At 40.4% G+C, this 562,657-nt stretch overlaps 4 protein-coding genes across 25 annotated transcripts; 2 read left to right on the top strand and 2 right to left on the bottom strand.

Annotated features, from left to right (window-relative positions):
• Positions 1-3,891: 3,891 nt before the first annotated feature.
• Positions 3,892-12,514, bottom strand: OXSM (3-oxoacyl-ACP synthase, mitochondrial). Of its 9 annotated transcripts, none has more exons than XM_072853946.1 (4): positions 10,300-11,125; positions 9,204-9,675; positions 7,363-8,380; positions 3,892-4,611 (listed from the first exon to the last, which is right to left on the bottom strand). In XM_072853946.1, exons 3-4 carry the CDS (start codon positions 8,343-8,345, stop codon positions 4,209-4,211), a joined length of 1,386 nt encoding a protein of 461 aa, XP_072710047.1. In that variant the 5' UTR covers positions 8,346-8,380; positions 9,204-9,675; positions 10,300-11,125; the 3' UTR covers positions 3,892-4,208. The 9 variants fall into 9 exon arrangements, with proteins under 9 accessions (XP_072710047.1, XP_072710049.1, XP_072710051.1 ...); XM_072853948.1 differs by having other exon boundaries at positions 9,204-9,349; positions 10,300-11,118; XM_072853950.1 differs by having other exon boundaries at positions 9,523-9,675; positions 10,300-11,118.
• Positions 12,515-12,670: 156 nt separating this feature from the next.
• Positions 12,671-39,538, top strand: NGLY1 (N-glycanase 1). 2 transcript variants are annotated; one of them, XM_072853944.1, is made up of 12 exons: positions 12,671-12,885; positions 14,474-14,588; positions 16,767-17,009; positions 20,550-20,709; positions 23,979-24,201; positions 24,954-25,075; positions 25,488-25,633; positions 25,813-25,923; positions 32,909-33,073; positions 34,386-34,574; positions 37,985-38,162; positions 38,705-39,538. In XM_072853944.1, the coding sequence occupies exons 1-12, from the start codon at positions 12,686-12,688 to the stop codon at positions 38,878-38,880; spliced, it is 2,028 nt and encodes a 675-aa protein (XP_072710045.1). In that variant the 5' UTR covers positions 12,671-12,685; the 3' UTR covers positions 38,881-39,538. The 2 variants fall into 2 exon arrangements, with proteins under 2 accessions (XP_072710045.1, XP_072710046.1); XM_072853945.1 differs by lacking the exon at positions 37,985-38,162.
• A 10,042-nt stretch (positions 39,539-49,580) lies between these two features.
• On the top strand, positions 49,581-124,104 carry TOP2B (DNA topoisomerase II beta). Of its 3 annotated transcripts, none has more exons than XM_072853958.1 (36): positions 49,581-49,879; positions 75,195-75,368; positions 76,096-76,186; positions 78,262-78,325; positions 79,600-79,745; positions 80,513-80,610; positions 82,052-82,264; positions 82,347-82,520; positions 89,715-89,816; positions 89,897-90,034; positions 91,610-91,748; positions 95,957-96,114; positions 96,821-96,946; positions 97,801-97,911; positions 97,998-98,103; positions 98,300-98,409; positions 100,598-100,690; positions 100,784-100,898; positions 103,360-103,481; positions 104,307-104,455; positions 105,712-105,943; positions 107,397-107,531; positions 107,984-108,184; positions 109,853-110,048; positions 110,205-110,296; positions 111,077-111,232; positions 111,364-111,447; positions 112,522-112,719; positions 113,068-113,212; positions 115,620-115,778; positions 116,552-116,762; positions 117,269-117,351; positions 117,667-117,777; positions 122,300-122,416; positions 123,323-123,420; positions 123,619-124,104. In XM_072853958.1, the coding sequence occupies exons 1-36, from the start codon at positions 49,853-49,855 to the stop codon at positions 123,778-123,780; spliced, it is 4,836 nt and encodes a 1,611-aa protein (XP_072710059.1). In that variant the 5' UTR covers positions 49,581-49,852; the 3' UTR covers positions 123,781-124,104. The 3 variants fall into 3 exon arrangements, with proteins under 3 accessions (XP_072710059.1, XP_072710058.1, XP_072710057.1); XM_072853957.1 differs by lacking the exon at positions 49,581-49,879 and adding an exon at positions 57,127-57,808 and having other exon boundaries at positions 117,272-117,351; XM_072853956.1 differs by lacking the exon at positions 49,581-49,879 and adding an exon at positions 57,128-57,808.
• An 88-nt stretch (positions 124,105-124,192) lies between these two features.
• RARB (retinoic acid receptor beta) lies at positions 124,193-457,294 on the bottom strand. 11 transcript variants are annotated; one of them, XM_072853961.1, is made up of 11 exons: positions 457,231-457,294; positions 447,464-447,558; positions 433,704-433,816; positions 319,602-320,103; positions 193,628-193,776; positions 172,542-172,683; positions 146,571-146,731; positions 138,867-139,043; positions 131,143-131,347; positions 129,672-129,830; positions 124,193-125,578 (listed from the first exon to the last, which is right to left on the bottom strand). In XM_072853961.1, the coding sequence occupies exons 4-11, from the start codon at positions 319,777-319,779 to the stop codon at positions 125,382-125,384; spliced, it is 1,368 nt and encodes a 455-aa protein (XP_072710062.1). In that variant the 5' UTR covers positions 319,780-320,103; positions 433,704-433,816; positions 447,464-447,558; positions 457,231-457,294; the 3' UTR covers positions 124,193-125,381. The 11 variants fall into 11 exon arrangements, with proteins under 11 accessions (XP_072710062.1, XP_072710063.1, XP_072710060.1 ...); XM_072853962.1 differs by lacking the exon at positions 433,704-433,816 and having other exon boundaries at positions 447,478-447,558; XM_072853959.1 differs by lacking the exon at positions 433,704-433,816.
• Between the last annotated feature and the right edge of the window lie 105,363 nt (positions 457,295-562,657).

Genomic DNA, 562,657 nt, shown 5'->3' on the forward strand with positions numbered 1-562,657 from the left:
GCTTGCGTTTTTTTATAACACAACTTTTTATTAGGTTCCTTTAAATAAATGAGTTCATGTAAGTTGTCACAATTCCAATTTTTGTTTCAAATGTATTTATTTCTAAAAAGATTAGTTTAAGTAAAAATCTTTGATTCAAATCAAAACCAATATTTTAAATAATCTATTTTCACCTGATTTCCATCTCACCAGTGAGAGTTAATAACCGGGACTGAGAGATTTCTCGGACAACATTCATGTTCTTAGTCTCAATGCACATTTCAACAAGGAAACCTGACGTGATTATCAGTAGCAGCCAGGAATCACAGTCTGCAGTTTTTTGTTGAGGGGATATGTATATTCAGACAGATGTTTCTTTTAAGATCAGTTGGATTGCTAAAAAGCATCACAGTTTCAATGCTTTTGATACCATCTCCCATAACATCCTTACTGACAAACTGATGAAGTATGGACTAGATAAGCAGATAGTGAAGTAGATTGAAAACTGGCTGAACTGCTGGGCTTAAAGGATTGTGATCAGCGACATGAAGTCCAGCTGGATGCCAGACACTAGAGGAGTACCCCAGAGATGTATTCTGGGACCAGTACTGTTTAACATCTTCATTAATGACCTAGACAATGGGATACAGTCCTCAGCAAGTTGGCTGATGATACAATACTGGGAGGAGCAGCTGATACACCAGGTGGGTGTGCTATCATCCAGAGGGACCTGGACAGGCTGGAGAAATGGGCTGACAGGTGCCTCATGGAGTCCAACAAAGGGAAATGCCAAGTCCTGCACCTGAGGAGGGATAACTCCATGCACCATTCCCCCTCAGGCTAACCAGCTGGAAAGCAGCTTGGCAGAAAAAGACCCGGTGGTCCTGATGGACGGGCTGCTCTCACAACAAAGGCGGCCAAAAGCGTCATGGGCTGCATTAGGAAGACTATCAGCAGCAGGTTGTTGGAGATGATCCTTCCCCTCTACTCAGCACTGGTGAGACACATCTGCAGTGCTGGGCTCAGTCCTGGGCTCCCCAGTGCCTGAGAAACATGGACATAGTGGAGCAAGTCCAGTGAAGGCTCACAAAGATGATGAAGGAACTGGAGCATCTGACATACAAGGAGAGGATGAGAGAGCTGGGATTGTTCAGCCTGGAGAAGAGAAGGCTCCAGGCAGTCTTATCAATGTGTATGAATACCTGATGAGGGGAACGCAGAAAAGGGAGCCAGACTCTTCTCAGTAGTGTCAAGTGAAAGGATAAGAGGCAATGGGCACAAATTTAAATACAGGAAATTCCATTTAAATGTAAGAAACTTCTTACAGTGAGGGTGACCAAGCACTGGCACGGGTTGCCCAGAGAGGTTGTGGAGTGTCCGTCCTTGGAGATACTCAAAACCCAGCTGGACATGGCCCTGAACAACATGCTCTAGCTGGCCCTGCTGTGAGCAGGGGGGCTGGGCTAGGCAATCTCCAGAGGTGCCTTCCAGCCTCAGCCGCTCTGTGATCCTGCCTGGAGCATCTGGCTCTCACAAGTGTGTTGCACCACTTCAGAAGCAGGCTTCAAAATAAACATTCTACTGGCATTTCCAGGCTTTATTTATCAGACTGTAAGTAACTCCAAGCTTATGAGTCTAAATATTAAGCCTTTTTAATCCAAACTCTGGACCATTACATCTCTTGATTATTAAGATGAAGGGAGCATTACAAGGGAAAGCATTCTCTTTTACCATGTTGGTCAATTTGCCCACTTAATAGTTTAGCAACAGAGAGAGATCTATTTTCCTTTTATGTTTGCAGCTACCATAATAAAGCAGTAATTAGCAGTAAGTAGTCCCTGATCAGCTCACTGGGGCATGTGATACAAAGAGATGACTCCAAACAAGTACATAAAAATGAAACCTATACAAACAAAATTCAAATAGACAGGGATTAAACTTTGGCTCTATTCTTTTTTTAAAAAAATCTTAATTCCCTACAGGGGAATTTACTATTTACTACTGTATCTAGGCCTGTTAAAATTATCCATAATCAAAACACCTAAAATAACTATTGTCTTATAAGCTTTCACGGTTTAAAGGTTACCTGCAGCAGATGATGAAATTGCAATGAGCTGAAGTGAGGACAAAGATCTTTTAATCATTTCAGTTTCTGTTTTATTTTTCTGTGTGACAGTATAATCTGTCTTTTCATGGCTGGTACACAAGAGTCTGCATCCAACACTCCTGGGGCCATGATCTCTGCTGTCAGAGGGTAAGGGAAGCATATCTCTCTGTCACGGTATTAATTACAGGTCTGCAGCTATGTAACAAGATTGGGTGAGTTCAGTTAGACTCTACTTCAGGTCCACAATAACGCAGCACTATCTAGTCTTCCCATATTCCACCCTGGATTACAACTACCTGAAAAATATGCTCTCCAGAAGAAACTCACTGGATGATTTCCTCCAAATTCACAATCCTGCTGCTAGCTTTCTCCTGGAGGCTGAATTCTTTAAATCAATTCCTTATTGCATATAATTTGCAGAGAGTAATGTTGAATTTTATATTCTGCCTTCTATATTGCATGCAATCCAGATCCTCATTCATTGTACTGCTACTATTAATTATCACAAGCTAAGAGGTTTGTAGGTATTTTTCCTGACAGCAAATTCCTATACTCTCTCTATTTGTATGCTTTTACATTTTCCCTTTGGTAATATATTATTTTACTTTCAGGCTTATTATTCATTAATCTATTTTGGACTGCATTGTTCTGTATGAGCTCAGCTTCTGAAAAGAGTCTTAATCATTCTCCGACTGCATTTTTCTCATTATTCTCTTTAACTTTCTATTTATTATAGACAGCAAATGCAAAAATTATGCTGTTCCATATCACCATTCAGGCCATTTGTATAAATAATGAGGTTTTAGAGTACTGCTAAGCCTCATGATAGCCCATTAGTAATCTCTTTCCAGAATGAAATTTACTTATAGTATAGCTACTTTATATGCGCTTTATTTCAAATCTAGTGAGTTACTTTGCCTCCACTTACATGGGTGAAAGGCTAAGACTGACATTTTCAAAAAGAAAACTGGTGAAAAGTCTTTTAATAAACTAAGCCACCAATAGAGATGTCCGACTTCACTCACATCTGCGCTATCAATCGAAGCACTACTTGGCTAAGGTGTTGACGTGCCAGAAGGAACAGCCAAAGTCCTTTACTTGTTCTTTGCAAGAGGCAACCTAAACCACCATCAATATGTCAGCTTTAGGTATAATTTCATTTTCCTGTTCTCTTTCTTCCCCTTTCTCATCCTCAACACAAGACTCAGATTTATTTCTTGCATATGCTTTTTTTTTTTTTATAAAAGATTCCTTGTTTTTCCAAGTTTGGCTAGTTCTATTTTTCCATTTTGGCAGAACCACCAGGGGTTTCAAGAGTCTTTTTCCTTTCTGTGTAACTGTTTTTTAAATCCTCAATACCACACTTTAATATCTACCTTGCTATCTTATCCAAAACTTCAGAACACAACAGGTTATCACCTACTAATTCTATCCCTGTGCCACATGGAAGATATATAGGCCATGCTGTATGCATCCTTCCGTTACCGCTCCACACCATGGCTAATGAGGTAACACAACATATGGAAATGAATAAAGCTGAAAAGAAAATGAACCACTGCCAGAAATCTTATGAACTCCTATATTATTGTCTCCTGAATGTCATCTGTGTGGAAGAATGTGCATAAGTCTATAATATTTGAAACAACTTACAATGAGGAATTATAAAAGGCAGAATTATAAATGGAATGAGTAACAAAGGAGAGCTCAGTCATAAACCTTGTATCATCACGCAGTAAGTCATCAAGTCACGATTGTGGAGTCCTAACTTGTTAGCCAGCCTCCATTTTGCATAAATGTTTCCGAGCAATTTCTCTGTCACATGCATATGAAAAATCTATTCTAATGAAGTAAAAAACACAGAATGATCAATGTCTCCTCTTCTAGTCAAGAATAAAAACTTCTTTACCACTCAAAGAATAGGTCTTTTATTTATTTTTATTAAAATGAGTAAAAGAAGTTTCCTCTTTCTAAAAGAATTACTGATGTAAATGTTAGGGTGAATAAAGTTCTTACATATCAAATGAGCAATTCTCAAAGCTGAGAAAAGATCACAGTACAGACCAAGGGTGGCAGTACAGAAAATCATTGTCAGTGCCATTTTTCACAACATGCACAGCATAAGTTAAACACTTGCAAAGCACAAAGTTGCATTAGTACCGCCAAAGCCAAATGAATTTGTGAGTGCTATACGCCGTTTTTCAGTTTTCCACTCCTGAGCTGTTAATGGAACATAATTGAGATCAAACTCTGCCTCTGTTTTCTGCAAGTTTAGAGTAGGTGGCAAAATTCCATGGTAACAGGACAGTGCAGTAAAAGCTGCTTCAATAGCTCCTGCAGCCCCCAAGAGATGCCCCGTTGCTCCTTTTGTTGAGGAAACTGCAATATTACGTGAGTGATCTTTAAAAAGTCTCTTGATTGCTTGATTCTCAGCAGCATCTCCTAGAGGTGTAGAAGTTGCATGTGCATTGACATATGTTATGTCTTCAGGTTTGATCCCAGAATCTTTTATTGCTGCAGACATACACCTGAGGAAAAAAAGACGACAGAACGCTGAATTTCCCATTATATCTTTGTCAGTAATACACATGTACAAACCAAAAACAAAAGTACAGGATGTTTTAAAATGCTTATCAAATGTGAAAATCTGCATGACATACTTTACCAGAGATGTAAATGACAAGAGATAGATTCATCTAAATAAACACACTATCATCTACACTTGGCCACCTGAGAAAGACAGTAGTGGTGAGGCCCACTATAAAATCAGACTTGCTGCTAAAAATTCCACAGTTGGGAAAAATACAAAGAGAAAGAAAGAAGATATAACGACCTCCACAGACTACATTAATATATCAAAGACCCTTTTCAATGCAAAATTTAAAAATGTTTGGGAGAGAAATAACTACCTGAAATTATTAGAAAAATTTAGGTTCCCTCCACTGATGTTTCTCTAGTGTAGCAATGCATTAATGTAACATTCAGTACAATGGTCCAAGAAATCTCCTTCCCATTGTAAGCGAAAAGAAGATTCCCTAGGTTTTACATTTCATTTCCCCTCATATTTACAGTATTAGGGAATTAGGAAAAAAAAATTGCTCTAGCAAACAAAAATATTGGGAAATGAAAGAAAAGTTCTGCAGTCATCCTCCTTGTGAGCTTCTTTTGCACGCTTTCCAGAGGCTAGAAGATGTCAAGGAGATAGCATAAATTCCTACGTATAAAATGAAATTTACTGAAAGTCACACTCTTCTACCCTGACACGGTATGTTCCATTCCGACTCCTGATGACCTGTGGACTCTGACTGCCTCTATAAAACATGCTTTTTTATGAAAACCACAGCTCCATACAGCTCCATACTGTGATTTTCTCACAGATCTCCCACAGAAAGGAGAAGATGAATCACCCATCTCTCCTTGCCCACACAGCTTAATGAAGTGTCTCTGAGCAAAAGACCACTGACTCTTTTGAAATTTGTAAAAAATAAGTAAATAACAGGAAGCTCAAAAAAAGATAGCACAGGCTGCTGGACAAATTTAAATGTCTCCAGTACAGCCTTCTACCCTCAGAAGCATCCAGCTTAGCTTAGGTTGGAGGCCACTGATGCTCACTGTCACTAGACAGTGAGCCAACATTCAGGCAAAAAAGATTACTGATCAACCATGAGGGAAACAGATACATTAATTCAGTTAAATATGTCAGCTGCAAGGAACATATTTACTTAAGGAGATAACAGATTAATTAGTAGAACACAGTTTATAGCCACACTTCTGAGTCTGGCCTTGCCTCTCCTTTCCTGAAGGTTTATTCCAACATATGTATTAGTCTGCAACTGAAGTAGGTATTAGAAGATGCCAAAAAATATATTCCCCTGAAATTTTTTGACGTGGCAAATAAAATTCCTACAGAAAAGTAAGAGAAGCATATACATTTCAGATTTAATCCATATACCACTGCAGTAACGAAATACTGGTTTGAAGACTGTATTAAAATGTATTATCTCATGTCAAAGGTGGAAAGGCTTAACATTCTGGAGATACCAAGATTAACTTTCAACTTCTTCCCACTGTGAATTTAATTTATATGCTACTGCAAACATAAAATATACAAAAATTCTGTTACAATATATTGCCATATCATCTCAAGGGTAAACAAGTCTGAAAATCTGAGATAAGACACTCCTGATTACTCAACTCACACCTAAGTCTGTAGAACAATCAAATATGAATCAAATAGCATAGAGGGAAACCTGGTATATTACACTTCTTGAAAAATCTGTTAACTCAATAAAGGTGCAAACACAGCTTTACAATACCATGCAGAAGTTTGATCTATTTGTGGAGTGATATATTGAATTTTGTTATTAAATATTCACATACATTCAGAATAATGCAAACTAAATCTTTACTAAAGATTCCAGTGTCAGTAATAGTATTCAGCCTACACAAAGCTCACAAGCTTGCACATGTAATTTAAGTGACAATTTAATTAGGTCAATGATAAAGATTCAATGAGTATCATCTGCTTGTGAGCTGGTTTTGATGAGATTAACAATGACGAAGCTTTACCATTTCACTAAACAGTACTAAAGTGTATTTCTGCTATGCCCCTCCACCAACACTCTTAGCTGCATCAGAATGAAGTATTTAAACATGATTGTAGCACGAGCATATGATCTAAATAGTCTCTTCTAAATAAGAATAGTCACAATAAATGCTAATTACACGTATGAGAATTATTCTAACAGTGGAGGATAACATTCTAACATTCTAACTTGGAGGATATCTAACAGATCCTCCAAGTGCTCTACAGCTTTCATCACTTGGGATTTCTTTAGGAATGCTATTCCCCTTTCAGACCACAACAAATAACACAACCTGCTTTTGCAGTAGGGTCTCTCCTCAGGTGAAGGAGAACCTGAAAAGGTTCTATAGTACCACAAAAATCTTAAAAAAGAGGTTTCCATTGAGGCTTATTTGTGTGAACAGCTGTAGGCACCAAATGCAAAATATTTTCACATAGAGAAAGTTTTCGTAACTCTATGCAAAAAGGCTCATTCTAGCAAGAACTGGCCTTCACCTTGTTACTAAAAAAAGAAAATTGGGGCAAAACCTTACCAGAGGCTCTTTCATTTTTCAGATTAGGTTTTCAAGCTTTGGAATATTAATTCAAGATTGAACAGTCACTTCTCTAGGAAAAGCATACAGTTAACAGAAACAAATGTACCCGCTATAATTAACATATGAAGTAGCCATCATAATCAACATACAGTTCTTACCTGAATGCACCATCTCCCTCTGGATTAGGTGCTGTTATGTGGCAAGCATCACCAGACAGTCCATAACCTAAAATTTCTGCATAGATCCTAGCACCTCTTTGTACAGCGTGTCCATACTCTTCCAAGACCAGCACAGCAGCACCCTCTCCCATTACAAACCCTTCTCTCTGCGAATCAAACGGTCGACATGCCATTTTAGGCCTTGAGTTAAAACTCGTGCTGAGGGCCCGAGCTCTTGCAAATCCAGCCAAGGACAAAGGACTAATGCAAGCCTCAGTCCCTCCAGCCAGCATGACATCAGCATCACCAGTGGCAATAAATCTAAAGGAGTCTCCAACAGCGTGTGCGCCTGTGGTACAAGCAGTTGACACAGCATGGTTCGGCCCTTTCAGTTGGTATCTAATGCTGATATGGCCTGCTGCCATATTGACCAAAATCTTTGGGACAAAGAACGGGCTGACCTTGTTATAACCCTTTGTTTTAAATAAAGTGGCTGTATCAGAAATCTCTTCCAGCGGAACCATTCCCATCCCAATTGCCACACCGGCACTTAAGCGATCCTGTTCAGACTGGGGAGACCAGCCGGAGTCCTTCATTGCTAGCTCTGCTGCACCAATGGCCATCACAGTGGCAGAACTCATGGATTTGATCTCTGACTTTGACACAAAGCTTTCTTCACTGAACTGACCCTCCTTGTTTCCCCTTGGCACACAAGCAGCCACTTTACACGGGATGCCTGCATATTCTTCCCCGTCTAGCGATGCAATCCCACTGTCTCCTTGGAGAAGGCGCTTCCACACAAACTGAGTCCCCACACCAAGAGGGGACACTAAGCCAAGACCTGTAACAACTACTTTCCTTCGACACGCAGGCAGTGACTTGCTGAAAGCTCTTCTGTGGTTTCGTAAATGCAGATTTAAATTCAGACTCCGGAGATGAAGATTTGCAATCTTTAATAGATCCCATGAGCACTGTGAGAACATGGTGGGAATCAATCACTTCAAGCACATTCCTGTAACTGAGGGAAAAAAAGACGCAAACACAACAATAAAGCAGCCAAAGTGAAAAACGTTCCAAGTACGCTAAATTAATAACCTGCTTTTTACATGACAGCCTATTTTCAACCGTGCAGAAAAGGATGTAGTTTCCGTGTCTGTAATCAGGAATAGTACATATTATGGCAGACAGGGCATAGAAACACATTCACTTTGTGAATGCCTCTAGTGGGCTCTTCTAGCGTAAGCTGCTAATGAATATGACTTTGCACCACTGCGGACTGCAAGGCACTCGGTTTTGCTGCAAAACTCCGCCCGGGGCTTCAACCACCAGCTAGCTGGAGATATCAACAATGAGCATTAACAGCTTCATTCTTCTAAGGGAGAAAGTGTGTGTTCACCTGAAAGTGTAAGTCCTACCATTACGACATGAAGGATGTTGTCACCTCAACCTTTATGTCAGGCAGAATGGTCTGGGAAAAATCAGAACAGGAGTCAAGAAACTCTTCCTGGTTCTGTCACCAAGGCAATTACATATCTTGGTCAAGACTCCTCATCTTTCCACCTCCACGCACCCTTTATCAGCCTTGGGGTATTTAGACTGTCAGGGGACAGTACCTCAAGTGCATTTGAGCAAGATGCACCACAACAGCACCTTCAAAGACTTGTAAAATGAACAAAAACACATTTCGGATTGCAATCATTTCACACTTATGGGTAGACCATCACTTATTATGATGTTTAATTTTGTAATCTAATAGAAATAACCATAAAAATAAACTATGTACTGTAAAAACAATCTTCTGACAGAAAACGCTTTTCACAACAAAGTATCATAGCACTTACAGCACATCCTGAGATCTGGCTACCAACTGTTCAATTGTTGGCCAGAAGCCATGAAACACACAGCCTGCAGATTTCCCAGCTCCCTTGAAGGTAACGCTGCCAGACCCCACGTATCGTGGGACATGTCAAGTGACAGCAGAAGGCCGCTGCCGAGCACAAGTACTTCAGGCGGGATGAGAGGGCCATGCCAAGCAGTAACGCCGCAGCCCCTCTCTCACGCCTTGCCCCAGCCACCCCCAGGTGGGGAGCCGGTCTGACCGCACGCATCCGGCACGCTGGAGCAGGGCAGAGGCTGCAGCACAGCTCTGCCAACACCTACCATACAGGCTTCAACGGGTCACCTGCTTGTCGCCTCACAGAGAGGGCACCGTGGCATCACCAGGTCTTGGGTAAAATATAGGGAGCTATACGGGGACCGTGCATGGCCAGGGGGCTAACACACCCCTGCTAAAATACACAGACCTGCTCTTTCCTGTGGCAGCACAAGTACACAGCAGCGTTGTTAAAAAATAAAATGCTAAAAACAGCACTTACTAATGCACACTTTTTTTAAAGGAGACTGCCTTAAATCCTGACACAAATTAGTCATTTTAATTGTTTTGAGCCAGTTAGCCTGCATTTTATAAAAAGAGTGGGGAGTTAAACGCAGAGGTCTTTAAAGCAGTGTGTGCCTAACATCACACGCAGCTTCTAATCAAATGCCGTTAAGCGGGTTGAGGTAATTAGGAGGCCTAGTCTGACCCTAGCAATGCTACGTTACCTACTGCAGGCGCTGAAGAGAGAAACAAACGGGAGGTTAATTTCTCCTCGCGAACAACAGCCTGTCGGACGTCACCGGGTGTTTAAAGGGCATTAACTACTTCTAATGTTTAAACCATAAGCTCAAACCGCAGAGAAGGGCCCTGATGCCACGGCACTCCCCTGTGCCCACCTGAGTTTGGGTGCCCACGCCTCCCGGCGCCGCCATTGCCGTCCCGCCCAGCTCCGCTAGGGGCAGCCTCTCCCGCGGCCCCGCCGCCGCCAGCGGGGGGAGCCCGCCCCTCCCGGCAGGGGCTGGAGAGCCCCCGCCTCCCCCCGTCCTAGCCCTCAGCGGTACCTCCGCCGGCCGCGCTCCCCCCCACTCCGCGGTGGTTGGCTCTGCCTCCCTCTCCCGTTCCGACGGCGCGGGACCGCACCACCCGTCACAAACAGGGGGGGGGTTGGAGCACGCGACGGCTTTGTGGCCGATCCCCGATGTCACGATTGGTGAGGAGCGGCGCGAACGAATCGGTAACTCGGCGGTGGACTGCGCGGCCCGCCGCGCGCCCGGCGCGCGGAGGAGGGCGGCCGCGGCGCTGTGGAGAGGCGGCGGCCCGCCCTGTTCCCGGGTTCGCCGGTGCGGATGGGCCGGGAGTGCGGCCGCGTAGGCAGCACCGGCAACGGGAAAAGGCAAGGAAATCACTTCCTTCCCCAAGGCACGCATTTAAAAACCGCAAAGGAAGAGTAAGAAGCCTAAGCCCCCCCAAACAAACCCACGGTCTCAGTGGAATAATACTCAAGAAGGTAATGCTACGGTCATGAGGGAAACCTTGTCGTTTCCCGTCCGTTTCCTTAATGCTGCGTGTGTGCTGCACTGAGCAGGCAGGAAATGTCAAAACTCCTGCGGTAAACAGTGCGTGGTCATGTAATTAAAGGCCGTCACACACACACGCAGGAGGAGCTCTTCAGGACCGTGCAGTCCCTTCCAGGCCCATTTTGTATTCCACCTTAACTAATTCCTTGGCACAGTTTTCCTGCCTGTGCTTTGTTCCCTTGCTGTAGTCCCAATCCCCATCTGATCCCTGTTCTGCTGTCTGCACACCTCAGATCGCCATCCTTCACCAGCTCCCAGCTTTGCTGTCGCATTCTTGGATAGTGTGCTCCTCCACACACAGGCTGAAATACTGGTAGAGAAGACAGAGGTAAACAAAGACAACTTGATCACTGACTTTACAGGAGTGTCTTGAAAATACGTGTACAAATACACCAACAGCACCAATACACAAAAGTAAACTATTTGTTGTTGCTGCTTCCAGATGCAGAAACCGTAGTGCATGATCTGAACTGAGACCAAACTGCTAGCTATGCCTGAGATGGCATGTAGGAACAATTAAGTTTTTACTTAAGAAAAACAGTGGCACCATTCTTCACATACATGAAGTCCAGGAGCTATGATGGCAGAGTAGAAAATGCATGCTAAAGTCTCATCAGCAAAGACTTGAGGCACCTACTGCAGGAAAAAGAAAATAAAAAACAAACACCAGAGATGCCAAAAAAGAGGGAAATACAGTATTTAATAAAGAAAAAAAAAACACTTGTGTAGATTTTTTTTTAACGAAGAGTCTGTATTTAATTTCCCTTTAGAAATAATGTTCCTTGGGTATTTAAGGTGTTAGTCATTTGTTGGAAGTTGGTTTTCTAATTTTTTCACACTGCTTTGCTGTGAGCACTTCCAAAGCATTATTTACAAATGCTATACTTACATGCATTATGTACTTATGTTACAGGTATAGCAATATAGTTAATCTTTAAATTTGAGAGGGCATCCAACATTAACAGTCACATGCCTATATGAAAAGCATGGAAAGGAAGCTAAAAGCTGAAGCAGCAGCCAAGGAACATGGCATCATCTTAGATTAAAATTTTATTACTTTGGTACCAATTCCATGATCTTGAGGGCTGAATTACTGACTTTTAAAGTATGCTAGTAGGAACAGTTACTGTAATCTCAGCAAAAGTTAATTACCTTGGGTTAAATCTCAGCTTTTGTAAGGGATAGGTACCATCTTCTCACAAAATTACAGAAGCTGTGTGACCTGCCAGAAGCGGACTGCAGGGCTAGAGCATAACGTCAGCCAATAATCACAAGCCAGCCTGAACTTTAAAGACCTCCTTTACTTGGAACTTTTAAAATCTTGCATTCTTAAGAAAGCAAAGCCTCACAGACCTTTTTGCCCAAGATTCTTCATTGCAGTTCTTGCACTGACAGCATAAACCAGACGTCTAGAAAAAGCAAGAGACAGAGCTACGTTTTTTTCTTCGTTATTTGGACAGACTTTGGGTAGGGCTGGACGAGGTGCCACGGCGGGGGCGAGTAGCTGCAGTAGCATTCCTATCCTTGTAACCTGGGTGAGGCTGAACGTGTAGCACCAACACAGAGCGAAAGCAAACACGGCGGGTGCAAAAGGGGATTTATGTCCTTTTATGACGTTACGGCCTACCGAGGGAGCTCCTGAGAGCCCCGCGTGACCAGGAGGCCCAGCCGCCCGAGCGGGTCAGGGTATCGATTGCAACGTGGTTAAAATTGTCAGGATAAAGTAGTTTAGCAGCTCTGGTAACATCACCGACTTCCGACGGGGCAGCGCGGCCGGGCGCAGGACACGGCCCCGCGCTGGGCCTTTAAGGCCCCTCCGACCCCGCGGGAGCGGGGTCTGAGGGCAGTGACCTCACCGCTCGGACTGCGCATGCGTGCTGCGGCGCCCTCCTGGCGCAGCGCTGGGTGCTGGCGGCGCTGCCCGGCTGGGGCGGGCGGCGCGATGGCGGCCGCCGTGGGCCTCTCTTCCTCGCCTGGCTCCCGCGCCGTGAGCGAGTTTTGCCAGAACGGGCGGGAGATCTTCCTCGAGGCCTCGCGGCTGCTCCTCACCTACGCGGACAACATCCTCCGGTGAGCGGGGCATGGCGGGAGGCGCCCCGGCAGCCGCGTCCCCTGGGTCGCCGCCCTGTCGCGGCCGGGTCGGGCTCGGTTCGCGGGCCAGCGCCTGGGCGGCCAGCGTTGCCGCGGGGTGCCTGGCCGTCCCGGCCGCTCCCTGCCTCCGCGCGGCGGCTGACAGGAGCCCGCCGCTTCAGCCCCCGTAGTTCCGCGCTTCGCCTGCCCCTCTGGTGGGGAGCAGCTGGCGGGGCTTTTCGCCGCTGTGTCCCGAGAGCGGCCCTGAGGGCAGCGGCGGTGGGGTCGGGGTCCGAGGGGCTCCGCTGTCCCGCCGCACGGCCAGCGCCCGAGTGACCGCCGTGACTCGCTGGTCTCGGCTGTGCGTGGGTGCCGAAAGAGTCTGCGGGCACCGCGGGCAGAGGGCGGGCGGCAGCGGCGTGGCAAGTCCGGCGCTTTGTCTGGCGCTTCTTCAAGAAAACAGAGTCCGCGTGTGAGCTTAGTAATTCCTCTTGGGTTACTAATGCAGCTTGAGGAGCAATTTATCATAAAATACTCGCACGCGGCGATTTATTTCTGGGGTTACAGGCAGACCATCTCAGAGATGAGCTGTATGATTTAATTTTGTTAGGCAATATCGAAGTTCAAAAACATCTCGCCCTTTGTCATTATTTAAAAATAAGATTACTTTTCACATAAGTGTGTAGTGGCTCAGATTTTTATTTCTTTATTTATTGCTGGTTGGTTTGTTTTGAGGGCTTGTTTTTTGTGTTGAACATAAAAGCCTGCATTGGCCCTGATTCTGCAGGCATTTAAGCACCTAAAAACTAGTGGATGCATAACAAGTAATGCTAAAATAGCAACTTGATTTTTCTATTGCCTTTCTCTTCTGACTCAGTAAGATTGGTGTCAAGAGTTAATTATAGTTGAATTTTTGCAAGGTAGCTCTATAGAGTATATATACACACCAACATGTATGATCGACCTTGATGTCTTGAAGCAACTCAAGATGTACAAGTTGCTCCTCCCTGTCTATATCTGCTTTGTCAACCACTTGCAAAAACTCTGCTGTGTGACAGAGAACAGTGGGTCCTGGGCTGACTCTCCTTTAAAGAAGGAAGCGAAAGAAGGTTTAGAACAGTTGAAAGAGGAAAGGGGAACTGGGAGGTAGCCCTTCAAGAAGTAAAGAGACCGCAGGAGTTTCACCCACATACCAGGAAGTTTAGCATAGTCTCTCTAGTGGGCCTAAAACTGTCCAGCATCGAGCTGAGGAGTTCAGTTAGAATGCTGTGGGGTAAGGGGGGTGTGAAGTTGTCTGTAAGTGTCACTGCAGACTAAGCCCTGCTGACTAGGACTACAAAACACATATTTATGAACTTGAGTTGCAAACTAAAATTTAGAACCAATTTCGTAACTCTCAAAGTTAAATGCAGAAGGACATGAATTAAGTCAAAGTTTTAGATAGGTTTCACGTTCTGCCTACATGGTGTGAATGAAACTAAACTTTTAAAAGATCTCTTATGAATGACTAATGCTGCTTAGTACAGTTACCCAGTTTTTAAGTGTTTACTTAATTTGCAAACATCATTAAAACTTTCAATTTCTTCAGGTATCCTTATGAAGAAAAATATAGATTAATTCGGATTGGAAATCCAGCATTTTCCACAAAGCTGTTGCCTGTCAGAGGAGCAGTTGAATGTTTATTTGAGATGGGCTTTCAAGAGGTGAGTAAAATTTAGTCATTTTTGATGTCTTCATCAGTTTACACACTAAAATTTAAAATTGGATTTTTTTTCTCCTTTCCCAGTTGTGAGGCACTAGATTTGAAGCCAGTTGCTATTTTCTTAATTTTCTTTTAATCTTTGTTTGCAAATATCTGCAGTTAACCAACAGAAAATGTAGGTGAGGCTAATTCAGAAATCTGGTGGAGCTAGAACTAAGCTGGTCTGTGATAAGACTGGTTTTCTGCTGTTCAGGCACACTACTGGTTTGCTTAATGGCCAGATATGTATCCATGCTGGCACAAAGGAAATGGTGGGAAACGAGGTGAAAACCCCTTCTCTTGGTAGCAGCTCGCTATTAGGTGGACATCAGACTACATCATAAGACAGTAGTTTCTGTATTGTAAATCTGTGCGTTGAAACTGTCATTTGGAAGGGGAAAAAAAAAAAGTCCTGCTCTTCTGCTGCTTGTTGCTACCATCAGTAGGGCTTGTGTGGCCCCATAGTGAGTTAGATAAGGAAAGCTGATCTGATTAAAAAATAATTCCCCAAACCAAAAAAAGAAACATTTTTCAGCCAATTCACAGTGCAGCTGCAGAATTACTAGTGTTGTCATGACAGCAGTGGAGGGCAACAGACTATTGAAGTAGTGGGAGGATGAGACTTTTACCCATTTAAAACAGTTATGAAACTGTATCCTAAAATAGTCTTGAGTGAATCTTGATTCTGTTGCAGTCAAAAAGGTATATTTTGAAGATTGCTTTGTGTCCTGAAATGGTCTCTGTCTTGGTAAAACTTAAACTGCCAAAGCTTGTTAAGCTACAAGCAGCCTTTGTAATTACAGGAGAGCTGGGGTTAAAACCCAACTCTTGTTTAATAATGCAAAGCTCTTGCTCTAGCTTTGCTTTAATTTGCCTGTTTGATGCCATGCTTCTGTATGGGTACGTACATTATGTTACTTAGGTCCAGCTGTCATGAAACTTCTGCCTCCTCTTCGGGTAAAGTTAATTAGTGTAATTGTCCTAATTAAAAAAAAAAGTATGCTGAAAGAAATGGTGACTGCAGAGGGAGAAATGGTCTGTGGATTTATTCTTGTGCTGGTGCTCAGGAGATGACTTTTAATGATGTGTTTTAGCCAAGAGGTAGTCAGTGTAGCTAGTGAAGCACTCAAGCAGTAATAACATAGTCATTTTAAACATGTTATAAAGTGCTACTCCCACTTCTGTCAGATCTTTAAGAGCATGTTGGCTCAGTCTTACGGTTATTGTGTCAATAGAGGCTGGAGCTCACGAACTCCTCTTCAACTGCGATAACTAAAATTGTTCCTTCTTTTGTCTCTGCTTGGTAAGCCAACTTTTTCAATTAAGAAATGAGGACTCTTCTGCTGGGTTGATACATTCCATTTAGTTTTGTGGCGATTGTTAAGTGTTAAAGTGAGGCACTGCATCTGCAATGATAGGTGACCTAAGGTAACTGTGGATAAACAAATTACTCAGTTTAATAAATAGAAGTGCTGCAGTGGTAGAAACTGAAACTCTTAAAATATGAATGCTTCAGGGTAGTCATGTTTCTAGTAACCTATTTCTTCATGTTAAGTACATGGATATTTGCTTCTGTTGTAATTACTAATCTGTTGTTATGCTACCAGTAATCATGTTACAATCAAAAACAGGAACCAGAAATCAAGCTGGTTACAGGTCTCAATAAGAATAATATTTCCTATCTGAAAACTTATAAAACCTAAAAGATATTGGTATAGAAGAGAATTCCCAGCAGATGCCGTTCTAGAGGCTTCTTCCCCAGCACTGGCTATCCCCCTGTGTCGCCTAGCGTTTCACTGCTGTACTGTGAGAACCAAGCATTTGTTGGTCATTTCTGTTGTTACTGCTTTCTCTGCCAAACCATAATGGTGTTGTCCATGTGTGGCTCTGCAAAATAAGTTACTACCAAAAGCATGTGGTTATGAGCCCTTTGTCTCTAGACTGACTGTAGGTTCTTGATCTAATAGCTTCTGCTGTGAGGGACCGACAAGCTTCTGTAAGGGACCTAATCCGAAGGCTGAATCCTGCCAAGCCTTAGCATGCTAACTTCCAGTAAATTATATAGCTGTTAACTATAGATACAAACTGCTGGCTGGCTTACACCTGCATTAACTGCTGAATTAATCTGTCTAAATTTCAGGGAGAAACTCACCTGGTTTTCCCTAAGGAAGCTTCGATTGAGCAGCTACGTAGAATCAGAGACTTAATTGCTGGAGAGAGGAGTAGCAGACTGAATGAGTCAAATCAAATCCATGGATCAGGATCCCCTGAAACTGTGGCCAGCTCTCAAACAGTTGCACATCAGCCTTCAAGACCTGCTGAGTCTGTTCTTGCCCCTGCCCGTCAGCAACCAGAAACACCACTTGTGCAATCTCTTGAAATGGTAATTATAACCTGAAAACTTTGTAGGCATACTAATCTTGAATATAAAGATTGAAGAAGAGTTAACTGTTGGTACAGGTTGCTCAGAGAGGCTGTGTAGTCTCCAAATGTGGTAGTTTTGAAGACCTGACTGGATAAAGCCCAGAGCAACTTGGTCTGACCTCATAGCTAACCCTGCTTTGAGCAGGAGGTTGGACTAGAGGCACTTTTTATTTTTCCAATGGTTTCTGAAGTTTTTGAGTGTTTTCTTTGGTCTCCATGCAACTTCAACATGAAACATGCCATAAATAGAACATTAGCAAGAGATTTTGTTGAAGATGTTCATAAATGTTTTATTGATCAGGATATCATGAAAAAAAAAGCTGATTTGTATTGTAAGGGAACAGCAAGGTGGGGGAACAGAGGGTGGGATGGGAAGCTAAGACTAGGGCTGTATAGTGTGTTTGGTATTTGAGAGCCAGCAAAAGAACAGGAGCACAACCATAATGTTTATAATTATTGGTGTCTCAGTTCATGCATTATGACCTCTGGCGTGTAGCCTGTGAGGAGGGCTTTCTTTTTTCATGTGTGACTGTTGTGAGAGATGGGAATTTAGCCAGGTTGTGTTTCCCTTGTCCAAGAGGTTGAGATGAAGTTCCCTATCAAGACAGAGAGGCAGAGTCCTTTCATCTGATGTTACCTGGCTTGATGGGAGAAGACTCTTAACACCTCATACAGCTTTGAAAAATGAAGTTATGCCTTTTGATAGAAGGTTTGAAGGATGCTTTGGTTTAACTTTCTAAAGAGCTTTTCCCCCTAGAACCAGCGTCACTTTGGTCTTAAAGTTGGTGTAAAGTGAATCCTTCCAGAAGCTCGCTTCTCATACATCCTTAAACAGAGTTCATCTCTTTTAAATGATATTATCAGCCATATTGTTGGATACTGAACTATGATATACTATTTCTTCCCAATACCTACCCAAGATCAGTGGAAGAGAAATGGCAGAGCATGGATTGAAGTGAAGGCTTTTGGGGAGGGAGAGCGCTCAGTGACCCATCATCACCCATAACGTCCTTTGGGAAAGGAACTGTTATAGGCACTTGAATATTGAGCCTTATGAATATTGAGCCTAACTTGAATATTGAGCCTAACATACTTAAATATAAGTATGTTAGAATGCTAGTAGTTGCCTCTATAATACACTGACTGGGTTTATTTGAATTGGGGGGGAGGGGGGGGGGGGTGATCTGCTTCTTGGGTTTTACTGGTTTCAGCCACTTCCGCAATGGTGGTTGGAAGTGATTATGAAACCTCTAGAGTGACTTGCTGCAGTACTGGTTAGTACTGGAAGCTTTAAAGCTTTAAAAGTTTCATTGATCTTGCAATGAGAAAAATGTTGCCATTTCAAGTTGACATAATGTATTCTGAGGTTAATCCTTCCATTTGTAGTTATTCTGCCTTGACTTATGCTGGCCATCAGAGTTGTGGATCCGTTTCTCTGCAACTATTCTTTTTCTGTGCTTCTTGAGATTCAATGTGTGTGGTGAGACCAAACTTACTACAATTTAGAGACATTGCTAATGCAGTGTTGGCACTATATTAGAATGGTGTATTTCAGCTGATCTCTTCAGGGAATTATACTGATAGCTCTCCGAGTCATTGAATTTGGTCTGTATAGTGTGGGTTGATTGGAGGGAAGTCCATAAAATACCTCCTGGCTATGAGTTGTCCATTTTGCTTGTGCAGCAGTAGATATTTTGTTTTTCAGGGAGTATACTGCAGAGGTATAGTTGTGTTATTGTTGTATACGCTGCTGTCGGATGTCAGAGAGATTTAGAGTGGTTTTTGTAGTGCAAGCATTTTTATTTCTTGCCTATGCATTACAGCTGTGATTCCTGGGAGTCCTGGTAAGCACAGGGAAAAGTGGCTTACTTGTGACAGCACAGGAATATTCCTAAATGGCACAGTTCTAGGGACCTAACCCATCATTATTTTGCCTCATTTGAGTCTCTTCTGTGTTTCTTATCATAAGGCGTTCTTGAAACTTAGCGAAAGGAAAGCTCTGGCTAGTCATTATTTGTGTCCATTATGTCATGGACGCAAAAGGTGTCCATGGATTCTGATCCCTTCCTGGATGACAGTGATTATAGGAGGAAAGAGGTATCAAAACTTAGATTTGTAGTGAGATTCACCACACTTCTAGATGTTTGCATAAGACTTCATTGGTATACAGTGGCTTCCATGAAACTAGTTAAGCACTACTGTAATACTGATGGTGTTTGCCAGTGGGAAAATCTGAATTGTCAAAGAATCTGGGAGACTTTCTGCTGTGCTGAGCAGTATCTCTGAACACTTGTTCAGGAAGCTGACAGAACCTGATCTATAAGCCATTGGCAGTCCCTAACTTCCCCTATTTCTGTTCTTTCAACTTGCATTAAAGTGCATCTGAACCCAATTGGGTTTATGATGTTAAACCAGTTACCTACAGCTAATGAGCTCCAGGAAGAGCAAAACCAGTTCTGTTCTGTTTCAGCAGTTATGAAAAGTAAGGGCTGGTCCTGTAGTACTATCCAACATCAAAATAATCGCTCCTCATTTAAATGCTCCTTTGAAAGAAGTTATCTTCTGAGGAGTTCTCACACCTGTGTATCATGTTGCATTTGCTGCTAGTGAGTGTGGGATTTTTGATGAAACAAAGATGGTAGTTAACAAGGCTAAAGACTGAAGCATGATCTTACAGTAGAGGAAAAGTAATTTAGCAGTGCCACAGGCTTCCCCCCAAAATATGCCAGACTCTTAATTTTAAAATCCTGTTTCACTTTCTGTGTTGTCCCCCTTTAAATGGGAGTAAATAGTTTCCTCAGCTACTAACTCCACTATTATTAACTTTAGCTATTTATTTTAGTAGATACGGGTGTACCTTATTGGGTGCAACATGTAGTTGCCACTCAGTGACACTTAGGATAACTGACTGAAGAAGCCTAGTTCTTATATTGGATTTCTATAACAGTGAAATACACTGTTCAGTATATGGTCAGAGGGCTATCTATTCAAATCTGTGTCAGAGTTGATCTGAGAGAGAAGGAAGTAGAAATAGACAAGCAGCATTCATGAATAAGAAATAGAAAAGCAGCATTCATCAATAATAGAGTTCTGCAAACTGGTGCAGCAGCGTCCAGGAAATGGAATGAATTATAGGTTCTTCAGTGGATTTCAGGTAAAAGGTGTCCAAACGAAAAGGTGGAGGGGGGCAGGAAATAAGTCAAAAACTTTGCCATCAGAGATGTCTTTAAAAACAGTTTTCTCCCTGAATCAGTACACTTTTTGTTCCGGACACCATTCGGAATGCTCAGAGATGACAAGGCTCGCTTTATAGTTTGGGTGGTGGTGTCTGCAATTTTTATTGATATCTTTACAAATAAACATTTCAGCTGTAAAGAAATATGTAATGCAACTATGAGTATAGAATTATGACTGACTTAAACTAAAATAGGAGAGCTTGGTTCTTCTGGCTTAAGGTGGAAGTTCATAAATCATCTTGTGACTGAAAATCCTTTTGCAGGCTGCAAATATCTTGAAAACACTTCAAACAACATTTGAGCATCTTGTATTGATGTATGAGAATCCTTCTATTCAGCAGAAAGCACTAGCTTCAATTCCCCTCCAGCAACTGAAAGGGAAGGCTCAGGCAAAGCTAGGACAAGCTACAAGACTGGACAAAGGTAATGCTACCAAGTTATACTGTATATGAAACTGGAAATATTCTTTAAAACATCTGGATTATGCGTATATATACCATGCTTTAGGTGTGTGGATTTGGTCATATGTCTGCAGGTTCCAAATGCTGTCTCTAAATTAGAATTGCCTTCTTCCTAATTTTCAGATTTTCTACTGTTCTTTCTCCTTCTGTTATTTTTTTTATTTCATTTTTGTCATCCATCCTTTATAGCTTTCACGTAGAAGTTTTGAACTCTTAATTTCTGAATTAGTAGTAAACAATGCTGGGGAAACAAATGGGGTAAGCATGTACTGTTATATTCCTTGCACTAGAATGAAATAGCTACAACAAGAGGAGGGGAGCTTCTTGTTTGAGTAGTCATTGTTTTGAAATTGTCAGAGTGCAATTTTCCTGTACGTACTACAATTCCAAATTCAGAATAAAATTTCAAAATACTGCTTCTCTTTTTAAAGTGGTATTATTGGTGAGATTTTGCAAGAGACCTTTCCAAGGCACAACCTGATACAAAGAATCACCTTTCTTGCTAATGCTTAAATGAATAGAGTTGTTCACATGCCATCCTCTTGGAGCTAGGAGTGAAATATAGGCATAAATATTTGTGGCATCAGTGGCTAAAATTCGTATTTTCTTCATTAATGCAAATTTGTTTTGAATGTACAAAGTCTTTGTTAGTTAAAAATACATATTTCTATTTTCAAGTGACAGTTTTAGATTTGTTTCAGCAATATAGTAAAATTTTACTTGTACGAGATAAATATTAAAAAAAAAAATATGATTCCAAAACCATGTTTAAACCAAAAAATCCTTTTCACTGTGAATCTTTGATAGAAGACTCTGAAGCAATTCTGCTAACTTGATGAGAGTGCGATCAATTTGCCAACCAAAAATAAGCTCTTCTCGTCTTTTTTATAACTGACTTTGTGATGTCTCATACCGCCACACACTAATATGTAATTGTGCCTTTGGCATTAGGGAACTTTTTGGCAATGGATTTTCTTAGTAATTTTTCTCTTTTTATAAAGCTATACTGGGAAGTAGGACACCACGTAAACAAGTACAAAGAATTCTCACTCAGCAGTGTAGGACAATGCAATGGGGAAAAGAGACATAGCAGTAATAAATGAAAACTATTTAAATTCCTTTAAAAAGGAAAACAAAGACAAGCATACCTCTTAGAATCTGCTCTAATTCTGCTGTGCACATTATTAAAAAGGAGAAGGAAGGAGGAGGGTGATGTTTCCAGGTGCTTTTTCCCAAGCCATCAAGGTGACCTATTCAAAATGGCTTCCAGACCTTAATTTAGATACAAATGAAGGGGAAGGAATGGAACTCCACTGTTTTGGATTGTGGCAGTTTGAAGGCATTTTTAAAGAGCTTTATAGAAACATTCCTTTGGGAATGGATTGTGTATGAGAAGTATGGGTAATTGGCCCTTTCAGCTTCTTCGGTTTATCTGTATCGCTCTATTAAGACTGTCATCTGTGGGAATAACTGCTTAGTGCCGGGGGACACTTGTTTTTAGGACTTCCCTTACAATGCATAATAGGCATTTTTGGCTTATAAAGGCTAGGAAGATTACGGTCACTTGATCAGAAGTACAGACTTTTTTTACTGTTTCCCTTTACCACTTTCCATTAGAAAGATAGATTGTGCAGTCAAAAATAGCTCCCTGTCACAGCCAACTGTCTTCTGTTCAAATAAATCACATTCGTTGTTCTTTCCGTGCAATGTTTTCATGCAGGATTTATTTTAGAAACTAAGAGAAGAATATGCATATGATAGCAGTCATATTTTCATAGATGGGTTCTGGTTTGTATGTTGTTATCCAGGAAAAGAGAATATGGCCTGTGCTCAAAATCTTATAATTCAGTTTTTAGCAGAAAGTTTGAATATACAAGCATATCCATTTTGTAAGCAATAACACCTTGTCTGAGTGTTTCAGCACAAATGTTTTTCACCTATAGTAAGTAAAAATAGAAATTTTACTACAATTTAAAAGTCAGGTTTTCTTGCTTTGATTAACAGCCGATCTTTTCTTGTGCACTTCATGGTCTTGGCAATGTGTGTTTAATAGAGTTAGGGCCCCCACAGTCTTTTGTACCAAAGATTACTTCAGCTTCAGAGGAAGATGTGAATTGAGCTTAAATAAGTAAAACACATATCTTACCTAGTCTTTCTTTGCCATCCTGAAAAAGGAGCTAGCACACAAATTTGGTGCAACTTCCTTCAAACAGCATTTTTATAAATTATTTTTGTATCTTCATTTGTCGGACCTGTCTGCAGTGTGACTACAAGCAAGCTGTAGTACATAAAATAACCAGGTATTAATATCGATGATTGCAGTGTGGCCTAGATGATGGAGTTAATAGGAGGACTTATTTGAATGTTTATGAATCTGAGAAGGAAGAGCATCTCTCTGGGCATTGGAGCAGAATATACATTTAAAGACTAAGGATTTAGAAGAGATGGATCTCTTTTGGAAGACTGGATTTTTACATTTGTTAATTAAGGAAAGTGGGGTTATTTCCAGGTGGCAGAATAGTGATAGTGTGTGAGTAGATCCTAACACCTGTTGTGAACACAGGAAAATGGGCCAGAAGAGTCTGGTGGTCTAGTGTGGTGGAATCGGCTAGAGTACAAAAATAAAGACATCCTGTGTCTAGCTTGGATAAGCTGGCAAAGGTGTTTATTTGCTGAATTTATAAATAAACTCAACTTTGTTCACATAGTATATGTATGTGTTCTACAATAATTAAGCTGTGTTTGTAGAAAGTCTGTTCGTATTACACCTGGTTGTTTGGACTGCTGCCAGTGTCTGGTTCTTTGGGATTATGAAATCAAAGCAATTGTTATTCCTAGTTTAATAGCTAAGAATAGGAAAAGAATATTTAGAAGCAGAAAAAGAATTAACACTCTCTCTTCTGAAGCCCTGGAAGAATATGAGGGGCAAGAGGAACTTCACCGGGCTTCACTGTATATCTAATTTGTTTTTCTGAGCAATTTCTTATTCTCACTCTAGCTGTAGTGTTTAGGAGTGTAGTTTTTTGTTCTTTAGATATACAGTTTGATGTCATTGAGTCTGGAGAATTTGGATATTCTTTTGTGTGTGTGCTTAAGTGACATATGAAGCTTTTTTTATGAGACTTCTAAAATGTAATAAAGGCCCAGAGATGGTGATTTGTGTAGATACTGGAAAGTTCAACTACATTATTTTTTTTCATTTGACCTCACTGTGTTGTATAAATTTTACAGGTGCACATGTGAATGAAGAGGACTTCTTGTTGTTGGAGCTCTTGGACTGGTTTAAGAATGACTTTTTTCATTGGGTAAATAATCTTCCTTGCAGCAGGTGTGGTGGGCAGACAGAACCTAAAAGTGACTACCTGTTGCCTACTGATGATGATCTAAGGTGGAACGTCAGTCGAGTGGAAAATCATTACTGCAACCAGTGTCAGTTCTGTAATAGATTCCCGAGGTGAGCATACAAAGACTTGCTTTGTCTTTTTGTCTTGTCTTTTCAGAAACAGCTTTGCATTTGTGCATTTTGTGAACAAGTGATAAGTTGTTCACAAAATTAGAGAAAGATTAGAGAAGCGGTTTTAAGTAACATGATAGGATGGTTGATGAACCAGCAATTGCTCTATAAGATTAGAGATTTTAAAAAACAAAATATTGCTTTCTTTTACATGGCTTTGTTCTGAATACTTGTCTGATTTTCTTCCCTTTTTTTTTACTGTTAATTTGGTAAAGTACAACTTCTAAATAAAATAGGTTAATATTGGCATAGTATGTAGGTAGATTTTTGTTATTTCAAGGAAAACTTTCACTTCTATGGGAAATCACAAAGGGTAATGCACATCTTTTGCTGAGTCTATAGCAAAAAAGCAAATAACCGATTTCTTAATATTTTTGCTATCTATCAAAAGGACCAGCATACAAAAATAGTATTTCAAGACGAAGTCTAAGTCAATTTTGAAAACTGAAAAAAAAAAACCAGATTCCTTTCAGTGGTGTGATAAGCAGTGATGGAGTCATGTGAGTCAAAGTAAAAGTAACATTCTGCTCGCACTTGTTTTGTGCAGTACAGCAATCGTTTCCATTGTGTTCTGTGGACTGAATGGCACTGAAATCTGTTCAAATCATCACAAGGACAGGCATGATGTAAAGATTATGAAAGGAGAAATGTATTTTCAGTTATTCTGGTTTTGTTTTGTTTTTCTCCTGTAGGTATAATAACCCTGAAAAACTTCTGGAAACCAGATGTGGACGCTGTGGCGAGTGGGCTAACTGTTTTACACTGTGTTGCAGAGCTGTAGGGTTTGAAGCTAGATATGTCTGGGACTGTACAGGTATCATATTCTAGAATATTGTAACGTTAATACAAACCTATGCAAAATGAGGTTATATATGGTTCTGAGATTATATTAGCCATCAGGCAGCATATATAGTTATGCAGTTCAGCAAACAAAGACAATATAAATTCAATTTCCTGTCTTGCCTGATGAGATGAAATATAGTTCTGCAAGTAAGGTTAGATGATTGACTTCAGAATGATACAATCTTCAGTTGAATCTAAGGGAACGTGATCCTAAGATAGAAAAAGAAAGCTCTGGTAACTTTTCTGAATGTAGATGAACAGAAAACATGTTCTTTCACCTGTTCCTTCATTTAATAAATCAGGAAAAGTTATAATATTCTGCAGTATTAAAGAGAGGATCTATCCTTATAATTCATTTTTTCTTCTTGGCCTTTGTTATATAGATCATGTGTGGACTGAAGTATATTCTTCATCTCAGAAAAGATGGCTTCACTGTGATCCTTGTGAAAATGTCTGCGATAAACCTCTTCTCTATGAAACTGGGTGGGGAAAGAAGCTCTCCTACATAATTGCATTCTCCAAAGATGAGGTAAGAGTAATGATGTTAATAAATAAATTTTGCCCTGAGGCAAGTGCATGATGTATTCCATCTTAGTGTGATTTCCAGAATTATTATAGAAAAACATACTTTGAGCTAGCCTCTTTAAATGAAGCAAGATACATGGGAATTTTTGGTTTCTTTATTTTCTTCTTCAACTTGTGCTTGAGGTTGTTGATGTCACCTGGAGATACAGCTGTAAGCATGAAGAAGTACTCTCTAGAAGGACAGCACTCAGTGAAGCTACACTACGTGAAACAATTAATGCATTAAATAAAACGGTATGTAACTTTTCTTAAATGTATTTCTTTAAGTGAAATGTAAGTATCTTTCCAGAATGTGAAGTCTTTGAACAAAGGAGTGCATTTGGTAGCCTGATAGGAATGTCCATGCACTATGGAATGTAAAATACTGCTAACTATACAGACCTCATTTTACACTGAATACGTAAGAATCAGTCAGTGCTGAACGTAGGTGAAATAAGATGAAGAATGGTATGTAAAAGGATTGTCATATTATCTCTTACATAGTCAAGTGTGTGTGTATATAATATATTAAATCTATAATAACATACTGTGTGTATATATGTTTTCTTGATGGCTTTGGAGTAGACTTGTGCATCAACAGATGTTGGGAGTAAACTACAACTGCTTTGTAACTATGGGGACTCCTTAAGGGCAGCTGAGCATTTTCCACATCAATAATGCTATAGCTTGAAAACAATAGCATTTATAGTTATAAGAAATGTAGGCCTAATTTGTTTCCCATGACTTTTTACAAGCTCTCGGAAGCAGGAGGAGTGATTCACAGGCTGTTTCCAAGACTTTCAAGAAGTGTTGATACCATCAGTAGAGCTTTGGCTCAGTGCCACATATACTGTTCGTGCCTAACGTCCCCAAAACACACGGAGCCATTTGCACCTGCATGTCATAGTCACAGAATCCGAGTGTACGCAGCACCTCTCTGCTAAGCTTTTTCCACTCCCTACTTGGGACAGGATGAACTTTTCTTGACTCTATATACTAGAATACCACAAAACCTTGAACCACCTGTAAGGTTCCATTTTGTCCCCACTTCCTTCCAGGGCTAATTCCTGTGTATGGAAACTTTAGTTCCTGTGCTAGTATATAGCTGATGGCTTAATAAACAGATCATGCCTTTTTTTAGAGGTGTGCTGGCTTGAGGGTTATAGCCACGCACTAAGATTGTGAAGAATTGAGCTGGACTCGTGATTTCAAGCCCTGGCTTCAAATATTTTTATTGGTAATGAAAAATTAGAGTCACGTAGCAGAGTGGAGCACTGAGAAGGCTGACCACAGAGTAGCAAAATAAAAGGAGGTAAAGGATCAGAAATTCAAGTTGAGGAATGCATGTGCTTTGTGCAGGGCTGCAAGAATTTAATGGTGTCCTCACTGAGCATTGAACCCTTGCTGACTACAAAACTGATCTGAGGGGCCTTTCTTCTGATCTACTGGCAATAGAAACCAGTCACCAGACTCTTCTCCTCCACCAGTTGTCTGTAGGGAGAGAGAACCTTGGAAATGAGGTGCTAGTAAGTTGAAAAATTACTCTGACAAGATTGATGGAATCTGGAAAGTATAGGCAACTGACTCATGGGCTGGCTTGCCTGACCTCTTTCTCACCTCAATGATATCACCATAGAATCATGCTCTGCTTCACTTACAGAAGTCTAGAGAACTCCAGTACAAAAGTGCATTGCCATTTCCAACAGATGGTGCTGCATGTTGGTCTGTCGGCCTTTTTTATTTTTTTCCACCTACTCTATAGGACTGTGCAGCTCATGAGCTGACATGAGCACTTTTCAAACAGAAAGGACAGCTGTTCTTGTCATATTTTAAATGAAAATTTCATTAAAAACCAAGTACAGGGGAGAAAGCTATACACGTGCTTCCAAGGCACTCTTGTATTTCTCCTATCTTCCTTTCTCTACACCTGGAAAATCCCAGCCCTTTCTTCTCTAAGCTGCACACTTTCCCCACTGCTTTCCAGTATTATTAAAGCTGTCTTGTGATTCTATCAGAACATCTTTGTCAGTCTTTCTGATGGTATCTTATTCTGAGGAACAACTTACTCTCCCTTTCTACAAGCTGAATGATACTCACGCTCCCCTCCTCCCACACACACTTCCTTTTGCCCAGTAGCTTTTCAGAATATGTTTAATTTAATTTATTAAATTGGTAATAAATTTAATCCCTGTAAGTATCTGCTCTTACTCCTTTTTTCTTTTGTCTGTTATAGTTGGAATTGGATTTCAGGGACTTAGAGGCAGTTTGCCATCGGATTGCTAAAAGAACAGTTTTTCTTTCTTACATTTGTCCTAGTCAAAGGGCATTTCCTAAAGTTCATACTAAGGTGACAGTGCAGTGGGAATCAAGGGACCATTAAAAAGTTGCTATCTGAGGATCTCTATGGTGTATTCAGCAGCTTCTGCAGTCAGTAGAGGGGTAAGGCAGCTCACCCCTAGAATTATCAAGACATTTTATAGCAGGCTTCCATTACGCTGCTCAGTCACAAGTCTCCATTTCAGCTAGTATGCTGTTTCCTTCACTGCAACCTATTCAGCAGATAACTGATGTAGGGAGAGGCCTCCACTAACTTTCCCTTTTGCCATCATCTCCTAGAGACCGGTTCCCCACTAGGAGGGATTATAGTCTTGGTATCTTTTGATGCAGAGCTCCAACACTGCATCTTTCAAGCTCAATTCTTCTAAGTTACAACTAGAGAAGCACGGTGTGCAGTATACATTATCACGTAGACTGCAATGTTAGTGAAAAGGGAGTCTAAGAGATCATTATTGTGCTTTCCTGCATAAAGAGCAACGGCTCTGGTCATTATTTCTCTGCATGTCTGTCTGTTTAGTGGCCAAGCAGAGACAACACAACAGTCAAAGGATGTTGAGTAACTGTCACTGTTAAATGGAAAAAGAGGCAAGGATAATTTAATCTATTGAGTACACTATTTTACTTGTCAGAAATACTGTGTGTGTTTTATTTGGGTCAGGCATTCCTAAATGGGTGTGCAGCCTGTGGATTACCAACCATCTGATGTTATTCTATAGTACCATTCACACCTTGACTACAAAGTTTTTCTTCACCTAGTTTATGGGCACTGTCCTATTCCAGTCCATTCTATGTTACCCCTATAGAAAAGGGGGGGAGGACCCTGAACTTTCACTGCCTTCATTGGAAAGTGGATGGTGGGGCAGGGAAACAAATTATTTTTCATTTGCTCCAGGCCCCATTTTTTGGTTGTGATTGTGAATGGTTATAGCTACAGCCAGGTCAGCTCTTAAAAGGAAAACTAGTAATTTAGGTCAAATTGTGACCATCTCATGGTGATTGATGTGGGATGAACCAGTATTCCTTGTTTAATGGTTTGAAATTCAACTTCTATCTTCAAATTCTCTGTTTCTTACCCAGCAGTGGATCCACTTAAATCACAGGTTATCCACCTCCCAAAACACAGCCCTTCAGGAAGCATCAACAGCATAACTCACACGTGATGCACAACTGATTTTAAAGCTGCGGTTTTCAACCCCTCTTCCTTCCTATTCCCTTTGTTTGCCAAAGAAAGGTGGGGCCTGAGCATGTATGTAGAGGGTAATACCTTAAGAAAAAACAAAAGCAGGAAGTTTGAGCCATGACAGTTGATAATAGAGTTCTTGGAATCCATTTCAGTACATGAATGGTATTGATGACAATGTCATTTGTAGGAAATGTACTTACAGGTTTTCCCAGCACAGGCAGTGTTGATCTCTGCAGAGTCTGAGCATTATGCATGTCTTACAGTCTGCTAGCATTTATATGCAAGAGTCTACTGGGTGCGGGGAGATGACAAGAATTAGCATACTTGTACTCTTTACAGGAATTTACTAATTTCTTGTATCATACACAGAAGAGGCCTGTCTTCAGAAACACCCCTTTTCTGTTGAAGCACTGTTAGTTAACAGGTTGGGTTTTTTTTCAGATACTGTTACAACAGCTGCAGAGCAAGGGCAACGAAGTCTCAGTGTGGCATCACTAATTTCAGTGGTGATGACCCCTGACACTGGGTTTGAATCACAGAATCGTCTAGGTTGGAAAAGACCTTTAAGATCATCGAGTCCAACCATAAACCCAACACTACCAAGACCACCACTATACCATGTCCCTAAGCACCTCATCCAAACGGCTTTTAAATACCTCCAGGGATGGCGACTCAACCACTTCCCTGGGCAGCCTGTTCCAATGCTTGACCACCCTTTCAGTGAAGTAAAATTTCCTAATATCCAGTCTAAACCTCCCCTGGTGCAACTTGAGGCCATTTCTTCTTGTCCTATCACTCGTTACCTGGGAGAAGAGACCAACCCCCACCTCCCTACAGCCTCCTTTCAAGTACTTGTAGAGAGCAATAAGGTCTCCCCTCAGCCTCCTTTTCTCCAGACTAAACAACCCCAGTTCTCTCAGCTGCTCCTCATAAGACTTGTGCTCCAGACCCTTCACCAGCTTCGCTGCCCTTCTCTGGACACGCTCCAGCACCTCAATGTCTCTCTTGTAGTGAGGGGCCCAAAACTGAACAGGGTATTCGAGGTGTGGCCTCACCAGTGCCGAGTACAGGGGCACGATCACTTCCCTACTCCTGCTGGCCGTGCTATTTTTGATACAAGCCAGGATGCCATTGGCTTTCTTGGCCACCTGGGCACACTGCTGGCTCATATTCAGCCGGCTGTCAACCAACATGCCCAGGTCCTTCTCTGCCAGGCAGCTTTCCAGCCACTCTTCCCCAGGCCTGTAGCATTACATGGGGTTGCTGTGGCCCAAGTGCAGGACCTTGCACTTGGCCTTGTTAAACCTCATACAATTGACGTCGGCCCATCGATCCAGCCTGTCCAGGTCCCTCTGCAGAGCCTTCCTACCCTCAAGCAGATCAACACTCCCACCCAATTTGGTGTCATCTGCAAATGATGGTGCACTCGATCCCTTCATCCAGATCATTGATAAAGATATTAAACAGAACTGGCCCCAACACAGAGCCCTGGGGAACACTGCTTGTGACCAGCTGCCAACTGGAGTAAACTCCATTCACGACCACTCTTTGGGCCCGGCCATCCAGCCAGTTCTTTACCCAGCAAAGAGTACACCTGTCCAAGCCATGAGCAGCCAGTTTCTCCAGGAGAATGCTGTGGGAAACCGCGTCAAAGGCTTTACTGAAGTCTAGATAGACAACATCCACAGCCTTTCCCTCATCTACTAGGCAGGTCACCTTGTCGTAGAAGGAGATCAGGTTGGTCAAGCAGGACCTGCCTTTCCTGAACCCATGCTGGCTGGGCTTGATCCCTTGGTTATTCTCTACATGCCGTGTGATAGCACTCAGGATGATTTGCTCCATCAGGTTCCCTGCTACCAAGGTCAGGCTGACAGGCCTGAAGTTCCCCGGGTCCTCCTTCCGACCCTTCTTGAAGATGGGTGTCACATTTGCTAATCTCCAGTCAGCAGGGACCTCCCCAGTTAGCCAGGACTGCTGGTAAATGATGGAAAGGGGCTTGGTGAGCACTTCTGCCAGTTCCTTCAGTACTCTCGGGTGGATCTCATCAGGCCCCATAGACTTGTGAGTGTCTAAGTGCTGCAGCAGGTCACTAACCTTTTCCCCCTGGATTATGGGGGCTCCATTCTGGTCCCCATCCCTATCTTCCAACTCTGGGGGCTGGGTACCCAGAGAACAATTGGCCCTGCCATTAAAGACTGAGGCAAAGAAGGCATTAAGTACCTCAGCCTTTTCCTCATCCTTGGTCACTGTGTTCCCTCCCCCGTCTACTAGGGGCTGGAGATTCTCCTTAGCTCTCCTTTTGCTGCTAATGTATTTGAAGAAGTATTTTTTGTTGTCTTTTACAGCAGCAGCCAGATTGAGCTCTAGGTCAGCTTTGGCCCTTCTAATTTTCTCCCTGCACAGCCTAATCAGTGGCTACATCAGTGGCTCGAAGAAAATTGTAGATTAGTATTGCTAACTTAGGGTAAGCCATATCAAACTTCCTCTGAGCTACAGTGAGATCTGTAGTACTGCATATGGATACCCAAAGTGCCCAGGCAGGTGTGAGACTCAGGAAGGACTGGTGTTTCATGAGGAATGGCTGGAGTCACTGCTCGTCATCCATCAACAGAAGCAGAGGTGTATTTCCCCCTTGCTGTGGTAGAGCTGGTATTTGGCAGCTGGAAGTTGTTCAGCTGGAGCTGTTTCTCACATTTCTCTGTATCTACTTTCCTTTATCCAGTTCCACATTGTCTGGAACAAAACCCCTTCAAATGCCTCTTTTCTGATCCTTCATAGCAAAACTTTCTGAGGTCAGGACTGTTTTTGAGATAATTGGAATACTTATTGGTCTGAAGTTTCAGGTCCTAGTGGGCTGAGTGTCCATGCCTTGGGCGATCACCAAAGTAGAAAAAAAATATGATGTGTAATCATTTGCATACTCAATGTTGAACTTAATTTTCCAACCCTGTGTGGGTGTATCCACAGTTAAGGAAGAAGGCTTCACATATCAGCTCTGTATATTTGATGTGAAAATCATGGAGACAAAACCCCAGCCTCTCAATGAATTTTTTGTAAGTGTGTACCAAAAAAATATCCATAGCTTTATTTATGTGGGCAAAGAAAGCGTGTTATATAATTCTTTCTCTTTTTCACTAATTTATCTGGAAGCATAGGTGATACGTTTTTCTCGGTTTTCTGATATCTGCAAAAATATGAATGTCATTGTTTATGATAGCCAGTCACTGTGAAATAACTGTTTCGGAGACTAACTGAATCTTTTGTTTGGGCTTAATCCCAAAACCAAGACTGTTGCCAGCCAAATCACTCCACCTTAGAGAAAAAAAATTTGACTCAATAATTATGCCTGTTTTCACTTTCCTCCAAATAATATCAAGAACAGCTACGGTACAGAATACATATGAATAACTATAAAATATGCTATGGAATTGTTTTATCATCCAAGCAAATGTATTATAAACATAGCACAAACCTTATTTTAAAAGAAATCCACATAGTGCATGCAAGTTCACAGAAGAAGCACTGCTGTCAAATAACCATGCAGTTATGACTGATTTATATTTGCACGTGGTATAAGATTCATGTTTCTAACAGTCAGTCTAGACTTTAAATGTTAGTCTGTTTTTCAATTCTTTTTTTCCCTGTTGGTGTCACTCTAGAGCAGAACTACAAATACTATTTCTTTGAATTTTTTACTTTGTTTCTTAAATGTATTTTCAGAGACAACAGTCTTTGTCAGAAAATAGAAAAAGAGAGCTCTTGGAAAGAACAATTGTGGAACTTGTTGAATTCATTTCTCCTAAAATGCCTAAACCTGGAGAATATGGTGGAAGGACATCAGGTTCAATGGCTTGGCGAATAGCCAGAGGCGAAATTGGTCCAGAGGTATTTAACTTTTGCACTGGTGATCATCTTAGAGGTAGCTAACTAGAGGTTCTATAATTATGGTCTGCAGAGGAATAGCACTTATGGTAGGTAGCCTACAGATTTAGTTCAAACAATGAAACGCAAAAACATTAGGTGCAAGTTTGATGTGAATTCAGTAGAGGTCCATAAGAAATTTTTGAAGATTGATGGTGGTCCATTGATTCTAAAATGTTTGGGAATCCTTGATCTGAAGTGTGTTTTGCTCCTACAAGTTAATAAAAAATATTCATTTTCCTTTTAATTAGTTACAGTGTGACAGAACTAGAAAGTTTAAGGCAGTTGAAAGCAGTTGGGAAAACTTTTAAAAAATGTTTGTTTATATTATTACTTACTATTGGTTAAAGCCTAGAAGTAGGCGTCGACCAACTATTTTTGTTAATAAAACAATGTGGGAGCAATTAGGATTGTGTAAATGGAGCAATCTCTTAAATAATAAGCTCAGTTGATTTTTCATATCAATGTTTTTGACTATTTCCAAAAGCAAGATTTTATTTTTTAGTATTTTATGCTAAGATACAGTTTCCAAGAACCATAGCCATATTTAGCTTGAGCCACACCCATGCAAAGGTGTGACTTAGCCCATCACTCGTTACATCAGGTTTGTAGTGATCCTGTCATATAGGATGACTGACAATCCTAAATAGAACCAGTTAGGTGAAATTAATGAGTTTTGTAGGATTGTTTAAGTTTGAGAAACTAAGTTTATTTCAGTTCTCCACAGTTTAGAAGATTTAAGTTCTGCTTTGCTGAAACTCATAAGGAAAATAACTAATCTTTAAAAAAAGAAGAAGTAATACTGTGAAGTTATGAAGTTTGTACCTTACGTTTTTTGAAGTTGATTTGTAAACTGTCGTATACAGGCACCTATATATGATAATCACAGAATTACATTTGCTATTCAAAATAACCATTTACTTATTGATTGTACAAGAAATATACTCAACATATAAGTTTTCTATTCCTAACATGTTAATATCTTAATTAAATTTGCTAATTTAATGTTACTTTGTTATTAATTTACTTCTAAAAGTAAGTGTAAATTTTAAAAATAAATTTACTGCTTCCCTCTGGAAAAGGTTCCATTGTAGGAAGCTGGTTTAAAAATTTTGCTTTGCAGAAATGCTTTTGTCCATGACCTCTCTTAAAATTACATATTTTTCAATTGCCAGCAAAACTGAATTGGGAAACCATTGCATGCTGTTTAAAAGTAACATGGTCTTACTGAAATGTATTGGGGAATGAAGGTGCTTGTGATTTTTGCCTTTTTCAGAAAAGAAAAGAAGTAATTTTTATTCCCTCTGAAAAAGAGAAGACATCTAAACTCTTCCACCTCATCTACAATATAGTAGAAGATAGTTATACACGGATTTCCAATAATAATGAAAAAATAAATGGCTGGGAAACAGGTGTTTGGAAGGCAGAGTCTATTTGGAGAAAGGTTGAAACAGATTGGAAAATGGTAAGAATAACAATTATTAAAAGCGTAAAATCTGCCATAAAAGTATGATAACTGATAAAATAGAAAACCCTTGCCAATGTTTGGCATCAAAACCTCTCTTGGTGCCCATAGAATTTAGCTGATGTTAGTAAATGTTACTGTTAAGCTTCAAGTAAGATTGTCAGATGATTTAAGAAATTGGAAATAAATTTAGCTTTTCTTTCAGAAAGGATGACTGAATTCTCTGCAGATAGGTGAAATCCTTGCTAAAGCACCAAATTTTTAAAAAAACTTCCTTCATATGCTTTTGGGCAAACGCACAGTACTGTTTTACTGAAAAGCAGTACTTCTCTCAAAAAACCACTTTTTTGGGGGTTTTTTTGTTGTGGGTTTTTTTGTTTTGTTTTGGAGAATAGCTTTATAGTGTATCATATCTCTTTGATACACAGCCAAAGGAAGAAATTGTCATCCTAAATATTACAGTTCCATCTGCAAGAAGGCAAAAACCTGTCAGTTATCCAGATTATTGTATACCCTGCCCAGACTCCTTCCCATCTGTCAGGACACTGAGCAGCAGAAGAGTCATATGCTCTAAATCGAAGAAGAGGAGAACTGATGCCTGTAAGATGGGAAGGGGTCATTTACTAGCAAACAGCTTTTCCCACAACAGCTACCAACTGTGGAACTGAGCATTCCTGTCAGGGACTATAGCATGTTATTGCTTTGTTCCCCTCTCATTTTACTAGTCTGAAAGGTCTCTGGCCAGACATTCTTCCAGCTTAGGCAATGGTTTGCTTCCCATTGATGAAAAACGGAGCTAAGTATCTAACTGTCTTCTGAGGTTTTCTGTGCTGCATCTATACATAACTGACTTGCAAAATGCAATGGGGGAATAGCTTGAAAAAGTTATTCTACATAAAAGAGAAGGAATAAGGGAAGAAACTGGAGAATAATATAAAAGATGTTACAACAGGGTAGGCTAATAGGAAAAGAGAAGTAACAAAAAGTCAGAATAAGGGACAACCGTTCTCTGCTTCCCTAGGATCTGCTAAAAATCTGATAGCACATTTATATCTTGAAGTCTCCAATGATCCATCATCCTCACTTTTGCAAGAAACATACTGTCTTTGCACTGAAACCAATTAAGAGTTTGCTGTTCTGCTCAGCTCTACTAATCAGATAAAACAGGGAGGGACCCATCTATAAGACCAGGCAGAAAGATTTTACCCTTGTATTCAACAGCACCTCCGTTTTTCTAGATAAAGGATGAGAGGATGGCCTTGAGAAATTAGGAGCTACAGATCCAGGTATATATCAGGCTTGTGGGTAAGGCATGTTAGTTCTACAGGAATACCATCTTGCAGAATGTCTGTGTATGAATCTAAAATGACTTTTCATTGGGGGATGTTTGTATTATGGGAGACAGCAGAGGGAAAGGTTGTTTGGAGTTTGCATATTCTTTTTGTAATGCCTCTAGTAGATCTGCAAGGTACGGATTTGGAGTTTGATTCAGCAGCTGTCCAAGAAACTTAGCAGCCAAAGGAGCATTCACAGCAATATTTTGTTTATCATTTAGTATGTGATGAATGGAAAAGAATTTAAACTAAAAAGCCACAGTAAAGGTAACTACAGGTATTAGCCCAGGAGTAACAGAAAAGAACCATCAGTTACGTACTCCATCTTTTCAATGTGTGATCAAAATGATTCAGATAGATGATCATCTTGGCCAATCTGATAGTGGCCATCTCCATCGTATTTGTGCATTTTCTTGCTACTCAGTGTCACTTGACTTTATGGTGCAAAACTCAAACGGGTACAAAACACAAATTTAATCAGATTACCCAGAGATAACTTGGCATCCAGGGCTCAAACAAGCAGACCACAGTAGGTGATAATAAGAAGGTAAGAACTTGTAGATCTGAAATCCATGGGTTTATAAAAGCTTCTTTTCCAGAAGAATTGCTCCGGTGGAAGAGAATTTGAATGAGTCTTTCCTCCGCCCGACCCCGAATTCAGACTTTTTTCAAATAATACTGGAAAAAGAATAGCCAGGTGTGAAAGGTAGAGGACAGTTTAAAAGACACAAAAGGAAACTTTTAACTTCTCTTTTTCCGATTAAATGCTTGGATACTATAATGGATGATGAGATGGGCTAATGCTATAGTTTTTATCCCTAAAAGCCTAGGTTTAGTGCGCCTCCACCAAGTGGTAATTAATGGAGTGTTTTGGCTTCCTTACTCAAATATGGCAATTCAGTAGGATCTGATCAAGGGAAATCTTGCTAGAACTAACTGAGGTACTTCAAAAATTGTGCGGAGATCAGCACTTTCATGAACATTAAGATTATATTTGCATGAAAGCAGGTTAAATTGTTACATTTTCATAGGTAACCTTCAGTGTAACACCTCACATCTTTGGGGTTTTTTAGCTTTCTTAAACATGAGAATTAACATTTTTATGCCTGGTGCATAGTAACACTAAAATTCTGTTTTATAGCCTGTCAATGACATTTCTATATTCAGATGGGATCTTTAGTAAAACATACTACTGTGTTTTATTATAATTTCATTCAGGGTTGTTTTTTCCAGATTAAAAACTAAAGAGCTATCTAAGTCCATTCAGTATGACATTTATCAGAAGCCTGGACATGACAGAATTTTGATAAGTTTTCTGAACTAAGGATTCTGAAAGGATCATGACAGTTTTGACTCTTTAATCTGTAATGTCTGTTCTCTTGGTTTGCTGATAATAGATGCTAGATTTGAAAGGATCATCAGATGCTTATTACAAAATTCTTATGAGGGTTCATAGTAACTTTAATGGATGTTAACCTATAAGCTTGACTGTTCAGCCAGGTGAAGTTTAGAACAGCATTGGGACTACATTAAATTATGCAAATCTCTCACAGTTCACATAATGTTAATACAGGATTTATATACGGCTAGCATGTATGATTTGCTTTAACGAAGACATGTCAAGTCCTAGGAGAAGTGGTGTGTAGCCAGCAGCCACATCTGAAGAATCCAAAATACTGATTACACAGTTTCCTTCATTAGCAATACTGAACAACCAAAGTGAAACCATGTGTGGGCCTGTGCATTTATATAAAAAACAGAAGTCTGGGGGTTTTTTTTTAAATAATAAACGTAGCTATTTTTGTGGCTTAAAGTTTACCAAGCATGTTGAAATAGATTAGGGTTCCCTAGTGAAGGACTGTGAAACAGTACAAATACCTAACTGTGGAATAGATTTAAGGATTCAGAATGAGATTATATACAAAACTGTACTATGTACAGTTCTGAGGTTCCGAGGCTTCATAAAGAATGAAAGTGTGTTATCTTAAAATTGTATGTCCTTGTTACAACGATTAATCAGATGAGTGATGATCATCTCAGTTTTTGACATGCTGACTATGTCTGCTTTCCATTCAGGTTTATTTAGCCCGAAAAGAGGGGTCATCCTCTGCTTCCATCAGCTGGAAGTTTGAGTGCAAGTCAGTCGGTCTGAAAATAGATAACATTTCAATCAGGGCAAGCAGTCAGACATTTCAGAGTGGAAGAGTAAAGTGGAGACTTTGCTCTCCAACAGCAGAAATTGCTCTGATAGGAGGTAAGTGTGGAATTTAAATAATTAATTATATCACACAGCAAAGGTGTAACTGGAAATAAATACTTATATGGAGAGAGCACTGTGCAAATACTAAAAATGAAGTGCAAATGCATTTTGACTTTTTCAACTTGGTCTTTCTTAGCAAGGTCAAGAAAATACTGTGCATTTAATCAAAATTGGTATAAAAAACTGGTACAAAGCCCAGTTTTATTAGTATACACAACCCTACCTGCAACAGAGCAGGGTTAGCAAGAACACAGAGTGGGTACAAGATACTTGTGTGTTTTACTGGGAAGGATAGATGCTTCTATGTGCGGTGGCTTCAATCTTGACTAGGTCCTCTGAGCATGAGCACTAAATAAATATTAACTAAAAATTTGCAGCTGGGGTTTTTTTCTGCCACTGATTGACAGATGAATTTGGATAGCTGCAACTGAGATCCTTAAACATTCCTTACAAGTTACCGTTTGTAACATGCATTCTAGCATTATATTCTGTCTGGAGCAGTGGCTTACTGAATTGTTTATCTTTTCCTCCAATAGATAAAAATCTTTGCTCCTATTCAGATTTTTCTGGTGCAACGGAAGTTATGTTGGGAGCAATTCTAAATGGAGGGGATGGTGAAGCTGCATGGCAACACACACAGCTGTTCAGAGACAGCTTAACAGGATGTGGAGAAAATTGCTTGGAGATAATTATAAAACTCAGTGACCTCTGAGAACCTGAACTGAAGAGATGTTCTTTGGATTCCTTGAAGACGTTATACCATGGATACAACATGAAGATTTGGTTGGCAGTTCCTGTTCATCCTGCTGGCAGCTTATTTCCTGTTTCACTGCTTGCGTTTAGCCAACTTGAAACTGCACGGGTATTGAATAGGTAAACATCACAATGAAAACCTCTTCGCTTTAAAAACAAATACCAAAATTAAGGGATTGAACCATTAAATGCTCTTTTCTTAGAATTTATGATGAAAAGGAAACGGTTTTTAGGAAGCAAAACATGATCATAAGAGCACAGAGCAATTGTAATCAATTTTAATTTGGAGTTTTGGGGTTGGCTTGCTGGGTTGTTTTTTTTCTTTTTTTATAATTTACTCCTTGGAAAAACAGTTTGAATTCCATTTTCCTATTACAACAGATACTTGTGATGATTTTAAAGTAATTTAAAGAATAATCAAAGACTTAGACATTTTAAGAGAAAAATATGATTTTAGGTAATAGCCAGAAGAGCTGAAATGAAGATAAATATTGAAGCAATCTTAAAATGATCTTGTTATATATCTAAGTATTAAACTTGCATTTAATACCTAGAAATGTTTGGAAATATGATGGTGTGCTAGGAAAATAAACTAATTTTGAAAGACGTGTTCATTATGTACCTAAAATTGTCATGGCCTGTGATATGAAATCAAGACTTAAGACTGAGTGAGAACATGAGAATTTTTTTTCTATGAAAAAATAGATTATTCATTATAAATACTTTTTAATTATATAAATTCAAATTTTCCCACTTTTAAAAAGATTTATTAAGCGTATAGGTTGAAATTACTTTTTAAGCTATTGTCTTGAGTTGCTTTGAATGCTTTTCCGAAATCTGATGTAGAAGTATATACAGCTTTTCTGTTCCTTAAAGCAGCTTTTAAATTTCTTTGCATTGAGTATAATAAAAACTGCTACCCAGGAGATATCAGATGTAGCAGTGCTGTGAATGAAGTGCATGTTCAGATTAGATAGTCTTTATTGGAGAATTTGAGGAGGGGTATGGCTGGATTGTACAAGAAATTTTCTATTATAGGACTATAATGCAAAGTTCAAACTATAGTTTTATTTTAAAATAAATGAAAATTAGGGGTGAAAATTAAATGAAAATATAATATAAGTGAAAATTATCAAGATCAGTGTTTTTAAAGCTTTTTGTTTCTTTTTTCTGACCCTTTCAACCACTGTATTGATTTGAAATTATTGTCAAAAATAATTTACATTGAAATAAATGTTTGCTGACTTTTCAACAAATCTAAGGAAATATAAGACTATTCAGATTTTATTAGGAATCTGCATACGCACAATGAGTGTAGGCATCGAAATTACACTGCAGACATCTTAAAAAGTAGTAGATTATGGCAGCTCAAGAGTGACAGAATGATGTATGATAGATTTTATACTTTGCTTCAGAATGTAAATTCACTGTTTATGAGGGGGATTAGAAAGAGGTAGTCTCAGTCCCTTAATACAGAACAACATAGTGACAGGGAACTGTATGGAAGGGTGTTCGTCTACACTTGACTAATGCAAAGTGAATTTGCCAGTCTCCCTGTTCAGAACTCCTCCTGTATTTAGTTTCAGCTAAATGCTAGTTCTGAGATTTTGAGTGGGAACCCAACAGAAAAGTATTTTAGACTAATCTGTATACTATGTTGGAAGAAAATAGGCAAATAAAGAAGACTTAGTGACACCAATCCACAAAAGTGTTTCCGCTTCATGATTTTGATAGCTGAAAAAGTTATTGCTTTAAGACAGAAGTTATTTCTTGCGTTGTATTACTTAAAATAGAGGACTGTGAGGAATTGCAGAACAGCTTCACTGCATTTGATAATTTGAAAGCGGAAGGCAGAATAAATTTAAAAGTAGCAAGATAAAAGTAATTTTCTCACAATTTTGGTCAGCATCTCTGGGGGAAGAGTGATAGCTGAAGATAACTTAATAAAATAATCTACTCAAACAGTAGAGTAGTTGAAGTTGATTATTAAAATGTTTGAATGAATTTAAAAGATTGGAAAATGCCTCGCCAGTCCAGTTAATCAAGAATTAGTTCTGTATTTGTAAGATCACATGCAATGAATAAAAGTGCTTATTTTAGGAAAGAATTAATGAGTAAAAACCTCAGACTGAATAGACCTAGTCTGAAAAAGTTAAATGGAACTCATTCAGGTGTCTTTTGGAGTACCCTATAAACAGTGAACATTTTGAATCTCTTCATGCATAAGCTGTTTTAAAGGCACTAATTTTCTTTGTTGATCTCTATTTCAGTGCAACTCTTAATACATTTTTAATTATTTTTTGAAACCAGAGGTAATTCCTCATCAATAGTTGCTTAATAATAACTTACAGTATCCTGAATTTTCAATATTATATGGTGGAAGGATCTGTGCTGCAATGTGCTCTAAAAGTATGGCTATTAAGTTATGCTGGCAGTGATATGATACTGGTTGAGTTGTAGGAGATGTTGATCAGGGCATATGTAGCTAAAAGTCAGTGCTTACTCAGCTTCTTAGAAGTTGGGGGAGGGCGGGAGGTTAAATGGGGAAAGAAAAGATACTGTTGACTAGAAATGTATGGCTTAATGTCAATATATGTAAAACCAGCAATGTTTTCTAGAATTCCGTTTAGTTTGGTGCATTTTAAAGAATTACTAGCTGTAGAGTGTGCCATGGGTGCGTTCCAAAGCTGCACTGAGATGTAACAGTGAAATCTTTGCAATCAGATTTTATATAAATACTATACTATCCAATTAATGGTTGCAAACTAATTTTGGAGTGCATGGTTTCCAAAAGAAGTGTGTGGGACCCTGTGCACAGAATTCCTCCTTTCAAACAAATATTTGTTGTACTGCACTGTTGTCTCTCTACAGTTGATCATACAGCTGTTTATTTCTTCATATTCTGTTTTGACTCTGAATGCTGCATGCAGAATAGCAACGACTAGTGGCAACCCACGAAATTGTAGTAGTAATTTCCTACACCCCCGAAAGCTGCTGGGAAAATGTATCTTTAAAACATATGAAGGAAGCCCCTTGTAGGCGGTATAGAGAGAAAGCACAGGTATACAGGAATCAAGCAAAGTTCAGTATAAATTATATACTTGCACTGAGAAATAGGTAATGAAAATTATCTCATCTGATCCTGTGTGATAATCTGTTGCCTTTACTCATCAGTTATCCACAGAAGATTTTTCACGTATAGTGGCTTAGACATGAGATATAATCCCTATTATGTGCAACATCAGGAAATGTAGAACACTAAAAATAAAGTATGTTTGTCTCCATAGCACAGTGGAATGAAAACAGATGGTAGGCAACGCATATGGCTGCCAGAAGCTGGGAACACCCATTTGCAGAGTTCTTGCAGCTCAAAACAAAACAAGCCAAAACAAAGGAACTCCAAGGGGGGCAGAGATTGTTCCAGGCAGATACCAGGATATCTGTCCTCTTCTCCACGCCCACACTCCCCATCTCTACCTTTGATTGCTTAAGCTAGGAATGGAAGTATACTACCAGTTAAGAATTTGATGTACCTTCTTTGTATTTGTCAAAACTTAAGATTTGTTAAGTACAGACGTTATTTAAAATAAATCTTTGATTTCCACCATAGGTTCAAACCTCTGGTTTTGGACAAAATTTAAAATTTTGCCAGTGTTCTGTAATCAATTCAACAACTCAAAGAATGTGTCAATGTTCAAAGAACTTCTGTATCATTGCTTCATATCGTATGGCGGGTCGAGAAGCAAATTACAGACAGGTGACTTCCTTAAATACAGTTGGTGGAATAGACCTAGGTCCTAGCTATACTTTGAATATTTTTTTTTAAAAAGTTATTCAACATTATTGGCAGTAGTCCAGCTTACTTTGTGCTGGCTCTTAAGGTTCTTTTATGGGATACTGTTGTTGCCAGCAGTGCTTTATGCCTTGCTGCTTATGGCCTCTCTAAACAATAATCACTGATGCTATGTTTTCTGATTGTTGGTCAAGTAGTGTTGTCAATGTGGGTAGAATGAAACAGTAATAGCACTAATATCTGGGATAAGATAATCTGCTTTATGCTAATCTTGAATATTTAACCCAAGCAGAAGGACACTAAAGGGTCTGGGGAAAGAAAAAAAAAAAAAGGTAGTAGGTTGATACAGTTTCTTCTTCCTTGAAGTTGTTAATTTCAGGAGCAGAATTTTGACACTCCCATCCTATAATACTGCACTTTGGAATGGCCAAGTAACAAGCTAAGGTCAAACAGCCTCAAGTATCTGTATTTTAGGTGTACAGATATTGTGAAATGTGTAAGGGTCTAAATGTGACTGTCTGCCTGTCTGAATAAGAGAACAGGGTTTTTCCCTTTGTTTAGATTTTTATGTTTATTCTTGGGATTTGGTTTTTTTATGGTAAGCTTTGTAATTAGGCTATTAGCTTCGTTTATGATTAGCCTGCTTCAGTTTGTGCAGCTTTATCTTTTCCTACACATTTCCATCTAATTTAAAATACATTTTAATTTGCTTTTAATTTATATAGAGGATTGCAACTGTATGGTAAATATACTATGACAAAAATTAAGTTAGTTTCTTTACTTTTATTTGGTGAAGAGGAGACAAAAGGGATAGATTAAAAATATTCAAACTCGGCAAAAAAAAAGCAATCATAATTAAAACTGATGGCACCCAGAAACCAACAAAAATACAAGGACTTAATAAAATAAAGTTTAATGGGGAAAGAAAATGTAATGGACTACATAAGCTAGTGCTGGCAAAAGTAACTTCCATGATTGACCCTGTTTGAGACGTTTTTATATGTGCTCATTTATATTTAGGTCACTGAAAATTTTCGGTGGAAGAAAAATGCTCAGAATAGTGAACAGCTTTTTTGAAAATCAGTCTAAGATTTAAGGAATATCCATTTTTAAACATATTTTATTTTTACTAGTCTAAGCTATAGAAATAATTCTAAAATTAAGGATAGGCTCCTACTGCTTGATATAGATTAATTCCTTTCTTTGCTCACTGAATAATCTGGGGCTTTGATTTTGGAAAAACTGTGTTTAGTGACATACTGTAACCAAGAGTTTTCAGAGCACACTATCTGTAATGGTTATGAGATTTCAGTGTGGTATTGAGCACCTACAGAGACTTGAAGGACCGAGTCTTAAGTACTGGCTAACTATGACCTTCTGTTAGAGATCTTATAAAGGAGGGAGAAAGATTATTTCACTATGCATTTTCATTGTAATGTTTCAGTGTATGTTCTGTTAATTTGATCCTTTTATTACATAATGCTATGTGTTATTTCATATCCTTGGAACTTCAGTAATATAATGTATGTCTCCTGTACCCTTGAAGTCCCAGGGGAACGTATTTTCCCCCCAGAAAATCATCAACAAGCAGCTTACCTCTGTCACAATCGGGAGGAAATGCTGGACTTATTTAGATAAGCACTTTGGATAACAATGTACAGACTCCCTTGTGAAACAGTCCTAAGGAAACCAGCTGATGTAAGAAAATGAAGACATCTAAGAGCAATGTTTAAGCAAACTCTTAGTAAAGTAGGTGGAACAGTTGATCACAGCTTCTTAGAGCAGATGGAAACAGCAGCAAAGTACAGAATGGAAAGAGAGAGACTCGCTTCTTCCCTCCTCATTACCATTGTGATGAGAAGGATAGAAAGTAATGTAATATATGTGTGTCCGTGCTTGCATTATATCAAAAGTCAAAATAACGTAGTTAAACTGCAGCAGGTTTTGCTTTTAGCCAAAGCATCAGGGAAATATATAGTATATTAAAAACAAAGTTCACCACTGGCAAAAAGATGTAAAACTTTATTGCCCAAAAGGGAAGTGCCTGTTTGTGGACTGCATTAAGAATTCTGGAACTGTTCTGGTTTGGTTTAGTAAGAAGCATGCCCCAAACTGGTTTTGATTTGGGTGTTTTCTTTTGTTCGGTTGCTCGGGTAGGAGTTTCTGCCTAAGTATACTTACTGATTTCCATGATGTTAGCAATGATGGTTTCAAAGAAAATAGGCAAAAAAAAGAATTAACAGACTGGAATTAAAAGAAAAACTACAATGGAGGTAGCAGCACAAACAGGAAGCGTTAGAGGCTGCCGTTTAATTTTAACACTCGAGGACAGAAAAAAGTAAGCTCAGGTTAATGCTGATAAGTGAATGTCAAATTTGCATCATTTGGGGGTTTGTTTAGCAAACTAAGCTAATTGTTTCATTTTTTTAAATAAATTAAATATTTTTTGAAAGGAAGTGTTATCATCATGGAGCCTTACAAAGGCAAACAGTGCCTTAAGCAAGTTCTTGCTCAAGTGTCTGACCTATGTATGAACTGCCTTTATAAGAAGTCATCTCAGCCCCTGACAATATTGTTAGTGGTATCAGTTATTTCTCTACTTCAAAGTCAATATTTGATAATGATTTTTTTAATATAAATCCATTTGATATTTTTTAACAAAGGTATGAAAACCCGGAGTTCACATTCAGTGCAATGGATGTTGCAATTTTTCTTGACTATGCCCTGTGACTAGCTATATTCTGCAACGTTATAGTTTTGTTTCAGATTTTTAAGGCTTGCCACTAATTCGTATTTGTACACTAGTTTATTGCTGAAAAAGAATTAATGAATGACACAAAGATATGAAGAAATGGGCGTTCATCCAGTCCCAATATATAAATAACCTTCTGAAGACACAAGAAGATTTACATGCATTTCTGGCCCACAGAAACAAAGTCCATGATAGGAAACAGACATTAAAGAGAAACAACCGCTTGCCAGACTACATTTACCTCTTTTAAACTTTTTATTGCATTTACTTCACATACAGGACTGATTACTGGTCATGTGAGGAAGTTCAGCCCTTTGCAAATATTAGTGAAAAATACAAAGTCCATCTGTGAACAGAGCGTGGAGGCAACATGTATGCTAGTGAAAGAGTGGTTGAAAGATTGGGTATGTGGAAAAAGAGAAAAGGAAATAATATAATTAATTTTTAAAGAGCAGGAGATTTACTGGCATGTGATAACAAATTCAGTGGAAATCACCTAGAACCTACTATACTCCAAGAACTGAACATTAAATCCATAACTGGGGAATATTTTATTGAAAAAGCTGTATGGAAGAGGCACTCCAGTCATGTAAATGTTGCTTGTGAGTCAAGCAGGAGTCAGCACTAGGACTACTGATCAGTGGATTTTGTATTTAATACATGTTAGAATGAGAAAACCAGCACTGTAACATAAGATTAGCTATGTTAGTAATAAGATGGACACATTCTACAGTGCAGCATAATCAGATGCTTTGGCCATCTTTTGGAAGATTCTCGTGATTAACATGTGATATCAGTTACCTCCTGGGGTAACCCTCCCTGTTGTCTTCACTGTTAAAAGCCCTTCCACATTTCCCTTCTTCTAAACTTGTGGTTTTCATCCTTTGAAGCAGTCTCTGCAGTGGAGATCAAGGCAACTTTCAAGTGAGTCACAGGTAAGATACGGAGGCTTCCACACCATCCCTGGATTCTGTCCATTTCTTGCTTCCTGTGTACCGCAGGCTGTTGCTCCAGCCCCATACAGCCTCCATGCATTCCCCAGCTCATGATAGCTGCTGTTGCTTCTCTGGTGGGCAGCGGGAGGAAGCAAGCCGTGAGGATGACAGTAGCATTTGTCTGCTGAGTGAGTTCCTTGAATGTGGTCTGCTGAATCTGCCATGGCCTTCATTGCTGCAAGATTTTTGTCTACCTCCTTGTATCATTTTAGTTCCTATTTGCTTTTTGTATCCCCCCATCCAGTATATTCACAGGACAACTGAATCCTCAGCCCGTATCATTCCAGTATCATGTCCCTCAGTAATCATCCCTCGCTCTGGTATCTTCCTGTGTTCCCAGCATTGCTGCAGTTCCCAGCAGGTCTACTGGGCATCAACCGCAGCCCGCTGCAGGCCTGGTGACAGAGGCCTTTCCTCACATCTTTTTGAGACTTGCTGTCATCCAGGAGCCCGAGAGGTGAGGGAGGTGGTGTAAGTGGCCCACAAAGCAGGAGAAAGAGAAGCAAGAGTTGTTCTAAGGGAAGGACAAACATTAGAACCTGATGTTTTAGTATGTTTATGCATATAGTTCAAAAGGGCAATGGTGCTCCCAACCAAATTAAATCAGCAGAATTTACTTCTTGGGGAAATTGTTCCTCACACCTCACAGAAACACTACAGAACAGCTGTAGATATTGCACTGGAAACTCAAAGAACTGAATGAAGGATTATACATTATGTTTGCATGCTATGCTACGGATATCTATTGTAAGGATATGAATACTGTTAAACTTTCAATTTAACTCCAGAGGATGACCCAAACAAATACTGAATTGAGAATAATATTTTTATTTCATGTCTTTTTGAAGGATTAACTATCGCTTTTTATAATCTGCTAAATCCTGTAGGAGTAAAAATGCAAAGCACGGCATCTAATCCATTAACGTGCTAATTCATTTAAAGGGAATTTTAAAAGTAGCTTCGCCTATTATAGTGTTTGCATCTTCATGCTACTCTGTTACAGAACCTGTTAAGCAAGCCATGTCACTGGTGTAGTTAACAACCCTGGAGGGAGCACCAACCTTATGGATCATGGGATATCCCATCATGAACAGCATAGGAGTAGCATAGATCAAGGGCGAGATGGCAGGCGCTGCAATCCTCATTCTGCTCATCAAATGCAGTATTTGATAACTGATCATAAATTAGCAGGGGAGATTTAAACATTAAACAGAAGCTGGAGAGAGGCTTGGGAGTGTTGTGTTCTGCCTGTGCACCCCGTGGGAGTATGTCTATTGTAATGGGCGGCTTGGGCGCGCTGTGTGCTGTGCCGCACTACGGAGCCGTTTGGCTTTGTGGCTAAAAGCAGTCATGCTGGTTTGGTGAAGCAACTTAGAGCTGGAGCATGTGCCTTGGGTTATGTTGGGTTGGAGCTTTGCTGCGTTCCCATGGGTTGGTTAATGTGCCGGCCTCTATGGCCTGTAACTGTGCTCTGTCTTTATAGTAATCTGAGAGTGGGGATGGTTCCTGCTTTGCTGTACTTTAACAATAACTGTCAGAAAAGAAAGGATTGGTTTTTGAGTTCAATTCTGCAAGTAACTCAAAATTAGTAGCTTTCATTATTTAGGAGAATGGATGTTCTGATCAGAAAGCTGAGAAAAACTTTACCTTTTATTTTGAGAATTAAATGTCACAACAAACAATACATGTGTAATTGATCTCTTAAAATTTAGCTATTCTGTGACTTCAAGTAATTTCATTGTGTTTTCAGTCTTTATGCTAGTGTGTTCTTTCATCATCATTGCTCGTGTCCCGGAGAACTAAGTCCAGAATATTTTGAGAGAAATTACAGAAAATAATGAGCAACTGAAAAAAAACCCAACAGTTTAGCAAACCTGAGGAATTCACGTGTATGCCTTCGGAATTAACAGATGCCTTTTCACTAAATTAAGGGTAAGATGTAAAGTCAAAAGGGAGCTTCCGTGCTTCCCTGTCATGAGTCACAAGACAGAAATTAACTCAGCGGAAAAACGTCATGTTCAGTAGAGTGTCTGGTATGTCTCGAAAGGTACGGGAACATAGACTGTAAGACTATCCGTGTCTTTGGGTAAAGAGCTAACTTCATTACTTTTAGAACTCGTTACAAGGTAAATGTGATTCCAATACTTAGTGTCAAATAAAGTTTCCAAAAATACTAGAAAAGATCCTGATACATAAATTGCATTTTCTAAGATTAAGTAGAATGTTGAATGGGACAGGGACTGATACTGTGTTGCAAATTTCTGGATAATGTGTATTGCCTTTTCATGAAAAACCGACTAATTCATAGCACTTACTACCTGGAGATAAAAGAATGTGAGCAGCAGTAACGGCCAAGGTAAAAGAAACCACACTACTTCCAGATAAATTTAAAGAGCTACTCACACTCTTCAAAGGCTTTCCGGTATAAAAGCTTCCAGCAGAAAAGCATATGTGGAGTAACAAAGCTCAGTAAAAACGAGCTAACTACTAAAAAAAGAAAGTGCATTGTTATTACAACAATTCTATAGCAGAACAGTAACAACTTTGGCATGAGTTTACTATGAGATACAGTACAAGAAAATGTATTCTCTCTAGCTGTTATATAAGAACACAGTGTATCACTAAGTTGTTCTTTGCAAAATTAGTTTTTAAAGAATGTAGAGTATGATTATTGTATAACAGTTAACAGATTTGTTGCAAAAATAGATATGCTGGCTTTTTTCATACTTAGGTTTGTCAGTAAGCAGTACTGTAAAACATACAGTGCCTTTTTTTAAGGTTCTTTGCTTCATAGTTTGCCAGGAATGTAGGAATATTCTAAAAAAACTGCATCAGTGAAGAACACTTTACTGTACTATAAGTTAAATGCACAGTAGATTTCAAAAAGAAATATATAAAATAATGACAGCTACTGCTTCCATATTCTTTGGGTTAAAAAAAACCCCTCAGATGTACATATATCCAACCAAGTTACTTTTAATACATCATGCAGAAGAAAAACTTTTTTCTAGAACATTAAAATGAATTCACTAAGTATTAAAGCATTTATATATTCAAAGTAATTCAAAAGATTGTTTTCCTCCCTCACAGGTGACAGCCAGGAATCCTAAATCTAAGAAAGAAATGCTGTGATCGGCATTCAGCTTTCTGAGGTGCTCAGAAAAGGAGTCATGCTCTTGGAAGCCATGCTGGACTGAAGATGACCTAGACTGAGATTCCCAAATTCTAATACACATGTGCCGTAGCAAAGTGCTGCCTAAATAATTCCTGAGTAGTCAAACACATTGTCCTGGCCAATACCAAAAGCTGTTGCTACTGCAACTTCTGCTACCTCTACCAACGGTGGCTACAGTCATAGTGAGCAAGATGTATATAAGAACCACTGATCTGGATGGTTTTACTTCACCTAAAGACTGAGGTAATGTGTTCTTACTTTTCTTTAAGAAAAACAGGAGGGCACTAAAGAGTATGAAGGTACCTACAGAAGTAAATGGGAGCAATGCAAAGTAGGTAGTGGAAAGAGAAGATAAGCATTGTTAGTTGGGTAAAAACAGAAAGGAGACCATAACCTAAACATAAAAAAAAATTTAATTTGTTGCATTTGGTACTTTATTTACCCATTCTCCTAATAAATACAGCAAGAATAAAATGCTAAGCAGAAACACCACTATTGAAACAAATAACTGAGGACAGCTGTGTAATATCTTGGAGAGAAACATTCAAGACCCAGAAATACCAAAATGTTAAAGGATTTAAAGGGATAACAAAATATTTTTAATGCATTTCTGATCTTCTTTGTTTAATATTAATATCTAATGAAAACAGAAAAGTGCATGAAGCAGTTAGCAGTGATCATTTTTAAACACTGCTTGTCTAATCTTCCAAGCTGTTGAATTACACAACTATTGAAATAAATAGGAACTGCTGCTGCTGAGCTCTGTTATAAATTAGGCCACCTGAGAAATTGTTTGAGAGCTGATCTGAAACAAGTAATTGTTAGGGACTTGTAAGTTCAGATAATGCTTACATTTAAGACTAAGTAGGTGGCTGAGTCTTGTGTACGTTTTACTTGTTCAGCTGTACAACCCTCCTTCCTTTTTTTAAATTTTTTTTTTTAATTCAAGTATACAACTGATTTTTGTAATCACTTTCTCAAAGACTTCTGAAAAATTTGTTCTCAAAAGCCTAAGAATTGTCTACTGACATAGGTAATCTGAAACTATGCATTGGAGCAAATGGAAATTTTAGTAAACAGGTTGCTGGAAAGATAAACAACTTAAGTCAGCCAGAAAAGAATATTCACAAATACAGTATTACTGTATAAAACTTCCTCTTCTAAACTGTTTTGTAATTGTCAGAATCACACAGTAAGCACATTCCCTGTGCTGTGGGCTATAAAACAGTAATTCAAATTTTAGGGCATCTAGTACCAAATCAAAAACATCATGGTCTAGTAATTCAAAGCACTGAGCCAGTACAAACTCAAGCTGCCAGTACAAATTTGCGCAAAGGGCTTGTTCAGTAGTTTGTTGGATAGGTAACTTCAAACTGTCTGACTGTCTGTGGTTCTGCTCTTCTGTGTCTGACTGGACTCTTCCTAGTTAGCCCAGATTTTTCTTTTTGGTAGTTCCTTCTTTTTGTCTTCCCCACTTTCTGTGCTCATTGATGTCCTCACGTGTGCCTACCCGCAGCCCTCTTTCAGTTGGATGTTCACAGGACATTCACTCAACTCCTTTTGTTGATCTTTGCCTCAGATCTTCAGTTATCCAAATATTCCAAAACTTGTGGCCTCCTTCTCTTTTTCCCTTTGACCTCAGCATAAGCTGTGTGGGTGCACTGGCCACATCCTAATGACATGCTCTGCCTCAGTGGCTCTAAGTGGAGGCTGTACCATCTGCCTCTCTCGGGTCTTCCCTGAGACTTTACTCTTCTTGGATTACCACAAGAACCACACAGCTCAATTTTGAGAAAGGAAATGCAAATGCACATCCTGACATAGTCGTCATCAATTCCAGTCAAAACTGGTGGTTAAATGAAGCTATGCAAGAAAGCTTGCCCTTTCTATTTCCCACCAGTAATTACTAATCACGTATCAAAACAGAGGTAATGTGTCAGAGGTGACTGAATTTTAGCTCAAGAGAGCAAAGTACCATCTCTTTAGACATTTCCCAGAATAGTGGGCTTCTCTGTTGGCTACATCAGTCATGACTTTTCTCCATAGATTCAACACGTCCACACATGCCTTGTCTAGTAACAACTCCTTCACCTTCCTGTCATCCCAGGAATGAGTAGACATGACCTTCTGCTATTAGGAAGCAGTCTTGATACTCACTCTGGATCCATAATGGATTTCTGGAAGGCTGGAGAAATACACTGGTAATGGGGACTTTCAATCAGCAGGAAGAGTCTTGCTGGGTAAAAATGAATCACCACTCGCATTTTCTTGTCCAAAGAGTCTTGGGTGAACTGCTAGGAACAAAACTACATGGCTTAGCCAGAAAGATATTCCCCTTTGGAAAGAGAGAGCTCCTTTTCAGAGGAACAGGAAGAAAGGGGATGTGATATGTGTTTAGCACACAGAAAAGCTACCCAAGTGAGGAAAGCCTAGCATGCTTCACTGTGTTCAAGGGAGGCAGGGACTTTCTGAATGGCATGTCATCTCCAAAACCTTGCTGGCTGTTTGCATTCTCCACACTAATTAACAATGCCATAATGCAGTTAGCGATTTCCAGCCTGCAAATGATTGCAGCAATCTGCCTCTCAGCTCAGTATAACTCTGCTGATGGCCTTTTTTATACCATGTATGTTCAGCACAGATCTCCATAACCATTGCCTTCTCTATGTTTCTTTCCATTGTCTTTGCCCCCTGAGTATTTGCAGCTCTTCCCACTGCCATCAATTCTTAAAAAAACCCTCAGATGTTAATAGCATGGATGTTCATTTTATTCATATTGAGAATTCCTCCCAGCAGGGCCAGCTCAACCTCCCTCCTTCATCTCTGCATGCACCTTCTCTTGCTGTACGTGGTTGCTGCACAAGAAAGCTTTCTCCTAGACAAGGAATTTCAATAGAAATGTATTTCATTTCTATGACCACCTCCTGCCTTAGCAACAACTCTGCTTACGCTGCTCAGCAAAAGTGTATCACAGTTTAAGCCTGAATTGACAGTGAGGAGACTAGATGGACTCAGGTACTAAAGCGCTTCTACTCACAGATAAATATTTAATGCTAACAAGTGACACAACTTCCCTGTTCTGCGGGAGACAGTGCAGTCCAGGAGAGAGGCCAAGTGAGTCAGTGTGACTCTCTAACACAACCTGCCTCTCCTGCAGCGGGGGGAGATGGTGCAACCCAGAAGGAAGTCAGATGGGTCAGTACAGCAGTCCCAGCCATGCTGTGAGCAGTCTAGGCGTGGGGCTCTGGGCTCCCCACTGCTAACCCTAGGGCTTCTGCTGCACCTCTTCCCCAGCAACACCCTGTCAGCAGCACTCACAGCCTGCCCTGCTGGAAAGTTCTCCACACCTCGGCAATGGCACAGCAATTAATAGGTTAGTTACAGGGGAGTAATTGGAGGGTAAACAGAATTTAACCAGTTCAAACCCTATGCCAAACTGTCACAAAGTGCCACATTGTTCTTGGAGGATTAAGGTGGAAATGGCAACCTGACAATGACCTGGTGTTTTTCAAAATACTGGTTGTGGAACAGTCTGACCCCAGGAACAACTACTGACGAACATGCCAAGGATACACCAGGCAGATGCACAAGCCCTGGACACAGTTCAGATGAGAGTGTCGGGCAGTGCACTGACAGTGTACACCCACAGAAGACCACTGGTATGTGCTCTTGCCAGTTCAGCAATGCTGTTTGAAATACAGTTGTGTAAATATGCATGACCTGGCTAAATTTATATCGTTAGATGATCCAGCAGTGGGTAGGCTTTTCTTAACTGCCTTGGAGCCATGGCCTGAAATTCATTCAGAATCAAGGCAGTACGGGTATGTTGATAATTGTCATATTGTACTACCATAATCCCACTCAAGAATTTGATCAGTTATTTCACAATTATGTTAATGGATTATGGTGAAATTTTGAAGTGCGGTAGAATATGGAAATTACTTTATTGCAAATGTAAATATTTGATATTGAAGTATGCAATGTTTGTTTATACCTTATTACAACTCTACACAATGTGGAATGTATAGTGTAATGGGCATCAACTTAGTTTCATAAATATCTTAGATCAAAATTGCAAATTACACTTCTTCCTGTGTAGTTTGCAGAAAACTGAGAGCTGTGATCATTCATTTAGGTCAGTGATTGTATCTGAGTATGTTCTCAGAGTAGATAAATGTACATAGTCTCACAAATAGGCAAGTTTTATGCCCTTTTAAGTCTGATTCCAGAAAAGCCACAGAGAAAGAGAAGTTTTTATTAAACAGCAAGTAAACTAGAATAGAACCAGCAAGTAACTTACAATAAATGGGAAGTTTGTACATACTAATTATAGAAATATTTAAAGATCATACATACAGCTATCTTACTGCTAAAATAATTAAACACAAAGTAATGTTACAATAAATATTTTGCTTACTAAAAACAATTAAATACTGAAAGCAGTAGTGAAATTGGTTTAAGTAGACAATTGTTTTGAAAATCTGCAAGGTACTTCTATTTATATTATGGTCTCCAGTTATGAGAACAAGCAAGTCTCCAATTAATTGAAACAGGAATTTTGTGTATATAATCTCAAGGGGATTATTAATTTAAAATGTCACACAATAAGTGTAAAGTATTTGACATAAACTGATAGTACATGGCTGGGGCAAGTGGCATACAGCAAAGAAATCCCACTCCTACCAAAACGTTATGGTGCTTAAATTCGATTCATGATTAAATCTAATTCTATGTTTGTTTCAGCAGGAATCACTTGAAATGTTATGAACAGTTTAGTTTCACTTCTTCCCCTCTGAACTCCATGGAGGCAGCTGCTTGTAGTCTGATAAGAACTTTGTCACACAATCCTATATGGCTAGGAATGCAACGACACAACATACACATATAAGTATTAAGGATAAAACCAATATAAACAGTAAGCCAGTAACATGCCATGAAGGTAGCATAGTATATGACGAGAATTAAATGAAAAGCAACTTGGACAAAGTAATTTCAAAGACGACTAAAGAAAATACTTGGAGGAACATCAGCCTTTTCTCCTATATTTACTCCAGCATGACACATAGACTGAACATGTCTGACCATGCACATGCAAGGATCAGCAACTGCCAAGAAGAAACTCCCTCTGTCTTTCTGTAACGTATATAGAATTTGCTGTCTTCAAGCTAGATCGCTATCTACTACTTGGCTCGTGATAAATGAGTGCAAAAGGCAGACTTCCCACACTAAGAACAGCCTATTTACTAAACAGCTGGAGCTGATGAGAATGTAGTACACTAATGTTTGTGACTTGTTCTCTTTCTGCTGTACGCATTAATGGTTCTCTGCCAATGCAAAAAGCTTTGAACAGATGCACTCATGCTGTTTTCTCTGGTCCTCCCGATACTCATTGTAGGAGCCCTGGTTCACTATACGTGATTCATCTTGCAGGTCCTACATATAAATTTGAGAGTTGGAAAAAAAAAACAAACAACATTCTAATCGGCAAGCCCAAAAGTCTGAAGCACTAGGCAGAGCCCTGCAAGTGTTACCTTCTTGTTCTGCAAGAAACACTCTTTCTTATCTTGCCCAAAATAGAAGAAAACACAGCCTACAGCTCAGAGGTACGTGCAGCTGCAATAAAACTGGGCTGGAACAGATAACTTAATGGCATCTGCCTAGAAGGGACAGTATTTTCCGTAATCCCTGTGCAGTACTTAGATATTAGTTTAATAGGTTCCTTAGAAACTGGCAGAGCAAAATTATGCTAAATAAGCAATATTTACTAGAAATTCTTCTGATCCTTCCCTTGAGGCATAATTGAACATTACAGCTGACTCCTCAAAGGCGGCTGCTCTGTTTCAAATCCCTTTACTTCTCAGGAAAAGCATTTTGCAAAAGGAAAAACCTTTAAATTATTACTATTCAGTTGAAATTATTCTCTTCAGATACCAATTTGTCTACCACCTCAGATGCAGCGCTCCTACTAATCCTTCCTTTTGTGACTTTATATTGGGAATAATTCAGGGAGTGGAACAGGCTGGACTCAGGAGGTCTTTTGCATTTCACACAGCAAAATGAAAATCACTAATTGAGAGGCTGCATGTTGTGAAACATTTTTTTAAGCTTGTCAAAAATCTATGACCATAAATATTATTTATGGTCATGTATATTTTACTTTTGGTGGGAAGTATCTTAAACTGTAAATATTTTTCATGCTCATACCTAAAATGACATTAATTTTAGGCTTCATACGCACACCATTTACGCCTAGAATGTAGATGCTGAGTTATAGCACAGGATTTTTTTCTTCAAAACAGCAAATATTTTAGAGCAGCGTTGTGTACTGTGTACGGAAGAGGGTGCTTTATTATGTGACCCTATACTAAGGCAGCGCATCACTGACCAAACGAAGACTTTACACGGCGACGCTCAAAAGCATTCATAATAGTAGTAGAATAAAGTTACGTGAGATATCTGAGATAAAGAACCCCTCGGGCCGATTGCCACGGTCCAGAAGAGGGCAGTGGTTTATAAACGCTCTCCTGCCTGGAGCACCAGGACTGAAATCCTGTTCAAACGGCTGCGGGGCGCAGCGGTAGCGGCGGCAGGGGTCAGTTACGGAGCTGGCGGAAAGGGGGCAGCTGACCGCCGTACCCCCAGACGCCGGTCCTACCTACTCCGCCCGCGTATCGCAGCATCCACCTCAAAGCCTAGGCGAAGGGGGCAGCCGTGCCCCGCCAACCCTGGGCGCTCCCCTCCCAGAGCATTTCTCTCCGGGGGCACGTTCCTCGCGGGAAAGCGAGGCCTCTCCTTCCCCGCGGACGCAGAGCGGGCAGGCCGGCCCGGGGAGGGCGCAGTCCCTGCCGCAGGGCGCGCTGACCCGGCAGGTCGCTGCTTCCTCCCTTTCCTTTCCTCCCGCCCTGCTCCAACCGTTACGCCTTCCCCCGCGGCGCGCGGCAGCGCCCCCGCGCGGCGGCACGGCTCCCTCCCTGTTGCCACCCGCAGTGACGTCTGACGCGGCCGCCGCCGCTCCTCCCGCTTCTCCGATTGGCCGGCGTCCCTCGCAGCCTGCCCGCCTCCGGCGCGTGATTGGCGGGGCGGGGCGGCTCGGGACGGGGCGCGGGGGGAGGGGAGGGAGGGCAGCCCGGGCCGGCTGCGTTCGGAGGCGGCCGCGACGCGGATGCCGGACGGGGGCAGCGCACTTATTGTCTGAGCGTGGGGTCCCGGCGATAGCGGTTCAGGGGGTGGGCAGGAGGCGGGGGAGCGGCACCGGGCACCGGGACGGGGCGGAAAGAGGAGGGGAAGGAGGGCTGGGCCAGCTCCGGGTGTCGGCGGGCGGTGTGTGTGTGTGTGTGTGTGCGTGCGTGCGTGCGTGCGTGCGTGAGTGAGGGGGGCGGGGGCTGCGCGGGCACTCGCGTGCGGGTGCGCGCGCGCGCGGGGAGGGAAAGCGCGGGCGGGGGAGGGGACGAGGGGGAGATTTTATTATTAATCTATTTTCCGGGCCTTTGTGGCTGCGGGGGGGAGGGCCCGGGGGCGAGGAGGAGAAGAGGAGGGAGGCAGCGCTACGGCGGCGGTAGCGGCGGCTGTTGTTGCCGCCGCCGCCGTCGTCGTGAGGTAAAGGGACCGGCAGTCCCTTTAAACTAGCGAGAGCCGCAGGCCCGGCCGGGCCCGCCCGCTCGCTGCCTCCCGGCCTCGAGTTTGAGCGCGGGCGGCGGAAAGGCGCTTTTGTGCGGGCGGCGCGGCCCCTTGGCTGCCCTTCCTTCCTCGGCCCTTCTCCGCCGGGCGCTTTCCTTCCCTCGCGGGGCTGCGGCCGGCCACGGGAGCGCTCGCCTCCCCTCGCCCACCCCGGCGGATTATTTTCCTTCGCCTCAGCTGCGCTCCCCAGCATGAACTAGAAGCCGGGCCGAAGGGGGTGGGGAGCTCTCGGTGTCGGGGTGCCTCTGTCTGCGTGAGGGCGGGCGAGGGGCGGCGGGGGCTCCCGGGCCCGCGCGGCGCCTGAGGGGCCGGGGCGAAGCGCGAAGGGCGGGCGCGCCGTGCTGTGCTGCGAGGCTCGGTGTCGGTGCCGGCCCTCTCGGTTGCCTCCTTGCGCCCTCGTTTCGGCTGGGGAGAAACGGGCAGAAAATGGCAAAGTCTGGAGGAGGAGGAGGAGGCGGCGGCGGTGGCGGCGGCAGCGGGGGACTGACTTGGGTGGTAAGTTGTAGGGTTGTGTTTTGCTGTTTGTGGGTTTTGCTTTTTTTATATTATTATTTATTTTTGCGTCCCTTGTGTCTGTGGAAAGAGCGCGGGTTGGTTTTTAAACGAGGAAGAAACTGACGGCTGGCGTGAAAGGGGAAGCGCTGCAGAGCCGCTCGGTGGAGGGGTCCGGGGCGCAGGGAGAGGGAGAAGACAGCCTGGGCTTGGGCTAGGGGTGGGCGTTAGCAGGAGGGGAGTTTGCAGCCGTGGGGGGCTCGTCAGGGTGCTCGGGACTGTAGGGAAAAGGTTAGTTAGTCTGTGAGCAAACAGGTAGGAAGGAGCCTTCCTGCCCTGGGGGGAGTGGGTGGGTCACTGGGGCTGTTTTGAAGTCACCGTCCTCCAAAGTGAGATGCGGGCTGTCTGTCGTCCCGTGAAAGTCGCCGTTACTGCCTCTTGATGCTAGTGCAAAGTCTTTGCGGGCTACCAAAGGGGCTATGTGTTGATCCCAGCTTCTTTCCCAACTCTCTGAAAAGACAGTACCTGAAGTTCGTAAGTTTCAGAGATGGGTACCAAGGAGGCTTTCAGAGACATTCAGGGGGCTGGAGCTGTGTATCTTAGAATGAAACTTCATTATCTTCCAAAGTTACAACTCTGTAACAGGGCCAAGAAGGGGGTTTTTTAATTGCTTTTCATGAAAAGTCAGAAGTAATAAGACTTGAGAGGGTGCAAGTGATAACTGGCTCTAGAACTGGTGAATCATTTTGAGCCGTTTTAAAGTCCTTTAAGAGTATTAGCCCTGACTCTCAGTGCAGAGACTACTCGTCAGTAGTAATAGTGGATGCTCTCCCGTTTTGGTAAGACCTGAGTAAGGAGGAGGAAAGATGACCTGAAGGGGTCTGGTTCAGCCAATCAATAACTTCCCTGCCTTTCCTTTCTTCAATGTAGGGTTCAAAAGAGGGTAGCTTCTTTAATGTTTAAGCAGAATACAGTGTATCTTGATAGATAGATGGTGAGGTAGCTGCATCTTTAATCAGATGCGTGTGCTTTACAGAGTTAGGAACTTTTAAGAAGTTTTGTTACAGAGAATAATAGAAAACTTGTTCTTCTGTTCTGTCCTTCTACATCTTTAAGCTGTTGGAAAAGAATGTGAATAGCATTATTGGGGTGAACAAATCCTGTGTATTCTGATGGTGGACTATTTCTGTGGCTGTAATTACTGCATTTTATGTTGATAATTCTCTTTCATTTTAAGAAGCTGGCAGCATGGAAAGGTATATAAAAATGAGCAAGTTTCTGGGTGTGCCGCTTCAAATTAGACAGCTAACATATGGGAACGGCCTAAGTAGAGAAACTAAAATTATTCTCCTTTCCTTCCTGCAATACTGTGTGATCATTATCAACTGGTCTTTGGATAGCTCTTCAGAATTAAGATTTTTAGAGGCTAGGTTGGACCAAGTAATTGAAAGTTTTACAGCTCATATAGAAAACTGCAGAATGAAGTGTGAAAATCACTGAGTAGGCATTTTAAATGAAACATGTTCTTAAATGTAATGGGGATGCAAGTATGGTGAGTCAACAGTTTCCTACAACTGGAAGTAATCAAACTTTTCCTTCTCTAAAAGCAGTAAAAATTAAAATGTTTTTGTCATCTCAGAGTAGTTGTAGGGAAATAATTAGATTTTGGTTAAAATTGTGTTAACTTTTTTTCAGAAAACAGTAGGATGTTGTTTCTTTCTCTCACGTGCATTTTAAATGCTGAAGATAGGACTTCTGAGCCAGTTCCTAAAGCCAAACCTGTTCAGTGTCAGCTGTAGAACACTGGCATACAAAAGAGCAATATTGTTGTGGCACCGAAATGGATGGGACAGTGGCTAGTGATTGGTTTAGTGTGCCAGGCTGAAAAAAATGTTGGTTCAGGTGATGGTTCATGAGTAGATATCATATGCTGGCTTTGACAATGAGAGGTACAGAGCTAGGGACAGTAACAGTTTCAGCCATCTGGTTTTAATCTGCTTGCCATATATCTGCTGGATATGCAACTACTTGCTATTTGGTTGTAAATTGTTTTGAAACTACCTTGATTTTTTTTAGACTTTTTACTAGTGTGTTGAAACCACTAGAATGCTTACTTTCTGAGTAACGTATTTTCTATTGTCAGCGGTTTCTTAATAAGACCATGAGTTAAACAATTGCAGGGTAACAGATCTAGTGCTAAAGATGAGGAAACTTTTAAAACTTAGTGGGATGTTAATTTATGTTTCAAGCTAGCAAATCCTATGTACGTAACCTGGTGCTCACACTTTTTAGTAAAGAGTTGTATGTATAACTGTAGCTTTGGTTGTGATTTAAACAGCATGCTTGTTCATCAGTTCAACTAATTAGGAAAGAATTACATGCAGTTATGAAAAAGGAAGGGTACTTCATGTTGTCAGAGAATTTACCTTAGAGTAAATTTCGTAATGAGAACATCGTACAAGCATCAGGTGATACCTACTTTTACTTTTAAAAGCAAGATGAATTAAATGTTCATGGAAACAAACAGCAAGTCATCTGTGTTTTCAGCTGCCTGTAACAGAACTTAAAGAAATGTAATTAGCAATGGTTAGCTGGTAAGTAGGCACAATTACCAGTGATGGGGACACATGAGAGTATATCAACTGAAAATGTTTATTGGGAAAATGATTGAGCATTATATAACTGAAAATAAACCAAGATAACTGCTGATTTATCGAATGTACTAGTTATTTTTTGAGGAGCATTTTTTTTTGTCTGGTTGCTGATTTTTTTGAATCAACTTGCAGCTCCCCACTCTAATAGTTGGTAGAAGGTGGAGTTTTGACCACCAGATTGATGTTAATTATGTTTGGTGGATGATTTCCAATGGTCACCCACAAAAGTGTTAAGTTGTATTAAGAGTTAGTTACAAAAGCATGGGTTTGTAACTAGAGGAGTTTCGTTGGTGAAACATAATGGCATTTTCTAATGCTAGAAAAACTTACTTTGAACAGAAGAAGGAATTCTTACCTTCAGCCTTTCTGTTTGTTTAGGGACTACAGAAAATGCACTGTCATAATAGTACAGTAATAGTACTTTTTTTTCATAAATATGCCTTTTATAGTGAAAGTGAAGTCATTGCAAGTAACACTGTGAAGTGTGTTGGTTCTGATACAAAGGTAATGCCCACAAAGCTATTGAAGAGTGTTTCAAACAAGCAATACTTCATCAGTTACTTCTGTCAATGTTTTCAAGGCTTTCTCCTCGACCCTAAGAGCTACACAAGCTTGGTAAATGAAAGCTGAGACTCCTGATAATAATTTAAGATTTTGGACACCACTTCCATTTTCCTGCCCTTTGTGAAAGGGATAGGTTTCAGTTCTAGGAAATGCTAGCTTAAAGTGAATATATGCTGAGTGTTAATGTGACTTTTCTTTAAAAAAAAATATAATTAATATCAGATCTGTGTGCTCCTTGAATGGAGCAGAATGGAAATAATGTCTATATTTGGTTTATACTGGTTCATACTTGGTTTGAATAAACACTGTAGCTGTATATTGGTAAGTGAAAAGATAGCAACCTTTCCAATAATCTAGATCCAGCTGTTAGCACTTCTCAGCAATTTCAAAGTTTACCTTGAAAATAACTTAATTACTGTTGTCATTTTTTTAAACAAAAAGAATATATATGTAATAGAGAAGATAGGACAGTAGACTCAAACCAAAATGAAACAACAAATAAAGCTCCTCCCCCAGTCGCTCTGTTAAAGGGACCTTGTCTTTCTTTTTTTGTTTCATTTGAAGGCAAATAATCTTAACTGTTAGAAAGGGATAGCTTTCAGTTTGACTTGGCTTTTAGTAATTTGTTTCAAGAGGATTAAAACAAATCCTTCCTTTGAATAATGTCAGATGGTTTCCAGTGATATGCCATAACTCCGTTGTTATGGATTCTGCACTAGGTGGTTTCTAACTTTATGAGTAAGTTATTTGCATCTGAAGTCTGAACAGGGTCTTTCCTGCACCAAGTATGTGCCCCCCGTTGCTGTATACTGAGCTTCATCCATTACTCTGATTTGGAAGCAGGGGCTTTTGGGCAGGAGCAAGACAGGAGTTCCCTTCTTCTATCAGTATAGTGCTTGGAGGAAGAGTGTTGGGATATGACAGGGTGCCCAAGAATTGTAGTGTGTTACTGTCTATTATGAGTCTATTCCTGCAAGCTGGCAGGATTCTGCCTGCTTGAAGTACAAACAGTTAAGCAAATATGACTAGTAGTATGACTAAATCCTAATCAAATCTTCACTTTTTAAAAATAAACATACTGTCCTAGAGGTGAACCAAGTGTGAATAGTTCTTCTTTATTCTTTTTTTAGTGTTTATTACCACTTTATTCGTTTCAAAAGCAGGAGTAGGTGGTTGAAGTTCCTTCCTCTGAATCCTCTAGACCTCTTTAGTTGTCTCTAGACCCAGGTCAAAGCTCAGAATTAGCTTTCTGTTCTTTCCATTTCTTTATCTGGATCAAGCCTTCTGTTTCTTTGGCTGAAGCTAGGCCTCGAACACAGTTGTCATATGTAACAGTTGTTACATATACTGTTAGTTACTGTCTTATCTTTCCTCTGCTATATTGTGGTGTCTGCGGAGGGGAAGGGGAAAAAAAAAAAGTCTTACATTGTTGCCGAGTCTTGTTGCAGTGCTCCTCTCTTGCTTTTTATAAGCATCTATCTTTTCTTTTGCTATTATGTTGACCAGAGAACTGGGGGGTTTTGTGTGCCCTCCTTCCGGCCCCCCCTTTTTTTTTTTTACTGTGGTGCAATGGAAGGTAGGTCAGACCTGAAATAGGTGCCCCGGTATGTTACTATTTACTTTTATTAAACATAATACATTTTGTAGGCTTTGAAGCTATGTTGTATATCAACAGTCGAGGGGAAGCAGCACTCCCTCTTGCTCTTGTTGAATTTCTGATTCTGGTGCCCTTAAGGAAGCAGTGTTGCAAAGAGATGTGATGACTCTCCTGAATATTCTAGCACTAGAGAAATGTTTGTAGCTCAACTTGGTGAGTCAGACACAATAGTTCTGAAGAGCGATTCATTAGATATTATGGCTTGCCTGCCAAAAGAAAGTTGTTACCTCTTAAGCTCTATTCTCCATGCCACCATCCAGTGAAATGCTTTTGTTGTTGTCTTACTGGTCCAATCTTGTCCTTGTTAGAGAGCTGAATAATGCAGGGTCAAAGAAGTGATAGAGATTATATCAGGTAGAGGCTTGGTGATGGGACAAGATCGAGGCAACTCTTTGACTGCAACTAAGCCAGTGTTAAAGCTTAATAACATGCATCTTCACCCCATGTATTCTGAGCTGGGAGGAAGACTTGTTCTAGTGTAGGTGAAAGAATGTTGAATGCATAGAAACGGGGAGCTAAATTGTAACGAACTCTAGGAAGGAATGTGTATCTTGCGGGGGGCGGGGTGTGGAAATTGATTTAAAAAAATACATGGGGGATTACTTCAAGCATGTGTTCCCTGTTAATGTTCTGTCTGTCTAGATTTGTGTGTGTGTACATTTAATTTCTAAGCTACCCATGCTGTATTAAAGGTTAAATAAGGAATCACTTTATTTGGACAGATACAGTAACCTTTCCAAATAAAAGAATATATAAGTAGTCTAAGGTAGGCAGTTCAGGTTTGAAAAAAATTGTGGTTTAAATCTAGTATTTTATTTTTATAGACTTTATTTTCCAGAAGTAGATTTTTACCTTGCATGTAAACTGTCTTGTGCATCTATGTGCAAAAGTAGTCTTCCAATGCATGTTTATATTTCAATTAATTAAAAGCAGCACTTGTGATTCATAGCTGGTGGATATGAGTGATTCCATCCCTGGGAGTGGGTTTTATGTTCTAGATTGTATAGAGAGAACCTGGAAATGAAAACTGGTATAGAACGCTTAACTTTCATCATTTAAAATAGTAAATTTCTTGCAAGTCACCCACAAGGAAAACATTTTTCTATGCTATATAGGTGGTTTGAAAGTTTTCAAAGGCAGATTGAGCAAAAATATGTGGTTCTAAATGTGGATAACTGTGTGAAGAAGCCTGTTTTGAAAGTGGTATGCTTGGAAACCTAGTAGTGTTCTCTCAAGTACATGGAGTGAAACCCAGGTATTTTGGAAGAATGTATTTTAATGCTAATATCCCAAATTTAAAATGAATACTAAGTCAAGGCATGTAAAATGTTTTTACAGAACTTTGAAAATAAATACTAAAATTTAAAATATAATTTAAATCCTAGCAACCAACGAAGGTGTCAAGATTAAACATACCAAATGTTTGTTGTTTTTATAAACATAGGACAAAAGTGTTCCTCAGAAGCAAAGTGATAGACCAGCTCTTAGTAATAGTAATTTTTGTTCAAAAAATGTTTCCTTGCTGTTTTCTTCAGGTAGCTCAGTAATGAGTACTCACAAGGTTGATGTGAAAAGCAGGGAAAGATCCCTCCCCGATAAGGGAAGATCAGATCTGTTAGTTTTAAAACTTCAGTGTGATTGCAAATGCTTTTACTCTTATGAACTGAGTCCTTTTAAGTTATGTTTTGAAGTGCATGTTGTTAAACTTTTTCTGTGATATCAGCTCATCTAGTTTCATTTAATAAAGCTATTTTAAAATGCTGTATGCATCTTAATGCAATTCCAATTTACATATAAATACAGTTTTCCACTGAAAGTAAATTAAAATACTACTATTAATTTTTTAATTTGTTAAAATGATAAATCTGTGTATTTGTTACACTGTACACATCTAAGAAATTCTGTTTTTTTTCCACAAGTAAGAAAAAAGGGCATTAGCAAAGGTAGTGTAAAGGCTGCTTGAGTTAGAACATGTTTGAAAGGTTCAGATCTAAACATCAGATCTGTATTTTGCTTTGTTGGACATAAGTGAAAGGGAAAAAAAAGGTGTAAAAGAGGATTAAATTGCTTAATCTGCTATGTATGTTCTTCCTGATTTGTGAGGTAGAATTTCAACTGAGATATTAAGCAGTCCTCTCTTCATGGAAGCTGTGTGTCTTGAAGAGGTACTGATTTCTTTTAGTCTCTTTAGTGAATGAGTGGGCCTGGTTAGAGCAAGAGTTCCTGTTCCTTCTTTAAGACATTGAACAGTTGCGAGAAGAACAGGTGTATGAAAAACTGGACAAATGTCTGCCTTAGGTGCCAAAGACTCACACACCAGCTTTCTCAGTCTGAATGAATCTTCAAGGAGAGAGCAAGGAACAATATTTTCTTGTCATGACAAGATCGCAGGAGCTATCAGATAACATTGAAAAGTTATTTTCTTATAAACCAAAAGAAGCTGAGATAAAGTAGGGGGAAAAAAATCTCTTGCAACCAGGTAACTTCTTATGTAATGTTTCTATAAGAACAGTTAGAACTCTGGGGTCATCCCCTAACCAGAGCATCTTTACCTATGAGAAATTGGTAGTGTGAGCTTCACTGGAGATACTGGAAAGCAGCTGTCCAATCTCTGGTAGCTCTGGGGTATTTTGACTTTTTAGGGAAGATAGTGTAGGAGTGTATGAACATTTCAGTCTTGTGTTTATTCCCTTGGTAGTTGTGTACCATGACATAAAGATACAAAAATGGCAAGGTGTCTGGGGAAAAATAACACCATCTTAGATCAGCTGATACAGAGTTCTAGTGTATGCAGCCATTCAGGCTATTGCCTCTATGTATCAACACAGAGCTCTATGTTGGCTGAGGTAGTGTTTTTCATTATACACTATTTAGTGATCCTAACTTAAAGTCTTTTTCCACCACTGTTGTATTACAGTATTGTCATGAACTTTGAAGTATTATGTCACAATCTTGGAGTAAAATGGAGGCAAGTTCCTTGGAGGAGAGCAGTTGCAAGAAGTGAGGCAGTTATTCTATTTTGTTATTAAGCAGACCTGGGAGAGGATTTTTCTTAAATAAGAGACTGTATAAGCATGTGAGGAATCAGCTCTGGGGGGAAATTCCTCACCTGGGTTTGCTGGTGGAGAGGGAGTGAGGTAGTCCAGATACAACTTCAGCTTTGCTTTCTCTCAAGTATCATCTTAACCTGCCCTTCCTGATACTGGTTAAATCTTTCAGAATATGCCATGTAGACTTTCTTCTTTGCCAGCTGAGTGATAAACATACATGTCAGGTAACAGAAAGATGATGAAAACGTGGAACGATTTACAAATTCATCTCAAAATATATTTGAAATTATTTTATGAGTCTTTTTTTATGGTACCTTTTATGGAGGGGTGAATTCTTCTGCCTGCCAAGATGCAATTCTTAAATTGCAAATTAAAGGGTAGAGTTTTGATGATCTTTGAGATTGTCAGCATTTTTAATGAGCAGTCCCGAAAGGCTTTTTGTAATAACTTCTGTAGAAATGTTGCTGTGGGAGGATGAATGGCTGAGGAAGGGAGAGTTTTGGAACAGTGCTCAGGCTTTTTTGACTTGTTGCTACCTCTGTTTTCCTCCTTCTGAATTGCTGTAAATGTCTGAAACACCAAACCTGTGTTCCTTTCTCATGGAGTTTACTACAGGATTGAGACTAGAATATGTAGTACATTTATGAGACTTGTAAAACATTTCAAGATTTGTAGAATCTCCAGAGGAACAGTAGATGTTGCATAGTAGGAGTTGAGCAATTAAACTCAAGCTACTTTTTAAAAAGAGTACTGGATTCATATTTACTTTAACGTGGCAGAAAAGAATAGATTTTGAAAATACAGAATGCAAGAAAATGTGACTGTGTTAGCATAGGCATTTCTAATAATACAAAAGCAGATGCATATGTTATTGTGGAGCAAACTGTGGTATTTGAGAGGAAGCAATGTGATCATTATTCGTAAACTTTTAGAGTTTGTTCTATGTTTGGGACAATTTAAAAAAAAACCCTCATTAATTTCCATTTATGTGGTACCTTCTGTTAAGTAAATATGTTGCTATTGTTTTTCTGTTGAAGATTCTAGGGAGCAGACTTTTAATGGTTACGACTAATCATATGGTGTTCCTTTTTAGGGCACCATATATGTTAGAAGTACAAAAACCTCAAGGATCACAGTCAAGGTGTTTAGTATTTCAATGCAAGGTAGACATGCAAATAACATAAAGGTATACCATTCCTAATGTACTGATAGGTGTTACATTCATGAGAGTTCAAAAATTTGATGCTGTTGTACAGTGGAGAATTGCTTCCTATTGAAGAGTGCAGTTGGATAAGTAACCTCTAAGTGATATTTGGGCTCTCCTCTATGGCTAATGTAACATAACTAGTAATCCTGGAGCTGACTAGAAAAGACTGGGCTTTGGGTGTTGTGTAGAATAAATCTTCATGTGTGGGTTCAGTCACTTCTTCCAGCGTATTGCAACTTGACTCCTATTCCATGTTACTACACCAGTTAACATGAGCTGAAAAACTAGCCTGTTTGATTTGCTCTCTCTGTGTATTTTCTTGCAGCATTAATGTTTTGAATGTTGTCTTACTCATGCCTGAAGCTTTTTCTACAGTTATTTTCTAACAGTTAGTTTATTAATGTGAAGATAGTTCAGCAGAGTAAAAATACCTTGCGGTACAATATAAGTTCAGCTGGCCATAGAACCCCATAGCGTCTGGAAGGGAAGATCACAGTGCTGTTCTACGAATGTGATCTTTGACATAAGGCCTGAATGGGTTTCAAAGATTTTGTTTGTCAGAAGGATCTATCAGGTTGTGTTGTTCCCTTTCAAAGTAATCTTTGCAATTGGGAAATGTAAATGTGCTCAGAGTCTAGAATACTTTCACAGCACTCAACCTGGTGATGCAGTAAAGCATTAAAAAGGGCAAGGATATGGGAAACACTGAGTTATAAAGAGGTGCTGCCAGATGCTGATAACCTAAAGTTCTGATGTCAGTACCTCTAACTTTTTGATTTCTTGGCTAGAGGAGGGCTTGTGTATGAGTTGGCTGACGAAACAGTGGACCAAACCACTTAATTCAGTGGTTCCAAGGATCACAGTTTAAGAATCTGTGGGAAAACTGTCTTAAGTTGTCTTAAATTTTAACATTAATAAATTCCTTTTCCTTGAGAATCAGGTTTTTTTTCCTTCCTTGTCTCTGAATTTTAGCTGGAAAAACAGATTCTTAAAACATTAATTTGTTACCAAAGCATCCATAGATGTACTTTTTGATACGGGGTAAACAGTATCAAAATCTAGTATTGGAATAGAACCTGTCAGTGGATAGACAACTAAAAAACTTCAGACCCTTAAAAAATTAACAGTAAAATTCAGTTAAACTGCCATCATGGATGGGCAGATGTTAGACACTTGCTTTTAAAGAAAATAATAAAGATCAGGATCTGAATGTACTGCTGATTATATCCAAACCTGGACCAAATAAAGCAGAACTGTTGCTGTAGTAACTTAATATAAGTGAATTAATATTTAAAACAATATATATGATTTTCTCGTCAGAAGTAATTATAGTGACCATACATATTTGCACAGAAGTGGTATTCTTCACTTTTCAACAGTCTTGTGGAGAAAGCAAATCCCTAATTTTTAATTTAAATCTAGTGTGCTACTATATTGTGCATTAATAATCCTAAAATAAGAATGATGATGCTTTTATTTTGTTTAGCTATTTAATAGGAAGATGAAGCTATGTAATTCTAAGAATGTCATTTCATGGTGCAACTAAGCAATCTAATGATATCTGCTGAAAAGTATGTTTTTTTAACCTTATCCTCCTAGCTGTACATTTCTGCTCTTGTTGTTGCACCAGTACTTGTCTGATTCTCTAGCAAGCTTGTTCAGGAAAATGAGCCAGTGGACAACTGATTGCTTCTAGTTGATGAAAAATGGGGGGAAGGCTCCGTTTGCTCCTTGAACTGGCTTATTGTGAGGACAGTTTGATTCCACTGTACGGAATGGAGAAGCAGGGGAGGAGGGAAGAAAAAAGGAATTTTTCCATTTTATCAGCAATTAACTGTTGTGTTTTTCTGTAATGGGGAAATCTGACCATCCTCAAGCTATTCTGTAACTGAATCATCATAACAAAACTCTATGTAATGTGATCCTTTCAGAGTTCAGAGCGAATTGTCCGAACCAGGAGACAAAAAATTTAGGAATTTAAAATAAGCAAACATGTTAGTCTCACTGGAGTGAGACTAGTTCTGGGTGAGTTTACTGGGAACTCCTTCCTATGGTCAGCTTTGGGGAGGATATGATAAAGAGATTTAGTTCATGCTGCTAATGGCATGCAATGGTCTATGGAAATTTGCTGTGGTAACAGGGAACTGTTACTTTTGTGTATTTTCATCTTGGCAGGAGAGCCAAACCATTTGTTAAACACAGCAGGAGAGTGGTTTATTTTGAAACTCCCTCCAGTTTTGTTTTCATGGTGGGAGGTATTCTCAGCCAGAGTTTTCTTTGGGAAAAAATGCAAACTGTTTAGGTAACAATGTATTCGTCGTCTACTTATCTAAGGCAAGAAGGGGCCATTATGACCCAATATATAACACCACACTACAGTCAAGTGCATGTTATCCATAGAACTACCTAGTAATTACCATATTGCACCTACAAACTTTTTTGAGGTAGAGTGTATCTTCCTCAGAGGAGGTAGTTTTGTTTTGAACTGTAAGTGGTAGAAAATCTACCACATCCCTGGATTTCATTGCTTAATTAACCTCCCTAGGTTTTACAGCTTAATTACACTCAAAATTTACTGTCTTGTCCCACTAAATGTGCTTATCCTACACTTTATTTAAGGGAATGTAGGACACGTGGCATGTGCTTTTCTAAATTCTTATGTCCCAGGAGACATTTGCCTTTCAGGAGAACAATTGTTGCATGTAATAGTTTTAGGAGTTTAAGGCAGAAAAGACAAAGCCAAAGTGAAGGTAACTTTTTGTTCACATACTAATGTCTCTTCTCTGTTCATTTATGCTTGTCTGCCAATCTAGAAAATGAGCCCTTTCTTCCCCATATTAGGTGGCAATAAAGAATGGGCAGACTAAAGAAAAGTGATTTTTTTTTTGTTGTTGTTGTTGTTTGGGGAGTGTGGAGGAGATTTTATAGCGTGGAGGAGAAGATGACATTGGCCAATACAGGATTAAGTCTGTGTAAGTGGGGAGTAACGTTTTTCAGGATTTTCAACTTCTTGTGACAGTGTGAAATTCAGCTACTTAAATAAAGGTAAGACTTCCACTTAAAGTAAGGAGTCAAACTAAAGATATATATTCCAGTTATGGCAACATTGAAACTGATGATGAAACCTACGTTCTTTGTTGTAGCTTTACATTTTATTGTCTATTTAGATAGGAATAGCTTTTCTCTGGGGCTGCCAAACTGTCCAGATCAAATGTCTATTAAGATTTAGCATGTTGAAGTACAGCTGTTTGCAGGATAAGTAACCAAACTCAGCATGGTGACTCAACATGATTTCGAAATGCAAAGGAAGATGACAAGACCCAATTTTCATCAAAAAAAGGCAATAAAAATCTCTGACCTAATATGGATGTCGCTCATGCTCTGTTATATGCAGAAATTTCAATGGAAGAGACTGTAAGAACCAAAAAAAAAATGCAAAATGTGAAGAAAGAAGATGCCAAAAACCAAATAAGTGAGTTCTTAGGTTGAAGGTAGACAGTAAAAGTCGTGTTGCCAACTGTCGCGTATTAAAGGCTGCTTGGTTTCTGACTCTTGAGATCGCAAAAAGAAAGAATGACTATAGCTTTCACGTGGTACTAGATAAATTTATAGCAAAAACAACTCCAAAAGAGAAACTCTGCAATCATTGCAATCATGCACAATAGTCTTGGTGTAGTAAACTGAGCAGCAACTGCTATCAACTGAGAATCAGTATGTTTTTCCATACAGTTACCACTATGCTGCGTTAAGAGTGTCTAAGATGCTCGTTACATCTGAGGTCACAGTATGAAGTGTAACTGCATGTCTATAAAGAAGGATGCACAGTGCAATAGGTTATAGCATTCCAGACTACTTAAGGATGATCATCTTGCTGACTTACATGTATGTGGAAGTGTATATTTGTCATCAGTCTGGAGGGTTAGAAAGCCTGAAAGACTATCAAGAATCTGTGAAGTCTTGAATGTCACAAGAATGTTGGGAAAGTCAAACACTGGGTCTACAAAACAAAAACTAAAACCAAACAAACAAAAAATTGGCAGCATTAAGATTGCAAAGCAGACCCTGAAAATTGGGTAACCTGTTAACAAACAAACAAAAACCAGGCCTACTGTGAAGCAGAAGACTTAAGCCCTTTGTAACACTTGGTTACTTCTCTTTAGGGGTTTTTCTCATGAAACAACAGCTGGTGCTGTTTTGAGAAGTGTTATTGGAGCTCTAACAATATGAAGATCTTTCATACAGGACAGAATACAAAAGGCATTCTTGAGACAATTCCAAAATATACAGAAGAGATTGTCAGTTTAACAACAGTGCAGTTTAATGCTTGCTCAGTTGTTGTTTTTTTTTTTTTAAAAAGGGCTTTCCTGCTATATTTACTTGCATTTTAAGTAGTAGAAACTCAGCAGATGAAAGTATTTTAAATTTTTTTTTTTAAAGTTATCAAGGAAAACATAATAGGAAGACTCTGGAGGATGTTAGTGTCCATAGATCTATGTCATGTATTTAGTGATGCAGATTTTCTCTTTTTTGGGATGAGTTCTAAACATCACTTGAACTCTATAAATGTCCATTCAAGATGGAGATACAGGGATTCAGAGTTGGTCGTCTGTTTTGGAGAACAGCACGGCCCAAAAGGCTTGGCCTGGGAAACTGCAGTTCTGCAGACTTCTGATGCTTGCATGCCTGCAAAATAACATTAGTTTATGTAGTTGAATACTTTCTGGCTTTTGTTTTTATGCTTATGTTTCAATAGTGTGCAAGTTAAATCAGGTCTGAATGTTTATAACATGAGTATTGTTTGCATACAGAAGATATACTATACGTGGAGGATTGTACAAATACAATCTGTCCTGCTCTATGACAATGAAACTTAAACGTTTAAGTAAAGCATACTGAAAAGGTGTTTGTGATGTCTTAGTAAAAACTATAGAATTAAAGTTCTTTAAGACTACTTTTCTTTCTCTTTTTTTTGTAATAATCACTGACCAAGAAGAAAAAATGTTATGCTCATCCTTTGTGTGTTTTTCTTTCCCCTCTTAAATCATACATAATCATGTTCTAATTAGTGTGTTATAAAAGATAATAGACATAGCTGTCACAAGGAATAGAGTAACAGAGGATCCTTACTACTGCTGAGTTAAAGCAAGCTATGCTCACTGTTCCCCAAGAAGAGACACTTCTCCAGGACTAGCTCTTTTTAGGCAGCAAAGTTTGTCTAGGTGTGATCTCTATTCTCTGTCAACATGACAACAATCTGGCAGTAGCATCTCAACATAAATAGTTTTGATACTCTATACATTTCTTACTGATAAGTTGGAAAGTATAAGCTCCTCCAAGTTGTCAGTAAGACTTTCATTGAAAACAGAAACGTATTTCCTAGTGTTGTATTAAAGGCAATGGCTTGTATGAATCCCTTACTGATAATTCTATTCTGTAGTAACTTTTCACAATCTAGAGGTACTCATTCAGTCACAATAAAATGGACTTTTTCTAATCTACTGACTTTTGCAAACATGTTGTGGGACAAGTAGAGCTATTGGAGATAGAAAAATTGTAGCCTAAATTTATTAGGGTAAGATTTGAGTTCTTATTCTGTGTTAACGTGTTACTGAGTTGTGATGCATGGTTAGGCTCTAGTCCTCAGATGCTGTACAAGTAGAAGCACTTTAGAGAACTGTCTCAGAACAATCATAAGAATACAATAGTGATGTACATAACAACTGAAAAATTGGCATGTGATAACTGCTCATCACGTACTTTAATGACTGTAAAAACCTCTTGAAGCCTATGAACTGGGAGCAAATAGAGTTCCATTTGAACAAGATTCTGGTGGTCTTTACACCTGTAATTCTTTTGATTTCTATATGAATTGCATTTCCTCTTTTCCCTTCTTTCAACACTTGCTTCTACTTCATCTGAGAAATATTATTATCTTTTCCTGCTGATCACTGGTCCCTTTAGAACAAGTGAACAGTGCTACTAGAGCTATGGAACCAGTGAGTGAGCTAAGGGTGACTCCTACAAGGTATGATGTCGAAGAGGATCATAAAGTAAAGCCAGTAAGGTCAGAAAGATATTAAATATATATATATACACACACACACACACATACAGTGAAGCTCACTGGAAGCCTGGACATCATTCACAGAACTACTTCAATGAAATAAAATTTATGTTGCAGCTATTGGCAATGCTTCTTTAGTAACAATTCTCATTCCTACTCTTCCATATATCAGTGTAATGTATCTATTTGTGAAGTCCTGTTTCTTTTCTGCTTGCTTAGCTGATCCATGGCTAATCTTTTTAGGGTGGTGGTGGTGGGGCTGTCGCAGTTTAAGCCCAAATGACAGTGTGGAGGCTAAATTAACCTGGATACCAAACCACTTTAGTCACACATGTATGCAATTTTGCAACTTCCTTGTTTGGTGGGAGATGTGATGTGCTCCAGAAGAAAAGTCATGAGAGTTAGTGTTGTGGTTCCAACTCTGCTGCGTGTAATCCTGGTGCAGGATTGTGGGGTCCCCTGGATTCTTTCCTCCTATTATTTTGGATGCTGTCAGTTACAGGACGGGGAAGTAGAGAATATTTGATTCTCATTTGGCCTGTTCAGTTTTACTCAGGGCCACACAACTGGCTGTAGACATCACTGGTGCACACAGTCTGCTTATCTCAAAGGTTCTCAAAATACGTGTTTCATAGCATTTCCATAAATTAGAAAAATGTGATGTCTAAATCTGGAAGAGAAAGGTGATTTCCCTTGTTCTGAATAGAATGAAATGCTTTATTCCTGTGCCTGCTAAGAGGAAAGGGAAAAGAAAAGCATCAAATCTTAAATAGCAGAAGCTGGAGAAGATGAATTGGAATAATAGAGGGAGAACTGTCCTTGTTAATTGTATGCTATAGGTTGATGTTTGGCCTTTTTGAGTCTGCTGAAGTTGTTTGGGTGAGTTCAGTATCCTTTGCTCCTTGTTCCTATGTGCTTATACGCTTTCTTACCCTTTGCTTTCAGTCCTATCCGAGGCTGCAGCAAAGGCTAGATTGACAGAGAATTGATGATACTTTCTTCTGGCTGAGAAATTTACGTGGTGACTGGTTAATCCAGGATTGGAGTTTAGCCTATATTTACTTTATACAGACATTTAGTGGGAACAGCTAAATGGGAGTGAAATATTTACCTGAGTGGCAAGTGGGTTATGTCCTCATTATTTGTCTGTGGATGGTTTTTACTGGTCATGTAACACCTGCTCCAAAGTTGGTAAACCCCCAGTAAGAGAAAGAGGCAATTTCAGGTATTAGGCAGGTGGTAACAGAATTTTTTTCTGTTATGTCTGCTAGCCAGGCAAATAAGTCATGTGAGTTCAAGTTATGTTTATTGGCATTTTTAAGATAATCCCAATTTACAGGTAGGAAAGTATACTGTAAAATGTCATACCTAGTCTCTTGGTACATATGCTCTTACTGTCTCAGAATGGGGCTTTTCTACATTAGTTTGCTTTGAGAGATTTAAACTTTTCCTTTTGTGTGGTTTTAGTTCAATGGGGGAGGTATTTATCAGGAAAAATTTGCTGAAAGATGCACCAAATCCCTCTATCCTCCCCCCCAAAGTGGATTAGTTTTCTGTAACACTGGTTGGTCTTCCAAACGAGACATTTTTCATCATCTCCAGCCACGTTAGGCTTGAATTCTGTTTAAATTACGACATTAGCCTATGTGATAATATTTTTTTACAGTTCTTGTCTTATTTAATCAGAAAGCATTCTAAACTGGGATTGTATCAGGCTTAATTACTTCAATTAAATAGAGAATGTAAATTATAGCAATTGAGAAGCCATAGGAGAGGCATTACAGTGTTTCTTAAGTCCCACTGAATGAACTGTCCATACTAAAATGTAAAAAAGTAGTTTTACAGTTATTATTCAGAACAGTATTCAGTATTTTGGATTCAAATGCTTAAGCACAAAATGGATGTTATAAATACTTAACCTGAGGATGTGGGTGTCTTTTGTAATATACTATTGTTTCCTTATTTTGGTTTATCATGCTTAGTAAATTACTAAAGTTTGTTAAGAAACTGTCACATAATCTGTTGAATTTTTTCAGTTGAGAGGATAGCTTGATCTTAATACATCTGCAAACTTAACATTTAAATTACATGACAAGTTTTGATTGTAATTTAAATCTCTGTCAGGTTTTGTTTGTATCTTGAGAGTGACAGATTGAATGAATGATGTTGATTGTTGGTGTCTTTTTCTTTTAGACATTATTTGATAATCAGATCAATGCTTCAAAAAAGGAAGACTCGGAAAGCATTAATAAAAATGACACTTCAAAGAAGATGTCTGTTGAGAGAGTTTATCAGAAAAAGACTCAGCTTGAGCACATCCTCCTCCGTCCAGATACCTACATTGGGTCAGTTGAACCGTTAACTCAGGTAAGTGTCACTAAGTTTACAGTCTTAATAGTTTTTGTTGTTTTAATGGGGAAATGAATATTCTGATTAATAAATAGCCAAATCTCTACTTTTCTGAGTATTCTGAATTACCATACTAAAAACTATGGTCATGTTTATGTATGCATGTGTAGGAGGGGGTCAAGAGAAGACTTTTTAAAGCAGTACTTGGTTCACCTGAAAAAACATGCTCAGAAAATGTTGAAGTTCAGTCAAAATATAAACACACACTTAGCATGTAAACACACAGTTATGTGTGTGTATATGTGTGCTTTTACAAACATGCCTATATACACACAAATATGTATACATACATGTGTACATACATACATGTATGTATATATATTTGTAAGTAGCATTTGCTCCAGGTCCAAAAATGCTTTGGTCTGTTTGTTTAGGTAGAGAACAGAGAATTTAAGCCTCCTGCTGGCACTTTTTTCAGCTGTTTTTGTGAAGTTGCAAATTGCTTTGAACTTCACTGTCTGTACTGTTGGAGTTCCCCACCAAGTAGAGGATAATGCATTTTCATTATGGAAGTCTTTATGGGTACAGTTGTAATTTTTGCCAGACTTCTGCTTCTGCTTTTGTCTCATGTGACAGCAGCAATCAGATTGGAAGAGTAAAGTTCCTGAAGTAAATAGATCTTATAGAATCATAAACTGGTTTACCAAGACAGTAAATATTTTTATTTTATTTTGTTTACATGTAGTTAATGTGGGTTTATGATGAAGATGTAGGAATGAATTGCAGAGAAGTTACCTTTGTTCCAGGCTTGTACAAGATCTTTGATGAAATCCTTGGTAAGTATTTTTAACAATAATACTGCTTTAACATTATGGAGTACATACTTTTCTGAGAGCTCTCAAAGCATGTTAATTTGTATCCAAGTTTAAGTCACAGACTGAGAGTCCCACTAACCTGCGGTGCATGAAAATCGTAGTGCATTCCAGCACTACAGAACAGTTTAAAGAAGGAAGAGTGTTTTCAGTTGAACTCATAAGACTGTAATTATTTGTTACTGAATGTCTAAACTAGATCATTGTTTATGATCAATATTGTTACAAGGTTTTTAATCTGCAAAGTTGATCAGGGCCACAGTTTTAAGTAACATCTGAAAGAAGATGATTCTTCCAAAAGAAGACAACTGAAAGTTGTCTAAGTGTTAACTTAGATCATCATCTCATGAATCATTAAAATTACCTCCTTCTGTACAGAATGATAGTGGTGATGATGGTGATTCTCACATGGATCATTTCTAGACTTCAGACAGTTTTAAAATGAATAAGTATCATACTGCCATTTAAAAGCATGGTGACTGAGTACAAACAAATGATTTTTAGAAAATTCTGTCATAAGTCCCTGAGTCACTACGACTTACTAGTTTATGATATTCTCTTGGTGACAGGCGCACGTTGAAGACTAACCAGCAGTAGAGATGTGCAACATCTGAACAGTGTGCTGTCTGCTGAACTGATATTTTGGGTTAATTGGCATGAATTATTGGGCTAATCAGTTTTTATGAAGTTATGTTGTAAGGATTGGTGGGATTACATCATAAACTAAATTATGGTCTATTGAGGTCAATGGGAATTTTGTCATGACCTTCATTGGGTTCAGAACTTATCCACACCGCTAAAATTATGCTTTACAGCATTGCTGTCTTGGAGGCAATAAAGACTATATCTTGGCCAGGCGGAAAAGAAGGAGTTTCTATTTTTTTTTACTCATTACTTAATTTGAGAAATATGGGAATGAAAATATTTCATCACTTTTTTTTGAGTGCTGCCTCATAGATAAAATTTATGGGCTTTTCACGGGAGGGAGTCACTTCCATCTTGTTCCATTCAAAAGGATTGTTATCATATCATTATCGTAGTACTGTATGGCTTATTGCTTCTTTATGTAGCACTGATAAGTGCTCCACAGAGTGTGGTTTGAGAGCTAGGGGTCAGTGTAATAACATTACGAAAATTGTACAGTGTAGCTGTGCATACTTTTTAATGAAACTGCACTTAATGATTTTAGCAAAAGCACCTTGAAATACCTGATCTTATATTGAGATGCTTATAATCTATTAAGATACTAAGATATTTCAGTTTTAATGGATTTATCTTCACGTCCTTTGGTGTTCTGGGGTTTTATTTTGATCTATTTCATGGGTGATGAGACAAATGCTGAAAATGATTGTAATGTGTTTTCATGGCTAATGGCCATAATTGCATTTCTGATTTCTCTTGTTTGTAGTTAATATACTTTGGAGTGCAGTTTAATTAAATTCTGATCAAATGTTAACTTCCAGTTATCCTTCTTTTGATCCTAAACTGTGTAAACTGTTTAGGAACTAACTTACAACTGTTAGTTTTAAATCTCACAGGCTCTTTAGAGATAACTTTTGCTGCAGTCAAAACACTCCTTAATGGATGTGACTTTTTCAGGATTGGGTTTCAGTGGCAAAAGGATGTGTGAACTGATCTGCTGATGCATATAGTTTCCTAGGGTTTTTAACCGTACGTGGTGTAACGTGTGTAATAAATATCTAAACAAGTGCAGCAACAGAAGAATGAAGTGTTCAGTATGTTAAGAACAGTTATGAGAACAGGCTCACAAAATACACTTCTGTATTTATTTCTAAGATAGTCTAACTGCTAGAAATAGAGTCGGTAATTATAAGAAGGTTGAAAAATATCTTCTGGCAGATACTTGGTCATATATAGAGACTTCATTAATAAGATACAGAATATACAAAAGGATACCAGATTAAGAAATACCTGGACCATTGTAACTTGTAGTGGATTATGTATATAATCAGTTTTACAGATCAAGCAATTAATTATTGCTCCTAGAAAGTGTTAATTTGTGCTACTTTGTTTCATAGTAAATGCTGCTGACAATAAGCAGAGGGACAAGAATATGACTTGTATTAAAATATCCATTGATCCGTAAGTAAAAGCATGTTTTCATTTACTTTCCCTGCCAGTGCAATTGTAGTTCAGATTTGTACAAATTATTTTACTAAATAAAATCGGATTTTTTAAAAAACAAAACAATATTTTTGTAATTATTCCATTAGCTTCGTATTTTAAGATGAAAAGGTGAATTAAAAGTGGTTAACAGTAAGTGCTACCATTCTGATTTATAATAATTTGCTTTCCTAAATCACTCATTAATGTTTGATTGAATAAAACTTAAAACCAGAACATTATAGAATTCATGATTGGATGAAAGCTTGGCAGTACATAGCTATAACCAGCCAGGTTACTCATAAATCATAAATACCAACCTTGAGGTTTTGTAACATAATTTTGCACTACTTGAACTTCTATATTAACTCCTTTAGCATTAGGATGAGGTTATGTTTGAATTAGTCAGCTATATCACACTGAAACTGCAGATTGCAAATACATCATTACAATTGTTTTTTGAAATTGAATACTTGAAGAGATATTTCCTAATGAGAAGTACCATAGTTAAATAGATGTTGATTGGGTTCCTTTAGTAGTACCTTTTCAGTGACGTTTAACTGAATAATAAATGTTTGAGACCTAATTTTCACACCTAATCTTTAGAATAAATATACTGAGAAATAATTTTTCTGCAAGTTTGCAGTGCGTTATCAGTTTCTGTAGACCAAATTGTTTTTATCATGTGGTGGGAGGGAAATGGTAGTGTAAATCTGCCTGACCTGTCATGATTTTGAACTCTCTAATAGTCCAAAATGAAAAATCTATGTGAGAGCTACAAGTATTCACAATGCCAGATGTTGATGGATTTTGGCATAGATGCATAAAATAAGTTACAATGTTTATCATAACTGGAAAATAATGGTTTTAAACAGATGATAACTTGGCTGTGTCTGGGTGGACTTCAATGAAACCTAAAAAGCTACATCTCTAGCTTAAGTATAATTCTGTCACTAAACTTCAGGATTCTGTTACAGATCATGTTGATAGTGAAAGCTCTTCAAACAGTTTTTTGGGTTTTTTTTTAATGATACAAAATACTGTCATCTATGGGCAATTATGCTCCTTCCTCTAAGACATCTAATAAGCACAAAGAAGTGGTTTTTTGTAATTAAAATTTATAGAGATGTGAATAAACGTGGGAAGAATATGGTCTTTTATTGTATTTTATGTGGTCATTTAAACAGGTAAAATGTATGCCGGAGTCTGTTTTCAAGATTACATTAATTGGCTTAATCTTCACTATTTTATAGGGAATCAAACATTATCAGCATATGGAATAATGGAAAGGGCATACCAGTTGTGGAACACAAAGTAGAAAAAGTATACGTACCTGCTTTAATCTTTGGGCAGCTGCTAACATCCAGCAACTACGATGATGATGAGAAAAAAGTTACAGGCAAGACTGTATTGAACGTGCTTTGTTTTATTCAATTAAGCCATTGTTTGCTTTTCACTATGCTTTCTCTTCTTTTTCTCTTTCTATTCTGTTTCATAACAGATGATCACTTAGTCACCATTACTATAGCCCTGTTAGGTAAAATGACTTAAGAAAATTTCATTTTTTCTTTTTTAATATCAATGTTTACAGAGAACTTTACATTTACATCTTTAATGTCACTACTCATTATTCAGTAACAGACAACATATTTTCATATTTTAGTTATAACTTATGCAAGCATTTAAACATTTATGCTCTTGAAATTAAGGGAAAAAATAAATTTAATAAATTAGGGTATGATTTATTATCCTAAATGTGAAGTAACCCTAATTTAGATCATGAATGAAAGTTAGTTCTGTTCTATCCTACCCCATATATTTTGCCCATATTATGATGTGTGGTTGTAGAGTGATTTGGATCTGATCATGACCTAGTTTTCAGCTTATCAGGGTGTTGAGGTCACTAGCCTTTCAGCAAGCAACTGGTAGATCAACCTAAGGGAAGCAATGGGAGCTTGCTGGCCTTGTGGGGAGGAGCAAGCTGCTCATTTTTGAGGCAGAAGCAGTTGCACCAGATTGGAGGTAGTGTGAAACTCCATCTCTGGCAATGTTGACATGTGGCCCAACTTTGGTCTTATACAGGAACATTTTACTTCATTGGCATACTCTCTGAATATCATAAATATGGTTCTGCTGTAAAAAACTTACTATATATTGTTTTTTCAGGTGGACGCAATGGCTATGGTGCAAAACTTTGTAACATATTTAGTACAAAGTTTACAGTTGAAACTGCTTGCAAGGAATACAAACACAGCTTTAAGCAGGTATAGAAATGATCTCAACTTTTTTCCTTTTCTTTGCTGTAATTATAAATTTAAAATCTAACACATTTTCTATATGTCATGAATATTTCATGAAATTAATCATTTAACATTCAAATGGATGTGCAGCGTTTGCAGGCTAGGTAGTTCAGTCAGTAAAATTACTACTTCTGTGTATTAGAATTTGGGGTTTTTTTGTTAAATAATATTTTTCTTGGGAGTGTTAGGTGACTAAAAATGAAAAACAAATTTGTTCTGTTAAAACTAAAGTATGTACATATGCACGTGAAAATGAATATATTTAATTGAAACATTTTGTAATTGCTGTTATAAAATTTGTCAAAAAAACTTTCTACTTATCTGTGCAATTATCTAGATAATTTTTTATAGCGTTAAGAAAAAGATTTTTCAGTGTTTATGTCATTAATTTCATGAGCCTAGCTGGACTTCGGTGCAACACCCCCTCCCTCCCCATTTGTAATCATTGCTCATTGTTATCATTGTTAGCACACAGACCAAGGATTGAATGTAATCTGATCTACTGTATATAGCTTTGAGATGTCCACCTTTCTAAAATAACTTTGTTAAGAGTATTAGATACCAAAGTTCCTTGGCTTTGGAGTCTTTCCCAGTTGGTGGCTTCCTTCTCTTTTTTTCTGGACAAGTAATTCATTTCTGGTTATGCTGTCATGTCACTACATAAACAATACATTTCAATGGTTTTACCTGTCTCTTTAAAAATGTAATATTTTCTGCTGACTGCCAAAAAGCAAATTAATATTGGTTTGAGTGTACTTTTTGAAAATGACATGCTTTATGACTTAGGTGAAGGGCTCTGTTTTCCAGTATTTTTAAAAATAGTGAAAACTTAATACAACTGAACTTTGATATACGCTGTGAGTAGGTGTTCTGCTTGGTCTTATAAATGTGCCCCTGTTCTTAAACAGGGAACAATACCAAGACTCCTAAGTCAATTCTGAACGAGTTGGTTTGTCAAGAAGCATGCTATGGTACACTGCACAGCCACTAAGATGCTGCCTCAGAGATGGCTGAGTCTCTGCACAGGGACTAATAAGCTTCTTTATAGAAGTGTGTAGTAGATGAAAGCGTTAAACTGATGGGCAATAAGGACTGTTTAGCTAGCTCACTTGTATCTAATTTAGACAGTTCTGTGGTGGGCCCTATTTGCATTCGAATCATGTCCATCAATGTAATGATACCTGCATATTTACAGAAACCACAAATCTGCTGTCACCGATACTTGTGCAAATCTTGGTAGAGCAATTAATGTTATGTGTAGTGTTTGACCAGAGGAAACTTCTAAAAGAAGTCTGTGAGCTTTTTGTTGTGTAGCTGTTGCGATCCTAGCATAGCTGGAAAATGGAACAAAGGAGGAGGATACCATGTATTGTAAACTAACATGTAAAATGTTTTGTTTCCGAAGACTTGGATGAACAACATGATGAAGACCTCTGAATCCAAGATTAAGCATTTCGATGGTGATGACTACACATGCATTACATTCCAGCCAGATCTATCTAAATTTAAAATGGAAAAACTTGATAAGGATATTGTGGCCCTCATGACAAGAAGAGCCTATGATTTGGCTGGGTCATGCAAAGGAGTCAAAGTCATGTTGAATGGGAAGAAATTACCTGTAAGAGACTAATTTAAAAATATTTTAAGTGTACTGAGTATTTTATGCAAAGAATAGTAATTGTTATCTATATTACTCATAGGTAAATGGATTTCGCAGTTATGTAGATCTTTACGTAAAAGACAAGCTGGACGAAACTGGAGTTGCACTCAAAGTTATTCATGAAGTTGTGAATGAACGATGGGATGTGTGCCTCACTTTAAGTGAAAAAGGGTTTCAGCAAATCAGCTTTGTAAATAGTATAGCTACCACAAAGGTGAGTAGTTATATTAAATGATAAAAAATGTAAATGATAAAAATGTGTGCTAAGGTTATGCCCAGTCAGATATTTGATAAAAAAATATATCTGGGTTACTAAAAATAAACAGGTGAGAGAATCCTTTGCATGAGGGGATCTGACAAAGCAATTGATTGCAATCAAAATACATTCATAGCAGTATTTCTGAATATGCACTAGTTTTTAAAACACTAGTAATCATTATCAGTGATACTGATGTCTGTCTTATGTGAGCATACACGGTGTTGATTAAATATAAAATGAATGGAACTATTTTATTCCTTCCTTTTTTAACACATTGTAATAAAATAATTCTGAAATTAAGTTAAAAAAATGTACAAACTCCTTTAAAGCTAGTAGTAGCAAGTTTTGGAGGGCAAAAATGGCTTTTGGTGTTCTTGAAAAATGGCTTTCCATTTATTGCTTTATGATGTATAAAACTGGCCTGAAATGTTGAGATTAATTTTCTTTTATTTGTGTTTCTATATAAGGGGATCCAGGTGTTCTCTGCACTTATTACCAACTACAGTAGTAGTGAAATGATCTCATAGCAAATCTTCAGTTATGATGAAGCAGCAATATGCTCAGCATACTGAAGTACAATCTTTATGCTTCTCAAATTGCTGGGGTGCTCAGCAAGGACCTGAAATCAGCCAGCATAACTTCATTTATACCAGTTTGGTGTGGCCCAGGTTTAGGGATCTGGGATTGACCATGGTGAAAGAAAGTCTTTGTCATTTCTACCGTTCACAAATTGCACCAGATGAGTGATCTAACAACAGTCAAGCAATTCTAGTGATTGTTGAGGCTGATTTTAGGGAATCTTAACCATGAGCTTCCCCAAAAGATGAGAAAGATAAGAATTTGTAATCAGACACTTAAAAACTCCTCCTTGCTCAGAGCTTTTCTAAAAGAGTCAAACGGAAGAAAATTCTAATGGTAGCACAAGTGGTTCATAAGCACCAGTAGTTACACTAAGCGGGGTCCCTAGTCTAGGCGAGTGCCCAGAAATACCAGTGTTAATCTGGGTGGTAGATGATGTGTAGCCAGTGTTTTGGCGGGATATGATTTTTACTACATAACTTCTTCCAGTGTCATATTCAGTGTAGCTGAACCAGTGTTCAGTGGTTCATTCTTTCTAAGTGTGCATTTTAATCAAATGCTTATCTGATACTTGTAAAAACTAGGGATAACAAATGTATCTGGTAGTTGAAAAGTTAAAACTTTTAATTCAGGCCTCTTTATGCAACATAAAGAAGAAAAATAGCATGACCTTAAAGATATATAAATACCTTTACGAAGAAGCTGGCAATGTAGAGAAACTTAATAGTGTTTGATAATCAGGTGAAGAAAATGCATTTGAAAAACATGAATGCTTATTGACTCCTAAGTTAAATATAGTGCATACACTTACTCAAAAGATTTTGTATTTGACTCTTTTGGATCAATTTTCACCCGTCATGCAGTTACACATACATTGTTATCGTATATTCTTTAAGAAAATTCATAGAAAAAGTACTGTGTATTCTTCAAAGGTAAGTGTTGTAATTTCTAGTTTTTCCCACTCTCCCGATCCATGCCTTATGTGTGTGACTGGATGTGGAATGTTCGGGGCCGGTGAACCACCTCACCAGCAATTGATGTGCAACTACCCACTGATGAGACATAATGGCTAGTAACTAACTGCGTCAACTGCCTGTCCCCTTATCTGCTAACAGGTGAGGAGCTCATTTCAGCTGTTTTTTGGTTATTTATCGCTGTTTGCTGAAAGCTTTTCATTTCTGTTTCTGGATAAATTTCACCCAGTCGTAACTTCCCTTCCACCTTTTTTAAACTTGCTTTAAATTCCAAACAAGTTTTTTTTAGGTTGATGGGGGTTTTTTTTGAGGGGTGTGTAGAAGGTCAGGCAGTATGTTGAGGCACAACTCCCTTGTTTTGTTCTTGTAAATTTGTTACCTTGGTCAGGTCCCCATTTATTCACAATTTTGCCACAGTAGACCATCACAGAATTTGACTTCAGGCTCTGAGGCAGCATTTGAAAGAATGTTTGTAGCTATTACGGTTGTACAAATAAGCTTTTGGTGAGACTTGTATATAAACTGATTAAACATGGTCTTCTCAAGTTCTCAGTTTCAAATAGTAGCTGTAGTAGAAGTTGTAGTAGAAACTTCAGTTATTGACATAACAATCTAATGATATTTTTAATATGGTAGCACTGCTAACTGTAATACTACTCATCATTTTAGCAGAAATGCTCAGCTAATACAGATGCAGTGTCAGATAGTAGACTAGGGTGGAGGGAGCATCCCAGCCTGTTAAAATTTGCTGGAGTTCAGCAAGAAATTCAGGACCATTCCAGAACTTGACGTTTTCAGATTTATTCTAATAAAATAAACATAACAGAAAACAAATGCAAAAGAAAATAGGATTTTATTTGTATAGCTAATTCAATGAAAATTTCAAATTTATAATTGGCTTCTGAAATTGTTTGCCATATGAACCATTTATCTGTCCGTAGAATTGAAATATGGCTTACCTTGGAATTAATCAAGGCTTTTGACTATGGATGACGATATGAATAGAATGTATATAGGAGCCAGTCTAAGCTTCATTTTTAAGAGTTTAGTTGTTACCATTTCATTAGGTGTCTTTGCATCCTGAAGCTTGCAAGACTGGGATTCAGTCATAATGGTTAACTTCTGGGAAAAGAAGGTTATGCAGTTTTAGTGCTCTTTCTCATAATACACTAGTCATAATAGTCATTGACAGCCCTCTAGATATAGAGGGTATTTTTCTTTTTCTGTCTTGTATTCAAATGTACTGACAGTTGGGGCAGTTATAGGCTGTTATGCTTCTATAGTGGGTAAATGTGCCACCTACTGGTGAGACGGTTGAAAGGTTCCCAACTTTGAGCTCTGAACATCCCTCACTCAATGCTACACACTAAGAATGGACACAAGAATGGGGAACTGTTATAGTAACTGGTATCTTCTACGAACAAGAATTACTGGTAAGTAGCTAATTTTTGATGTGTCAGATGTTAGTTTTAGCAAAATATTTGAAGTGCTAAAATTGCAAAAAAAAATCGCTAAAATTGTAAATACAAAAATATACTGAGATATTTCCATAAGCATAAGTTTTCAGTAATGTGGTGAGTAAAAGTAATGCACTTTAAAATTGCCATTCAAATGTGGAATGTTTTTTTAAACATGTAATTTGGTACTTTCCTGTAGTAGCTTTTCTTTTTGGAAATGGTTTTATTTTTCTTTAAAGTGGCAGGATGTCGATGTATCAACTTTCACTTGAACTCTCCTATGCTGAAACTCCATCATCCATATGTGAATAAAAACTGTTGCGTTTTAATTTTGGTGGGGCTTGGGGTTTTTTGTTTGTTTTGTTGTTTTTTTTAAGAAGAAATGCCATGAAAAAATACTTGTATGTATGGTGCTTCTAAAACACACTAGTGGTTTGTGTTGCTGTTTAGTAGGTGACTCCAGAGACTGACAGAAACCATAGATGGTTTCTTTGAGGTGCAAGTACTGGTTTTGGTTATGACTAATAATATTTACCATCTTAAGCTATTTTTTTTACCTCCTCTCTTTTCATCTCTACTTTCTACATGAAGCTGAGAGCACAGCCACTATCTCCCATCAATTCAACCACTTTACATCATCGTCAGCCTTTTGAGATGCATACTCTGCCTTAAAATGTAGAATCCTAACTTTTGATTTTTGCTTGCTAGTTCTTTCTTTTCCTCTGTCGTCTTGGCTGCTGTTTTTTCTTGGTTTAGTTGTTTCCCATTTCTTATTTCTTATCTCTTATCTATTCTATTCTTCCTCATACCCATCAAAAGCTTTTTTTCTCCTCAGTTCTGTTTTTAAAACAGCTTTAAAGAAGGAGGGTTTTTTTATTTGTTACCTGATGATGAATGTCTCCATAGATGTGTTTTCGTTATTTTGTCTGTCGTAATGCAAATTGGTCGGAACAGGAACCATTATTTAGTCTGTATTTTTGTAAGGCACTAATTGATATTAAGCAAAGGTGATCTTCTGTGTAAAATATTTAGCATTGAGTTAGGTATGTTTTAATTGTATAGGATATGCCTGCATCACTCCATTCTTTGTTACAAGATAATAAATTTTAGTCAAAGCATTATGAACTTTCTATAACAGCCACTAGAATTTAGCATTTTATTATTATTTGAACCTTTTTGTCTGTAAATTTAAAGGAAGGCATTTGAATAATCAAAAATGTAAGCAGCTTTCAGATTTCTGAAAGCAAGCCTGCTATTTTACCTGTAAGGGAGGTTGTGTCACCTTGGACTTGTAAATCTTTAAACATATTTATCACCATTGGTTTAGGCAATTTCAGTAGTCATTGTTCCATAGAATTAAAGACTACAGGATACATACCTTCAAATACTAGTTGTTCTTCCTAATCTGAAATGTTTTATCTATGATATAAATTTGTGCTGTTTTAGTGTGTTCCCTCAGCGTTCAATTCTAGGGCCAGTCCTGTTCAATATATTTATCGACGATCTGGATGCAGGAGTTGAATGCACCATTAGCAAGTTTGCTGATGATACCAAACTGGGAGGTGCTATTGCCTCTTTTGAGGGAAAGGAGGCCTTGCAGAGGGATCTAGATAGGTTGGAGCATTGGACTGTGATTATTTGGATTAAATTTAACAAGTCCAAATGCTGGATTCTGCACCTAGGACAGAGTCATGCCAGGCACAAGTATAAATTGGGAGAGGAGTGGCTGGAGAGCAGCCCTGCAGAAAGGGGTCTGGGGGTGCTGGTCGACAGCAGGCTCAATACAAGTCAGCAGTGTGCCCTGGCAGCCAAGAGGGCAAACCGCATCCTGGGGTGCATCAAACACAGCATAATCAGCCGGTCAAAAGAGGTGATTATCCCGCTGTATTCAGCATTGGTGCGGCCTCGCCTTGAGTACTGTGTGCAGTTCTGGGCCCCACAACTTAAGAAGGATGTGAAGGTTCTTGAATGTGTCCAGAGGAGGGCAACAAAGCTGGTGAAAGGGCTGGTGAAAGGAATGTCCTATGAAGAGCAGCCAAGGACACTGGGTTTGTCTAGTTTGGAGAAAAGGAGACTGAGGGGCAACCTCATTGCTCTCTACAGCTTCCTGAGGAAGGAAAGTGGAGAGGGAGGCACTGATCTCTTCTCCCTGGGATCCAGTGATAGGACACATGGGAATGGTTCAAAGCTGCATCCATCAGGGGAGGTTTAGACTGGACATTAGGAGGCACTTCTTTACCGAGAGGATCGTGAAACACCGGAACAGGCTTCCTGGGGAGGTGGTCGATGCCCCAAGCCTGTCAGTGTTTAAAAGGCATTTGGACAATGTCCTTAACAACATGCTTTAACTTTTGGTCTGCCCTGAAGTGGTCAGGCAGTTGGACTAGATGATCATTGTAGATCCCTTCCAACTGAAATATTCTATTCTAGCCTAGTCTTTACTAATGGTCCTGATTCAGATTACTTCTGCATTGCAGAATATACCCCATGATTGTTAGGTTTCTTTTACACATGTAAATCAGTAGTCATTGTTAGGATGTAACAGATCTGTAACAGACCTTTTTTTCCCAGAAAGCTTATATGAAATGCCTTTATTTTCCAAGCAATTTAATCTCAAAATTACTTGTCTTCTAGCAGTATGTTTTGGGGTTTTTTTCTGTAGCTGGTTTAAAGTTTAAGTCCGTAGAATTGTAGCTAGAGAAGGTGATAGAAGCTTTGGGGTACCTTCTGAAGGTGTTCAAATGCTTAGTGCTTCCCTATTTAGACTGAATTTCATCAATAGTAAAACCACTATGTAAACATTGAAAATAATATGTATTTTCATCACCCTGCCGTATTGCAAAGCATGAATTATATATGGCTTCAGAAAGGTAACTTTTCTGACTTACGACTTCCAAAGTTTAAGTACATAAGTATTTCTTCCTCAGGGCCTGTTGTGCTAGGGATCATAGTGAGGAGGTGAATACACTGCCTCCACCAAAAGTTTTCTTGCAATAATGGCTTCACTTGAAATATCTAGTTGGAAAGGCCTTAAGCAAGGATAACCAGTACTCAGAGTCCCTCTTTTTTCTCTGGTAAAGGGAAGAATGGTGACAGGCACTGTGAATGTTTCACTTTCAGCTGTTATGGTGCAACGGAGGAAGAAAATCCTATATATTCTTTCCTTCTTTTTTTTTTTTTTCCCCCCTCACTGTGATGATGCAAGAAATTGCTTATAAGCCTTTTTTTTTTTTTTCTTCTGCGTTTGGGCAGTAACTGTAAGGGAGTCCAGCTGACTGCTCTTGTTTGCTACAAGACAGGTGGCAACATGATTCTGTAGCTACAAGTTATTGCCTGTGGTCTCCTAAGGGGTTGGTTTGCCAGCTTATGGTTAACTGCATGCTCTGTTATGTATCTCTTGTTGCTACATCAGGTATTAATTTGGAGCAGGTTTAGCCTCTGGTGAGTTTTAAGGAGAACTGCTCATCTCCTTAAGGTTATCTTGCTCTGTTATTTTAGAGTTTTCTGGATCTTGTGGTTGGCTGTTTGCAGTTTGCTCTCCGTTTGCCCTTGCATAAGCCCAAGGCTGGCAAAGAATGCTAATGGCGTTTATTCAGAGAGTTCTGTAAATACAGCTAAGAAGAGGTGAGATGACTTTTGGGAAGGAATAGGCATGGGTGCTGTATATTTGAGGGTGAGCTCTTGAACACTTTTTTATGAACCAAATGGGGAAACTTTAATTTGATGAACAAATGTGTGATGGTTTTAGTCCAAGGTTATTTATGTGCCTGTTAAAAAAGATACCTCTTGACAGCCATGTGGTGTTGCAGGTACTGTCCCAGTGCTACAGAGTAATTTTCAGATCTGCCATACTCTTAAGGTGTAAGCAGCTACATTTGAAGTCCAGCACTGTACAGTGAATGAAAGGTCTTCTGCTTCTTCTGTTTTGTGTAACATCCATCATCGTCACTTGTATGAAGACTGAATAACGTGAAAGAGAAACTTTAAAACAAATTTTCCTTTGTTATGCTGCAACTTAATGTGCATGGATTTTCAAATTTAAGTATGAGTACAGGAACTTTGTTAATACAGCTAAAAGCTATTAGGAAATTCAATGGTTTTGTGTTTTGGTTTTTTTTTTTTTCTCTTCCCTCATTAAGGGTGGTAGGCATGTTGACTACGTGGTGGATCAGGTTGTGGGCAAACTGATAGAAGTGGTGAAAAAGAAGAATAAAGCTGGAGTTTCAGTGAAGCCATTTCAGGCAAGTGACTTTATACAAAAATATTGAAAAATTGAATGTGGTAATTTTGTTGAGTAAATTGGTTTCTATGTTTTCAACAGGTGAAGAATCATATATGGGTTTTTGTTAATTGCTTGATTGAAAACCCATCATTTGATTCCCAGACAAAGGAAAACATGACATTGCAGCCTAAAAGTTTTGGGTCCAAGTGCCAGCTATCTGAGAAATTTTTTAAAGCAGTAAGTAAAGCATATTTCTTTTTTTCTGTGAAGCAGGAATTGACATACTGGATCAAGTGTATGTATGTTATGTAACAGAAGACTAATTATTGCATTATGGTACTGTAGTGACATTAGCATACTATGAAAATGGGATGCAGGAACTTCTGTTCATTCTCTGGCCTTAATAATGGAAGCAATGACTGTGTTTTGGCAGTTGCCCTGGATTTAAAAGCAAGCTTCACCTGATCAGCTAATTTGTTGGAGATTCTGGTATTTATATTGGTGAAATGAATATGACTCTTAAAACCTAAACGCAGGTCTTTACCAATTTTTTGTGTTAAAATATTTTTCTGAAGTTGAGAATATTGTCTACATTATTATTTGATACCAGTCTTATTCTCTTTCACTGAAATGAAAAGAGAGGGAGGGAACATGTCACATTTACTTATTCTTCCAGTAATCAAGGAAATACGAAATTGTGACTGTAGTATTCAAAGTGATCGTTATTCTCCGGCAACAAGTTTAGAAATTTTGTCTGTAGACAGGCTAAGAATTGCTACTCTAAATGAATGTATTAGTAGAAATATATGGTAGAGGTTTTTCCTCTACTACATTTTTATACAAGGAAGGAAAAGTAGAATTCTGTTAGCCAGAACTCATTATACTAAGTCCTATTTAGTGCCAGTAGCATAACTGGAACTCCAGTAGTAAGGAGAATGGTGCCACTGCTAATACTCTTGGCATCAAAACCTAATTGTATAGTGTTCTATTCTAATTCTGTGTTACTGGTGATGTTCTTACAGAACTTACAGGAAAAAATAACACAACGCAATCTTGTATTCATTCTTCAGATTTTGTTATATATGTAGTATTTCTATCAGCAGGTTTGATTTACAGTGTTTCTAATATTCCCAGAAGTGAGCATTCATCTCCAGAGGTGTTAAATGTGCAGCAGAATCTCTAACCAATGAGTGCTGTATTATGGGGGATAATGAAAAGCCAAAGCTCAAAGTATTTTGCTCCACCTGTATTTTCTTTTGATGTGAGACCAAACCTAAAGCAGTTTTAGTTTAGAAAACATGCTATATGTTATTTTTGCTGCAGATGTGTTTCTTAAAATGTTATCAGTTTCTCAAATGGTTGATATAGACCCTTATTCTTAAATGCTTTTGGTTGTCTTTCAGACATTTTCAGTCCTTTCCAAAGAAACTTTAAATGGTCATAAATATTCCATGAGATTACTGTTTGCTGTCAAAGTCCAGGAAGCAGGTGCTTAGTACCTAAAATGTCTCAGCACATCAACCACACAACATAAGACAACCTCTTAATAGGTCTCAGTTCTCTTTTCCTCCTTCCACCAATTATACAAGGGGTGGAAAAGAAGCTGTGTGTGTGTTGTGTTTTGCTTGTGTGTGCATAAAATGCTAGACAGTAAGGTATGTGTTAATTCCTTGACCTCTTATATGTTGCAGTTTTTAAAATTTAGAAGGCTTTGAGAAACAGTGTTAGATCAGTGACTTAAAATTGAGAGATAAGAATCTGCTGTGTGAAACTTTACTTTTCTCATCCACAATTCTGATCTGTTGCTTATAGGCCTCTAACTGTGGTATCATAGAGAGTATTTTGAATTGGGTCAAATTTAAGGCACAAACTCAGCTGAACAAAAAATGTTCATCAGTGAAACACAGTAAAATCAAGGGCATTCCGAAACTGGATGATGCTAATGATGCTGGTAAGAGCACTTATTTTTAATGTCTTTAATGTTTCATAGATTTTTCACAGAAATCATCATTTTAAACCTGACTTTATTTCTCATCCTTATGTTTATTTTTTAATAAAAAATCTTTCTAGTTTTCTAAACTTTCTAGAGCTAGAATTAAAGCCTGATGGTGAGTTTGATATTAGGAACACCATCCTCTCTAGGGTAGAGAATTAATAATGCTGAAAAAAAGTGGCAGTCAAGTTCTATATTGAAAGGGCTTGTATTTTCTAATTGTGGTTTCCAGCTAAATAGTGTTACCAATATTCTAGTTTGGAGGCGACTAGTCTTCTTGACCTTTCTAATATAAAAAGATCAGCATCTTTATAGGGTCACAAGCTATAGGAAGTAGATCACGTAGTGTGCAGACCTGAGGGAATGGTTCAAGAGACTTTTTTCATGAGATTTTTAAATGCCATTAGGTTCCTGTCTGGGGATATAGGGCAAACTGGCAATCTCTGCTGGCTTGCTTCCTAGCACAGATAGGAATCAGGATCAGCTGGCAATCTTTGTGCTAATAGCAATGGGATGGGAGATGTCCTTGAATTATTGGAGGGGCACATATGACTAAAGAGCTTGAAATGCTGCCAGTCTGTGTTAATGTTAGTTGATTTTTAATACATCCTTATATTAAGCAAAGATGGAGAAATTGCAATGAAGTAGGTGGTGGGTTAAGTAGGTAAAAGCATGTAAGACTGGTAAAGAGGCTTTTTTTTTTTTTGAGCTCCAGTGTTGAAGTCAAAGATGACTTGATGAGATGATGAGTTCTAATTTTCCTCCCTTTCTTTTTGATTCCTTGGGCTCAGGTTATTAATGTTTTTAATTGAGTTTTGTTTTTCCAGTTATTCAGATGTCATATTTTGCCTCAAAAGTTGATAATCATGTTTCCTTTAACTAGTGTTTTGCTTCTGGAATTGTTATTCCTTAGTCAGATGCATGTTCCTGGTATTTTTCTTGCCTAGAGGATCGTGTGCTTGGAGAAGTGCTGTGTTTTTATGGATATCAAGCCTAGTGCTCATAAATAACATGACAAATGATTTTGGATACACTTTCTTCATAGTTTTTTTTAGCTCTGCTTTGGAGACCATGCTTCAAAATCACTTCTTACCCAGTTTTATTCACTGAGGGTGAGGGGAAGGAAGAACCTTTAACAGAGGTGCTAATAAAATATTACATTGCTTTTTACTCTGGAACTTCCTCAACTAAGAAAGCATGTAGAGACTCATTTGGGCTCAACACTGATGCTTAAAGTTTTGCACGGCTTGGATCCCTGTTACCCAGGTATTTCTCTGCTGCCTAGTTATTCTTACATGAGGAGCAGGAACTCTGCATCTCCCAAGGAGGCTCTTCTTCTTTATTGAAGATCTGGAACACATTAGATTTCTCACATTGAAGGCATTGCACATTCGGGGTGGATGCACAGGAAGGCAGAGAGGCATTTAGTTTCTGAATACATGTTGTCATATTCACACTAGGCCTGACTTTCTGAAGTGTTATATATACTGGCAGAGATGTTTTAAATCGGAAGATCATAAGTAATACATTTAGTAAAAAGTTATTTAGTCCATTCTTTTTAAAGATGAAGGTACTATACGGATCGTTTGCTCTTGAAAAGCAATGGGAATTTTTTGTTGTTTTTGCGCAAGAACAAGGCTAATACTATAATCAGGATCTCTGACCTCAATGAAAAGCTACTTTCATTGAGAAAGGGAAGGCAGAAGATGATACAGAAGAGTGACTCCTTCAGTGTGGCTGAGTGTGTGTTGGTTGCTCTGCTCTTGAGAATTTGTGTCAATGAACTTTAGTTGGTGACTGCGTCTGACTGAAAGCTTGATGCTTCTTAACATAAGGGGAAAAGGAAGTCCTGGTGCCATGGAAATTCTTTAATGAGTACACAGAGAAAACACTGTAGAACTATCAATCTTTCTTTCTTTCTGCCTTTGGCATCTTAATAGAAAGGATTGGGGATTCTCAGAGTGAGGTGAAGTAAGGGCTGTACGTGCTCTTTCTGTGTGTGAGAGGTGATGATCACTTCTAGGTCCAAAAAATTCAACTCTTTGCTATATGAATGTTTGCTATGAATGTGCACATGACTAAGTATATTGTGAAGAGTTACACACTTCTAAATAGTCTTTTCAAAAGAATTTCAGACCTCCCCATAAGCTGGAGAAAAGGTTTAACTGATGCATGAAGATATAGATTCAGGGAGATTGCTTCAGGACATTCATACATGTCACACAGAGGTTATCTGTAATCTGGCAGCAAAAAACAGTAGTCTTATTTGGTGTAGTTATGTTCCAAGACAAATAAATATTTGTAAGGATCCCAGGAATTACACTTTCATAAGCACCCCAATCAGATGAGGGAACAGGGTTGGCTTTGGTTTCTAATAGCAGATGCCAGTAGTTGTTGGACTGAAGTAGTCCAGTGCAGCTGGGAGAGAATAGTGTCTGGCCACAGACCCCTCTGGCTTTAATTCCTCCTGTGGTTTTTAGATTTTATTTTTACTTCAGGAGTGAATTTGTAGCTGAGGTCCAGCATCCACAGGTTTCTTGGGTGCCAGGTACCACTGAATTTTTGAATCAATACTGGTTAATACTTAGGAATAGGAGAGAGATGTATCTGTACAGTGATGTACTTGCTGCAGATTTCCTTTCCCACTGGAAAGAATGAGGTACTGAGTCCTATACCTGGTCATTTGTGCTTTCTTGAGATCTTGATGAGGTATACATAGTTCTGTGGTTTGTTGGAGGAGAAGAGGTAGAAATGAAAGGAAAAATAAAGAACTAGGAATAGGAGTATAGGATTGTTAAGGGAGCAGCTAGATTACTAAATCTGATGAAGCATAAAAGCATTCTTTGAACCTACCAGTTCGTATAGTTTTCTCTTTAAGTTCTTTAGAGCTGTGTTCAGGAAAATACCTGGCACATTGTGTTTCCATGAAATTAATTGCTAATGACTGCATCCATTCCAGAAGAAAGTGCACCTGGATGATATTCAGATGTGTTTTCTGCAGTTCATTTAGGAAAAAAAAATTGACTCTCATGTATTCTAAAACAGCAGACTAGTATTTTTCTTGGTATTTGGATTCCACCTTGCTGATAGCATGGTAGCTATTGACACCTTTTGATACAGTGTGAATAGCTGCCTAATTTAGATTATATTAAGCCATATGTCTGATTCAGAAGATCAAAGATATTGAATGTAAGTTCTGTGTAGTAGGAAATGCGGGGTGGTTTTTACCTACCAGGTAAAGGCAAATCAAAGTACCTATTTTAAATGCCAATGTATTCAAAACTATCTTATTAACAGTAGGTGAGACTCAACCAGCTTGAAATTTTTTTGCAGTCTTTCCTACCACTTGGCCTTGATAAAATAGGAAAACTGCTTAATGAGCATTTGCACCCTTGGAAAAGGGTGGGTTCCTTTTTTGAGCCTGCTTATTATTTAGAACATCTATTCAACTATTGCAGTTGCAATAAACAAAACATACATCTCACACCAGTTTTGAGCACACTGGACACACAGGCACCGAAATGCAGTGTGTCTTGTAGAATCAAAATTACACTATTAGTAAAGATTTGTTTCTTCTTTTTGAGAAATTTCTGAGAATGTATAATAAGTGCAAATGTTCTGATCTTTTGAGCTTTTCTGTCAAGTTTTTCTTACAGTTGCCTGGCTTCAGCTGATGGACAATAAAAAAACCCCCAAAATATAATTTAATAAATTACTTCTGAAAATATACTGTGAGGAAAGGGGAAATGCGGAATGGGAAATAACTCCTGTATATAACTCAGACATGCATAATGTATGTGTGTAAGAAATTTGCAGCTAGAAAAATGAAATAGTAAAGGTACAGAAGCAATCTGTCTTTTTTTTTTCATGCAGACGTGTGGGGACCATTACATAAGATTCGCCACCATTGCATCCCATTTTGTCTATTTTGCTCCTTGTTCATAGCAATCCATAGTGTATTGCTAAGGGCAAAGATACTCATTCTTGTGGTGTAGTTTTAGTGGTCTGGAGGGCCATCCCTAAAAATAAAAATTCACCCTATTTAAATTACCTGACGTAGAGTAGGAAGAATATTCATGACTGATTCAATTGTATTTCTATTATTTGAGTTTAAAAGTTATGCTTTCTGTTTTTTTGCCTTGCTTTTACATCTTCCTGGACTGCAGGTGGCAAACATTCCTTGGACTGCACATTAATATTAACAGAAGGAGACTCTGCCAAATCTTTAGCTGTCTCTGGCTTAGGTGTCATTGGTAGAGACAGATATGGAGTATTCCCACTCAGGGGTAAAATTCTCAATGTTCGAGAAGCTTCTCACAAACAGGTAAGTAGTCTTGTCATCTCCTTTTAGCTGACAAATGGATGTCTCCTGTTTATTTTTGATTTCTAGGGTTACATCTTCATATTTTAATTTTTATTTTTTCATGAAAATTTTGTGGCTGGGATTTCATAAAGTACCAGCTACTTCAAAGCCTGGGATAAGCCTGGAAATACTAAGTACTAGGATGATAAAGTTCATTTCTTCACAACTGCAAGGAAATTCTGCTATGACTCATATCAACATTTTACATGAATACTTAAAAAACCTAAAGTGTTATATTCTCTCCATTGCCATGTGATTTCATTGACTCCCAATGTGAGGCAGTAGCAGCAGCATTACCCCATGACGTTACTTCTGCTGCCCTCCATACTTTATAATAAGAGTTGTGTTGCAGGTGCCCATAGAAATAGTGGAAAGAGAAGGCAGCTTTGTGAGATGGCTTTTTGTTACATGCACTTTTCTACCTGCCTTCTGGACCCAAAGTGCTCTTGCTGTAGAGGAGAAAGGGAGTGGTGCAGTCTTGAGAATTTGCATGTACAGAAGAAATGTTTTCAAGTGTGAAGGCTGCAAGGGGGCTGGGGATAAAAAGGTTATGAAGTTGAGGTAGGGGTGCATTGAAAAAGTAGCTATAAAGCGCACCTAAAAAAGATTGGGATATTTCTGAATTTCTGCTTTTTACACTGACTGCAATGATAACTTTTTTATACAGATTATGGAAAATGCAGAAATCAACAACATCATCAAAATAGTTGGACTACAATACAAGAAAAGCTATGAAGATCCAGAATCCCTGAAAAGTTTGAGATATGGAAAAATTATGATCATGACAGATCAGGTTAGTCTGAAATTCACAGGTTTTAATATACAGAGCTTCTTAAAATGTGTTTTGCTGCAATTTGATAGGTTACTTTCTTGTGCATTATAACCTGCCTCTGTGTTATGACAATATGGATGTATTCAGAGGGAATTCCTAATGTGTGAGGTTTCTTTATGAGAATAATTTATCTGTATGTTGTTTCGGTTACTCCAAATGAACAACTGAACTTTGCCGCACAGTAGCAGAGGCACCAAAGTAATAATAAAAACATGTATAAATAAGAATGTTTTTGATAACTCAAAAATATGTTGAAAGTAAGGACAAAAGGGAACAGTAGATGAGGTAACAATGCTAGAAAGTCTGTGAGAGACAAGGATGTAGGCAATTATTTTTGGATAATCTCATGAAGTGTGTGTCTATTGTTCAGATTTTAGAAGTCTAGGTATCTATGCTTTGGGTGTTTGTGAAGCTTTGTTATTTTTTCCCAGAGAGGTTGAACTATCGAGCGTCTTAACACCAATGAGAACTGTGGGCCAGGCTTGGCTTTCTTCCACAAAGATTCAGCTCCATGGTGTCTGGGAGAGCTGTCTAGGTCTCGGAGAAAACATGCCACAGGCAAAGAAACCTTTGAGCTGTAACTGTGCACTTGCCTTGGAAGAGCTTATTATTAGCTCAGGGATAGTGCCATTCACAGGTGGCTATTTTATACCCAGGTCCAGTTTGGAATCCAAATTAAAACTAACTGTTCCCTTTGATGTTTTCTGTCAACAGACATTGTTTTGATGTATCCAGGCCAGTGGGTGGGTTTTTTGGTGGTTTTGGGGGATCTGACCTTTTGTAAGATTACCTCATGTTTTCATGTTCTGATTTAGGATCAGGATGGATCTCACATAAAAGGCTTGTTGATCAATTTTATTCATCACAACTGGCCATCACTGTTGAAACATGGTTTTCTTGAGGAATTCATCACTCCTATTGTAAAGGTATGGGTTCTGTTAATGAGATTTTATTTATTACTTACAGTGCAACAGAAAAGTTGATTAAGTGTTTTGTTTCTTGTTTTTTAAAGGCAAGCAAAAATAAGCAAGAACTTTCATTCTATAGTATTCCTGAATTTGATGAGTGGAAGAAACATATGGAGAATCATAAAGCATGGAAGATAAAATACTACAAAGGTTTGTTTAAAAACAAATAACTGAACCTCATGGATCTAAAAATACATAATAAATGGGTGATACAAAGTTTTATTTGTCTCTGTTTTCATGATAGTATCTTCTGTAATGATTTTGTAATATTCCAGTAAAATAAAAGGAGTAAAATAATAAAACCTAAATTTTGAATATGGAGTAACTATTTCTTTTTATTGTACAGGTTTGGGTACCAGCACTGCTAAAGAAGCAAAAGAATATTTTGCTGACATGGAAAGACATCGGATCTTATTTCGATACGCTGGTCCTGAAGATGATGCTGCCATTACACTGGTAAGAACTTATAGAAGTGCTTTTCTATGATACGTTTTATTTTCCATTGTTTACTGAAGTGGCACATGAGGAAGTCCTAACAGGGTTTTTTTTTTGGAGTGACTGAAAAAAATACTTTTGGGAGAGAAAAAAGCTTTTGGAAAAGATTTTAAATTTTGGAATAAGAGCTTATCCACGCTACAAAATCAGCTCTACCTTCTGCTTAGTAGCTTTGATCAATTTTGTGTGGTGTGGATATCAAGAAACATTACTTCAGACTTGCTTTTAAAGACAGAACATGCAAAAGAGTATTCTGAGTAAGGCAACAGAGCCCAAACAAATGATGCTTCACATCTACTTAGGGATCTGAATTTTGTTTCTGAGCAAATAAGATCAGATAAATTATTTATTCATTGAAGATATATCAGTGTGGCATACATGTATTCATGCATGTGTTCTACATATTTGAATTTGAAATCTTGTAGATAGTTGTGTGCAGGAAATTACTTGTGTTTAAAAGAGAGCTTGTGGAAGGATAAAGGATGGAGTGTCTGGAATAAAGCTGTTTTCTCAAGGAATGTTTCACCCTTTATCTACTTTCACTATTCACTATTTTAATTGGAGGTGATATTAGAGAGAAAAAGGGGTAGGAGAGAAAAAACAAAACTGGGAAAATACCCATCTTAGACAAAACAATTTTTTCCTTGTATAACGACTTTTTCCTTATACTGTGGATCTAGTAAAATGGTGTGTTTTTACTATCAGAAAGGTATAGTAGGTGTCTGTTCTGTTGAAGAAAAGCAGACTGATGTGTCAGAAGTTATTTGTACCACTCATTTTACTTCTGCCCAAGATGCACTTAAATATAATCCATGGTTCCCCGTCCCAGAGAAGTGTGTTCATCTGGATAGAAAAGGAGTCTGTATATTTGCATATACATTAAACCAATTGGTGGAGAGACCCTGAACTCCCTGATTAAAATTCTGAGCTCTGTTTCTACAAATAGACCTCCATATACAGGCTGATACCTGAGGCCATATAACCTATTAGGGCTGACCCTCACTGTTGTCTGAAATTATATTCTGTCAATTCAGGATGAAACTAGTCATCTCTGTTACACCAGGTACAACTACTGACTAGTACTGAAGCTGTTAACAGAAGCTTCACTTACGCTTCTACCCACATTTTCTCTGATGATAGCTATAATCCCAGCCCCAAGTTTACCTCTGGGCATAGGTGGTGTGAGATTATAGGCCCTACCAGGCCTCATGATAGCTGTAATCTAGGAAAACAAAAATTACGCAGGAGAGTGGTTGAAATCAGGACATGATGGAGTCTCTATATGTTATTTCCTGAGGAAAAAAGGCATTACTTCAACAACTCACAAAATTTTCCCAAAGTAGTTGAAATTTTGCTTAAACCACATGTTCAGTTTTTATGTATTCTTCTCTTAGTCTTAGTCTTCTGGAGAAGAAACTCACTGGAGGGGAACTCTATTTCTGTAACAGGACAAAGTCTTTCAGAACATTCCTGTGTCTTTTTGTAGTGATAAGTGGTTGCTTTAAAGTGACACCTTGTCATCATGAAGACTAAGGCCCTCAGTCAGCTGGCCTAAATTCTGGCTTAGTCTTTTCATGAAGTGTCAATTTTGTCAAGTTATCAATTTTCTTAAGAGGACTAGGGCCAACCACTCGGGAACAGCTACAAATTATTGCCATTCTGTGGCTGACAGCAAACAGGGCATGGAGAGGACAAGAAGAGGGGTATTTTTTCTAATACCTTCAATTAATTTTATTGGTGACAGCTGGTTTTAGTTCAGTCTAAATGAATGAAACCAACCTTAAAATTACGTGGGGAAAGATCCTAACACCTTTAAACTTGTGTATCAAAGGACAACTCTAATTTGAAGAGAGGAATAAGAATGATAAGATTTGTCTAAATGCGTACAGATTTCGTGAAAGTAATATAAATTTAAATTATGATCAGCGAGATATCTGTCAGTTTGAGAAACCTTGTGCAACAATGTCCAAAAGGTCATGTGCTTGTACTGCTGCTTAAATGTAAACAGTTATATAGATTATCTTATCCAAATAAGTATTATTGAATACTTGATCAGATAGTGCAATGCACTTAAAATTCTCACTAAAGTAACATACATTTACACAAACATATACATGCTGATAATTTAGTGTACTTGGAATCTTTTCAGGCCTTCAGTAAGAAGAAGATTGATGACCGAAAAGAGTGGTTAACAAACTTCATGGAGGACAGGCGACAGCGTCGGCTACATGGCCTTCCTGAGGTGAGTCCTAAATAATAGTAATAAATCTGGTGGGTGAGAGTTAAATGTAATGTAGTTTTTGTATTGAATGAATAATGTATGTGTTTTTTTCAGCAATTTTTGTATGGTACAGCAACAAAACATTTGACTTACAATGACTTCATTAACAAGGAATTGATCCTTTTCTCAAATTCAGACAACGAGAGATCTATTCCTTCCCTTGTTGATGGTAAGCTGATAATTCATTATGATTTGTTGGAACATTCCTCTTTATTGTTGGTTTTTAAACCTGTGATTTGTATTGGAAATCAATGCATTTAAGTAGAGAATATAAGAACTTTTATATTTTTGTTTGTTGTCATTCATATGCTAAGGAATTGCCATGTTTCTTCTGTGACGAAGTTTAAGCTGTTGCTGTGCAGCCTTTTTACTTAACCAGACCTATTCCCTAGACCATACAAGTGCTTTGTTTCTAGTCAAGCTGTCAGAGAAAACAAATCTTTTAAGTGCTTATAATAATTAAAATTCAAGTTGGCAGCTGAGTGCAGATGAAGATGCAAATGTTTTCTCCCTTCAGTCTTATACCACAGGCAGTGTTTTAGTGGTTACTAACTTTTCCTGTAATCTTGCTAGGGTTCTGTCAGTCAGGCTTGCAAACTCTCCCCTTGCAATAGTACAAACAATAAAAGAAGCAGCTTACTACACTACAGCTTCATTTTTAAAACTGTCTACAGACAGCATGAGTAGGAATTTCTGCTTATATTATTGTCAGTATGCATATGCTTACTAAGATATGGAAAAAAGGCCTTGAGGTTTCAAAGGCGGGGGGGGAAGCCCATTTATCTCCACTTTCCAGTACATTTTTTATAGTGGAGGTGGTCAGCCTTCTTGACACTACAGACCCGTAATCAAAATATTCATGCAGCAAGAGCTTTTTGTATTTCAGATGAGAAAGTGGGATAGTTCACAGGTGGATAGGGGTAGGAGCTTCCTGGTAGGATGGATCTCCAGCTCTGCTGCAGAATGAGGCTGGGTTAGGTATGCAGATACATGTCCAGGGAATCAAAGAATGCCAGTCTCTGTTTCAGCTTCTCCAGACTTACTTCCTCCCATAGCTGGGTGCTTGGATTAACTGGTAGTCTCTGTGCAAGCATTTCATGGTTTACTGCTCTGGAGGAAGATTCACTATAGAGCTGCATGTTTCAAGAGGTCATTGTTCCTTATAACATACTCTACCCTGACTGCTTTCTCAGAAACAGCAGAATGATTTTGCTGAAACTTAAAATAAAGAATGACCTTGCAGTAGATAACTGTTAATTTGAATTGAAGTTCTCCAGGATTGCGTCTACAGAAGTGGAAGAAAATGAGAAGGGAACATATTTATTTATTTATTTCGTGTGTATAATATAATGTATGTATTTATAATATTATGCATATTATATAATTGCTATCAGTGTTACACACATTATGTATGACACTATACATATGTAGTATATACTATACATATATAGTATGTACAGTATTATACATATAATATTTCACATATTTTATGTATAATTGCTATCTGTTTCTGCCAACTTTGGCTGTAATTCTGCATTCTGGGCATGGATATGTGAACTGTTCAGCAGGTAGTACTCTAGCAATGTTTTTTGTTCTTCAGTATCATCAGGTGATATATAACAGGCTAGTCTGGTGGCAAATCTCAGCAAAAATGAAAAGGAACAACATTTTGACTATCTCTTCACAGTTACTAGTTACCACTCTTACTCCTTGGTGATTCCCCTGTGTAAAGGAAATCATCCAAGTCTGTTATGTTCAATAGATCTTTGGTAGGAAAACATGATGCAGGCCCATTGTAAAGAAAATTGGATATTACATATTTAAATGAAATGGAGATTGGAGTCAGTGTCTTTTTTTTTTCAATTTTTGCTCTTATGTTTGACCCAGGTTAGTAATGGTAACACATAGCAATATTTTAGTGTATTTCAGAAATGTATGCGAATTAAAACACTGAATAGATCAATAAACATGATCTAGAACTGGTTATCAGTTCTAGATAGCGTGCAGAAAAAATGATGCAATCCCTTCCACACAGATGTACTTAAAGTGTGCCTAAACAAGAAAAATAAATCAGAAGATGAAAGAGACTGGCTTCTTTCTTAAAACTTAAACTTCAGAAGATCTAAAAGGGAGACAAATAACACATCTTTTTGTTGAATTTTAATGAGTCTCTGAGAATTTCACACAAAAAGTAAAATCTCAGAGTCCTTTAAAATATGTGTAAGCTACAGTTACATTTGTCACTGCTGAATTTGTGTTGATATTATTAGTAAAAAGATTTTGCTGAGTAGATTGGAAAGAAACAACTCTTGATTTGTGGAAGCTGTACATTTAGGATAAAGTTGCTGTTTATTAGAATGATGTACTGTATTCTGCATATTAATGATTGGCTGAAAGGGTTACATTTCCACTTTTCTGGTAACTTTTTCAGTTTGGTAAAATATTTTTATTACTTTAAAAAGAACTGAGATACTAATTTGTTATTTGGTTAACATTAGAGTGTGAATTTGTTTCTATTTAATGTTTAGGCTTTTTTTGAGAGACTAGAAATGATAATAAGGCAAAACAAGTTTATTACTTAAAAACATATGCTTGTGTATGTGTTGAAAATGGGATATTCTTCTTAATAGGTTTAAAACCAGGGCAACGCAAAGTTTTATTCACTTGCTTTAAGAGAAATGATAAACGTGAAGTAAAGGTTGCTCAGCTGGCTGGTTCTGTTGCTGAAATGTCAGCTTATCACCATGGGGAGGTGAGTATGAAGGATGGTAAAGTTGTGAGGATTTTTAGCCTATATGAAATATTAGGTAAATGTTTTCTGTATTGAAATTGCAAACCTATAGACTATAAGTCTACTAATGACAGATTTACTTTTAAAGAAAATGAACCAAACAGTATATATAGCTTAATAAGACAGCATATTTCCATTCTTTCCAAGTCTTTGTGCACAGTGGTATCCCAAATAGTTTGTGGTGAAATAGTAGGTAACTAGGTAACTTCGAGATTCTCAAATCATAGGAATATAGGAATTATGTACTAGGACAATTTTTGTCTTAAACAAGAAATATAGTCTTTTAAGGTAAGAAGAAGAGATACTGTTCTTCAAAAACCTGATACAGTGTTGGAACAAAGATTCTTTCTGTCTCCTGTTTTGTTTATATTTATCTGAAATATTAGCAAGAGTTGCTATATTAACAGTCTCTCTCCATCCCTTCTTCTCTCCCTTTAAAAGCAATGAGTAGTATTTTGTGCAGTAGTAAGTGCAGTCAGTTTGTGCCCCTTTCATTCCTCCAGAGAAGTGCTTTAGAAAAAACAGAGAAGTCCAGGGGTTTTCGTAAGCAGAGAATGTAAGGACACTTAAATCAGGGAGGCAATGTGGCTGTGGAAGAGGAAGCATTATGTTTTGCCGGCAGCTCTTGTAATAGGTTTACAATATTCCTTTCTCAGGGAGGCTACTTTTTTTAAATTGAATTCAGGTTAGTCACAGAATTTTGGGGCATTAAAAATATATTTTATTGGCCAATTAGGAAAGACTATCTCTTCTTATACTTATTACTATGAATGTATTTTCTTGCAGCAAGCATTAATGATGACTATTGTCAACTTGGCTCAGAACTTTGTTGGCAGTAACAATGTTAATCTGCTACAACCTATTGGTCAGTTTGGTACCAGGCTTCATGGTGGAAAGGATGCTGCCAGCCCTCGCTATATTTTCACCATGTTAAGGTAAACACAAATGTGAAGCTAAATGCATGCTTTTAAAAAACCTTGTCATCAAACTAATCCTTTCACAACGCTACGGGTTTTTTTGTGGGAAAGGAATGGGGGACAACTGGAATATTTTGATAGAAGCTCAAATTCTGCTTTATATCTATAAGTGTGTTTTTGCACATGGATTTTTTGCATGATTTTCCATGCATAGAAGTGTTGTGGGAATTGTAGCTTTTAAGGAATTGAACTTTGAGTCATAAGGCTGAAGACTGAAAATGTAGATGATGGCAGATTAGTTACTGATCTTAAATTGTGACTTCTTGCAGAAGTAGCTTTCAGTTTCCCTGTTGAGTGTGAAATCTGTTCAGTTTCACAGTAGAAAGTGTATTGCCACCTGGTGATAAGTCCTGCAACTCAGCATAGACTTGAAAGTTGAGATGGATTCTTTTCCTTTCAGATGAGTTTCTTCATATCAAGCTAAATTACACATACATAATTAATAATGAAGACCTAATTCAATGCTGGTTTTTCACAGCTAATACCTTGAAATTCAATTTGGTGTGCAGAGTGTTAGGATGTGTTCCTTAATGTAAACTGTAGTATTTTTATAAGTTATGTTGCTTCTTTTATTTCCTAATTTTAGTGTGATATTTTGCCTAAAATTCCTTGTAGTTTCTTCTTTTCCTCTAATTGTAAGCTTTATAAGTATCAGGTTTTATTCCCTTTCTCATATATGTTCTTTCTGTAGCAACCTAGTTTTGTACATTTTCCGTTTTGCATGAGGTGCTAGAAATTGTATTCACCCAGGACAGTGTTCCAGATGAGCAAAAGGAGTCACCAGTAAAACCCTGGTAGAATTTTCAGAGACTGCTAGGCCTTACAATTAAGCAACAAAGTTCTGCAACTATTTCCATGCTGTGTTGCTTTATTACTGGGTGACCTACTGTCACATTGAACTGTGTGTTCTGAACACTTCAAAGAATCATATTTTTGTAGATGTTAAATGTCATCAATTACTAGTGTATTGTGTACATGTGTTACTGTGAAGGAAACAAACATCATCTGTTATGAACACGCTCTTCCATTGGGAAGACCTTCCTTTTCTCAGGAGCTATGTACATTGTATTTTTAGCTTCAGAATGGCAAAGAGAAAGGAAGACATGAGAAATATCTACAAATAGATCATATCTGGACCCATGGACTGTTAAAGCATTATGTACTTTACTTACTGGACTCCAGATAAACAGTTTTCTTCTTTTTCTTTTTTAAAGCCCTTTAGCAAGGCTGCTTTTTCCATCAGTGGATGACAACTTGCTTAAATTCCTTTATGATGACAACCAACGTGTAGAGCCTGAATGGTATATTCCCATCATTCCTATGGTTTTAGTAAATGGAGCTGAAGGAATTGGTACCGGATGGGCTTGCAAACTTCCAAACTATGATACCAGAGAGATTGTAAACAATGTCAGACGAATGCTGGATGGCTTAGATCCCCACCCAATGGTAAAAATAATAGTATATACTGGTATTTTATGTGTTTGCTAAACAAACCTTATTTTGTACTTACAAAATTAATTCATATCACTCTAGAAATGCTTGATTATTGGAACATCTGAGTTGGATTGTCCCAGTAATTTTGTGTAGGAGCTTTACTTGACTGTTGGGATGAGGCTGGGGAAGTTCACCTTGAAGCAAAAACATTGCAATTTGTATTTTTCCAATTATTTCAGAGGACTTTTTCTTCAGTCTGCTGACTGTAAGCCTTCACAGTTGCAAGTCTTACAGGGTAGTTATGACATGGCAGTAGAGTAAAAAGTTGTACCGCTCTTTCCTTTTTGAGGTGGTACTACTTATCTTCAGCCAAACTTAACGTTTCCTCTGTCTTGTCTGAATTGTACTCTCTTTTATATATCTGTAAGCATAGGAGAAGATATTGTCACTGTTCAAGAAAATCAGCAGCTTCTGAACTGCATCTAGCTTCTGTTCCTTTATTTAAAATTTTATAGTAAGTCTTGGAAGTGGTGTATACTTGAAAAAATGTGGACAGGAAGAATACTGGGTGAACCCAGAATATCTCTAACCAACAGATGAAATACAGATAATGTAACCTTTATTTTACAACTGATGGATATTGCTACTTTGCTGTGTTTACCAAGTCATAGAAGCAGAAACATAATTTCTTCTTTTCTTAGACCACAGTTCACTGAGTGTGCAGTATCAGTTTTCATGACATGGTGAATTTCCTTTTGCAAATTCTTGGGAACAATGAATAGATTTTTTAATTTTTTTTTTAATTAATGCAATCCATTGCCCTTCCTTTAGGATTCCTAGGCCTTCTGTGTAGTCTCACAGTCAATTGAAGCTTCACTGTGGTTGAAAGAGGCAGTTCTGCCTCCATCTAGCTCCTTTCTGTATGCTGGTATGTGTTTGTGGCTGCATGGTAAGCTGGATAAGGGAATCAATTCAGTTAAAAAAATTCCCCACCCTGTTAGTTACTTTTTAAACTGGATGGGTTCCACTATCTTTGCCAAACAGCACAAGAATAAAAAAAATGGTTAGGGGAGGTAGCACCACTTCTCTAAAGTTATTGTGAGACTGGGGTGTTAATCTGGTTTCTGTCATGCCTTATCTGTGCTTGCAGTTTTTTTTTAAAAAGAAAAAAACCCCAAAAAACCCACAAACAAAAAAACCCACTACCTCACTGGGTTCAGCTGCATCTTCTTAATCCTGTATCTACTCTATAGATGTTAAGATACTTGCTCCTGTCACTTGCATGTGTGTATTCTGTTTTTTCTGTAGTATTTTTCCTATGACTTAAGATTTTCACAGACATGAGAGGCTGGTTGATGGACTAGTGCAATATAAATTGATAGCTGTATGGCGTATGGGAAACAAATATTTTCCTGATGTTTTATTGTAACGATTATTACCGCTTTGCTGGTTTTTGAAATTTCAGCTCCCAAACTACAAAAACTTCAAAGGAACCATTCAGGAACTTGGTCAAAACCAGTATGTAGTCAGTGGTGAAATATTTGTGGTGGACAGGAATACAGTAGAAATTACAGAGCTTCCTGTAAGGACATGGACCCAGGTAAGTAACAGTGAAATACATTTACATAAAAACCAAAACAATTAAAAGTTCCTTATTAAATTATTTAATCCTACATCCGGATGAACTTTTAACACAATTTCTGATGACTATACATACATGGAAGGGAACCTGGTTTCATTCTTTTGTGTGCCTTTGTAGAAGATGGTTTTCTACTTGTGCCATCTGCTGTCCATACTACAAAGAATACCTGCTTCTCCTGCTGAATTAATATTTAATTCCTTTTTCTTTTAAGTAGACTTTTCTGTCCTTGTTAGATGCCTCTTATGTTTGTGCTACTCTTGGCCTGCATTTTGCAGGTTATACTGGTTCTGTAAATTATAATTGGTATCAGATGTAATGCACAAAGCTTTGAAATCTTATGTTGTTCAGTTGGTTTAAGAATTAGGGATTTTAAGAATTGTTTCTGTTTTTTGCTACCCTATTTTTAATAGGTGTACAAAGAACAGGTTCTAGAACCTATGTTGAATGGGACTGAAAAAACTCCAGCATTAATTTCTGACTATAAGGAATACCACACTGATACAACTGTGAAATTTGTTGTGAAGATGACAGAAGAAAAACTTGCACAGGCAGAAGCTGCTGGATTGCACAAAGTTTTTAAGCTTCAAACAAGTCTTACTTGTAATTCTATGGTAACTTTTTCATGTTTGGCTATCAGAATCCTTATGGTTGCTTGTTGCAAACTCAAATGTTTTTGTAGTGTACTTTGGTACTTGGTATTGAACAGTGTATTGTGGATTTGAAATTGTTTCAATAGTAGAAAATAGTAGTGATGACAAATATTAAGTCAATATGGATCAGCAAATCCATTTTAGTCCTGATGAATCTCTCAAACCAAATTAGACAGGCTCGGGGTGGTTATTTTCCTGTAAATGAAAATTTCCTGTGCAGCTAACCAAAAATAGTTAATGTAAAGTAGATCATACAAATAACTTTCTGCCACATTATAATTAGATTTGAGTTTTAAACTTGAGAGAAGTTACATTTGCAGAATTGCGCTTTATGCAGGACTATTACTCCTCTAATAGGAGTTAAATGATCCTGTGTTTCTACCAACATAAATCTCATTTTAGGTTGTAAGGTATAGAAAACAGTATCCTTGACCTGCTGAAGACATAATAGTGATGTAAATTGCTCATATGGTTTATTCTGCTTGTAGCAAGATGGGAGTAAGAATGTCAGTAAATATACGTCTGTCTATTATGAGAAGGATTTGAATTGTAAGATAATTTCTACCAGAATATTTCCAAACAACCTGTCTTTACAGAGACTGAAAAAATAGTTCTATTTTTTTTATGATAGATACTACTTTCACATATTGTCACAAAGCAAAAATACCATTACTGTTGCTATTGTTGTATAAAGCAAAAGCTATGTGAAAATAGGTTAAAAATAAATTAAAGACCATAGAATTGGAAGAGGAAAAAGGCCTTGCTCAACCCATTTTGTAGATTGTGCTTGAAAAGCCAGTCTACTAAATCAAGTTGATAGTACTTCTCACAAGTTGAAAGAACCTTATGAACTACTGTGAGAATGTCTTCAAATTAATGTTTAACTGAGTACAAAATGTTTTGCAGCTTAATCCTGCGTTTTCTGCCTACTGAAATAAATAGTAAGGGCTGGTTTCTGTGTATGTGTAGGAATTAATCTGCCCTAGTGTAAGCATCTTAAAAAGTTATGTGAGCTAGACATTGTTCACCCGACTCCCAAATAGATACTTTAGATGGATTAATTGCCCTCTAGAGGGGCTTATTTCTTTCTGTAGAGGGCGCCTAGGGTGACTAGTTCACCTATAAATGTCTAAACTGGAGATGTCAGAAGTCAGGCAGGATTGATTCCACCCATGATGTAAAAATGATTTCTTACTTTCTTTGTGCTTGAAGTTGAAGGAGGGCAGTTTTCATAGCTGAAAAGTGGCAGATTTCACAGCTGAACTGAAAGATTATTCAAGATGCTTTTCAACTGTTATGTTAAATAGTTGTGAATCATTAGGTGCTACTAAACTTGTGCTTTCATATTTAGATAAAATTAGTCATTCAACTGAATTCAGGCATATTTCTCTATGTAGCTGTCTTCCTGTTCAAACGTGTTACCATAAATCTCATCTTAAATCCACTTGTGAATAAAAATAAAAGCTATGCGCTGTGTAGTTCCATAGTAAGGTTTGAATTCACAGTCTTCAAAATACCACTTTTTGTATGGCGTGTGTATATGTGCAGTAGAAATAAACTCGTACACAAAGGTTAACAAAGTTTTGACTTATGCAATCTCTCTCAAGCAGTATATTATGTATTTTATAGGTGCTATTTGATCATATGGGATGTTTAAAGAAGTACGAAACTGTGCAAGACATCTTGAAGGAGTTCTTTGATTTGCGATTACATTACTATAGTTTACGCAAGGAATGGCTTGTGGGAATGTTGGGTGCAGAATCTACCAAGCTTAACAATCAAGCTCGTTTCATTCTAGAGAAGATACAAGGAAAAATTACCATAGGTGAGTAAATGTAAGTTAGAATTGGTAGCAATGGGAGGAAATCTGGAAATGATTTAAATATAGTAAAATGTACTTGCATGTAAGACCTTTATTTTCATTATGCTGATTTTTTTTCTTTTTCTTTTTTTTTCCTGGTGTTGTGTGTGTGTCTTATAGAGAACAGATCAAAAAGAGATTTGATTCAGATGTTGGTCCAGAGAGGTTATGAATCTGATCCAGTAAAAGCCTGGAAAGAAGCACAGGAAAAGGTAATAATCTGAAATCTCTGGATATATTTGGTGCTGTTAATGTTACAGATGATACTAATTTATTCAGATGTTTGTTTTCTAGTAGTCTAACTTAATTTATAACACACATAACACTTTAAAAAGATTATTCATTGCTCCTTATTGGCTTTCATTTTAAAAAATACATTAAACTTGTACAAAAATATTGTAACATAATATTGGTATCATATATGGATTATTCTTAGAAGAAAACTAGATAATACAAGGCTGAAAATGAGAATGCAGAGGATTGAATTTCTTAATGTACCCAAATCAAATCTGGCAACTTGATTTCTGACTGGCTGATACATAAAATGCTGCATCAGGTACCCCACACATATAACTGATTTTCTCCTTATTATTTATTTGTCATATGATTGCAAAATGTAATTATTTATTTTCTGTAATGAAACATGAATATTATAAAGGTGTGACTTTTGAACTTACTTTAATAAATTTGACCTTGACCTATATTTATTTCTGCTTTTTTAAAACCCAGGAGGTTTTTTTATTGTTCCAAAAGAGATATATGACAAGTTTAATTTCATGCTTTACTATGGAAAGATGAAACTAATGATTAAATAATCCAACTGTAGAAGGTCACAGGAACATGGCCTTTTGGAAAGGTCCAGAAAAATGTTCAAGTTATTGAATCTAGGAGGGCACACCTTACTACTCTATGATGGTGCTTTGGAGCAGTGTTACAGTTCATGCATAGAGCTGAGATTATTAATACTTGTAATTATGAATATTTCACTTTAGGCAGCAGAAGAGGAGGACCCACAGAACCCGAATGATGATGCTTCCTCTGCTTCTGGCTCAACTTCTGGCCCTGACTTTAACTATATCTTAAATATGTCTCTCTGGTCACTCACGAAAGAGAAAGTAGAAGAGTTAATTAAGCAGAGAGATTCAAAGGTTGGTACACCGTGGAAGGCTTGTTCTAAAATGATATAGTAATTACTGATGTGTCTAATTGTGAATGTTCAGTTTTGATAGTATTTATTTTAGTTGTAACTTACATTCTATATACTACTTTCATGTTTTAGGAGAGAGAACTAAATGACCTTAAAAGGAAATCTTCTTCAGATCTCTGGAAAGAAGATTTAGCGGCCTTTGTTGAAGAGCTTGAGGTATGCTCTATTTTACCTATCTTTCTAAAAATATTAAATCTAAATTAATTTTATTAAAAGCATTAATTAATTAAAAATATTAACATTTAAGCAAAAATTAATAAAAATTACCACATTTTGGATTAAAAGCAGATAGACCCCCAAATAAGTGGGAAATCAATATTGGGTATTTGTGTTTCTAGATGTGTTCCTCAGGGATTGTCTCTTGCATCTGTACAATTTAATGTTTCTTCCAAGTCAGTGATGATAAAAGAAAAATGACCAGGAAAATATCTGTTTTCAGATGCCACAAAAAAATGGGAGTAGTAACTGGTAATAGCAATAATTATAGTAGTTCTACATGATCTAATTGGTTGTGAGGCAATAAGTATTGCCAAATGCAAAGCTGTAGATGTAGGAACAAAGTGTGTAGACTGTAAGTACTATATGAGGGGCTCTTACTTTGCCTCATCAGTAACTCTGGAAAAAGGTAAAGTCCTATTGGTGGATAACTTGCTGAGCCTCAGCTTTCAATGTTGCCTGAAAAGGGCTAATGTAATCTTTTGAAGTGACACAGGATAATAGAAATAAGATGTTTGTTTTATTTCTCTGTGTGCTCGTGGTACAGCTGCAATTGGAAGTGTTCTGCTCAGATGTCTGTATTTCAGCTGTATGTTCATACTGTGAAAAAAGCTGATTAAAGGACTGGAAAATGTGCCTTAAAAATGACTCTAGAAACTAGCTGCTTAAATTAAACAGTGAAATACTGAAAAGTTACATCAGTACCCAGACACATACATGAGAAACAGAAACTTGAAAAAAGAAAGATTTTTCAGTCTAGCGGCATCCAAAAGTTCCTATTTATTTAATATTGAATAAAAGTGTAGTTTTTAACTGTACAGGGTAATGAAGAATTTACCAAGATTAAGTGGTTGGTTTTCCATTACTGGAAAATGTGTTACAATTCAAGTGAGAATTAAGGGAAGTCTTATGCTCCATGTTAAAAGGAAATGAATCTTAAATAATAACCGTGCTCCACTTTGTCCTCATTAAAAAAGAACGTCTTCCCTCTACCCCGCCCCACTTGTTTGTTAGAAAGTAGAAGCACAGGAAAGAGAAGATGTTTTGGCTGGCATGGTTGGCAAACCAATAAAAGGCAAAGTTGGTAAACCCAAGATGAAGAAACTTCAGTTGGAAGAGACCATGCCGTCACCATTTGGCAGAAGAATAGTTCCACAGATTACATCTGCCATGAAAGCTGATGCCAGTAGGAAATTGCTGAAAAAGAAAAAGGTAAATCAAAACTATTGCTATGGTTAGATTATTTATTATTTAACTGCTATATTTTTGTACTCTGGTAGCATAAATCCAAACTGCTAGACCTCAATGCTGTATTTATACTGTTTTGCTGACCTAATGCATGAAGAAGTTAATACTGGATTTCTTTTACTTTTGCAAGCCTCTTGTGACTAATTATTGTTCAGGTGTTTTTATTGAGATTTCTTCTTTCCAAGACTGTTCCACAAATGTCAATATACTAGTCTAATTTCATTTATTAGCCTCTCCAAAACTATTCCAGTTCTATCTTGAAATATAAAGGTGTAATTTATTTTATTTTGCCCAACTTTTTTATATTTTTAGGGTGAAACTGATTCTCTAGCAATAAAAATGGAATTTGATGAAGAATTTGGTGGTGTGCCAGCTGAGGGTGGTGGGGATGACTCGCTGAATACATCAACCACAGCAACTAAAACCCCTAAACCTAAGAGAGAGAAGAAGGAGCCTGGTAAGATCCTTACACAGTCATAGTTAACCTTGGATGTGTATACTAATTGGGCATTAAATATATTTTTAACACATAGTGAGAAGGGAAATATACCATAATAATCACTATTTAATCTGGTTTTCTTCCCTAAAGAGATGGGTGGAAACACTTGAAAGTACTCTGCTGAAATTTCTGTTGTGTAAGCTGCTTTTCTGGGGGTGCTGGATCTTACATTTTCTACATTTGATTTTTGGGGGGTCTAAATCTTTGAATTTGTGAGTAGAAAAATAGATTATTTTTACATAATTAGACTAATTCTGTGCAAACTGAAATTTCTAGTTTGTATGCTCTCTGATGTTGAAGGACATGGCACTCACCTTCAGTCTGAGTAATAGTATAGACTGTAAAACTTGATTAAATAAGTATATTTTCCTATTGACATATTCAGTCATTCTGACTTTTTAAAAGTTACGCACGTTATGGCTTGGCAGACTAACCAATGTCTATGTTAAATTTCCTTTTTCCTCTGTTAGTAGGAATTTATTATTACTGTTTGAGAAATATGTAGTAACAGGGGGGCATGTGGTTGACTGACCCTGGCTGGATGCCAGGTGCTCACCTAGCTGCTCCATCACTCCCCCTCCTCAGCTGGAAAGGGGAGAGAAAATATGATGAAAGGCTCATGGGTCAAGATAAGGACAGGGAGAGATCATTCACCAATTACCGTCACAGGCAAAACAGACTCGACTTGGGGAAATTAGTTTAATTTATTACCAATCAAATCAGAGTAGGATAATGGGAAATAAAAACTAAATCTTAAAACACCGTACCCCACACCCCTCCCTTCTTCCCAGGCTTAACTTAATCCCGATTTTCTCTACCTCCTCCCCCCCCAGTGGCGCAGGGGGGACGGGGAATGGGGGTTGCGGTCAGTTCATCACATGTTGTCTCTGCCACTCCTTCCTCCTCAGGGGGAGGACTCCTCACACTCTTCCCTTCTCCAGCGTGGGGTCCCTCCCACAGGAGACAGTCCTCCACGAGCTTCTCTAACATGAGTCCTTCCCGTGGGCTGCAGTTCTTCATGAACTGCTCCAGCGTAGGTCCTTTTCACAGGGTGCAGTCCTTCAGGAACAGACTGCTCCAGCGTGGGTCCCCCACGGGGTCACAAGCCCTGCCAGCAAACCTGCTCCAGCATGGACTCCTCTCTTTCCACGGGTCCACAGGTCCTGCCAGGAGCCTGCTCCAGCATGGGCTTCCCATGGGGTCACAGCCTCCTTTGGGTGCATCCACCTGCTCCGGCGTGGGGTCCTCCATGGGCTGCAGGTGGATATCTGCTCCACTGTGGACCTCCATGGGCTGCAGGGGGACAGCCTGCCTCACCGTGGTCTTCACCATGGACTGCAGGGGAATCTCTGCTCCGGTGCCTGGAGCACCTCCTCCCCTCCTTCTTCACTGACCTTGGTGTCTGCAGAGTTGTTTCTCTCTCTCATTCTCACTCCTCCCTCCGGCTGCAGTTGCTGTTGCGCAGCTACTTTTTCCCCTTCTTAAATATGTTATCCCAGAGGCGCTACCACCATCACTGATGGGCTTGGGCTTTGGCTTGGCCTTGGCCAGCGGCAGCTCCGTCTTGGAGCCAGCTGGCATTGGCTCTGTCAGACATAGGGAAAGCTTCTAGCAGCTTCTCACAGAAGCCACCCCTGTGCTACAGCCCCCTCTACCAAAACCTTGCCACGCAAACCCAATACAGGGCAGCAACAAAAAAGAAAGCTAAAGACAGAAGAGAAGGTTTAAGTGTGAGGTTTTAAAAACAAAAAGGAATAAAAAGTGGTTACACAAATACTTCTTCTGAGATAAGATCTGTTTTTAATTATTCAGGGGATTATCCAACCTGAATAGAGTAACTGAGTGCAGTTATGACTGAGTTGTCTACATGCAGCTCAAATCTACCCTAGCTGGTGTTGAGCCAGAGCCCATTAGCCCAGCTTGACCTGAGCTTGCCCTGCAATTGACTGACCGCATTGTTACCCCCCAATAGGGTATCCTCTGCTTCCCATGTTAATTGGGTTTTTCCAGTAACTGTTCCTGATCATGTTCCCTGAATAATGGAAAACTCCTTGTTCTTTTCCTGGAAAAGCCCAGCAACCTTTAAAAAACCAGAAGTTTGACTGCAGAGGAGCTAAAACTTCAAATTAGAGACTTTTATGTGTTTCAGTCATAAAACAAATTTGTTTGGCAGCAGTGGGTCAGGTTCTGTGTGAAATCATTTCATCAAGTTAAATTTTTCTTCAGGAAGGAGAAGAAAATTTACAACATTTAAAGGAGAACTTTTTAAGATTAAAATTTGTGCTAAATTTATGCATCATAAATGATTAGAAAATATGAAAATATTTTTTACCCTGACTGTAGTAAATGCTTTAACTTGTGGCAGGTACTAGGGTAAGAAGAACACCATCATCTACAAAGTCCGGTGCAAAAAAAGTGAAGAAACGAAACCCATGGTCAGATGATGAATCCAAGTCTGAAAGTGATTTAGAAGAGAATGAGCCTGTGATTATTCCAAGAGACTCTCTGCTTAGGAGAGCTGCAGGTACCCAAGGTTTTGTGAATTGTGCAGTGTGACTGAAAGTTTAAACTACAAACCTACATTTTCCTTTGACCATAGCCTTCCTTTAGGACTTTATCTCCTACAGATAACTTGCATTACATTTTCTTCACTGTGCAGTTAGTGAAAAAACTCTTAATGTCAATACCAGGAACTTAAGAGTTGATATGAAAGATTTTGTAACTTGGTCCAGAAATCTTTTCCCTTATTCTAAACAGTAGAATAGAAATTACTCAAAAAACAAGTGAATTATACAAGAAATAGACAAGATAGTACCATTACAAACAAAAAAATTACTCTAATGCAATTATACTGTCAAATAAGGCCCAAAAGCCCAAATGGCTAGTAAAAATCTGTCCAAAAAATTCTGAACAGTCCATGAAAAGCAAAAATATCGGAGACTGAAAGTTTGGAAAATACCTAAATACTTGATAGTTTAAGAAAACCACACAGATTTTTCTGGAAAATTGTTGATCAATTTTTCAAGCACTTGATTAGGAAGAATGTTCAAATGATAGATTGAAGAAGACCTCAATTGTAAGTGAAGGATTCTCATTCCTTAAAAGTACTAACACAGTGATGTGGTAACACTTTAAATTATGTCCCTTTATTCTTCCAGGCTCAAACAAGTTTCTTGTCCCCCAGTCTTTTGTCTTGTATACTCTGAGGCAGGGATTGTTTAGTGACTTCCACTTTAGTTTATTTATGTATTAACATAAACAACTATTTTTAAATGTGTATATATGTTCTTTTTTTAGCTGAGAGGCCCAAGTATACTTTTGACTTCTCAGAAGAAGAGGATGATGCCGATGATGACGATGATGATGCCAACAATAATAATGATTTGGATGAGCTCAAAGTAAAAGCCTCTCCAGTTACAAATGACAGAGAGGATGAGTTTGTTCCCTCAGACAGTTTAGAAAAAGATGAATATGACTTCTCCCCAGCCAAATCAAAGCCATCTCCAGAGTAAGTACTGTAATGCAGCAGTATTTCTTTACTAATAATTTTTTGAATGCAGAAGTCTCTGAACAAAACTGAGAAACATCAACTTGTTACTACTCTTACATGTACCATGTAAAATAAAATTTATACCTTACAGGGGAGGAATTAAAGCGTATGTATCTCATTCTTGCAATTGACCTATGCAGAGGTAAACATGACTTAACCAAATTATGGTACACTGTCAGTAATACCATCTGTTAAACTGCATTTTGTAAGATTCTCTGTTTTCCATCTTATGCCAGTCTGGCATACAGAACTATCAAAAAAAATGTAATTCTGTTAATTTTAAATGCCTGAAGTTCATGACTGAATGGTGATTTTAGGGGTTTAACTGCTGCAAGCATATGCAAAAATGCTAGAAGTGCTTTATAGTGCTAAAACAGGAATGTAATCTCATATGGATATTATAATGTCTACATACTTCAGTATGTAGTTAATGCAACTCATAATTTCTTTTTCCTGTTTCGAAGTAGAAAAATGTCTCAAGACAAGAAAAATCAAGATTTTGGGAACATCTTCTCTTTTCCGTCTTACTCTCAGAAGACAGATGATGGTGAGCTTGTTTTCACTGATCTGTTTAATCTTATAGCAACTGTTATGGAATATATTAGGGAGTTTGTGGTATACACAAACTTCACACAGTAGTTATAGAAGAAGGATGTCCAGATTTATAAAGGGGAAAGGGGAAGGAGGTTCTGATCCTTAGATGAACAAAGCTTGTGTCATAGATAAGAAAGTCACAGTACATCCATAGCCTACCTGTAGTATCAGAAGCACTTTTTTGAGATTAATTTTGACTGTAATTAATATTGATGATTTAAAATATGCAGTGAATGAATCTTATTCTAAATATACTCTGTGATTGTAGATACAACAAAATTGGACAGTGATGAAGAGGATTCTGCTCCTGTTTTCTCATCATCTTTTGCCCCAAAACAAACAGAGAAAATTCCAAGTAAAACGGTAGCTGCTAAAAAGGGTACGTATAGGATTGTCCTGTAAGCCAATCCATTTATTTAAAACTCATCTCCTCCACCTTTGCATTGTCTCTTCACATCTTCAAAGTGGGAACTGCATTCATTTATTGTGAACTCGGTGAAATTCAGCATAGGGTGTGAACTTCTTCCAGCTCCTTAATGATATTAATTTCTTCCTTTCCACTGGCTACTGTAGTGTCAAAACTTAATACTTTCCACGTATGGAGTTGGTGTTCAGCCTTTGATTAGTTTAACTAATGGGAGGTTTTTACCCCCAGGGAATAAGTGAAACATGATGACCTTGGGGTTGAAGGTAGTCTTCTATAATGGACCTAACTTATTTACTTCAAAAGGAAGGAGAGCAAGTGCAAAGGAGTAATAGTCAAGAAATATTTATGTCCTAAGTAGGCTATCACAGTAAGTTCCACTCGGCACAGTTGTTTTTCTTCTTGAAATGGAGGATGAAAGGCTCTCCTCAAACTTCAGAGGTATAAATTCTTTCAATTATTAGGCAGGCCTTTAGAACTGGCATCTTGCAGGATCTTATGTTACGGAATTAAGGACAATTCCAAGACAAGCGTGTTTATTATTTGGATTTGTTTCTGTGGTAGTGCTTGAGTATTTGTAGGAATAAGGGTTTTTTGCTCTGTCTGCCTTGGGGAATATTGGTTTATCGGTTGTTAGTACTACTTTTTAGAGAAAGACTTGCACTTGTTTCTAAATGTGTTTTAAAGCTTATGCTAGACACCTGCCATAATTAATGGTGAAAATGATGTTTTTTCTTACCTAATAGTAGTTTAAATAGGTTATAAAACACAGTTCTTAGGACATGATAGACTGAGGATTTTGTTGCTTTCAGATCTTTGCCTTTCTTCCTGTATGTCTTTCAGATAATTTCCTTTTTTCTTGCTGCTCAGTCTTCTGTCCTCCAAAAGCATTTTTTTCCCTGTGATACTGGGGCCTTTGTTTTTTAAAACTTCTTTTGACCAACTTGCAGCTGAACTTAATGTATTAATTCTTCCCAAAAAAGATATCTCAAGGAAATCTGCAAGAAAGCAGCCAGTTACAATAGTTAACTTACTCTCTTAAAAATGAGAAGAAAAAAAATCTTGTATTATATACTAGGTACCAGTGAATTGCATCGTCTTTTCATCCTGTCCCCCATTGCTTCCCTATTTCTAATCTCTTTCTTGCCGCATTGTGTTTAATCTAATTTGTAAACTGTTTGAATCAGCGAATGTCTGAATGCTTCTCAAACACTTTCAGCTAGTAAAGTTCTATAATACAATAAATTAAGATTGTTTACAGAAATAGCTGATCTCTAATAAAATAGTCTTTTATGTTAAACGTCTGTACTTCAGTAAATACAAGAGAGAACTGTCTATGCAGTAGCTAGGCATGGATGCAATTTAACATTCAATCTCTTTCTCCCTCTCTGTTTTTTGAAGGCCTGGATGTGATGAGTTGTCATTAACCTAACTTGAAACCTTAAAATACAGCTGTGATTTGTTTCTGAGTTTCTAATCAACGTTTATACTCACAAACGAGGTATAAACAGGCTCTCTTTCAAGCAAAAGTTAAATTTTTGCCTTCAGAGTAGCCTTAGGGACACAGTCTCCCTCTCAGTGCGTGACAATATGACAGGTTGCTTTCACCAGTTTTCATATCTTCTTCTTTGCCCAGATTAGACATGACCACAGTTTCGTGATCATGGTTTGACAGTGCAGTGATGACCTAACATGCTTAGTTCATTGGTCGTCTGCTATCCTGTTAGTAGTCTCCTTGATTCTAATCTTCATGCCCTGTATCAGCAGCCCCTTCAAAACCCATTTTCTGGTATTGTAATATTCCATCCACTCATCCTCACACTGGGGATGCCTATTGTGTGGCTGAAACAATTGTTCCAGAGTTTTTTTATTTTCTGTGACTTCAGAGTTGTATTTATGAGGATAGAAAGCTGAAACTGAAGAACCATTTGTTGTGCCTTGCTATGTGTACAGCCACATTCCCTTCTCAATGAGAAGAAATAAAGGAATAGGTATGAGTTCAGCTTCTTTTCAGACTTCAGTCAATTTGAAATGAAATCTCTTGACCTCTGGTGTTCACTACAGAGGATCAAGAGACTGCTGAGCTTGCTTTCCATGCACTATTCGAGAGGTCTGTGGTTCTAGTGCTTTATAGTAAGCCTAAGGGAAATCTGAAAAGCAGTCTTACTCTTTGATTATAAGCAGCTGCTCACCTTGAATAGCCCAGCCAGCTGTTGAGATTCTAGCAGTGAGACATACTCAGCTGTACGACTGATACCATTCCTGAACTTTCTACCAAAAACTTGGGCTTCTTGAAAGCCTGTGTACATTGACCCCACTGCAGACTTCCATTTCATGTCATGATACCTAGTGGAGAGCTGGCTGAGCTGATTGCGGTCTAGTTGCTGTCAGAGATCCTTCCCACTTGTGCAGGCATTATGTATATAATCTAAGGTAGCAGTTCAGAATCCCACTAGAGTTAGTACGGAGGGAGATGTGTGTTCTGGAAGCCATGGAGACTATGACTTTAGCCACCAGCTAACAATTAAGAGGTTTGCTGTCCTTTGGACTTGGTGTTCTGCAGGCAGACTTCACAGGAGTTGACGAGTGATGACAGGCTCTGTTTCAAGGGAAGAACAAGTCTAGTGTTTGTGGCAGTGTCTCATACCTCTCTTTCATTCGCCAGTTGTTTCCTTCTCCCCAATTCCTTGTTTGTCAGTGAGAAGCCTGCCCCTTTTCTAACATTAGCTAACAAACTCGAGGACTCAGGGCCAGCTGAAGATAGTTACATCTCATGGTATATGTGCTGAGTAGTACTTGTGAATGGAGCATACTTGGCTTCTGTCTGGTATGCAAATTTCATATTAACAGCATGAGGAACTGTGCAAGGCACAATCACCTGGCCAAAACATACACAGTGCTGTAGGAGGACGTCTAAACCTCAGCTCCTGATGTTGAATGTCACCTAGATCTAAAATGCATCCCTTCTACTGAGATTCTCTTGGTCACAATTTCTGCTTGTCATCTTCAAGTTGATGAAACTTCTGAATCTTTCCCTTCCCTGCCCCCTAGTCTACATTTCTTACACTGGAAAAGCTATTTCCTGTATGAAGGACTTCATTGCCTTATGGGACCTAAAATCATGTACCTTCAGGTAACACTGCCCCCTCCTTTACTGACAACTAGCTACTTACTTTTGGTGCTGCTTATAGAAAGTATTCCTTCTGCTTTCAGTTGCTGTGTAATTTTTCCAGGCTTACTGGTAGGTCTTTGTGCTTACTTAGTTTTACTTTATGCTAATACAGCTGGTTTCTCCCAGTTGAGATACCTAGAGAGACCTATTTCAAGTTGCTTTCAAATATGGTTCCTGACTTCCATCCTAGGCATTGTTGCATCCCTCTCCAAGTCTTACCTGAAATGCTGCCATAGCCAACACCATTTCTTTTTTCCCATACGTGATGCCAAAGAAGGCTTTATGTTTTTTATTGTCAGGACCCAGTACTTGGACTACCCACTAGGTATTATCACAAAAAGCTGGAAAGGCATAACTGTCTTTGTGCTGTGACTCTCCAGTGGGTAGCAGTTTAAGGCATCATAGCCAAACAGTTTGCGGAGACACTCTCTTGTTGTCTGAACGCATTCCCCTAGTGATATCATAAATGAAAGCTTGAGTTCTCACAAATGTCCACATTCCTGGTAGCTGGAGTGTTTTTACGTGCATCTCATCATCTTTGAGGTATTCATGGCTGATAGAGTGTAGGTCAGTAGTGTATCTGAGGGTTCTGCAAAAGACTGACTCCTCCATAAGCATATAGAACACATTATCCGATGATCTTAAGGGTCTTTTCCAATGTAAATGATTCTATGGTTCTATTCCTTGTCACCCATTTTGTGAACATACCAATGACTGTCTTTTAAAGGTGGCAAGACTAGTTGCGTGGCAGTAATTAAAATTCTTTTAAGAAATCCACAGATATGTCCGCCTCCTGTCCTTTCTGCTTGTTCTGAAGTTTCTTCTCACTGAGGTTGACAGAAAGCAATGTCACAGAGTCAGATGCACTGTCTCTCAAACTGCTGCAGTAATCATGGGGAAGATTGTCCTGCAGTTGTACCACTGTGAAGGCAAAAACGTCACAAGCAGCAAGCCATAAACACTGCAATGTATCCAAACGTGTTTAAAGTATCCAACTTGGAGAACTTCTCTTGCTGCTTTAGTTACTAGTAACCTGTTTTGTGCTCAAAAAGATGAAAAAGTATTTAATCAAAACCACTGGAACTTACTGGATGCACTGATACATCTCAAAGTATGACAAAGGAAACATCCTGTTTATTCCATGCAGTTTAGCATAAAAGCTGAAGTATGTTTTCCCCAAGTGCAGAAACCTCTCATCTTGTTTTAATATCTGCCATTTACGCTGTAATTGGAGTATCTAATAAAATTTAATACTTCTAACCAATATGTGAATTTAACATATTTAGTATCTCTAACTTCTAACAGCAAAACTAGATGTGCCCCCTAAACCTAAAAGAGCTCCCAAGGCCAAGAAGGTGGAAACAGTAAACTCTGACTCTGATTCAGAATTCGGCATTCCAAAGAAGACTGCAGCACCCAAAGGTAAGAGTTTTGGTGCTGTGCTGCTCAACACTCATATCTGTGCTCTCTGTAAAACAGGTTCACAATCATTTTTATGAGGAAGCAGAACTAGTGTCTCTAAAATTAGTACCACACTGATTTATTAGCCAATTAATTACTAGTAGATTACTCAGCCATGAGCCTTTTCTGTGACAAATATAGCCTACTGACTTTTCTTGACAAACAATGTGTGAACTTTTTATCTGACCTTCATGGGTGGGAATGTATTTAATAGCTCCACCCCCACCCCCCACCCTCCCCTTTTTGGTTCACCAGTTCTACTGGACACTGCTTATTTTCTTTGATCTCAGCTTTTTACAAGACAGTAAAATTCTGGTAGTAATACTAGTAAGTAGCATTTTCTGGGGTTTTTTGTTTGTTTTTTTTGTTTGTTTTTTTTAAACCAATTCTTTGGTATCTCAGTTGTCAGAGTCCTCACAACACAGCACACCAAGTGGTGTAATCAGAGGAATCTATACAGGATGTGCCAGTGTTGATAGTTGAGGTTAACAGTAAATTTACTAAATAGTAAAGGTGAATTAATACTGTGTAATCAGTACAGAAGGTGACTGAGGACTTGTAGTAGTTCAGAAGTCTAGAAGTCATTGATCTAATTAAATTTGTCCCTGTCTTGAACCGACAGCTTGAATTGCTAGGGTGAATGGTAACTTTGGAAGAAGTATAAAAGATTTAAAACTGAGAAAAGAAAATATATTGTATTTTACTGCTGTTGTGAAGAAGCTTGAGTTGTAAACCAAATTTGAACTTTAGTATGTCTACATGTTGAAGTAATTTCAATAGTTTTTTTTCAGTTTGCTGAACTCTGGAGTTTTAATAAAAAAAAAAAAAAAAAAAGAAAACAAAGTTAAATCATATTCTCTCACCTAGGAAAAGGTAGAGGGGCAAAGAAAAGGAAAGCATCCAGTTCAGAAAATGAAGGTGAATACAACCCTGGGAAGAAAACACCTAAATCAACACCAAGCAAGGTCAGTTTTCTCCTTGTAAAAAGAACCTAATGGATTATTACATAAAATGTACATGTTCTTATTATAGGTTGCTAATATGATAATGGCGGTTTAGGTGTGTTTAGAAATTAGATGTTAGAGAAGGTTTCCTTCAATTCTGAATATTAAAAGGGAACACATACACAGCATCACAACTGATTTGTCTTTTCTTTTCTAAAGAAATCCAAGAAGGCCGCTTTTGACCAGGATTCTGATGTGGAAATCTTTCAGTCAGGCTTTGCCTCCGAAACTGCCCCAAAGCCACGGACAGGCCGGGCTAGAAAAGAAGTTAAATATTTTGCAGAGTCTGATGAAGATGATGATTTTGATATGTTTAATTAAGTGCCCAAAGAGCACACAAATGTTTTCCAACAAATATCTTGTGTTGTCCTTTTGTCCCTTCTGTCGCAAACTTTTGTACATTTGACTTATTTTATGTGATAATGTAATTGATGGTTTTTATTATTGTGTGTAGGCATTTTAACATTTTGTTCTTACACCTACAGTTTTATGCTCTTTTTTACTCATTGAAATGTCATGTATTTGTCTGACTGGCTTGTAGAGATGTTCTAGACAGCTGTGCTAAAGCACATTTTAATTGTCATGGTTGCAAACAGCAAACCTGCTTTTTGAAATGAAGTTTAAACATTAAAAAATGGAAAACTACGGTGTGTGTGTGTAGAATTTGGACTAGAGGGACTACTTCTACACAGTTGTTTTTTTTTAAAATAAATATATTTTATTCTTTGCCAGGAGACTCCATGGAAAAAGGTAAACAGTATATGAACATAGAAAGCATTGTTAAACAATCTCAATGTACAAACAGAGCCAGTGAAAGTACATCACAGACTTGCTAGAATATATAAAAAAAAAATCCACTAGTGCTTTAAATGAAACCTAAGAAACTGACACTTTAAATCTGTTAACCATTCTACCACAGTTTTCACTCTGCTTCATGGTGATTTAACAAGGCCAAGAAGGCAGATTCTCTCCTTGTGTTTCTGGAAGTCCTAGCTATATTTCCCTAGCACCTGGAAAGCTGGTAACCCAGCTAACTCCTGGCGGTTGATTCTTAAGGAAATACCCTAGACTCACCGATTCAAAAGCCGTAAATGAGTCTGCTGGTTATCATCCCATGAAGTTTCCCTAATGGCTTGTGAACAAGTAAACAAAAACATGGTAACACTGAAAAGTGTTTCTGCCTTGGAGGCTATCATTACTGTAGAAATGTAGTAGTTAATTGTGTAGCTAGGTCACCAGCCAGGTAAGAAACCACTTCTTTAAATTTTAAAGTGACATTAACAGTGGAACAAATGACATCTGAATAACTGATCTGGCAGTTAACGCTGATGCTGATGTCTTTTCTGCTAGTGCAGTGAATTTTTGTATACTTTTTACAAGGAAGGATAAGCAAACTGAGGGCATCAAAGACAAGTTTTCATATTAAACTAAATCAGACGGTCCTTTAAACTTCCTTTTCTGGATGTGTACAGTAGTCCATTTCATATGGTTGGTGTCTTGATCAGTTTAGGTATGAGAGACAAAAGGAAAGCACCAAACATCCAGTATAGAAAGTACAGCCATACATTTGTATGTACAAAGTCATCAGAAATGCAACCAGAATTTAAAGTTTGAGATCTGTCTTGTCACCATGCGATCTTGAATGTTCAGAGGAGAAAACAGAAGCTTAACTATTTTTTTGCATGAAATGGCTGATTTAGAGTTTCAAAAGTTTGCATTTTCTAGTTTTAAGTTTAAACAGCAAGGAGTATATATCGATACATATGAAAATTTCTTGGTCCTTGTTGAGTTTTTATCTATATATATACACATATATAGATATATATTAAGTCCAGAAACTAAGCAGCAGTAAAAATGTTTTTCTTGCTTTTTCATCCCTGTACATAAGGTATTAGGAATGTCTGAAGTAGCTGGAAAATGTCTTATTGCACCATAGGGGATTGACTGACACTGCTGTTATCCACTGAACTAGGTGAGATACTAGGACTGTGTTCTGCAGTATTTCCATTTGAGGTTGGTGTCAGTGGTTCATGTCCTTCAGAGTTCTCCAACATTTCCTGAATAAGAGGTGGCATGGATCCAGGAATTTCCATTTTCAATGTAATGACACGTTCTGCACCTTTAAAAAGAAAACAAAAAGTCCCTTCCATTAGCATGAGTAGTACAATTTCCTTTTTGTTAGCATCATCAGTGGTAATTTGAGGGTACGTTATTTTAATGGATTTGCTGTCTCCTTTGATACTTCTTGCATACAAAATCATGTAAGTAAGTGAACTACTTCATTCATTACAAGAAAAAGGAGTTAGAGGAGTACTCCTCTAACAAATTAATTTAAAACTACGACATAGCAACTGATATTACAATACAGGTAAATTGGATGAACTGCTTCTTTTCATAGAAGGACCCAAAATGGCATTACATGATACTGAAAAAATAAATTCAACCGTGATCACATAGATGTCTTTATAAACTGGAATATACTTTAGTTTTTAGTCTGTACTGGATTTGCAAGGCTATAGAATGACAAATTCTGGCAAATCCTGTAGGAGAACTGCAGCGATTTAAGTCAGAACACTTATTTCCTATACAGAAAACTGTGAAATAAGAATCAGAATTTAACAAACCATTGTTTTATAAAAGAGCAAATTCAGTCAAATGGATACTTTTTTTGTGAAGCTGCCTTCTCTAGTTTTCAGGCATCTTCTCTTGTGCTAATTAACCACAAAAGTACACAGAAACACTAATACCGTTCACATCTGACTTAACTGAAGCTGTCAGTGTTTCGCCTTGTCAAGCCTAACAACGGGTATTTTTATACACAGCTGGCTTTGCAGGCTAGTGTGTGTAGGATTAAGCAAAATTACTACATAAATCCTGACTGCTCAGACTGTGAGCCAACAACCAATACTAGTTCAGGGGGAGAAAAAACCCTACAAAGCCACACAATAGTGCCTGATGCTCCTAGGACGTGTTAAGGCTGCCTGAACACGACAGGTGTACAGGGAAGCCTGTATGACAGGCAGACAGCTCGCAGTTCTCATAACTGGCACACAACAGCAGGTCGGTGCTCCAGGAAGCACTGTGCTTAGTTAGTATGCAGTGGTACAGCATGAGTGGAAGCCTGCATTTAAAAAATGGCCACGACCCTGCCTGACCCTGGGCAGGTAACTCTGAGGGAACTGCTTAGGGATTAATCGGTTACTACAAACATAGGAATCCTTAAATGGTGGATGGACAAACCTTCTCAGTGAAAAGAAAGGCTATTACTGGGAAAAGCCTGATCTGTAAAGCAGGACAGTTCAGCTGCTGCTGTTGATCTGCACTGCCGCTGCTTACAGGGACAGGCAAGCAATGTTCCGAAAGCCCTAAACCAGTCAGCAGTAACACTAACACAGCTTAAGTACAACCTGCTGTTGTAAACAAGTGATAGCGCTGAAGCACTGAAAGTAAGTCAATAAACATTCCGCTAGTGAGCAGTGAGGACCATAAAGAGACAGGAGTATTTTGGAATTACACCTCAAATAAAGTGAGGATATACGGTAAAGATTCTGTTCCACACTGAGGTGTGAATGTGCTTTTACGTATTTTGCTGCTGATGGGGAAAAAGATTTTTCTTACCAGGACAACATCAGACAATTTATAGCCATAAATCTCTGACTTCAAATATCTGGTCTACCATGTTGCACACTATTCCTGATCATCTTAAAATCTGAGTCTAATGGAATAGGAATCTGTGCTTTTTAAAAGTGAAGGAAGGCAAGAAGAGCCAACAAAATTAAAGAGAAAATAGTCTGGTTATTCAGACTAGTTCTTCAATAACTGAAGAAACATTCCAGAGGAGAGAACCGTTGGATACATTCTGCTTATCCGTGCTGGAGAGAGCACGCTGTCAGTCACAGTGGTAACCCCAGAGTGGAAGGGAGCGCTTATGTTCATGCCTTAACTGAGGAGCTTCAAAAATCATCTACGAAGGCGAATGACCAACTTCCCAAGTGAATGCTGATTAAAAAGTCTCTTAAATAACTGTTAGGAACAAAGGGGCAAGCACTATAATTGGAAAGAAATTCATGCAGAATTATGCTGAGAGCTGCTCTGAAAACGTCTGTAGTCAGAGCATTGTTGATGAACTGAATCTGGCCCCGTTAAATATTTGCTTTCTGCTGTTATGGAGTAGGTCAGCTGCAGTCCCAAGTGTTTGTGTGGTTATTCCAGCGTAGAGCCACAGTAATTCTTCAGGTCTTGTGAACTTCCAATTTAATACTGGGATAAGAGAACTCGGAAGACGGTCTCCAGCTGCAGTCCCACGAATGCTTACTGCTTTTGTTTGTTACAATACTTCTAATGCCACAGAAGTAGCTGTGTAAGGAACTCTAGTGTAAGGAGACATTCTCAGTCTTTTCAGCTCATGCTTACTTTGGTAATTGCTTTCAGGGATCATGTACCATCAAGACTCATTATCTCCTAACATACATCTTTTCAAATGAAACTCAAGACACACCCACCCCTCCAGGACATCACCAGTCCTTTAGTATGATTTAGTTTTACTATAAAACATTAATGATATAACTAAAGTTAAATACTTATGTCAGAATGGAAAGAAGAATCCTTTCTTGCGCGTTGAACGTAAAGAGACAGAGCCGTGTTCCTGAGGAGCTGGAGGGCTCTGGCAAAGAAGCAGGAAAGCAGAAATAGATTTCCCACCAAGCAAGAGCGGTAGAACGAAAGGGCTCCCCTAAATATTTTTATAGCTCAGTACTGCTGTAAGTTTATTTTGTAGATTCGGTTGGATGGAGCTTGCTTTACTTGAGGGTAAACGGCAAGCTTTAGCTAACCTGGTAAGTGGTTCCTTTTTAGGATACTTTTGCTTCCAGCTCTGGTGTTTCCCTTCTAAGTTATTCTTTTGGTACTAATCAATCCAATTAAATTGCTCACTTCTTTTTATAAACATAGCTATAGCTTAATCTTTTAACTTAGACTTATATTGTTTATAAGTATAACAGTTCAGCAGTTATAAGTATAACAGTTCAGCTTTTAATGTAAAACAAGTGTATTTGAGTGATTTAACTGCTGGGTGTTTTCCCTGAAGTCTCCTCAAAACCGATGTCAAATGAAATCAGTAATTTTATCAAAAGCATAAACCCAGTCTACAGCTACATATAAGTTCATGTGCTTGCTTATCTATCAGGGGTAGCACATCTGTAGTTGAGTAAATATAGTAAGAAAGTGGAACTGCATCAACCACTGTAAAAAAATAAGAATTGTAGCACTTTAGACTCTCTGTATTCAGGCTGGTACCTCTCTGATACAGCTCCCCAGAAGTCTGGGGGTGAACATATATGAAACAGGTGGACACGGCTGAAATTGGGTCTTGGGGAGACACAGGGGTACACAAGCGAAAGGAACACAGTCACCGTCCAAGCCAGAGCACAGGGCAGAGCAGGCGTGCACGAGGCTGCTCACGATCTGGCACACCGCTGACGCTCCGCTGCTACTTTCAGAACAGCCGCCCAGCCTCCCCTCTCAGGCCGTACGCGTCGAGGGCCAAAGCACTAAGTGGGGAACCTCTGATGAAATGAAAGCATTCAACTATAGCCACGCTTTAGAGAATTTACATGACGGCGCTTAGACTGTGTGTATTTCGCATGATCTATCCATCACATACAAGGCTACACAAAATGTTAAAACAAAATTGATCCATGTGTAAGCATGGTTAGTTTGGATTAGAGGTGCTGAATCTCCAAAATCCTGGCTCAAATCAGTTCTAAATCTTCAGTACATCAGACCACAGTTTAGGGGAATTTTGGATGCACAAGCGTTTTCTGCTGTCTGCAAACAGACTTTGTATTTTTTGAAAGCCATCAGTGATACAAAGTACATGTTGACCCGCATCCCCTTGTAAACATTAACAAAGGTTTAATTCAGGGTTTTATCTTGTCTTAAAATGACTAACAAAGAGTTCATGCTAATGATTTGCTAACCCACTTATACCTAAGATGTCATTTTCACTGTAAATTGCATGAAGAAGAATGTAGCACCATGTATGTTTAAAGTAGAACCAATTTAAACACAGGAGTTACATAAAGAAGAAGGGAAGAGAAAGGTCACAAGGACCTTTCTTAGATATATTAAAAAAATAACAACCCAGGTCTCTAGGCCAGTTTCTTCTGAAACGTAACCCTTACACTATTGTTGAATTATTGGAGACACTGTACCTTTTGCACTGATGCTACGGAGATCTGTGATTTTCATTAAGATCTTTGGGAACATATGAGGCTTGTTGGGTCGTCTCTTTCGGATATAAATTTTCAGTGCTTCAAGCAACGGTTCCTGAAGCTTATCCACTTTCATCGGTTCTTCAAGGTCCTGGCGATCTGTAGGAAAGTATCGTATCACTCGTATGATTTTAAATAAATTCTTTTTCTTTTTTACAAACTTCAAATCACAGAAGCTTCTCCATATTCTTGATTAGAATTGCATGAATTTCCTCTTCCCACTTATGACTCACACTCTGTAGTGAGTATTCTATAAGAAGAGGATAAACCATGGCTTCCTGAAACTTAAGATTCATTTCTCCTTGGTGACTGGAAAGGTTTGTCATTTGAGCGATCCAGAATTACCAGTTTGCTCCTGTACCTCCCTCTCCAAGGGGAAAACACCTTGCTGCAAACAATGTTTCAGAATTTATTTTGTATGCGTCATTGATAAGCTACCTAGGTATACAAAAAGATTACAGCTAATTTATTTTTTGTATCAATACTAAAATAAAGTGAGTTACCATCAGGTATCAGCAGATGGCAGTGCTAGCTTGAGTGACAACCAACATCGCCCATAAACCAGGATGCACCGGTCACATATTAATGACATCTCAGAACCCATCAATGCTTTTGATGGGTTGCGGTTAGAGACACATAAAATCGGAATGATTTTGCGCTAAAGGGCCATTGTCAACAAAGACTGACTCCTGTTTTTTAAACATTCTCTAGTAGCACCCAGTTTGTATTTCAACAAAACGGCCCAACTAAACAAAGTGTGTTTCTTTTGCTAGTCCAGATTTCGCAAAGGAGGAGAGAGACTAGGTGGTTAACATAATGGAAATTTACAGAGGATTTTGGAAATGATCTGAGACTTGGCTTTTTGTATTTTAAAACCATGATTTTACTTCACAATGTCCCTTTCAAGTTGTAATCAGCCCCCCTCAAATCATGTCATCAGTGCCACTACACTAATTTCGAAGTATAATCTATTTTTTTTCTAAAGAAAGTTATCACCAATTACTTCTGTGTGAATGTAATTATATGCATATGCATGCAATTATATTTATGAGTAAAAGCTGCGTAACGGGCATCTGGCCGTAACAAAGGTCATTCATACAGTACCATATACCGCTTATAAAAAAATGCAGCAGGATATATCCTGTAGTCCTTTACCAGGCAAATAATAGGATTGGTTGCTTGACAGAATGATTTGATCCATTTAAAAACGTATCAATAATAAAACCAATAACTATCACCAGTGGAAAACAAACATTTAGTGTTAAGTGGTTTATGTAACATAAATAATAATATTACATTTTATATATTATATATATGTTTTAGTACAGGAAAGCAAAACAAGTAAAACATAAATCAAGATCTTATCATGTCTGTCCTTTTCAAACGCATCTGAATTCATGCTGTACAATACCTCCACAGATTAAGCAGATGGCACTAAGGAGACCTGTTTCTGTATCATCCATTTCCAAAGGCAGGAGCTGGTTGGCAAACGTGAACACGAGATCAGTCAGTGGGCCAAATCCGGCGTTGTGCATCTGAGTTCGGTTTAGGGTAAGGCCATCTGAAAAGGTCATGGTGTCTTGTTCTGGTGTGTATCTTGTGCAAATTCTAAGGATCTGTGGAATGACCAAAAAAAAGAAATCTGAAGAATTCAATCCATGAGAGGTTTGTTGCATTTTCTCAATGTGGGAAATGACCCACGGAACTGCAGTACACGGTCACGTCAAAACAATCCAAAATCAAACTCCAGCTTGCTTGGTTCTAGTAGCACAAAAATTCTCTGGTACAATGTAAATATACTCCATTGACTACGGGTATTTTTTATAACAGAAATTTAAGAACAGAAATCTTCTCCCTAGTTATGAAAGAATCAAAGCTTCTATGCAATTCTCACCACTTAGGTCACCAACATCACCATAACATTCACATAAACCGCTCTTTAATTAGTATGCTATACGCACCTAACTATAAAATGCTATTGCACTGCTGATCTGATCCAGCAAGATCATAAAAATACCTCAGCTCTTCGAACATACACATATTTCATTGATTTTGGGGATCAGTTTTGCATGACAGTGCTTCTCTGGGTGGTGTCTTTGGTAAGGACAAAGTGTCTCTGCGACATCTCGCGTGAGTGGGCACAGACAGCTGTGAGTTGGTGAAAGAGGCAGAACGTAACTTGTGCTTTGGGGTGCCTGCCCTTCTTCTGTGACAGCAGATAGAAAAACACCGCTGTGCAAACACAACCCCCACGGGAGCGCTCCCTGGGCAGCGGTGCAAAGCCCTCCATCCCCCCAGCAGCTGCACTTACACTGCAGTTACGCTGCCCTCCATCTCCCCAGCAGCTGCAGTTACAGCCTCCACGCAGCGCTGCTCGTCTTGCCGGCCTGCGAGCTCGCACCTGCGCCCATTATCAAACTTTGAACCTCCACACGGCACCGTGCGGAGTTAGCCCAGCTATTCTTCTATTATGGTTGTTGTTACTCTGTGTGCCGTAACACCGAACCTCCTCGCCGGCCGGTTGGCCTCCAGAGTTCCCCGAGGCTCCGGTGCTTCCCCCATCCCAAGCCCTGGGCAGTGCTGGTAGGGGTGCATACCCTACCTGCCTGGTGCAAAGCCTGCCTTCCCGCTGCTGACGGTGTCACCCACTCCTGTGCAAGCCCAGGCAGTGTTGGTTTTGGCAAGTTAACTTGTGTGACCGCAGCCACCCAGCATTGACCCCAGATGAAAGAGCGTTCGAGGGGAGGATGGGGATTCACACCTCTAACTGGACACGGAGGAATGCAAAACGCATGAATAAAACACTGAGGATGCTCTGCATTTTGTCAGTAGATGCCTCTGGGGTAACCGCAGCGTCAAGAGCGCTGTCGCAGCAGAGGTGCGGTGGCAGCACAGCCGGGGAGAGCGAGTGCCTGAACGCTTTCGCCTCTCAGAGCAAACCCAGGATGTGTCCCATGATAGACTCCATGCGGCACGGGCTCATTTGTACGGCTGCTATTAATGCACACTGCCTTAAGGATCAAATAAAAGAGATGTCCATCATGTTGACATATTTCTGTTATATATATATCAATGCTTAATGTTTAAAATAATCAGAGGTGGGAGAAGGCTTATCCCTAAACTAAAATAAAATAAAACCTTGCAGAAGTCTAGCTGATTAGTTGAGCTAAGACTACAGCCGTATTTTTCCAGGGCTTGACTGTATTTATTTCCCATACAGCCATCCTACTTTGTTTTAAAGATTCCACAAAAAAGATTTACACGAATATAAGTGAGCACAGGGCGAATTTTAATTATTCCTATAGCTGCCAAAGCTCTGAGTCAGAGGCCCCAGCACTTGGCAGCAGACCAGTCTGGGCTTGGTTCTCCCACTTTCATCTTTCCGTGGCAACACTGCTCCAAATAAGCAGGGAGGAGAATAAGGAGGACATGGCATGTAAGAGACCTACAGGGAAGCTTTTACTTCTCTTCTTAAATCCTTTGGTAAGAGACTTAATAGGGTGTATTTCTGCAGAAGACTCTTCAACTATTTTCTATCTCAGCAATAACCTTATCTCACATTGTGGTATACATTGAAGCACTGAGACTCTATGTGGTTGGACATGCATGTTTCACGTCGTTCCCCTATGCCTGAATTAGAATAAACTCTTGGAATTACTTGAATTGATGACGAAGAGAGGCACAAATACAAATGCATAGCACTGAGAATCTTCACTGACCACAAATTCCCCACTAATATAAGTGATCTCAAAAGGCTGCTGGTAACTCCAAAGGTTTTGTGTAATAGCCAAAGTGTATTTCAGGATTATTAGCAGAAATTAACATTATAAAGCACGGCACCCTGTCAATAAGAGACAGCATGTTTACCATATTCTGTGCTGCCAGTAACCACCAGCAGTTCTCTCTCGTAAAGGTCTCTGTCTGTTATCCTTTCAAATCATTAAAAGGATTGTATAGAAAGGAGAAGAAACACGCAGGGTTTGTTGTTTTCAAGAAAAGCAAGGTTTGAAAACTTTGCATATTTATTGAGAAACCCAAGAGCTACTTGGTTTACTTCTCTAATGGCATGCAAGAGAAACTGGAGTGCAGCTCTTCCCACCTGAAGCCTGCACATAGAGTAGTTGCCTTCCAGTAAGGGTGCGTGGCCTGTGATCATCAGGTATCCAACTTTTGGAGGAACAAGGCTCTGTACTTCTTAAGTGGTACTGATTTTCCCTTAGCTCAGCTGAGGAGAAAGGCAGCCTCTTTTATTCTGGTGCTATTTTAATTGCTAAGCCTTATCAACGAGAGTTCCTCCCTCCACACCGTCAGGACTCCCAGCCCAACAAATGAGCAAAGCAGGACGTGGAGCTAAATCGGGCAACGTCGTGGTGTTTCCCGAAGGCTGCCTGCAGCCTCCCCGCAGCTGCCCAAGCAGGGGAGGCAGATAGGGTTCCTCCGTATCCTCCCTCCGAGGGCAAGTCTGGGTATCGGCTGCCAGCGCCGCACCGCCCAGAGACTCCTGGCCCAGAGGGACCGGGGTGCCGCGGAGTGGTTATCCCAAACAACCCGGAGGCCGAACGCGTGCCTCCTGCCGGACAACAGGCTGCTGCCTCCCTCGCTGCGAAGCTCTCCGTGCTCACCCCCTGGTGCTGTAAGCCCCACTCGGTTTGGGGGTGCTCAGCAAAGACCTACCAGATCACTGCCCCCCAGGGCTAACACAGAAGACAACTTCCAGGCTGGATCGTCATCGGGAATGAATCTGGGGTTAGGTTACTCAGCCTAGAGCCCCTGTGGGCATGCAAAGAAAGACACTTCCAGGGGCCTTGCAAAATTTATAATTAAAACATAAAGGTCCCATGGAATTTAGCTGCTTCCAGGCTTAGGCAGCAAGTAGGATGGCTTTTTGCAAAAGGCAGACTTCAGGCTTTCATACCTAAATGCTGCGCCAGGCGTTAACTGGAGGAGCCTGCAGTGGCTCTGCTAGGGCACTGGCACAGCTGAAGCTCAACTACATCTTTTCTGCAATGCACTTAGCTTGACTGCCACAATCTGGTCTCAGGTTTCTCCTGCATTCCTCTGACATTATCCCACAACACGCTGTTATTAACTCCAAGACAGATCATTTGAAATGGTTTTTTTTTTTTTTTAATTTGTGTCCTTCATCAAGATCTGCAAAACGCCACAGATATTGCTAAACCTTTCTTAGGCAAACTTCCAGTGTCAAAGTGAAGCTGATTTCAAGCTCATATTCACTAAAGAACAGATGGGAAATGTCAGCACTTCAAAATAAGAAATCACGGTATCTTTCTCCATTTTAAACTGAACTGCTGTCTAGAAGACATCCTCCTAATGTCCTCAATGTTGTTTAGATTTTGTAACCAAGCCAAGTATTTTAGTTGTCACTCTGCTCTTAAATGCCACTTGCAGCCATAAATAAGGTTCTTGCCCATGATTAAAGGACCCTTTGTTTTAAGGAATATTGGTATCTTAAAGTGTCTGGGGTTCCTATGAGCCAGTTACAAATCACAAAGCAAAAACCCTGTGGGTCGCACAAAACCAAAACCATCCAGAAAGTTGCGTTTACAAAATTGTTGCTACCATAGAATTGTTACTAATTTTAAACAGATTTGTTAAGGCAAGCTGGGCTTTTTTTAAGAAATGCTGTTGCTACACGCTAGCTGCCTTAGCCGGCTGGGACGGTTTTCCAAGAGGAGAAACCCAAGCAGGTGACTCTGAAACAACGAACAAGCCTGCCATACCCCATCGGCACGGGCTATTCCACGCACACCAAAGCCTTCCTAGCACTAACGCGCAGGGCTTTACAACAGAAAGCAAAAATGACATTATTGAGGATTACCATTCAAGGACTTCTCAGGTTTTTGTCCATCAGATTTAAGACAGGATGGGCTCCGGGCTCTTTCCACATTCATTTTGCCAGAGCTCAGCGAGGCTGGGGATGCTCGACCGCTGCCGGGCCAGTGTACCAGCAGACAGAAACACTCGCTTTTACAAGGGTTACTGACTGAATTTTGGTAGTATTTATCCCTGAAACTTTTGGCACCAGAGCAGATATAAATTCCACCATCCTCGATCGGTGCCTTCAGCTGCCTTGCGAGGCTTGATGTTATTTCCCTTCCAGAGATCTTGTTTGTTTGTATATAAAACAATTCTCTGGCCCATACCCAGTGGAGTTTACTGAGCTCCTAGCACCATTTCCTTTGTCAGCCTGTCAGGGGGTTTAAGCATCCATGGCCGCAGGAACTGAGCAGAGCCCTTGGCAGGCTCTATAAATGTTTAAGACTCCCCACAGCGCAGAGACAGTGCTGCTGGGTGGGCAGTGAACTGGGGTCCTGCTGGCACGGGGAGTCCGGCCACCCTACCTGGCTGGGCTGGGAGCCTCCTGCGTGCCGTGGCTCTGGGGACACGTCCAGGGGATTGCACAGCAGCGGGACCGTGAGGGGACACTGGCGAGGCTCACGCCCACGCGGGGCAGTGCTCAGACAGCAGACCACGGGCAGGCACCGGCAGCGGGTGCTCACGCAGCAGGCGGGGGAACGGTGCTCACTCCGCCTCTCAATGCACAAAATAAAACGTTTCAAACAATCCTCATAATTAGGAGAACTAGCTTGCTGGAGGGGGGGAGATATGCACTATTAAAACACTGCTCCAAGTATTGAGATTTAGCTTAAATAAAGATACAGAGCTGCACTGCAATTCCGATTATGTGCAGGTGATGTGGGTTTAATGGATATGGGCATTTCACAGACAGCGTGCGCACTACGCATTACCGTGCTCATGGTAATTATCCCTTTTTCTTTTTAAGCAGCACATAAAATAGTCACATACAGCTTGTGTAAAAGTCATGCAGGAAAGTTAGGACTCTTCGTGGCAACCATGTCTTATCTGCTCCTGGTTTTGGAAAAGCCTCAGCTCCTCCTTGCTACGGGTAGCTACAGCACTTGCTACGCCTTGCTCGCTTGGATGTGTCACCTTCTCTGGCTTCATGAAAAATAAAAAAGAGAATGAGCAGGCGATCAGGAATGACAGGTCTCAATAAAGTTTATAACTAGAGCTTGAAGGTTGCCACATGGCCACAAAGTAGAAGGCGTGAATTGTGTTAAAGAATCAAGTCTTTCTATCCATTAATTAGTTGAAATAAAGTCACCATTTACCACCTGCTTCATTATTCTTTTTCTCATCTGGCAACTAGGCTTTTATTTAGTCACTTTAATCAAAGGCTGTAAAGTGCCTTTATCTAGGCACTTCAGATAAAACCGCTAGCAGAAAGGCTACCCCTAAATTCTTGATATTGTCCAGCCAGCGCTGGCGACGCAGGCAGCGAGCGGAGCTGCTGGGGGGACCCTGTGCCACAGGGGCTGTGCATGCTCCCGGGGTAAGCTCCCACCACCCACCCCAACTAAGAGCGCCAGGAGCTCACGGGATCCCGAGCAATTACAGAATTAGGGTATTTTTTTTTCCAGCAGCTACAGAGCCAGGGCACGGCAGCAACAAACAGGGGGTGGCAGCTTAAGGGCTGAAGTTTTAGGGGTAAAGAGTTTGGACGCGCAGATTCTTGCTATATCCTGACTCCTCACCATTTTTGGGTAGTTTCTGTATTAACCTTTTGTTACTGGTTACAACAGCAAACCACAAAGCAGTTCCCATCCCATACCTCTGGCAAAATACACTTGAGGCAATGCCACAGGTTATCAATTACTGTATGCCTTTCGGTGTAAGGGGAACATAACTGTGTCTTATCAGGACAGAGCTGGTGACGATAGGCATGCAATTGGTAACGAATGGCCCTGCCCTGCGGAGGGACCACACACAGTAACGATGGATGGTCAAGTCTGAATGAGTGCCTGGACGAAGGGGACAACAAGAGATGAATCTTGAGCACGACAGGGCAACCTCAACCTTCGCTTTCTTTATAGGCTGGAGAACGATATCCCTTCCCTCTCCCACCCCAATTTCTCCTTCATCAATGTCCTCTAGATGTGACTCTTCAAAACAGCTTTTGACAAAACAAGAGGAAAAGGTCACAGCAGTTAACGTCCTCCTCAATATGATCCTGTTTGAAGCAATGCACTTTTAGAAATTCCAAGATTAATTACTTCAGCTTAAACTCCTGTGTCATGCCACAAAATATATCTACAGTAGCCATCCTACAACGGGCTTCTTGGCCATGCTTGGCTCGATGAAGACCTGAAGGTTTGTGCTCAGAAGAAAACATTCAAAATACGTTTAAAATACACTGAAAATACTGTTTTACTGAAAGTTATTGCTACGACCAAGAATAAGAAGCATATCTGCAACTAAAAGCCTGAAGACCTCTAAGGTCTTGATAAAGAAATGCTGAGATCCCAGAGGGTTCCTCTGAAGGTCAGCATGACAGAAACAACCAGAGACAAAGGGAGGGAAGACATCTCGCCTTGACATAGAGGCAAGGTCTGGCAAAAAACTCCAAGCCCATCTGCACAGTTCCCTGCTGCAGGTTGTATGCTTGCCTATTTAAAATTAAATGACATTTAGCTAAAATCTGTATGGAGTCCATTACAGCGTCCAGTTCCACAGGTGCCTGCAGCACTGGTGAAAGCAGGTGTTCTGTACACCGGAGGCTTGCACCTGCCAGGCTCCAGGCGCACCAGGTGCCCCTCTACAACCTGCAAAAACCTCACTCTGAAGATTTGTGTCTTGTTCCTCAAATTAACTCATGACCACAGGTACAGCACGTTCCTAAAACACACAGCGGACTGTCTTTCTAGGTATCCTTTATAGAGAGCATTATGTTTTGGAGGAAGGAAAGAGAATCCAATCTCTCTTCAGTGTTAACAATAAGGACATTTTTCCAAAGTTGCACATATTTCAAGTTAGTGCCACAATACCAAAATGTGCCCTTCTTGCAACTATACCAAAATCCACAAACTGTAAGGACTTACTACCTATTTTGAAAAGTATGCTCGTCCCTTATAACACACGTCTGTAGACGTGCTAGAGTCCGCTCGTGACTGTACCAGCCTACCCGATAACGGCAAGTTCCATTTTGCAACCATAAGGCTGGGGCAGTATTTGACCCCCTCTCTCTGTCGATTACAGTAAAAAGAGCAGTTGAAAATACATTAGTAGTATAACAATGATGTTAAAAATACATACCAGTATATCCAGGCAGGCTGCTTTAAGTAGAGTTATCTGGTCTGCAATGGTCAAACTTGTAAAGCCTGGCAATCGCTTTGCAAATTCCACTATTTTAATAATGCACTTTGTTGCAAGTTCACTGAATTTGTCCCAAAGCCCGAGGTCCAGTCGAACCCGATGATCTGCGCTGGAGTTCTGGAAAGAGAGACAGAAGGCACCATAAATCAACAACGTCCCTTTCAGTAAATGGTTTTCAAGGGAAAGAAACAACAACTGCGTATTCCTTCCAGAAGTACTTTCTATTAACATTCCAGGCATTTTCTGCAGCTTGCTGTTGGGATGATGCTGGTTTTAAACTTGGATTAATCGCCCGAAAATTCCTTGGATATTTCTCCGTTACTTATGATTGCAGAGGCCATCTGTACAAGGAATACAAATGAACTTAAACATTTCCAAATGCCACTATCATTATTCTTCCTTGCCATTATATAATAAGTGCATTGAGAGAGACAATTTACAGTTGTACCCCAGAAAATATAAATGAACAGTGGAACAAGAATATCAAGTCCTCATCTGGAAAAAGCAGCACAATATTTGGAACATAGTTTCACATACTTAAGGTCTTAGCAAATTAGTTCTACTTAATTTATCTGCTCTGTGGCTCTGCAAGAGTTTTACAGCTTTCTCAAGCTACACTCTCCCATGAATTAAAGAGCATTTCTTTACACGACGTTAGGAAAAACACCATGTGTGCTGATGAATGCTATATGCTCATTTGAGGGTGCATCCAACGTATACCCTACTGTTTGAAGTGTTACAAGGACATTCCAGCTGCATCTTTCAGAAACTGTTTCCATATATTCATGTATCTTAATCCAAAAGTCCGTACTTTGCTAGGCTGCATAGCAAATCTGTGTTAAAAGTTTGTGATTAAAGTCGTGTTTTCAAACATTCAGAATAACCACTTAAGCCTTGAAAAAGTTAAACTTGTCAGCCAAGAACTGGCCGACTCAAAAGTTACTGTGATCTATCTGACACTAGTCCAACAAAAGATGGGGGCACGGGGAGACCGGGGGAGTCGTTTCCAACACACCCATGATTCCCGTGGGGTGACATGGAAGAGGTAATGACAGAGCTCTGAGATACCCGAGGCCCCTCTCCTCCTTCCCCAGCACGCAGCATGTTCCCATTTTGCCAGCATTTGCTCCAATGCTGTTTGGGATGCAGCCAGCGCAATGGTCCCCCCCCTCTATTTCATGAGTCACCAGATTTAGTGTGTGTTGCAGCTGCCTTCAGCGTCTTGGCGATCTCCTCTTCGTTGCAAGAGGAATTTTACCTGTAAAAATACCCTGTTTTTGAATTTGCAAAAGGTGCTGAGCTGCAACCACGGAAAACCAAAGGCAGGTTTGGTTTTCCAAAACCAAAAGAGTTTCTCTTTTCCACGTCTCATCTGAGCTTGTTGACTAACCAAGAAAGAGAGGGGCATCTCCAAAAAAAGGCCCACCTGCTCCAGATGGGTGCTTAAGGCAGGTAAGGGAAAATCCCCTCAGGTGGCAGCTTTCTCCCCAGCTGCAAGGGAAGTCCATGTGATTACCTGCCTTAGACTTAGCTGGTTGAAGTTAAAATGTTAAATTAAGTTTAAAATTAAAGTTAAATGAGAGGAGTGTCAACCTAAAAGTCTAACAGACATGGCAGATAAATAGCCATTGAAAAGCCTTCAATTTACACAGATCACACTTTCTTGGAGGAAACATCTCTAGTGACCCTGCCACCATCACCGCTGATGGTGAGGACATCCACTTCCTTGGAAACCTTTGAAGCCATCAGCTTTCTTTGGTTCACGGGAAGGACACAGGGCCTGAAGAGGCCGACGAGGGGATGTGGGGTGAGCTCAGCTTGGCTGTGATGCTCTGTCACTCCCTCCCGGGGCTGCCTTAGCCGATGCCACAACCACCGTCAGTCACGAAGGGGAAAGTCCTGACAGGTCCTAAGCATGCTGCCAGCCCGACATTCACCCTCACTTGCAACAGGGTGGAGATTCGAGTCGGTAATATTTATATTAGGCCCTTATTACAAAAAGTAAGTGCTAACCATGCTGAACAGTTTGAAGGTGCATACGTGCTCTTCCCTACTCCCCCTCTTTTTTTAAGGGATAAGAAATTAACTTCATCATTTCTATTTGAATTTTTATTCTGGGAACTTCCTCTGTTTTCTTCTGTTTTTTTAAATGACAGAAGAAAAGATAGGAGAAAATGTCTTTATAATCCTAAACCCAAAGAATTGCCTTCAAAATGGTCCAAAACTAATGGGTTAACAGTCATTGTAATGCCCTTTGAAACATTTCTTTCGGCTACTGGAGTATGCATCCTTCAGATTTATTTTATTTCATCCTCAAGGACCTTGGTGAAATACAGTACATTGGAGAAAAAATAAGATCAAGATGTGCAGTCATTCAGGCTGTAATTAAATTTAATAGGCAGTTTATCCAGTTCATAGAAAGATGGCATAGCGGAGAGCTACACAAAGCAGAGCCTAAAGCAGGAAATCATTTTACAATAGGGTATCCATCTGGAAAAAAAGACGTTGCATGAAACCAGCAAGTGTGAACGAAATCTTCATCAGTATCATATGAGGTTACTTTATCATGCTGCAGTACCGGCAACGGGAAGTTTGACGTGTCTTCTATTAAGAGTAATGCACGGCCGTCTTAACAAATGTAAATCTAACTCACTATTATGCAAACTGAAGAGAAGGGGCAGTTAATAAAATACAAAATAACCGGGTGTTTTATTACGCCGGGTGCCAGATTCCTCAGCGTTGGAGCTAACGTGGTTTACACATTATTTTTGAGATGCTACAAATGGAAAGACTTTTAACATTTTATTTGGTAATGAATGTAGTCGCAAGTGTCATGGAAAATAGCTAGATTTTTAGCGGCATTTCTGAATACGTAAAACGAAAAACTGACTCAGTATCAATGTATAGGTTGAACAGCAAAATACGGGGTTAATGAAATGCACGTTAGAAACAGAAACTCTGATTAAATTTGCCTGGGGATCTCCTCTAACCATGCTGTGAAAAAGATGCAGACGCTCTGACTTTTCCTGAATATTTTACTGAAGCAGTTTTTTGGGTGCCTTTTCCAGGAGCAGCCTTGCATGTTTTTCAGGCCTTTGCACCAGCGCACATATGGTGGAACAATACTGTAATACACCCTAGTGGCATCTTTATCAGTGGAAAAGCCCAACCTTGCTATGAAATCCAATTAAACAGCCATTTTTGCCACACAAATTGATCCCATTTTTTCCATCATTTTTGTTTTTTCATTGCAGGCTGCTCTATCTCCACATTAACGATCCAGGATGAGGTACTCGCAGAAACATACACAGTAGCAGAATCCCTACCGTCTTTAAAATCCACTTTACAAAGGAAACAAGGCTCACAGGGGCACTCTGCCCTAATCAGGAACACTTGCTATGCCTCTTTAGTAAAAGCAGCAATGCACTCTAGCTCCAGCAAGCTCACCGAGGACCAGAGCATACGTCTCTGCTCAGTCCCAGCATCGGGGGGGGAGAGAGAGAGAGAGAGAATATATATATATATTCTTCTGCAATGGCACAGACAATAGCCGTGTAACTTCTAAGCCCAGCACTTACAAAGGACAAAATGCTGCTGAGGTGCAAAACCTCTCTGCTTCCAGCCAGCCAAGAGCAACCCGGGAGAACCTGCAGCATCAAAATTATTTTCTGTTTTATCCTCCCTTTATCACGAGGCTGGATGTAACACAGCTGTAGACTTACAAATAATACCAGTCTCGAGGGACAAGCAGTATAGTTACACTCAATTATACTATAAAGTATGACATCTCCAGAGAAATTACTAAGGCACTCTCTCTTACCTGGATGACAGTAATAAAACAGATCTATTTATGATGGACTTTTGAAATCCATTACGTTTAAACAGCTTGCTGATTCTCATCATCGGCAGAACTATACTTGCCACTGCCCACCAAATGCAACTGTTAAGTCAAATGACCCAGGGAATTTAATACGAGTGCTATTCTCCCATTATTTTAAGTAGACTTTTATTAACTATGCAAAGTACAGTAATTATTACAGATAGGGACACTTTTTCTTTTTAAAGAGCAGATGGATATAAAAAAAGATAGTTGAAAATGCTTCTCCAAAACCATTTTTGAACAGGTAAAAATACACAATGGGGGGAAAAAGAATCACCCTGTAACCTTTCCCTCTGGGAAATGCAGGCTGCAGTGCTCAAGAGCGAGAGGAGCCAGATACGCAAGCCAAATGACCGAACAGATTTTTTTATGACTGTATCTCTGCAAGGTCTTTCTTACTCCACTCTCTTATACTTACAATTCTTTGCCCCTTTTAGCAACAAACAAAATCATGTTTTAAATCAGTCTGAACGATCACGTAACTGAAGGCGCACAGAGGCCACGCTTGCAGAACAGTTTCTTCCATCCACTGTTTCTATCAGTACAAAGCTCATGAAATTCAAGTGAATCCACATCGATTCAATACACTCGCTTCTCAGCTCTTGCTTAAAGAATTAAATAAAAACCTCTAAGGTTACAAAAGCAATCTGTATGCTCTGCAGTGTGAGCACACCATGCTTCATGACTGCTAGCCTGTAGGACCAGGCATAAAAGCAGGGCTGGTGGCAATCTTCTGACCATACTAGCTTGTTACTATCAAGAAAAGTAGAGCGGCGCAGGCTTCTAGCTCCCCTTGGACTCAGCATTTAGAAAAAGGGCTGTGTGCTCCTTTTTTTTGACTTCTGGTCTCTATTTCAAGTGCCTCAGAAGGAAAGATTATTGCCTGAGCCCTGCTGTTTGATCAGCAGCTGGTGGTGTTGTCCAAGCATCGAAGCTGTGCTTCTCCAACCAGCACACACACCTTCCGCCTCCTGGATCCTCTGCTGCTGCAGAAAGGCTCCTCCCTCGCTCCTGGGCTGATGGGCAGCTGGAGATGAAGACGACCTGTACTCCAGCCCCAGCGGTACCGAGGAATATTCTTAATCCCCGAGGTTTTCACTGGGTGCAAGCAATGGGGAGAGTGCTGTACTCTGTCCCTTCCAAAGCCAGGCACAGACAGCATTCACAAAAATGAGCTCTTATACTGAACTCTTATCTAAAAAGCTGGAGTGGTCCCAAGACCTTAGCTAGACGAGAGATTTAAATACTCCGCATTTCACACAGAGACCATGGGAATGCAGCAAGAAGACAGTATTTAGCATCACTGCTATTAGTTTTGACACAGCTGTTGAAGGAAGCTGTATCACTCTCAAAGACTCAAGGTAAGTCAAAAATAACTCTTTCAGTATAGTTTTGTTGTAGCACCAAAACATGACAAAGTAGCAGGGACTTCAGCCACGTGCAGCTAACTGCTGTGGACTTTGAACAGACCAACGATAAAACCAAGAAATCTCTTTCCCCAAGCTGCCCAGTCTGGCCTGAGATATGAATGACCAATATCGAGCCTCAGAGAGAGTGTGGTCAGGTCATGGTTACGTGGGACCCATAGACAGACCAGATTCATCTGTTCATTACTTAGGTCCAGGTGCTCTCAGTAAGGGCTCTGAAATGCCAACAGGGACATAAACTCACCATGGAGCTCAGCAGGAACCCAAGGACGAAGGCATCAGCGGTGTGTGTGATATGCAACAAGACCCTCTCCAATCTCACCCACTTGTATAATTTCAAGAGCTAAAACATTAATGATACTTAAGCATCCAATACATAATGCAAGCACATAGGTGCCCAGGTTTATCTTTCAGCCTTCTAGGATCTTTGGCAATTACCAATACAAAGTACCATCCCACCAGCTGCAGTGCACTCTTCAAACTCAGAGGTACCACAAAAGTACGTACCAACATGTTCACGTTGGGAGGTATACTGATATATTGTTATTCTGGGATAGCCAGGCCATTTGCAAGGGAGCCTGTGAGCAATAAACTCTGGCATGCATACCAGCAGCCTGGCTATGCGTCCCAGCTGCGGACATGCGATCACTTCTTCTGCAAGGCATAAACTCATTGTTTTGAACTGGGAAGATTTTTCAACACTCATTCAGAAGTGCTCTCACGTTTGCAGAAGTGTGAGAGCCCATTTCGAAGGTTTTATTCATTCCAAGATGAGAACGCAACCGCACGTGCTGCAGGGAGGAGTGGAGGGCATTAACCCAGGAATTTCCTTGAAAAGACATACTATGGATCCCACCACCTCCAGCTTTGCCTTCGGTTATGTCACCAGCTGGCTGGTTTCGAGCTCCCAGCCTCGCACGCTGTGCTAGTCCCTGGGGTCTGCCTGCACTTGCCTGCTACAGAAATATTTACCAGCACGCCTACGCTGACTGTTTTGACTACATCTCACCTGAGCAGGGATAGCACCAGGGAAGCGTGCAGAGGACAGGCATCTTCCCCAGTACTAACCATTTTATGCGGGTCTCAAAATTAAATGGGAAAAATGTTTGTGAAAATACTTTCAGCAGCATGAAACACATGCTTTTTTCTAACACCACACCATGTATGCTTGCTTTTCTTGCACTTAAATACAAAGCCTAGACCGGAGAGTTTTGAACCTTGCACTTCGTAAATAGATGAGTACGCCATAGAACAGTGAATATTGATGCCACACAGGGATTTGCCTAGATTACCCTCTGAGAAATTTAACATTGGCTTCAGTAGCAGAGCATTTACACAAAACGGAGAGCAATCCAGTGAGACAGGTATTTCACCTGGTCTCTAGGGCTTGGTCCCAGCTCTCCAGCTGGAGGACCGTGGAGGCAGGTGTCTCCTTGCCCCAGCCATGCCGCTCCTGAACTCCCAGCTTCGGCAGCGAGAGCGCACACTTGACTCCTTCAGGACCTTCTGCACACCCCTCTCTAACAGCCGGTCCTGCTACAACCAACAGCAAGACCAGACCAGCAAAGTCATTCCTCTACCAACGGGACTCTAAATATTACCTAACATTTATTTTTAACCATCTGTTTTATTACTGCATTTGCAAACTTGACATTGAATTTTCTCTCTGAAATCAATACATATCACTGACCTCCCCTGTATTTAGCAACATATATATGTATAGAAAAGATTTATTTCCCTGACTCATCCTCTGAAGAAATTCCCACAGTACTGAACTTCTTGACGGGGGGCTGATTTTTCATTTCTAAAAGCAGCAAAAGTGTTTGCTGCTTTGTGGTATTTTGGTAGACTGGAAGAGGAATAAACTGCAAATGAGCGTTTTGGAAACTGGTTTATTTAGACATTTCGTATTTTCCTTGACCTTGGTAGCTTTGGGACTGTCACCAGTAATCCAGCAGCATTTAAGAACTCTCTACACCTGCAAAGTTGTAATCCACTGATGCACAAGCAGAGATCACGTCTTTGGGAGCCAATGCATTTCTAATGAATGATGGCATATAATTGACTCATGGACTCCAAGCTTGTCTCTTGGCTGGATTAATCCTTCAGACAGTCTCTCACAATACCGCTAAGTAATGCTTACAGTTAAGTGCAATTTCTCTTCTTCAGCATGTATTTGCATGCATACCTGCGTTTTTTTCATGACTAAGGAGGTGCAAGGAGTGCATCTACTTCTGCATCTATTTAAAACGCCTGAAGCCTCCAATGCAAAACTCGCATCATCCAGGCATATCCAGAACGTATCATACTTCACAAAACGTCACAAAACATACTTACCGTAGTGTATTTTCCCAGCTGGCAGAGTGAGGGGAAGGTTTCCTGGTGAGCTTTTCGGATCTTCTCAGTGAGATCATCCAACTCTGCTGTCATTTCATAATTTTCTGTAGACTCCTGCTTTGAAGGTTCCTTCTTCTTTTTGTTCCTATCATTTCTGACAGCTATAGAAAAAGCAGAGACACAGATCACATGTGGTTATTCAGATCACCCCATGTTGCTCTTGCCACTCTACTTCAAAACATTGCAAAATGCTTTTATTTTAAACATAAATTATTTTAAGTGGACATAAAAATGTTACATGCACAGAGAAAACTTACGCAAGCTTAATTACTCAACTGTAAGCGTTAAGTTTAATGGGATAATGATGAAACCAAACTTCCATAGGTGCTTGTTGTGGATGTGCCATCACACTCCCATAGTATCTACCTTCCAAGAAAGTCTACTGCAACTTCACATGCATTGTAAGGGTCTCAGTAACCTTGTGAGGTGGGATTTTTTCGTTGTATCATTACAGCTGTGCATGGTGAATGGTGAAGTCCTCTGCAGTGATGCAGTCAGTATTTTATTGGATGTGAACAACACTAAAGAAAGATAGCAACTGTCTCTCCTAAATTTCACAGTATGGAAGATAACAAAAGCCATACTAATACAAACTCCACCAAGCAAAAGTTATTTAAAGGGGAAGTTAAATTTGAAAGCAGTAAACGAAAGAAGATGAAACACATCAAACTCAAGATCTGAAGATCAAAGGAGAAGCACAAACACTTGAAAGAGTAAAAATGGCAGTGAAGCTATCTAAAGTTGCTTGCCATCTGCTCCTGCGCTCAGATCAGCCTTCTACCTTCCCCGGCCATGGGGAATTACTGGAAATATGCATTGTGCGGCACTCGGGCTGTAATTGATTTCCCACATATTTGTGTTTTGTAATAAAGTATGACAGCTGCTCCATCACCATGCTACGCTTTGTTCTTTTAATGAAAATAGCTTAATTTTACAAAATGTGCCCAGAAGATAAGTCTATGTCCACAGTATTGCCAGTACTTGTGAATTTTATCAAGAGGCTTATTGTTTGCTAAAGCTAACATCTTAAGCGTAACCAGATGCGTAAGGCTTTACAACAAAGCCAAACAAAATCAATCCCTCTCCCCAAAGACTCCGTGCCAATATTAAACACCCTAAAGACTAAATGCTGCTGGACAAATAAAAACCAATCCTAACATTCACCGGTGTTCAGAACCTCATGATATTTAAACCAGTGGCCCGAACTCTGAGGGTGCGGCTGGTGGGTTTGGCATACGTGAGGATGGCTGGAAATTTTGGATGGCCAAAGATCTGCCAATTCTCACTCGTACTGTCCCGCCCCAGAAAGCACATCTATCTGTGCTGTAGGGAGGAAAGCACAGCAAAAGGGGCAGATGCCCAGAACCACCGCCGTGCTACCTCTTTTCCCCCATGGGTTCCCCAGACTCATCTCCACGTCTTCTGTGGTTGCTTCCTACATGCCTGTGAACCACAAATGATCACAAAGAGCAGACAAATGGTGAATGTTTCAGGAGGAAGAGGAGCTTTTGATTCAGTCTCACCTACAGCATCCATTCAAGAAACGAATGACATGCAGTTGGATTCATTTTCCTCTGGGTATCATTTCTAAGGGAAAATTAAGAGTGACATGGGAAAATGGTGGGGTGGGAAAGCAGCAGAGTCAGGGGCACCTACAGAAATAGTGCAGTATTTGTAACAGAAAACAAGGGGTAGATGCAGTGAATATTCTTGCTCCTTTACGAGGCCATCAGGCACATACTCCATGTGACTAACGGCTCTGGTTTTCTCACTAAAGGTTTGACTTTGCAACTGAGAGAACTCTGACGCCAATCCAGCAGATATTTTAAGGATGAACTTGACTTGAACTGTGTGAACAGACCCACACTGAAGTCAATGATGTGCTTTGCTGGATCAGGGCTGGGATGCTGAGCACCCCACCGGATTAAAGCCTAACCTTGAACACCATCAGTTCTGGTGTCTGGAGTAACAGAGACTCAAAGAAGGCCAAGGTAGACAATAAAAGGTACCTTCTTGTGAAGGTTCAGTGCTACCAGTGTAGTCAGGTTTAGGGGGGGTCTGGTTCTCTCCCTTCCTTTTACAAATATTCCCCTAAAGCCAATGCCCCGATTTGTTTGCTGGACCCCAGGGCAGAGCGCAAGTACAGTCTCTTGTATTGAAAAAAATATCCAGGACCGACACGTACATCTCGAGTGCTCCAAACTGCCACCGTACTCCAGAAGTAAATCCTAATCTGTATTTGGGAGATAAAAGAGTTCCTTAGAAAATTATGTAAACTCCTACACAACCACAAAGAGCAATAAGCCTTTGTATTAAAGCCCCATTCACTTATAGCTCTACGAGCTGATTGACAAATTTGCCAAACAGGTGGCCTTAGCAACTACTTATCTCAATAGCTTTGAACTCCTCGTGGAAGACAAACACGTTATTTAGGCCAGGCTTCGGAGCAGCTGCCAAGAGCTCCCAGAGACCAGGAGATAACTCCGGCAGGAACCGTGCCACCGCTCCCATGCTACCCTGGCACAGCTCCCTCTGCAGCTGTACCTGAAGTCCCTTCCCCTCCAAAGGCCACCAGAGACACAGCTGCTGGTCAATCCACATCACCAAACTGGCCCAGCTCTGTCCTCTTTCTTTTCGGGTGCAAACCACTGAAGGGCAGGAAGGAGAGAATTAACACGTCCTGAAAACTAAGAACAGTTTTTGTTCACTGTTACTTTTTTTCTACAATTCCGATAGCCTTTGTAATAATGATAAACCTGAATAACATTTATCTTCTTGCTTTATATATACTTTTTATATTTCCTACATTTGTCTTCACTAAGGCTGCATCAGACACGGCAGTGTGTCTACATTCCCTGTAAGATAACACAATAAAGTGCTGACATATAACACCCAGGCTCCAAAAATATAAAGAATTTCAATAATGTTGAACTATTATGCAGATTCAACTACAACTATAATTCAATGCAAAAAAAAAAAAAAAGAAAAAGATTAAGACAACACTATGTTTAAAGGAGTTAAATAAAAACATATAAACACACGCATTTACCCAGTAAATTTAAAAGCCATCACTGCTCTGGGAACAGGAACTGTCACACCGCAGGCAGGAAGGGGTTTGGATTACAGCTTATGCTTATATTACATAAATCACACCTTGTTGTATCTTGATCTTTACATGCATATGATCACATCAATCCCCGTTGCAATTCCGCTGCCTTTTAATGATGATACGCCGGTGATGAATCTGTGTCACAGTTAATGCTACCATAGAAAACTCAGGTTATGAATTTCATTACTTGTGCACTAAATTCTGACCCGATGGCTGCATTATTTAAAAGCTCCCGACAGGGGACAGTATGGAAGCTCTCTTGCCCTGTGAGAAATATTGGAAGTTAAAAAACTAAAAAAACAAATAAGGTGTGGGTGGTGGGGGAAGAGGATGAAAAGAGGTGTATCTTGGTATGTGAGGAAGCCGTGTCCGCGCGAGTCTCGGCGCTGCTCGGACAGCTGAGTGACGCACGCCCACGCCTCAGCACGTCTGCTCCGATCTATCTTCCCATGACAGCTTCCCTATCCCCTCGACACACACGCCAGGACTTGCACTTCCACACCCAGAAACCTCCAGGCAGCCGCGGCAGGGTTTGTAAGCTAGTAAAGGCACTTTCTGTGCCTTAGCTTTAAGGGCCAGCCCCTACCCTCAAACATTCATCCCCCTAACCTGATGGGAGAGGGGTGAACATCATCATCTCTTGTACCATCCAGTCTGTTCTCCTGACCCCAGGTTTGCTACTGCTGTCCTTAGCCTCAGACACATTTTCCCTCTTCTGCTGGAAGCGATGGGCAGGGCATGAAAGCTGCAGGAGGGAAGGATGCATTTTTCAAGAAAAGCAGGGCCTGGTGTAGATGAAACGAAGTACAGGAAAGACACAAACATCTTCTCTCGGAGGACCCCAGTGCTCTCATTTAGCAACCACGCAGCAATTCTCCTGCTCGAGCGGGATCATTTCAAGCATGTCATAATGCTGGGAATCATCCAGTCTTAAATGCAAGCCCCTCAGGTCCACCAGACTTAGTCACTGCTTGGCCTAAGGAGAGTCTGGGATCCAGCCCAAGAGATTCAGGCAGTTTCTAGATAATCAGGTAAAATTATGGAATAGCGAGTGTTCGTACTCCCCTCTGTCAAAGGTGGCACAAACCTGTCCAGGGGAGAAGAACCTGCAGCTCGCAACACAGTATTTCCAATTACTTGCCTAACCTTTGCTTCCCCAGATGCCCAGAAGATAGTTAGACAGCACCTTTCATATATTCTAATGATTAATCAGCTATAAATTCATGACTTGAAATGCTATCATTGCAGTTTTGCCTCTCGGAGATGCCTGTGACCTTTGAAGAGCTTTGTGTACTAGTTAACTGGTTTTGTTCCTGTAGCGACAACTACTAGTGTTTCCAGTTAGTTCGCATTCCTATAAAACCACACTTCTCTTGTCATTAAATATTTTGGAAGTTACTCGCTAAGCTAACAAATCTCAAAAGCACCATAAAGCACACAGAGCAAGCCAGTAATTGCACAGCGCTGGGCGCAAGGTAGGCTTTCAAAAAGACTCCTTTTGTTTGCCGACGCTGATGAGAAGAGAAATCAGAGGTGAGCTGAGGCAGGACCGCCGCAGACCTGTCAACTCTCCCCTCTGGGCAGAGGCTTGCTCTCCTGCACCTCGGGAAGCCATCGATCCCGAGGCTTCCCGGACATCATGGGCAGATGGTGCCACAGGCGGGCGGTGGGGTTGAGGCTCAGCACTGCACCCAGGGCTTCCAGGAGCACCAAGCTGCTTGCTGGGGTGGAAACCCACAAGTCTTGCACAGCTCCTTTACACTGACTTCTCCGATTTCAGCGGCAGCTGCTAAAAATTTCTAATTCCGGCAGAAGTTAGCAGCTGTGGACAATTTCAGTCAAATATGCAAAACACTTACCTATTGCCACTGCCAAGTTTGATCCATCAGGACAAACGCCCCGCACATACCATGCGTACCCTTTTCCCTATCATCCTCCAATAAACTGTGCTCATGGTAATGAATGGCAGTCCATAAGGATGTCTTTCACAACAGTCACCTTGGAAAACCTCGAACCGAGGGAGACTTAGCACCCCCGATGCTGCTACTGATGAACCAGGCTCTCCAACCCCATGGACAGAGCCAGCACCCAGCTGCACATCACCCGGGAGCTGGTGGAAGCAGGCAAAGAGATGAGGGACCTCAAGGAGGCTGGTTTTCCCATCTCCAGCATAAGAAAAGGAAGAAAATAACCACCTTGAAAGCAACACGATCACGCTTGACAAACTGACACGCCATCAATTCAGAATGGTAAGACTCCCGTTCACGTTTTAACAACAACGCAATCGCAAGCCAAACACAGCATTAAAATATGCAGAACACCAGGTAGTTGTAAACAGATTGGTTTTCCTGGGTCGTGATTTCCAGATGAAATAATGTTTTCTTTTAGGCAAAACTGCTCCGTCTTTAAAAAGAACAGGAAACTATCTTAAAACAAATTCCCATGCCAAAACTGTGCTTTGACACATGGGGAACAATTGGAGGCAAAGCACGTTTCAAATACAAAACTCTCATTTCTGTTGGACAAAGCCAATAACAAGTACGCAGTCATGGAAGGGGCTTCAAGTACAAAACTGAAACACATTGAAAACTGCATATTTTGTAGCTGATTCAGAGAAATCAACCATGTCAGCTGTCGGGTACAATTGCCACAAGAAAACATCTCGAATTAAGTGAGATAGTATCCCTCTACAGACACGTACCAAAATTAACAGGGAGCACAGAGAAACAATCATGGAAGAAATTTCATAAGCACCTGGCATGCTATCATTTTTCCCCAGGCACAGAGCAAGCACATATATTACAGAATTCAAGCCTGCCCCTGGTTTCCTATTGAGAAATAAGGTTCAGCTATGGCAAATGCGCCCCGACCAACACTCCAGGAGCTTCCGTTCAACAACGGGGGAAAACCCGACAAATCCAGAGGACATCGTCCTGTAGGCTGCCTTCACGTAAGCTGGCTCTTCCAGCCACTGGTGGTTTTTTTTCTTTTTTTTTTTTTTTGATGAAGGTGAATCTGAACTCTGCCTTGCAGCTTTGTATTATTCATTACATAATTGCTATGTTTTATTAGAAATATGATCTATTATAACCTTGAATACGGTAACTTAAATGACATTGAAAATTAGATTATTCTGATTATAGAGAAGTGAGAAAGGTACTAAACATTTGTAAGGCTGATAATCAATCAGTGTATCCATCTGAGTGCAATAAAAATCAATCAGGAGGTAGTGCGTTTAAATCTAATTTTTTAAGCATGACATTTTCTTCTGAGTTTCTTTTTTAAATGTCACCCTCTTCTACAAAAGTGATTGATTCTATCCCCAGGGACAGTTAACTCCAACTGTTTTATTCATTGCACTGAGCTCTTGTATCCACAGTCTTTTCTAAATATCAAATTAATGACAACAATAATATTTTCATCAAAATGTGAAATTCAGAAATACACATTCATGGAATCAAAACAGCAAGAAGTACGATAGTACATTTAAATTGGTTCAAATACCAGGGACCTTTTAACTAGCAAGCAGTGTATTTTAACACAGAAGATGGTGGAATTGTGTGTCCCTCCAGTTCTCTTCCCCCACCCCATAAAACAGAAGGCCAAGGATTTGCTTGTTTAAAACATAATTCATTTAGAAATGTTTCAGTAGTGAACAATGAATCACTAGCTATAGGAGTCCATGAGTAATTACCTATGCCTCCAAAATAACCTTATTAGGCTATTGTAAGTATAGGGGAGACCTTTGATACCTATAGCCTAAGGGCCTCTATTTTTCCATTCATGCACAGGGGATTTATACGGTTATATCCTATTATAACTGACGAAAGCAACACATCTCCCATTTATGTATGAGGATAACTGCAGGGTTAATATATCAAGAACTGAGTTATAAGAACAGGTTTCATTATATGAATGAATGATACAAATGGATGCTCTGCAGCTTTATTTAACTGGCCTGAAACTTGATCTGTGGTTTCAAGGATTCCATCAGCCTGAAAATTTTATTTTTGACATGAAATTTGGCACCTGCTATTGTCACATCCCTGAAATATTAGTAGATGGAACAAGCAAAAAAGGAGTTTCTAGTCCCTTGAAAAAAAACAATACTAACTGAACTCAGATGTAGGGCCAAAACTGACAAGCTAATGCAGAACAACAGGCTGAGAAAAATATCCCTTGAAGACACCTGAAAGGTATGACTTTGGTATTCTCTTTTAAAATGTATTTTAAATTATTATTTTTATTATATCACTTTACTATAATTGAAGAGAAAATATTTTTTCTCTTTTTGATTTTAAGACATCCAGAAGCAAAAAGACCAGCTATCGTACTGTGGATATCTAGAACTGCCAATCCAAGACCTGAAACCACAGCCGAAGGAAAAAACTGGTTCTAAAGGTGGATTTGGCTTGAATGCTGCAGAAGGCTCCATAAAGTGCTTCAGCAGGAAAAAAAAAACCCAAAAGCCCATAAACTGTTTCCACATCTATGAATATACTGTTAATGCCCACCTTTATATTGACTATAGTATTTCAGGACTCGTTGAAGTTCTGCAGAACATGCCAAACACTAACAACTGCCCAAAGAATAAAAATCAGGACTCCAGAAATACAAATGAAAACAACCCCTCCTAAAACAGGTCCTAAGAACAAATGAGAAATTAAGAAGTTGCAAAACCGGAAAGACAGCAAACAAGTGGAACAAAACTAGAAGAAAAAGTGTTCTGCAGCGTGCGGGTGTGGGCAGGACAGACAGCAAGAGGAGCAGCTGAGTCAGAGCCAGGATGCACAGGGCACAGCATCTGTACCAGGGGCTGAACTGAAAGGAGACTCCTTGGTCTCCCTTACCATCTCCCTACATACCGCAATCAAAGTAGGCGGAGAGACGCAATTATACATTTAATGATAAACTGTTTAAATAGTATTTGCCCTGTGATTTCCATTTTCAAAGAGCTTTAATATCGTCCACTAACTGCCAATGTGAAATAGGATAATTCACATACTCTTAGAAGCTGATGCTTAAAGAGCTACTGAAGGTTGTTAGCATTAGCAATTGCAGGCAGAATAAATCACTAATATTTCCCATGAAGGCCCACCAACACATCTGCAATGGAAATAGCCTAGCCATACCCATTGACTAAGACAAAATTTACTCACTGATATATTTCCATCTGTATTTCACACAGGCATCACCTCAAGTTACTTAGCCAGAAATTCCCATCTGTGAGATGGAGCATCTCCACAGGCAGGTCCCACAATGGCCCTGTGCATCTTGTGCTGCTGTTGAATTAATCTACACATCCGTCATTCCCCCCTCGTTCACGCCCTGCCCCATCTCCCTCTCAGCATTCTGCATGAAACCAGTCACTTCCTTACTCTAAATGCAAACCCTACAATTTTTATTAAGATCTCCATGCCACCTGCAACAGGTTTGCAGAGTAATAGCATCACCCGGTGGATATTGCCAGTCGTCCCTTTCCCTGCTCAGTGCAGGAATGGGAAGGAGCTTTGGGAATCAGTCTGGGAATCAACCTGCCCCATCCGGGGAGGTTTCCCAAACTCACAGGGCTTCTGCGGGTAACCCACTGGGAAGTGCCAGCCTACGGCAGAATCCCCACGAAACTAAAACCCTCAGGGAAACGAAGTATTGTGCTTACTGTCTACTGTTTTGGCTGCCAAAATCCCAGTGGATTTACTAGTAACTTCTGTGGCAGTCTAGATAAAATTCTGCATACAGCTGGTTAAACTGAAATACTCTGGGGAACAGGAGGACGGCTTTTCTGGAATTGTAGTGTCTTAACACATTAGCTAAAAATATACAAGACCACAAACACAATGTGAGTATTCTTTCTCTTCCTTACAGCTGAAGCGACCAAGTGCGTACACAGCAGTTGAAAAACACTTCTAAATACTCAGCCTGAAATTAAATCTCTGTTAAGCTCTAGCGCATTTGTTTTACCATAGGCTGGGTAAAGAAAACATCCCTAAATTTCAAACTCTGAACTTTCAGTCAGAAATCACTAAGAGGCCATTAAATCTGTCTCATCTGATTTCAGCTGTTCAAGTGCCCTTTCGAGCTACCTTCTCAAAGCAACTGCCCTTTTGAGCTACAATCTTGAAGCCTGGTACACTAACTCTTTATGGATAACCGATTACAGGTAAAAATATCCTGAACCTGACCTTTCTCTCCAGGGTCACCAAAAGGTAAACCAGTCTACTCATCTACAGATATTACATTAATTTCTCTTAGAAGACAGTCATGGTAGTATGATGCCTTGCAACCAGGAGAAGCTGGGGTTATCCAACGTCATGAATTTAATTTGCTGGGCATTATCCAGGACTGCTGATGGCCAGGGAAGTGCACGGCTGTAAACTAAGACCAGACGCTGCACTCTATTCCTTCCCACTGCCTGGCCTGACCGTAGCACTTTGTCCACTTCAACCTGCTGCGGCTATTTTATTTCTCATCCTAACACGCACAGAGGAAAAGAACATGACTTGCTTTTTACTTAACTGGAAAGCTACCTACCATGACAAATTGCAACCTCTTCCTGAGAATGCCATTAACAGACTCCTTCAGCAAAACAACTTTCCATAATAAGCACATTCATTCAATGTAATGAATGAGTCTCAGCTACGGGACAAATTCTGATTAGGTATGATGAAACTGACTTTACGGGACAGCAAATGGAAAGGCTACAAAAAAAAGGAGGTGATCTGGAAGACCCCTTCCCTTTCCTCGCAGATGGCCGCTCAGTACCCAGGGCAATGGCTCCCCAGAAGGAAGAGCAGAAGTTCAGGAGCAATACCAAGACGGCATGCCACCTGCATTTCTCCCTTATTATGGCCAGTTTCATGCAGTGAAGGCAGTTTGGCTTTCCCCAAACAGGGTTCAATCCTACGTTATTTACCAGAATTAAAAATAACAGCCCCAACTTATCACCACTGCGTTTTTGTCTTGCAGTGGTGCTACTCCACCGACTGCAGCAGAGTCCTATTAGTGTAGAACTACAGTAGCGTAGTGGGAGATCAGGTCTAATATCTGTATCTGCAGATGGATAACACCGCATTCATACCTAAGTTTCATTTCTTTGTTTTGCCCCCAAGGCTAAATTTCACATTTGTACCTCCTGGTGCCTTGTGCAATTGTGTAAAGGTGCATCTAGCAAGAGAGCTGCCAACTGACAACACATCTGAAGAGGCTTGCGTGCGCGGTGTACTTCATCAAGCACAAAGAACACATTGCCTCCTGCAAGCGTAAATTGAGCTCATGAAGACGGAGGAACAGTTGTTCCCAGCGCGTTTTAAGAAAGGGAGCCGTAGTCTTGAATCAGCAGCGTTAGCCTGCGTTACAGCCTCGGCAGCTTGCAGCCCTGGCCTCCCACTAGGCCAGGGATAATAAAAGCAAAGAAATAGCTCAGCTACTATTTACCTATTCCTCTGAAGCTAACGTGGAAAACACGCCATTATGAACTTACACAAATTCCTTTCTAAGGACAAAGGCTTGTTTGATACTCCTACTACTAAAAAAAAGAAATTAAAAAAAATAAAATTAAGATCAGGAGGTTGTTTCCAGCTCTCAAAGTGCCAGGGCTGGCCCCCGAAGCGGTGGGCAGGGGGCACACAGAGCGTGCGGCTCCACAGCCATGCTCAACCTCCCTGCCAGGACTCCCCTCCCAGCCGGCTCGAGCTGCCGCCAGACAACCTGCTCTGCCAGGAGAGGCAGCCGGGGAGCAAGAGAAGGAAAGAACTGTATTACTTAACCAGGTGGACCTAAAAGCACTGGAAGATCAGCCAAAAAATTTACTGTTTAAGCCTCACATCGATGTGCAGTCTAACGCAGCTGGTGGGCATGCATCTGCACCTGCCGGTCAGCTTGGTCTGCAGCTGGGTCAGTTTTTAATTAACAGTGTCTGTCATTAAAATTATTTTGCCAGAATACTAGAAGAAAGGTTTTATCAAACAGCAAAATAAGATGCTCAAACAATACTATTGCATCTCACTGCATTTTAGCATGTTGTTTACTTCCTCTCCCTTCCCAAAAGCTGAGCAATAGGAATAAACAATCTGCAAATTTGTTGTTGGGGTGGGATACTTTTTTTTTTTTTTTTTTTTAAGATTACATCGTCCTTTTTTCACAAACTGTAACCTAAGGAGAAAGAAAGGAGTGAGGTCAGGGGACTTCTTTTTCTTTCCATCCGCATGATTTTGGGAAGGCCAAGCTGAGCCCGCCAGCAGGCTCCGGGAGCGCCGGGCTGGCAACGTCACCAGATTCCCGTAAAAGCCCTGCTGAAGCTGGAGGCTGACACAGCTAAACAAGTTTATTCACTTTCAGCTTAGCGTCTCACTGCCCACCCCGAAACGCTACACCGGCGAGCTGAGGCACTTGAAATGCCTCTGCCTCCCAGGTTTTTCTTCGGGCAGGACGTCCCTTTCCACCCGTGCATGGCGTAACTCGGCGCTCAGCCTCAGCAGGGCTTAACCTGCAGCAGCTGAAGCCCCAGCTCGCGCCTGGGATCTCTGCGCCTGGGATAGCAGCAGGCTTTAACACAACTCTTCAAAGCAAAAAGTGCCTGGGAGACAAAGGCTGTTGCTTGTGTGTTTAATAAATACTGCTCCGTCCATAATTCACACGCAGAAATACTGGTTTTCATCTATTAACGCAGGCTCTCCGGACATCTGTACTCCTGCTTTATGTGGCGGCAGAAGCATCATGGTATTACGGGGTCGAATTCCCTTAACACACCTGCAGCAACCTCAGCTGTTTCAGCACTCACGTTATGACATGAATCACTCCACAAGCCTGCACCTAATTATCAGACTGTCTATTTTGATATATTTTATCTTTTATGTACAATGCCAAAGAAGTTCTTTAAAATACGTTCCAACTACTCTTTCATTTAAAAAAAAAAAATTGCTTTCTTGTCTGGGACTTAAGTTCTGAAATAGCAGGAGTAAGTAGACCAGATTATTTTAAAAAGAAGGCACACCAGTAACTACAGGACTGGCTTAAAGAGCTTAATTCTGCCAGACAGGGTCAAGCAGCATCAAATCCTGATTTCTCCACAAGATCTTTTAAATATCCCCAGTAAAGCCAGCACAAACCCTTTTTACATTAAGCGCTTTCACAGTACACCAGACCAGCCTGATGTAGTGATCATACAAGGAGCAAAACAGACAGACACTTGCTTCCAGGAAACAGCAAGATACTAAAAAAAGCAGCCTTTTTATTGTTGATTTGAAATCAAAGTGATTACTGAGGCCTCTGCAACTTCCAGCACAAGACTTACTGCACACAAGGGAGTTCATTTTGAGAAGGGTAACAGGCAGCAGGTCATCACAGAGTTAATTCAATAAAATAATAATTTCTACTTGGATAAACTGACCTAGTTTTCCCAGACTTCTCTATGAAAACAAAAGATGCAACTTGGACGTGAGATGACGTCTGAAAGGGAAGCCAAGGGCTGGGCAAGGAGTCTGAATTCAACACACAGCTGGTCCTTAATTAAATGAGGGTGGTGGTCCCCAGTTGACATTACAAATGACTACCCAGTACAGGATCAACTGGCATTACTAGTGGTTTCTACCTCCATCTTATTGATGCTGATGACAAATCTTTCATGTCCTTCAACAGTGTGGGCTTGGGCCCTGAACTCATCATACACAGGCTCGGTACCTCCTTCCAGCTGGGATGGTCTTCTCCAAGACTGTGGCAAGTGCCTGATGCAAGACGCACTTAGAGAAGGCTTTTTATGAGGTCCTCAGGATATTGTTCCCAGGCTACAACCCCCGTGGGAAGCACCGGCTGAAAACTTGGATTTCCAAAGGCAGAGCTTTATTCAGTTCCTGAAAGAGCCGATGAACATCCACCTCCCCAGCCAGCTGCAGGACTGCCCCAGAGCCCCAGGCCACGCGGCAGACACGGCGCAGGCAAGTCCGCCAGGGCCTGGGATGCACAGCCTGGAGAACATGAACCGACAAGGAACCTTCCCGGCCCCCCTCGTAACTCATCCCAAGATTTTGCAAATCTGAACACAACACGATGCTGACAACTCTGCATTTTGGGATTCAACCCAGAGTTATTTTTCGGCGAAGCTCTGTTGTGCTGGAACACCTCCAACCAGCTCAAGTTAAACAATTTGCCCAGAGAAAATGTTAAATGAAGGGGAAACATAAAAGTATGCACAGAAAGAGGCCTGACTCCCCCTCTTTTCTAATCCATCACACAGCATTAGAGATTAAATACTCATTAAAAATATATATAATGAACTGTTAAGACAGGATATCTAGTGATTCCTCTTAATTGCCTTATTCTTCCCACACCTTGGTTTCTAGGGAGTATTTTTAAATGTTCCTCCTCCATTACTGCAAGGCCCATTTACCATAGGGCTATCTCCCCACCTTGTCCCCCCAGCCAAGAAAGAAGACCCCAAAACTCATGAGGCTTAATACTACATACCCTGTGGGAAGCAGCTGATGTGTCTGTATGGTTTTATATATGTTCACGCCTTGCCATGCTTAAATTCTAGTAGGAAAAACATTCCTAATAAACACGTGAAATAGCTGTAACTGACTTAGAAAACAACAGGAAAAGTTGCCAAGAAAAGGCTTTGACTCTCTCTTTAGGACAAGCAGGATTTAAGCCTTCTGCAGAATTAAAGGAATAAAATATTTCTGCTTATTCTCTTCTCTCCCTGTGTACTTTTCACCTTGTTATGGGAGAGGGTTGAACATAACGGAGTTTCTTTTTCTTAATAACAACAATCCTCTTGCTTTTATTTGTTCTCTTTTTTAATTATTTGCACTCCTTTTCAATTTAAAGTTATTTTCTGGATGTTCTGATTTAGTAGCAGCATTCACCTGAAGAACCATCCAAAGAAAAAAACGGAAGTATGCATTGAGGTTCTCCTCCAAATTACAGAAAGGGGCAAATCGAGCATCCTTCTTGTAGAAAAATGCTGTCAAAAGGCTCTCATGAACTAACAGTTCTCCATGTCACTTGTTACAGGGATCTGGACCATACGGGTTTCTGGGTCCACAGGGATCAGGACCTTATGAGCTCCTCAGTGGGATAACCAGACGGCTGAGCTCCTCAGTGGGATAACCAGACGGCGTGGCACTGTACAGTGTGGACTATGAGACCAAACACACACTGAGCTCTGGATTTCCACACCCATCCTCACGAGACATCTAATTTGAAACACAAGAGCCCCGGCTTGCTCCCTGCCCAACAGAGGGAGACCAATATTGTCAGCAAGCAACTCAAGCTTCACTAAATCTAATGCTCCATCTTCCAGTATCAATGATTCTTCTATATCAGAAAAAACCCACCTTGATGAAATTTCAGAAGTGACACTTTTTTGAGTGGCTCTTCCCTGTTGTCCCTCCACTAGAAACAGAACAAACTATGCCACGGATCACCTAGAAGCAGCGCTATGGCAAGAAAAGCAGGGGGAAGACAGTCCTTGTGTGTCAGCTACGGTGCAGTCAGGGATGCTGAACACGCAAGGTGCAGCAGCTCATCACATAAGGACGTTCATCTACTGCTGATTTGTCTTCCTGGGCTGATGCCTCCTCTACTGATGCCTCTAGGTTACAAAATGGCTAAAACCCACGCAATGCCAATTTCAGTCTTATTGAGATACAGAAAAAACTCTAATGCATTGGCAAAAATAAACATCTTATACTTAATTTTTAAAACGATAAAAAATAAATTTCAATCGTTACCCTGCCACTGGGATATCCTCTAAAAGTACACAACATATGAAAGCAAAAGTACTATGCATACAAGTACTATGCTTCGTAAGAGCACACGTTAACTTGTGGATTCTTTGAAATGTAATACTACTCCCCATAAACTCCTGCAATTCCTGGCAATTTCCATTTTTTCTGCCTCTCTTACATTGTGTTACTATTTCCATAATGCAAACTGTAATCAGCTAGTTGGGAGTTAAAATAAAAACAAGGAAACCAGAACTGTTTTTCAGGAGAGATGGGAAGCACCAAAGGATTTGCAGCAGCACCCAATGCACCAGGGCTGACTGACAGCGGGAAACCTGCTAATGATGGAAATAAGAGGAGACAGAGCAGGTGAAAACAGTGTCTCTGGATCGACCCGTGAGCCGAAGAATGATGACCTCTCCCGCTCCTTCAACGGTGTGGTGACCTCTTCACCAAAACTGTCTGTGGCTGCCCAGGGAATAAAGCACATCTCTGTGCCAGAGAGGCAGTAACCTGGCACCCCTGAGCCATTTCAGGAATTGCACGTGTGCCCGCTGCTAAAGGAGAGAGTGCGGTGATGCCTGCAGGGGTTTTAAAAAGCTTTCTCTTATCTTCCAGTATCATTCCATTTAGTATTTCTGTTTGTGATGTTTCAATCAACCCTCACTGCTACGTTTTCCTATTTAATTTAATGCTTTCTTTTCAGGCTTGCAAGTTTTATGGTAAGAGTTTCCCAGGTTTAAATACACCAAGTTCTGCCTCCAAGAAAACACTGACGGTGGAGTATGGACCTACTTAACACAGGAAAAAACAATCCCAAATGCAAAATGCACGACGCTATCTGCCAGGAATCCTTTTTCCCACAAGTTTAAAGACGAAAAATGTTTAAAAATATAATGCGTTGAAAATGATACAAATGTAATACGCTTTGTTAGTCTGTCATTTTAAATGGTTTGTAAAGTCCTCCCTCAGGATTGGACTTAAATCATTCATTAACTTGAAGCCGATTGCTTTGTCCTAGAAAGGGGGAAGAACATGGATTTCTCAGATGTAAAGGAATTTCCTAACAGAAACAAAAACAACCTGATGAAATTCAGTTACCAAAACCATCTATTGTAACCCAAGCTGAAGCGTAAATAAATTAATCACAAAATGAGCTCCTTCAGCAAAATCCAACTTTATGGGGAGGTTTGAAATTAACATTTTACTTGCTTAAAAGTTGAAAGAAAGAAAGAAAAAAAGAAAGAAAGAAAGTAGGTCAGCGTGTTTCCCCAGCATGTCTTTCTGACTCCATTAAAACTGTCTGTCAGATGACTAACCATGCCTGTAATCCAACTAAAAGCATGTTTGCTTTCTGTTGCACTTTTTGCCAGGGGAAAGGAAGAATTCCACTTAGCTTTAACTCTGAAATTCAGGTAAATGTCTCTAAAAGTCAGATAATTTCCTCACATTTACTTACCAAATCCATTTGTATTGACAATAAGCAACTGGTTATGGATGCACGGCACTGAGAAATGATCCCACAGCTGATTAAATGCCTATCAGCCGCAGGCACCGCCTGTAGGGCTTTAAGCTACAACTTGTTAAAGTCAGTTTTCAGAGCTGTTGCCTGATTGACAGACTATTCATAAGACCTAGATGTAAAAATTTAAGAGCTTTCAGAAACATGCAAGCATGCAAACAAGTACTGGAGTAAGGTGAGAAGGGGCAAACCCGTTTTCTGTTCACTTTGGGCCAAAGGAAATTAAAAATCCCAATGCCTTATGATCTTTCTTTTTCCTTTCATAGTATTAGCAGCTGAGTGTTATTTAAGTTAGGATAGAAAGAGTGTTATTTCTACTGCCTGTATGCCGTCTAACTTTAAAAAATCCTGCACACTTTCCACGCAAGCGCTGAAGAACTGGAGATTAACTGTTCTGATGTATTTTAAATTAAGCATGTGATACCAAGTCAAACTAAAAACAAATCGAGGCTATTTTTAGAGCACAGTCCTAGGGCCAGCATCTCAGCAGGAGGAGCTGCAACGTGTCAGCTGGCTTATCACAGGCACAGCAATGGAAAACTCCCTCTGCTATAACAATTCATACAGTGGATGAAAGCAAGCCGTAAGAGCCTGACAGCAGCAGAGGGAAATCCATGGCCTCATCTACTTATGTAGAGATCTTCCTAAACCGTCTTTGAGAGCTTACTGGTTTCCGAGTGCCTGCTTTCTATCTTCCACACCATCAGCACAGGAGTTGCTCTGCACAGAGAGGCGAGCATGAGCGTTCTTTCTTTGCCTTCTGCAGAGGCACCTAGCCTATGCAAGACCATCACCAGTAAAGCGACCACCAGGAAAACGAAGAAGTAAGTTTGCGGATATAAACCATCAGGAAGATGTACGCATTCTCACATAAGTTTCTTCTAAGGGGAAGGACCAAATACACGTCTCCTCTGATACCAAGTCCTTCAGGCACATTCGGGTTGCTGCAGTTCAGACTTCCCAGAACTCTTGGGAACAATTTATTACATTTCTCATGAACCTTGGCTACTGTAGATAACATTTTCAGGTTGGCCTGACAACCAAATAAGCCATGTTTAGCTTCAAGGCTCAGGACACTGGCAATTTGCTCGTTCCCAGACTGATATTTATCTAATTGACATTTCTCCATCCTTCGGATTCAACATCCCAAAAATAAAAAACAGCTTTCAAAGGGAGAAAAAAGATAGCAGAGAAACCACAAGGTGCCAGTATAGAAAGCACAACCCGCATGGGCACAATGGCAATTGGGACAAGGAGATGCATCAAAGATGCCCTGTGCCCCCGAACAAGAAAATGATCCGAATGAGGAATACGAAGCAGTGAACTGAGTGCATAAAGGAAGAATGGAAGCTCTGAAACAAAGCTTTTGAGGTCATGGGATTGGGGTCTCAGCAGTTATGTCTGCATGACCAAGCAAGCGTGGCCTCAGCCCTGTGCTTCAGAGCACATGGACCGGGCAGGGACAGGCTACCTCCAGATTTCCCATCTGCTCTTACAGCAGCATTGCCCAGCACAGCACAAGGCAGAAAGGACAACCCAGGGTTTTGCCTGCCGTGAAAGCAGTTGCGATACTAAACTCAAGAAGAGGCAAAGGCTACCTGCAATGGCAACAACACGAATGCGTAGAGCCAGCGTCTTTATATGTACGATCTGGAATAATGCTGTAACTCCCCCATGCACACCCCAAAACCAAAGCGGGGAACAAGAAATAACATAAAAAGGCCACAGAAACAATCACATCCATGTTAAGAAGCAGTTTTGTAAGAGACATCTGCCCAAAAAGCCTTTTTCTGGGAAACTGATTGAAGAAAGCACGTGATGATCCTTAAAAAAACCCTGAAGGTGTGAAATGAAAAAATGGGAAGTTCCGCCTGCGTCAGTGCCGCTAACTGTCCTCACGGAAGAGCCGGACCTCCGGAGGAGGTGGCATGTGGCTGGACCGCTACGGAAACCTGAGCTGCTAGCTTCAACAGCCAGGCATTAGCCACTCCATGGGCTCTGATGAAATGTGCTCCCTTAAAATAAGAAAGGGTTTAATCAAGTCTGAGGACTTTGCTAGAGCCACTGAACAGTATCACGTACTTCTCTGGAGTATGCTGCAGACGTAAGTAGAAATTAGACTGTATGCGCGTTACGCTTTTCACCGGCTCTAGTTATCTCTGAGTTTCACATACATTGAAAGCAAAGTTACTCGTACAAGGACTCTGTGCCATTCAGCTGAATTTCTCCCACAGAACAAGATCAAGAGGCGTTCAGAAAGTCCACTAATATCTAATTGACACTTCTTCCTTTCTTAAAGCACATCTTTTTCACAGCACGGTTGGGTACCACAGTACAAATGATTAGCACAGTAACTTTAGAAGCGTCACAACTTTAATAAAACACCTTGTTAAGCAAAAATGTAAGAAAGACACACATTTACAGTCGCCGAGGACTAGGATTGATGGATGCAGACAAAGGCTGCGGAGAGCATAGAGCCCTGGTAACTTCTGCCAGGATCCGTGTTGTCATAGAGACAGCAGAGAGCGATGAAAAGTTCACCACGGTAGCTATACCTTAGTGAATAAGTCTTAATGTAACTTCCAGCTGAGGACATGTAATCAATCTCTGTATGAGCTTATTGAAGGAATTCCCTTTATGCTTACTCAGTCCTCAAGAGCCCAAAATGAGGGAAAAGGTTTTAAAATATATATATTTTACTACTTTTAAAGAGAAGCCAAGGCCTAGTGCTTCTTTTGGATGGGGGGGTGGGGCGGATAACTGTTTCTTTTGAAAAAGAAATTATGTAAAACATGAAAAACTTGATAAAGACATTTAATGGGGAAAAAAAAAAAACAAACCAGAAAAAAAAAAAACCCCACACACGGAAAGAGTAATTCTAGGGCAGCCCGGCAAGATTGGCTGCAGGCAACAGCATCTCCCCCTTTCCCCAGACACTTCCCCCATGGAGGTGGCCGCAGCCCTGGCATCTCACTGCTGCTCTTCTCCCATCTGGTTCAATCACCTTTTATGCTGCAAAACACAGGGCTTTCCCTGCTCTCTCTTCCCTCTCCGTGCCTTTCTCCCAGCGTCTCCCTCCCCAGCGGCATTTGACCCCTGGTTTATCTTCCCGTGGGGCAGCAGCACCCCTCGACCCTCCCCAGGTCCCTGCTCCAGGCTCAGTCCCACCACTTGGGAGGTACAGGACGCTGGAGCCAACAACAAGCAGCACAGAAATGGTGCCAGGGGTTGTTTACTGGCTTGGGTCTTCAGTTCTTAGTTTACACAATTATGGGTTTTCTACACAAGAAAGGGGAAAAAAAAATTGCAGCACTAGCGTGTTATAGTTTAAAGTTACAGCTATTTGTGTAATGCCTGAATGGCAATGAACAGAAGAAAAAGAGAACCTTAGGATTCTATTCATACTTTTCTCTAACATTTTAGGATATAAAGATCAGACTAATTACCAAACGGTCTTGAGTTGAGCAGGGTTCACTAATCACACTCTGCTTGAGGAATTAGGAGAGAATTTACTTAGCTGCATCATGAAAGGTGCCAATAAATTGTTCAGCTGGAGAGTTAACATAATAAAAAAAATCATTTTTTATGTTATTTTCTTTAGCAGTTTATTAATTGCTGCCTGAAATACTTTTCTGAAACACAACGAGCTGCAAATGAATTCATGGGCTATTAATCTGCTGTACATGGCACTGGAGGGAAAGCTCATTAGGTGAGTTGATGCAATTACTGCTATTACATAACCATCTTCACAGAACATAGAGTAAATTATGAATAATAACATTCAATCTAAGTTGCTCCTTTAAACATTAAAGCTGGCAAGTGAAAGCTATGCAAAATCAAGGGGAAAGGCTGAAACACAGAAGAGGCAGACCCCAAAAGGAGAAAAGAAAAGCAGATCTGCTTCTTTGAAGACACTAAACCGATCCAAAAAGCAAGAGATGTTTGTTTAACCATGGGAAACAATGTGCAACAAGTAGAACCCAGTTCTCTACAAGAGAATTTTAATTGTACATAAATCATTTTCAGCCACCCACCATAACAAAGTGTGCATTATCTCTGGCAGAGGACAGACTGACACTAGAGCACTGTGGTTTTTGTAGCAGGAAGACCCTTCAATGTTGGCTTTGCTCTCACCTTAAAAAATCTCCCCATCAGTGATACTGAGTGTTTGGCATTAACTTTTAAAAGTTCCATTTCTCAGCCTGAAAAAATAAATACAAGCATTCCCATCTGATCAGCCACTAAAAAAACCCCCAATCCAACCTTAACGAACAAAATGAAAAAACTGTGATCTGTATGGCTTGGGCACGGTTTCCCCACTATCTGTATTCTCAAATTCTTAATTTCATTGGTATTTTCACAGTTTACATCTTTCACCTTCAAAGCACTTGCAATACAAGGTCTCCCAGCCCCTGTAAAAAGACTCATCATTTTCACCTCTCAAGATAGGAAAGCTAGTCTGATCAGCTTGTAGTGTTTAGAGAGGGGAATTAGTCCCAGAACAGAATTCAGGGTTGTGTGATTTCCACTCTGATATTTAGCTCGTGCCTCTCGAGAAAGCAAGGCGAGTCAGCAGGCGAGGCAACTACACTGGAATTTTTGAAAAAGCCCCCAGCCGCTGTGCGGTAGTTAGGCATCTAGTTAAAAATCTAGCCTGTAGCAAAGCAGAAACAATTCTTAAATCCAGTGCTTTCTGCTGGCTAAAAAGAATAAAAAAGCCAGTTCAGTTCTGAGTAAAAGCAACTAAACAAAGATTTCATACATTCTAATTAATTCTCTTTAAAATTACATCAGTGGAATCTGCATGAACTTCTCAAATGCCAATATGCAGACTAGCCCTCGACTTAGTCACTCATTGGAGATGGAATCGCGCTTTGCTAAGGAGTCTGAAAGAAAATGAAACAGAAATATAAAATAAAAAAACCAAACATGACAGTTCTTCAAGTTGATGTGTGCTGGTTGCCAATTTAAACCAGAATTAAAATAAGTAAATAAATTCATTCTATTATTCAGTAGCAGAATGTAATCATATGTTCCGAGAAGCATGAACACTTAAATATTGTAAGACTTTGAAGTCTGTGACAAAGAGTAACAGACATTTCTGTGCAAGTTTAAAAAAAAAAACAAATAGGGAGCACAAAAACTGGATTCTCTCCACTTCATGGTAATTCCCCTGCATTCCCTTCCTTCCTCCTTCCCTCCCTCCAGAGAGGTTAATTGTAAGCAGATTTACAAATCTGAACACTGCTTCAGTGCACTGAAGCAATCTGGAACAATAATTCTGTGCCTTTATAAACATAATTTTGCTCTATTAGGGCTCACTGTAGACGAGGTTTATGCCAGCAGGGAGGGCTTCTCTGCATCACGCCCCCGGTACGTGGGCTGGGTGCGTGTCTGAGGGGGACCCCAAAGATCGTCAAACACAGTGACAGACCTTGCAGCCTGCAAATTTTAGAAAAGAGGATGGAAGTGGAAGAGCTGCTAGGCTAAGCTGAGCAGTTGTGGCAGAAGGAAGCTCCATTTTCTTCCCCCTTGTACCCTGCAATAAATCCAGTTTAGGTTTTCTTTAAGGCTGTACATGTACAGGGCAGGCTTCACCTTACAAAGTGTATGTTCCAGCATCCTGCTTGAAAGAGTCCATTATTGTCTGAGAGTTTTGCCCAGCTTCCCACGTGCTCCCTTAATTGCGGGAGGCAGCGCCGTACGCGTGACCCCTCGCCAGCTCCCAGGGACCGAGGTCCGCGCATCCAGGCAACAGTGTGCTTCTTGCTGACACCTGGGGTCAGGCCAAGGATGGTGCTTCAACATCAGCTTAGAGATCATGTAATAGAAGGGCAAAGGTTAGTTTCCTAAGGCTCTCCATCACATAATGAGCCACTGTCAGCCTTAGTAGCCTTCTCACTTCAGCAGCAGCAGCAAAAAAAAGAAGAATCCTGTCTGACCACCATTTGTCTCTACATGTTAATTAAAAAGATTAACAGGCTGGAAGGGTAAGAAGGATAGAAATGGTCTGGAGTGGGGATCAGAGCCTCAGCTGCACCTACGCACTCCTGAGCACCCACTCATGAACTGACAGTGGGACAGCCACACAATAAACCCAAGACCTGACGCACTGCTGGTGGAGGGGCTGGCTCCAGGCTGCTACACTGAGAGCTGCAGCTCAGGTTGCAGGGACACAAGCTCAGGAGTTTCTGAAGGAGGGGGACCTGATGAAAGACAGCAGGGCTTTATTTCAAGCTCTGTTTTGCCCTGTTGTAGGATGATAAGACAGTCATCACTAAGTCGTTTCCCCTCACACCCTTTGTCTCGTCTGTTTGGAGCACAAACTTTTTGCAACAGCGACTGCACAATGAAGGCCGGTCCCTACACTGGTGGGATCCAGTTTCAGCAGGTCTTGCAGATACCATCACAAGGCAAATAGCTCCACTCCTGCCCTGGAGGCAGTCTTGTTATTGACCTCTCTTGATCAGATCTGGGGACTAACATGGGGTTGAAGATAACTTTTTTCCCCTACACGAACAAAACAACCTATAAAGAAATGCAAATTTGGTGTGCATTCCTTCAGCATCTCACTTCATTCTCTAAAAGAAGATAAAAGCATAGAAGAAATGCTCAGGACCTCTTCTCTTCCAAAACACTGTACCTCCATTCTTAAAAACTTACTTATCACACTGGCTGGGCAGCCAGTCCTCATCTCTGATGTTTGTGTGTAGCGCTCATTAAGCTCAAAAGGAGTCGCATATGCAAGTACTTTTGCATGCCCTTTAAAGGCAGAACAAATAAAACACAGGACTGTAGTGTTTAAGCACAGATTATTCTGTATACTGAAATTCTGCATTTACTCCTCTTTAGGAACCCCAAGGTCTGTTGCCAGGAGCTATGTGCAGCTGCCCACCATGATTACTTTCCCCATTTGGGACTGGTTTGAGCATTTTAGGCTTGTTTCCCTATGAGATTTCTCCGATACTTTTTTCTGTCCTTTGTTCATGGCTTTCACGTTACAAGGTAACAGAACTGTAAGAAGACAGAGAACCAAAATGTGAATAAGGTACTGGGGAAAAAGAAAAACCTCTATCTGCTAAGAAAAAGTCCACTGACAAATACACCTTTGTTTACATAAACTTCTAAAGAAATGGAGTTGAAACCTGGAGACATGTATGAAAGAAGGTCAGATAAGAAAATAGTTTTTCAAATCTCTTAACAGATGAAAAGCTCCTGTTTATGAAGGGATAACATGGAATCACTTCAGAGTTAGCTCTTAAACCCAGAAGACAAGACACACTGCATTCAAACTGATGACATTTAAAATAATTTCTCTATTCCTTTGCAAATACCTTCTACAGAAATGCAGCCAGAGGACATCCCTCACTTCTCCCCAGTATCCTCTGTTCCCCCTCCAACCTGCTATCCCCCTTTCAGTGCCTGTAGTGGTTTGAGATAAAGGCAATGGCCAAAGGGCAATTTCACTCAGTTCACCCAAGGAAATAGGCAGAGCGAAGTCTTAATTCTTGCTGGGAAAGCTCCAGCTACCCTATGGGACAAAACAAACCATCACCTAAAAGGCAGTAAGTCTTTATACTTTACCCTAAGTAACTTTGGTTAACACGTTAGAAATACTGCTGATATTTCCAAAACTTACTCTGATGTGACGTTACAGAATTTAATAAGATTACTACTTCACATCAGCAGTAAAATCCTTAAGAATTCAAGATCAACAAGCCCTCAGGTGAGAAAAGTGTTTTGTCTTCTCTTCCAAAATGCATCATACTGTTTTTATCAAGGAAAGAATCTTCATGTGCACAGATATATACGCGGTCAAATACGTATCAATAAAATCCTCCTCATTCAATCCTACATCTTTGTGCATCTTTGTATTTAGCCTACCCTCTCCTTTACTCCTATCATGGTCTCCACTTCAGTAAATCTATACGTAAGTATAGGTAAATGCACTTCAGGCACACACGAGAAAACTAGAAAACCCAACAAGGACAGTGAAATCATGGAAATCCTAAGATCTCCTAGCTCCCCCAGTTGCTTGAAACTTGATATCAGCCCTTTTCAACAACCACAATTTCAGATTTCCATGAAAAGGAGTTGGAAACACTGCAAAGTGGTCTTAAAGATGTATCTGGTTATTTCTCTGCTCCTCAAGACTTTTCCTCTGAGAGGAGAGGAGAGGAAGGAGAGGGTGGGAGAGAAAAAAAGGGATGCAATCAGGAGGGACCAGTGTGACTTTGGGACCTCTTTGGCTTCTGCCCAAGTATGGAGAAGGGAACTACTGGGAAGTCCCATGAAATTCAGGAAGGAGAAATGCAGAGGATGAGAACTGATGTAAGTCAAAGTTCAGTCATAAATGTCTCATCAGTGTTAATTTTTTTTTCTCTGGTCTTAAAGTCTCTATAAGGAACTCCTGTGGGTGCATTAAAGTAAAGAAAGGGGGTTGGGCAATTTTTTTTCCTCTTTTATGCACACACTGCAAATTTCTGTGGTGTTTATTATTGGAATTGACCTACTGAAATCAGGAACACCACTGACAGAGGTAAAAACCCTCAACAATCAAACAAATCACTACACCAAAGACTTTTTTGTTACTGCAATCACTCCAATCAAAAATGAGAAAGTTTCAGAAGCGTTACCCTTTAAAGATTTGAGAATGGATTTTTTAGCTAAATTTTTGTGCTTGACAGGGATATCAATAAACTGGAAAAGGAGAAAAATCACAGATTTCTGTCCGAACTCTTTAAAACGTTAAAGGGCAGACCAGAGATTTCTATAAAGGAAGGGAGAGGAAAGTCCTTTGGGTTTTTTGGCAGCATTTGTACATAGTCAGGTTTACTGGCTTTGCAGGTTTAGAAGAGGATTTGCCAGCTTGTTTCACCTTTCGGAGAGGCTCCAACTGGTAAGAACAGGAGACTCAAGGCCGTTGTACCGTCAGTTTTGTAAAATGGCACAAACTGGCACTACCGCTAAAAGAAGGACCTCTGGCACAAGCACCTGCACTGGCACGAGGGAGAAGGTGCAAGGCTGAAGAAGGCTGCTACACGAGAGCCAGTGGGAAGCCCTTGTGACATTATATCCTGGGTTGACACCAAGCCCAGCAAAGCCACGAGCCAGTCTGCAGGGCTGAAGGAGGACTGAAACTGAGTCTAAGAAGCCAGCACTGTTCCTCTTACGCCCTTGCCCTTGCCCCAGGAAGCCATTTCTAGAGCAGATGGGGGATAATCCAATCTTAAAGCAAGTAGCTGTGGGTTTTTTCTTTTAGAAAACCCGGTGAAATTACCCACTTGGGATTTCTCGCACCCACACAGCGTGGCCACGCCACACAGGCAGCACGTTGCACTAAAAGTTCTTAACTGACGGCATTTAGGCTGCAAAGTTAAGGACTCAGAAGTTTGTGAAGTACAGGTCTGAAGTCGGTACAAAATTCATACTCCTTTCTCTGCATATGAATACAGATACTGGCTTCCGTCATATAAATGCATAATATTTTTCTCCCTTGGGACTGCCACATATACATAGGATATGACAAACATAAATTGTTTCTGAAGACAACTTACATTCTTTGGACATTCCCACTTCAAAGCACTTCTGTAGTCTGCAGTACTGGCAGCGATTTCTGGTAACTTTATTGATAACACAGTTTTTATCTCTGTGACATGTGTAAACCATGTTCTTCTGGATACTCCTGCGGAAAAAGCCCTGCAATCAAGAAAAAAAGAAATTAAATAAATTTCTGAGCTTCCCATAACCCTTAGAGACAGGCACTAACATTGCTTTAAAATAACAAAATAAATTCAAAGTTATGGCTGGAGTATGGCATCTTTAAATACTCAGTCTTATTATAATTTAGTACTGTTTCTTGCAACATAAGACTCATCTCTTAAATAAAAACTAACTAAATAATGCAACCCAAGGCCAAAATAAACAGCACTAGAACTAGTAACAGCATTCAGGAAATGAAGTCCTAGATTTTACAAAAAAGCTCAAATAAAAATGGTTTGGGCTTATGGATGTAGTAATGAGTTGGGTAAACAACAGCCTTCCTAACGGATCCACTTGGAAGTCAAACACTCATCCAACAACCAACAACCTCTCTCAGCCTAAAGGTCCCGGCTATTTTTGTTACTGCAGAGATTCTCTAGTTCGAAAGCTGCACGTAAAAAGAGAAATAATTTGAAACCCAGGTCTCTTAGCTGCTGGAACTCCTACAGCAGTTAATGAGGCTTCTGCAGGTGGAAGAGTTCCAGCATCAGGTTATTGAGTTGTGAACTTGTAAGAGTTGCCAATTACAGCATTTTTTTCTTATTCAGATACAGCTGTGAAAATAATCATGTAATTACAATGATCTTGAACAGAAATTAAAGAGAACTAGGGGTCTGGTTTGTACTTAGGGAGCACCATTTGACTGGATTCCTCCTTCAGCAAGTAAAAGAGAGAAAACCAGCCATAAATGGCAAGGTTAGCTGGCACGGAAAAAAGGCAAAAACCAAGTTAATTTCTTCATCTGCACTAAAAACCAAGCTTTAGATAATATCATATAATAATGAAGAAAAAAAAAAGAGGAGTACTTTAAGCATTTTAGAGCTCAACCCACAGATATTCAGCAAAAGTACTTCTGCAACAGACATTTGGAAATTTGACAGCACTATTTTACCTTCTCACTCAGATTTTGAAAATTGTTTCAGCAAGCACTGGGGTCAAATTTCAGTCAACATCATAGCATTATGGAAGAATAGTTAGCAATTTAATATTTGTTGGAGGGCTTGAGAGGTTAAAACTCTTCAACCAGCCACATGTTTACACCCTACAGGGAAGCGGTAAACTTGATGCCGCAGATGATAGCTCTGTGCCCACAATGCATTTGTCTAAAGATGCAATCATGGTAAGCTATAAAATTGGCTCTCCTAGAAGCACTCATCGAGATATGCGAGTAGCTCTAAAAGCCAAAACCCCTATCGTTCATAGTTAACTAGGAGAGTTCCTGACCATATGATCAGGGAGTGGTAGGGCAGGCACAGTCAGTAAGGGCTGGTCATAAATTCCTTGCACACCCAACATGCTATAGATGCTAATGTTATGAAAATACCTCAAATTCACTCAGAACTGAAAAATGCCTCCTTAATCACATAACCCCTGGCAATAGTTTTCTGCAGCTCTTGCACAGGCAAGCCTCATCCTGAGGTTAGCTCCTCTGATTTAGAAGATACTTAATACTACCATCAAACAGGTAAATAAAAACTCTTCACTTCTTTCTTTTCCTTAAGCTACTGGACACAGAAGAAGAACTTAAAGCTATTTGTTTAGACAATTAAAACCTTTTAAGTTATCAATAACACTGCTATTTTATATCCCACACTTTTGATCATTAACACTGCTTGAACCTTTACAATGGAGAAAGTATGGCAAGCGTGTGTACATTTGTTTACTTGCCAAGAAGAAAATTTATGGTAATATTCACTTACTTCTTTCTTGCTTTGATATTCCCCTAATTGCGATGCCCAGCTCCGCGGTAATTGCCGAGGATGCTAACTAGAACCGTGAGAAATCTATGGCATCTATTTTGGTTTAATTCAACGGACAAAGTGTGAGCTGTGCTGGTTCAAGGGTCTCTATACAGCTTATTCAGTCACCACTTTTTAGTTGGAAAGAGGTAGGGGAAGCCAAGACTGGTAGCTTCCCCTGCAGCCACCCTGGCTTAACCCAGTGCTGCATGTAAATCAACACCCACAGCCACCGACGGAGTAACTCTCCTACCACCAGCCTGACAGCGCAGGAAACAAACTGGCCCAAACGAACCAAGATGGCCCTCTCGTGCAGCAACTGTCTCACCACGCTCAACAACTAGAGGAATTTAAAAAACCAGTCCCCAAAGCCTCCCCTTTGCTTGCACATGCTTTGGGGCTGAGGCTGCTGTGCATCTATGCTCGAGAGACTTCTGGTTTACTGACACAGGCACTACTTGAAACGAAATATGAGCTTCAAAGTGTCACCGAATACAGAGAAAAGAAGAAACAGCCTCCTCCATATATACCTGTACTTCACCAAAATATAACCAGTAGCTCATGGCACCCAGTGATTGATCAGTTCTGATATTTAGACGCAGCTTCTGCACCCCTTTAACCTAGGGTTTAATTACAGCCCACCAGGAAGGAAAGCAGAGGAGGCTCTCTCAGTCCTTACCATATGAAGCTGACCACACAGCCCAACAGAAAAACGTGACTCAACTTCCGCAGACAGCAAGTATAAAGCACGCATCAACTGATTAGTAATATAAAAGGCTTAAGAAGAACAAACTCAGAAAAAGCAGATCTCCAGGTCCAAAGGCAGACACTTTCTTCAACAGCCTAACCTCCCCAGGCAATGTCCTACACAGAGTGAAAGATATAGATGAGAATATTAATTGTGGAAGCTTAGACTGTTGTTTTACAAATTACTTTTTAACACCTGTATTTGATTTTCTTCCTGGGGTTACTCATGAAACAGAAAGAAAAATGAACTTATTTCCATAAAATATTCAGGTGAAAAAAGGTATAATGAGGTCCTGCTCAAAACTAAGGACCTGTTTCTCAACAGCACGTCAGGGCCCACTGGACAAGCACTGTTCCCTAAGACAACACCGGGATACTATTTCTACTAAGATTTGTGGCAAGCTCATTTTAAAACCTCAGCAGTAAGTCACAGAAAAGATTTGATCTTTAAAATTTCCTCTGGACAGGCACTAAGAAAAATACCCAGATCATAAATATTACTTAATTTCTTTGCATGCAAACCCCAAACCAAAGCCATCACGGGGGAGTGACAGGACTTCAAGCACCGGCAGGCATGGGGCACTTGCTGGGCGCTGGGGCTCAATTCCCCCACCTGCCTCCACAAGCCTGGCCCCGTGCAGCCGCAAGTTTTGGGTGGCACTGCAAATAGGGTCATGCCCAGCAACATTTCCCCATCTGACACTGGGCTAAAAAACCAGACAGCATCCTGTCTGTCCCTCTGCGGGGGTTTGCACCTCACCTGCTTTGGTTACCAGCAGCTCTGCAGCGAGAGAAAACCCTGCAGGACATGGGGATGGGCAGAGCGGGCACTTGCTGCTCGGTTAAACAGAAAAGCACATTTAAACCACCTCAAGGCTGGGTTCCAGATAGCACAAGTATAATACACTGACCTGTTCACTAAAAATAGCAAAGTTAGAAGCAGGCCCAAGTTTTCCTTCAAGTGCTTTTTGCCAAATAACTTCCATCTGATCTTACAACCCCAACAGTTTCTTCAAAAACCAAGAAAACCCGAATGCAACCTAACCTTGAGAAGTTGTCAGAAACTTCAGAGACGGCAACCACCACTGCTTATAAATTAAGCAGTTTGGAGTGCCTACGGGCTCTTGAAAAACAAGCTACTACTTACTGTAATACATTCACCTCAAAAGGAATCTGTTTGGCTGAATATTTACATGAGCAACTTTTTATGCAAATATTTTAGCATCCCGTCCAAATTAACACCCTGTGACGGGAGATGAGACACTCCCGTGCCAAAAACAAGCACAAATGATTCTTTCTTAGTAATTTAAAATGCCTTATGAATACTAAATAATTCTGTAAGACATAAAGCATTACTGTCATACATAATAGTTTTTGAAAGCACCTACAAAGTACTTGAATTTAAAGTAGAGGAAGCTACCGAAGACCTATCAGGAATAGTGATTTGCTCTAATATTCCTTTTATGCACAACTTTTGAAAGGAACATGGATCTTGTGTTTTTATTTTAGCGGAGACAAACAAAGCTTTGCAGGAATCACACTCATGAATTAATTCCGTCCTTCTGAGCTGCTTTTATTGGCATCCTTTACACAAAGCATTTCGGACAAACATTTCAATTTTTAATCTCATCTTTTCTGCGCACTACGCCACACTCCTCCCAGGCCCACCAATCTTGTTATCTTAATGGATGACAGATAGAGCATCGCTCTGACCATGCCACATTAGGCATCCTCATTTACCGAGTGCAAGGAAAAAATGCTGAGTATAAATTATTCAGAAATCTATTGTATCAGCGTGTGTTCTCTGAGCATCCACCACCGGCAGAGCAGACAGATTACTTTTCACTTTTAATTGTGTTGATATCTTATCTGCTGCACTGAAAGCAGAGAGTGATACGTGAAACCATATGTATTAAGTACCAAATAAACCCAGTTTACTAGGTCTATTGCTTAAAACTAAATAACCTATCTAGTCAGTCTAACTTCAACACGATGCCAAAAAAACCTACCTCATCCCACTCACCACTTACTTTTATAGTATTTGCCTGGTAATGTGTCAAAATTAGAGAACTCAGTACAGAGCAGCAGTGCCTACAGAGAATATTAACTATTTCAGTAATATTTTGAATGCCATTATGCCACTGGTTATCTGAATACAAAGGAGGTCATTAAGGATGAACCCTCAAGACAGTGTTAAGTGTTTAAGCTTATGAAGTCTTATAGAACTGTTAGCATGGACTGCTACCCTTACATATCTGATAGGGAATCTGTACAACTCCCTTTCCTTCACTGCCCAGTTGACTTTGGCAAGTCAGATGATTTAGAGCTCAAGTTACACACATCGCATGAAGAGATGGATCATTTGATCTCAAAAACGTCTTAGAAATATTTTACCAGCATAGGGCATGTCAAATCTTATTTGCAGATATAGTGGGCTTACCAGTTGAAAACTTGCCCTGCAAGCCAGGGACAGGGCAATCAGCAGAGAAGGGCTATTGCGAGCTCAATCTGTTTGAAGAGCCTGCTTGGTTCATCTGGTTCAGCTTTGATTAACCCCAAATACAGGCAGCCAGCTATGACTCCTGCAGATTGAGAGGCCATTCTTTGGTAAATTTGCAAAACAAGCTTCTGAGTGAAGTGTATTGCTACTTTATCGTAAAAGAAACAAAGGAGTAGGAAGGACTTTGCCATGGTACAGTTTATCAGTCATTTATAAACGCTGACTGACTGAGCTCTGAAGGGAAAGATAAAAACCAGTAACAACCAAAAAGAAAATCCAGTCCACAACATACCTGAAACCTCTGCCGTTAGCTTTATTCTGAAATAGGGGCTGTACAAATATGTACCTTTTTTACAGAACAACTCCGTTTGTGATGCATAGCCTCTTTTCAACCTATTTTTTTTAGTCATTCAAGTTACCCTCTATCCTTGCTAACCCTGTAAAATGTATGTAGGCACAGTAAGGACCCCGTTCCTGCTCTCTCTGGAGCATCAACAGAGACATTTAAGGTCTCTCTCAGTGATGAGATCTGCACAAAACTACTTTGCTCTGTGTCCAGGGAATTGCCCAGGTACATTCATGAACTGAATGTGGTTTGCAGTATTTTTATTACAGGTGGCAGCAGTCAAGGAACAAAAAACCCTTTCCTCACAAAGTCCTGGTAGGATTGGCTGTCAGATTAGGGCAGAGAGACACAATTTTTAGTTGTGAACCAGGAATATTTGCTCTGAAAGGCCTTGATAACATGCAATCCCACAACTGGAGTTTCATAGAAGGGCTTATACAAGACCTAAAAGCCCCAGCATATACTGTTATGGGATTCCACATAGTAAAAAAACCACTGTAAAATGGCTGCAGCCAGAACATGAGACCCAGCTTTCATGAGTAATGAAAGCTGCCAAAGCAGCTATCTAAAAGGAAGCTAAAATGAGCGTATTCCCAGTTGCACAGCACTTTTCCGGGATGTCTGCACTGCCTATCACGCTTTGGAAGTCACGGCTTGCAGAATAAACTAATTAATTGTCTGACATTGTGGCTGGAAACCACCGCCAGCACAAAATGCAAGCAGCTACAATAAGTAGAGGAAGGCTTACTGCCAGAAAGCAGGGAAATTGCGATGATGATATATGTCGGGGCAGGACACGCAGATCTTTGCAAAAACAAATGAATAAATGTTGTTAAATGTCAATAGCTTGTAGCGGGCACCTAGAGATGCCAGGCGCCTGGCAGCAGAGGGGCTGGGCACCAGCCCACCCTGGGAAGTGCTCTGGGTTTGTCCGTCGTTGCTGTTATTTCCAGCAGAAACTCTCTGCTCACCATCCACATTTCATCTCGTCTAGTCATTTATTCTGCAGATGAAGAGTAGCCGTAACCTTCCACAGCTGAAGAAAACCAAATTTGCTATTGAAATCAGTGTGGTTTGCTTGTTTGTTTGTTTGTTTTTTTAAATTGCAGAACTCAAAACACTTCATAAAAATAAGCAGGTGTTATCCCACGTCTCTCATATGGGAATACAGGCCAGTGGACCTAAGAGCAACCCATTAAGGGGAAAAAAAGGCCTATTCTCTTTTCATTATTTTTACACAAACAGAAAAGCTTGAGGGTTTCAGGGTTTTCTCATTTCTTAAAAAGAGAAGAAGGCCCAGAGGACAGGGACAGGCAGATGAGGAAGGTGTCATCCCTCCCTAAGCTACCAAAATGAGGATGCTCACCTGCAACTGCAAGAAATTCTCCAGCAAAGACACGGCAGGCCGCACTTGATAAACCCTAATAGCTTCTAAGGTGAAAAAAGCCTTGTGGGCCTCAGAGGGCAAGAAAAAAACCCCAGTTTTGATGACAGAGCTTGAAGGAAATTATTCATGGGGCCACTAATGCAAATTAGCCGTTAGCCACTGGTGAGCTGGAAACGAACCCCATTTTTCATGGTGCCCCACACCAACACATCTTCTCATTTCACAAACCTTGGCCTAACATTAAAAACATGCCCCAAACTGTCAAAATGTTGACTTTTTTTTCCGGGGAGTTTAAAACACTTGCTCTGGCCAGCTGGCAGAAAAGCAGCTACCAACGAATTGGGGGAGTTGCATTCACTCGGCTGCAAATCTGCAGCAACTGGATTTCTCCGGCAAGGGTATCACAGCATCCCTAAGACTACGCATGGATTTCTCGACAATTTCGATTTTCACTGAACTCCTGACCTTTTTAGCAAACATGTCAAAGTCTCCAGACAGAACAGTCATCACCTTGAAACAATATGTGACAGGAAAGAACGGCTGAGATTTTCTGCTTCTCCACTTCAGTAATTTAAACAGAGAGGAAGGCGCTGCTATGCACTTCCATCTGCTTTCTTCAAATCAAAAAAAAAAGGAGATGAAATGTATACAATTAAAAAGTTACAGTTAACTTCCTTTCAGTAATTCTGTAATGTCTGTAGGATGATTTTTGGCCTGCTAGGAAACTCCAGATGGGAAGAGTAATGAATATAATTTAATACGAATAACAGAGATCAAAGAAACGCTTTTCTGAGTTGCAGTGCACTGAGTTATTTCACACTGTTTAATGGAGAACTCAGGAATGAATTATTGCATTTTGCTATTTTCTTATATTTTTGTTTATGCAAATCAATTCCCTTTAACCTAATTTGTGGAGGACCAGACCTATAACCCAATAAAACCATAAAATGTCACTAGGATGGTCGTACAACGGGCTAGCACTTATCCAAAAGGCTATATGTTGTTAACTGCTCATCGTTTTTTTCCTCTCTTCCCCTCCAGTGCCTCAGGATTTATACCACCAATTAAGACAATAATGAGTGCCCCAGGTTGACCTCCCAGGAGCAAGAATTAATTAAGCGCAGTATTTCTTCGTAAAGAATGACACTTTTCCAAACCATTTATGTAGCTGCTCTCTTGCATGGAAGCACAGTATCAGGAAAGACTTTCCAAACTCTTGTTCCCCAAATGTATGACTGATTTTGGTTTACGCTCTTAATTTGGGTCTCTGTTTTTATCCAGTGGGTTTTCAGGTGGTTGGAGCAGGGGGACCATCTTCCACGGACAGTGTCACTAGACATACATGGGATTTTTTTGCACAGAGCTACAAAGTAAAGATGCTAAGCAGCAGCTACTCTAAAAAAGTAGTAGACCTCCTAGTAAAAACAAATCAAAAAATCCCCGCCAAGCTATACACATGCAATGACATGCAGATTCCTGCAGCAGGCAGGACAAGGAAAAGACTCATGTTAGCTATGCAATTACTCTGCTGCAATTACTTGTAGGAGTCTCTCAAATTAGCCCCTCCATTTAGCTGCTGGCAGAGATGGAAACACGTGAAGAGGAAAGGGCAAGCTCAAACACAAACCTACACGGGAGAAAGAAGATATGTGCATGCTCCAAGGAAATTCCCCGCACGGGCAGGCTTTGCATCCTCCTCCTCCCTTCCCAGCCTTCACCACAAAGGCTTGCAGAGTTCCCGCACATATTTGGCACCACAGTTATTTACCAGAAGAGGCACGAGGACTTCCATTAATTGTCAGCCAATAAAAAAACCCCTGCAACTTCTGCACCATCTGAAATTTATAGAGGCACTAGTTTCTAACCTACTATCAGCAACCAAATGTTTACAGCTCAGCTGAAATAATAATGCAAACTATGCCACAAATATTTATATATGCCTGCAAGCTGGCTGAAGTGCAATTTCCCTTGCTCTAGGAGAGAGATTCGCACAGTTTGCGTGCACAGCCAGCTGTTCCCTGCTCTCTCCCCAGCCCACCCGGAGCCAAGGCAGTGGCCCAGTCTGAGCCCGGCCGGCTGGGTAGGTGCCTGTGGGTGCCTGCCAGGATGGCCGGCAAAGGGCTTGCTCTGGCTGTGCCACAGCACAGCTCCCACTCGTTTTCAAGACCAAGCATGTTTCTATTCTCTTTGTCCGACCTGAGAGGAGTTTTAAAATGTGCCTGATCCACAGCAGAGAAGTTGTTTCTGAGGAGGGATGAAGTGACGTAGGAAAACAATGCAGAAAGCAACCCAAAAATATTCAGAAGAAATAACATGGACATAAACATGCCAAAATAAGCCAGATGTCTTGAGCATTATGCTTCCTGATATGTTTTTCAGGCATCCATCTCAATGGCTCATCAACACATGTTCATTATCTCCCCACAATTGTTTTTTTGCTTTTTATTTTGACAATTGATTTCTAAACAAATACGTTGTATCAATCTCTTGAAATCTGGCAAGTAATATCTTGTACTTACTACTTTATGCTACACTCTCATTCCCCCGCATTCAGCGACAAAGAAACTCTGCTAATACAGAACTACCCACTAAAACCTTGTAAAACGTAGAGTTTAGTGGAACTCAGATGCTTGGAGACTAGAAAACAGAGTTCAAGTAAACACCCAGAAATATGCAAGTCTGGCTCTCTAGTACTGGCAGTAGTCAAGGAAAATTACCTTTCCACACTGCAGCTGAAACTCATTACCGAAGGTGACAGCAGAGGGATGAGTTGGAGCTGGACCAGCTTGGCAAAACCACAATTTTTAAGAGTGAGATGGTGGCCATACCCCTCTGCCCAGTTCCTGTACACAGTCAAAGTACACGTGGTCAAAACAGTCTCAACAACACGGAAAAACAGGCTGAGAAAGGTGGATGAAATGCAGTCTGTGCCAGTGCAGGGGATTAGCAACTGCACAGAGCCAGAGGAATCAACTGACTAGTTCCTCCAAGAAATAAGGACTGTTAAGGTAACACTAATCAGAGATCTGTATCTTGTTGCAAAACCTGACATAAATCATGCCGAGATGATGAAAAAGCAGTGTAGCTGACAGGACAAATGCAGCACTGCCTCCACCTTTCCCAGTGTTGGGCACCACTGTTCATTCAGCCACGCTGAAGCAAGGGAGAAGCCGTAGGGAAGCAAGGGAGAGTCTGGGACCAGGCAACTTCGACGACAAGAAAACATGACCTTTCAGAGATGAGTGAATGAACTGGGGCTGATTAATCTAACACAGGAAAATCTTAGCAAGATGTTTTCCTGTTTTCTCCCTTCCTTGCCAGACTTTAATCAATGGCCAGATTGAAGCACAGAGCTCGTATGATCACAAGATGATCACTCTTTCAGTTTACGAAATCACATGGACTTGAGGTAAGATAAAAGGTCTTTTTAGTTAGCTCATCCATTTGGCTCCTAGGTGCTGTGCTTGCATCTCTCCTGTTCACCTAACGCTTCCTTTCTTCCTTCCTTTAAAAAAAACCCATAGTTTTCACCTCTGTTTCTGTTCATGTAGCAGTCACTGTGCATCCCTAAGGATAAATGTGGACTGGTTAAGACCATTTGCAGCAGCATCTGAGCGATGCCTTGATTCCAATCAAACAAACAAACAAAAAAGGTAAAAAAGTGGTAGTGTCCATTCATTTCAAAAATGATGGGCTGCAGAGCTTTATCTGAAACGCTCCGCTTCAGTCTTCCTGAACGTGGTGCACTGCCCCTCTTTTGGACCAGCGGGAAGCACACGAGGATCACAGCGCGCTCTGAAGTGAGGACCTAATAATTTCCATGTATTTATCATAGGTGCACAGGGCATCAAAGCACGCCAAGCATCCTGGAGATGGGGAAGTCCTCTCTCCTGTTGGGAAGATTCATGTGGAGAGCAGCCACCCGGGACACTGGCGAGAGGAGTGAACAGTAGCCCATCGGACTGGCTGCACCATGGCTATAAATCTCTCTTTCCCTGGTAAGCGCCTGGGAGGAGGGAGGGGGAACCGGCCACAGCTGACAGTAATGGGTCCCATTAAATTGTCACTTTTAAAGAGACTCTGAAACGGGAACAAATATGCTCTGTAAGCATTTGATCAGTCTCCCTGCCGCCAGGCGACGGCAGACCCTGCTCACGTGCCATCGCGGGGGGCTGCTGGCTCTCCCCTCCGGTGCTGGAAGGGTCCCCAGCAGTCACTGGGGCTCGCTATAGCTGGAGTCAAGTCGCCAACTGCATTTACAGCCAACCAAATCCACATTTTTTGGCACTACTTGCGACTGCCGTCTCACCTTGTAATTTATGTATCCGTTATTCTAGACAGGGGATCCAGAAACAATATACCTTTTCCCCTTTAAACATAGGTATTATGACATGGTTTTTATTGCATAGTAACTTTTCCCACTAAAATATATTAAATGAGAAATTTTAAGTGTGGCCATGTGAAATCATAAGGGACTTTATACACAAAAATGTCTTTCTAATTCTCAGCTGTCTCCTGAATTGAGCTATGGAAATTGTAGGGACTCCTGCATGTTATCAAAGGGAAGAACAATTTATGAGTAGGGACCCTGAATATTTGGCAGACCAGCTGCAGTAGTATACCATTTAAACAGTTACTATACCAATATACCAAAACTACCAATTACAGAATTGGATGCGTGGCTTCTTTAACACTACAAGAAGATTTTATAACTGGAGTACTAAGCTACACAGATGTCACACCTAGAGGTGTGTCCTCTATATGGAAAGTTCATCTGAAACAATCAGAATAATATAAAATAAGAAGAAGGACACAACATGTATGTCCTTTACACAGAACGCAAGAAACAACGTATCCATACTTAAAGACTATAGAAAAATCCAGATACAAAGAGGAAAAGATAGGCAGTTTCTGATTTTTGGAATGGCTACTCAAAAATGGAAGGTTTTTTTTTAGTAAGGCATTTGTTTTGTTTACAGGAGGAAGAAAAAGGAGGAAGAAAATGTATACAATAAACAAATTGAAGAAAGAATCTGTAAAGCTGACTTTATTGGAAACACCAAATCTTGGAAAATTACATCCAGTTGTCTTTCCTGCTATAGCACAAGACTGAAATTTCACGAAGAGCAGCTCTGCAAAGCTGAACAGCTCTGGGATCCATGCTGCAAATTCAATTGCACTGCATTTCCAGAAGAAGCTAAAGAAAATACCCCTTTAGGAAATTTCCTCAAAGGAACACTTCATTCGGGATTAGAAAGAACCTCTGTTTCCATTAGCAGGTTGTCCAGTAAGCGCCGAGAGCAATGAATGGAAGGTCACTTTCTGAGGCCAATCAGAGTATTTCTGCAAATTGGGAAGCTGACCATTTACGGACTAGGTGATGGTTTACAATAACCAGAAAATACAGATAGGTGTATCTTTCAAAATAAATAGCAAAGAGCATCTGAATATCTACTTAACATGTAAGTGAACAGAATTAGACAATGGATAATTCCATTTTGTACACTTATGAAACCCCTTAATTTTGGATTTACTTCTCTAAGATGTGCCAATCAGAAAATCTTTACGTTCTTGTTAAGAAAAACACAAACTACAATTTAAAGGGATACCTAAAGCAAGCAGCAGTGACCCCAACCATCTCACCAGCAACAAAGTCAACACTCAGCCAGAACCACACTCGGCAAACTATTCTACTCTCCCCCTTTCTGCCAGGGAAAATGGTGCATTTTGTTGTGGGGCCCAGCGAGCTATCCTAAATCTAAATTCAACAGATCAACTGCTCATATATCCTTCTCTATCAATGTCTCATTACCCAGTTCTTTTTAAAAAGTTCCAGAGTTAGAATATGAAAGCTAGTTCATTGTAATTTTACATGTATGTAATTGCTGTTCAGTAAGTATAAATAAATATGGCATAGTGTAAAAAAAAAAAGGTAGGCTATTACTGTTAATAGAAAATCTCCTAGTATTTAATTTCTGCTCAGGTATCCATATTTCCTTATCTGCTGAATTACCTCTGCAGACAATACTTTTAAAGATCATATTATAAAACGTTGTATTAAACATGGTGGAAAGCTGCATTTTTACCTACACCGTAACAACGTTCTGGGTGCGCACAGGACAGCCTGTACTCCACATCTATAATTAAAGGCCACATGTGGTCCTTAAGCTAATGGAGAGCTATGAAATAGATTGACAAGATGAGAACAAAATAAAAGGTTTTTCCCGCTTTCTAGTGAAGAAAATTGAATAAGTAAAATCCATTAGAACCTACTTACAGGAAAATAAAAACACACTCCACATCCATTGCATGTGGGATGTGGGACTTCTCAGCAGGCAAGCGTACCAGCCTGAGTCGCAGCCCACCTGCTTCTGGCATCTCTTGTCAGTACGTCACGATGTGATTTGCATAGACAGCACTTTTACACGTACATATAATTTACTTAATTCTGTTGAAGCTGTTGCAAACCATGTGCACGTTACTGATCTGGTGTGTACCTCAGCTCTCAGCCATCTGCTAATAAGCTACAACAGCTATGGTAGGTGAAAGTTGGATGGAAATGTGACAAACACATCTACAGGGACTCTTCAGTACCTACCTTGGTGCAAGAAACCATGATTCAACTCCAATAGCAACAGGTACGCACACATGTAAATTTGAAGTGTCTTCTTTTTACAGCGTATATTCTCAGGTATAGAAAGGAATAGACAGTGCCAGAAGAGTAAGACTCAACAATTTTAGTTTAATAATAATAATAATGAACAAACTGTAGCTGTTATGGACTGGTTATTGGCCAAAGACCTTGAAAACATATGTCAAGGTCAGCAGGCACGAAGGCTATATCTATTTTAGGAAATGCTCTTGGGGACAGTCAGGGGCACTATGGCTGGCTGATGTACGATGGGAAAGTCCACATCTACATTAGTTAACTCCTTCAGCCTCTGAAACAGAATGGCTGCATCCAAACTGGCCACAGGACACGGCTGCACGCAGGAGGAGCGCTAGCTGGTACAGCCAGAAACCTTCCAGGTACACAGCAGAGCAAAGCAGTGCCCCAAAATGTTGCTGGTCACCAATACACTACAGGTTAATAGCCTGATGCTGCTGGGTTTTTTTGAGAAAGCCTTCACTGACGGTATTGGGAATTTTGCACGAGAAGAGAGTGCAAGATTTAAGCTAAACAATTATATGTCATTATTTGACAGTTTATGCAAAACAAGAGAGTAGTTTCCAGTTCCTGTTTCCACAGGACATTAGCCCTTGTGCTCACAAATAACCAGAGCAGCATGGTTAGCACAGTTAGAAAGTAATTTGGGATAATCTCTGCACTTCTATAGCACCAGCATCACTGCCAGAAAAAAATAAAAGTAATTACTAAAAACAACTATTCTCACAGCTTAAGATGAACCCCTGGTCTATGATTGAGGGCAACGGGCAGGATAAGAGGAAGATTAGCTGTGGATGTATGTGCTATACCCTTCCTACAGACACTACTGCTCTTTGGCTGTCCCGCTCTGCTCCAGAAGCCCAGTGCAGGGGAGCAGTAGAGGTATAATCCACAACTTGAGCCCAAAGCACTGGAAATCAAATATGGCATCCAAACGCACAACACAATTTCCCTTTCTGTTATCTGTCATGGCTGGCAATTTTTTTTTCTTCATTCCGTGTCATTCACACAACCCAGAAAGAGATTTTAAAATATATGGTAATACAAAATTTTTGTTCCTGATCCCATCTATGTCATCATGTCTCCTTGCCTTCAGTGGACTTTGAATAAATATATGCTTCCCCTTCCTTCAAAAATCAAAATAAATTCAGTACCTGGTGAAAGTTTTATCTTCCAAACAAAGAGAAAAAGTTAATTAAGAACTTAGTGAAACACAGATACCAGCTTTTCAAAGGACACCTGGCTTTCCTGGTTTTGTTATTTTAAAAACAAAAATCTCAAAGACAGCATTCAAACAATCAGGTCTCCCCTGATAGAACAAAATATATAAAAATTCCAGGTTTTCAGTACTACATTTACATCAGTTGCAACTCATTTAGTGTCTTTCTGCATATGGCACTACTTTCTGCAAACGAATGGCTTTGAACCTTGCTAGACTGCAAAGTGCTTACAGTTTAAGATCAGATCATATTAATAGTGTGCAGAAATGTATCTCAAAATACATTTTTCACCCTCTAAAAAATGATTGTTGATTTAGCTGAAACTAGGAGCGATTTTCCATGATTTGAGGAATTTTTCATAGCTGTGCATGAATGACAGCATGCATCTCTACTGCTGGCACTGTCACTTACTAATACAGCTTAAATGGAGACAAATACAGCTTGATCATTCAAGCTGATCTATATTTTTCTTTCAACTGATAGAAGCTTTTACAATTGCATTGCCACAAACAATATTACTTCTTTCCCTGATACAAATCATACTGTAACCAAATATTTAAAGCTCAGGAAAAAAGCATTTTCAACTTTACATATCTTACTTTTTGTTTCAGTTGCAGGTGATTAAAACATGCCAGAAAAACAAAGCCAAACAAATATATGGAATATTAGTTAGCTGGTTTTATGAGGTTTGCTTTTATTTCTATTTTTAGTACTAAGTAACTTTGAGAAAATTCTGTCTGGTTCCTTAATTCCCAGTTAAGGGGCATAAATATAGGCTGAAATATAATTAAATCATAGCTAGAAGCTAACATGTGCAAGAGTAGTGTTATCAAAAAGAACTGCTGCTTAAGATCCCTCTACAGTCCCATAACTGCCTAAGAAAATGCAAATCTGTCCTCACATGATGAGAGAGGCATTATTAAAAGAAAAAGGCATCTGTCCTGAAGGACACTTCCATAAAGGGAACTTTGCTATGACAATCCATAAAATATTTTAGGCCACTCATCAACATTTCTTGCAGACCAAAGCATAATATCCTTGCCATCGAACTTTAAGTAAATAAATAAAATCAAAACCAGTTCCACTCTCTGTCAGTAGCATTTTGTGAATCCATTGTTGACCGATGCTGATCACGGATTCACGTCCTGCAATGGGGCAACCCCAATCCTCTGAGTGTCCAGAGGGACATAACCATGGGACATAACCAGCAAATCTGCACCGAGCAAAAACTGTTTCATTTTCTCTCTATTTTTCTTTTCTTCTCCTATGTGTATCTTATCTTTTTTTTGTGGGAGTCAGTCCTACAGAATTATAGACCTAAATTTCAAGGTTTATATCAATGCCTATTTTCCATACCGCTTAAACAAGACTTTAAGCAATAAAAAAATATATATATTTGAGTCAGGAAGGTATCAAACAAATAGACAATATTTTCGCAGCTGAAGACCCTTGAAAATGTATTAGATGTGGCTACCCTTTTAATTTAATGATCCCACATTAGATGTGATTTTATATGAAAACTCTGATGGAAGGAAAGCTATACTTCTTTTATGATAAAAGCCAACCTGGGATCACTCAGTATTGAAGTAGATTTATCTACATTTTTGTCTGTTAGCTTCAACAACAGGCAGAGAGGCACCTTGATCATTCAGACAAAACTGCTGGACCGTAAAGCTACCCTCTTACATGCTGTGCTGTCTTCTCTCCTGAAACTGCTCTAGGCATCTTTGCTGCCCACCAAATTCAAGCCAGGAATCCGGGCAGGACTGCCAGCAGAGGAATGCCGTCTTTTAAACGCTCAGAACAAGAGACAAGGCTTTCAGAAACAGCTGAAGCTGCCAGAACACCAGCTTCTCCTCCTCGCCCACACAATGATGGCATTGTGTGGGGAATCCAGCCCACTACTCTCAGTCTCCCTTTCTGCAAACCCGGCTACAATGATGAGTCAAGTCAGGACCAAAGAGCTGAGTTTTCAGTGACAGCCAGCCCTATAACCACTTGTACCAGCTGGATAAATCCAAGTTGCTCATTTTGTATGGAATTTGTTTGCGTGCTATCAGGAAAAAAAAAAAAAAAAAAAGATTTCAGAAGTCTTTAACTGAGGTCATGAAACACACGAGTAGATTCCAAAACCCGCCTCTGAAATGCCACACAGTTCACAAAATGGAAAAGTTGTAAATAAGCTGAATATTGTCAATGTACTGTATTTTACACATAAAAAGATGGACTGGCTCTGGAATTTTTCTTACAAAATACAAGTGCACTGTGAAGATCAGTTGCTACGATGCACATAAGCCTTTTGCACCATAAGATCCAGAAATAAACACAAAGCCAAGATTTTTTTTTTTTAACCAGTTTAAAACACCAAAAAAATCCTGACTGCTGAATTTGACTGATCAAATTGAGAAAAAGCTGGGGATATCAACCTTCTGAAAGCTCACAAATTTCCAATTTTGAAGGCAAGAAGTCAGGTACTCTAAATCTATAATAACAAATACAATTTTCAGCATGAACACACTAAAATTTGAAAACAAGATAGCTTTAAATTATTTAGAGAGATCCTAAACTTTCATTGTGGTTCACAAGTGCATATTATGAAATACTCCAGCCCCTAAAAATTTTAAAAGACTAGTATATCAAAACAAGCCACAGAACAGTCTTTCTAGTGGTGCACAGTACTGAAACCTCTGGTAATGACTAAGACGGAGGATCACTTAAAAAAGGGGCACTTAGAATACCGAGAAAGTGTTTGGCAAAGGAGGTTAGGAGGTTGTTCCCCGGTACCTGAAAGAACAAGGTCCAAGGATGAGAGTGAGGGGGGAAAGGGTAAAAAATTCAGTAGGTGATGCTTTTGAGACAGAAAACCAAAAACTGAACTTCAGGGAACAGCATGAGGAAGTGGATGAAGAGGCATTTAAGGAGACACTGAATAAACAGTAAGCAAATAGGAGAAGAATCTAAAGAGCCCCAAAAGGCAGGAAAAAGAAAGCCTGCTGAATCAAAGGCAGCCATCAACCCAAAGCCTTGAGGACAGAAAGCCGTCCCTTCGCACTAGACGGAGACTGCTAATGATCACTGTGACAGCAGCTCCACTGGAGCTCAAAGCAGAAAGGCAAAGGAAACAGAGGGAGAACTAGAAGAAAAACATGGGAGAGCCAGCACAGAAAAACAAAAGGAATGGGGCCCTAATTAGATAAATATGTTATGAGCAGAGTTTTCCATTTGTGTTTCCCTTAAGAAACAAAGACTACCAGGAGTTTGAAGGGAAAGGTAAATGAGTCAGAAAGGAAAAAGGAAAAGACTTGAGAAAAGGACCTCAGAGCAGAGGGAGGTGCAATGCAGGAGGAAAAAAGAGTGAATTTAAGGTTTAACATCACAGAACAGAGGTTGCAAATCAGGTGAAGAAAGAAATGTGGAAATAAGAGTGAAGAAAGAGAAAATGGCAACGAGGTCAGAGGAAAAGAGGAAAAAAAATTAATACTTGATTCGGTTGATGTTTTACTCTAGCTTCTTATGGAATGAGCTTTGTGTAACCCAGCTGTCTGGAAGCGAGGCTGCCTCCCCATCCCAACAGCTTTTGAACACGCTGGTCAGCTTTAGTGAAACCGCACATCTCGAAGAAAACAAAGTTCTTTGAAATTGCATGGAGATGTGTGTTGAGGTAAAGGAGAAATAAATTTGTGTTTCCTAACTAGATGAAAGTCTGTAACATGAATTCTTCCTTATTATTGCTCTCTGATTCACCAGAGAATGAGCATGAAACTCCAGCTCCATACCGAGCAGAAGCCTTCAATGAAACACAGGCTCTCTAATAAACCTGGGTTAACCAACTGAAAGGCAGAGATCTACAGGAGACAAGGCCTCCCTAGCAGCAGTGCTCAATGCTCAGCGCTTATTAAACTTGCAAAGCAACTAGCTAAATTTTTGTATGAAGAAGGCTGGAGAGAAGAGAAGCATGAAGAACTGATATTGGGAACCAAGGGTGAAGGTAGACTTGAGTACAGGCAGGAGCCTGGACGGTTAGAAATAAGTACAAGGTGGCAGCTTTCTTATGGTACAGGACCAAGAAATGAATGTGCGAAAGCAAGTGTAGAGAAAAGATGAAGGAAAAGAAAAATAAACCAAACAGTCCAAAAGGATACAAGAGAAAAGGGTAAAATTCTTCAGAGAAAAAGTAGAAACTGGCAACACAGAGGTTTCTGAGGCTGTCTCTGGTGTTGTGGTCCGGTACTGCTGTCTGCTGTCATCCAGCACATCACTTCTGTTAACCTGAAAGCTCAGACAGCTTTCAACAGCAAACATAGTAAATGACTGTCCACCAACGGGACCGCTAGTTGACTCAGCAGTCTCATCGTGTTCTTTGCCAGTTCCTGGCACTCACTAAGGAAGTTGACTCAATCAGTGGAAGAGATTTATAAAATCGTAGTCCAACCTGTTGAAGAGCTAGCGTCAACTAACCCAAATATTACCAGTCTCAAGCAGCCAAGTGACTGCTTTGGAATCTTGTTATTTCTCATAGACTGACAGGTTTTGTATGTAACTAATCCCCCCCCTTTTAACAGCAGCTATTGCTAAGTGTTGAATTACCCCATCTTGCAAATTAGCAAATAAGTGAACGTGATTTTTTTTGTTGTTGAATCATAGCTAACACATTACAAGATGGATTTCTTCCATGTATTTTGACAAGTGTGGTGTTGCTTTAATTATTTATGAAAATGCTTTGCAGTATGCCAATAAAGGCCCTACAGTATATTTTTGCATATTTTTAAAAAATAATGAAGTCTTAGGGACATGCAACCTTTCTGCCACAGTCTGCAATTACAACTGTGCTTAGAGGGAATGTGGGTGAGCAAATAACACCACCATTTGTGTTTTAGCATCTGAGTATGATGAGATTTCCTATTTAATGAAATCAGCTACAGCATATTCTTACCACAGTTCTTCCTAACAGACACTTAAATTTTGATAGTTTTAAGGCATCTAAAAGAAGAAAATACAGACATGGTATCTAAGGAAAACCTCAATACCAGAAAGAGATTCTAACACTGAGATGAGCTTAAATAGTTACTTTCACTACTTCAGTATCTACAGTTATAAAATAGGGGGGAAACCAGACTCCAATCCTATAGTTTTTTGCCTAATGACACAAACCCAGGACTATGAAATGTCACTACAAAAGGCCAGTAGCATTGAAGAAGTTGCAGATTCAAAGGATAAAGTAAAAATGGCTAACTGTACAGTATCTGAAAAGTATTATAACATTTCATAAAAATAAACCAGCAAAATACATTTTATTAATTTATTCTAATAACTTTATTTATATGGATATAGCACCTGTCACATTTTTGGCATGCATCAGTATCTTCACTGCACTAAGCACTACACAACTACTTTAATTTGAAGGATGACAATCGTAAGTCTTTTCTTTAACTGTTAAAAAAGAACATTACACTAGGGTACCATAATTAATAAAATTAACTATGAGAGCACTGTCCTCTGATATCTTTTCTTCAGCATTTTTCGCACTACCTTCTTCCTTGCACGCATAACGTTCACTGTATGTACACCTCTAATTGTTGCCATACACACATGGTTTAGCTGACATTAGTTCTCTGATGTGTATCTCGTCTTTAGACATTCTCTACTTTACAACGGTGTATCGTATTACCGCATCCTATGGATAGTCAATTCATGCTCCGACAATCACAGCACTGGAAAGTAGCAGACGTGCCAGCACTGTAGTCTGCCAGATGAAATTTTGTCAATACCAACCTCCTAATCCTTAAATTCCCAATTTGACTTGAGATTTGTTAGACAGATAGAGACTATGCCAAAAATTTCCACATGATCAGATCTTTTTCCCAAATTCCACCCCCTGGATACACAGAGGTAGCAGCTCACAGAAAAAAGCCAGGCTGACAGCAGATGATGGCCATATGAGTTCTCAGGGTATACCTGACCTACAGATGGATAGTGAAGAGTCTTAATGTGTTTTCACTTTATTCTTTGATTATCTCTGCATCTACGATCACATTCTCATGTTAGTCAATACTTACGGACGTCCCCTAAAGGCATACTTTGGAAGAAGTTCTGAAGGGAAATAATTCCAGGCATGATGGTCATTTACTTGGCTTTACTCATGAATCAGAATTAATTCACACAAGAAAGGTACAGGCAATTTTGGAGACAATCAAGTCACACCAAATTTTACTGCTTTGCCCTTCTCTAAAATGAAATGCAGTCCTATAAAAGGAATGGGAGATGATGGCACTCACCTTACATCCCTCACAAGCACTGACACCATAGTGATATCCGGATGACTTGTCTTGACAGACAAAACAGGGCTTGTAAACACGAGGGGGTGGAAGTGGTGAAGGAGGGCTCGGAACAAGTTCCTCAGAACTGGTGCTCTGAGTTTCAACTGCTACAAAAGAAAAAAGAAATACAATTGAATGATTCATGAATGAACTTTAAATTACTAATAATTTACTGTATTATGACTATCAAACTGGCCCATATCTATCTTTGTATAATAAACATTCATGCATCTTTCCTAGCAAAATTTAAGGGGAACTAAAGTTAGGCAAGTAGTGCCTCAAAAGCTTATTTTTAAGTACCTCATTTTTCATGATCCAGCTACTCAACACCACAAAAGCTTCAGCTCACATCAGATATATGGCTTGAATCTCTTACCAGGCTCCAAAAATAGACAACCTTGGGCTCATGTTCTGGTTTTAGCCTACTGAATTGCGTGGGATCCATGTGTGCACACCAGATCTCAACCTTCAAAGGGAAAGTGTTTGTGGCATGTACCCTTCCAATCGGTACCTAATTTTGGGAGAGCTCTTGTATCTCTTGCCTTTATCTACAAAAGGTAACACTTCCAATGTGCAATTTTGCCACAACAGGATAGGGACATGCATCAGGGCATATGTAAAGAGACAAACAACTATGTATGAGACCTGAAGTGAAAATTACCTGAACAAGTCATCTTTTTTTTCATCTGTAAAACTAGCACAACCCAGCAACGCCTCCCTCCCTACCTTCAGATTTGTAACATCAGGAAACCTCTCTGAGAAAGAGCTACTTACACATTATGACCCCACATCCCTTTATTGCCTTAATATTTCTAGATGGTCATTTGTTTTGAACCTGCTGAAAAGGCAGTTATCCCTTTCAGGAAAAGGACGTGAAAGCTCTACGATGCGAGATAAGACATGCGAACTACATCTTTCCAAAACATCTGCATTAGTTTTCTGTGATATGCTGTCATCATTCCTCACATTTATTGTAGATGTGCAATACATTTTCATGTTTCACCTAGCCGTTCTGCTGCTTCTCAGATAAATCCCTCTAACTTTTCAACAGATATACAGAAATGACAGGATCTGTGAACTCAAATCTATCCAGAAATATTAGGCACTATCAGCAGAGCTAAATCTCAAGAGTACTAACAGCAGGCCCTAAAGAATATTACTCAATGGAAAATCTTAGACAAGATTTACTGTACATGATATTTTTCAGATTACAAAGATGATACATTTGTATTAAACTCATGATTCATTGTCAACTTGTGTTCTGCAGAATTCACAGAGGGCATCACGGAGCACGATGCAACTTCTGATTACTTGTGAGAAGGGCCCCTTTCTGCCATTTTTACTTGGGTTAAGCTACTATCAACTTCAAGGACAGACATTTCTTGAGAAGAGAATAAATGCTAAAGTGAAGTGTTAAAGGTTCTGATTCTAAGCAAAGAACTACCTTTCCAACGGGAACAATTTTATATATCTAACAATAATGAGGCTGTGAAAAAAACAGAAAAGTAAAATAATATGTGGCTCCATAAAGTGTGACGTTAAGACAATGTCCAGAGCTATGCTTACCGTTTTCAGCATTAAATACACTGAACCTTGGCAAACCAAAAATTTACAGGTTCCTACCGCACCAAGCAAACTTTTAAAAAGTTTTTTCTTGATGAAAACAGAGATGAGAATGATAATTTCTTTTCAACAGTAATTTTTTGTATTTAAGAGAGACAGAATGTGCTCTGTTATAGATCTCTGCACAGCCATCTTGCTTGAATCAATAATCTATTAGTACGTTTAAATTAAAGTTAGATTCATCAAATGCCCTTGAGAGGCCTCAAACATTCTGTGCCTTATTTCATGCTCATACATGAATTATGGTGGCTTCCAATCAGTCTGTGGAATGATAAAATTTTAGCTTTAAAACTCTAATACCAGCAGACAATGTGTTTCGTATTAGCTCATTCAACTCTCCCAGTCCATCTAAAAGGCAGTTTTTAGGCTCCCCATGGGAAAACAAGGTTGTGTCATTCAATAAAACAACCGCACTCCTGCAGCCCTTCTGTGATTTCAGTTTGGGGAAAGCAGTCTTTGAGGAATAACACCAATACACTTCTGCTTTTTTGATTATTTCATCCTAAACAAGCACCAGCATCTAATAGTAGCGTTCAAACCATGAACCGTACGTACAACAGAGGTCTGTCAGGCACCAGCCAAGCACCAGGAACTTGTGATACCCAGAAGAGATTAAGCAACCAGCTCAGTTCATAAATACACAACATAGTCAGCAACTGAAGAGCTGAAGGTGCCGCTAGAGAATTTTTTTCTGGACAATTTGAAAAGGTATACGAGAAGGAAAGAGCCAATGTAAACCAGAAGACCCTCCCTAAAACACCTATATATATATATATATATATATATGCGCCACTAAAAGGTCTTAACTTGCATCAGCTGAACAACCGTCTAGACAGTTTGATTTTTTTTTTTTTTTTTTTGGTAAGAAAACCCAGTTTGCGAACATTCAACTTTTGATCACAGGCAAGATGTACAGATTTCTGGAGAAGGCTTGAACTCAGGTTACACATGCTCGACTCTTACTCCGGCTTCTGACTTACTATTCTTCCTTGGATTTAGCCTTTTTAACTCTTTATTTGAAAATGTATGTACTGCCAGCATGGAAGCGCAGAAATCCAGTGCAGGCATCTGTAGCAATTCATGCTCAGCAGGTATAAAGCGTTATTTCTGTATCGTGTCGGTGGCTAGTGGAGGCATGACAGCAGAACCCGCTTTCTTCTATGCGTGCACATGCAAGGTGGAAAAAAGAAAGGATGGGGGGCAGACAGTTGATGTTTCCAGAACAGGCATTTTTAAAGCAGTCTTACAATTTTAGAAAGAATTTAAAGAAATGAAAACTAAAAAAAGCTACTTCTTTCCATGCCATGCTGTCTTGTCCTGCGGGATGTGACACTTCAGGGTCCCTACTCACCTGAGAAAACAGAGCCTCAGTGCTGTCACCCAACACCTGAATGCCGCTTAAGCACACAGGGAGTCTCAAACAATCGGTCACTTCACAATTCCTAAGATGTCTGAAATATTTCTAAAGGTTAGATAAAGCAGCAGATAAGATCTTTAAAAGCACAGTGTGCTTTGTGAGAGCTAATTTACTGCCAGCTAAACCATGTTGACAGATGGAGGAGGTATTTTACTTTGTCACCAAGTAGAAGCAGGCAGGCATTATGAAATGCCTTGTGTTTCGCTAGAAACTTGGATTATTAAGCTTGTATGTTAATGCACACTTTGGACAGTTGAGTCTTAAAAGAATAAGAAGTTGTAAAGCAAATGGCATTTCCTGGATAGCCTCAAGGGAATTTTGAATACTGAGCTAAGGGTCCCTGGTGGGAAGCAGCAATTTCAGCTAATTAGGGTGAATAGCAAAGTGTTGCATTTGGTCAAAACATTCTGTTAACCCTCATTTTTGTTGGCACCAACAAGAGTCTGGATTTTTTGCCTCTTTTTTTTTTTTTTTTTTTTTTTGGTGAATTCACTGCAGGAGTGCAAGGCACACAGCTCACATACATTAGGCAGAAAGTCAAAGGAAACGCCAAAGTTCAACTAAAGTACAAGTAATTAGAACCAGATTCTCTGCTGCTTGTATGTGTGCATTTGATTGTAGAAGTTATTTATAAGCCTCCAAACATTTGAAAAAATAACTATATACTGTAGATCATTTAATTTTTATGTCTCGTCTGGAAAAAAAAGTCTGCTTTTAATCATCTTCCAGGAAAGAGCCAGGAACTGGGAAAGTGGGTCTCAATTGTTTCAATACAAATTTCTCTCTTTCATGTGCCACATAAAACTATACTATAAAATTAAATCCAAAATATCATTGACTCACACCCCCCCATCCAATTTCTTTTTAATAAAAAACTTCTTTGAATTTGTCATGCTTAAATAGTTTGCATTGTTACGAGGTTGGGGGTTTTTTTTGGTTGTTTTTTTTTTTTAAACTGTTGTTTGGAAGACAGACAAGGGGAGAAGGAAAAAAAAAAAAAAAAAAGAGTGAGAGAGAAAGAAAACATTATCGTGGAGACTTGCCAGCCTTGACTTAGTAACCTGGCCATGACCCTCCAGCGAGTGTGTGTTTGACCCGGTCACACATGACTCTGGCTGCGTACTGTTGCTGGGTTATAAGTCCCAGATATTTTTACCCTACATACAACAGGTGGGGATCACAGACAACAGAAAGAGGAAAACAAAGTCTTCCCTTGTGTGAAGACTCCCATTTTCTCCCTTGCAAAGAAAACAACACAAAGCAAAGAAGTTGTGCTACTATTTCACGTAGCTGTGCCGGATCGTTGTGCTAGCCGGGGGCTGACGGCATGGAGGTGGAGTGGGCTGAGGGCAGGAGGACGGAGGAAAAGGCTCAGGGAAAGCCATGTGCAGATGTTAATCAACGCAGAACGGATTTCCAAACTGTAACATCGGAACCACAATCAAAAACCTTTCCTCATAAGGCTGGGTGTGCATAGAGGTTCAGGAGGGAACGCTTTTTATTACGAGTGAACGCAACATACCTGGATTAAAACATAGGCTGCCACAGTAACTCCAGATTGAGGTATTATCATCAGGATTTTCAGAAGTACCTAAGAAAGTATTCCTTCCACATTTGAGGGGTTTCTTTTTTATTATTTGTGTCTTGCTAGCTGCACAAATCTGCCTTAAAGCCATGGTGTTAAATATAAATTATTCGATTTTAATTCTTGATTACAATTTTTCCAGCATTAATTTTAATCAAGTCATAGTTTACCTCTACAAGACTGTCTAGGTGTTTAAAAAAAAAAAAAAGGTATTATTTGGGCTGAAAGCCAAAAAAACCTTTAAGTCTTCAATTTTGCTTTCATTCTTAAAGGGGGGATTCCACTTTCAACAGGGACATCAGAAGATGAAACTTTATGACCTGGTTTCTGCCTGAGGGTACCCAATCCAAAATGATCCCTTTCTGTTATTTTAAAAGCTAAAAGAGTGTCCCACAGGTTTTGACTACGTGCTGCTCAGGATTCCTACAGTACGATTAAAATAACAAAACAACTAGCAAGAAGTAGAGGTTATGGAGCTCAGAAGCCCAATCTGCAAGGCCGTACTAATGGACAAACTGCACACAAGGTCACCTAAAAGGTGCCTCAGACCAGGTCATTTTAAGAGCCGTGCCTAGGGCACAGGCTGCTGCCGCCAACAGCTATCTCAGACAAGGTGCAAGCCCCGATAGGCGCAGCGGAGTTGGCAGAAGTCTCCAAAGCTGAAGTGCTTTTGCTGTTATGACTCTTGTCAGTGAAAGAGCGATACGGACAGCTGGCTTCTGTCCTGTCGCATCTGCGAGAAGAGGGGTCCTGCTGAACTCTGCCCTCCGCCTTGCGAGTACAAGAAGCAGTTAAGCACACTCTCTGCTTCGATAGCCTTACCCTAATGAAGTTCCAAGTACAAATTTGGCCATCGCTCCACTGCAGGCAGACATACCATCAGGACAGTATCTTCTTCCCCCACCCTCTTGCATCTCGTGTATTTAGACAGTACGCTATTTTGGGCAGGGTCTCAAAATATGCTGTACAGTAACCAGCGCTGCAGGACCTTCAAGCGGTACTCCAATGCAAATAATGGTAATGATCGTGATCCTGCCAAGTCGAAAGGTGTTTGAAAGAATGAACCTTGAAAGGCCTCCATAACCTTGAGGGGAGTCATTACTTGCAAAGCAGGTCCTTGGAGCGCTTTCATTTTAACTATTTTAGCATTTCAGTGTTAAAACGCAGACTAACTTCAAAGGATGAGTCTAAAAAAAAAAAAAGGCTTCTTCATATTCAGCAAATGCCTTTGCTGTGTGTATACCAAGTTGCATTTGCCAACTGGAATGGCAGAAAAGAAGTGTTTACACTCATCTGCTCCATCTCCCCCAGTTTAGAACTGGGAGAGAGCGAGCTGCATCATATTCCTTTGTGCCTTTCATCAACAAAATTGCCAAGTTTCAATTACAAATCTGTAATGTTAACCAGCAGAGTCATGTAACATAAGTCAGCGGAGTCAGGGGATACCGATCTTGGCCATACAACAGAAGTATAGCCCTTTGAAACCTTTATTCGTATCAGGTCTAAGGGCCAGGAAATAAAGTTCAGCATCCTACTACCAGCATAGCAAAGCCATCCAGATTTGTTTGCAGTATATCAGAAGACAACAGCATCTATCTTTTGGTTATCCTTTTGCCCTAGTCTCATAACACAATTTCTGTTCCTTAGCAGCTAACTTCTTCATTTGTAGCACAGATTTTATTATTCCCACAAATATCCTCTATCGGTTGCCCAGTGAAGGGTGGGGATTTTTTCGTAACATACTTTTCTATTATGCCACAATCTGGCCTCTTAATTAATCCATTTGTTAAGCATGCAAATTCAGTTACCTGACTTTACAGTGCCATTTATTAAGGCACTCCAGGGGCCCCACCTGCCAGCACATCTTCCCAAGTGACATTCCTGCGCAGATCACAGACACCCTGAGTGACTCTCCCTGGGCTCCGCTGTCCCCGCCACGCAGCACAGACGGCAGCGCTGCTGTTCCTGCCATATTTAGCGGCGTGAAAGATCCTGCTCTCTTCTACCTATCTCATCTACAAGCATGGTCCCTGCCACTCCAGTGTGTGAATATCCCATGAGCATTCATATTTTTACCTTTGTAACACCCAAGTGAGATAAGGGAAGAGCTATTCTTCGTACTTTACAGATGGGAAACAGAAGCACTGACAGCCTAAGAGCTTGATTTGCTTGGGTCTTAAACTCCTAGAAAAACGCAAGCAGTACCCAACTGGGATTTTCAAGAGCAACTGACAACCTGGCTGTAGCTCTAGCAGTGTCTAGAAACATAGCCTTACGTGTCTTGCCCCGAGTTACACATGGGATACAGGACAGAGCAGGGAACTCAGTTAAGTCTGTGCTCAGTCCCTCTAATGTGGCGGCTCCGAAGCACCCCCACGTCTGCCTGTGCACCCCACTCAGCTGCCGACTGCAAGGCAGGCCAGGGCTGGGTGCCTTCTCCCCTGAGAGCCACCACTGCTGCTGGCAGGGAACTCAGGAGAGATGGTGAAAGGCTCATCTTCGTTTTCCGATCTCCACGGCCAGCTAAGAATCAACTTTCTGCAAGACTACCCCACCATATATACAATTACACAGGAGTGTCCCAGCAGACAACAGACCTGCCCTAAGAGAAGTCCCAAATCCTCTCCTGCAGGTAACTCATCAGCACCCATACACATGGGCGCTGTGTCCCATACAGGCATAAGCAACACCAGAAACTGCCACAAAAACCTCTACTCTTGACTATACTGACCAGCCACATATACCGCCAAGAATCTGAACATATACAGCCTGAATATATACAGCCTGAATCTACCAGGCTAGTCTTATATATTGAGCACATACGATCTGGAAATCACCAACATGCCCCGACCATGTACTTCTGAATGCAAACACCCTGAAACCTTATTCTGAAGCTGCTGCATTGTTTTGTTGTGTCCCACAGGTATTCTGGAGGGGAACCGTCACTGCATCCACCTCTGGTGCTTCTCCCAGTAAAGCCAGGACTTCTGGCAAGTACATACCCTACACACATATTTACTACAGCTAGCAGTAAAGGACAACAAGGAAGCTGCAGCTGCTCTGTAAGAGCACATTCATATTCTGTAGGTTTGCTCAGGAGGATGTTTTCAAACAGGAATAAGGTTTACCTTGGTTTGCAATGCCTGGTTCTCAAGCACCAGCTCCACTAAACCTGCGGGAAGTACGTATAACTAACATAGGAGATTTGTGTTCACATCACCTTTTCAAAGAAAATGATACTGTTTTTCAGGGGGTTTTTTTTTGGTTTTTTTTTTCAGTTATATCAGCAAAGCAGTTCTGCATTTGGGTTTATGTGTCCGTGTAGCCAGAGAGATGCATTTACACCTGAGCAAACGTGGAAGGCGGAAAGCTTGTCAGGATTAATTATATCAGGGACAAGAACTGCATCTGGTTATACCTGTGTTACTCTCAGGACAGCGAGACTTAATGACGCGCTAGTAACTGAGAACAGGAGCGTCTTTCGCTAAATAAATGGCCAGGCAGAAACCATGAGGGAGCCAGGGTGAAAGTAAGTGTACAGACAGGATGGCCGGAGGGTTTGGCAGGCACAGTGGAGTTTACAGGGCAGCAGCTCATCAGTTTGTATTAGGAGCCTACCTTCAAAATGAAAAAGAAAACATGTTAAATGAAAAAAATAAATCGTACGGAAAACTGAAGAAAAACATCCGAAAGATGCTAGCTCTGTAGTTTTTTCAGGTCGGTGACTTTCTGCCTGGCCACTACCATGCAAAATTGCATCAGTCTCAAGTGAAAATTCCGCACTATTGCAAAACTGAAAAATAGGGTCTTCTTTAAAATATATATATAATTGTGCTATCATTTGTGTGAAGTTAGATTTTCCTTTGCAAATGAACTTTCCTTACAATTCAGGTCCTGTTTGCTTTACCAGTGAATTCCCAAGGTCAGATTCTCATCTGGACTAAAGTGGCATAGGCAAAGAAGCAACACAAATTTAGAGAGGATGAGAACTCTGGCCTCTTTATTCTTTATTTATGAAAATGAAGCCTATTTCTGTGGCGTATTGATACAATTGTGGTGTGACAAATTCAGCATGTTTTCCCTGCAGGATCAAAAATAAGAAAAAAGGCACATTGTGAGGGACAAAACACTTCAAAATAAAAGGGGTCTGATTCTTCTTTTCAGGTCTGTTTTACAGTGTTGTCACCCCACCAATTCCAAGAAAGACTCTTGACTTGTAAACAAAAATGGGCGAAAACTCATATCCAGTATCTTCAATAATGAATAAAAATTGCAAGGGAAATGAAATAGTTACTATAATCTCTGTACACATCCAGATATTTTACTATAGTCATAAAGTCTCCATTTATAGTTATTAAATATTTTATAGTGTTTTGAGGACTTTTCTTTTATCTTCAAATCTTTTCAAGCATCCAAACAGAGTAATTCAGAGTATTATACTAAAGGAATGATTTTATTCTTCAAAACTCACCTCCTATCCAAGTTGGTATTAGTTTTCGGTATTACTATGTCTGCCAAATATATTTTTTATTTTCTATATAGTCAACATGTTCTTATGACACCATTCATCATGACTTTTTGTTGTGGCTTGAATCCAGCAAGAAAATTATTGTTTTAATATCTTTAATCATGTAATACTATTACACAGTTGTTCAGTACCACATGGACAAAATAAAACTGTTGTGCTCTATCTGGAAATGCAGTAAAGCTGACTTGCTGTGCAATGTTTTAAATTTCAATTTATTTCTCAAACTTTAGGACCATTAATTCAGAACATTTTGATCTTTAGGTATTTTTAAATCTTAAAATTAATAGAGTGACTCAACATGAGCCAATTCAGTGATCAAAACTACTTCAAGTAAGTATAGTAGCAGTTAAAATGCTTATCATCCCAATTAATTTGTATTACAGCCACACTGCTGGATATCACTAATTGATTTATATACCCTCCTTTCTATACTCATTTACAAGGGCAATTATGAACTCTCTCACATATGTTTAAATGGGTTACATTAGAATAATATCTAGAAACTAGACTGCTGAGCTTAAAATCTTTAAGAACAGGTAAATTCTTCATTAATGGGTATGCTATCAATCCACTACAAATGGCCTATAACCTTTAAGGCGGTACATGGTACTAATATTTCACTTTTCATGAGCAGTTTGGGGTTGACTCCAGTGATGAGCTCCACCGCTATTTTTAATTGTTTTTAAAATTGCATATTATAGGCAGCAATAAACACTTACAAATTAGTATTATACCATCCACAGCTTTCTGCAAAGCATGGTTTCTATAAACAAGTTAAAACGCATACATCTGTAAATAATAAGTATGCTGAATTTAATGAATAAGGGCACTAAAAGAAATTGAACAGTAGGGGTTCGGCAATTAGAGTAACTGCCCATTTTATTAAAAATGTATTGTTTCCAGCTTTCACTTTAGAAGGCTTTTATTGCTCTGCTAATTCTAAGTTTTGATTTCCTTAGAAAAGGAGGTCTAACTCCTTATTTTCTTTGACAGCCCCCCGTCACACAGCCACTCGCCTTTTTTACAAGGCAACGAACAACTGTGCAGCTTTATATCTCATTGCTCAGGATCTCACTCTCGGGCCCTCGCTGCGGACCTTTTTTTTGGCAACATGCCACCCAGAGGTACGATTCTTTATTGAGTAAGGTTTTATCCCACAACGGAGCGGGGATGAAACCTGCTGAACCAGCAAACCCCAGGCAGCCGCCCCCCGGCCCCTTCCCAGAGGTTACCAACCCTCTGGCGGAGTGGGCGGAAGAGCACATGTCCAGCTTCCCAGCCACGCTGCTGCAAAACAGGGCCATTTGCTGAAGCTGGCAAGGCTCGGGGCTGTGAAATGGAGCCGTGCGTTTCCTCCTGCCACAGAGCAGCAGCCTCCCGCAGAGGACAGGGCAGTGCGTAGACTGGGAGAGGCAAAGGTAGCTTCTTAAACCAAGCAGATATCCCAGTACACACGTCCTGTGCCCCTAACTTTATTGCAGTGAACCTCTGGGGCACCTCTGCTTATATATAGATGTTTTACATCCACGTAGCTTACTTCCCTAGTAAGTGTTAAGACTATTTTTTACGCTAGCCTAATTGCACCCATATTGCTGCACTGCTGCAACTGTGGGGGTATAATTAAAACAATATATTATTTCCATTTAGACATGACATAATGACAGGAAAAAATGGCTTTCATCACTAGGGCTTATCTGCAACTAGAAGGGCAGTCCGACCAAAACGTAACCTTTCTGACATGCTCCAGCACACACACATTTGCAACATCTGAGAACAAAACAGGGACAAACTCTGTCCTCCTCCATCCCCACAGCATGCCAGACCAGGACAGTGCATTACTAAGAGCAGCTCACCTCAACATTTCTGATGCTAATGTGAGAAATTCAAGTTTATGGAATATTTAAGAATGGAGCATCACCAATATCTTTTGAGAGGGCAAATAAAATATACAGCTTATCAAGCCGTAATGCTTGCCTAAGTGGAATTTCAATATTTCTGAATGGAATACCTGCTAGACAAAAGATGATAACACAGTGGGGGAGGCACCATCAAAAACCAGGACACCATCAGATGTCCTCTCCTTGTAATTCAGAGTCCTTGTCATTGACTTTACATAATATGTTTTATCTATTTTTTGAAATTATTATAGCTGCAATTTACTTTTCACTGGTTAACCTGGCAAACATCTCTCTGCCCCTTTCACAGTAGGTGCAGCAGAAGCTGAAAGCTGGGAAGGAGCTCAGTGTCCTCAGTAGAGGAAAGCGGTAGCAACACTGCGACTGTGGCTCGGAGCACACCTCTACTCTCTGCCTGGAAGACCAAAGATCAATAAAGTAAGACATTCACAAGAGACTGGAGACAAGATGAGTACCACGACTGGAGAGCACATTTTCCAATATTCTGTTCTCCTATTCTCTACCTGCAGTAGATTTTCCTATTAAACCATTGGAGTGAGGAATGCTCATAATTTTACGTGTATGTTGTCTCTCAGTACCATTCTAACTCAGAAGAGGAAAAAATACACACACACTGCACCGCAGGCAAACACATATGTGCTAGTAGTATGTCCTAGTCACCTGGTCTTTCCTATTCAATACCTACCTTCAACAGTGACTTGGGGGTTTTTTTGCCCAGCTATGCTGTTCACAATTGACTGCAATATCCCAGCCTTACAAACAGGGAAAATATCAACCATACTTCATACAGAATATGGCAAAAAGGAAATACTTTATTTCCAAAGAGCTGGACAAGCAACATTCAGTCCTGACACCTGATGTCCCAAGAAACTTAAGGCGAAGCTTATGCTTTGAAAAAGGGAAATTACTTTTTTCAAGTGAGATTCAATTCCAGAAGATCTCTGGCTACTTTGCTTTAATAATTTTAAAATGTCTATATTATGATTATCCAATATTACACATATGCATATAAGTACATTTCACAAAACATACCGGGGGGGGGGCACACACACCTTTTCCTGACATGTTTGAGAGGTTTGAGCCATCATTTTCTGTAGCAATTAAGCTCATTTTTACAAATGCTTTCCGAGTTGTCATGGTTGGAAAGATATGTTATTAAATGTAAATTCATTCAGTGCCATCATCCTGAATGTGCTGACGGACAGCTTTAGTGCCTCAGCTGATACCAAAAGGATTCTGAAGCCACAGCAAAGTATAATTTGACAACACACCGAGGCTATTAAAAAAATTGTGGATAGTAGTGAAACTGCCTATAAGGCTATCCATTTCACTTTAAGGCCCAGAAAACCTCCAACCTGTGGCATTAGTACTTCATAGAGTGACTGTGACAAGGCAGAGCAGCCATTTTAAGGAATTAGTAAAATATAATGGCATGGGGTTGTTAGTTAGAAATAATTGTTTTTAATTTCTTAATATTTGCACAAGTCTGACAACTGTACAGCAGCATATAATTGCCCAAAACTGCAATATACCTAGGTAAGCTTTCCACAGAGTAAGTTTAGTATGCTTTCCTTTACTTCCCTTTCTAAGGTCTGATCCTGTTTTGTCTCTCATTACATGGACCTCTTGGAAATTTTGGGAAATCTTATTAGTTCTTCTTCCACACTTTAAACCACCAGATATGACAAGTTCGTCATCCAAAGAGATTGCTATAAAAATAATGATTAAAAAAAAGAATAACCTGTGAACCCAAGAGAAGCTCTCTGAAGAAAACTCATCTCTGACCAATTTACCCGGGGACCAACCCCTGCGGGCACTCCCAGTGCCTGGGCAACCCCATTGCCTGGACAATCCCATTGCCTGGACAATCCCAGTGGGACAGGGGCACATTTTGGAAAGCTCTCACACCACCCAGGCACAGGGGAGAACCCGCTGTTTCACGGCACCCCTGGCATTTGCAAACCAGTTTGCCTGATCTCTGCCTTCTATTGTTTCCTGAGATAAGCAGGGCCCCAGTGAACAATTAAAGCTTTCAATAAATAATCTGTAAGCACATTAATTTGATTTACTGTTATTTGATACAGCAGTTAGTTTCAATGGGGCAGTTACTATTGATCACATAAAGTACTACAGACAAACATGAAACACTTCCAGAACTCCATGGATTATTACTCTTTATCTGCCACTCATCTGGGTTACTTGTAATGGTTGCAAAATTTAAAATCAATAACAACAATTAGCTTTCTGTATACTCTCAGGAATGAATCATGTGAAATATGTTTTGTTACAAAAATGAAAGGCCGGAGAGCTTGCAAACATGAAAGACTCTTGCAAGTAGCAAAACTCTAAAATAATTTCTCCTGGTATAATAAAGCATCCAATAGAGGGGTAAAGAAAAGAAAAAATACAGTATTTTAATGCACCTGCAAGCATACACACAATTGTAAAAGGGTATTGGTAAGATTTTCAAAGTAAATCAAAGAGATTTAGGAATACAACTTTCACCTAAGCTGGTGAGAAAGAGGCACCAAATCTTTCCTTAGAGAATTCCACTACAAGCCCTGCAATTTCATACTCACTCCTTGACCTCTAAAGGAGTTTTTGGGTTGTTAACAATGGCAGGACTTGCTCTTATGGAGGGAACTGAAGACACAGGAAAAGGTCTGACTCTTCCCGCTAGCTTTTACTGGAGAGTCTATCACACACACACAAAAAGGTATCTAAGTGTAAGAAATGAAAGCGAAATGAAATTAATAAAGCTGGAAACTGATTGTAAGAGATATATGTTGAAAAACACCTTTTCTCTAGCTTCAGATTCATATAAATTAGTTGTGAATCTAATGAAATGCATGGAAATAACAGTATTTTGAGATCTCTGCTAGAGTAATAATTCTAGATAATTAAAATGCAAAGCAATAAGAGAAATGTTTTATCATTAAACTGTAACCAGAGCTCTGTGTGAAATCATCCATTCAGAAGACTTGTTTTTCATCAATTATTTGTTATTTATCTGATGTAAATATAAGAAGGTCTAATTAAAATGTATGACTCCTTATGCAGCTTCTTGTCATTAAGACCAATGAAAGCATTCTGAAGACCATAATGAAATAATTATGTTTGCCTTTAAGAATCCTCTTCAACAACACATGGCAGTGCTACACTAAATTAAAACATCAGGAACTAAATTTCTCTTGCATCTATTTCCATTTTCACTAATTATACCCCCAAGCTTTCCAATAGACCAGGCCCTAAAATTCTTTTGAAGCTGAAACAGCCTAAGGAACAGCAGCCTTTTCATAGTAATGGACTTTGATGAAGAAACAAAGGTAATGCAGCCCTGGAAGCATTAATATTTCAAATAGAGTTATCATGTGAAAATATGTGTTTATTTGAAAAAAGGGCAAAAAGATTGTTGGTAAAGAGCCAAATACGTGCTCCAGGGAAACCGATACTCTGATTTAATCTCATTTAATTGCGTCACTCCTTCCTCACCTCTTTTCGTCAGAGTATTTTCTTGTTCTGCACAGAAACTAAGGTTAGAGAACGCATAACAAACACGGTATTACTGGGCAGTGTCAGTGTATCATGCTGTAACTAAGCTCTGCTTTCACATTTTAGTAAAGGTGGAAACAGCCCCTGTGAACAGTTGCAGCGTTCATACTGGACTCCATTTCAGGGAGAGGGGAACAGCTCTTTTCCCAAACCGTGTCCAGACATGCAGTGCTTCCCAACACATAGCTCGTGCTTCAACCATGAAGCCTTGCAGGACCTCTCCAAAACACAGAGAAAGGAAAGGATTCGGATAAGAAAAAAAAACACAGAAGGATGTGAGTCAGCTCTGACTTCTTGCAGGCAGCTGAAGGCTTCGTTTCAAAACTTCGGAGAGATAATGGATCCTTACTGGCGGGCTCTCAGAGAAGTGAATGTGGCAATACATGCAAAGCATAGAAAGATGAGCAGTTCACATACCTAACCTGCATAGCATGTGACGATATGCGCAACTAGAAAAACACAGCCGGAATGTGCTCTCTGAACTGAGAGGAAGGCTGAGGTTCACTGGGAGACGAGGACTTGGGAAAAGTATATTCTTCTGTTAGCCCCCCCCCATCAGAGACACTTTGCACAAAAAGAAATAGGTGATTTGCCATTTATTCTGCATTTTACATCTTGGTGTTCCAAGTGTGGGGTGAAAACAGAAGGATCTTTAAGAAAGACAGGTCTCCAAGACTTTCCAGCCAACCACTAAGGAGGATCTGACATAATACTGATCCAGTAACTAATAAAATTTCTTCCTCGCATGAAAAGAGCAACCCAAAGAACAAAGCAATGCAAAGGAATACTCTGAAAGATGGAGGGGAAAAAAAGAAAAACCTCCTCAGACCAAAAGTTGAGAGGCAGAAGTACGAACAACCGCTTAAAAACAACCGACCGACCCCGCCTCAGGACCTGATCTTAGCAATAAAAAAGCTCACACATGCGTGACTTTTTTAGCCAGTCCTTCGACTTGTGCCCCAAGCCAAAAACGCAGACTGGTGGATCAAGCGCTCTCTGCTAGGAAGGGAAGGTGTGCAGAGAAGACAGGATCTTTGCTTAGAGCAACCCAAAGAGCTGTGCAAAAAACCGCAGAGACGCGAGCTTTGGGGCGCACAGGCGTTTCCCTGCGCCTGAACCAGGGTGCTGGGGAGAGCATCCGCCTGCGGATCAACTGCCTCTGCGGCCGCAGCCCTTGCCAAGGGTCGGGTTTGGGCAGGTATCGCCAGATGGCACTGTGACACAGTTTTCCACGTCCTTTTTCTTCGTGTGCGAGTGAATGTTCAGTCTTGGAAAGACAGGCAACGCCGGTCTTCGTTGTGGGTTTTGGGGTGAGTGGCAGAGGAGCCTGCCCACGGCCGTTCCCTGAGCACCGGTGCGGGAGGCTCCGAGACCCCCAAAAACCAGGGTACGGCTGCGCCGTGCCTGAACACCTCTACCCCAGATGGGTATTTGTGAACAAGCAAAATATTTATATCAACTCAGAAGCTGTTACATCCGCTTGTCATGCAGGAACCTGGGAATCCTCTTGGTATCGGTCACCAGCTGGCAGAGGAGTGATTCTGGCACAAGGCTGGAAGATGACAAGGACGTCTTGTAGGAAAAGAGATATACATCTCTATATGATGTGCTGCTGCGGCACCAGCCAGCTTGGCAGAGACCACCACTGGAATGGTGTAATGGCCATTTCAGGAACTCACCACAAGTTGCATTCAAATAAAAAAAATCACAGGATTCGAGAGATTTTTTGTGTTGTTTGACTGCCTTTTTTTTTTTTTTTTTAATTGAACCATTCCTTCCACTGTTTGTATCTTACAGGCACAAATGGCTTTCCAGGATTGAAGCACCCACTGAAGGAAATCTGAATTAAATCAGACTGTGGCAGTTGTTTCTGGTTGGTGCAACACCGGGCAACTTGTTTAATTGCTCCACACCTCTGCTATATATCTTTAAAAGGAGAATGATCCTTCTTTCTTTCTAAGAAGAAAACAAATGTTGGATGTCCGTTGTGCTGAACATCCAACGCAATGACATGAGCTTTTACTGGTATTTTGTAAAAGTAGTGATACATAAATACATTAATAGCTCACTCATATGACCACTGTGTCTGAAACTCTTATTAAAATCAAGGATAGAGGGTTGAGTGCATTTAAGTGCTTCACTAGATAAGGGTCTAAAAGACAAAAATATACTTAATTTGTCATTTTATTGTTCAAAGATCCTTGCTAAAAATACATGAGCCTAGAGAAAAATATTATGGTTCAATGGAAAGAGATCCTCCAAACCATTAAAAGAAACTAAGCAGTGCTAAAAAACCTCTTTGTTTTAAGATATTTCTCTGCTCTTTTTCTTAGGGGATGCACTTAGAGGTAAAATATAAGTCACTGAAAGTGCATAAAACGGAAATCCCTCCAAACTATGTATGGACTTTAACATCATGTCCTTAGTGGTGAAGATCCAGAGCACTCTGAGAATTTATAAATACTCATTCAAGCTTTAACCTATTAAACCTATACAAGTGTCACTTGCATGTGTATATTTAACTTACATAGTTTTATAATATTCAGTTTATATATGGTATAAGCAGGGGAAAGAAAAATCACCTTGTCCAAGGGGAACAGAAGGTATATTATATACTTGGTGTCTAGGATTCTTTACACAGACTTGCTGGATTATATTTCCATCTCTCTTAACAAAAGTATTTGAAGAAGCTGTAAGGCTCAAACAGAACGCTCAGTGAAAGTGGGGTCAGTTATATAAGGGCTGGCATTAGTTTGTTGAAAGTTTTTTTCCTACCCACTCCCAAATAGAGGGACAAAGAAGTGAACATTGTGGGAATGTGTTTCTAAACCACATGATATCCTTATCAGATTGTCATGTACAAGGGAGGTTCTCACACAGGGACCCCATGCTGGTGAGCTGCCGTGAGCTGCCCCGTCACATGATGCAAGTTCTCCGCTCCTATTCAGATTACTAAAATGAGCTGAAGGAAGCTAGATTTTTCCTCCCTCCCTCCCCCCCACCCCAAAATAAGCAAAATGCGCAGTGACCACAGTCATATTAATTCACTGCCACTGGGAAAACAATCCAGAGCAGCTGCTAATGATGAGTGAGTATATGAAGAAGATAATCCAGCTATTAAAATCTAAACCACAAGTTTGAAACTGTCTCTGATGAGTATCTGATGAGCGGACTTTAATGCAAGGAAGCAAACAGAGAATCAGAGAAATCTGAGTCCGACAAAATACAGGGGAGAAAACCTCGGTTTGTGGTTTAAATGTGGAATTCTACAAACTTGACTCGTAAATTTATAGAAAGAGAGTACTATGCTCTTATAAACAAGTTCTACTTTGTTTTCTAAGTGTCTCTTATTTCCACCGTTAATGTTTTGAACTCTGTCACTGAATTACTTTTTCATATAGTTTGGGGAAATGGGAAAGTCCTTTAAAATTTTTGAATATTAAATGAAGGTTCTAAATACTATTTGGTCATTTAAATATGTGGCCTGTTTTTAAAAGTGCTGAGGGAGCTCCTAGATGCTCAGCATATTTGGAAATGAAGCCATGAAATGTGGATTTAGGATGCTAACTTTAGGCTACTGTTTCTGACATTCTTAACTTTTGAAACACATTTGCTCATGCAACGACGGATTAATAAAATCCCAGGCCTTAGATTATTTTTTAAAAGACAGTTTAAACCCCGCATTTTTGGATGAAAGTTGTTTACTGATTACAATTAGGAGGAACAGCTAAGATTACTGTGACCGAAAGACTGCACAGAAGAATCATTCCCGCGTGATACCAGTTTGTTGATTTTGTACCTAGAATATGGTTCTCATAAAAAGGCAGCAGCAGACGAAAGACATTACTCTTGGTTTGCCTGCTAGAAAATCCAGCTTTGCTACCCTCCTGCCTATACTTTTTCTTGCAGTACAGCAAAAATGATTATTCTGTTATTTTAGAATAGTTTTGAGCATTTCATGGCTTGTATTTTCGTGGTTCCATTTGGTTTGAAAGGGCTTGGATTTCAGCAAGAAGTGGCATGGGTCACACTGCATGGGGACAGACTTCATGCACGTGAGCAAAGGTCAAAATCAATCATAGCTTTGTATTTCCAGGCCTATTACTTTTGGCAGTTTACCCTGCCAGAAGGGGCTAAAATATTTGCTTCCCAAAAGGGGTAAACATCAATAGGGGGCAGGAATATAATCAGCTTCTCAACCACCCAGCAATGAGAAATGAGGGAAAAGGATCTCCTCCTTGCTGTAGCCATGAAGCCATCTAAATGTTAGAGGCAACATTTTCAGCAAAAAGTTGGAAGATTTCACAGCACAGTGACTTGAAAAGGACAATAGGCCTATTTAGGCAATTATATTATGCAGGCTTTGTTATTAGGCAGCCCTGCTCAGTCCCAGAAAGTCTGGATAATCAAAAGTGTCCAAGTACAGGAAGGGGAAAAGTACAACCCCACCCTCCCGCACAGCCGCTGCCAGGACCTCTGGATTTGAAGGGTAAAGTCTATTTACCGAAGCTCCTTGGCCATTTTATACATCAACTGATATCCTTCCTCACGGGGCTGTGCGCTACAGCCTAGCGAAGCTCTGGAAAGCCCTCCGAAACCACAACTAATTTGGCCCCAGCCGCCCGCCCCTGTAAATTCGCTGCTTGGAGGGCTGCTGCCAGCCCCCTAGGCAGAAACTGGGAGGGGGAGAGGGATGCTTCCCCCCCCACTCACACGCATACCAGCGCCGGTCCCCACGGCCAAACAGATCTGGAAACTCATCGCAGCTGTGCTCTGCTTTTGAGGTCTCAACAGGATGGGGCACGGCGCGGCCAACCGCGGCAGACAGCAGTTCTTCTGAGCACAATGTCCCTTTCACAACCCCGCTCCCAAATCTAAATGCTGGCTGGGTAACACAGCTGCAGTTCATTGGCCGCGTAAAGGGCGGTGTATAAATTAGACCTGAGCAAAAACAGTCACTTGGGGCATTTAGGGGAGGTGGAAGCATAATCCGCCGACCGGGGTGCCTCGCTCCCCGTGTGCCCCCAAGCAAAGCCCCTTAGCTTGGCCGGGCTGTGGTGCAGGCGTGACGCACACATGGTTAATGAAGACGGCTCAGCAGTAAGCGAGGATTTAACTGGACGTGAGGATGACTAACATCGCTGTCTGAAACATTCTCTTTCTTTCACCTCCTTAACTTCACCGAAACCCGCCACGCCAGCCTGGCTTTGTTCTGACAAGTTGGACCTTTGCTGCACACTCATTAGGCAAGTGGGGAGTCACCCAAAGATACCTTGCTTTTCCTCCAAGCTTATCCCACCCTGACTTCACCAGCGAACGCCTCTCATCATTTTTGTCTGCAGGAGTTTTTGACAGTGGTGCGTGTCCATTAGAGTTTTCCTGTGCCAGCAGCTGAATGAGGTTAACTGTATCGGAGTCTACGTAGAGAATAGTTGTTCTCGTTTCAATTAATTTGGAAGAAAAATATCCCCGTGCAATTTTGGGGTTTTTTGCATGAAGGGGATCAGAAACAAACACTTTTCATCCCATATTTCAGGGCATTAAGCTACAAGTATAAAAATTTAAACAAAGACTGTGTCCCTAAGCAAATCAGTCCTAGTGATTTAGCTGTAAAGTTTATAGATGAACTTTAAAGAAAATAGCCTGGTTCAAACAGATCTTGCCTTCTGGGCACTAGCAAACACACCTGCAGCAATTTGATACTTGGGAATGCAGATTACAAGTCCTTCACTTCAAAATGTTTGTTTTTAAATTCAGAAAGATGAAAGAAAATAAAGTACTGAGCTTTTTTTCTGTTGAGCACAGATGTTTCCAGTATTTCCAGTGCTTGCAGGGAACAAGAACCTGACCCAAACACTGCAATAATCTGGAATTCAAAAGGAAAATGCATGCCTTCTGCAGTCCCATCTTCACGAACTTTCTGAAAGTTAATACCTGCTAGATCCTCTCTGGGCAAACACTTCCCACCAAACCGAAATCAGAACTGTATACTGCAAGAGCCTCGACATCCTATTACATTCTGCTGCCCTATCCATAACTTTTGCCTTCATCAAACTTATTCTTCTACACTTAACAAAACGTGGTAGGCAGTAGTCTTCTGCTTGACATAATTAGCTGAAACACTACATACTGCCAAACAAACTTACTCTTGTTTTGGGCCTGCTCATTTCGTTTTTTCCCTGTTTAATTAATGAAGACTAATGAAGACTTTTTTTAATAGGCTTTTCCAAGACCAAAGGAAAATCGCCATTCCTTGCAGCTCTTTCTCTCTCAGGGCCTGTCCCGTTCCCACTTCCGCAGTATTTAGTTAGCTCACGTTTCACCAAAAGTTACTCATTTTCTCTCAGTATTTGTTGTCGTTGCATTACAAGGGAGCAGAAAATTCTACCTTACTTAAAAGAGGATAAATTACTCATTCTTGCAATCTTAACTCTTTTGTCCTCTTAAGAACTATTCTCATCTAATTTGATTATACTGACCTGATTTTTATCTAATGAGAAAAGGAGTGAGAATGACTCATGGCTAAAAGTGCAGTCGGTTATGCTCTCATTTCTGAGTCCATAATTCTCTTTGCAAATAAATACTTTCTTTTTAAACCTATAACAATATAACTAATATCACATAAAGCATAAACACGTATGAGTGCCAAATTAGGTATTTTTTTGTGTGCTTGTAACACATCTTGCAATATCCAGTGGCTAATGTTTGGGTTGCAACCCATAGCAGGTTTTTCCTCCCACAGGGGGGAGGAAAAAAATACCACACAAGTTAAGGTCATGTTTGGGTTGCGCCTTACTCTCTATTTTTACTTTGCAGACCCTCATGGACTGGAAAATTCATGATGCTGTAGGACTGCACTTGCTTAGTGAATCGTAACGGGATTAACATACTGAAGATGTGCTGAAGTTGGAGACCTACAGCATTCTGCCCTAACCCCTGCAATGGCCAATTTTGCCAGCGTTTTAGTCGAAACCCTGATGCTGTCTGGGACTGTTACTGGCCTGTTCAGAGTCTGCACTATCCATGTATTAGTCCCTCAACAACCATTTACCTTTTACTCTACAATCACATCTCTATCAAAGCAATATTTCTCAGGCCTAAAGCAATGGCTGCAGGTGTACTGCTTTTATGGCAGAGCCAAAAATAAAACAAACTAGACCAAAAAAACTAGCTGTTACATGTCTAATAATTTCAAAGTTTGGCTATGATTACATTCCATTAAATCACAGAGGTCTTCATAAAAATAGAGAATCAGGAAACACTTGAGTTAAACATTTCTATCTTTGTATTTATAAGCACTGGAGCAACATTTAAACCATTAAAAGCTTTCTGGACCGCAAAAATTCTGGTTTTGTCATTATTTTCATGAGATGCAAGATAAACTCTTACATGTTGAGAGAATTTTAGTATTTTATAACCTGTTTATATATATTTACGCACACACATAAAAGTGCTTACACTTTCTTCAAAGTTAAAACCAAAACTTGCTCTAGAAATCAAACAGAATTCTTCATTTGGACCTTAACTAAATTGCTTTTCCACATTTCTATACCATTAACTTTCACAGTTCAAATTACAGCCACCGTATTATGATTCAGGTTTCGGCCTGATTTTAAATTCCCATGAAGTGAAGATTAATCCTATTGCTTACAAAGTTACGAGACTGGATTCCTGAATGCATTTTCCTGGGTTTTTTTATTTACTCTTGTTAATATGAGTTTCTTTGATTAGCTAAACTTTGCTGTTATCAACACTTGTCTCTTATCACAGGCCCTAGGCAAATGACATATTTACCACTCATTCCATTCTGATAAGGGTAATCCTGTGTTTAACTTGCCCAAGAACAAACACCATATATTTTGTTTTTAAGAATCTTGCTTCTAAGTATTAACAACATACAAGAGAATGAGCAGGACATTTTTAAACCAGAAGTTATTTAAAGAATATTTTGTGAATGTAAGCTTTTAACGACAGCATATGCCTCCTACTCCAGGAAAGTTTATTTAATTCCAAGTTTCCACAATATTACCGCTGAAGTTATACTAAAGTTTAAATCATGGAAGGAGAACAGCACATTTTTAGTAAAACATCTGTTTTGGGGAGTCTTCCCCCCCCAACTGAAGCTCTCCCATAGCTAGTAACACTATTTTCAAGTAAAAGCTTTGTTTCATATCTTGTTTGAAGCATTTTGAAAACGGCGCAGAGAAAATAAACATCCCATGCTGAACTTCACAGTCTAATTTTAATTGTAAAGACATCAAAACATTTGCAGTGTTGTAGGCTGGTAGTCACTGATTTTTACTGTTCTGTTTTCATTACTCAACCCACACAAACATCATATGGTGACTGAAAACTTTTGAGCAGAGTGAAAAAACACTACTTCACCAAACATTTTTTTATTTATTTTTCAATTCCCCCCTCCGCTCCTTTGAGATAAACTGTATCGAAGGGAGAACTATTCTAATCCCTAGGTAACTTTTTAACATACCACAAAACAAAAATTTCAAACAGAATTATACAGTTAATGGTGTACTGAAGTGCCGAGAGCGTGCTAAAAACATTTTGATAGATAGCCAAGTCATTTATCTAAATCACCGTCAGAGCAGTGAAGCATCCTGCAAGCTTTTATGCAGAGTATAAGGTGATGCTTTCTGGCACTTTTTGTCATTTCTCAAACTTGAAACTGTGGTGTTAAAATATTGTTTACCATTGTTTACCATCTATGTATTTCAGCAACAAATCAAGACCTTATAACATAATAGTACATTTTCAGAGGTGTCCTACCACTAAGTCTCCCTCCTCCGTTACCAGTGCAACGCTGCCTGAATCTCAAGGTATAGAAATAATTGATGGTTAAACTCAAAGGGTGTTCACAGTAAGTAGTTTTCTAGCAAAACAGCAACTTCTTAGAGCAACAAAGTGAAGAAGAAAGGTGGCAGCAAGGTCAGTACAAAGAAATATTGCCTTTTCTTAGGAAACTTAAAACTACTGTCTGATTTTTGGAATGGCAGCTACCCACGGCAATTCCACATCTTTGCAAGAACTGTACAGAACAGCATTTTAATTGCTTGGCTGCTCTGCTAAAATGCACTTTGAGACAACATGCACCCAGATTATCAAACGTGCTACAAAATTAGATTAAGGAGGCAAAGAAAAAAACTACCACAGAGATGTTATGTAATTTCGTCCTTCACTGGTTGGAGTTTTGCAAGTATTTGCTGTATTACATTATAATTTTATGTGTTTCTGCTTGGCTCCACAACTGTTGTTAGGATCAATACGCTACAGGAGAAGGGATAAACAGAAAGCAGCCCGGTGCTTCTTTCCTTTTTCCTGTCTTGCCAAAAGGAGAAAAAAAGCTTGCAAGCCACATTTTGCACAAAAACTCCCCCCACACCCCTCATCACCCCTGCGCTTAATTACAAGTATTTCTTTTTTCAATACATGCAAATTAATAATAATAATAATAATAATAATAATAATAATAATAATAATAATAATAATAGCAGCTTTAAAGTGGAAAAAGAACAGTTGGGACCTACATTGAGCACTGTGCCGGTGTTGCCACTCTGTTTGTGCCAATCCACTGAAGCATGCTTTGAGAGCCTTCTCCTGGAGCATGCAGGAAGACGGACTCGCAGTGTAGAAATCCAGCATCTGAGCAGGGCTCACTGCTAGAACATCCATACAGTCAAACATGATTCCCCCTGCACAGAATGCCTGCAAAAGTGCTTTCCTCTAGGTGTGGAGGAAAATGGCACATAAAAGTACACCCAACTCCATCAAACTCTGCCCCTTTTTTGGCACGTAGGCTGTTGGTCTTTTTCCCAGACCAGAATCATGAATTATGACAGACAACACAGCTAAAAGCCTGTAATTGATCCAAATGATCATTTACCATTTTCCAGGCTGCCCAGCCAATCCAGCAAGATGGGGGGAAGCGAGCCGCATTCCAAGTTTTAGCTCCCATCAATTTCCCCCCAAATCTCTTTAGAGTCCGGCCGGCCGCCCGGGCGCTCGCCGGCTGCCGCCGCCTCCCGCGCCGCGCCGCTCGCCCGCCGCCCCGGGATAAAACGGCTCCGGCAGGGACTCGGGATCCCCCTCGGCCGCGAATAGATCCTTCTGCCTCTGAACAGCTCACTTCCTACTACTTGTGTCACAGGGAATGAAAGATTGAATTGCCTAATATATGCGAGTGAACTTTCCGTGAACCCTTCCCAGGCTGCTAACCTTCAAATGACCCAAGCGGTCTGACATCACCAGCTCCCAGGATTCTCACACGCCTTCACAACTCCCAGCAGCCCTGCAAAAAAAGCAAGGCAGCCGGGCAGGCAAGCGCTAGCCCCAGCGCTGCCGGACTCGCCCCGCTGCCGCTGAGCGGGCGGCAAGGGCGGGTGCGGACGGGGAGGCCAACTTGCAAAAAGACCTCAAATAATAAAGTAAAAAAACCCCAACCAAACCAAAAAAAACGACAAAAAAAACCCCACAGCAACCAACAACGAGGAGGAGGGGAAGGGGGGTGGGAATTCAGACAACGATGTTTTGGGCGGTTGCGAAGAATGGAGGATTTTTAAATTCCAGCTCAGTTTGCTAAAACTTCTCTGCAGCCACACGGCCCCTCTTCTCCCCGGCCCGGGGGCCACCGGGTCCCGCCTGTCTCTGATTAGCAGAGAGGGGCCGGGGCTGCTCGGTGGCCCCGCAGGGGCTGTATCAGCTTTCAGAGGGCTAATGAACCCCAGCTCCTCCGGGGGGAGAAAGGCCACGAGCAGGTCCGTGAGGGACGGGACCCACCCCAGGGTGCCGGGAGGGGAGGCCGCGGCTGTCCCCTCCCCGGGGCAGGCAGCCCCGGCCGCCCCCTCACAGCCATTTTGAAGGCACGGGGCTGCTCCCACCAAGAGGAGAGGTCTCGGCAAAACCGCACTCCCGGCAGCCCTCCCTCGTGGCCGCAGTAGGTGTCAAGGCCGTCCCAGGTCTGTGGCCAGGATGCCACAGCCAGCACTGTGCTGGCCCAACGTCTGCATCAAGCCTGCGGGGAGCCCTGTGCTTTTTAGGTAAATAACCACCTTCTGCAAAGTCTGGCTCACAGAGAGAGACTCCATCAAGGCTTCCGGCAGTCCTTATTCCTACGGACACTTTAAGAATGAAAAACAACAGCCTGGAAACGCTCCCTCTGCCCCACTGGAAAGGACATGAGCTCAACGACCACATGCACGCTCTCATTTTAAGCGAGTGAGCCAAGTCGCCTCAGCCCTGGTGGACTGAGCATCGGCCTGGAGCGAGGTTTCCCGAGGCGCGGAGGAGCCCCGCTTCCCGCCCCAAAGCTAGCTCGGGTTCGGAAAATGAATGGAAAATGAAACCCTTGATTACTGCCCGTTTCTTGCAAAGCCCAAGATGGGAGTCGGGCGGAGCAGGGGATGCTGTGCGCAGACATGGCACACAACTGGCGACCGTAAAGAAACGCTGGGGAGAGACTCACTCTGCGACCTGCACAGCCACTGTAATGGATGCGGTGTCCCCTCTCCACAAAAAGTCCTTTGATGAACCGAAAGCTCTCTGACAACGCCTCCAGATTGTATTAACACAACTTTTCACACAGGTTCAAGAATTTTAAAAAACAAAACAAAACAACCCCCCTCACACAGCACAAGCACTTGTTCCCTGAAACCGATATACCCGCGTTGAAAACCAGTGGCCAGCAGAAAGACCTGCTGCAATCTGGAAGCGAATGCATTTGAAGAGATAAAAACAAAAGCTTTTCTTAGCCTTCTTCCCCTCCGACGGGAGAGCTCTGGCTGTCCCTGCAGCAGGCAGCCTCTCTTCCCATCTTCCTTCCAGGCAGAAGAGTTACAAACACTGGAGTTTAACAGCACCTTTTTAAGGACTTTTTAAGGAGTTTCTCAGTCCATCGGGGTGTCCTCCCCCAGCCTGGACTCCTCCAGCTGAAGAAGCCCCTGACACTCTGTAATCCAAAAATTATGCACAGTGCACATTTATCAAAAAAGCCATCCTTCAGGGAAGGCTTGTTTAAACCACGTCAGCACAGCAAGCAGCGTTTGCTGTATTAAAAAGGTAAGTGGAAAAGTGGCTAATTTTTTGTTAAAATCTCAGCTGGCTACGTTGCTACAATTTTGTTTTGAGTAGCAAAGCTAAATTAAAAGACAGTATTTTCTAACCAGATGACAGAGAACGCACAAGAAGTTTGGAATATGTAACGCGTCGACACAAAAATAACTGGAAAGGATGACACAAAACACAGTATGTTTTCTCAGTCTCCAATTTAGGGAGAAAACGGCATTTTGTGTGGACCAAGGCTCTAGGAACAGTTTAAGCTTCTGCCAAGAAAAACATATTGCCCATGTGAGTTCAAATAAACAAAATCAGACAAACAGAAATACGGTTATGGTTATTCCATTATATGTTTATTCCATAATACCATATTTAAAAATAAAACCTGCCCATAGTACCTCAAAATGGAGCCTGGCAACTTCTGAAAGCAAATGTCAGGAAGTCATGCTTAACTGCGTATGAATTGAAAAAGATTGCATTTTCTCACTGTATCTAAATGAGCCAGGTAGCTCATCATGTTTTATTACGAATAATAGTTGTGCTAATGCTTATACTTATTACTAAAACCACATGTAATTAACAGGTTCTTCAAATAGCCTAATAGTTTGCTCGCATACGATTTCTACAATACAGTAATTTATGTATCTCATATTTCACTCTGAAATAGCATGATACTTGTTTTTCTTAAACAGAGTATCAGGAAAAGCTACATTCATAAAATGGTGGGTATTTTCTAATTTAGATCAGGACTAACCATAATTATTGTGATAACTAATACCCCTCTAATTCAAATGTCATGAAACTTTAAGTATTGCCACATATTTTAAATGCCTACCCAGCTCCCATAGAAGTGCAAGCAGGCAACAACTCTCCAATATCTTCCACTTTATCCGCGCAAAGAAATTGTGATTTCACATCACTGCTTTGATCTGTTTTCTCTCAGACTGTGATGGCAGAAACTTTACAATAAACATATTCTTAGCCACAAGTGAAATAAAAAGCAAAAGTTCAAGTCAGAAATCTATTTCCTTTGGTGTTACTGTATATTTGTCAGTGTGACATAGCACATTTGAAACCCATAATCATAAAACAAAAATTTACAGCCAAGGTTTAGGGTCTACATCTGTTTCTCTGGTTTTTGTACTGCAATTACCCACTGGACAATTCAGAAAGCAGCACTATGAATCATGTACTGCACACATGTTTGTGCTGGTCACTTTTTCGTTAGTTGAAAAGGCTGAGGATGCCATAATATGCTTCACCGAGAGAGCGAGCATTAACTAGAATTAGGATGAGTGCACTGGGTGCTCTAATAAAAATGACTTTACTAGAAGCAACAGTGTCCTCCTGGAATATTACAGGCATATTTATAGGATGGAAAAATTAAGAAGTACATGCAAAAATTCTCCAAAATGTACCTCAGGGGAAGCGGACTTTTTTTTTTTTTTTTGCATGCATGCATTTTACTATTAATCAAATGTAGCACTCTCTTGAAACAGTTTTGACAGCAGAGTAAATGGTTACTAGTGAATGATGTGTGTGTTTAAGCAGTGAAAGCAGAGACAAAGTGATGTTTTCTTCTACTCCCTAGGCAAGAGCTGACACTAAGCTTGCTGCCTCAGCTTTGATACTCACAGATTCCTTTGTGTCAGTTGCTGGGAGAATCACTGGCAGTTCACTAACCCTGCCTCACACACAGGGGCTTTGATTTTTTACCTCTTCATTGAGAATAGATGTTAATATGAAACAGTACTTGTCTGCCTTGGTGCTTTTTTCTCCCCCCCCCCCCCAACTGGTGATACAGGGCTTCAAATCTGAAAACCTGAATACCCCTCCACTACATGTATTTTTTAGTGTTGTAGGATGTTTTCCTCGTGTCTCAAGCACAAGAATGATCTCAAAAGATTACGAGGAAGAAAATCAGTGGGTCACAAGAGAATAGCTGAATATTTAAAACTCCAAGGTAGTCCTGAGGAAATGGGTATCAATCCTGAGCAAGAACGGCCCTGAAGAAAATAAAGCAGTAAAATTACTGGCACAAAATGGCACAAATGGCATGGAAAAACATGAAGTACAGTGAATTTAAGTCAAAAAGGTGTTTCTTGTGACTGCTATATGCTACGATGCACAACTTGCAATGACTGAAACAGGAATTTGCACATAACAGGAAGAATTACTTCAGGCCTGAAATATAACAGCAACTGGCAAAAGACTACTCAGTGCAGAGCACTATTTTATTTTAGATGGGAAAAGCAGTTAGTCAGCTCCAGACCCAGAACTTGGGCATGCAACCAGCCTGCAAGTCACTTACTGATAAAGGCTTTTTGTCTGTTTTAATCAGTGGATATGTATTTGTAAAGATGCCTTTAGAGCTGATTGCTTAACTTAAAGTCTATAAAAATAATTCATCTCCACAAACTTGAGCACATGACCACGTTTCTTAGAATCCATACTGTGTTTTACACTCCTTTGGCCCGGAGCCAGGGGAAGAGAACTGCCCTATATGATAAAATTGGAAGTGTATCTGGTTCAGTGACCCATTTCTAAGAGTGACTGCTACTAGATCTTTCTAAGGAAAATATAGGAATCCCTAGTGATTGGCAAAGTATAACTCACCCATAGGTCCTCTAATAACCTGTTCTCTAACAGCAAATCACTTAAGCATTAAAGCATGAGATTTAATATTCTTTCCAAATTTGTTTTGGGTAATAGCCCTGATATTCTAGATATTCATATATAGCCAAAGTCTTTTTGGATTGTGACAAATTTGTAGCTCTGTGACACAGAAGGAGATAGTAAGTTATTGGGCTTTGAGACAAAGAAGGATAAATATTTTTTTAAAACCACTGTAAAACTCCTCCATGTTGCAAATAAAGCAAAACACAGACCAAACCGCACCTCTCTGAGGCCCCAAAGGCTGACTGCTGTAGGCTCCAGAAAGGTTGGCAAAGAGGCAATGACATCATGTGCCTAAAGAGGGGATGACATGCATTTTTGAAGGATATAAAAAGAAAAAGCATTATTACATTAAAAATTGGCTACATACTGAATCTACACTTGCTGTTTAGGAGGATCCTGCAGTGCAAACACCACTGCTAAATGGTTGCCAGAAAAAAAATAGAAGTGAGGAAAAAAAAAAGTTTTCATTTTGTTTTCTGTTTAAATGACCAGAAACTGCTGTTTCAAGGTTTAGCCAAGAAATAGGTTTTTACTGCTAGCCTATAAATCCCTCAAAACATAGAGTTATAATGGAAATGCTGAGGTAACTGGAGTGCCATGCATGGCACTGACACATTGCGTTATATAATCCAGGGAGAATGAGGGCTGGGAGATCTATAAAACCTAAGTAGAAGCAAGATGTAGGAAAGAGCAGAAGAGCAAGTAGAAATATTGAATATTAAACTGCAGAGAATACTTCTTCTAACAATAAAGTTTCCTATATGCTGAATATGCTCATGGTTGGCTGAAGGTGAAAGAACACAGAGCTCCATTAAAAATAAAATAGAGATTCCAAAAGGCTATTCGAGTAACTGTTTTGTTTCTGCCTTTTTTTTAGGGAGAGAAAGAAAAAGAAAGTTATCTAACAAAAGATAGTACTTCCTGATGTTCTGATATCATGAAAGGTGTCTCACGATGCGTAAATAAATAACATTAGAAAATGCAGAATAAATGCAGTTCCAAACACAGACAACTTACAACCCTAGTTGCAACCAGAATCAGAATAGAAACTGGGACAACAGTATTTCTAGAGGTTCACTAATGGCAGCTTAAACTCAGTGAAAAGTTAGCCCTAGTGACTTTCTTCCAACAAAATACCAAAGTTACCGAGCAATAACTGGAACTACAGCTCAGTGCAGACATACATACTAACAAAGACTAAACCCTACTTAAGCCCCATTTAACTTAAGACAGACTTACGCAGCATTTAGGACTTGTGCTCCTGTACTGCTGCAGGGACAACCCATATAGAGAGAACCCAGGGGCCAGTGATAGCCGAAACACACTTGCGCAGAGCTCTGGTCACATAAAGCCTGATGCAGATTGGATTGGATTATGCCATTAGCGTAAACTGCAATAGATCCACAGCTCGGCAGCTTGACACATGTATTCATGATAATCCAATTTCCACTTAGCTGGTTCCCAAACCTACATCACACACTGAAAGAACAGTCCAATATCCTATCTGTGGGCATCTTAAAAAGCAAAATGAAGGAGCGACTGGAAAATGTGCTGGCATAGCTACCTGGCTAGCAGAGGTAATGACAGCAATGACAATGTGGTGACACCACCTGAAATCCGCTGGTGATGATGGTCATCATGCCAACACCTTTACTCCACCTGTTGCCCTAATGCACTGTACAATGACACCTTCGTTTTATCGTGCAGATGTACTTTCTGTTTGGGGAACAGCCTGCAGGAATTTTTGCTGTAAATGAGGTAGGATTACCCAGAAACTGAGGTATGTATTTGGCAAATTGGCGTCCCTTTTCTTTTGTAGAATATGTGCCATCAATACTGTGTGAATTAACTGAGGGCACATGTCCTCTCAGGAACATTGTTATCACTGTAACTCTATTGATGTAGCCTGAAAAGTAAACTTTGCTAATGGGATCAGTTTTACAAGCATACAGATTATCATAGTGTAACTATTGCTGAGCAGGTAAGGGATTCTGTATATCCCTTTAATGCTACAATAACTGTCCACGATTGGGCTGTTGCAGGTACAACTCTTTTGAAAAGGAAAGATCGCTTTCTCACCCTACGTTGTTATACCAATGTAACATTCAAATGTAGACAAGATCTCAGCAAAAATCAGGCTGGGCAGGACTCCACTTGCATTCAGAACAAGCAGAGGCAGCATGAGCGATGTCCAGTCTAAGATGTTTTCTGGTTTTCAAACTCTACTAGAATATACCTATCAAATTGTTCTTTGGTGCATTCCTCAAATTCTACTTGACTTCTGCAGTTTAAGTCTACAAAGAAAAATCTGCATGGTCTCAACCTGCTTGATTAAGCTAGTCCCATATGATTAAACAGATCTGCAAATTCCCATACCCTTGGTCTGCAAGAATCCCATATCTGGCCACAGAAGAGACTGAATGTCCAGTCATATTATGGCCATGCTCAGGGAATCATGACTGACACACATGCTTTAACTGAAGAGGACTTACAGAGCTGGGGTGCAGTTGGAGACTGTGGTGGTCAATAGCATATCGCCCCAGGCATTGTGCAGCATCATGAATTTTCTGCCCTTCTGGGACCTTTTGTGCCACATGTAGTGGCAGACATGCAAGGTGGTCTCTAAGCATGTAATGCAGCATATCAGGCTTGACAGGTCTATAACACTATCAAATTTGTTTTGCATAAACCAGACCAAAACTCTTCATCTTGATATCCTGAGGCTTCCTCTGACTGAACAATTCTGCACAGACCTTGCCATCACACTGAAAAAAACAATCCTTTTAATCCATCCACAGTTTTGGGCAAACATCTTCAAGAACAGGCTTCTCATTCATGGGACACTAATCTTCCATGTATTCTTATCAGGCTATCAGAAGAACAGACTTCACCCATCTTTATATGGAGACATGCAAAGAACGTGTGGAAGGAACCTCTTTCCTTCGCAAAAATGGCTCTGAGATCTCGCCCTTGCTGCATCCATCCATTCTGTCTTTGGCATGAAGTATCCCAAAGGATATGCCAGAAGACAGGGTTGTTTCCAACTTATTCAAGCAATTACCAAGATTGATGGATGGGGAAAGTAAGCCTCAACCCAAAGGAAGTTTAGTAACAAGAATGAGGCATGTGCACGCTCTCAATTCTGAGAAACATGTTGGAATTCTCCTTAAAAAGTACAGCGTCATGTTATCTTCAACCAGATCCTAAATGGCTAAACTAAATGACAAGTTAGTGAATACATGTTATTTAAAGACTTTAAAAAGTTCAAGTTCCACGTGCTGGATTCCCAAATTTGTCTAAAACTTGTTAATTTTTTTTTTTTTTTTTTTAAACAGACTTGCTAAGAGTACAAGCGCGCACCACTGATACTCAAGCCTATTCTGCTAGCTGAACAATACAGGAACATTATGTCACTCGGAGGCAGGACCGCGCAAGCATGTAAGAAAGGCCAAGAGCTTTGCCAACACAAATTATCAGGTTGAACCTCACTGGAAAAAATGAGGCATAAAGATCTAAGTGAAGTGTAAAACATACTGAGAATTGAACGACATGTTGACAAATACCACTCCACTCTTGTGCTTCCTATCAGAACCCAACAGCCAAAGCAGAGATTCTTAAGTAGTGTTTTTACAGGCCAAGCTTAGCCTCTCCCTCATCTTATCAGTAGCCTTCAAAGGGACTGTGGGTGGATCTCCAGGAAAAAAGAAAAAACAACAAAAAACCCCTCAGAAGTGCCACCCCTTCCATACAAATATATGGGTGCAACCACAGAGGCTTGAGCTGTGAGACTTTGAGAAAACACACCTGGCTCTTCTAAAGGAGAAATTAAAGAATTCATGCTTCAGCCCTCAAGCCTTGAGTGGCCTTAAGAAGAGGAATAGCTAAAGAGAGAGTCTAATCAGGACGCAGGGAAAATCAATACTGGCTTCTTGAAATGTCTTAGGCAGGAAGGAACAGCTTAAGGCTGAGACATTTAGCCAGTCTTTCTGCACAAGCAAATGGGCTGAAGGCTACGTGCACAGGTGAGAACAGAAAGGCAGGAGAAGGCTTTCTGGAGGACTGAAAGCAAACCAAGGCATGTACTACTCTCAAGTTCTCTGGGAAATCTCATCTTTTGAAAGTTCCCTAGTTTTGGTGCAAGAGAGATCTTTCTACGCACTAGTCAAAGTTGTCAAAAGTAACATTTTCAGGGATAAGTGCACGCCATTGTACTGTTATTTTCTGACTTTGGTGTGGAATACAATTATTTAAGACTCGGCAGGAGAGTATGAAAGGAGCAGGAGTGTAATTCCAGTTCAGAAAAACTCCAATAACTGACGACACGTAAGAAACACAAGATAGATGCATTGTATTGTCGGGCCGAGTCTCATTGGCTGGAAACCCTGACTCTCCCAGCAGGACTCAGTTACATAGCAACTCCTGAGGGCAGATTAACCCTTTCCCAGTTAACGTATCTGGCATGATTTAGAAGACCTTTTCCTGCTTCAGAATAATTTCGTAGGTTTGCAAAAAAATGTTTGGAAAAAATGAGTTGAGTGCTACCAGGGTAGAAGCAAAGCTATCTGACTCACCACGGGATGCTGATGGTACAATGAACAGGGAATGCAGGGAGTTCAGGTCAGTCTAAATTATATTTTACATCATCAGGTGTTATGACATACACAAAACCTACAATGCATTTTTCATAAAATGGTTCATGGCTAGTCTGTGGGGATCCTATCTGGATTGCATTTATCAAGTACCAATGGTCTCTTTCACCCAAATTCTGCCCACCCACTGACTTCTGTCTAGATAATTACTGAAGCATTAAAAAATCCTCCGCTGGTAGAGATAGTACTTAGTTAATCTATGAGAGAATTCTTCACCATCAGAGAATGTGTTGCTTTCATCCAAAATTGTACAGGCTGACTACTGTAAAGTCTTAAATAACTCTTGCAAATCTTATTATACTAGTTCTTTTCTAATAGTCCTTTCCAATTACTAGCATCAAGTAATTACATGAGAATCTCACATTATTTCATTACAGCAATCTCCCTATTTTGTTTTTAGAACTGCATTACATTTATGTATATATACGTTATAAGCACAAATATGTATATACAATTAGCATAATAATATTCCTGCTTTCCTGGTTATCAGGAATAACAAAGTTTGAATCTAAAAATGTCAACATCCAGGACATCCAGACTCCTAAAGCTCTCTGTTTTTAAAATGTTATAATTCAGCCCCATTAGTTTCCCCCCTTGTGAGAGAGTGAGACGGACCCTGGGGACCAGGAAGGGCACACGTCCTCACTCAGGGTGTACCTCGTGCGGTCACACTTCACTGCTGTGAGCCACAGCTGCGTACTATTAGGAAAAAAGAGCTACTAGGCTTCCAGTGGGGAAAATAAGAGATCAGACTGATGTGATATACACTTATTTCTGACCGTCTTCTGGTCACGTTAAGTGAGAACAATCTATCTCATTTCTTCTTTTCCTCATTTTTACACCCCAAAACTGGACTCACGGTACTACGGGCACTAACCGAGACTAAGGAGGGCAGGCACCATTGACACTGCCCCATTTCAGACAAGCAGGGTAAGCCCATACCTTTTCTTTCCTCTGGAAGAGCCAGGGATGCTCTCAGCTGAAGGTTCAGATGAGAAAAGCCTTGAACCAAGTCATCTTCTGCTCCTCTGCCCTCACCCACCATCCCCACACACAGACACAGCAAGTTCTGTAACACACACCTCCCACCAACATCTCCTCTTCATGGAGGATATGCACTCCTCAGTAGCAGCTCCTAACCTCCTAGGCCAGGAGCAGTCAGAAGAAACCAGAAATTAATTTGCTCTAATAACACTGAGAATGTTGTATAAGTTTATTTTTTTCTTAAATGCTTTAAAAAAAATAGGTAACCTTTTTATGTTTGTAAAAGGGCTACATACATGTTTAAGAAATGCCTCCCTTTTCTAAACATTTCACACTCTAGAAGTTCATCTGTATTTTCTTTGTATGGTTCTCATAGACCACTTGTAAATCCAGATGGGACAGACAGATACCATTTTAAATTATATTTATTATTTAATTTGGCTTCCAGCATATCTTGAAAGCTCTTCTTGAATAACTTAGCTGCTAACTTCATAAAACTAAGAGTATCAATATAGTGGATGAGCGACTAGTCCAAAAAGAGGTACTTCAAAAATATTTTGTGGTCTGAAAATTAATTAGCAAGAATCAATGTAACTTCTTACTGTGGATTTTTAAAAAAAAGTTCATATTTTGCTATCATTATTCATCTAAAACTACCACTGACGCCATTGGAAACTTAGCCTCTGAAAGGGTAAAACCTGAAGGACTAGGTTCAATGTGCTTATGCTCTGTTGAAAGTACCTTTTCATACGAATGCCAACATGCACCTATCAAATATTTGATTTCTTCATTAAACTAATGCTTTTCTGCATAATAAACAAGATGGTACAAAATGTAGGTGTATTCCCATGTCCTGCTACTAAGGTAGGCGATATCAAAATAAATTTGCAACCATATCGTTACATCAATCTCCAGTATTACTGCATCAGTACTATAACCATAATTAACTAGCTGCAGGTCAAATTTCTAATAAATCTTTAGAAATTAAATGTATAATTTGTCAAAACCATATGCCTTCATAAATTGATTATTCAGAATTTAGAAGCTTTTTAATTAGGAAGAAATGTATGCAATACCATGTGTAATAATTACGAATCAGCTCTTCTGTGATATTTTTGTACATCAGCAAAAATTAAAACATTGGAAAACATTACCAGGTCATTGCAGTATTTCAATGTCAAAAGAAACACATAGTTTAAACGTAGAGGTTAAAGATATTTTCCCGTATCTTTTACATCTTACATAGCTTTATGATCTCAGGACTGGAATCATTAACCAAATACAAAATCAATGAGAAAAAGATCTAATCTGACCATTTTCAAGCGCAGAGTCACTAAAAATGATTTATGCCACTGTAAAACTTTTTTACCATGGTTCTCTAGTTTTACTAAACAGCATATATTCGAAGTCAAACTTCCATTTTATGCTACACTAAACAGTATTTTGCTTCTCTCGTTTCTTCCAGCTAAAATTCTGAAAGCTTTTAACACTTTAAAAACATCGCATTCGTAACGAGCATCAGGATGAGGTGTACGACCCTGGTTTCCAAATGGAGAAGAAAGTTAAGCGACATTCGTTCATGGCACACAAGAAGAAAAAAATTGTACCCCACCTCCCCTACTCTCCCCTCCCGTGCTTTCACCACGGGCCTATTCAGACTCTGCACCCCCACAAGGGCTCTGGGTACTTCTATCAACATTTCATAGGAGAAGATTTTTTTTGACAGAGAACACAAAAGCTGCTTTGTTGGAAGTCTGGACACTTTTCTTCTACCTAATAAAAACATGAATAGAAGTGGGACCTCAGCAAGCATATGGCAGAAAGTCTGGACTAACTGAAAAAAGGGGCCTGGAAGAGTTTGCTCTCTGTCATTCCCCAACATGTTTACTGCCGAATGTATACGGTGTAAATAAGGAGTATGCAGAGCGGGCCATAATGGAACATTGTTTATGTGCACATCCTGGCAAATGCATATACAGCACAGAGACTATTTCCAAGCAGAACATAAACACAAAGGGGGAGTGATGACAAACAAGTATTCCAAGGCAAGAAAAATGTTATTCCATATACAAACCAAACAAACTAAAGTGGTTTCTCCCCTGCTAGGATCCAACTGGCAGCGCTCAGCTGCACACACTATGTAGCTGTTAAAGAAATGAGAGACGTCCCAGGCTTACTGGTTGGCTTTCTTTTTCTTAAGCGACCTTATTATGCTCCCAATATTAAAAAGAAAAACACAGTTAAGATTTTATTTTACTCTCTTGCAAAAACACAGCAAAACAAAACAGCCTTTTCTTTCAGCCTGAATAAAAGCTGGGGAGATAAGAGCTGATGCCAAGAAAACACCATAAGGAATCAAGCCACAGCTCTCCTATTCTGAGTTCCCACTGAAAGATACAGAGACAGTTCTTTCTTCTCAAGGTCTCTCCTACAAACCTATTATATGGCTTTAGCAAGTGACACCAGTGTGACAATAACTTGGAGGTTTTGTGCTCCTGGCAGAATTTTTTTCCTTTTAATCATTACTCATAAAAAGGAGGAGGGTTTAGAAAACCCAAGTCCCTGCAATTTCAAGATAGCAAACCAGGGGATGAACTTTTTTGTGTGTGCTTACTTCTGGAGAACAGAATATTGTGCTTTGACAGCTGCTATGTAAATAAATGGGTGTAATTTTATTCTTTTAAAACTAACTTCAAACACATACCCAACTAAAGGAGGAAGAAAAGATGACAAGTAGGAAAACAGACGGTTAGAGTGACAACAAGAACCACAGAAAGTCAACTGAGAAAGCAGAGCTTTTTATGTAATTAATAGGCCTCTTCAGGATATGAGACACTGGAAGCAAGAGGCTTCCAGTGTCTGGAAGTAAAGGATCATACGGGGTCCAGAACAAAAATATTTTGTGATGTCCTTCACAAATGCAGAGCTAGCCTGTGATTTTAAACTACTTTAAGATACTCAGAGTGTGCCTCACTTTCTCCAAAGCTCTACATCCGGACTCAACAAAGCATGAAATACAACTTCAGAACTGGCACCTGTACCTGTATGTAAGATTTCTGCTAGTCTGTCAAAACCTAGATCCAAATGTCCCACACTCAGACTTTATGAAGTCTTGGGGCTACGGTGCATCATTCATTGGGAAGAGATAAAGCCCATGCTGGGAATATTTGTAGCACCTTTACAATACGTACACAGTCCTTTAATGGAACCGCATTGCTGTGTTCTTTGATTTTCCTTTTTTCCAAAAAAGTACCAATTCCATTACACAAGACCAAAACATCCCTCCCAAAGCCTCTCACTGGCCACCAGTTTAACATTAATACTTTTGAGATAACATCACACTTTAGAATCCAAAGAAGGCTTATTTAATTATGTTTTTAAAATTCCCCTTGAACGCACAAACACCCACCTCATCCCCACGTGACCTTGGGTTTATATTCAGCCTGCTGCTCGGGTTTATATTCAGCCATTTGCAGAGCTGTACAGAGTCTGCACCGTGCTTCAGGAAACAACACATTTCTAATAATTACTCTTGGCTACACGGACCACTTACAGCACGGTGACAGCGAGGGTGCAAATGCGTACAAGCTGACGTGCTCTTTCCTCATTACAGAAGGTATTTTTGGTGGCTGAATGCCTTCTGTGTATTAGTGTTGTTCACCGTATAAAGGGAGGTTCTGTAATGCATGCTAGACTGGGCAGTGAAGCAGGACTCCACCTCCATCATGGAAACGTCTTCAGCTTCACAGCAGTTCCTGCCATGGGCAACTGTATGGCAAAGAGGAGGATCTGTGATGGCTGTTGCAAAGCTGAGTCACAGTGGATGCTGTGATGATTTTAAATAAAGGGGATGATTTTAAATAAAGGGGTTTTATTAAGACTTCACATCTTATCACTCACCCTTAAAGAAAGGCATTAAAGTATGGGAAGAATCTGAAATATATTTGCCAAATCTCTCAACTTCATAGTGAGATTTAAAAAACCTTTTTCTTCTCTTTACCTAAATTTCAGCAGTCAAGTGAGCAACTCGGTTTTCATTTAAGGAGAAGTCTTCAGCTTTAAAGACCTGGAATAATGGCCTACAAACATGACCAGACTGGCATGTTGAAAGCCTAGGAAACTAAAGGATAAGAAAGAAATATCTAAATTACTGTTACTAAGCCTTTTAATTTGTATGTCAGTATTATGATTTATTTTACATTTGGGGCTGGTAACACTAATTCAGAAATAGTAAAGTGAATTCAGGACCTGCAAAAGAGGCAACAGAAAGGTACCGAAAACACTCTGCGACAAGCTTTGTATTCCTTACTAACTGTTGTCCAAGCTGTGCAATCTTGCATGTTGTTGTTTACTAAATAACTACATAAAAAAATAGTATTCTTTATATACTCCCCCCATCTCCCCTTTAAATTAAAACTGAGTTGTTATTTTAACCCTACTCAAGTATGTAATATAGTGATGATTGTAAATCTTGATGATCACAAAATCCCTTTGATTTATCCCTCAGTTTACTATCCTTAACAAACATAATCCTAAAAACAATACAGGGAAAGATCTTACAGGCCTTCAAACGGTGAAGGGGGAGCAGGGAGCGACTATATGTAAAGCTACAGCTTCAGGGCTCATGACTTTCCTGTTGGGAGGCTTTCTGAATTCTGCTAATAAGGTTCTGCCAATGGGACCAGAAGCATATCTTCATAAAAAAAGGCCTTCAGTGTGGGAAGATAAAATTTTCCAGAAAATTTTTAATAAAAAGCTTATAGATGTGGAATCTGAATCTAACAATAGACATAAGTATCTCTAAATACATAGGGAAACATGAATATTATTAAAGGTGGCATGTCCATCCTGCCTGCCCCCCACATCAAGATCTGTAGTCACAATCACGACCGCATGCTCAAAGCTTATGTAAAGATACCAGACCTAGCTCTCAACTATTAGTGACCATATGGCAATAGCCAGTTCAGCACAGGAAGAAAAAAAAATATTTTTTTTTTTCCCTGCTCAGTATTCCACACTGTCACAGCCACAAGAAAATACATGGATATTTATGTCTGCGTTTTAGCGAACTACACCCGCCTTGGCCATCAGCCTTGGCCTTACCCAAGATGCAGCCACCACCCTGCATCACAACTGACCCTGCGACCATTTTGGGAATCTGGACCCAAACAACATTTTAGCACAAACTCTCCCCCAGTGAATTCCAGAGGGTCTATGCACAGGCACAGCAATTCCTCTTGACTGTACCTACATTCATAAATACAATGGGCCAGAGCTCATTTCCAGCCCTGAGGCACAGCTTGCATTCAAAGCCTCTCCCGCCACATTACTGCATTGGCTTGGGAATATCTATGGGGATGGTTCCTCGCTCAGCTGACTCCTGAGCCACGCCTGGCATCACTGGGGAGAGAAGGCCTGTGAGCTAACTGTCAGTATGGACAACTCACAGGACACCACCTTGGTCCATGCCCTGACCCTGCTTGTTTTTCTGATAGCCTTTGAACCCCTGCATCATCCAAGCTCTAACCAGCAACACGGGTAGGAACTGTGTAAGTCAAAGAGCTTCCTATGGCTTTTGCTGACGCTCAGGACTGTTCATCACACTGCAGTGGAGAAAGAGCCTGTGTGACTAGGTGTGAGACTTCAAGCCCATGAGAAGTGCTAAAAGCAGGAACTGAGACAGGCACCGTCTTTCCAAGCAGCGGTGCTAGCAGAGGGCTGGAGTCCTCGCGTGAGTAGTCTTTGCTGTCTCTAGAACTGCCCAGTTTGAGGAAGAACTGGCTCCACTTGGCTAGTGACACTTAGGCAACGGTTTGATCTCCTCATTGGCCTACCCAAGGAATCTGATCATCTACCTTCAGGATCTATCCAAAATTTTTGGAAGTTTCCAGTTATCTCACCTGCTTGCCTGTCCTTGGGTACTCACACATCTTACATAACATGCCCTTACTAAAACCACATAATTTTTGTGTTGTTTTGTACTGCCTAATATTTAAGCATATATGCAAGAACTCAGTGCCTTCAGTGACATCATCCTCTCCTTGAGTTGAGATATGGACAGATATCCAATGAAAGAGGGGAAAGAGATCTTTTTGTTTGTCTTTCCTGCATGTATGTCCCAAATGGGCTCTGTTTAGGTAGCAGTGATGCAATATCTCTTTTGATGACATTCTTAAAGAGCCAAAAGTTAGGAAAATATCCTCTGAGCACACCAAGAGGACAGTTTATCACATGGGAGTTCTGGTCACCTATTTGGAGTTAACTGCAACCACAGGATGTTTCTTAATGTCCCCATTGGCACATTAAACTGGAACTGAGCTTACTGGTCACTTACACTTCACCAAGTTTATTAAAAACTGTGCAGTAATATCACGAGTACAGCAAAGCTTTTGCTGGTTTCTCATCAGGGAGAAGAAAAAGTGCCACCCTGGTTAGTAAAAATTGCTAGATTTCCTCTAAGAGTGAAGTTTGGCGTTGAGACAAGATGCCCAAGCTTATCATACCAGTAACAAATTCCCTTCTGGGAAGGCCCTACCCCATCTTCTCTCATTAGCTCAGTCCCAATTCTGTCTAATCGTTAGCTAGTCATCTTAGTCATCATTAACCTTGCCCCTATCTAGCTAAAAGAAGAACTTTAGCCAAAAAGGCAACCTTCTTAATGTGTCTAGTATGCACTCCTTACCCTCCCCTGGATGTCCTCTGTCATGAGGGAGAGAGGACTTCTGCCAGGATCAGGATGTTGGCCACCTGGCCAAGATGCCAGAAGGGAAGAGATACGCTCCTCAGCAGGTGTCATGAAGGCCTTCCTCCCAGCACTGGCAGAGCGAGCCAAGGAGCCAAGGCCAGTCAGTCCTCCCACTTACTCTTTATTCCCCGGGGACAACGTGGGGTACAGCACAGCACAACAGACTGGCGTAGAGCTGAGCACTACAGCCAAGGAAAAGAAATCCTTTCAATGGTCTCACCCAAAAGTAGGAACCACTGGAAAGTCAACTTCAGCGCATACCTGATATTCAGAGAGGAAGAAGTTGGCATAATGAGGCACAACTGTGTAGCTTTCAGTAAAGGGGACCTTTAACAGTAAAATGTCTAGACCTGAACTTGTCAGAGGCACCATACTATTGTAGCTTCCCTATCTTCAACAGGGTTTGTTCATGTTCAGCGCATTAAAATGAGACCGCCTGTTAGTGAACAGAACTGATGGCAAACACTTTATCACTAAATACAACCATTCAAAATAAGACAGCTCTAGAGGTTGACAATCTAGGCTTAAACACCCTCCTCTGAGCTAATCACGCTGCTCCTAGGGCAAAAACTATGAAAGAAATATGAAACTTAAGCACAAAAATGTCATATTTTGCAGAGGAATAGGATGGAGTTATTGAGCAGAGCTTTTCCCAAATAGTGTTTTTTAACCATTTTTGTGAACTTGATTCTGATCTCCAAATATATAATCTGTCAGGTCTACGTAACGTTGCCATCACTGATAAATTATGTTCAAATATATCAGGGATGGCTTGCTTGTTTAAAGTATTAATTGTCAGTTTTAATGAATGACTAGTAAGAAAATTTGCAATCCTGTGTTAGTGGAAAATAGCATAGACAGAATTATATGGGCAAAATTTCTTCATTTTTTTAAAGCATATGGAAAACCATAGCTATTTATGTTTTAAATTCATATGCTTTCAAAGCCAAGTGCATTCCACAGGAGTGAAGGATTTAAGAGTTGTGAGGTTTTTGTTGTTGTTGTTTTTAAGAGTTAGGGATACTGGGATTGCTCAGTCTATAGGGAAGTCAGTATAGTTTGAAAAGTGGATGGATAAACATCTTTATTGCCACAGCAAATGAAACCTGATACTAATTTTTCTTATCCATACTGTAGATGTCATGTCAAGTTGCATAGATGTAAATCCACTGGAAATAATAATTACTCTGAATTACTGGTGGTCAAATATAGTAGAATTTGGCCTGACATGAAGGCAGAAAACCAACTATGCAACTACATACATGAAAGAAAATAGTAACATAATATATTCTTTACTTAAGAACCCTATGAAATATTCAAACACTGATATAAAATAGTTTTCCTATGAAAAATTTGCTGGTGAATTCCCAGGGCCACAAGCATTCTGAGAGTAGGTTTTCAGATGGTATGATGTAGTATTAGTATGAATTTAGGCCAGCGTTTTCAAACCAGGCATTTAAAGCTAAGATAAATACCTTTTTAGGTGCCAAGTATTCATAGATCATAGATACATTGATAAACACTAAGTTGGGCAGGACAGATGACACTCCAGCAGTGGATCTTAGGGATGCAACCCCTGCCTGTGTCAAATTAAGACAACTGTGCTGCTGATCCACAATCACAAGAAGCAACCAGAAAAACCGGTGGTCTCTGGAAATACTCAGCCTCATAAATGTAGAAACAGAATAGCAAAGTTTGGTTAGTAACTTGAGCTATATTGATCTATAACATATAATTGGCATCATTTTTTCATGAGACCTAAACAATAAAATAAGTCATGTCAACTCACAAAATACATGGGAGCCCAAAAAATTAAGTACAGCAATCACATTTGAGCCAGCAGAGAATAAGCACTGTAAGAAGTAATGCTTTTTTGTTGTTTTAGTTTTTCTTTTTGGACAGCTTTATTTATACACAGGATGAAAAAACACCATAGCAAGTTTTACCACAAATGTTTTTTTAAGGTGATCTCTATCTACTCCAAAAGTAACTTACCTTTCCATTACCAGTCTTTAATCTTTTGGGAGAGCTTGAAGGACCAAATAAGTTTCTAATCTTGGCCACTGTCTATGCGACGCATTCAAAAAGAAACCCTCAAAGCTCAGACTCCTTAAATCAATTACATTTGGTGCAAGGCTGGATTTCCTGCTTGTTTGCTTTTGGCCTTGCTGCGTACTGGTTCAGGACTTAGGGCCGAACTCAGCTGCAAAGATAATGCCAAACCAGAACGTTTCTTTTCCTCCGGCTGCCGAGGAAATCCCTGCTTTAGATTAGAAAATAACTAATGATTGTGTGTCCCTGTATGCTTTGGAGTAGGGCCCCTTATTTTATCTACATGGCAGCTACCTGTCAACGTGTGGTGCTTGGAGTAGCGCACTGGGAGTTCATACACACCAAGACTATCTAAACAGACCATTAAGTGCTAGTAAAGTAACACATGTGAACGACAGGTCAATAAATTTTAAACAACTTATGTTCACTGCAAAGACCTGGCTGTTTTAGAGCAAGCTGTGTTTACATAAAATCAATTTTTACAAGCATGTAAATAATTAGGGAATATACCATAATAATAATTATATTCTAAGTTCAATATAATAGTTCCAAAGGAATTCAATGAATCCCTTGCTTGTTTACGCAATTTTCTTTTTCCCCCCACAGGTCTGGCTTCTTAAATAACACCTCCTCTCTACAGAAGATGTTCAAATTCCTACTTGTGTCCAAATGAGAAGGAACTGTTACTTTTATACTAATGTCCCTGATGCTCATCCCACTGCATATGTATGTACAAAATGACTGAGAGGTTAGTAATTCACACCTCTAACCTATGTTGTTATTTTACCCCTTCTAACAATATTTGTCAATATTTGTTTAAAACCAATCGATTTACCCAGAGCAATCTATGTACGCACAGAAAATTGGAATTATATGAATTCAATTTTGGATCAAAAATTCAAAAGCTTTGGACTAAATGATGGTTGAGATCTCAGCTTCCTGGTCTTTACACAATGTCAGCCTATTAATTTAAAAGCTGCATATGCATACTCAAAATAAACATACACACATGCCACATGCACTCGCACTCAACTGCAAGTAGACGGCAAATAAAAGAACCCAAATTTCACAATAAAGACTAAACTAAAAGTTATCCATAGCTACAATGGCAAAGGCACTGGCAAACTGATTTACAGGGCTGAGTTTCTACTTCATTTTTGTTGCTTTTCAGCTACAGGCAAAAGACTTTAGCATGTTGTGAGCGCTATAAATTCACATTTGCCACAAGAACCCATGATGCCATCTGTTCCCTAGAGCGTTTACATAAAGTATGCCAATGCAAACCATCTGCAAACTGTTCTTGCATGCGAATTCTTGTGATAATGCAATGTGGTACATTTGCAATTTCAAGCAAAGACCACTTGAGCTTCTTTGTAATTGCCATGCTTAACTCAGATGTTCTATAGAAACCTCTTTAGAGCAGGATTGTGGGGTATTTTGTTGGTGGTTTTGCTGAAGTCCTTGATGTTAACTCTTTACCATTGTTTTCAGCTTTCATTACTGCAAGATAATGGTGTACCTTAAGGTAAGGGTGAGAGAATGGAACACAGAAGTGGGACATCTTCCATCCCCTTGAGCTAAGGACTTTGAAAAAGACCCTCAGCCTTTTGGAAACAAAGAAAAAGCAAGACCTTGGCTACTTATATTAAGAATTGGATTGCATGAACTGTAGCAGACAACTGTAGGGTTGCAAAGCACTGTAATTCTTTCTGTGCATTGTATAATTACATCTCAGATTCTCCTTTCCTCTTCATAACTAACATTTTTTTTCTTCTTGTTATTTTAAAAAGTCGATGTGAAACAAAATGTTTAGGAGCTACATGCTGATATGCACTGATATTCTGAGTGGCAATGGAAAGATTCAGAAATAGTAATGGTGGAAAAGGTACACACACCCCTACGCCCAACAGCAGAAACCCCTGCAGATCCTACGGCTGTCGGGTCCCTGGTTAACTCTGTGCTAAACAGCTAAATTATTGAGCCTTTAGACCATTTTCTAAGTTTCTCTAGTGGGTATGTAGGTTTTCAGTAACCACCTCTCTCCCCACCCAGTGAATTTAAATGCAGAATTTCCTATCTTGGGTCAAACCCAGCTACTATGAGTAATCTGCGTGCATGTGTGTTCTGCTTCCTTTGCCGAGTTACTATAAAAAAAAGAGTGGCCAGTATCACCACTTAATCATATTTCTTTATGTAGTACAATTTCATGCTTCTGCTTCTACCAAATATAATATAACTTCCCTCTTCCCTACTACTCAAACATGCCTTTAGTAAAAAACACTCAGGAAAACAAAGATCTGGTGGAGTGCTTGGGTGACACCCTCAATTAGCCAGCGTCACACATGCCAGCGCGCAGTGCCACACACCAGGGCTGCCTGCTCTCTCCAGCTAGGAGCCCAGCTGACTCCAGTGCATTAGCTGATGGTTGAAGAGCGTATTATAGACTGACTGTAGAAACAATTAGCAATTCTTAAAAGATTCAATCAGCTTGTAATTTGGTTCAGTCTGCCCTCATGCTTTATGAAAATGACTGTCAGTCTGAATCCTCCCCACTCTGTAAGCGTTACTACTGGGAAATTTCTCTTGCCAGCTATCCCTAGTACACCAGCTTCCTAACTAAATCCTAATAAAACTAGGTCTGAGATTTTAATTTCCATCACTCACTCTCTCCAGACAATGTTAAACATTGTGAAGAGTGACGTGTGATATAATTAACGATGACTGAGAGTTTTCATTTGTTTAAGTGCAGAGGCCTTATTTTCCATTATCTCCTTTTTAGTAGAGAAGAAAGCAAGCACTGACATATATGGTGCATCTCACATACCTCCTGCCGTTTCTACAGCCAGCGAATGCTAATTTTTAGTGCTAACTCTGCCTTTCTTCAGCAAACCTGCTTCCTAGCTCCCTCCTGAGCCTCCAGGACTGGTACTCACCCCAGGCTGTTTCCCAGAGTGGGTTATGTCATGCTTTGTTGGGAGTTTTCAGCATGCTCAAAATTTATGCAAAAGAAAAAAAAGAGATGATCAAAGTAGCAGGAATACCTGAGCTTCTCTCCCTGTGATAGCTCACTTTCACTGAGCAAGCCCCAACAGCATCTGTCATTAACGCAATGGATTGCTTTGCTCAGACATCTGTGGGTCACATTATTTCACGACAAGGCTGCAGCAAGAGGGGAAAGTAAAACTGAGGCAGGTTATTAATCACTTACTCACTGTTTCCTGTACAACATAGAGGAAATAATCAAGCAGTATAGTGGGTTATAAAGGGAGATTCCTGAGAAACAAAAATATGCAGTTCATTTAAGGCATTGCAGGAGGCCGCGTGATAGAGGCGGATTCAGTCTGTGGAAATTTGGCTTTATTTTATTTATGAGATTAAGTAACTGACAACAGCTGCCACATCTAAGTGAGGGTATGATGGCATTCGCCCAGCCTCTGAGAAGAGCAGCGCTTCAGATGTACAAGTCTTCTCCATTCATATCCAAAAAGCACATGGTTTGATCCAGAGTGGATGGAACGAGACCAAAACTACACTCAGTGATATTACACTACCAGGAACCGAGATCTGGAGGGAATTTGCCACATATAAATTAATGCCAGTCTTAACTGGAGTAACTTTGACTCATCGATATATGCAGCTGTGTCCTCGCTAGGGAGTTTTCTGGCTACATACGATTTTACACATCTGTCAGCTTTAAATCAGGGATCCAAATATAGACTGCAGCGTGCCACAACACACTGTCAATTTGCCCCTTTCCCTTGGGCCTATAAAGCACTAAATAGGCAGAGAGTCATCAGTGAGGAATCAAGTCCTGATCCTACCTGCACCCCATAATTCTGTCAGCCTCAGCGGTGCAGAATGGGAGTCAAAGAAAACAAAGCTGCACCTGAATTTTTAAATCTTCCCACCTCCTCGCTCATTATCAGTCTGAAGCAGACTGAATTTTTCTCCATTTTTTCCCTGCCATGCAAATTGAAAACTGTAGGCAGTTTCCTGCCAGCTAGCAGTGTGGAAAGTCAAAGGGTACACAGCATCAGTGACAATGAATATGGAACTGAATGAGACCATTTTCTGAATCGTCATTTCTGTGATGAATAACGGAGATAAAACTCCCTTTGAATAATTTTCTAAAGCTACACTGAAGTAATCACCCAAAACACAACAGAGGTGGCTTACACAGAAGGAGGGATATAGGAGTAGCATTTTGCGGTTTTGTGTGGGTTTTAGCTACACTAAGAGAACAAGGCTTAGGCCTGCTAGCTTTGGTAATTTATATGAGGTATTTCTAATATTGACCTACTCTTCTGTTAGGTTTGCAGGACAACAAAGGCTCATCCCTGTTTCTGCTCCTCCCCTGAATTTCCAAGGGAAAAAGACAGTACTCAAAAACAGCGACAGGACTGGCAATGACGGCAGATGAAGAGGCTGTTACAGCAGCTTTGCACTTCAATAGCAAGTTAGTTAAATAAATAAATAAAAATTAGCCAATTTAAGCAGTATCAACCTACAGGTAATGGTGATTATCACAGAAAGAAAAGCTTCACATTTCACTAATATTACTGTTATTAGTATTGATGGAGCAAACTTCTAGTAGATGCTAAAACCTCTAATAAGAAACACCACAATGCACAAAAAATGAGTTTGGGGTTTGCTTTCTTTTGGATATTACTGAGCTTTATATTTCAATCTTTAGAAATAGCCCAGTCATCAAAGACTGTGACCCCCATGAGGGCACTAACTGAGGAATGGATAGAGTTTCCCAGAGACTAACAGCCCAGGGTAGCGAGGCTGTGCTGCCTTGCTATGGCACTGCTGCGAGGAATATGTATATGACAAGACCTTTGGTCCATAACTGTGATGGATACCAAGTTGCTACAGCAAATATTGCCCTGGATGACTGCCAAGGATTAATCTTTTGACAATTAGGAACTTATTTCATTTTCCAGCATAAGCGAGGGTATGCCTTCGCTAACGTAATCTCAGTTTGAAAGATGTCAAGCATATTCTTCAATACAAAATTAAAAGACAGACTGTTTTATGTTCAAAAGAAGTGACTGGAACGTAGAAAAATCACACTTAAATCTGTCCTTGCATATAGGATTAGACAAAGACTGGCTGTGTTTTACTGATGTGTACAGCTTTCAATACCCTCTTAAAAATCACAGTTCTACAAAAATCAAATGACTGAATCTGGTAGAAATTGTATTACTTTGTAGTGATCAAATTCTTTCCTTAGATGTATACACATGGGGCTCCATTTGACAGCAAGCCTGCGTAACCAGAAAGCCTTCATCTGAGCGCAGAATCTGACCCACAGATGCAGAAAAACATATATGTTTGATGTAGCAGATTTCTATCCTTTCAGAAGAGCAGCATCTGGCCCTGGGAGTATTTTAACACACTGAGACTGATGCATTTGACATATTGTAGTCTTGCTGAGTTCCTTCCTTTATTTGGAGATGATGAACTTGATAGCAGTCTGCATTACCAAGTGATTAATCAGTCACTTTTGTAAAGGTTATCTGTTAAAAATACATCTGATTAATTTGGTCCAACGACAGAAGAGGAGCTATAGATCCCTTACGGCTGACCCAGAGGCCACCACTGTATAACAATGGACAGGTTTCATTTATAACGTGGTGAACACACCTGGAAATCTGCTTGTAATTAGAAAGTGGTAATGAATCCATCTATCAAAAGGAGGCCCGTTTGTCAGCAGTTCTGGACGCAAACCCTGATATTTACTGTAAATCCCTCTGGCTTTCCCCGGGGGGTGTAATTGTAAACATGAGTCTTTGGCACCTCAAACTAGGGCCTTTCCAGGCTCTGGTTTTAAAGAAGATGTTTTTTCTTTTTGGTGAATTCATGGTCTTGCTCTAACAGTGAATAAAAGTGGCAAGTGATGAGTTACAGACATGAATCTTTTTCTTCAAACATTATTGTGTCTTGTTTCAGCAGAGGAGAAGGATGCTTAGGGACTCTGATGATCTGAAAGACAAATGAGACCCATACAAACGGAAAATGCTTGAATGAAGCAGAAGTAAGGGAGCCTGCAGATAACGAATGACGATTAAAGAGAGTTGTGTACCTAGCTTAAGTTCCTGACAAAGGGTATGGGTCATTCAATACTTATGAAGATTATTGGGGTGATGCTAAGGTTGTTTCACAAATAATCTGATTAACACGAGCTTCTGAAGAAGGCTTGGACTCAGAAAGGACTTTGCGATTATGAGCTTTGGGAACTGGAAAAATAGAATTACCATCAAAGGAACTGTCAGGAAGGATGAAAGGGAATGGAAGGAGTTTGGAAGAGCTCTGACCATAGCTGCTAGTCTTTTTCTTTATTATCAGCATTCAGGTAGAGATATCCGCAGATACCAAAACTCCAGTTCCAAAAAGTAACCGTAACAGGAACAGAGACATTACTCAAGGCACCTGAATGCCTCTATCATCCTGGGCAACTGGCACTGATGATCAAATATAAGTAATGTCCCCGAAGGAAAGCCGCAGCAAAAAGGTTCAATACATTTCTGAATATTGATTCCTTCCAGAAACCAGAGCAATCCAGATAGGGCCAAAAGAAAACTGGACATCAGTCTTTAGCGTAAAATCAGTTAAAATCCAATTAAGTGTCTACCAGAAAGCCAACATAAACACTCACATGCGGCAACAAAAGAGAAAACAAAACTATGTAAGATCAGCGCTCTAAAATCTAACAGCATAAGATGAAGAGATCTGGCCTGTTTCACAGCCACAGACAGATGATTAAAGCATAAAACACACATGTCAGAATAAAACTGTTAAATAAATCATTTTACAAGGAGGAATTTTAAAGTTTATTTCCACCGTCTTCTTGGCAACTAGCTAATTACCTGCTTATATCTTCTTAAGATGAGGAGGAAGCTGAAAAGAGGCCATTAATAAATCAGATGTTCCCCAGCAGCCCCAAGCCTTTAAACACAGTGGACAGCAGTTTTTACTATGGGAGAGTATAGCCAAGCTCATAACAACATTACTCAAAAAGTCCAAACACCCCTTCAGCCGCCAGTCTTCTCAAGTGTTTGTGGGGAAAAGGTCCATTAAGGAAACTCTAGAATATACACACATGGAAGAAAGTGAAGAAATGAAGCACAACAGAGAGCAAACGTTAATCTCAGGCAACCACAGCAAGGATGCTGCGGCTGTGGCGGAGGCTCACGCTTCAGAGCAGCAGGACAATCCCGGACAGTTTATGATTGTGGAGAGAAAGACAACATTCCTCATGGCCCTACGAATACCATTGACCATTCCCTGGGGCATCGTCATGGCTTTGACATGAGCACCAAATACCTGCAGGGTACAGCCAGGCTGGGGTGGTTGGAGTCAGAGCTGTGTGAGAGCTTCCTGGGAACTCTCCCATGGCTGGGCTTGGCAGCATGGAGAAAGGCCAGCATAGCAAGGAGAGGCAATGACTGAGAACAGTCTTCACACGATACGTTAAAATGTGAAGATTAATGTAGGTAAAAGATTTGAGAAGAAAAAAAGAGCCAGAAGAATCATCTAGTAAAAACAACAGATCTGAAGTAAAAATTTAACTTTCAACCATAATCTCTAATTCAAATTAAATTGAACATGAAGAAGCCAGGTAAACAAACACAACCACACCACCACCCCCAATGTATAAGGAATGAGCAACAAACTTTATTAACACCAAATTCAGCAAGAACGTTGACTATCTGTCACTCAGTCAGCCACAGGCAAATTAACTCATTAAGAAAACGTGATGAATTTTTCTGCAGTTGACAAATGCTCAGGAGAGTGTTTGGAGAAAAGGACAACCAGGGAAAAGGAGATGGCGGAAGAAATAAAGAAGGGCAGCTATCTCCAGCCAATGGAGAAGACACCATGCTGTCTTCAGCACCCCAGAGGAATTGCCCAGAACAGCTGAGGCTGGAAGGACAGCAGAGTGCCCTCAGAGACCAACAGCCAAGCTGTGATACAACTTACACACCCACGGCCCTTGGGATAACCACCAGCAAGGTTTCAAAACAGGGTTTATTTCAGGGAGACAACCATTCAGTTCAGAAGCTCTCATACAGTTGCAGCCCCAAGAGGACCAGGAAGAACTAGAGCATTAAAGACACCACTTGCCCTCTGTAATTCCAGCTGTTACTACAGAAATAGAAGGGTTTTTTTCTGGCGCTTGCCAAACACAGCCAAAGGCTGCTGCAAAGGCAACCATGCAGCTATACTGACATAAGGCTGATAGACCCTACCACCAGTGGCAGTGGTGCTGTCACTGCAAGACAGAGGTCCTGGAAAAAGAGAATAAGGTAATTGAAGGCAGTGACATAGGAAAGATCAAGCAACAGAAAGGCTTGAATGGGTAAGGGACCATGGAGTGGAGAAGGGGGGGGCAGTAGTAAGCACAATAGAAGCAGAGATGGAAGAGAAGGATGACACGGGAAGAGGCACAGCAGCATGTGTCACTGAGAAAGGTCCACAACTCAACAACTGCCACAGCAAATGCTACCCGACCAGTAATGCCAACCCCCTCCCAGCACACCATCTAGTAACCTGCAAAAGGCAGCCTTCATTTTAGTATTTTGATGCCAAGGAGATGAGTGCAAAACAGTTGTTTGGCAAGCACTGAGGCTTCAAATTCCACATGGTTGAATGTGTTTCCCCTAATAAAACATATTTATTAACACAGTGCTATTTTTAAATGTGATTTTTATAAACTGTGTCATCTAAGAGGTACGTTGCAGGGTGGAAGAGTGGAGAGGCAGAGGGTGGGAATAGAGGCCCTCTGAGTGTTGCTCATGGAGATGAAGCTGTTGGGAAGGCAGCACTGGGAGAGCAGCAGATACAGGGCAGACACCAAAATCGTGGGTGATGATGTTAGTGAGGATGCTGGTTAGGCAGGTGTGTGCAGCCAAAACCAGCACACAGGGCCACACAGTCCCAAAACACAGCTGGACCAAGCCTGAGTTAAGTGCCAGGTGAAGGCAAAACCCAACACTAAAAATACTGCAACACTGGGCACGGTCAGTGAGTTAATGTTTGTGAAGTGCCACAGAAGCTCTACATTTTTCAGACACCTTACAATATTGTGGCACAAAAAGAAAGTTAAACAAAGAGCCACATTCACTCCAGCTCCATTAAAAACACAGAGAACAAAATCAGTTCCAGACATGTGGGAAAGAACCAACAATTGCTAACAACAACAGTAATGCCAGCATTAGTTTTCCAAGAGAAAGAAAAAACCACAATGGAATAAAAAAAATAGTCACATGAATCATAAAAGAAGAGGTTTTCAACGATCTGAGTACCATTTTAAAGCCTAGTATGTAGAATTATTAAAAGAAATCAAAACTATTTTACTGAATTTAAAATTTACATGTCTGAAAGACTGACACCGTTTCGAAGATATTCTTGTATAAATGGTCAGTAATAACAGCCTATATAATGAGTACACAGTAATTAAGAAATATGGATAGCAATAACCTAATGAGCACATCATATTTCCCCCTAAGGGGGGGCATTAGCACTGATAGATCTATCTGCGCTCTTCACACCTAGAGTCTTGTGTCCTGGTGGCACACTCCTCGCATGCCTCCCCCCATACTGTTTTGCAAGAAGCATTGGTCAATGCAAGTAAATGTCCTTGCACTTTTACGTTGACTTGCAAATACAAAAATATTAGTTCATTGGCACGTGATCTAGTAAAAAGAGATTTGTACCTAGGCATCCTACTTATTTCATCCTTGTCTGGCAAAGCTAGCTGAGAATCTCTTCTCTGCTACTGAGTGATCTTACTGCCCTGCCAAACTGCTCACTCCCCACTCTCCCCCACACTCAGGAAAACAGCCTTGTTCATAGCCAGAAAAAGCAGTAATAATCCATCATCATATACCCAGAGCAGCTCCTTAATTCCCCATTTTCTTTTATTTTACCTTCTCAGCAACTACTTGCTTTCCCTTCTTAGAGAAACCCGTCTCTCATTCCACTTAGAGAAATGGCATCCTAAACTTCAAACACAACTGCCTATACTGCCAACGTTTTTCTGGCATCCCCTAAAGCAATCAGGGCTTTTGAGGGCAGAGCACTTCCCAAGTCAGCCTCTTGCACAGATTTAATGGATCAAGTATGCCCAATACCTGTTCCTGTCAAATGTATCATACAAATACTGCTCTGACAGTGTTTTTATGAGTAGCACAGGAACAGATTTGGAAACAAACAAATCTTATCCTCGAGACCAGAGACAAGGATATTAAGGAAAGAACATTTTGGTGGATGTGAGTGTATGTTTTCCTACTTACTGCCCAGTAGGGAGGAAGGTGAATTGCTACTTACTTTTGCAGACTGCAGTAAGATTTCTGATTCACCCTGCCAGGCTCAGACAGTATTATCACCTGCATCAATTAAGGTACCTCAGCAAGGGTATTTGCAAAAAATTTACAGTAATGGCTTTATCAAAGCATGAAAACATAAATGTGCCCTGATTTATATGGAGGAAACAAATGATTAGAGTATGAACACATCCTTTAGGGTCATCTGCAAAACAAGAGGATATGTGCTGTAGGCACTTTTGTTGGTAAGTGAAAAATTGTTAGTCACAAGAGGGGGAAAAAAAAAAAAAGTACCATTGGATTTCCTCCCCTCCTGGCCATTGTCCTCCTTCCTTTTTTCATTTGACATTTAACTGATAAACTTTGCTGTTTTGTTTTTTTCTAAAATGAAATTGTGGACACTATTTCTACGAATCTCTAGGGTTTGTATAAGGTCCATTACAGCAACTGCAACCTTAATCTGGGTTCTCCCAGATTTTCCTCTGAATTACTTCAAACCAGCTCTATCCAGACTGTCTGCAAAGCCTCTCAAATAAGCACAACTGTAACAAGGATTTTCATGGTGAGAAAGAGCAGTCCTTTCTCTAGATATCTCTCTCTGCTGCAGTGCAGTTTTGCTCATGATCCTCCCGGCTCAAAGCCAGAGTCAGGACAATACAACCTGCATAAATACACCTGGTCAGCCTGCTTTTTCCTACTGATAAAGAAAGAATAAGTTACATACTTTTTAAATGGGTTTTCAATGTTTTTCACCTGGTTCTACTTTTCCAAAGCTCCCAGACCAACCAGCCCCTAAGACTTCTAGCCCTGGCCTTTATTCTTCTTTACTGGAGACCCTAAGACACCAATGCTGTCCTCTCCAATGGCAAAGCAAAGGGAGCAAAATCTGACTACGAATTTCTAGCTGCAGATACTGTTCAACATGGTGTATGTCCCCAGAAAGCAAAGACAGAGGCACTGTATTACAGACTATTTCCAGGGAATAGTACAGAAAGTGGCTTCAGAGAGAGGTAGAATACTGCAGGAAAGTATTTCCACCCCATAATAAGAGAGATCCCATGCACTAGTTGAGACTCTTCAAACTGGGGTGTTTCTTCAGAATGAAGAAGCAGCAGTTTCTTCCTCGTATTTCTGAAGCAACTAAAAAGTGAGGTCTGACTGCCAAAGTCTCCACTGAAAAAATTTCTGACAAGGGCTGAGGAAAAGGGCTGGGTATAATGTAAATGGACGGAGTGACCATCATGATAGTCCACAGCACTCATTTCTTTGATGTCAAGGTGAACCCCATCCCACAGGAGAAAGTAAGGAACTCTGCAATAGTTCCTCCCTACAGAATCAAAGTCTCACGGAGTTTGCATGGCACAGAAGGAGATTGTAAAACCGTTTCAAATCATTCACTGGTGGTTCTCATGCAGAAAATAATTCTTAGTTCAAAGACAATCAAAAGAAATCTTTAGGATCATATCCTTTGTAGAAAGGATTCACATACTTCTGATTTTCCGCTTTCAGTTGTCCAAGTGAAAAACTGGATGGACAGGGGAATTTGTTCTGGTAGACACCAGTTTCCTGCAGCATGTGAATATAGGTGTCCATCTCTGGAAGCAGGATCGTAGTGACATCCACTACATGTGGGTGGCTCTTGTGTTGCTCAGTTGACCTGACCAATCTCGGCACTCAAGACTGCACTCTGTGGAAGTTCAAGGGTTTCTTGGTTGCATCATTCACAGATCTCAGCAAAAATGACTGCCATAAGACAATGGGGAAAAGGTGATATTTGAAGAGTAGAAATGAGAGCAGACAACCTCCAGCCATGGGTTTAAAGCATAATGTGCTTTCAGCAGTGAGGTTGGACTACTGTTGGGAAGTACCTGGTTCTGTCCAGGTCTCTTCTCTCAAAGCCAGCACCAATGCCAATAGTCTTTGGAAACAATAGTGTTTAAGCCAGCAGAGTGTGTCACAGTGTATTTGCAGGTCTTTGTCACTGACACATGGAAGCTATCAGTTTTCTTTCTTAACATCTGCCTGAGCCTCACTAGAGACCTTATGGGAAGACTGTGACAGTCCTTCTGAGCTTCTGCCTTGAAACTGAGAATACACCTCTTTTGTATTCAACTTTGCTGCCTTGAAGTGCTGGCACTGCCTTTGACATCGGAGGTGATGTTGGCTTTGGTTCTGCTAACAGCACTGATATCAAAGCCAAAGGCGATATTGGGTTGATCCTCTGTGCCAACTTTTGTGTTAAGGTTGTTTCAGAAGTCAAGTGCCTATTTCTTTCCTTTGGGCACTGACAGACATTATCAAATTATTCTCATTTTGGTAGCATGAATTGAGAGTCTCAGAAAACTGCAGAGTATCTACTTGGTATATGGGATTTCCTGAGGCAGAAGAGACATAAGCTCCTTTTGCCCTCTGGGGCAACTACCACACAGCAAGATGGGTGAGGCTTAAAGATAGAGTATTTTGTGTCCCCATTTCACAAGGGCGCTTTGCCAGTCTGTCCAGCTGTTTATTACTTCAATAGTTAATGGCATTCAAATCAGAAGAACAAAGGATTGTAAATGAATTTACGGATTATACAGTTCTTGAAGATTTCAAAGGAGTTTAGCCTGAGCTAAAAGCTAGCAAGTTGGAAACCAGTTAGACATCTTACTGCGATGGTCAGTAAGAGGAAACCAAAGTTTCAGCCTACCTCCTGCCTTAAGTAAACAAGATACATGTGTAGCCCTGTCAGAATCAACTAGTCAAGAACAAGTCTCAAGCACATTTAAAACCGAATCTACACTGACACTGACTTTAAAGAGAAGTGTATTTTTGGTGAGCATGTATAAAACTCATTTCTCATTTACAGAAAGGGAAAAGAAAGATCAATTCTGATAGAAGCTTGCAGGTCGTCTTAGTACTTGAGCCTTCTAGATGTCGAAAAGGGTTTGCTAAGAAAGGAAAACATGCTGGGGATTTGATCTATATTCCAAAAGGTCTTTGCAGGCATATAAAATGACCCAGACTTATTACAGCTTCAAAAGACACACATAGTTAGTACTGATTTTATCGAGTATCATAATACTACACAGGCTAGCATTGCTTTTGAAAGTATTTGCATAATGAATAACATGTCAAGCTGTGTAAACCTTTACATTTTTGGTTTCTCATCTAGATAGTTTTTAAACAAGGTCAAAAGCAAAGCTATGTGTTTGTTTTATTTTTTTACTTTTAAGGACTTTTAAGCAGAAATAAGATTTGTTATTTTTCAAGCATTCATGGTCCCTCCTTCATTTTAAGCAAGGAGAAATGGTCCTGACATATTACATATGACATATGACATAATGGATTTTTGGAAGAATCTTTTGCTGATTAACCATGCAGTGAAATGAAATGCTTAATAGAAAACACTTGGCACAAGCTCCCTGATCAAAATGTCACCTTGAAAATGGCTCGAAGTCATTTGTCACTGTAGCGTTTACCCATGTTGCACAATCCTGGCATCCCATACTAACTCACTGCAACTGTGAGTAGACAGCCAGGGGTGATAAGGAAATTACAGGTATTACCCTTCTGGCTATCCACAGATAATTAGCAGCTCCCATAGGTTGCAATGATCTAGGAAATGCCATGTCAAAGGCAATCCTTGTGCAGGTACTGACTCTGACAGTGCTTTACTATCTTTGGCCAAGGTTAAAATTGTGTCTCTGTACATGTAAATGTATGGAATCATGCATATGATGCCAAACAAGCTTCGTTCAGGGTTTGACCTTTACAGAGTATGTTTTTCTTGAAATTATTTGTAAAAACTGGCATCCGAAGTGTGAATAGAGTCGAAAAGTTCTAAACGGAACTAGGTATTTTCACTTGCTCTGCTGCTATAAAGATGTCTGGGCCCTGATATTTTAGACAGAACGAGCTTCAGCTGAGAAATGACATCAACATTAGCCCGCACAGTGCCCCTTCTGATTGCAGGCAAAATGAAGATTCCTCAGACAGGCGACTCAATGCCCTCATAAAGGGTAAAAGTCAAATTCTGCCCTTTTGAAGAAAAATGTTGGTAGCTGTCTGCCTGCTTTGAAAATTGCCATACACTGTCCACAGATATGGCTGAGAACAAATACAGTTAGAGTTTTTCCCCTACACATCTTTGCTTATTATTTTTATGTCATTCAGATTGCCTCAGTGTTATTACGCATTTAAAAAGCTATTTATTACCCCTGTCTTTTAGGAAATGATACAAATACCTGGAACGTAGGAAACATTTGGGTAGAAATGCCACAGCCTAAATTTTTTATCCAGTATTTGTGGCACATGCAACAGAAATCAATACATCACAACGCCCCCCAATTCCCATATTCTCATCACATACACAGTAAACGCAGCCCCACAGTGATACACGGTACAGCAAGTGCAGTGATACCTGGAGCGTTGCACCCCCTTCGTTCTGCAGGATTTCACACATCCTTCTCTTCTGCCTCTGCTCTGTGTAGCCCATCTCTAGGTGTCCACCCTACGTCTGAAAGAACTAGCTCCAGGTCCCTCTAAAAACCCAGTGTTATTTGTCTGGTCAAGGGAACAGGGACACTTCTCAGCCCATGGTGGCAAAGCCAAATGCCCTGCAGCACTTTCTGCTGACAGAAACATGCACCAAAAGTGGGATCTACTGCATAGCCTGAACATTACACCACAGCGCAACACAGGAGGATCCTTAATGGCTTCTTGAGTAAAAACAAAGACCATATTTCTATGTGCGTGAGTGGCCTGGTTCCGTAATCCATATTATTGGCATACTTTTTATTTTTTAAAGTGAGATTTTTATACCTAAAAACTGAGAACCTCTGGTGCCACGACATCTGTCAAAATGATTCTTTCATTTTCCATGCGTCCCTGCATTTGCAGTTTGAGTCTGACCATTGGGACGGTACTTCATGGTGCTTTCTCCCACCTATGGCCCCAGGAATGCTACAATACACGGGGCGGGGTCTCGACAAGACACGCTAACACCAGGTCCATGAGTGACTTACCAAGGCCTGAGTGGTTGTTTTCTCTATCCCTGAACAGCCTGTGGTACAGAGGGGAAAAAAACAAATACTTCTATCGTTACAGTACTAACATTAACCTTTAGGTAATGGGTACCATAATTCAGGCTGTTCAGTTTAGTTCAGTTCAGAAAAATCACATGGAAACATGAAGAGAAGGATACTAATGAGTATGCCTGGATGCGCCCACACGTCACTGGGAAACACGGGCATGCTGCGATAGACCAGTCACACTGTCGTGAATGGCACTTGTGCCACACGAATGGTTAGGAGCATCGTTCACTCTTACCACCTTTATGAGTGTTTCTGCGCTGTGTGTAACCCACCAGAGAAAAAAACAGTCCAAAGTCATGAAGGGGCACAATCTCTCAGCAGAAGTGTGATAGCGATAGGAAATGTCCATCACTGGCACACCAATGTCCACATAACACGCAGATGCCCTTACCTAGGCTGCTTTGTTATTGGCAATGAGCAGAGGGCATCTGCCCCGCCGTCTGCACCTCCTCCTCCCAAACGGCTAAAACTACTTGTGGAGGAAAGACCAGCATATTCCTCAAAAATAGCACATGCCAATGACTTGGCTCCTTTCCCTGACCTTTAAGTCTTAAGAGAAGGTAACGTACATCTTTGTGTGTGCCATAATCTAATGAATCTGCAAACGATGCATGGATTTGCAGGATAATAGAGGACATGCCAGACTACAGACTCCAATCGCATCTTTGCAAGAAAATTGTGTTATTAAAGCCTGTACACAAAACACAAGGGACAACACCTTATGTCCCTGCAACTGATTTTGGGAGGCTGTTCTGGAACCTCCCTCCTCTGCTGGCCAGGAAAGCTTCCCTTTCTTTCCTCTACAAACTGCATTAGTTTTGTGACCTGTGCATTCCCAGTTGCTCTTGTGCAAACACTGTCCTCTAGGTTTAACTAATTCCTTTTGCCTCCAGCAGCCTTCCCCTCTGGTGTACTTAGCGCACACCGAATCACTGCTCAGCCTGTGCTTTGCTAGACTAAACACGCCAGGCTCTTTCAGTCTCCCCTCTCCATGTCTGCTTCTAGCTGACACTCATTCCCCTAGTGCACACCATACTTCCAGCCCTGTACCACATAAAATTTCAATTGTTCCAGTTTTAACGTGTGGAAAGTGTTGAGCACTCATAAATTCTCATTTTTGTTTAAAAAAAAAACCAACAAACTACCTCTAGATAGTGCGTTAGATCGTGCATGGTAGCAGTCTGCTACCAAGTTATACATATAAAATAACCAAGTTATACACATAAAATAATTTTTGTTTAAAAAAAAATTACTACCTCTAGATTGTGCATGCTGGCAGTCTGCTACCAAGTTATACATATAAAATATCCTAACCCAGTGAAGATACAGTGTGTGTGTGTGTATATATATACATACACATATATATATATATATAAAATTTGCTTCTATGGACCATCTGCTTCTATGGTGAAATGTAAAGCATTTGTTATTCTGGAATAGAAGCTAATATTCACGACAAGCCTTTTGATTAAGGCTTCTGATTAAGACAGTATGTTTTACTGTATAATACAGCAAAATCAAATGTTCATATTATGTTGCCTCTGTAGAACAGCTTGTCTCACACACCCTGTGCAATTCATTTTATTTTTGCATATCTAGAATAGTTCAGGTCACTAACCAGGATGTACAAAACTAAAAAAAGACAGAGGGTATAGCTTACAACTCCACTTTTTCTGACATTGCCTTGAAATCCATATTAAGTTTAATAAGGAAGAGATGATCATACCAAATATAACTCACTTTTTCTGTCAGTGTAAGCAGTATATTGGTCTGGTTAAAGAGACAGTATAGAAAGCCCTTAGCTGCAGAACAGCAGTGAAACATGGGATAACGCTACACATGATACCCAAATCCCCAAAGAAAGACTTCCTGCATTCCTTTTTAAGTTTATTTAAGCTTATTTCCTTCAAAGAGTTTACTTCTTTCAGGAAAAGGTCAAGGCAACTCTCCTATACTTATCCCTGAGCAGAAAAGGAGATGAAACATCTACAAAGCGCCTGTCTTGCCCAGATGAGCTTGGAAATTGGCTCCGTGGCCCAGAGCTGTTGTCATCTTTGCCATCCCTGGCAGAGGACAGCACACCATTTTTTACATTAATTCAGAGTGGTCCCTCCCTGGCTCACACATATTGCTGCTGTATCTTTGTCCCATCCTATCCTTCTCATCTCTCGCTTGTCCGGCAATCCTGTCCAAAAGGAGAAAGACCTCCTATGGGTGATCCAAGCCACCTGAACTGGAGCTGGTGCTACTAACATATTTCCAGCTTCTTTCACCAAGGGACCTGAGGTCTTTCCGAGGGACCACCCATGCCCTGACATCAGTGGCACGCATCAGATTAATACCCTCTCTGAGCACGTGCTGACCCAAGTGGTACCTCAACACAACTACATGAACCATTTACCTGGGAGAAAAGGTTACCCCCTATCAGCTGCTCTTTAGCATTTATCTGTGTGTACCCGATGGTAGAGATGAGGCCCATTATTCCTCCGATGGAATGACTGCAAAAGGTGCTGTGAGATAAAGCCAGTCCCCGCAGCTTGAGTGATGCACAGCAACCAGAGGGACCTCACAGGAGCAAGTCCATGTGTTGAAGCCCAGGGTCTGTAAGTGATTTCTGTCCATGGACAAGCACACGAACCTCCCGCTGGGACCCACAGGGAGCCTGGAGAACTCATCTGAGGGCAAAACTCGATCCTACCATACAGCTCAAATGAAAAGATACTAAAAGTCCCCTCCGTGTTGCAGCTACTGTTGCAGGATGGAATAGTACGATTCGCTCCGTTTCCTTGGCCTCACTGCCAGAAAAGCAACAAAATTAATATTTAGCTTCATGTAGTGCTTTTTGTCCTATTTTTAAATCCCAAATAAACCTTGTTTGGAAAAAGCATTTCAGGAACCTCAGTGACCCAGAGTCTCTTCACTGGCAGAGCCCCAGTAACAGCAGCGTTTGGTCAGAGACATGCCCTGGGCTCCTCTCCTGGCAGGCATTCTCAATAGGGTTTGTCCCCAATACACATACATGTTCATGAGACCCCAAAAGCAACATTAATACAGGGAAAAATGATTAACCAAGGTTGAAATTATTCTACCTCAACTACTAGTTGCAGGACACAACATAAAACGTGCCTTGCAACCCCTGAAGGGAAAAGCAGCACATTCCCCGAACTGCTGCACAGCTGCTCGCCCCATGCGCCATCATCACTCCCCGCTCCTCTGCTCCACGGTCACCAGGAAATACCTACGGTAAATGCCTGACAGCAACCGGCACACGGCACAACTGGGCGGGCTTACTACCATCGCTAACCCTACGCACAGAAACGAGAAGGAGAAAATACCATAAGATGTTTGTTACTGTCCCTCCTCAATAGCTGATAGACTTTTTAACCCGAATTTTCCCAATTGAGCTTTAATAACAACACTGTTAGTTACTACAGTAGATATTTTCATGGCATATCATCTCCCCTTTAAAAAAACAAGCAAGCAAAAAAAACTGTCCAAGGAGTTCCTCCTGAAAAAATAAACTCCTGTAATTCACACAGAGCAGATTGCACTGTGAAAACATTCCTGTTCTCTGCAGGAATGTGAGACTGTTTAACTCCATCTACACACTGGGCTCCACAGCCTGGAAAAGACCCAGCTCGGTTTTGCATTTGTAAACCGAGGTGAACAACGCACCATCCTCAAGTAAGGCCACACAGAAAAAGAGTGATGAAGCTCTCATTTGCACTGTGAACCTGTGAGGGATATTTAACTATGCATGCTACGTTATGCTGGTTTTACTTGCCTAATCTGAACATGGTGGGAAATGCACTGGTCTGAGAGGAAACCTCTGCAAATACAAAGGCAAAAAGCGTAGCAAACACTGAGTGGGAGGATTTGGGAAATGGCTGTGTGTAACTTAGACATTCTTGTTGATGTTGTGAATTTGTCACTTAAATAATTACAGTATCAGCAAGGTCCTCTATTGACTGCAGAAAGCAGGGAGGGGTCTGACTTTGGCAAGCTGAGCTTGGGTCAGCAACACGGCTGCACGGCTCCGTCAGTCTGTCCCTCCGCGGCCGAGGGGTGCCGGAGCAGGAGCACTACTGGGACAAGTGTTATCCCTTTCCATAGAAATTAGACAGGGAAGGTGGTTCTTCGCAGCACATGGCCGGTGCTGGGGGAGAGGGGAGGCCAAGGCGGGCTCTGCCAGCACCCCGTGTACCTGCAGCACTGGCTGCGGCCAGAAAAGACAAACCAGGAGGTGTCCGAGGGGCATTGCACTCCAGATGTTTTACAAATAACCTTTAATAATGTCTTCAGTAGGACTCTGGAAGACGTTGGCAACTGAGCTATAGGTACACAGGGAAAGGGGCACAAATGAAAAACCCAAGCATGTGCATAGAGATGCCAAGACAGGATGGTGCCTGGGCTGTGTTCAGACCTGACCAGCGCCAGGAGTCCCTCTCCTGAGAGCACGCTGGTGAGCGGGCAGGAGCCCCGCTGCACCCGATCCCCCACAGCAATCGCTCTGCTCAGCACCCGTAACGCAGGCAGCACTGTGCCTGCTGAATATCCCTGCACCCACCCAGTGATGCTACTCCATTTTGCAAAGAAAGATGGTTTCTACACGTTGAGGGGAACAAAAGCAATCTGAAAATAAGAAAATAATCTTCACATTTTTATACGTTGTGCGCATACAGATAGGTGTGCATATGTATATAGATGTGGTTTTAAATAGTAAAGAGCGTATAACTCACACATATCATACACGCACATACACGCATACACATGCACATACACGCATCAACCATGCAAGTATGTTAAGAAAAACTGAGCACTTGGCTGGAATATTCCATACCATTGCAGGCAGCCAAGTGCATGCTTTGTAACAGAAAGTTTCTGTAAAACACAATGGAAATCTGTGGATAAATCTTGCTCAATTTCAGAAAGTCTGGCTGTACACACCACTGTTTCACAAGGATCCATCATTTCTTGAAGAAATGATCTTATATTTAATGCAAACAATAAGACACTACATTTATTTTCATTATTTTATGCTGATTCCACATGGTATAAAACAGTCTTTCTGTTATGGGGAATCCTAAATGTAAGTACTGTATCAACGTTCAGATACAGGAGGATGTTCCTTATCCTTTGACAAATCTTGGGACCCTAATATTTCTCTTGCATCAGAAAAGAAAATGTCTATTTTCTTTCTTTATGTATTTTTTTTTCAGTATACTCATCCAGAAAAGTAAATCTAGAATACATTCAACAAATCATGCTAATGGAAAAATTTTGTTACAAAGATGTAAAGACATGGTATCTTTATAGATAGATAGATATGCACATATATATATGTATCTAGATTTTTATATATATATATATATACACATACATATATATGCGCTTAGGCTGTCACCGATCTTCACTAAGCAGGGACTTAACACAACTTTCCTATGGTAGGATCTCATTACAATTTTAAAATAAATATGTGCAGAGGCAGTTACAGACCTTTTATTCTGCATGCGTTTACCAAGATTTGAAAGATACACACAAATAAGCACAAAGAGCTAAAAGGAGAGAAATTGTCTGGCCTAACCTGAGCATCTAGAAGTTAGACATCTAGTTCTGAGCTAGTCAATCAAAGCTCTTTTTACATCGAGTAGGTATTTGTAAGGGTACCTTGGTATCATCCTGCCTAGACAGGCACCTAAGGTGGATTAGGTCAAACACCCTGGAAGTGCTTGTTCACTGCCTGTAAAGGGGACTTACAGTAACAACTCAGTCTATAACTTTTAGAGATGTCTAAAACTGTGTGAGGTAAATCGAGACGCCCACACGTGCCTTTGCAGAGGTGTGGGAAAAGCTATTTTCAACCCACCAAGACCCACATGCCATGCCTGAGGTCCACCCCCACCTTCCTGCAGTATGATGCCCACAGCTCCCAGGACATCACTTGGCCCATCTCCTACTCCTGAAATGCTACGGCCAAGGCCTGAATATACATCAGATACGCACCATTAGCAATGACGTTTCCTGCATTTGCAGCGCATAAACTTGTTCCTATAACAGCTCTCGCTATTCTCTGTCATTTGGCTGGCGCTCAGTGATGTAACCCACTGTGAATGAAAGAAACCTCTTTTTCTCTGGCCTCAACAATGTGCCCATTTGTGAGCAAAGCCACTGCTTTCCCCTGCAGAGCTGGTTAGTAGTGATATTTTATTTAAAATTCTTGTGGAAGCTTATGGGCTGAAGTAACTGTGATGTGAAAACCAGATGTCCAAGGCAGAGGAAAGATTCAAAGGGCTTTCAGGAATGGGGAGAGTCATAATTTGGCTTCAGAGCCTGAGCTATTCCTCTCCACAATGGGTCCTGGCAATGGGCAGGGTGCCACGGGGTTGCGTGTGGGGGTATGCAATAAAGCACGTCTGCGCTCTCGCCACGGAATGGGCCAGTGCTCAAACACGGCGGGGGAAAGGGGATGAGCTGGGGCTTGCGGTCAGGCCCCACTTTCCCTGCAGTCAGCCACGTCCCAGCACCGCTACCTCACTTGTGCTCACGAGCCTCATTCCAGGAATGAGCAGGGGCACAGCCAGCATGGCAGCAGCTCTGGGCAGCATCCTGTGTCCAGCTGACGTGGCCTCAGTCACCCCGTTGTGGATGCCACTGTGCAGTAGCAGCAGCTGTAACAGACTGCGAGGCCAGTGAGCAGGGTGCCTCATCACCTCGTTGGGATCTGAGCCGCGACACAACTATGCACGAGCAGGCAGTGGGATGCTGCTCCAACACGCTTAGTCCTAAGAGCTGTTAGGTACCTCTACTCAAGCTTACCTAGGCCACTAAAATAGAGCCCCACACATTATCATACTGCTCCGGTACTGAGAAGACCTTAAGCTCGGAGTCAACATTGCCCTCCAACTACTTTTCTTGTTCAAAACATACACCTTACGGTCTGTAAGTTTAAGGCAGCAAGGAAATCTTGATGGCAGGCTTCAGTAAAAAGTAGCATCACTTCTAATTTTGTTACCACCAAAACCATAAGAATAATTAAAAGCCCAAAAGACTGGAGGGAGCCAGGTCCTTCAAACCCTCCTGCACCAAAGCAGGAGAGCAGCCCACCGTGGCTATTGATACAATTTGTGCTTCCATTAGAAGCACAACTGCAGCTGGTTTAGGATTTTCTGAGTGTGCTGGTATGACTGATCTACTTATAAAACTGAGATGTAAGAAATGAGAAACTTGAAATGGCTCGGCTATAAAACAGTATCCAATTACATGTCAAAGCCAGCCTGAACATTTTTGGATACATAAAAATTTTGAATACGTGTTTTTGCAACTGTAGGTGTTTCAGTTTTTGCCAAAATAATTTTGAGTTGTTTTAAAAGTCTCCCTGCATGTCTGCCAAAGGATGTGCTCACTGACAGGAGAAGCTAGTAATAGATGGCAAAATAGCATCAAACTCCTTCCCACTCAAGATGCTGCTGAGATCTTGTTTAAATGGGGAGATGATTTGTCTGCAAGTGCTGTAACAGAACTATTGTACTTTGATCATGTTTATTTTAATACTTTAAGCTGTAAATATATGAAGAGGAGTTCTTCATTCACTTTTACCGTGGGTATAATGAATGCAAATATGCCTTTTTAATAGTTTCTGTCTTTCAGCTTTATCCAAGCACTATTAAGAAAATGGATGCAGAATTATTCCAGGATAACATCCCCAAAATGTATTACTTTTTTCCTCTCTCCAATACATGCCAAAATGTGATCTTTACTACAAATTACTATAAGCAAACTGCTGGAAGCTAGTCTTTTATAATGTGCTGTCCTATTTTGATTGTAGGAAAATGTGTTGTCATCCCTGTGAAAACACTTAGATATACAATCATCTACGTTCCTTTAACAATTTCCTTTGAATATGTATTTTAAAACAGCATCTCTGCTCTTTGTATGTTATTTTTTTTTCACATTTTTAGCTTTGTTTCCTTATTTTTAGAGACACGCTTTAATCAGATAAAATTTCAAGTATTCTGGCCACGTTATGACTCCTATTAACTTCCCCTCTTGACTAATAAAACCTTCTTCCTTTTCGAGGTCAAAGAGTTAAAGAGTTGAGGCTAAACCCCAGGAAGTCAAGGGTTTAAGTCAGGACACTGCTGGCTGTGACTGTCCAAAAGCGAGCATCACTGGTGACACCGAGGCAAGCCAAACACCCACTCACAGGAATACTCCCAGTGGTATCACCCCTTATGATGTTCATCAATCTTCTTGACATTTAGTAGGAGATGACACTACTGAACCTGGATGTAAACAGAAGCAAGGTGCACACAAAGGTGTAATTTATATTGGCCTTCAAATGAGATAAAAATGAAGAGCTGAAAAAAATGTATCTTATAGGTACATACAGTAATAAGGACCAGCAACGATGCACTTCAGTATGAGCCTTTGCAAACCACAGCCTAGTGACATTGCTCTCCACCTTTAAAACCACCCTGTAACCCCCCCAACCCAAAATTATTTTCAAATACATGGATACTTTTAAATTCAACGACACTAAATACTGCTTTAACTGCTGTAACAAAAAACCACACACACACACACAGCCTCCCGCAGGCAGGGAAGTGCGCTGTATTTCCCTGTAAGGAGGGCCCTTCTTTAATAAGAGCTTCATCCGATCACTGTCATTGTTCTCAATAATGGATTACCTACACATACATTTTCAAGTGTAATGACACTCTTGCTTATTAAAGACCTCTCAGCTGAAGGGGCAGAATATTATGAACTGGCCAATCCATTCATTTCCTTGAATATGTTATTCAGTATTTTATGCTAAACCAGCAATACACCATCCATTTTAGTACAATGATCCTTATGTTCAATAAAACTGAAGTGCTGGATCATAAATCATTATAGTCATTTATTTTACATTAGACACATTAGCCACTATATTCCATAATCTATTACAATAAGGTGGATTTAAATGTACCCCAAGGAACTGCAATAATAACTTGAGAACCAAATATAGCAATTACGGATAAAATATGCTTAACCTAAAACTGCACTAGCTGCATAGACTGCTGTGAAGTTTAAATAAAATTTAGGGAGGATGATAACTGTCCTGGAATAAACAAGCAACAGAGGAAAATCAGAAACTCCTCTCTATACTTCAGATAGTTTAATATGCTCTAGCTCTGGGGGAGGGGATGTTATGCTTACAAACCAATGTCTATTAAAATATTATTATTCCATTATTACTGGTTATACTATCTTCCCATCACATGAAAATTTCCTATATTCTCCTGGTGTTTACATCCTACTTATGTTTTTAAATAGCTTTCTCCCTTGCTAGCTGTCTGGCTAACCTGTTTAGATCCACTGAATGCTCTTCAGAATCCCTCCATTTTAAACATTTTTGGCAAATTTTCCGTAACGTGTCCAGTCCTTTCTGGTGCTGTTTCAGCTTCAGGCTCACCAATGGTGGAGGGGAAAGCCTGCTTGTCTCCTCCAGACGCAATGTCTCCACACAGTCTTAAAGGCCATTGGCAACTTTTTGGCTCCAGACCAAGAAGCAGTCTCAAATGTTTGCGAACACAGTTCAGCATTTTTCAGAATTAGTGCTCTGTCAAGTATTAAAAACAACCATATGCTAAAGCAAGTGATTATTTTTTTTTACAGGAAGGACCTGGTACTTCAGACCACTGGGATTCCTGAAGATGCCTGCCACCAGCCCGGTGCCAGGAGAAAGGGCACTGAGGGCCATCAGGCATCACCTGCATGAAGAACTGATGTACGTCATGCCCAAACTTCACACGTGATGCTTTGTATTTATAAAACCATGTTGCTTCCTGTATAAATTCCGTTATCCCCGAGATATTTTCCTGTTTTTATTGCCTGGGTTTTTTTCTTCCCAGGAACAGAAATTACACTTAAGAACTAAATGCTCACTGCCACCAGAGTAGCTGCTCTTACCTATTAATTCTCTATTACTCCCAATTTCTCTGTGATGTTTCCAAAATAATTACGATTAACTTACATTTCTTAATTTCCTAAGGGGCGTATTAGCTGGCTCTGCAGATACGTACACTGGGTGTTCCCTTTTCCAATTATTCTGTTATATGAGCTTTACCTAGAGGTCTATTTACATCACTTTACTTCCTTACTGCCTTTTTTTCTTCCCCATGGAGGCCAAATATTAAGGCTGGACGTTGAGTATAGCTCCTTGAGCAGTTTCTAAAAGTAATCCCACAGGTCCAGCCAGAGGCTCACAGGCAAACCAATGCTGCTCAAGGTGCACTGCTGCTGCCTGCCCTGCACCTACACAGACTTCAGTCTCCAGCTGCCATCCTAGCACCTTTCACAAGACTTTATATAAGCAAGAGAAGATGTCCAGATTATTCATGACAAATTCAAAATAAAATTTTGCTTTGGCTCAAAACCATGAAATATAGTCAGGCAAATAAAGGCATCTGAACCAAGGTAAGGCAGAAGCTTGCTTTTCCAATAATGTGTCCATATTTTACTTTATATCACAAGAGCCGTAGCAGCGAAGGGCATGCTGAATGCAAGAAACCTCAGCTCTGGTTTAAATGTTCTTCCTAATTCCTATCGGACGAGAGATGCTCCACATGACCTGTTTGTTTTTATTCCGGAGTCTTTGACCGAGGAGAGCTGCTGTGGTGCCACCAAGAAGGGAACAATGCACCCAGTTCTGTGTGTTTTGGAAGAGAAAGTAAATATTTTGTACAACATCCATTGTTGAACAAGTAACTTTCTTTTTAATAAACAAGCACTGAAAATCTGTATATATCATGAGAAGAATCCAAACCCTTGCGATAACCTTACACCACATGCATCCGGCAGAGGTCTGTAACAAGCAGCTGAGAAAGGCAGCTGAGAAAGGCAGACGCTCTCCCAGCCTGCTTTGGCCTTGCATTGCTCCCTATCACTCTCTCACGTTCACCCACATGTGCGATATAGGAACAGAAAGGAGAAACAAGAGGTGTGTATCTAACCAAGTCACTGTGAATTTTTGTCTGAAGCAGGACGGAGCCTCAGAGGCAAGCTACAGATGAACCTGAATTCCTGCTCACTTCATGACCTGGGCTGTACTCTGCCCCTCTGCCAGCACCACAGCCTTTGAGCCACGGCACTGAGTAACCTGTATCTGACTAACCTGTATCTGACATCTCCAAGGGGGAATCTTTTTTCCAAAGTACGGTATCAAAATGAAGAGCGGTGCACAGCAAGGACCTCTGATCGCTCAGGAGTTATGGCAGCCACTGAAGAGTCCTGCCAAGAAAAACCTTGCTGTGTTGCTGGGTACATTCACAGAGCGCAAACTGATCAAGCGGTGCTCTCCCTCCTTCTCGGCCCTCCCCGAGAGAACAAATGGAAGAGGGACATGAAAGCAACAGCAACAAAACCAGGTCGCACGGCACGCATTGACCGAAGGCAGACAAAGTGCATGTTGTACTCAGGGGCGAGCGCTGCCCATGCTGACCGGGGACACGTCGGCTCAGCTACTGGTGGCCGCTGCGGCACTGAGATGGGAGCGTGCCCCTGAGGCTGCCTTTGCCCCTCTGGCAAGGGCCAGCCACGTGCCCCACCAGCCGTACCTCATGCCATGCAGGCACCATCCCAGCTGCTGCCACGGGTTTCCAGCATAACGCTGACTGCAAACCGGAGAGGAGCCTGCCCACGGCGAGGCATGTGAAAGGCAGCCATGCTGTCCCTGAGGCAGTATGGAGTGAGTGGTACCAGGAAAAAACGTTCCCAGTTTCAACTGTGTAAAAACATATCAAACTGTTCAGTGAGAGTGCGCGCTTAATGGCAAGTACTGATCTTGTTTATGAGTAAGATGTTGTGTATTTTTTTTAAAAAAGACAGAAGCTTTTAGGGTATTAAGCTCTCTTGAAAGTCAGGCCTGGAAGTTGCGACGCCTGAACAGCCCTGCCTACGCCCAGGGCACCCAGGCACAGCCCATTCCCTGGACGGGGAGAAGGTTCCCCTGCTAGACTGAATTATCCAGGCCAGCCTTCCCTCCCCAGCAGGCCCCTGCGGGGACTCTCGCCGTCATGCCAGCCTGTGAAGGAGAGTGAGGCAAGGCGGCAAGCGAGGAGGCTCTCCCAGAGGACGCTTCCCGCCGCGCTGAGGCCCTCCCTGCTGCCTCCCCAGTGAAGCAGCCGGCTGGTTGAATTCCAACTGCCACTTCCTGCCAGCCCGGCTGGCAAACAAGCCTGTGGAAAAGTAAATACGTTTATCACACAGATTTCCTCTGCCCCGTTTTAAATAAGGAAGGACTCGATGGCTTTCCCGAGTCAGACCTATACCGCACTGAAGCCATGATGATAACTACGCGCTCCCATACTCATTCCAGTGACTGCAGCCACAGGCGATACAGATTTGCATGGCTTCAGAATAAAATGCAAAAGAAAGACCCCCTATGCGAAGGAGCATTCCCACCTAGAAGCAAACATTAGGTATAATGCGGACCGGCCCTTGTGAGCCGAAATGCCAGGGCAGCAGAGCGAGATCAGCGTGTCCCTCACGCAGTCTTGTTGAAGCCAGCAGATAGGCAGCAGCTTCCCATTGCCATGTCTCCCCCTCGCCAAATAATGAAGGTCCTCTCTAAAGAAACTGAAGTGAAATTTAGCCCTGTTAGCAGCAGGAAATAACCAGCGGCTTGAAATCACCTGAGCCAGGAATTTGGCCTTAAATTTTCCAATGTGACACTAGCACGGCATCAGTACCTTTAAAGTCTCTATTAAGAAGGGGCAAAAACAGTTGGAGAAGTCAGGGTCATCTCTGGGAATTTATACGAGAAATGTTTGCTGTACTGCAGATCAAAATAGCATTTTGACTCATTGATCCCCTGAATGCCATAAAATCTGAAGCAAGATCCTTGTGCTTAGCGGTGGGAAAAATGAGTTTCTTTGGCTGCCTATCGTAACATAAAGGATGAATAATATAAAGAAAAACAAAGAAAAAGAAAGGAGATATAAAGCTCAAGATGAGGGTAAAGACAAGTGAGCAATTAAAAAAGATAAATGGACTTCAATTTACAAAAAACACCCTAAACCTCCGCCTCTGTAGCATGTTTAGCTCTTAATCAAGTCTTATTACAATCGCATGCAAATGCCAGGATGTCAGGACATTCCTTCAAACTATGTTTTCATTAAAGATTCTGCTTTTTCCAGAATAATAGTAAATGACACGTGAACTTCATCTGAACTATAGGTCATGAAAGGATTTAGTATTGGCATTTTTAATCTAAAAAGTCTGTGCCAGAAAATCAATATGTTTCAGTCGCAGCATTCGAATGCAATTTTCTTCACGTAACAGGGTTCTTTCTTTCACTCCTCCTTCCTCTCCCTCTCTCTTTCTCTCTCCCTCTTCTTTAAAAATAATGAATAATTCCCAGTTTTTCTATGAAACAAGCAGGCGCATTAGAAGGCAACGACATCAATAACGCGTTACATGTAAACAGAAAATGAACAAAAAAATCATTCAAGGCCCCTTTCAAACCGGCGTGCTTTTCATCAGCGCTATTACAGGTTCCATTCACATTATCGGATTGAACCACGCTGCATAACCAAGGTGCTGACAAGCCTTGATTACCCAATAACTCCTGTATTCCTTTCAGGCAGGTTCACCGAGAGGACAGGAATGCGCGGCCTTCCTGTGGGGCAGGCTGCTTTCCAGCCAGACCAAGTCAATGAAACCCAACGCCCTCCCGCTCCTGCGCGCCGAAACAGCCCCTGCATTTCCTGAGGGGCAATTATGACTTTTCCCTTCTTTATTCTCAATTGTTTCGGATAACAATTTATTGTACATTGGAGGGGCCAATATAAACATTTTAAACTCTTTTCATAACACTTAGAGGGGGCTGCTAAGTCATCTCCGTAGTAAATCTGTTGTCGGCTCTTTCCCATGCTGCAGAGTCAACAAATCTGTCTCTCACCCAGGGCAGGCCCAGCCAGGCACTGCAAAAACAGGGGAAAATGAAAATGAACGCAGCGCCTCGTACGTCGTGTCTCTACTTGCTCCGACTTTCCCTGCATGCTTGTTAGCTGCCCACTTTTTGGTTTTTCCTTTGCACGGCACACCTCTAAAAAGAGAGATCGCTCATAGGAAAAAAAAAAAAGAGGAAAAAAAAGCAGTTTCAGGCAGCCATAAGTGTTTTTCGCGTTTGGATTAAACCCCGCTCCAGCCCGAGGAAGGGCAGAGGATGCATTATGTACTCACTCTTTCTAGCAACTTAGGCTGGAGCGCTAATGAAAAGCAGGAGACGGAGTTGGCAGCCAGATGTGGGGTGAGGGCTTCTACCAAAAGGGAGCTGGAGCCATTAGGGCTGGGATCTAACGGAGGCTAATTCCCTCGCCATGTCACTTGCCTAATTCCTTGCAGACAACTCCTTCTCCCTTCCGTAACAAGTATGCACGTATCAAAGGCAATCAAGCAAAAGAAACATTTGCAACAAATTTATTTTTGGTAGCAATTTATACTAAACTTACTGTTATTTCTCCTTAACTAATCAGTTCTTAGTCCTCTTCTATGTGTCCCCTGAGTGAAACAGCTGCTTTAGTATCACTTAGCATCCAGAGCCGTGGGTGTAATATTACCCACGTTTCTCTAATTAACTTCTAATGACACAATTTATCTGCACATTTTTCTTATTATTTTTATTATTTTAAAGTCAGAGCAGTATTCAACTTTTACCTGTGTCTGCTGCACACGTGGCAAGACTTGTGGCAGTGCGTGCAAAGCTCTGGCCCAGCTCTGGCTCTGAGCAGCCCCAGCCGCCCACCAGCTGTAGGACCACGGGGATCTCCTGCATAGGGCTGCACCCTGGCATGGGCTCCGTTTTCTGACCAAGGCCTGTGGGATCAGAGGAAGGATGATGTGTGGTCCTCCCACCTCTGCTCAACGCACCAAGCCCATAACTCCTCCCAACAGGGACTTTGGAGGGACAAGAAGGAAGAGGTGGCTTCTGCAAGCCCTGGAGATACCAGAGCAGTAGGAGAGGCAAAGGAGAGCTGTGGGATGGGGCCAGAGGAGCAAATTCTTGCTGAAAGTGCAAGGCTTGGCCAGGCCAGCTCGTGGCAGAGACCTCCAACAAGCCACTGCCATGCAAGCCAAGCACATGTATTATATTCTGCTTTAAGACCTTAATATTCTGTTCCCCTGGACAAACAAATGCATGGGTGCATGGAGCCCACGAAGCCATACTTAAGAATTGGTGTCCAAATACCAGGTCTCTGAAGCGCCTAATGCTGCAACCATCTTGCACCATAGGCGTGCAGAGACAACCGCACACACAAGTCTGCAAATACACACACTGATATGCTGGGAACTTCCTGCTGTAAATATCTACTGCCTAGTTCTCAGCTTTAATATTTTGTCGTCTTTTTCCTTGCCCACACACGGCTGTTATATTCAGCTCATCACTATGGTCTATTTATTGTCACAAGCCTTTTAAATGGCAAATATTTTGAGCTATCTGTGGTTATGCCAATTTACTTTTCATCACAGAGAATGAAAGGCTTGCTACTTGGTAACTCCTAAAACTGGCACAAAAAGTAATTTCCTACTCAAGTACAAACAAACAAAACCACTTGACCATTTTCCTTCCAAGCAGAGGAGTTACTCCTGCCCAAGGAAGCGTGCTTGATACGTTTCAGCAGAAAACGTGCTGCTTTGGGAATTTTCTCACACGCTTCCGATAGCAAGCTTTACTTTAAACTTTTCTGCATCCACCATCAAGCAAATGGTGTCACACAGGAACAATTAAAAAACTGTACAAATATGACCTCACTTTTTCCTTAGATGACAATGGCTCTAGCAATCCAACCACTAGAAATACTTATGTATTTTAAAGCCAGTTGCAGTAACATGGATTATAGAAATAATTCTTGATATTATAAAGACAATAAAAAAGGAGGATGAACAAGTTATATACACAACCTTCAAAAAATAATCTTCAAAAATATATTCTGGGATAGGGCATTTATAAAAAAAGGTTTCTATTTTACCTGTATCTACAGTAATTTGTTACATTAAAAAAATGAAGAAAGGTGATTAACTGAACTACTGGAAACCATAATAGCAATGGTAGTGGATTACTCGCCTGTTGAGTACAGAATAGACTTGAAATCTATGTTACAGATTTGCTGATATTTGGCTGAATGAATAACCTATGGGAACCTTAGGACCAGAACGCAGTAAGTACATAAGTCTTCGCTTCATTGTTAATTTAGTCATGGATTTTTATTTTAGTTACTCCTAGATTATATGAAGAAAATAAATCAAAATTGCACCTTGTCATATTTGCCTGGTATCACACTCCTAGCTTAACAGTAATTGTTACTGAGCAAATGCTCCAAGGAATACTTACTAAACATGACTGAACTGCAGTCTGTCTCCAAACAAAAATCACAGTTGCAAACTGCAGCTTTACAAAATCTCAGCATATGACAAACAGAGACCAAAAGTGAACTGCCAGATTTTTGCAGTTCAGTCTCATTCTCTCGGGCTGAGACATAACTATCATGTCTTCAGCTTACACACATTTTAAAATCTCCCCTTCAAAATTACCTGCATTCTTCAGCTCTACAGCAGCCTCTGTTCCAATGCCCACCAGAATGGAGACTTTATATAGCAATTTTCTTCAATCAATCTAAATGAAAAGACGTGTCGTCATCCCCCTCCATCCATCACTTTGTTTGTTACATGTTAATCTGTAACTGCTGTGGCCTTACAATCACTGAACAGTACATTTTTTAAATTTTCTGAGAAAGCGTCTTCCTTAATTGTGCTGAACAAATCGTAATGACTTTTTTTAATAGATGCTCAAGAACAGTTCATAAAAACTCTATGCACCATTCAAATAAAGGTTTTACAGAACTTAACCAGATAAAGGTGAAATTACTCTTTTTTTCAAAAAGCTATTATCCTATCCTTTCTGCAGTCTGACTAAACATCACTAATCTGTTATATCAACTCCTGGGATGATAAGCACAGAGAAAGGAGAAAAAGCAAGCTGGAGTGTGAAGTCAGCCCTGTACCATACAAGCATAAACCATCATCAGCCCACATTCAAACTTCTGAATAAAGTCCATGAACGCTGCAATCCCAGGAACCTTAACAGGACAGGCTGTGGTGTTGAATTTGTTTTCCAATTTATGTGTTATTTTTATTGCCAGTGTTTGATAATAAGTCTCTAACTCAGGAAAGTCTTTACTAAGAAGATTTTATGAAGAAGTATCATTTCTTCATTAGATCTTGAGCGGCCTTTCAGTCAATTCAATGCCTTTGTCACTCTGCCATACAAGCAGTAGATGTAGTGTCAGCCAGACAACCTGCTGTCTTTTCAATAAATATTAGCATCAGACATCAGCGATACCAACCACTGTGCTCTCGAAAACGAAGATTACTTCCCTCCATCAGCAATAAAAGGTGACTAAACTGTATTGCAACATGGTCAAAACACCTGGAATTCTCCCCTGAAAAAAAAGGGGGTGGCACAATAGCTCTCTGCATCCAGGGGCTTAACTCACCATCCTGCAAAAGCTCTTGTGACACATGAACTCACATCCCTCGAATCCCTATCACTTGGGGGGCGGGGGGGGATGGGACGGGACGGACACCAAAACAAAACCCACTAGAGAAACCCAGTCCAAAAGAAAAAGAAGTTTCAAAGGGAAAAACGTTTCAAAGAGAAAAAAGTTCAAAATCCACCCTGGACAGAAAGAGGAACTTGGGTCTGAGCCACCAAAGAGACTCCATGTTAAATTAGCGCAGGACCACTGCCAACAGCAGGGCAGGTGACAGCTCTCTCCAAACTCTCTCTGCATCCATTCAGATGGATTCAGACTGATTTTGCTATGCAAACATTCCTAAATCTCTATCTCTTTCTCATATGCCACCGGTCCAGCAACGTTCAGCCACATTACTAGCTAGACAGATAGCCTTTTCCCAAACATGAAAGGCAGCCATCAAGATCAGCATTGCCTCTTGAAGCAATGGCGATGCATACAACGCGCAGCTGTCCGCAGCACCAAACAGGGCTGCAAAAGGCTTTTTTTTTTCCCATGAATTAGTCCCTTAGGAAAGTGTTTACCCCAAAGCAAACGGCTGGCAGCGTGAGATGGATGAAACCTGTGATATTCACCATGCAACCACACGCGGAGGGCAGCAGCACTGGAACCGTGCGCTGAAATCCTTTGTCACCGCACAGCGAAACTTTTTGTTTTAAACATGGGAATAAAAGATTTAGTAGACAGTGTGACAAACAAAATCAGGTGAGTGTTTACATAGGAAAACCAGCCCTCTTGTAGCTGCACAAATAAATAATATTCTTTTTTCTTTGAAGAAAGAGCATATGCTCAACACTCCTTTGTCCTGTATCACAATAGAAAAACCCTTTGCACTGGAATATCTGAATCACTTCTTGGCAGTCTCTCAAGGTAAACAGAGTAAATTAAAAATGAATGTTTATCGTAGGCGCACACATACACACACACTAGCAAAGTGGAGTGCTGTATTTGCCTGTCAAACATAAGAAGCGATTGAGTCCATCAGTCATTCAAACAAGCAACTGAAAAGTGGAAATAATGGGATGACAACATCAGAAAACAACCTCCCAGAAAGAGATGAGTTTCCTCATAGCCATTTGTCTTGTCTAATTAATCCCACATGTGGGACTAGACTGGAACATTAAAAAAAAATTAGGTACAAAATATTACTTTCACTGGGAAGCTTCAGAAGTACAAAAGAAACAGAAATGCTTTATGGTTCTGCTTTGCTTTCAAGCCCCGTTTTTCACATCATCATCTTAATCTGGGACTCTGCCCCTGTGCCTGGATGAGACTAAGATAACGTTAGCAGTGCAGAAGAAAGCAGTTGGAAAAGCTGGGGAAAATTATGTTGTTACCACTAATAAAACAAGATGTCAGTTCCTAATAGATTAAAAACCTGTGTATTAGGTTGCAGACTATTCCTGGGCACCCACGGAGCGGTCATGCCCAAGAGCACTTCCCTCTGCTCAAGACTGGTGAAAAGGGCATGACCTATTCCCTTCCACGCAAACCTTGTCACAGTTTATCCGCATTTTTGTCAACTTGGAATTAGACTGCTGTAACACACTCTCCACAGGGCAAAACAAAATGCAGAAACAAATGCAGAATGTGTCAACTGCTGATTTAATGGAGTTTCATGCCAGGAGCTTGTTGCCCTAATGCGTACAGGTTTGCGATATCTGTCCTCACAGAAGGCTGCGTAGGTATAGCAAGGTGGTGGCTTCAATAAGTAAAATACTAAACCCAACAATTTTTGAAAGGGATTTCTGATCCTGAGTATGGGGACAGAAACACTTGACCAGCTTCTCAAAACTGTGGCCACTTCTGAAAAATGTGGTTTTGTTTTCGTTGGGTTTTGGGGGTTTTTTTTGAAGTACACAGCAGACATGTCCTTCACCACAGCATGCACCAGGTAGGCTACCAGAGCTGAAATGAAAGCAGAGCTGAATTGAAAGCTCCCTCAACATGCCAGGAAACATCCTCCATATGCCTACTACTTTGAAGCAGACTACATATGTTCCCATTTTGGACGTGACACAACGTGAGCAGCGTTACTCTATTTTTACAGGAGGAGAAAGGACTGCAGGTTGCAGCATTTCACCGACTGCAGTGTGAGGGGTTTGTCACAGTGTCTGCTGTGATATTACTGATGAAGTTAGTAATGTAAGGACATCCAGGACATATCTTGCATACCATTCTTTTAATGCAATGAAGTAAACATATATAATCGTTTTGCACATTAACAAGAGGGACGAAAACTATTCTGGGACTTCTTGGCGTGGTGATGAGGATGTGCCTGCTGGCACCGTTTGCCCCAGAAACCCCCAAATAACATCCCGCACTAACTCCCAAAAGGAGCCTCTGAACAAAGCACTGACAACCTAACAGCTTCACACACAACTTTGCACGCTTTTTAGAAGAAACTTTTTAGAAGAAAAGTAAAACGAGGATTCAAATTCTGTGCTGGGCCTCCATCTAAAGAAGGCAGCAGTGAACTTGTTTCAGGCACGCAAACACATGTGTGTGTGCTGTGCATATGCATACGCATCTGTATATATAGGTACATACACAGATCCCCTGGCGTCCATACGTGAATCATTGGTACACTTTTGAGGCAGAGAATATTAAAAAACCTTTTTTCTCAGGAGAATCATAAGAGGTGCTTTCAGGATTTTACTGAAGAAAGTTCCCAGTTTGCTCTCGCAGAGTACTTTTTTTTCCCTCCTCACTCCCAAAACTCTCTTCAGTTTGCTTTCAGAAGAAGGAGGCGCCACTCGATCTCTCCCCGCTTCAGCCAGGGCTGAAGTGCCTGAAGCGACGCGCTCCGCTCCCCTCTCTGCCTGCGCCTGGGGAGGGTGCCCCCCACGCTCGGGGACACGCACCGCGCTGCTGGGACATTGCTCTGCAGGAGCGTCCCGCTGCACCGCTTCTGCTGCAATTGCCCACGCCGAGCTGACTGCGTTTAATTTATCTGCTCCTTGAAAACCACTTCACCTGACTTCTCCCATGCTTGCTGTCTTAGCTGAAAGAAAATGGGTTAATTCCTGTTGCAATATATTTGAACCAGATGTACTTTTTTTTTCTTTCCCCACAGCCAGAAAGAAAGGGGGAATTGCAAAGCTTTCCTTCTCCTTTGAAGGAAAATCTACCTTTTGGTTATTGAGTCTACTCCAGGCCTCACATAAAAACACCTTGGCATCTAATTCCTTCTCTACTGCATAGCACCTGCATGTTTTCCTTTGGCATTTACAGGGGTCTGAACGTGATGTGTCCGTTACAAATATTCCCAGCACATAACTGCCCTAAATGAAGCAGGAAGAAGATTACTAGAACGACCCGGTTAACACACCAAAATTTTATGTCAGAAACACTAGCAGCCAAAACGCCTGCCTTTGCCATCAGAAACCTCTTCAGGAGAAGAGTCGGCTTGCAGAACCGGCAGAAGAGCCTGAGGAATGTATCAATACACATCAAGATTTAGGAAAAACAACAGCAGAGAGATCTGTTCTCCCACCACTGCTAATAAATAAGGTATTAAATCGTTAAGATTTCAATTACAAGGGAAGAATGTGGCTAACCAAATAAAAGCAGGGGGAGTTGAAATAAGTAGTAGGTTAAAGATTAATATTCTGGGTTCAGAACAAAAGGATGCTCTTTTGTGGCACTGTGCTTATGCCTCTGAATGTAAACATTGTTCCGAGAACCATTTTTTCTTTGCCCAATCTTTAAAGGGTAATAAATTAGACCTTGGACAGCCATACAAGCTGCTACTAGATGTGAATGTGAATGTGTCTGTAGAAAAGGCTGACTTTCAATCAAAGTCTATTGAAAGAATAGTTGGATTTTCTAAAGAAGCATGTTGTGCCTATTAACCAACTTACAAAAGGGGCCATTTTCTTGATTTATGTTTGGTTGCTATAGAGATCCTGCAGTACAGACTGGCAGGTGAAGCTCTCATTTAACAATCTCACAGGTTTTTCTTAGCTGTACTCAGAGGACACGGAGCTACAGTAGGTAAAATCCACCACACAAACATGCCACATCTGTCAAACTTAAAGATCGGTTTTAAGGCTTTCCAAGAATTTATCGGGAATATGGTAGAGTTATTACACAATCTTTGCCCACAAACATTTTACACCCTGAAAAATCTTATCGCAGCCAGCTGTTTCAGCTCTGTTAGGTTTTGTCACTGATCCCACTTCTTATTCAGCAGGTAATTACTGGTGACCAGGATTCCAGCACATCACAGCACCGCAGGGTCGTCATCTATTTAGGGGTTTTTTTGCAAAGCATACAAGATACTCACAAGGAAGAACCTTTGTTCTGCAACAGCAACACTGACGCTAACGTGTGCAAGGGGGTGTTAATTAAAAAAAATAATAAAAATCCCTTTGCCATGAGCCACAAAATACGCTGGAGAGTGTGCAACTGAGAAAAAACACAAGTCATGCTGGAGTCCGAAGGAAAACTTTTACATGTCAATAGGTCACAGGCAATTCCAGAGAATTACTGAGAAATGCTGTTTTATACGACCTGTTCTTCTGCCTAAACTCTGGTGAAAGGTAGCTATATGGAAACTAGAGTCCTGGAAGAGGAAAAGGTAGTGCAGTTAGCAACCTATGCGATGCTCCAAACAGCAACTGGGAGGGGGGAGAACAGCAAATCTGTATAGCAGTATATGTTTCAAGCCAAAACCAAACCAAAACAGTATATAGGATGACAGCCTTTCCTTAGTTGGTTCCTTCCATTAGCAGATACAATATCAAATATACAGAACAAAAACAGATTTAAAAAAAGAAAATCAAAACCAGAAATATGATTCTTATTGTATTTAACATGAGAAAAAAATTCAATTGTTCCTATGTGACTCCTTGATTCAACAAGAAATTTCCATTGGCCTACCTTATCAGAAAGGAATCTGCATTTCATAAACCAGTGAAGTCATTTGGTTAAAGTAACAAATTCTGACAGAAGGCAGTGCCTTATAGCTGTCTTACTTATCAATATCTTCTACATTGCTAGCACCGTACTATTAAAAGTTTTACATAAATAGACAGTAGGGACCAAGTAAAACAAGAAATTAAAGCATGCTGGCTTCTCCCCTCATTTTACAGAAGTAGTAAGAGGGGGTGGGGTGCTTGGGAAGGGCTGGTCCCACAGCCCCCCAAGGGCTACACCCTATGCACCCGTCTTACCAGGATCTCTCCATGCACAGCCCATGCTCCTTCACAAACAACTCCTGCCTCTTGCCAGGAGAAGCAACCAACTTGGCTGCTCAGCCCTGCACAAACCCATCACGGTCGCCATGCTCATCTGGACAAAATCAAACTGCACTTGACACCAGTGAAAAAAAAAAAAAACCACAAATTTTTTTGAGTTAACTGCACAAAGTTGCTACCAAGGAGGTCTGATTTCAGTTCCTGAGATGTATTTAGTGTCTGCAGAATGAAGAGTTTGTTGGGGGAAGATAAACAGCCACCACAGGGAAGGCACCAGCATGGCATGAGATGGCTATAGGTGGAGTAACTTCCATGTGCAAAGGTGGCTTAATCCAATGCTTATCAACACACAGAGGTGAAAGTCATATATGGCGTTAAAAAGTGTAAGAAAATAAAAGGTTATCTCTTGCTAAGGCCAATACAGCTGTGTCTCCAGAGGCAGATGGCTTGGGGGTCGAGGTTGGTCTGATCCTGTACAGCTGAAACTAATGAAGAGGAGCTTTGCCACCGAGTTCAAGGGGGCAGGACTGAGGCATGGGCAGGAGGAGGTCTGAAGTCAGGCACCCAGAATTCAGCCTCTCTGGAAATGATCTTCTCTGAGGAGAAAGCTGCAAAAACTTGCTTGCATTTAAAAGAGGGAGGAGGAGGATAACTGCAGTAATCTTGAAAGGATTTGTTTTAATTTCTGCTGAAAGGACAGCAAGTCTTTCATTGTTTGAACATATGGCTTTTGGGGAGAGGGCTCCGAGTTATTTCATCACTGGTCTTTTGGAATTTTGCTCATTATCAGGAACAAATACGGCCGCAACACCAGAGCTGTGATGAAGAGAGATGACTTCCTCGTAAAGCTCTCCGTTGTTTGCATCCTGGTAATTATTCAGCAAATGGATTCCACCTGTTGTACATCACCCAGCACATACAGATGGGACTGAAATATATCCTGGATTTATATTTTATTTGGACTAACAGAGCCAGGATTTTAATTCAAGGGGCAGTGAAGGAACTAAGAATGTTCTGCATCAGAGACTTGGAAAAAGAAATACAGGGCTTTGGCTGTGGCCCTTCTCCTCAGATTATCCCCAAATACTTTACATGCAGTGACTCCTCCTAGGGAAAGCAGAAGCGATGAAATCCATTACGCTCTGCTGTTGAACCTTGTCTCAGGCCTCCTCTTGACACTTTTCTTCTACTTCCTGTTATTTATTTTTTACATTAAAGTCACTGGCAATATTTTGACCATCTCCTGCTTCAACTCCAAATCATGATGAAGGCAGATTTGACTGTTAAAACAGTATTACACAATATCTGTCATCCAGATTGGACAGTAACTTATTAAACCCTGTTTTATTGAAAGTCTGCATGTCGGCATTTTGGTTTTATACCTTGCATGTGTTTTTAGTGTTGAACTTGGCTTTTCCATGAATCTTATAAACATAAAAAGCACAAAGACTGAAATCCTGTCCCCGCTGAAGTAATAGGATTGTCACTGATGTCCACGGGGTAGGATTTCAACCCAGATTACTAACAGATTTTTTTAAAAAATCCTCAATTTCTGCCTCTCCAATGTACACCTTTTGACTGGAGAGGTCAGTGGGGAGGAAAAAAATTCAGGCAGAAATGCTACTATTAAAAACATGTTCTAGACAACATCCTCATGCATGTGCATGCACACCCACATCTTCTGGAAGAGCTGCTGAGAGTGCGTGGTCACACGAGGTCTGACACCACCAGTATTAGACCTGCAGTCTCTAAATCCCTGAGGATATTTCCAATAACAGAAAGATCCTAAATAGTGCAGACAAATAACACTTCATGCAGATCCTTTAACTATATAAACAGATACAGCGTCCACCTTCTGTCATTCTACAGGATGTAGCATCTTAGATTTTGGTCTTCAGTATGCATACACATGGCATGTATGTGTGCAAACACAATAGGGTGGTAATATCCACGTAGAAAGCTGCTGCGTCATATAGTAAATGACTTTACTGTACACATCCCCTCCCTTTTGCCTGGTAACTTTGCGTCCTTTTCAGTTTCAATGCAGTTAAGACCCCTTCAACAGCTGCGCACTGTGTTCCATAAGAAGCAATGGCGGTGGGGAAAGAGGCCATCTTCTCCCTGCTCTGTGCAGAAAGGGCCAACTTTGGGAATCTGGATTCTTTGTTGCCCTGAAAGTTTAACAACTGACTTCAGCTTCACAAGCGAGCACCAAGGGCTCAGTGCGCCCACCCGTTAAAACTTGCAAGTTTTAACATTGACCCTTGCAAGAGAAAAGTTCTTAGGTCATTTCTAAAGGTGTTTTGCTGTTTAATAAGCATACCTCCTCACTTTGCAAGAGGAGGATCTTGAAAAAAAAAGTTACAATAAAACTTAAAACCCTCCAAAATATTCTTAAATGGCTTTCCTGTAACCCATATGGCATATAAATAAATATAGGATAGTGTTGTATAACAAGTTTATTGGCATACAGTTGGTATGGCCAGATTACTAGTCCTTTTAGTGAGTAACCTTAGACCATAGCCATCTTAAATGCATGCTGATAAATCTTAAACATACCAGTCCACTGTGCGTTATTTGTTCTTCATACATACGCTTCTCTTAAAGTATGTAAGTAGATATTTGCATATAAAATTCTGCTGGCGCACAAAGGATTCAATTTATGCATCCCACCAAAAACATTACGTTTTCCATCATTGAAAAAACCTCTAGGCTTTTAAACTCACAAATGTATTTTTACAATTGTTAAGCTGCTGTTATGGCCTGTGAAGGTTCCTGGTCTGGGAACAATGGAAACTGGAGTCTTATGTTTATCTTCAGGCCAGGACGGATGGAGGCAGCAATAGTATATGCCTTCCTAAACTGACCCGCTAATGACCTGAATCCTGCCCTGAGGGGTTAGTATCCCTTGGAGTAAGAGGATATTTAGCTCTGATGCCGATTCAACCTACTACTCATTTAAAAGAAATTGCCTCATCCAAGTTAAGGGGTTTAGAACCTATTTTCCAAAATTAAGCATTCATACAGCATATGTTTTTTCAGACATATGAGCTTAGAAACATAGATGATAGTTATGAAAAATATCTGTATTAAAACCTGAGTGGTCTTGTACTGCAAAAATTAGTATGGCCAGTGCCAAATGTAGAAAAAAACTTCAGTACCACAAAGATTTAAGAATGGGTTTGATTGCTTATTACTTTCAATAGTCTCACTTCAGTACGTCTGTTTTGTGCATCAAGTCAGCCATTCTTGCGTCTCTGCCGAACCAAGGCTTTCCAGTGATTTTACTGACTAAGTGAAAACACTTTTTTTTACTGACCAAGTTCTTTACTGAGTAGGTTCCTCCCTTAAAAGGATGGAGCAAGCAGTTCTGATTAAACAGAGTGACTTCACCCACTCTTTGGATAAAACTGATCTGTCCTGAGGTTATAATAAATTCAGCTGCACTAAATAACTATTTTGCTTTATCATAAGCATGTGCATTTTACATGTTTCTGATCAAGATCAGAGATGGAAAATGGCACAGGATGGCTATTTCCATGATATCCTCTCGCACATCTGGAGATTAATGACACAGCGTTCCAAAAGGGTTGTATAGTTTGGAAAACACCCAGACATTTGAGTGCTTACTCACAAACCCAAACGTACAGCCTTGCCAAGCACTACCAAAATACCATGCGCTCTAATTTTCTTCATTATCACAGGGTAATGATATGACCAGAACTTGTATTTCCTGGAGACTACGCTCTCTTCTTTATCTGTGTGTACATCTGCCACTCAGCGTTGTCCAAATTCAGAGCAGCACTTGCTATTATTCTATTACAGGTTTTCCTCGCATGCTAATCCCCCGGGAATCTGGCATCCCAGTTCACAGCAAACCCTATTCATGCACACACGTAGAACAAGAACCCAATTTACCATTTTGCAGAAACATCAACAACAAGAATTAAAGCTACAATAAAATTGCACGTTTAAGTTTCTTGGCACAATTCCCATCCAGATAAAATCACGATTTATACCAGCCTGAAAAAGTCCGCAAAAAAGTTTGCTGAAATTTTGTTCCTAAGTCACTTCAATGCCTTGGAAAATGTTCTCCCTTTCCAATTCCCCCCTAAAATAGAACAAAATAGTGTTTGGTGTAAAGCTGATGTGTTCTAAACATTAACTTTCAGGTAAATTCTGTTCTGCACATCTGAATGTTACAGCCTTGGGAGATTCCACACCTACAGAGGCAACACTTACATTCTTCGGCATGTGGCAAAAAAAAAAAATTAGTACCACACATGGCAACGTGTAAATCTACCTGCCACCATATTTATCACATATATGTATTTAAAAGTATTTAGCTGTCACACCTTTCTTGAAGATTTTACAGTAATTTCCTTGCTCCTCAAAAACTTTTCAAACTTATAGCCTTAAGTGCCTTGGAAACCAAATTCAATGACTCCTAGAAAGTTTATTTAAAAAATGATCTCCTACTACAAATGAAAAGCACGCTACATACCAACTGCCCTGTGCCAGTATGCATGATGAGTATTAATAAATCATAATATTCAAGGATATCAATGCTAGTTCTTTTACAACGTTGATCACTTGCACACACATGGTGCATGCAGCTAGGTTATCGCAGCAGGCGGGATGAAGGTGAGACCAGAGCGCTCCAGGTTTTCCAACTGGATGCACCTAATGCTCCTGCACCAGCCGAGGAAACACCTCCTCATCTCCCAACAGATGGACGACGTTTCTGCCCGCTGCCCTGCTGGCTCCTACCAGCCACTGTGTCTACTCCTGCCGATGTGGGAGCGGGCACAGCCTGGACTCACCAGGGCTGCCTGGCGGCGTGACCCGGAGCCTCGGGTGCTGAGCAGGGATGGGAACACACCTGGGCACCCCGACAGCACCACAGGCAACAGAAACTGGCAACCTGTTACTCAAAGCCCCCATCACCCAAAGGCCTGCAGGCAGCAATTCTGAAAATATACGCCCAGGCAGGCAGCCCGTGCCTCTTGGTGCAAGGCTGGAGGTCCCCAAGGTGGTCGGTGACCTTTACGTTGGCAGCTCCAGCCCCGGGAGGTGGCAGGGCATGACCCACGCCGGTACGTATGCTCCCTTGGATCCAGGTGCACTGTTAATAAAACTGTCTTTCCCACAGAGCCTGCAGAATAATACATTTTATATTCTAATGAAGTAATTATTAAAATAGGTAATTATTGAAATAACCACATCAACTCCCAGTCATTAAAATCCTCCTAAACAGAACGGCATGATGACTTAGGCTATTAGAAAGCTTGGCAGCCACCCAACGCCTACAATAGCTTCTAATTAATTGATCTCACCTCTAATCTGCTATTGTTAGCCTAGTGCTGATCATTTGTTTGGCCTACAGATCCTATTGCCCCTTTCATTTGATTGTATTTGTTACTGTACCCTCTCTATCTCTTTCAATTAAGCACAGGTTAAGTGGTTCAACCGCAAGAGAATAGGAGATAATGGCACCAATCAAAGTAATCTCTTTAATTTGCTAAATGGATTACAGGGAAACCCCAGCCAAAGTGAAGTCATAGCTGGTGGCCTTCACTTGAACTATACACAAAGAGTATCTAATTATTAACCCACCACATGCCAAACTTTACAGATATCCAATAAAACAACACAGCGTTCGGGTACTAGCAGGGTTGCTCTCATTACAGAGTTTTCCCCTGTAAAATTACTTTGACTGCAAAATCTTTATATCGGTGTCTTTCCAAGTACGCCATACGCCGTACTTTCAAGTGCAACGTATCTAGATATAACAATCAAAACACTGCGCTGCATACCAGTCAAGAGAGTGGATTTATAATCTCTTTAAGGACATGCTCGTGGTATAGTTCATTTTTCATATTTGTACTATAAATGCAAATTCAGCTTTGCAGTCAGTATTGCTTTTGCTTTTGCTGACTGTAGAAGTTTTAACAGTAAACAAGCTTTGTCCTTAAACTGGCAAGTGGGTTTCTTCCCCCTCTCCTCTTTCTTCTGAAGTGTTTTTGAGCAAGCTGTCTGGCAAGAGAGCTTCATGACCAGTACTTTGGCTGAGCGTGTCCTTGGCTAATCAGTCAGGCAGTGAATTCAAGAATGTGAGCTGCATGAGACGGAGGGTCATTTCCTTGCAATGACAGGGACAGCGGGGCATTAGAAAGAAAAAAGGTAGGAGGGGACGACAGGCTTTCATGCAGAAGGAAACTCAGCTTGTTGGAGAGGCAGAACCTCTTAGGAGCAATTGGATCTCTCTGCCTTTTCAGAATAAAATGTTTTTATTAGTGGCAAAACAGAGATTACCAAGTACAAATCTATTGTTCCTGGCAGAATTCAACTTGCATCAGATGATGGGATGGTAACGCAGGATATGGTATCATTTTGCACTTCCATTTTGCCTTTGGTTGGTTGATTTCAAACAGAATGATTACCTTAGCCTCACAAAGAACATCTAAGAAATGAAATCTCCATTTTAACTTAAAGGAAAGTGAGGTATATGGAGAAAGAATAATCTATATTCCAGCCTGGATGACTTCAGATCCTACAAAAAGTCCATTAAAAATGGAACAGGACTCCTACTTTCCAGACCTGACACAGCCCACAAGAGAGCACGCACTTCTAACATTAGCTAAAGTTGTCTTGTAAGGTCAAGAGCTATAGTTTTGATTTCTGACTTAGCTTTTTGCATCCTCAGTTGTTTGGGCACCAAAGCTTTCGCACTGGGATTGTCAACTTTTCACAGTCACTTTTGCGATGCTTGTGGTTCCAGGTCGTTTCCATGCAATGCAGGCATGAACAAAGAAACTGTACATACACCTCAAAATTTCCAGTAATGCTGCTAACACAGCCTGCCTCTGTTCCAACAAGATGTCAGTTCTGTATTTCATAACATGTTTTTGTTTGCATGGTAACTGGCCAGTAACTCGGCATTCTTCTGCCGTTCTGCGTTTCGACACCAGTTCAGCACTGACTGCTTAAAGCCGAGCACATACTTCCTGCATTATTGAATTAGCAACTCCATATACACACTACAACCTTCAGCAAAGTCCGTCCAACAACCGCTTGTATAGCAGGTATGGTTCCACAGGAAAATCACAACCGAGCCCAGGTTTGTCACCCCCAGTCACAGAGAGGTATGAGCAATCTTCCCATCAAAGTAGTTGCACGAGGAAATTGCTTACTCTGAACATGCCGTGCATTTTGTAATGGAAGTACTTTATGGGTGCAGTTTGGGGAACAGGGCTAGATGTTCTTCTCATTTTCCACCCACCAGACCTTCACCTCACTATATACAGTCCTGCTTGCTACGTCCTGTCCTGACGCAGCCAGGATATCTCCATGGGCTGACTCCACTCATCCAGCCAGCAAAACCAGGGGCTGTTCTCCAGGGGTGAGGGACCTGGACTGGCTCACACGAGGGGCCCTGCAGCACCTGCAGCTGCAACCAGCAGGGACTGGGAACCGGGCTCAGGGGTAGGATCCCTCAGCCACCCCGTCACCTGCTGGGTATACTTGTCCTCCTCCTCTCTTACATACAGCATGCAAACAGATCAGTAAGATCTGAAGCGTGACCTGCAGCCCATTCCCATTTTTACCGCCAGCAAGCCCTCTTACGGAGATGCACTTGCTGCCCACAGCGATCCATTCTGCCTGCGTGTGCCACCTGACTTAAAAATACATGACTGCCTGGTACCTTCAAGTACACAGGAAATCAAATTCAATTTCCAAACTCCTTTGCCATTTGAGAGCACACACAAGGCTATATTCTGCTTTCCAGCTGTTGCAGCTCTAACAACCTTAATGGATTTAACAGCACAAATAGGAATGGCCTTCCAGACTCTACTCCAAAAAAAAAATATTTTGGTATTTTACATTATTCTATTTTTCAGGTAATTCATAAAGATTAAACTGGGCAAAAGGGAAGGTGGAAGCTTACCCAGTAGTATCGTCGGGTTGGATGTTATTCAGAAAGCACAAGCTTTGGGGATCTGTGGTGCTGATTCAGCCCGTTCACAGAGCCAGGGGTCAACCCACAGCTATACTTCTCTGGAATGCAGAAATATTTATTCACATCTGGAAATGGCTCATCTGCATTGGGAACTTTTCTAATATTTTCTCTTCCATTATGATACGAAAGCTACCAAGCTTGTTGTTCTATTTATCCATCAGTCTTCCGCTCCATTTATATACCTATCTTAAATGAGCAAGCCACGCCTGTTACGAAGTAAATCAAAACGCTTTGAAATCTGCCAGGGTCGGCACCAATAATACAAATTGGCCCATAAATATTGAGGCCCTAGTAATCCTCCCTCAACAAGTGAGCCAAATAAGAAACCAGGCAAAGCCCTCTCATTTTAATTCCACTGAACTATTGCTATTAGCATGGAGGCACCCCAGCATACACGAGTTCCTGGCTCGAGTGACAGTTTTCAACACCACCTTAATTAAACCTGCTCCAAGCAAATTTAATCAGCACGGTGAACAAAATGGCTTCTGAAAGCAGGGAGCAGTTTACATTAGCGTTTCCACCATGACTGTCAACAGTGCTGCGAAAACATTTTGCTAAGCACCAATGGGGATTTCTGGTTTAAAAAAAAAAAAAAATTCCTATTGCAACTATTGGAGCAAACCATTTTAAGAAAGATCCTGAGGAGAGTGAATGAAGGGAAGACACCCGCTCTGTACCCCGTCCCTTCCAGTCCCGAGAGGGACTTCTCCGAGCATCTGAAATGCTCCCTTATGTTTAATGTCAGTGGTAATTTTCCAGGACTTAAATTCGGGTCACAGACAAACCTATTACCCGTTTTCCTGTTCTTTCCTAGGCGTCTGCTTGCGGTCAGGGGGGAAGACAGATTGTGGGGCTGGAAGGACCCTCGGTCTGAGCCGGGCGCACAGCCTTCCTTACGCTCTCATGTTGCAATATGTTTCCCACACCACCCTGTCACAGGCAGTGCAGAAAGTATTTGCTCGCTCTTTCTTCTGGCTGTATGAAGTCTGTTATTCAGGTAATTATGCTAGGAGCTGTACCAAGTAAATGTTTTCCTCCTCTCTCTATTGATGCAACACAAGGCTCAAGACTGACAATAATTCTATAGCCTTGCTATACAAGTAATGTAAATCTCACTGATGGATATTTTGCATGATCTCCAATTCAAAACAGCCCCCAAAAAGACAACTTTTTTAAAGCCCTTTCTTCCCTAAACCCCAACTACTGTGGAAGCAAATGAGAAGCAATTCTTTCATTGAGCAAACCTCCGCATCACCAGCCATAAGGTGGGCTGGGCAAAAGGCGCAAGATTCCACCTAGTAACCCATCTGCCATGTAAAAATAGCTGGTGGTGGCAACAAGGGCAGGAGGACGAAGAGGAGGAGATGTGGGGCAGTGGTACAAACTCTGATGTCCTACTCCTGGAGACCATAAGGAGAACAGGGACACCAACCCCTTACAGGGTTGGAGTAAAAGCACGCCTTTGAGCACCACATTGTTGGAGCTGATATGCATTTCCATCATATCGCTGTAGGACTTTGCTGCCACGTACCCTATTAAAACGGATGTTCTTAGGGACTACAGCCCTGTTGTCTTTTCTCAGTTGAGACGTGTCTTCTGCAGTCACTACAGATACAGATCTTTTTAAATGCACAGTGTTAGAGAGAACATCCAAAGGCACAGTTACATCCAGATATTAAAGTTTCTTCTTGTACAGTGTAGTTCACTTACAAAGATGAACATTCACGAAGATCATTGCAAGAAAGGCCCTCTACAAGGGCAAGTTTTAGCAGCCACGCGTAAAACAACAGGAAATTTGTAAAAAATATTTTTTGAAAAAATCATTAAAAAATAAATTGTCTTTCAATTTTTGTGGGTAAGTCAAATATCCCATCCCTGTGTCGATAAGCACAGACTTCTTAGGCTCCATCCCAGTTCCTGTGGTTTCTAGCCAATGAATATTTAAAAGTTTAACACAATTTCAGTAGGAGTTAAACACAAATGAAAATACCTTATGCCTAGAGCACTCTGCCAGAAAACATCTGCTAAAAATCCCTGATTTAAACTTAGGCCTGTGACATGCCAGGTTACTACTGCAATCACAAAGTAATGGGGAATGCAGGAGAAAATGGCACGCTTTGGTGCCTTTCCTACTAACGCTCCAATAAATCTGTGAAAAATACCTCCTTCTTGAGGGGTGTAGCCTTCCCTCCTAACATTCAATTTTAATCTGCAGAGGAAAATAATTTTCCTAGCTCAGAAAAAACAAGCTCTTTTTCTTTCTCCAAGTTAAAGTATTCTCTAAATATGCCCCCAATTACCAAGTAATTCTGCTTCAACCAAAACTGAATTTTTCAGCAAATCAACCCTTTGTAATTTGCAGTCATCTTAATGCCACTACGCTGTCTGAAGGACCAGTTTGCACATATAGATAAATACGCTGGACAAGACAGTAGCAAATACAATGCTGTTAAAACCTGGTTAGAGTTTTTAGATTCAGGATTTACAGAAAAGCATTCCCGCTGCACAGTCCCATATGGCTCTCCAGGCTGCCTGGTTTGGCTTGAAGTGAAGCAGCTCCTAGTGCTAGCCAAGGAAACACTATCACTCAAAGACACCGAAATAGCCACGGAAAGAAGACACCATGCAACAACACAGCCCTCCTATAACTGTACTGTGGAAAAGTACCTCTCTTCAAAACCGTTAAAGAAAATCAGGATTGCTCAATAAAATATTTTGTACTACTAATGAGAGAGAAAACCAAACAAACACTAAATCTTTTACAACTTCGGGAGAGCACATACTAGAACTTAAAAAAAGCCAAACAATTTCAATCCTCAGGCTTTAAACACACTATTCACATGATTTCCTATACAAAATTTAAATCCATCAGTATTTCAACATTTCCCTAAATTAATAAGCTATACTATTCTAGCAAAGTCTGTTCAAACAATAGAAAAACAGAAAGCAAGTGGTGTCAATTAGATACGAGCTGAAAGTACGGATGAGTATTAAAATCTAAAAAGTATCTAGATGTTAAGACTTTAGAAAAATATTCATATAAAATACCTATGACTACAATCTGTGAGGAAAAATAATGTGTTAAGCCAAGTACATATGGAAGCATCTAAAATTACAAGCTCTTATTCCAACTCCTGGTTATTCAGTAGCTAATCTGCACTGGAAGAAGGTAACTAAATACAAATGAATTGTTAAGAAAAACACCCAGTATTTGCTTGAATATTTAACAGCTGGACCAGCTGGACTGCATTACTGAACAATGAAATTCAGTGTGCAGTCAGGTAGTGAGGAGAGAAAGCTCCCTGAACAAAGCCATAACAGAAGGAAATCAAATAATAAGTATTTATAACAAAAAAATTTTTTCTTATTCTTAACCGGCTATTAAATCTCACACTGAATGTCCCATTTCACAAATACAAATGAATCAAATCCATGTTCCTAGAAGCCAGTTTCTTTAAGCCTGCTTTTCAAAGGTGAATGGCTTCTTAATTTCATTTTATAGTGACAAGATAAAATGGGATTTCTTTGATTCTATTTTATTTTTAATTGTAATTGAATATGTTAGATTCCCAGTGCTGGAAGGATGCTAACGTTTCTGTATGCCTCTCTTTATTTATTTAAAAGTATATGAAACCGCAGGAACTTTTTCAATCACCCCTTATCTATACTGGCTGCCGTGACTGTAAGCGAGAGGCTTATCTTGGATATTGACCCAGTACACTTTTATTGAAATGGTGCGAACCTGCTCTGACACTCTCTGAAATATATGAAAGTGCAGTATAAGCACAGAGGCCCAGACCAACTCCCGAGGGACGCAGGACTGCAATATGCAAAGGTGTCTCTGGATGAGGAGTTGTTGGCTCTGCGGTGGAGAGCAGCGAGAACAAGGCAAACCATTTTTCATCTTTCTGTTTCTGGTCTCCGCAAGCTCATGGATCATCTCCCCATCAGATAACAGCAAGTGAGATCCAATCCACCTAATTTAGATGGACTCTCTTGCATGGGAATATTACACACAAGTATTATCCTTTAACTCTTGCTTAAACGTTAGCTGCCTAATGGCAATTCCATTTGCAAACTTTCAAAAGCACCTTTTTCTTTCCAGCACAGGGAACTTGAGTGCTTATTTCACAAGGGCTGCACCACTGGTATCTAAAATATAGGTAAAAGTTAGGTGGTCTGGGTCCCATCTGTTCCCTCCTCTTGGCTTGACTCAGATTCTCCTTCTGATCTGCAGTGCTATTTTTCCCGGAACCTCCTGCTCCTGGGAGATGGCCTGGATGATCCTTCCACCTCCAGCTTCTGCCTCCAGCTGCTACATTTCTCCAATTCACTGAAACAGTGTTGAATGGCTCTTCTGGTATTGATATCATTGCAATGGCCAGGCACCCCAACACCAGGGCGGGGAGTACAGGGTAAATATCCCGATAGATTGATCACCAATTAATCAATCAATCAGACCAACCAGGTACAACCCCAACAAACATTTCTTAGAAGGAGCCAACGTTTCATCAGGACGACTGAAACCTTGGAAAACACAGCTATATGGAAGACACCGTCGAGTTCCGGCGGCCGATGCCATGCCAAAACTGCTCCAGCTCAGAGCTGCTCCAGCTCCTCGGGTGGAATTCCTTTATGTTCAGGCACTGACTTGCCTTGCCAAATATTTCGAATGTGATTTACATACCTCAGAAAAGACCCCAAACTTTGCAAGTTAAGCCAAACCACAAGCCCAGCCAAAGCCTCCACCTGCGCAAAATGTTTATTTTTAGCAGCTGCAGACTTAGGGGAGCCCAGCAACAAATCTGACCTGCAGCTGCTCATCATGCCAACGCTGTGTCAACAAATGGCAGCCTGGCAGCGAAAACATTAAACGTAGCACTACCTGATTTATTCAATGCATTCCTAATCAGAAAGGAAACAAACACTGTCACACGCAGGAGACCCAGATTTGGAGGAGACTCCCGTTCATCCCGTTGAGAAAGACCTGGCTCGCACAGCCTTAGCTGAGGCGGCCATTTTCTTGTTGTCCGACTCCATCCGTGCCCATTCTTGGATCAAGTTGTTTTTACTATTTTTCAAAGGAAGCAGGTGCTTAACAACAGCGATCTCACTACACTTTTTTCACTGGAGTTCACAGGGGGCAAATGAAAATGAAGCAAAACACTGCAAAAGTGTGGATGCAACTCACACCCACAAACCTCTCTCCTTACTCCAGCCTCGGATGCAGTGAAACACCCTGGGGGCACTGGGGAGATGCCGTGACCGAGCAGCACGTGCAGCTGAGCGAGGCCCAAGCTTGCGTGGCTTTCGGCTCCTGCTAATGATGCTGAAGGAGGAGGTGAGGAGCACCCAGCGTCCCTCCCTGCCCTCCTTGGCCATGCAATGGCCTGGCGAGATCTCTGCTGTGGCAGGGCAAGGCAGGAGGGAGGCAATGGCGATTCTCAGTGGGAGCACAGCAGCGACGTGTGAGGAAGGAAAAGATGGGGAACTGGAGAGTCCCTGTGCTCGGGTCAGGGCAAAGGGGCAAGAGAAGACAAGACCCCGCAGCTCTGGTCCGTCCCGTTTCTGTACAGCTGAGACACCCTGAGCCAGCACTAGTCCTGTCTTTTCTCAGGCCAGAGGTCGGGCAACAAAAGTTTGCGTGGAAACAAGACCTTGGGTCAAGCCCATCTTGCACGCTGGACCTTGCACTACCCCTAACCCAAACGCAGCAGTACTGGCCGAGCCCAAACCCCAGTTCGGTCTGGAAGCCTCCCATCGATCCCACGGGCTGAGTCAGCCGTCGCAGCGCTCCCACCAGCTTAGCTCTCGGGGATCGTCACCTCCCGTTCCCAGAGCAAGAGTGTGACAGAGAGGTGAAATATTTGATTTCAGGTAATGGAGAGGTTGTCAGCTGCTCTCTTTTTTTTTTTTCCAACATCCCTGCCAGATTATTCACAGCTAAAGTTAAATGGCGAACAGTTTCACAGGTGAAACAAATACGAGGCCAGGCTGCATGCCACCTGGTTACCTTTGCTGCATTGGCTAAGTGAGGTTTTTTTTAATCCTGCTGTGCTGAGCGACGATAAATGTGCAACCCTGGCAGTGTGCGACTGGCGGGGAGGCACCGCTCGTGGCACTGGCGTCGGACGCACGCTTGCCCGAATGCCAAGAGGACTCGCGGTCTGAGGGTTAAATGCCAGCTTTTCTCCTGGCTGAGAAAAACCTCACTGCACAGAGAGCAGGGATGACACACAACCTCTGCATAACCCACCCCTCTGGGCACATACCTTCAACAGACAGATTAAAAAAAAAATATATATATAGTAATTTTAAAGCTCTTTATCTGATAGACAAGTTATTATATACCGAAAGAAAGGAAATATCAGAGACAAAATCCTGAACAGTGCTGACTACCCACAAATCCCATTAAAAAAAAAAAAGGCCAAGAGAACAATGGAACTCTTCACCCTTAATCCTGGATTTATACATGTGTTGTAATTAAAGATAAATTGAATTTCAAAGCCATTTGGAATAAAAGGGCAGCTCAAGTAGCAGAACGATATAGATATCTATATATAAAACCAGAGCTATATATAAATGTCAGTTATATTAATACCTAGTCTGCTTAATGCCAGCATAACATAACCACCAGCAGGTGAATAGCATGTTACACAATACTGACCAAGTTTTCATAAATTTGGTAAAGAAATGGTACTTCAGAGGAAACACAAGATAACAATGGCCTGGCAGGGGGAAAAAAGCATCCATCCTCCAACCGTTAACTCCAAAAGAAAATTGGGAAGAGCCTTCCCTGGAAAACAAGAGAGCTCTTTGAAAGAAGAGCTCTTTGAGAGAAGAAAGAAAACAAGAGAGCTCTGTTACGTTTTGTTTTCCAAACACCTGGTGAAGGTATTTTCGGCCACCCACTGTCAGCAGCCTATGAAATAATCAAGATGTTTTCTCATCCTTTCTTTGCAGGATTAGAGGAGGGAGAGGTGGCAAGAAGAGATGCTCTGGCTGGCCACAGAGGAAGACATTTTCAGCAGGAGGCCAGGCAGGCAGCGGAGCAGGTCTCCCGATAGCAGCCGTGCAAGCCTCCCCCTGTTCAGGGCCAGACTGGAAGAAGCTGGGAGCAACCTGGGCTGATCGCGGAGCTGGCCCCCTGCTTCCAGCAAGGCACCTGGCCGGAGCCCTCCCAGGGTCCCGTCCTGCCCGAGATACAGGGTGATGCCACGTCCTGCAAGGGGTTGGTGGCCCCGGAGCAGAGCTCGGGACGCCTGGGTTTAGTTTCCAGCTCTGCCACAAATTCCACACATTACCCTGGGCAGGGAAACCTAATCCCAACGCTTTCCTTCTCCATTACCTCCGCTCTTCCTGTTTGTCCGTCTCCTCCGATTAAATGTTGAACTCTAAGAGCACAGGCTGTGTGTTCATATGGTATTTCAAGCAGTGTGGCTTGATAGGATTTGGCACATTCATGTGCAGTGAAATAAATCAATCAATAGTCAGAAGAGTTATGTTACAGTATATCTTGGGCAGAGACGTCTGTTACAGGGTCTACCTTTAGTTTCTTGATTTGTTTCCAAGAACCTTAAGGATAATTTTGCTTAAGTACATAATGAAAGATTAGGGCTAAATCTGTAGTAAACATGAAAATGAAGTTATGCCACACAATGAATAGTCATTATTGTCGCCCTCCTAGTAAAAGTTTACTATGCACAAAAGCCTTCTGGAGGCATGGGTAGCTATTAAAATGCCTACACACCTAATTCTGGTTTCACTGCTGCACAAAGCAGTGGGCTCAGGAATCCCTCTGCAAGACCACAAAAATAAATGTCAGTTGTCTACTGAAAAAAAAAGAAAGAAATAGGAAATGTATGAATTTATTTATGCACCGAAACAAGTGTTTCCATTTGTTTCAGTGGAGCTACTGTACAGTGAGAATGAACTGTGCTTGCTGCCTTTTTGGGCTGTCAGCGGCTCATTGACACCACACTGCGCCTTACCCGACTGCCTGCTGCTGAGCCCTACCCTTGGGTCCCTCTAAATAACCACGGGCATCGTTTCAGTGTAAACCCTCTGCCACCCCATCGATGGGGGACACTGGCGTGGCAGGAAACCTGCTGGAATAGACAGTGAAAAATGTTCCAGCACCGAACAGCAAAGCCATAGACTCTCTTAAACTAGCCGTTACAGCGTCTATATTTTAATTTTAATGGCGAATCTTATGGAACAGACATGTTGGAAGAGCAATAAATAATAAGTTATTGTACCCGATCTTTCATTTCTGAATAGTTAAGGAGATTAATGTACTCGTCTGCATTACTACTCTGAGCTATTCTGAAACAAAACCCCAGGCAGAGTACCTTCTCCACTACCGTTGATATACCAAACCGTGGGCATGCTTTGCCACATGCCTCCACAATACATGCCGCAGCTTCTAGTTTGGATTGTCTTCTCTAAATAAAAGGTAGATCAATAAATAAATTTAATTAGCACATTAGAATACTCATTATTGGGTCTTACACGTAATGGGGGAAATCAAACAACTTCAAAAGAGATTTGCTCAATTAACACAAGTCTTTACAACGGCACTGGAATAAGACTGTATCACAGATCTAAATAGCCTAGACTGCAATTTCTCTCCGGATCGTATTGGCATGCTCCTGACAGCCATACTATCATTAGAGGGATCTTTCTGCACTTCCATGATATCCCTAATCCCGTTTTGAATACTGAATAACTACAGCGACTGGGAATCTGTGCACCATACAGAGATAATTCTGTAACAAGGATGGAGCGGCTGTATTGCTGCAGCCTACTGTAGTTCCTGTTCCCGCTCAAACTTCTCAGCATCTTCCCTGTGGAAACTTGGCTTTGTCATGGAGAGACCTGGCTTTGTCATGGGGAGACCTGGCTTTGTCATGGGGAGACCTGGCTTTGTCATGGAGTTACCCATAGCTTCAGACCCCAAAATGCAATTCATCAGGACAGAGCAAATGTAAGGCTGGGTTATGCACTTCCCCTTTGTGCCTACAGCCAAACCAGAAGCCCTGCCTGGGCACATGGTACATACATGTACAGCATGGAGAACAACTCTCAAATTAAGGAAATTCAGCACAAAAAAGATGAACCTCTTCAGTATACTTTAAAAAAAAAAATAATCTGTAATAGAAAATTTTACAAGAGAAAATCAACAAAGTTGTTCTTCAGAGCAATCACCTCCACTGAGTCTCAAAGCAAATCCCAGGAAAAAAAAAATCCACAAAACCACAAACCCGAGTTTTACCTCTGGCAAAAACACTGAGGATTTCCTTTAAAAGACAAGCAAAATTACCTACACATGACCAAGATGCTGTGAGCCTCTCTCATTAGGATACTAGCTGAAAAACAGTCAATAAAAAATTCTCACATCTTTGATTTGTCTTGTCTTTTTTGCGAAAGGAAACCTTTCTGGCAAAAAGGAGGGAAAAAACCCAACAGCAGCATTTTCCCAGGCTGGCAACAAAGTAGAATTTTAAAACTGGGGGGGGAGCTTTATTAGAGTTTTCAACACCCATGACCGCATCCATAAACAAAGGCAGAAGTCTGCAACGACAGCAATTCTGTGCAACACACTGGTTCTTCTTTTAATATACAAATCAAATGCCTAATGCCAGTGCTCACTAGGGGTTGTGTTCAGCAAAAAACAGGCAGCTCTACTAGCTGTCACTTTTCAATATACAGAGATATTGATTAAAAAAATGGTGTAACTGTAAGAGAAAAACAACAGGCATCTTCCATCTTAACTTACTGTTAATTAAGCCGCTCATATAATTTACTTCTTGGTAATTTTACAAAGAGCACAAGCAACTGTGAACTCAGCTCAAACGTGGAAAAAAACCCCTTTCTTTGAAGGTTTCTGTGAAATTCTACCGCACGTGCACAGAAAAAATAACCTTGTCAGTACAAAATGCCTTAAAGGAATCTCCCATCAAAACCACAGCGAGGATGTAGACTGTTGACTGAAAAGAAGAGATCAGTGCAGTCTCCGGAGACAGTATCAAAGGCAGAGACTCTAAGCAACAGCAGATTTAGCAGATCTCTCCCTTCCATCTCTTCACTCCAGGATGCCAGCCATCTCAAGAGACCAGCTCACATCAAACAGAGGCAACGATCAGCGATAGGCTCGAAATTAAGCTTACATGGTTTCACAAAAGACCAGGGTGTTTCTGAGAGATAAATACACAGCTGAATTTTGAACAAGGAGCACACCGACCGCTGATGGCATCCTGCTCGTCTCCATCAGCAGCTTCGATGGGAGCAATGCCAGAGCTCCGTGCACGCAGTGCTGAGGATGCTCACCGGTGCTGACTGACTCCTGCTTACACAAACACCCTCGCTTAGTATTTCTCCAGGTAAATATGCAAACCAAGAGGGTCTTGACATCATTTATAAAGAATGAGGAAAACACAAATTCAAGAGACATTGCTGAGAAAGACCTGGATGGTTGGACAGAAAGCGCTACGGAGTTTGGGGCAGCGAAGGAAGAGATGCCAAGAGATCACGTGAATGCTAAAATAGGGAGCTGCAGTTTCTTCTGAAGACGGACCATGCCGTAAGAGCAACTCTGGCCTCACTGGGGATGTAGATTCTTGATAACATTACAGAATATCTCCTATTTCTAAAAGACAATCTACATGCTATCGTTTGGCAGACATTAAACTTAAAAATCTTTAAAGTTACCAAGTAGTGGTTTTAAATGCTTACCTAAAATACGGCTTGTTTTAAGGCAAAAGCTGCTCTCACACAGTGCAGAGGTACTGTGCTCCAGCAACTGAAAATTTGTTGGCTTTTTTTTCCCCTGTAGGATTAGCAGCATTGTCCTAGCTCTAGGTCACAACCAGCAATACATGTTTTCTAAGATAAAAATGCTATCTTTCCTCTTCCATGATTACACGATGCACTGATTAAACATTTGTTCTCTAAAACTGGAAATGTTATTTTGCATCAGGAAATCATAGAGGTTTTGATTTGTTTTGGCTTTCGTTTGCAGTTTGCCTCTCTGAAAAATGATACAGGAAGAACCAAAATGTACCGTACTTACACTGTACATGAAGATAACGTCTATCAAAGATCTCTTCACTTGTGATGGATAACCTTAAACAGCAGGAACAAATACATAAATAGCAATACTCTGAAACTGCCTTCTATTCCCGTATTCAAATCCCTGTAACTTCAGCATGTTTATGCTGTCTGGAACAGCACAGAATGAAAATGGCAATAGAGCCCAGCCCAACCCCACTGGGAAATTCTGGGCCAGCTGCTGGAGAATCATCCTGTGCCACCGGACAGTGCTTGGCAATGCTTCCCCCCATGCAGGGAGTGCTACCTTATTGACTGGGGGTGGGGGGAGGAAACAAAAAGAAAGAAAAAAGGAAAAAAATGAAAGAAAGAAAGAAAAAGAGAAAGTCTGTTCCTTCACAAGACTGGAAATCTCAGTGTTGCTGGTAGACCCTCATGAAGCTTCCAACTTCTCTCCTGGTGAGAAGCTCTGCACGAGTGGGAATGCCTTCCAAACACAATGTGAACGGCAATGTTTTTTAAATGTAAGCCTCTCTATGCCTCAGTTCCCCAGCTGTAACATGGAGACAATTACAGCCCTCACTACACTGAAGCATTCTGAAAATAAAAACATATGTATTTGAGGCTACCAGACAAGATACACTAGGACTGACTGTCCCACAAAGGTCTCGGGAAAATTAGTGTTAACTCAGAGAAAGTTTTCAGTAACATGCAATAAATACTCTTCATCTATGACACAGTGAGTTAACTCCTAATTATTCACTGTGCTCAGAAGTATTTTTTATCACTCCTTTGATTCCTGGCTTTTCAAATATGCCTCTTTTCTCAATTGTTTCCTGCAGGCAAAAATACTCCGCAGGTAAAGTAAAAACATGACATCAAATAGAAACCAAAATAGCAGGGCATGCTGGTGTACAGAGTAGTTATTGTGCTAGCTGTAATAGCCTGATGCAAGAGCTGCACAAATGTCCTGTGATAATATAAATATAAAATCCTAGCGCAGACAAAGGTACACGCCGAGGCATGATACAGATGAATGCCTACTACTGAGTTACATCAAGGCGGAATTTTCCCCTGGAGTCCATGACTGATTAATTCCTGTAACTTTGGTACCTGAAAGACAGGAGATTTTTCTTGGTAGTAAAGAGCCTTATAAGATATACTTAAATGGATTATGTTGATACCTTTCATGATGTAACCCTAATGATAATTTAATTGAAAAAGTGCTTTAAGCCATAACAGCAGAGATGCCAGGATTTCCCTTTTTCACTTTGACAATTATGGGCCAGTTCAGAACTGCTCTCAAAATAAGGAGGAGGACAAATTTCCAATCAACTTAAAAGAATGTGTCAAATTCTGCATTAGTTTTCCTCAAGCCAAATACAGAAATGTACTGGCATCAAAGTCTACAGATTTTCTCATCTCTATTCTCAGATCTTTCATTTTCCATCATGGAAAACACTGTACGTTTATCTATGTGCAAGTGTGCTCATTACTGTATCACCTTACACATACTAGTTTTGCTATCTGCTCCTCAGAGCAAATAGCTCCCCAGCAACTGAGAAGCTGGTGGGCAAGGCTATGGGACTCTTACCTGTGGTCCTCTAGACTTTCTCCAATCCTATCTTTTAGTGCTTCACATACATTTTTTGAAATGCCATCGGGTTTATAAGATTAAGAACATCATGCCACTAATGAACGCATGGATCATTATCACCACGTGTATTGGTACCACCACTTTGCAGACATACTGCTACTAGACACGGAGTAAAATGATTTTTTTTTCTTAATACGATCATTTTCCTTTCCATAGCTGTCCTGCTGATTTAGGTACTTCTTACAGCCTGTCCGCAAGGTGTGCATGAACCAGGACACGTGCTAAAACTGCTTCTGCAGGGATGGTGCTGTCGGGAGGGTGCGGCAGGATGCGATAGGATTTTGTCTGTAATCCCATCCTGTTTCCCAGGCTTGGGGGGAAGTAGCAGCGAGCTGAAAAAGCTGATTTTCTGCCAATATTTTAAAAGGGCAAGCAGGATGAGCTAGGTATTTATAGATTAGCTAACCTGGTATTGATTTCAGGCAAAATAATGTAAAAGCTGTTACAAATGCAATCAGTAAAGAACTAAGGGATGGTAGCATAACTAATGGAAATCAACACAGTATTACGGAAAATAAGTCTTATCACATAAGCTTGGTATCATTACAAGTATGGTTGGCAACACTATTGGGGAAATAATACACTTAGACTATTGTCAGGCATTTAAATTAGTTTTACATGGCATTCCAATTAAAAATTATCAGTGGACATAATCAATGGAGAAGAAAATATGTTAAAAGCTGGCTGATTTATCCCAAAAAGTAATTGTAAATGGGAAACTGTCAGCAATTACAGAAATTTCTAAGGCAATTTTATATGGATTTGTCAGTAACTGAGGGATAAAGTAATACACTAACAATATTATACAGTATTATTGTATTATTATACAATAATAATACACTAACAATATCACTGACAAAGGTTTCTGAAAGAACAGCACTAGATAAGTAAACACCAGACCAGATCAGTTCCAGAGAGTAAACCACAATAATTGATAAAGTAGGCTCAACTTCAAATAACCAGCCTCCCAGTATCATCTCCTTTCAAGTTCATGCATGTGAAAATAAAAATATAGGTCACCCACAAAGGACACAGGATGTAATTGAAAAGCTGTGACTTAAAGGAATTTACGGTTACTGTGGCTGACCAGTTCCATGCACCATTACCAAGAAATCCAGTCACAGAGAAAACCATCTTTCGCATATGGAAACTGGAGTAAAAGTTGATACTAGTGACTGTAAACTTCTAGCACTGACTTTTTCAAAAGGACGTTGCCCAGTTGGAAATGAGTCAGAAAAGAGCAAATACAGCGATGTGTGCCCTGGGTACTCTGTTGTATTCTAAAACAAACAAACAAACAAACACACAAACAAAAAAAAAACCCCCAAACACAAACAAAACGCAACCAACCAAAAAAACTGGAGACCTGAGTCTAGGTCTCCATTTGTTGAGGAGGAGGAGAAATTGGAAACACCTCGCATCATCCAGAGGAAGAATCCCATACATGCACAGCAATGAAAGCTCAAGTGGGTGAACTCACCAATGAAGGGAAAGGAAACACAAATAGATAAATTGTACTTCTCATCCCTTCTCCTCTAATATTGGTCTTTTTATCCAACCACTTTCCATGGCCCGGAACCTGAAGAATAGGAGGAGTGAAGAGGAGGAGGAGAAGGCACTGGGAAGTACAAAGCAACGTGTGCTAAGATATGATGCAGCTAACCAGGCATAAGCACTGATCCTACAAACAGGAGGGCATTGATGGTGTCCCTCCTCTAAGCAGGAAAGCTTTCTTTCCCAGATATTCGACAATCCTTTGCCTAAGGCATCAACATACTCTTCAGCCACAAAATTCAATCCCTATCCATAGTGAAGACAAAAACTACATATGTGCATGCGCTGACTGGTGAGGAAGCTCAGAGCAGTTTGTACCCTCAACTTTCTTTTCCAGAAAATTTATTTGTACTATTAAGCAATCCTTTTGATGAAAACACTGTAATTTATTTTGCCTTCCAAGGCAAAGACATCAGCACACCCTAGGCAGGAAGGGTCCAGAAATTCAGGGGATTTATCGTCTAGCCACAGACATACAGCCCAGGTTTTGGTCACCCAGTAAAGGTGCTCTTCACACCAGATTCAACCACAAGGACCTTGATCTTGACCACCTTTCACTACGTTGCTCCAAACCCATGACTGATCATCTACTACCCTCAACTACCATGGTAGTAGCGCTTCTCCCTTTGCTTCACAAATATTCTGTGAAACAAAATACATAGCAAAAATAATACAAAGTATTACTTAGTCCCTTAATAACTAGATAGCTCCAAAGGATATCCAAAAGGATAGATAGCCTTTTCAGCCTACTACCTAAACATTTAATGGGTACTGTTGACTTGCTCAGATAATTGTTCAATCTTTCCTTGTGGTCCCTTGCAGGTGCTCCACATCTGATTTTGTGAGATGAGGAAGGAAAGGATGAGTTAAGCCCAAGAGAATCACAACTGGCATTATAAAGCCATAACATAAATGGGCCAGCCCTGATTTCAGCTTTTCAAACCGTTCTGCATTCCTAAAGAGATCCTCAAAATGTGAGTGTTGTATGAGTCTTCTGTTCTTTTTATGCACCCAGAATGTCTTTCTATGGCATGAATTTAATTGGCAAATACTTGCATTCTCAGGCCTTTTCATTCATTGGCCTTTCATGCACTCCTGTATTTTCTCATTTTCATTCCTACACATCCCCTTTGTGGGGTGTGCAGCACTCTTCCACAGATATGGAAAAACAAGTTACTTCATCTCTTAACGTACCACTGATCTGCTTATCACCCATGCTTCTGACAGTGAAATCACGGAGGCACAGAAAATCAGCATGAAGGGTAGCATATTAGGGGATGAAAGAGAAGCATTTAGAAAAACTTCCACAAGAAAAGGGGACAGAAAAAGACAAGGTTAGATCTAGACATGATGTGAACAGAATGAATACGCCCACAGGGCACCTGAGGATGCAAGCAGTAGGTGGTCTTTAAAGCTCTCGTCTTCATTCCCAACAAACTAGAGGTGGCAGCTGGAGAATGCAGAGTCTACAGACAACCACACCACCGTTAACTTTGCTGTTAGCGTGTCCCACCACCTCAGTCTGGAATTCAGCTTGCAGATCTGCTGGCCATTTGCCACTGAACAACGTGTCCTGAGCTCATGGCTGCAAGATCCCATCCCTTCATGCCAGCCTTGGTGTTCACCTGATCTCGGCAATCAGGACGGCAATTCAGGGATCTGACAGATCTGGCAGAAAACGGTTCACTTTTAATCTTTCTTATTTTTGGTAGCCTAGCTTTCCACCGGTTTGGGTCTCTGAACTGGCTCCCCAAGGACGAGAGGGGCACCAAGGAACGGGACGGGGCTGGAGCAGCACCAGCGTTCCCAGCAGCTGCCAGGCGGCCACGAGCAGAGCCACAGCACGAAGCCTTGCCCTTGCTTAGCACAAGACCCTGTTTTCTAACAGTATCACATTCATTACCTTACAGAGCATCTTCTGAATGAGGACACGCTACATTTTTGAGTGATCAGTCAAACCCAAACAATCAATTACATCTTTTGTCAAAACTGTTTACTCTTTCACACTGTGCTGGAGTCATTAAGAACGAACACCGAGCAGGACTGGTTATTTATCCTCCTCCTCTTGCCCTGAAAGGGAATTAATCTTAAACTTTCTGTTTAATGATCTCAATAAAGGCTCACTGTAAATGACAGCAGGCTGCACTGACAAATATTTAAAAACAGAAGGGCCTCCAAACAACACAGTTTAGCAACACACAACTGCTCGTCAACACGCGCGTCAAGTGACGCCGAACCTCTGTGGAAGGCAAGGTTAAAAATGTGCTGCCCACCGCTCGAGCGCTACAGAAAACATGCTGCAATTAGCAACCTCTAGAGATTTATTCAAGCTGAGAAAGAAAGATAAAAGTGAAAGGAGCGGATTGAAAAGCAATTCTTAAAACTGCTGGCTGACCCACTTTACATTCTCTCAGCGTCTACGAAGAAAATGCAATCTTTCTGTCAAAGAAAGGTAATTAATGAAGGCATTGTAAATAACCTGCCCTACCCATCCGTAGCCCCTCTCAGGAAGCCGGCCAGCAGCGTGCTCCAGCCCGCACAGCGAGGTGGGCGAGCGTGCCGCAGCCCTGCGTGGCTGCACGGGCGTTAGACGAAGCCGCGTACTGCCCCGCGCAACCGTGTACAGCACCCTCACGGCGAGGAACGACACTTCAGCTGAGGGGACGCAATTTATTACAAAGTGTGGTCCAGGCTGGGATAAGCACATCCCTTGGCTTGGCCTGGCCGTGGTCCTCAACGACCCCCTCCCTCTCACTACCCTGTACCACGCTGACCTTTCCGTGCACACCAGAACAAGCAAGCATGTTTTGCCAGAGCAGAATAAAGCAGGATGTTTCAAACTCTGTTCAGGGTGATTTTTACTGAAATGCAAGAGGGAGATGGGGCTTAGGCATTCAGAGATGCCTCTATGCATGGTGACACCCCCCCCCCCCCAATATTTAGTAGACTTTAATCTGTGCTGCTTGCCTATGCAGGGTGTTTCTTTCCTTCCCTTCCTCTCCAGAGGAAAAAGACAGTCTGCTTTTATGTACTTCAAGAATTTTTAAATCCCATTTTAAAACCAATGCAATTTTTATCATTATTTTCCCTTCATTTCCATTGCTCCCCTCCATGGATCTCCTTCCACCCGAGCAAAGCTGACAGTTCCCCACAGCAGCAGGCCATGCTGACGGCCATCATCTCATTCATATGCACACTCAGAGCACTATAAATCTGCTCAAATATCATCCCTCCCCTGGGGCAATGTTTTTTTTTCTCCAGAATATCTACATTGCTAGCTGCAGAAATTTCTCCTTCTAATTAACATACTGGTTCCAAATACCACCAGCTGGAACCGCAGCGTACAGCCCAGGTGCTGGATGCAGGGGAACCCAGCTGAACGACAAGGGTCTTCGCTATCATTTCTTTGCCTTGGTGCTTTTTTTGTTTTTCCCTTTCATTTAACAGCAAGCAAGTTGAGAACTACCGGACCCTTTATCAACACACGAATGGACAGCGAATAATCCATGAGTTGACCGAATTGAACCTATCCACACAACTCTTAACTGATATTTTTGTTGGCCGTGTCACATCACATTATAGTTCTGATATGTCATGTTTGTGCCTGAGTCACGGTGTAACCTGATGGAAGAACAGAGCACGATGCAATGCAACAGGACGTACTGGTAAGGTCAAAAAACCCCATACAACTGTCGATTGACAGCCCACCGCTAATTTGGATTTAGTTAACTCCTTCTAAAAGACAAGAACAAAGTTCAGAGAAGGTTAAAGTGCATATGCAGAGTTTAATGATCTATTAACACAATAACCTGCCATATATGACTGTGTAATAAGCTGAGGGAATTTGCCAGAAACACTTCACTTTGCAAACAATATTTACAGCAATGCTTGATTCATTATACGCTCTGTATACACAGAGAAGGGCAGTGTTGCTCTAACTAGAAGGCTCCAAGACATGAGCTGAGCAGTCCTAAGGCAAAAAACCCCCACCTCCTTAGCAGCAGCCAAATCAGAAAATTAAGGTTCTCATCTTTTAATTTTTATTGATTGAAACTATTTGCTGTTGGGGCTGAGTTCGGGTGGGCTGGGAAAGAGAACCTGATTTCAAAGTAGCATCAAACAGCAGCACAGAAACGAAGCGGCAATTTTAATCTTAAAACTTTAAAAATTTTAAAGATTAACTCACTAAATGATCTCTGCCTTTAAACTCCTGCTTTCTTGACAGACAGTTTTGGGTTTTATTGGATTTGGTTTATTTAATGTAGACAACAAGGCTGATCTGCATTTTAATTTAAAACCAAGGGCAAGTACCAGACAGCCATGGTGCTGTCACTGGGAAGAGACTCACCAAGCTTCACTCTTCTGCCCGACGTACAGGCAAAGGCTTACTCTCCTTCAGCTGCTTATGCATTAACACAAAGGAGCTGTGCTGTGCCGGCAGCCTCGACATCCTCCTGGAGAGCGAGCTGGGACCTCTGCGAGCCTAAACCAGGCTCGAGGAGGAACTTTAAAAGAGCAGGTTTGTATTCCTTACAGCAGTAAAGGGAGACCCTAACGTTGAAGATGATGTGATTTGTGATGATGATCTTAACCCAGCGCCACTTCAAGAAATAAATTAGTTACTGTCTTTTAGGGCCATTCATACTTTGCCCAAATAAGGCCTCAAGAAAGTTACAACTAAAGTTCTTTTGGCTTAGGGAACTGCTTTTGCTGCCTAAATAAGCCCTTAGAGCACTTAACCAGTAGAAGAATAACGACGCCAGCAAAGTGCTCCTCGTGTTATACCAACATGTGCATGCTTTGGATTGGGACAGTAAAAACATCGCAAATGAATGAAACAAGCTACAGCAGTAAAAAAATATCCATTTTGCTGCGGTAACAGAGGGCTCAGTAGGTGCTCCTGCGAATACAGTAGTGTTGTCATATTACTTTATCTTACTGACATAGGTATGCACGCAGAAGCGTTTGGTAAAGACCTTTACGGGAGCCTTACAGGAAAAAACGGGGTGACTGGCAAATCCCAAGAGGGCCACAATCATGCTGCTCTGTCCAGTTATATGGCAATACAAGAGAACAAGAAGCAAAGCAAAGGGATACCAAATTTTGCTCAACCTACTCAAGAACCGTCCCTTGGTTTTGCTGAGGTTTTTCTGGGACAGGGAAGATACGGGTTTTTGTTTAAAAACCAACTTGTGTGCAGCATTTCAGCATCAAAAATATGCAACACAGATTCAAAAGCACACTAAAGTTCAGACACCCTTTAAGTTTCCTTGTCTTGCACCTGTAAAATGGATGCATCTACAAATCACTCTAGAAAACATTGGCCATGTATAAAATCATGTTTCAGAAATGTCTATGTTATAGCTAATATTCCCTCCAATCCTACTATGGAAGCATCCTATGGAGTAGCACGGTCCTTGTATTATATTACGTGGACCATTGCCAACTACATTTCTCCATCCGGCAGCCCCTGGAACTGATGCAATCCCACGGTGAGCACCCCACAGTATCACCACTGTGATTCAAAAGCGTAAGCGAAGTCATGCAATTGCCTTGCCCATTGAAGTAAATCTCACCTTCAAGACAACTCCTGTGGGAAGGATTGTTTTGCTGTAGGATCTTGCAGACCAAAGAAAATCAGTGGGTTGATACAGGAAACGGAGGGGTTTAATTTTTGAGAGACAGTGCTTTTTAAATGTATTCATCTTAGTGTATGTGACTGAAACCTGAAGATGTATCAGGACGACACTGGAAAAATCCTTAAAATTGCAAATTTTGGCACTAAGTTTTCATACACCCTTTCCCCATCCCCAAGAATTATACAACAGGCACTGGGGCAGGAGATTTACGGCTTCCTATTCACGCCCCCCAGCCATCAATCTAAAGAATCAATTCCTGCTCCTTCCAAACAGAAATGCAACCAAAGACAGACTAAACACACATCTTCACAAATACAATCGCAAAGTCAGAGCATACAGAAGGTTACCCCCACCATTAACACAGTTATGAAATTGGGAAGCTGCATCAATCTTTAGCAACATATTTTGCCTTCGCTGATGCTGTTCTGAAACAACACAAGGACTGCGAGATGATTTTCTTACTGAGTAGCACCGTACTTGGAGTAATACATTACTGGTGGGACTCCCCTGATGATGTATTACACTAATGCATCATTAGGATGATATTTCACAGTGATGATATATTGCAGTGCAACATAATGAGAGCAATAGCTCACGGGGTGCATAATCCTGCCAGGAGCTGTGCGCCTGCAGCCCTCTGACTTCATTTGCAGTTCAGGGTGTCCAAGGCTTAGATGGATTAGATCCTCAGGTACACACAGCTTAAAGGATGGCAGAGTCAGAGAAATGCCAACGTACAGGTGGGTGCAGTTAATTACAGATACAATGTACAGTACGCTAATACCAAGACGCACTCCGGCATTGCGTTTTTACACCTGTGCAAAAACATCTTCAAACTAAGAAGTTGCTGTAGGCAGGGCTGCCGAAGCTCCTTATTCTCATGCTTGCCTGCAGCAGCCATCGTAGCAGACTCTGATTGCTTATAGCCTTGATAAAAATACTTAGCTTAAATTTTCCATGCCAGATGCCTGATAGAAGAAGGGGGAAGGGGGAAAGGGGGTGGTTGATTGTTTTTAATCAATAACTTCAGTGAAATCAGTCTGTTCAGCTGTTTCTATGACCCAGACTAAGAAAAAAATAGGTAATTTTGCCAACAATGAAAGATTCTGGTGACCTTTTTTCTGACCTTTTTTTAACAAACAGAGCTATTTGATCTGTATGAAATTTTAAAAAACCTGTGCACTATGATCAGTGTCACTGACAAGAAGGCAACATTTTAAGATTTGTGAACTCTTCACCGTGAAACCATATACAATGTTCAAAGGGAGGGCAAACTGATATATAAACAAGGAAGGAACAAGCCAGGTTGAATAATAAAAGACATTCTCCTCCAGTCTCTCACAAAAACATTAACATTTACAATTGAACCACAACTTCATTACTTATTTAGTTTTTGCTTCAATACCTTCAGGGTTCTTGACTAAGTCTAAATGTGCACACACACACGAAAATATAACAAGGATCCTGCATGCAATTTCCAACTTTGTGGATTTATTCAGTTCTGAAAAACGTAACAGTATTTTAGACAACTACCTAACGTGCTCTGCATGTTCATCTTCCAGGTTCTCCTAAATAACAGTAGTCCATGATGGACAGACCAGACTCCTCTCCAGGAAACATCAGCTTCTCTGGTCACGCATTCAAAAAAACCTGGCTTTCATACCTTTCTTCTGACAACTGTAATTGAGAAACCATAGGGTATCTAATGAATCAGAAAAGAGTATAGCCACCTCACATAGCTAAATGATGAGTTGATATCCGATCATATTTTTTCTTCATGTGTAGCCTTTCAGACTGCCCGAGCGATAGGGCTCTGCCTTGTAGATGCTATCTCCAGCCAATATAGCAAACAGGTTGGGAATACGGAGGAAAGAGCTGATCTTTCCAATTCTAGTCTTTCAGCCAGTTTGCAGGTGCCTCTGCACCAGAAAAAGAAAGAAAGAAAGAAAGAAAGAAAGAAAGAAAGAAAAAAGAAAAGACACAGTTTTAGGAGACCACTTCTGATCGGCCTCCCAGCACACCCTGGAATAAATTAATCTCTAAGATGACGACTATGCCAGTTGAGCATCACGCTGACCTAGAGAGTAGCCTGAATCCATCCGTCAGGGTAGCGGGTGTTTTCCAAGCAGGGCTGTTCCCTCCCCATTGCCCAGGGAGAGAACAAGGATCACAGCAGAGAGAAGAAGGGGCCAGCACAAACCCCACCTTGTAGCTTGCGACTTACAGCTGTGCTGTCCCCAGATCTGGGGATGGCAATGAAAACTCACCCCTTCAACAGACTGCAAGAGAAAAAAAAAAAAAAAAAAAGAGCGAGCAGAACAGCTTCATGCATTTCATCCACCAGGCACCCATGCAAGGGCCAACCGCGTCCTGGCCATAAATTCTCTGGCACAGGAGCATTATACCAAGGGAAAAGAATGCCTTTCCATCTGTGTATTTCCCCGCAGGCGCTCACTTGATAATGAAACCAGTTAAGGTCTTTGGGTTCACAATGTTATTATAGTTGGATAATATTTTGTTTGCAGCCGAGCCTGAAGAACTCTTAAGTAGCACATTACAGGCACCATACACCTGTTAAGTCATGGCGTTTCTTCTCTAAGTGGACAAATCTGTTTTAGCCATCTCCAGAGATTTTCTGCTCACAGTTAATTATGAAGCGCTGACTGTACTCATTTCCTGATCTTAGAGGGGATCTATAATAAACGTATGCCACAGGTGAAACCCGTTCCCTCCGTCCCTCAGAAATACCAGCAATCCTTCTAGTGGCCCCAGCTGCCCTCCTTCACCCCTTTCCCCCAGCCGTCCTGGACCTTCTGCCCCGACACAAATGCTGCACAGAAAATAATACCCTATTATTAGCAAAGATAGTGCATGGGCTGACTGAGCCTAACATTTTAGAAAATAATTTATTACAAATGCACGTCTTGAACACAAAAACAATGGTACAGGCGGCCAGTCCAAGGTCATTCTGCAGAGCCCTAAGGTGAACATCAAGATGGACAGACCCAATTCCGGCTGTTTTGCAGTCAGTGATGCCTGTGTAGAGAGCCACACGGCACAGCAGCAAGATTTTCACTCTCTGCATAGGCATACATGGCTACAAAGATGATCATGTGTTTCCCAACGATTTGGGGAGCAATTTTGCTTAAAGTGATTAATGGGCTCAGAAAAAAAATTGCCCCTTGTTTGATTTGAAACTCATTGGAGCCACTCGCACCCTACCATACATATCCTAGTACACAGTTTTGATCCAAAGTATCATTGTGCCTTGTACGGTACAAGTTATTCTGAAATCAGGTCAGGCAAGATAAGCGTTCTGGGGAAAAAGATAAGGGAAAAATAGTCCATCCTAAGAAAAAGTGATACTCTGTTGTGACAGCATGAAGAAAGCAACCTTTCTTCATGCTCCTCCTGGCAGGCTGATGTCTGATCCTGGGCACAAATCCTTGGGAAAAAAGTCTCCCTGACCTTAGAGACATACGTTAGGTCAATGGTTCCCAACTTTCCGGACCAACAGACAATTGACAACGATCAACATTTTTCTCAAATCGTCACACACGCTTACCATTGACCTTGTCATTGGAAATGCGATCAAGGTGAGGTGACTCAGCAGCATGGCTCTAACACCTTCTCTATTACTCTTCAGGGATGACCAATGCTCCGTGGACAGAGGCAAAGAGACCCCCCACCTCGGCTGGTGTCATCTCTGAGAAACTTAGAAAATGAATTTGTTCACTGGCTCCCACATTTTTACAAGTTGTTTTACACCAAATCCCAGGAGCTAGCTGCCTCCTGTGTCATCGTACAGGCATGAGCCCCCTCCCAGACTCTGCTCTCCCCTCTTCTTGGCTGCCAAGAGCCAGCCTAACCTTCCTAAAAACACTTCTGCACCCCTCCCACCCCAAAGACAACATCTCACTGAAGATGCCACCTTTCTACTTTGAGGATAAACACAAAGCAATTCCTCCCATAAGGAAAGAGGGAGCAGAAATATTTTCTGTAATTATATGTACGTTTGTATGCCTTCGTATGGCATAAAAGCACAGAAGCACACAAACACCACAGATATCAATTAAATAAAACCAGACAACTTGTAGGGACAAGAAAGTAAAGAAAAAGATTAAAGAGAGAGCTCCTGGGTGATGGGCAGGTGGAGTGGGGCTGCAACTTGAAGCTACAGGAATGGAAATGGACTTTGGGTGCTGGATTCCTTTTGTGATTGTACATTACTGAATAGCTCTTCGCCCACCTCAAACAACAAATCTGATCCCAAAAGTACATTTTTCCTCCAAAGAGAAGAAACCTGCTAAGCCTCAAAATGTGCTCAGTGCACCTGATGAGAAAGGAGAGGCATCAACTCCAGAGCACCCTTGCAGCAGTAGGACCTCAGGAGAGCAGCTTTAACAACTTTGTTTAGACCTCCTGAAACTTCCACCCCCGCAAAAAGACCAAGTTTACCAAACAGGGACACACATTTCTAATCATTTCATTGCTTTCTTACTGGGACTGTAACTGTGGAGACTTCTGGGCAGCCAAAGCAGTTTCTTGGGCCCAGAACTGACTAAAAATGGATTATCAAGCAACATCTAGGGACGAAAAATGCCCGTATCTCACTCTGGTTTTTAGTGCTAATGCTCGTTCTATGTATACTTTGTGAGGTTTGTAAATTCTGGGCTGTCCAGTGTATAATATTCTCAGCACTGTTAGAAACCCACCAGCACACATGCAGAGCACTTCACAACGGTGACAAAGGTTTGGCAGAAACCCTGTTCAAACTGCCTGTGCTAGTGACTTTCCAAATACTTGCACTAGTGATGGACTGCCTCATTTAGGCCTCATGGAACGCTCCAGCTTCGTCTTGGACAACAAGGTAAAAATTCTTTGGTTATTGAAAAGAAGTGAAATGGGAAGTATTTCCAGTATAATACTTTGGTACTTGTGGAGTTGAATAAAACCGAGCACTTTTTGTGACTTGTGCTGTATGTTTTAATTTACCTTCCCAAATAATTTATAGCAATGATTCACATTTTTTACTACAAGTAAATACAATTACCTCGTCTTAAAAATCAAAGATATTGCAATATCTTTTCATCGAGTTTGTGTGAGTAAGTACATATTAAAATGGCAAACATCCCTTCCAATAACTTCCTGGCAGCGTTCGCTTCTTCTGCAAGTAATAAAAGCGGAGGGGAGCAAATCATACTCCAAGATGTTTGGCTGCAGCGCCATGAGACAGCTGATGCGTTCCAAATGTCTGTCAGGTCACTTTGCAAAACCAGCCACCGCTAATCAATAGTGAAATCTTCCTCTCTGTGGCTTAACTATATTTCTGGTTTTGTTAAACAGAAGAAAATTGCCAATTAGTTAGACTCTGCTGGACCACGCAGCTAGGGGAAATGTACCGTCAACCTTACTGGTTCAGTTAAGAGTTAAGACGACGCAGTTCAATTACGATACTTAATCGATCACCGACTGTGCACACAGGTTTTGTGAAATAAGCTGCAACATCTTACTGTTGGTCTTCACAAGAAGCATGTCGGTCTCCACAGGCTGTCTTGTTTCTAAGCATCCAGCTGTTTTTTTAGAAGCCCCAAACTCAGCCTTGCATTTCTAGGACGCGTGCCTTTCTTCGCCTCCATCGCTTGGCCCAGAAGTCACGTCTTTTTCTCTTGCTCTTCATACATCTTCCTTGTCTTGATTCCAAGCTACTTGGAACAGAGATCATATCTCCCTCTTTGTTTGGAAACTCTATAGCAGTTTGTGCGTTGCAGTGGTATAATAAATAAAAAGTAATAAAAATGTTAGGAAAGTCCTTAGAAAAGTCCACATTATTTTTACAATTACTCATGCTGCCGCTGTTTAAGAAACAATGCCAGGAAGATCTAGGACTTGAAGGGGACTTATAACAATTTTGGAAGAATACGCTATTGAAACAATGATGTTACCGACAGCAAAGTGTTTTGCAAGGTGTACGGCTTCTCCTGCTGCTTTTTCGAGTGCTTCTAACAGATGTTCAATTTCAAGTGGTCTGCAGATACCAATAGGCTGATGGTTCTGTAGGAATCGGAGCAGCAGATGTGCCCCGCATTATGTTTTGCTATTCCCTTTATGAATTGATATGTCACCCCGTGGGTTTATAGCTAGTTAATTTTGTAATGACATCACTATTTCTATACTTTTAATGATTCTCACAGGATTTAATTTCTCAAATAACAGAACTCTTGATCCTGGAATTGCTATGCGAAAGCAATATATAATAAACAGATTTGTTTACATGATACAGTTCTATTTCCCACCAAATGCCTTCACTGATAGCTTTTAGGTAATGCTGGTACGCAGGTGAATTCTTCCAAAGACTGCAAATTTACAACATGGCCCTGTTTCAGGGCTCTAAGACTTAACGTCTGTGCATCTCTCTCCAGGATTGTTACCCTCAAACAAGTATCGCTTGCTGGCTGGAAGGAACGAGGATAAGGAGGGAATAAGGACAGAAATAATGGGGATTTCCATTGGCTCTGCTGTAGCCCCTAGGTATTGCCCCTGTCAGATGCTGTGCTCCATGGCAGTGTAACTTTACTACTTGCATGGTACCCAAATAAAATCACAATGCACAGGAAATTGTGCTGCATTTTCCACTGACGGTGACCTGACTGTGACAGGGCAGCGCTCCGGCTTTTGGCTTGGACGCTTTCAATTTTAAAAGCGAGCCAAGTTTCTTCTCCCTCAAATACGGTTGCAGAGGTTGTTAGAGCCCAGAGGTTTTGCAAGCCCTTGGGGCGAACCTCTGATAACAGCTGCGGGCCACGCAGAGCAGGCAGCAGGACACCACCTTGCTCCCCTGGAGTATTCAGTACTGTTAAAGAATGTCTTTCTTTTTGTTTTTAAATACAGGGAGTGAAAAGTGATGCTATTTCCTTCATAAAAACTAATCTTCTGGCATTTAAAAACTGACTGGGAAAAAATGATATAGGTTGTAAAAGGTTCTAGTGAGGTATGTTATGTTATGAAGCCTTGAAACGTACCTGAAAACTTTTAACTTTGAGAAGTGAGAAGTGAAAACTGCATAAGCATACACTTTTTCCCCCTGTGATATCTCAGAAATTATATTCCCACATTACTGCAAATGTCAAAATACATCTTTAGTAAAAGCCAGCTCTTGAAAAGCATTGAAGTCTTAAATTTACAGAATGAACACTATCTGCTCTTACACGCCCTCACTGATCTAGCTGAAAGATCAAGGCTTTAATTTCTAAGAAGCAACTAGATAATTTTTGCACACATACAGAAGAGGATGATCTCCAGCTGTGACCACAGGCAGAGTCTCCACAACCCTTGCAGGAGCTGTGTGCCTGTGCTGGGGTCTGAAACCATCCCTAGGAAGGTAAAAGGATGAGGAAAGTATTTTTGTTGAGTTTTCCACAGCATATCTCCTTTTATTTGAAAAAATATTCCATCTTTCTTTCTTGCAGTTCAGATTTCTTTAAAAAAGTGGGTATAAGCCTTAGCACAAGTCTCAGATTTAAACATAAAACTCAGCTAATGCTGAGGTGAAATCAAATTTGACTGGCCTTCAGCACTGAAAAATAGCAAAGAACAAGCTCCACCTGGAGGTCCACACCTATTGCTTGCATACATTAGCTGATTTCCATCTAATTTAAATTTAAGCTACAAGCAAGCACGTTGTGTAACAGCGGGCAGCACACCGAGCCCACGAACATTTCTGACTACTCTGAATGCAGAAGCGCATTCCCCAGAGAGACGGCTCACCACAAGCCCTCCAGACTCACCTCTCATGCTCTGCTCTGGGCTCCCAAGAAATGCTGAACCAAACTCTTGCATCGCCTGAACTCAGCACTTCTCCCCCAAAAGCTCCCAGCCAGGGCTTTCAGCTCCTCTCCCAGATGCCTTGAACTATGGGATGAAAATCACGCTCAAAATCTTTGCTCCTCCAGCATAACTAAACTGCTTACACTGGTGAAGCTCACTTGTGCAGGTAGCTAGACTTCGTCAGTGCCTTTCTTGAGAAACATGGACCACCATAAACCTGCAGGTCTAAGCCAAGGGTGCATCACCTTGGTCCAGCCTTCTCCAGCATGGAGGCATGGCCATACAGAGACTTGCAGTGCACCTCCAGCGCTTCCCCTCCTTCAAAACCTGAACTCCCAGCCAAAACACACACCCTGCTGCCCATACGTTTCCCCCTACGGAGACTATGAAGGAATGAACATGCACACATGGCAGATGTTGGGCACCTCGCTCGGTGCACAACTTCAGGGTGCTCAGATACATCCATCAGGAGCTCAGCAGCCTAACCCAGATGAGACCCACTATATTTAGGGTACGACTACTTTCTAAAAATGCATTATCTAGACAAAACAGTTGAGTATCTTAGGGATGCAGGTTCTGGTTTTCCAAATATTTCTGATATTTACTCTGACATTTCCTCTGAGCGCGCGTGGTGTTTTGAAAGGAAAGGAGTTTTCTGTTGCTTAAGGCCAGTCCTTCCTGTTTGTTAGTTTATCCCAAACCTAAGTTTGCACGTGAATAAAACTGTTGCTTTAAGTCTGATTTCAAACATGTGGTAAAGGAGAATCTAACAATTTTATGAGATATAGTTACTTTTGTAGAGGGTGAGTTTGCCCTGGGGAATTTTCTCTGACTAGATTTATCACAAGTTTTTTGAACCAGATAATTTTGTTTGATAGCACATCTGGCAGCATCATAAAATCTTGACGTCCCAAGCTATTACACAGGAATTACTTTTGTAAATCATTTATGAATATTACTGATGTAGGCCTATTCTGGGCAGTAAGAAAGGAAATGGAGCGCTGAAGGACAAAGGAAGGGAAAAAGGATTCCCTGCCCTTTCAGGGCTCATCAGATAGGGTGGGTATTTATCATTTTAAGTGGGAAACATGCTGTCATTGATACAGCTGAAAAGTCCACATAACACAACTTGTTCCCCATATTCCCTAAATAGGCAAAAGGGAAAGAAATTCTAGCTGAGGAAAGCCATAAATCGATTTATCCTGATGAAAATTTGCCCTATCCGAATCTTAAATAAGGCTTCCCAATTAAATGCCACGTATTGCTAAAGGAATAGTAAACACAAACTAACAACCCAAGAAGAGTAAAGGAGAAAAGTCTTACCAAGGCCAGCACTGGGGGGGGGAGGGAGGGGAAAAGGCACCACATTTCAGCTCAAAAAAAAAGAAAAAAGGTATTTACAAAAACCCCACGGTGACATGCCTCTTGAACACGGCAACATGACTGAATGGAAACTACTCTCCACGTAATTAAAATAACATGATTAGGTTTTCTTAAAACTGTAGCTGCTAAACATATGCCTTCAGACAGAAACCTGGCAAAATGAAAGCTTATGTTCACTTTTAATACCATGAACTATCACATGATTAATGATTTCGGAAGATCGCACCTATCAATTTGGATTGGAAACACATCAGACACTGAGAAAAGTTTGGGTGCCGCTACCTTGCCAAACCCAAAGTCTGGCATTATACTCCTTTTGAACGATACACTGTGCGTCTCATTCACAATGGATGAGCCGACACCAAACACACCATCACCGGGCGGAGGGACAACAGAGGGGTCACCCAGTACGACCCGGCAGCAGGATACTGGAACCAGTCCTTCACGCTTTGTTCCTGATATCCCCAACACTGGGAGCTACTGGGTGTTATTTTTGTTGGGCCAGAGCAAAGGAAAAGATCATTCGTAATACTCCACAGAAACATATTTCCAACCTTAGGTAAGAAGGCATTTTGTTGGGGAATTTCCTTGCTGCGGGGTCCATAAGGAGGGAAGGAGCAGTTCTCTGACAGCTCCTATTAGGCTTCCAAACACCAGGCTCCTTCCGACTACAGCAAGTCTACAAGGGACGCACAGAGCAATTACGGACCACATGCCAGAATTACGCCATGCGCTCCCCCGGCCACAGCAGACAATTTCTAAATTCAGCTTCCTCCCAGGGTGCAAATTCCTGTCTATACACACCCAGAACTGATTTCTTGCAGATGAGCCCTCTGCCTGCTAAAATTCGAAGCGGACTGCATCCGCAGGGTGCCGAGGATTCACCTCGGCAGGGCAGAGCTATGGCAAGAGCCACCAGCTGCGCTGAGTCGAGAGGCACTCCTGGTTTTTTAGAAAGTGGCAGTACTGAAAAAAGCAGCTCTAACACGAAAAAATAAGCTTAAATTTTTGATAGTTACAGATTAACTAGAATCAGAAAATGACAATGTAAAATAGTTTTATTAATCAAAGCATGGATACTTTCAAGTTGCACAAAGAGCCCAACCAGGAAAAACCCCACAACATAAACAAAAGGAAGAACTGAAAAGAAATGGTGGTTTCCAAGGTCATGAATTGTATCTGCAGGGTATCATCTGGACATTGCTCCTCAGACTTGCCAGCATGAGGCAACACTGGCTGTAGCTAAGAAATCTGATATTCATATTCTGTTTTTCCCCCTCTTTCTGGATGCAAACACATGTTCTGTCTTTTCAATAAAGATGTGCAACACATGCACGGAATAGGTACAGAAGGCTTAAAAGTCATCTGTTAATTGCAGATATGTGTAAATTACTATGTAGCAAGCCTTCCTCAGGAGGCAGATCTGGAAAAAAAAGGGAGACAGCCACACTAAAATTAGAAAGCATGAAAAAGCTCAACAACATAATCAAGCACAGTTGATTCATATATTTTTTCCTAATTCAATACAACTATTATAATAATATTTTAGACAATTCCAGAGTGCCAAAGAGTGCTGAGGGTTTGGTGTTTTTTTTTTTTTTTTTTAGTCCATTACAGACAGCACTTGCCTCAGTAACTATGCTGAGGGAAGAAAATCCATCATATACTAACCATACTCCAACCTCCAACAGAAATATTCCCCATTTTGTGAAGTGAAGTGAGATGTGGGAGTCCTTGACCTTCTAAGTAATTAAGGGAAACAGAGACATTCTTGTTTTTATTAGAGAGACACTAAACTATTTGAAAATAATTTGAATAGCTGGAGAATTAGTGTATTTGCCTGTTCATGAGTAGTGCAGATAGTTTAGAGTTCTCTTGGGGGCAACACATCGTAATGAATATCTGCTATTCATATTTAATGCAATCTGCCAAAGAGTGCTTTTGGGAGGACTTTCTGTGTCAATACAATGATTAACAACATAACTGGAAAAGTAAATGAATTCCTGCAACGGGTGGGGCTGGCAAAAATATCTTGCAGTACTACACCAGTAACACTGGAATTAACTGTACTCTTTTTAATTATACCAGTGGAAAATCCACTTCCCGGGGGGGGGAGGGGGGGGGAAGGGAAGGCAAGCAAGCTTTAAGTTGGAGTTAAAGTGGTAAATAACCATCAGTAATGGAAGGAAAAACAATTGCAGCAGAAAACAACACTTAAAACAACAACCCGCCTGGCCTGAGGATGTCTGAAAAGCCTGAGATGCAGTAATACTGGCTACTAAATACAATAATTAGTATTTACATAGCACTATCCAAAAGTAAAGCTTTAGTTAGTTCCTCGTCTACCTCCTCCAGTTCCTCAGATGATCTTACTTTCCATACATTTTCTCATACCTAAAAGATTTACATAAAAAAGAATATAAAGTCCTTTATTCTTTACAATGCACTTTTAAAATACCCCAGACAAAAAAGTATGGAAAAGCTTGGCTAAAATACAACGAATGACCTTAGTACGGATTTTGCTCCTTGACATCCCAACAGCCCTCTAAATAACACATTCAGATTTTTTTTTTTTTAAACTATCTGGATGAAGCAATCTTACTAAGTTTATATAAATTCCAGGACATTCTTGTATCAGGCTCACCGCTCTCCCCTGCCCCCTTACCAAGCTACTCCTACTCCTTCACCCTTGCAACAAACGAAGGCAGAATACTGAGGATCCAAAGGCTCACATCAGCAGCCTAAGGACCAAAACATGGTGGAGGGCTAGAGGCAGAATATGGGATTGCTCCCATCGAATGCCATGGGCTATGGGCATCGCCCCACTCAAGCAGGATGCCTGAAGCAGGATGCTCAATCCAAGCAGAAAGGGAACAATTGCCAACTAAAGTGCTTTATTATTTAGTGGCTCCCACAGTGGCTACTGTCCAGACCCTATTTTAATTTGATCTAGGATACACTCAGGGATTACTTTCACCACAGCATTAGCTCAGATTAAGTTTTTTCCTCCCCATGCCACAGTCTCCAGCTCACACCAACTGGCTTTGTTACGTAGTGGTCTTCACCCATGTTAAACTAATAAAATCTGACTATTCCGGTGAAGTAACATTATAGAAGCCAGTCTTACAAAGATGCTCTAGCTATGAGCAGCACGGTTTCATCTTCCCCGTGCTGAGATTCGCTTGTGAAATGGCAACTCCGGTGTGCCTTGCGGTTCCATCAGCTGTAACATACAGACAGTACTTTCCTCATCAGTTTTCAACCCAGTGGATATACTACAGTGATCTGCGTGGCTTTTACATACCTTCCTTCTCAAATGTCAGGTGGTGCTTCACTAGGTTAGAGGGTTGGTTTTTTTTTGGGGGGGTGGTTGGGTTTTTTTTTTTAAGACTAATTCTTATAATTAGTCTTTTTCTAGAAATTAAAAGTTGCAGTGACATTCACAACAGATGCTTTATAAAGAAGATGAACTCTTCTTAAGGTGGTATTCTCACATTGTGACGGCTGCCTTACCGTCTCTGGCGCAACAGCATTACCAGCGTTAGGTCTCATGATGGCAAGATGGGCCCCTTCTTCCAGCTATAATGAAGACCAACGCCACCCAGACACCAGAACTACCTGTGTGTGCCTGCATGACCGCTACTCACCTCAACCTAAGATGCTTTTACTTCAATAAGATGTCATGTAACAATTTTGCCCATATTTATTTCACTATATTTCAAGTATTTCCCTAACATTTTGTGATTTTCCTATTGTAAATGTGTCAGGCTCTGCAGGACTTTTGTTAAGCATCCATTTCCCACAGCTGTTCCCAGTCCAGTAGAAAGATGAACCCTGTTGGTCTGGGACAGGCTGGCACACAACCCAAAAAGCACGGGAATGCCTCCGGTTTGGCCTTCCCTTACCATTTCTAAATGAGCTAAGCAGTAACCTCCTGAAACAATCTTTGCCTTTTTTTTTTTTTAAATATAGAAGCAGTTCCTCATTACTAATGCAACTGGGGAAGCCTGCATGCCATCTGATCTCAGGAGTGAAGACGTCTGCTCTGTGCTGTATGGGGTAATACAGCGGTAGGTAAATCAATCGGACTTATAAAAGTAACGATCTTCTTGACCGTGGTCTCGGTCAGTGTTAATGTGTAGTTCATGTATGTGTAAAAGTGGTATTTTTTCATCTTCTGACCTCTAGCACTGTGACCAGCCCTCTAATTATTAAGTATTTTGCACTATGTATCTCAGTATAAAAACAGAAGCCAAGTCACAGGTCATGGAGGCAACACCATTATTAACATCGATGAAACTAAATCACTCCATCCTGCACTCCTATTGTAAGCCCCTTGTGCTCACAAAATTAATGTCTAAAATACTGTTGTATGTTTAATGGGGCTGGAGATACCTACCCCAACTGTAGATTAAGATAACCTTATATCAAGTTGCATTAAGTTATCTGCCATCATGGAAAGTCTAAAACCAAGACAGAACAAAATAAAACCGGACAATAATATGAAGGCTTAAATGATTGTAACTTCGAACAAAAGCTGTTAAACTGCATTGTTTTAAAAATATTAGAGGGATCTTTATAGCATTCCTATTACATAAAATAATTTATATTGGATTTTGCATGAATGGAAAGAATCTAGAAGATAAATAGTACAATAGCTTCAAGCATATAGAGAGCAGTGGTTTGGCTAAACTTTAATTTCTTCAGGTCTTTGCAAGTGACATCTATATTCTTCCACCACCCAGAATAAGTTCTAATTTTAACAGAGGCCATCAATCATACTGACCTTGGCCCATGGGTGGCTTTATTGTTAAAAAAATAATAATTAAAAAACATCCACAATGAAAAACAAAAACCTGAAAAATAACCCAAAGCGCAACCTGCTTGCTTCCAAGAAGTTGTCTCCATAACTCTAGTGATACTAACTTCAAGCTCCAGAATCAGAAGTCTATAGGTTTCGAAACAAGACAGACTGTCACCACCAAAGGTACGAAAACAGAGTAGTACAAACCAGAAGAGTCATCCTGCAGGGGACTGTGTCTGAAAAGAAATTCTCATTCAAGTCACCCTCCTCCCTATCTTGCCAATTTTAGCTGGTATTTTCAAACACTATTACCTCGAGCTATGCACAACAGCTGCCAGGCTTTCACGCTCAGTCAATGCGAGCCAGTGCTGCAAAGCACCTATACAAAAATAATGCCCTGAAAATGCTGGGACCAAGGCATAAAGACGCAAACCCAAAGACTCAGTAGCCACCACTTATTTGCATATCCACAGAAATTCATACTTCGCACTAGTTTTTTGAAAGGCTGAACACTGACTGGCTTATTAATCATTAATAATGCATCTGCAACACACTCTTAATTCCACAGGAACAACTCATGGAAAAGAAAAACTGCATATCTAATCATATACGTTTGGTATTTACCAATGTACTCCTCAGAAAAAGTTCCCATTAACCAATAACACACTATTTCTTCAACAGGTGAGTGTTCTTGCAGTATTGGGGGATAAATTCAGTACTATATTCTGATAATTAACCAGGATAATTTCTGAAAGGACTGGCAAGTCAAACAGTTACTTGTAGACCTTCTGGCTGAAAGTGTTTTGTTTTTTACCTCCAATAGAGATAAACACTCTGCAATAAAACAGCAGATACAGGCCTGACCCATTTATATGTTCTTCCCACATACAACTGCATGAAAACTGTCCGCATTAACTGGGGGGAAAAAAAATTGCTTTACTTCAAGATTGCCCAGTCTTCAAATATGCATATGTGAGACATGAAGCCAGAATTAGTATTAGGCAGCACAAACCCCATAACTTTACTCTTCAGAAGTTTTTTCTTCACTGTGGTCTCCTGTTCATGTTTGGAGCTCCAACTTCAGGTGCATTCTATTGAAAGATGTATGAGGGGCATTGCTATAGCAAGTCTCCTTTTCCTTTAGTAGAAAGCATAGTAGTTCTGCAAATTTGCTGTTCAGTAAAGACCTATTCATATTGAACAGTCACAGTAATGTATTTAGACAATCATCTTCATAAAAAACTGACCTGCAAAGTTGTATACATCCTGTTTTTCCTCACATGGGTGATAAATATATCAATCATCCACTGCAAAGACCTCCAGAGATGTATCTTGTCTATGCGATGCCACTTAAAGAGTTTATACCTGGGACAGCTTTGTTTGGAGCCACTTAAACGTATATAAAATTAAGTCCAAGCAGGAAACGTGTGTTCATCATAAAGCGATGAAAACAAACTTGCCCAGGTAATACACTCAGCAGTGCTGAAAATGTGTGTGCGCTACACGTGGAACCCAACCATAGACTCAAGGGCTCCTTCTGCAGCCATAGGCAGCTTACAGCTACTAGCTATCCACTGGGCTGCTCTTCACAAGCTGCCCAGGAAGAAGGCATTTACTTAAGGTAAGAAAACGAAAGCAGTATTAATTACTGCACAACTTAAAAGAGAATTCTGTACTGAGGAATCATCGCTATTCATGAATACACAACGGCCAATTTTTCTTTAAACACAACATCGGATCCTGCAGCTAACACGATAATGCAGGACATGCCAAAATCCATAGCAGGTTTTATCACCCCTGGTTTCCACAGCTTTGGCACGTCATATAGTTGCATGTTTATTTTCATAAAACCAAGATTAAGTGAAAAAGGTATTTCAAAACAAATGCATGCTCTTTGCCCAAGTAAAATACATCACAGATGAACAACTGCAATTACTCTTAAAATAATTTCAGAATGAACACAATCAGTCTTTGTTAGAGGAAAACTGGTCAATAAAAGCTATTAATACCAAGCACTTACTTGCAGGTGACGGGGTGCTGCATCCGCTAGTTGGTGGGTGACTCTGGAGTCCATGGAGGGAAGGTAGCGACAGTCCACCGATGACTGGAGGAAAGAGTAATGGATATGGTGCTGCTGGATAGTGAGTCATATGTCCATTCACTGCTGGTACCGGACATGTGCGGCTGCTGGTTGTCATGTTAACACCTCACAGTGTATAAATATTATGTTGCATCACTCCAGGCCAGCAAATAGATACCTCAACTTGTGAATGAAGAGGCCTGTCAAGCCTGCAGGTACGGCTTGAGCTGGATTGCGTGATGATGAAAAGGTAATTCACTAGATCAGGTCCATCATATATTTCATCACTGCTTCCTACTGTTTTCTTTTCCAGGACATTCTTGCTCTGCAGACCATGGACAGAAAGTCTTCTTACTCTGGGTATCAGGGCACAGTTCAGTTGCTTACGCAAATGTTTTTTCTGGGACGACAGTTGCTCTCTACAGATGCATACTGATACAGTCTGTGGGAAGAAGAAAACAATACATTGATTATAATACAAATATTTTTAATATATACACATAGAAAAATCTTTTATCCCTTTGCTACTTTTGTGAAGTGATTACTTATTTATCAGTGTCCTACAAGATCAGCTTGATGGTTACCTGGGGTAAAATTCTCACTCTACTGAAGCTAATAGCAGAACACCCATTAACTCGATTTCCCTGCCCGCTGTGTTACACCAAAAACAGTTTCTGGTCAGATGCAATCTTGTTTTGGAAACTGCCAGTTTTAAAACCAATGCATCAACAATTACCTGAAACCCGAAATATTGAGACGGGGGGGAATAAACTTCTGAAAATTTTCTGTGTACATGAAAGCCTTCAGTTTCCCCATAGAAGCTACTGAATGAATGACACTGAGGAGGCTCTCTGCTCACTTCAATGCCATGGCTCAGGCAGAGCACTGGGGAACTGTGTCTGAGGGTGATTTTGTATTGGGCTGTTAAAACACTAATTGGTTTACCAATGATTGTTCTCACAAAGGATAGTTAGTTTATCGTATTATCACTTAAGAGATACCTCACTGATCATTCTTTATTTTTATTTTTCTTTTTTTGGGGGGGAGGGGGAACCGCCTCTATCACCAAATAAACCAGCACCCGTTATTTCATAAGCTGGGTGAGTGAGTGACATGATGGCAATACACTGCTCCTGTCCTCTGCTAGGGAACTCGCTTGCTCTCATGACCACCATCTTCAAAGTCATCCAGAGCTACACATGCCTTCTTCCTCAGTGTTTTCACCCAAATGGCTGGCGCCTACCAAGGGGTCCTCATTTTCTCAGTCTCTGTACCGAAAGCCTCAGGCTGAGAACAGGGCACTCCTCGTGTTATTCTCAGCAGTGCAATTTGCTCCCACCATAGCTGTTTAAGTCTATGTACAGCAAATGGCTGGTCTTCTTGGAAACAACCTGCTTGTGCAACACTAGTGTTTTGAGAGCTACTTGGAAGGCTGCAACCGCTACGTATTGCGAACACTGCTCCTGTAGTTATTTGTGCAGTGCTCCAGGCAAAAGCTGGCGAGTGCTGCAGCCAGCTCCTGGGCATCACCCTGCACGAGGAGTTACCTACCTCCTCAACACACGCTGTTGGGGGAAGGCAGTAGGAGCCACAGAGCAAACTCAACCACCCAAAAGCAAGGCAGTCCAGGGCTGCCTAAAGGCTTTGTTTCCTGAGACAATGTGCTACCCTCTTGCATTTGCTACAGTCAGCGATCGGTAACAACATCCACCGCTATACAGCATTTTTATTCGTAATTCTTTGAAATTATAGCCTGAAACCAAAGGCAACAAGATTTTTGGGTGGGAAAATAAAGGCACCGGTGAAATGACTTGTCAAGGTCACAAAGCAAAAATCTATGCCAGAGGAGGGAAACTGCAACAACGCAACGTTGACTATCACTACTGCTATCACTATCAGTCTACCAGTTGTCGGTAAGAATTCAAATGAGCAAGGGAAAAAAAAAAAAAAAAAAAAAAAAAAAGGAAAACACCCCCACCCTGAATGCATATGTTTGCCTGTCAGAGAGCAGCGGAATGTTTCTGCTCTGTGTGGAATACCAGCAAAGGTTACCAGCTGTGCATGTTTTCAGACAGCAATTTCTGCTGAGTGCAGCCTGCTTGGGGATAACAGAAATGTAGCTTGTAAGTATTTGATAACTGTGTAAATTATGCACAAAATACCTTTAATGCTAATGGAGACAGACATTTGCAGAGATGAGACTGTAACAGGGGGTATAGCAAGCTAATGCACAGCTGTTGGCCACACCGAGCTCGAGGACCACGTGCCCAGAGACTGGTGAAACCAGGCAGATCTTTTGAGGAAGCCTCAACAGCCAAGATATATTGATTCATTAACAACGCAAAATGAGGCGAACCATTGCAGGTGACTGTTTTACCTAGCTAAAGCTTTATGAAGCTTAAGAGACTGGGAAAGCCAAGTATCAAAGGAATACACAAAGAACTAATGTTTTCTAAAGCAATTCCACAAGAGCGGGCAAAAATACCACATTTCAAAATGTTTGCAAAAAAAACAAAGAGGGGAGGGATGTTGATGAAAACCAGCCCGAAACATCTATTCATTAAATTAATCACAGAACAAGGTCACCTATTTTTAAATGATGTAGGGCTTTGTAAACAAAATTCATCTTATAACGCTATGTAATACCTTCAATTATATTTCTATCAGCCAGAAAAATGCAGAGCTCAGCATAAATTATAAAAATTCCCAGAACCACAACAGCGGATATATTTGTATATTTAAGTGACAAGTATTCAGAAAAGAAGCAACTCCTCCAGGACGGAGGGGAAAAAAGGGTACTCGGGAAACTCTTTGGTCACTTCCTCACCACTGGAGGAACATGTTCTGTGATGGACCTGGTGATGACAGAATGCAGCAATATTATAGCTCCTTAGTATGCAACTCCATATGAAATACCTAACAGTGCCAAAACTAGATTACAATCCTATAGTTCTGCATGCATCTAATTTGATGTGAGGTGTAACTATATACTGAAATTACTATCAGAAAGCAAGTTTCTCTCACCTTACTCAGAAATCACCCTCCTTTTACCCTCCATGGCAGGAAATTTCCTGCAGATCAGTGTGCCAGAGATAAGCCTTTAGAATTTGTTCCTCTGCTTTTCTCTCCAATTAAAGGCAGAGGGAAGACAGTGTAAAAGGCATGATACTCTAAACAGTGTATCACTCAACTCTAAATAGTGTCCCTCAGGAGCAGCAGGATGTTATAAATGTTCACGTGGCTGAACATCTATACGATGGCCGGTGGAGGAAATCATAGGCAGACGCCTATGTTCCAGCAGCTCTACCCATGTAAAGAAGGAAATGCCACCCATGCTCTGTGCTTACCAAGGGACTTCAAGTCACCAGCTCTGCTAACAGAGATTACAGACCCATCACCTCCATCACTGCACGGCAGAGGACACCACAAAGTAGAAACTGCTGCAGCATAGGAAACCCAAAAATCAGTTGTCCCCATTCATGCCAGTTCCATGGCACTGAAGACAACTCCTAAGGCAAGACTTCACTCGTGTCACCAGACTGACATGTTCACACCCCTCAACTTACTGACGAAGATCCCAGCATTGGACACCAGCCGCAGACATATAGGCTGCAGATGGTTTCAAGGTGAAAACATCTCTTTTCCTTAGCTAAAGCTGCACCACAGCACAAAACACCGTAAGACATTATACAGGTGCCAGCTTTGAGAAGGAGACTTTCCTTTGCCGTCACTTGCTACAGTAAGTCCCCCACAGCTGAAGAAGCATGTTCTCTCTGGACTGTGACACTTGCCCAGAAGTAAGCCCTGTCCTTTCCATGCCGTGTGGACCTTGAATGTACTCTCCTCTGGCCTACACCTTGATTCCCTTGAGGAGGAAGCTAACAAGCTTACCCTAAACAGGATGGGAAGAGCCAGCTACCACAGCTGAGGAGCAACCCCAGAAGGAGCAAGCCAAACTGACTGCAGAGTCACCTTGGCAGTGGTTGAACACCCATTCATGTGAGGCAACAGCATGGATTTCTGCCCTGTACGTACAAGGCAAAATTTCCAGAAAACGGCTGTCATCAAGGCACTTCAGAGGATCTACCCAGTATATGATGAAAATCCCCTTCCATTAGACTTGTCCTTAGGGACTGTTCATGAGTACAAGGCCCTTAGTATGAACAGCATGGAAAAGGATCATACAGAAAAGTTTCTTTGAAGGCTCACCAAGAGATGATCACATTGTGCACTACATTGCATTGAACTGTGGCCAATGACTCTTCTTTGACAGAACATATGCCTCCTTTTTGGTTTTTACAGGCCTTTTATTGACTTGACTTCAGTGATAAAGCAGATGGCCACAGGGGAAGGAGGCTACAGTAGCTCCAGCACAGAGCAGACAGCATATTTATCAGCTGCAGTTAATGCAGCAGGTGTACCTGTCTCTTCCACATTTCTTCTCGGTGTTTGTGTAGCTGAGCAGAAATTTAAAACCACAGATTTTCACATATAAGCTCCAAATTTTGCCGGATAAACAGTGACCCAACTTTTCTTATTGTCTCTTAATTTCTCATGCATTTTGCACAGGCTTTACTATAGAAAACAGTTTTGCTTTCCACACATCTGTCAGTTCTCCTAGAATATATGAAATGAATTGATTCTCATTCATTATATTGCTATTTAGCTTACATTTGGTAACAATATTTGGTATTATCGTAACATAATTCATCCTTCTGAATTTTGCACTTCCCTAAGACTTTATTTTAATTCATAAAATCCCTTTGCTCTTACAGGTGACTTTGATGCACATCAACAGCTGGATAGGCAAGAAGCCAAGCCAGGAGGCTTGGCCCATAGTCCTATGCCAGTACGAAGGTTACGCTCTGTCCTCCCTTCTGCCAACACCACCCCGATTCCACATTGCTCTTCCTCCCCTCTCACTGTCCGTAGCAGGGAATTAAGTTGTCAGCATTGCAAGTAAAGCATGATTTTTGCCTTTTTTTTTTCTTCCCTCACTTCTGAAAAGGTCAGCGGGGAGTTCTGCCCTACCTGCAGTGATGTTTGAAATTCGGTAGTCATTTTAAGATACCCACAACTGTAGCATCCAGCAAACTTTTAAGCTAAATCCACCATCCCTACACCCCTCTACCATAGTGAACCATTGTTGCTCTTCCTTTACAATTAGGGGACGAAACCACGAACGCAGGAGAGGCACGCCGACACGAGGACATGCTCTGCATGGAGCTGGCTGCTGGGGAATTTGCTGCTCCAAGCCCAGCCGTCTGCAGTGTAGATGTCCCCAAAGTTTCTAGGGTCATGGAGGAAGTCTCTTTAAAGTTCACTTCCCATTTTCTTGCCAACACAAAAAATCCCCCCCTCTCTTAAATCTTAGGCTAACTCCTAACACAGGAACCTCTGGACTGCGAGGGCAGCCTGGGCAGCAAGAGGGGAGAGGCAAGTTGCTCCTCTCCCAGCAACAAAAACAATTCCAGAGAAATTTCACATGCAAAACCTTTCAACAATATATTACATCTTTTTCCCAAGGGACAGAGTTGACGGACTCCTTATTTATTAGGCGGCTTAGAGACACATTCTAATGCTGTTTTCAAAACAAGTCAAGATCTAATAGTTTCAGGAATCCTTACTGTATTTGATGTACAGTTTGTATTGAAATCCCTGATTATGCGTATGTTTTCTATTATGCCAGCTGATGGTGTCACATTGAGTAGTACTGAATAATTCAGCAGATTTAGCACTAGTCAAGTGTAAATCAGTCAGATACAGTAACACAATAACCACACTGCCTTTAAACTCTTCAAAATGCATGAAAACTTTATTTCAAAAAGGGGTGTACTCCGTTTTCCACCCGTCCTCCTTGACTGCGAGATGTTGCATTTTTGTTTTCTTGGCTATCCAACGAGATTTAATTAAACAATAAACTAGTTACCGTGGCAGAAGTAAAAAAAAAAAAAGGGCAAAAAAAGCAAAAAAAAAAAAGCCTTTGGAGTGTTATGTTTCCTTTATTAGCATAGTGATGTGAAACTAAACAGAAAAAGCAATCTAATAACAAACATTCCTTTGAGAAGGGCTCCGGGAGCAAAAGGACATCCACTTATTGTTCAGCCCATCCCATTGGTCCATATACGGCAATAAAGGTACAATAGAAGGAAACAGGAAACAGACTGGCACATCTGCATTATCTTATTAGAGCCTAATGGATATCTGAGAGGAACATGCATCTGATGCTGAATAGTCTGTACCAATCTCCGAAGCAATTACTCTTAATTAGTGGATTCTGTTTATAGATGGAACTTAGTGTACCCTTCTGTATCAAAGAGATGCAGGCATCTGGAGAGAGATATGGTTTTCTTAAAGGGAAAGCACTACAGCACAATGCGAGGGTTGGGTTGGGGTGGGTTTTTGGCAAATAAAAGCTCCCTGAAGCATAACATATTCTACTGTATTATTAATCAGAAGAGCATGCTGGTTTGAAAAAAAGAAAGAAAACAGAAAAAAAAAAGACCATACTGTTAATCTCAAACTCTGAAAGTAAACACAGAAAGCTAATACTTGCATATGAATTATATGACAAAAACCACTTTGATGATAAGCAAATAAACAACCGAGCCTAAAATTTTCAACCGCTGGCCAAAAAGCTTAAAATAGCAGCTTAAGTCAGAAGAACAACATCTGCATTTTGTATCTGCCAAGTCTGCAGCCAAAAAAAGTAAACCACTCTATATGACCAGATGCATGAATAAAAGAGAAAATGCATGAAACAGGACTTCAAAGTCAGTTTATTGAAAAGCAGATCTGTAGCTCTTACATCCCATAACCACAATCGTCATATTTTCAGCTATAGGTGCAAGACTTATGGGAGGAGGGAGGATAAATCGTTGTAACAGAATTAAGACACTATTACTACGACACTTTTTCTACATCTTGGTATGTAAGATAGCTGTCTACTGGGCGACTGTGAATTCCTTTTTGTCATAAAGCTGACACTTGCAAAATGGGTTTCTGTTTTATTTGTTTTTTCCTGACTAAGATGGTTAAGAGATAATTAATATAATTAATGCAATTGTTGTTTACTTGAAAATCCTATTGGGAAGTATAAAAAGGGCGGAAAAAAAGCTTATTTTTCCCTAAGCAGCTATGCTTCGTATTGCCTGCATTGCAAACACACACTGATATACTCCTGAAAAAAGCCAAATCTAAATCTGAAAGGGGAAAAGAAAAAAAAAAAGTGAGACACAATGACACCCATTTATTTACACACCATACAACAGTACCCTGCTGTGCCAGCTATTGATTTTAGTGGAACTGAGAGTCCATGTTGGAGAGTAGCAGCTGTGAGTACATAGTCTGAATCCTCATATAGGAACAATACTCTGCAAGCAGAATAACCTATTTCAGCCAACCTTCATGTATAACATATAACATTAAAAACACACACAGCTTACATTTCAAAATCTGAAAGGTGCTATGGTTATTTGTTCCACAAAGGTTCAGGGGAGTTATTAATTTATTTGTGCTAGCACAATGCTAGCATAATGAAGAGATGTGAAGGATTGAAAATCCATGCCTCACATGTCTGTTATTCTACAGAGATGTTAATTCTGTTCTATACTAACCATATTTAAGAACCTCCCACTGCATCAGGCAATTTCTCATTTTGTCTTGTTGTTTGCTGTTTTAAAGGGCTGTTTGTAACTAAGGGGTGGGGTGGGGGGTTTTTTTGGGGGGGTGGGTTTTTTGGGTTTGGGTGGTTTTTTTTTTTGTTTTTTTTTTTACAGCTATCTGCATTCCATGTTTCTTTCATTACTCAGCAGTTGCCAAAACTATACTGAGAAGTAAAGATAAATGGTTAGGTCGGGTGATGGGGTTAACAATTTACTGTGTGTACTGCCCTGAGAACCAGATATAGTAGAATTGGCTCATGTTTATGTACAGGATGAGAAGTTGATTTCCTGTGCAGTGGCTTTCAATCACCTCTGTAAGGAACTCTCTTGTAGGTTGCTGCAGAGAATTCAAGGGGCTTTGAATACATTTTGTGCTGGTATATAGGATACTCTGCTTTGTAACTAAATGCATTCCTTACTTATTCTGCCACATTCAAAAACCCCAATGGACTGTCAAGAAAAGAAGTTCTCTTTCATTTATGGAAACCAAAAGGAGGGTAACTGAGTTTCCTGCTCCGGGAGTTTAAGTGAACTTTTACACTGATTTCCCTCCCTGACTTTAAAAGCTATTTCTTAACGCTTAAAATTGCTCTTTCAGTGGCATCAAAACTTCTGTTCTTGCATCGTCATCTCTGTTGGTCCTTAATAATGTGTCTAAGGATTTAAAACATAAATATAACTCCATATTTAAAATATAACTCCATATTTAAAACAGTAACTCCTAAATGAGAGACTATCCCATGGGCTACAGAGGTTTAGGAGATCAGAGATTTGCCAGACCAAACCTTTGGGTTTTTTTTTCAGACTGAACCCCTTTCACTGTTTCTGCCCATCCCCAAACTCAAAGGGAAAAATACATCATTCCTCTCAAACACAATTCAGATGATCCACAATTTAAGCAGCACAGACAGGGTAGCCAGCAAAAACAGCTCTTACAAAGCAGGCTGGTCACTCAAGTCACATATAACCAGAAACTCCAATACGAAGCTTTTCCCACCCAAAGTGCTACACCTACCACTTTAGTCTTGTTCTCCAACTACATTTTTTCAGTGGGTTTCCTTTGTTCCTGCACAGTTTCTCCCTACAGTTCAGGAAAACTAGACTAGAGTTTGCAACCAAATTGTCCTTTACAGTCCTACATGTCCAACCGCATTGTTTTGATCCTACCTGCTTCTATGTGAGATGGCAGGCAACAAAGAGGAAAAATTATCATTGATGGGACTAAGGAACCTATCCCTTGGGCTCCCCTCTCATCATCCAGCCAAGGCAGAGAAAAAGAACCACAGGTAACAAAGGTGTGCTGCAACCAGAGCCAACACACTTCTAAGATTTGGGAAGATTTACACAGGCCAACAGGTAGCACGTTAAACTGACAGCATACTCAACTATCTATAAAGGAAAGGTAGCATTGCTGTCTCTGATTAAGTTCAGAATGGGACACGTTTCCTGTCCAGCAAAAAGATCTTCCATTGAAGGTCTTCTCCTTAACTGGCAATTAATTGGTCTTTAACTCTGGCTACAAGGCACCTCAAGATAGCATCACATCAATTCCTAGTCAAAGCAAGTTTTTGTGAGAAGGGGTCTTGGAAGCAGATGGGAGGCCAGGGGAAGGGAGACTGAGTAAGCAAGGAAAACCACATCCTGCTGTCTACATTCAGTAATGTCATCCAATCTTATGGGACATGCAGATGTTTACAAGTATGCCAATCTCTTCCCAAGTGATGTTACAGCTAGGAGGATGTGGGGAATCTATCTGAAGACTCCCAAGCATGCTCTCAGAGTGCTCATCCTTAACCTTCTAGCTGATGGGAAACATGTCATGGTGACCAATGACAAATACAGCACTTACGATCACTGCAACTACTAAAAAGGCCTTATACTGACTGTTTATAACCTTTAAGAGGCCTCTGAGATCAGTAAGAGAGGTCAAGTGATGCTATTGTTTTGGTGACAGACGGAAGATCCCTAGTAAATGATGGTGGCCTGGGAATCATTAAAAGAAGGGAGTACTTCATCTGTTCAGAAGCTGAAGAGGGAAGCAGCTTTGGAGGGCAGCTCCTTAACAGAAAAGTACATGTCTTTGGGAGGCCAACACTCTATGGTCACGATGAGCACTGCAGGTGAACCATTGAAACAGCATGACAAGATACTTCATTAAAGGAGAGCACAAAGACATGCAAGACCAGTGGTAACTTTTACTGGTGACAGTAAGTGGGTGCTGGTCTCAAAACCCCAAACAGTGAAGCCATGAGTCAGGACAGAGGCTCATCAAATGCTCTATGAGTGGCAGGTGCTGAAAACGTTAGTGTTGATGGCTATGCTTTATCTGTACATCAATGTAGGTGATGTAAAGTCACTGTAGGCTAGTATTGGGAAGGATCAGGGCAATTCAGATTTGCAACATTTGCTGTTAGCCTTCATTGAATAAGACATTGCTAGAGATGACTGTCCCAGTACAGAAGCAAGTCTCATCTGTCTGTTCAGCCTTAAAGGTATCTTCCTGAGAAGTCTTGGTCTTAGCAGAACCATCACAATAAAGCAAAGCAGCACACCATCTCCCTCCCTGAGATCAGTTGGGTAGTATTCCTCTGCATGGACCCCTACAGGATATCTTTAGTGGCACAAAGGATGGTAGCAAGTAGTCAAATTTAGCCAACCTGGATGTCTAGCCGCAACTGCAAATCGTGGTATTAGACTTGCCTTCATTGCCAATTTAAGGAAGAAAATGCTCTAAAGCTTCAGTTGCCATCCATGCTTTGTTCAATACCTGGACAACCAGTAAATACAGATCTTTGTGTGCCACACTATGGCACAGATGTGCTGCTCAGAAATGCACTGAAGAAGGGTCAGTGCAGTATGTGGATCTTCACACACTATGCAGAGAAACAAAGACTTCAACAATCACCGAGATAAACAAAGAGGAGAATAAAACTCTGTTTAATTTGGGAAACATGCACCACAGTGGATGGCTCTGCCTCAGTTCAGCACACTTCACTTTATACACCACACAGAGAAGGATCCTGCAAGAATCCACTTTAATGCACAGAAAAATTCTGCTATCTGGAGTAATCTAAACCCATTGTTAGGATGAGCATGTGGATTCACTCAAAAAATGAATAATGTTTATTCAGGAGGCTGAGAAACCTGAAAGAAGATTTTGTCAGGGATATGCCTGAGTTGTGAAATGAAGATGTAGGCTTCTCAATCCCCCAGACAGATTTAGGGGCCAAGACACTGTGTTGAGGAGGTAGGTTCAATCTGTTAGCAGTCCAATTTTTTGCACTACAAGGCTGGAAATTCTACTTCCTTGGAGCTAGAGGAGTTTGTATCCTTGCTGCACCCCTTTGTCAAGTAAAGGGAGTGATCCAAGTGGAACAGAGGAAAAATAGGGTTCAAACATTGGTTGTGAACTTTGTTTCTGAATACTAGTCTGTTGGACTAAAGGTGCATCTATCATCTTAGCATCACAGAGGTGTGGACACTCTGCTAACACAAAATAACTTAACACACATAATCTATCATCTTTTGTTACATATGACGAGTCTAATAGTATGTCTGCTGAAAGGTTCTGTAATTCCTCTGAGTTATTAGAGTCTTCAGTCCTACTTTACCCAGAAGACAACATTTCTGCTGTCTACTTCAGGCTCCTGAACCTTCACTTATTACATATCACAAGTTCCAATATATTCCCAGTAAGACTCCCCTAGGGTCAGCAGAATATGCCAGAGGGCTGGGGGAGATTATGAACATTTATTTTAAAACCTCTGTTCTCTGCAGCTCCCTGTCACAGGAACAATAGGGTAGCAAAATTAGGAACAAGTGCAGCCATTAACTAGGAGGGGACAAAGCCATAGAGTGGATTGCAGAACAAAAATAGCATTTTTATTGTCAATATTTTGCTTAACAGGGAGCCAATAAAGCAATTGCAAAATGCTAATAATACGCTGAGATAACACTGCACATGTAAGCACCTTCAGAGATGTCCTCTGAATCATCTGAAAATGTTGCAAAACGTTTATCAGTCAGGTCATAAGGACAGAGGTGCAATAATCAATCATGGTAGCCACAAAACCAACACATCTTTTCCACATACCAACACATTCAGGAGATCTACGTCCCAGAATCATTCTGAGAGAGGTGCAGAAAGACCAAAGTGAACTACGACCTTACATTTCACTTCCAAAAAGCAACCTAACAGGAGCCTAAGCACCAACAAAATTCAAGGAGACTTGTGTCATATGCGTCAGCCTGCAAAGTAGGATTTCTGATACAATACAAAGGTACTCTTTCAGAATAAGCAAGTGTGTGAATTAATCACAGCAATCGTTCCCAACAAGTCCACTTCTGAAAGCATCTTTCCATTGGTAAATGCAAGACAACCTTCCCACTTCTGCAGACAGGGAAACTAGCCTGAATTCCTTCACATTTACTGTGGAGGAAGAAGTTGCATGCAGTCTCTTAGCGATGGAGACAGGTAATATGAAGAACCACCTTGATCCAAATCAAACACTCAGAAGGGCAGTATTTAGCCTCCAAATGCATCAGGATCACTAATTTTTCAGCTTCACTAAGTAATGTATTAAAATTATTAATTTTGAAAGCATTCAAGAAAGTAAGCGAGCATTTTCATACTTATGTCATGAGATACGAGTTAATTGTAAAGCTCTCAAGAGCATCTGGAATCCCACAGGAGCTGCTACCCTTGGCCGATAACAGTCCCCAAGAAGACTCCTCCTGCAGAAAGGCAGGGTGCAGTCAGGCAGTGCTTCCCCCAAGCTTTCAACCAATTCTGAACCACCACGAGCAGAACAGCAGCAAGGATATTCAGCCTCGGGAAGAGGAAGCCCATTTCTGCAGCCTCCGACCCACACACACCAATAAACATCAACGAGAGAGAAGTAACGCTCTCAAAGCTGCCAGCAGCACTTTCCTCCCGCGTGCCAGGAGTGACGCCCGGTATGCTGCTGAGCATAAGCCAGCGCAGACCCATCTCCTGGTACTGACAACACCATCTCTGCCGCAGTGGCCGTCCCTCCTTTCTGCTTACCAGGCGGTGCAGTTTGAGTCGCTCTGCCAGGTACTCCGCTTTTATTGTATAATAATAACGTATCCAGAGCCAGACAGCAGGGCAGGTACGCTTTCCATACCACCTTTGTTGTGCACCTAGTAATCGCCCTTCCCCACTGCAGCAGAATGACCTTATCAAGGCTCTTCCTGCATGATTTTCAGGACAGCAGCACTTCACAAGTCAGGATCCAGCAGCCCAATGCACCGCAAAGGACACAGAAGAGCGAGAAGCTAGAAGCCGGGAAGCCCAGCTGGGTGCCCAAGGCTGATAAGACAATCTGATTTAACCATGCAAATACCAGCAGCCAAGTAGAGCATATCTTTGAATTGGGAATGTCAAAGCAGACATGTCACAACACAGAGCACTTTTCTAACAGCACCTGAAGTTCCTTCAACAGATGCACACGTTGGGTGAGCAACTGAATTAATCTCCAAGGGGAAAAAAAAAAAAAAGAAAAAAGGGGGGGGGGGGGAGAGAATCTTAGTTAGTAAGACAGAGCCATTCAAAATCCACTCATGACTTTTGTAATTATAATCAGGCTAAAAAAAAAATCACTAAGCAGAACAGTCCAGTCAGAGGTGTCTGAAAGGTACATGTTGGTTCAAGCACATCCCTCAGTATTACCCTGACTGCATCCTCTTTCCCAGCTAGCGCTGCCTGTGCCAACCGTTTCTCAGACGGCTGTCCATTATATGGGGTCTCGCAGAGTACCATATGCTAAAGCAAATCAGAAGCAAGCAGAAAAAAGCAATTTAAGTGTCCTCAAAATGATGCGTAAGCAAGAGAATGCAATAAAGATGTCAGCTAATGGAAATAATCTCTCAAAATAAGTGAATTCTGTAAAGGCTGTCACTTCCTTTATACAAGCCATGGTTCTTGAAGATATTCCGCCCATATGGATTCTAAGACAAAGTTTTCCAACTCCCAACACAGAGTCCATCACTGCAGGAATTGTGAGCTGGGGAGAACCGTGGTCACTCCACACTGTGTATGCGAGTTTGAGGGAGAGGGGAAGGGAGCAGAATTGGGAGGAAAAATGAACATGGTGGGTACAGTCACTGTTGCTTAATTTGATGACAGATGTGAAGACCCCCGTTTAACGAATACAAAGCTCATGTGTGCTGTCAGAGATTCGCAATGACAACGGTCTGAAAAAACACCCCAGTCCACTTAATTATTTAAAATGAAAAGTGACTAAATTGTGTGGAATACTAAGAAATTCAAGGATGTATTACAAGCAACATATCTGACTGAATGACACATGAAAGGAGTAGTCCAAGAAAAATGATGCAGAGCTCTAATATAGCAAGAGATGGAAAAGATACTGAAGACGACTGAGAAAAAGCACCCTCTAGATCATTCCTCTGTATAAATAGCTGCACTTATGACATGGACTAGGTCTCATATTCATGTAACCACTCTGACCCTGGTTTTGCCAGACAAAAACATGTGCTTTAATTTTTAATGTATATTGTCCAAAAAGAGAGATATACTCCTAAAATAATAATGAGAGTCCATGTGTTAAAGAAAACCATAGGATCTCCTCCCTTTTAACACATTTTATAACCACAGTAATATGCTTATACTATGGTTTTACCATGTGTGATCTAAGACAATTTTTTTCCTGCATGTGTTTGAACAGTAATGATGGGCCTTAATAAAAAAAAGAATCAGGTGTTTCGTCTTTATTATGAGAGTATGAGGATTTTGAAACAGAAAGAAATATTTATTCTCTTGGAACATAAAAACATAGCCTCTGAACGTCAGATCTAAGCATCAAAGACCAAATGGCCTAAAAGTAGAATAGTAAGAAAATTTGAGAAATGCTATAGTGAGAGCTTAAATTCCAGTCTAGCGTTTGATTTAGTGATAATCCTCCAAAAACAGTTCTGCATCTGATAAACACAGGTTTAGGATCCAGTTGTTGACACATGGTAAGGAAATGAAACACATTCTCCTTATATGAAGTTCACATTTTTCTGGGTGAAACAAAGCACACTTGTATCCCATGTCTCTAATGTACCTTTTAAAGCAGTAAAGAGAGCTGAAAGTCATCTACATGAAGCAATATTGTCTGACATGCTAAAAAGATCTGAATTAAATAGCTTGACTGTCTCATCCACTCTTAAGCCTTAAAAAAATAAAGGAAATCCAATTTAAGATTTACACAGCAAACTCAAGGCACACAATACCTTGACGTTACAACTCTGCTTCACATACCTCGCTGCAAAGGTAGGTTATTCACTGAACCTCTTAGGTCAAGCAAAATAGAAAACCCTCTATTAAAAATGAGTGAAGGTAGAAAGCTGAGTTCACTGGAACGCAGCAAACACCAATTAACAACAACAACATATTTTCCTTTAAGAAGTCGTCCACTTTTAAAGAAGAAACAGAAATGTTAGCAGGTCTGACAAGTGGTGACAAAGGCACCGGTTTACACCCTTCTGAACAGAATCCATCATTTAGCCATATATCAGCCAACCAAGATTACTTTGTCCCTCAACTTTTAAAAGCACATAATTCTGGACAATTATGTTACTCAGTGGCCCTGAATATTACCGAATAGCAAATCCATCAAACAGGAAGCTAAATTTTATAATTTAAAACATGCATACACATAAAAGGGGAGGAAAAAAGAGGATAGACTTTTTGAAAACAACATACAAAATTACATAGCAACAGTGTAAAAGCTTCTGGACAATTTCCTTTCCCTAGCCTCCAATGGAGGGTTTATTCCAGAGAGACAACCCTCAGCAGACAAAGCCCGCTTGTAAACATAGGAACACAGGAATTGCTGTACTGGGTCAGATTAATAGTCCATTTAGTTCAGTAACCTCTCATTTGACAGCAGCCAGCATCAGATGCTTCAGGGAATGGATGAAGAAATCTCTAGCAGAGCAATTACAGAAAAACTTTCCCATAAAATTTCTTTCCAACTCCCATCGTCTACTGGATGGCTTATGCCCTGTAACGGGAGATTTTCTCTTGGTCTTTTTGTTTGTTTTTGCTAGCCTGAATAATACAAATAATGCTAAATAATACCCCAAGCATTGTGGATATCTTCTATGTCTATATTCCATATGTTTTTCATCCTCAAAATTGTTGGCCCTAGCAGAATGGAGAGGCACCGAGTTTCAGCATCACCAGTGTGCTGCTTATAATAATATTCTGCTATGCTTTTAAATAAGTCTCTTGTTTTCCCTGGATGATCTTGCATAGTTATAGGATCTAGCGTAGCATAGTAAAAGAAAAGTTAAGTGGATGTAACTCACCTTCTTCAAGAGTCCCTGCTGCTGTTTTTCTCAGCACAGTATACTGCAGTGACTCTTCAGAAAGAGGCTTGGAAAAGGCAGAAATGCCTTCAAATTCCCTCCCCCACCCCAAATGTTTCAGGTTTCCTTCAGGACAAATATTAGTTTCTTTGTCAAATTTACTTGTCCACCTTAATTGCTAGTATACACTTCTTCGAATGTCACCCATCTAGTTAACTTCCTCAGATTTCAGGGCAAACACTTTTCAGGGCAGGAAAAAAAAAAATCAATTAATGAATAACAAGTCAAGAGTAGCAAGTCATTTCTCTAATTAAGGCATTGGCTTTCTTCTAAGATTGCACTAGAATTATCTGTATGGCCAATTCCATGTTAAAACCCTAGGTAAATATTAGTAAAGAAACAGTTACATCCGTTAATAACAGCAGCGGACAGATAAACACTACCGAGAGGACTCCATTCGCTCCCCAGACAAACACAATGCCAGTTTCCAAATGAAGGCAGAAGGGGAATAACATGGCCCCAAGCTGCCCAAAAAACTGTATTTGCATCTGCACATGAACACTTAGGCTCTGTAAATACCAAGCCATTACCAGTCTGCTTGCTATCCTCTCAACTGGCCCACAGCAAGCAGCTAAGGGGGAAGCTCCAGGCAAGCAGGGACAGCAGCTCTTGGGCAGTCTGCCTCGTCGTTTGACCTCTGGTTGGCTTTAGGGTCACTGCAATTAAACCATGCTGGCTGAAGTCTGCAAGCTGTCTCCAGGATTTTTGGAGAAGGTTGAACATTTGCAATTTTCATTAATTTATTCACACTGTCCATGTCCATATGTCTTCATTTGCAAGTCAGCTCAAGCATGGAAACGAATAGAGCATGGGCAAGTATTAGACTAAATTATTTCAGCAATCACGTTACTTTTGGTAAACTGCCTTTTGCCAAACCAAAGCATCTGCAGCTCAGAAATGTAACTTCCAAATTTAAAAACTTTTCACAAAAGAGTATCTGTTTAAATAGATTTGGATTATGGCAATCCTCCAAACATTATTGCTGCAAATAAGACTAGCATAAGCAATTGATGCCTTTGAAATCAGTTGTGACAGAACACCTGAGCAAGGAACAGCTACATGGGAGAATTTTTTTGTTTTAATTTTTAAGCAACAGTGTGAATATCATACTTCCAGTTTCCCCAGTCTCTTTTAAAATTACATTCCCCCATTCAGTTCCATCTATACAGAGCTAGAAGGCATAGCAGAAATGGTAAGAGTCTGGTCATTGCTTGAGATTCAGGCTGAAGGAGGCACTAAATGAACAGAAAGAGCTGCTGATGCTGAGCTGGGAAGCCTCAGTGGTATCCTCCTCGTCTCTTACTGCAGGTCCTTCCAAATAAATTCAATGCAAAGATTATGGTGCATGGGCAGACAAGAAGTGGAACCAGGTCTGTATCCAAGGCCCAGCTCACATTCACATGTGATCTACCCCTCACAAATATCAAAAGAGATACCACAGAGCTGACAGCATCTGGCAAAGCACGGCACAAGGAGCCCTTAGCCCAGGACTCCCGGTGCTTTCAGGGACTGATGGCTCAGATAAGCACTACCGAACATCCGCAGGATCTCCTCACGGGTACGAAAAGCAAACACCATCACCTATCAGAAAGAACGGTGGGGAAGGATGCTCCTGATCTCAATGCAGCTTTTCAACGTGGGCAGCGGGGTCTTGTCTTATGTACTAGGTGAGATGGAGTAAAATGGATGCATTCAGGTTTTTACAGATGTCACTATAATCTTTTCCTTTATTATTCACAGGATTTAGGAGACACTTACCCCACCATCAATGGAGTCAGAGGCTCAAAATAACAGTGTTGCACTATCAACAAAGGGAAAGTGGGAAAAAGAAACTATAAATCAACCAACTTAACTGGGATGGCTCAAAAAGGGACAACATGCAAGAAGCAAGTTCAAAAATACTAGAAACCACTTCTAAGCAACATCAAGCTTACTGAAATCTTAAGAGTTTGAAAAAATTGAAAGTGTTGTGACAAGTAATCTAAACAAATGTTAAAAGTGAAGTTTGACAAAGATAAAATATCTGCCAAACACCCAAAACATAAATGAAACTGCCATTCAGCGAGGGCCAAATAAAACAAGATGTAGCCAGGCGGTTTCTGACAGAACAGTAAGGGCATTGTTAGGTCGTCTTATAGACCTCCTTTCTTCATGGTTATAAAAAAAAAAAAAGAAGAAAGGAAAAAAAAAAAAGGCACACCAGTACGTAGCAAATGTGTCTCCATTTCAGTACACACCTCAGACTCTGTATTTGTCTGTGCAAGAAAGGGGACAGGGTTTTTGCCCTGTGGTTTCTGCTGAGCCCTGGGGCGTTGCACACGCTGGAGGGTTCCAAGGACCAGAGCAGGAGGAGATGGTGAGAGATGACAGGGAAAGTCCAAGGAGAGGAAGACGAGGGTTTGGGGGAGCGGTAAGCTCATCTGAAACTTCTGGAAAGATTTTTGTTTTGGATAAAGCCTATTTCATTTCAAAGGCTAAATAGCATTTTAAATAAAGGACCTCTTCGTTAAACAGTAACCACCTCATCCTTCCAGTGACCGTGCTGAAAATCAAAGGTTACAAAATAAACAGACATAAGGTCTTTATACTTCTAATGAACAATAAAACGACTTTTTCCATAAATTTCCTAATAAAGAAACAAAATACAGCACAGAGTATGATGCCAAAAAAAACCCCCCACACCAAAAAACTCAAAAAAACCCCCCCAAAACCTCCACCCACAAACTCCGCAGGTTTTCTGAACAGTGTTTTGATCTTCTCCGAAGTGAACAGTAAAACCAGCATATTCCCCACTACAAGTTTCATTTTAGGATCAAAAGGATAGAGAAGTACATACATTTAATTAGCAGGGAGAATACAAAAGCCCATTAATGGAAACCAAAGCACATTCTGGAAACAAAAATACACTTTAAACGTTACAGAGAGACACTGACGTGTGTTCCTCTGTTTGTGGCAACAGTTCAGGAGGAGTAAGTTCTGAAAGTGGCACACTTACTTCCAACTCACAGCTTTTCAGGATATTCACCCTTCTGTGACTGCTTAACATGATCTTCTGTATTTATAGCAACTTTTTTTGCAACCATTATCGTATGGATATTAAAATGACCAGGCAATGACAGAAACACGGCAGCAACCAACAGCAGCGACTGAATAAAAGACACTACTTCAGCACACTTTTGCTTGTAATTTCGGCAGCTTTGAGATTTTTGTTGGCAGCATTTGCTGTGGAGGTTAGGAGAGCCAAGGAGTAATGCTGGAAGCATGGGTTGTGACTGACCCAGGGGTGTAAGCCACAGCGTAACCCCTACTTAAAGCAGCAGCTAATGTTAGTGGAGAGCACCCACATCCATGCCCGGTCTCCTGACCATCCAAACCAGCGTGGTCCATGGGGCAGCAAGGGCTCACACCCCAACCCAGGGCTGCTCCTGGGAATGATGGTGATTCTCCCCCCGTCCAGCTGTAGCCTTCAAGCAGTAGGCTCCCTACAGACAGGGGACTCCTACAATACATTGCATCCTCCCTTCCCTAAAGCACCCAACCAGTCAGAGGAACTCTGCTGAGAAGCAGATCTGTCACTGACACCTCCCTGATGCACAGTAGGAACCACACAGTCATGTGCTGCTGGCATATACCTACAGCAAACTACGACATGCTGCGGTGCTGCAGGCAGGGCTTGCTGGCCCTGCAGAGCCCCCCCTGCCACAGAGATGAGGGGTAGACCTCTGAAAACCCACCTGAAGCTGTAGGTCCTATGATAGGCAAGCCCAAAAATCTGTCCTGCACAGGGCTCAGCAGACACATAACTCCAAATTATTTTGCAGGTACCTGGATCAAGCCCCTTCAGATACACAGGAACACCTCCTGTGGACTACAGGTTCAGGGTGAAGCACTTCCTCCCCTACAGAGAGCTCCCTGCTTGCCTGCTGAGGGTGTCCCCAGTCGCAGCCATCTGGCAGAGGAGTCATCCAAACCATCATCAGGCTCAGCTGCATGAGCAGCCCTGCTAACCCACTCCACCTGGCTGCACTAATTACGCTGCAGCTCAGGGTGAAGAAACAGCACCCAAACCTCCAAGGTGTATCTGAATGCACATATATATACCCTCAAAAGACATGCTGTTTTGCAAGAGAGAGTTTACGTTCTCAGACACAAAGAATCCATCATCTTAGCCTCAGCTTAAATCACAGTTATTTCCTCACAAGTGTCCCATGTGTTTCTTTACAGGCTGGTTGTAGTTGCATTGCATCTTAATTACTTGTACAGGTAAGAACTGGATTTTATACAAATCCACTTTAGCAGTTTTCAGCCTGGAACAGCCTTTAGTCAGACTTCGAAAGAAGCCCAGCTTTCTCCTATCATAAATACAGGTCACAACAAATTGAGAACAGCCTAAAGGTGTTCTGATTTGTTTACGGGATGGAAACACTTTACATTTCACTACGACAAACATGGTTATAGGTAAAAAAAAGTATTTATTTTAAAATCTAATTGCTGTTTTAATATTTATTTTAAACTTACTAACCAAAAAACTTCATTTGAATCCACTAATTACACAATTAACATTTAGATCTGTCACCTGTCAATTATCACTGTTTTTACTACTTTTAAAATGTGAGCCCATTGGGAATGCCAGGGTCTGGAGTCCCAGGCAGGAGGGGATGGCCAGTGCTGGCCCATGGGGCAAGCATGTGCCCCTGCTGCTGCAACCCCCGTTCTGGTACCAAGCAGCTGGTATGAAGCTGGTTTGAGCCAGGGCTGTAAACACCAAGTGAAGTAATCCCTACAACTGCAGCTTCTAAAAGCTCAGGAAAGGAATCCTAAGAAAAACTGAAATAAAAAAATTGTATATACAATTCACAACTGTAAGTTTTCCACACCTACAGAGCAGTTTTCATTAGAGGGCTATATTCTACTTGCATCTAACAGCTTCCACAGTTCAAGGGACAAAAATCCCCGCTATGGACCATGCAATTTTTCATGTAGCTCCTTTCTTACCCTCATAGCCAGAAAATGCCCACTATTAGAGGCGCACATAGGGCTGGCAGCTGGAGGCTGGAAGTAAGGCTCACTAAGCAGCAAGGCACAGGCAAGAATGAGAGACCCGGGCACAATGAGACCACCACAGCTCATGGGGTCAGTCAGCTGGAAAAACTCTTTGACTCACAGAGCCAGAAGTGGAAGGGTGACAAACCATGACTTCTCCATAGAAGAAGAGTATTTCAGAAAGACCAGCAAACAACTCTAATTTTTTTTTAGGTGTTAGTGAGGAAGGAGATGACTATACCACACGAGGGGAACCCAAGGCTGCACCTCACCTCAATGAGACTTGAAAAAAAACACTGGCAAGCTAATGAACTTGTTCAAAGCTTACTATTCCCAGTAGGATTTAAGGACTACCTGCGGGAGGTACTCCCAGCTGGGGTTAGGCAGACACAAAGCTCTCAACATCTTAAAGTTGGACCTGGATTATGTCCATCTCAGAGAAGCAGCAGCTCAAAGGTCAAGATAAGAAGGTGCAAGCGTACTTTTTTGTTCTGCAGTTTCAGCTGATTGCTTATAGACTACATGGGAAAAATAAATCCAGAGACCATATTGCCTGTTTTGTATTTTAATTAAGTAAGTGCCTGGAAATAAGTAATAGGGTTTTTCCACTGCCTTCTCTTGCTAGCTGCCCAAACACAGGCCTTTCTATAACCAGGTCACGGATCAAGATATTCATTAAAAACAAACAAAAACCCCACTGGCACATAGGCTAATTAAAATGTCTCTACCAATTTCACCTTTGCTTTTCTTCTCAGAAATGAATACATTCTCATTTGACACAAAACCCCGTATTCTGTAATCCCAATCTCTCTCCAACCACCCATGGTTCTTTTGCCATTACAGCACATGACATTTCAGAGAGGCTCTGATGTTGCCATTTTCTTACTCAACTCCCAGAGATGCCCAGAGTGTATTCCATTCATTGTGGGCAATTTGTTAATGTCCAATTTACCCAATGCTCTCTGCATCATTTTAGTGTTATGAATGGCTATGGTTAGCCTGCTGCTGTTTGCTCCTTAGAAAAGGAGCTTTTTGGGGGTTTGCTTTTTTGGTTGGTTGGTTGGTTTTGGTGGTTTTTTTTTCAATACTCTAACAAAGTAAACTACTTTTTCAACCCTCTAGAACTGTAGACCCACTTTTAGCTGCTGTACTCGGTCTGGCTGGGATGGAGTTACTTTTCTCCACAGCAACCCATACAGAGCTGTGCTTTGGATCTGTGGCTGAAACAGAGTTGATAACCCACCGATGTTCTGGCTATTGCTGAGTAGGGCTTGCACAGCAGCAAGACCTTCTGTCGTGCCCACTCTGCCCTGCAGCACCCTTGCCCAGTGAACAGGCTGGGGGTGAGCATGAGACTGGGAGGTGACATAGCTGGGGCAGCTGACCTGCACTGACCTAAGGGATATTCCAGACCATATGATGTCATGCTCAGCAATAAATGCTCAGGGAACAGAGGAGGAAGGGGGAACGTTCATGGTTATGGTGTTTGTCTTTCCAAGCAACTGCCATGTATGCTGAGGCCCTGCTTTCCAGGCAGTAGCTGGATATCTGCCTGCTGATGGGAAATAGTGAACGAATTCCTCTTTTTGCTTTGCTTGCACGTGCAGCTCTTGCTTTTCCAATTAAACTATCATTACCTCAATCCACGAATCTTCTCACCTTCCTTCTATTTTCTCCCTGCCTCATGGGAGAGGGGAGTGAGCGAGCAGTTGGGTGGGCATTTGGCTGTTAGCCAAGGCTAACCCAACCCAAAGCTAAAACTGCCAACAATTTTCTTCTTGACCTCATTCTTCATCTCTAGGTATCTTCTGTTTAATTAATCTAATTAATCCATATTAATTTAGCAGATCAAAGAAAAGTCTGACGGCTGACTCCATTAGCATCACTGCACGCTTGGAATCACAACAGATTTGTGCGAAGTCACTGGCTGAAGTTGGATGTCCTCCTTAGGCCAACCTCACTCTCTCTAATCCATAGGATAAATTTAATGTTGCAATCAATAAGAATTATTTCAGGGAATCCTTAGGAAAAGGGAAGACAATGATGGTATAGATGTGACATAACCACCTACACTTACATATACCTACCTCCACTTCCACCCACGACAACAGAAATGATATCAGAACTGCAAGACCCCTGATTAATCCAGGTGGTAGTAATGCAATCAAGTTGTTCAATGATGGACAGGGTACTGGCAGATGCCAGAGAAATGACCCTGAAAGATGTGAAGTTGCTCCCGTCTTTGTAAAACGAGCATAAAAGCATTAATAAACCAAAATGACTTAGGCACTTCAGAGTTGTACATAATCACATAGGGCACGGGGGAGAGGACTGCTGGATTTTATCTTCAGATCTGACAGCGATTTGCTAGTGACTTCAGGAAAGTCATTTGAACTCCATCTGACTCAATTTTTCCATTTGTGAAATGGAGATCAACATGCACTTCCATTTTAAGATAAGTGAAATACTCAAGGCTGGCAACATCATTAACTGTAAGTAACTAATATCTATTAGTACTTGGTGTATGCAATTGCCCCTTTAAGCAGTTTTCCTGGAGGTATGGGGAAACATGACTTACAGTTTAGTACAGATAACAACTTCATTTCAATAGCCATTCAGAAAAGGGCACTGTACATGCTCCTAGATGAATTCCACACCCCAAATCAATTCAATGCCTAAGAAGAAAAAAAAAATCCACTGGAAAATAAGACAACATATTCCAAGAAGGCTTTTTTATCTATCTGATATGCTTCCTGCATCTCATGGTGATTTACAGTAATAGGTAATAACCAGTGTACATTATATCTAGTTTTTAATAACCACACTTCCATTATATTTCATTTCCCAAAGGGACTATTTGTATTTTTTCATATCTTTAACTGTAAAACTGTAAACTGCTATAATCAAGCATTGCTTTCTCTTGTATTCTGGACATCCTCAGCTGATTATAATCACTGCCTGCTGAACTTATCTTCAAAATGTTAATCATGAAATGAAATAAAAATTGGTATTATTACATTATGTACTGCCCCATTCATTCACTCTTCTCTTCTTAACCCAGGAGACCCAGAACGTGAAGAATTGTAAAAAAGAAAAGAAGAAAACCAGAAAAGAAGAAAAGACAAGAAAAAAGGAAAAGAAAAAAGAAAAGGAGGAAAAAAGGAGAAAAGAAAAAAAGAAAAAATAAAAAAGAAGAGGAAAAAAGAAGGAAAAAGAAAAAAAATAAAAAGAAGAAGGAAAAAAAAAAGACAAAAATCCAAAAATTGTCTTTGAAGATGACAGAGCTGGAGAAGACAGTTGAAAAAAGTCAAAGCACGTGCTGTTCTCCCTGACATCTGTAAAAGAGATGTAGGCTCTGAAAGTATGTTTTGAGGTACTTGTACAACATTCACTGTAACTTTGGACAAAATAAAGCATATTAAAAAACAGCACAACTGGTACATGTGTACATGGTACATTGCTTTTTTGGGAACTAGAGACTTGCTCCCACAACCCTCTACCAGCAGAAGGACTACATGAGGGGAATATATTTTAGAAGGTGTCAACAAAAACGAGTGCATAAGTGTGCAAATCAAGCTGCAAGGTCAGCTGGACTTTTCAAACTGAACTCATATTTCGGGGAACTGATAGGTTCAGGAGGATGCAGTGACTGAAAAGTGACTGAAAGGGTCACTGGATGGGAGTGTACTACCCAATAATGTCCACAGTGACATTTTCAGCAGCCCCATACATGGTATTTCAAAGATTTTCAGGTTTCCAGCAACAAAATGATGCCATGTTGGGAAGACATGAAATCCTCGGTTTAACTTACACCCAGCACAAAGGACACATGCATACACACACACAAGGTCTTAGTTTTCTCTGCTTTAATACGGAAAGCTAATACTACAAACTAAGAAAACCCAAACCCCAGTGTGGTCCATCACTTTATCAGTACAACCAAAAGGCTGGCTATAACTGCATCCAGAAGAGCAAGACACAACCACAGCCTACTTGAAAGTAGAGATCTCCTTAGGAAAGAGACTTTTAGTGGAACAAATAGAACTTAACTGCCTCAAAAATCTCTCTGTCCTTTAACTGGCCAGTGTCGTCACAGGTAATTACAATTTCTTAGCTTCCTCTCAGAAGAAGAAAGGGATTAGTATTTGCAAGGAAGATTTAGGAAAACTGCACAAAGGAAAAGTTGGCCAGCTCAAGTTCAGCCAGCTGGAAAGTAAAATCAATGAACTAAAAGGATTATTAATTGAGACAACTGAATATGGACAGAGGCAAAACTACTGACAGAGCAGAGGAGATAAAGCAGACAAACCATTATCACCAATAGTAAATAACACTGAACCAAACAGATATGATCAAAGTAGCATGTACATAAGTACCAGTGATATTACTTCTGAATTTGATTTATTTTATCTTAAGTTACAGCGTATATAATTTACACAAGCCAGTTCCTTCCAGGTATCTTGCTAATATCCCCTTAACAGGAACAGGACTGGATGCCCAGACAGTAACAGATTAAATGAAAAGGCAAGAAAACCCTAACTAGATAGAAAGGCACTATAAACTCAGGATAGCTAACAGATTTCCTATATATAGTAAGGCAAGAGGCCACCTATGATCATACAGTCTGGCCTACTGTAAACACAGGGCATGTATTTTTCCCCAGAACCTGGATTAATGCAATTCTCTACATATATAAATGAAAAGAGTTCAAATGATGGCAAGTTCCTCACTTCTCTCCTTAAACTCCCTTCCCTTTTCCTCTCCCATTTATGGTTATAGTGTGCATACTTAAGGAATAGCTGTAGACCTTATGCCCATGGACCAGAGACTAGCCCCAAGAAGTGCCCGCCTGTGTAGCAGCGTTGCCTTTCTCCTGGTCTGATGTGTTCAATACACCTGGTTTAGATCCCTGCTGCAAAAAGGGAGGTCTGTAAGGAAATTTTATCTAATGGAAACAGTGGTATCCATGATGTGGTAGGTAGCATCCTTCACTCTAAGTATCGATCCAGAGAGGTATCAGATGGGACAATGGTTCTGACTTCAGGATAACATGAGTTCCTAACAACTGTTGAGGATTAATACTCAATACTGTTTATCATCTGAAAATGGGTATCATGCCCAAGGCTTTAGCCAAATTTCTCTTCTGGCAGTAACAGCCTCCAAATTCCCCCTGCAGTTGCAACTGCCTGTCCTACTTGCATCTGTTTTTACATCCCAGGCCATGGTCTACTTTGATAACTGTAACTATATAGAGCATATACAAACATTATAAGGAGAACAGACATCATGAGAACAACTATGTTGTGTTCTTTGGGCATGAAACGGAAAACGTAGGGAAACATACTAAACTCATTTTTAATTGCAACTGATTTAATCACAGCTGAGTCCAGCTCAGCCTTTATGGACTGCATCCACAGTTACTCAGTGTTCAGTAGCTGTCGTGGAAAAACTCACACATCTCAAGAAGGCAGAATATATTCTCATCAGGTCTGTGTCAGTTAATATCCAATACCCCCAAAGAGTACGCCTCCCTAATATTCCTAAGTTATCACTGTACTGTAAAGGCAGTTCTGGCACTTCTACTGAAGCTGACTAAAAACATGCATTGTTACATGAACATAACACATTTAGTGGGGCACTGAAAGAAGCTCATTCACTGTCATCTTAATAGTTCTGTATAACCTACGAGACCAGTGGCAGTGTGCTACCCACCTGGGAGGTGGATGCACTCTACTGTAACGCAATCATGTGCCTTTTATTTCTTTGACTATGGATGTTACAACCCTAAATACAAAAAAGGTAAAATTCCCCATAAAGTACTCTACAGAAGCAAAAGCACTGATAATAAGGTATTTACTGGATATGGTTAATTATCTCATTTTACTTTTACTACTCAGTAATGTTTTCATGGAAATTACAAAGGATATGTATTCCTATCAGCCCTGAAATAATTTGTAAAATATACAGTATTCCACTAACATTTCTGCAAGTCTGAGACTACAACTGGCAAACAATCTGTCCTGGCTTTGTGGCTTTCCTAACCAAAAAAGACCATTAAAAAATGAGTGCTGTGAACTTCGTAACTATGCTGTGTTTCTTGTCATGCTGGGATTAGTAATAGCAGTGCTATCAAATATTACTGTGCAATAAAACCTGTGGTTTGCATTTAGATTACATTTGATTTCTTCATGTGGAAAATGCATGCTCTAATTTTCCTCTTACAGTAAAATTGATAATACATAGAATACAACATCACAGCAGATGACACAGTCTACAAGGTAGGCATGACTTGTTTTATAGTCATAAAGCTTGTACTTCTGGCTGTGATTTTATGAGCCAGGCATACAAAAAGAGTACAAAAAAAGATATTTATAAATAAAGGCATACAACAGTAAATAGGAAAGGAAATCAAGTTACCGAACAGATTGAACTGGATATAATCAGAACCAAACAGCTTTCACAGAAACTGCAAACTTAGCACTTGGATACCTCACCAGTCAATAATGCAGGTACAGCAGCCTTCTTTAACAAAAGAAAGCAATTCTAGGCAGGAAGAAAAAGAATGTAAATAGGACAGGCGGTATCCTCACCAGGCAAACAAACAAACAAAAAAAGAAATATTTATTTTAATATATGTTGTTAAAGCTCACAATATCATAAACAGGCCTCTCATCTCTCCCCCTTCTTCCACAAAGTAGAAATCATCTATCACTATTTTTTTTATACTAGGTAGTCTAGCAAAGTATTCATTTCAGTGCTATCTTTTACCATATGTCTCGGAGAAGCTTCTATAAGCATCTAGGATCTTATTAGCTAAAAAAAAAGGAGGTGCACGCCTGCACGCCACATACAGTCTCCATGGGGACACTGCACATGGTAGAAGCTGTGAACAGAGCACTTCCATCACAGAAAGGCAATCGGGAAGAATTATACAATAAGGAACGGAGTGGAGAGCTCATTAGCATGTAAAAACCATAACCCTATATATACTGTTATATTTTTGTATGTCGTCACATTAACAAATTGCTGTTTATTAGCCATGATTTACTGAATCGAGCACAGCAGAACCGGGCACTAGCTGAAGCAAAGCAGCTGGATGTAAAACTAATACAAACAGCTAAGAGGAGAGTGATGTCTTAACTGCTTCTCTGCATAGCTTGATCCACCGGCCAACAGATGAACTGTATACACATCATAGCAAAAATTTCACCTTTTGCTACGCTGTAATAATTCCTGAATAAATACAAAACATGGTCAAGCTTGACAAACTGATATATGAAGAGTTGCAAAATGATTCCTCACTTCCACCGAGGACAGTGCTGCCAGTGTTAAAAGAAATTACCGTTGTACAGTGCATTAGTGTTCTTACATTCAGGCCAACCATGAAAAATCACGAACTGCAAATGTATTCATTTTTAACTGTTTATGTCCGCTTCAAAGTACACATTTTTCTTACTACTACCACAATGTTATCACCGCATTATCTTACTCATCTGAACTCACATTGCTTTCCACTGCAGTCTCACTGTGGATGCATGCCTCAGTCCAATGAAACGAAATCCGGACTGCACGAAGCCAACAATAACACCGTGCTCAAAGCTCAAAATTTGAGCAGAAGTGTAAATTCCCAACGGAGACCATTACAAGTTAGTCTCTCCACAATGCTCAAGCCCTGACCTGCATCCACTTGCTTGCACAGGCTTTGTATCTGGCTTAAGAAGAGCACTGATATCAGGAGAAAGGCACTTTAACTATGTATCATAAACAACACACATTAATGGCTTATGGGCTGTTACACTTCTTTGCTTCTTCCTTTTTATCCTAAAGGTATTTTGCTCAAGAAGAAAAGAAAAAGAGGAACCAAAGCTTTGGAATTTTTTTTTTTTTCTTGGAAAAGAAAAAAAAACCAAAACAGGCAAAAGTTGTGCAAAATGCAGCAGTTCCCATAGGCAGCAGAGATGAAGCTTCTTTACCATTTTAGTATAGCCCTGACTCCCTAAATTTGAAGTTCACATTAGCCAAAATTAAAACTCACTGCAGATTACCAAGTTTCATGTGTTTTTTTCATAGTCCTTATGCAAAATATACTTTGGCACAATACAGGAGTGTATTATTAATCAACATCAGTTTGTTTGAAAAGTAAGCTCTATTTATTCAGAGGTAGGACTGACTCCAAATCCAGGCTTTCTTTTCCACATGGAATGTGAGCGTATCAGATTTGGTATTTGATTTTTCAGCTCAGCTGTGAGGGATGAAATGAACTTTGGAAAAAAACAGAGGTAGAGTCTACATGGTAACAGAAAAAGAAACCACATGATTTTTTTTTTGTGGTTTCAGGTATCAAAGTGAAAATGTCAAATCTTTCTAACCACACCCAATTACAGTAAAATCTCAGAGCAGTTGAAGACAATGACGCTTTGCTATTGGCATTAAATGAATCCGGTCTCACCCATCCATGATCAAAAAAGACACAGCGTCATTTCAAAATCACAGTCACTTTTCTCTCAACTTCCGCAGTATTTTCAGATTTATACCTCCCTTGTTTATTCTCATACTGCAGTCAATTAGCATCTATAACATAGCTAGCTGAGCAGATCTGTGCAGTTTTAGCATGAAGAAGTCTTTAAAAACCACTGTTCTTTACAAGTTATTTTGATGAAAAGAGAGAACATTTACCAGCAACTATTAAGCATGAAGTTTAAGGAAACAGAAGCAGCTTGTAGGAGGATTTGCTAATGCAATGTATTGCTGTTACTTCTCACATCTGGAAAGATAATACCTCTGAAGTCTCCAATGAAAATGCAAATAGATATTCTTGGGAGACAGTACAAAGCCAAAGGCAAGCCAAAGTCAGATAACTCAGTCTTAAGGATTTCATCACAAATAAATCCACTGGTGTCTCCACAGTGTCACACTAATATATGTGTAAAATTGTCCAGTGCTGCTGGAAAAAGAGATGGTGGAAACACGAAGATTTTCACGACATGAATCTTCTCCATAAATGTGTGCATGAAACCAAAGGATGAAATCCTCTATGAGAAGTCACAATACTACCTACCAGGCAGTGATAACCTCTCAGTGGTCACAAAAGATATGCTTGTTGCAGCAACTAGACAGAAAGAAAAGGCATCCACACTTGAGTGATTCTGCAGAGAAATGTGCCTACACCTAACACAATGGGAAACCTGTTCAAGAATAGCTGATTTGTGTGAAACTACGACCGCAGTAATGCTGTTAGAAGCAGTGAAAACTGTGAAAATCCTCTGAATTAAGTGTTGACTGAGCAAGTTAAAGCTTTAGGTAGGCATCTCTCAAACCATTCACCCTCCCACATACCTGGGGGTGGTATCCATGTGATAAATTGCATTTAACACGCACCTGCACTCTGCCTACTAATCCATCCTCACCTTGGCTACTTCTAGCATTACAAATCTCTGAGGCACTTCAAACAGCCACCTTCTGTGAGGAAGAATTTCTCCTCAAAAGTGTACTGGCAAGAAGCCAGGAAAGATTTACGTTCAAGTATACTGCAGTTCAACCTGGTTAGAAATAGGATCTTTAAATTCCTAGAAAACTAGTTTTCTATGGATTTTCAGGATTATTACTATTTCTAGGAGATGGAAATCCCAGGATTTCTAACAGTAAAAATCATAGGTTAAGTCACTAAGTGGTAAGTGACTCAGAGACCCACATACACATACACAGTTGAGGATGGCGTTTGGTGGTGAAGCCCTATAGATACTGACACAGAGACAACATGTACAGCTACTCTTGGTTAACCTACAGGCAAGACCACCGTTTCCTCAAGCTGGATTGACCCATCACACGACTGTCCCCGACAGCTAAGGGTCCATTACAAAGCACCTTGGCAACCACCAGCTGCATGGAAAATTGGGGCCTCAACAGGGGGAACAGACCCTTCAGTTGTTGAGTAGCAAGAAAACCCGGAGCGTTGTAAAGGTGCAAATTAAAGATGCAATAAACTTATAGAGGAAATGCTAAATTTTTCCTCAAAATACTGCAGGTACTCTGTATTTCATGACATGACAACTTAGAGAGAAGCCAATACTTATTTCTTATCTCCAAACTACATGCTCTGTGGCAGCATGGAGAAGTGCCAGGAGCAGTACCAGAGGTCCACACATACCTTCACCCAGACCCAGAGTGCTCAGGGCACACCTCCTCCGGCCGGCCAGAAAAATTTCTGCCTCAAGATGAGAAAAAGAAGGATTTTGTGTGAAGGCCAGTTTATTATTATTATTTGAACTCTGGCTGGGCACCAGGACTGGACCTTGAATAAACTGTGCCAGGATATACGCTTAAAGTTAGCTTCCCTAGCAGCTCTGCACAAACAGAAATCAGCATGAGTCCAGCATGTAGAACGGCTTCCGAATCGGGTCATTAATCTGTACGAGCAGAAAAACCTACCCAACAAACACATTAGCAGTCATCGCACTCCGGGTTACAAGGCTGAAATATCATGCAAATTGATGCACATCTCATGCCTCCTCGAGTCACAGAGGAGGCATGAGATGTGCATCCCACAAGCAACCTACAGGGGAGAGCACCAAAAGCTATGGATGTGTGCTCTTGGTGAAGAACAATGGAACAGGACAGATTTATTTAGTCACTATGATGATGACGTGGTACTATTTCTTCTCTGACAGCATGCAAAGTCTTCAGACATGTTCAAATCCTGAAATGGCTTGGTTCTAGAAACACGGTTGTTGCTGCAAAAATCTTTGCCACCTTGAAACAAGCACACAAAACCATAAGAGCAGAAGGCAATTCAAGGTTTTAAGTACACAGAGACACATAGATTAGCCACAAGCATCTTTTTTCCATCCACTTGTTTGATGATTTATCAATAAACTAAGCAATCTCCACCTGCTGTCCAGTCAATAGCTGATTAGTTAGATGATTCCCTCCAAGTCTTTTGGGAGGACAGAGCCTTGAGGTCCTGATTTCAAGGACAGAGCAACAGTTTTTTCAGAGTTATAAAGGATGCTATTCCTTAATAACAGTGTAAATAAAGCAGAGTTAAGATACCTTTCCATTTTGATGCTACTGTAAAACGTAGAAGAGACTTTGCTTTGGGCTCAAACCAGAAACCATTGGTTCCTTTTTTTTTTTTGTTAACTACTGGTAATACTGCAGGCATGAAAGGATATCACTTTTGTAGTCCCTAGAGAAAACCTAACACTCTCTTTAAAGCAACCACAAACAGGACAGATCTAAGTGGGACAGAAAGACATCTCTCTCAGACACTGTTTGTATCATGAAAACACCCGTTATTTACACCAACCCAGAAAAGAACCACATACGAGGCAAGCTATGAAAGCCAGAACAGCCCTACATTCATCATCTAAATGCATGACTATATAACCAACAAACAAGATCTCAGTTAACACTGGCTGTCAGATCTTCAGGATGATGCAGAAAGTAACAGGGACTAAGACGAGCAAGAGGGAGAAGAGCTCAGGGGAGGGAAGAAGGGCAGGCTGAGCGATGCACCAGCTCCCCTGCTTCCCTTCCCCATTTTGCATAGGGAAATTTGCACGGTTACTACTCTGAAGTGCACTTTATACTTATGCCCTTTGACATTGACATGACCCTAAAGACCTTCTGGTGGATGTAAAATACTACACTACTACTTAGAAGCATTTCTGCACTACCAGCTGGTGTAAAAGGGCCCTTGTACAGGTAGGAAACTGACTTTGCATCTCTAGCTTTAGAAGTTACTTAGCTGTGGGTTTTGTTTCCCTATCTATGATTAAAACACAATGAAGAGGCTTGTTAGGAGAGTGTGTTTAAGTAAAAAAAACCTACTAATTTTTTTATATATATATATATACATACTCTGAAATATACAGATTATATAAATTTATAAACACAAATAGATATAAATATATATGGATACATATATAATTGGTATACATATATATATTTTATATATAACTTCCTGAGAACACAAACTGCCAAGCGTGTATGCTGGGACTATTCTTACTCTCACCAGAATCCTGGAAACAATTCTTTAAGTAATGGTAGTGCAAGCTGTGCTTCGCACTGGAGAACAGTCAGTGAAGAAAAGTTTGGACTGTTTCAAGTGAGCCTGAAAGATGCTTATTCACCAGAGTTTGCATCTGCTGCAAACAGCTCATTTAATTCAACCTCAGAGGCATTTGCTCTCCACTTTTCAACCTTAGAAAGCGGTAACCTAGCTAAAGGGGTTAGAGACAGTATCATCAGTTCAGATCAAGAAGATGCCAATGAACAGCTCAGACTTAAATTTATGCCCGGCACACTTAGACATGAAAACGAATACTAGATGTAATCGGTTTCAGCTATGTTATGTATTTTTGCTTGTTCTTAAAGAATTTCTGGAAGATAAATATTAAACAAAAAGCTTGAAATTAAAATCAACCAGGGAAAAATTAATCTAGCTGCCAAGAAGAACAGGCTCAGGTTCCATGACAAACATAGATACATATTCAAAATTAACTTTAAAAATGCTTCTAAATTCAACCGAAGTGCTATAAAATGACAAATGCATATATTATACGCACCAATTATAAAACATTGCAGCAAGGATTAACTATATGCGCAGATCTTACGAGTACCCTGGGAGCAGGACAGTGGACTAAATAAAGTCAAGCAATCTTGAAATCCACAGACATTACATTTAAAAGGAGGAGGGCGATATTCAGAGGTTTTTGGATTTTTTTCTGAATGAGGGAGAAAAAACCAAGGCAGCTACTTGGAGTATCAGTAGGTTTAGTCTAGATGCAGAATATCTACTGAAAAATTAAACCTACCTAAATCCTGCAACATCTGCTTTTATCAGACTCACCTATTTCCGGAAAGACGACAACCGCTTAGAAATCCATTTTCACACGAAAATTATAAAAATCCTTTGGATATGCAATGCTTAGCATTCAGTATTTGCCACCAGCAGACACTGATGTTAAACAAAGTGGGAAGCAGTCTTCGAAAGCATCCAGATAGAAAAGCGAATCCTAATCTCCCTCTAAATCCTGCAAAAATGCATCTCGTTCACTTGTGTGGATCTCTTTATTGCAGTTGACATGGGCTTGCCCAGGGGACTAACTTGTTGTTCCATAAAGATCCTTAAATAGGCACTACTGATGAAACATTTAATCCAAGCCCTGGTATCAAATGGCTGCTATTGCCAGTGACAGTGATAGAAAAATCTATTTGCCAATTAAATAACTGCATGCAAAGCTATGACTGTTTATTATGCCTTTTAACATAGTTCAGCTGGTTTGGATCATATCCAGTGAGCTTCATATTTTACAAAAACTGCATTCCATATAATTTATAAGTAACATGCTTTAAGCCTTCGTTTTTTAAATACACCTTTTCACTCATGTTGTTATGAAGTGTTTGCTTGGGCAAGGGAATACATTTTACACACAAATGCCACTTATATCATTCAACTATACATATATATGGCTTTGGACCTCTCTCTGTTGATAATGAAATTATGATTTATACTTAGAATAGAAGACCATATTTTAGTTGTTGAAAAAAAACACTTTAAAAACTTGCTGTGTTTACTTTAAATGCGAAGGACATACAAAGGCTATTCATTTTTTGTAAAACTAAGGGAATACATTTTGATCCCACGAGTCTAATAAAACTCTGCATAAACATAACAATAAGGCAAGCTAAGATGAATAGTTGAGATGAACACTTAAGCCTGGACTTCATTTCACTTGGACTTCCACCATGCCAGGAAACAAGAAAACAGTGAAGGGCAGTAATTAAAAGGGATTTAAAATTAGAGGCAGCGCTACATCCACGTGTGGAACACCATTAAAATAGGACACAGTGTTTGGTTTGACAAGGCTGTAATTTAACAAAGTACATAAGGGTGTAAGTTGGAGCTCAGAGAAGCCATCTCCGCTGAGACCAACTTAAGCATATGCTTAAATGGAAATAATCAGATCTTAACACGTGCTTTATGTCAAGCATGAATACACTTCTTTGGGACATAGACTGTATTTTGGTTTCATTTCAGTATGTGAAAAAGAAATGAAGTCATGCTAATATGTATAACAGTATTGAATAAATACAGGATAAAAATCCTGGCAATTGCAGAATATACAGCTGAAATTAATCCCTTTCCATAAATAGTGAAAAAGACAGACCAAGGTGGGGTTTTTTCTTTTAAACAGAGAAAAGGGTATTTTTTCCCCTTGATCTTAAAAAAAGTATCAAGTGTAAGTTAGTCTCTTACTCTTATTCCCCCATTACCATAAATTTGGTATAAATTAATAAAAAATATAGTTAATGTTTCAGAATGAACATTGATTCTTCTGCATTTTGTATTGAGATTTACATTACTGCTTGCAATGCCATTTTTAACTTTTTAACTACCTTGTCAGGATGAGTTGCAGTTTCTACTGTACTGATTTCTGGAGAAAATGTTTCCATCTTAATATATCAGATTATCAAAACAGCAGATTACAATTTATGGAAAGCGCTATTTCCATTTTCATATTTAAGCATTATTCATGGAAATTATTTATGAAATTTAGTAACCCTTTTAAAGTACATAGGCTGAAGTTGTTGGGTCGGAAGCTTCACTTCAAAAGAGTTTTAGTGAGGTAAAATAACTGATTTAAGTATGCTGCTGTACCACAGGTTCATGAGAAAACTAACTGTAGCGTTACCTTGGACTGCATTAAATTTAGCCTCTAAAGTAAAAAAAACCCTGTTTGTCTAGTAAATAAAGTTAATGTTGTTATGTCGTATTACAGTATGTCTCTTCCTATACTTTATGGCTATTTATATGGGAAAAGGTCCAGACTCTCAGCGCTTAAAAACTGCGTTTGAGCCTCTCTACTTCCATTATTTCTCCCTGCTGGGCAGATACTTTTAATCACAAAAATACCGCCTGTAAGTCCATCTCATCTCCAACTTGGTTATACTCAAATCCTAGCACAACTACTTTGCTGTAAAAATACCTTCTGCCCAGTCACAACTGGAACCCATTAGATTTGCATCTGAACAGCAGATTCTTGTGAAGGATACAAGAAGGTAGCAGAACCTGCATAAACGCTGAGACCCCCAGTCCTGAAAACATGGGGTTTAGGGTTACAGTAAGCACGTGAGTGCCACCTCCGAGAGCTTGCAGGTGCTCTCAGGTAAGCACGTGCTTCCTCACCTGCGCTGGGTCGCAGCCAGAAGGCTAGGTGCCACAAGCTGCAGGAAAAAACTACCTGCCAGCTTTCCTAAAAATGTTAATTGTTTAAATAGTTTTGAATGAGACATTTTTGTGGTAAATATTCATCAAAATCTCACTAAACAGTTTAGATTTTTTAGCACATTTCTTTAACCGGCTCAGCTCTGACACACATCCAGCAAACACTTTTGGCATTTCTTATCCGTTGCTTTAAAAGTTTCGCTTACAAATCCACAGGAGCAATTAAATCTTTTATTTCTTTCTCCTAGGATTCTGATCTCTAGCATCTACAATTATACTCATTTATTAGTGTATAAAATATCTTTTAAAGTGCCAAATCTATCCAAATAAATACACTTCAATGCAATTAGCAATGCATAAACTATTCTTTTTTTTTGTCTTTTTTTGATGTATCACAATGAATACATTGGCTTTAACATCTATTCTCTTGATCAGTCATTTTGAGGTGGTCCACTTTTGTTTTCCTGACTTTCACAAACATGCTTGCAGCCAGTAAGAGACTCTTCACTATGATTAATGGCCTCCCATTGGGTATACAGAAAATTTCCCAGCCTGGTTCCCTTGAGAATGCTCCACTACATGGATCTCTACGCAAAGCTAGATTAAAAGAGGAGGAGCAATAGCTATAGTCCACCTACCCCACAGCCATCAATTATATACAGTTATAAATCAAAGTTTTCAGCCAGAACAAAGCCTAGTGTGGCAAACAAACAAGGGCGTTCACAGCAAATTGTTTTGAAGCAGAATAAAACTCTTGATAGAAACAATGGGGCTAGCAAAGCCACTGTCAATATCACTATAAAGTTCCGTTGATTTATTAAGAATTAGACACAGTGTATCCAATTACTGCTGAATTAACTTAAACAGAAAGCAGCAAGTGGAAAAATAAGCAAGGAGATGGATTTCTCTTTTTAAAGGAAAAAAATCGTGCAATTCTATATCACAGTTAATTGAAGACAGTAACGTGAATCATAAAGTATCTGTACTTTAACTCCCCATATTTGTGTTTCTTGGCTTTTGGTTTTAAGCTTTCTCTTTCACAAAACACTGGTATGTCTATCTCATCCATATTTCATCTCTGGTCTGTTTGTTTTCCCGGCTATTTCTGCCTCTATGCCATAGATGATTTTGATCGGTTTGGATATTTTTAAATACCCTTCACACACAATCTGCTTTCAAACGAGATAGTAGAAAAAGCCAGTAGGGGACATGGAGACAAAAGACTTAGCACCTCTCCTCATGCGTCTCTTCCCTTCTGGACAACGTGAATTATCTGCAAGGGGTTGGGTCCCCCTTTTTTCAGACATTTAAAATTCCATCTTTTGATACACAGCAATTTTTGGAAAGCCAAAGAATATAGTATCAGTCAAAATGCAAGTAAGCTCCACCCAAAAAATTCACTCGATATTTGCTACTGCACCCAGTTCTCACTGCAGAACATATTTCACATAGGCTCTGGTTCTCTCTGAAGAAACAGACGCTTGAGGAAAGTGCTCAGTAATTTTCAGCAAGACTTTAAATTCCTCAGATGTTTGTCAAAAATTAACTTTTGACAACTTTGACTAAAGCTGCACAGCCAAAGGCAAGTCTTCAGGACAATTCTACCTTCCCGTGAGACAAACCTTGTCCTACACCGCATTGTCACCAGTCCTTCCTCGTGCCACAGTCCTCCAGCTTGCAACAGGCGTCAGCACCCCGAATTCGGAGGAAGTTTCCGTGCCAGGTACTGCACCTCTGACCAAGTAGAGTTGCACATGAAATATATCCAGACCTACATTAATGCATACACAAGCTCCTGCTTTCTCTGCAAAGCTCTCTTGAAAGAGGCCTGAGGCATTCAGTGGTGTAAAGGCCCCATCTATTACAGGTTGAAGGATACCTAGGGGCTGCGCAGAAACAAAGACTCCCTGGACACCAAGCCCCACGACTGACAGACAACAAGCGGTGCCAGAGCCTGTTTGCCAAGCCACTCCTTCTTCATAGGAAAAGAGCTTTCCAAGCAAGAATTCCTCAAAAATCCAGAAAAGCGCTGTGGTGGGATCCTTACTCTATGTGTTATCTTGCGACATGGCCCGGCCTGATGACTAACACGAAGCAGGTGTTGTAGGTTACTAATGCACACCACATACCGCGGAGCTTAACACACAACACGGTGCAGTAGGGCGAGGTTGGACTGTGAGAGGCCATCTTATCCCAGGACAGCATAAACTCTACCAGCGTCGTTCCTGATAGACATGCTCTTAAATACTTCTAGTGATGGGAAGTTCACAATCTCCAGCAGAAGTCTTCTCCAGAGCTTTATTACCTGTACCATTAGAAAGGTTTTCTAAGCTTTCTGTCATTACTTTCTTCTGTCTTCAAATTATTCCTGTCTTTGCAGCACTTTCACGTAGAACCCATAACGCTGGTACCTCTCTCAGAAGAAACTCAAAGGCATGATGCACAGAATGGTAAGTGCAATACAGTATGTAAATATCCTGCCTAAGTAAAGCTGTGGTGAGAGACATGGATCACCGCCTCAAGGGCTGCTGAGCAATTCCCAGTAAAAACCTCAAACAGTTAAGTGTGCTTAGTGTCTTGCAGGTTTGTAGCATACATATTAACAGTACTGGTTATTAACAAAACAGGCTTTTTTCTTTCTTTTTTTTTTTTCCTCCTTTACGGGGATAAATGACTGGCAAATAGAGTATAGAAGTGATAATGATGTCTTGAGCCCTAACGCCAGCTCTGCTGCTGGCTCTGTACCACCTAATTCAAAACACCTAATAATGAAAGTCTACATCCTTCAGCAACCAAATAAAACTGCAGGTGATCAGTTTCTACAAAAATGGCACTAATTAGTACGTACTTGAATTTTCTATTATTTCTCCTAGGTGTGTTCATTCTGGATAAACCTTCTCAGTTTTCTTAAGTGGTCATAATTTTTGTATCAGCTTCACAGGGGCTTGCAGGTATGCATTGCTTAATGTTTGTGAACATGAAAAAAAAATTTCACCTTACCAATACCTCACCATGCCAATAAATCTACTCACATACCCAAGAGTTTGCAAAATCAGGGTCTTGCTCTTCTTCAAAAATATTTTTCCATTAAGAAATTCCACAATCAAGAGTCACAGCCACTTACAAAAGACCTCTACAATGACAATTTAAGAGGTGCACATGTACATACTCCACTTAGGTAAAAAATACTCAGTGAGTAAGCAGATTTCAGTTTCAAACTTCGAACGGATTGTGAGATACAAAGTGAAAAATACGACTGAAAAACGCTAGTGTGCCAACTTCTGAGATTATATACTATGCATATCCAACTCCCTTTAAATCAGCTTTATGTCTAAATTACATGAAGTTGTGGGTAGAGGTAAAATACTGTTGTTAATATTGAAGAAGACATCAATAACAGGTATGATTTAACATGCTTAAAAGTAGTTTAAGAACTACCTGTACTATTGCTTTATTTCTTCCTTTCTCCCAAACTTCTCCCTTCTTCCCCATATCATTTGACACATACACCTATTACAGCTCATACCTTGGACAGTATGTTCCTTAAGGACAATGACAATATAGCATTTTGCTTGTAGAAAACCCAGTCCAACCCAAACGGGGTCCAAGCTGATGGAAGCTTGTAGCTGCTTCTGATACGTCTTAAATATTAAGAATAGAAACTAGCACTGCTTTCATAGCTCAATGGTATTTGTGTGTTTAAAATGAAACACAAGGTCTATCAGACTACAGCTAGTTTTCAGTGTCGGGCAAATGGAGTCGAAGCGTTCTCAGGGAAGAAGTGGTGACCTTGACACAGATGTGATTTGAAAAAAGGACTGGGTGGAGGAAAAGCTTGTGGTTTTTCAAAAAGCTGAATGTGTAATCCTCCAGATAGACTTGCAGTTAGGTGCAAGAAAATGGCAAAAAAGCACATCAGTTGAAGTGTGACAGCAGCCAATTACCTCGTTTCTTTAAGGCTCATCCTGCAGCTCCTCCGGCAGGAGGGCACCCCTCATCCTCCCGGTTAGATGTTTAGTGCAGGAGCTCCAGGAACAACCCTGAGACAGCAGATACAGATAGCTCAAGCCATATGTCCCTTTCATTGAGTATATACAACAACAAGATTTGACTTTTAAGGACAGAAAAGTGGACAGACACACTTAACTTGTCATTGAAAATTATAGTCCTGTTTTGATTATTTTTATTTACAAATTATTGTGGAAAAGAAACAAAAGCACATACCTAATTCTAACAACAACAGGCTCAAGGTCATGCAGAAGAATGTAATCATCTTCATAAAAAATGGAGGCTATATTAAACACACAGTTCTCTGTATGAACTTTGTGAATGGACGAGTACATCTAAAAGGAGCAGATGGAGAGAAACCTTCCTTTCACTCACTATATGAAGTTATGCCTGAACCATATAATTTTAAGATAAACATTATTTGTAGTTGCAGAATGCCTTTTTGAAGGGGTCACAAATTCAAACACAGCACCTCATCAAGAGAGCAAATCAAAAAGCCTAGCCTAAAAGCTTTCTTTTTTTTTTTATTACTCATTTTTAAATGTTTATTTCACACACATTTACCACAGTTCATTTCAACCGAACAGAACCCCCATGTTCGTGATTTTTGCCTACAAGAATATTAAATTTCTGTGCATCTGTCTTCTCTCTAGGGGTTTCTCCAGGGAATATAATAGTCTATTTGTTTTTTCTATTGATCTTGTATCTAAATACTGTTTTCTCCCTTTCAGAAAAAAGAGAGCTGCCAAAGAATCAGTAGTGTCACTGTAAAAATGTTTTTCTTAGCTGGATGAAATGATGGCAGAGCAAGATTGGGAAAAATATTTTTCAAATCTGTTTTAATAAGAGTACTTCCAGATAGGGATATGCTAGATATTGGTCTAGGTATGCCCCAGGCCTATGATCCATCTTTCATCCTTTTTACCAATTTCAGACTGACAGCTAAATTAGCTCATGGAAAAGGCTCCCGTAGGCAGTAACCAATAACCTGCCATCCAAGGTAAGGTGCAACAGCAAGAGGCATAGGGAAAAAAGATGGAGATAGAAAGCTGCATTTACATCAGTTGGTAAGGAAAAAAATTGGCGATACAAAAAGGATCAAATTCTTCAAAAATTAAATAAAATTAAGCTACACTGGAAAGAGAAATATAAATTGTGATTTAATGTTATCTTAAGCAATAGGCATAAACTGACCTCTTAAGACACAACCAGCCAGTCTTGGAGTTTCTATAGTTAGTAAATCCAGTAAGTTTACAAATATCCAACTGCAAATGGAATAGCTTTCTCTACCTATAATATTTAGGCTCAGTACCACATAGTTACTGAGATGTGTTCATTGGAAAAGGAAGACAATAGCTGGTCATAAAAGGCAAGATATCAACAACCTTTTGAATCACAATGCTCATTTTCTTCTCAGGCAAAATAAAATCCTCAGCATGGGAGTGTTCACATTACACTGCTAATAGTGCACATGTGCTGAATTATTTAAAAAATAATAAAGATAGGAGGAATGACATATCCGTCAGTTCACTGACAAAGCAGTCAGTTTAGTATTTGCACACTATCTATCTGACCAAGTAACTTGAGCTTATCGAAGCTGATATTTAACATAAATCTCTCCATGAAAATAACTGCTTCAAACATTTAGAATAAACTCTTTCTGGAATGGGCTTAGTTATAACTGAACTTGCATTTTACTTGCATTTTTGTAATTTTTTCCATCACGCTCTATAATAGGTAAATTGCAGTTTAAAACCAATGACTTTGATATAGTTAGTGACTTTTTTCATGGTAACAATTTCCCCTAATGTTATTTATGGTACCATACAACATTAGCAATGATATTTACAATTCTGGTTCAAAATATTGTGCGGGACTCTGTTAAGCACTGTTATCAAATTTTCTTCTATTTTATTGGTCTATATATATTAGAATTTCAACAGATAATGCAACAAACCCAAAATGTTAACACAGATATTTGCAAAAACTCCTTTTTTGTTTAGTGGGACGCCACAAAACATGACAAACCCATCAACCCGTGTGACGGTGAGATGGGTATTTTGTTGCTCACTGCAGCACGGTATCTGCGTTTGAAAAGCATGCTTAAATTAAAGATGCAAAGAAATGCCTGGGGTTTCATTGCATTGCAAATGTAAAGAAAGACTGATTTTCTTCAAAGGAGGTTGATAATAACCTACAAACAGCAGGTATTTTCTGCTACCAGCGTGTAGCTGGCATGTCATGGCTAGTACATCTTTAATCATAATAATGAGTTCTGTGGTAATCATGATAAAATATGTTTTAACTGACAATGTTTTTACCTGCCATTGCTACCCTCTACTGAGAATTAGCCGACTTTCCTTCTTTTTGAGCTCCTCTAGCCTTAGCAGCATGCCTCATTGAGGTAGTTGTATCACTAGCTGGGTTGCTACTTTAAAAGGTTTGGTTGTTGTCAGCATTTAACTCTTAAGTATCTGTTTAGTACTATGAAATTCAGCTAACTGCTTGGCACAAGGAACGCACAAATAACTGAATAGTCTGGAAAAGTAAGGGAAATTGCCATTTTTTTTCCTGTAACAGGCAAGCAGTCCTCTACCTTCTTTCTTTCACTAAATTAATTTTTCTTCTGCCACAGTTAATTCTCCCCTAAGTTCCTGTTTTCTTTTATCTGCATTTTCTCTGAGTTTTCCATGTAAAACTAGCATATTCCTCTCGTCTGTTGAAAAAAAAATCAGTTCCATAGCAGGACTCTCTCTTGTCCTTCAGCATTACCATTGCAAAAGGGCCAGTTACTGTGCCTTCCAGCAAGCATCCCATCGCTCTCTACCCTAACAACCGAGAGTACTGAACATTTTCCATTCCCAACTGCGAGTAGGAACACAGTAGTTCACTACGAGGTGACACCAGCTTCCAACCTCCTCCAGGAAAACTGATTCTCCTTGAAATGTCACCTTCTTCTTTTCTTTTAAGACAAAAATCAACATATTAAAGAAACTTTTTGCCTTCTTTAATTTAAAAAAATAAATTACTAGCTTAATCAGAGAAACATCATTGAAATTCCACACAAAAACTGATGGAAGGGAAGCTGGAGAGAAGTAATTAAAGCTTTTTTAAAGCACAACAAAAACTGCCCAGTGAAGCATCCTGAACTGCCGTACACCCAGCATTAAAAGCTAAAACCAAAAATAAACATGATGTCTAATAAACTTCCCCCAGCTCCACGATAAACAAACAAACAGGCAGCTATGAATAAACGCAACCTCTTCCACTAGGCTTGTAGAGGATTACTTGGAAGGGAAATCGGTAGCGCTCTCCCGTGCAAACCCAAAATGGCTTTGAGTGCTGGGGATGAACCCAGTATGGGCACTGAACCTTGTGCAACACAAGTATCTGCTCCACAGCCAGCTTCAAAAACCTCTGGCCAGACCTCATGTACTGGGATTGGCTGGGTCAGAGTTAATTTTCTGGGATAGAGTTAATTTTCTGGGACAGAGTGAATTTTTTAAACCACACCACCTCATCACAGAAGAGCTCCTGATGTGGGGTTCTATTTCCCCTTCTGCCGCCGTCCTCACCGCGGTGCCACTGAGACCGTTCCTGCCACTAGACCAAAAAAATTTATCTAATAGAGTTGCACCTTGGCCACGGCACTTCCAGGGACTTGGACCTCCATCCCAAATCTTTTCACAGCTGGGAACCTCCCTGAGCAGTAATGGTGAATGATGAGGTGGTGGGGGGGCATAATCTGAGGCTATGGCTTGGGCTCAGCCCTCTACTCCATCGTCAGCACTTCAGGTGAGCGTTTACAAGCCTCAGCGTGCTGCAAAACGTTAATAATGCTTTCCACCACACGGTGATATTACGACTAGAGCTAGAGATAACACTGTTGAATGGTTCAGATCCAGTGGCAGCACAGCTTTATTCAATACGTCAGGTATTCTGTAAAATGTGAGCAGTATAAATGAACACTATCAGGTACAGACCTCTGCGGGAAAAACATGTTTAAAGACTAAAATATGAAGAAATAAGCATTCTAAATGAGAGCCCATTTCAAAAGCATTTTTCTTTTGCCACTTATTAAGGTTTGCAGAAACATGCTGAAAGGATGTTTCTCTGTTACAACCTTTAACTCTGAGTTCTTAACCGTACCATAGATCATAATATTGTCATTCTTCACTGTCACCACTGCGTCAGCAGCTGTTTTTGGTCTCACAAAAAAGGATTTGACCTTTGGGATGGACAGGAAGCTGAAGGAGCAACTTTCTGAAAAAATAGCCTCCTGTTTACATTCGCCTTGTTTAGCGAACAATTATCTTGGGAGACATAAGTAATACGCATGTAAGTTTACATAAGCAGAAGTGTCATTTTGATAGCACTAAATACGAGTGCATGTCAAGCTGCCGCTGAGTAACTGTTCTAACTATAAAATGCTGATCTGTATTTTACCAATAAAAACCACAAAAATGCTAATCACAAGACCATCAGCACAGTCCATCAGAACCCCATCCCTATCTATCGCAATGAAGCTCATCCCCAAGCATGGAGAAAACAGCAGTTGCCATTATTTTGTGAGGCACAATTTTTAGTGGTATTTGTTTACAGTTATATCTATAATGCTGGTAAATCTAGGCCATTGCTTTGTTTCTATTCTGTATTCTCAGATCTACAGCAAGAGAAACAGCAGGCCTCAAACTATCCCATATATATGTCCTAAATATTCTCAAATACTTTTGTTCTATTATAGTCAGCACTAAGTTCTCTCTATATATTTGTATGCTGAAAATAGATAAACATTATTTCATATCAATCTGAGAAACAGTCAGGTGAATTATATACAAGTGTAACATCTTATGAGTGTTAAATGTACTTACAGGTAACTCATAATGGCAGAGACAAAGCAACTCGGTCTCTCTTTAAAATGTTATATCCTGCTAAGTTAAAATGCTATTTAAACATATTGCAAGTATTTACACCTAATGTCTAGATAATCTGACTTAATTTTAATGAAGCATCACCTCATTTTCTGAGCATGGAAAATATGCAAAAATCAAACATCAAGTATAATCATTTTTTCCAACTTTATATTATAAACTGTCTTCACAGTGATATTTACTTTAAATATTTTAAAGAAACAGCACTGTTAAGGTACAATGCAAACTATCCAATCAGAAAACCAACTTCAAGTGCATCCCTGAGAGTTTACTTTAATAATACAACAGAATTTACTTTTATTTGCTTGGAAAAAAACACTACTGTTTTGAGTCCTTATATTCACAGTTTTATATGAGATCTTGAGAAAAAACACATAAATTATGGAACAGATTTACTGCTATATACATGCATACCTCTATTAATTTTACATTTGTATGTATTTAGTATTCAGCAGATTCTGTAGACCACCTCTACGCTGCTACTCAGCTCACTACAGGATAGTAATGATACTGACAACACACTCATCCCCTGAGTGTACCCAGGCAACCTCTCCTCTTAGTTACAGTAACAGTCCCTTGAAATCCCATTCCGGCTCAAAGGAAAATTTAGCTCTTTATTTACTTAAATTTCTAACAAACAACTGGAACAAAGTCCTCCACAGATTACTATTAGCCTATTTTGCAGAAAGATGATTTTGGAGAAAACTAAAAGTAGATTTTGGAGAAAACTGACAGACTTTGGAGAAAACTAAAAGCAGAAGCCACCCCACACTGCAGTACCCTAAGGACCACAATGCCAACCAACCATGACCATCAGCACACCTTCTCCTGGGGCAGTATGTTCTCCTCTATTTCATCGCTAACATTACCAAATGTAAATGGAAGAAAACATCCAAAAACTCACTGGACTATTTTACAATACTGAAATGCAGGAAGACTAATTTTTGGCTTGACATCTAAGGCGGTGAGAATACCTCATAAATGTTTTCCCCAACACACTCAAGGTGCTACAGAACATTGTATTTAGGTGCTACAGAACATCGTATTTAGTGTTCAGAAGTACCAGGACAAGAAAAGAATATGCACCTATATGCTTTTAAACAGCTACTGACGACTCGAATTACAGAAAGCTCTGTCTGAAGAAAGGCGTGCAAGCCATCTGTCCACAGCTCAGCTCTGTGGTCAGCATTTTTTTTTTTTTGATCCAATTACAGCGAAAGATGGGTTATGAAATATAGCTCCTACATTTAAAAGTCCAATGGGATGGCTGTGATAACACTACCTGCATTACTGCTTAACACAGACCATTGTGTTTTGGTTTCCTCTGCTTGGGCTTCTTTTTGCAGTACAGATGCCGGGAATATTTCTATTGAACATTTGGCAAGCTTTTTTTCACTTAAGAAAATTAAAAGCCTCCACAGAGTTAACCAACGTACACTTCTTTACGTATAGAACTTGACTTCAACTTTCCATCTGCCTCAAGTTCATCACCAATCGGTGTGCTGAGGCAGCAAAAGACTATGGATTAACCATCCGTCTGAAGAAAGCGGAGATAATGTGCCATCCCACACTTGGGAGAGGATAAAGATCTAGCATGACAATCAATGCAGATGTACTCTCATAATGGATTTCACTTACTGGGATGAGTTTTGTTTAAGCACTAGCCTTAGCGATCAGTAAATCATTATTTAAATGTAAAAAGTTGTACCTTACCTTCAGCAAAGTACCCCACTGAACCTGAAACCAGCACAGCGTGAGAACACACCGTCCATCCCCGCTTCACTTCTACTCAAGACTCGACCCCTCCTCCTCTTTCCCTCTTCCTTCCCCTCCCCCACGGCCCCCAGGCCCTCACAGTCCCATGCATTCAGACCACCCCGAGCCCAGGTCTCCTTCCGTCTCTTCACCCTGGGACGGTCACCACTGTCACGCCGGCTATGCCTGCTGCCTTCCTCAGCACCTTCCTTTCCCTCTGCTCCTGTCCCCTGTCCTCTCCGAGCTTCTCTGCATGTTGCCCCTAGATTTGCTCCTTGTGCCAAGAAGCCATGCCCTCACAGCTGCTTCTCCAAGTTTCACTTACTCTTTTTTCTCTTCCTTGAGCTCACTTTGGTCCCTTTGTCATATAGCTGACTCCCATCACAAAACAGACCAAAAAACCCCAAACAAAGCAAAAAATAACCCCAGCCCTAGCAAGGTACTTGCTGCCGTCACATGTTTATTTGGTCTGAGCTCCTTCTCCCAACACATGCCTTGTCTGTTGACACCACAAACTCTCTGAGCACACGGACTATTTGCTATGAGGTGCTTGTACACTGCCTAGCACAAAAAGGCCCTGCTGTAATTGCATCATTTCTTTACTCCAAAGAGTCAGTGTCAGGACACTGTTCTATTTTTAATGCAGCTCATCCAAGGGAAACCTACATCCTCTCTTTCTTTTTTTTATGCTTTCTAAACAATAAAACAAGTTGCTCTAACTGCAGTCACAACCGAGCAGGCTGCTGGATGTAAGGATTATTATTTAGCATATCGACAGACTAGTCAAGTACAGGCATCTCGTACCATTTCCAACATCATTCCAAGAGAGGTGAAGTGGAAAGCCAGCTAGTGTTTTCAGCCTTAGGTAACAGACATCCAAGCCTTTTAACTGCCAGTCACAGGTTTATTTGTCTGATCGTATGAAAATGTGAGCCAAATTCATTCCAGATGGGCGCATACACAGGCGCCCAAATTTACCCATGCAAGTGTACAAACATGCTCCTGGACAGACCCACGCTACCTGCCCAGCAAGGTGCAGAGCAGAGCACACCTTTAAAGGATCTTTGCCACTTCTGTCCTTCCACACACACTGTTAAAAACTCCAACCTGATTTTCACTCGTGCATATTGTTGTGCAGAGTAGCTTGTGGCAAATGACAACTGCTAGACAGAAACATTTCTCCTGCATTGCTTTCCAGCAAGCTCTCATTTGAATTTATCTTCTCTGTCCAGATGAAATGACATGGCAAGGCAGCCTCCTGCTCAACAAGAAGTGAAGTCATCTGGGACAGTGATTTGTCCTCTTACATAAGGAAAGGCGTATATAGAAGGAATAAAGGAAAGGTATAAAGGTATAAAGGAAGGAATAAAGGTATAAAGGAAAGCAAATAATAAGAAAATAAAAATAATAATACAAATACATAAAGCAATAGGAAAGCAGAATTGTGCGAGAGTGGTGGCCATTTGTCCCCCATAGAAAATATGATGAAGTGAACTTTTTTAAAAAAGAAAAAAAAAAGCTTGAACGGCAAAGGGAGACAGACAGATGAAGGAAAGAAAACATCCTGGCCACTATGACACCAGCCTCAACATCTGCAGTTGGTGAGGAACAGAATTTATTAAGGCAAAGTGAATCCTCAGGGTGAAAACAAGTTCGAAACATACTTCAACCTAAAGAAAACAGGATGCTTCTCAAGCAAGGAAAGCAGTGAAGAAAAACAAGTGTATTCATTTGTCTTAGTTGCCAAGTGCCATAAATTGAGATCCTCAAACTTTAATTATCAGTTAAAAATATCTGCATGAAAAACAGTTTTATCTCTACTTAATTAATTGTCACCTATAGCCCTTTGTTTTCTCCCTTACAAACCTGAAACAAGCACTGATCTCTTTCTCTTTGCTTAATAGAGCATAAGGAGAAATAGATGCTCAGAAGGTAGGTGTTTCCCCATCCTCTCAGGCTTATCATTCAGACCCACTAGGAAAGGATTCTCTTCTATGGCTGAACCCTTGGCTTAAAAGGCATTAGAAGTTGTATTGTCGCATCTTTATAAAAATATATGTACTATAGCTAGCTAGCTAGCCAAAAAATCATGGTAATACTTCTAAAAGACACACACTACCTATGCTTGACGACTGGCTGATGACAGATTTGGACCAAAGAAGACAGAGCCAAATCTTGGCTAGGGAGAAGAACCCCTCCAGCACCACCGCTCTGTAGCCATTTCGTACATGGCTACAACATTCAGGTGGGATGACGATTCTCCAGTGTCTGAGAAGCACCAACCCCACTTTCTTTCCACGTGCCCATCTCTGTAAGGCTCTCTTTCCCACACAAACTTTGCTGTAGCTGTTCCTCACCAGCAAGGTACCAGACTGCTGCAACACACCTGCGTAGAGGCAGTGACCCCAAGAGCAGATGGCTGCTGCTAGAGTAGGTGGCTCATGTGAAATGCCAGCGGTGTTGATGCTCAAGCTGTGCTGGCTGCCAGCAAATTTCCAAACAAAACGTCATGCTATCGGTCTGCCTTGCGTGGTGCTGAACGTTTGCAGCACTAGTTTTCTCTTTTTGCTTCCCTTCTCCTCTACCTTCTTACCACCTCCACTGCCCTCCCCTGCAATCAATCAGTAGATCCAACCTGGAAGCTCCTTGCTGTGAATCGGACAGAGCTGCTCGCGGGGTGTGCTCCTGTCCAGAGTCTCAACTTTGTGATTCCTTGGATGCTTTGGCTACTAAACTCTCCATTTGTGAGCACTCAAAGCATGCTGCAAGGCCAGTCTCGCTCTCCACCCTGAAAACTGGGAACGTTTCGTGCTCATCGCATTGCCACTGAACATTTGTCATGGTGAGATGAGCAGCCCTTTATATTCCACTGCTCTCTGTATTATGTATTAATTACAGGAAGGGCATCCAGAACATAGCTTAGGTCTCTTTAATGGCTTTTAGAAATCTAAACACATGAAAACAAACATCAGTTTTTGTTCTGTACATAATCCTTACCAGCTGTGACTGAGCTTTATATAAACAGGGTTATTTGATCAACTTCCTTAATGAGAATTGCCTTGTAGTGTAAATCATCTGAGGAGGTACAACAAAAAGCAAATTTTACTTAGCCCTATGCTGTAGTGTCATCACTTAGAAAAGGAATCAACAGAGCAATTCATTATTTTTACACACACACTCCCATCTGAAATATTGGCATGATGTAGTACTGGACAGGTAACTGTTAAGAGTCTGGTAATTCACAGATGTGCAGCATATTTATGGAATCAATCCAAAGACATTTGGCTTGGTGGGGGATGTTTGGGGGAAGAACACCAAAATACTTTGGTCTTCTTTCTCAAGATTTGCTATTTGCCAGCCAGACCACATGTCAATGCAGCATTTCTTTAATAAAACCAGAATCCTAATTCTGGAAAATTACAAGATTTGCTATAGAAAGCATCAGCTACAAAAGTTGCAGCTATGGACACTAACAGCAAACTATAAATCAAGGAGCAAAACACTTGCTATGCCAGGAAACAAGCAATCTGTGTGAGATGCCTGAAGAGTGAAAAGCAGACACCCTCTCAGTGATATCACAGCATTATTTACTACATCCTGATCCAATTTCAAAACCAAACACGGGGTGCCATACTCTAGCCATGCACAGGAGTTTCATTCTACAATCGTGAAGAATTGACTACAGCATCCATATCACTCCACTGCCAAAGTCAGGAACACGGCCTCTTCACCCAGTGGGTGGCAAGAGGTGGGTGCTATGGACAATCCACACGGACTGTAACGGTACCTGCTCCTCGAGCAAGCAGGAACATGGCTCCAACTTCAGCCACCTCAGGTGTGATACCATGGGCATCACACTGAGACCGAACAAGCCTCCAGAGGGGCTGGATCTGCAAGTAATGGCAGCATGATGGGAACACACTGAGAAAAATATGTGTTTCTAAAGGATAACAACACTGGTGAACGAGGGGGCAGTGCTGACTTTGAATGAAGTGTGAGGGAGCTGCATTTTCTTAACTGTGTCTAGGTGGGGGAGGGGAAAAACAAAACAAAACAAAACCAAACGCAAAACCTTCCATATACCTTCCAGTCCGAAAAAGTCAGGTGAAAAAGAGATGGTGAAAAGGAAGTAAAAATAATTTTCTAGAAAATTCAAGTATGTTCTTTCAGGTTAAAAAAAAATGCATCTGATAATCACGATTACTGAATGAGAATGGTGGAAACCTTGGAAGATTATTTGTCTCTCTCATCTACTTAACAATGAAACAGGTGTTTTTAACGTTGTATTTTACTTGAGCTTATTTAAAATAGAGATCTAAAATCCCAAAGTTAAAAGAAACCATTTTATGTAGCAGTGGCATCATATGACTCCTTCTTGCATTACTAATGTGAACTACAATGCAGAGCGCAAAAATGGCCAAGCAGCGAAGAACAACTTCTTTTTCCAACTTCCCAATGGCTTTTGTGCCTTTTCCCATTGTACAAACACTCGAATAGACAAAACTCATTCTCAAAGTCCTTCTCAGCTGTGCTACAGAGGAAAAAGATTTTCCAGTAGGTTATTTAATCCATGGCCCACCTATAATTACTTGTGCACAGGAAGAGAAACTTCTCATTTCAGGCTTCTGAAAGCAGATTAATGAAAGTTCTTTTGTTTATGGGGAAAGAGGGAGCAGGGTAACCTGCTTAAAACGATACATTTCTGCCATATGTAGGTAGAAAATAAACCCATCCATCAAGGATACATTAGTAATAGATGAAAACTGGCTCCAGACACAAGATTACTTGGTGAAAATGCCAGAATAATGGACACAAAATTTTTATTCCATTGACTCCAAATGACAGGGGAGATTAGTTTATGCAAGTCCACAGAATAAGGCTTTATTTCAGAAAGTAATCTTTTAATTTAGCCAAGATTTTGTTTGCTCAGAGATACAACGGAACAGAACAAAAAAATGTATCTGGCATACAGAAAGACGAGCCTGTGTACTGCACTTAAAAACAATTAAATAAGCGGTTCGCACCAGAGTAAAGCTTTTAACTATTGGAATAGGCAGAGCCAAATCTCATATTTTGTGCATACAGTTTAAACTGCCAAACAGGGTTTATGTACCGATTAGTGGAGATTATGTAGAGTGGTACAGCCATTTTTTAAAAATACAATATTATTACAAAGAACCCCCAGAGGTTCATATGAAGATGGTCTCTATTTCATAGACAGTAAAATCACTGAGGCACATCATCACAGCAATGACTTACTACTCCTGAAGGAGCCAGGGGAGTTGAGCTCAGGACTGTTAATGCAGGGAACAGCCCTCCTCTGCAACTGAGTGTGCGAAAGCCAGTTTACAACTCATATCAGGTTTTTACTGGACTTTGAATGAGGTCTTAACACATCTGCATCGCTTGTCAGCTTTGTCAGCCTTTCTAAGAAATTAGGACAAATTAAAAGCACCTAAAATATTTAATTTGAGAATTTCTACTTCTGTCACTCTAATAACACCAGTGGTGGCTATAAATCTTCACCAGGCTTTCGGAAAAAATCACTTTCACAACCCCACTACATGCATGGGAGAATATCACATATGGCATCATACCCTTGCAAGGTTCACGTTGGCATGTCTCAGGCCTTGCTTAAGTATATGTCCAGCATTTTAATCAGCATAAGGCTATTTATCTTCACTACAAACACAAATTCTAACATTACTTAACAGCTTTAAAAATCCTTTTTTCTACAGTTTGACTGAAATAGGGGAAGTTGAGGTATTTACAGCAGACACCAATAGCAACACTGGCATTATCCCTTGCTTAGCCAAATACTATCATACTTGGATGCCATCTGAATCATGTCCCACTTCACCGAAACCAGGCAGTACCTTGCTATGTGTACTGTAAGTGTCCTGTGTACATTACTCTGTGTAATATACAGGCACAGGTACATGTACTATATAACTCCACGCCATGCACACAGTAAACTCATCATCGCCCCATTTTCTACCACTGCTCCATGCACTCCAGGAATACCCTCCTTAACATAAGCCTTTGACACGGTTTCCCCCAGCATTCTCCTGGAGAAACTGGCTGCTCATGGCTTAGATGGGTGTACTCTTCGCTGGGTAAAGAACTGGCTGGATGGCCGGGCCCAAAGAGTGGTGGTGAATGGAGTTTACTCCAGTTGGCGGCCCGTCACAAGCGGTGTTCCCCAGGGCTCAGTTTTGGGGCCAGTCTTTTTTAATATCTTTATCAATGATCTGGACGAGGGGATCGAGTGCACCCTCAGTAAGTTTGCAGATGACACCAAATTGGGTGGGAGTGTTGATCTACTTGAGGGTAGGAAGGCTCTGCAGAGGGACCTGGACAGGCTGCATCCATGGGCCAAGGCCAATTGTATGAGGTTCAACAAGGCTAAGTGCAAGGTCCTGCACTTGGGTCACAGCATCCCCATGCAACACTACAGGCCTGGGGAAGAGTGGCTGGAAAGCTGCCTGGCAGAAAAGGACCTGGCGGTGCTGGCTGACAGCCAGCTGAACATGAGACAGCAGTGTGCCCAGGTGGCCAAGAAGGCCAATGGCATCCTGACTTGTATCAGAAATAGTGTGGCCAGCAGGACTAGGGAAGTGATTGTCCCCCTGTACTCGGCACTGGTGAGGCCGCACCTCGAATACTGTGTTCAGTTTTGGGCCCCTCACTACAAGAGAGACATTGAGGGGCTGGAGTGTGTCCAGAGAAGGGCAACGAAGATGGTGGAGGGTCTGGAGAACAAGTCTGATGAGGAACAGCTGAGGGAACTGGGGTTGTTTAGCCTGGAGAAACAGAGGCTGAGGGGAGACCTTATCGCTCTCTACAACTACCTGAAAGGAGGCTGTAGCAAGGTGGGGGTCGGTCTCTTCTCCCTAGTAACAAGCAATAGGACGAGGGGAAATGGCCTCAAGTTGCATCAGGGGAGGTTTAGATTGGATATCAGGAAAAATTTCTTCACTGAAAGGGTGGTCAAGCGTCGGAACAGGCTGCCCAGAGAGGTGGTGGAGTCACCATCCCTGGAGGAGTTCAAAAAATGTGTAGATGTGGTACTTCGGGACATGATTTAGTAGGCATGGAGGTGCTGGGTTGACGGTTGGACTAGATGATCTTAGAGGTATTTTCCAACCTTAATGATTCTATGATTCTATGATAATGCAGAGCCCTGCTCTCTCGCTTCTCACATCATCTTACTATCATCCACAAATCATCCAGGCAAACCTGCGACAGAAGCAATACCAAACTGTGTTTTATGAAAATATACACCAAAGGCAGTTTCCCATCACCATTTCAGAACTCCTTTTGGGTGCAAACTCTGCAGGTTCTCCAATGACCCTGCTCACACACACAACCGGGCTACTCAGCTCTGTGTAAGAAGGATCAAGACCCTGGCCCAGGAAGTCCTTAGCACAGAAGATGTGGGTAAGGCCTTCAGTTGGCATAACAGCTTAGCTACATCAGCCAGAGTTAAGCTATGTTTATGTAGGTTCAAAATATACCTGTGTCTCTATCCTCTACCTCAAAGATGAAGAGAAAGAAAAGAGAAATTTACTACCAAGGAAAGCCCACATGATTTATGCAGCTAATGGCACACTGCACACCAAAATCTTCACACGTTATTGAGGCAAGCATCCTCTTTGGCCAGGAGATTGCACAGCTTGCAAATTAAAAACACAGCTGCAGTTCTACCATTTCTCACTGCCACCAAAACAAGAAAGAAAGAAAAGATTCAGTTGGGAGGGGACAACATGCCCACAAGAGGAGTCTAGATCTCGGGGTCACCCCACAGGAGACCAGTGATGGATTGCAGAGACTTCTGCAGTAGACCACTGACTGATGAGAAAGTCTCCTTGAGCAGAACAGCACTGGGGAAAAAAGCATCCCCAAGCAAAGAGGCAACAGGCAGAAGTGAGACATGCAACAAACCAACAACAAAGATAAAATTAAGAAAAAAATTGCCACTTACTACAGGTTTTTTTAGGGCTAGCTGAGAAGGGAAGTGGCCCAAGCCAACCACATTGTCCTGAAGAGACCTCTTCCCAGCCTAGGTAACAAATGTTAAAATAAGATTTTCAGTAACTCCCTATTTCTTTGGTGCATCCAAGGGAGGGCAAACAGGAAAATGCTCTTTTTGTTTTGTCCTCTTTCCTCCTCTGAAACAGCAATAACCACATGCGTACCTTAGCACTTCCGCACCCTGAAGATGAGGGCTGCTCCTGCCCTAGGAAGAGCAGAAATGTTGAGGGGGGAAAAGGAAGAGGGGAAGAGCTGGGATGGGATGAAGGCCTTGGTGCTTTGGGCTTGCTGCTCTGGTGCCTGCAAGCCGCGCAGGCAGCAGCTGCTGCCATTTCAGGAGCAACATCTCCTCCAAGCAATGCCCATTCTTTCACAGACCCAGATCCGACACTGGCCTCAGCCGGCCTCACTTCCCTGGCCACTGGGAAAGCAGGAAGATGGGACTATTGTGGGGTTTTCTGTTCCCAGCAGTGTGCTTGCTCTGGGCAGCTGGCTACCCTCCTGGCTGGTGAAGGGTCTGGAGCACAAGTCTTATGAGGAGTGGCTGAGGGAACTGGGGTCGTTTAGCCTGGAGAAAAGGAGGCTGAGGGGAGACCTTATCGCTCTCTACAACTACCTGAAAGGAGGTTGTAGAGAGGTGGGGGTCGGTCTCTTCTCCCAAGTAACAAGTCATAGGACAAGAGGAAATGGCCTCAAGTTGCACCAGGGGAGGTTTAGATTGGATATTAGGAAAAATTTCTTCACCGAAAGGGTTGTCAAGCATTGGAACAGGCTGCCCAGAGAAGTGGCTGAGTCACCATCCCTGGAGGTATGTAAAAGATGTGTAGATGTGGTGCTTAGGGACATGGTTTAGTGGTGGACTTGGCAGTGATAGGTTAACAGTTGGACTAGATGATCTTAGAGGTCTTTTCCAACCTAAATGATTCTATACCTGTTTCCACAACACTGCACATGATCAGGCAGGAGTCATAACCAGGCCACGTCCAGATTTACTATGTTTTGAATCATGTTTCCAAGGACAAACCGCAAAGAGAGGGTTTGGGAATTTGCTGCTCACATCCCTTTGCAGATCTAGGCCCATTCTTTGAAGGATGTTCAGGGTCCTCGACACATGAACAGGTGCCCCATGATGTTCTCAAACTCCTTGCTATATAACCACCTTCGTAAGACAGACCCTGAGGAATCCAAGCATCGTTAATATAATTCTAATGCAGAAGATCTTAGGTCACTTTCAAAGACAAAAATTCAATGATGTCCATTATTCTCATGATAGAAAAATACTGTGCTGAAGCTGCCAAGAAATAAAGCACAGGGTAAAATCGCGTTGAAGATAAGGACATGTTTAAGCCCAGCCCTGTCCCAGAAGGGACAAGCGGGCACCCCTGGGGAGCTGCTGTCACCCTCCTTCTCCTGGCTGGCAGGACCACCATCCCATGCACCATGGCACCTAGCCCCAAGAGGGCTGGCCTTCCTAGCCACAAAAGCTTATGACGCAGAAATAATTTCAAGCAAGACTTTAACTCACAATTTTAGAAAAACAATGCTGAACAATGCTGCTTCAAATCTGAAGCAGCTCTCCCTTTCAAGCACTCCTTTAGTCCCGTACTCTTTCCATAACAAGTTCAGAAGGAATTTAAGCTCAAGCAACACAACAGAAGAGACATTGGAGTACTTCAGACAGTGGAAAATGAAGAAAAATCGACATCACATGAAAGAAACTGCTGGGCTCTGTGTTGTACCAGACTATATGGCAATGAAAAAAATGCAGTCAAACTAGAAGGGAAAAGCACATCAGGCAGGTAATAGTTCTATTTATAGAAAAAAAAAACATTTATAGTGATGCTAGCACGAAGGGGAGAAAGTGCCTAAAACAAACAGTCCTTTATTGCTCTGATGAAAAGCACGCTCACATCAGTGTCAGCCTCCAAACCGACTGGCAAAGACTTTGTCTCAGGCCCTATTCAAGATTCCACCATCGGAGGGACAAGGAAAGAGGCTACTGTCCCATTTCAGCTCAAATCAGCTGGAGCTTTCTCCCCGATTACAGCAACACCAAGCTTTATCCAGCCTACAGATAAAATGTTCCCAAAATAAAGTCAACTGAAAAACTAAAATATGCAAATATATAGCCCAGAAGACTTACAGGAAAAATACTTGGGTAATGCAACACAGGAATAACAAATTTTAAAGTAAATGAAGGAAGAGGAACAGAAGGTTCAAATTTCCAGTTCTTCTTATGTGTTTAAGAAAATGTCTATAAAATAAAATGTAAATATGTTATGTATTATTAGAGAACTCTTAGAAAATCTAATGTAAATCCCTCAAAAACAAAATCTATCACCATTAAAAGGAAAATAAGATACTAAGGGCAGTTGCAACAGGCATTACAACTGCTTAGCTTCTTATCCTGTGAAATTTCTGAAATATTACTTACCATCAAGTCACTGACCTATGGAAATATCAGAAGGAAGTCAAGATAGGCAATGTGTTAAGCTACAATTCAGAATTTGGATGGTGAGACACCTTTTAAAAGTGAATTACATAGATTTATAACTATTTCGTAAGCCTGTTCGTAAGAACTCTTCAATAGTTTGTCTCCTACTGCTTCTCTTTCTACATGCAGAAACAAACTTCTTTTCCTTTGTAGTCTGATTTTCAGTGATGACATCTGCTTCTCACATCAAGGTTAGCGTTTCAGTGAAAAATTCTCCTGACCAACAAATCTGCTATGGGTAAAACAGTGGTGAGACCATTCCAGATTTCCCTCTGAGCAAAATGGTTTCAGGGCAACATTCCCATTGAACAATGATGAATTACAGTGAAAAGTTGTATATGAACACTCAGATGAATATGAAATGAGATCAGCTTTGTTAAAGCCATCACAATAAATATGAGATGAATCAGTGAATCCCAGGCAATTATTGCAGAGTCTTCAAAGCCAGCCCACTGCAAAGCCCTCTGTAGTCACTAGAAGGATACCCTTATAGGAGGTGCGGGGTTTATAGCTGCAAACAGGCAGTGCCAATAGTGACTGGAGAGAAGAATGCTTTACCAGTCACTTAAACATGGAACGGGAAACAAGTGATGGTCACAAAAACACTTAGGGTAAAGAAGGCACAGACACTGCTGTTACAGCAGACTCAGCCATCCAGGCAGTGGAAAGGGCATGAATCCTGATTCCTCAGAAAAATGAACCTAAGGACAATTTACTACAGAGCTTATGGCTACAGCTCAAGCCTACGCACAGCTCAAAGACAGAGGGATCGACCTCTGGATAGCACCCAGGTCACTAAAAAGAACATAAACCACCACCACCATCTCTCTGGAAGTTCAACCATGGAGGGAGTTACCTATGCTACTCTCATCCCAAAGGGGTACCCTGCTCTCCTCTTCGCCTTTTTGCTATGGCTAAAACAGGATTCCTTTACCCCAAAAGACCCCTCTTGCCACTTAAGTTGCTGACCACTTTCAACTCTGCGAAGAAAGGGTTTTTAGGCGATTATCATCGCTAAAACTCCACTGCAGAGCAGTTCAGTGCCATGCCACAACACGAGGGGCATGCACTGATAAGCTCATTCTGCTGCCACTACTGCTGTAATATGACAACCGGGCAGAAACAGAGAGCTACAAAATACCTAAGTACTGTTGGCTGCTAAGAGAGGGGAAAAAAAAAGAAAGGGCTGGGGAAAGCCAGATGAAAATCAACACTGCGAGCTATCAGCTTGAAAAACAAACAAGCTTTCCACCCGCCAGCAGCAGTGTACTCGCAAGTCACCGAGATCTCACTAAGGCTGTAGATTTGTTCCTCGCGGTGCTATGACCCATCATCCCATAGTTCACCGAAGAACCAAGTAGCTGGGTCATGCGATGGGCAGATGCACGTGGGAGAGAAACCCTCCGGCTGCTGGAGCTGCTCCGGCTCCCGGAGTCCCCTCTGTGACCAGTGAAGCACACCAGCTCCCTCGCCCCGAGCTTCTGCAGCCCGGGGAGCGGGGACAGGCTTACACCTGGACCCGTAACCTCGTTTGGATGGATACCTGACACACTGAAAAAGTCAAGGTGGAGAATCTTCCTTTTTCTTCAAAAAAAAACCCCTTAAAAAAATGTTAAACATAGAGGCACAGCACACAAACAACGGAGAGAGACAGAACCACGTTCTTTCTCCTTTCAAACTAAAAGAGTCATATAACTTGTTTTCTTAAAACCATGCTCTAATTTGATAGATGTGGAAACTGACTCCCACTGTCCTGTAAAAAATGAAACAGACAAAAAAGAAAAAGAAATTAATACTAATAATCCAGAGGATTAGGGATCAGAGGTCAGTGCACAACCTTTTAATGAGCAAGGTATTTAAAGACTGATGACACAGTATATTTTTATTCTTCAGTAATTTAGTACAGAAGTTTACATTGATTGCTTAAAAGGCCATTCGATTTTATTTCCCATATTTAATTGTTCTTAGTGCCCAATAAATGGTTCACTGGAGAAAGCAAAGGATTATTTTATTCTTTTTGTATCATTATAAATACTGTCAGCCCAACTCACTCATTCACACGCCCTCTACATGCCCTTCATGTTTTCACAAAACCGAGCGGATTATCTGTTTTTCATTACCACCAAACCTGAAACCCCCACAGTGCTCAGGCTCTCTAACGTGAACTAAACCTTTCACAGGTGCACGAACAAAAAGGAGGTATTTTACCATTCCCAAGGAGCACTTTATAAATATGAAAAAGAAAAAACATAGGCTTGCATGGTAGAATTTTGTTTTACCTTCAAATTTACATCTTCTATGACAAAAGGGCTGCCTGCTAAGTCCTTATGTCTTATCACGGCTTGGATCTCTTTAGATCCTTCTAGTTGAGCAAGAGCTGCAGGCCCTCAGATCAGGAAAACATGTATTTAAACACATGGCTTAGTTACATGCTTAAAGTTCAGCATGTGCTTAAATTAGCTCATCATCTGCTCATCTTTCTCCTTGTCAACAGAGAACAAATGTGAAAAACATAGGAAAGATTCTTTCACCTATCAAGTATTTGTTGTATCTCATGACACAGTTAAATTATGCCACTCGGTGAACATTTGACAACTTCCTAGGTACAAAGTTATTTTTGTGTTTTCCAAGAATTATCTAGTTATCTGGATGACTTGTACAATTCCTAGGTTGCTATTTATATAACATCCAGACACTGTGGGTATTTGTTGAACCCGTCTACATACTTGCATGATTCCAAACTCACCAGAATCTGAAAAAAAATTGTCAGCTTTTAGTTTCTCTCTCTTCTCAGCATTGCTATGATGTAAGAAATTATTATCACCGTTTTACATCCAGGGAGCTGAAGCACAAAGAAATATGGTTTGGATTTGCAGCAGGTTCTGAGGAAGTTTAATGCCCAGATCGCCTTATCTTAATTCCTAACATGTTACCCTTACTTTCAACAAACTCTGAAGGTGAAACTGCTAATGCCATTGAACTCAACAGGGTATTTTACAATTATTTCAACAGCGTCAGGATTTCATCTTCTAACGTCAGTAGGATTTTTATCTAAATAAAATCTGGGACTTTTCCTTTATAGCAATTCACAATATTTTATCACATACCACTGAATTACTGAAAAGTTAACTTGTTTCACTACTACATTTAAAGGGATACTCATTCAGTGGAAAATACAAATTCCTAACAACAACAACAAAAATACGTAGCATACAAGAAGTTTCATCAAAATACGTACATGCCTATGAAAGGCAATTTTTAAAATTAATTTTCATGTACCATTTAGTACTGATGATCTCAAAGATCATCACTGTACAAAGGAATAGTGAAACATTAACAAAAAAAAGAAATGGCATAAACATTTCTTTTGAAAGATAACCAGGTAGAGTTTTTGAAATGTAATCACATAGTTGAACTAGTACAGTAATATTGGATCTGTAATCTACTTAAGTATTTATTGATTGACACCCATGACAAAATAACTGTTGCCCTAATAGGATTCACATCCAACATTTTTTAAGTTTCCCAAATAGTTCACATGGTACACTTACATATAAATCAATTAATATTGACTGATTGATCAATATATGCACAATATGAAAAACAGTTTTGGCGGCTTTATGTTCTCCGCAGAGCAGCTTTACCTACTGATGATTAATTTTAATTTACTTTAAAGGATTCTATTGCACTGAAACTTTAATTAAAAACTAAATGAGAAAGTCTATAAAGTCTGCATAGCATCAATTACCTAGACTTGATATCCTGCACTTCGCCTACCCTCTGTACATATGGTTTCTGTTAAAATAATTGGAAAGTACTTCTGAACAATGTCACCCACACATCCATTCTAAGAGCGAGAGGATATATTACCATTAAACGTCACTAATATTAATAAAGAAACAATTAATTCTTCATTACCTATTTCTAAAATACACCATCAGACTCCTTCAGCTCAAACACAAATAAAACATTACACATGCCTGTCAGTGAAATGGGTAATCATCATCATTGTTTTAATTTATACTGCTTTCTGTTGTAAGTCTAATGCCTCATTTATTTATAAAGCTTTTCGGCTGACATTATAAATAGACTCTTTGAAATATTAAAAAAAAAATCTATCTCTTATTAAGCAAACTCTCATACCTCTTGTCAACTCTTTCCTTATACAATGCTGCTTCTAATTTGCATTACACTTTCTTTTGGTGAACAGACAACATTTACATTTATAAAATTTACTGTTTCAGTAAAACACACTAAATAATACTGTCTATTGACTTATGTATGTATAGAAAAAATATATATTCAGCAGACTAATCTCAATCCCAAAGAAAATTACTACTAAGAAAATTCACACAGAAACTTATTTGGAAACTGCTGGTGAGTTTACACTAGAAGTAAGTTGGCTCAGCAGCCATATAGTATCTGATTTAAAGATCAACCCTACCAACACTGGTTTGGATCAGGTACAAGAACAGTTCAATGTTTTAATTATTAAAAAAGCGTGGAATTGTCACAGTCCTCATCTGCTCCAGCCAGCATCAGGTTACAAGCCTCCAAGGTGTCTCTGGCACGCTGCCTGGACTATTTATTGCTATTTGTAAATTAGACACTTGTGTAAGAATGTCAATTTTAAATATCTTTGTTTAAATGAGCCTGATAAGAGATGACCAGATATACATTTTATGAGACTGCTAAATAATTGCATCACGCAAAGCCAGCTTGTGAATTTTACAGGACAGCTAATAACGACACAGCACACTCGCAAGGTAGCTTGTGAATTCAGCGTTAAAAGAATAAAGCTATCAGAAACAAGAAAAAGTGTGCGCTCTAAACCTGTGACAACAGAAATGCCGAGAAAGTCAACTATCATCCATAACGAGAACAATCTCTGAGCTCTCCGTATCTGAAAGTAATGGACAGTCTAAGGTGCCCCTATCAATCCTGGTAATACACTTCCAGCAATTATTTTCCGTACTCTACATCAGTAAGTTAAAATATGTTTCCAATGCCTAACGCAGCAGTCATTAAAGTTTCCCCTGCCTCAATCAGCGTAACTAATGAGGCCATATAATAACAGAATGCAATCTCTAATGAAAAGCCGAACAAAGTCTCCCTGCAACAATACTGCTCGTGATTTAGTATTCTCAACTTGTCCATCCTCCATCTTTTACTCTGTGGGTATTATCACCACTCAGAAAATTACATTTCAATGAACTTGTCAGGAAATAAGTAATAAATTAATCAGGCAGCATAAACCAATTACAGTCATTTTCTGTGTGTTTTCTTTCAGGGCCCACGCATGAATGCAGTACTGGCTGCACTGGTTATTCCCGCAGACTGCTCAAGAGGGCTGCGGGGGGTGCGCAGTAACGCTGCTGGAAGGAGGGGTGAAAGCATCTCTACTCCGTTGAAGCCATCCCAAGTACTGTTGATGCCAGTGGAGCTCCAGCACCAAAAAAATATTTAAAAATAGCACTTTAATGTATATACAAATCTATATACAAAACCAAACCCATTTGGGCACTTGGAGAAGATTCACGAGATACCTAACACGAAAACTTCAAGCACCTAAACAGGTTTGTGAGTGTAGCCCAGTCTCTTTCCTGTTGTCAAGAGTGACAAAGGAAGGTGCCTACAGGACTAAGTTGTTATGAGTATCTAAATGTTAAATTTGGGAGTACCCATGGCAAATTATGCCAACAGCTATGGCTAAACTGAGGGAATTGGGAGGGTATTCGGTGGCATCCCAACTCTGTTAGGCAGCACCCAGCTGTAAGGCAATTCCCCTCTTCCCTCCAACCGCTAGGAAAACCTTTACTATTGACGATGTTTCTTCTAAACACATGCAATGAGCAACAGTACCATCTGAATTACCAGTTGAGAGCTACCACACTAACAGGGTTCAAAGTGGATGCCTCATGCTCCAGGCTGTGTGAAAATTCGGGAAGAGCAGCGCACTGGTTTAGCACCTCTGGTTTAAGGCATTGTGCTCGTCTTCACAAGCAAGAGAGCCAGAAAGACTTTTTTTAACAAATAAAGCTCACATGCTGAAGTGCAAGGCACACTTTGTCATGGCACACTTTGTCATGGCACAGAATTTCACAGCAAATTATTCGGATGCAAAATCTGAAGTGATACAGACAGGCTTCTGGTCCTATATATAAGGTGAGCCAAGGTAATGGTAAAGATGCAAAATGGTATAGAAACACCTTGCTTAACAAGGAAAGCAAGTACACATGTTCGGCGCCTTCAAAAGCATCTAAATGGACTCTAAAAAGATGTACTTCCAAATAGAAACTTTCCTACCAACTGCTTTTGTTGATATATAATGAAGATTTTATGCATGCAAACACACTCCTTACATACACGCAATATTTCAATGAACTCTTAAACTTTGCCCTGCAAGGGTAATTACACAAGCATCATGCACCTGCCAGACTCCAGACCTTCGTACAGCACCAGAATCCTTTTCATGAATTTTGTCTGTGTCCTGTCTTGGCTGGGAAAAGATCCAAGTGGGTTAAGCTCTGGGAGCTCATTTTCATTGACACTTTTTGAAGGCTGAATATTGTTTAACCTTTCCCCTGCAGTCTGCATAAAATTCCTAGAGGGCAGTTCAAGCCTCATACGGTCTAATTAAAAGCGGGATTTATTAAGACTGGAATAAAATAAATTAAAATAAAATAAAATTTGTCATAATATATGTAACCCCATATTTTGCATGAGGTAGGCCAGAAGAGCAGTAAAAAATTAAGTTACAGCATTTTAAAAAAAATTATCTACCAAGCACTTTTGTCACCGAGCCGGCTGCCAAAGTAATATTGCACCTTCATGACTTTCACAATTCTTTTTTTTTCTTGATTTATCCTCATGCCAGACAGCTCCTACCAAGAAGTCATGTGCTCTCATACTCTTCCCTATATTCATTTAAACCTGCACTTAATCTACTTAACAGTTTCAGACCGATTTTCTTGCTTCCCCACTTTACGTTATCATCCTAAATACTTCTTTGAAGGTAGAACCAAAGAAGCTCATACTTTCATACCACTGGTCAAGGACATGAGAGACTGAACCGGACAGTGTACTTTTCTCCTCCACCTCCAAGAGCAAGGAAATAAAGTCTAAAGAGCTATTGCCCATGGAGTACCTATAAAGCAACCAGAGGTGAGACAGGCTTCCAAAACAGGTTTAGTTGAGCTAGTTCAGGTACTGATAGCAATGAAAACAGAGCAACATGGGCACTGGCTGGCCTGGAGATAGGTTACCCTGTGCTCAAGTCCATGCCGCTGCACTTTCACTGTAAAGTTTACTGTAAAGTTCATTCTTTGTCCACTTGTGTTGGAGCCACATCTCTGATCGCAGTAGACGTATATCTTTAGGCAGTGCATTTGGCATGAGTATTGCACTATCAGAAAAACACCATGGAAAAACTGGAACAATTAGTCCCACCCTGTTAATAAAAATGAAAATGGACCAGCAGCACCCACACATCCCTACAGCACTGGGAAACATTCCTCTGAAGCACAAAGGCCCGTGGAGCCAATGTCACCAGCCGAACCCAATACGCCGTGGTGACAGTAACCAGCAGAGTTTTCAGCTTTTTGCTACTTCTCAGTGCGCTTTTCTCAACAACGCATCTTAACAGCAGCCAGCCCTGCTGCAGCAGCGTTTTGAGAAACTGTGCAACTCAAACCTTTAACCCAGTTCACCGTAACCACAAGCAGGAAAGCTTTAGCGAGCCAGCAGGTCTACTGCAGAGAGAGAGTTAGAAATTTGCTAACCAACAACTGGTACACTCTGCAGCACAAGTTCATTTACGATCCCCAGTTGATATCCGTGCCATAGTGCAACAGCCCCTTTAGGTAAACCTCTTTTCCATTCAGCTTCAAATTTCTTGTGTTTAACTTCCTCGTATTATCCCAGTTACTTGGGATGGGTCATGCTAAATGGTTCCTCTTCCTTCTTTTTTTGCTTCTATACATTTTTATATACTTCAAAACCAGGGAGGTGGTTCTTCTGCCCCATCGTTTCAGTCCCATTAGGAAATATTTAAGTCTTTCAGATGTGTTCTCATGAGTCAGGACTTCCAGCACCCCAAGTTTGTTTAGTTCACTGGCTTTCAGTGTGTGAGCGTCCTGGTGTCAAATGCCATATCTTACCTTCCAAAGGAGAACATAGCTCCAGTTACACTCACTTCAAGGTTTTTCTATTCTGGGAAACAAAGCAAAACAAACAAAAACAAACAAATGCACCAATTTCCCCAATTGCCCTTAATTTGACTTCACTATGGTCCACTTTAACAGAAACAGCAGCTAAACGGTCTTTGAAACTTTATTCACCATAGCCAGAAAAAAGAAGAAAAAAGAGACTGGTGAAATGCCTTTAAAACATGCTTTAATCTAGCTGGAATGCCATAAATTGCTTCCAGATGTGCTCCATACAAAAGTCAATCATAGCTATTTATACTGACACTCTGCAGTCCAAACAATCGGAATCCAAATGCCATGTCTCTGCTACAATAAAGCTATAAATGTCAGTTTTGTTGAATTTGGAGAGGTGTTGAAGAGTTCATGCTAGTTTGCTTTCTGGGCTATTTGTTAGCCAGCAATTATTTTTAAAAAAAGGAGAAAAAAAAAAAAAAGAAAAGACACTTTTAAAATAGGTCCTTTCCTTGCTGAGCTATTCTTAAAGCACACCTGACACCTTCCAATCATGACCTTGAAAGTGCCACAGGTTACAAGTTGAAATTCATTTCATAAGTTAGAAAAATGTAGTGCTTAGGCTCTGAGCCAAGAATAACTGAAGGGCTTGGCAAGGCTCCCATGCCCTCCCCTAGACCGAACACACACGTAGTACACCTGGGACTAAATGAACTGAAGTACAGTAAAATGACACACTGACTGCAATAATACCTCTATTCAATAATCTTCCAGGGTATTGGGGGGAAAAAAATAGTCTCACTGTAGAAAAAAAAGAAGTTTGGAAACCATACCCTCATCAGTTGTTTTGCATGCGACACATGGCCATCAGAATCAAAGTGTTCTTCACTTGGGAAAACTGAATAGCCAGCATTTAGATGAAAAGATGACCTATGGAGTTATCCCACACTATTTCAGGACAATGTATTATTTTTGTGCAGTCTCCACAGAATTTTCTGGTTGATTTTTATAGACTTCATTAAGATCTTCCCCCCCTCCCTCCCCACAAAAGTGCACCTGCAGTTCAATTTACGTATAAATGTTCAGAGTTTAATTCTGGCTTTTTGTCAGTGAAAGACAACAGGGAATTTTCTTATCATTGCTTGCAGTTTGGGGAATTAAAAATGTTTCAGAAAATCGTAACATGTAACAACCTTACTCTTCACTTTCCTGCCTTTTTATTTCCCTTGATGTTTGCCTTCTACTCCAAAGATTTCCTCTGCCTTCCCTCCGTTCCTTATCTTCTCCCAAGTCCCGAAGACCATCCCTACAATGGAGCTGAAGAACATTCCTCCCTGTCAGGCTCAGCCACAGCACTGCCTGTCATTTGTCACCACACAGGTTGAGAAAAAAATGGCAGAAAATGCTCACTGAAGTGATTAAATCTTGGTCTAAAATCCTTTCTGTACTTTCAGAGAAGAGAAGCAAACTGTACAAGACACGGTACTTTAAGGTTCAAATTGTATACACATGCAGGAAAAATGAGAGACTTTACAAACAAGATTTGTGCTCTCAGTTCAACTTACTGGAAAACTTAGTTTTTAATAAATCTCTTCAGTCAGAGGTTATACAAATGACTACAGAAGCAGCAAACATAATACTTGTATTAAAGAATGGGGGAGGATCCTATCTAGTGAACTACCAAGCCATCAGTCTGGCTCAAACGTTATGCAAGGTTTTATAACCTGTTTTGAAGGAATGTAATTTCTGTGTAATTGCAGGGGGTTGGAGAAGAGATAAGCAACAGAGAGGCAGAGAAGCTATTAAAGTTAAAAGACAAGTTTGGCATAGGAACAAATGATTAAGACTTGGCCGCAAATACATTGAGACTGGAATTCACAAGCCCATGTCTACCATCAGGAAGGTGAGGTGCTCCAACCACCGTCCTGCAGGAATGGGATGGAGGAAAATCCTTCCACAGGGGAGGCTGAGAAATTTATATGACTTCAGTATCCTGCAACAGCAGGGGATAAAACTTGGTGATGTACAAGCTGCCTTCCACTCCTGTATCAGCCTATGTTCATGTGTCTCTATTCCTAGCTCCTATCAGTCAGCGAGATGTTTTCATTGCATTGGTTCTCCAGATAACAGCATCTAACTCTTGCAGGAAAAGCTTAGGGGGCTGCTAAAGCCGTAAATAGAGGGCAACAAATACCATTGTTCAGCGATAACTCTCTATTAGTGTATTTCTTCCTTTTCTTCCACCCAAGTGGTGACACTAACCTTCAGAAACCTTCTTCCTCCATGAATTTTACTACACCTCAATCCACGTTATTTTACATCCTCAGACTACTAAAATTTATATGGAAAGTCCGCCTCACATCCTACCTCACTGTAAAGACCTACCACGCTGCCTCCAAATACATATGCACTCTCTCTTGCAAGCCTGCCCACACATTTTTAACATTTTAAGATGAATGTACACCCAAAGGAAATAACTAATTTACTCTGTGCCCATAATCCTTACTATCTTCTCTCCACCAAAGCTCTTTTTCTGGCACAAAGTTGTCCTCTCACCTGTGCATCAAGCTTTCCACTTAGATCCCAAACTTTCTGAATCTAGGACTTAGAGTCTTCTAATGAGGCACCAGCCCCACTCTGGGACACAGTAAAAGTAAAATAATTGTGACAATAATAATAACTAACGTTAATCACTGCCACTGCCCTTAACCTCTAGGAATCTGTTCTGCTTTTGCAGCTGTGCTGTGATTCTTCTGAAGCACCAAGGGCGCTGCCAGCAGCCTACATATTAGATTATTAATTCAACCTATCCTCCCCATCCAACAAAAAGTACCATATCTCCAGATCTGCATAGCTTCTGCATTTGTGATGGCTGACCCCCAAAAAGAGATAGAAGGAGAACAAAAGTCAGTAAAGTTACCAAAATATACAAGTCTCTTACAGCTACTGTTTCAAACAAACAGGTTTGGAGCCAATATAATAATTTCTACCAATATCACGCAATGTTTTATTTGCTTTAGATTTGTCATCATTTATTGGAAACAATAAGCTTTCCAAAAAACAACAAAAACACCTCACTTCATGTTTAAAATTATTTACTATAGCTTTAAAAGTAACAAATGAAGCACTTGAGTCTCAGATGTGTAACCAGTAGGGAGTTGGCTCGATGCATCTGTTTTTACACCTCTTGCAGTTAAATCAGAGATCCAAATGCAAAATCTAGCACTCAGTGGTGAACTTATAACACTCCCTGGAGGAGTGTGTCCATAAACCATTCACTGGATTACACTCATCCATACAATGCTTTATTTTATATATCCCATCCCCACAAAAAAAAAAAAAAAAAAAAAAGCTTAACTAAGGTGAAATTAAGGTTGCATAAACTATAAATCATTTTTGTCATCATATTTCTAAGTCTCTGCTTTCCTTTTTGAGACTTCATTAGAACAATTTTTCCACTGTCTTTATCTCAAACGGATTTGTTTCTCTGAGTTTGCGTCTTGGCCAGGAAAGGGATCCAAAAAACACCCAATGACATATGTGGCATAGCCACACGTGGCTCAGGAGCACTCTCAGGCCTTTGGAGTATGCTCAGTGTAGCTAATATGCTTTCAAAAACTGCTGCTGCACTGACTTTTCTGTAGAATGCCCTTAATGACAGTATTTGGGAGTTTCACATTACGCCTCATATACTTACGAGTCTTCTGGACATTAAGTCTTTCGCAATATATTTCTTTTTACATATATAAACGTGTGCACACACTGTGTGTGTGCGCTCACATGCGTCTACACATGCATCCACATATACATGTGCAAACATATGCACAGTCCGGAGCCAAAACTAGCATGGATAAAGATCAGTGTAACCTCACTGAATTCAATGGAAGCTGCATCAGATGAGAAAACCTGAGGACAGTGAATCTACCTGAATGGCCTACTGACTCTTTCAAAGTTCACAAATCATAATAAATGCGACTATTTCCAAGGTCCTTCACAATTAAAAAAAGAGAAAGCACATGAACTAATAACAGGAAGAGTGGTTTTTTGGTTCCAGTGAATACCATCCTCCAACCCAGTGAAAAAGTACTCTTGTCATGCAAACCTGCTGGAAAAACCATGATCCTATAGTGTCAATGCCAAGCCCCTTGTAGGCCAGCTGGTCTCTTACTTCATCTCAATGTGGTCAGTCCTCCCGAGTTTAGGAGCAAAACATTAACATTTTCCTACAACCAAGGGCGTCACACATAACTCACAGCTAGGTGGAGATACTTGCCCAAGAGAACCCGTATCAGCAAAGCCTCCCTGCTAATCATAACATATAGCCCCAGGACGAGAAGCCATAAACCTCATTTTTGAGCTGCGCAAAGCTCAGGAACCAGAAACCGGCTGCCCTAACTAGAGTGCACCGCAATTCGTGCCAATGCAAGTTAGATAAAAGGCAAGAGTCACATCAAAGATGAGGGCTGGGCAACCTCCTGAACACCAAAGAGCTAGTGGAGATACACTCTGTGGTAGGAAAGGCAGATCTCAAAAACTAAACAAGAGATCCAAGCTCTCTGCACCTGACACTGGCCATCAGTCATCATGTCCTTCTCTTTTGCTACATGACTATATCAGCTCCTGAGCAAAAAGGCAGGGTTTAATGTCCCTGTTCCCATGGCTTCTACCAAACCCTCTTTTAAAAAGGCTATTTATTCAAAAGGAAAGGCCTTATTGGATAGAGGGGAAAATACACAAAAATTCACAATTGATCAACACTTCATAGTCATTTGTGGTATGTTTTCAACCATTTAAGAAGTGTAGCTAACCAACCTAGCATTTGTTGTTCTTTGGGGGTTTTTTTTCTTTTAATGATTGTATAAAAAGGTTTGTCTTAAGAACAACAAGTGGCATTAAATGCCAACAGCATGAGAAAATGTAGCTCTAATGTGGAAAGTGGAGTCTGAATAACATTTCTACTTATCATATAGCAATACTTACCAGCCTTCCTATGGGGCAAAACACTTTTCCTTCCCACCGGGCCCCCAAAGCCCCAGCCAGCTCAGTTAACAGGCTGTTTAGCCATGGAGAGGAGGATGATAATGTTTCCTGCAACACACAACTGCACTGACTATCTAGCACATGGTTCCCGCTGTGAGCTTCCTTCCACGTCTCTTGTTTTATTAAAATTGTGGAATAGGTGGCTCCCGAGGCCTAACAGTAGTGTTTGATTAGGCAGCCACCACTGACCATAATTTATTTATCTTTTAGAATAGGATCCAGATTTCTACATTTACCATAATTTCTCAATTATGCCAGCACCGATTTATTGAGTTCCAGAAAAGTTTCCACTGATTCTCTACTGGTTTTGTACCACAGGAATATCTGAAAACCCAATGTTCTTAAAATGTGCATTAAACTCTTGAGAATTGTTTTTTAGCTGACTTATAAAGAGACATTATTGAAAGAAATATGTCAAACTAGTAATTTTGAAAACTTGCCATAATGCACCCCCCCTCCAATCCAATCATAAAAACCAAAGTCTTACTCATTTTTAAATGGAGGTCCTCTTCCAGTGGCTTAAGTTCATGGCAACATAAAAAATTTAAATAAACAAAAAACTCCCATTCCACTACGGGTTCATGAAACTTTGATCAACACCGAGATCGTTTTTCACACTATTATCTAACACTGCAGACACAGTTTACCCTCAGCCCCCTTGCTTGCAGCCATAAAGGTACATACTTATAACACAGTGGATCAGCCATTGAAAATTTCTAGCTGCACGAAATCCCCAGCTATCACAAATCAGTTTCTTGCTGCTACGGGGATGGGAAGAGCAGCAAGGGCAGCTCATCTGCAGCTTCGCCTTCTCCTCCAGCTACCACAAACTCCAAGCAGAGTGGGTCACACTAACAGTACTATCAACGTCACATTGATCCACTGCATGACACCGCGCTAAGGAAAAAAGTGCACTGAGAATATGCAAAAGTGGCTATCAACTCAATTAGTCAGTTGAAGTAATTATGCCCTCAAGTGTTAGGAACCTGAAAAGCCATTTTGGCTATAAAATACACAGGGAATCTTAATGTTATGGTCAGTAAGACAACAGCGCACATTACTCATGCCGCATTTTATCTCGTCCTTGAATGCAGCTCTCGCTGCTCCTGATGTAAGATTTTCATTAGGCATTATACGGCCAAACGCAAAAGCCGAGCCAGAGAACCAAACCCATTCAAACACACAGCCACATTAAGAAGTTGACAGCACGTGCTAATAAAATACAACTGTGGGCCTCTTATGCGAGCCACAAAATAATAACTTTTGCAGCACGCTAGTCAATAAAGAATAACCATCTCCCCAAAAAATTAAGAAGGGCTTGGTGAGCAATATCAGGTAACGGTTTGTTCATCTGTTTATCGGCCAAGCTCCAGAGACTAATCTCCTACAATTACATAGTTCTCGCTCATCGTGCCATACTTCAGTGACCACATCTCCGTGTCAATGTTTTTTAATTCTTTTATCTCCCCTGATCTTCTGCTTTAAAAAACTATCCTAAGTATTTGCTTACATCATTCTGCTGAATTTCCAATACCTTGAAAAAATATCCACTGCTATTCATTTTTTCAGTGTATTTTGTGTTTTTTTGTTGTTGGGTTTTTTTAAATCAACTAATAAAATTGTATCAGAAAGCTTCTTAGCACAGCCTAAGCAAACACTGGAGTGTGAGTACAATGAGGTATCGTACAATATGCAAGATAAGTCAGAGGCTGAAATGAGAATACAATTTCCCATGAGAGAGTTCTATGTTCGAGCCATTTAACTTTAAAACTAGTTCAATATTTGAACAAGACACTATTTTATTCCCATTCAAAGTTTAAACACAGATCACTTCAAAATCAATCATAAATTCAAACCTCTTTACTTTAGAAACTGTTTCAATATTTAAAGGCTTTTTTTTTCTCTTTAATGTAACAGCAGCTCCAAGGCTGCAGAAGCAGAACTGACTTTGAGATCCTTAAGAGCAATGCTATTTTCCTGCCAATACATACAAAAGGCAGTTCTAGGAAAAAGAAAAAACCCACAAAGGCGAGGCTGTGCTTTGCTTCAGAATTTAAGAACAAAGTTTGGATAAAGAACACACAGCCTAGTCTTCAGCCCAAGCTAAAGTAAATGAATTTGGTGTGGGTGCTTTTCAGGGTGCAAGACCATAACTCCACACTATTCCACTGCTTTTGTCCTCACCTGGGTGCAAAGGGAAACCAGGTGGATCTGTGTACACAAAAAACAACCTTCCTTTAGCGATGTGATTACAAACAGAGTGAGAGATCTGCAATTCATAAGAAGAACGTAGACCCCATCCGCCGAGCACCTGTAATTCGGTCCCGTTCCCCACCCGTGAAACGGTGCTTGCCCTGGTGCCTCAGGAGCCTCATGCCCCAGCCAGCATTGCACAAACGCACAGCTCTAGCTCTGTGATGCAGAAAAAATAATTTCTCTTGGTGAACTAGCAACATTTCACACCTGTATTTCATTTTCATATGATGATCTCAAAGTTGGTGGGGGTTTTTACATTTGTTTGTTTTTAAACCTTAAAACCCATTTTACAGGTGGGCAACTTATCACAGCAAGTCAGCGACAGAGAGGTGAACTCAAGTGAACTCTTAAACTGCACAACTGCCAGCTCTTTGGCACATAATCCAACTAATTTCAAAGCCAATTTGTTTCTAAAAATTATCTTTTGTGCTTTTGATCTTTGTATAACGTTCTTATTGACAAGGGCAGAGCATACAGCTCAATGCAAGTGTTACACTACAAAAATATTCATATCAAGTAGGAAAGACAAACGGAACTGTTATAAAGCAAACAATCTTATTAATTGGGGCTGCCCTGTTCTGGTTTCTGGTCAACTACTGTCTTCACAATCAAGTTAAAAGACACCTTAAAATGGATTAAGCATCTGTATTATCAAAAGGTCACAGGACAACAGCATGAATTAGGCTCTGTCTTTGTGGTAACAATGCACTTAACTACCTATGGCTTTGCATGAACGCAGGAAATATTATTTGGCTGTATATATAATGTTTTACATGCAACATGATAAATCCATCTGCACGGGTAGTCATGATGCTGTTCTCCCAGTAAAAGTACTGGGAGAGCATTTGACTGCCACCTTCCCAGGAAAGGGCAGGGGTCATTCATAACCATCTTCCCTTAATCAAACAACGAGGGGTCCCTATTTTCAGGAAGCCATAGGCCACTAGCATTAGGCAATAAATGAGCTTTATTTTTCCCCCTCACCTTTTTATGTACCTCCAAATAAAAAAATTCAGTTGTAATTAACACAGTATTAAAATGCTGTCTTCCAATATTTCACATATAACACGTCACTGAAAACTCAGTATTGAGCAGGAAGGTATTTGATGAATCAAGTAGATGAAGCCAAGATGTAGTTATTAGATGCATTACATCTTTAGCACATCATCTGTAAAAATGTCCAGGGTAAACTAACGCTCCAGGGGAAACCTGACCTTTAAGAGGCTCCCTAATACTACATCTAAATTAATGTCAGTGACAGGCACTTCAATCTAAAATAGCAGGGTTCTTTCGTTCTATCTACACTATCTATTCATCCACTTATTTGTGTGTAAATGTGTGTGTGCATAAATGAATTTGTGTCACTCTGGCGCTGGGGGAGTGGGTGGGGAACAAAAGGAGCTCCTAGATTTTTTGATTCCTGTTCCTTACTACTCCTATGCATATTATTAATTTTGGAAGATTCATTCTGAATCTTTTCAGCATTAAAAAATGTTAGGAAAATTATTTTTTATAGTAACTAAACCTACTTCTCCAAAGTATCATCCTTACACTGCAAAATAAGCATGCTTGAACTAGAGCAGGATGGAACTCTTGCAGCAATCTATATAACAAGCAATGCTGAATTTGTTTTAAAGAGCTGGGCTGGGCTCTGACATGACTGGTGGCCAAGATAAAAATCATAATTGAGATCAGTTTTGCCGTTTCAAAACAAAACATTGCAAATAAATTCAGTAGAAGACGCATTTCTGCCTTGGGGGAAAAGAAACAAACAAACAATACACTGCAAAATTCTGATAATGGAATAATTTAATGGCAGTTAGTCAAATCAGCGCTAACTATGGTGGCCAAACCTTCACTTACTTCTATTTTTCATTCCATTTCAAATGAAACCTCCATTTTGAGGTTTTACAATCAAGGGGGTAAGGTTTTATGATCAAAGGGTGAGGCAACTGCAAAGCAGCCTCTCTGCTGCCCTTCCTCCCCTACCAACACCTCAGCAAGGACCAAGCCCACCAAGACCTGCACTCCTCTGCCTCTCCGCTCCTCACAGACAACTACATAATTGTGTTTCCAAGAGATATGTCTCCATGCAATAGAAGCTGAAGTCTGTACCCTGATGCAAAGGATTTACGCCTTGCTCTGAAATGAGGACAATCACATTAGCCAAATCCTAGTGAACTAAAATTGCTAAGTCCTTTCACATTTTTTTGATCAAGAACCTTTTTATTGGAACGTTTTTCTTTTCAAACCTCAGGTGGGTAATAAACTATCCTCTAATTGGTCTTTACGCAATGAAGAGCTACCTTGCATTTTAGCTATTTTATGTGTGGTTATATTTTCTTACAAAGACACAATTGATCAGGAATTACCATAATCCCACACAGAGAAGCAGTCCTAGAAGCACTGAGTGCATAAAACATTAATGTCAGTAATGCAGACATGACAAGTTTCAACTCTCCTTTCAGCTAAACAATCTGCCTCTTTCATACTAACGTCACCATTCAGCCCATGGGCTACATAAACATTGTCAAACCTGGTTTCAATATAAAGAGAGCACATTAATGTTCCCACTAATATACATTTCCCAGTAACCACCCTATTAGATTGCTTAGTTCAAACTCCATGACATATCCCGTAACATATCAGACAGTTCAGATTCATGAGCTCAGAAGATACAGACATTGTAAGTATTAAAAAAACTTTTTTGTGTGTGTACTCAAGAGCGCTGCTAGTACAAAAACTCCCATGAGGCTCTCAAGAAAATATGCCTGTGTGAAAGACAGCCCTTCTCTGTTTGTTTGTTTTTTTTTCAGGTGATGGTCTTTCACTCACTTCTTCACATAGCCTAAGTAAATGTGTAGAAAAATAAAGAGATGCTGTTCAGAGGGGATAATCCTTTCTGTAACCTCAGATAGTGCATCTGAGAGCAGTGGATCCAGTGAGGACTCTCTTAACTTTTCCCAAAAGCATGCCAGTGAGTGGCTACTAAGTTTAATATACATGATGTAGAAATTCCCTGACTTTGTCCACTACAGACCTTCTGTTACAAAGCAAGACCCTATTCCAGACACGTGAACTTTGCCTTTTGCCTGGTACTTGGTAACAGCACAGCAGCATCAGTCCTAGGGTAGATGGATGTGCGAAGCGCCCACACTGCAAGGTAACCTCATGTGAGCCTCCTTAACAAGCCTATGGTCCCACAAAGCACAGTGCATATACTGTACAAGCAGTGTGCTACAGACAACATTACTGTGGTCTCCCCTGTCAGCCTGGGTTATAGGGTGGTTTACTATGGGTTGGGGACCAATATACTAGGAGCTCACACTTCCAATTTTCATGTTCAGCAGCTGGAAAGAAAATATCCTCAGCCAGAAAGTTCATTAACCTGGAGATTTTCCATGGCCAGGCTTCTTCAGTATTGCAGTAAGATGCAATTTTACATTTGGGTTATGATATTTTGAAGTACTTAATGTAGCTGGAAGCCAACAAATACCAGCTAACCTTACCACTGAGCCTGATAGTGTGCTGTGCAAAATATATCCACTTTGAAATAACATGACTTCAAAATTGTTTATGCTTAACACGGTGAAATTAAACACACAGAGTCAGACACGCTAACTTCTACATTATTGAATAACACTTAATACCTTAAAGAAGTGAGAAACAGGAAACAGATTTAGGGATTTAGAGAGCAGCAGGGAATTACCATAAAGCCATCTGATTTCTTAGAAGGAAAAGAATCAAAGTTGAAAGTGAAATTGAATTAATCCCAGAAATATGTAATGCATGCCCCCCACTAATCAGACTACGGGGAGCACTCAACATAGATAGAGGAAGGTCCAATCAACCTTTAAAAGAAACAATATCCATTCTGAAGTCCTCTAACTCTTCCAGGTTCACTAAATTTGACCCAGAATACATAAGTCTGGACAGGCACTGATGTCATAGGGCAGATCCTCAGAAGGTGTAAATCACAGCAACTCCACTGACTTCAAAAGTCTGCCGAGTCTCTGGCTCCAGATGTGCAGTCATGAATTCCTGATTTCCACTTTAACACAGCTAGAAGAGCAGTGGAGGCCAAAGAAGTTGTTGCAGTTGTTGTTAGGTAAAAAATTAATTAAAACATTAATTAAAATTAATAGCTGAAAAGATTCTATATATTCTGATTAGCAGTTGAGATTTACCCCATACATTCAGCTTCAAAGTAATTTTGCTTTGGGCTTCAAAGCTCACTTTTAACTTCCGCCAGCTTCCACTGTCAAGTTTCCAGGATAAAGTTTAATAAGGCTTACTATTAAGAGTTAAGCCATTAATGTATACTGCACACTTTTTCATGTACAGTGTGCCTACCGAAATGCAAGTCTTCAAAAGCAATGATCTGAATATTGTATTATGTCAGTCAAAAGAAGGTCTGGCCCAAATATCGCAGTCAGAGCTACTTCAACCATTCAACAATCCAATTACTTATACTACGTTAGACCTTCCAACTCCATGAATGTAAACTGTTTACACTCAGGCAGCTAGGATTGTATTGATAGGGTTGTACATCGTGACTAATTTTGTCAAAATATAGTGTTTCAAATATAATTGCCAGAAGAGATGTAATGTAGGCTTGCAGCCTCAAGTGCAATTGTCTGGCACATACGATGGTGCAGGCTACACATTAACATGTGCAATTCCCATCAAAAGCGATGCAAGAAAATAACATTGGGACTGAGTATTATCCCCTCATACACAGGACTCTCTAAGATTTGAAATAATCCAGAACAAATTAACATGGAATAAATTCACTTGCATCATTTAGCATGTAAGTGATTTCTGAAGATGCCACTATTAGCTAGTCTGTATAATTAATTTCAGAAGATGACAACTACCTTTTCTTTCTTTCTCAGATCACATAAATGAGCATGTCCTGCAAGGCCTTCTAAATATGCCTGAGAAGTATTTACTCTAACAGATCTCCAGAAATAGGCTTCAAGATCCCTACTGTGGCGTCACTATTTCTGAAGAGTTTGCAGAAGAGAACACCAGCCTGAAAAACAGGGGTTAGAAAGTGTTCTTCCTACAAATTCCTCCATCTCAACAGAAGCAACATTTCAGGTGCTTTCTGCTTGTATCAATGAAGAATGAGTTCAACCTTGCCATCACCAACTAATCTTTCTGAAATTTGGGTTCAATTCACCTTGCATTGTACCCTCCTACTCTTCCAAGAACAGCAGCAGAATCCTGTGATAAAAATATGAAAAGAATTACACACACACGCCTCAACAACAGCCCAGCATACCTTGAGTCTAGCTGGTGTTGAGTCTAGCTGGTGTCTAGCTAGCTTGAGTCTAGCTGATAACCATCTCCGAAGTTTTGGTTCTCCTACAAACAATGTGCATAGTAAGCTGGGGAGGCCTCACATCATTATGAACTTTGATGAAAAGGTGGAGCAAAGTGCCAGACATACTATTTTTGACAAGGTCAGGAAATAAGACTTATGCAAGAGAAAGAAAAAGAGGATACTGTATCTCAACACCTGCCTGGGTGGGATACAGAGCCAAACATTGGGGAGGTTTTGCCCAAAACCTGTTGTCTCACCTAGCAGGAATCTGCTACTTTTTAGATTCTCCAGGAACAGAAAGAAACTGAAACGTGTAAGTGTAAGCAAGTATGAAGAATCAAACCCTGTTACTGAATTAGGCTCCACTAATAACTGATCAATGCTATTGCCTTATTTCTTATTATTTTATTGGAGACTATCTCCTTGAAAAGGTAGTGTAACAACCCAGCAATTCATCAGCTCTACATAATAGCCAATTTTTAAATAGCCTACTGTCATCACCTACTGTCATCATCTTTTCTCTTGTATTTGGCAATTTAAACCCAGCATTGGGGGTTTCCCTCCCACACTCAGTAGGTGCATACTGTTCTAAGCAGCGTCATACGATCTCCTTCTGCTGCACCGCTTGGAGGATCCACAGGCAGGACTAATCTGGGTGACCTAATCCATAGCGCGATTGATTCCATTTGGGTGGCTGACAGAGAGCTCACTTTCAATTTACAACTTGATTTTGCCCCACGCAATTTCTTTCCTGCCAAAATGCCACTTCTGAGGTGCCACCAGCAACGCCTGTTGAGTAATGGAGACCACCGTGCTCGGGGCAGGCCGAGAACTGAACGCTCCTCTGTGCCGTGCAAACATGCCTATTGGCATAGATCACACACTTGGAGAGACAAAGCTGACTGTAAGCTGCTGAGCCACTTCCCTGTGAATCATTTTTATTTCTGCGGCTTGACTCCCAAGTCTCCTTTCCCTCTCCTTTATATGGTCACGCCGCAGAAATCCGTATCTCGGTAGGTACAGTGTTCTGCAGAGCCATGCAGCCCTCTGATATTTAGGAGACGGCCCCTGATTCATCAAGGCTTCCTTGATGACGTACAACGGCTCGGTCAGGTCGCAGGGCGCAGGCTGCAATTTCCTTTGCCTTTTTGTTCATATCAATCGGGATTTGGGGGACTGTGCACCTCCGGGTTCCCTCGCCGGCGCCAGGCATCGCTGCCTTACAGCGGCACCTGGCGGGACGGCTCAGGCCTGGAAAACTCCGCTGCCCGCGCCGCGCACCTCTGCGTTTCAGCCAGCGGCCAGGCAGTCGTAACGACACGGAAATTAGCGTGGTGTTGTTCCTGCGGGTCTTCAACACACCTGGTGACGTGAAAAGTTCGAAATGAGTATCACTGAACCCACCCTGGTGTTCGCTGAAGAGATGCAAAATGCTGGACGGGGAACGGACTGAAGTGCAGGCCATGTCTTAGAAACAGCCTGCAACCGGGGGGATCCAGGAGAGGCACCACACAGCACCAAAAGGAAAAGAAAAAATAATCTGATAAATAACGCATCTGCAAGGCCTCTCAACTTTTGATTCATTAGCTACCATTAAAAATTTATGAAAGTATATTAGAAGTAAAGCTCGGTTCAACCAGCCACATGTATTCTAGCAACAGAGTGACACATTGAGCCCTTTTCTTTTGATTACTGCCTTCAATCTCATCATTTTTATTTTATGGGACGCAAAGCATCAAATTCAGCTTCAGAAATACAATGTTCAAAATATAGTGGCCAATAAATGTTTCATCTTTTTCACAAACTAGACCTTAAAGAGCTTCAGTTATTTATTTTTATAGCAGCAGCATACATATGTGTATGACACAGTAAAGGATACTGATCTCTGAAGACCTCAGATTATCTTAAACTCCAGAAAATCAATATCAAATCCTGTGTTTATGGTAGTTTTCATTATTTATTTTAGAGCCTAAGAAAGTGGACAGTGGAGGCTGCCACTTTTGTAGAAAAAGAACCTAGCAAAGTTGTGGTCAGATTTATAGGTCAAGCACTACATTACAAAAGAAACCATTTACCCCCAACAGCCGAAATCGTTGCGGTTCATCATAAGCAAAACACCTTTATTAAAAGTCCGCACGCTGTTACTACGCCTCATCTAATTACTTTAGGCCTTACGCTACAGCCAATGCTGAGCACGTGCAAGGAGTTCAAGGGCTCCCACACAGGTACAGCTCCTTCGAGGGGCACTACCAGCAATTTGCAGATTGAAGCCAGAGCAGAGGGCATTGCTGCGATCTCCAGATGCTCGTGCATGCATTTCAGCATACATGCAAATGAATACCAGCCGTGTTAGACTGTGCTGGCTGCTTTCAAGACTACCAGTTCTTGATTAATTTTTAAAAAGTGCAAGTTCACGACACGCATGAGAAGAGGGGGAAGAGGAAAGAAAGAGGAATAAAAGAAAAATTTAGAGAGCTTTATTCCTTGAAAACAGTTGGATGGAGGGAACATCAAAAGATGAAAGTAAGAATTTTTCTCTCTTAAAAAAAACACCCTTTGAATTATGGTTGCTGAGCTAACTGAAGAAGCAAACTACTGAGTTAGGTCTACATTAAGTATAATTTTAAATCCCATATGAACTTAACTGGGTTGATTAAGAACAAGAAGAAATAAAGGCTTAAGTTAAAGGAGCGCACAAATTAAACTACAGAAATACTAGCTTAAAAGGCAAAAAAGACCATTAAAGTGAAAGGGGCTCTTACTATTGCTGTCTGTGCTCGACATATATTTTAGGACCACTCTCACTGCTGTAATGATTCTGGCACCATTTTCACGTATCTGAAATAAAACATTTAAAAGATAATTCTGACTGTAAGCATCTCTCCTTTCCCCTTAATTCTTCATGAAATTCAACATTAAAATATTATGGAAAACCAGTGTTGCTACTATATAAAATGACTGTATACTCTTTATATGAAATATTGTGATTTATTCTTGTGACAAGCGCAAGGTATAGATATGAAAAATTGTTAGAATGATTACAGGCACTGGAAGAGTCCTGCAGGGTAGGGACTGGAAACACTGATGGGAATCCTTTCAGCTTAAAGATGAGATATCTAATAGAAGGCATGTTTGAGGTTTGAGAAACAAGACAAGATACATTAGCCATTCCTATTTCTAACATATAATTAATTTGTGGAATGCACTGCTACCACACCACACTGACATCAAAAGCGCGGCAGGATTCAGATAAGGTTTAGACAGATAACATGAAAATGAAGTGTTACATCAGAGGAGATTTAGGAAACAGAAGGGATTTAAGTCCTTTTGCTACACAGCACAGACCAAAGCCTAATTGACAGGATTAAAAAGAAAATACCACAATGTGAAAGACATTTCAAAGTTTACTGTAGGGTTTTCTACACTTTTGTCTGAAATACCCAGCTCCAGCCTGTCTCAAGAGAAAGAACAGTGACTTAGATGGACCACTGGTTTGATGTGGTATGGCAACTCCTATATTCTTATGTTCCTATCAGATAATCTGCGGTAACTAGAGTGACAATGGATGGGTACCCATCCTAGGAAAAAAATATTCTATCATTCTACTTCTCAGTGCACTGAACTGAATTATGTTAGGTTAAGTGTTGTCACACTGAATAATCTCAGGCTGTATCACATCTCCAAAGACACAACTCAGTAAAACATGTAGGACAGCACACTCAAATTTCCTACAGATCTGAACTGAGAACAAGGGAAAAAAAAAATAGATAAACTTCAAGTCTAGTGAAACCTACAGCACCTACAACAGTAGTAAAAACTATGTTACAATAGTTTAATTTAAAATGCTGTCCAATTCCAAAAATAGAAATTGCTCAAACATATAAAACATCTGCCTCTCCTCCTTCTGTCTCTCCTCACCCTATCTAACTTCATGTAATCACAAACTGTGTTTAATGTCAAAGGAATTCAAGGGCATCTCTCATTAAAACAGTTGTGAGGGTAGGAGAAAGCCAAAGACCCCTTAGCTTCTTGGAAAAAGTAATCCTAATTGGTAAATATTAAAATTCCATTACATTGAATTAAAGCATATCAGGTTTTTTGTCTACCAGACATGAGAAGAAGCTACCACAAGAGTCAGGAGTGGGAGTCTTGAGATTTTCCCACTCCTTGGAAGCTCAGGCTTGGTTTCTCTAACTTAGCTCCTCCCACAGAAGAGAAGGCACAATCTGCCTCAGCTTTTTCTAAGGTCACCATAATTTTTGATAAATTAATGTGAAATGGGTTGGAAAAGAGAAGACCCATGTGCCTACAACCCACACCATGGTCTTTAAATGTTCACCCCTCTGCATGAATGATTCTGTTTGCTATTCTTACTCCTCCTTGTTATTTATAGCTATTAATTACAATTTTGAATAATTTTGTAAAGGTCGCTTTGCAAAAAAGTCACCTTTGCAGAGCTTACAACTTAATTTTAAGTATGACAACAACTATGGGCAAAAATAAAAATGGGAGGAAGAAGAGACGGGGGAACAGAACATTGGGTAAAAGGCGAAACTCACAGCAACAAGATTACACAGCATCTCAAAATTGATGGTGGTGAGTGTCTGTACTTCTGTAGCTAACTAAAGGTGGTTTGTGGTTTTTTTTTAAAACAAACTAATTTAATTGATTCCATATACAACATCGAAGGAGTGATACATAAATGAAAACAAGACAGTGAGTCAGCAGAGAGCTATCATTATAATTACCATGGATACAGTGACCTTGCACAGAAACAATACATTGCACTCAAAAGCCTGATAAAAGAATGCTTACTTATCAGCCTCTGCTTCCCATCATACATAGCATGAAAAACACCCCAAAAAGTCATGCCTTTTGGCTACTAGTTCCTTGCCATCAACCATTTCATAGGTGATGTGAGGGGATGACCAGAGTCACAGCAGACCAAGCCTGGGGCTTAGCCTGCTCATCCCCTGCAGCTGGTGGGTCAGTCAGTCTGTTCTCCTACACAGATCCCTTTATTGCTGTATCCCACTCACTTCCCAAAGATTCCCAAAAACTTATTCTGGGCATGTATTTTAACTGGCTCTGGCATTTGCTTGTAAGCTTAGGGCACAGATTTGCCAAGCTGACTACCTAAGGCAGCACAGCCGTGTTATGCCAGATACTCTCCAAATCCTACTCAGTACTTCTGAAACCTAGTTACTTTGTAAAGAGTTAATTTTGAATTAGCCAGCCATGGCTGACAAAATTAAAACTATTAATACTATCCCCTTAGTCTCTGGGTCCAAATTCTCTCATGACTTACAGTATTCTACAAAAAAAATCTACCAAAACCCCCAAACCCCATCCTCTGTTCACCCATGTTACACTGAACCCTTTCATGCCCAACTACCCCAAATCCTTGGATAGCCTTAGTAACTTTGAATGCACGTATTACCAAACAGAAGCTGAGCAGGGCCGAGCAGAGGACACTTCTGCATGTGAAGGGACCTTTGTCTTGACGACTACCCAGCCCCGAGGGCTGCAGGCAACGTAGTGCAAACACAGCACGGACATCCTAACCGCTGTTCCCCAGGTTTCTGAAGGCAGAGAAGAGAGCCCTGAGGACAGGCTGTCCCCAAGATGATGGTTAAGTGGATGTGGATGCCAGTGAGGAGGAGCCCTGCATGAGCCACAGCCTGCCTTCCACCTCCCTCTGACAAGGTACCCCAATGGTCTTCTAGCTGGGCAACCCTATCTTCCCAAAGGTACAAACACAACGTCTAATTACATGCAGATAGCTACTCACGTGTCTGGGAGCTTGAGGAATTGAGACCTGGGTCGTTATTTTAGCGTTTGCTTTTTAAATTACAAAATTAAAACAGGAATTTGGGGACTTTGTAAAATAAAAGAGAATGTTTTTTGCCAGCCCACGCAGCCCCATAGCTAACAAGTCTCAGCAATTAGATTTCTAATTTGGCTTTTCATATGTTTATACAGAGATTCTCCAAAAGTATCTGGAGACCTGATGTTTGACAGCTCCACATGCTTCGAGGATCCCCATATAATGCACAATAGGGTTTGATTTTAAAATAATAGTTCTGTATTATTATACAATTCTGAACAATTTATTGCAGCATTAATGATGTTTATATGGCTCTTTCATTACCTTTTAAGACAAACAGGTCAATGCTAGTTCATACAGCAAGTGCCAAGAATTACTTTCAAGGTGTAATTTAGCAGTCACTGCTCTCAAGCGGCCACGACTCTTCCCATTTTCTGCCACGGCAGTACTGCCATTTTGACCAGCCCCACACTGCCTTTGCTCTGCAATGCTGCAAGTAGTTCACAAACAAACAACAAAATGTTGCTGGCACCATCTGCTCCTTGGAAACTTGCCAATCAGCCTCCAAACCACAGAGAGGAGCTTGTGTTGGGATTTACTCTGTATCCATCCTTTCTGGAGGTTTGGCTTTTGCTGCTGTCCTCAGTAGCCCTCCCAGCAGCTGTAGATAGAGCTTTGATCCTTTTATGGGAAAAAATCTGCAATCTATTAACAATTTCCATCATATTCATTGAGGTGACCTCATCTCCTCAGTTACAGCACATCTACTTTACTGGGTCTGCAATGAGCCGAAGTCATAGAAGAACATTTTGTCCTCAGTAGTTATAGCTAACCTGAACTTTGTGAAAACAACACATATAAAAGGAATATTTTGGCAGTCACTGAAATACAGCCACTTTTGAGAAGAGCATAGCAGATCCTAAGCGCACAGTGACATGCATGAGCATTTCAGAGATGGAGTAGGGGCTATGGCGTATACCTTTCAAAATGGACAGTAAATAGACAGGAAGCTCACAAGGATGATGTCTCCAAATTTGGTCCAGACACTAGAGATAACAAACTTCCTTATGAAAATGTTAAGGGATTTCTGACCAGATGTTAAGACATCTCAATATTGGGGGAGGGAGGAGAAGAAAAAAGGGGGAGAGCGTGCTGTGGGGCTACAGGGAAAGAAAATCTTCCACAAATTCTAAACTGAGATTGCTAACATTTATCTGAAATGCAGTTTATTGATTTATCATAATAAATAATAACTGTTTTATGGTATCATGAATGCACATTTCACCTCTTTTATACTTACTTGCAATTAATGCACACAAAGCACCATTTTTTGTCCTATTATTTTTCATACTATAGCTTGGGTTTTTTTACTACAATTGGTATTGCATTGCTAATGCTTCTGTGAGGCTCTATTTGCTGTAGCTCTTGGCTGCCTGTGTACAATGGCAGCAGGCACTGGCTTCAGTGCTGTGACATATCTATTTAATTAACCCAGCTGTTGTATCTACAGTGTGAAGCACCTAGTGATGGTGCCATACTGGAAAACAGGACTCATAAAAACAAAAAAATTACAGTGCCACTTTGAAAATGAAACACAAATAAAGTCTGCTTTAAAAAAAATACAGATAAACACGTTCCTGTCTGTTTTGACAGGTCTCTACTACTCAGATACTGTACAATATCACAGAATACTTTTAAAATTACTGTTTCATATTTTAAATTCACCTACTTCATCTTGAATAAAATCGGCAACTCATCTGCATGTGAACAAAACCAGACCATCTATTTGAAACAAAATAAAAAATCTCAACAGCAATCATTTCCTGGTGGCAGTGTGCTTTTACCTATGTTTCTACAGCATCCATTCTTAAAAGTGTTTCTGCATATCTTGGCATAAGACATAAAGCAGGAACATCCCCCAGTGCAAGCGGATACTGCCGTTTCCTTGAAAGTTCGTAATACCAAAACCAACCAACCAAATTAGTCTGTTTATCGAGCTGTCATTTTGCAGCACTATGGGGGGGGGAGGATTAATTGAAGTTGAAAGTTACTCACCCATTGCACATGAACACTACATTAAATATAATTTAGAAAATATCTCCTGCCCATCATATGAGTCAGGCAACAAAATGAGTCAGTTGTACCAATGAAAAGAACACAAAAAAGAACAGCACCAAACCCACTGTCTTTGACGTGCTGTCCATACAGATGCACTGGTTGGTAAATATCGGTGAAAATAAGTTAATTGCTTTGGAAGAGCAGCATCCACTGGAACTACATCCACATTCGAGGAGCCCTTCTGACCACGGCAGCTGGGACAAATGGGACATGGCAGCTTCAATAGCCTCTCCGCTCCTTCACCAACATAGAGAACCTCTGCTCACACTCCAGATGGAAATTAACTCAGTTACATCAAGTAAGCAATTGCTCGCTCTTCTTAAGTGGCTGTCAGATTCCTCCTACGTTTTCCCCAGAGAGCTGAGTGGACTGTCAGAGGTTCCTGGACTGAGGGCATTTGAGTTACTAGTGTCAATGTACTCGGTGCATGCCATCCAGGGTTTTCTCCACACCATTGCTGAATAATGCAGAAGAGAACACTGTTTAATGATGTAACTACCTTGTGAAGCTATCACCAAGACCATTTTTGAGACTGTGCCTCATCGCCTTAGGGTGTCCAAGCACTAGAAGACAATTAGTCAGAAAACTTTTCTGATTGAGAAGGAAACCCATCTTTACTCATCTTATAGTGATTCCAGGACTGCCGGTCCATAACTGAATCACCAAACCCTGTGATTATCCCTTGAGCTCGGGGTAACCTCAGCTCTCTGTAAAGAGCTAGAAAAATAAAGGAGATTCCAGCAATGGTTTGCACAGAATTGGCTAACACCTGCTGTACCACTCCTACAGTACAGAGCTTTGCTCTGCCTTACGACTCAGAGCACACACTGAAAAGCATTTCCACACCAACTGCTTACGAACGCATGGTCTTCCTAGGCATAAATGCACTAGATGGGCACAACTGTGCCATGGAATGGAACATGGAGATTTAATTTCAAAAGCGCATCTAGCCACTGTACCAGGGTAAAGCTACTACAAAAAACCTCCCCAAATGCTCTAGAATATATGTAATTGAAACAGCTACTGGCACAGTTATACAGTCTGAACACAATTTATTGAAGTTTAAAAAAAAAAAAGAATCATGTTTTATTTGTTGATGAAAAAATCTGAACCTTGCAGAGCTGCTGTTCTCACAGCAATGACAAGTAAAAAGAGAAGGGAAAGCTGTCTAACATCACCTAGCCTCTTACACTCTTAGCTACCGCAGCTACAAGAGTTCCCAGGATTTAAGTATAGCTCTAGTGTCTACTGTCATTAAAAACTATGTAATATAAATATATATTTAGTCTAGCTTTACATACACTCGCACACACATCTATAGCTAGACAGACAGATAGATATAAGGCAACTTGCCAACAAACTCAGAGTGGAACCAAAATGGCAAATTTCTACCTACCATACAATCTTTTTTCATCTGTTATAGTCAAGATCCAGGTGAAGAACTCCTACACTAGTATTTTATTTTCAGAAGTGTCTGAACAATTGAAGTTTCTTGCAATAGTTCACCTAGGGTATCTATCCAGAAATCTGTAAATGAAAAGAGATGCATCTAAATCTATTTCCGGTGTAAGATGGAACATAAACCTGGAAGCCAATTAACTGCAAAGAAAAACATTTTGATTGAAGCCGATTTTCAAGGCACTCAAGAGACTGCATGCCCTGCAAGTAAGAGCAGAGAGAAAGATACAAACAGAAAAATTCTCTATGACGAGAGCATCCTACAAATGCAGACCTAGAAATGCACTGACCTTTCCTGTGATCCTTTTAGAAGAGTGATTTTTGTGAAGCCTTTGGTTTTGTAAGCACAGCATTTTAGCACATTTCCCAAACCCACAATACGCTTTGTAGCTCTTCCCTGAAACAAACCAATCTACACAAATATTTGAAGACTATTTTCTTCATTCTCGCAGTTTGAATTCACTGCAGTTCACCTTCAGTGGCACCTTCTTATTAGACGATGCTGAAAGGAAAGTTCTGATCTCTCGCTCAACTTCTTTGGGACTACTGCTACACAACACATCAGTCCACTAAATAATGCAATTCAGAACCTCCAGGAGAAGACACTGACAACTTTATTTTAACCAAACTGACTGACTAGGGTTCTGTAAATGAGGGGTAAACTCTCACCCAGCTATTCAGATTGGCACATCTGCTAACAACGGATCTCACAACTGTTAAATCCCCAAGCTACACTTTCAGTTTGATCCAGTGGAAAAAACCTTCCCATTAGGATTGTTCGACAACGGTACTAACTGGTCTCATTGTTCTTACTAGTTTGTAGGATGATACAACAGTGATCCCAAAAAACAAGAAACGGGAAATATCAGCTCCTCAGAGCTTGCCCCTTTGTCTCCACTGACTATTGTTTAGCATTCCTCACCACTTGAGGACTTTCTCTTCTCAATGGCAAAAATACTACCTCACCCAAGAACCCAACCTAGCTACAAATAACTAGTCCGCGTCAAGAAACTGGAATACTTGATTTATCTCAGCACCTAAAATCTGCAGTCAAATTAAACCTCTGATTTGTGTCGGGGGGGGCGGGGAGGGGGGGAAGATAAAAACTTCTAAAAGTGAGATGGTTATAGATTTTATAGAGGACAATGTGAGATATATACTTCAGCATGAGTCACTAAGAGCAAAGATGAAAACAAAAATGAAAACCAAGTTAGCAAAACATTTTGATTACTGTGACTGAAGAGTTTGAATCGTTACTTACTTTTTCTAAACCAATTTGCCCACTTTAGTTGAAACTGGCAGAATAAAAAATAAAAATATGACTGCTGTAAATGCCAGTAAAAATTAATGAAGAAAGCATTAATAAGTAAATAAATCAGAAGAGGAATAATGAAGATTCTTGCATACATTCAGAAATCTCCAAGGACAAACAAAACACTAGTGTTAACTGAACTACTCTACCTTTCTCATTTAAGGTATCCTTAACAAGGTGGCAACTGGTGTTTAGTTCAAGGTAAGCAACACTGATGTAGAGTTAATTTCAACTTAATTTTAGGTTTTCATCCTACCATTTTCTTGCCTAAATATTTCAAACAGGTTTCCCTTCTGCAGAATAGCAAGGAGGTATTCCTTCCCCTTCTGGTTAGTTTTTTGTATTTGTCCCACATAGTTGCAAACTAAGCACTTCAGGCTCAACTCTAAAGCAAACTCATGTTACTCTTAGCTGCCTGACGCCAATTCAGGCTGAACCTACAGGAGTATCTTTAATCATTTTGCTGATGCCAGCCACTGTAGAGCCTCGTTCTCTCCCTGTCTGGCTCCACATTTCTCCACACTGGCAGAATAGTACCAAAACGGGGAAACTACCGGAGGAATACACTCCTGTATACTCTTTTCCAGTATTTTTTAAAATAATATATAGATAATCCAGACTATCACAATAATTCCTAAGTAGGTCACCGCATTTTAGAAGCGCACACGGTTCTGCAAAACACGCCTTTGCTTTCATCAGTGGTAGGAAAAGGTACCTTCCTGAGCCCCAGGCCGCTCGGACTGGTTCATCCCGTTATTGCCGTATTGTCATGCAATAACCCACCCCGTGTCACTAGGGCACCATAAATCAGGCCCCACATTCAGTGGGGCTGTAAAACCATCAATGGCAGATAGCCTGTGCCCAGCTAAGGTCTAGTGAGAGTGATCTGAAAAAGCTAACAGCAGGAAACCTTACCCCTATCATCTGCTATACGCAAGGCGAGCCCAACGTTTCCGATACAAGGGGCTGACGTCTACTGGGCACCTGCGAGGCAGCTCAGGTGCAACCTTTCCACTTCAGAGGCCTCCCTCAGCGTTCACTTTTTATCAGCTCCAGTGCAATATTTTCAAAACCTCCCCCTGGGTGATGTCCTTCAAGCCTTTTCTAGGTATCCAGTCTCAAATTCGATTTTCCTCCTTTTATTCTCCTGATTCTTCAAAGATCATTCCAGAAACCTGATTTGATTAGAAGTCTCTTTTAACGTAAGCAATTCATCCTCACACACACGGAGCTGTTGATTCACCTTTTCTTTAATTTCATTTCGCCTGGCTTTCATTTGAGCTATCTCAATTTTAACCTCTGTAAAAGCTCCATCTACCTTGTTTACTGTTTCTTTGATTTGAAAGATCTCCTCCATTAAATCCTTAAGCGACAACTCCGTGGCCACTTTTGGCTCCAGCTGTTTGTCAGGAGAGGTCAGTCACCGCCTCGGTCTTTTATTTGTCTGGAGCAACATTCAAATTGTTTTCAGAGCAATTGTTTTCTTCCCATTTCCTGCCATCGCTGCTCGAAAATAATAACAAATTACCTCATTTCTAAGGAGGGTTTCATCTCTTTACTTCATTATCAAGGGCAGGGAGCAAGACCGTTTCACAGGTTGGTACCCTGCACAAATTTCCTCGAGTCTTGCTTGAGGATTAATAGTGCAGTAACAGTTAAAAGTTATTTTCTACATGCATACAGCATCCTGCAGGAGAGCACCTGAGGCTACTCAGAAAATTCACCTTCTTAAAATCCTGCTAGGCAGGTAAGTATTAGACCTTGTGAACAAGAAAACCAGTAGCAAAAATACTGCATTAAAAACTTACACAGGAAAACAAGCTTCCCCCTGCCCCTCCTTTTTTTTCAGCTCCAGTTAGCAGGATCAGTTCCTCAGCCGTACAGGAAGCCTGGGGTAGATCTGGAAATAGAAGGTTTCCTGCCTTGATATGTAGTTGCCAAACTATCTTCTCTCCTCTAAACACATACAAAATGTGCTTAAAGGAAACCAGCCAACACACAGAACTGATGAAAGAGTAGTTTTAGATCGGAAAAGGGCCTTTCTCAAACAAACCTTTATACTTTGCTCTATTATTTCATATATCAGTCAGTCGACAAGATTAAGAGACTTAAGATGTGCAGTTGGGTGGGGGTTTTGTTTGTTTGTTTTTTAAAAGAATCTTTACTTTAAATCATACCCCAGCTGTACAAAACCCACCTGAAAATTAGCATATCGTAGATTAATATTTTATATTAAAAATCTAGACTTTTTTAATTATGAGCATACTGTTCCCTCCCCCCCACATGCACAAAAAGTATCACATTGAGATTTATGCACTGCCATACACATACAAAAAAATGCAGACCACTGAAGCTCATATCATTTAGGATAGGATTCACCCAATTCAGCGCTAGCGAACTACAAGGTAGTCAAAAAGTGTAGACTCCCTCCCCAGCCAACACAGGCAGCCTGCCCTCCCATGGGAAACGTATCCCACCTTTACTGGACACTTTTCTTCAGATGAGACGATTCCTTATACTATGGGGCCCCTTCCCTTCCATGACTGAGCTGAAAGGCTGGACAACGAGCTTATATGTGATGCCTGATTTTTAGACAACTAATTGAAAGTGAAAATGAATCTTGCACACTTTTTTCCAAGTGGATTCATTTGTAGTTTTAACATTAAATTTCTGCTACATTAAGGGGTGAAGCTTTGTTTTTATTAGAAGCTATTTTTCTAACACTACAAAATCTTTACCATATCAAAAAGCTGTTTCAGTACCACCTATAAATTACTTTTACTTGCAATGCACTAATAAAATTATTGGAACTTTCTTACACTACAAACCTGCGATTCTTACAAAACAGAAATCCAAAGTTAGATTTCTAACCTACTAAAGGACACCTAACTATACAGATTTAAAAATACTTAAGTGGTTTACAAAGCTCCACAGAAGTACCCTGACAGACATTTTAGATTTTTGACCTTTCACTTACCGGAGGCAAATATTTGCAGAGAGAAGATGGGTTATCAGATTGTTTCATATATAAACTCAGGCCAGTTCCTTTGTCAGAATGCTAACGAAAACCCAAATTTGTCTTTTTCCATCACAAATGAGCATTTCAAGAGTAAAACCTCCTACCAGAAAGAATATCTTGATGTAAAGTCTTAACAGATACCCTTAAGCAGAGGGCTATAAATTCTTCCAATAGTAATTACAAATCTCTAAACTGGGAAGGGAGTGAAAAAAAAAACCACCAACCAGAAGTGTACATAAAAAAGACTCACAATTTTTATTTTAGAGATTTAATCTATAAATAAAGAAGCAAACAAGGACATTTTAATACTTTCTTCTTGCATAAAAAAATAAACAAACTAATTATATCTATCCTGGTGCAATCTATTCAGTAAGTCATAAAAAAATAAGACAAGCCAGCTGGGTCTTGAGTCCCATTCTCACTGGGGCCCCTTTTCGTTGTCAGAACAGTGTAAAGCAGCCTCTGTGTAAAAGAAACGAAGCCCAGACGAACGCAGGGCAGAGCACAGTGATTCTATAGTCGTAGCTATTAGGAGAAATCCAGAACAGGATGTAGGAAAATCGTACAAGCTGAATCTAAAGAGACAGAGGCCACATCTGGATAGAAGATTAAATGCAAGTGTGCTATACATATACAGGACAGAAAAATAAAATTACTTGGACCTAAACTGAGACATATCACAGTGATGACACAAAGAATAAACGGCGGCACTATGAGCTATGTTTGCTTACCAAGCAAGGAATGAAACTTTATGAAAAATTATTATTTAAAATGATCATAATGCTGGGATACTAAACCAGTACATTTACAGACTGATATTTCTAATCTTTACTTACTGTCTGCAGTAGTGATTGTATAAAATAAACCACTAAAAACTCCTAGCCAAGCAAAAAGCCTGATAATTAACTTCCTGGCTTGGCTGCCAAAGACTAATGCAAAGTTTAGTAGCTGCACAGTCAAATAAATCTTTTGACTACAGCCTTCTTTTTTTGAGAAAATGGTAAATACAGTATTTTCTATTTTATATACCAGAACTACAGTTACAACCCAAGAATGTAGATCTTTCACCCATTCATTACAGAAAATATTGCTTGAGGGAAACTGCTTTAAACTGATTTATGTGGTAGACACAGAAAGACAAGCCAGTCAAATTGGACAATGTGGCAGATGGTAATGGATTTATGCATATTTATGTAGCATGTATTTACTTGTCGACTTTGTTATCCATCTTTTGCCCCTTCCAAAAGTAGATGGCAATTTATAACAACTGTGATGCTGTGACTGGCTGACACTCCCTTCACAGCCCTTTCCTCTGGACAGGCTAAAAAGCAGCATGCTTTGTGCAGCTATTTTAATTGTTTTACAGTTTTATTACAAAACATCCTGTCTGTTACACTTGCTTCCTGAGGCTATCATAACAATGTTAGTTGCTACTGCTTAAATCTGCCTCAGGGTATCTGTTTTTACAGTTACAATTAAAGTCAGTAAGTAGTTCACCAACATGTTAACATTAATTTGTCTTTTAATTTATTTGACCTTTTAAACTAAGCAAGTAACTCACTGAGGTAAGGGATGCACAAAGTTCAATCATTATCATACATTTTTTACAGTAACATGCTTTCTGGTTCTTCTCCACCAAAACATTCAAGGGTTCAGTTGCAAGGGCCTTTATTTATTCTAAATTACTCCAGAAAAGGCAAAATATATTCACAGTGCATTTAATATGCATATGTTTTACATAACACTAATGCATATACCACCAGTATAATCTTTAAAATTCATAACAGACTAACAGAGCAACCTGAGAACAGTTTCTAAAACCTTGATGCGCTGAAACTGCTACGCACTTACACATCCTTACATTACTAAGGATTGTTTACAGAACACATCAAAACTGATGTCAAAGCAAAGACCACGAGGATCCAAATAACTAGAAAACAACTGCTTCAGTTTTGATACCATTTTCTCATGCAGACACAGTAAATGTAAAAAAAAAGGTGTTATCAAAAACTTCTGACACCCTTGGTTCTGATTTAAAAACGCAGCCCTACACCTGTGTGCCTCACGCCCATCTATAGAAACTGATGCAAAAATACCTAGACACACATTTCAGTATTTAGGATAACATAAATACGTTAATACATAAACAGATAAATTAAATGTTATAAATAAATCCAGTTTTATATTGATTACCCATCAATGTAAAGTGTATTTAAGTAAGCCTCCCAAGCTGCAGGGAGAATCTCCAGGCAGGGTTTTAGGACTACTTCGACTAAATCACTTTTAAGCTAACTCTAAGCTAAGGTGGCACAGCTTCCCCATATTCTTGACAAATATGCCCTTTGTCTATGGGCATCGTGAGCTGCCGAGCCTATCTAAAACCCTGCGAAGAGGAGAGGGGTACCACCCTCCTCAAGAGCTCTCCCTGGTAAACTAGATACAGGGGGATGGTGAGGAGAGACTCGTCAAATGGTCATTTACTGTTATAGAGCCATTTAGTCTCAAGTGAGAGGCAACAGGAGGGAGAGAGGGAGGGAAGCTTGAGGGAAAAAGGCTAAAAAGGGGAAAAAATGAAATGAAAACAGCCAGTACCATCTAATAAAAAAAATAAATCCTCATTAAAAAAAAGGAGAAAAGTATTCATTCACTCCCTCCTGGGTGATTAAAGTGTTTGGCTCCTTTTCTTGCAAACCTCCCCCATGATGACCAGAGCCTTAAACTGTTACTGCCATCTTCCTCCCAAGTTCCCAAACATCTCTCAGCTGCAAAAGCCCTTACTCAGCTGTGCTCCCGAGCATCTACAACCTCCAGCCTTCATCTTTCTGCAGTGCAGTCATCAACAATTAACACGAATATTTGCACCAAAAAGACAACTTTGCAGCAAAAAAATAGCTTATTTCTGGATGAGGAAAAAAAAAACAACCCAAACCAAAAAGGAGATATTAAAATATATGGGATTTTCAACAAATTTAATTTTGATATCAGCAATAAAATCAATTTTGTGTCTATTCTGTTTGATTTTAGCATCTGATAGTGTGTACCATCCTTCTAGATACACAATTAAAACAAACAAAAAAAACCCCACCAAAAATTCCAACCCAGACCAGTTACATATCTTTCTGTTTCCCCTGTGCTGCTGGCAGAATGTCCAAGCCGCCACGGGATTTAGTGCAGCGAGCTGTGGAAATAAGAAATCAGGCTGTGCCTCACCTTAGCACTGAGGCCACACAATATGAAGAAAAATGCTACAGCTGGAAGTGGTCGTCGGTCAATTACTCACCCTTTAAAATCCTATTATCTTCCAATTCTGCCAAGGAAAAAAAGGCACTGCTGAACACAGGAAGGCAGATCAAACGCTATCTTTTTAACCAAATGTGTCTAAAAGAGGTTGTCTTTCCATATGCTGCCAGTCACCCAGGTGAAAGGCTTGGTTCTGACTGGGTGGCTCACAGCACCAAGCAAAGTTAATGGTATTTTAAGAAGAGAGGTGTATGTGGCAATATTTGACTTCAGGCTGTTTAGCACATCGTGGCTACAGAATAAGCAACAGAGACGAGTTCTAGATAAAGCAGATAAAATGAATGCAAAACCTAGCCAAAAGAAAGACTAATGCCTGCCAGGAAAAATGCAAAACTATGTGTCAAGAATATTCAGTAATGAGGCAGCAAGACAGATTCAAAATACATTTTTAGCAGAGTGTAAGATCAGTGCTCTTGCCATTACACAAACCTGCTTGTGTGCACCCACACTGGTACAGACCTTTTGCACTGCTAAGGACAAAAATTATAACAGAGTGAGACTTTATCAGATGCCATTCTGCGCCAGAGCAGGATGAAAAGAATAAAGCTTTCCTCTGGTATAAAATGAGGTAGACTTTTTTATAAGTTGGCCACCACTACTATATTTATCCCACAGTCTGAACTCCAGAGATCTTCACAGCATCCCTCCTGTCCTCACACTTACATCTCAACAAGAAAAGCATTTTAACATAATTAAAATGGGGCCACTGCAGAAGAACTGCATTTTCCCCTGCCCTAAGGAGATGAGACTGCATCACGTATAACCTGAACGCAAGCAAAGGAGGCTACGAGATCCTGCACAGCTCCCCAGAGCTCGCCGGTCCGCAGGACCACAAGAGAAGGAAAACCACTACGGGAAGGTGTGCGGGTAAAGCTCCTCTTCTCTGGCAATAACGGCGTGAGGGATTATTTCCCAGGGACAGAAGCCCTCTGCTGGTCAAGACTTTTTATAAGATGATTTACAGCGACTAAATGCACGCAGGTTTTAATTTATCACTGGTTTTCCTACATCAAAGTAGAGCCGTGAATGAGAGTGCAAGAACACATTGCACATTCGTTATGAGGAAACATCGGCTAACCAGATTACAGCAATCTAATCCTCTTTTTTATTCTTATTAACTGGGTAACTTCTGGGTTTTTTTTTTTCTTTCAAAAAAATGCCGTCCACCCCACAGTTAAATACATAATCACTTTTAAAAAGTGTTCATGACTTAAACAGTCCTGACCTCACGTACACACTCGACACCTCTTTCACTGTTCACACAAGAATGACAAGAACCACTCAAATAAACCATGTTACCGAGATAAGTACTCAACCCTGCAATTTGTTCTCCAGCACAGGTTTTTAATATTTAAATGTATTAAATTTTTGAAAATTTTTAATATTTAATATTGTATTAGGCATTTGAATTGTATTTAGGTTTTCAAAATTATGTTTAAGCATAAAACAATGCATTACCTCACCTTCCCATGAAACTAGAATATTGGTCTTTAAAGCAAATCAAATCTATTTTTGGCTTTGACTGTAAGCGGGCTTGGTAGCTGTGGTATTGAGATTGGTTAACTGTATTTTTGGTACCTGTTAATAAGTGGAATTATTTTTCTGCAAGACATAGATAAGTAACCATCTTTTTAGACCCACCCCTCAAGTTCAGCAGAAAGGGCTGAATTAATTCTTGATTTCTGCAAGAAATTAAAGGCTTGTTCCGGCCAAAAAAAGAGCCTCTACAGACAAGTCAATCTTTGGATACACAGATTTTATCATGCACACAAATACACAAACACACACATGATTTCTTGTCTCCACGCCACCCTACAGCCGTTATTATTTATTTATTGTTATTACTGAGATGCCAGGGGACTTTAGTCAAGAAACAGACTTTACAGTCTAGTGCTTCATTCATGCACCAACAGTAAAGGTTGATCCTGCACCCACATCGTTTTCACTGCAAATTCAGCACCTAGGATATGGCAAAACTCTGAAAAAAAAAATAAATTCTCGTCTTCACACACCTTAGTCCAAAGCTCTTAGTCCACAGTACTGAGTTTATGCTTGGCATCTTTAAATCCATCCAGAATACAGAAATCAATGAAAATATATAAATAAAAGACACCCAGTCAGGTACAGTCCTACATATGGGAATTCTGCTGTGTGGTGGAAGCAGTGTATTTTTAAATCTATACCAACAACCAAACAGTAAATCAATGCAATACAGCAAGTCTACCAAAAAAATTCCTGCTATTAAGATATCCCTAAAAATTATTTTAAAATCCAGTATGGCAGGATCCTTAAAAATTAAGCTAATGCCATTACAAATTAGTTACAGATTAATCCTCCTGTCAAAAAAGAGGGTGACCAGCATGGCAGAGCACACCATTTCTGTACATGTGTAACCCTAAGAAGATGGTCAATACCAGAGAAGTCACTGCTTGACTGTCAATGTATATTTTGTGTGTCAGTCTAGAAACCACATTTATCTACCACCAGTCAGCAAGACCAAATGTTTATCCATCCAGCTCAAAAATCCAGACTCACAGGTATCAAAATTTGCCCATGTATCTGAGTTGAGCTAGCAGCTGAAGCCTCTTCCATGGAAGAAATACATGAATGTAAACAGGATGGGATTCTCCTAGAGGAGATGCAGTAGTCTGGCCCGAAGATCTGAATAAGCTACAATGAGACTCCCAGTCCATCACTCTTTTTAACAAATTATTACAGCAGCAACAAATAGCCTCATTCATGTGCACTGAATTCAAGTTGTTGATACCTTAAATCTGTTATTTTCTTATTTCTCAGCATCTAACTTTATAACCCCAGGCAGCAATGCCTTCCTGATGTTGTGTTTCCTGAGTGATTTTTTAAAATGATGAACAGAATTTCTATTAAATTATGTCACACTGATAGCTACTTGGGTCAATAGGAGGACTGATTCTTCAGGCTCAAAATGCAGCCTTCTGTTACGTGATCGCAGGGAGTAAGTACCACGTTGTTGTCCTCCAAACCATAACCAGACGAGAAGGAGGCACCTCCCAAGGAGGCTATGCATATGCATCACCTCACAGGACAGAAACAAAAGTTATGGGTGCCAGCCTAAGATCCAGGCAGGAATTTGCTCCAGAGGACACAAACATTTCCTGTCTATTCAGTCCAAGCTTCCCGCTCCTCCTTTCCACCGACCACCTTGGGTGCTACCATCCTCCATGTTCTAAAGAAGGAAACAGGAGTAAAAGGCATCGCACCCATGCAGGGTGCAGTTTTACAGAAAAGGGCATTCTCAGCCAGTCTGTAAAAAGACATCATTTTAAGACACCATTTTTGAAAGGGAAAAAAAATAATAATCACATGACAAATCACATCCTGTCGAAACTAACTTGCATCATGTTATATGCTCTCAAGAATACTCTACCTAGGTAACAAAGGAGAACTGTAATTGCAATCACAAGAACATGTTAATACTTAAAACTCTTTTAACATAGCTCATCATTTGATAGTTCTGACAAAGTACTTTCTGGATATATTACAAATTTATTGTATTGGCTTATAAAAGCAAAGCATCATCTCAAAGATTCAAGTTCTATGAAAAGCCACAGATAAAATTTATACTTAATTTTGAAGATTTAAGACAAGACTGATGTTTCCACTTACATTAAAACCACTATTACGAGAACAAAAATGTAGGTTTTGAAGCTTGGAGAAGACAGAACGGTAGTGAGCCAAGATCTTTGCAGGACAGTTATGAAGATTGGAAGTTATTTTTAATAAATTGCCACAAGTCTTAGTCCTAAATGTATTATGAAGGAAATGTACAGTTTTTAACCCATACTCAAGCAAAAGCAAGCTTCCCAGGAAACTGAGAGCAGCATGCCAAACCTGTAGTATTAAGGTTTGGACTGGTTCTTCAGCGAAACCTGCTCCTCATGCAGTTGCATTAACTTCAAGAAGACGTTTAAAGGAGTGAGATGTTCTTCCAAGTCAGTACGGGTGACACGATCTGACCCTGCAAAGCACAGACTACGCAAAGCCCCACAATGTTAAAGAACGCATGATGTATTAACAGTATTAAATTGTTACTGTATTAACATTTAACTATGTTTAAGCAGTAGATGTCAAAGAGTGTGCATTAGCCTTGGGCACTGGGGAACCTGGAGGAAGGCATGATTTGTGGTGACCCTGTAGAGCTGCAGTGAGAGCATTAAACCGCAGGGACCAGGATCAACCTCAATGAGTTTCACAACAGGCACTTAGGGTAAGGCTGGGGAAAGCCGACACGCATACATGCACAGATACAGAAGGAAATAAAGGATTTCATTCAACAGAGTGAATCCCATTGAATTTTGTCTTCAAACAGGCTGAAGACAAAAGGAGGAACGATACACAGATCCAATCCGAAACAAATCAATGTAATTGAACAAATTACTCTTCATAACGTAGAACATGTGCTGCCTGAATAACACAACAAAATAGAAATACCTGTTAACAAAAAGGGAATTTTAATCAAAAACGAAGTCACACCAAGCATCATAAAAAGTAAGTGCAATCAACAGGGTAAGACAATATCTCCAATTGCAATAACTAAATCAATTATAACTGGGGGAGCATAGGCACACCTTAGCACCTTGCCAGCGCTGGAGCGGTGCAGGTCAGGGAGGGTGCCTTGCCCCAGGTTGCTGCAAAACACAGCCTAGCCTGGGGTCCTGTGCACCAGCACCGAAGCCACCCACGCGAGTGCCTCCCAAACACGGACCTACAGTTCAGGTTACAATTGCTCCTACTTAAAGGCTCATTTATACTGCCAAGAAGTATAAAGAGTCTTTACATTAAATAGGAATCAAAGCCACAAATATTTATAAGGCTAGCAGGACTTAACAGTGCCGGAGCAACACAGGTTTCCTGTCATTCCAGCAAGGTCATTAAGGAGTGTGAATTTTTGGTCGCTTTAAGGCTCCCTTATATCTGACAGAGCATTATACAGGGTGAGAGTATCTTGAAATCCGTAGTACTGCATCCAGAGTAACTGGAGGGAAAGTCATGTGGATAAAAAAACAGAAACCAACTACAATTTTAAAATTAACAAATGAGACCTCGGAGATCTTGCTCGTATCTCAAATGCAGCACTGGGAATTTGTGTTTTTATTTGTAGCAGAGCTAATGATAAACAAACATATGAATCCTGACGATATTTTATTGTATCTTATTTTGAGCCAGAATTTAGCAATGAGCTGCACTGTATTTACCCCTCTGGAGTCCGGCTCCCATGCCTACAAAATTTGGTTTAGCTCAGGTGGCAAAGGTTGATGCTTCCACATGCTAATGTTTCAAAACCTTAACATCCTTTCAGCAGTAATGGTGAAAAGGTTTAAAAAAAAGTGAAGTAAGAATGGTGTGTGGCAACCCAATTATAGGGCTATCATGCATCAGGTTTCTCTAGACATACCCTATTTTCCCATCCAGATATTTCATGCAGGTAAAAAAAGGAGGAGCGCTCTGTTGAGGCTCTGATGATGCTTTCACTCAGCATAAAGTTGAAAGATGGTAATGAAATAACTAAATGCATGTAAGCATATCTCCTTGGTAACCTAAGTAAATGTACATAAGGCAGTCAACATAAAGATGTTAAGACACCTCTGAGCTGCAACGCTCAGTCCCCTCATGGTCTCATTCTAGCAAACTATTTTTCCAGTATAGGTGACAGGAGAAGAGAGGAAAAAAAAAAAGAAAAAAGTGAAGACAAGCAGGCCAATGTTAACAGAGCAATATGTTTAGGTGCCTGATTTGACAGTTTGCAACTCATTTTGTTCTGTATTCTGACAACTCTCCCTTCTTTCCTTTTTTCTTTCCTTCAGTCTTCTTTAGGACCATGTGAATTATTATTTTTTTCTTTCTTTCTCAATTTCTTTGCCTGACTATCCACCAATATCTCTTTTACTTCTCCACTTAGGTTTCTCTCCTATTCCCTCCCTTGTGAAATTTTCTAAGTCAGTATCTTTTTTTTTTTTTTAAATTCCTAGTTCAAGCCTACAAAATCCTCATTTCATGACTGCTCTCTCCCCCCTGCAAAAACCCAGAACACATTTAATAAATGGCTGTACTAAACCCAGTATTTCCCTCATGCAAGAAGCAGCTCTGGGGGCACCGGCAGTCCTGCTAGAGACAGGACAGCAGTATTACAGCACAGCTAATTAAGTACCTTTTCCTTCAAATTCCAGATGGACTCCCTTTTCACCATGCTTCTTAAGTAAGACTCATCACTGCAGTTATCTTCTGGACTATGAACAATATTGAAGTGTAGCACGTAATATTTATATAAAAGCACGTTACAAATTGATCCTGAGGGCGGGAACGGTAATTTTGCTGTCTACACAAACTATCTTTAAGTGCAGTTAAGAAATCATTTCACGGGCTCAAAGTATATAATAAAATGAAGGTAATAAGCATGACTGAGACACAGAGGGAACAAATTATCTTCTGGCAATATACCCTACAATTGTGACTGGATAAAACTGTTAATCTGCAGCTGAGCAGAAAATGTATAATCTGAAGGGATTTATTCATTTAAAATGAAACAATCTGCTATCCTTTGATAAAACTGTAAGAACTTAAACTATTACACAAATTACAGAAAACAGCGCAACAGGACACAAGTCCAATAGAAAAAAGAAAAAAAAGTTACTCGATATCTCCAGCATTAAAAAGTTGCTTTAGTTGACTAGAAAATACAAGCTAATAGAACAGCCAGTATCATGAAGCTAGATTCCTCCTCTGCTCACACATACCTTTCTGCTGATACACGAATCCAAAGCTTTTTTTCTAATGCTCCCTCCTGTCTTACTGGTACTAACCATCTAAGCCGTTACACTGAATTAATGTAAAAGCAGAAAAAGATTTCCTATGAAACAGCTACTCAAACTCCACTTAACAAGCCATGGGTGCTTTTCCATTTGAAATTAAATGATACTCATCTTTCACAGACAAAGCATCTGAGATTTAACTATGCAGAGTAATCTTTCAGCACAATTATTACTAATCGCTTCTTCTGATTCCATTTTCCAAACGTGTTCTGACAAGAAATAAAGAAAGTGTTGTAGGTCAGGTCTTAGAAGTGAAAGCCAAAAGTACAATTATTATTAAGAAACAATTCAATACATTAAATTAGAAATACCTTTCTATGCTTGTTTAAGTAGACAAGCAACTTAAAACAATTTATTTTGTGTTGAAAAAGGTGTCTGCACACAAGAGAAAAATACAGTATATCCCCGTTTCCAGCATAGAAATTACAGCTGCAGCCACTAGAACTGTGAATTGATCCATTCACAGTCCCACCGAGAACCCCTCCATGGAAACACTCCTCTAAACGCAGAGTAGATTTTTTGGTTTTCCCCCAGACTAAATCAACCTGCTACTTGCAGATGTGGACGCTGCACTTCACAGGGAAAGTACAAACATCAAACTGGGCTGCTGCAACTTCAGGCTCTGACTTCAGTGGAAGACAGCCACATCTTGCTGTGGGGAAAACAGGCCAAGCAATTAAATATGCATCAGCATTAAAGCTAAACGTACAGAAATAGCTTACAGACATAATTTTGGCTTACCAGCTCTGCATGCATAGCCTGCATACATATTTCATTTTTAACTACGAAGACAAAACTTTTGTGCAATATACTTTCTGTGACACTATCTTTACCATTGTACGCACCAGGGAGCCTTGGAGCAAAAAAAAAATAATGACAGCATTAGCAGAAACCAGACTTTTGGGGTTCTTTTACTAGAAACTTGTTCAAAATAAAATCGACTTCACAGATAATATCCAGCACACTGTCCCATTAACAAAAATGAAAAGTGTATTATAAAATCCCTTCCTTGGTGCTTAAGCCTTCAGTTTACAGCTCTGAGCTTCCAACTATTTCTTTTCCCCCCCTCTATTTTTTCTATTTCTTAGTTAATTCCTTCATTAACTGACAAAAAATAAAATGTCTGTGAGCCACTCCACCTCAGAGCAACATCCACAATGCACAAAAAAGTGCTGAAGCACTCAGCTACAGCCATGCATTTAATGTTTACTCCCAACAGCGAAATGAGGCTATCAGCATTCAACATTTCATATGATCTAATATATAATGAATCTCTGGCATATCCATAGGTGCAAAAAGGAAATTCTTTTTTTCCTGCACTATGGAAGCATAAAACAGTCTGACAAACCCTTCAAACTGTCAGCAACTTCTTACAGAGAGATAAAGACAATGGATAGCCCTACTAAGCCACTAACATCTGCTCAAAACCTGCAGTTCCTCTTTTCTTCTTCCAGCACTTACCCAAGCTAGCATGCACTTGTATAAGTCTTTAAAGCACTGAACATTTAAGCATGTCACAATTCTATGATGTCTCATTTATATAATTAGTACTAACATATGGCCCACAATCAGTGTGGGAAATCTAAAATATTCTTTGGGAAGCTGTCAAACCTAAAGGGATATATTTTTCAATAAGTTAAAAGAATTAAATATGCAAATCCTGCTTACAATAAGGATAGCAAGGAAATGGAAATTTAGCCCAAAAGATGTGCTTGCTCATTGTATCAAACATAGCGTTATTCTGCTCTGTATCTGCCAGTGCCAGTACAAATCAGAATATACAATAGCATGCAGAGAAGTTCTGCGGCCACCACTTTGGCTGGATTTTAGCAGTGCTGTGTAAAACCATACTGTAGATAAAAACAAAACCCACTGCAAAAATGCCAGCTATAGTTAAGACACTAGTCTGAATACGGCTTCACAGTAGATTGTATTAATCCATATTCCTTTCAGAACTCCAGCTGTCCCCTGGACAGGGACACCTCTGTAACATCTCCGGCAAGTAACACACCATGTGTTTAGCAGGGACCGCTTTTATGCAAGCTCACCCCAATTCTTTTTTCAGAGATAAAAGCCCAACATCCCTAAAAATATCTGGGCTAAGTTTTCATTCTTCTTCACCGATTCTGACTAGGAAAGCTGTATCTGATTCAAGCGTGGCACCACCGTGACCCACTGGCAGCAGACGGCCCCACCGTGGGGAATGACCAACTCCAGAAGACAGCAGAAGCAAACGAAGAGAGAATCAGAGCTGGTGTCTATGTATTAGCAATAGGCTATCTCAGTCCCCTGAGATAAACCTTCAGGATCAACAGTTGCACCTGTTACTCATTAATGAATTGTTAATTAATCAGTTGTACAGATATAGATGAAACACTATGGGAAATGCACAAAAGATCTCCCAGTGACAACAGTGAATTGAACACCAGGAGAGTTTCCACAGCATCCAAGTGTTCACGATTGCCCTGGGAAGTCTGACTGGCTTCCCCACAGATCAAAGGAACTAGAATAGACTGGCATGTGTGTAGCAGCAAAAATTCTCTGTAAAGCAGACAGGCTGTATGTACAGCTAATAACTTTACTCTTCAGTACAGCATTATTTAGTGAGGAAAAAAGAAAAAACTGAAACCATTGATGATCCCACATTAAGGAAATAATATGCTCCAAAATGATTTGATCATCATTAGGTTTCAGAATAACCACTGAAATACGGAACCAGCTATACATTTCTCAAAACAGTTGTTAGTAAAGTCAAATCTGTTCAGTAAACCCCTTTCTTAAAGGCAACTTCAGCAATATAAAAGCTCACTAATTTGTCTGAATAAAATCCTGCACCCTGTGGTTAAGAATCTGCCAAGCAAGCCAAATAAATTAAACAAGCAGAGCTGGCATTTGACATGTCTCTTAAGAGTGAGCTGTGACAAGTTACTAATGATCTCAGTCAGAAAGCAACTAATAGCATGCTGTAAAAGGTGTAAAGACATGAAGAAATCTGGAGATAATGGCCAAATGCTGAGCTGGGATAAACAGGTAAAACCGTTTTCAGTGAATGACACTGCTCAGGTCAGCTCTAGACCTGTCCCTCCAAATGTTCTGCACCTTTTATTGTTAGGTGGATTGATCCCTAACAACACTGTAGCCTAAAATGTGCTCTAAATGTGTGAACAGCAGTATGTTGACATGAAATTTACTTTGAATCTTAGAGTGAGCCCCAAACGCGCAACATTTGCCTACAGTAAGAGCTTCACAAAGCTGGAAAACTGGCAGTTGTGAAAAGGAATTAGAAGTGTTAACAGGTATGGAAGAAAAACTTAACCATTGCACTCCATGTATGTCAAAAAAAGCATGTGGGAAGGGAGATTAGAGAGGGAGGAACCACTTGGACTGAGCTGGTAGCTGCAGAGAGACAAGTTTGCAATGCCATCATCAGGGAGTTTCCTAACAGGCATTTCCAGTGAATGGGAAAAACACACAGAAACAAACTAGCTAGAGATGAGAAAAAAAAGATCTATGTCATGCAGAGTTGTCTTCCTTACAGCAACAAAGTATATGAGCCCTTCCTTATTCTTTTAACTATATTCAAGTTACTAATTTTATTCAAATCCTCCTTGCAGCTTGCTAGCTGTTGAAAGCTCTGTCTGATCCGTCTCTCACAAGTTTCAAAGGTGGAAGGAGAAATGTGTTAAGATGATGTCTTAACTTGTCCAGATAACTCAAATTTTTCTAAAATGACTACCACTGTTTTATCTAAGTGCTATACAACAACCAAAGATGGAAGTTGGTTTGCCATGACAAGAAATGAAACAGACCCGAGGTGTTCATATTCGCATTTAATTACTGAATAAATGAGAGCAATTGAGTGGTAAGGTGATATAACTTGACAGGGTTACTTTCAACCTTGCGTTTTCCTGGTGTGTGCATGTCAGAAAGGTTTGTTCTTCCTTCCTCCTCAGCCCCTTCCCTCCTGCAGTTTCGATTCTTGACTTTCACCTCTCAGGTTGCATGGCATTAATGAGAATTAGTAAAAGGAATGGTACAAGAGGAGCCAACTACAAGGTATCATATTTTTGAAACCTATTTCAGTTTTCTCAGGCATTCTTCCCAGTAGCCATGCAGCAAAGATTGCCTCTGCTTGAAGATGAGAGTTAATGGACAATTGGGAAGGCATGCTGAACCGAGGTCACAGAATTAAATATTATATAAGAGCACAATATGCAGTGACACAAAGGACATTTTTGCAGGGAAACGGTGATATTAGCCTCAGAGCAAGTGAATGATGTGCATCCTTCCCACAGTTAAACTGTTCTTTAATAGAGACAAAGCATGAGAAAGGATGCAAAGACTTTTAAATGCAAGGGAGATTACAACCTAAAACCTTAAGCCAAATTTTTACTCGTATTAATAAGGTTGCTTTACATCACTGCAGTAAAAGAAAGGGATCATTAAGATCTTTACACTGTCAAGACATCAAGAGTAGAACACACCTTTAGTACAAATGAGAGAATCAGATCTAGCAAGATTCAAATCTAGGGAAAAGATATTATAGATATAATTTATATATTATTATCTATTACTATATTATACAACATCATACATATTTTATTTAGGAGCAGGGCATTCAGGATGTGTATAGCCAATGACTCTCTTGGTTCCTCTCCTAAAACATGAAGAGGAAACAGTAATTTTTTCAGATTTCACTCTGAAATCTGAAGAGGCCCAGAACTACCAGTAGCCATGGGTGTTGATGCCTTAAGTAATTTAAGATAAAGACATAAAATTAAAATCTTATGTTTTCAAATATAGCACTAAAAGCTAAAGCAGCTTATTCAGTTGAGTTTGCTTGCTGCTTCTGATATTAACAGCCTTTCAATTCCTTTCATTCATCATTATTTCCCAGTTAAAGAGAATTCATATATTTGACATGCAAATCTCAAGGCGTTTTGGCATGGCCTGGCCTACCTGATGATCATTATTTAATTAGCTGCATTACTGCTTATTTCAGAATGCACAAGGTCACTCCGATCATATAAATCATTACAAAAATTCCTTCCTTCCATTTAGAGAAGTACAAACCATCTCAAAAAATCTTAAAATTTAACTAAAAAATACTGAATACAAAAATAACAGTTTTCATTAATAATTATAAAGGAATACTAGAGGTAACTGTAGTTGGAGTATGATAATTCAAAGACACCAGTCAGTGTAATAGGAATGTAATTTTAATATTTACAACAGCAACAACAAAAAAAAGGGATTTTTCAATGACAAACATTAATATTGAAATTATCAGGAAATTTGGGGCATTCTTTGTTACTGAAAATAATCTTGAATCCACATTTACAGAAATGTACTTCACCCCTACCGTGTTAAAGCCCTACAAACCTGATTTTACACTGATGACTTCAGTCATCAGTGTAAAAAGTAAAGCCAACTGAGAACATAACATGAAAATAACTGAACCATTTTCGCAGGCCAAAAATCAAATGACTTTTTGTAATGTTTTCCATTTTCAATAATGTAAGTTATTAATAATAAGAAAGAAAAAATATCTATGTACATTTTATGCAACACGAAGTTTCCAATGAGTGGCAGCACATCTTGGAATTAATGGCAGTAAAATAACATGTGACACAAAAATATTTATGGGCTCCTCAAATGGCAGCCGTAGCCTGAACGCCTCAAATCACCTTCCACTTTCTCATTACCTGCCCTGAGAGCACATGCAAAAAGTAAGGAGAGCACAAGCAGCCCTTCACAGTGGCAATGTGATCCAGGAGATGCAGCGAGGCGGCACAGGGTGTGCAGATGTGATCTTTCAGACCACCCTCACATCGTGGTTTGGTTCCAAAGCAATTTGATCCTTTCCCAGAGCTCACGAACACCACCCAAGAGCACACAGACTAAATTATGCTCTTCTGACGTGGAATGATGTCTTACCATTACAAGTGACACCACCCTTCCTAAAGGAATTTAGGCAGCACTGGATTTGGAGCCAATGGATTTGTAGAGGAAACAAAAACTGCTTGGGGAGCATCAGCTTCTTTATTCCCTTTCCTTTTTTCCCCTCTTTTGGCGAGTCTGATGCCTCACCTGCCTAACCTATGAGTTTCTAACGCTTTCCCAAGGAAGACTCCCATCCTCAGAAGGTCCTGTTACATGTCAGCCTGCTAAAAAACTGCATCGCATTTTGTCTTGGCTCTCTCTGTTGGAAGCCATGGGCTGAAGAGCATCGCCCTGTGACTGCACAGGGTACCACAGTGCAGGGCTGGACTGCAACCTTCACCCAGGACCGAAGTGCTCACCTGGCACAACCAGTGCTTCATGTTCAGATAAGCTTTTTACTCCCCTTCCTCCCCCATGCATTGTGCTGTAGTCAAAGAAGTTGTATTAAGGAGACTGACATTTTAGGCTTGTAGTACTCTATCATGAAGAATCACTTTACTATGGCCACAACCAGTAGAGCACTTAAACGGACTTAGCTAAGTCCTTGATTAGTTATGTTAAAACCAATGACGAATGCATGAACTTAAAATTAATTTCATATGTAAATGCTCTGGAATAGGATCTATAACCCTACTGTAACATCACCCCTGCAATTTCATTTCTTTCCAGTTCATCAGGCAGTTCCTGTTTCTAGCATGATATAGCCAATTCTTTCACTAAACAGTGTAAGTAGTTACAGTGTCTTTCACTGAAATGTCCTCAAAAAAGAAGGAAGAAGCACCCTCATGAACTGCCTCACCCCTCCCCCCCCCCATATTTTTACATTTAAGAAAAATTTAAGTTGTTGAAGGGGAAATCCTCGGCGATATGCCTGAGTTTCTTTAAAATAAAAGTATATGCCAATAAAAACCAGTTATTTAAAATTAATTTGTCTATTCACAAAGAGCAGTATTTTCAAAAAGCATTAAATACCCCCAACACACACACCACATTTCCACTCCCTGTGAAGCCCAGCCCTCGCTACTCTTCCTGCTTGGCAGCTGGAGGGGCAGCTCAGATCGACCTACGCTGGAAAACTACGCGGCTAAAGCATCTGAGGCTCGAGTCTGTAAAGAACCAGCCCAGCACATCGCCTTTCGCAGCATTACTGGCCCATCTAATCAAACAGAGCTGAATTTCACGAGTCTCACTGAATGCAACAGTACAAAACAATATCCCTTGGTAATACAATGACCGGTGTCAGAAGTAAGAAAGATTATTTATCATTGTGCTTTGCGAAGGGAACTTCTTTGGAAGCAGCAGGAGGCTTTCTATATAAAAAAGATCTTCCTTGATTGGCTCTTTGATATTAACAAAAGGCTCTATTCTATCCTCAGTGTGAGCACATAGTTTCCCTTAACGCTAAAAGAAGTTACGCATGCACATGGGAGAATTTTCACCATAATCTCTTGTGATAGCATCCTTCAGTTTCCACAGCTCTCCAAGTATGGTCACGTTCTGAAGGGAAAAACATCCGATGTGTTTAAAAGTGAAAGGCAGCCAGTGTATCTAAAGGATGGAAGTTCACAAAGCACGCTGCTCCCAGGGTCTGGGTCCAGACAAATCCTCTCTGCAGAAAGACACATTCTGTATTTATTCATGAACACATGGACAGGAAACAGAAGTTTACAACTGGAGTCAGACTTAAATTTCATACACGAATTGAAGACCCAGCTTTTGCACTGAATAAGCAGGAGAATTAGGTATCAGCTAATTTCTACTTATTTTCAAGATGAAAGTGGTACATGTGTTTAAAGCGGGCTGGCTGCACAGCGATTAGTTTCACCTTGTACAAATGTGAGATCCTCCAACACACAAAAAGCTACAACCCTGCTACACTGATGAAAAGGTATGAAGGAATTCTGGGGAACATTATGTTAAGGGAGGACATACACCTCCACTTCCATCCTGCAGAAATTTCCAAATCAGCTTTAGTGCAATTATTTGCTTGTGACTCCACTGCTTTTTGCTCATGAAAAAAAAAAAAAAAAAAAAATCACATTCTTCTCTATGAGGATTGCATTTTCCAAATAAAGGGAGTTGTGGCTGAAATGCTGATTACCCAGAAGAAACCCTAACAAAAGCAAATGTCATAAACTATAACTGTACACTACACAACATATGCAGTTTCACTGCAAATGCAGCCCTAGCCACAAGAACAGCAATGTCTTTTGAGTTCCATTATGTATAGGAAGAATAAGGATATTTATGAATGGGCAGTAGCTGCTTGTGCTCATTGCCCTGGGAGAAGCATATATATTCATAACACCTAGTGGACTCAAGTTCCACACGTTTGTTTCAGAAGAATACACAAGCTACACCACAGTCCAGGATTTAAGGCTCCTCCAAATCAGTGTCAGTTTTCATGGGAAGGAAGAAAAAAAAAAAAAAAGAAAAAATATCCATAGTCAGCTAATATGGGAATACATTCAGGTACACACTCCAACCCAGAATATACTTTTGACAACTGTGTAGTGAATCGTTGATTGAACATGCTATTCAGTATGACTCAAAATCTGCTTTTCTTGAGGGCGTTACCACGAATACACTGTCAATTAGATAAATACATATCACTAGATATTTATCAGTGACTTACTTTATTCAGAAATATCTCCTCTTTGTGAATAAGCACTCAAGAAAAAAAAAAAATTATCTTTTTTTTTCAGCCATTTCTTCCCTTTTGAATTACTAGAAGCTTGAAACTTCAGTATTCACAGAAGAATTACGTACCTTCTGGTGCACTGGAGATGCATAAAAATGTAAGAATCCTGAAAAAAACAACAATCAAAACGGACAGTCAGACTAAGTAGATCTGTGGTCTATCTAATGGAACCTCTGGCCCATCTGTGACTAGTACCACAGAGAAGAAAGGTATATTGTACTGCACAAGTACAGAATAACCTATCCATAGTAAACTTGCTTTTTTCCTATAACTATGCCTTAAAACTGTGGGGGAAAAGGGGGTGTTTATCCTAACTTCTGTTAATGGACAAATTCTAATCACCCATGTAAATGTCAGTTTTTCTTTCTGAATTCATGCATTTAGACTGCAATAGCTATTTTGCCACAAGTTCCTGAAGTTAATTATGTATTGTATTAAAAAAAAAGTTTCAATCCGTTATCTCCATTTACTGCCTTTCAGTGTAGTTCTTTGTTCTTGCAGTAAGTTAAAGCACATTATTTATTTATACACACACACCCCACTGACTGCTCATCCTCTAACCTACGCTGGTTCTATTTCTTTTATTACCTCGTCACAAGGAATCCCTTCCAATGCCACAAATCACTTCTGCCCATCCGGCAGTCCTTCTCTATTTTATTGTATTTTCTTAAGAGTGATGCAGAACAAAACACAGCATTCCTATGATAAAGCATCATGATGTAGTGGTAACTACTAACCAGGAATTACTGCCATTCTGTTTTATAAAATTTTTTTTGTTGTTGTTAATTGCCCCCACCCCCCTTTTTTTTTTTTCCTTTTTTTAAGAGCCAGACAACTTGGTAGCTTTTTTCTTGCAGCAAATATAGTTAATTTAATATTCAGCAACATGTAATTAGATCAAATTACATACTCAGAAGATTTTACTTGGATTTGTCAGCTACAAAATTTCATCTGCCATCACAGTGCCTATTACCTAAGCTTTTCTAGATACTCCCTAAAGTTCCTCAGCCTTCCTCCAATTCATTTGTATCACCCACAAATTCCACCATCTCTTCAGTCATCTTTTGGGATTGCTATACAACAGTAACATTAGTAACATTCACCCTACTACTCATATTCCTACATCTTCCCATTAACCTTCTGTGATGTCCAAGTTGCCAAGTGCCCAAGCAGCTCTGAGCATGATGCACGCCCTAGAAGATAGTATAACCCTAAGCTACCCTACACCGCAGCTCCTGCAGAAGGAACGGTTCCAGTAAGTCCGCCGCCTTCTTCTCCATTCGATATTCTTAAATGTTTCTTATAGAATAGCAGTTTGGGATGAGAACTTTTTGAAAGTCTAGGAAAAAAATTATACCCATTAATGTCTTCTAACACATAATAATAGTCTGTGTTAGTTTTAGTTGTACATGTTCATCTTCTTTGGTTGTACCTGTACCTTCATCGGACCTAGCTGCAGAAACACTCACAAGACAAAACCTATTATAGTCTATCATCTTGTGTACTTTTCTTTGCCTCTTCTTCCTAAGAAGATTCTACTCTGAACAGAGAAAAGGGCCACAGACATCTTGTGATCCAACAAACCTTTTCAATTGCAAGAGATTTTACACAGAAGACAGTGGAATATTACAATAAGCAGCAATATAACCAAGAAGAGGAGAGGTTATTCTTTGATGTGAATTGTCAAATTCTCACAATATTTCACTGAGCCTGTCTGGCTGCTGCTACCACCAACCACCGATATATTTTCTTTCTTCTCAGTCCTTAGCTGGGCAATCCAAATGTGGGGCAACAATCCAGCTTGAAATACTACATACTAGTGAAATTCATTCCTATTGTTGAAAAAGCATTTGTCCCAAAAGGCACTCTTCTAACCTCAAAAGCCTGCAAACAGCAATGCTTCTAAGAGCTCACATGCATCCCACACAAAACCTGCATCCCTTTAAATGTCAGCTCACAAATATACCCAAGATGTATAAAGAAAGCACTTCCATTTCTGGAATTTTAGAAAGTTCTTTGGTACACTAGGTTGCAGTCAGCCTTCAGTAAGAAATTGCTCCAATGGGTCAGACATGATTTTATAGCAGCAAGTGCTACATTTAGACTCCATTCTCACTGCATTTTTTCATCTCTTTTTGAGGGGGGAATTTCTTCCATGTTTTTAAAAACAGTTTGTCTGTGTTTAGTTCAGCTATTGTGTCTCCATCTAAAATCACCAGAATCAATGATTTGGAAATACTCCTACAGGAATCTTTTTTTCTGAAAGCACAGTATCAGATGGTCATTTCTGTCTTAAGAAACATCTTCCTAAAGCAAAAACAGCATTGATCTCCATAGGTATAAACACAGCATCTGAGTACATTCAAGGAGGCAATACGTTTCAGCTTCCTAGTACTTATTATCAGCAAAAGCTTTAAAGTATCAGAACAAGAGCAGGTAACAAACCACAAACATTACTGAAACTGGGAAGCAAAGCAGTCCAGTAACTTAAGATGCAGACCATGCCATCATAAAACGCTTAAGAGAAACAATTCCGAATTGAATATTTTAGAAAAAGAATGGTAAGTTATTTCTTTTCTAGAGTGGATCAATATAGCAAACACTGGATGTAAAAGTGAGATGGACCACAGGCATGTAGCTTCCTTTCTTCATTTGACTACCACCTCACAACCACAGATTGTTCCTTCAGACTTCATTTAATGAATTGTCAACTCTCTGCCAATTTCACAGCCTTCACATTTTGTTGTGCTGCTACAACTTAACCATCATATCTTTCACTTAAAAATTAAGCAAGTTTCTCAGCCCTGTGACTGCAAAGTAAAAAACTTGACAATGCATAATCCTTATGAACTCAGAAAATAAAGAATAAAACAAATATAGCCTTTTAATTTAATCTCAACTTAAAATTTTTTGGAGACCAAAATAACTGTATTTTTAATTGGCTGGAGAGTGAAAAGATGATTAATTGATAATTGAAAATAAGGAAGCCTTTGTGCATTTGACTCTTGAACATGGTTGTTAACATATCTGCAGAAAAACAATGGTTCCTTTATCCTGCTATCTACTAAACACAAAATGTAAATTATCTAAGCACACATGAATCTTCTGAAAGATGGACCTTAACCCAAAGCCTCCATAAGTCCGCCTAACAACACTAGATAACAAACTGCTCACCAGGATGTGGATCAGGCTTTCCGGCTGCCCTCCCAGCAAGCTGTCCTCTCACGGGTGCGAAGTTGTTCAGGAAAGAGATGCTGATCCTTTACAGCCTGTTTTGTGAGGACCTCCTGTAATACGGTTCTAATCAGATGGAAACAAGCAAGCAGTTCACTTTTCTTCATTACTAACACAGGTTAAAAAAAAAAATGATCCTCAAGTCCTCTGAAGAGTGTACAACGTGGTATTGAACAGCCCATTTCATTCTTCATTACTCAAAGGCATTTCAACATGAACCCATTCCTATTCATGGAAGGCCTCAAATAAATGCGCATTCAATCCCACTGACATCAGCTGAGGCTTTGGTCTAATCATCAAGCACACACATAAGTATCCCCACTGAATATATGCTTTCTGAATGGGGCTTCAGTCACTTCATACATGGGAGATGCAGAGCCCCTGCTGAAAGCAGAAGAGTATATGTGCTACAGGAATGATGAGGTAATGAAGATGCTGAAACATTACAGAAATACCGCAAGCAGAGTTTACATCTCAAAGCAGGTGACAGTCAACGTACTAGCACAGGTTCTCCTACATGCCATCAGCGAGCCAGGCTTCTTGGGACACCTCCAAGTAAAACCACGTTCTGTACAACCAAGCTCTTTGCTTGGCAGAAGTCTCACTCCTGGTCAAGCAACGTCAACGACAGAAAAAAAAAGAACTGGCAATAAATTAGATGGATTAAATTGATCGCATTTTCAACCATCCTTGCCATTTTTGTTACCTGGGAAATTGTGGCCATCTGTTAGCATGTTTTTTCTTTTTCACATTCATAAAACAAAACACTGCCACCCACCCAAAATTGTCAGTTTTCAGCTGAAACCTAATATTACAGATGAACTCCCTACCACAGTGAAACATCCTGACAGCATACTGCAGGTTCCTTTAATGAAACAAACAAGAAGAAGGATGCAGTGTTTCCAAATAAGTTTTCCATTAAAAAAGGAAAAAGTTGATTCCACCTGTATGGAGTCAGCTACACTAAGCCAAATGAAAGAAACTGCTAAAAACTAACAAGAGCCATAGCCCTATAGAGCAGGTTAAGGGAGAAGGGCAAAGTGAAAATGCAACCACTAGCACATTTGCAAAAAATACAATTCGGATCATACTGCTCAGGAACAAAAGTTTAACCAAAAGTGAAAGATATGATTTAAAAAGAAGAGTGTGTGTTACATTTGCAAAGGTATTTTTCCTTCCAAAGTAATAAAAAACTTTTAATAGGCCCAATGTGATCCAAAACTTGAGGGTTTTTTCTATCTTATGTTTTATAAAATTAACCTTATTTTTACTTATTTCTTATCTCCGGACCTGAGCAACAGTTCATGACCAGAACAGATCTGCTGTTCAAGGCAATTTTCACACTTTAGGACACTGACTTTGGCCTAATCGAAAGGAAACGCTGCTTTTGGACATGATGAATTATCTTTTTGACATAACAGGCAGGACTGTTGCTTCTCTCCGAGCTCAATCTTTATTTCATGGTCATTTTTATCAAATCAGTGCTGGTGGTGATACATCAAATGCTTAGAATTTCAATGAAATTGTCATTACAAAGGTTTTCAGGCTTCTGCAAATTTTCTCTGTTTGGTTTATTCTGCTTGTGGTTTAGTCTCAACATCTTTCCATGAGGTTTTGCCGACTCTCCTGGGTAGTTCCCAGTAAGGCTCAGCCTTCTTGGCAGCTCTGTGACTAGAGCAAGACTGGGGTACAAGGGACTCTGTCCCACATTCCCTGCGCTCCTGATTTCCCAGCAGTGAACACAGCAAGCGCTATGCTTGTAGTCTGACCCCGGGTACCATCCAGGCTGTTTTGTATTTGTGAGTATCACCCAGTGGGTGGCTTTCTATTTTGTAGCAAGTTGAAAAGGTCATCAGGCAGTTAGCAGCTATGGGTTGATAATAAAACTACATACATACACATATATATGTATTTAAACCATCTATAAATAGTTTCTATATTAGTTATATACAATACATATTATAGTTATATAAACAATCTATATTTATATTAAAAATACATCCAGGCACACCCGTATATATAAATAAAACACACAATATAATAATTAACAGTATTCTCTTATTACATCTAATCACATCGATAGCCAAAAGAAGCCAATACAGAAGTCACATACTAGGTATTTGATCCTTTAAAAATTACATCTTCCAAATGATGGTACCTCCAGTAATTTTCTACATAACTTTATACATTTTTCTTCTTCTCAAAGAGCCCTTCCTCTCTTCCTTTAACATAATATTACAGTTTATCCAATTTCAGTACCTGATAACAGAGCACTGACTTTGTAAGAGTATGTTTCCGATAGCTCATCTCTTACACATATGTGCTGTTCTGCAACGAAATAAAGCTAGATGATGTTGAACCAGTTTTCTGAAGCTACCATTTTAGAAAAAATACAAAAAAATAAGAAAAATATGGTTGCATACTTTTTAACAAAACAATACGGAACCTGATGTGATGCATTAATGGTCCATAATGTTATTGAACAAGACTACAAGAGAGACACTTTACTTGCACTTGCTTGTCAGACAATTACTCTCTGCTACTATAATACTTCATGTGCATACTTTCAAGGAAGACTCATGAACGCACAGGTTCATTAAGGGAATGAGAGAATCGATTGTAAAATGGAAAAGGCCGAGTGAGGTCATATTTCAAAGAGATGAATATGGTACACTCCATTATGTTGTAATCAGCCTCTCTCTTTCATCCTAAGAACTGTAATAGTCTACCCTAATTTAAAAAAAAAAAAAAAGAAAAAGAAAAAAATTCTCACTGCCTGCATCGTACCTTCATCCCAAATACAGTGAGGAATTCAAATGTGCTGCAGGCAGTTTCCATTTACCATGGTCTTTGGAGCAGACGGTATTGATGTTGCTGACCATTTTTCTCCTTAATAAGAAAAACATTCAAATGCTACTAATATTGCTGCCTTGGCAAACCGCATTTAATAGATGGGACTTGCCCTGTACATGACACATAGAACATCAATCAAGGCTGAATTTTATTTCAATTTATTATGGTTGCTGTCTAAATGAAAAAATGCTTATATCGTTAAAATGTCTTACAATATAAATGTGCAAATGATGTAATCACCCATTTTGTGAGAAAATTCTGATTTTCATTAAAAATATCTACAGTTGAACTTCTAAATATTTAATAAATTCAAAACCAAAAAACACAAGCACATTAAGAAACCGCAGTAATTGGTATCTGGTGTAATATCATGGTTTTGTGCTTGATAGCTTTCATCTTTAGAAGATGAGTTTATAAGGTATTCTTTTAAAATGGTAAGAGCTGCCTTTTTGTTAAAATCATCCAGAATGAATTACTTTAATCTTGACTTCATTCAGGACTCTCACACGTGTGGTTTTTCCCAAGTTATAATTTATCACAGTTTTTTGCTTGCTATAGCCAGCTGTCTCCAGACTCTGAACCTGGTGGCCTGCAAAAGCCCTGTAAGCTTTCCCAGCGAAGCAGCTCTGCACAACCACACGACTACCAAGGGGTGCTGCATAGAAAACAGCACCTTTTAAGAAAATAGACAATACTCAATTTCGTAATTGGTTAGAGTGCACAAACCTGTCCCAGTTGTAAAGACAGAATTTAAGGCTTGGCACAGTCTCACTGGCACACGCAGCGACCGACCTCACCAGGAGCTCGCTGCGACGATGGCTCTCCTAGCCGCTGCCTCCAGAACTGCACAAAACAACGCGTGCAAGGTAACGGCCATGCTGCGCTGAGCCCTATAGAATGCCAGGTCAACCCAATGGTATTTAAACCTCATTAAACAGTCATATACTCTCTCTATATTATTAGCATACAACTTTTCTATAAATACAATACTTCCCCCTTACAAACTGCTGGCTCTTTCTGCTGTGTTAATTTGGTAGTGTTCAAAAGTCCAGAGCCTAAATGTACTGTAACACAAAGAATGATAAACGCTTACAAAATTTTATAAGCACATAGCAGGCCAGGGGAAAAAAAAAAAAAATATCAGTTTCTACTAGAAAACGAGAGTTTAGCATGGATCTGTAGGCAACTTCCTAATGTTTTCCTTACTTGGACAGAAGTATTTGAAACAGAGTTTGGATGCAACAAGCAAAAGACTGAAGTGCAAAAATGGTCTCTCAGCACACATAGGAAACCATGATAAGGTGTGACGAACAGACGGGTAGTATAGTTACGCACGGCATCACTTAGTGCTGCAGTTTGTCAGGTAACCGCCGCTCATGCACAAGTCCCAACATGTTTGATGAGAGGGAAGGCGGCATGCAAGGTTTTTGCCTTGCACTGCATTTTATCATAACCAAGAACTGAGAAGCAATTTGAACTTGGCCTTTCAAAAAAAACAATGGATAAATAACTGGAAATGAAGGAAGTGCGAGAAAGCTACATGACAGATAAATGGGACTTTTATAACATCATTGCATATTGTAAAGTTTGCCAGAATGTGTTGAAAGAAGAGCCAGCTAAATCACATCCTGCTGCAGCTGTCCAACTTTATAGCTAAAATGTTCATATTAATTCCATTAAACAATTAGAGAAGGAAATCCAAAATATTATTACAAGTATGTTGGCTTGACACTGTCTTTTTTCCAGATTTAATAACAGACACAGTACTCTCAACTTGAAAGGGTAATGAATTTATACAAATTGTGGGCATTCACACCCTCAGGGCCACAAAGCAGTTGTCCTGTTGAAACCCTACAAAATCTACACTTCAGTATACATTTCTGACAGACATTTTAGAAAAGAAAGGAAGGCTATTCTAGTAGTTATGGCCTGACATTTAGGGGATCTCAATTTAATTTCCTTGTCTGCCAGACTTCCCTTCACAATCCCAGACAAAGTAAATTATTTTCCTTACCCCAGTTTCCCAACTTCAAAATGGAGAAGACCATTTAAGTACTTGAATCAAGTAACTTTTAAACAAGGGGGGGGGGGGGATATCCTTTTCTTCTGTATTTTTATTTCCTCCTCAGATGGAAAGTCACCTGAAAGCTCAATCTTCCAAAGGCTTTGACTGTATGCTGCTGTGTATCTTGAAATCAACAAAACACACTATTTATAAGTAACATGCCTTATTTGTTGCAGGTCTTAATGTCATTGGAGAGCCTTCCATGTCAAAACTACTGCTCTGTGATAAAAAAGATATAGAAGAATGAGCACTAGTGAAGTTAATAAACAAAATGCATTCATGGCCCATTACTTCAAATAACTTTACTATATAAATAGTCCACTCATAAAATAATGGCCTCAATTAACATTTAATTCTCACACAATGCATTTGTAATGTACTGCAGGGATTAAAAGTTCTGCATGAATATCACCATTCTAGAAGTGCCACAACTTACAAGAGAAGTACTGACATATTTTCCACTTGATTAAAAACAGTTCCTAGTTTGTTTTTTTTCCCCCCCCTCCTTCTCTACTAGGCCTCCTTGTCCTAGAAAAATTACACGAAAAGATAGTCCACTATGTGTTGGAGCTCACAATCTGCTAGCTGATGATGATCCTCAGCCTTGCTTTTAAAATTCATAAGCACACTAGCACAGCACTACTACAGAGGAGTAAGCTAAGAGGTCCCACCACCCTGGTAGCCCTGCGACTTTGGGAAGCAAGTGATGAGAATTGAGTGTGTAAGTGCATGCTTCAATCCTTTTTACAACAAGGTGGAATGAAGCAAGATTTCTGAGACACCCCCGCCCCCATCAGCTAAAAAAATGCCAGCACTGCCACTGCAGGGAACAGACACTTGAGGACAAGATCAAGGCAACAGTGGAAGAGTCCTTCTGACATTATGTGGACGTTCTGACAGCAGCATGTGATACAAGGGCAGCTGCAATGCTTGTAACTTGATAGATCTAAATGTCACGTGAAAGACCTCCCATCACTCAGCAATCTTAGTGTTTTCCAAGCTAATGCATTCTCTTTTAGCGCAGAAAATTAAGAAGTTAACTGGGAAAGAGAGTATCTTTGTAATATGTGGTTGCTTTTATCCTGCAACACAATGACTGAGCATTGATGAGATGATAACTCAGTCAATTAATCAAACACCAACAAAACGCATTCTAACAATGACTGCCGCATTCACGGTGTCATTTTAGGAACTGACTCCAGTACACACAGATATTTTTTTGTCCCATGGGTTTGACCTGAATCCTAATGAAATTAACTGCTAGAAGAAACCAAGCCAGTACAAGCTACCAGCTTTCAGGGCATGCTGCAAAACCTGCTGAAAAAGCCAACAAATGCTTCCCCTAGAAGCCAGAAAGGAGGAAGGCCAGAAAGCTCCTGGAAATCTAAAATGGACCTCACTGTGCTTTGATGAAGAAGCGCTTTGATGGTGAAGTGATGGATTAAAAAAATATTAAGAGTTAGCATAAGACAGAGATCTAAATATAAAATCCTGCCAACACCTATTATCCTCAAAACATGTTTAGGGTCATGTTAGGACTTCTGCCTGTGGGTTCATCTAAGGCATGAAAAAAAAACTAATTCAAGGAAAATGAAATATACAAAAAATAAAACTTTTTCAGCTATTATTTTCCTCGCAAGTATTGCCTTATTTTAAATTTATTGTTAATACAGTATGCTGGTAGTTGTCCCTAATAAGCTCTGCATACACCCGAGAAAACTGCATACACTGACAAAGACGCTTCTAGTTTTGCACAACACATAGCTTTTTTATATGATATGTTCCCTCTTGAAAACTACTCCCTCACAAAATGAAAATTCAGCAGAATCTCTAATAGCTTTCATATTTCAGTCTAATAGGTAGCGTGGCATTGCACTGCCACCCACCTTTGCTACAATATTGCACAGCACATTTAACAGACATTTGCTTCCTTCACACAGTCCTTATGTGCAGCTTCTCCAGGACCTTAGTATTAACATTTAACAGAGTCTATGAGCATAAAGCACATTTATGAACACCTGCTAGAACATTTTATTTGCCTTAAGAGTTTCATTATAACTGTTAAATTTTCTTGCTATGCTTTATGGGCCAAATCCTGGTCCAGTTTTAGCCTAAACTCCGACTGACTTCAAATGGAAGCAGATTTGATTGTATGTGGTTTTCCATACAAATTCAATACAGCTTTAAACAAAACGGGATCGCTGGTAAGCACAATAGTGGGCAGAAAAAGCTAGTGCCTACCAGCTCTAAACAAAACCAGCGAACTCAGCCTTCAAATAGAATTAAAAAAAAACAAAACAAAACCCCACACCCACAAATCTGTAACCTTCACACGGTATTACAAAAATTCACTGACTCCAAGGCTGAAAGTGCAAGTCATACAGGCACCCCATCCACAAAAGCCTATGGCCTCCCATGCCTTGGTGGGATGTTCTACCATCAACTACTCCCTCTCAGACCACTCATTGATGCTCCCTTTACCAAAACCTTTGTCCTCTGTATTAAAGCCACCAAAGGCCAGAATCCGGCCATGTCAGAATCGATCTCCTCCTCTGACACGTCCAGACCATCACAGCCCTCAGCAACAACGCAAGACAGCCTCGAACAAAGCGCACAGAGCCAGAAGGTGTAGCTGGGGAACAGTACAAGGAAGATGTTGCAGAGGAAGCCATGCCAGGAGTCTGACTGTTCTGAAGATGTTCTCTACAACTGTTTCTCTTCGACAGAGTTTTGCCATCATTACTGGAGATGTTCGTTAACACCCCTGTGAGACTGAACATGACTACTTACAAATGAGCAACACAGCTCCTCACAGCTTAGAAAGAGATAATAACGGAGGACTCCATGAAGTCTGCTTGGAACCCCTCTAAGAAGATTTAACCTCATTTGAAAATACATAGACATTACTTTGACTATCGCTATAGAAAGTCCTAAAATAGTAAGACAGACAGCTAGCAAACAGTAGACAATATGGCCATGCCACTTCTGTTTCACAAAAGCTTGACAGTAAATGCTTGATTCAATGCATACTATTAAGCCCTCCAAAATCAAAACAATTATAAAAATGAAATTATAGACACAATGATGAATGGCGACAGATGAAATGTTAACAGATCGAGCACCATACACAAAAATCATTGATTTTCTCTGATTACTACTTAGGTGATCAGAGTGTATGAGGTCCTAGTTGCCTGCTTGCTCTAGATTTTATTAATGCTCCAATATCAGACACCCAATTTGGAAATCAATGCTTACTTCATCATTTTTCTCTGAAGGATTCTATTATTCACAATTGATTTAACAGAAATGAAAGGCTTACCATTAACAAGACCCAGCTGCTGACACTTCTTAGATGAATTATTGAACTTCTAAAAGTGAATTAACTTAACCATCACCAAGACTTATGTTTCTCATAGCAAAGTCAGTGTATTTATAATTACAGAACCAAGTAGTAGAAAGTAGCTTCTTTGCCACCTCCTTAAACACCCACCATATACACCAAGTAAAAATTAAGATTTGCAAAGATACAAATAGGAGTTATGCACCAAATACAGTCAGTGGGATCTTAGTGTCTAACTGCCTTTTTACACCCTTAATCTTCATCTTCTTTCTACAACTCAAAGATACAGGTCATTTCAGGCTTCAGAAAAAGGAAATCCAATTTATGGCAAGTAACATCTTTTTCCAATGAGATTACTACAGTCAAAGATCCCTAGAGCTGACCATGCCCTGCCAAAAAGCCTACAGAAGACAATTAATTCCCTTTAGGTACAAAGTGAAGATCCATCTTATGAATTGAGACAAAAGTAGCAAATATTAGACAATTGCAAGAAGTAGTACTACAACTCCACCCCCAAAAGCAGTGTAAACGTACAAAACAGGAGGCCTATACATAAAATCTGTCATCTGAGCTAAGGGGCTATCTGCTCAGAACATAAATCCATCATGCCCATCTTCCAGTCTAAAAAGGACTATGCATTGCCCAAGGTGAATTCAGTTCCTCGTATAAGAGCTTTTGTTGTGCATATTACAACCTGATCAAAAGTCCAATACCAAGAAAGAACAGGGTCGGAAGGGCAGTTCATCACAGCAGCCTGTGTTGTAATCCTATGAATTAACAACTTCAGCCTCAAATACTACGCATTCCCTAGCAGGTACACTGCTAATAATGCTATTCATGAATCATCATTGAGAAGTGGTGATAAAAATCTTGAGTGTCAACAGTGTAATAGTTTGTAGTTGGTCTACAAACAGCTTACTGTCAAACACAGAAGGAGTTGTGCTAAGCAATATGCTATCCTTAAGCCACAAGTTAGCAGGACCACAGCCGTCTAGTGGCATATCAAGAACAACTGTTCAGCTATCAAAACTAGTGAGCATTTCAGGTCTTACTAGAGTTCTTGCTAATCTGTACTACCTGGCTGAATATGCTTTCAAAATGCTGTAATAGCAACTGCTGTCTCCTTTAGCATTCATCATACTCGCAGAGCTCAGCTTGATTATACCTATCTCTGTAACTGCTCTGAAGACTTCAGCTCAAGACGAAGTTGAGACTCTAGGTGCAACCCACTCAGAAAGTCTTCTGGATTAATAACGCAAATTCCTGCCTTCCTTTTATAGTGGAATGAGGAGATGACATACCTGTTCTATCCTTTTCACACAAGCTGAAAGTTAACAACTGCCCAAAAGCACTAGAGCCTCTTCTAACAAAGCCCTCAATGGATTTGACTGCATGCACACTGCTGGAGGCAAAACATCTGGGCCTTTTTACTAGGGTTAGTGTCTGAGGAAGATACTCTTAGAGCAAACCAATCTCTTCTTGAGTACTGTATTTCTCCTTCCCAAACCCCTCCATCTCTTTTAACCCCTATCTTACTGGAATTAACTTTTAAAAATTCTGCTTACATTGGACAAAAAGTTTAAAAATTAAGGAAAAAGGCAAGGAAAGAAGCCTGACAGACACAGACTCCAAGCTCATAAGTCTTACTATCTTAGGAAAACAGGCCAAAATAATGAAATTATGATTATGTTGAAAATATTTAGGTACCCAAATTTTTCGATCTGCCTCTTCTCTCTAGAGTAACACTTTTGAAATGGAGGCTGGCTGACCATAACTGAAGTCTGGTTAAATTTGATATCTGCATAAAACATATCTCAGCAAGTAGGTTATAATAACTTTTTTAAAAAGACATGGACATTGGCAGATTTCCTGCCTTTCTTGCACTCATTTTTTCCAGTATTTCCCACATTGCGAAATACCTCTTAATGCTATAAAGACAGAGCAGATTGCAAAAGTGGTCCTAGTGGTTCCAATGGGAGTAACGTGGTCAGAATCTGGCATCCAACAAAGTTTCCATTTCTACATAGGTTTCATTTATTTTTCAGTTTAAAAATAAGACCTTATTTTGGCATGTAACTAGAGCTGCTCCTACAACGCAAAAGAAATAACACTGCTGGCAAGCCTCAAAGCTGTTCCGAGACAAAACTGTGTTGGCAGAACTTTTAGAAAACTTCTTGACTAGAGTCAGAATTCAACACCAGCATAAATGGGAGAAACATCACTGAAATCAATTACACGTGCTTACTTATCGCAGGTCTGAATCAGCATTAAGTTTATATAATGCAAATATATTTAGCTGACATGGAATTTAAATTCTGTTGAATCAATTCTGTTTATCTTCTACATATATGTAATAACTTAGCATCGAATTCTATGATCATTCTTCTGTGAACACTGTTTTTCCTCATGCACAAATGCCACCCTGCTATTTACTAAATACCATGACCATGCCACACTCCTATCTTTTAATGTTACAGTTACCCAATTCAGGTGCCCAATGGTTAGGATATGACGAGTTGCAAGTTGCAAGATTTATATTCAGTTATAATCAGTAAATCTTACAGTTGCAAGATTTATATTCCTGCATCAATTACAGGCATGGAAGAAAATAACACAAATCTGACATTTCACAACTTCTGAGGTTTTGATTTTGCAACCTACTTCCTAAAATACCTTTTTTGCACGTCATACACAAGGTTTTTTTAGAGCATGAATAAGTTAACCAATGTGCAGCAGTGCTCCTTCAACACAGATCACAGCCAGATTTGATTCCCAACTTCACTATAGCAGAGACAACCATGAATGTATTCACGTACCTGAACATAGGTGCCCATGCCCTTGGATATCCAGGATATAGCTGGATGACAGATGCAACAAAGAACTTACAAGGAAACCTGCACCACTTTAGCTCAGCTGTTGAAAGCAACTGAGTGGAGTCCTTCTTGCCAGAGAGAGAGAAAGCTATGCGATAGTGATATCAGGCTGCTGAGGTAAGCTTATGGGCTTGAGGAAAGGGTCACAGTAAGGACCTCTTTTTTACCTTCTGCCTGGGAAATGCAGATTGTTCTTATTTACTGTGAAAGCAGGGTGGGCAACAGGAGTATTAAATCAGCTACCGCAAGCAGGCTTCAACAGATACGTGGAAGCACAGTAACCAAAAACCCAGCATTTTCCAACGGGTACTGTTCCTCCCCTTCTTTAGTGGTTGTGTGATCCCAACTTTGGGAAAGCTCGTTATTTTGGCAATGTGATAATTCTTTCCTAAAGAACACAGGTTAGAGAAGAGAAACTGATTTTTAAACTTCCATATCTTATCATATCTCAACAGAATTTAATTGGTTTAGAAAAGAAAAAGGCATTGAAATTGTTTGAGAATTACCATCTTGCCAAATATCAAGATCTGCTGCAAACAAAGGAGGTCTAAGATCGTCTCTCAGAAAAAGCAATACAGAGCTTAAATATGTAAGTATTTCTAAAGCCAAGTTCTAAGCACAAGTTACTTACCCTACCGTTGACTTGACCTTAAATGCAGTTGTTCCAGTATTGAATTGAAAAGCTTCAGTGTTTTGTTTAGCTTTTTTTAAAAAAAAAATGTGCTTTTTTTAACCTGTTGTACTGTTACTGAAGATAAAAATGACAAAGAAACGTAGATTGGATTTATTTACCTTCAGAGTCTTAAGAATTTGTATCCAACGTACCACAATGCACAAACTGCTTCAAATAATTCAGCTAAGCACATTTGCAACACTTGATTGTAAAAGTCAGGCTGCCTACACATAAGGTATCTTTTCAATAAAACATAACACTTATTTTAGATGTTTATTGACTTAATTCAACAAATAGGAAGAAATATAAGAGGTGATGATTATATGTTCAGACCACAAATGAATATGATTAATTTGACCACCAATGTAATTAATACATTGACCAGATAGGTAGACCTAGAGCTTCAAATAAACTTAATATGGATATATAAAATAAACTACTTTAGGACTGAAATTCCACCCAGAGCTCTCACTGAGAACAAATTACACAATTTTTTCAGTGTAGTATGCCTAAGAACTGGTGTCACAAAAATCACCAAATCTTCAGGAATTTAAGGCCAATTTGCTACTGAGTATAGAAAGACATGATAATCATATTTTTATTTCCACAGTGGAAATAATGTACTACAGGTGTTTCAGAAAGACTTTGATTTTTTAAAAAAAAAGCAGTCTCTTTCTTTCCATATGTTACTAAGTCTAACAGAGGCACATTTTTATTTAGGCTAAATCATGCCTTACGGGACACACTTATGAGGAAGAAAGGAGGACATGCAACTGGCACTTGAGACATATTGCCAGTGCAAAGCTGCCAAAAGCACACAGCAGGGAGCATGTTTTGGCTATCATGAGCAGAATAAGCATGCTTAACCACTGCCAGCTGGCATTTGTTTCCAAATACAGAATGCTCACTAGGCAGTTTGGAGACTGGACATACTCCTAACCTTAAACTATGCTCCTATAAAAACACGCTGCTGAGATACCTCATTAACCATGCCTGTCTCCTAGCTTACTGCCAAACAAGAAAGACTGAATGATACAGAAAAATCATACATTTCTCCCTATGCACAAAAAAGCACTTAAAGTATATCCTAACATACTCTAGCGCTTACAGCAAGAGACAGGGAGATTTTAAGAGTGTTGGAAGAAGCTTCTGCCAACATCTCAAGAAGCAGAAACACTGTCACTACTCCATTATACATGGATAGAAAAAGTCAAATCCACACAAAGTACCAAGCAAGCACAGCAATGAACAGCAAGAGCGTCTGGCACTGTGATTATAAACTATACTATCATGTTTAATACAACCTCTAGCAATCCTCACAACGGAGACGCTCCCTGCTTTATGTGCTGGGGCAGATTTGTGGGTAGAAGATTAATGTCCCCCTCCATCTGCTAATGACTATATAGGTCCCCTGGGCTTTGCACCAAGGGTACTTTGCCCTTAGGATGAAACAAGAAACAGGAATTTGTGTTCATTTCTACATGCGCCTACTATTTCCAGCAACACTCCCAATTGTTAAATGTGTATTGTTTCAACTTTATCTACCAAAAACATATTTTATCACGGTAGTTCAACTGTGATTCCAATTAGATTTTCAAAGAGATCAGTTAAAAGGAGAACAAAGCAACAGGGGGCCACTTTTCACTTTTAAAGTGCTTACCTGACACAGCCTGCATTGGTATTTTCCCTGTAAGTGCTCTATTCATTAACTTTTCACTACATTTTCAAAGTGACTCTACTCTTTTGGATTTCCCTTTCTCTATTGCTGATAGCCTGCTGTCATGGACCAATCAACTCTGAAGGAAGAAATGTACCAGAGACTGCCGTGCAAAGGAGAGGGCACTAATTAAAGTGTTCGTTTCCTTCAGGGGATGCTGTGAGTGGATTTTAACTTACCCCTGTAACTGTACCTTTGCTCCTAAGAACTGGAGGCAAGTCAGAGGGAGCTTGACACCAGGGTAGTCTTCATGGACCTAAGCCAGCTTGACATCCTGGAAGAATAAGGGGAAAGAGCTGTTACAAAGTGAAGTTTTGAAGGAATAAGGCAAAATACTCATCAGAATGATGATACTCAGGGCAAAATCAGGGAAGATCTTAATGCTGTCTCCAATATACACAAATGAGAAACCAAAAACAGAGCATTGCTTCACTAAAGTCTCTCAATGCGGGTATCTCAGGTTCATGACATGCTTCCTTTCTTCCTCTTCCCACTGAAGACCCCTATCAATTGCAACACTGACCCTCTCCTTAGTTCCAGCTCAAGTAAGAAGTAGGCGTCCATGCCAAAATTCCCTGTGAGCACCCAAGGGAATTCCAGGGCTGGTCAACTGTGTTTGCACCAACACTGAGCACACGCAATTAACTTCCCCCAGTTTACTCAACTTAACTTTGGAAAAAGAAAAAACAAACAAAAAAATCTGAAATATACCTTTGCAGCTCAACCATCCACACAAGAAAATTCTATCCTCTTTTGAAAAAACGGAAATGTAATTTCAATAACGTGACCTCTACCAATCCTTTTGATCCAACTAAACACTGTTTCTGTCAACCCACTCCTGCCCAACAAGAAAAGCAGGACAAGAGAGAAAAAAGTCAAGAGAGAAGAGAAAAAAGAAAAAAAAAAAAAAGGAAAAATGGAATTGCTCTGTACCGCCCTTTTTCATCTTCTGCAGAGAACTGCCTAGACTCAGACAGACTCTATCAGAGTGCTGAAACTGCAGCTACAAAAGACAATTCGTATTTCTCTCTCACATCAGCAGCACTACAAAACAATGAGCGTTGAACTAACAAAGTGCTCTGCAACCCTTAGTACTCACAATATTACTTTGAAAACACTTCTCTACTGGCTTCCCAAATCAGGAAATACTCTAAATCAAAGATATACACTTAACATTGTTAAAACTGGTTGTAAAATCCAACCAAAAAACCCAGGCTGATTTTGTATAAAACAGCAGATCTATCAGCAAAGCTATTTCTGTATCGCAATCTTGTTAGAACCAGCGGAGCTGCTCCCATATTTCTGATCTGAATCTAGTGATATTTGGCCTTCTTCTTATGCTTCCTCAACAACAAATCATGCATTTCAGCTTTCATTTAAGAATTAAAGAAATCCTCTTTCCCTTTTATATGTGTACAATGCTGGAAAACACATCCTGAGTATGATTTAAATACACAGAACAGCTAAAAGGGATTCAAAATTGCTAATAACTCCTGATTACTAAGTCACTCTCAGGTCCTTTTGGAAGACTGACGTAGAGTTGAAAAGCTTGAATCTCAATTTTTTTATATATATATATAAAAGAATATTAAAGACAAAAGCAGGACTCAAGGAAGGTAAAGGCCAGAGCAAAAAGCTGTGGCTTCCCTTCCCTGTTAGGAGTACAAGATAGCGTATCTCCTGCCCAACACCCTTTTGAGCAACAGCCTTCTCTCCTTAACGTGCCTCCTCGATTCCCACCCTGTGGTCTGTACAGGTAGGCAGCCCCTGCAGAGAAAAGCCACTGAAGTCTATGCATCCTACAGAGCACCGACAGCAATCATTCAAGCTTTTATACAAGCCCATTGTACCTCTGCAGAAAGGCCACACTCAATCTGGCCCACTGAGAAAATACAGCAGCCTAGATTGATAGTATCTACTTGCACTGCTGCAGGTTATATATATATATATATGTATATATATATATATATATATATATATATATACACACACACACACACACTGTCTCCGTCAGTCTTTCTGAAAAGCTGAACAAGAATCTTAACTTTTCAGCCTGAATCACAGCTAGCATATTTAACTCAAGTACTAGTAAAGGGCATTTAATATCATTTGCAAAAAAAACCCCCCAAAACATGATTGTTTTTTGGGGGAGCAGGGGGGCTGCTGTGGATACATGCCTCCCTCCTTCTCCCACAAGTAAACATGTATACACACAGATATACAGGATAACAAATAAACTTGTTCTCCACTACAGAATATTCGAATTTGAACATACAGGCATCAATATATAAAGTTCATGTTATTTCAGTGAGATACTGATTGAATGAATTAATGCTGGAGGAATTACAAGTCACATAACAGATTCTTTAGTCAACACTAACTCAAGAAAAACTGAAGTCTTAAGGCCAAATCTATGGGGATTACTGGTGATGTCATTATGACCTCACACAGATGCCCAAGACAAAAAGTGCTGGTATTTTCTCTGCCTTAGCACAAAGTTAGTTCTGAAAAATACAAAACAACTCTGAGAAAAGCAGCACATCTTATATGCAAGCTGTATATTACAAAACACAAATGGTCAGACATGATGCCACAACTAACAACGGTGAGCCACTCCATCAACAAAGAGTACTGTCATCACACCAGGCCCAAAGGACATGTCAATCTTAGAAAGCTTAATTAGCCACTCTATCAAGAAAAAAAAAGAAAAAAAAAAAGCAGCACTTCTTTTTATTACACCAAACCATAACAGCCATTTCAAGTTTGGTATGTGTTACATACCTTCCCAGACTTGTGAAGAACTCACCTACACTAATCACAGCCAAGTCCAGCAAAGACTACCACTTGAAATGCCTCACATTTATTTGTCAGAGCTATTCTCAACACATGGCAGCAAGACTGAGACTAGCCACAGCAGCAGCGCAGTGCAGAAGCACTTTGCCCCACAGATGGTTTAAAGGTGTTCCTTTTGCATGTGCTCTTTACAAAATCTTGTTTATTCTAAATTATGTTGGCCATGAGTGCCACACAAAGGGCTCCTCTGAACCTGCAAACAAATAACTCTTCCCTTCTAAGAATATAATTAAAAAGAATATTTAGCATAACTCTTATGATACTTATTTTATCTGTGGGAAATCTTCTTACAGAATCAGAACAATTTAGGCTGGAAAGGACCTCTAGAGGCCATGTCTTCCAATTCCCAGTCAAAGCAATGCCGATTTCAAAATTAGATCAAGTTGTTCAGAGTCTTGTCCAGTCAGGTTTTTAAATCTCCAAGGGCAAATCCTGCAACCTCCACAGACCCCTGGTCAGAGCTTAACCATTTACATTGCTAATTTTTTCCTTATGCCCAGCCAGAATCTCCCCATTTCAATGTGTAATGACTGCACCTCATCCTTTCTCTGTACACCCCAGAGAAGAGCATCTCTCTCTGCTCCATAGCAGCCCATCAGGATATGGAAGACAGCAATTCACCTTCATCTTCTATTGTCCAGGCTGGGCAAACCCAGATCCCTCAGCATCTCCTTGTATGCCACGTGCTCCAGCCCCCAACCACCTGAGCAGCCCTCCTCTAGGCTCTCTCCAGTTTGTCCGTACCTTTCTTGCACTGGAGGCCGAAGACTGGACACAGCATTATTCCAGTAACAGCCTCGTCAAGAGCAATAGTCACCCCCCTCAACTAGGTGGCCACACTCTTGCTAATACAGCTCAGCAGGCCATTAGTCTCCATCGCCGCAAGAGCACACCGCTGACTCTGATTCAATGTTGCTTTTTAATCACTATATACCTTTATTCCTACAATACCCATACCCTAAGAATAAGGGGTTAGAAGAAAGCAAGTGATGTGGGTGGACACCAAATACCCCTTGGGCAATACTATAATATAAATAAGAAGCTAATGTTGTAGCTAATATTCTTTGTGAAAAACTTACAAAGAAGTGGGGCATGATCTTACAGCCACGGAGGTCAACCCAAATTTTGCATGAGAAAGGATGGCAATACCGCATATCTTAAGAAGCGGTAACCTTGCAAATCAGTACAGTAAACCTGAGAAGTACTCTGTTTCTTTTTCCGATTAATTTTTAAAGGGAAATATTTTAGCTGAAAACATCTACTGATGGCTGAAACAAGGTGGCTGCTCAGAGCTAGAACTCTTTAAACTATTTATGAAAATGCAACAAAATCTTTCACATATTTCACCTAGATCATACAGCACTGCTTTATAGGTCCCCTGACACACAGAGCAGCATCGGCTACCTTACTTTCTGATCTCAAAGCAAGTTCTTCTGAGGACGACCTGAGAGCAGCCGCACAAAGGAATCCGACAGGAGAACGCACTGCTTCATGAGTGGCATCTCAGATCACCTACACACAGATCACTCTGGAATGGCATTTTTTACACTGACCAAACAAAGAAATATCTACACGTAAAGAAAATTGAATGTGGTTTAGAATGTAGCTATACAACTTCCTGCAGTTGACCCCAGAAAAAATAAAAGACATATGATCTGTAACTTCCTTTGACTTTTCTTTGAACTCTAGATGGAAAGCTTTAAAGAGCAGGATTTTCTTATTACTTATTTCTAAGATTTTTACTAAATTAAATTTCCAAATAGTATCTAATGCTAAAATATTTGCATGTACCAATACCATGGGCTAAAACACTCTCTCTTAAGGAGAAACAATTTCTAATCATTATTTTGAGATAGGATGTACCACGTTACTTTGATGAAATGAGCAGGGCATGCCACTCACTTGACAGCGTTAATTCCAAAGCATTTCCAGAGAATCTATACATAGGTCAAAACAGATACAAGAGGAAGGAGATGTGAGAAAAGGAGGATGTGTTACCTGTCCTGAGAGCAATCTTCCTTGCCTGGCAGTGCAAAGCATGCCCTCACAGGGGATGAATCAGGTTTCATTCAGAGACCCAAGGCAGGCAGCTTTCTATACAACTTCATAGGATGCTCCCCATATGCAAGAATGGGTTTAATAAAGATTCAATTTATCATTTATTTAAAGCTTGTCTTCTATTACTTTGCTACATATTGCTGCCGCAGGGAGCAGCTTTTTCATATTTTCCCAGATAAGAACTAAAACCTCCAGAATCATGACTGCCAAATACTCCAACAACAATCAGCAGCCCTGGACCTTAAGATTGCAAGTTCAAAACCTGGCCCCTTAGCAGCTGCAGAAGTTCCACTCAAGAACATGAAATATGTTTTAACATAGAGAAATAGACATGGAAATATTTATACACACACGCGTGTATTCATTTCTGTACACTCCATAGGAAACGTAAGCAGAATTCTGCATATTACAGGCATATCCAAAGTAAATAAGCCTTCAGCAATTTAATAACAGTAACAGACATAGGTGTCTGTAATAGTCTTCATCCATGAGAGAAATGCCATGGCAAACGCACCAGAGCTGTTGCATGGTGGTAGTGTCAATGGCACCTCTCCAGTGAGCCTGCTGCAACTCTGGAAATGCACGTGCTCCCAGCCCCACGCTGCTGTCTAGCAACTCCCTGTGCCAGCCTACTAAATGGGAGTCAAGCTGTGGCATTGCACAAGAAGTAAGAGAGGTAAACGAGAGACTCTCCCAAGAGAGGCCCCTCTGCCTGTACCCGGCACGAACGCGCACATCAGCACAGGATTCCGCTCGGGTCTGAAGTTTTACACGTGACCTGGAAAGGTTTTGCCATCACTTGTCTAATAAGAAGGACAAAACCCACTCGATGTGCAAAGCTTTTAAACACCTCCCAGACTGGCACTTTTACTTCTCCAGGTTTGGGTTTGTTTTTTTTTTCCCCTTCATCCTATCCTCTCCATTCAGCTTACATAGAGACCACCTCCAGAGTGCCATGCTAATTAGCAACAGCTTGCACTCTATATTAAAACCAAAAACAGCCAAAAAAACCTAGTGGAAAGGGAAACTGAATGAGCTTATATGCATTTCATCATTTCATTAATATTGGCATATTTTAATTATATCCAAATAATTTTAATTCTGATCTGATCAGCAGGCCAGCTACAATTGCTGAAAAATAAAGTCATAAATTAGACGTGTGATACGGTAGGGTCTATTGCCCTACAGACTCGCTGTAGAATGCTACACAAATATATATGGCTGTAATCAAAGCTGACAATAAGAAGCTCACTATGTCAGGATATAAGAAAGAGGTGAACAGTAGAGAAAAGTTAGGCTGGTGTGGAAAATAAATCCAAAACCTCCAAAGTATTACTTCAACAAAACTAAATAAATATTTAATAAAATGAAGTTTTGCTTTCACTAACATGAGTAGCTTCTAAAAAAAAAAAAGTATTCCTTATAGGTAAATGTCTATTCTACAAATTCTCTACGCTTTCCTGTATTTCATAACCATTTGGCTTTTTCCCACTGGGCCTAATTCTGTTTTTTTTATGTCTGTACTTCCTACATGTTCAGCATTTTCCAATCTATCTACCTTGAATATGAACAAAACTATAGATTACAGAGAACAAAAAGTTAAATGACTCTTCAACTCTTAAAGACTTCCCGGTATTGTAGCAAATGGAATACAGCACATTGCTTTGATGGAGGGAAATACAATTTAACTGACATTTCATCAGTATCTTGGGACTCAAAGATCATCTCCTGTAATTCTGAATATTTAGTTAGAACACAACCTACAAAGAAGCAAAATTTGACATAATTTTTTCCCAATGTCTTGCATAAACTTTAACAATAGTTTGCACTTACAATATGCATCATAATAGACTCCATTATTATAATTAAGATCAACTGATATTAGGGTATTTCAGTAACTATTGTCTCCTCCTAATATATAAAGAAGGAGAGAGTAAATGATATTGCAAGACAACAGATTTAATGCAGATAACTTAAGAGTTCAATGCTACAAGATACTACTGAAACAACAGGTTATTTAACAGGCAAGAACATATTAACGCTTCATGTGTAACGTAACTGTCAGCTAAGAAGGTTTAGAAGAAACTTCCACCACGACAAAAAGCACACCGTAACTGCTCACAACAGTTGGATAACACTGGCCGGACCCTGTATTGCATCCCACTGAGAAGTGGCAGCTTTCTAAATCGTTGCTGATAACACATACTAGGAGAATCATGCCCTGAGGTGCAAAGTAGTGGAAAATTAGATATTTTTCTTGAAAATACTGGTGTTTCACAGAAGAAATACAAGTATTAGCACAGATCTGGTTGAACCTGCCTGCAACTCTGATTTTACACATGTGTAAAGCCAGTCAACAGGGACTTTGTTTACACTACGTACCTCTCCTACCATATCCATCCACCATTCACAAAGTGTGAAAATGGATGATCACTTTCAGGCACATCTGGCTCAAACTCCTACTGTACACACCTGTGGGCACCTCATAACCAGGAATTTGCTAGAATAACTCATTCCATTCTACAGAAACATGGATATGTGAGACCATTGAGCCTTTTACACTTTGTCCATGCTAGAGACCCATTACCCCTGAAACAACCTGAGTATCCTTGCATCAATAAAACACTTTTACTAGATACAGACAAAACTACTTCAGCAGAAAACCAAAAAGACATAATGGTGAAGCAGCCCGTGGTGGCGTCACTCCTTCTACATGGAGAGAACCTGATTTTCAAGTGTATCAGAGATGCTTTATCATACTGCAATTGGGGTGAATTAGCCTGAAAATGCAAGTGAACTGCAAGACCCCCCAGCTCTGCAAGAAGGTGCAGAAGAGAACCAGACAAGATACAAGGTACCCCAAAGCATGACCATCTGATTCGGAGCCAGCTTTTGCACTCTTCACAAGCATGCTTAGTCACAGAATAATGACAACCGGGATTGAGGCAGATCCTATACTGGTAACCACTCTCATTTACTAACACTAGAACACTACTATACAAGGACAAATCCTGCAACCTTTCATCTAGCAAAATGTATTTTGCTGGAAGCTTACCCACATAAAAAGCTGAGGATCAACCTTCTCTGATGATTAAATCAGATGCAGACAGATGCTGACATATCAAGCTCTTACCCAGGGCTTGGTTCGTAAAGGAAAGATTTAATTAATATTTTAAATCAAAACCAGCTTTCTTAGTTAAAAACAAAACAAAACACAACACTCACACCAACTCTTGATGCTCTTAAAATAAGAGCAATGTTTTTTTCAGTTTTTCTTCCAACTCTTCCCAAATGACATAACCAGAACTGCAAACAAGTGATGTCCACATAGCAACTTCTACCACAATGACACAATTGGTCTAAATTTACATTAACACCACTTTACCTTAATTCTGCTTCTCCCACATGCACAGGCTATTGCACTAGGTATTCAATTCCTTCAGTTAACTGTAGTATCATATATAATTAACCTATGCTTGCCAAACTTCCTCATGAGAACTCTTTCAAAGGTAGGAGCCAAAGAACAGTCTCAGCGAATTCCCTCTCTTTGGGCTGTTGCTGTACTGTCCTTGTGGGCATTCTTTGGACCCAGCACAGTCCTCGGACAATAGTATTTTGTGTTGCTCCATTAAATACTTTCTTTTCAGAATCCATGCTATTATTTCCTGTCTCTCTTCAAAGTTTGAAGTAAGACTGCTTTATGGATTAAATATACTGCCAATGATTTAGCCCTCCGTATTTCATGTTACACACAGCTTGCTAAAATGCTATTAAGCACGTCTCAGCCAAAGGCATAGTCTCAACTCTACAAAAACCAGCAAAATTCTGCCACAGAATCAAATGAGCAAACTGTCACTCTAAATACAAACAAAAATGTACCACTAGAAAACATCAAAATTGCATAAACGGCATTCATATTACCTCCTTGTACCAGAGCCTGACAGACACACACACTGCTGAGTCTTCACACTGTGTTAAACATATACCATTTACTCGCAGACAGCAGAAGGGATCCTGGAGACCCTCACACAGCCAGCCTCACTCACCCAGAAGTAATCCCTGCTCCAGCCACAGAGCTCACTGCCACCAAGTCCGAACAACATCCTTCGGCAAGGCAAGAAGGTGCGGTAGTTGTGAAACTGAATTTCACTTCCAAAAGGAGCAGAAGAGCTGCCCCAGCACGCCTTCCCGGCCACTTACCGAGCTATTTAAGTAGATAACTATTCAACACGCTCAAAGATGAAGTAAGTAGCCGGCCAGAAGAAATCTAATGTACATTGTGGCTCTCTGCACAGGAATTTCATTCAGCAAAGCGCACCATCGCTGGGATTCTGCTTCCATACTCTGAATCACTTTTTACAGCAAGCGCTGCCAAGACCCACTAGCTGTTTTTAAGCAAATCTGTGAAGTCAAGTATTCTTTTCCGCCAAAATAACTACTCATTTATGCAAACAACGGCAAACAGGACAGCAAACGGCAGCTCCGCAGCAGCAGAGGGGGGCATTTTGCCCCGGCTCGAGGCTGTCAGGGTCCCGGGCACAGTTTAGCGCTCCTTATGCGCGACTTCAAATTATCAAATCACTCCCTGACGACGCCTCGGGAGCGCTTTTGTCTGCAAAGGAGGAGGAATAAAGCGCCCGGGCACTAACGCAAAATCACAGCCGCTAACGGGGTAACGACGAAAATAATTACCGCGCCGCCGGCCCGAGTCCCGCGGAGCCGCAGGAGGACGCGCCCCGCCGCGGCGCCCGGGCAGCCCGCGCTGACAGCGCGGCCGCGCCGCTCCGCGCCCGCCCGAGTCCGCCCGCCCGCCCGGAGCGGGGCCGGGGCCGGGGCAGCGCGGCCCCCGCACGGGCACAGACACGCGCGGAAGGGGCCGCGGGGGGAGGCGCCGCGGCAGCCGGGGCTGCGAGGGGACGGCCGGCAGGGCAGGGCAGCGCTCCCCGCCTCGCCTCGCCTCGCCTCGCCCCCGCCGGACGCGGCGCGGGAGGAGGAGAGCCCTCCCTCCCCAGAGCCACCGCCGGCCCCGCTTTACCTCCGCAGCCTCCCGCTCCCGCCGCCGCCCCGCCAGTGCAGCCGGCAGCGGCGGCGGCAGCCCCGGACCCCCCGCCCCGCCCCGCCCCCTGGCGGGGCCGCCGGGGGCGCGCGCGCCCCCTTGCCGCGCGCGGATGGGGAGGGGGGGGCGCGGGGCCCTTCCCGCTCGCGCGGGGTGGGGGGAGCGGGGAGAAAGGCCCCCTCCGCCATTTTGCCCCCTCCGAAGGCCGGCGGGGGTTCTGCGGCGTGGGCAGGTGTGGGGCGGGGAGGGGGGCACGGCGACCCCCTGGGCTCGCCCCCCGGACGCTGTCAGCCGCCTCCCAAATCAAGTAGGAGCGCGGTCCCGCCGGGTGAGAGGAGCCGCCGTTCCCGTACCCCATTCTGCCCGGCGCCCGGGGGCAGGGGCACGGGACGGGCTTCGCCCCCGCCCGCCGCCCCCTCACCGTGCAAAGCGGAGCCGCTGCCACAGTAGTGCTCTTTATGTTCACTGCTCCGCCCGCTGCCTCTGGATAAAGTTTTCCTCTCAGCAAGCTCCCGGGCCGGCCTTGCAAGCACCCGCTCGGAGCACCTTCGGGGCCGGTGTGCCTCCTCTTGCCTTGATGCCGGCGCTGGAGTGACTCTCAGATGCCTTCTGCAGGCGGCTGGGCCCAGCGGGCGGCTCCGGGAGCGCGCAGTGCGAGATGTTAGATTTCCTGCTAGGGAAGACATCCCGAAAGAGGGAGAAAAGGTGCGATGATGCTCCGGTCGGGATGGTCAGTCGCCTGCAAGCTTTCCATCCCGGCAGCTCGGCGGCCGGTGGGGCCTTCAGCCTCCTCTCGGCTGCTGTTCATTTCGGCTTGGTGACTGCAAAGTCTTTCAGAGAGAAACACGGGCAAAAATACACTCTATTCAGATTTTTGACAGCTGTAACGAGCTCAAGGAAGAATTATGTAAACATTATTAAGTGTAATAAACACATGTCAGCATTAGGCAGTCTTGTGTAGAAATGTTGGTAAAAGCCATGGCGAACGTTTTATTCATAATGTCTTTTTAACTTTATGTAGCTGGTGTAATATGCCCTGTGCTTTGCTGTTGCCTCGACGGAAAATCGTTACCCAGTAATAGATGAGCCAGTTCAGATGGAGAGCCACTGGGATACTGCACACTTTCATTCATTGATGCTACGTATTAGAGGAAGTAGCAGGAGGCCTGCCAACTTTCCCAATTTAATTATTAAGCTGTCAGTTCCTGACTCCTTGTTTCAACTTCCTGAGGCAACATCTGGCTGTAATAACAAAAATAAATAAATAAAATAAAATTTGATCATTTGATCATTCAGCAGCATTCTATTTGCAATGTCCTTTTTACTGCAACTTTTATGAAAAACTCAATACAGGGGATCTGGGCCTGGCATCTCTCTGAAATATGCAAAAGTAAAGACGAGAATAGTTTCAGCTGTGATCCTCAAGGCAAAGCTGTGCAGAAGGCTATATCACATTTGAGCCTTTTTTTCAACAAGTCCGGTGGTGTGTGTTTTAATCTTCCTAATCCTTCTTTTATTCAGAAGAACATCAGCGTTTTTTTTCACTGCATGAAGCTGAATGATATGACTTTGGGAGATAAAACAATAAAATCTTTTCCTAGCCAAGATTTTTTTCATTTTCATCAAACACTGCTTCAAAAGGGTAATGGTGGTTTCAGGAAAAAATAAGGCCATAAAGGATAGCAGATTTAAATGCTACCAAATGTGAGCAAAACACTGAAGAGAAGTTTTAAAATATCTATGACGGCATCTTCACGTGTTCTCTGGGTCTGTTTCATATGATGTGACAGCTTCAGCTCACAAGTCGTTATTGCAGTGGCTTTTGGAGCTGCATGCCTCTTTTTTTGCATATCCTCACTCAAATACACGCACACGCTTACAAAAATATGTATCTATATATGCACACATGCACACAGAGAGACAAATACAGAGTGACTCAGCTCTGCGTTCTACTTGCTTAATCAGTTTTCAAAGCTCCAGCACTGTTCTCTTTTCTTACTTAAAATGCCTAAAGCCACCTTTCCCACATTGCTTGTTTCACTACCGGGGTGCGGAGCCTTTGACAAAGCTAGGCCATCTACGTTGCCTCAGCCAGGCTCCTCCTCCTTGGGTCACATTCTCCTAAATGCCAATCTGAAGGTCAGGAGGTTGGCCCTTCCATTAATGATACAGCAGCTTGGACTTCAGCGCTGACCCTGCACACTAGTCCCAGGGAATCCTAGAAGACCTTTCTTCCTGGTGGTCACTTGGAGCTAAGGAAGAAGATTGAGATCTGGAGGCAGAGGTCCTGCAAGCCCAAACTGCGATGAGATGGTATCAGGAACGCTGTGGGGTGACCACCATCGCCCATGAACGGCACTCTGCGCAGCACAGCACTTTGGTCTCTCCTGTGCTATGGACCGACAGGAGGTGCAGCAACTGTGGTGCTAAGTGTGAGTTGGGCATGTATGGCAGCAGTGCCTAAGTCAGGACCTCCAAGTGTGACTCTTTCCCTTAGTGCTCCCAGAGAAAGCACTCCTTCTGGTTTTCCCGTTCCGTTAATTCCCTCTCCCTTCCATAAGAAGTTAGAGAAGAGACCAGAAGAGTCTGAAATCAGTGTTGCTGTCATTTGGGCTCCTGTCAGGGGTTTGACATTAGGTCCTTTTTTTTTTTCCTCAGAAGTTTCCTTCCTCTCGTAGCTTGGAAGAAATTCTGGAACGTTTTACTAATTTCTTAGCTGCTCTCCACTGGAACTCTTCATAATTCCTGGCTTCCTAAGGCTCACTGGGTACTTTTTCTTTTATATCCTCCAGCTCAAGCGGCAGAAAGGCTAACTATCCTGTTAAGTAGGGCAGACTTTCCTAAATCATCAAAAGAGCTCTGGATAATCCTTTCATACCTGTCTCCCATCTTCAAGTGAAGTGACTAAGTCCTCATAGGAGAGGATTGAATACTTTATATAAATTCTATTCAAGATTCTCCTGTTGTCCCTATAGTTCATGAAAGATCAGTCCGACTCTTCCTTTAGACTGTAAAGAAGAAAGAAAATAGAGCGAGGGGAGAGTGTTGAAAGTGGATTTTCTAGTCAAATTCTATTTATAATTTTTTCTGTCATTAGCCAATTTCCAGGCATATGGTTCAGACTTATTTTTAGAAAAGTCACCTGGGATTAAAAAAAAAAAAAAGTCAAAACATTTCAAAATGCTCTGGACCAAAGCAATCTTTCTGAGACAGCAGCGAAGACTATGCTGAGTCCTGTGACCAGATGCAGCTTTGAAAACTTTTGCATAGTCTCTTGCTATAGGAAGTAGAGTTTGTACCATAGGAAGGAGAATTTGTACTTGTGTACATTAAGGCAATTTCCCTACTTTTTGCTCAGGAGATCCCTTGACGACTTTTGTCCCATATATGAATTCAGCAGTAAAGAGGAAACTATGCAAAAAATGAGCAAATCCTATATGAAAAGAAGGTTGAAGAACAATTTAACACAGAGAGTTTCACAGTCTGCTGGTGAAGGTCAATAACATGATGGATAAGACTACAGCAGATGTATTTATATATTTACAAATGTGAAAGCAGAAATTAGGATCGTCTTAAAAGTAGCAGCTGTTAATTGCCAGCCTCACGTACAGACACATACTTGGAGAGACTGCTAATTAACTGAATGAAAAACTAGAGGAGTTTCAGCTCTGAGTTACTTGCCATGGACCTAAGAGGTCGGGTGAGAGACTCTGATTCCCACGTAGATGCCAAGCTGGATAACATTTTATGGCTATATGGAGGCTATGATGTCTATCTGAAAAAGGATTGCCTATGCAGAAGGAAGCTTTGCCAGGGAAAGTAGGATGTGCTGATCCACTAGGGCCAGCATCAGCAGCTATTAAAACAAACTGACATAAAGAGCCTCCCAGATATCTGTTATTGTATGGTCTGGAGACATCAGCTTGTATAGAACTGCAAAATGCTTGAGACTCGGAATCTAAAATTACTTTCCTTAATAAAAAGTGTCATGTGCTGAAAGGAAGAAAAAACATCCTGCAGGACTTGAAACATCAGCCAGCAGACAAGAGAAATCCAGAATCCCACTGAGCTTGGGGGGGGATTTCTGCATACTTAGATGAACATTTGTTGCAACAGCCAGCATTCACCTAAGGACGTGATATAAATCCCAAGGTATTAATAATAACAACTCAATCCCTAGCAATATTCATTTTTTTTCCTACAAGATATTGGTAAGAAGGAACATGGAGTTTGTGGACAGAGTTTAGAGCATGAGTTTTGTCTCTGCCATGCTTTCTAGGTAGATATGAGAAATAAAACTGTGGTGCGATCAGACCATCATGCAATAATAACTGATGGTGGCAGCTGAGATTACAGGAGCATCTGCAGCTACAAATATTCAGCTGGGACTCCTTTAGGCTTCTGTGCATCAGCTGGTTTTCTGTTATCTCCTTGGGAATTGAACTAAGCTACACATGGGTGCCATGACTTCTGAGTGCTTGATAAAGGAAGTAAAAAATAAAGCTAATGAAAAATCCAACCAGTATAATTGATATTGTAAAACCTCCTCTACTGAGCTCAGTAATGACTTAACAAGGGCATGCATAAAAGACAAAGAAGGAAGGCATTAGGAGAGCTAACCCATTTGTTACCTGAGAGTTTTCTTCAATGATAATGAGAAGATTGGGAGAGATAATTAGGTGCATTGTGTTTAAAGAACTGCTCCAGGAGGTTGTCCCTAGGATGGATTGGCAGGGAGTATCAGGTAGCAAGTGTACTGACAAGACAATATGAAGAACATGGGAGGACCATTTGGTGGGAGTGAAAAAGGTTGTAAAGGTCTTTAAGGACTTAGGGTGTAAAATTGCAGAAAGCAATGTCAATATGCAAGAAATCATATCACCTTGGCATATAATAAGTGATAATGAACTGGAACCTTAATTACAGAAAAAAATTGTACAGGGCAGAAAAATTCTTACAAATGTGGAGGTAAATTAAAAAAGAGATCTGGCTAAAGTACTATGGACTTAGCTAATATGGAAAAACTTGATTTGGATGGAGAAAGAACAAAAATGTAAGTTACAGAAAGACAGATGTCTAAATCAAGCTGCGTTTGTATTTCTGGATTTGTCCCATACATTTATAATAACATGTAATTCCTCCAAGATTTCTGCTAGATCTTCTCTTGAAGGAATTGATGCATCTAGTAGGCACAGATCAGTATTATCTGGGGGTCACAAATTAAACAACAATTAAACAACAGGGAACGTTCTTTTTTACAGAGGTCCTTAAGGCTGATCATGGTAGGTATGGAATTCACAGAGTACTTGGATTACACTGCCTACTGCTTTACAAAGCACCACCAAAAAGGTGTTTCCAGAAGTAATGTGTAGAAATAAGTTTTGCTCATAGTATGCAACAGCAAAGTATGTTTCTCAAATGGATTTGGTAGCCCAGCCACTAAGGGATGAAAGACTGGGGACAGTTGTGCATACACTGATGAAACATAGCGTTGCAGTTTGGCCCCGCAAGCTGCGTGTTCTGGCAGAGGAATCCGAATAGCTGTTATAAGTCAAAGCTTTAGACATCTTCAGACAAGTATGAACTAGTGCCTATCCTGCAAGTAATGGAAGGGATGTACTGTGTAAATCACATCGGTGATCCAGGCTTGGAGTTCTGATCAGAGAAGAACAACAAATCTGTGTTACAAAGGTCCCTGTGTCATCTTTTTATGTAATACCACTCAGCCTGCAACAATCCAATACTGTTCTGGTAAAATTATTTTTGGATCCATGCTTCCTGAGAAACTTTCATGTTTATCAAAAACTGACAAGGACCTTTGCACCTGCACAGGTGCCAGATGCAAAAGACTTTTATGTCAGTGACCTGGGACAATATTTCAAAAAGTGGACTGATATACGAGTCAGATGTGAGCATGCCAAAAACAGGATAACAAAAAAAAAAAAAAAAAAGAGAGAATAATCTGTCCATCTAAGAAAAAAACAGAAATGTGCAACTATGCAACTAAATAGTGGAAGAATGAATCTAGATAAGGACTTAAAAAAATCTGAAGTTTTCAGCATAGAATGTGCCCAACTAATGGGCCTGGCCCATAAGTTATGGACTCTCTATTCCTCCGTAATTTTATTCCATCTAAAAGCAGAGCCCTGGGAATGACTACAGCATTTAAAATCTTTGTAGATGGTGGATTCCCTGGTTTTCTAGGAGTTTCTATGATACTGAAACTCGTGTTGCTGGTTAGAATTCTTGTAAAGCTAAACAGAGACAAAGCCATAATAATCAGTGCAAGCAGCCATAGGGATATATGTGTCTTTATAAATGTGTCTTAATAAACATGTCATTTTTTAATATACATGCATTTTTAATATATATATAAAAAATACAGAAAAGTTAAGTCCTACCAGCACATGTAGAAGTTCTTATTTGCAGTGTCTCAACATACTTCTCCCTGGCTTTACTTCCGGAATTCAGCCTCTAGGCCAGATGTTCAGTCCTGCAATTACTTTTGAAATGACATTCCTATAACCTAACTCTTAAGTGAATAGTGTGGAGTACAGTATGGAAGGATATTTTTAGGTGACTTATTTTAACAGTTACTTTTTATGGTCTTTTATAAGTTGATTGCTGCATGGATGCATATAGTGCACCTACCTTCCCTAGGCCCTTACGGGTTAGCAACAAATATTTCACGTAATAGAGAATCAAGAGTGGTAATTGAACCTATATTCTGTTGTCCTCCAATATATACTTGGATATGCTATATGTGAGTGGCATTGACTGAAGAAAAGATTAAGCAGGTGCTCGACTGGTAAACATACCGTAGATCCATTGCTGCTGCAAGTTATTGTTTCATCGGAGAATCTGCTCCAGGTTTGTAAGCAGTCCTCCAGACACTGCTGAATGACGGGGCATGATTCATGGGCTGAAACATAGGTTTCTAGTCTCCTTCTGGAGAGGTATCTGGTGATTAGGAAAGATACCCTAGGGCATCTCATAATGGCACTCAACACCTATGTCACTGCAAGCCTTTAATGTCCCTAACTTGGAGTCAATTTTACACTGAGCATCGAGATGCTTTCTGGCCATCTTTTCAGAGAATCACATTGAATCCTAAGTATTTCATTCTTTTATGCTTATTTGGAAATAATTATCTCCAAAACAATACAAACAAGTAAGCAAACAAACAAGAATACCACTAAGGTGTCTGTAATTGAGACCTTAGGCATAATTGTTTATCTATGGAGGATAAAACATAGCTATTTGTCTATGTTAACCTTTGACTACTCTCTTAGTCACATGGAACAGCTTATTAAAAAAAGAAAGGGTGATGTATAGGGGTAACAGCTACTCCGAGGAGGTTTGCAAAATCACGCTGTCACTGTTTCATTCAACCCAATGAGGTCAGAGTCTTCTAATTAAATTCAGTGAGTTTTACATCAAGCCTTCAGTCTGCATTTTTGGTTGTCATAAACACAGTTGATATTTGTTATTATTTATGCTGTAGTACTTTTCCGAGTGTGTTTGGATTTTGTGCAAATACAGGAAGAAACAGACTTATTGCTATGGGGATAAAATGTGCCTTCCTAACTCAGGAAAATATCCCTCTGACAGCTAGACTTGGTAAGCGTTACCGCGTTTCATCCATTGCTCATATCTGATTTGCTGTAATTTGCTGTGGAGCGTTCTGCTATAGCTTTCTATAAGGAGTAATATGAAAATTGTATTGAATCATATTCAGGAGTGAAAATAAAGGGGGAGGGAATGGGCAGCACCTCCACAGCCTCAGCTAGAAGAGGCACCCCACCTCTCCCGGCTGGCGGGGGCCGGTGCAGTGAGAGCTCCCTCTTCTGTTGCAGAAAGCTTTCATCACCGGGCATATTCTCCTTTTAACCCAAACAGCTGGTTCCCTGCTAGATTTTGTCGTTGCCCTACTTAACTCACATTTCCATTTTAAAGGAATATTATTCCGTTGTGGTCTTTTACTGCTTGTTATCGTTTTGTACTATGGCATTGCTCGGGCTTTCCATTGACTAACACAAAAATCAATATCTCTTCTACAGAAAAAAAAATCTGAATAAGCTGAATGCAAATAATACAATCAAGGCACCATTTAAATTAAACCGAAAAAAACCCAGGAACGCGCAACATACTAAGACCAGCCTTCTCTCTTTATGGCCAGTTGTAATGTAGTATCATTGGCATTCATGATCTGAGTGAAGTTTTGTTTAAAATGTCATCAGCTTTTGTAAACATGGAAAATACTTCTTGGAATGATTTGTACACATGAGATTATTTTTTACTTAAAGAATTTGTTTACTTCTTTCATTTCAATATGCTCACAAGGTGAGTCTGAAACTTGTTTATCTGACAAGGTCCAAGCACAAGCATGAACTTGCAATGCTTTGCTTTCAAATACAATGAAGAATAATTTTGATAAGAACTATTTATGTTGGAAGTTGTGTTACTGTTACTATCTCCCATTAATCTGCCTTCTCCTGTGGCATTATGTCCTTCTCCTTTTCCTCCAACTGACTGGTTCATCTACTTAAGTCTTTGGGGAAAGAACAGTCATTTGCTAAATGCTTTTACAGCCCATAGCACAGGAGGGTCCTGACCTGACTGGTCTTTGGCCTTAGAATATTTTAAAGGAATTTGTTATTTATTATTCTTCTGTGTAATATATCATGGAAAATTTCCATTGCTCTCATGTTTTATCAAAGGTTATTTTTTATCCCACTTAAATATGTCTTAGTTGCCCTCAGAGTGTCAGGTTTACAGTAAGACAGCTTCTGCAATACAGTCCTGATATAGATTACATAGAATAATGGTTGTGTTGCAGTAAGACTCGAGGAAATAGTGTAACATTTTGAAGTCTTGCAGTGGCAGCACAAATGACACACCATGATGACATTTTCTCTTTGTTTAGACTCTGCTGGGTAGCAAACATCTGAAACAAAAATCCTCTGTTTATCTATAAGCAGTTACAGTACTATCAGCAGTGCACGCTCCTCTGACTTTGCCTTTGTTCAACTCTGACCAAGGATGAGTGAGAACCATTTTGAATACGAAAGCTCTTAAATTTTCACGCTTATTCAATCCTTGTTCAATCCTAGGCCTCTGCTGAGACTATGCTAGTAAAAGTGCCACATATAAAAATGGCTTTATGATATGCATTTGTCCTCAAAAAGTCCAGCTGCAACAGTAACTGATGTGTCTGCATAAAGCATATTTGTGTGTGCGAGAGAGAGTGTGTATGTATTTTCAGGAAGATTCAGACAAAATAATGTGTACAGACAAGTTATTTGAGTATTTGTCCCTTTGCATTTGAAAATTCTGGACTGTGCAACCAGCAATTTCTCTTCTTTCCCACAGTGTGTTTTAGTCTAAGCAGCCACAAAATTCTCTGAACACTCAGACAACCAAGTCACTTCAGGACTGTAAGAGCTCAGGGCAGCTCCACTGTCTTGTATTTTTACATCCACAAATTAATGGGAAATGCTACCTTTTTCATTTAGTAGTATTGTCTTCTCCATTTGGATTTATTCTACACCAGAGAAAATGTCTTTGGAATTTCTTATCGGCAATGTGCTGAGAAAAAAAATGGTAAGATTTCAGAAGTTTATATCCTAAATTTCCAGGCAGGAAAGCAGGCAATATAGCAGTCATGAGTCTTTCGGGGAACAGATCTTGACCACACTGGATATTTAAGGTTTCATTGCATCTAAAAAAAACATAAAGAACTAAAAAGAACTCCTCCTCCTCCTTTTCAAGTTTCACATCTTAATTTACAACCGTGAAAGTCACTTTTAGCTCAGTTTTCTCCACATATAAAGCTGACTTGGCTGCGCTAATTTTTTTGCCAGTCCTCCTTCCACATTAATTTTTTAATGCAGTGACCATCTTCAATTAAATTTGTCAGAAATCTCAAAGATATAAGTTGTTACAAGTTTTATGAACTTCACGCCGAGGTGGCAGACAGAGACCCTGCTGATGCTGCTGCCGAGGGAAGGAAAGTCAGCCCATGTGGGCTCTGGTGTTTGACAGGACATGTGCCCACTACCCGGCCAACCAGCCAGCAACGCCAGCCAGTCCTTGCAGACTTTTCTTCACCTGGCAGCATAAATAAAGCGTAGATGGGGAGCACAGGAGGGAGCTGATGGTCTGGTGGATATATCAGGGAGGTTTTGCAGAAGGTGAGCTAATGATCTGAAAAGAGTAAGAGGATGTTATGGTGGAAGGCAGTAAGATCGGGGAGAGGCAACTACAGGTACAACAGCAGAGGGATTTGTGTAAGAGGAAACCTAGCTAGCAGGGGTGATTTTGGAGAAGATGTAGGACACAAGTTTATAGGAAGCAAGGCTGCCTTAGTACTGTTGTTACAACCTGCTTACTGTAAATGTAATTGCTTGTAGACAATAGAAGACAATAATTGTAAATTACAAAATGTAATGCATAAACTGTAGTTTATATATGATATGAGACAATATCCTCCCTGTTAACAGGCTTGAAGTTTAATGTCTTACTAGATTATCATGCCAATAACGAAGTTTCGTTATTTAAAAGAGATACATTATGGGAAAAACAATCATAGCAGCAGTATTCAAGTAGTTATCTACTCTGCAGTTTTCCCGTATTCCAAGCTGTTAGTTGTTTTAAAAGAAGCTATAATTAAATTAAATACTTCCCAGTGTTCAAAAACTGGAATTGCTTGGCTTTCCACTAGGTTATTATCCTGCAGTAAACATGGGTGAGGTGTTCAGTGTAATCACAAATAAAAAAGAGAATGGCCTAGGCAACACTATCTCATTAAAATGATGACCGCACAGCAGGAAACACTGGAAAACATTTCAGTTTTATATTAAGTATTGAAGAATATTAGTTTACCCATAACTCTACACCAATGGTATAAATTTAGGCAGCGCACCTAGATTTTCCATTCTCTAGCTCAAGATAAACACTGTGTCTCATAAAAAGTAACTGATTTTACCAATGGGACTAGATTCCTTTACCAGTAAAATACTGGCAGCTTTAAGGAAGAAGACACTATATGCAGACTTGTGAGACCCTGTATAGATACAGTATTGTGTCTGTATATCTGACTCTCCATTCCCTCCACCCCATCTTGCTTGTTGGTTTGCTTATCTAGTTAACATCATATTTGCCAAAGGAATCAAAAAGAAGAAAGTAACCTCAAAGGTAGGAAAGCTATGGTCAACAGCAACTAAATGATACAACCACTGGAAATCCAAGATGTGCAGGTCCAGAATAAAATGGAGAATTTCCATCTCCAGTGTAATTTCCATGGGAATATGCTCCAGCCAATGCTGGCGATTTACCAAAATGTTAGGAAGAAAAGTTAGATGAGTGAGTGAGCACCTGACAAGGAGTCTAGGTATATGACAGAAAATTTTCCCCATTAACAGGGATCCCCATAACAAGAAGTTACAACAAAGCAGTTAATCTCTTTCTTACTCAGAAGACAGTGGTGAATATTTAGGGATATTCTTGCTGCATGCCAGCCCACAGACTCCCTCTGGAAACCAGCTGCTGTAAGAAAATGAGGGTATTCGTAAAAATAGCTAAGGAGAGAGCAGGAAGATCAGGGCAGTCAATCTCAACAACAGATAGAAACACAAACAAATGTCATGGAAAAATGGAAAAGACTCTTTTCCGCCCTGTACAATGGTGCTAGCATGAGAAAAGTAAATGAACAAATAATATATGTAAGACAATGGTAAAACCAAACATATTTGGGAGAAAGAGCCACTGCCTTTAAACCCTGTGCTCATTTTTTCTTCTGTGGTCTTAATATGAGAGTAATAAAAAAGACAATGGAGGTAATATTTTCTTAGAATACATTAGTGTAGAATTTGTGTTTATAATTGCATAACGGATTACAAAGCTATGTTTTGTCTGTGTTAAGAAAAGGCTGTTGTAAGTTAGGGAACTTGCTGGATCATAAAGAAATATACTTTATGGTTAGACAGAAAATACCATCTTGTAGAGGGACATCTCATACTATATATACCACTTCGGTTCTCAGAATACAGCCTTGCGCTGGGCCTTGTGCAAAGGAATACATTCAAAACATTTTCTAGTCACCAAGATACGGATGTATTAAAATTGGAGGGACAAATTCGTGCATTTTGGTGTACATCTGTGGAGCCAAAGCGAGGTAGGCTTACAGCAATATTCAGCAAAGCTCATGTTAAAAAGCCCTTTTTATCAGTGACCTTTCCTTTAGAATTTCTGTGATAACACTTGGGGATATCACATTAAGTTTCTTAGTATAAAACTGAGCACTGAACAGACTTTTAGAAAGATTATGGTGCTAGAGGGATATTTAATGGTGAAATCACTTAATGTAGTACTCATTTCTGAGAGCAAAGGTCTGAAGTGAAATGAATTTGGTGATCTTAGATTAGTCCTTGGTGGGCAGAGGTCCATGTCTGAAGTCAGCTACATGTATAATTAGGTATAATTTCTACATCTGTTCAATAGAGGTTAATTGAACTATCATAATAATTGAATTCCAGTACTTCTGATTTTTCTATTCGAAGTGTTCCTGTGAGATCAGAGCCAAGTATTCATCACCTAACACATTTGTAGGAAATTCCTGTTGCATTTGGTATTTGGTTTGTGGGTTAATGCAGGGCATTGGCATTTTTCGAACGTCTGTGCACAAATACACATCCAATCTTCCAAAATAAACAGACAAAAGAAAGAGCAAAATACATGCTACATGTACATAGATTCTATACTGAGAATTCCTCATAACTTAAAGAAACAGTCAAAAGCAGATAGGTTACCAACTGACAAAGCAGGAAAGATCTAACAATCTTACCCACCTATTCTGCAAGAATTTAACTCTTCTTGTATTTTAGATTGAGATTGTATTATAAGTATTCATTGAGTAAACACTGTGCATTAATTTCGAGCCTGGAATAATACAGCTTTATTTTCTTTCTGCGGTCACAGGTGTGCAAACATATGACAAAAGCATATGCATGAATGCTGTGTATATTTACTCTTCTGTGTATGCAAGCAGTTACACACATTTTACAAGGCTACTGCTCACTCATTCAGAAAACTAACAGGTTTTCTTTTACCGCTTCCTTATGAGAAAAAAAAGTAGACAGGCACCGTGATGAACTGCATCCAATTATACATTCACCTGGGATCCAACATTATTGGATTATTCTTGGCTCACTACACTTGTCAGACTCACTCTTTAAATTTTTAAGGAAACAACGTTTGCTTTTCATTTACTGAGTTTAGCATTTACGAATAATACAGACTTTTGATATTGAAGTTCTCTGTGCGTTGAAATAGGCAAGCTACTGAATAAGTTTTTTCACAGAATAGGTAGGAAAGGCATTCTCCAGTCCCATATAACTGTAGGCTTCTCAGCTATGACTGCCCACAGGGGTGTCAGAGATGGTCAGGGAGTGCAATTTCACCAGAACTCCTTCAGAAATTTAGACAGCTTATTAAAAATAATTAAAAATAAAAATATTCTGTCTGAAAAAAATTATTGGAAATACTGCCATATTGTCAGTATGAGGGCTTTATGAACATTAAGCCTGAGTAACCCTGGTCTGTCAGCTCACTGGACTACTTCTCTCATGGTACACAGGTTTGATATTAGCAGTGTCTTGCTTTGACATAGCATGGAGTTATAGGGGTTACTGTCTCTCTGGGGAGTCCAGCTCATAGTGGGAAATAGAGGCGAGGCACAAATATATCACAATTACTAAATTAACATTTTAGGTTTTTATTTCATTAATCCTCTCCAACTATTGAACTTTTTGCTTAAAAATGATTTATTTTTTAACTATAAGTGCAAGTTTCTGAAGAAAGTTTGGTTATCAATCCATTTTACTTCTTATAACTACAAAATAATTTTCTGAAGAAAGTCTCATTACCAACCTATTAGAAACAGGACTGGTGTTACTAACTGATTTAACACGAGTCTGTAACTAGTCATCTCATAAACTTTTAGACTCAGGCTGGTGGAACTGAATCCAGTGGTGTTCCTGTTTGAACAAGCGGAGTCAAGAGTAGTGCAAAGTTTCAACAGTGCAGAGAATGCAGGACTGATCCCTGTGAACACACTTAACATTTTTTGCAACTCAATCCCATAAACCAATTTTAGTGATGCAATGAAGTTCACTGTCTGCTAAGTCATTGTGAATCATAAGGTCCCCATTTGTGTGGTATAAATCAACATAACTATTCAACAATTAAATCTACAATGAATATATTTTTTAAATTACCAAGCATTATGTTTCATTTTACAAGCTTGCACATGCATTCTTTATAGCTTACTGTCATGTAATGCTTTATAAATGACGCTTGATAAACAACAGCTGTATAATCTTAGAAATACTCATCAAGAGGCACATGTATCCATGGTAAATCACTTTTGACTTGTACAATGCTGGTGGCTGGCATATAATCTTCTAACTGCTTGCATGTGGAACATAATAGGACATGGCACTATGCTTCTGTGAGACCAAAATACATTCAGAAAACATATTTGGGTATCAGTTGCAAGCAAGAATGAAAAACGTTTGTCAAGTGCACAGTTCCAAAGTGTAAACCTCAGAGTAGATGCTATATTTATGGGACACTACTATGTGTATTTTGCATACTGTTTATTTTTAAATTGGACTTCATTACACTAATTTTCACAGTTTATTGGCACTGAAAACTAAAGCTTAGTGAAGATGTGGTATTAGGGATTGGGCTTGCTCTCCCATAAGCTAAAACGAGCTGCAACTGCTGTATTTCTTTCAGCTGTTAGAGTTCTACTAATTCCCTAGATTATGTCATCGTTTATTTCCTATCTGTTATACACGTTTCAGCTTTCAGAAAAGTTCTTGTGAGGCAGAATATAGAATAAGAGGGTTCAGCTATTCTTTCAGATGCTTCTGTACAACTTCTGCAGAGCCAGATACCATAGTTCATATGTCACAGTGAGTTTTGGGGAGGAAGAGATAAGGAAAGGCGGCCATCATTCACATGCTGATGGCAACCCAGCACTGTTGCTGTTACATAGCAGTTGGACTAAAGAATTCGAAAGTGCACTATGATTGCTACCTTTGGGCTCTTCCCTGAATTGAGTTGCTCGTTATAGCAGCCTCATCTCTGTTTTATTGAAAACATGCAGTTTATATTTAACATTTACACTATAGAGTTACAAGTATTGTTCAAGAAGCACCACTAGTTATCCTTTATTTAGGATCTTCTGAGAAAGCCAAAGTCAGAGGTACAAACCGTATCTACTCCACTCACACAGTAATTTCCATGACACAGGTTATGCTGCTTTTTTTAAAAATTGTGGCTAGGATCCCCCTAAACATGTAAAACACACCAAATGTAAACCCCTCAGCTAGGCTTCCTCTAGTACCCAATGGAGAGAAACAGACCAATTAATTAAGAATCCAATTAATCCCATCCTAAATAGTACCCAAGAAAAGTGGATGAACCTCCCTGTGGAGAGTTCTATCCCTCTCTGTAGACTCTACAGGCAGCCTAAAAGGCTTCCTTAGAGTAGAAACATACTTTTTATAGGGTAGTGTGAAGTGAGATGACTGCAGCCAGCTGTGCCCCTCTTAGTCTCTGTGGAATACCCACCCCCTGCCACAGCTGCCCTTAACTACAGAGCACATCGGTATTGTGTGCACGTTGCAAAATTTACTCCAACTGTGCAAATCAGATGTAGTTCAGGAAAGCAGCCTACTTTACCTGGTCTGTTGTGTCCACCTGAAATTATGAAATTAATCCATGAGTGGGTAAACAGCTTTCACATGAGTTACATGAAGTGGTAGGAAACTTTTGTTTTCAGGATAACGCTACAAGATCTGGAGCTGTCTGAGGAAGGTGCTGCTTGAACAGGCTTTCTACTAGCTGTTTGCATCCATGATATGCACTTAGAGGAATTTGCTGTCTCCACAGTTCTGCATTTGTGTCCGTGTTATGCCAAAACATCTCAGGTTTTTGACAGAAGTTAAAGGATTCTCTTTATATCCTCTTATCTCCACCCTGAATAGAGGAAAAGCTGGAGCATATCTTTTATTACGGAGGCACAACTTAAGTAAGAGCTCTCAACAAAGGAGATGCTGCAGAGAAAGCCTCCTGGCAGCCAAATTAAGAGAGGAACTTCAGGCTGAGGGGAAAACTGTATACCTCTGAGACAAATGGTGGAAAATTAAGCAGTTTTTCTCATTTATCAAATCTGAATTTGGAAATACAACACACATAAGAAAACAAATTTGGTACCTTTGTTTCTTGCTCATTAGAATTTATTATTAGGAAGTGCAGAAGATAGATTTTCTTAGCCCTTTTTTTTCAGACTTGAGGAATTTCAATAGATTCATTGGCACCCTATCTGTTGTGCTGGCATCTCTAGTTTTATCTGTGCATTGTGTCCCTGTCTGTTTGTGAGCAGATACAGCTCCTGCCACGTATTTATCCCTGTAACCTGTTTTAGGCCTTTTTAAACCTATACGATGTGCTCTTCAACAGTTTAACTTCTTTTAAACATTTCTGTGACCTGTAGAAATAAAGACTGGATCTGCTAAACCCAATCTAAGAGCAGAAGAGTTCTTATCACTCAATGCTTTTGCAGAAATGAGAGAAAGTAGTAAAAGTAAAAACACAAAGTTAAAATGTTTCTTCAGTTAGGAACATACTAAATTTATATTTTGAAAGCAGCAGAGAAAAAGGCAAATATTTGTGACTGAAAGTTACATCTCAGTTCACTATTAATTTCACCCTGCTAACAACATAGGACAAAAAAGCTTTACAGTGTATTTTACTGCCAATTAATTCTTAACTGTACAAGACTTTCCCTTCTAGGTGACATGAAGGTTTCCAACAGAAGGCAGCGACAGGTACTTAAAGAACAAAGCATGTAGAGCCATCTTTTTCCCTTCTATACTATTCCAGCTTTTGTCGGTTGTTTGGATTTCCTGAAACAGAGGCAGCATCTGTAGAACTGTGTTTAAAATTCATTAATGAACCTCTCCTCCAGGGACTCATCTAATCCTTTTCTTGATTCATTTTAATTTTGGCCTCCACCCTGAAGCAATGAGTTCCACAACTAGTGTATAAAAGCATTTTATTTTGTTTGTTTTAAAACTGCTGCCATCTGAATGTTCTCTAGTTCTTAATACCGTGGAAAACAGTGAATAACAATTCACTACCTACACCCTTGACATAATTTTTTGTTTCTCTGTCAAATCTCTGTCATGTTTTGAACCTAACCTGCTCTGTAGCTTTTTTGCCAAGATTATTGCCGTCTTTACCTCTGTTTAGGTCTACTGAAAGGTTTTTGAAACAGGGTCACCAGAGCTGCATGCAGTGTTAAACCTGTTACACATCCAAGTTTATTAAGATGTTTTCTGTTTTGTTCTCAGTTCCTTTCCTAAGAAGTCCTAACACTCTAGTTGCCATCAGTGATGGCATCATCTGGCAGATGATCTTGTAGAATGAACCCCAGGAACCCTCAAATCTCTATCCAGGATGGAGATAGTTCATTCAGAGTCCATTCTTTTTATAATCAGGACTGATTTACTACAAATGCATTACCTTGCACTTATTGATACTGAACTTTGCCATTTTATTCCACTGTCCTTTCCAGTGAGCTCTGGAAGTCTCTGCTGTCTTACACCCCAGGAAGCCCCTCTGCCAGGTAGCACAGAAGAATGATGAGCAATACAGATCCAGCTACTGGTATTTAGGGGACCTGTTGGTTGAGAAGGTTGACCACTTAGAGCTATTCTTTGTCATCTGCCTTTAAGTCATTGCTAATCCATGGCATTCCCTCAGTAGAAACTGTGTATTATGCAATATATTGTGTTTGTCCAGGTATCTATTAATCTCATCCTTTATTACAGTTTTACCATGTTGCCTGTACAGAAACGAGACTTGCAGTCTATAGATCCAAGATCTCTCTGGAGTCCTTCATAAAGATTGGTGTCACATTTCCCACCTTCTGTTCCTCTGGCAATAGGTTAGACACCACTGTTAGTAGTTTAGCAATTTTATATTTGGGTTCTGTTATAAATCTCCAGTGAATACCATCTGTTCCTGGAGATTTCTTACTGTTCAGTGTGTCAATTTGCTCTAAAGCCTTTTCTATCAACACTTGAATTTGAGCCAGTTCCTCAGCCTTATCTCCCATAAGGGATGGCTGATATCAGGACCTCATTCTCTTCTGTAATGAACACTGATGCAATAAATTAATTTAGCTTTCCTGCAATAGCCTCATCTTCCTTGAATGTTCCTTTCATACCTTGATTGCCTATTGGTCCCATCTGACTCTCTGTCAGACTTTCTGGTAATGGTATGTTTGAAAAAACTTTTATTAATAGGTTACCTGTCCTTACTGTTACTCCTTCAAATCCCTTCTGGCCTGTCATATGGCATCTCTACATTTAGCTTGCTACCATTTATACTCCTTTCTATTCTGTTTGTTTGGATGTAGCTCCCAATCTTCACTTCTGATAGCTTTCTCTGGTCTACTATTTAACATAGGTCAGGTGCTTTTTTTTCCTAATTTATATTTTTAATGATAGCATATATTTTCTCTGTATCTCTAACATGGAAACTCTCTAAATGGTCTCCCTGCAAGTATTTTACCCTACTCATTGGTCCTCTTAATTTTTGTTTCACTAGTTCATCATTGTATATTGTTCCTATTTTTAAAGATTTTGTTATTGTGACAAATTTTGGGGCCTTTTCCCTTCCAAGAAGGATAATGAATGTGGTCACTATTAGGGTACTCTGTACAGGTATATATTTGTTCCCTGGGTAGCTGCTCCACAAAACAGTCATTTCTGACAGCTAAAAAGGTTCTTACAGAAAAGAATGTGCCCAGAAGTAACTTTTTTTAGGTAAATTAATATATTTTCAAAAAGTCTACTTACTTTCATTTGCAATAGAAAAAAGTTAGTAAAAAAAAAGCTACCTAGATATTGACCCTTTCTAGCTAAAATTACAAAAAATTTATATGGCGTTGACTGTACTATCTACTATGTAGGTATCAACATTCAAATTCTAAGCTTGATTTTACTCTGGAATTTTTTTTTTTCTTACCCAGTGTAACTTTGATAAGTTCAATGGATCTGCTTTTCTGATTTATACTGAAGTAGTAGTAAGATCAGAATCAGGTCCTAAACCTGCAGATATGCCTAAGAGAGATACTATATTTTGTTGTAGTTGCAGACCTATGCACTGCATGGTCATTTTCAAACAGCCTTTTATTCCACCTGCTTTCCTTCTTCATAGTTGTTTTAAATTTATGGCTTACATGATTTATTTTTCAATGAAATTACCACTGAGAATCAAGAACTCTACAAATCTTCTGAGTAGCTAACTTTCACCTTCCCTGCTAATTTGGGTACTTATGGAGGAATTTAGCCATAAATCACCAATAACACAGCTATCTTAGCAAAACAAAATGTCATCCATTCATTTGACTTCCGATCTCAACACAGTCAAAATGCCAAGGGGTGAGCAGGAGATGAGTGTAAGTGCTACACAGCAGTGCATTTAATTTTTCCATTTGTCATATCACGTCAACTCATACTCTTCAACTTCTTGCCACTTAAGATGTAAGCAGGAAGAGCTGTCAATATAATCTTCAGGATATCTACAAACAAATTTAATCAGCTGAACACAAGGGTGACTAACAAACTCCAAAGAGAATCAAGAGTCTTCTCTGGAACCAGAAGAGATCTCAGTGCTTTGCTCAGGAGTTTATCTGTGCCATTGCCCTGCAGTCTTGTACTAAGTGCTTTCTTCTGGTGCTTTGCACCAGTGGACATGAATCTCCACCTGCATATTTTGCCAGGAATCCCATTCAGTCATCACAAGCATCACAGTACCATGGATTTCTGCACAGAAAAAGTTTTGAATCTTGTGGAGTTATCAGAGAAATTTAAAATTAGAGCAGTTTTAAGGACTGGTTATAATAATAAAAGAAAATCTGTAGAGTGAAAAGGTGAGAATGGTAGTAACAGATCATGGAACTTTTCTCCAAATTAAATGCATATTTAATTCCTGTACAACTTCTGTCATTTGGTCACTTGTATAATGTGAAAGTGATTTTCTTATACAGCTAAGTACATTTAGTTTGCTTATATCTAAAAATCTAAAAGGAGATTGCTGTGGAACCTTCTTCTTGTACCAGAATTCGTCTTGTTCAGAGTCAGGGGGGCAACTCTTATGTTTCTGTGCCAAGTCAGCTTCTCTCTTTATGCCAGTCTTAAATGTTCAGGAGTTGGAAGGCAAGAAGGCGCTTTTCTTACTGAATATTTTGTTGCAATAGAGAGAAATCTAAACTCTTACTTCTGATTTTTGACAGCTACTGGCACAAAGTTCTGGCAAGCCAAAGCTGATAAAAGCCAGCTCTGATTATGCCTGTTTCTTGCCATCAAGTGTTATGTGCTTCTGTCATTCTAAGTAAATCCATCCAACTCATGAATCATAATCTATCAGAGGTTGCTTTTATCTTTCAGATTCCAGTGATACCTATTCTGTACCTCTGTTTCCTGCTCTTACACCTATTATAAATCTTATGTGCAGTTATTACTTAACTATTCAACTGCTCACTTGGTTTTTACACGTGTAATTAAATTTAAATGGCTAACAAATAAAAATGTTCCTGAAATTTTATTTTATGTCTGCAAGGAAGAACTAATTACTGTGTTACCTCTACCAAAAGTTTTGTCCAGTGTCAGGACAAGCTATAACTATTTTTGTTTCTTTGTTTAATGAGGGTACATTTCTTGGACTGTACTGTGTCCCATTTCTTTTTTTTTTTTTTATCCTTTTTATAATGAAGAAGGGTTTCACATTCAGTTTAGATCAGTGCTAGTGTAATGTAGCCCTGGCAGCTAGCAGAATTAGACAAAAGAAAGATAAATATATCATATTGCTTCTTTTTAATCTTGCATACCCACTATTATTGCTGTTTCTCTTTTCACAAGAGGGGACTTCAAGACTTTGGCTCCATTTAGTGCCTATTCATTTGTTTATGCTCCTTATCATGAAGAGCTATGTTTCCTAACTGAGTGTGACACCCCTGCTTTATGGGTGTCATCTCTGTGTGCTATTGAGAAGAAATTCTTGAATTTCGTACCTTCATTACAGTTCTTCTTTCCTCAGCCCATTATGAGTAACACAGTTTCTCTCTACTGATGCATTCTTCTCTAGTTCTAAAATCTTGGTTTTGTGCACGGCAGTTTTAACAATATGTACAAGTATTATGACTATTGTATTTTATCAGAGGTAGGACATTATGTGAGGAAGGGGCTGCTTGTAAAAGAAATTAGAGTGCATAGTGCTTTGGCTCTATATCCTGCAGGTAAACTGACTGATATTTTAATTTCCTTGGACTCTTTTGAAAGCCCTCTAAATGAAGGTTCTGAAGAAAATATATAACTTTGGTTATCATACTTCATGGTTATTACTGTGTACACATTAAATGTGAATTAATGCAATAAAACAGTACATTTCACATAAAAAATACTGTGAATTTCACTGCTGTTGCTGACATGGCACATGTATCAATGTAATTATGGGTTACAAATCCTTGGTAAGAGAGGCAGCGTTACAGTTTTTGAAGTTCCCCCATTATGTGAATTCAGAAAGAATGCTGCAGCTTGTATTTAATTTATCTTGTCTGGTAGGCCTTTCAAAAAAGCAATATTGATGCTGGATTTATCTTTAGTTTGATGACAGTCAGAGTAAATAAGCATGTGGAATGTACTAGTGCCAATGAAAATGTTGGGGCTTGCTCCTCTCTGGATTAGTCTGATGGTGTGAAACCGTCACAGACAACTGAGCAGAAGAGCTCTGAGGCATTTTGCCTCTCCAGGGCAGTTACAGGCCTAACACATCAGGGAGCTCTCTGTTTAGTACTCATTACATTTGCTTCCACTCCACATATTTGTCTCAGGATGCCTGAAGTATGTTGTTTTTTTATAAATCATTGATCAAAAATGTTTCTTTTTAAGCAGTTAGGCAGAAGAACAGTGAATCTGCAAAACCCCATATTCTGAAGATAGCAAATAGCAGAATTAGGTGTGCCCATACCTGTGTATCTTGGGACTTGGATAAACAACCGAGTTATGATGACTTAAAGAACTGCTGAGTATGTGACCATATGCATCTCCTTAGCCTGCTGAAAATCTCTAGCAGTGGTTTAAGCTAGCACATTTTACTTCATGCTTCCTATGCGTGAGAAATATGCAGATAGTCAGTTAACATGGCTCAGCTGAGATATAATATCTCAACCAGCTGGGATAATTCAGCTGTGCATCTAAGCCTGTGACAAAGTTATTTGTTATATTAACATATTATTTCCACTGTGTCTGAACTATGTTCTACTGTGTCCTTCATTCATTGACAGTAGAGAATGAATATGGTCTTCCTACCTGTGCACTTCACAGATATCCTGTCTAAATACTTTTGCACTCTTTTCCAGAATCCATAATGATACTTTATTTCTCCTGCTGATCCATTTAAGTGAGGAATTTCATTCCAGCTCTGATCCTCTGGTCATTCAAATCCCTCCTTTAGTAGCAAGTCTTCCAAAAAGCTTACCTATGTTAATCTGTTAAGATAAGAAATGTTGTCATGACCCTAGTGTTTAGAAAAATTCATGTACCCTAGTACATGAGGAGTACCCTAGATGAAGAGTAGGCCATTACATTTATTGGCTATACCACTAGTTCCCAATAAATGAAGAGCAGTTCCCTACACATCAGTGCTAGAGGTGAGTTACAGCACAGCAACAACAATGCTGGGCAAGCAGACAGGTAGCTCGTTGAAAGAGACTGTGGAAAAGGAGCAAGATTGGAAGGGGGGGGTATAGTGCAGGGGAAGGAACAAGAATGAGCCTATCTCAGCTAAAAGAAGGAAACTGGGCTGAACCTGTTACGACTGTGGGGAGTTGGGTTTAAACCTTAGGTCTCTTATTCCTTGGAATAAATCATATCTCACTCACTGTTCCATTTATTAATACATCTATTACTCTTTTGCTTCCTGTTTGTAAGAATAAATGATTAGAAAGCATTCAGACTTTGTGACAATTAGGTATGATAACAATATAAGTATTTCAAGGATTAAATGTCTTCTATGAGTATATGAATAGTTTCCTTTTCAGCTTAGACTCCCTTGTCAACACTTTCAATATCCACCAAAGACATGAGATGCAGATGGTCAGCACCTGCTTGTCATCGTATGGTCCTTTGGGCATTTGGTTCGGCTGTATACAGTCCTAAGTGCACTGTCACTGCTTAACAAAAACATCATAAATAATTACTGTAATTAATAATGAAGCTACTTCCTTGGGCTAGTCGTGCTTTCTTTGTCAGTTCTGCTGTATGTAATAGTGCTAATCTTTTAGGCTAAGTAGCTGTTAAATTCTTTGAGTTTTGCGAGTTGTATCCAGCAGCAGATGAAATATAATTAGAAATTTGCCTCATATTTCTGTTTATCCTCAGAGAATAGGCATCAATTCTCGCTTGCCTGAACACATTAGGAATCAGTCAACAGGAGACTGCTCATAATCCCTAATCATAATCCCAAATTTTTCTACCCAGTACCTAGCCCTGAAACACTGTCCCTTAGCCATGCTACCATGATTCCTTTGCCATTCTCTGGACTTTCCTGCTGCCTTTGTGGTGGCATCTGACTCACAAATATTTACAAATAGATCAGAACAACACTCAGTCACTGTATTTCCATTCAGACCCCAGGGAAAACTCTTAAATGTGTAGTCCCATGGATATGTTCTCCAGAAACAAAGATCGTTTAAAAGGATCCTTCCACTCTCTGCCCCTTTTTACTTGTTTCTATCCCCTGCTTTAGCCCACCTACACTGCAGTTAGTCCTCTCTGAAGTACCAGTGCAAATATTTGTGGGATCACAGTGTAACCCATGTGATCAACACTGACATGCTCCAAGCTAATCATTCCTTTTCCTGTTTGTGGAAGCCATTTTTTTTTTTTTTTTTAAAAATTTAGAAAGCACCACAACTGGATTGTTTCATGGCTTTGCCTTAGCACACAGCCTTACAGCAGAACTTGGGATGGTAAAACAGGAGGAAGAGCAGAAACAAACAGGAGCAAAGGGGAACAGGGATCTCTTGTCTGCTGCAAAAAAACCAATGCCAAAACACACCCTCAACCCTCGTAGTTCAGTGCTTATCCCAGCCTTGTGTGCTGGTTTGTGATTGGGACACAGTCTGATATTGTTCCAAAATAAAGAGGAATGTGACTGTTTCCTGATTTAACCTGACTTGAAAATAGCAATTACACCTACAGGTTCCATAAGGTTTGTGATAGCCAAAAGATCAAAGACATTCTCTGGGAACCAGCCAACCTCCAACATAACAGTAAATCAGTATCTCCCTACATTGGACTATGTTTCAGTTTTCATTTTCACCTAAAACTAGCTGCTATCAGTTAGCTATCCTGTCTTGCCTCTTAGTTTCAATGGGCAATCTGAAAATATGATGACAGAGGCTCAAGAAATTGAAGGAGACAATTGTCTATGATGATTTGTTATGTATTTTGTTACTTTAAAAAGTCTTCTTTGCTGCCACACAGCCTTAGGGATGTTTTGTTATTATCACTGTTGTCAGTTCTGAACACTAAAATTTACTGTATTTGATGTTAAAATCTCAACTCAAGGTTGTAATATCTATAAAGAAAATATTGCTATAAAGATTAAACTCTGAAGGGGCTGTTCACATCCATGAGCAGAGAGTAGAATAAATACTGAAAATCTTATCTTTTTCTATTTATCCGAGAAGCAGGAAACAATATGAAAAACATTTATTTCTATTTGACAGAAAATACTTTTAACAATACATAATCATTATCAGTCAATACTCTGAGAGGTTGCTGTTGATAGTAGGTGTCTGGAAGATGCTTTCCATGATGACCTTTAAATGCCACAGTCCTCAGTGATCATGTAGAAAGAATATTCCTTCATTTCAATATCTACTAGAAAAAAATCAAATTGCTTTTGGGTATAAGCAGTATGTATGACAGTGGGACATACCTATATATTGGCTCGCTCTGCACAGAGAGAAATTAACAGGATAACATTCTGAATTCTAAATCACTACCTTTGGGCATGGCATTTCCTACTGGAAACAATACTCGATTCATTACTCTTTAAATACTATGTCAATGATTTTTCTTTATCATCCATATCATTTTTTTCTCACTAGTACATCAGACATACTATACAAAAATAGGCTTCCAAATGCAGTTCTAGCATATTAGTGTTGTCTAATTGTCAGCAGCAGGATTTTGCATTCATATTAGCCTCTTATCCAACTATACAACTAATAGGATTATTCAGAGTCACATTAATAATATATTTTCTCAAATTTGGAACTTCAAAATTCTTATGTTGTGTCAGGTTAATCAACAGAAGGAGCTGACACAAAACTTTTTGTATTGGGAAGGTACTCAGTAATTGCCTTTTTAGAGTTTTTTGTGTCTTCCTCTGAATTATTTCAAATGACATGGACGATATTTCATACTGGCCATAAGACACTGAACTGAAGGGATATGTGGGGTCTATAGATCTTACTTCTGTTTAGACTATCCTGTGTCTATTGGCTAAATCTTGGGTGCAAACATGTTGATGTTTTTCATTCAGAGATTAGAATCTAGAAAGTAATTGCAGTGACTGATTAATTTTGAAATTGAGAGCAAATGTGAACTTAGACAAATACAATCTGCATATTTAGTCTTGCTGAAGTATTTATATTTGTTGAAATATAGTATTTCAGCAGCAGAAATACTGCTTAGGAAGCAGATAATTACTCTTATAAATCAGATTATCTTCAGAAGAAAATGACATATTCACAAACAGAGAAGAGTGTCCCCAAACTCTGGCTGCTTGCCAAAAGAAAAAGAAAATATCTATAATATTTTATATTGCAGAATGTAGCACATGAGGAGTGGGGAAAACTAACTTTGTGAAAGTGTGTGGAACTGACACCGTTTTATTGTCCTTTTTTTTTTTCAGACTCTCTCTCTCTTGAATTTAACTTCCCTTTTATGCCCCTTTACATTCAGTAATCTCCAAGCTCTTTAAATCATTAATGAATGAACCAGGCTGAACCAGGCTGAACCAGGCCTCCCACTGATTTTATAAAGCAGGAACATATAATTAGGCTAATTTACAGAAGAAAGAGATGATGTACTGGAAGGGTGAATGACAAAGCCAAGATCCCAAAGGACACCCAAAACAGAACCGGTTATAAAACCTACGCCTTTTAACAACAAATTTATTTTTTTAATCCAATCCACTTTTGCAGTAGTTGTACAGGAATAAGTGCTGACGTAAAGTAGTGTCTACTCTTAAAAAGGGAGTTGTGCTAAAGCACAAGTCAACTAAGCACTCGTCAAATTAATAGGCTGATCAAGTTAGGTTTTCATCCCTTGTTGCAAGTTCCGATCTGCAGGATCCAGGCCCTGGGTCCGGCTTCACAGAATCAGCGGAGGGAGATGCCCCAGTACTTCTGCAAATCTAGGCCTGTTTCCTAAGAGGACCAAAAAACATCTGTTGCTGTAACATCTGCTGAGGAGCCAGTACTTCTAAAAAAGTTTTTACTTGATGGGCACTGAGGAAAATGAAACAAACTAACCAAAGTACGACTTACATTTTTCTTTAAGTCCACTGTGAAAACAACATTCAAGCAATAAAGTGGTCTCTGTGACTCAGTAAAGGACTCGGTTTGTTGTCAGTCCTTTATTTAAAGCTTCACTGACCTAACCACATAAAGGAAAATAATCTTCAGCCTATTTTTGTGCTATGATTAAGTCTGCATGAGCTCCAAAAGCAGCCACGACTGACAGTAGTGAAGAGGGTCCTGGGATATGTAGCTGTGATCCGCTGCTTCTGTGAAGGTCATCACTTCTTTCAATCAGAGTGAATGATTGACTCAATGCGAAGTTCATATTGCACGACATACTTTCAGAAATGATTCATGTTAATGGTGTATCTCAAGGGATTGATGTTGAACAGAAGCTACATCTCCAGCTTAAAAAATGATTTAGCAATATGAAAGCCTACAAACCAGAGCTCACGTAGACACATTTGATGGTAAACGTCAGAGAATAAATACAACTAAAAGTCATAAAATTGGATAGACAATAAATCTGACAGTTTAAGACCTTTTGGGGCTCAAATCATAAAAAACAAAATTACTTACGTAGCCATTCCTTGATTCAGCCGTGCATCTTTTCCTGAGATGCAAACAGAAGACATTTTCACACTTCTGACAGGTTGGAGCAGCTCAAGGAAGTAGCTATGTCAAAAACCCCAACAAAGTACAATACTGAGGAAATTCTGCTCCCCTCCAACCCTGCCATCTCTTCCCACCTCAGCGTTCGTGGGACGCATGTTCAGCAGAGTGTCACTGGAAACCTTTTTCCAGATTTGGAAATGTGGTGATGCAGGCTGTGGCTGGGAGAAGAGGTGACACACCGTGCTCATGTCCTTCTTCCCGGGAGCCACCGCTCTTCTGCCTCCCCTAGGCCAACACTTCCCTGGTTTCACACACATGAAAGAGCTTATCAGTTAATGTTGAGCACCGTGAGACCCCATTATAGGAGAGGCCATGTTACGCCGGGGAATTAAAAGCTTCTCTGTCGGTGTTTCTCTCCAACCCGGCTGTAAGTTTTGTGAGGAGGCCTGGCGGATGGCAGCCTGCTCTCCGCTGGCCTAGCTGTCGGCCCCATGGCCCTGTGCCCTCACGGTTCCGTGCCCTCACAGCCCCACCGAGCGTGTAGGGGCTCACCCGCCTGGCCGAAATGCCCCTGCCCTGCGGAGAAGTCCATGGGTGGGTGTGGGCGTGGTGGGGGACAGCGTGGGGGTCGTCCTCCTGACTGAGGTGGCACGGTGACTGTCCCTGGCCTGGCCTGGCCTGGCGAAGGGCCATGAGGCACACGTGTGTGTGCGTGTGTGCCTGTGTGAGCGCACGTCTGTTTGCATTCACAGGCAGAAAGACAGGCAGGGAAATCAAAGTCACTTTGGAGAAATGTGCTTGAAGTATTGCTGAGTGCATAAGAAGGAAGTTATGAGGCCAGGAAGAAGTCATTTAAACATCTACTCAGATCAGTACAGTATCTTATATAGCTTTTTTTTCTATTCAAAAGCACTTTTTAATATTTTTTTAAAATGTTGGCATTGATATGCAGAAAGGGATCATCCTTGGACAAAAAAATAAATTTAGAAAATATGAAGTCAGAAAAGAAAACATTAGATGGCTTGACTTCTGCCTGAACTTACAGTCAAGGGGGATTTCTGCTGAGAGGAGGTGGTGTTCTTGTGATTATCTGACTGTGTTTAGATAGGCATAAGCACAGAAGTGGATTTTAAAGATTAAGTCAGTAATTTTAAAGATTAGCTCGGTATATTTTTGTTGTTATTATTACTATGTTACAGCATGACTAAAATATTTTTTTCTGTATTGGGCTCAGAAATGCAAGTTATCCTCAACTTCTGCTGTCCAAATAATGTGTCTAGCACCCTAAGCTTCAGGTTATAAAAACCTCACAGCCAGCAAGTGTTACACAATAGTTATTTATCATTTTTTAAAATCAATAATTATGATAGGTCTATATATTCTTGATATATATATGATTATTCAGTCCTTTTTTATCTTATTGAATTCTTAGTCTCAATGATTTCCAATGGCAGTGAATTTGACAGCTGAAATGGATTAAAAAAGTATTGAGCTTTCTGCTTTTTAGTTGCACTGAATGGCTTCTTTACTTTACAAACAAGGTCAAGCTGTGGGTGCCTGACTGCCTGCTCTAGAACGTGCATTATCATACAGATTTGTATTTGTAAGGTAAGCGACTTCTATCATCTCCAGGAAAATTATTTTCTTTCCTCTTTAGCACCCATTTTGAGACTGGGTGACACATACCCCACCATGCTATGCCTCTGTTTCTGTACTGCCATTACACTGCTCTCCACATTCTTGATTACTACAACCATTTGCACAGTCCTGTAGCTGATTTGCTTTTTTGACTGCAGTTGCACATTGATCTGTGTACAGTGATGTCCCAGGTCTCCTTTAGGTGATATAATCAGCTTAGAGCTTTTCAGGTTGAACAGCCTGACTTTGAATCTCATTGTTATCATGCTGACTTTTCACCTATCTTATTTAAGTTTCTTTCATGTTCTCTACAGTCATCTCAGGTCCTTGTACATGTATACAACTTAGTCATAGAATCATAGGATGCTTTGGATTGGAAGGGACCTTTACAGGTCATCTAGTCCAAGCCCCCTACAATAGCAGGAACATCTTTAACTCGATCAGGTTGCTCAGAGCCCCCTCCAACCTGACCTTGAATGCTTCCAGGGATGGGGCCTCCACTGCCTCTCTGGGCAACCTGTTCCAGTGCCTCACCACCCTCATCGTAAAAAATTTCTTTCTTAAATCCAGTCTAAACCTGCCCTCCCTTAGTTTAAAACCATTGCTCCTTGTCCTGTCACAACAGGCCTTGCTAAAAAGCCTGTCCCCATCTTTCCTATAGGCCCCCTTTAAGTACTGGAAGGCTGCTATAAGGTCTCCCCGCAGCCTTCTCTTCTCCAGGCTGAACAACGCCAACTCTCCCAGCCTGTCCTCGTAGGAGAGGTGCTCCAGCCTTCGGATCATTTTCATGGCCCTCCTCTGGACCTGGTCCAGCAGCTCCATGTCCCTCTTGTGCTGAGGGCTCCAGAGCTGGACGCAGTACTGCAGGTGTGGTCTCACCAGAGCAGAGTAGAGTAGTCTCCTTGACAGACTTTGTTGCCATGCTATCCTTGCCCTTTTCCAAGTCATTAATGAACTCATTAAACATCATGGCACATCATAAGGAACACCTGGGGCAGTTAATCTACCACCATGATGGGATTTGGTCATTTACTCTTACTTGTTTTTCATCTCTAATCAGGTCTAAACTGCAGCAATCTTAAAATCTCATAGCTAAAATGTTCAAACTGTGTCCTGACCTACCTGTTAAATATACATTCATTTCATATTTATCATTAAATCCCCTAGGACTAAGGATAAATTGAAAGCCAAAACTAAAAAATCTTTCTAAAATACTAAAGCCCACTTAAAAAAAAAAACCCAACAAAATTGCCAAGCTGCTGTGTCATTACCTAGTCAAGCCTTTTACACTGGTGTGGTAGGAACTGTACAAAAAATACTTTCTGATGCTTAACATATTCTGTTACCGGATGCATGGTCTTACGTTGCCTTGTCCAGCCACTGTTGTAATATCTGCAGATTTTTTAATCTCTTGGTGTTTCATTTATTCTAAATAACCATAGGGAATGCTTCAAATCTACAGTAGAACAGACAGGCGTATAACATGAGAACACATAAATAATTTGTGGAGCAGAGGCAGCAACCCAGGATTCCCCTATCTCAGGAGATCAACAACACCTATATCTCTTGATTAATGATCAGAGGAACAAGAAATTTATCATAATTCCCCAGTGATCTCTGCCCTGATGTTTATCTGTCATTTTCTAATGACTTTCTTCATGTGAATATGCCCAGTTCTATGAGGGCAATCTCATATTTCTAAAACTCTTATCTATAGTCAGACTGTCTTGTACTGTAATTTTTCATACACTTTTCCCATCTAATTTTTTTGTTGTACATTGTAGGACACAAATGAAACTGAAGATTTTCCCCACTTCGTGAACAATGGCACATCTGATTTTCTATTTTTTTAAAATGTAGACTGGTACAAATTTTTCAAACATGGGCAGACAAAAGGCAAAACAGCATTTCAACACGGGTGCATTTTCTCACTAGTTATTCTTATTTGCACAACATGGGAAGTGATCTTGGCATGCTAATATCAGGATATGAATCAATAATAAAGGAAAGAAAAAGACTGAAGAAAAATAATCTTCCTAGAAATCTTGGAATAACCTTTTTTTAATCAGTTCTTCATCAGAATTCATTAAATTTTCCAATTTATTGCTGACATGAAGTTTCAATTTTTCCTAACTTGACCACAAAAACCCCTGCTTGGCCTCTCTGAAATCAGAGAGAGAACTTCATGTAATAGAATCTGCTTTTTAGCAAGGAATAATATGATAATATCAAAGTTTAGGCGAGAAAATAGGGAGAATCCCTATTCTAGTCGTATTAATCACCTCTGCTGAGCTCCAGTAGCTCTAGCAAGGTTAGCAAATGTGTAGATGTAATAGGCCTGTAAAAACATTCCCTGTTTCTTTGAGATGTGGTGATTATTTTTCTTTGTCTTTTGAATTAACCAAGTAACGATTAATATTGACCTGATAAGTCTTACATAAAAGTGAGGCATTAATATTATCTTTATCATCATAAGGCTGTCTAATGTTGTGAATGGCTGCAAGAGGTCTGAAAAGATTAAATAATTTTGAGAGAAGGATAACCTTTCTGATCTGAAAAAACCCCCCAGGATTATTTAATTATTTCCTCTTCTTCTAGCAGATATGTGAACTGCAGCTGAGATTTATTTAGTTTACATTTGTGCTGAGTTGCAATGGCCCAAAGGGGGCTGCTTTGCTGCTTGAATAGCTGAAGCATAGCTTGCATCAATCTTTTTCTCCTTCTTCCATTCCAGGGTACCTCTGCATGCTGTCCAATTTACAGATTTCAAGGTGGAGCAGGGCAAATACGTACCAAGAAACCCCTTGCTTTGAGAATATTCTTGGAAGACCATTTGTGCTCAGCTGTTTACCTGGGAAGCCTAAAAACACCAGATGAACAGAGTCGCTCTTGGATAAAGTCACATTTCTTTGGGGGAATGTTTTACAAGCACAGTCACACCCACATCCCGTTACTGCTAACAGCAGGATGCTTAATCCAGTGGAAGAGTGACCCCGTATTTCCAAGTGTCATTCAGAGGCAGTCAATCAAATAGAGAGTGTGGATCTTCAAAAGCACAAATGGAGGGTAAGCCTCCCATTCTCTTTGGCTTTCAGTAGGACTGAGAAACCTTCCTACTCCTTGTGCCTCAGAACATCTTCCATAACTGATAAAATGCCAAGCTAGAAACATTGCACTGCAGTGAGGCTGACTTATGCTGAAGATAAGACAATGTCTCTGAGTTTATTGAAGCTATTGTTTTGGGTAGTTTTATGACTTAACCTTCAGTAAATGTTATGAACACCATACCCTTTAAGATTACAGGAAGAAGAAATTTATCTGAAAGATAAAATGTCTGATAAGTAATGAAAAGAAAATGCTAGTTTTGTATCGAGTTTAAGATGTAATGCATAGAAATGTGAAATGAACTGCCTGGATATGGCATTATCTGCATTAGGACATGTTTACAGAGGAGAGGGTGCAAAGGCAGAGGAAGTTTCCCCATAAGCATTGCCCCGTGAGGTACCTACCCCAGGCACATCGTGGGGGACCAGCTGTGCAATTCCCCCTGCTTCTAAGCACACTGAAGCTGCATCCAGTTTTAGTATCCTTTCACACATCCTTAATCGCAGTATTTCAATTTATTGTACACTAATTAGATAGACCTGTTGGTTGAAGGAGAAGAATCAACACCCAGTAATTACTTCATTGTAAAATGTAATGAGTTTTGGAACCTGACTTACTGTAAAAATTGCAGCATAATAAATAGAACACAGTTTTCCAACTATAAACTAGCAGTGAATTCTGTTAGTGTATTTCTTCATGAAACATGTTTATGTGATAGTCTTCCAATTTTATGGCTGAAGTTTATCACCATAAGGTGCATTTCATGACAGCCAAATAACTACATTCAGTTAGACTTGTCACCATGTGCCTTCAGTATCAAGACACATGCTGATTGTATCAAATACTGTTGACTGTCTTAGTGCTGCAAATAGAAAAGATGATTACACTGTTCTCTTTAGATGTGATGTAATATTATTCACCTCACTAAAAACTGAAGGTCAAGGTTGTCTAAGAACATGAGAAAGATCATCTATTGAAAGCTTCATAATGTGATGATAATGCACTAAGAGACACAGCAGTAGTTTTACATTAATATTTCTGTAATTTCTTATGCAAGAGGCAGTGCATATTCTACAAACCAGGCAAGTTATCCGCTGGTATATTTATACAGAAACCAGAACAATTCCAAGAATTCCAATGCTACCATATTTTGCAGTCATTTATTTTTCTCGCAAAGGTCAATAAAAACAGTTTACACTCTTGAGTGAAATTACAGCAAAGGATTAGTACCTTATCAGTATATTTATGCTAGAATACCACTATCATCTCCCTGAGCTTGTGAGAAAGCTTGCGTAAGAGAAGGGATAGTCATGGAATCTACTGAAGTAGTTTTAAGTAAAAAAGCTTGCTTAAAATCATAGTCAAGACTCGTAAAACCACTAGCAACATGATTTGTATTGCATGCGGATAGTAGAAATGCTTGAACCTCATTACAGAAGTAAATACTGAATATATTACATATCACAGTACACCGCTTGTGTAATTTGAATGGAGGTGTAAGACCCCCAGTAGTTTTAACTTTCTTGTTACAATTTTGAATTCTGCTGCGGTGCAGGGTGTATATCTGCTGGTCACGTGTGCTGGAGACAGGCGTGAGAATTTGGGCTACGTGGATCCTAGTGGGGGATTCTAGATGTGACAAAGACTGAAAATACAGGAGGCCCTAAAATTATTCCTGTAAAAAACTTAAAATGCAGGGGAGACTGATTTCTGGCAGTTGCACCTTAAGCAAGTGGTGCATCGCTGAACGTGGGGCAAGTGGAAGGCAGCGAATGCGGGATCATGGTGAGATGCTGCCTGTTACCCGCTACTGGAGCCGGGTGTGCGGATGGCTCTGGCTGCCTGATTGCCATGGCAACCACGAGAGGAGCTCCCCCTCTTTGCCCTCCACTGGAGAGACTTGGTCCCCTGCTGCCTTGTCGCCAGAGGCCCTGTGACAGCGAGACCCCCTGCCCTACCTATCGTAAGAGAACGGACATCGGTGAAAGAGAAACCGATCCGTGATGGTTTTCCAGATGCTCCCACTAGCATGTGATAATAGGAAAATTCAGGAGATAAACCCAGCTTTTAATACTAACATAATAATCATAAGGAAGTAGAGTGTAATCTGCTTGTAAAAGTCAGTTTAGTCTAATTTAGGACCGCGTACAGAAGCATTTTGATGGCAGACATTGAATGGCTTTGTGCCAGCAAAGGAGGACAGAAATAAGGTTGTTTAAATGCCCTATTCAGGCACGTTCATCCTTCAAATATGTGGGTTGTAATCCTGAACCTTAATTTCTCTCATTTAAGACACTCAGTACAAGGATAACATGTAATCTACCTAAATCATCTGAATCTAAAATACTGACATATATTCTTAACTTCAACCACATCTTAGTGTATTTTAGTTTCGGAAAACAAGTAAAGTCTGGAATAATGACAAATGTTGAAATGATCTTATATTGAAAAAGATTGTATTCAGGGATTAATTTTAATGAGGTTTTTCATATTTATCTTATTGCTTTAATTTTAATTTTTGCATTTTGGTTAATGAGAGTTGTCCCCTTAAGAACACATGTACAAATAGAAACGAATCAGCTTACTAAATAATTTTGATAAAATGTCACCCATGACACTGCTGAAGTTTAGGTGGATGTGTTTAAAAATATCAAATAATATACCAGCGTGATCACCCCAGGTTTTCCTTTCAATAAGCAAAGGGAGGTGTAAGGAGACATTATAGAAGTTTTTTTAAAAAAAGAGAGAGAGAGAGAAAGCAAGTGAGACAGAGAGAGAAGTGAAATTGAAGTCATTGAGAGAAGTAAGAAGTAGAGAGGCTGCCAAGTGAGTAATGAGCTAGAGCCACAAAGACATGGATGGGTGGCTCTCAGCTAGCAGCTATTGATGCTGCTCAGAGCACCTCTTGCCCCATCCCCATGCCAGGGGATCTCCGCTGGGTGCCTGGTGTTCCTCCCCCTTAAATTCTTAACACGAAAGTATTCAGACAGAGATCCCTTCTTCAGATCGGCCGTCACTGAGATCTGTACCGTGGCATCAGTTTTCCTGGCACAGTGGTTTTAGAAATGTGAGCTCATACAACTGCAGCTGAAGTCAGTGAGTGCTGCAGGTGCTCAGCTGTCTCATCCCCTATCCCTTTCCTTTTCCATGCACCTGCCCCTCTGAGGCGCTCTCAGAGTTCAGTCAAAGGGAAAGGAAAAGAGATCTGGGGAGCACCAAACACATTGTGGCTTCCATATCTCCTGCCTTGCTGTATCCCTGCACCTGGAATGGGGCTTGCCCTACATGTGGCATGGGGGTTGTGCTGTACCTGTCTATATCTGGGCACTGGGACATGGTCAGGTACTTATTCTGTTCTCGGCATCCCTTCAGAGAGATGTGAGCTGGATTACTCATGTGGATAGAGTGGCAATATCTGTTCTTTAAATAGCTACATGGGGGAGTTTGATTTTATCATATATGTAAACCATTATATTTAGACATTATAAAACATCTCTTTTTCTAACAGCAAAAGTGTTCCACGCAGGCTATGTTCGTTCCCACAAAATGTGGCAGAGTTCAGTTTTGTGTAAAAATATCTGGTGATCAGAATGGGCTTGTTTTGTCTTTTTTAACTGAAAGTAAAAGAAGACTGCAAGAAAATTTAAAAAACTATTATTAACCTCAAATGCTAATAACCCTATGCATAATAATCAGTATTTTGTCCTGATTGTCTTTTCCTATCATTCAGTTTTCAAAGGGCCTAGGTCAGACTGTGCAGTCCTCATTACTGAACATGCATAACATTGTCTTCTAAATTCCCTGTAACTATTCAAATAGCAGCTTGAAAAGACAAATTGCCTATCACTTCAAAGTCTTAAAACAAAACAAAAGGCACCATATTGCCACTTTAGGGACACATTTGTTGCCTGCTGTTGCTATTATATATGTCATTTCAGTCCTGCAGTTAGCTATAAACTACATCTTTTCTTTTTCCAGAGAGAAATAAGAGATGCCTGAAGGGAAGCAAGAATAGAAAGCATCCTTAAAATGACTGATTTACAATTGGTAAGGAGATACAATATGAAAATTATAGCTTTCTTAGTGTGTCACATCCCAAGCTTGCGCAATGCTCTTGCTTTAAAAGCTGCCCCACAGGCCAATGTGATGGCTCAGAGGAAAGCATGGCATACGAGCAGCTGTGTGACAGGCAGAGGCTCCAGCTCATGGTCCCAGGACAGGCAAGAAGCTCTTCTCAGGGGCTGAGCTCATGGGACACCTCTGTTGCAGAGACTGCTCCATATAGCCCCCACCACAACAAACAGTATGCTGCAACTTACCCTTCTGCAGTACATCTGAGCATGAAAACAATAACGGAGGCCCCAAAAACATGAATTGAGAGAAAGAAAAAGACCCCTGTGATTCAAACCAGATAGAGGCTGTTTCAGAAAGTAGGAAAACTCTTAGCATAAAATCCTACCCAAGTGCTAGTGAATAAATGAAAGCCAATGTGTATTTTATGTGACTGTAAAAAGCAAACAGACAGAATGTTGCTTTTAGGCTCCTAGGATTTAGGAGCCTGATGTGAGTTAATCTGCTTTAGCTCCTGTGCAGCTTGGTCTCTAACCTAGAGATGTTAAATAGAATGGTTGCTGCAGCCTCTAGATTGCAGCATTGTATTCTAGAGTGTCCACCTTCATTTGATTTGCAAGGTGTAAGAGGAATATGGGCATTTTGGGGTGTAGGATATACATGGTTGTTCTTTGCCTTTTTACAGTCTAAGCTGATAATGGCTAGGAGCACTGCTGATTCATTTGCATTTTAAGCAAAAGCCATGTCCATCATGGCATTTTGTGGAGGGTTTGGCCCAGTTACGTGCTAGGTATGGTGCCTGGCCCAAACACCTTCAGCAATGTGGAGATGGATGCCTTGAGTCTGTATCTGAGGCTGATTCAGTCTATTTCATTATCTAGTATTTCACAAAAATCCTGCTCCTTCCTACCAGCATACACAATTCCGGATTGTGTTGCACCATCACATCTAATATCTACCAAAGTGCTCATCCTCCATGAATTTAACAAACCCCTCTTCGATACCTTTTGTATTTTTGCTGTCTGTATTTTACTGTAGCATTAGATTCCATATTTTACTTACATCCTTTGTGAAAAAGTACTTCACTTTGTTTTCTGTTTGTAACCTGATAATTTCATTCCATGCTTTTTAGTTCTCATCTTGTCAGAAACAGAAATGATTCTTCTGCAGTTTTGTTATCCAGTCACTCAGGACTTCAAAACATTTTCTTTAACTTTCACAGTCAGCTTTAGGTTTAACTACTTTAAATAATGTAGTATCACCTGCAACTTTATTCATTCCAGATTCACGCTGTTTTCCAAATAATTTATGAATAGTACAGATCTTTAGGAAACTCCCACATGTAGACTTCTTCCGCTGGGCATCTGCAATTTATTCCTGGTCTTTGTTAGATATTAATATTTAATTAGACATTAATCCATCAGAAGACCTTCCCTCTTATCAATTAATAAACTAATACCCAAAATATATGTATAGATTTACTTTATTTAAAAATCTGTCATTTGTATAGGGAATTCCTGAAATATGGAGCTAGTTGCACCAGTGTCTCCAGGAAGCAAATCTGGCTTGTTATAAATGTGAGTTACTCCACAGAGCATTACTAATAAGTGACACAGTGATTATCACTCTGGTGTTCACATTTCCCCATCACATGCTGGGATTGTTGTTTAAAAGTCTTTCTTGTGGACTTGTTTTGAAAAATGATCCTTGATGCAGTAACCCAAGAACGTAAAAACAGGGTGACATTTCAGTTCATGTGTCTCCAGCTTTAATCTGTATTTAATAAGATAGTTTTTGTTATGTTTATTAAATTTGGTTGACTTTTAAAAGAGCACCCACTGAGTTTTATGAATATGCAAATTGTATGTCTATTTGGTATAGAATGAAACCCTCAATTACAATGACAATAAAGATGTAGTTATAGTTTTAATAATGAATTAACACGTAAGTATCCTGCTTAGCACTCGAAATGAAGTGATTAATTAAATATTTCTTTATATCGGGACACAGGAACCGCTTTTCTTAAGGAGATTGAGCCCCAAACCCAAAGAAAGAGTACCTGGATGCACATCTATACATAAAAAAAAAGGTAAAGGAATTTGCTCCAATATTTACACTGATTGCCATAATAAAAGATTGCAGGTCTGTATCAAGATTCCTACCTGTATCAATGATCATTTAATCTGCACTAGGTAGTCGACTGTAAACTGGGATTCAGTGTTACTTTTTAAACTGTTCATGAGCAGTTACATTGCTTGAGATGAATCTCTTCAATTTCCCCATGGGCAAAGTGGAAATAACAGACAGGTACTACCTATAGATACTGTAAAATGATGCTTGAAGGCATGTAAAAGGAAGATCCAAACACAAAATACCATTAGTCTGAGATGTAACTGTGATTTAACACATAGCTCGGGGGACAGGAAATCAAAATATCTGAACTATTTTTCTGGCCTTATTGCTATTGGCTGTGTGATCTTGGGCAGTGTCAGGTAGGAATTACACGTGAGATCTTCCTAATAGGGTGTTAAACTACACTGCTTAATGTTCTATACTCTTCTCATCCTGTATCTAAGCCTATAGCATGTTTTAGTGAAGTGCTTAAAAATGGTTCAATATTTTCACCATTTGACATTTTGAGCTAGTTCATTTTCAGTATATTGTCAAAATTAAACCTCCAATGTTTCCCATGTTTGTGTGCTGCTCAGAGCATCAATGTTTGCCTTGTTGTTTTCCCCCTAGGAAGATTGCCTTGTCTACTAATTTGAATGTTTTAGCCTTTTAATCTACATGGATTTTAATGAAAACTCTTTTGACTGTTAGTTCACATATTTTCTTTGCATTAAAAAGAGCCTGAGGTTTTTTCCATTGAAGTCATTGTCCTAATATGGTGAGAAAATGCCAGCATCTAGAAGTAGTGACTTAAAAGGAATGAATTACTATTTGAATGAAAATAATACAAGATACTAATTCTGCCTGTGTAAAAACTTTTGAAGCAGTAGTGCAAAAAAGCTGCAAATCTAAGAGGTCACATCAAATCTTAGAGTGTAGACAGAAATCAATAATATTTATGTAGAGATTTCAGAGTCCTGGAGAGAGCAGTAGTTTAGAGGGCAAAACCTAGCCTCCAGAGTTGGGAGAGCAACAGTTTGGAAGTGGGGAGATGGAGTTACTGATTTTGGAGGACAACAGCAGGAAACAGTGTACACGCATTTATTGTAGCTTCCTCTCATTTTAAAGAATTTGCAGCTGGCAAAGAGGGTTTGCCTTGCCTGTATTCTGGAGCCTTCAGTTGAACAGGTCCTTCCAAGACCTTATGCATCTTGGTGCATCATTTAAATCACGCTGTCCAAACAGGTCCCTAAAAGTCTTTCTTGTTCTCCACCAGTACTTTGTTATCTTTGTTCCGAATGTAATAATGTATGAAACACTTATATTTAGAAAAGATTAGGTTAGAAAGTAGTACAGGTGGACAGTGTCTGCTTCCCAGAAAGTGAATTAGCAGACTTAGTCATTCAAGCATTTGGATGTCTGCAAGAAAAACCTCACAGATCTCAAGGTATCCCCAAAGGACTGACTTATGGCTCCTCTTTTCCCCCTGATAGCACTTAGCAAGAATCACATTTTCCAAAGCCTCCTGACCTGCCCATGGCCCTCTCTTTTACTGAAAGCTCTTACCAATATGCAGGACATATACAAGCAAACAGGGACATAGTTAATTCCTGTAGCTTCACTTCAAATCTCACAGATGCTGATGTTCTGGAACCTCTGCCCCACTGCTAACTCAGAGTTCTCCAGACACAGGCAATTCACCCTACTTTACAATAAAAACTTCAGTCCCAAAGTTTAAGGATATCCTAAACATTGTAAAAAATGGGTGCCAACGTGGAAATGTTTTTACAAATTTCAGCAATCACCACCAGCCTGCAGGGATAATTGAATCTGATCTATGGGTGCTAGGTACCAACAGAAAGATCCATTCTAGAGAACCCCCCACTTCCTCCTTTTGTGTGACTGAGAGAAATAAAACCAATAGTGCCTAGGTTTCTGATATTTTTAATATCTTCATGTTTCCATCTCCTTTTGTCACTCTGATTGCTATGAAGCCCAAATGCTTCAAAATGCTATAGAAGGGGGGGAAACTAGAGATTTCTCTGTCTTATAGAATAGGCAGAAAGAGAACAAAAGAGGAAGAGGCAAAATCCTAATATTTAAGAATTCAAAGTTTCAGTTTTATTTAAAACACCTTCTTAATTTAGAGAAGGCAAAATATTCCTGTGGAAGTTTTTGCTGTTGAAAACAAACACACCATTTCAATTTGTGGGAGAGAAGCTGCAGACATAGAATTTTAAATGGAGCCATGGAAATTCTAAATAACCATGGGTTAGAGGAAATGATAGTTCTGTAATACACACTTACTGTGCAACAAACAGTGTTTTTTCTTGTGATTGTATTTAAGATTGAGGCTAAATCTGCTTTTATTGAAGTCACTGAGTGTCATTATATAATGAATATATCCTCCAGCCTCTAAACCCTGGAACACAGAGTGGCAAAATCAATTATGTATCCGCTCTGTTCTAGAGCAGCTTGCATATCTTTGTTTGTTTCAGCAGCATCAAATACGTATAGCAGGTGCCATCTTCTGGCAATGTCATTTTTGGAAATTAGCACTAACTTACACAGCTTACATGCAATAAACGGAGGAACTGATTTTTTAAGATTTTTGAATTATGCTTAATGTGAAAAAAAAATGTTATGTCCTTGGAGTTTAGTAGAAAGCATTAACAGTTCAGAGACATTAGCTAAATGTTCTGCTTTTCACTTGACAGTTCCTAATAGTCTTGTAGTAAAGAACTGTATGTTAAAAGTTTAAACACATAAATACATACTTAAAATATTTTAGAATTCTTGAAATGACAAAGTTTGCAGGTAGGAGTTAATTTTTTTCTTGGACTAACCAATACAGTTGGAAAAAGAGAACAAGCTTTGAGACTCAAAAGGGGGTTTGTAAACTTATCTTCAAATTCTTGCGTAACTATACACAGAAGAAGCAGGAGTCATAAAGTGTAATGATTTTCAAGAGAGACATGTCTTGACTAGCACAGAAATCTAGTACAGAAACATGGAAAAATAACACAGAATGAAAGTGGATGAATTGTAAACCAGTTTGATTTGGATGTATTTAGACTATTTAATTGCATTTCATGAACAGTTACTGAATTTCAGTAGCACCCCTAAGTGGCAAACAAGTATGGCTAGGCCACACAACAAGTTCATGGAAATGAGGTCTGCAACTTCTGACATGCAGCGATCTGTTTTATTAGACCAACAGATTGCCTGGCACTCAGCAGAGCACCTTCCTGAGATCTGTGGCACTGCTGCTTTCACAAAGCTGAAGCAAAGACAATAGTGATGATTCTTCCAGCTAATGGTAATCTGTATTCATTTTGTATTTCCAAGTCCTTTTGGACTTAGTGATGTTAAAGTAAGGAACAAAGAGCACATGTCTCCCTGCTCTGTATCTTTCTGTTCGTATCATCCTGTGTTGTGTGATTTCCAATACAGCCAAATTCACACAAGGCACCAAACCAGAAAGAGTAAGGAGGTCAGAAACAAGCTGCAAAGTGATCTGAAGATGTCAGAGCCACTTGGGCTTCAGGAAAAGAAGGAAGTGGTGGTAAAAAAGCTGACACTGCACCAGATCAACATTACTACAGCGTGGACAAGGTGAAAACTAACAGCTACACACATTTTAGGACAGTGAGTTTAATGTTGCTGAAGCTTCTCTAGTGTATTTAATGCAACCCACTGCTATAGTTTATTCTGTTAAAGGATAAAGGGGATAAAGGGGCAGGTGATCCAAAAAAGTTGATGCTAAAAGAGGATCCTATGTCATTTGCAGCCATGATGTCCATGGCCTAGAAAAGGAGCTTTTTGCTGTGGTCAGCCATGGAAGTAGCAGTTGAGTATTGAAGCAGTAGTGGTTAAAGAGTTACCTTTAGCTGGACCCAGGAGTAGAGTGCATTTCTGGATAGGAAAGCTGTCAGCTCTGACAGGTGAGCACTCCTACCCCCACATGTGCTCCATTACAGGACAGCACAAAGCCATGGTGATCTGTACTGGGACCAGGGTAAGTCTCTCCCTTGAACAATGGCGGTAGTAAGTGCAGCTGGCCCAAATCATGGCATGAAAATCCTGGAGGGCTTTGGAGAGACTCAGCCATTGGGAGTATCCCCAGGAGATGGGAAAGGTTTTAGCAACTGTACCTTGATTACACCTTCATGGCTACAGCCTTGTTAGTCGATGGCTGTCAGCCTCATGTAGGTGGCCATTCATAAAACAAACCCCTTAGGAGGCTGTGCTCATGAGAATTTTGTTCTTTTAAGCTTAACACAGAAGAGTCTGTGAAGCACTGTAGTAGACCACTGTCTTTATGTAAATATATCCGCGAGGGGATCAACATGATACACATACTTCTAGATCCACGTAATGCTATGCATTCATGTTTACTGCAAGCAGAAACCTGTGCCTCAGCTGCTGCAGCTGGGATTGTTTATATTACAATTTAGTAATAAAGCCAACAAAGCCAACAACGTGCCATTTACCAAAATTACACCTTTTGCAACAGTTTTAGACATTCTCAAGTGTTTAGAGCTGCTTTTTGTAGGGCTTTCTTTTGCTTGATTTTTATGTAATTCTGCTCAGACATTTTTTGGCAATGTTTTGCAGATGCAGCTGGATACGGAACACAGCCCCAGTTAGGGGCTGGCTTTGCCATTGTCGCCTGCCTGGGAGCTGAGAGCCCGTCCCTCTGGGGCATCCCAGCTTGGCTGAGCGCTTCCCGCCTCTAACTGAGCTTGTGATCTTGGTAGGGCAGAGGCTGTTTCCATAGCCCTAATTGCTCAGTTTGCAAGGCTCCTTGTTACAAGTGTTTTTGCGCTTACTGAGGCATGTGAATCAAACTTGTCTGTGTTTGCTTCAGCCCCGTAAACAGTGCTTGTTACAAGGCGGGCTGTTTGCCTGATTATTCAGAAGTCTAATCATTGTAGGCTTCATTCTAGCAGCGCTCACACTAAGCTTGTTTTGCAAAGCCCTCTCACAACTTCCATTATTGGGTCTATGTCTGGGAGTTTTAGTACTATGAAATTCTTTCACATCGTATTGTTTTTAGAAAAGGACCGTAAAAAAAAAAAAAGCCGACTCCACAGAAACAGCTTCTTTGCACAGTGCAATATTGTTTTCCAGGACATGCCCAGAACTACCCTGGGTACTAGTTGTTTTGCTCTATGGGAACAAGGACTGTTTCCCTTTGGTAATTCTCATCTGCCCAGTCCTAAGCCTCATGATAATATCTTTTTCCCTATTTAAGTAATTATTGTCTGGCTCCTAATTCCAAAAGTAGAATAAATTAATAAAACCTGGAAATTGCTATCACTGATATAGGGAAAATGTAAGCTGGCCATGTTTTTCTCCTGGAGGTTTTAGCTTAAAAAACTAGAACATAACTGTTGTCATTGTCTAAAACTTCTGTAGCTGCTGGTAATTTACATTAATTAAGCATGCAAATGGATGACATAAAGAACAAATTGGCCTCAGCATTAACAGTTTTCCTCCCACATTCCCCGACAAGCAGAAGTGGTATAATGGTATGGAAGGGATCTAATTCATCCTAATTCTGATCTTCCTCTGGGAGCAGAAGGAATCCAGCTGGGCTGCTGTTGGTGTTAGTAATTTTGACACATGGAAGATTTTGTATTTAATATACTTTCAGATAAAGACTGCTTGATTTCTTCTTTCTTTAGCAAGATTTACAGCAAAACAAAATGTGATGAGAATTAGGGTATTGCTGGTCAATCACATTACCTCCAACATGCAGAGTTCCTTTTTTGTAGGTGGAAACAGAACTTACGGTTTATAGGAGGCATCAAACTACTGCAAACTATTTCTAGGCAATGTGTAAGAATCCTGGTTGCATTTTTTACTGCCCTGAAAGGACCATGTTGTTGGAGCTCCGGAAATTAGTACTTAAGGTTATCGATCTGTTTTCTCTCCAGCTATGGTAGAGAATGTGTGAGTCAGAAAAATGTATAATAACAATACTAATTTCTTTCTAGACATACTCTTGTTTTACAGCTGAGCAAAATGAATAAAGAATGTATTCATATTTAAATATCTATGTATAGTCACCACAGTTCCCCAGAGAGCTCTCTAAACCCTATAGATCACACCTACCTTACGTTTCATCCATTTTTCCCTGCTAGATCTCACAATCTGCCTCAGCCCCAGAGCCTCTGGCTTGCTTCCCCACAGCTGCCCTATATTGTCCCACAGGCCATTTGTTCTGATCTCACACGTTGCTCATCTTTCAGTCATGTCATGCATGCTGTTTGCTAATTGCATGGTGGCTACGCTAATCCGGGTCTCTCACTCGTTTATGTAGGGGGGACGACTACTGGACTGCTCATGGGCCTCTGCCACGTCACTTGCAATATAACTCTGGGTAAATGATTGAGCTGTGTTTCATCAGTAGCTTAACTTTTTTGACTAATGCATTTTTCTCTGCAGATCTATTTCTAGAACTCTACAATGCTGAATATTGCTCTTGTCTTCATCCCTGTACACATTCGCTGTATATAAGTCAGTGGTTGTAGACCAGAACTGTGCATTGGTGCTTTCATTGCTTTCCTCATCTGCAGATCGCTGCAAGTTTTACATAGTTGGAGTCAGATTTGCTTATTTTGATTGGCAGCATCATTCATGTGGTTTTGTATTGTCTCTTCTAAGTGGAACTGAGACACAAGTGCAAATTCTACCTTATTCTGAGGTCAGAATGTTCCCCTGTGCTTTGCCAGTACATTTGTTCACCAGAGCACTGGCAGAAGCCAATGGAAGCAAACCTAGATAAAGCATATTCAGTAGTTAAGAAAAATTGTCTCAGGTATTAGCTTGGCTCTACTCACAGCCTTTTAACTTCAAATATAGGAAGGAAAAGTCTCATATTTAATATAGAGTGAAAATGAAAACAAACACAGCTGTATTCCACAGTCTGTCTTTGACTGAATTATTTACTGTTGCAAAATCTCCTAAACCTTTTATTATTTAGCTTTGCTATTTTGGAGGCTGATCATTTTTCTTACATAGCTTTCTGCTCAGCAAAAACACAATAAAATCATTTGATCCCATATGCTATAAGCCCAAAGTAAGAATTTCTCCCATAATAACTCAAGATGTTTCTTCAAAGCTTTTGTGTTTCAAGATGTGAAGACAAATGCAAGTAGGTTATTTTAATACTGCTTTGGTTTTGTATATTTTTTTATAGCTTATGTATGAGCTCTACAGACTCCAGCGCTTCTGACACAGACTAGAGTTTTTAAAGATTAGTCCTAGGGAATTTCTGTGTGACCATCACACAAAAAATGTGTTCTTAAGTAATCAGCTGTGTTATAATTTCCTGTAAAAACTGCAGACGCTGTGAATTTGCTATGATTGTGCTACAGCAAGAACTACTGGAAGAGTCAGGCAGCAGCCTGGATTTCAAGGAATTAAACTTAAGCAGAGAGTCATACTTGCATTTTCTTGCTCTAATCTAGGCCTGTTTGAAGTGATATCTGGAGAGAAAGGCCATGACTTATACTGAGGAAAAATCAGTGTCTGTTAAATGCAGACTCAAGTGGTAGGGCAGGCATGAGTTTCTTCAGAGAGGAAATAGATGACGAGTGCCTGCCATTTGGGACAGGCAATTCCTAAGGCTTGCAGGCTGCTCTGTTTGTTGTTGTCTAGTAGCGTATAAAGGCAGCTAAGCTCTATGAAAGATGGAAGGAACGTGGCCATGGACTTACTATTCCTTTGGTTAGTTTAGGAAAATAGCTATGCATAAACCTGAAAGGCTATATATGTATGGAGATGTTATTTCTGTTTAACCTCAGACTCCCGCTGCTTGGATCTTAGTTAATTGTATCATGGTCTATTTGGAACATCTCTCTAGGCAGTGTCCATGGAGAGCGCTGCTGGAACTTACTTCAGTATTCGTGCAGAAGGTACCAAAATACAAGTTCTGATCTGAAGCCGTCTGGTCCAAATTCTGCTTCTTCCAAATACTGTGCGGTGATGACCGCAAAGCCTTTGGATCATCTGGTGCTCTAAAAGGGAGTCTGACTCTGTGCCCAGTGAGCCACAATGACCTCCTTCATAAAATATGCAGTTGAAAACTTGATGTTGAACTGCACCATGTATAATGGCTTTGCAGGCTTTACACCACGCCAGGCCATTTTTATAAAAACAATAGTTTGTATTTAAAAAAAAATTGTCATGCATGTACATTGACAGCTATCTTCACAGGCCATCTTACATTTTTGTATTTAAAAAATAGAAAAGATTCTTTAAAGAGATCCTGTGCTTTAATCCATTTTGGCCTTGTGGAATCTCTGAGATTGCAGTGGAGTATCTAAAGTCTTTGGTGAGATGTAATGAAATCTTCATGCTGAGGTAACTTTCTTGCTTAATAGCGTGGTGGGAGAGAATCCATTATGTATTAAATCCATCTTTGTCTCTGTGGAGACATTCATTTTAAAGTAACATTTTAATCATGGCTGCAGCCTGCAGGGGAAAAAGAAAATACCCAGAGCTGAATAATGCATGTCCAACTACCAAAGGGGATGCTCTATTAACTCTGATTTACATACGACTGCTTGTTTAAATTTGTAATATCACCATTCAGATGGCATTTTGGAAAGGTGAAGACCTGGTTTAGGGCCTACCGTAGTTCAAGGAGTAAATGAACAGAGTTTAAAAAACATAATTTGAAAGCACATGTTGTCAAAATAAGGCTGACCCCAACCATGATCACTTTCTAATAAATAATCTTCCAGGGTCCTTTGCCTACCTCTTTGGGTTAGAAACTGTTTGCCTGGGTGTTCTTTACTGTGCCTATTTTGATGGACCCTTGGCAATTTTAGGGTCAGAGGTAATGAATATCAGCGGAGAATTAGAATTTAACAAACCTCATTGTAGGCACCTGTTTCTTTTACCCCTTTTCTTGCCATATCAAGTAGTTCTGCTCAGTTCAGTTTGGCCAGTTGTTTTGAGACAATTGGTCTATGAAGAGTGTTCCTAAATTTAGTTTTCAGTAGTATCTCCTGGCTTTTCAGGGCTGTGTGCATAGAGGGAGACATTTTGCCATTCTGGCAGTATTTGTGCATCACTAATGGTGTGTGCTGTAGTTCGGGAACGCCTGGTTAAAGACTTCCCACTTGCTGGACTGGCACTGCCTTCACTGACATCTCTTCAGCTCTGACCACCGAACTGCCCACTCCTGCCTTTGTGAGTAGTTGCCAGATCCAGTGCCACTTACTGCTGGGTAGAGGCAGCTAAGGGTGCCATATACACACAAAATCTAATAGCTTATTCAGAATACTTACTAAGTAATCTCTATGAGAATACTTTCAGGATTTGTTTTATGAGCTGGAAGCAGTGAACACTGTTATAAATGCTAGCATATAACACTCTGAGAGGAATAATTGCAGCACATAGTTACTTATGTTAATACTATCACATTATCTTGTGATAGCTGTGCAATTAAATGAGTCACCACTACGCCAAAATCTCATTTGTCTCCAAGCACCCCACAAATATGCTGCATTCACTGTCTGTGCTTCGGTCTGATAGCTTTTTAGTCATTGCATTCTCTTTGTGTTTGGAGAACAACAGAGCTGTGGAGCCTTTGAAAAGATGGAGCATACTGTTTGAAATTTAATAATAGAAGGATATTAATTTAATGAATGGTTTTCCCAAAATGTATTTAAGAAGATACTTTTCCGAATGATATTTATATAGCAAAGTCTGAACCTTAAAAGAGTATTTCAAGAACAAAAACACTGTTGTGAGACAACAGTCTGCATTCTATTTATCCTCTACTCTGACTACAGCCTGTGTACTCCATATTCCACCGAAACAAATCCCATTGGCACCATTTATTAATTTTCAGATATTCCCAGAAATATATGCAGAACTTTTGTGCTGAGCAATACTGGAACATCCCAAAAGTGAGGGAATATTCCACCTGAAGAATGATCAGCTCTTGGTTTCTGGTAGGAAAAAAAAAGGAGCCTAGGATAGCAAACACAGAGAGGAAAAAGCTCATCAGTGTTGGGGGAAGCAGGTTTAAGATAACAAACATGATTTGTTCCTTTTGTGTTACAATAAATGTAGCAGACCTTTGCTGGAGAAATTGTATCACGAATGTGGAAGAAAACTGATAGAAAAGAATTGTTTTTCCTTGCACAGTGTCTCTTCCGTTTCTCTTCCTTATTAGAATCTGCAGTTTGAGTTTTGTTTACTTAAAGGTACCTCTCTGGCCTGGAAACACAGCTAGGTCTAAATGTGGGTAGCAATTACACAACTTCCACCTCAATCATTACAGAACTAGAACATAGCCTAATGCAAGGGAGAGCTGAGTACAAGCACAACAGCTCCTCTCCTGTTTGCTGTAGCAGCTCAAAAAACAACTGAGGAAAACCAAAGAAAAACAGAGTTAAGCAGTGCTTGAGAAAACATTCCCTGTGGCCTCAGGACAGTGTTTTGTTACGGTCAGATGCTGTTAGGGTTTAATAAAACAGAGAAATCGGGAGTGGTACATTTATACTGCAGAGTTTAATTGTGACCTTTCGTATTTAGGCAATATTTTTTCCCAGCCCAGGAATTAAATATAGCAGAGAGACACTCCTCAATGTGACATCAAGTATCGTTCTTCCCCTGAAGAAATAAATGTGAATGATGAAAGTAGGAATGTGGAAATAAAAGTGTTACTTCCACACTTACGATGCCAGCTAGCACTTGTTACCAAACTTGTGAAAATAACACGATTTACTGTAATAGTTTACGCTTGACTAGTGAGGTATAAAATATCTTTATTTTATAGCCATATAAACTATGGTTAAATTAGGCAGAAGAGACACACAGAGCAGTTCCCACAAAAGGATTAGGAATACAAAGGCATTAGGAATACAAGAGGCAGAAGCAGAACATCCTGTTCAGAGTATATGTTGAATAGAATGGAAGCAAAAGGAATTAAACCAAAAAGAGGATGAGGCAGCTCACTTCCTGGGTAATTCTTAATCCAAACCAGAAGTTGATGTAGGCTGACACTGTACAAACCCTTTATTACCCTGCAGCATTTTGACTGGTAATAAAACAGGGACCCTAAATGTGAGAATGGTAAAATAACATGTGATTACTCTGACCACTTGGATTTGCACTGAAACAACAAATGCTTTGATTTAAACAGTATCATTTTATTTGTATGCTCTCACCTACCTAATTATTTACATTGAATACCACAAATTTCAAGGCTTGTTTTGCTTTATTTTCACAGCTGGATTACTCAGAAATCTGAGGTGAGAGTATCCACTGTTCTTCTCTTCGAGAGAGATGAGGATATCGAACTTTCCCTTCCAGATATGGGAATTAGTGGTACAAAAATAAAGTAACAAAATAAACAGCTGAAAACAGCCTGAGCTGAAAAAACATCTCAACTGAATTACACTTTTCCCATTTCCCTGATGTGATAAACCTTACACTCTTACAAGATCTGTCTTTTAAATGGAAAATCAAATGGAAAACCTCAGTGCTTTGGGGTTTTTTTATACATCATGAAATATTGAACAAAAAAGAGGTCATAAGCCATTTTGTTGACTTTATAGGTCTCCTGAGACTTCTTCAAGCTCTCTTCTTGATTGCTGCTGTACATCTGGAGTGAGAGTCAGCCAGAGACAAGATGGCAGGTGTAAGTTGCTCTTGGAGATGTAATACATTTTCCTCCACAACATGCAAGACAAACACTTCCTTTCCTGTTTCCACCAGAAGGATAAAAAAACTTTGAGCCATGCTCTTGCGCCCAAAAGCCAATTGCATTTTTCCCAGAAGGTTCACCATGACCAGGATTTCCTCCTATAAATTGAAATATGCAACGGTTTTTGTTGGATGGAAAAAAATTATTTTTAGGAACTACCAAGAAAAAAAAAGTTTTCACATATTCTCCTAAAATAACTTAATTATTTAATGTAGTAACTGCATGTGTCTAATGACTAAGCCACAGGAATCAAGGCTTTTGAAAATAAACATAGGTAAAGTAAGATGTAATGTACACTAAAATTAAAAACATCTATGTCTATAGCAACAGCGACCAAATTACTCAGAAAACGTAGTCACAGTAAGCTTGTGAGAGACAGAACTGAAAGTTAGAATCCTTTGTCACATGAGTGCTGCTAAAATCAGCTTTATTAGACTCCACTGTTTCTGAAGAGCAGCACCAGATGGCACTGCAGGAGAGAAAAAGAAAATGTTTTAACAGGCCCATGGCAAGTATGATACATTCATTTTCATTATTTGGGCACTTGTGCATTGCTGAAATAGTATTTTCCTTCCTAGTATACATGCAGCTTTCTTATATTAAACATTTCTCTTTCTATATCATCAGTTATTAATTTTACTGCTCTTGAAAGTTATTGGGAAGAGAAAATAATGTCCTGAAATCTGGATGTTACTTGCATTCAGCAGAAGTGCAATGTAAGAGTTGATGGACTGAAATTATTTCATTTTGCTTAGCAAATCCATGAGACTTCACTATGCAGTTCTGTGATAGTTAAATCTCTGTGGTCAGTTCTGATCTCACATTCTTTTTAATTTGTTTGCTTTAGCCAGTATTACTTTCAAAATTAACCTCTCTAAATTGCACCTGTCTGCACTACTGAGTCTCCTAACATTTTTATAATTTTCCTCATTCACAAAAAATTTTGCAGCTAACTGTGCAAACCCTGAGAGCAAGCCCATCAGTCCTAGCCCTGCTGACCTACTCAGTACCGTTCAGACCAGCTGGAGGGTGATTTACTCTGTGCTGTCTTATCTGAGATCTGATTGATTCTCCTTTCTTTGACAAGTTGGTCAAATTCCCCCCAAAACAAAGCAGGATTCTGGGAGAAACTAACAACATGCAGATGTTATTAGAAATTGTAATTAAAACGAAATTCCTATGTTATGAGGATTTGCCTAGGAACCAAAAGACAGTATCAAAGCATATGTATCTCCTGTATATTATTAGGCTATTATGTATTATTGAAATATGCAAATCATGGCTATTAAGGAGGAATTAAAAGGAGCAGCCAAAGGAGTAAAAAGTTTGCAGGTGGCATGCTGATTGTTTTAAGATGCTGTACCAGAGACTAACAGCAAACATTTACTACTTATCAAAAAAGACTTTAAAAGGACCACACGCACACAGAAAGCTGGCATGATTAAACAGAAATGTGAAAGTGGCTGTTAGAAATAAGTCAGTCTTCAAAAAGTGGAAATTATGCTGAAACGAGGAAAACAGAAAACAACGTAAACTCTTCCACATTTAATATAAACCCTTTATACAGTGGGCCAAAAATATTTTGAGGAATAACTTGTGATAAGTATAAGAATGAATAAAACTTTCTCTAAACACATCAGGAGCATGAATTGTGCCAGACAGTTTATAGGCATTCTATAATGTTTGGGATATAAAAGAAGCATTTAAAGAAGATAAGCCCAGAGCAGAAATGCTAAATGAATTTTTCACATTAATGTTCTCCATGGACAAGCTTGGGCGGGTTTCCACAGCAGAACCTTTCTTATGGGGCCAAGTCAAAGAAATTATCTCGAATTGAAGTGTCAGAGAAGAAATTTCAGATTAGATAGAACCAAATGGTAACAAATCACCTAGATCAGATCAGGTTTTCAAAACACTTCTAAAGGAAGTCTGATATATGTGACAAATTATTAACTCCAGTGTAACTCAACAGGTAGACTGGCCTCTGTTGGAAAGGAATGGAATGTGGCAAATGTGATGTTCCATTTGGTTTTAAATTCAGGGGGATCTCAGGGATTACAGACCAATAAGCCTGACCTCTGCACCAAGCAAGCTGATACCAGCTGTGATGAAAAATGGGCAGACTTATAGCTAACCATGACATAAAAAGGGAAAGTTGATAAAGCTTTTGCAAAGGGAAGGTATAAGGCACAAATGATCAGAGTTCATTGAAAGAATTAGCATGCAGGTGAATGAGTATGATTTGGATGATACGTTATAGATGGATTCTAGAGAAAAGGAGGCTCAGGGGAGACCTTACCACTCTCTACAACTACCTGAAAGGAGGTTGTAGAGGGGTGGGTGTTGGTCTCCTCTCCCAAGTAACAAGTCATAGGACAAGAGGAATGGCCTCAAGTTGCCCTTGGGAGGTTTAGATTGGATATTAGGAAAAATTTCTTCACCGAAAGGGTTGTCAAGCATTGGAACAGGCTGCCCAGGGAAGTGGTTGAGTCACCATCCCTGGAGATATTTAAAAGATGTGTAGATGTGGTGCTTAGGGACATGGTTTAGTGGTGGACTTTGCAGTGCTAGGGTAACAGTTGGACTTGATGATCTTAAAGGTCTTTTCCAACCTAAATGAGTCTATGGTTCTATGATTTCCAAAAACTTTCAGCAAGATCCTTCACCAAAGCATGCTGAAGAAAGCAAGCATGAGATAAAGCATGTTTTCTCAGGTGTTCATATGTAATTGAAAGTAAAACTTCAGAAATCAGGATAGGGAATGAAAGGGTAGCATTCCATTTTCACAATGGCAGTGGTTTACTCATAGGCATTCTTCAAGGTTTTATGCTCACTCCTGTGCTGCTTTACATTTTGAATGTTTTGGAAAAAAAGTAAATGGTGAGGTCATAAGATCAGCAGATGATACAAATCAAGAGCCAGTTGCGATGGGATGCAGAATGTTCTCTCAATACCGAGCAATTTGGCAATAAATGGTGGAAGAAATTCAGTGTTAAATACAGAGTAATACCCATGGGGACAAAAAAGCCTCATTATAATTATGCAAGTGCAGCTCTAAATAAGTTACAACAACTACAGACAGAGGTGTCTGAGTTCTTGGGGAGATACTGTATGCAAATGTCAGATTGATACTCAGCAATGGCAAACAAGCAAAGTATTAGGAGAAGGAAATGGCAAATAAAACAGAAACCGGGATGCAATTATAACCATGATGCAATTTACAGATCCAGATGTATAAATTTGACCCACATTTTGCAAACTGTGCATTATTCTGGTCGTGCTTATAAAAAAAATAGTGTAGAACTAGGAAAGATAGTAATGATGGCAATATGTGTGACCAAAGATAAGGAATGGCTTCCACAAAAGATGAAACTTAATAGAGTAGGGATACTTTAACTTGGATCAGAAATAACTGTTTGGGATATGATGTAACAGAGGTTATAAAATCATTAGTGGCATGGAAAAAATGAATATGGAGGGTTTCTTCCCTTTCTCTCACAGTGTAACAACTGGGTTGCCTGAAATGCCATTTGCGGATGGTAGGTTCAAAATCAAGAGAAGGAAGTAGTTTTTATTTTTAGTTGCCATGGAACAGTAGCTGCTGTCTTAGCAGCAACTCCTGCTCTATGGAGATTTGAAAAAGGCTGCAGAGACAAAAGGACATTAGATAAACAGCTAAACTGTACCTCAGTCAAGTATAAACAAATGTGATTATCTACTGTTTATGAAAGATAGACACTAGCTTCAGGAAGCTCTGTTTTGAGAGGGGAATGAAATCCATAGGGCTGAGGAAACGGTGTGTTGTGTTCATGTAAGAAAGGAGCCTATCAGTTGCACTGTTCAGTTTTACCACCCTTTTTTTACAATAGTCAAATCTCAGTCAAAAGTTGCCAGTATCCTAGGAAAACATGAAGGAATTTTTCACTAAAATGTTGACCATTACTACTGGATGGGATGCATCCCAGCTAGGCTTTGTGATTTGTAAGTAGATATAACTAGTCTAGGGTAGCTTCAATACCCAGTAGACAGAACAACATTCTTTCTATACACAACAGACGGAAACAGGTCCTGCCACAGGATTTCTCCCATCCTAAAGTACAAGCCAGATGCGTGACTTACCAATATCCAATGGTACCAGCCTCTTCACATGGGAGTCCCGCTAGAGACAGGCAGCATTCAAGTCTTTTCAGCACCACAGTTCTGTTGTCTTTGCTACAGAGTTAACCTGAGTTAAAGTGATATCTAGGTGCATTTTTTACGCAGATGCTTTTGTTCAAGACAGCACCAGAGGAGTTAATGCAATGTAGATTACAATTTAACTCTGCAGTGAAAACAACTTCTACAACCTCAGCATCAGTCTTTTCCCAACATATATCTCTGCATAGCATTTACTTTTTAATAGAGTAAACATAATCTGTGGAAAACAAAGTGCTAGAAACTATGAGATGCAGCCTGCAAGACTAATTAAGAAAAATGTGTGCACAATCAGTGCAGGAGATTTTGAAGCTCTGTGCAGCCCAGAAACCATTTTAGATGCATTAATTCAGGACTGTGTCCAACCTAAGTCCTGGGGGTTACTTATATTTTTATAGATTTTTAGCAATTGCAGGTAAAGTATTAGAAAGTTATTGCTGAGACTTGTAGCTAATTAAGGACTTAGTTATGATAACAGAAATAAGAGTAGGATGGTATATGAAACGGCTTACCTCTGACACAGAGAGGTCATCTGGTTTTGTTAATGACATAGTAAAGCAATGAAACTTGTTACATGTGAATCTATCAAATTGGAATCTGTGTAGAATGGGAAACAGAAGTGCATTATCATCAAATTCCCTGAAAAGACATTTATAAGGTCATGATATGCTGACACCAAGCATTTTAATATAAGGTTAAGATCTTATAATAATACATTTGATAGCTATAATGAGGCTGTCAATGGAAAAAATATTTAACTGTAATATTTAACTTAAAAAATTATAAACCCCAAATGTATTGTGGCATATATTACCACTATAACTTAAAATTAATGTATACATTAGATAGTTACAAGGCAAAAAGGGGCATTTTTTGACTAATGGAATGGTAGTAGTTCTGTCTCATTCCACTTGTTCCTGCAGAGTGAAAGACATTGTGCATATGAAAAAGAAACAAACCATTAAGAGGTTTAGCCTCTTAACTTCAGCTTTACTTCTGCCATGCAAGCATAATATATCCCATACTAGTTGATGACTTTCCTGGGATCTTCAGAAGGATGAACATGAGAAAGAAAGTTTGGCTTTCTGAGCAGACTTTGTCTAGCAACCAACGTTTGTATTAAAGGCTGAACTGTGTTATTTCAAGCTGTAGCATATATACCTCACCAAATAAGGGACCAGCCAACTTATATAAAAGAATAACCTGCCTCTGAGCAGAACTTATTAGCTTGGGCACAGTTCCACATTAGCATGTCCAAACAGCTTTTGGATTGAATGTGTCTTCCATTTTGCACCTTAGAAAATGAGCTAAGCTATTCCACAACTGTCTCCACCTGACTACATAGACATGCCTTCATAGTATAGCTTGGACCAAGGCCCTTCCGCAGCTTGCTGACACAAGTTGGCTGTCAACTACACTTACTTCCCAGATGATGTGAAGCAGCCGCAGCAAGTTGAGTTCGATACCTATATTTACATGAAAGTCATTAGATGACCATTAAATGAGCACTCAAGAACACATAGAGTAGTTTCTGAATTTTGTAGGTTCCTTAAAAAGTGTTTTGTGAAAGTAAACAGCTTTCTCTGGTTGCTTACTTCCTTAAAATAGGGATTGTCTGAAAAATGATTGCAGTTAAAACTGAAGACAGAAAAAAGGTAGAAATTCCTGTCATTAGCCCTATGGATTGATCAATCTCCCATGAAACGCAGACTGTGCTTGGATAGAGTTTAGGAACTCTTCTCTGAAAAACATATATTTGTCTGTGGAGCACCTATAGTTCAGAAGAGGAGGACCATCATGTTTAAGAGAGCCTGCAGGGACTCTGCTCTGGTGAGTGGCTGTGTTGCACTCAGTAATTGTTGTGGTTCTGGAAGGCTTTACAGGGAATGCGCACCTTCCCAAATCCCCAGTTCGTGAGTGCATACGCTTCAGTCTGTTCTGCTCCTCCCCTGCCTTTCTTCTCAAAACCCAAAGCATTTTGGATTTGACATATGGAATGTGTGTGACAATTTCAGCATTATGGAGACATTTGTATAACTATGTGATTGCATGTTACAGAGGAACTTGATGCAAGCCCAAAGCGAAGAAGGCCACATAAACAAGGGAAACATTAGAAAGAAAAGTAAAGATAGGGTTCAGCAGCCAAAAAAAAAAAAAAATCCCTCAAAGAAATAGGAAAAGAGAAGGGGGGAAGGAGGAGGAAGAAACAAGAAGCAGTTTAAATAATACATTGATTACAAAGTTGCTTCATTGTTCATGTTTGGCAGTGGAAGAGGAAGGAGAAAATAGCTTTTTGGAATGCCGCATGGACATTAATATTGATGGCCTCATAAAAGTAAATCTGGGTTTCTCAAGGGAGAAGAGCGCAAACACTTCTTTGCCATTTAAAGCTGAAGTTCATGTGGAGGAGGGTCACAAAAGTCTTCCATCTGTGTACCACGGGTATTCAATAGACTAAATATTTTTGGCAATGTTTCTGCTCAGATGAGTGTGTCGGTGCTGCTTGCTGGGTTATGTAAGGGGGGATACTGCAGCCGAGGCAGTGAAGCGGGAAGCCTGAAATGTTCCAAAAGACCAACTGGGATTTCCCCTGCTGCTATTGTCACAGCATAGCCACTATTTTTAATTTAACCAGTATAAATGAATTTACTTGTCCTTTTCTAAACTTAGTCTGCTACTCAAAGAAAGGATTCAAGCAATGCTAGTGGGATTTTAAACATGTTAGATTTTAAACACACTAATTCCCTGCCCAGTAGGGAGAAAGCTGGGAGACCAAGTAGCACAGCCACGTCTGCCTCATGCAGTATTGTGATGCTTGGTGATGGGGGGAAATACTTGGCTGTGGTGCAAAGGTGATAGAAAGCCAACTGAAGCTGGCAACTCTGCTTGCATAAACCAGAAATTAGTTTAGCCAATGGTCTTAAGGGGATGCATCGTAAAACAACGGAGAGGGCAGTGTGATGTAATTAGTTATTACAGCAGAGGGATGGGAACCAGGTTGCCTTGATTTCCAGTGTTGTCCAAGTTACACACTGAGGACCTAGTCTTGCCAGGTACTAAATGTCTTCTGACTTAGGTTCTTGTCTATTCGGAATCTTGCTGTGTGGCCTTTCCACCGTCACCTGCTTTAGCCACACACTTGGACTACAAATACAGTTCAAAATGTTATTGTCTTGCAAACTAGAGGTTTTGCTGAGTCATTGTTTCTAGGTTAAAAGCATTATATACACAGACAAAAAGAGGTTTAAAAGTAGTTTTTTGAGAACCTGGTTCCAATAAGACACATTGTCATATTGCTTTTTTTGAGTGGTAATTATATGCTGCAGTAACATAAATCCCATGACGCATCTCTGCAGGGTGTATTTGCACATGATAAATATACAAAACAATATTAGCTGTACCATGGCTGAGTTGCTGAGGAAAGGACTCAGTAACAAAGACAGTGAAGTGTAAAAAGTCATGCATTAGTCACATATGAAGCTAGAACTAACAGTTCCTGGACCCTGGCCCAGTGTACTTTTCCTTCGGCCAAAGGGTAAATTTGAGGGTAAAAAAGAAATAAAAAGTTTAAACATGTCCATGGTTACTTGAATTCCAGTATTGAATACATGACCTAGCATATGCGTGACTCAAGAGATACAGAGGAATTTGGGAGAATGTGATGAGTACTGGTACATTCTGAAAAGTTAGCAAGTCACTAACAAGTACTGCTATGCACTTGCAAATAATTGTTTTCCAGATATTTATAATTTGTCCCATGATTTTCATGCCATATCCCATCATGATCTTGGGCTCCAGTCCTGATATCCCCACTAAGTCCCTTGTTTAGTCATTCCTTCTTCCCTCTCTCCTCCCTGACCCCCAAATCCTACTGTCTCCCCATCATAAATTCTTGACCCCGTTTTTCTTTCTTCTTACAAGCTTCCAGTTCCTTTTTCTACCAGGTTTTCTCAGCAGTTTCCTCATGTACCAGCTTCACACCCATTTGTACCCCGCATTTCTATCAGGCAGCTTCATCCTTTACCTGTAACAAAAACGAAAAAAAAGGGAGGATAAAACCCCAGGAAAAACAAGCTCTTGATTCTGATCTGTAAAATCCCAAAGCTGCAACTGTAGGTAGTAAAAGCTCTGTCATTCCTGGCTGACAGTATTGTTGCACCCTTTGGAAGTTCAGGTGCAAAGTGCTAGTGAGTCCCTCCTGAGCATTGGTTAACAGCCTGGTCAAGCTTGGTAGGCTTTTCACTGAACACAGGAAAGGACATATCCATTGCACAGAGATTGTCCCCTTACAAATTTCAGATCACTTCTCCAAGGTGTGAAGTGCTGCAGCTGTTCAGAGAAAAGGTTGTGAACAGACACAAGCCCATGTAATTTGGCCATGACTTTGGAGGAGACAGGGAAGGAGGAAGGGAGTGAGGGATGAAGGAGGAATTGAGGGAGAGAGGGAAGGAAAGGTGATTTGGTCTGCAGCAGACACATGTGACTGTATAAAATTCAAATGTGTGAAATTTCAATGGTAAAATAGCAAACAGTTAAAGTGCCGCTAAGTTATAGCAACAGAATATAGGGTATTATCATAGGAAGTGTCAGGCAAACTTACTCATAGTTGATGCTATCAGCACCACCTCTTACTGCCATTCACACATAGTAAACTCATACTTTTTCTGTCATAGTTAGGTTTTATGTTCCTGAAACACATCATCATAGGGTGATATTTTTCTTGAATGCTTATGGCCAAAAAAATCTTGCTGTTGATCCTTGTGTTTTAAATATCAGTTTACCATTTTAAAATTAGTGCTGTGTGAACAACAGAGGAATTAATATAATACTGTGGGAAATTCTAACTCATTAATGCACCAAGGCTTTGTCAGATTGCTAAATGCAGGAGCTTCAGCTACGACTTTAAAATCTTTGACACTTCTTTCTCCGTGGGCCTGATTGTGCAAAGTATCAGTTGCCTTCTACAAAGCAGCTTCCAAATCTGTCAAAACCTTCTGAATCAGGTACTCAGCCCCTGGAGTACTGAGCCTCAATACATAAATTTTATTTGGATTCTGCGTTTGGTCCCTTAAAAGTCCAGTCTTTTGTCATTATAATTTATGTTCTTGTATATTCAGTTTGCAGACACTGTTTCTGCTGATCACTTAAAACTTTGGCATGACTCCGAGTAAAACATGCAGCATTATGCACTGCATACCAGATGTGGATTAACTAAATGGTGCTTGTGTTCCTAGAAATCAAGATCCAAAAATGTACTTATGCATAATCATTCAATATAGCAAACCATATTTTAACATGGGATCTATTTAATCAACCATTTGCCAGATCAGGGAAACATAGTTTTATGTGGTAAATCAGTCTGTATGAGATAATCTGTATTTTTCAGATTTTCCCAGGTGCTTATTTTAAATGGTGTAAGTTTTTTCAATTTTTTCTTTCATCTGGAGGATCACAGAGTGCTAGACAAACTATAGCATTGAGCAACAGAACATTTCTACAATAAAATGTGGCAAATACTCAGTGACAAATGGGAAATCTGTGTGCCATTTAAAGACAGATTTTTAAAAAACCCAAAACCAAGAAAAAAACAACCCAGGATCAGGTTGAAACTATTGGGATTATTAACTCCCTGGATGTGAACCTTTGACTCAACTTGTACCCTTCTGATATTTCAACCGAAGAATTCTATTTGCTTACAAAAAGGATGGGGTAGCACTCAGGAAGCCAGGCAAAGTCCTGAGCAGGCGCACGCTCTGTGAAGATCCCTGCAGAGCTCTGCTAGTGCCTCTTGGTCCTGACTTTATTTACAGCAGATGCTGCTAGGCAAGCTCAGTTCTGGGTAGTTTTGCAATGTGAACAATCACCCCGCAGAAACCAACGTTGTTATTCTTCGTAATTAATAATTATTCTCGGTTTAATGGAGCTTTACAAAATACACATTGAAATACATTCATTGCCATGCAGGCTCTCAAATTCAAATGGATCTAGCTGTGATGAAGGCAGAGTCTGCCCCTCTTTCTGGGGCAGTCTGTCATGCACTTTGAGAAAGCTTTTCAGGGAGGAAGGAGCGGTGGTGTGGGCAAGACACCGAACGGCTCCAAACACAGCAGTACAGCAGGGCTGTCACATTTCTGGTGGCACCTGGCAGTTTTGCTGAAGACATCCTTGTGCATGTCTCTGCTTCTGAACCTGGGTAGATGAGCTCCCAAGCTTCCCGTTCCTCCGGATCCCATGGCCAAAGCCTGCAAATACTACAAACCCTCTGCTCCTTTCATCCAAACCTTTTTACCTGCAACTCTCTTTTCCACTGGCAAGTCTCCCATTCCTTCCAGCTTCCCAACTCTCATCCTCCAGCCCTGCAACAGCTGCAGGGCACCCAGCGAGGAGCCTCCTGCTCTGTATAGCCTTTACCCTCTCCCTTCCTAACTCTCCCTGCTGAGCTCCCACCCCAGCCTGCCACTCCTCCTGCTCTGCCCATCCAGCCGCTGCTAGTCCCCCACCTACTGCTCTCCCTTCCCCTCTTCTTGGCTGCCAGGCCCACCTGTGCATGTCCTCTCCTTACTTGTCCACCAAGCAAGGCTTAGCTCTTCTTCTGATAGCGTTTCACAAGTGCAGGCTCCAGATGTGCCTCCTGGGAGTCCTCTCTGAGGGCAGAATTGGAGGATGTATTCTGGAAAAAAAAGGTGTGTAAGTAATCCCACTGCAACATAAAAGGAGGCAGGTGGAATCGTGAAAAAGAACAGCATGAACACCCCCCCCCAAAAGAACATGTATGCAGTGAGCATGAGGAGGGGAGAGATGGAGTTTCATGACCTGAGAGAAGATAGTGTTGGTATCAGAGACTGAGAGTTCAGGTGATTTTGATAAGGTCAGAGACGAAGGTAAGGAATGGAGGGAAGGAAACAGATGTGCTGAAGCACATCAGGAAGGTTGTTTCATTTTTGTAATTGCAGAAAACTGTGAGGGAAAGGTAGGACTCATGTTTTATTTGCTTTCACCTAAACTAGACTGAACAGCATTATCTTGTGCTGGAAGGGGAATGCGTTTGGCCAAGGAGAAAAGTTGTAATCTGTGGCATCCAGGAGATCTTGTGTTGGACACCACCAGCAGGAGCCTGCTGGATGTGATGCCACTGCCTTTCAAACACAAAAGCATTTGCTTTTCAAAAATGTCTTTATGAGCCACTGATAATTCCAGGCAAGGAGAGATTTGACAGGCACTTTGTGAAGTGTCACGGCTGCTCGTGCTTGGCAGCAGCACACCCGTGTTGTGACACAGCTGCACAAAGCTTGCAGCTATGTCCCTATGGCCTCGGTAGGGATGGATGATTATAGCCTCCTAATCCACACCAACAGCTGACTCTTGATTCTTTGTTATGTATCATGCAATCGCATGACTGCACTCACTGTATCTATTGTCTGTACCCTGGTTATTTCTGTAGCTATAATCCTAGGTCTGTGTGGTTAGCTTTCAGATACTCTTTACACTGTAACTTGCCTTTTTTGCTTCTGGTTTCCATTGTCGCGACACTAGAGGGTGACAAAGATCCAAATGAAAACCACAATGGAACCATTTAGAACTGGAAACTTGAAATTCAGAGGAATTTCTTAAAACTAACAAGTCTTCCAGTAGAACAGGTGTGAAGATTCAGCGCTGCTAAAGGCAATTTAATAGAAGCTAGTGACACTTAATGGAAGCTTGTTTGATTCAGACCAACCCTGAACCAGACTGTTCAAAATGAAGAAGGTGGTAACCAGATTTTCTGGGACTTTTCCAGGACAGAGTTGAAAAGAATGGAGTAGTATTGCAAATTTGAAGTAGTGACAGGAAATCTGCGTTTTTAGAAGGTGTGAAATAGAGAGAAGAGAAAAACACATAATCAAATGTAGGCACTAAAAGTACTGTTTCTAGTAAGAACAGCAGTTTTCAGTTACAGAATTATATAGAAAAATAAAACTTTTCTGTGTGTAATATTGTTTACAAATGTGAATACATTGGTTAGGAAGTGCAAAAGGTCCAGTTCCTGCCTTTACAACACTGAGGAAACCCACCTCATTTTCTAAAACAGTCTCATGCTTTTCTACTGCATTTTTATGGGCGTACAATTTATTTTGCACATGAAAACAGGGTTTGGATATCTATTGGTCTCTTGTAAACACATACGTGGCAAGAGATTCAGGATGAAATCAACCATGCTTTCACTTCCAGATGCTGTAGGAATCATGTCAGGCCTCGCATCACTTAAAATTGTGTCTATTATGTATGTTAAATATTTAAATTATTTAAAATAGTAAGAAATGCTCTGTTGAGTTCATTTCCTTAACTTTATTTGCAGATTCAAAGTAACGATTTAAGTGGAATTTGCATGATATTACCAGCTCCCAGGGCCTTATCATGAAATTTGATAGAAACTGTAACGTACCGGCACTCAGAAGTGTGTAAATCTCAGCTTTCAATCCTACAAAATATTTCCAGGCTGCAAGACAGTGGAAAAGAAGTGGAAAAAAATGAACCTACATTTCCAGCATCTGAAGTGTAATGGAAAGAACCTCCCTTTGTTATTTTAAAATGTTATTTTAAATTTTATTGTTATTTTAAAAATTTTTAGGCAGTCTTGTGATGTTTGGGCTCTCATTCATGACTCTCGGGGCTTGCTCTTGGCAATACGGCATGCAAATGGCACCAGTCTGTGCTAGTGGGGATCACTGACTGCAGTGAAGGATGTACTCCACCCTTGAAAATGAGCAAAAGACATGTAAACCAGTCTGATGGAAACTTGGGGAAGAAATAAGAGATTTGGTTAAAGATTCTGGCTGCTCTAAGCACTTGGCCAAAAGCAACGATGTTTAGTGGTCAGAATAAGACACAGACTAACATTTGCTGTCGCCAGAACTGAGCCAGCACTTCGCCTGACAGAGCCAAACCGCCTTTGCCCTCCCCTCGCCCTCCGCACAGGCGCCCTCCTGGGAGATATAGATAGCAGTGTCAGGCAGATAGGCTGGGATGCCATTTGCACGGCATCCGTGCACAAGACAAAATAAAGGTTAGAGAGAAGGTGCGTTTTCCCTGAGGGAGGAGGAAAGCCCCAGACGGACTGTAATGTGCCTGTGCTCCGCTCTGGAGAGCCCCTGTGGGAGAGGGGCCGGTCACCTCCTTTGGGGCCCCATGTGCTTGTTGGGTGGAGCAAAGAGGGCAGGACCCTGGTGTAGGACATGGGAGTGGAAGAGAGGCCCTTTGCACGCTTTCGTAGTCCACCTTTAGCTTCAGTTTTCTCTCTAAAATAGTATTCCTGCCATAAAAACTTTTGTAATGTGTTTTGAGATCTTTATGGTCCAACAGAAACACTGGTAAAAGCTGGAGAGGAAGAAGTTGCTGTTGTAGATGTGTACAGGCTGAGCAACAAGGCCTGAAGTCATCCTGTCTAACTGCAGGTGCTCAGCCACCATGGGTGCGTTGGGGCTGCAGCTGCCTTTGGTCTCTGGATAAGCACTGACTGGAGAGTGACTAGAGCCTTTGGGCTTGAACTGGCCCTTCTGACCAAGTCTGTCATTTGTCTTAGTGCTGTGTTTTCCACTGAAAGATAGACCAGAAAGCACTCTCAAGAAAATACATATCTAACAGTTGCTTTGTGCAATCTTTTCAGTGTACTAGCAGCCCTGACTGATTCTCAGTAGTAAAAAATGAGGGGGGAGCCAGCCAGCAGTTGGTCTAAGAGGAAAAGAGGGAGTTGCCTTCACGCGGTGCAAGGACTCAGCCCTAGGAAAAGCAGGCAATAGCAATTAGATAATCACACAGATGGTTCGCATACCCACTGGTGGTTTTGGTGCAGTAAAGAGGAATAATACTAATGTGCTCAAGATGCTGTCCAGAGAGAACAATCTGCATTGGTATCTCAAAGACTGTGTCCAAGGGAATATAAATGGAAGTCAATGAAAAGGGAAGTAGCTCAAAGCTCAGGGCAGGCAGGGAGCATGTGATTTTGCAACGAGATCTGGGCCTCTGACTTGTATACGCAGGACACTCGAAAGAACTGCAGGTGAGAGATACCAAAATACATGGTTAAAATAATGCTTTTGAGGAGAATGGAAAGGCATTTGTATTTGTTTTGCTTGCAGCTTTTTTGTTACGCTATTTGTTTTCTTTATTTTATTAAGCCCCTCAGGCTATGGGTAGGTATGTGGATGACCGTGAGGTATCTATTTGAGGTATCTGTTATGAGTTTGCAGCCCCATGGGCTGGGAAGTGCTGCCTGTGAGGCTGCACGCTCACTGCCAATGGGGTGGAGCGCAGAGCCCTGTCCCCCCTCGCAGGGAGCAGATGGCAGAGGAACCCCCCCAGGAGCCGGCTGTGGTCCGGGTCGCCACCCTCACGTAGGAGCTACTGGGCCAACTCTGCTGCTGTGGTCGATGTTACAAAGCAGCAGACCACCAGATTTTTCAATGTGTGCTGTGGAAGTCTGTTTTTACTCACACAAATGGCCCCTGGGAAAGGGCTTTGTTGTGTTTGACACAAGCCTCCAGTGGAAGGCATGAATGCAACATCTTGCCAGTTTCTTTTATTCAACAAGCTTATTTTCTTTTGCCATTTAAAGGAAAATGCCTACTTCCTCTCAGACAGTTCCTGTCTGTGGCTATTCTATTTTTCAGTAGGAAGATGGAAGGCTTTTTCCCCCCCCAGTCTCCAGACATTTGCGTTTTGCTTGCTTTCTCCTAATTCTTCAGTACTTACCTGCCAAAAAATAACTGCCAGTATATTTTTCTTCTCTGACCATTGTTTGTGAGAGATTAAAATTAATTATCGCTATCTTGGCATGTAGAAATCTAGACTATTCTGCACCTTCCTCTAAGTGACATTATACTTTGGCATGGGTTGCAAATTGTTCATAGCATTATTAATGTCAGTACTTAAAAAGTTTACCTAATCCTGTGCTTTGCATAGAAACTATGCAGACACGTCATATTCCTCCAGGAACATATAAAGTATGGTTCTAAAGATACTTAATAAAGATATCAAGAATATATAATACAGAAAATCAATAAGGACCTTGTAAACTCTAAGTACATCTGCTTTTTAGAATGTGACAGTGAGAAGATGATACCATGATATGGTTTTGATTTCTACAATTATTTTAGGACTCCATCTATTTTTTAAATGATCTGAATAAGCATTGTGCTAAACTGCACATAACCTCATTGTGATAAATTTCTTAAATTCATCACTGTCATCCAGTCCTGTGCCACCAGCTTGAAAACTTTGATCTTGAGCTTGTAAGTCAAAGATAAAGTCACTAAGAAGAAGTTGTTTCATAACTACCTAGTGATTTGATGGTTAGAGTCATGATTCTTTGCTGACATTTGCCATTCATCATCACTGTAGCCTTTGTGAACTGGATCTTCTGTGGTCCATAGCCTTCATGTTGCTTCAGAAGCATAATTCATATAAGAATGGTAATAGGGACTTTGTCTGCTTTCAGAGACATCCATAGAGGGAGCAGAGCAGCTTAACGGGTTTGCGACATCTCTTCTACCCCCTGGCTTAGGAACATAGGGCAAGCGGATCAGACCAGAGTGCTGCTGTGCTCTACATATGCTTTGGCTGCATGAGAGGTCTGCTGGAAACTGCTGCAGTCAAAACACATCGGAAGTCTGTAGCAGCTCTGGCTTTGGTAAGGGAGCCTTCTGCAGAGTTAGGAAAAAAAAAAGAGGAACAAAGGTCCTGCATATCCATTTTCTCCCTTCCCTTCTGCATGAGCATTAAGCGCAGGTTGGTAAGAGTGGAGGATACTGTCCCACAGACAAAGGGGTCTGATGATGCTTTTCAGGATTCTTGATTTCATGATACTACTAGATCTAGGGGTAATGTCCCTAGCATATTACAGATCCTTCTCTTAAGCAAAGCCAAAGAAGTAAACAAATTCAAGTATGCTAGAAGAAGCCATTGTGGAGATCTCGTAGATCGACAGAAACATTTGGGAGAGTTTCAAAACATGGATGACAAGTTAATGTACAAAATTCCATGAGCCAAATCCTCCTCTGGTTAATATAACTTTTTTTCTATGAAACTGAAAACTCTAGATTCATTAACACCAGATGAAGATCTGGTCCTTGTCTGAATTTTTCCAGGCAGGCAGCTATTACGTTTGCCCTCAAATACTAGCCCTATTCCTTCAATAAAAAAAGGCAGCCAAAAATTCAGAAATAAGGGAGAGTGATATGGGGGGAATTTCAAATTCAAGCCAATAGTGAAAAGTTGCTTCAGTCTAACCTGGAGGGGAATAACTAATGCTTCTCCATAATGGTCACATTAAGATGGTAAATTGATTAGATCATAAGTGTAATTGATGGCAATTGATATGATTGGCTGCTGTCGATGCATAGGTTTTGTTCAATGTCTCATGTTTTCATAAGAATATAAAGTCTTTGTTGTTATAAATATATAGAGTAGTTGATATTAATAAGAAAATACAATTTCTTGTTTGCCCCTTGTCTGCAAGCAATGAAAAAATCCTGCTGGTTTTCCAAAAATAAGTCCACTGAATGTTGAGAAATCTGGCAAGGGTCTGAAAAGCCTCTTTTTCATGAAAAAAAACCAACATGGGGAAAAGTCAATTTTATTTTTTCCCTGGTGATACTCTGCTGAGACTCTCTGAGCAAAACTAAGAAGTTACTGTGGTAACTGTACAAGCTGCAAGATGCTGTTCCTCAGAAAAAGATCTTCTTAGCGTTCAAGGGGCATTTCTAATGCCTATATGCCAACATCTTGCTTTTTGTAATGCATACCTTGTAGCTTTTAAAATGGATCTTTTGTGAATGTTCTTAATGCAAGTCTAAACCCATGTATTTCCTCTAGTTCATATAAGCTTGACAAAGTTACACAGACTCTTTCCTCTGTCTGGTGGTCTGTGTGAGAAATACTGTCTATACTGCATCTTATCACTAAGTGACACCCACTATACTTCCTGTGTTATGTCCTGACACATATTCATCAGTATGTACATTCGGTTAGATTAATATACACGTTTATTAGTGGATAACAAACATGTTTAAAATAATGGGTTCCTTCAGAAAGTCCCAGTACTCTTAGGGATCTGGACTGAATAGACAAAACCCAGTAACTCAGAGTCAGAATAGAAACTTTGAGCCCTGGATCATCCAAATGCACAGAAATACGTGAGAAACTCTAAATATTGCATGGGTCTTTGTTGTAACATGTAGAGCCAAGTAAGGTCAGTGGAAGTTTTTCCCTTGACTTCAGTGATACCGAGTAAAAGAGATGACAGACAGAAAGGAATCTGTGTATTTTATAGCTTTGGAATTACCCAAGGAGTTCACTTCTCAGTAAAAATTTAACTGTTGAACATCATCAGACACATTGAGTAGTGCTCTCATCTCAAGCCCACATTATATCCAACTTTGTCAGATACTGGCTTTTCATAATTATTTTTCAGTAATTAAATAAAAGGACTTTGTCTGGGATTCTGAGTCTGTTAGCAGAAAGCCTCAGAACACAACAGCTGCTTGGAGGGGTTTCCTGAAAGGCTTTGTTCAAAGTGAATCACAGCCAAACAAAACATTACTAAGACCAAATTAGTACTATCTGCAAAATAGGATGTTTAAGAAACCACACATACATATCAGGCACTTAAGAGCTGATCACGGACAAGATAAAAGACATGCAAAAGCAGCCAACTTGTGTGAAATACTCCTACCCTTCCTGTCTGCCTGCTTTCCCAGGCTAGTATCACATAGTCTGCCCGCATCGCAGAGCAATCTGAGTTGCAGTGATTAGTTATGGTGACCCTTCCAGGCAGAACCACTGTTTTGGTCACCTCTCATCCAAGCATCCATTTCCTCCTTAAAACAGTAGCAGTAGTGGAAACTCTGGATGGCTTCATGGACTCTCCAACCTTTATTTCTTTTTCTTTCTTTGGTGTGTATGGAAAAGAATGAAACTTCTATGAGAGTTATTTTATTTCTGTGTTTGGTTGGGTTTTTTTTTTTGATTGTTTGCTCTGAATTCTGTGCCAAAAAGCCTTTCTGAGGATGGTTTCAGTGTTGTCCTCCTGAAATAAGCACAGTTCTTAGGGCAACACAGAGGAAATTCCATCTCACAACCCAACCTATTTATTTCTCCATCAGAGAAATCAAGGTAGGATCAGTAAATGGTAAGATATCAATAGCATCTGGTAAGATATTAGTACCTCCACAAGGCCAACTTGGGCCAGGGTGCTGCCTGGCAAAGTCGGATATCTAAGCATAAAAGATAGGGGGTCTCCATAGCCTTAAAGTATTAACAGCTCAAAAATAAAAAAAAAAAAAAAACAAAACAAAACCAAAAATCAAGACCTGAGTCTTCAAATTTACAAGATTTTTTGAAGTATTGTGAGACTTCTGCAAGTAAGCTATGACATTTGACTATGACATTTGTTTGTTTTTGTCATTGACTATGACAATTTTGTTTTATGCTGCTATAGTTGTTGCCTTCACTGTGCTCAAGAAAGATATTTTTCCTAAGAACCAGCCCTGTTTCTAAACCAATAAATACCAGTTAAGGTACCTCAACAGAATAGTGACAAATGGGATGTAGCCATTCCCAAACAGACAGTTCATTTGGCTTTCTTTCATGCAGTGAACTCTTGTTATTGGCAGGGAGTTTTCCATAAAAATGGAGGCTAAAAGTAAAAGTACATGTCAAGTCCTTTTGGAGTGTTACGTATAAAATTTGGAATTGCTAACAGGTTCCTTAAAAGTAATACCTGCATATGATTAATACAGTCTTCACTGTTGTCACAGGTCTCTCTAAAACTCATGCAAAAATGCCTCCGGCTGAAGTACATAATTAATGGCACCATAAAATCTTATTCTGTAATATCAGAAAATGATTTATGACAGCAGATATATGCATTTGTCCAGAAAACAATAAATTCTTGTATTGGAGGCACACTGTGTTAGATAAAATGATGTGGTAAAATTATCCTTGATGCTCTTCAGGTGTTTATCTGAGAACTTTAATGAAAGTTAAATGAAATCATCTTTTGGTACAGTTGCTTTTTTATGTATTTATCTGGGTACACTAAAGACAAAGAAAAGAACATTAACAAGAATGAAACTTCTCAAAATTCTTGTCCATTTAGAGAAAGCTAAGTTTAGTCTTTAAAGGACACACATTGATAATCAAATATATAGGCCAGTTACATTTCTGATTTCGTCACTATGGAAAAATACTGTAGTATGCCCATTATATTCTGTGGTTTTTCCCAAAATACTTAATAATTAATCATTACCAATAGTTTCAATGCGGAAACAGATGTATTTCTCTACATCACTATGGTACATTTCAATCCCCATGAAGGGGCTTGGAAGGAAAATCACTACCATAAGATAAGCAGTTCTACGCAACAATTCTGCAAAGCAACAAAAACTCAGTTTATTTGCCAATTTTATTTCTCCAAAATATCTATAAATTTAATAACTATAAATATCTAAAATTTATAATTTTATTTATCAAAAATATCTGAAAAAAATCTTGATTTCTAAGTCTATCTCAGGCATAGTTTCCTCCCAGAAAGGAAGTTTAGGTCTCTGAACATCATGTGCAATAGTCTGTGCTGGAGTTTAAAATAGTTCAGACACAGTTACAAAAATGTCATCTACTTACTGTCCAAAAACATGACATAGCAGCCTACTACTTTTTGTGATATTGCCTTTTCCAAAATTCACTGAAGTACGTGGAAATGTTTCCACTGATCACATGAGTTTTGGAACAGATTGTGTATGTCTTCAAGCTGGTTAAGGTTCTGCCTAAGGAAAGATTACAGGAATATGATTCTATTTTGAGAAATTAAGAAAATGCCTATTTTAAGAAATTTCCATTTAACATTTTTTGGTGGACAACTGAGTAGTTAAACAAGACTAAAAAAAAGCTGAGATAAAGAAAGAGTAATCTGCTTACCAGATTGCATACTTTTCTGCTCTATCTACTTATTATTTTATTCTCCTAAATGACACTTTGCTTTATAAATATTTAACGTCTAAAAATATCCAAATGACAAGGAAGAAAACTGAGGGAATTATTTTACTAATATTTCAATACTACTAATAGTTTGCAAATAATTAATTTAATTAAAATTATTCAGTAAGGCTTAATTAAGTATAAGTAAATTCTGGCATTTGCATTGCAAGATTAAATTGCCTTCTTTGACTTACTAATAAATACTTCCCTTTTCTCATACACAGGAGATCAGAAAACTGCTGCAGGTAAGCTTCTGAAATATAGAGAATTGTCTGAGCTTCATGATGTGAATTATAGGCTAATTATTCTGGCCTGTTTAATTTCTGTTGGTTCCAACCGGTATTGTAATGTCCATGTTTTGCAATTATATCAATAAATACATTAATGCTAAAGCAATAAATATACCACATTAAATTTATGTAGGTCATTCCTCATGAAATAGATATAAATGAAATAACCTTTTTCATGTCTTTATGATTAATAAGCTATTATATAAAATGAAATTTGTCATTAGAAAATGATACATTTTTCATGTGTCGTGTAAATAGCAAGATTACCATACAGAAATTCCGCATATGGAGACCAATCTGTCATTATGATCTTTTTCACTAATGAGTACATATGGTTTTTCCTCATGGTTTCTCTGAACACTTGCACCTAACCCACAGCATTCCAGAGCAATCAGATATTGTGGCCACAAGCCCACACACAAAAAAGTAGAACTTTGCTTACGCAGGGAAATCAAAACTTTGCTATCATATATATATATGAAGTTTTTTTCCTAGGAGGACAAGGAGCAGAAACTTCAAAGTATTTTGAAGAATGAAGATTGATTGGCCATAAGAGGGACTGCAAAATGTAGTTGCCTGTGATAACAGAGAACTGGACTAGATGTCTCAGTCCTGTATTCCTGTTTAGGACAAGTCTGATTTAGTGTACAGAAAATAGCTTAGGGACCCTCTAAAAGTCAGTTGAAAAGGAATTGAATAAAGTTAACTACAGTTTTATTAATTAACTATACGTAGGCAGGAACTAGTATGTTTGGCATATGTTAAGACTTGTATTTCATTTCTTCTCATGAATTGCAATAAAGTATGGCTTTATAATTACTTATGCATGAGTTAGCAAGCCATGAACCTCCTAAAAAGGAAGTTATTTTCTTCTCTTTTACTTGGATGGTAATGTAAACTGTATGGTGTGAATGGAGCCCAAGTTTTGGCATTATTGCATTGGTTGCTGCTACCGTTGTGGTACTACTTTGATACTTGGTGATGCTGCAAGCACATAGGGTACCAGGGTCTGCCCCTGAAGAACCTCTCAATCTATGTGTGCAGATCTCTATAGGAACCTCAAGAAAAAGAAGGCTCTTAAAAAAATCTGACATACCAAGGATATAAAACTGTAGAGATCAGTTCTGTGATACAAAGGCTACCTCCTGGTGAGGCTGGATAGGCAAGAAGAAAATCTCTGTGGGCTTACCTGCACCTAGGGTCCCACTCAGCTAGACTGAGAGACTTTTCTACTCTTCCTCAAGCGTAAGTCACACAGGGGGAGTTCGTGGAGTTCTGTTGCATTTCAGCCCCATTTTTCAGGGTTACCGAGGAGCCTGCAGCCGAGTAAAACCCAGGAAGAAACAGCTTTTCTTCCAGCCAGCAGGTTCATGGCTAGCCCATCTGGCATTGATTGATCAGCTGCCAGTGCCTTGGTAGTAGAGATCTGTAAGACACTTCCTACCAAAGATCTGGGATGAAAGGGAAGAGGGGAAAGAGGAGGTTATCAATCTTGCTAAAATACTAACTGGAACTGTTAGTATTAAAATACTAACTGGGACATGGATGGGAATTGCTGCCTCAGTGGGCATACTTCTGGGCAGCACCTAGAAAATATATCGCTCAGCTCGGAAGCTGAATCCAGATAAGCAGAAGGAAATAAGGCATGTCTTCCATGCTCATACCCTTGCATCATGCAGAAAGACGATCTTGAAGAAATGTAATGTCATCATCAGGGGGAGGAAATGATAATGTGTACTGTTTCAGTGTCTGTATCAGTTTATTTCCTGTTGCTTTTATGTAATTACAAGATTTTTATAATGTTAACAATTTTGCATGCAATTTTTTTACTCTCCACTCTTTCTCATGTGTTTACATAGCAATATATAGCACAGTCAAAACAACTTATTAACAAACACAACAGGAGTCCAAACCATGCACTTCTAAAAGCCATTGCAGACTTTATCCGCTTGCCAAGAAATAGTGAAAGCACACACTGAAGTTCTGATGTGCACAGGATTCTGTCTGTTCTCTTTCCTCTGGATTTTTTGGTATGAATGTTCGGGCAATAGGTTGTAGCTCATGTGCTGATTGCCCTAAGTAGGTGACCCCAAGGCTAGGAAGGAATTGTTCTTTTGCTGTGTCCACTCATCTACACTCATCTGCTGGTGCTGTTTGAGGAACTGTATTGCCTTTCTCTTCTCTTTCCAGGCTTTCTTCCTCTTTCTCCCTATGTCCGGCTCCTCTCTCCTGTCTCCTTGTGCAGCTGGCTTGTGCCCTGTCCCGTGCAGTGGGCCATCTCAGTCTTCTCCTGTTGCAGTCGAGGCTCCTCTCCTTGTGAGCATTATGAGATGCCCACCTACCCCAGCAAAAGATTTTTGCCTGCTAGCTGAAGAGCAAATGGAGACATAGAGAAGGCTGCTGATGTCAGGACATGGTGAGAACTGGCTGTGTTGAGGGTGACAACAAGGTGGGCAGGGCAGGGGCCTTACTGACAAGGGTCCAGTCCCACACAGTGAGAGCCACTGCCATGTGAAATTAGCCTCCGCTGACTAGCTCTGCATTATCCGAGACTATATCTGATATCTGATCTAGTTTGTATAAAGCTAACTTGAGTATCTCAACTGAACTCTCCAATCTGCAGGATAGATGTTCACCAAATCACAGCGTTTAGCAGAGCTGGGCTTGGACCGGGGCGTTTTCTAGCCCATCCCTTGAAGTGGCTGTGTCCAAGGCTACTAGAGGGAGAGCTAAAATCAGAATGCTGCTTATGAAATTAGTTCTTTCCAAGTATTTTTTATCTGAACAAAAAGAATGAATATGTTTCCTCTGGATTGATGAATTTGTGGGTATAAAGGATAGACTCTGCCTTGTTCCCATTTTCTTTTGTAGGTGATAGTATACATAACTGACCAAGGCATCCTTTCTCTAAAGTCTGAGCTCCTCATTAGTTTTGCAACACTGCTAGTATGGAGAAGGAGTCCAGATTCCCCATCCATGCCACACGTACATAGACTGGAATTAAACTGCAAGAAAATGGGCTGTTTTTCAAGGATCGTTATAGTAAATTTTTCTAAGCTGTGCCAGCACTGTTCTGAAACTACAGGAGGACTTCATGACGAAGTACTTCGCTACTAACTTAGGCAAACTTGACTGTAATAACAGTCCATACATTTTCACAGAATAAACAAATGCTGTGAATATTAGATTCAGTTGTTATGTCTAAATTGAAGTCATGTCTAGAAAACAAATTGAATGTGTCACTAGATCAAGAAAGCATCTGACTACCAAAGCTTTTTTTCCCTCACCAACTTTTGTCTGAAAATTTGTTACCAGCAATCCAGGCTTTAGTGCCTGTGTGAGAGATGTTTTTATCAGCACTGGGGGAAAAGTCAAAGTGGAAAAAATTAGAAGGCTTGTGTCTGTAGCATTTCATGGATTGACATAAGGTTTATTATTGTTTAGTAATATTAATGGGTTGACATTGAGAGGGAGATTTATTGGAACTGTTCTAATATCAAGATGCTTCTGCAAATACAAAAATAGATTTAAGACCTGAAGGGTATCCAGGATCATTTCAATGTCACGTAAAAGTTTGGCAGTCCTCTTTACTTTGATTTATCTGCTCTCTTGCTGAGTCCATAGTCTCCAAGACTGGCTCCTTGCTGATTATCATAGCATTATGGATTTCACTTGCTGTAAATGGGAGAACTATTTATATAATATTTTCATAAAACATGATTTTATTATTAAATCATTGTTTATATAAAACAAATTATAACAATAGTTATGGATGACTATTTCATTTAAACTACATAAAATGTTTAATTTCTGTTTTTTAAATTACCTTTTCTAGAGATTTTGTAACTGTATCAAGTAAACTACAAAAATAATAAACAAAGTAATGGAAATACAAATAAATCTCAGCTGACAAAACAACATATAACTTAGGCTATTATTTTCTCTTCCTCTAAATATAATACAGATTTCACATATCTTTCCTGTGTTTATCTAGACTTTTCTTCCATAAAACTAAAACTTATGACTACAAGGACTCAAAGACCTCATGCAAGAATTATTTTTGCTCAAAAACTTCACAAACATCCAGTGATTATTTTGTTAGCTGCGTGGAGACTTGTGAAATCAATGGCCATTTCTGAAAATTGTTGCCTGTCAGAGATAATGTTTATCTAGTGTAGTTCTGGTATTTTCTACCTTTCACCATTTTCCCACTATCTGATTTTCACTTCCACTTGCAATATTTTGGAAGTTATTCTCCTACTGTTGTTGTGCATTGCCTTCTATAAAACTGTGCCTAAAAAGAAAATTAGTGTTTTTCAGCTTTCTGCTCTGAGCATTCGGCAGCACCTTCACACCAGTTTCACTGTCTCATTATACAACCCAGTTTCTCTTCCCTTGTACACAGCAACAAGGGGAGGTAAAACAGTTTTAAAAGCCAAAATATATGTTTGAAACGGCAAGAATGGATGGGGAAGCAGATAGTGTGTGAAAATATGCTTGATATATTCCATCTCTGATCTATTGACCCAAGATACAACAATCACAAACACATTTAATGACTTGTTTCTTGTGCTGATGATCTAACTGAATTTATTGTCCGTAAATCCTTCCTTAAAACTCACCTCCACCCTTATGTATACCCTGACCTTTGCAAGGCAGCTGGGTTGGGTTCTCTTACCTAATTTAGCCATCTAAAAGGCATTTAAGCACTAAACGTAGACCAGTTACCTAGGTGCCTTCTGCAGTCAATGGACATGACCACATGCAGAAAGTGATTCATCACGTCCTAAAATATGTTGGATGAATGGCCCATTTCATGTATCTGCCTCTCTCCATGGACTATGGCAATAGCCTAGGCATCTAAGACAGAATGCCTTACTTTTATACAGCTAAAGTTAGGTGAGATAAATGCCACTACTGGCGTTTGCATTGGATTTACTGTCTTGATTGAGATAGTCTTCTTGTTTCTTTGACTATTCTATCTTGTCTCTGGTAACTATATATAATCTTGTTTATTCTTGACATATATTCTGTTTTTTTTTTCTCCTACACATAAATTTTAAGCTCTTTAGAGTAGGAATATGGAGTAGTCCATAGGCTTTACTCCCCCTGCCCCCGCCCCCCCCCCCCCAAGAACAATAAGGAATAATTCTGGTGCCAACAAACAATCATTTAACACATATCCTTTAAGCAATCTATAACTGCTGATTTACTCAGTAGAATTTATGACATCTGTTCATGAAAAAAAAACACAAATAATTTAAAGACTGATGCTGGAAACTCTTACTCTCACAGTTAGTACTACTGAGGGCAGTGGAAAGATTTATGTAAGTACGGGTTTGAAATCAGTGAGAAGACATACAAAAATAAGAATTACTTGCATCAGTAAGATTTGCTGAATTGAGCCTTTAATTTGCCATCTGCAAATGTGGCCCAATAAAGATGTATTAAGATTTGCCACCCAGTAGTTACAACTCCAGATTGTGTTATGTGATAGCCCATAATTGAATAAATGCATGGTATTTCTGAAGGATTGTGAATGGGTATAGAAATATTGCTTTCTTTACTGCTCTTCTACTGAAATTTCATATATTTGAAGAGTGTATAACTGCAAGCTATATTTATTCCTTTTCCCATTTTTAAATTAAAATTTATGAAGGCAGGAGCCAGAAACAATATCTCTGGGTACATTAAATAGGAAATTCTTGGCACCTGATAGGATTAAACCTTCAACAGTGAAACATAAGTGTCCTTTTCAGAATGACTAAGGCTATAACAGCTTCTGAAGTTGTTGATTTAAACAATCCATAATGACACTGTCCTCCTACACTAAACCTACTGGATTCTAACAGTCCCCATTCCAGCCTGTAAAATATATCCACTTTGTGCCAATTCTTAAGAAGGTCCTTCTAATACCATTACACCTAGCTTAGTCTTTTCTCAAGTTTTCTCATTATAATTCATAATTTCATAATTTTAGTTGGTTGCAGTGAATACTTTGGCCAGTTGGAATAAAAAGAGGCTTTGTTTCATAGAATCATTTAGAATCATTTAGATTGTTTCATACGCTTGAAAGAGAGTTATGCTGGAAGGAGTTTGAAGCAGACTCAGAAAGGGCAGTTCATTCCACCACATCACATGTGAAGAAATAACCCAGAGAGAACTCCCTTCCTTGCTGAGCACAAAAGGCCAGACTTTGTGGAGCACTGAACGACTGCCAGCTCTCAGAATTTCTCAGCAGCTACTGTTCATCCTCAGCATTAAACATGTAGCTGTACATGCTGTTGAATATATCATTTAAGATAGTTCCATGGAGTAACTTCTACCACCTCCAATGGGGACTAGATATTACCCATAATTAAATTAAAATAGTAACCCCCTTGACTACTTATGTAGTAAGTATTTTAAATATCATATTACTCAGCTTTGCAACAAGAGTTTGTAAATACTGAAATGATAGGTTACTATCTATGTGATTGAAACATCTACTAATAAATGTGTCTGTGTATTTAAAATCCCTGGATCAAACTGGTATTTTTCAAGAGTTCAGAAACCTTGTGCTTGCCTCCATAGGAACATTTTAAATCAAATATCTCACAAACTTCATGCTGATGCTGCTTTTTACAAAGCAATCTAAGACTATGTTATTGGGGAAATCATTTAGAATAGAATCATAGCATGAAAGAATCATTTAGCTTGGAAAAGACCCTTAAGATCATTGAGTCCAACCAAGTCTGAACTTGGACATCGGGTCCAAACTTGTCTGTTTCTGTTGCTAGAGTAGCATTTTACTTTTTCCATTGTGTGGATAGCTGGATCAGTCATTGACATCAATGGAAGACTATTCACAGTGGAGTCAGTGAAGCCACTTTTGACCTAAAAAAGAATTTTAGGATCTGCCCCTCTTTGTCTATGTCCATACTGGTTGAAAGCTTTCGGTCTCCTGGGGCTGGATATATGAATCCATGACCAATTTTCAGAAAAAATGTCACCAATGTGCAGATACATGGTCCCTGGCCCCAGTGCCCAGGTTTCTGCCCCCAGAATGGGGGTTCACCAAATGGAAAAGTGCTGCTGTGCTCTTGAGTCCCACCTCTGATTTGGGTGACCAGAGAACCTGAATTCCTGGGTTCAGACACAGTGCTGTCTGAGAAATGCATCTCTCTCCTTTCTTCAGTTTCTTTAAATTCTCATGCTGTTGCCAAGTTGTTTGAAATATGTTTTTTGGTGCTCAAGTATTCCCTGCAGGATTTTCTTATGTAATAATTTGATTGCTGTGTATTTACTTTTGCATTTATAAATGATCCATCTATTTTTAATTTAGGTAATGCAGTTCCTTCTACACTGAGACATCTCCCTGTATGCATAGATACATAGATCAGCAGAAATCTTAAAATATTCATAAGATTCTCTAGTTGTTTTTTCCTAGGCTATGAATCAGTCCCTGATAAAAAGGACCTGATCCTGCTTCTGTTTAAATCAACAGAATAACTTTTAATTCCCCTCGGACAGAGATGAGCTCATCATGATACTGAGAAAAGTTTGTTTTACTTTCTTTCCCTAGCAAAGTATGTGTTCTGCTATCCTTCCGTAGGACTGAAGTATTTGCCAATATTTAAACTTTATTTAGGCAAAGCTCCCATGAATAGGGATGTCAGTATAGGACCTACTGGGTCTTTTTAGTAAAGGCAGGAAAAACCCCCAATCAAACATTTTGCTTTTCTATTAAAGAAAAGCAATAAGCGATATTCCTCAGCTCCTCGTGTGAATGCCTTAGTGCACATGGGTTGTCCCTTAGGGCAGTAGGATGGCTGCAAAGAGTCCCAAGCCATTGCCTGTGAGAGTTTGGTTATGGCTGGCAGCAATCCAGCAGATGGGGAGGCTGTGAAGGCTGGTCCCTCTGTGAGCAATCCAAGATGGATTATTGTGTGGGGCAATACGAAGAAGACTATAATCCCCTTGGTCTCTCTGACAAACCCACCATGGTCTTGCTTGGTCAATGCCTTGATTTGCACTTTTTCCTTACAACTTTTTATTTCTCCTCTGTCATAATGGGACTTAAGTATTAAAGTGGAATAACTGATACATTCCAAATTCAGTGCATGAAACTTCCCTGCCAAGTCCCACAAACAAAATTACAAGGTCTGGTGAAATCTTACACTTAGTAGTTATTAGATCTGTCAAGTGAATCATACTTCTGGGGAATCAGATGTTGTTAGGATTTAAACATAAATAGGTGTAAGTGCAGAAAAATAATATATCAGAATAAAAGTTTACTGTTTAATGAATTTGGGCACATGATTTCTTCAACCTATCCTGTACACAGAATGTAGAAATAACACAAATGTACCATGACACAGATAATAACTATCATAGCCCATGCTAAGCCATTATATGACAATTGCAATTTATAATTAATACTGACCCATCTCTTGTGGAAGGAGGTCCTTTTTTGGATGATTTCCAAGTCATTCTTTGTGTCCCTAGGCACACACTCACTGCAGAGTGTCACAAAGATTTCTTGCTTCAGAAGCAGGAAGGATAAAACAATGTAAAAAAAGATTTTAAAGCATTTGATACAGTGAAGCTTAGGACAGATTCATTTTGTAAAATTTACAAAGGAAAAAAGCATGTATTGAAATATTTTCCTGCAGTTCCTTTGATTGTTGAATTCATTAATGGGTTTTCCTTTTATCTGCTCTCATGTGTAAAACATAAATAAATATATTACTAGGCAAATATAAACAGTGTAACCAAATTAAAAAAATTGTCAGTAATTACCATTGGCTTTCTCTTCATTTGCAAATTCAGTACTAGCTCTGAAGAAGACAGAGACAAATCCTATTTGTACTATTTTTTAGGAGATAAAGCCCATTGCAAGAATCCCTTGTACAGCAAAGCTTCAGATGGAAATGAGGAACACAGCCTAACTTTAATCCCATTTCGAGGCCTGCTCCTGCAAATAATTGGGGAGTACTGGAAGTGTTCAGCCCTTTGGTGGTATCTAGTGTCTAATTCAACAGCCACATTGTAATTTAAGCATGTGAGAGATCTCATTTCTTACAGTATATGCCATATAGAATAGGCTGGCCCTGGATTATTGAGGGAAGTGGCAAAAGTCCATATTCTGATACTTTTGCTAGGTTTAAGTGGCACCTTATTTTAGAAATATCTCTCTGGAGCCAATGAGGCTCTTATGCATATCTCTGCTGGAAGCTGTATGTCCATACTCTACCTCTATAGTCTGGACAGCTCTGTGTTCCGAGGATAAGCATGTAACTATCCACAGTCTTGATGTGATGGCACCGTGTCAGTTAATCTGCTGTACTGATAACATCAAGCTACCAGGGAATCTTTCATCTCTTTCCTATATTGTCTGCTACAAACAGGAACAGAATTTAGTAGCCCTGGCTACCAGCATCCCATGGGTGGCAAGCTGCACTGTGGAGCTGGGTCGGGAAGTGCGCCCCGCTTTAGCCGCCTGCTGCTGAAATCAGTGCAGGTGTGGCCATCGTGTACAGCCGTCAGTCTGTTCCTGCAGAAAAAATCCCAACCCAACCCGAAACTTTCCAAATCTTTTAAAGCAAAAGAAAGAAACCTCACAAACCGCCACAAATGAAAAAGTAAAACAATAAAAAGCACCCCTAATACGTTCAACAGGCAACTAAAGTATTTTTTCCTAGACGCCCAGTGTTGGAAGTGCAACAGCTTTGAAGGAGGACATACAACACATCTATGGGATTTCATATCTTTAATTATATTCCCATTACACAACAGAAAGTGACTTGGATTTTGGTTTTACAGCTTTTCTATTGCGCTTAACTCTGACTAGTAAATTTCCTTCTGCTACAAAATGTTCTCTGATGCTCACTATTGTAATAACTACCTTTACATTGTCTGCTTCTGAGTGCGTTATGTTTTAAAATCCATTAACAAGAATGACCCTCCTTCTTCATTGTTAAATTCGTTAAACCCAAGAGACATAATCAGTAAAGGAAATACTCATTTCAAAGAAACTTAACGTTCTGAAATTTTAACTTGCATTTTGTTTGTCTTCCATCTGATATCATTCTGGTATCTTCTTATTGGAAAAATAGTGTCAGGAGACCTTGATGATGTAGCTTGTATTTCCATTAATTCATTCTTGCCAGATAAATTATTGCCAGATTTTCTCAGTCACTGTCTTTATTAACTGGGTTAAATTTCTCCTTTGGGTCATTGTCCAGTAGTTTGTCCAACGCACTGAGCTGCTGGCAGACTGAAGGATCCAGTGTCCAGAAGAGTACTCTAGCAGGGAAGATGATGAAATCATAATGTTTGTGGAATCACATTTCTTTTAATTGAGAAACAGGTTTATGAAAAACAGTCACTGTGGATGCATTTCCCTCAGAATACAAAGGACAAAACAACTCAGTTTACTAAAATAATTTGTTTGGGTCTGACTAGTTGCTTTCAAAGTCAGTTTTCCTTAGGACACAAAGCTTCTATTCACAAGAACAACCACAGACTGCTCTGGTAGTGAGGGGTGGTGTAGTGTTCCTCCCACTCAGCAGGACCCATTGAGAAGCTTAAGGTTATCTTCTTATTTGTATTTACTACACAGCTAAAAGCTTCCTCCCCATCTAACTCTTCTCTCACCATGTTCTCACAAGTCTGCATAATGAGATTAATAAATAAAGCTTCAAAAGGTAACCAGATCAATAAGACTTCATACTCCTAAGCTTTTGGTGGTGGTGAAGTAGGTGTATTCAGCATCCTCAACGAGTTCCCATAAAAATCAGGAGAAGCTCCTGGTGCTTCGGATGGAGCCTGTCCCAGGCACTACATAGCACCTTAAATTACAAATCTATTTTCTAAAAAATGATGCTAGAAAAATGGCTTAACCAAGTTATATTTTTATATTGTTCTGATTTGTTCCAGACAAAACATATCAAATTTACAAGTGGAAAGGAAAGCTATCTCCCTTCTCAGTCCTAATGTATTAACTTGCCAATACTTGGCTCGATCAACTTGCTTAGAAGCTGAATGTAATTTTGGATTCTTTCTCTTGTTTTTCCAGTGTGTTGTCACCAGCAGGCCAGTTCTGCCACCAGAAACTCTTGGCAATCAGATTGTCTTCAGTAGCTCTGCACACATACAATGGATTCTGACATTGTACAAGAGAAATAACAGACTCCATTTCACTTCCTCTGGTCTACTTAGCTATGCAGAGCTCACAAGAGTAAAAAATAAACCCCAAAACCCCCATGCAAACAAATCAATATGAATACACACAGACCAAGGCTGCAGCAATAACAACCAAACTTCCGCAGGATCCTATGGGAAGCTGCCCTGCCTCAGAAAGCGACGGAAGGCTGTGCCTAAGGCACAGGCAGTCTCTCCCTTACCCCCTTGCTGCTCCTCAAACTGTGCTGTTGAATGTCTGGTCCACTCAGCAAGGTTGGATCTGACTTTTCTGGAGAACTGGCCCACATTATACATCCATCTTGGCACCCATTCAGCCTGCAGTCTTTCTTCTCTGATTGCCAAAAAGCATGCTAGTAATTCAGATACACTGGTGGGTCTGGGATATGAATAGCTGGCCACTGGGAACAGTATGAGAACTTTATTATCTTCCATAGCCCATCATAAACCAAGAATGATTCTCCACATGTAACTGAGCTGGTTTTGGATTTTAAATCCTAAGACATCAAGCCTTCCAATCTATTTCAATTACATTTTTTTCTTTCCATTGCTCTGGGAGAGGAAAAAAAAAAAAAGCTTCATTCCAGCACAATAAAAAAATCAGGGGTTATCAAGAGGCAGTACAGGGATTGTTTGTGGCCTGTCAGGCAAACTTATGCAGTCCTTACGTATACAGTCAGCATACCACTGAAAATGGGTCATTTCTGTATGTCTGTTGGGACAAGGAATTTAGCAGGTTAGTCAGATGGAGAGTTATGCAAACATGCTTTTGTAGACTGCTTCAAAAATCAGATCCAAAATTTGCAATTCATTCAAAAGCTGACCAGAGAGAGATGGGGAAAGAACATAGCTAAAAATTAAAACATTGGAAGACAGATGGGATTTTCTCCAACAGCATGGCAAAGAACTGACGGCGGGAGTTGACTCTTAGTGGAATCTGCTGTATTATGCTCTCAAATCCATTAAAAGAACTGTTGAAAAATTAACCACCACACAGGAGTTCAAGAAATCTCTCAACCATGTGTTTATTTTTCAGTCATGACACAGCTTTATGCATGTAAGAAAAAGAAGTAATCTACCATTTGTTTAAAAGAACAGACTCCCCAGCAGCCCTATCTCTTATATAGTCTAAAAATAGCAATATTAAAAAACTAACCATCCAGGTCTCTAACTGGACTTCTTCTAGCATATTTCTGTGCAAGACGTGTCTTACAAGCCTGCAGAAGAAAAAAAGAGGCTGCTCTTCTGATAGCTGTCAAAGCTATGGGCAGGTTTATGGATGATGCCATTGCTGCAGTGGGCACATATAGCCACATGGAAATCAACTGAGCTTTGTCCTTCTGAGTTTGTCCTGTTCCAGGCAGGAACGCCCTCGTTTTTCTCCACCTCATGGAGACCTTCTCGTGGTCTCCCACAGTTTTCAGTACCTGCCTGAGTATCCTTCAGCTGTTCAACTCCTTACTCTCTTGCCATGTCGGCAGCTAGTAATTGCTAACTCTGTTAGGTACAAACCGTTGCTTTTGGTGGAAGAAGGAGTAGCTCTTCCAGTCCGCCACGAAATTACAGTGGAAACCTGTATGGACAAGGTTGGGTACTGCCCACCTGCCCTGCTTTCAGCCAGTGACAGCATTTCCTCTGTTCCTCCTTATTTTCCTCTGTTCCTAATTCAGCCATATGTTTGTGTTTTATACATATAAGTGAAGTTAGCAGGAGGCTTGCTGCTAACTTCAGTGGGATTGAAATTTAACCCGCTTTCTACATTTCTACTTGTAATATTAAGTGAAAGAGCTGGAATTTCAGCAGTGCTTTTACAAACAGAGAGATGCACACAGTTAAGATCACTTGGGTGAAATTCAAGCCTGTTGCAGTCAATGTGGTAGCTATTTTTTTCACTACGCCTCTGTTTAGCCCACACTTGAGAAGAAAACACACACAGACACTGAAGTATTTATTTAGAATAAACATCGGTTGAAGGAATTGAATGGTGGAAACTACCTCATTGTTTGTATCCTTGGTCACTACTACAAAAGCTGCCTCTAGAATGGCATAGCATAGAAATAACATTATTCCTTCAGTCTTTTTCTCTTTTCTCTATAGCAGCCTTCTTGGTAATACCCTCAAATAATTTGGAAATGCAGAAACAGTGTATTATAATACTATTTTGAGTATCGAGGAAAAGCATCTGCTGTCAGTACGAACCTTTGTTTGTTACTGTGAAAGAAACACAGTAGCATGTCATGCAGCCCTAATTTGAGAATTGTGTGTTGAAATTATTATGTAAGTTCTTTTGTTTCCACCCTGTTCAAATGTTCTATGACTATTCATGTGTATTTTGTTTTAAAGTGTTTATAACACTGTTTACAAGGCTTTGTTTAATTACAGTGTAGTGAGATACTAGATACCAGCACTGACTTTACCTTGGTTCCTCACCACCATGAACTTGTTATAAGTAGGTTTGAACTTCAGAAAATTCAAATTGTTTCAGTGGTCTTTGCTGTGCAGATAATGCAGTGCATTCAGTCGCTCTTTAAATCCGCTGATTTGTCTGCTTATCAGATTTTAGCACCACACTGAAGTTGCACCTAAATTTATTAAATTGGTAGTATTTATTGGGGTTTGTATGTTGCTTTTAAATGGTTTTCCTTTCTTTCTTAGGGAAAACAAGAAACAAAGGGAAGTGAAAGCCTGTGTAAGAACACAGAGGAAGATGCTGGCAGCCCTAGTAATACTACTTAAGTCCCTTGGCGCTCAGTCTCATGCCACTGCCCTTGACTGTGCTGCCATTTGGCATCACCTGAAGAGAACCACAGGTATCTCCCACTGTAAGCTGGGCTAGCAGTGATGCAGTTTTGCAGACCTAGCTTTCAAGGGAAATTTTCCAGTACACACGTGGGACCATGCTGGACAGTAGATACACGGTTTTAGTTTAACATGCTCGCAGAGGCCTAATATTCTGCTCCACAGTAATTTTCCTACAACATCCATTCATTTCTATTTCTAGAAGGTTGAAGTATTAACACCCTCTCAATATAGAGGTCCACCTGTTAACTGTGTAAACTGCTTTGGGAAGAAGATGGAACATATTTGCTTTTCATTAAAAAACCAAATATATGTGTATATATATTCAGTTTATTTTAGGGAGTTTTACATGGTTTTTTTAAGGAATATAAATATATATACATGTATATAAAGGCTTAGTTCTAAAAATCAGCTCTGAGCAAGGAAACAAGCTGGTCTGAGAAGCCAAACAGCCTGGGCAACCAAATCTAAGACTCTTCAGTTTTTTGTTGTAAGGCTTCAGGTGGGCGCTCATGATTACACAGAATTCTATGTACTGTAGCAGTTCCTATAAGAAGAAGCGGTTTCACCAGTTTTGCAACCTTAATAAAAAGTCATTCTATCACAGAGAAAAAAAAATCCTATTTTTAAAAAGCGTGGCATGGTTCATCTGTGTTTAAGTTACTTTTAAGAATAAACAAAATTAATGTTTTTAGGAACACCAGTCTGTGTCACGTAGCTGCTTGTGAGATACCTTATCCTGCTGTGCTTCAGCTTCCCTGAGCAATGAACGCTGGTGCCTATGGAGCCAGCATGAACTGATCTTATGTAAAAGTATAACACACCCATGACATGGGAGACAGAAGAACTCTCCTGGATGATTGCAGAGCCTGCTGAATTGTAAAAACTGCAGTAGTTCTGGAAAACACACCATACCATGAGTTCAGAAAGAATCTATGTTTTCCTTCAGATTACATGCTGAATGTTGGCAGGATGGTCAAGGAGGACTATTTATAATATACAGTAGTTGCAAAAAGTTATATCTTATTTATAAGAAATGAAAAAAGAAAGCTAAGTTAGTAAGATGGTTGGAAAGGTAAGTTGGTAAACTAGCCTTATACTTTTAGACACAATAGTTAAATAATTTATGAATAGGATTGAAACTTCAGTTTAAGTTCTGAGTTTGGGATGGCTGATAGCAACATGCTCCCCTCCGCCCCGCTATTTGCTCCTCTTCATTCAGTTGCTCACAGGGGAAAATACTAATGGGGGCATAGCCATAGGTTAGGCAGCCAGAATTTCACTTTGCAGTAAGTGTCAGCAGTTCCTCCTTTTCTCCTCTTCACAAAGGGATGCTCTTATCAAGTGGCTTTCCTGTGGAAGAGGAATGAGCAGGCTTTTTCTTTCTGACCCTTGTTAAGTAACTTCACGTGCTTTTCCTTTGCTTGTTTGTTTGTTTCTGCAGTTCTCATTTCCAAGACGTTTCCTGTGGACTGTCCAAGTGCACTTCAAATGTGAGAACTAGGTATCTGCTCAGTGTCTCACTGTATGTTGGCTGTCTGAAATGAAATAAATGAAATGACTGACCCATGGCTCTTAAACTAGTTGAGCCCATCCATACCTGTGCCAAGGTTCACACTGTTAATCCTCTTTGAAGCTGCAAAATGTAACCCTGTTTTGGAAGTCTGGGGTTTTTTTTGCATCCCAGACGTCTTTCCCAGTAGAGCTCTGATCTTGGCCCAGACAAGAAGATACTACCCGCAAGGTGCTAGATTTTCTTGTTAGTCCGGTGTCAGCCTTCCTGTCACAGAGTATGAACAGTTAATGTTTTTCTGGAACAACTGAGCCAATTACATTTATAGTTTCACACTCTCCCTGACTCTAAGATAATTTGCTGCTGTGGTTTTGCTCCCTTATTAGGTTACCTTGTCACAGGTTTTATTTGGTCCCAGCAGGCATCAGGGTACAGTGAGAATCAGGTGCTCTACTAGGGCAGGGGAGCCCTTCCTTGGCTTTATTCTGACTGCGGCTTTGGTTGAGGAAAGAACATAAGACATTTCCCTCTCCACAGCAGAAAACCCAGTGATTTGCATACACTCTGATCTCATCTGAATGTGTTTTTAACATGGATGTTTAAGATATTAATAGACTACTTTTAACTTGGACCTCCTTAAATATCCTCATCGTGGTATTGTTACTGTAACAGAACATACTCCTACATGATCCTACTTGGTTAGCCTTAAAAATACTTTAAAAACAGAAAGGAAGAACAGAGTCTTTGTCTACAAATGCTAAAATCTATTTCTTCTATGAGAAACTGTCGATGAATTGCCATGGAAACATTAGGTCCATGTAGCCTATAAAAATATTAACAAAAAAAGGTAAGATTTGTCAAGAAATGACACTCTGTGAGAGGTGATCTGAACCAGAAGAACATTCTGAGCAGAGACAGTGTGGTATAGCAAAGTCTTTTCTTCTCCAGATTATCTCTTGCACACCGAGATCACCTTGGTGTCTTCCCTAATAAGACTACATTCCCGTTGAATAAGAGTAGTGTCACTGTGTCCCTTGATGCCTGTTTACAACCCATCCTTCAAAACACAGGGATTAGTGGACTGTGACTACAGTCAAAAGTCAGGACCCCCATCCATTCTCTATCACAGTTTTAAAGATTTGAGTAGTCACATTTCTCACATTTTTTTTCATTTCTTTTTCACTCTCTGTAAAAATGCTGTTTTCCAGTTCTAGGTGTATCTCTTCTGGGCTAGGTGTAATGCAAACCCAGTCATAGCTCTCACCCTGTGGAATTTGCAAGGTAGTTTAAAAGCTCACAGCAAATCAGTGCAGTAAGTAAAAGAGGCAGGGCAAAAAAATAGGCTCATGTAAAACTAGGTTAGTCAAAAGTACATCTTGAGAAGCCCCAACAGTTGGTTGTTTTTTTAAAAAAAAAATCTTGAAGTACTACTGCCAGAATCTTATATTCACCATTAGTGCTCCATTGGCCAACCCAGGGGGCATTTGGGGTCTTAAAAAAACCCATGTTGGGTCTCTTTGCATCTTTAAGGTCTTGGTGTTAATTGTCATGTAGCAAAGGAATCTATCTGTTCTGGGAAGTATTTCTGTAGCTGCGTTGGTTTAAAAAAGCTGTGAAATGACAGCACTGATTTTGTTCATGGCCAGTTCAGACCGCCAGCTAGCAGTAGAGTAGTTATTGACCTAACATGCGTGTGTACTACTCGATCTAAACAATTCTTTACTCATTATATGGGTCATTTAACATGGGCAGAAAATAGAACCAAGCACAAGGAGCTGCTGTGCTTGCTTGCTTTCCCTCTCTCTTCTCATTACAGAGGATTCTGTTCCCTACTAGGTCCCTGTGTGAACGAACAAATTATGCCTTCTCTTAAGTGAAGTGGATTCCTTACCCACTAGCAAAACTGTGGCGCTTAGAATGAGTTTCTGCTGTAAGGCTTTCCTCCTTACTGTTCCTGCAGGGAGTTATAAGGAGAAATATATATATATATATACTTCACCTTAAATGAGACAGTATATGGAAATCTGCCATATGGGCACTCAGAACATGTATGACAGCATATTACTACAGAAGAAATCTTGAATAAAATTGTCATTTCAACCACTGCATGTCTAATGCTGATTTTAAACACGAGGCTCCCTAACAGAATGATAACAATGGAAATTTTCAGTGTGCTTTGGATCAGAAAGAAGTAATGAAATTGCTTTGTATGTTCCTACTAGAAACATCACGAGCCCACATTTCTTTACTCTCTGAAATCCGTATTTTGAAACAGGAACAGCCATGCTTTCCTATACGTGCACGAACAAGGTCACTTAGGGGCTTAGTTAGTCTCCTAATCCCACTTCTTGCAGATTTCATCTAGGGATCACATGACGAGAAAGAGTTAACTACAAAGGTGAGAAGGAGAGTTAGCGGACTGGAGGCGGAAGGAATGGCCACAGCAGAGCTCTGCAGCTGGCAGAAAGGAAGGGCCATGTGCAAGCAGAGACCGGGGAGCCCTCTGAGGACAGGAGCTGTCCAAGCAGCCCGCGTTTGCTTCACTAGATGGGAACCACTGCACAGTTGAGGGCTTTTCTCTTTCTGCAATTTTTCAACTCTTAAACCTATCTTCTTACACTAACAATGGCAGGAGAATCCATGAAGTGATCTGCACAAAATTTGTCTGTCCCTTTCTTTCTTCTCGGTGGATAAATCTTTTCATATGGTGAGCTGGCTGAGGCAAAACTCATGGCAGAAACTTTAGTCCAGATGAAGTTTTACTAGATATTCACCTCAAAGGATCTTTACACTACAGTCATTTCTGGTTTAAAGATAATTAGTTTAAACCTAGCTCCAGTATACATTGTGTGGTGGCCACAGCAGTGACTGGCCAGCACATGACCTAGCAAGCTGGAATGCATCTTTCTCCATATAAACTTTGGCCTATTTTTTTGCAAGTATAGAGAGGGCATTAGCCTTGTTCACTTTCTGTCATGCATAATTTTTCTACTAATCTGTTGTTACTCCAACTTCTCAGACTGTGTATCAGCATAATCTAAAAACAATTGTCAGAGGAAGACTGAATAGCAAAAAATACTAATATAAACCACACACATTTCACAGAAGCATTTGACAGTCTCTATCCTGATTTATTTTGTTGTATCTTGAAGCAATGTTATGTCAAGGAAAGTAATTGATACCAACACAGCTTTATATCCAGGTGCAGCATGCACAGATAAAGCATGAGTGAAATGAGATAAAATATTCTGCTTGATGATTAACATTGAATAAGGTTGCATTGAACAAGGAGATGCCAAAGATTTAATATGAAGGCCCATCAACAAAAAATTAAAGTGCAAATGATTAAATGTTTTAGGGTTGCTGCTGATTCACTATCAGAAAGGTTTAGACAGCTCAACAGCAATATGCTGAAATTTTATTTTGCTAGTGACTTAGCTCTTCAATGTCCACTCAGACATGTAAGACTGCCTGAAAAGGTGAACTGCCTGAAAAGACTACTGAGCACGATAGTAAACATAGGATTAACAATAATATGCAAAAAATAATTCCAACAAGAAACCTAAAATTCAAGCATTGTTTCAGAAGGCAAAGGAATGCAAGAGAAGAGTCAATCTCAATACCTTGGCAGTAATATGCAAGCCCGTGGGGATTATCTAGAAGGAAATAATGCCACAAATTGGCAAGGCAGCAACTGCATTTATCTGCTTAAATAAGATTCAGTCCTTGAAAATCTACAACTTAAAGAACAAACTGAATATTCAATTCATGTTATTTTCAACTTAACAGATGGATGTGAAAGCTGGAAATCTACCAAAAGTATAGACCGTCATCTAAGAAGCCTGATAAAACACTCAGAAAAACTTAAACTTAGAAAAATAGTATTTTTTAAAATAAGTGAATTTCTAAGAAATTTTCCAAAATTTAACAGTATCTTCTGTCAGATAGCAACCAAATAAAGAAGACAGCTGTATCTGGGGTATGCGTTAGTAATAGAAATGAAGACTCTGCTGGGTAGAAGTATATTCAGCAGTAGAAGTATATGCAAAAAGGGAGAACGAAGAGGACACCTGCCGCTGAACGCTGTGATGGGTAATGCTTTTGGGACTCCCCACCATGAAGACCACAAGATTGGCTGTTGGAGGAGACCACCGGGGTGCAGGAGGGCCCTGCCTGCGGCCCCTGACCACGGACAGCTCCCGGCCAGCCCTCCCGCCCCTGCCCGCTGCCCTGCCTCTCGGAGCAGGGGGCAGCTCTGGACGGCTGCTTCCAAACTGAGGAACAACTACCATTTCAGACAATAAGCATCCGTCTTTTAGATGGACTTTTATGAAATTCAAGTCATGAGAATTGCGGGCATTCGGGAGTTCCTTTCGGTTTGTACAACACACAGCGAAAGAGGCACTGCAGCACGCCGTCTCTATGGAAGAGCAAAAATGCTGTGTTCGCTCAAATCATGGCTGCGTGCATCAAGCAGCTGCTTCATGTGGTTGCACTGTGTGGCTGGGAGCTTTCGAGTAGATTCCCTCCACTAGAGATTTTAAGGGCAAAGGCTGTGGGAGAAGATACGTCTTTTTTGTAAGAGAATACAGAAATGTGATTCCGGTCATTTTTATTTCTATACTTTCAAAAAAATCATCATTATAGAAAAATAGTGTGACAGTCTATAAGGAAGCATGAATAGCAAAGCTTCAGACCCTACTCCAGACATTGTTTTTCGTTACACTGAGCCTTGTCTACTCTAACATACTTCCCAGTTCTTCCCAGTCCCACCCAGTTGTGTCTTCCTATCCAGTCCTTTAACACAGAAAAAAAAAAACCCTGCATCAATAGTAAAATCCTGTCTAATTAGATACATTCTTTTGCTGCTGGATGGAACTGCGGAGATTCCACAGGGAAAAAAAAAACAAAACAAAACAAAAAAACCCCCCAAAACAAAAAACAAACCAAACCTTAAAAGGTAGCTCAAGAAAGGTCTTGAAGACAGTCGTCTTTCCTGAGGGCTAGCATCCTTCCTTGTGCTCCTGGCTACATCACTCCTATTGAGCATCCAACTGGCTTCCCTTGCCCTGCTACATTAAGCTGATGTTTATGTCCTTACTTGCCTTCACCTTGCTCCTTTGTCATTGATTTTTTGATTTTATCGTCATCACTCCCCTCATCTTTTATCATGTAAGAGGGCAGCCTCATTAGATCTTTTGCTGGCTTATTATAGTCCTAGTCTACAGACCTTCTCCTTCTATACAGAGCAACGGGACTTAAGGTGGTTCAGTCACACCTTATGTATTTGTGCTGGCTGAAAAACTGTAAGTTTGTATAAAAATGAATGAATGTAATTCAGTTCATTACCCCTAGCTATTTTAAAGCATGTACTGCTTCTCTCTAGAGCAAGAACTCTTCTCCCTAGCGTTTCTAGAATACATTGAAACCTTTCTAGACGACTGTTTACTACAGTGAGTTCCTAATTCAATAGATCCACAAGCATGATTTGGGGAGACCCTCTGCAATGTGCTACCAGAAGTCAGGGCCAAAGTATTAGATGATCTGAATAGAGAAGCTTGTTTGCCCGCCTGCACTATTTCCTGCTCAGGCTAATTCATGTTTGTTGAGTTTTGCCACCATTTGTTAAGCTACATAACTAAATTAGTTTTAATTTAAAATATGTAACATGTTTTAGCTGGCTTATGAAGATTTATACTTTTTTGTGTAATTGTATTACTCAATTGCAATTGAGGATTTGAAGGTATTACGCTGTCTATAGGAGAAGTTAGACTTTCAATCTGTTTCAGTGTACTGTACTTCAGTAATTATTCTATTAGTTGAAGAAAAGATCTCAGTTGGCTTTGCAGGATTGTAATTCAGTGGCAACATCTTCTACATGTAAACTGAGGCCATGATGCAGAAAGCACTGAGACACAGTAAGCGCGTGGTATCACGTTTCCAGAGCAGAATCACGTTAGAGAGGACCAGTGTTCAAGAAGATGAAATGCTAACTGGGATGGAGCTTTAATCCTTTTACTGCCTTTGAACTGCACTTCTGTCTCAGCTGTGATATTATGAGGCTGTCTAGTCTAATTAATTGCATTCCCTAGTAGGAGTCATGTAGGTGCTTATCTTATTTATACGTTTCTAATGGAGGCAGCACTGCGATAGCAAAACTATGCTTTGCCCTTCCCTCTCTTTCTTTCCTTTTATTCCTTACTACATGCAAAAAATACTGGTAAAGGAGTTGAAAACAGAAAGAAGGAAGCCAACTAAAACCTGTAAGCCAAACGGGCATGTATTTTGGCTGCTCCGTCGATCAGCCTCCACACCTGGCCACTGGTGAGCAGCGGTGTGAAGGGAAAAAAACCCCAACAAACAAACTTCTTTGCAATCTGGAGGAAACACGGTGCTCGGTGTCCACCAGCTGTTTGCAAAACCACCTCCACTGAGACCGAGCCCGGGCGCAGGCAGCCGATCTTACGCAACCGTGCCGTCCTGCTCAGATGCTTCTGCAGAGCGGAGCTGGGAGTCGAGCGGCAACAGCCTTGAGCGCTGCTTTGGCGTTTCGTTAATAACCGCAGAACTTCCTGCATCGCTCGAGCTCTCATCTAACACAATTAGCTCGCTAGCGGTTTTGGCGGTGGCGAAAGCGTTCCGGCAGCGAGCTGGCGCGGTGCTGCGGCGCGGGGCCCCTCCCGGCAGAGGGACGGGGACACTGCGGGTGCCGTCCGCGGCCGGGCCGGCAGAAGCGCCCGGCAGAGGCGTGAGGCGGCGGGAGCCGGCAGAGCGCGGAGGTCCGGCTTCCTCTGCCCCTGTGTTCAGCGCTTCGCACGGACTGCGGACGGCACCGACGGGGGTGCCCTGCTCGGCCGGCGCGTCCCCCCGGACTGCCCCGCGGGCGGGCAGCTGCGCGGCGGAGGGGGCTCCGCGCCAAGGGGCGAGCAGCGGCGGGGAGCGGGGCTCCCCTCGGGCCGGGCCGCGCCGCCGCCGGCAGCCGTGTGGCGCCGCGCCGCGCCAGGCCGCGCTGCCATGACAGCGCGCAGCGCCGGGGCGGTCACCGGCCGCCGCCGCCGCGCCACACGGCCCCGCTCGGCCCCGCCGCTCCCCGCGCCCGCCCGCTCTCGGCCGCCTCCCTCCCCGGCCGAGAGGCGGCCGCCCGCCCGGCCCCCCCCGCCCGGCCCGTCCCCTCCCCTCCCCGGCCCCGCGTCCCGCCGCCGCCCCCCCCGCGGGGTCAGCCGAGGACAACGCCCGCCTCCCGCCGCAGGAAGCGCCGCAGCCGCCCCGGCGCCTCCCGCTCGGCGCTCGCCTGTGGCAGGTGAGACTCCCCGCGTCCCTCCCCGCTCCCCCGGCGGCCGCCCGGCACGCTCTCCCCGCCGGTCCCCGGCCGCGGCGGCGGGGCCGGGGGGAGCCCCCTCGGGCCGGCGGGGCCGGAGCGGCGGCGAGGTGGGGCGGGAAGCCCGAGCGGGGGTTCCGCAGGCGGGCCGGGCGGGGGGTCCGGGGCCGCGCTCCTGTGCCGGCGCTCGGCCGGGGCGGCTGCGCACCGCCGGGGGTGGAGGCGCCCGGGAGGGAGCGGCGCCGCCGGGCGCCCCGCAGCCCGGGGCCCGGCCTGCCGCCGGGGCGGGGAGGCCCCGGTGTGCCGCCGCCCGGGGAATGCTGCTCCCTCCCCTTCCCAGCCGCGCCGGTGCTCCCCTCCTGGCCCGGGGCTCCCCGCGCTGGCCGCGGGTGCGAGGACTGGGCTGGAGCTGCAAGGGCAGCCTCAACTGTTCAGTGTCCCCCGGCCCTTCGGTTTACCAGATGTATTTACTCCTCACACGGGAAGAAAACAGGCTTCAGGAAGGGCTACGTCGTGTTCGTTGCTTCTGCAGAGTTCATCCCTTTCCCCCACCCCGGGAGCTGCAGAGACTTTGCAGGAGGGCCCGGGCTGCTTCCCGGGGCTTCATGCTGCTTGCCCTGCGCGGCGCCTGTGGGAGCGCTGAGCTCGGCCGGGATGGTAGCACGGGAGGTGGCTGAGAAACGCTGGGGAGTTCAGGTCACAGATGGCAACGACCGTGTAGGGTTACCATTCCAGACCATACTCTGTACCCAGCTGATAAATTGAGACAAAAGTTGTAAGAACCTCTCTGTGAATGTAGTAACACTGTTTGTTAATCGTACTTGTGACTACGAAGGATAATTAACCAATATTTTTTAAAAAGTAGGCACTACTGGCCTTCTAGTCGAGTGAACTCAATACCTGATGGAAAAAACATACAGTTGCATAGTGTGTCCTGTGGGATGCTTCTGTGGGAGAGATGTAAATGAACTAACACAGAATACACATTATATGGAAAATGCAAGACAGAGGAATATGGAGTAACTTATCCTAAGTCCCGCAGCAACAGGTGGCAGAGCTGAGAAGAAGAGGCTGCATGTCCTGGCTCTCTGTCTTGCATCTCTGTCATGGCACAGTCTTCCTCCATTAGGGGCAGAGCTTCCCCTCCCCGAAACAGTGGCAAAATACCATCAGCTGCAAGGAAGGCAGGATCAGCTCTTGCTTACTAAAGCTGGGATAAAGAACTGAGATTAATTTATTATTATTAGACTAGGAAAGCATCTCTGGGCAAAAGAAGAAATGTCCCTGTAACTTATGCTCAAACAGTATGACCAGAAAAGCAGCGTTCTGGTGAGGAAATTGGGGCTTTCCCAGGTCCAAATGTTGCCATATGTTGTGAGGTGACCACTGTCGGTCACAGAAGGACACTCTGCTAGGTCGTGCAGCGTGGATCGGTTGTGCCCTGGAGCAATCAGGAGGCAGTGAAAAGCTGAAAGAGCCTCGATGAAAAGAAAGTACAGCACAACATATCTATAGGATAGTCAAATCACAGCTCTTTCACACGTTAAAGGTTTTTTTCCCAGAAACTCTACCTGAAAGAAAATACTGCAGGGGACTGAGGCACTACACCAGTTGCAAAGGAAAGCAGGAAGATACTGTGTATCATTAAAAAAAGTTAGTAGAGTCTATCTATACAAGCAAGATTTCCAAAAGGAGTAAGACTTGGTTAAGAATTCAAAGCATAACAGCACGTTGGGCTGCAAAAGTTTAAGGTCTTGGTCTTTTTCATTGAATCAATAAACATAAAATGAAAATATACAGCTTCTAATATAAACTTATACTGAGCAGTTGAGATAAAACTTGAACAGGATAAATGAGAAGGCATTGTTAGTAAAAAAGGCTTGGGAAATGGTATCAGGATTTATTAGGGAAATGAAGAAAGACATATTGTCTCAGATTTAAAAAGGAAATCTCCTAAAAAATGAGGCCTAGCAGAAAGAAAGAAAGGGAACCTGCTAATACAACAATGCTTTGTTTTCATGGAAAAAGCTGAAATGGAAAAGTTTTGAGAAAAAAGGCTGGGGAAAAAAGTGAAATCCAAAGAAATGTCTTTGATAATGATGGAAACCTCTTATTAAAAAGAAGTTGAAGTGCTCCAGGTAAAATAAACATTTTCAGAAGGTAATATTGGAGTTAGCTGACCAGCTTAGAAGAGTCAAACAAAAAAGACACAGGTTAGTATTACTCAGAAAGCAGCTGAGATGAAAGAGATGAGATAAATTTACTTTCATCAAATGAATTGTTGAGATCTGGAGATCAACCAGCATAAGGCACAAAAAGAGAGGTAGCTTGTAGAAAAGTTGTAGAAAAGGATTAGGAAAAGAGAGCGGGAAACAGAGCATAAGTAGGTAGTTGCACTGCTACAGACCTTCCTGGAGACTTTCATCTGGCAGGGAGGGATGCAAAACTTCTGTCCTAAGGAACTGTGGGCTAGTTTTGCTCTGTGGACGGCAGATAAAACTCGAACCCCAGACCCTGAGATCTTACTGTTTGATTTTCTGGGCAAACGAAGATGCACTGGAGAAACCTGAGAAATTCTTGAATGTGCTAAGGGCTGGTTTTCCAGGAAAGGGAAGAGGACTAAACAGGAAAACAGCTGATACAGAATGGTGTATCTGCCCCAACTAGGGGATGTCAGAGGGGAGGCCAAAAAAGTTAAGGAGGAAAAAATGAAACTCCTTTACGGGGCACTGCAAACCAAGGGTACTTATAGGAAATACAGCTTTTATATACATCTGAAAGAAATACAAAAGATTGTGAGGTGATTTCCTGGAAAGTATTACCAACCAGAAGGAGAAACTGTCATAAGGGCTGAGGTTCAGCAGCTCTTGTACAGCAGCACGAATGCGACTATGAGGTATGGTCTGTTACAGGATGTCCCTCAGACAAGGGAGCAGCCTATAGCTATCTCGTACCAGGCTGGGCCTTCTAGGCCATGGCAAAACAGCATTTCATGTCAAGGAAGCGGGGCAATTACTGGTTTCTTCATCCACCCAAAGGAAATGCAGCACTTTTGATGGGGTGTTTGCCACCATAACAGAAAAAAAATACATGAATAAAAAGGAAAATGCAAGGAAAGCTTTTGTAGAAAGACAAAAGTAGCAAAGTGGTGCAGTTCGAGAGTATAGACGGTTAAAGAAAAGGTGTGACATAAATAAAATGAGAGGAAAACCAAGATGTATGGAGTAAACTTCCTGACCTTTCCAGGTCAACAAAGCAACTCAGCCACATTTGCAATCAGTCATAAATAATGGCAGTCATTCTAACAAAAGATATCCTTACATTAGGATACATCCTGACATGGACCTTACATTTAGATCTGACCTCGGTTTCCCGAATACGTACCAGTCTGTTTTTACTGTTTTATGAAGTTCTTAATACTTCCGTTACAATTCTTCAATTTGCATTTCAAAAAATGTGCTATGGAAGTGAAAACATTAATAATATCATTCCTAATCAGTTAATCTTCTGTACCTAATAGTTTAGCAAAATGTAAGGGAGAATACATGAAACCTGTGAACCTATGAAACCTGAGGAACCTATGAAACTCAAGCTGAAAGAGGGCTAGAGATATGCAGGATCTTCCAAACATTTCCTGATTTTTATATTAATGGATTAGTAAACAACTAATGGGAGGAAGAAAAGGATCCACGCAAAGCTTTCAACATACTAGCTAAAACATTGCAATTGTCTGCCATGTAGTGGCTGTCATTCAAATGAGATATTGGGGGCTGTAATATTGAGTGCATTATATAAATGTATCACAAATTTGGTTATCTTTCTTTTGTGAATTAAAGTTTTAGCTGTAGTTGACAAATGTTAAGAGGTTCGGTCTAGCCATTTTTGGAAAATGACAGAATACAAAAGCCACGTGGTTACTTCAGACAGATGTTTTCCTTCAGGTTTCTAGAGATGGGCGCAAGAGAAACCCTTGACTTTCTTCTGTATGGCTAGGTCCTGGTGGTTACCCTTGATCAAGCTCATGGTAAAGTAAAACTTCAGGAAGTTTACCTGTCCTCTTGGTGAAGGTAAGGAGATTTTTGTTAAGAGGTTTGACTTCTGAATGACAGGTGACTGTTTCAAGCATGAGTTGAAGGAAGGTAATACTTTGTGTTGAGATGAACTGATGAGATCCAATTTGTACGCTAGCCAGCTGAAGATCGAATGGCAGAGAAAACTGAGTAACTAAAATAGATGGGAAGAAACTGAGAGGGTTCTGTGACTCAACATTGTAATTAGAAGGGCATCAGCGTGAAAAATGCTGAAAATAACTTCTGTGACTTTGGCAAAAATGTTGTATGACACCACCTTCTTACTTTTGTTAGTATAGCTGCAGGTTAATAAAAAAAAGGTTAATAAAAAAGTAAGAGAGAACTGTAAATAAGTAAATAAATATTAAAATAGCCAACTAAATAACTAAGTATAATAAAGTGGGGACCGTTGTGTTATGAAATTGCGGAACAAGTGTACATCTGGAATAGGAAACTCAAAAGCTGCTTATTATACGTGTGCACATTTTGTTCTCCTTTAGTCTGGCCAGGGTATATGGATTTTGGTTCATTTACAGTGTTGTTTTTTTGATTTTTAATTACTGGTCTTCGCAGTAATGATGCATGAAATATTTACTGTTTTGAGATAGGATAGGATGTACTTAGGATCTGAGATCTGTCCAGTCCTCTGGGATTTAGTCGGATGATTTCATTAGATTCAGAGTCACTGCAGTAAGTCTAGAAATGTCCAGATGCTAAACATAATGCAGAATTTTAATTATTGTTTACAGTTAATTAAAATGCTATTTTTGTTTGGTTTGCCTCCCTCTGGCATCTTCAAGTCCTAATTAATTCTTAACTGTGGGTGGTGGGATTAGGACTGGCAGCAACACACACCTCAAACGGCCCACCAGCACCTATGGCTGTACGTGCAGTAGTACTGCAGAAGCAAAGATCACATTCTTGAGAAGTTAGATAAAGGTCACTATTGTTCTTGCCGCCAAGATTATTTTTATCACATTGTCAACATATTTGTTAATGTACAAACATGCAGGTGAGATACAGAACACATGAAACTCATAAAAAGGTGAAGACTTGTATACACGTGAAATTAGAGCACTGAAGATGAGATGTATAGAAAAATGCTGAAGGGGAGCGAGTGTTCGCTTGACAGATTAAGGAACTGGCTGGCACTGTTCCCTGTGGTGAACTGCTTGGTGACATTTATGACACCGATAAAAGAAAATCTGTGAGCAAATATCATTAATTGATGTGGTTCAAGGAGTGGCTATTTGGCATGTTTCTATGGAGGTGGTATTTCAGGTGCATAACCAGATCATGATTGCGGGTTTTGGTCTGGGTTTTTTTTCCTATAATGTTGCAGTTGTTTCAGAGTACAGTGAGTTTTTTTGGCTTAGAAGTGCTGCTGTAATTGGTTTCTAGGGCTTTCTTGATTTGACCTAATTGGACATTTTGAAAGGTTGCCAAAGTATGGGGTAGGATTTTGCCAGTTTTCTGTCAATGATTAATAAAGCTCATTTGGAGGATCAATTAGAGTTCCAAAAAGAAGATTTTGAACTGCAATTGTTATAAAACCAATGAATGCTATTTTATTAATGGGCATTTTCAATATTGAATGATGAAACATGGCACTGTAATGAACAGTAAATACACATTTTTTCTAGAGAATCTCCTCCCTTCAGATGATTATCAAGTTGTATCAGGAATTCTATAGTCAGGGTGGAGAAGCACTTTCATTCTGTTTTGTAATGACATTTTGGGCAAAATTCAAGTTGTTGTTTTTAAAAAATCATTAGACCATTAGAAAGTGGTTTCAACAGGTAAGATTTCTTCAAAGATTTATTTCCTCTTCATTGTGCTAGAAGTGTAACTGCCAGCTTTCTAAAAAGTCTTTAGAAAGAACAAGTAACTGCTCTTGATGTGTCTGAAGACCTAGTGAATTGAAAGAAATGAAGGGAGAAAAAGTAGGCAGTGTATGCCATCATCAGCTTCTAATCATCCCCAGCTTCTCCCCAAGTTCTTATTTTTATAAAGATAATTTTAAAACAACGTGCGAGCTGTTCAGCCTGTCTTTGTGCATTTCTAATTTGTTTATTGTCCTGGTACATGAATATAGATTTGGTGGACAGTTTTTTCTATAGTCAGAGGGCTGACTAGAGTGGATAAGTTAACAAGCAGGAGGTTCCTGCATGTTGGAATTAGCTAGTTGTCTGTCTCATCCATTGCTTGTTTGTTCATGTTTTGCTCATTCAGGTGTATCCTAAAGAAACAAGATACCCAGCTATTATGGTAGCGCCAGTTTCTAATTTGTTCTAGGAGTTCATAGCCATGGGTCTGAGTGCACCAGGTAGGATCTGTAGGTGTTTCCATAATACTTGTCATTGCATTCCGGTCATAATTAGATTTTTAATTTTCACGTTACTGGGTTTTGGCTGACCAGGTAACTATAAAAAGTATAGCACTGCTGAGTGCTATGACTTGCTATACTTACTCTTTAGAAGTCAAGCAAGAGCTTTTACTGAAGTACTTCCCTTTGCAAAGATTTATGCACGCTGGGTAACACTGCCACTCTGCTACAGCACGTTTATACTGGGTGAGGTCACTTGAAAAGCCAGAGTTTTGACTAAACTTGGCAGGTCCTACAGAGGGATTTTTCAAGCTGGCCTCCAAAGCATCTTCTGGGATTCCTGGCAGATCAGGTTTTCTAGGGGAAGGAACTGCTTCTTTTTTCAGACACTATTAGCATAAGTATCGCAACATGAAGCCCATAATCACACTCAGAAGACGCTTTCCTCTTGTATGTCAGGCAAATCGTGTTTAAATTGGCATTTACTGAAATATCACTGTTGGAACTGTACCAGCGCTACATATTACGCTGAGCAGGTATACATACTACACCAAGTGCTACACTTGGAGCAAAAAATGGCAACAGCCATTCTAAAATAATAGAATTATAGTGCTATACCATTCTAGCATTTCCGCTAGCACCATGGTAATATTTCTCTTCCATACCTTTGAAGAGAACTTAGGAACCAAAATACTTAAGTGAAAACTCTGTGCATCTCTCTGAATTATTCCAGAAATCCAACTATGATTGGATTCAGGATGAAGATGGTAAAGTGATCTCATTCACTCCATGTTTTAGGCCTGTTAAAATAAAGCTGAGCAAAATACTGCTAAAGCAAGAGATGGAGAATGAATGGAAAGATGATAGTGTATTATTTTACATGTTTTGCTTTACTGAAACGAGATGTCCTCATCTTCTCCAGAGAAGAGATACCTGGAGCAGGCTTCTACGTTCTGTCCTGAGCTTAGTAGAAAGGTGGAATCTCAATTCCTAGTTTTTGTTATTTTTACTTAGAGGTGGAGGTTGTTTCCCAGCATCTCTATGTTTCTTGCTATGTTTTCCATAGTAATGCTCACTTATGAAGAACAAGTTGATTTAGAATACGACGAGCTGCACGTTCCCTCAATTAATACACCCACCCACCTGGTAGTTGAGCTCCATATGTTCTTAGACTAGGAATGAGAGAGCTTGCAAAGCTGTTGCTTCTGTCAGGCCTCCAAAATCAAGCCTCTCCCCAGTGGGTTTTAGCTTTCCCTCAGAGTAACCCAGTTATAATTATTCCAACTGCAGGAGCCTTTCCAAACCCTAATCTTTTAACTGAAACCGCAGTGGTTTGGGACAAGAGATCTGGTTTCAATAGGACTTCTAGCCATCTTCCCACTCTACCTTCTGTCAGAGCTGCATTCACTCTTGCTTTAATTCTTCTCAAAAGAGATGTCCCTTATCCACCACTGAAAGGGAACTGTGTGCAAAGCCTTTGGTGCTGTCCCACCCTTTTAAACGAGAGACTTTTTGCAGGTCAGTTAAATGCTATTTGTTCTTGCCTGATGGGCTGTCCTTACTGGTGTGCCCATCTCACCCTTTGTGCATCCCATTCAGGATGAAGGAAAAGCTACAGCTCTGAGCTAATGAAGCCTGTCATTTCTCATCTAGTTGTGCCATTAATATTAATTTATTAATGTGGAGTTGCTTCTGCTGTGTATTTTTGTGAAATTCACTTTGAATTTCATAATTCAAAGGCCTAGTCACTAGGCCTACTATAATTTTTATGAGATTTGGAGCCACGATTTGGATCATAAAAATTTTCATCATGGGTGGCAGCATAATATGACAGGAATGGCCTTGATCATTTTTTTTGAGCATAAGAAGCATGAACTACTGGTTTTATTTACTCCAGTAGCCCATCTAGCCTGGTTGTCTTTGACTGACTCTGACGAGTAGAGGATGCTTGCAGAAAGGCTGGAAGAAATAGGACAAGTGTAGGATTTCCTAACTTCTGGCAGTCGGAGGTTATGGGAATTTCCTGAGCCAGAGGTTTCACTGGATTGCATCATCATGTTTACTAGCCATTGATAGACTTATCGACCATAAATTGTCTGGTCTGTTTTGAACTTTCTTGAACCTCCACATCATCCTTTGATGACAGTCCAAATAGCCTTTTTTAGTAAAACAGCTTTTGCAATAAAAAGGAGAATATGCACAAATTCCTACTTAGTCTAGAAGCCTGCGTCAGTGTAGGAGGGCTAAGACTCTTTTCTCCAATACTTTGTGTTGCAATTTAGAGACACAGCTCTTAAAAATATTTTTTGGTGATAACATAATCTTGCTGTTTTTCTTTCAGTTCAGATTTTTTTGCCCTTGTTCCTTTGGTTTTGTGCACCAAGCACTAATGACCTGTGCCATGTGCATCCCTGCATAACTTGAAAAAAATTCCCTGCTGTGTTTTTGCATGGAAGATCCAAAATTGCTATGAACTGTGCATTGGAGGTTAGATTGTGTCTCTAGGTTTGTTTCTCTCTCTTTCGCTTTCCTTCTTGTTATTTATTTTTCTTTCCTATTTGTCTTGATTTTCATTCATTTCTCTTCTGTTCTCACACATCCGCTGTGGTTCCCCTTGAATTCTGATGGCAGGATGGAACTGGATCTCTGTGCAAAAACAAAGCATTATTACGTTAGGTTATTTTTGGTTCCCCAGAAATCTTGAAACTGACATATATTACACTGTATGGTAAAATGGAAATCGAAGAGGAAAAGAATTAAACAGTATATAGTATTAGTGGTTTAGTATCAATTTTTCACAGGAAATGGATGTTTGCCCCAGACAAAGACTAGAGGATGTTGGCCGAATACCTTCAATTAACACCAAAATGTTTTGAAGTCTTTCATGGCATTTAGAGATGATTGGCCTCAGCTATCATCAATAATAAATGGAAATTAATCTAAAGTCATTGTATTCACATACTACCCGGTAGTTTTGTTGTGTGTATAAGCACTGGTTATCCGTGGTTTAAAGAGGGACCCACACAGGATGCTTTCCTGCTGTGCTGGCTCACCACCGGTAGTCTAAAAAATGAAAAGGAACATGTATGCTTCCTGATGTCCACATTCCTTGTAAGGTTTTTAAACCAAAATGGTTTGGATTCTCTTTTCTGCCGCAAGGTGAGGTTCTCATTTAATCAGCAGACTCCAGAGTGATCTTAAACTACTGACACTTTGTGCTGCTTTACCATAACTGTTTTCATCTTCAATCACCATTTTCCCATGCACTGTAGTACATGCTATTTCAGAGGACTGAGGAAATGAGACACCTGAGAAATTACAAGTAATAAGAAAACCTGCATGTTTCGTAAGACCTTCCTTCAGAACGTGATTAGGGGCTCCTCTGTCCACCAGATAACATGTGCTAGGTGGTCAAGTGATTCAGCTCCTTCCTTAGCTGGTGTTTCACTGCCCGTGCTATCTGCCTGCTTGTGTATAAACAAATTAGTAACACCCCTCCTCAAAAAAGAACAGATAAGGTGTGTAATACTTCTGAGAAAAACACAAAGTCTTTTGTATCTGAACTGATTTGCCAAGCAACCATTTTAAAATCAAGGATCCTTAGGAAAAACAATCAAAAGAACCAGTAACAAGGAAATCTGCCAGTTGATGGCAGATGCAAGATGTCCATTACAATTAGAAAGCCTAGCTGAACTAAAGTTCTTCCCTGCCTGCCCATCCCCAAAGTATGAAAGCCAGACAAAAAATACTTAGGAGGAAAAGTAAATTGAGAGCAGTAAGGGATAAAAACCTGAAATCCACCAAGGTACCAAGTTAGGTCTTTGTGTTAAAATGCGAAAGAAAAAAACGTTTCATTGACAAGAGCCTTATGCCCTAAAAGACGTGCAGATTCTCTTCCAGCTCGTCTCAGAGCTGGATTACATCCTGTGCGCTCCTGGTGCAGCTCTCGGTTATTTGATGAGGTCAGTGTTAGGTTGCTTTTTAATTGAAGGAAGTTTCTGACTCCTGTATTTGTGAACAAAGTCATGGCCTGTGGGTAACTGATGCAGTGCGAGCTTATGCCTGTAGATGTCCTGAACTTCTGTTCTCGGGGAGGAGGAAAATGTTGTCATTACTTTCCTGGCTGTGCAAGCTATGTGCTCCCTCCCTCCACTCCTCCCTCCCTCTTTAGTGCCTGCTCCAGGTCAGGCAGCACAGATAGTGCAGGATTTCAGAAGCTCTTCTACACGCCCTGCACTTGTACTGAACCCCCGTCCCATGGTCTCTGTGTAAGAAAAGCATTTATGTGAATGCATGGTAGACACAGCGCATCCCTGGTAGCGACAAGGCAAGCAGATACTCCCTCAAACTCCTGAAGGGAACAAGAGGACCTCTCTTTCTGCCAGGCGGGACTGGCAGTTCAGGCACTGGCGGGGGCCATTGATAGTTAAAAAGTCACAGAGGGCTTAGGGTCCTGGATTGCCTAAATCTGGGGCTCCCTGCTCCACTGGCGTCCACACCACACACTGGACCTGGGCAGCTATATTGCCCTAAGTCCAACCCCTTGACTTGTTACCAAACTGCTGTTGAGTTCCCTCCCATTCCTTCCCCGCTTCTGTCCTGCACATGGGGGACTTCCAGTCCATATGCAGTATCATCTTCTGGCCAAGCAGGTGGAGGGGAGACTGTTTGCCTGAGGACCCAGGAGCATCTGTCTTCATGTTAAAACGCAAAGCAAGTGGCTAGAGGAGCACTTTGAGATACTCTGGCGTATCTCATCTGAATGATGCTTTGTCCGTTGCGGGGAGCGGGCATCAGAAAATACTACAAAGCCATACGTCTCTAGTATCCACAAATATTTGCCGTTGCCATCAGTGAATGGCATTAGGGATCGGTTTCATACGATGAGGTTGATGACACATTTTAAGGCTCCCATTCTCACCGTCACATGACTTTGTGTCCCTGCATTTTAGTCATGTCAGAGCAGTGCATCACCACCCCGCTGGCTCATGCTGTGCTCTGTGTTTAGCAGCACATATTTATGACATGGGGAGTGAAGAATGAAGTTTAATTCATGTCCTTAACTAACCCGTAAGTGAGGGATTAACTGCCTACTGCATTCTTTTACTAAGTATTAATCACTTAACATTATTTTCATTTTTTTGAAAAGTCTTTTGCTTTCTTAAGTGTGTCAGTACGCAACTCGGTTTGAAACCACGGCCTTTGAGGGGCTGCTGATACCTTAGTCACGCCGTTGCTGTTGTCGGCCTGACAAAGTTCCTGTTATGTTACTTTCTGGGTGAAGGAAAAACTACATGTCGATGGGCTACAGCTCAGTTATCAAGGCTCACTCTTGCTTCACAAACCTGTCTTCCTGGCTGTGGTAGAGTTAAAAAAATAATTACAAGTTTTTCAAAGGATCACCCACATACACATGGTATGAGAGCTCTTTTCTTTGTTGGTTTCATTTTATTTGTACATGACTCACTCTTGGCAAAATGAGTGAGCCTCATGAGCCTGTAAAAATTCTGTTTGGATTAAATGATTTGCATTAAATGATTTATAACTGCAAGAAGGGTTTAATATTCCTGTAATTCCTTAAGGAAAAACAAACCGATCTTATTCTTTCAAGTAGCTATTGCTTTCACGCCTCTTACCTCAGACGCCATCTTACTTGCTCAAGCTGATAGCTGTTAATGAGGCTCTGGGTACTTCTCCTTCCTTGCGTTCCCTGCCTCATGAATTAGAGATGGGTGGTAGGGATGCACTGTCA

The sequence above is a fragment of the Ciconia boyciana genome, chromosome 2 (genome assembly GCF_034638445.1).
Source record: "Ciconia boyciana chromosome 2, ASM3463844v1, whole genome shotgun sequence".
NCBI lineage: Eukaryota > Metazoa > Chordata > Aves > Ciconiiformes > Ciconiidae > Ciconia > Ciconia boyciana.

What these genes read in the sequence shown, in the direction of transcription:
- OXSM (XM_072853951.1), bottom strand. Translation starts at nt 8,345, where the DNA reads ATGTTCTCACAGTGCTCATGGGATCTATTAAAGATTGCAAATCTTCAT. An exon ending in GAGGGAGATGGTGCATTCAG is followed by an intron (nt 4,612 to 7,362) that starts GTAAGAACTGTA and finishes TTTTTTCCTCAG; the next exon opens with GTGTATGTCTGCAGCAATAA.
- TOP2B (XM_072853956.1), top strand. Translation starts at nt 57,740, where the DNA reads ATGGCAAAGTCTGGAGGAGGAGGAGGAGGCGGCGGCGGTGGCGGCGGC. An exon ending in GCGGGGGACTGACTTGGGTG is followed by an intron (nt 57,809 to 75,194) that starts GTAAGTTGTAGG and finishes TTTTTCTTTTAG; the next exon opens with ACATTATTTGATAATCAGAT. An exon ending in CAGTTGAACCGTTAACTCAG is followed by an intron (nt 75,369 to 76,095) that starts GTAAGTGTCACT and finishes GTTTACATGTAG; the next exon opens with TTAATGTGGGTTTATGATGA.
- NGLY1 (XM_072853944.1), top strand. Translation starts at nt 12,686, where the DNA reads ATGCGTGCTGCGGCGCCCTCCTGGCGCAGCGCTGGGTGCTGGCGGCGC. An exon ending in TTGAGATGGGCTTTCAAGAG is followed by an intron (nt 14,589 to 16,766) that starts GTGAGTAAAATT and finishes TCTAAATTTCAG; the next exon opens with GGAGAAACTCACCTGGTTTT. An exon ending in AGAAATTGCTCTGATAGGAG is followed by an intron (nt 38,163 to 38,704) that starts GTAAGTGTGGAA and finishes TTCCTCCAATAG; the next exon opens with ATAAAAATCTTTGCTCCTAT.
- RARB (XM_072853962.1), bottom strand. Translation starts at nt 319,779, where the DNA reads ATGACAACCAGCAGCCGCACATGTCCGGTACCAGCAGTGAATGGACAT. An exon ending in CAGCACCCCGTCACCTGCAA is followed by an intron (nt 193,777 to 319,601) that starts GTAAGTGCTTGG and finishes TTTCTTTTGTAG; the next exon opens with CAGTTGAAACTCAGAGCACC. An exon ending in GTGCTTGTGAGGGATGTAAG is followed by an intron (nt 172,684 to 193,627) that starts GTGAGTGCCATC and finishes TCTTGATTGCAG; the next exon opens with GGCTTTTTCCGCAGGAGTAT.